Below are 434,964 nucleotides of genomic sequence, written 5' to 3' on the forward strand. Positions count from 1 at the left end.
TTTCATGCTTTGAAGTCTCCCTTTCAATGCTTTTAAACCTTTTATTCTTGCACTGACACGCGCACCTGCCAAAAGTACCCGCAAGGGGGTTACGGCAGTATTGAAAGATAGATAGATAGATTGTAATTTACTCCACGCATTTAGAACAATGTTCATACGGGACGCGTTTAACAAAAAGCTTTGTCACTTTCTCAAAACCGTATAAATATACTATACATTCGTCTTCATTTTCTCCGGATACAGCACTCCTTCTAAATAGAAGATATGGGGAGGTAGTGAGTTCCATTCGATAACTGTTCTTGGGTTGCACGAGAATATATAAGAGTCTTTTTAAGTTTTAATGTGTCTTAAGCAATTGTTACTGCTGAGTCTGGATCGGTGGTCCAAGGGAATAAGGAGATTATCAGGAGGAGTAATGGCAACTACATGGTGGATAATTTTATAAAGCATGATAAGACGGAATTGTCTGCGTGTTTCAAGAGTGGATCCATTCAGGTTGTCTATCATATTACGTAGTTACTGAGCTTGTGTTGTGATATCTATTTGTTACAAATCTGGCTGCACGTCTTTAAATTGTTCTTTTTTCTGTTGATTTATTTGAGTTTTTGTATGTGAGTGTCAGACAGTGAAGGAGTATTCTAATGTAAGCCTAACTATTGCTTTGAAAGCATGATCTTTAACATTTGACGGGCTAATTTTCACGTTGCGGCAAAGAAATCCTAGTGCCTGGTTTGCAATATTAGTGATTTAGTTAATATGTTTATCCCATTTGAGGTTACTTTGGAGTGTAAGACCTAGATATGTGGCGTGATAATAAACTTTTTTCAATGATGTGATCATGTAGCTGACCGGGTTCCGTAATTACTCTAAGCTTTCGGACACTTAAACATAATTATTTTTTTCGTGTCCGAAAATTTAGATACGAAAAATATTTAAAAAATACAGGTGTCCGAAAATTAATAGACAACAATTAAGGTGTCCGAAATTTATAATTATATTGAAATAAAAGCAATAAAACAATGTTCAATAATTTTCATGAGATTAACTCTTCTTTTCTGCTTAAAAAATAAATACAAATTAACAGCTATGCTTATTTTTGCCTGAAATGATAAAGAACAAAAACGTCAACAACAGAAAACATTCTGCTTCTTTAATAGGACGACACTGTTTCAAATGCTGTTAGGTGATTTCATTTCTTTCTACGGGTATACATGGTTATTAACCCAATTAATCGAATGGCATGAATCAGACATGAATCTGCAAGGTTTTATGAAATTAATCCCGTTGTATAAATCAATGATCGAAGTGTCACAAGATAAGCGAAAACAAGGCCGAAGTCTGTAGAAAAGCGCGATAAAATATACTGTCCGAAAATAAAGAGACATTAATTATTGACGAAAACCCGTATGTCCGAAAATTTAGAGTCACAAAAAATAATTATTTTTGCTAACAAAGAGGGTGTCCAAAAACTTAGAGTGTCCGATAACATAGAGTAGTTACGGTATATGAGAGAATGATAGGATTTATTTTTTGAGTAATGCTGAGGATGTTGCTTTTTGCAAGGTGGAATTTCGGCAACTATTCCTGTTCCCATCGACCAGCAGCATCAATATCTAACTGGGCGTTAGAGAGGTTGTTGATATTTTTGCAGATGATGCTATAATCTGCAAAAGTCTAAGGGAGCTATGTTTTATATAAAACCAAAGTCATTTATATAGATCAGAAATAAGATGGGCCACAAGACAGTGCCCTGTGGGACTCCGGATGTTACAGGTACCTTGTCTGACATGGTTCCATTCAGGGCAACAGTCTTAATTCTATATGTTAGGAAGTCAGATATCCAGAAGAAAGCATTTGATTTAATTCCATAGTATTTTAGTTTGTATAAGAGGTGCTGTTGGGACACTTTATCGAATGCTTTAGACAAATCCATAATGATGATGTCATTTTGTATACCTTAATTGTTTGATTGGGTTAAATTGTGGAGGAATGGTATCAGTTGTGTTTCGCAGGAACGAGAAGGTCTCAACCAGTGCTGGAGGTCATATAGAATATTAGTTTTATCCAGGTGAGACATAATCAAGCTAGCGATGTCATGTTCAAGTAATTTACAGCAATTGCATGTACCAGGTAAGTGATATTGGCCGGAAATTTATAGGCTTAACTTTGTAGCATTATGTTTGTCTCCTTGGCAAACATTTTCATGTTTTATATCGGATGGGATTTACCCAAGAGACAGACACTTTTAAAGTATTGAAATCAGGAGTGGGGATATTACTGTACTGCATTCCTTTAGTACTATGTGTGATGTTTTATTCTAATTGTTTCGTTAGTCAATTTACTGTAATGTTGATGTCTGGCATGGATTGACGAGGGCTCGGGTCTTTGTATGGAACATTTTCAGATGTGATATGCCATCCGTTCGCTATCGAAGTGTAAGATATTGTACTATGTACACATGTTATTCTTATACTTTTTACTAGTTGTCGCATGGTAGCATTTGAAAAGCAAATCGATGTATTTTGCCTGTTTGACGAGCACATTCCCAGCCAATTAATTCGCTCATTTCATAAAAATGTATTGATGGATTTAAACGTTCATCTTTGTAAGATAAGAATATTTAACATGTTTGATACAAACACGTAAACGGAAAAAGACCGAGGTATTTTTATATTTTTTTTTGTTGATAGTGGGAAAAACAACATATATGAGCCTAATTATGATTCGTTGAGCATGGCTTTTTAGTAAATTAAGAATTAGTACTAAGGGGCATAAATCATCGTTTCAAGAAGAAGTTTTATCTTATTTTTATTTCGTGAATTATCATATTGTATACAAAAATTGCTGTCGATGAAATATTTTGATGATGTTGAAAATTTAGTTATTAGTTTTATTTAGTAAAACAAAGTTTTGGTATTTATCGTACAATATGTTTTATTCGTGTTGGTGACTTCTTAATTGAGTTGATAACTAATATATTAAAAAAAACTATATCTTATTTATAATAGAACGTGTTTATGTTCTGTAAAATTTTTAGCCTTCGTTTATACGTTGAAAAATGAAGTAAATATAACAAATAACATTATCGATCAAATGTACGTCATGTGATGATGTCATTGCGAATCGACTGTAAATCGATACATTCTGCATTGGCGCCACATCGTATCATCAGCGCCATCTGCTTAGCATTGGCTCCATCTCTTTTAGAAAAATGCAAAATTATCTATTTCGTCGACAAGAAGCCAATATTTTGTGCATGCAGCATCTCATATATGTTGTAAGCAAGCGTTTGATGTCGTTAGCGATTTAATTGAGTGGACAGTTGCTGGTCACACATGAAAAACTCGTCGAAATGCTTTTTAAAACTTCCCCATTCCAGAACTAATAAAGGTTCTCACGTTTTTTAAATGGGTTGAGAATTTATGTTTCTGTGCATTTTTTTTTTGGATGAATAAATTGTCGCTGAATCGCACTACATCGCCCGATTAAAAACAAGAGGGCCATGATGGTCCTGAATCGCTCACCTGACTAACCAAATACAATCCCAACCCAGTTTTTATCCAGATAAACATTCTGACCAAATTTCATAAAGATTGGATGAAAACTGTGACCTCTATTGTCTACACTGTTGCATTTTTTAATAAGCTCATTTTGTCCATTTAATTATGTTCAAGTTGGGAGTAATGGATACTTCTATAATGTTATTGCTGGTCACACAGTGACCTCTGTTTAATACCAGGTGCAGGCCATCTCTCCCATAAGTACCTCTGCATTTCTGCTAATTGCCATAAATCTCTCAATTTCTGCAATTTCCAGAAATTTGCATATTGGCGAAAATTTGCATATTGGCAAAAATTTGCGAAAATTTGCATATTGGCGAAAATTTGCATATTAGCGAAAATTTGCATACAGCCTTATTTGAATAGTATATAAAGAGGGTTTTGGAGATTAAAAAGGAGTTCAGGAGGGAAACGGATGGATGCTTAAATATATATTGTTGAAAACTTGTGTCTTGAAATCAATACTTAAATGTTTTAAATATATTTTTTGTTACTAATCATAATAGTGTATTTCTAGTGTGCTTTCTTGAATAATGTGTGATTATGAAACAAAAATTAGTAGAAGACATTTGAGTATGGATTTAATAATTGTTCACAAATTCAACGGGGACGGGTGGCAGCAAATTTACCGCTGTTTGCCCAAACTAATCCATGTTGTTTTGGGCCATGCGATATTACTGACCGTGGGGAGAAAACGGTTACACTGGTGAGCAGCGGCGGGATTTCTGTGAAAATTTATTTTCACGGATTTATGGACTTCAACACGTGTGAAACTTCGAGGATTTCTGTGATTTTAAAGATTTCAGTGATTGATTAACTTTATCAATGGAAAATAACAAAGTGAAAGTGACTTTTGCTGAAATTTACAAGAGATGCCCTCCTCCTGAAAGAAAAGTTACATGTTTTGCTGAAATATACAAAAGACATCCGCCACAAAATAAAATTTTAGGTAAAAGGTGCAAATCAATTCTCAGTTATTCAGACAGTGTTTTTAATGAGTTTGTTTATTATTATTTTACACCTATTGAAAGCCAGGATCGGATGGCTAAATTGAAAGCAGTGTGCAATTCGGTAAAGTGGATCTAGGGCTTTAAGCATTTGCCTCGCAATAATTAACTGGATTATTTCTTAAACATACGGTGCGCAAAACAGTGTTATAGTGTTTTTTTCTTTTTTTAAAATGCCGCCTAAAAAGTCGCAAGGCACTGAGAAGAAAGATGGTCATCCAGTGGTCGGTGTGGATGAGGAAGAAGATCCAACCATTGAAATTGAATTACGGAATCAAATCAGCGAACTAAGACGCGAACTTATTATCAGTGAAGAAGAAAGGGAGAAAAGTGTTAGAGAGGCAGTGCAAGAAAGGAACTTTTTATCACAAAGATATCAGGAACAAATTACCCAGTTGCATACGGAGCGGTGCGCCGAATTAAGATTAAGAAATCAACACGTTACCCGTGCAAATGAACTATATAGAGATATTTTTAGTTCGCAAGACCAAAGGGCTATGAAAAAGAACACAGATATTCCCATGCCCAGGCAGATTGTGTATGATGGTAAAAATTCCTGGGAGAGATTTGCCAAGCCGTTTAAGGCTCTTGCAGTGTCGTGCGGGTGGAATGACCAGGAATGTCACTTCCGCCTACAAAACAGCTTTCGTGGCGAAGCGGCAGATTTTGCTTTCAACCAGACGTCAACAGAATCACTAGAAACGTATTCAAAGCTCATGAGTGCTTTGGAAACCCGCTTCAAGGAACATAGGACAAGTTCATCGTACTTGGCAGAGCTTGGAAATAGAAAATATCAGCCAAAGGAAAAATTGGCTGAATACGTGCCAGACATTCTAAGGCTTGTGATAAAAGGTTACCCAACTGCTGATGGGGTAACCAGAGAAATCATCAATGTGAGGCATTTAATTAAAGGATTGCAGGACCAGCAGGCATCCCTTTTCATTGGGATGTAAGACCCCCAAAATATTGATGAGGCAAGAACGATACTTGAGACCTACAACAGTCTCAAGGAGGAGGTCAAAGGTGGAGTGCGAATACGTGCTGTTGAAACACCCAAACCAAAGAATGCACTTGAAAAATTTGTGACAGAGGGTCGGTTGCAGGCCTTTGGCCGTGACATTAAAACGAGTCTAGGCAAGAAGATCGATAATTTGGCGTCGCAACTTAAACCAGCCGCGCCTCAACATAAATTTCCAAATAAATCGGACATTGTGTGTTACAAATGTGGCGAAGTTGGTCATATTTCAAGCAGGTGCCCTCCGAAAACCATGAAGAAAAATTATTTAAACTAGATGGGACTGAAGCAAACGGCCCTGTGTCAGTCCAATCTAGTAGAATAACGGACTTTCCGCGAAACATTGTGAAGTGTAGGGGTATAAATTTCGGAACTTCAATCCTTTTAAAGACTAAGATATGCGACATTTCTTGTTACCTTGTAGTTGATACAGGTGCCTGTGCTACAATAGTGTCAACAGCTTTATTCAGTAGAATCCCAGATCACCTAAAACCGTGCTGTAGATCCTTCACTTCGCTTGGAAATAGCAGACAAATGACTATTAAAAGTGGAAGGGGTATCGACAGTCAACCTTGAAATAGGAAAAGACAGTTTTCAGTGGGATATATTTATTGCATCCATCCGAGAGGACGGTCTTATTGGTTTAGACTTTTTGCACCACTTTAATTACAATCTTAACAAAAAATGGGCTAAAGCTTAATGGCAGAAAATATGTGACTTTGGTAGAAAATGTTCCGTTGCATTATGTTACCACCTGAAAGTGAGTGTTTTGTTCCAGGAGAAAAGGGAGATAATAGAGCTCTCAATACAAAATATGGTCAGTTTACGAAATCTAATAGGTTAAACACTGAAATACATGATGGACTTTTAGTGGGAAATACAGTGTTAACTACAAATAGTGTACAAAATAGTGGCAAAATTCCAGTAAGGATTATTAATTCATCGTCAGAAGATATTGTTATAAGAAAAGTGTCCACCTTAGGATACATAGAAGAAGTTGAAGATAATGAAATTTGTACAGCTCAGGATACTGTGGGAACGTCATTTTCAGATGTTAACTGTAAATCTAGTGCTAATGTGTTGGAAAAAGTTTTGAAATGGTGTAAACCCATGCAGGATCTTTACCAACGTTCTTGTGTTAATCTAACGGAAAAACAGAAACATTCAGTGTTTATATTGTTAGAGGAATATAAGAACATATTCTCATCAGGCCCACGTGATTTAGGTCTGTAAGCTACCTTACATGTAAGATACAATTGCTCATCTCTATGCGCTCAATTGTAGTTTGAGTTTGAGTCCAGCAACAAACTCTTAGAAGGAAGACGGAGACCGTTTAACGTTTTACATAATGCATCTTTATTCAGACAAGCATTAAACATTATATAATACAATAATATCTCTAGACTGTTAGAGTTGACTTAAAAAGGATGGACGTTTGGTGAACAGTTGCTCTGCTTTAAGGTTGTCAATATCATAAATAGTACTGATATTTTATGAAATACTAAAATCGTTCGTTTTACTTAAATACCAGTAGTTAGTAGTTAATGTAACAAACAAATTCTGATTTTTACTTCTAATTCGTGAAATGAAAATGTTTTATGAAGTATTACTGTTTGTTTCTTACTTTTTGGAAGGGTTTTCAATCGATCGAACAGTGATGTTTGTTGTTAGCAATTGTTGCCAAAACTGTGCGGAGAACCTCCTTATATACCCTTCGGATGCTGCAGATTTGGCTGCAGCCAAAGATTCAGCTGCAGCCAATCACAATCCTGCAGCATCCTGCACCATGTATGGAAGTAATGCGGTTACATGTAAACAAGAATATACTTCTAATTATAATAAATCGACAATCATCATAAATATCGCATCTTAATCAAAGAAGGCAATAAGTTTGATGACTTGAAACAATAGACACCTTTAAATATGCATGTATAACAATACAATATTAAATGCTGCAGCATGAAAACTTAAGAAATTCTTACGCATTCAGCGACTCAAATAGTTCCCTGCAAACTATTATGTTTTAACAGTTAATATAAATGAGTTTGAAAGTTATAATAAATATCATCTTTTTATACAAATAGAGGAGTGAATATTATAATTTTACAGCCTATTTTAAAGTCAAATGCATGCAATAACACTCCACCATATTCCTACGTATGCCGTCATCAATATACATTGCTGCAACGATTTTGACAGTGCAGGAATTTCGAATATGTTGAATTATTCTCACAACAAACAACATATAATGGACTAAACACAAGGTAAATACAAATAAATAAATATATTAGATCTTGGAGAACATTATCTTGCTAAATGCAGTGCACTGTATAGACAAAATGTGAACAACAAAAATAATGTGCACCGATATTCGGATGAGGAATGAATTCGGATGATATTTACATGTTATACATGAAATATACATTACATTTCCCCCACCTTAAAAGAATAAAATTCTCCTGAATTTTGAATTTTTACTACAATAACAAATTTAAAGGACAACAATAACAATAATGTAAATGAAATATGTTAACTTATGACAATACTTAACATTGAAAAAGGTTTACCACTGAACATGTAAAAAAATTACTTAATTCTTCTTCTGTTTCTTCAGCCGAAGTGGCACATCCTTCAGGCGGGCAAGGAGATCATCAACAAAGGAGTCACGGGGAAGGGCATCAAAGGCGGACAGGACTGACATCTGTACATCTGGTGTAGTTGGGTCTTCATCGAGGGCAATCAGTCGAACAAGATTGAAGTTTTGTTTCATTGTTGCTGCAAGGGCGTCGTTTTGAAGATCAAGGCTTCCAGGGAGTGCAAGAAAATTGTATCTAGCCCGCAGGAGAGATTTTGGAAGCGGCGTAGTGTGCGCATGGAGTGTCATAGCGACAAACTCGTCATAAAGCGTCTTCTGATCCGAAGCCCAGCAAGTCCATTCAGCAGGTGGCCTGGAGATATTTGGAGTTATCTGGATACTGTTGACAGGAACATCATTCCATTCTCGTCGAGCTGGTGGAAGAAGTGGAAGTCGACCTTCGAGAAGAAGCGAATGGGCCTTCGTCTTGAGGACTTCTTTGACCGAGGAATGGCGTGGTGTGGGGATGTAGACGGGAGGAATTATGAAAGCTGATTTGTTCTTGGAGGACTGTGTTTGTGTTGGTACTTCTGCAGGCTCATAGTTTGGCGTTGATGATGTGTTTACATGAGAAACTTTTGTAGGTGAAACGGGGTTGTAGAATGGGGAGCTGGAGTATGACGGTAATACTGCTGATGTTGGCTGATGATCACTGGTCTCTAGGTCTTCGGTGCGTTGCGGGGAGGATATTGAGACTGGTGTGGGACTGCGTAGGTCATTGTAGTCAAAATCAAGTTGAGTTGGATGTTCATCAAGGATCAGATGTTTTGGAACTGGCGTTGACTCAGGTGTTTGAACAGTATGCATATCAGATGTTGATTTGGGAAAGAGGACATCAGTTGTAGGTGAAGTTGCTGCATCGGGTATGAGAGACACTGTGGAAACGGCAGCAGGAGTGACGGAAGGCAAAACGACTGGAACAAAGGCTTGTGTAGGGAGTGATGGACTTGAATGCGAAGATGCTGTGGCGGCAAGATCAGGAGATTTTCTTGACGTGAAGGTGGGAAGATGGAGGACTACCACAGATTCAATCTGGTTGGGTTGAAGTCCAAGTAATGTTGTCATAGAAGTATGATGGGATGGATTTCCTAGTTCCCAACGACCTGATGGATAAGATACTTCCTTAGGCAGTGCATTCATACGTCGTATTGAACGGCTTACCAGACGAGCATCAGTCAATGCGGAGAGTGGGACTTTGGCTTTGATGTAAGTAGTGATGGAACAGCAAATGCATCCAGTGCTATCCATTGTCACGGATTTCAGGTTAAGCTCCGGGTTGTTGATTGGTGGAGTTGACACGGATGATGTTGAAGAAGATGAAGTCAATGAATTCCAGCCTTCGATCCATCGGGTGATCGCAGGAACGCGTTCTGCAGCCCATTTAGTAACCAGTCGTCTGGCTTCAATGGCCTCTGTATGCGAAGGATTTGGAGTGGGATTGGTCAGAAGATGAACTGTGGGATTTGTGGAGAAGTAGAAAGAGTTTTCTGAAGATAGCAGTCGTGAAAATTCCTTTAGCGTATGGTCGTGCTCATGTGGGTGATGAGCCCTGGTATGGCGCCTCAGGTCCCAGTCGGACTTTAATTCTCTTGGTTGCTTACCGACGCACCACACGCAGATATACCTCATGCGGCGATGGTCGGTTTTCGCCAGATGGTTTCGAAGATCCCGTTTGCTGTGGAAAGCAGTGCCACACACCTCGCAATCCATGGCAGAATCTGGAAAAACAGATCATGAGATGAACTTGACATTGTTATGAGGCTAAAAAATGCATATAACCATTGACTGAGCAACTGTTCGCAGTATCCATCATTTTTCAGAAACGATCTCAACAATCCATATAAACGCATCTATACTGGACTAGTTCGCAATAACGGTTTCTCATCGACAAATACAGTTGAGAAAGGATCACGGTTCATCAGGCCGCTGCCTTCTCGGTTAAGCGTTCGCCATAATCTGTAAACCGTTCTCACAGCCGAACTATTGTGCAACTGCTAAAAAGTAAAGTGTCTCTCTTAGACGCAGTACCCAAATGTGCAATACAGGAACAAGCTCCTTAGGCAATGCTATTTGTATATGTCTTTTTAACTATTCCAGTCATAAGCTCATCTCAATCTCTGTGTGTGTGTGTGTTTTATCCCTGTTCACTGAATGCCGCTACAAGCAATCAATACATGGACTTGTGTTGTTTAAATTTAAAATAAAAGGATGCTGATATATGCTAGCATCTTCTAACTATACTTATGGACAACAATAATTTACTAAAACATGAAAAGCATTTACTAAAACATTAAATTAAACTAATAAACAATACTTTGCTTCATTTACAAATTGCCATTTTATATTTGTGTTTGGTTTATTCCACAGGAAGTGCTTTGTGGAACCATGCGGGTACATGTGACCCTCTATACCGAACTAGCCTGTCGATGTGAATGGCCTTGGCTGGAGTTTAAAGTGACCTCTTTACAAGATACACAAGATCGTCAATTCGTTTTGTGACCAAATAAGGACCATGCCACTGCGAAGCAAGTTTTGTGCACACACCGAGACGCTTTGTTGAGTCGTGCACCCAAACACCATCACCAACTGACAACACTTGCTTTTTGGCACGAAGGTCATAGTGGCGCTTTTGATATGTGACTTAGTATGGAAGGCTTTGCGTGCAACTAAGTGAATTTTCTCAAGCTCTTCATGAAGCGACTGAACGTATGACGCATATGATTGTTGATTCATTTGTTCATTGACTGAGGAGTTAAGCCAATTAATGCCTGAAGAGGGAGAACTACATCTCGACCAAGGGTCATCTTATTGGGGGTCTGACCGGTACTTGCATGTATGGAAGAACGGTATGCCATCATGACTGTTTACTAATCAGATATTAGATAATTACATCATTTGGACTGGTCTTGACTTTTGTGCAGCACTTACTTTTCTTTTGGATAACTTGTTTGTTGAATTTAATGGTAAAAAATTTAAACAAATTATTGGCGTTCCTATGGGTACTAATTGTGCGCCACTTATAGCTGACCTTTTTTATATTGTTATGAAAGCGAATTTATGTTAGAATTATCTAAAACTAAGCAAGTAGATTTGATTAATTGTTTTAACCTTACTAGTAGGTACATTGATGACATACTTAATTTAGATAATCCATTATTTGAACAATCTATTCACAAAATCTACCCAAAAGAACTAGTCTTAAATAGATCGTGTATATCCAATACAGACGCTGCGCATTTAGACTTACATTTAACTATTAATAATAATTTGATCAAAACTAGTTTATACGACAAACGGGACGATTTTAACTTTGAAATTGTGAATTTTCCGTTTCTAGATGGCAACATCTCTAAAGGACCTTCCTATGGTATTTACATTTCGCAGTTGGTACGTTATGCCAGAGCATGTTCGTGTATTAAAGATTTTAATGATCGTAATCTAATATTAACTAAAAAATTGCTAAAACAAGGCTTTTTGTATCATAACCTAACAAATAAATTTGCTAGATTTTAGTCTAAGTATGGTGATTTAATTTCAAAATATAATGTTTCTTTAAAATGGCATTTAAATAATGGAATCTCCCATCCATCATTTTACGGAGATGTTTTGAAGCGTGTCCGCAAATTAAAATATGTTAAACCAAATGTTCATATTAAACTTTTCAATTTAATTAACTTGTTTTTATCAAAAGGATACGATACTTATGTACTTAAAAACACGTGTTTGATGGTTTTCGATTCACTATATCTTTCTTCCCTTAAAATTTGGAATCATTAGTGATATTATAGGCATTTTTCACGGTTGAATAAAATTGTGTCATTGTGTCGTATGAACAAATCTGCATCAATACTACACTATAGGCATTTTTCACTGTTGAATAAAATTGTGTCATTGTGTCGTATGAACAAATCTGCATGTAAACTACATTTGGACTCAAATCGTACATCAAATCATTTCTGTCTTCAGTTGTCAAAACACCTATATACTGTTTGATTCCAATAATGTCGCTTTAATGGAATTACCATTTTTATTCATTTGCTTCTTAATATTAAATCACCTAAACTTGTTTTATTAGTAGCACAGCCCCATTAATATTTTTATTAAGTACTGCCCTTGGAATTTGTTCACGTCATTATGTCATTATGGATTTTTGTGACGTCATACGACCGACTTTCCCAGTTGTAATCTACATGCATAGGTCATTGGGTTTATAACGTTCCATTTTATTTATATTTTCTCTCTGATAAGCGTTTCTTGTTTGATTTAATAATTTTTTTTTTTTTAGCAGTCAGATAAACAACCAAGCTATGTAATATGGAATTTTTATACCCATTATTGCTGCTTCTTCCTGTATTTGCGCGATGATTATCTGAGATATTAACTCTATGATTCTATATTCTCAAATCTTTTCTATAAAGAAGGAATGTAGTTGACAATTGTTAATAGTTTTTTTTGATCGTTCGTCAAAAAGTTGTAATTCTGTTATTCTTGTATCTTCAATGCAATTGAGTAATTAAATAGTAATAAAATTGAATGCGTTTTAATTCCCTTTTATTATTGTTTAATTTGAGTTACAATGCTATGACGTTAAATTTTATTTACACTTAAATGTATTATGAATATTGCTGGGCCAAGTGTGAGGTTGAGCGCTCTATAACCAGGTTTAAACCCCCAATGCTTTGCATTGACCGTTCCAAGGCGGTGACCCCAGCTTTATTCATATTTTGTGTTTATGTTGGTTTGTATTGTGCTGTTTTGTACTGTTTGGGCAATCGGTCACTTGCCTTAAATAAAGGACCAACTAATTGTTTTTAATGAAAATTCAATACTGCTCCAGCAGCTGGAATTTCACTTCTTTATATTGCTGCAAGAATTCATCCCAATTTCGCTGATTCTTGTTACAGTACATGGACAACATGCTGCCAAGTGTACGATTGAAGCGTTCTACTACGCCATTTGCCTGAGGGTGCTGTGCAGTGGATTTAGTAGGGTGAATTTGCAGCAGATCTCACATGTCAGAAAATAGTTTTGATGTGAAGTTACTTCCAAGATCAGAGTGAATTGTTAATGGAACTCCAAATCGTGAAACAAAGTGATCAACAAATGCTTTAGTCACTGTTATGGCCTCTTGATTGGGTAGTGCAATGGCTTCAGTCCATTTAGTAAAACAGTCACATATAACTAGTATGAAAGCATTGTTAGAATCTGTTCTAGGGGGTGGCCCATATATATCAACAGCAATGCGTTCCATTTGCCCATACACTTTAGCTTCAGCAAGAGGTGCTTTTGGAGGCTTGGATGGTTTTCGAGAAGCACAAGCATCGCATGTTGTACAATACTTTTCAACATCTGCTTTCATGCCAGGCCAGTAAAATGTTTGTCGTACTTTGTTCAGCATTTTTTCAGCACCAAGGTGACCAGCACTAGGGATATCACGAAAATATCGCAAAACTTCACTCCGCTGTGAATCTGGTACAACTATTTGCCTTCGGCATTCTTCGCCTTCATACCAGGTGCGGTAAAGAACATTGGAATCAAGCAAAAGACGGTCCCACATTCTCAAAAACGTTTAAATCTGTGAATTGTGGCCGCTGATTTCTTGCCAGCTTGGCCTAATGGATGCTTGCAAAGACCGAATGATTACTTTTACGGATGGGTCATCTAATTGAGCTGCACCTATACGAGAAGGAGTCCAGTCAGTGGCCATAGTGGGTTTTGGAATGGAATCAGACGTGGACATGGGCCTTGTAACACTGCGTGCAGTTGAAGAATCGGGCAACGTTGTTGATGGATCAATGACTGTTGCTGCAACAACAGAAACAACCCTGCATACCTCAGAATCACAGTGTTTGTCAGCATCATCGCTAGTGGTGTTTCTACTCTCCTGTGTTGCACACTTTGAGCAAGGAGACCGTGATAACGCATCTGCATTGCCATGACTCGAACCCGCACGATGGGTAACTATTAAGTTGTAAGTTCCTAAAGTCTCGAGCCATCTTGCAACTTGGCCTGTAGGACGCTTCAGATTTCGCATCCATGATACAGCTGCATTATCTGTACGAAGTAACACTGGCTTACCATACAAATAGTGATGGAAAGCGTTTAAGGCATAAATTACTGCAAGAAGCTCTTTACGAGTTACACAGTATTTTGCTCGTGTTTATTTAAACCTTTGCTGTGATATGCAATAAAGATTTCTTGACCATTCTGTATTTGTGACAACACTGTTCCTGTAGCCTTATCTGATGCATCAGTATCCAAAACAAATTTTGAATCGGGGGTAGGATAAGCAAGGATAGGAGCTGAAGTCAAAGCAGTTTTCAGAGTGTCAAAAGCTTTCGAACATTCATCAGACCATTCAAATTTACAGTTTTTCTCTGTAACTTTATGCAATGGACGTGCAATTTTGGCAAAGTTCTCGACAAACCGTCTGTAATACGAACACAGTCCAAGAAAAGATCGGACATCTTTTGCGCTGCGAGGAGAAGGTCAGTTTTGGACAGCAATAATTTTGTAGGGATCAGTTGCTACACCATCCTCAGAAACAAGATGACCAAGGAACTTCACCCGTTTTTGAAACAAAACACATTTGGAAGGTTTTAACTTAAGATTTGCTTGTTGAAGTCGCTGCAGAATATGCTCAAGCCTGGATAAACCTTCACTGACAGTCTTACTTGGAATAATTATGTCATCCATGTACAAAAGGCATTCAACCCATTGCAAACCTCTTAATACGTTCTCCATAAGCCGCTCGAAAGTACTCGGAGCGTTTGCTAAACCAAAACTGAGGACTGTGAACTGATAAAGACCCATTGTTGTAGCAAAGGCTGTCTTGTCTTTGTCTTCAGACTTCATGGCAACCTGCCAGTATCCACTATTCAAGTCGAGAGAACTGAAATATTTTGAACCAGACAATGCATCTATACAATCATCAACTCTGGGGAGTGGATAAGCATCTTTAACAGTGACGTCATTTAGCCTACGATAATCAATACAAAACCTTGGGGTGCCGTCTTTCTTGGTAATCAACACAACTGGGCTCGCCCATGCACTACTTGATGGCTCAATAATGCCACGTTCCAACATTTTACTTATCTCTTCTCTTTCGACTTCACGTTTGCCCAGTGGCAGACGTCTTGGTGGCTGACGAATGGGTGCAGCATCTTGTGTGTTAATGCTGTGCTGGACAAGATTTGTATGCCCAATGTCGCCAGAGTCTTTTGAAAATGTAGTGTGATATTTACAAAGAAGTTTATAAAGACCTTGTTTCTCAGAATCAGACAGGTGTGTGGAACTCCGTTCATACAAGTCAGTAAGATAGTCAGGGAGAGAAACAATATCACTGAGTTTCTGTACAGACGCTCAAACAGACAATCATGCTCAAAGTAAGATTCACAAAAACCCAAAGTTGTATGCTTGTGGATTTTAACATCAGAATTCCCATAGTTAAGTAAATGCATATTCAGAGCGTTAGAAGATGTTTCAACAATACCACCGATAACAGCGACTTCAGACTTTGCCATAAAATCAAATGAAGGCTCTACATATTCAAGTTCAGCTAGATGTTCTTTCATGGGGATTTTGACGTGGATAGACATTCTTGTATGAGCTGGCACAGATATGGTTTGCATGCTTTCCACTCTACACACTTAATTGGCTGCACCGCCAGTCCACAGTGGAACCGCATTATTACCGATCACCAAACACGACCTCTTATAATTGATACAATCAACATGCTGTTTCAAGAAGTCTTGGCCTAAGATACCATCGGACTCGATTGCACATACAACGAATGAAATATCAAAGCGCTCGCCGCACATTTCAACGATCAAATCAACACTTCCGGTCACTGTCATTGGTTCCCCGTTTACTGTTTTAGTACATTTGGCGCCGATCTGAATAGAAAAGAACGTTCAGAGCCAATTGATGAAAACATTTTATCAGAAAGAAGAGATGTTGTTGCTCCACAATCAATTAAGAAATTCACGGGTTTTGAACCTACGTTACATGTAACATAAACACCATTATCAAACCTATTAAATTGTGAACCTGTTTGCGCCGTGTGAATTTCGCTAGCTTTACTTGACAATGTAGGCCTATTTTGTACTAATGCTAACAGTCGGCCTTCAGGATCAGCATTTAAACGTTTCCCTGAACGAGGGCCCCAGATGGGTTGCCCTTAACTGGATGCTGTAGTTTAGCGGACCTGTCATTGGTTGCACTTTGGGTACTATTCGCCCTATAACGCCGCGGTCCGCGATTTGCGTTTTGTGGACACGATACCCAGAAGTGAACGTGAGAGCCGCACCCGAAGCAAGATTTCTCACTCTTGCTGTTTACATGTGGTTTACGCACAACGGACGTTTCAATTTTGTCAAGGCGCGCTTCAATTCGCTTAATAACGGATTCAATGTCAGAACATTTATCTGAATCAACTGCCCTTATGTTTGAATGTAAAGGCGTTCCCAATATGGATTCGTACCTTTCAATTATGGAGACGGCCTCGTTAACGGTTAAACAATTGTGATCCATACAACAACATTTCATTTCGGTGGAAACGAGTTTGTAAAGCTGATTCAGAGCTAGTTTTTCTTGCGAGCGATGATCCAGATCGGAGTAAGCTTTTTGACAAAGCTGACGCAAATCGTATGCAAGTGACGCTATGCTTTCGCCCTTCGAGCGTCGTCTGTTTTCTAATTTATTCAGCCACAGACATTGATGTTTGCTGTCGTTACCGAAACGTTAGTAAAGACGCGTTGTCAACGTTCAATAATTACGGCGCTGGTCGTCTGTGAGGCTCATGTAGAAGTTTCTGGCTGCGCGTCTCAAACTGGCGGCCAACATCAAGACTTTTGTGCGATTGTCCCACCCTGATAATTCCGAACAGTCCTCGAAATGCGAGGCGTATTGTTCGTACGAACTGTAACCGTCATACATGTCCGGTTTCATAAGTGTGTGGTGCATTGGTGGTGGTGGTGGAATGTAATGATTGAAACTAATATCACCATAGTTAAATGACGTGCTGCGTGAGTCGTGTGGATTGTTGTTTGTTCGATCAAAGCTCGAGCGTCTCATCGCAGGACTGAGTGCATTCATCAAAGAAACATGAGGTGCATCGTCGCGTCGTCGTCTAGACTGTGCGCCATGCACATGCGCACTATTGTTCGATTCATCGTTACGTAATTCATCAACGTTTTTTTTCTCCGACGGGACATCGAAGGAAACGTCGGGATCAGGAGAAGCCATTATGAAGATTACTTTGTCTAAACAGCGTAAATAAAAATAACAAAGACTATTATTGTGTTAAAGTGTTTCTTTATTTCCAGGCGTGTTGTTCAAGAGGAACACTTTAGAAAATGATCCCACTTCTGACACCAATTTGTAAGCTACCTTACATGTAAGATACAATTGCTCATCTCTATGCGCTCAATTGTAGTTTGAGTTTGAGTCCAGCAACAAACTCTTAGAAGGAAGACGGAGACCGTTTAACGTTTTACACAATGCATCTTTATTCAGACAATATAAAGAAGTGAAACTCCAGCTGCTGGAGCAGTATTGAATTTTCATTAAAAACAATTAGTTGGTCTTTTATTTAAGGCAAGTGACCGATTGCCCAAACAGTACAAAACAGCACAATACAGCACAATACAAACCAACATAAACACAAAATATGAATAAAGCTGGGGTCACCGCCTTGGAACGGTCAATGCAAAGCATTGGGGGTTTAAACCTGGTTATAGAGCGCTCAACCTCACACTTGGCCCAGCAATATTCATAATACATTTAAGTGTAAACAAAATTTAACGTCATAGCATTGTAACTCAAACTAAACAATAATAAAATGGAATTAAAACGCATTCAATTTAATTACTATTTAATTACTCAATTGCATTGAAGATACAAGAGTAACAGAATTACAACTTTTTGACGAACGATCAAATAAAACTATTAACAATTGTCAACTACATTCCTTCTTTATAGAAAAGATTTGAGAATATGGAATCATAGAGTTAATATCTCAGATAATCATCGCCCAATACAGGAAGAAGCAGCAATAATGGGTGTAAAAATTCCATATTACATAGCTTGGTTGTTTATGTGACTGCTAAAAAAAATGAAAAAAATTAAATCAAACAAGAAACGCTTATCAGAGAGAAAATATAAATAAAATGGAACGTTATAAACCCAATGACCTATGCATGTAGATTACAACTGGGAAAGTCGGTCGTATGACGTCACACAAATCCATAATGACATAATCCAAGGGCAGTACTAAATAAAAATATTAATGGGGCTGTGCTACTAATAAAACAAGTTTAGGTGATTTAATATTAAGAAGCAAATGAATAAAAATGGTAATTCCATTAAAGCGACATTATTGGAATCAAACAGTATATAGGTGTTTTGACAACTGAGGACAGAAATGATTTGATGTACGATTTGAGTCCAAATGTAGTTTACATGCAGATTTGTTCATACGACACAATGACACAATTTTATTCAACAGTGAAAAATGCCTATAATGTAGTATTCATGCATTAAACATTATATAATACAATAATATCTCTAGACTGTTAGAGTTGACTTAAAAAGGATGGACGTTTGGTGAACAGTTGCTCTGCTTTAAGGTTGTCAATATCATAAATAGTACTGATATTTTATGAAATACTAAAAACGTTCGTTTTACCTAAATACCAGTAGTTAGTAGTTAATGTAACAAACAAATTCTAATTATTACTTCTAATTCGTGAAATGAAAATGTTTTATGAAGTATTACTGTTTGTTTCTTACTTTTTGGAAGGGTTTTCAATCGATCGAACAGTGATGTTTGTTGTTAGCAACTGTTGCCAAAACTGTGCGGAGAACCTCCTTATATACCCTTCGGATGCTGCAGATTTGGCTGCAGCCAAATATTCAGCTGCAGCCAATCACAATCCTGCAGCATCCTGCACCATGTATGGAAGTAATGCGGTTACATGTAAACAAGAATATACTTCTAATTATAATAAATCGACAATCATCATAAATATCGCATCTTAATCAAAGAAGGCAATAAGTTTGATGACTTGAAACAATAGACACCTTTAAATATGCATGTATACCAATACAATATTAAATGCTGCAGCATGAAAACTTAAGAAAATGTTACGCATTCAGCGACTCAAATAGTTCCCTGCAAACTATTATGTTTTAACAGTGTATATAAATGAAGAGTTTGCAAGTTATAATAAATATCATCTTTTTATACAAATAGAGGAGTGAATATTATAATTTTACAGCCTATTTTAAAGTCAAATGCATGCAATAACACTCCACCATATTCCTACGTATGACGTCATCAATATACATTGCTGCAATGATTTTGACAGTGCAGGAATTTCGAATATGTTGAATTATTCTCACAACAAACAACATATAATGGACTAAACACAAGGTAAATACAAATATATAAATATATTAGATCTTGGAGAACATTATCTTGCTAAATGCAGTGCGCTGTATAGACTAAATGTGAACAACAAAAATAATGTGCACCGATATTCGGATGAGGAATGAATTCGGATGATATTTACATGTTATACATGAAATATACATTACAGGTCGCACAAATGTGGTGAAACATACCATCAACGTGGGAAACCATCGTCCAATAAAGGTACTGTGACGATTTTGGCCGGTATTTTATCCTTTAGGTTCATTATTCTTTGAGTACATTCATATTGTTTACATCAAAACGAAAGTACGTTTCCCGTTGGCAAATCGTTAACTTTTCGGTAAGTTCCACGCACATAGTATGTGCATTTAAGATTGATCATTGTATTTTCATGTACATAATTTAATTATTAAATAATACAAGTCGGTTACAAACATGCACAATATGTTTTTGCAGGATATAGTAGTAGTATAATACAATTACTGTTTGAAACGGTAGGGTTGTGTTTACATGAAATAGTAGGGTGATGTCTTTAGCAAGCGGGTCACGTGGTATATATATCAGTATATAAAGCGCTGCTCTTATGGGGAGCGGGCAGTCTGCGTTCGATCGTCGAACAGTTCAAAACGTTAAATACGTTGCATTAATTAGAGACCTTGTACCATTGAAATTATCTGGGACTTTGGATGCCTTTTGAATAGAAGTGACCCAAGCAACTTTGCGCACTACACCATAGCTTGCTGGGTAGCTTCAATAGAGACTCATACCTTTGTCCGGGTCACAGGTTTTCATTGGTAATATAAGACAGTGCACGTTTCTGGTCTCTTAGGTCAGCCTGAGTAAGGGACATCTCTGTGACTTTGGATACTTTCGAGTGGAGGTGACCCTGGCAACTTTGCGCACAACATACCATAGCTTGCTGGGTAGCCTAGAGACTCGTATATATGTCCGGGTCAAAGGTTTCCATTCCAGTTAGTGCACGTGTCTGGTCTCGTAGGTCAGCCTGAGTCTGTCAAGCTACTGATTGTCGCTTGTACAACACTGACCGCTTGTCTTCCTTGCATAACGCAGAGGAGGACATTGATTGTCTTCCTTGCGTAACGCAGAGGGGAGACACTGCAGACTCGTTGCTATAGGTGTAAGACACCCGAGGTGACCCAAGTCACCCAAGTCGACCCAAGTCATTCCAAGTCGACCCAAGTCAACCCAAGTCGACCCAAGTCAACCCAAGTCGACCCAAGTCAACCCGAGTCGACCCAAGTCAACCCAAGTCGACCCAAGTCAACCCAAGTCGACCCAAGTCAACCCAAGTCGACCCAAGTCAACCCAAGTCGACCCAAGTCAACCCGAGTCGACCCAAATCGACCCAAGTCAACCTTAGTGATCAAAGCAATCCAAGTCGCACAGGGCATACGGAACCGGCTTGTATAGAGGCAAATTATATTATTTGTTTATCAAATCACACGGCTAAGGAAAGCCCGAGGAAAAGCCATTATATATATATCCCGAAGGAACGGTAGACACGTTACAGTACCACCAAGGAGGGTACCTAAAGCTTTTAAAGGGGAGGAGAAAAAGATAATTCAGCAACAGTTGGAAGCTGGAGTGATAAGGGAGAGTAACAGCCCTTGGTCCTTCCCTCTGTGTTTCGTCAAAAAAAGGGATGGTACAACCAGGGCTTGCATCGATTACCGTCTCTTAAATGAGTGCACGGTAAAGGATTCCTACCCGTTACCCAACATGGATCACTGTCTGGATAGCTTGGATGGGGCTGTCTACTTTAGCACATGTGATTTAGCTTCAGGCTTTTGGCAGATAGAAGTTGAAGAAAAAGATAGGTCAAAGACTGCATTTTGTACAAGCAGAAATGGACTTTATGAATATGTGACGTTACCAATGGCATTATCAAATTCGCCAGCGACTTTTCAACGTTGTATGGAACTAATTTTTAGTGGACTTCAGTGGAAAACGATTCTCATATATTTTGACGATATAATTTGCTTTGTTTCTTTAAAATAGTATTTAAATAATGGAATCTCCCATCCATCTAGCCAAAAGAACTAGTCTTAAATAGATCGTGTATATCCAATACAGACGCTGCGTATTTAGACTTACATTTAACTATTAATAATAATTTGATCAAAACTAGTTTATACGACAAACGGGACGATTTTAACTTTGAAATTGTGAATTTTCCGTTTCTAGATGGCAACATCCCTAAAGGACCTTCCTATGGTATTTACATTTCGCAGTTGGTACGTTATGCTAGAGCATGTTCGTGTATTAAAGATTTTAATGATCGTAATCTAATATTAACTAAAAAATTGCTAAAACAAGGCTTTTTGTATCATTACCTAAGAAATAAATTTGCTAGATTTTACTCTAAGTATGGTGATTTAATTTCAAAATATAATGTTTCTTTAAAATGGCATTTAAATAATGGAATCTCCCATCCATCATTTTATGGAGATGTTTTGAAGCGTGTCCGCAAATTAAAATATGTTAAACCAAATGTTCATATTAAACTTTTCAATTTAATTAACTTGTTTTTATCAAAAGGATACGATGCTTATGTACTTAAAAACACGTGTTTGATGGTTTTCGATTCACTATATCTTTCTTCCCTTAAAATTTGGAATCATTAGTGATATTATAGGCATTTTTCACTGTTGAATAAAATTTTGTCATTGTGTCGTATGAAAAAATCTGCATGCATACTACATTATAGGCATTTTTCACTGTCGAATAAAATTGTGTAATTGTGTCGTATGAACAAATCTGCATGTAAACTACATTGGGACTCAAATCGTACATCAAATCATTTCTGTCTTCAGTTGTCAAAACACCTATATACTGTTTGATTCCAATAATGTCGCTTTAATGGTATTACCATTTGTATTCATTTGCTTCTTAATATTAAATCACGTAAACTTGTTTTATTAGTAGCACAGCCCCATTAATATTTTTATTTAGTACTGCCCTTGGAATTTGTTCACGTCATTATGTCATTATGGATTTTTGTGACGTCATACGACCGACTTTCCCAGTTGTAATCTACATGCATAGGTCATTGGGTTTATAATGTTCCATTTTATTTATATTTTCTCTCTGATAGGCGTTTCTTGTTTGATTTGATTATTTTTAATTTGTTTAGCAGTCACATAAACAACCAAGCTATGTAATATGGAATTTTTACACCCATTATTGCTGCTTCTTCCTGTATTTGCGCGATGATTATCTGAGATATTAACTCTATGATTCTACATTCTCAAATCTTTTCTATAAAGAAGGAATGTAGTTGACAATTGTTAATAGTTTTATTTGATCGTTCGTCAAAAAGTTGTAATTCTGTTACTCTTGTATCTTCAATGCAATTGAGTAATTAAATAGTAATTAAATTGAATGCGTTTTAATTCCATTGTATTATTGTTTAATTTGAGTTACAATGCTATGACGTTAAATTTTATTTACACTTAAATGTATTATGAATATTGCTGGGCCAAGTGTGAGGTTGAGCGCTCTATAACCAGGTTTAAACCCCCAATGCTTTGCATTGACCGTTCCAAGGCGGTGACCCCAGCTTTATTCATATTTTGTGTTTATGTTGGTTTGTATTGTGCTGTATTGTGCTGTTTTGTACTGTTTGGGCAATCGGTCACTTGCCTTAAATAAAGGACCAACTAATTGTTTTTAATGAAAATTCAATACTGCTCCAGCAGCTGGAGTTTCACTTCTTTATATTGCATTGCACAACAGTTTGATGTGTGCTGCGTGGATGCAGTAGCGTGTATCCCCGTACATATCTTCGATGTTGTTATATTTTCAGCCTTCAGAGGCTGGTAGCGGTATTGTGTTTTTATTATTTTTTAAGAAACCTTGTTTAAGACCTTTCTTATACTTAGATTCTTATACATTCTCTGTACTTATAAAGTAAACGTGTATGTTCATCAATTGAGAGTTCTGCAGGTTATACTGAATTTTTACAGACCATTATCTGACAAGCTGCCTCTTACTCTTTTATGTATGTTGACTTGGCAATGTGTATTAATGTGATTATAAGATTGGTGGTTTCGCCAAATAAATAACCTATGGACAGATTGATTACAAAAAACCCGAAAGTTGTTCTCTCACCATTGAGAATTCCGATTACACGTAGTATTCATGTGCCGTTAAATTATAGACAATTACTTTTTTCTAAACCTACAGTCAAATTAAGTTTACTTCGAACATCTTTCATTGGAGGTACAATGCGGCTGGGTTCTAGTTCGCAGCGTAATTTAGCTCCGTGTAATCGGTATCCTACAATAAATAAGTGCAACTCCAGGAAGTGTTTATGTTGCAAGTTTTTAAATATGTCCTCTTTTATTCTTTCATCGGTAAATAACCCCAAATTTTCAGTTAATATTAAATCCGATGTCTCATGAAATTCTATGCATGTGGTTTATGTTATTACTTGAAATGTACCCTGTTGTGGTGCGCAATACGTTGGGCAGACGGGTAGATCACTTAAAACACGTTTAAGGGAACATTTTTTTAAAATTAAAAATAACAATAAATTTTATAACTTCATTTACCAGCACTTTAATAAAACAGGTCATAGCGTAACAAATATTTCAATTCAACCTGTGGAGCAACTTATTTTTAATAATAGTACTTCAAGTCAGTGCCAATTAAAAGCAAGGTGCATGTCAGAATTTGAATGGATTAAACGTTTGCAATCAGCTTACCCACTTGGATTAAATGATAATATTCTAAATGTTGGAACAATTTCTAAAAATAAATCGATTAATTCATTTTCTCGGTTTAGTAAACGTCTAAGAAATAAACGTTCACATGGCATAAGGAAAAATGGTAACTTAAGGCGTAAATTTAAACGTCTGCTTTCTTTAAATGATTGCTACACAGTATTACAAAATGGGGGTAAACATAAATTACTAAGTGCACTTTGCTCTCTTTCTGTTTCTTCGTTGGCGCATATTGATAAGGAATGTAAACTTATTTTACTTCTATCTGACCCTCTATATGAATGTGCTTATATTATTGAATCTTTCACTGACTACTATCTTAAACCTTTTATTGAAAATGTACTTAGCAAAACTAGAAATCGTATCAAAATTGAGTTTTGTAACAAAGGTCTTGATTTAATTGACCTTCCTTAAATATTCAATGATAAAAATGTACGTCGGTTGATTCCCCCTTATTTCCGCAATACTGAATCACCACTTATTTGCTACAAATATAGTAGACCTGTAAGAAGTATCGTTTTTAATTATAATTCTATTTCCACAGATATAAATGTAATTAGAAATTGTCCTACATTATGTGACTGTACTAGTTCTAAATATATATATGGTCCAGTTTGACATATTATTACTGGGGACCTTAATTTCATTCAAAATAAAAACCTTAGAAATTTGCTACGCAGAGGCCCTAAGTACAGACTGCCTATTCCTGTTGATTTTGATGACTGCATTAAGAATATCGTAACATCCTTACATGATTATTGCACTAAATGGTGCAGGAAGGAAAATGCTGAAATTACTGCACTCAATGATTGGAAAACAAAAATATTTAGTATGGCCATGAATAAAATATTTTTTTATGATACACATCCTTTGGCCCTACCACATTCACCTAAATTTAATAAACAAAATCTCTGTAAATTGCTTGAAGACTTAAAATCTAAATTCGTCTTAGTTCCTGCTGATAAGGCTGCTAATAATGTTATCATAATATGACGAGTGTTTTATGTTCAAACTATTTCACAAGAACTTTCACAAACTACAACATATTGTGAGTACAATAAGCAACCTAATGAAATTATTACCGACCATATTGCGCAATGCATAAAGTTAAATGTAATAGTCAATATTACTGACAAGAAATTGCCATCACTTTACTGGATACCTAAATTACATAAGACGCCATATAAAAGTCGTTTTATCGCTAATTCAGTGTCTTGTACCACCAAACAATTATCAGTGTATCTTACATCTGCATTGAGTGCTATTAGATATCATATAGCTAAATTTTGTAATAAAGTTTATGAAAATAGTAATATTAACCTATTTGGTCAATAAAAAACACCTTAGAAGTTATTGATAAAATTGAAAATAAAAAATATAAGGTGTCACAGGTAAGTACTTATGATTTTTCGACACTATATACAACGCTTCCTCACGCTTTAATAAAATCCAAACTTGTTTCTTTGATTGAAAAAACTTTTGCTAGAGAGAAATGTTTGTATCTAGCTTTAAACACTAAAACAGCTTTTTTTACTAATCAGATATTAGATAATTACATCATTTGGACTGGTCTTGACTTTTGTGCAGCACTTACTTTTCTTTTGGATAACTTGTTTGTTGAATTTAATGGTAAAATATTTAAACAAATTATTGGCGTTCCTATGGGTACTAATTGTGCGCCACTTATAGCTGACCTTTTTTTATATTGTTATGAAAGCGAATTTATGTTAGAATTATCTAAAACTAAGCAAGTAGATTTGATTAATTGTTTTAACCTTACTAGTAGGTACATTGATGACATACTTAATTTAGATAATCCATTATTTGAACAATATATTCACAAAATCTACCCAAAAGACCTAGTCTTAAATAGATCGTGTATATCCAATACAGACGCTGCGTATTTAGACTTACATTTAACTATTAATAATAATTTGATCAAAACTAGTTTATACGACAAACGGGACGATTTTAACTTTGAAATTGTGAATTTTCCGTTTCTAGATGGCAACATCCCTAAAGGACCTTCCTATGGTATTTACATTTCGCAGTTGGTACGTTATGCTAGAGCATGTTCGTGTATTAAAGATTTTAATGATCGTAATCTAATATTAACTAAAAAATTGCTAAAAAAAGGCTTTTTGTATCATAACCTAAGAAATAAATTTGCTAGATTTTACTCTAAGTATGGTGATTTAATTTCAAAATATATTGTTTCTTTAAAATGGCATTTAAATAATGGAATCTCCCATCCATCATTTTATGGAGATGTTTTGAAGCGTGTCCGCAAATTAAAATATGTTAAACCAAATGTTCATATTAAACTTTTCAATTTAATTAACTTGTTTTTATCAAAAGGATACGATGCTTATGTACTTAAAAACACGTGTTTGATGGTTTTCGATTCACTATATCTTTCTTCCCTTAAAATTTGAAATCATTAGTGATATTATAGGCATTTTTCACTGTTGAATAAAATTTTGTCATTGTGTCGTATGAACAAATCTGCATTAATACTACATTATAGGCATTTTTCACTGTTGAATAAAATTGTGTCATTGTGTCGTATGAACAAATCTGCATGTAAACTACATTGGGACTCAAATCGTACATCAAATCATTTCTGTCTTCAGTTGTCAAAACACCTATATACTGTTTGATTCCAATAATGTCGCTTTAATGGTATTACCATTTGTATTCATTTGCTTCTTAATATTTAATCACGTAAACTTGTTTTATTAGTAGCACAGCCCCATTAATATTTTTATTTAGTACTGCCCTTGGAATTTGTTCACGTCATTATGTCATTATGGATTTTTGTGACGTCATACGACCGACTTTCCCAGTTGTAATCTACATCCATAGGTCATTGGGTTTATAATGTTCCATTTTATTTATATTTTCTCTCTGATAGGCGTTTCTTGTTTGATTTGATTATTTTTAATTTGTTTAGCAGTCACATAAACAACCAAGCTATGTAATATGGAATTTTTACACCCATTATTGCTGCTTCTTCCTGTATTTGCGCGATGATTATCTGAGATATTAACTCTATGATTCTACATTCTCAAATCTTTTCTATAAAGAAGGAATGTAGTTGACAATTGTTAATAGTTTTATTTGATCGTTCGTCAAAAAGTTGTAATTCTGTTACTCTTGTATCTTCAATGCAATTGAGTAATTAAATAGTAATTAAATTGAATGCGTTTTAATTCCATTGTATTATTGTTTAATTTGAGTTACAATGCTATGACGTTAAATTTTATTTACACTTAAATGTATTATGAATATTGCTGGGCCAAGTGTGAGGTTGAGCGCTCTATAACCAGGTTTAAACCCCCAATGCTTTGCATTGACCGTTCCAAGGCGGTGACCCCAGCTTTATTCATATTTTGTGTTTATGTTGGTTTGTATTGTGCTGTATTCTGCTGTTTTGTACTGTTTGGGCAATCGGTCACTTGCCTTAAATAAAGGACCAACTAATTGTTTTTAATGAAAATTCAATACTGCTCCAGCAGCTGGAGTTTCACTTCTTTATATTGAATGAATTTCAGTTGCACTATCAATCAGGTTCCTGGTTTTGCGTGCCCGGTATACCAATCCTGGATTTACGCGTGTCTTCAGGCGTCTGCATTTGTGTATTTTCTTGTAGATTACTTCAAAGTCCTGGATTAATGTGTCATTATACCATCTATGGATTGACCTGTTTCTGCCATATGGATTTATGTTCGATTTCATGTTTCTGCATTTATGTACTTCATTGTGGATTACTATGTTCTTCGAAACCCTGGATCGTGCGTGGGTAATGCGAAGGACGACTTTATGGCTGGATCGTGCGTGGGTAATGCGAAAGACGACTTTATGGCTGCATCGTGCGTGGGTATTGCGAAGGACGACATTATGGCTGGGTCGTGCGTGGCCAATGCGAGGTACAGCTGGGTCCTTGGTCGTGCGTTCGGGATGGACTGCTGTATACTGAGGCAAAAGACTGTCCTGATAGGAAAACTGTTTTGTGCTGGAAGAACTTTATTGACACTGTGTGTTGTATGTGTTGGATTTTAAAATGAGTGACCAGCAAAAAAAGACAATAATTACAGACAGAAATGAACTGTAATATTGAGTGACGCTAACATTTTTGAAATTTCAATTTAATATTTTAAATAAACTGATATTTAAATGTTGTAGTTTTTACATGGTTTATCTCTATGCATTATAACTGTGTGCGACATTGTATCATAGTTTATGCAATTAATAACTTTTTAAGAAATTGTCAACGTAATGATAAAATTATAATTGTGAACTGTTTTCTTAAACTGTTTAGCATTATAATATGTTTGTCTCATTATTTCTTTAAAATTGCTTTGCATTAGGTGAGGTATATATATTAAGATGCTGTTTCCTTTTTATCTGCCAGAGATATTGTGTTGAATTGTTTTGTTGTTGTTGGGTGTTGTTGTTTTTTTCTTTTTCTTAATGTTGATGAAAATTGTTTTGAAATAATTCTTAACAGTTTTTTAGGGACAGTTTAAGGATAAATTTCAAATATATGTTATGACCTTGTGTGGATGAAATTTTTGAGTGGCATAGTACTGGTCAAAAATATTTTGTTTTTAAATTTATCCATATATATATATATATTTATCTTTTTTAGAGTAGCAACAAAAAAAGGTAGTTTGTACATTTACTGTTTGAATGTGTGAGTGTCTAGTAACTGCTTATTATCCTGTCGCCAGGAGGCTCCAATCCGAGAGGAGGGCAGTGTTGCATTTTTTTATAAGCTCATTTTGTCCATTTAATTATGTTCAAGTTGGGAGTAATGGATACTTCTATAATGTTATTGCTGGTCACACAGTGACCTCTGTTTAATACCAGGTGCAGGCCATCTCTCCCACGAGTACCTCTGCATTTCTGCTAATTGCCATAAATCTCTCGATTTCTGCAATTTCTAGAAATTTGCATATTGGCGAAAATTTGCATATTGGCGAAAATTTGCATATTGGCGAAAATTTGCATATTAGCGAAAATTTGCATACAGCCTTATTTGAATAGTATATAAAGAGGGTTTTGGAGATTAAAAGGGAGTTCAGGAGGGAAACGGATGGATGCTTTAAATATATATTGTTGAAAACTTGTGTCTTGAAATCAATACTTAAATGTTTTAAATATACTTTTTGTTACTAATCATTATAGTGTATTTCTAGTTTGCTTTCTTGAATAATGTGTGATTGTGAAATAAAATTAGTAGAAGACATTTGAGTTTGGATTTAATAATTGTTCACAAATTCAACGTGGACTGGTGGCAGCAAATTTACCGCTGTTTGCCCAAACTAATCCATGTTGTTTTGGGCCATGCGATATTTCTGACCGTGGGGAGAAAACGGTTACAACACAAGGTTTTTCAAATATTTGACCTTTTGACCTAGTTTTTGACCCCAGGTGACCCAAATACAATCCCAACCCAGATTTCATCAAGACAAACATTCTGACCTAATTTCATGAAGATTGGATGAAAACTGTGACCTCTATTGTCTACACAAGGTTTTTCTATTATTTGACCTAGTGGCCTAGTTTTTGACCCAAGATGACCCAAATACAATCCCAACCCAGATTTCATCAAGATAAACATTCTGACCAAATTTCATAAAGCTTGGATGAAAACTGCGACCTCTGTTGTCTATACAAGGTTTTTCTATAATTTCACCTAGTGACCTAGTTTTTGACCTAGTGACCTAGTTTTTGACCCCAGATGACCCAAATACAATCCCAACCTTGATTTCATCAAGATAAACATTCTGACCAAATTTCATCCTTTTGTCCTTCAATATGTCCGTCCTTCCGTCCGTCCGAAAACTTAATTGACATCACGATATCTTAAAAATTACCCAAAGACTTTGAATTAATGGAAAGAAGAAGAGAAAATGGAAGTGCATAACGTTGTAATTGTATTGTTATACGCATTTGATGTGAGTGTGTCTTCTATAAAATTGTGTTTTATAATGGCGTTTAGTCTTATTGTGGACCTTGTGTTCATTTGAAGTTGCGATCAGCTGGATCAGTGAATTTTTCTATTAGCATGTGCCTTTGAAAAAAAGCACTAACTATAAGCATTGCTCGTTATGAGAAACTCTCCAGCAAAATTCAATAAGACCATACGCACCTCGCTATGAGGACCACTTTTCAAAAATCCCATAGATGGTCTTAATAGCAAGTTTTCACTGTACCTTAATCACCGATAAAATAATAAAATTATGATTGTTCCGTGAACTAAGGGTGAGATAACCTGTATGCTGACCGATAAGAGACTTATTTATAAATCTGCATTGTTGATTCAAGATTGCTTTATAAAACGCTCGGAAGATTTATATGTATCCAACAAACATTAAAAACACATCAATATATGTACATAATACTACCTATGAAATTAGTTTTACTCATTTTTACATAAACTTACAATACTATGGTTGTAAGTTCACTTGTTAGTAATGCACAGAAATGCTAGTAATTCATCAAAACTATCCATGTTAATACTTTTAACAATGTCACTCTTTTTATTATCGTGATCCTTACACTTTCCAGCATTTTATTGATTTAATTGTATGACTACTACCTAACATATCAACTTAGTGACTCGAAAGCATTGTATATGGCTTGGTATTACAATCTTTTGTAAATATATATTTATATATTTATTGATCATATTATGTCTGTAAAGACAAATGATTGTCTATGAAGTATGCTTCACTTGAATAGAATACATGTATACAACTACTTACCTTGACAGAAAAATGAGTCCTGAATACCAGGCTGTACAGCGGACTCTAATAAGCCATGGTTCCACTCAACAAAACAAAACATGACACATTTTCTTTTTACTAAATTTTTCGCTTTTACCATGAATTGTCCAAAATAACAAATTTATAGAGAAAAAAAGCAAACATTACATTAAGCAATTGGTATTGCTATTAAGCAAATAAGGTGCCATGTAGCACAGTCGTGCACAGTGAGCCCTGCCTGGCGACGTTTCAAAACCAAGCAAGCTTTCATCGTTTGACGGGCAACAGGAGGTGTTCTTGTAGGCCAGCAAGTCCTGCTGTAATGTTCCGGACGTAATCGTTGGTAATGTGATATTTGTATGAGATGCGGAGCAATCTTCAGCGACACGTGTAATCAAAGGCTTGTATCCAGCGTTCAGATTGATGTTCCTATTTGTGTATGTTGACTTATTTTGTGCTTTTGCTTTTACTGCTCTTGTTCTGCTGGTTTTGGCACTTCTTTATTTTTTACCTTCTTTTCTTCACTTTCCGTAGAATATCTGATGATGTTCGTTGCGTATGAGTGTGCGATTGAGAACCCAGTCCCTCTTGGCATATTGAGGTCACCCGTTCTTTTATTGTCTGCCATGTGTTTCCTTATGTGGTGAAAGCATTTCCTTTCGTTAACCAGGTATACTGCAGTACACAGGTCGGCGAATCCCTAACCGTTGTCGTTCATCTCGCAACGTCATTGCTGCTACATGATCTCCTAGAATCCTCGCTTGTGGATTCCCATGTTGGCAATAAATAATCACATTACATGTGTTTTGGTTCTCCTCGGCATGTCTTGAATAATTGTTGTCATTCGGTTGTAAGCATTGATCTTTGCCCCCTCTTCCTTGTTCTTCAGTGCGTTACTTTGTCCTTGTTGATCATGTTCTTCTATGTGTGGAAAGAGATTGGATGTCATCTTTCGTGGTCCATGAATCTCTCAACCGATTAGCGCTCACTCTGTTGGCTTTTAAAGCATCATGACTAATCCCTTTTATGCTGCATCCTCCTGCTCATGCCCTAAGAACCACAGTAACTCGACGAAGGTCATTCGTTTCTGTCTAGAACCAGTCAATCTTGATTCGCTGATTCATATAAAGGTCAGGTTGAACTTCTTCATCTATGTGGCTACTTGTGCTGTCTACCTGGTTTCCCGATTGTGGTGGTTTTCTTGGTGGAGACAACGGTCTTCGGTAAGACGGCAAACAGTTGTCACCGTCCGACGTCATATACTTTTCAGCTGGAGGTCTAGTAAGAGATCCTTCCTCCCCAAGGTCCACGAAGTAAGCCTGTATGCTGTTTGGCGTTTCAGTAGCTAGCAGGGTTTCCACTGGCTTTTGTAGTTAGTACTAGCTGAACCTCTTCTTTTTCAGCCACCCTCAGAACCATCCTTGGCGGCTTTACCCTACGATTTGGTTACTGTTTTAGTAGGATTGTTATCGGCAACAATATACTGCTACAATCGGGCCATATTTCCTATACTTTTTCGCGATGTTAATACGTAATCGCTGCGTTTTCAAACGTCGTTACCACGATAATGCTAGAGGCGTCATGATAATTAAATCGCATCCAAACTTCAGCATTTATGGCATCCGTAGAGTTATCATGGCGAATTTTCTTTTGTTAAAATTATACTGCACTCTCAATAGAAACGAAGAAATTCGTCAATCATCGGTTAATTGTTAACGGCCGTTATCTAAAATAGCATACCCATACACTGTTCCAATAACAGCTGTTGTTGTATAAATTTAAGCCGTTAATGGTAACTGACATTGTAAGACAGTGTTGCATATGCGTAGCGGCGAGAGAGGGACAGGAAGGGCAATTAGCCCCGGGCGCGAACATGAGGGGTCGCCCGAAGAGGATTCATTGTATTCGTGTTGGACTAGAAATTGTGGTACATTCTGAAACTAAGCATAAGAACAGTTCAATGAAATTCGGGCCTGTAAAATGTTACTTACTATGATCGGTAGTAAGTACCATCGACAGCTTTGGAACTTATTTCTTTCATTGTGTCGGATGGTGATGTTTTTCCCAATGAGCGTATTGCTCTGCAAATTCTTTTAACAAATGCAGTACCAATAACCAGTTGCGAGCGTTCCTTCAGCAAGCAGATATATGTCCATTCTCTCATACCTAAGGGCATCGATGGGACAAGATCGTCCCTGTGACAGAACGAAACAGCACAATACAAAAGAACATAAACACATATAAGAATACAGCTGGGGTCACCGCCGTGAAAGTCTTTTAGGCAACTATTTCCTTCTCTATACTGAGACGTACAAGATCACAGTGATCTTGTACTTCTGTGTTTATGTTCTTTTGTATTGTACTGTTTCGTGCTGTTTTGTACTGTTTTGGCAATTGGTCAGTTGCCTTAAATAAAGGACCAACTAATTGTATATAATGAGGTTTCAATACTGCTCCAGCAGCTGGAGTTTCACTTCTTTATATTTGATGCTATCGTTGAAAAAAATTCTCCAAATTGTCTTCCTATGGTGTCTTTTCGCTCACCTGAGCACAACGTGCTCATGATGACTTTTGTGCTCGCCTTTTGTCCGACGTGCGTCGTCAATATTTGCCTGGTTTGGAAATAGAGTTATTATGTAATAATAAGTATCGACTAATGTGCTCTTATTATTCAATGGCACTGAACTACGATGTTTCACGGAGAGGGGAGGGGCGCAGATTTTAGAGATTGTACCCGGGCGCCAAATATTGTCGCTACGCCTCTGAAGTGTCGTGGAAATTCGTAGTATTAATGTGAATCAATCGAAAATACATGAGGAAGGTACATTTGAGATGCTTTTATTTCTAACTTGATACAACTTTAATATCCAAAATAAATAAATGTGGTGTCTTTATTTTATTTTTTTTCATTAAGAAAATAGCTTATGTGACTTTACACGTGAGTTTGAATAAAGTGGAATTGCGTGTTTGTTTCTGGCCAGCATCCGCCAATCAGTTGATGAAATAATAATGCTATATGTGTCAAATACGCAGTAATAAGTTTACTCACGTATCGACAATGACCCCCAAATTGTTTTTACAGGGAAGACGTATTACGTAATGCACCGATGTATCGCTTGACTGAACGCTATTATTAGTAACATCTCGCCAGATTCATCTCGTCAGATGCTATGAGGTTCAGAGGTCAGTGTGATTACAAAATGGTTGCTCTAATGAATGGAAAGAATGGATCTGTTCCATTAAACGGCAAAATGAATGGAATGCACAACAAAACGAATGGGTTTTCGAAGAATGGATCTGTTCATAAGGTATTTGTGCAATTAGTCTATTTGTGCGTGAATACATTTTATTTGCGGATATTTTGATGACTTTATGAATTTTTGTGTAAAAGCAGGGAAATGGAATCCGTTTTCGCGGCGATGCCATTTCAAAATTAACTGTTCCCAGCATATTTGTATAATGTTATCGTATTTTGTTTTAGTACGTTTGAACATATTTAACTGTTCTGTGTGTGATCTTACTACTTAAATATCATTAAATTCAATTGTACTAGTGAGAACAAATAAAAATATTATACATTGTATTTTCCTGGAAACGCCCTTTTTTAGACTTGCTGTTTTGTACAAAAAATCCAGCCCAGTTGACTGTCCGCATATATTTAAAGTCCTTTTTGCAGGTGTCCTATTAAGTTTTAAGCAATATATTTTGATTTTAGACTTTATTAGAAAATATTTAAGTTTATTAAAATTAAACCTTAGAAAAGCTTATAAATACAGTCGATTGGTGTATAGCGGATTTTAGTGAGTAACTGATAGGTTAAACGTATTTTGCAAAATACTTTTATTTATGTTAAGATTGATAGTTTTTTATGAATTGAATACAAAAAGCCTATCATTGTTAAGTCGATTCATGTTTTTGTTGACGTGAGTCAATGTTTACAACTGTTTCTTTTTTCGAAAGCAAAACAAGGTCACGTTATGTACCTACCGTTTTTTGTGACAACAGGAAAAGTGCAGACTTATGGTTTCTTGAATTTTGCAGATTTTGTTTGGTAAAAATAATGTTCATTGATGTAATATTTTAGTATAATGTGTCCTTTACAAATGTAAGAATGCTCAGAAACCAAATTTTTTGATGCGTACCATATAAAATAAGCATGAAAGCTGCAACTCAGGATTTAGTGAATGACGGACATGTGGTGACCCATATTCAGGAATGTGGGGATTGTCTCACAATTAATACAAACTCAATTGAAGTTGTTCGATACACATGTGGTAAGCGTGTGGCTATGATATTAATTAGTGAAAACATCATTTCTAATGAAAAATAATCAAATTATAACGAAAAATCAATTTCTCTGAAAACATATTTTCACCATCAAATCTATCTATATAACAAGGTATTCAACTCAAAATGACCCGAATATAGGGTGCATCGCTTTGAACAGCCATTACTTCATCAATTGTGCAGCGATTTCCATGAACTTGGTCTTATTAAATGCAGAAATGCATTTCCTTTCTGGAAATGTACATATATTGCAATTATTTTTTACAAATGCTGTGTCAAATTTCAAGAAATAACACGATACACATGTAATCCGTTAAAGACCTAAGCGATCCAGTAATGGCTGAATCAGTGGTCCATGAAATTCGCGCTGTAAACAAATAATATTTTTTCCGAAATTTAAAACCGCTGGCATGTTTCAATAGGAAAGACGTGTCTATCTAGGTTTAATGGTTTAATTAATGAATGCATGGTGTTAACGTTGAAATTTGACTCGAAGTTCTGAGCTATCCGTTATACACCAATCGACTGTATATCACAGGAGGGTAATTTACCTGCCTCTGAAGTATTTAATAATAACGCCCCTGTGATTGCATTTTAAAAACATATTGGTATGAATAATTTATGTTTATGTTTTTTGATTCTTTTGAAACTCATATTGTTATTTCAATGGAAGCAATAAACAAACTAAATTGATTAATATAGTGATTTCAATTTGTTTTTAGATATTCAAAATTAAGATAAAACATAATTATGTCCTCTTAGTCAAAAGGGGGGGGGGGGTTCAGGGTAAAAACATCAAAGATTATTGTTTTCCATTTTGAATAAAGATTTACAGCTTATATACTAGGAATAATAGGAATTATTCAGTTAAAGCATCAATTATATTCACTATTCCGATTAATAAAGCAGAGAACAATTTTTTTTATGAACAAACATATGGTTAGACCACCAAATGAATGAGTGAGCAGCCATTGCTTTGTGTTGCTTCATATGTTACAGCCTGTGCCATTTGTAAAAGGAATAATATCACTAAAAACCAATTAATGAGGAAAATTAAATATTATTTATGTGATTATCAATAACAGTATTTTATAAGCTTCAAAAAGTGCATGTTAAAATGCATGTTTAAATTAATGTTAGAAAGTGCTAGGGAATTGCATTGCTGTATAATAAACTCAATAAATAAACCAATAATTAGTTTAGTTGAAGTTTGTCTTTTGGGTATTTGTGTCACTGATTTTTTGGGGTAAACTATTACTCTTTGCTATTTGGAAACAGCCTGCAGTAATTTACATGGTGCTGGTTTAAAACAATGAAAGGTAGAAAAAGGCAACTTCTGTTTAAAGTAAGTGCTACATTCCCAGTATTCTAAAATTTTGATGATGGTTTGTTTACCTTCAAGATAAAGACTAGGTTAACTTGAAATGGGTTTCAATGTTATCTGCACTACATCAGACCATATTATTGCTTTCGCGTATATATCACTGATTAAGGCTAAACGAAGGATCAGACCACTCATTTAATCAATAAAGAGAAGATAAAAGAAAGCGTCATTTTTTGCCTAGGAAGTGCTGAAAATACTTTTGTTAAATTGTACACAATTTAAAGTTTGAATAAAAGTTTGTTGTGCACTTTATGTAACTTGGCATTAATGCATAATCACAACAATTATTTGTTGAAATTCTTTTAACTTATAAAAAAAAACAATATTCCCATGATGGTTTGAATATGTTTTGAAATATACCAATTGAATGGGTATTATTTTTTTAACTCAATGTCTGACCTCAGTGATTCAGCCAGACTTAAAAAACATGTGGGGCCTGAGAAAGGAAACTTCCCAAATATTACTTCTAACTAGGGTTCCCTCTTGGCTTTAAAAAGTTACTTTCCTCAAATTCAAAAAGTTATCGACAAACTGGGTCTACATTGGGGCAATGAAGATCATGTTATTATAATTCAACCAAGAACTAAGTATTGAACAGTATGTTTTATAAATTGTTTTAATAACATGACATTTAATAAGTTTATTTTATAACAGCTCATTTAACAAGTTTAATAAGTTTTTAAGTCTTTTTGATTGACATCTTAGCAGCCTGCATATGTTATCACTGTTTGCAAACAATTTAATTCTACTCGGATAATTTATATCAAATCGAGTAAATGTGTTTTCTCAATGTCTTTTGTGTAGTATTAGGACTTGTTAGTATAAAAATGAACAGTTATTCCAGTTTATATAAGATGGCTGTCACTCGTAATTATCAGGGGATTAACAAACTGACAAAACTCGCTGGACTTTTTCAGCAGTGGATCTACGTAATCAATAGACCTTTGATCAATTTTGTTTTTCTTTAATAATTTTTCCGACTTTCTTTAACCGTGCCGTTTGCCAAAAAACCTGCAATTATCGGATGGTCAATCAATAATCACGTAATTATTAGACAACTTACAGCGCGCACAAAGAGGTTGCGGGATATAAAATAAAGTCGTTTAGGTATGTATAGATAAAAGTATGGAAATTAGCACTATGCACGGGTGAGTTGTTAGTTTTTGTTTATAAATTATATGGTTATGAATTAATGTCTGACAAAATAAATTGCACATCGACTGGATAATTAGTGTTTAAGAGTTTTGAAACACGAAACAAGTAAACAATAGAATATACTAGAATAAATTGTATTCATATTTACTGTTGGGAATGTGTTGCGCGTGTTAACATTTTTGTGCGTAAATAAATGTCTATAATGACGTCATTTCATCGCTTAGGTAAACCACTGCATATGTATATACAATGTGCATGCATATACAATGCGCGCGTTCTCATTGGTTTCTATCGATGTTAATGTACCGCTTAACTCCGCCTGCAAGGCTTGTACTAATTGCGCTTGCAGAACAGAGAACTATCAAAACTGTCGGCGAAATGACACTTGCTTTGATCTTTTGATCTAAACCGTTATTGTTTGGAGTGAATGCCCATGTATGCTAGTTGCCTGGATAAGCTTTCACAGCAGTCGATCTTTTTCTGTGATAATAAACTGATAACATAACATGCGTCATCGTTGACTTTATGATAGGGCTGTAACGATACATTTGAATATTCGAATTACTCGAATACGGCTGTGCAAACAACTTAGTTTCGCGTTTGAAAGTTTAATCTCATCTAACCTTACAAATAAAGGTTCCTACAATAAACCCCTATATTTAAATGTTCTTCTCCTTATTCCGGCGTTTTTTCATCATGTTTACCCCACCCACTATGTTACACAGCGAGATTATCAACGAAAATGGCGGGCACCGGTTGAATATTTGAGTTGTGTTTATGAAGTTATGAAAACTATTTCTTGTTCAATACTTTTTCTACTGTCACACTGTTTTTATTCAATATATCAAATGAGTAGGGATCATTTTTTACAGCAACATCAATCGGTCTGGATTTAAATGGGGGAAAAGTGTCCGAAAATTTTATTTGAAATTATGACAAATTACGTTAAAATATATACCATTGATTTTGCCATTCATGAAGAGGGTATAATAATGTACAAGATAAATTGCCTTAAGCATTTTTTTAAACAGAACATACGAGTTTTCTCAATTGGTTTTATCATTAGCTATTTCATTGTTGTTTCGGAAACTGTTTTTATCTGACTTTTCATCGTTGTCAATATTAATAATCTGTGTAAGTTTATACTGATGTTTTAAATCATTGTCGACTCGATAATAGCTTACACACATGCATTGAATCTAACAAATGTCTGTGCGTAGGTAGGCTACTGGCAATAATAAAACCAAATAGTTGAAAAACATTTCGTGTACGTTATAGTTTGTTGTCGAATAAACCACGGCCGTTAGTAAAGATGCGTAGGGATTAAATCATGAGTGCGAAGCACAAGTGATTAAAAACCACGCATCTTAACTTCAGGTAGCTAAAGAAACTTCAGCGTACAGTTTATATAGTATTGATAACAAGCGACATTTAAAGTTATGGTAGCCAGAACTAAACTTCCGGTCGTGGGTTATTCAACAACAAACAATCAAGTACACAAATTATTTCGATTCGAACACGATTTTTACTTAAGATTTATACAATGTATATTATTTTTCTTGTGTACTATTTTATGTGAAGTTCTACACATAAAAATAACTTTCGGCTGTTCTGTCAATCAAAACCGCAACTTTCATTCATTTATTGCCGGATTATTACGCTGGTGGAAAATGTATCGGCATGTTTTGTTAAGTTACAGCGCGTGCTTTCAGTGTATAAGGTCCGCCCACAATTATTGCAGAATATCCGATTTTCTTCTTTGTTTATATGAAAGTTTACTGACTGTATCATGCATGAAATGCACAATTTCCACGAGGATAACATCGAGGTTTTAATATCCGAAGTAACTGTCAAACATTTTATCGTGGACGAGCACACATTATTAATTATCGATTGATATTGACACTGGGTTATTCACGCTTGACTAATACACAACCGCGTGAATCTTCGTTGTTTGGGGTCATACGCTGATACTAGTCGGCTGAGGTGCAATAGACTGGTCCTGACCGGTTTAGAGACTGCAGTGAATGGTTTATCACACCTAATCGAGATAAGAATGTAATTAGGGTTTGCTAGCATGTGTACTGCGTAATCAATTTCATGACATGGGAATTTTAGCAAACAGAATCGGACCGACTCTTTGGGATTTTCAATCGGTCTTTCATGACCCCAATCGGTCTAGGACCGACAAAACCGAAATAAATATGATCCCTGCAAATGAGCATATGTCAGATAGGTGACATTGAAATATTATCTACATCACCTATCTGGCATATGCTAAAAAATGTGAATGGGTAATGTCATTATTATGTCAACTGTTGACTCTTAATTGTTCTACTCAAGGATTTTATTGGTACTAGTCATGTTTTCAAAACTGTGTTCAAAGTTTAAGCAGTTCTAGTCAGTGTTTTGTGACTTCAAAGTGTTATATTTCATATTTTCAGTATGCAATGATACTCAATTAATCAAATTTACAAATCCTCATAGTTTCATACTATATACAGGGCTACAGATAAGATTTCATGTCAATTAGTTTTCACTACAAGCTTTTTGAAGCAATTAGTTTTTTTCCCTCAAAACTTTTTGTCAATTAGTTTTTTACAATTTAATGAAAACTTACCTATATTTCAGGGCAAGATGAGCTCTTTGATTTACTGGTAACCTAGGTATTGATAATTCTCAGCCAATTCTTGTTCCAGTCATTAATTCACAATTTTAAATGTTTTAAATGATTGATTGTAACAGTAAATTGTTTATTGAAAAATGAAAGATGAGTCATTTTATTTTAACACTCCTGCCGTTCAGTCTGAGAGCACACTCTTTTAGCTCTGGTTTTGAAATCCTGGACTAGTCTACCCTTTCTCCTTTTTTTCTTGCTAAGCCACAGCTGAACTGATTTTTGTGGATTAAATGATATGTCACACTTGGTCATTGCAATGAATATCAGTGTGTCAAGATTTTCTGGCTTTAAAGACCCTCTGCACTTGTTCTTTATACGGTTTTGGGTACTAAAACTTCTCTCACACTCCACACTGGTAATTGAGAAGCAAAGAGCTATCTTGCATAACATAACAAATTCTGTCAAGTCTTCATGCATCAAGATGACCCTTTTACACAGATTCTGCAGTGAATAGTTTTTGTATGAGCCCTGTAGCATGCCCTTCATACTTGGCCACTGTTTTTTAAGTTTCTCTTTGTCTAACAATTTGTGCACCACTTTGGTTTCTATATCAATTCCTTCCAAAAGATTGCCATGGTATATTTGTGCATCTTTATCTTCTCCATAGAGGAAGCCAACTTTCTCCAAAGCATCTAGTGACTCTGTCTCACTGGACACAGTTACTACCAAAGGTTCCAATAACAAGCTCAAATCTTTAAATATTTCACTGTCCTCTTTCCGAAATCTGTGCCTGATGTTCTTCTGCAACTTTTCTACATACCTTGTTCTCAATGATGAAAAATCATGGTGAATGTTTTCTGAATATCTTAAAAGTTTTTCTTCATCTAGATAAGCCACTGTCTTGGAATCTTCCTGTTTTAACTCAATGCACCGTTTCATAGCTTTCAAATTATCACCATCATTGGATTCCAAGTGTTTAAGTTGACCTAGTGTGCCATCAGGAAAGGGTTGTATCTGACTAAAACAAAGATTTTGCTGCTGTAGCTGCTGGCTGAAAACAGCCACACACTCGTGCACATCTCGCATCAGAGCAACAAGCAACACAGTTTTATAATCTGAAAAGTACTTGAAGAGACCTTTTGCTGTTGAAGATTCACTGGCGAAGCTCGTGAGTGTAGCTAGGAGGGAGCTGTACGATTCATATACTGCCTTAACTGCATTTCCTAAACCTAACCATCTTATACTATAAGGTTCTTTTATAGTTAATTCTGGTTCTCTCAACACTGCTTGCAGATCTTTCAGGCGTTCCATTCGGATACTTGAGTTACTCATAAAGTGGTACAATGCACCAAACTTTTCTTTAAACTTTTCAAGAACTTCATCTTTCTTAATAGAGTCAATCACAGCCAGATTCAACCTGTGTGCAATACAATGAGTTTGTAACATAAATGGTGAATATTTCGATCTAAGCTGCACACCAACACCTGCCTTTCTGCCAGTCATTACAGAGGCACCGTCTGTAGCTAGAGACACAATCTTACCAGGGTCAAGACCTAATCCCTCTAGACAACTTATTACTTCTTGTACTATGGTGTAGGCCTTACCATCTTTAATGTGAATGTTTCCTAAAATGTTTGTCACAGATTCCCCATTATTGACATATCTGACACAGATGGATAAGTGTTTCTGTACTGTAAGGTCAGTACTTTCATCCAGCATAACTTAGTACACATCAGAGGTTATAAGTTCTGCTACCAGATCTCTTTGAAATACAGTCTTGATGCATCCTTGAATTTCTGACACTGTATCCCAGCTTAGATTTTTATATTTAATGTCAGTCCCATTCAATCTCTGGAGTTCAAGTAGACTATTAACTTTCCACGAGGGCAGTTCCTCGCATGCAGCATAATAAACAGTGCGAAACAATTTTATATCATCATCTTCCACTTTTTCATTGGTATCAACAGGCACTTCTTCAATACAAGAGGCCGAAGCTTCTGCTCTGGAAGTTAACATTTTTTTCTCGGCATCCCTGTGTTCGGTACAATTATTGTGCTTGACTATCGTGTCCTTTTGAATATTGCATGATCCAGCCCTAGCCCATACTGTCGTAACATTACCTTTCATACAAAAGTTGCACTTAAGGCGCATTTCCAATCCCTCGCCTTCAACAACGAGCCAGTGAAAGTCAGTTTTCCAAGACGCTATTTGTTTTGATGAGACAGAATCGCCGCAGTGTATTGCGACGACTGCTTCTGAGGTTTTCACCACCTCCACTATCAAATCATGAATAATACTTTTGGCAACATCTCTTCCCGATGGTTCGGACCGCGAAACAAACTTCAATATACTCGGCGCGCACGTCGTTGCTGAACTTTTACTAACCCGGCCGCGCTAAGCAGCCGACATTTTTCACGTTGTATTTACCGGAAGTGGCTTGTTTATATAGACACCGGCCGGAAACAGTGTCAACTATTACGGCCGCACTAAAATTACTTCGACACCGGTTTAAGGCAGGAGTTGGCCGCTTCAGTAGTCGGAACAAAGAGTAGATCGATGTTTATAAACTTGCATTTATGTCGGCAATAATAACGCGGTACGAAAGGAAACAGTAAAATTTAAACGACCATGAATTGATTGAAATTCGTTTTTCCTCCTTCATAATCGTTTACTGTACGATCGGTTTTTTATTTCAATTCGTTTTCTGCCAAATACAAATCGTAATAACGATAAAACGATCCTTATCTGTAGCCCTGTATATAATGTCATGTCAAGTTGTTAGTATTACTTTTGTTAATTGAAATTCATATTCTCCAATAAATATTCGTATTCACCAGCCTATATTCGTGATACGTATCTTATTCGTCACTTTGTTTTTTCGTTACAGCCCTACTTTATGACATGTGAAAATAGAGAATTGTTAGATGGAAAAGTTGAGAAAAAAAACTTTGATGTTGTTAAAAAAGAAGGCGAAGTCAACTTCTCCTTCATGTAATTTTAGGGCGACATTATTATGTCCCGGGCGAAGTTATCGCCCACGTCGCCCTCACGGTTGAGCCCTGGGTAAACAGAGCATCTTTATGTCACTTTAGAGGAATATTAAGCAGATCAATTAAGATTTTCGAAAAATGGCCATTTGCAGAAAAAATTTGTCTCCAGAATTTGTATTGTGTTGCCATTAGTAACTATGGCAATGGCGATCAACAGCAGGAACCCTGCTTTTATGAAAATTCTTTTGATGGTAAACTTTCTAAATTGTAAGCAAACTAATTATACTTCTTCCTCTAAAGTACATGTAGGTACATTCAATCATCTATTAGGAATTATTATTGTGGTCTTCATTGAATATAATTTGATGTTAATATGAAGTTATACATGTACTGCATATAATTCTACAATATAGCCAATAAAAACAGTGACAAGCATTGGGTGTTTTTGTATTTACCAGCACATTGACAAATGAATAAAGCAACAAAACAGGTTAAGACATATTGTACAATGATGAGCATAATACTGGAAGTGAGCCCACATACATGTATGTTGATAGAATGGGGGCATAAACATGGAAGTGGCCCACTGCCATTCTGCTTAAGCTAAATCCCGTATATGTTCATTTAATAGATTAACACAATAAATACAAAATTAACAAATATATAGCTAGCTAACATGTGTGCTAAGGCTGTCACGAATTTAAAAGCATCTATTTAATTAAATGTCCAATTATATGATGCGTTATTCCAAACTCTCTGGGTTCTGGGTACTGGAACCATTCCCAAAGCATGGAATGGAAAATTGTCCCTTGCATGTTCTCATAACATCCATGATTCTAATTTATAACATGACCTACGCTCCAGGAGTGAAATAACGTAATGCTAAGTTTTGTTCATTGCACGGATGTTATTACACTTGACTAGTTATATAACTGTGAAATGACGTAATTTTTTGACGAAATGACGTCACTATTCCAGCGAATTTCTTCAGTTAAACTCTTTTACAATGTGAATAAACGGTGAAAAGAGCATAAAGTAAAAAGAACATTTGTTGGTCATGTTTTAAATAGAATCTTAGATTCGTGGTCATTTTGTATTGAATTTATTAAACTTGTCATCTAAATAAAGATAAAAACTCTTTATAATTCTATGCTAAAGCTTGGCCTATGCGGAGGTGAAGAACCCTGCTGCCCCAAGGTCCCACTCAGCCAACTAAAATGTCCATTTGACAAAAGTAAACCCTTCCTTTTCAACTTTTAGCTGGAGTTCTGCGTGATACAAGACAATAAGTGGTCTTTCTAAGGCTGCTCTTATTTGATAAATCTGTGCTGAAATAAGAAACACTTCAGTACCACAAGGATAAACAATGAACTTCTTTCTTCTTGTATAGCAGATATGCTTGCTCTTTGTGTAATGAAAGCAAAAATATAATTTCTTTTTTTTTTATAATTTATTTTCAGTCGCACACAACCATTGACGAAGGATGGAAGAAAGATTACTGGGAATCGTTTGAGGAGACGCCATTGCTCGCGGCAATTTTCACATACATCTGCTATGGTCTTGTTGTGTTAATTGGACACATTCGTGACTTCATGAACAACATGGGTCTACTGAAGGTCAATACAAGTTTAGAGCCAAGGATTCCGGTAAATGGGGTTTATGATGTTGTAACATGCAGGGATTGCAGAGTCTAAAGTGTTAAAAAAGTTCCTTCCTTCTACTTGCTGTGCCAATACTATTAACTTTTTTGGTAGATTTTGTTATGTTTTTCTAAATTGAATGATCATATTCACAAAATAAACAATTAAGCTTTCAGTAATTTTGCTACATATTATAATGTCAGGATAATTATCTTTAATCAGACTTTTCCTTTTTTTGAAAAATATCATTGAATATTTACAAAATTGCAATATTTGAAATAGTTTAAAACTATAATAATAACTATGAAAAAATATACCTGCACTTGTGATTAAACGCAGGACATCTGAAATCAAATGTTAGCATTCTACAACTCCACCATGCAAGCTGTCAAAATGTATAAATTAAAATGATGCTGAAAAGCTGTTTTAATTTTAACAAGTTTTATTGTTTATTATCAATTGACGAAAAAATATGTACTAGTTTACAATTATTTTAGTCAGAAGTATTATTTTGCTGTTTTTATATCGGATCGAATGATCGGGGGTATATTGTTTTTGGCCTGTCTGTCTGTCATTGTATGTGTCTGTCACTCTGTCATTCTGTCCCAAAACTTTAACCTTGGTCAGAACTTTTGCAATATTGAAGATAGCAACTTGATATTTGGCATGCATGTGTACATTTGTGTATCTCATGGAGCCGCACATTTTGAGTGGTGAAAGGTCAAGGTCAAGCTTTAAAGGGAGATAATTATCTGTACCTGCCAAATGATAAAAACAAATCAAAGCGGCGCAGTAGGGGCATTGTGTTTCTGACAAACACATCTTTTGTTTAATATAATTCATGCATTCTTTTTTTAACTTCATATCGTTCCAAAAAATAGTTCACACTATGTTGTTCATCAGTGGAACCTTACACTTAAATCATCTTAAGGAAGGCTTAAAATTAATAATATGATCATTTACATGAAAAGTCTTTATAGTAAGAATGGTATTGCCGCAAATGCAAATCATCATGTGATCATGAATAAATCAGTTGTAAGTTAGAGGGTCAGATTTCCGTCCCGAGTATGATCTTATTCACTGAAGCAGAATTTATTATTCAACAATAAATTTAAATTGTAAATAACTTTGATTTGTTATATATAGTTGATAATTTAAAGGGACTTGAGTTGTTCACAGATTTTCATATTTTTATGTGCCCCACCCACTATAGTGGGGGACATATTGTTTTTGCCCTGTCTGTCTGTTGGTCTGTTTGCTCCAACTTAAACATTTGCAATAACTTTTTCAATATTCAAGATAGCAACTTGATATTTGGCATGCATGTGTATCTCATGGAGCTGCACATTTTGAGTGGTGAAAGGTCAAGGTCATCCTTCAAGGTCAGAGGTCAAATATATGTGGCCAAAATCGCTCATTTTATGAATACTTTTGCAGTATTGAAGATAGCAACTTGATATTTGGCATGCATGTGTATCTCATGGAGCGGCACATTTTGAGTGGTAAAAGGTCAAGGTCATCCTTCAAGGTCAAAGGTCAAAAAAAAATTCAAAGCGGCGCAGAGGGGACATAATGTTTCTGACAAACACATGCCGCACATTTTTAGTGGTGAAAGCTCAAGGTCAAGGTCATCCTTCAAGGTCAAAGGTTAAAAAAAATCAAAGCGGCGCAAAAGGGGACATAGTGTTTCTGACAAACACATTTCTTGTTAAATAATGTTATCTAATGCTTTTACTAAAAAATAAATATTTTGATAGTTCAAAATAATTACAATCACCACTGACAAGGAAAGAAGTAATATATATTTTATAGTGATTTTTTATCAGGCTGATTTTGTTATGTCCAAGCTACATGTCTGATTTTATTATAATCGAAATAAAGTGATTTAACCCTTTCCTGCGGAGATGCAAAGTGAAAATGTCTATATGCAGCCAGAACAGCCTTTGAGTAACTGGCAGTCTGTTCAGGTTTAATGCTGTTTGCTGCTCATCAGTATTTAATGTTTTGAAAAAAAACCTTTAAAACTTGAATCTATTTATGAAGTTCTTGAAAATAACGCGAATTTCTTAGGGACTGCAAACAAGTCACAGTGTGTTGCTAAGAGGTAAACATTTAAATAAAATGTTTGAATTACCTTTTTTACTCCCTCCAAAGGGTTTTGTACCGCTGTTCTCCACATGGGAGAGTTTCTACACGCGCCATGTGTTCCGCCGTGTGTCTGATGTGCTGTGCAAGCCAGTGGGAGGAGTACCGGCTGCAAGGATGGACCTTGTGTATCGGGAGACACATGACTATGGCTGGACCTATGAGTAGGAGTTTGGATTTAATTAACCTCGTACTGAGAAAACTGCGGATAATGCACATGCGTCAAGTGTCAACCCATATACGCCTGTGCAGTCCACACAGGCTGATCTGGGACGACACTTTCTGTCTGAACTGGATTTTTGTGTAGAAGAGATTTCCTTTAAACACAAAATTCCTTTAAAGTGAAAAGTGTCCTCCATGATTAGCCTGAACAAACTGCACAGGCTAATCTGGGATGACTTTAGCACAGTTTTCCTAGAGTGAGTCTCTTATAATCAGTAGTTGAAATATTGTCCAATATAATTATGTGAGATAAATCCTTTGTTTATATACCACTTTACATACCAATTGTGGTGTGCAACGAAATACCTACATATTGTATTCTTCACTCAATTACAGGAAAGTGTTATGTCTACTAGCATTTCTATTACTGTAGCCACACTTTTTTCATTTGTTGATACAAATGTGCAGTTGACTTGGGTATAATGGTTACACCTTGTAAAACATTGTGTACTTGACACAGGACGTGATTTCACAATGTTTGATGAGTAAATGTACTTTACATAAAATAGCTTGTGATTAGTATAATTTTCAATGAGTAATATATAGAGAAAGGTATATAATAACTTGAGGATAACATAAAAAAGTTGTTTTGGAGATGTGTATAAGTCTTGTTGGTTGTGTCAAGTATATCACAGAATAATCAGCCCACAATCAACATGATTTATTAAAGTTCATAGACACCATACTAGTGCTATTATTTTTATATATCATTCATTGTGCTGGAATGAATACTGCTCTTAAATTTTTAGATATTTAACATATATATGTATTGCGCCATGAGAAAACAAGCACAAATGACAAAATTTTCTATTTTTACTTTTTTTCATTTTCGGTATCTACGTTCTTTTCCGGTCCCATATATGTATAAAATGTCAAACTGTTCCAACTATAACCTAAACTAATTTACATTTTCGTTAACCGATGTGACGCTTAAGTGAGCGTCATTACGCTGTTATTTTGACGCCACGTCATATTTCATTTTATCTTCTAACTAACTTCGTACATATTTTATTTGAAATGTCCGTCATCATTATTTAAAAGTTCAATGATGTTGTAGTTACCGATGACGTAAATGTGTTACTGTTTGGTAATGTCATATAATGAGTAAATATAAATTTATATTTTTCTTCACGAAAATAAATACCGAAGTTTGTTTGCTAATTTAACTGAACTCGGAATGTTTATAAATTTTTGCTATGCAAACAAGCGTAAAGAATCCACAATACTTAAACAATTACTGGTTAAATAAACCGTTAGCACAGTTAGAACAGTAAAAAATGTCACATTCTGTCTAACACGCGAAGCCTTCCTGACCCTGAGCTGACAATAGAGGTCGCATGTTATCACGCAAGTGAAACGCCGTGCTGCAGATAATCCAGGAGCGAACAGCTGCACTGGACGGTCGGTGTTCGTGAAGAAGAAACCTGTGTTATTCAATAAATACAAAGAGGTTTCTTCACCTCGCTGCATGTCTTCCCCGTGAAAACGTGTGTTCTCGCCGGAGTTAGACCAAAGTGTTCTGAGATGATACTTTCCAAATCCTGAAATATTTAAATATGCGTTAATCAATTGATAATTTATATACATGTATATATCAGTATATTTAAAGCAACAATGAAGTGGCAATTTAATAACAATTGTATTCTATAACATGCACATACTAACACAAAACATAAACCTTTCCATCATTGCTACTTAAACTTTAGTTATCCCCACGTTTTTCGGAGAAAAAGTGGGGATATTGTATTGATGTGTGTCTGTCCGTCCTGGCCACCTGCTCCTCCTACACTATTAGCACTAGAACCTTGAAACTTACATACATAGTAGCTATGAGCATATGTGCGACGGTGACAGTGACAGAATTTTTATCTGACACCTGGGTCAAAAGTTATGGGGGTTCCGGCGGGCCGAGTCAGAGACTTTCGCTCATTTTTTTTATGTTATTTTACATTAACTTTTTCATTTCTGCACTGATTTAATTCAAATTGATACTGAGCTCTCTTATGAAAATAAGGTCAATCTCAACCATGCATGGCCCCATTACCAACCCTGGGGCGCCCTGACCACATAGGCCACGCCAACCCCAAATTGCCTTTTACTATAATTTCTTCATTTCTACACCGATTCACTACAAATTGATACTGAACCTCTCTTATGACAATACGGTCAATCTCAGCTATGCATGGCCCCATTAACAACCCTAGGGCATCCCGCCCACATAGGCCACGCCCCCACGCCCACCCAAAATTGCCATTTACTATAATTTCTTCATTTCTACACCGATTCACCTTAAATTGATACTGAACCTCTCTTATGACAATACGGTCAATCTCAGCTATGCATGGCCCCATTACCAACCCTGGGGCGCCCCACCCACATAGGCCATGCCCACCCAAAATTGCCTTTTACTATAATTTCTTCATTTCTACACCGATTCACTTCAAATTGATACTGAACCTCTCTTATGACAATACAGTTAATCTCAACTATGCATGGCTCCATTACCAACCCTGGGGCGCCCCGCCCACATAGGCAACGCCCACCCAAAATTGCCTTTTACTATAATTTCTTCATTTCTACAGCAATTCACTTCAAATTGATACTGAACCTCTTTTATGACAATACAGTTAATCTCAACTATGCATGGCTCCATTACCAACCCTGGGGCGCCCCGCCCACATAGGCAACGCCCACCCAAAATTGCCTTTTACTATAATTTCTTCATTTCTACAGCGATTCACTTCAAATTGATACTGAACCTCTTTTATGACAATACGGTCAATCTCAACTATGCATGGCGCCATTACCAACCCTGGGGCTTCCCGCCCACAGGCCACGCCCACCCAAAATTGCATTTTACTATAATTTCTTCATTTCTACACAGATTTACTTCAAATTGATACTGAACATCTCTTATGACAATACGGTCAATCTCAACTATGTAAGGCCCCATTACCAACCCTGGGGCGCCCCGCCCATAATAGGCCACACCCACCCAAAATTATCGTGTACTATAATTTCTTCATTTCTACACCGATTCACTTCTAATTGATACTGAACTTCTCTAATGACAATATGGTCAATCTCAACTATGTATGGCCCCATTACCAACCATGGGGCGCCCCGCCCATAATAGGCCACACCCACATTGATACTGAACATCTCTTATGACAATGCGGTCAATCTCAACTATGTATGGCCCCTTTACCAACCCTGGGGCGCCCCGCCCATAATAGGCCACACCCACCCAAAATTGCCTTTTACTATAATTTCTTCATTTGTACACCGATTCACTTCAAATTGCTACTGAACCTCTCTTATGACAATACAGTTAATCTCAACTATGCATGGCCCCATTACCAACCCTGGGGCACCCCGCCCACATAGGCCACGCCCACCAAAAATTGCCTTTTACTATATCTTCATTTCTACACCGATTCACTTCAAATTGATACTGAACCTCTTTTATGACAATGCAGTCAATCTCAACTATGCATGGCGTCATTACCAACCCTGGGGGGCCCGGCCCACATAGGCCACGCCCACCCAAAATTGCCTTTTACTATAATTTCTTCATTTCTACACCGATTTAATTCAAATTGATACTGAACATCTCTTATGACAATGCGGTTAATCTCAACTATGTATGCACCTTTACCAACCCTGGGGCGTCCCGCCTGTAATAGGCCACACCCACCCAAAATTGTCTTTTACTATAATTTCTTCATTTCTACACCGATTCACTTCTAAGTGATACTGAACTTTTCTTATGACATACGGTCAATCTCAACTATGCATGGACCCATTACCAACCATGGGGCGCCCCTGGGTCAAACATGCGGCGTGGGGATATGCGTCGGCCTCTGCCGTGCCATTTCTAGTATAAACATATGTTAAATTTATTGACCCCCGGGGCGGTTCAAATTTGACCCCAGGGGCATAAATTGAACAAATTTGAAAGAGGTTCACCCCAGGAACACTTGTGAGAAGTATTATCAGAATTGGACTTGTAGTTTAGGAGAAGATGTTTAAAGAAAAAGTTAACGCATGGACGGACGCACGCACGCACAATGGACACAGGACCATGACATAAGCCCCCCTGGCCTCTGGCCAGTGGAGCTAAAAATGCTTAATTGAAACATAATTTTAGTGATGTTACACATATTAATTCGGTAACTTGAAACGAATGAAGTTATCATTTCAAGTCCCCAGTATTTAATACTTAATGGCATGAATATTAAATACATATTAGCTATTTAAATACAAACTTCAATTACTTTGATACAGGTGATTTCGTTCCAAAGAATGATTTTATGTCTATTTTACTCATTTCATAATCAAATATAGATTCTATCTTGCAAAACGCAGTGTTGCAAAACGCACACTTTTATTGCTTTAAAATTTATACAGCCGGGATTCGATCATAAATTTCGTGAAATTATGTACAAAAGCATGAAACTGTAATAACCAGGGATTCGATAATAAATATTGTGACAACATATTTTTATGCCCCCCTTTGAAGAAGAGGGGGTATATTGCTTTGCTCATGTCGGTCTGTCCGTCCACCAGGTGGTTGTCATAGGATAACTCAAGAACGCTTGGGCCTAGGATCATGAAACTTCATAGGTACATTGATCATGACTCGCAGATGACCCCTATTGATTTTGAGGTCACTAGGTCAAAGTTCAAGGTCACAGTGACTCGAAATAGTAAAGTGGTTTTTTGAATGATAATTCAATAATGCATACGCGGCCAACAGGGCACACTCTGAACAATATTACTGAAGCAACTGGTCTGTAATCCTAAATCTATAATTATCAGTCCAATGAAACATCATCCTTTTAGTAAAATACAGTGGATCAGTAAAAATATTATCAGAATATGAGATTTTTTGTATATTTAGTATATTAAATATTGTGTTAATGTTTAATTTTGTTGATTAATATAAATATAAGCAGGACAGGGGTGGTAATTCACTACAGGGGAAACAAATGCAATAAGTTTAAATTTATTGTTACAGATTTGCCTCCCTTGTAATATATTTAAATTTTACCAAATGTAAGGCTAACTGCATTTTTGTAATGCATACTACTACTACTACTACTACTACTACTACTACTACTACTACTACTACTACTACTGCTGCTACTGCTGCTGCTGCTGCTGCTACTGCTGCTGCTACTACTACTACTACTACTACTACTACGACTTCTACTACTACTACTACTACTACTACTACTACTACTACTACTACTACTACTACTACTACTACTTCTACTGCTACTACTACTACTACTACTCTAATACTACTACTACTACTACTACTACTACCACCACTACTACTACTACTACTACTACTACTACTACTACTACTACTACTACTACTACTACTACTACTACTTCTACTACTACTGCTCTACTACTACTACTACTACTACTACTACTACTACTACTACTACTTCTACTACTACTACTACTAATACTACTACTACTACTGCTACTACTACTACTACTACTACTATTTCTTCTGCTACCACCACCACCACCTACTACTACTACTACTCGATTGCTACTACTACTACTACTACTACTACTACTACTACTACTACTACTACTACTACTACTACTACTACTACTACTACTTCTTCTACTACTCTACTACTACTACTACTACTACTACTACTACTACTACTACTACTACTACTACTACTACTACTACTACTATTTCTTCTGCTGCCACCACCACCACCACCACCACCACCACCACCACCACCACCACCACCACCATTCACAGTAACAAAAAACGTATTCACACAATGGCTGCTACTACAATTTATAGCCCATATAGGGGGGCATGCATGTTTTACAAACAGCCCTTGTTAAAATAATGTGTTTGTTTCGTTGTATTGCTTCGTTGCACCCACCTTCGGTCCATGTGAATTTCCATGTCGCTAATGTAGACTAACCACAATAGTTATATCATCCCGATAACTTAATGAGTTTTGCGAGTCAATGCTTAAACATCATAACCAGACAGATCATTTTAAAGCCATATTAACACTCAAAATCAACGAATATTTCGCTAATTATTTCGTTAAATAAAGTTAACAAATACACAATCAGTGTTCCGTATATAATATCCATAATTTCAACGCTAGATGTGGTCTAGTAACAATATTTCTTGTTAAATATATGTTACCAGACCACAACTGGCGTTCACATTTTTGCTATTGCTTAAAGGAACAATGATTCTGTATAGGTTAACTTTTCTTTACGAAATATTTTACGAAATATTCGTTGATTTTGAGTATTAATGGGTCTTTAAATAATGTCTTGTACCAAATTTTTGACTACAATGAGCATGGTGTCCATTACTTATTAGGTAACGAGTGGCCGCTTTGGTTTGCTATGATTTTATGAAGATTTTCTTTCATTAAGTTCTTAAAAACGTCCATCTCTGGGTCACTAAAGGGTTTAGCCCGTTTTTCGCTTATTATCCCCACGCTTTCCGAAGAAAAAATGGGGATATTGTGGTGATGTGCGTCTGTCCGTCCGTCTGTTCGTCCTGGCCACCTGCTCCTCCTACACTCTTAGAACTAGAACCTTGCAACTTACATTCATGGTATGTATGAGCATAAATTATGTGCGACGGTGACAGTGACGGAATTTTGATCTGACCCCTGGGTCAAATGTTATGGGGGTTGGGGCGGGCCGGGTCAGAGATTTTCACTTATTTTTATGCCACCGATATGGTGCATTGGCCATAACTTTTGCAATATTGATGATAGCAGCTTGATATTTGGCATGCATGTGTATCTCATAGAGCTGCACGTTTTGAGTGGTTAAAGGTTAAGGTCAAGGTCATTCTTCAAGGTCAAAGGTCAAAAAAACAAAACCAAGGAAAGTAATAAGCTTTAAAGGGATGTAAGTAAATAACCTGCCAAATGATATAAAAAAACAAAACAAATCAAAGTGGCGCATAGAGTTACACAGTAGTGGCACAGAGATGTATTAAGTATTCAATTGTTCGTGTTAATTTTATGAAAAAGAAAAAAAAAAAAATTGTTCGTGTTAACTCATCTGTGAAATGGTTTAGCTCATCCATCTAATGTTTATACAAAGGATTATAAAATATTGGCGCAAAGGGACACCTGTATATGAGAGAAAAGATAGAATGCAGTCAAGCATAAAAAGCATGAGAAACTCATGGAATAGAGCCTCAAGAATCTATAAAAGGGCTGACACTTTCAATTTGTGCAATTACAATTTTAGACTCGTTAATGAAAATCTGTCAAAATGTTCAAGTGGGAAAAATGTGAGAAACAATTCAAAGCAAGATGGACTTTGAACAGGCACATCAAAGACAGACATGAAATTCAACATAATCATTGTTGTGTACAAGATTGCGATAGAAATTTCTGAGACGCTACTATTTAGTCCACCATTTTACCTCAAAACATAACTTTTCCAAAACAGAAGCAAGAAGATTGGCTATAAGAGAGCATGTTCAGCCATCTCATAAGTCATTCCAATTAGGATGAAATGTACATAATTGACTACAGTGAAGTTGATTCATTATTAGATTTGTTAGGAGAGCAGGATGAGGAGGAGAAATTAGGGTATAGATTTTCACTCATTTTTTAGGTTATTTTACATGAACTTCTTCATTTCTACATTGAATTACTTCAAATTTATACTGATTACAGAACATCTCTTATGACAATACGGTCAATCTCAACTATGCATGGCCCCATTACCAACCGTGGGGCGCCCCTGTGTCAAACATGCGGCGTGGGGATACGCGTCGGCCTCTGCCGCGCCATTTCTAGTTTTAATTATTATCGCTAGAAGTAGTCATATGCTTTTTAAATATTATTGTAAACACACATTTAAGATGCTTTAAATATGAGATAAACTTACATACAATTTTTCAAACGACAACACATACATGTATGACACAATAAATAATGTTTTCAAAATATCGTAATAGTCTAGTTATTCTCTGATACTATTCTACGACCGACCAAAGTTTCTTTCATTCACTGTCGACACTGATCAAGTGCAAAATAATACGTGACGTGTTTCTAAATCAGGTTTAAACAAAGAATGTTAAAAAAAGATGAGTAAGTGACGATTATACGAAAAACATAATATAAATAAATCTATATATAGTGTTGAAGCTTTTACCTCAAGTTCGGCATCCATTCCATAAGTTTTTAACTTTAAAACGAAATCAAACACACCTGTACACAGATATCTCACGCAAACATGCAAATCAATTTTTCGCAGAAATTATGACGTAATGAAAATTACGATTTGCCAATGACATCGTCGATGTCATTTGTGCTGGTTTTCTCAGTGCGTGATTCATATGTATATATATAATTTATGCTTAATATCTAAAAGATTTGTTGCGACTCAGTTCATACCTACCGTTACTCACTTTATTGTACCAACATCAGCCCTTACTGCCTGTAAGATAATAGGGAGGTAGAGTTCTAGAATGAAAAAATGGCGGCTATTATTATTATTTACAATTACATTATGACTTTTGCGAAAGTTAGCAGCCAGGATAGCGTTCTTTCAATGTATTACGCACATCAACTTTTTATGCACGCGGATCGAAAGATCGGGGGTATATTGTTTTTTGCCTGTCTGTCTATCTGTCACTGTGTCAGTCAGTCAGTCATTCATTGTGTGTGTCCCAAAACTTTAACCTTGGTCATAACTTTTGCAATATTTAAGATAGCAACTTGATATTTGGCATGCATGTGTATCTATGGAGCTGCACATTTTGAGTGTTGAAAGGTCAAGGTCATCCTTCAAGGTCAAAGGTAAACAACAATCAAAGCGGCGCATTAGGGGGCATTTTGTTTCTGACAAACACGTCTCTCGTTTATTTTATACTTTGAGGTAAACAACTGAGCGCTATAAATAATCAAATATGGTAAACTAGACAAAAATTTGACACATCTTATTTGAGCATTTGGAATGAATGCAATTCGAATATTTTCATAATGATAAGTGAACATTCTCATTATCAAGTTTTTTTCTCCCTTTTCTGGTGAGTATATAATATTTTATTTGAAAATAGCCCATGTTGACCCAATCATCTTACTGAAGACAGTAAACCATAAGCACATTTTATTTGCCAGTTTACATTGAAAACTTCTGAACACATTCTTTAAATGGTGCTATTCATTCTCAAATTCTTTGTTATCAATGTCTTGTGGTTGTCTCCTTTAAAAGGCTTTTTTATTGAAATTTTACATTTGTAAGTTCAAACTAGTATCTGGTAACATATGTATCTGGTAACACATTGGTATCTATATTCAGAATCATAATTTATTTGACACTAAAAGTAAGCATACTTAAGAGGTGAAGATAAATGGATACTATCTATGGATTTTCCCTCTCATCATTATAGTTCAAGTTAAGTTTAAAACTTAAAGCGAGTAGTAAGTTGTCCTAAAGAGATGCAGTGCATTGCATGTGTTCCTGCAGCCCAATTATCAACAACCAAACTCTTGCTGTTGTATCTGGTTTATATTTCTGCTGCTTATCAAATAGTTTCATGCTTCTAATCTAGAGTCTTTCTAAAGAGATGATCAGATTACAAGTGCGTTAAATGACTACATCAGGGCATTAACATATTATTGAAAAATTGGTTAGACTTAATTCAGGATATTAAAGGTTCTTATCTATAAAATCTCAAAATCCATTAAGGAAATATATTTGGAAAATATTTTTATACCCCCATTACCATTGGTAATGGGGGCTATGTAGGAGTCACTTTGTCGGTCTGTCTGTGGGTCTGTCCCAAAATCTTGTCCGGGCAATAACTATGTTGTTCATTGTGAGATTTTAAAATCATATGGCACATTTGTTCACCATCATTGGACGGTGTTTCGCGCGAAAGAATAAAGTCAATATCTCAAAGGTCAAGGTCACACTTTGAGTTCAAAGATAAAAAATGGCCATAAATGAGCTTGTCGGGGCCATTACTTTGTCATTTATTGTGAGATTTTAAAATCATTTGGCACATTTGTTCACCATAATTGGACGGTGTGTCGCGTGAAAGAATTAAGCCGATATCTCCAAGGTCAAGGTCACACTTTGAGTTCAAAGGTAAAAAATGGCCATACATGAGCTTGTCCGGGCAATAACTATGTTGTTCATTGTGAGATTTTTAAATCATTTGGCAGATTTGTTCACCATTATTGGACAGTGTGTCGCGCGAAAGAATTATCTCAATATCTCCAAGGTCAAGGTCACACTTTGCGTTCAAAGGTAAAAAATGGCCATAAATGAGCTTGTCTGGGCCATAACTATGTCGTTCATTTTGAGATTTTCAAATCATTTGGCACATTTGTTCATCATCATTGACGGTGTGTCGCACGAAAGAATTACGTCAATATCTCCAAGGTCAAGGTCACATTGAGTTCAAGGGTAAAAAATGGCCATAAATGAGCTTGTCCGGACCATAACTTTTTTGTGACATTTTAAAATCATTTGTTCACCATCATTAGACGATGTGTTGCACAAAAGAATTATGTCGATATCTCCAAGGTCAAGGTCACACTTTGAGTTCAAAGTTCAAAAATGGTCATAAATGATAATGGCATAATAATTCTAAAAAAATCGCCATAAATTAGATTCTCTTGTTTTGAGAAGACAGTATGCAAAATAGTCTGTGTCAATGCGGCACGTGGGGGTATACGTCACGTCTGTGACAAAGCTCTAGTTTTGTATGATTTGTTTTGAAAATTGAAGGTGCGCTTATGCAGCAAAAATCTTTCACGGTGCTGAATGTTATTTCTGAAGGTAAATGGCTTAAACTACATCCTTAAATGAAAATAGTAGTAAGAAAAGGACATTGTTGACATATTGCTGTTTGCTCCGAGAAATATATATAAATATTCAAAAACAATAAATATTTTAAAATATTTTACAATAGCTTATCTTGGCCTATTTGCCTCAACCAGTTTTTAGAAATAAGAAAAAAGAACATGCTGAAAACTTCTATGTCTTATACATGTAAGGCTTTAATAATGAAATTAAATTCACTTAATTCACATTTTATATAATGATAAATGTATAATTAAATGATCAAAATCGAAGATTTTGTTAGTGAATTTGGGATGGTTAAAGTTAGCTGTCTGGATTGTTTAATATGGCATACAACACTAGAAGTACAAGTGATCAGTTTCATATGGATATATAGATGGGCTGTAAAAAGTTCAAGGTATGCTATGCAACTGCTGAATAGTTATTGATCATGACAATTTCTTAAGTTTCACTTTTCTGTTTTATTCTTTTAACAAATATACTTGAAGTAGCATTTTAATATAATATATCATTTGGTCTCATATTCCAATATATTTTTTCCATCCTTATTTTACACGGTCAATCCCGTTTCCCCTGATAATAACAATGACTACATTATTTTGAAATGTTTGACAATGAGACAACCATGTTGCGCCCTGACTGTGTTGGCAGGAAGATAAGATGTTATCTTCAAGTTTATCCTGCTGAAATCTAAAAATTTGGTCTAATATCTTTCAATCCGCAAGATTTATTGAACAAGCTGTTATTTTGCTAGCAGTGATTAAGTGATCTATCTGCAATACCATGGGCCTTAACATTCATAATCACGTTTCATATCTCTTGTTTGATTTTTTTCTTTCTGATCTGAATGATAAAGAAAGTATTGATTTATTATTGGGAGAGATTGCTTCCTTGTTGTGCATTATCTTCGTGTAATTTATGGTCTCATGTTAATAAGCATAAAAGTACAGTATTCAGAGTTGTTTTATGACTAAGCGAAGGAGCCCTATCTTTATGAAGGGTGAAAAAGTGCGAAGCCTGGGGTGGTTTTTTGGGATTGATTAAAATATTAATTATATACACATATATATTGTATTTGCACCTGTTTTGGTATTAAGGTATGAATTATTAATCAGGCTTCTGAAATGGTAAATAAACCACGATACTCTTAGGAAAAGATGAAGGCTGCCTTCTATTTGCCCAGTTTAATGATTTTAAAAGGCTAGAAATATTTTAGAAATGTACTATTAGTGTTGAATACTGCACCATGTGTTTTACCTATTACTTAAATAGCCTTGTTATCTTGATAGTGGTAACAAAAGAACATGTAACATTTGAAATTGTATGCAAAACTGGTATAAATATAATAAATGTATTTTGGGTTATTTATATTAGACAAAGGTTAGTCCCAAATTCATGTGCAAAATGTACACATCACGACTTAAGCACGAGTACTGGCCTATGTCGATATTCTGGCCTATTTTGCTGGACTTCTTACAGTTTAAATGATTTTTCATTAGTCAGACAAAGAGTGGGTTTGTGGATGAGGTGTATACTGAAGTGAACTGGAGAGACAGGGTTTTATTCCACCTCTAGTATCATTGAACCGCGCTCTGGGAAAACTGGGCTTAATGCTTTTATGTAGAGTAGCCTTCCAGATTAACCCGTGCATTCCACACAGGATAATCAGGGACAACAATTACCGCTTTTATAGTATTTTTTTTGTTTTAAGGAAGTCCCTTTTTAGCAAAAATCCAGTTGAGGCGGAAAAAGTTGCCCCTAATTATCAGGGTTTGTAATATTCCGGATTGATCCGGAAATCCGGATTTCAAGGCACCAGGGTCACTTTTGAGATCAATAAAAATTCGAGTTTTGTTGGGGGGGGTAAGGAGAGATTCTTGGTTTATTTCGGTTCTACAGAAGATAACTCCTGCGCTGATATCATAAAATTTATTAGTGTCGTGTTCTGAGAAAACTGGGCTTAATTCATGTGCCTAAAGTGTTGTACCAGATTAGCCTGTGTAGTCTCCTTACCGAAAATCAAGTTTAGGCGGAAAGTGTCGTCCCTGATTAGCCTGTGCAACCTGCACAGGCTAATCTGGGACGACACTTTACGCACATGTATTATGCCCAGTTTTATCAGAACAAGACACATTAGTATTTATCCTGTTAATTCCAATCAACAATGCGTTTATAAACATGGAGTAACAACGAAAAAATCCCAAGTTTTAAGGTAAATTTTGACCACGTAACCTATGTTTAGAAGCTTATAAACGTAATTACTTTTTTTTATATTTTTATTGTTTCTTTACATAAACGATAAATTTGATAAACTGTGACATTGGAACAAAGGAAAACAACCGTGAATCTTACTTTGCGTGAACAGGTGTGTGGGGGGGTGGTAAATTTAGCCACTTTACGAATAATTTATGATTACGTTTTCTTGTAACAGCATCAGTTTTTAGGTGGACATCGTTAATATTATATATATTTATGTGATATTATTTAGCGCTGTTTATATTATGGGCTAAGGTTGTACTTTTTAATGATTATTTTTTTATTTCAATTTTTCCTGTATTGATTTTTTTTCAAAATATTTGGTTAATGTAGTATAATATTATGCTGAAAAATATAAGTAAATTCTTGGAAAAAAATCTTTCTTTTGCTATAATAAAATGCATTTAAAACTGCTTGGAAATGCAATCTAGAAGGGTCTGAAAATGATTTAAATCAATTTTTGTCCGGGGGACTTAGCCCCCCTTTATCCCCCTGACAAAGGCGCTGCCCCTTGACCCCGCTGGTGGCCTGCAGAGCCAGACCCCTGGCTTGTTTTCAGGATTGGCAATCTGGTCATGTTATGACCCCTGAATTATCCTGTGCCGGCTTATTCGTCAGGACATTTTACAAGTCCTGTTCCTCAAGAGCAAGGCTCTGTCAAGAATGCCCAATAAACAATATTCTTTAAATGCAATCAAGCTTAAATGAAAATCTGTAAACATTAGTGCAAACATTGTGTGCCTGTTTATATCGATCTCATCTGAGTGTCATTATTGTTGGCTTCTGTACTGCACACTTCTTGTATCAAAATGCTTGGTTTCAGGCTGAATAAAGATCGCATTGACACGGTTTTGAACATGGGCTCATACAACTACCTGGGCTTTTCGGAGAACAAGGGCCCATGTAAAGACAATGCCGCAAGAGTCACCAAAGACTACGGAATCAGTACTTTCGGAAGCAGACAAGAGCTGGGTATGCTTAACTGTAAACAAGCTAAAAATGTTGAGCTTTTGACATTTGTATGATAAACATCCTTAGCGAAAAGCAAGAAATATGTATTAATCTGAATGCTTTTGAAAAGCTCAAGGTTTTACTTAAAAGAAACATTTTACAAAAATTAAAACGGGTTTTGATATTGTTTTATTTTGTATTTAGGTATTCTAGATATTCACAAACAGTTGGATGACCTCGTAGCCGAGTTTCTAGGGGTCGAGGCGGCCATTACTGTCCCAATGGGCTTTGCAACTAACAGCATGAACATGCCATGTCTCGTCAGCAAGGTAACAGCGCGGTAGAATGATGTTCTCAAAGAACATATGAGTCTTATTCTGGGAAAACTGGTCTTAAACCGTGTGCCTAAAGTGTCGTTCCAGATAAGCTTATGAAGTTAGCACTGGCTAATCAGGGTCTGTCTATACTGGTTTTGGTTTAGATGTGACTTCCTTTAACTGTAAACTTCCTTAAAATGGGAAAATGTTGTCCCAGATAAGCCTGTGCGGACTACACTGGCTAATTTGGGACGACACTTGAAGCTCATGCATCAAGACCAGTTTTCCAAAAATGGGGCTCATATCATACCTCTTCTTGTCTGACATGGTTGATTTATGATTGTTGTATGGTTTTAATTTTCCAAGGACATGACTAATAGCAGTATCAGGATGCTAAACATGATGTTATAAATAACAGCTAATTTTGACATATATCATACAATTTATGGATAATAAACATGATTTTAAAGTATTCATTTAACATCAGATTTTTTTTACAATTATTATCATTATGTAAAGAAAAGGTTTCTTATTAAAGCTGTACTGATGGTTTAAATGTGACTTTCATCACGATTGTAGTAAAATTGAATTTTTGGAATTAATTTGTCCATTAATTGTTTTCAATTAATTTGTCCATTAAAACATGGACAAATAGAAATATTTCAGCAAGCATACCACCATATTGGCACACATTTTTAACAAATAATGACATTTTGTAGAAATTAGATGTAAGTTGTTTAGATGCTTTCTTGCTTGCAAGGACCTTGTGAAAATAAATGCATAAAAAGTTAATAGCAAGCATTTTGTTGTTGGGTTTTACGCATTCTGCATGCACTGAATCCAGGAGACATGCAGTTTTGTAAAACATCAATAATGCTCCATATAAAAGCTTTGATACTAGCTTGGATGTTGTCTTTAAACACAACCAAATCACCTTTACCCCATATTGACCTACTTTTGGACTATTTCTCGCCTATACAAAACTATTGCGTTTTGTCTAACATATAAACTGCTTTCTACATGTCTTTCATACTGGCATGAAATTAAGTGTTTGCCCACATGCATGGTTTTCAGAGGTGCATATTTTTGATAGAAGGTAAGATGTTGTGTATCATATACTTAACATGCACTGTGTTAGTTTTGCTTTTAGGGTACCTAACATTTTAAATGATACCAATATGAAACCGCATCTTTAAGTAGAATAGTAGAATAAACCATTACCCCAATGCTTGATCACATCATTTCAAGGTATATAATGAAAAAGGCAAGTTTGGCAATGTCTGACTTATAAATTTCTAAAAGCCTGCCGGCTACCAAAGTTTTAGGCCTGGCTACTTAAAGTTCCATGGGCATGCCTGCCAAAGCTGTTATAACTCTTTGAATGGTTTGCCAACTTCAGATATACACAAATTAAACTGTCATTTCTTTGAAAACAGCAACAGTTTCATACCAACAAATATCAATTATTTTGCATTATGTAATTAAGTATTTTTGGTCTTCATTATGAACTCTTTTTGGACTGCTTATAAAGCTATTGTTTTGTCAAACTGATTTTCATTTTATGCAGTAATATTCAGAGTATTGGACAAACATTTATGAGGGCTGGTATGGAAATACTGCTGGATCAATGATACTGATGTTAATTTTCCCTGATAAATGATTTTATTAGCTTTCGAAAACAACCAGTGTGTAGTTGATTCGTTAAAAATTGTTCGAGTTACATGGTTTTCAGTAAAGATGGTATAGTTTTTCGGCAAATGAAGTTGCACTCCTTGTTTCTATTAAAGCATCTATATAAAAAAATAAAAATAATAATACTATGGGCTTCCCTCCTGTGTTCCCAACTTGCACAGTGTCTTTATCTGAATTATGAGTCAAACCCTATTGAAAATGAGCAATATCGGAGTTATAAGTCCAGAATTATCTCCCCTTGAATTTGAGAAAAAAATGAAAATTCAGTTTTTTATGTGATAAAGTCCATAATTTTCATCCAATTCTTGGCAAACTTGCACAGTGTCTTTGTATCAATGAGGACTCAAACCCTTTTTAAGCTCACCTGAGCACAACGTGCTCATGGTGAGCTTTTGTGAGCGCCTTTCGTCCGTTGTCCGTAGTCCGTCGTGCGACGTCAACATTTGCCTTGTTCACTCTCTAGAGGCCACATTTATTGTCCAATCTTCATGAAATTTGGTCAGAAGATTGGTTTCAATGATATCTTGGATGAGTTCGAAAATGGTTACGTTTGCTTGAAAAACATGGCTGCCAAGGGGCAGGGCATTTTTCCTTATATGGCTATATATGGCTATAGCAAAATCTTGTTAACACTCTAGAGGCCACATTTATAGTCCGATCCTCATAAAACTTGGTCAGAAGATTCATCCCAATGATATCTTGGAAGAGTTCGAAAATGATGTCCGTTGGTTGAAAAACATGGCCGCCAGGGAGCGGGGCATTTTTCCTTATATGGCTATAGTAAAACCTTGTTAACACTCTAGAGGCCACATTTATTTTCCAATCTTCATGAAACTTGCTCAGATGATTTGTCCCAATGATATCTGGGATGAGTTCAAAAATGGTTACCTTGGCTTGAAAAACATGGCTGCCAAGGGGCGGGGCATTTTTCCTTATATGGCTTTATATGGCTATAGTAAAATCTTGTTAACTTTCTAGTTTGCTCAATCTTCATGAAATTTGGTCAGAACATTGGTTTCCTGTGTAATAAATTTTGGTTTTATTATGTCAATATTATGTGACATTAACTCTGTTATGTAATTTTTCATAACACAGAATTTTCATAATTAACGTAACTGTTTTAGTCATTAACACTTATGATAAGCCTTTCAACTAAGAGATAACTGAAAGAAAGACAACATGTACATGATTTTGCAGTATTTATGCAGTATTTATCTCCCTTGTTTAATCTGGTTCAGTAATCTATTTTTAGTTCTGCTCTGGACTTTGGAAAGATATTGATCATTGATAAATGCACTGTTCTGAGGGAAAATTGACTACTCTGCCATTGATCTCTTCTGAACTGTATAAAATAAGCTGTTTGGGCTGATTTAAACACCTTTTGATGCTTTCTTGAAAAGTTAACAGCTCTTGAAAAAGGTTGGAATTTTGAAATAATTCAACTCTAAATTATTTTCAACACCAGCATCTAGACATTTTGGCATTATTTTCAAAATTATTCTTATTATTTAGATTATTTTTATTTGGCATGTTCTAAATTAGAGAGACTCTATTCTATTTCAATAACTGTAGTACATTTTTCTTATTTTTTTTCATTTGATTCACTGAAGTTTCCCAATCTCCATAAATATTGTTCTTTAGATTAAATTAGACCTATTTTGTAAACTAGATTTTTGAAGCACTTTCTAGACTAACAGTAACTTATATTTATATCAGGTTTTTTTGACAGATTTTGAACTTCTTTTTACATTCATTAAGGTATTTGCTGTATGTTGTTCATTTTTGTAACGATACTTAGAATCTTTAGGCTTGGCTTGTACCTGTTCTTAATTTACTGTCATTGTTCTTCATTTGAGAGTTCTTGGAATAAAAATTAGCTATTTTTGTTAAAGCTGCCTTGATTTCACTAATAAATAAATTCTTTGAGTGTATTGAGGTGTCCCTGACTGAATGCCTTTAGTACTGACAACCAGTCAGTATATTTATCCTGACCGGAAATCAGAGTTTGTCAAATAAATATTTCCGCATTACATAAGTGCTTACAAAGTTACATAACTTGTAACCGTCCTGTGACCGGTTCATTTGCGTAAGCGAAGGAGACCGCATTTCCACACCTAAATAGGACAGTTGAGTTTGATCATGGTTTGGATCGGTAAAAAAACATGGCCGCCAGGGGGGGTCTTTTCCTTATATTTATATAATAAAAAAGCTTGTGAACACTCTAGAAGTCACATGTTTTGCCTAATCATCATGAAATTTTGTCAAAACATTAGTTATGTGGATGTCTCGGACGAGTTTGAAAATGGTCGTGATCAGTGAAAAAACATGGCCGCCAGGGAGTGGGGCAGTTTTCTTTTATTTAATATATGTATATAGTGACAACGTGTGAACAGTCTAGAAGACACATTTTTTTGTCAATCTTTATGAAATTTGGACATATCTTGGAAGAGTTAAAAATGGTTCAGGTCTGTTAAAAAAAACATGGCCGCCAAGGGGCCATTTGTTGTTCATTCTTCATGATACTTGGTTAGAACATTTGTGCCATTGATATCTTGGGCTGCAAAGAACAGGTCATTTCTTTTTATCTCAGGTGAGCGACTTTGGGCCTTTTAGGCCCTCTTGTTAAAAAGAGCAATATCGAAGCAATAAGTCCAGAATTACTTCCCCTTGAATATGATAAAAAATTTAAATCCTGCTTGTTTACGCAATTAATTCCACAGTTTTCATCCAATTATTTCCAAATTTGCACAGTATCTTTATATCAATGAGGACTTGGACCCTATTTAATTGGAGCAGTATCGGAGAAATAAGTACACAATAATCTCCCCTTGAATTTGAAAAAATTCTCCTTGTTTGCGCGATTAAGTACACAGTTTCCATCTTATTTTTTCCAAACTTGCACAGTGATTATAACAACAGTGATTATAACAATAGAGCGATTAAGGCCCTCATGGGCCTCTTGTTTATTTATGTCATGGTGTGGTTGCTGTTTCACCAGAGGGGACTTATGGTTTGCGCTCTGTGAGTCTGTCTGTCTGTCTGTCTGTCACACTTTTCTGGATCCTGCGATAACTTTAAAAGTTCTTCATATTTTTTCATGAAACTTGAATCATGAATAGATGGCAATATGGACATTATGCATGTCATTTTATTTTGTTCCTACGTCAAAAATTCTGGTTGCTATGGCAACACATAGACTAGAAATACTGCTGAAAAAGGTGTTTTTCTGAATCCTGCGATAACTTTAAAAGTTCTTCATATTTTTTCATGAAACTTGAGATATGGATAGATGGCAATATGGACATTATGCACGTTATTTCATTTTTTTCCTACGTCAAAAAGTCTGGTTGCTATGGCAACAAATATATAAAAAATTCTGACAATGGTGGAATTTCTGACAATGGTGGAGCCGGTAGGGGACATATTGCTTGGCAATAGTCTTGTTTATATTAATCTCTATACTATTTGTATCATCATATAAATTTTCATATATGAATTGCACATTTCGTATTAGTAAGAGTATGTATCTATATTATTGTCCCCTACCGGTTTCACCGGAGGGGACTTATGGTTTGCGCTATGTGTATGATTTTACTAACAGTAGCTCTTTGAAAACATAGATGTGACTCTGTTGTACACGTTTTTGAGTATCATTCTTCATGTTTTCATTACAAGAAAAATATCTCATGTTTTTAGTCTCCCAAAGGTACCAAAAGAGAAAAAGTCCAAATTATTCAATCGTTTTTCATTTGTAACGCTTTGTGATTTCATTTACTTCAAATGATAATTTAATGATTATGATAAATGAAAACTAACAACACTTCCACACATTCTGACCTTGACACTCAACCGCTATTGGTCTTAGACTTTTTCAGAAGATCCATATTGTTGGCTTTATTAAGATGATGGGCTTTGTATGATAAATGCAATGCTTTTCTGCAAAGCTTTTATACTTACATGGGTTACATCTTTGATGACTATCAGTACACCTAAATCACCTATCACCTTATATCATTTTGATGCTGACGTTGACCTACTTTTGAACTTGTCCAAATTATTAGTAAACTTAAAATGACAGATTTCATGTGAAATCAATACTGCTCGCATCAAACTTAGAAAATGTACATAGATGTTTTCTATCAGCACACCTAGATCACCTGACCTAATTTTGACCTTGATATTGGCCTACTCTAGGACTAATTTATAAGGTCTACACTTTTGGTTAACTAGAATTGACTGTTTGTTTAATATCAAATATACTTACCATAAAGCTTTGATATCGGTGCTTCCATTCAACACTCAGCACAATCACATCACCTGACTTCATTTTCACATTAACCTAATTTTGGACAAAGACTTATTCAAATGAATCCATTATGGCTCAGCTTCCGCTGCAGCCATCAGCATTTATTGAACGCAGCATCCTTTTTTCGGCACCGGAGACTAAAATCAGAAATATTTTTTTTTTAGCCATAACTGTTCTTTGTTTAGTAGTCATTAACGGTAAAATGCTTTTATTCAAAATATGTTGATTATAACACTAAAATTAGGCTTCAATGTTAAGAATAGTATTAATGGAATTAAGAGACATAATGGCTTGAAGTTGTGTGTGAAATATTTAAACTTAAATTTGTTTTCATTTCAAAAGTGAATTCATAAAGGAAAACTGTTGTAGCTGAAGTTGCTAAAAAATTAACATCTTTTGGTTTTGGGTTATTCTCAGTCCATTGTCTCTTTTTTTGCCAATAATTTACTTTAAAAAGTTACATGCTGCTGCTTCTACCCAAACTGGCCCAGAACACTAATGCTTATGTCTTGCATCTTGGTATCTTATTTCAACCAGTACATGAGAGACTTGCTGTAGGAAAACTGGTGTTAATGCAGTTGCATTAAGTGCGTTGGGCTTCGCCCAAGATTAGCCTTTACAGTCTGCACAGGCTAATCAGGGATGACACTTTACAGTCTGCACAGGCCAATCAGGGATGACACTTTACAGTCTGCACAGGCTAATCAGGGATGACACTTTACAGTCTGCACAGGCCAATCAGGGATGACACTTTACATTCTGCACAGGCCAATCAGGGATGACACTTTACAGTCTGCACAGGCCAATCAGGGATGACACTTTACAGTCTGCACAGGCCAATCAGGGATGACACTTTACAGTCTGCACAGGCCAATCAGGGATGACACTTTACAGTCTGCACAGGCCAATCAGGGATGACACTTTACAGTCTGCACAGGCTAATCAGGGATGACACTTTACAGTCTGCACAGGCTAATCAGGGATGACACTTTACAGTCTGCACAGGCCAATCAGGGATGACACTTTACAGTCTGCACAGGCTAATCAGGGATGACACTTTACGCTTTTATATTATTTTTTGTTTTAAGATGGTCTCCTCTTTGCACAAATCCAGTTTTATGATTAAGTGTCATCCCTGATTAGCTGGTGCAGTCTGGGACAACACTATTATAAGTATATGCATTAAGCCCTGTTTTCCCAGAATGAGTCTCATAACATTCCCCTAATTTCACACATGTTTCTATGTTCTTTAGGGTTGTCTGATCTTGAGTGACGAGCTGAACCATGCCTCCCTTGTGCTGGGTAGCCGCCTCACGGGTGCAACCATCAAGACATTCAAACACAACAGTAAGTGTGGTTATACATAACAGTAAGTGTGGTAATACATAAAAGTAAGTGTGGTAATACATAGAGAATATTATGTGAGTGTCGGATAGAGATCAAGTTTATCATGCGAGGCTTGCCGAGCGCTTCAAAGTTTCGAGCCGAGCTTGATAAACTTGATCTCTATCCGACACTCACATAATATTCTATTTATCCTATTATTTTGTGGTCGTTTATCGTTCAAAATAAGTAAAAATACTTAAAAATTCAAAGAAACAGCGCTTGTTTCCGAAGTTGACTCTGAAGTGTTTGTTTACTTCAACGTCATCATTTGCTATGACGTCACATTGAAACATATAGTGTTCTTAAGATAGAGATCGGAAAACCATGGTCTAAAAATAGCGATAGTATAAAGGTAAAGTTTATACGATCGTTTTTATACTATCGATTTTCATCTGGTAATAGGATAAATAACTGTAAGTGTGGTAATACACAACAGTAAGTGTGGTTATGCACAACAGTTAGTGTTGGTACACAACAGTAAGTTGGGTTATTAACAACATTAAGTGTGGTAATACACAACAGTAAGTGTGATGGTATACAACAGTGTGATGCAAGTTATTTGTTGTGAGGGTTCAGATCATAACCAATTCATCAGATATAGAAATGGTTAGTAAATACAACAGTTCACTCTAAACCTTTGATTGGACTTAAGCTCATTTGAGAACAAAATACTTTGACACAATGGTTATTTTTCTGCCATTCAACCAAGAAATCAAATGTTCAACATTGACATCCAAAATCTTAAATCAGACATTATAAAATTATTCAAAAAATTTAACATCAGACAAATACGTCATAATATGCCATGATTGTTCAAATTCATGAAATTTCATGTCAACAAAATAAATTTAATCAACAGTACTCATTGGATTTTCTTTCATTCTCGTACCTTATTATGCCCCCCTTCGAAGAAGAGGGGTATAATGTTTTGCTCATGTCGGTCGATCTGTCGGGTTAGTCGGTCCGTCCACCAGGTGGTTGTCAGACGATAACTCAAGAACGCTTGGGCCTAGAATCATGAAACTTCATAGGTACATTGATCATGACTCGCAGATGACCCCTATTGATTGTCAGGTCACTATGTCAAAGGTCAAGGTCACAGTGACCCGAAATAGTAAAATGGTTTCCGGATGATAACTCAAGAAGGCTTATGCCTAGGATCATGAAACTTCGTAGGTAGATTGATAATGGCTGGCAGATGACCTCTATTGATTGTCAGGTCACTAGGTCAAAGGTCAAGGTCACGGTGACCTGAAATAGTAAAATGGTTTCCGAATGATAACTTAAGAACGCTTATACCTAGGATCATGAAACTTGATAGGAATATTGATCATGACTCGCAGTTGACCCCTATTGATTTTCAGGTCACTAGGTCAAGGTCATGGTGACCCGAAATAGTAAAATGGTTTCCGGATGATAACTCAAGAACGCTTATGCCTAGGATCATGAAACTTCATAGGTACATTGATCATGACTCACTGATGACCCCTATTGATTTTGAGGTCACTAGATCAAAGGTCAAGTTCACGGTGAGCCGTAATAGTAAAATGGTTTCTGGATGATAACTAAAGAACGCTTAGGCCTAGGATCATGAAACTTGATAGGTAGATTGATCATGACTCGCAGATGACCCCTATTGATTTTCAGGTCACTAGGTCAAAGGTCAAGGTCACAGTGACAAAAACATACTCACACAATGGCTGTCACTACAACGGAGAGCCCATATGGGGGGCATGCATGTTTTACAAACAGCCCTTGTTATGCCCCCCTTCAAAGAAGAGGGGGTATATTGCTTTGCTCATGTCGGTCTGTCGGTCGGTCCGTCCACCAGGTGGTTGTTAGACGATTACTCAAGAACGCTTGGGCCTAGGATCATGAAACTTCATAGGTACATTGATCATGACTCGCAGATGACCCCTATTGATTTTGAGGTCACTAGGTCAAAGGTCAAGGTCACGGTGACCCGAAATAGTAAAATGGTTTTTGAATGATAACTCAAGAACGCATACGCCTAGGATCATGAAACTTCATGGGTAGATTGATCATGACTTGCAGATGACCCCTATTGATTTTGAGGTCACGAGGTCAAAGGTCAAGGTCACGGTGACCCGAAATAGTAAAATGGTTTCCGGATGATAACTCAAGAATGCATACGCCTAGGATCATGAAACTTCATGGGTAGATTGATCATAACTCGCAGATGACCCCTATTGATTTTGAGGTCACTAGGTCAAAGGTCAAGGTCACGGTGACCCGAAATAGTAAAATGGTTTTCGGATGATAACTCGAGAACGCATACGCCTAGGATCATGAAACTTCATAGGTAGATTGATCATGACTTGCAGATGACCCCTATTGGTTTTGAGGTCACAAGGTCAAAGGTCAAGGTCACGGTGACCCGAAATAGTAAAATGATTTTCGGATGATAACTCAAGAACGCTTTTGCCTAGAATCATGACACATCATAGGTACATTGATCGTGACTCGCAGATGACCCCTATGGATTTTCAGGTCACTAGGTCAAAGGTCAAGGTCACAGTGACAAAAATCATATTCACACAATGGCTGCCACTACAACGGACAGCCCATATGGGGGGCATGCATGTTTTACAAACAGCCCTTGTTTTCATGAACCTTGTCAAGAATGGTTAGCTCCATATGCATAAAGCTCAAAACCACAGTAAAGCAACCCAGACCCTTCTAGCTCTCTTGTTGACCAGATAAAAGTTACACCTTCGGATTTTTTTTACAGTTTTTTTACTTTACTCAGGATTTTGTTACTTTCTTTTACAATTATGTGTTAACGTTTGAAAAACTCAATTTGTTTTATGAAGCCTTTTAATCCATGATGTTTCAATTATAAGAAACAGCTGTTGATTGAATGCACACTGTCATAAATCCTTGAAAGCGGTCAGACTCAATTTACGAAAGTGTTATACCATATAAACTGAAGCAGTCCGCACAGGCTAATCAGGGATGACACTGTCCACCTAAACAGGCTTTTCACTAAGAAGATACAAAAAATACCATTAAGGAAGAAAGTGTCACCCTGATCAGCCTCTGCTGACTTCACGAGCTTATCTGGGGTGACACTTGACGCACATGCATTAAGCCCTGTTTTCCCAGAGCAAGGCAACTGTAAGTGTATGTTCTTGCAGACATGCAGAGCCTTGAGAAGCGCCTGCGTGATGCAGTGATCCACGGTAAGCCACGCACTCACAGGCCATGGAAGAAGATCCTGATTGTAGTAGAAGGAGTATACAGGTAACACAAGCTTATGGCAAAATAAAAATGTTCTGTGTGTCAGGCAACATGATCTAACCTAACAAGTAACACAAGCTAAGGGCACAATGAAAATTTTCTGTGTGTCAGGGAACATGATCAAACCTTACAGGTAATGCAAGCTGTGGGCCACAATAAACATGTATTTAGTTGAGACCATTGCCAGGTCACCATGGAACTAATTAATTAACATTGCATAACATTACTTTACACAGCATGGAAGGTTCAATTGTGAAGCTACCAGAGATCATTCGACTCAAGAAACTCTACAAGGCATATCTTTACCTCGACGAGGCCCATAGCATAGGGGCCATGGGGCCAAGAGGTCGTGGGGTCGTCGACTACTTCGGACTCGACCCTAAGGAGATCGACATTATGATGGGGACATTCACCAAAAGCTTTGGGTCCGCTGGCGGCTATATTGGGGGCTCCAAGGTACAGCGAAACCTCTGTGGTCCTGCTTTATAATTACACTTAGACTTTCACAATAAGCATGTTTGCATCAGGTTACGTGAATGCTTTGTAATGAGTAGATTCTAGAATGATTTAACAGTATAGATTAATTAGTGCCCGTATGTTTTATGTTATTGGATAATTGATAAAAGCATAATTTAATTCTGGTTGCATATAGTCACTTACACTTTGCATCTAATTGGGAAAGGGTTGATTTCAGCGTCTGATCAACCACCTGCGGGTGAACTCCCACGTGTCTGTCTACGCGCCCACTATGCCCCCTCCCATTGCACAGCAAGTGATCACCTCCATGACCATCATCATGGGAAAGGACGGAACTAACGAAGGTATGCTAGAGACGCTCTCTGGTAAAAATGGGCCTAATGCATGTGTAAACGTTTTTCCTGTGCAGCCTGCACAAACTTATCGCTGACAACACTTTACACCTAAAATGGATTTTTGTTCAACCCATTCAGCCCTAGTGCTGTATATGCGTCCAAATAATCAACAGTGGAGATCCTAGTGTCGTATATATGCGTCCAAATAATCTACAGTGGAGATCCTAGTGTCGTATGTATGCGTCCAAATAATCTACAGTGGAGATCCTAGTGTCGTATATATGCGTCCAAATAATCTACAGTGGAGATCCTAGCGTCGTATATATGCGTCCAATAATCTACAGTGTGAATTCCTAGCGTCGTAAATATACGACAACTTAGATGTAGCTCTGAATGCCTAATGACTTATGAAATACATCTGTTCAAATTGGCCTTACAAAGAAACAGCTATTTATTTGCAGTTAGTTTTTCAACCTAACATATTTCATGTAACAAATACTTTCTTAATTTGGAAAATGATTTTGTTTTACAATTTCTGGTCAAAACCTGTGGAAAAAAAGATAAAAATAAATAAATTAAGTAATGGTAACTCATGTTGTTTTTTTTTTGGATAGTTATTTGTATTCTATTTTTGTATTTCATTTTATTCTTCATTTTAATTAAGTTTTAATATAAACATATTAAGATGTTCTCATTTTTTTTTCTTTTTCATAAAATTACTTGCAATTGAAACATAACTGTGCTTATTGATGTTTGTTTTATTATAAGCAATATCTTATTATTGTTTATATGTCATTTAATTATTAATTTTGTTTTATTTTAAAATAATTTTAAAAGATTGTTTTTATTCATTAAAAGTTTCTATTTTTAAAAAGGGTATACATAGATAATAATGGTATTGGATAATTTATTTGGATATAATTCAATGTTTTTTTATTTGATAAGTTATGCAAGATTTCAAAATTTTCATATATTTCTCTATTCATTTTTAAATTGGAAATATAATAATAAAACATCTGTCACATAAACCGTCAACAAAGTAACAATACTTAAAAACACTATATACCATTTCACACCACTAAAAGTAACAGTAATCAGATAATCTGTCAGGCATTCAGAGCTGATGAGGGTCCTGATTAGCTAGGGATAGATAAGGCTACTACTGATAGGGGCTGCCTAGAGATAATGCTGTAGTATGGAATGAGTTAAACAAAAAATTACAAAAAGTGTGGTCCCTAATAAGCATGTACAGACTGCACAGGCTAATCTTGTACGACACTTAACACACTAGCATGAAGCCCAGTTTTCCCAGAAGGTACACTATATATCAAAGCTTACCTCTGCCAGTTCATGCACATTTTTATGTCCCCCGCTATAGTAGTGGGGGACATATTGTTTTTGCCCTGTCTGTCTGTTGGTCTGTCTGTCTGTTTGCGCCAACTTTAACATTCTGCAATAACTTTTGCTATATTGAAGATAGCAACTTCATATTTGGCATGCATGTGTATCTCATGAAGCTGCACATTTTGAGTGGTGAAAGGTCAAGGTCAAGGTCATCCTTCAAGGTCAGAGGTCAAATATATGTGGCCAAAATCGCTCATTTTATGAATACTTTTGCAATATTGAAGATAGCAACTTGATATTTGGCATGCATGTGTATCTCATGGAGCTGCACATTTTGAGTGGTGAAAGGTCAAGGTCAAGGTCATCCTTCAAGGTCAGAGGTCAATTATATGTGGCCAAAATCGCTCATTTTATGAATACTTTTGCAATATTGAAGATAGCAACTTGATATTTGGCATGCATGTGCATCTCATGGAGCTGCTCATTTTGAGTGGTGAAAGGTCAAGGTCAAGGTCATCCTTCAAGGTCAGAGGTCAAATATATGTGGCCCAAATCGCTTATTTTATGAATACTTTTGCAATATTGAAGATAGCAACTTGATATTTGGCATGCATGTGTATCTCATTGAGCTGCACATTTTGAGTGGTGAAAGGTCAAGGTCAAGGTCATCCTTCACAAGGTCAAGGTCATCCTACAATGTCAAACATCATATAGGGGGACATTGTGTTTCACAAACACATCTTGTCTTAAAAAGTTTTTCATTTTTATCATCACTCAAGAAGCATGGTTAGAATCATTATAAAATAAATCAAGTCTTTGTTCCCAGAATTTATCCCAGTCTGCACAGGCTAATCAGGGACTACACTTTCCATGTAGACCTGATTTTCTTTTAGAAGAGCATTTACAAGAAAAAATTTATTTGAAGTGGTAAATGTCGTCCCTGATAAGCCTGTACAGATTGCACAGGCTAATCTGGGATTACTTTTTTAAGGATTTGCATTAAGCCCAGTTTTCCCTGAATAAGGCTGAATTAAGTAGGTTTAAATTAATATCAGTTCTGAGGTTCCTTTTTGATCAGCAACAGAACTGTTGTACATCAACACTTTACCGCTTATTAAAGCATTTCAAAGCGTTTGTTGTCCATAAGAAAATCAAATTAAATGAAAGACCTTTTTATTAGATTCAAGTCTTAAAGACTTCATTACCAAACATATGACACTCACTGATGAGCAGCAAACACCATAAAACCTTAACAAACAGCGAGTTCTCACAGGCTGTTCTAGTTTTATGCTGGTTGCTTATAGCAATTATCTTCTGAGTGGGAAAGGGTCAATGCATGTATCTTTCTTGTGTCCAGGAAAGAAGAGAATCCAGCAGTTTAAGTTGAATTGCTGCTATTTCCGCCGCAATCCTCACAAGTTTCTTGGCTTAATGCTTGTGTGTCAATTGTCCCCAGATTAGCCTTTGCATGTTGCACAGGCCAATCAGGGAGGACACTTATCACGTAGAGTAGATTTTCTTTTAGAAGAGGCTTTATTTAAATGGAATATTCCATAAAAGCGGAAAGTTTTGTCCCTGATTAGCCTGTGTGGACTGCATAGGCAAAACCATGGGATGACACTGTTTATAAACATGCGTTCAAACCCTGTGTCTTTGTTGTGTCCAGGCAAGAAGAGGATCCAACAGTTGAAGTGGAACTGCCGCTATTTCCGGCGCAACCTTCACGAGCGGGGCTACATAATCTATGGCAACAAGGACTCGCCAGTTGTGCCACTGCTGCTGTTTATGCCAACCAAACTAGCGTAAGAACTGCAGGCTTATAGCGCTTGTCGCTGTAAAATCAGTAACCCTACCGTGCATTTACTTATTCAGTGATCTAATTTTTTATGTCCTTTACCCACTATAGTGGGGGACATATTGTTTTTGCCCTGTCATTTGGTGCGTTTGTTTGCCCCAACTTTAACATTTTGCTATAACTTTGGCATTATTGAAGATAGCAACTTCATATTTGGCATGCATGTGTATCTCATGGAGCTGCACATTTTGATTGGTGAAAGGTCAAGGTCATCCTTCAAGGTCAAAGGTCAAATATATAGCTTCAAAGCGGCGCAGAAAGGGACATAGTGTTTCCGACAAACACATATCTTGTTTTCTTTTCTTCTAAACTTTTGATAAGTAATGGGTGCACAGACTTAAGTTTTGTTTGCTAATCACACACATTTGTGTTTACCTGGCATTCCTGAAACTGCATATATTTTCAATATTTTCAGTAAGTGCATACATGACATTATTTTTAGAATGCTATGATATGCTGAAAGCATCATTTAGAGTCTGATATTTTATATTAAATTACCACAGAGCGTTCAGTCGTGAGTGTGTGAGGCGTGGTCTTGGTGTGGTTGTGGTTGGCTTTCCCGCGACCCCCATCACGAAGACTCGCGCCAGGTTCTGTCTGTCCGCTGCACACACTAAGGCGGACATTGATGAGGTAAGCATGGGCAGTCATGAGAATTCTTTTTCTTGTTACGTTCAATGGTGTGATTTTTCTCTATTTAGCTGATTTTCTCCCTTAAAATGCCAAAATAGTTGTACACAAGATTTGGTGGATCTGTTTAATTTTAAAAGTGAAAAGTTTTGGTTAATTTTGTTAGCATGGCATGCTGTTTAGATCTTTTAAGGTGTTCCCAAAATAAAAACCTGTATTCATCATTTATCAGCTATGTTGGCTCCCTTAATCAATTGTGATGAACTAAATGTATTTTAGGAAGTGTGTTTGTTATGAAAAAATAAGTTAACAAATGCATCAACAATTATGCCCAACATCTACCATTTTCCCCATTATTGTGCAACAAATTAAGAGTATTTTTTCATAATGAAATTAACACCAAATGAATAGGATGTTTCAAATAATATGATCCCATTTACATTCATTTTAACTACTATGTAAGTTTATAACCAAACTACATTTTATAGTATCCTAGATATTGTATCCAACAAATTGCTATAACACAGGCCTTGAAGATCATAGAAGAAGTTGGGGATCTGATTCGCCTACGCTACTCCAAGATGCCTGTACCATCATTCTCTGAGAAGGACATTGAACTGGTTGAGGTAAGCAATTGAGCCCCTCCTTGTTTAAAGGGGGTTTAATGCATATGCATGAAGTGTCATCCAAGATGAGCCTGTGCAGTGTGCACAGGCTAATCAAGGACAACATTTCCCCCTAAACTTGATTTTCGTTAAGAGGAGACATCATTGAAACATAAAAATACCATGAAAGTGAAAAGCGTCGTCCCTGATTAGCATGTGCGGATTGCACAGGCTAATCTGGGGCAACTTTTAACGCACATGCATTAAACCCCCTTTTCTCAGAGTGCAGCTCATTTATTTTCATCAAGGTAATGGATAGGGTTTTTTTTCAACCACTAGCTGAGGGATAAGGCCATATTTGATCAGGCAGAAAAATTTGGAAATGGTATAGCTTGTAAAAGTTGTGCTTGTTGTTTCATTCTGTAAATATTTTATGTTTGTAGCTGCAAAGAATCTGCCTATTTATAAAAGTTTTAGCAGAAATAACAAATCTTCCTATGTACAAAAGTTTTAGTAGAAATAGCAAAACTGCTACTAAAAAAACATGCATAAAGATGTCAAAATGGACTTAAAATATTTGTCTACAACATATTTATTTCAGTACTTTAGTTATGTTAAAAATAATACATTTTATGGAAAATAGTTTATTTAAATATTATTCATTTATGATCTTTACAGGCATTTGCTTTTCTGTTACAGTAAACACAGGAGGACTAGTTGTTCTTGCAGAGATAACAAAACAGTTGGACTCTTATGTGACTATCAAAAGTTTGCAATATCAGCTTTTATCTTGCCAGATCGACCTGAAGCAATCTGAACAAATCCAAAATATCAGGGGCATTTAGTTAACGTAGATTGTGTAACCATGTGACATCTTAAAGTTGAAAAACCATTAATAATAACCAAATGTTAATTGCAAATATTAATGTTATTTGTTTTTTTGTTGCATTTATTTTTGTAAACAAATTTCGTAAAAAGGTTTGTAGAAAGTCAACAAAAATTTGATTGCTGAGATGTTTTTATTTTATTACTATTTAAGCCTTGTCATCATGTAAAAATCAAGAGTTATTGCTTATAATGTTTGCTATTTAAGACTGAATAATCAATAATGTTAAAAAACATAGTTTTGTAAGTATCCCAATTAATCTTTTAATAACAATGTAGTTTTGTGTTTTGTGTTGTGAAAGTTTTTGTATTTTAAATGTTTACATGTAAAAAAAAATTTTGGAATATTTCCCAATTATTTATGTTTTAGTCTGTGTCTCTTTTAATGTGTTCTTTTTAGTATCAAATGAGCAAATTCCATAGCGATATGACTGTAAATAGTGTCTGGGACACAATTACCAGAAACCTTTTGACTATTTAAGACATTAAAAACTCCACTAAGGGCCTTATGAAAGAATTGTGACCATCTCTATTATTTACAATTGAATATTGATACCAACATTTAACTTCTTGTTTGATACTGTTAATTGATTTGACTCTAATTTAAAATTGAAGCAATTATATTAATTACATCAGTTTTGGTCCTTTACATTTATATTGATACATTATGTTTAGTGACTACATCCAAGCTACATTATTAGTGGCTAACAATGTCATTTAATGGTCACACATAAGATATTGTTTTCACTAATCCTTATCTTAACTCAAGATTAACCATTAAGCTAATAAATGCAAACCCTGATTTTAACACTTTCTTTTTTAATGGTAATCATGAAAATGAGTTCCTTACCAAATACTTTCTTTATATCACAACATCGGTAGATCATGTCAAACCAAAAAGCTGCAACAAAATAACTTTATGAGAACTGTGTTGTTTTTTCTGTATGTTTTGCAAATGTTGCTTAATGCATTACATATGTACTAGTTTTAGATTTTAATGTGTGTATATATACATATATATGTATGCTTATAATATGTCTGTAATCAAATATGTTAATCTCAGGCGAACTTTTAACTTTTTCTCATAAATTTAAGATATATTTCTATCAAAAAATGATTATGTTGTAACCCTTATAATAAACCTTTAAGTAATTGTTTTTCCATCCAATTTTTTTTTGGATCAGAGTTAGTTTTACTATTCATTTTCATACAGTACTTGTTGTTTACACATAGAATGAAAACGGGGACAATATTAGTTACTTTTTTAAACATTTTGTTTATCAGTGTGGCATATGTGAGTCACTATCTTTGCTAATGTACCTGAATTATCGGTGGTTTCAGCATCTTGAATGGGTGCCCAATAACTTTGTGGTAACTGAGGTGTCATATTATTGATATTATACAGTGATATGACATCTTGTGGCCAACATAGTTAACCTGAATGACAGATGCATGGAACAAGCGCCATCGAGTAATTGATTGTGGTTTCTATTTTCTCTAAGTGTATGTTTTTATTCATTCAGTTATGTGTTAATGCTAGTCATTGTTACTTGGATTTTGTTTCTTTTTAAAGTATTTTCTACTCAGAATTTTACTTTGTTGGATGTTTTATTTTTTTAAACACAGTAACAGTACCAAATGACACACAATCGTCTTTTATTTTAGGCGGTTATGATTGGCAAGGGATTCAGTACAGATTGCCATGTGACATGGTTTTTACATCAGAAAAAAGTTTATAAAACACAAATACAGGCAGGCACATTGTCTTGAGCGGCCATGGTTTCTTAACAAGGTTGAATTGACAAGCCCTTATTCAGATGTCAGATGCCTTGTGTCAAATATAGCCATCATGGCTGAATGACGGACATGTGCTTCAAGTTTGCTTGTAAATACCAACAATTAGCATTTGAATTTTTATCAAAAGTAACTAAGCATCATTGAAATGATTATCCAGGTTGGTGCATGATAAACAGAAGCCTCTTTTTCTCAATATTTGCACAAAATATATTTAAAATATTTATCCTAGACATTGTTAGGATATTTATCATTTTCAAAGAAAACCACTGAATTTAAGTAGCTGAGTGTCTGTTTTTCTGCTTGCAAAGATTTGGTTTGTCTATTTGGATATGAATAAAATAATGTATTTAGATTTGTCTGCAGTCATTATGTTGTTTTTTTTTCAATAGTTGTATTTGTTCTCCAATACATCAGTTACAGTTGTGTACATGTGTGCCTATGACCAAACAATTTTGCTCAGCAATAGAGTATGTAGCAATAGTGCTGATACCTTCTTATACCCCAGCATACCATAGTTTTGGGATAATCATTTGTTACCATTTAGCCAGTAATTTCTTTTATAATACATATACCAAAGTATGCGCTTATATATTTTATGGTAGCTGAAATTATGTATAAACACAAGTACAGGGTGTTGCAAATTTTCAATTTCACCTTATTTCAAACAATTATTTATTAAGATAGCACATTAAACTTAATAACATTAATTGGTCTAATAATACCATTAACAAACATATGGTATGTATATTTGCATAACAAAATTATAGCGCCCACCACCTTTTAAAGGGATCTTTTCACGTTTTGGTAAATTGACAAAATTGAAAAAAGGTGTTTCAGATTCGCAAATTTTCATTGTAGTTATGATATTTGTGAGGAAACAGTAATACTGAACATTTACCATGGTCTAATATAGCCATAATATGCATCTTTTGACAATTTAAAAACCTGAAAATTATAAAGCGTTGCAACGCGAAAATATTGAATAATTTGGAGAGTTCTGTTGTTGTCGTTTAATTTTGTGAAACTACGAAGATTGCTTATATAAAGTATAAAATACGTCTCTCATAGATACTTGGCAGGATGGCCAAGTGGTCTAATTCGTTTTTACATCAGGACTCCGGGGGTCACTGGTTCGAGCCCTGCTGCGGGCTACTTTTTTAAAAATTTTATTCTTGATTTTTTACTGGAGCTTTTTAGATCCAATGTTAATATTTATCAATATAAAGCATTTAATGACAAACTTCAAAACATGCCCAAATCTGTGAAAAGGCCCCTTTAAAGATTTAATAACATCAAGCGTTGGAAATGCAATCAATTTGACTTCACCACATGCAGTCTCTTCACAGAATTGTTGATCATGTAATTGCCAAAAAATATATTGTACGAGTCTTACTAGCAGTGAAATTCCAAACCATATATTGTACCAAAGATTTTCTTCAATATTGTTTAGTACATGTGCAATTATGTCATAATGACTATACCGTTGTGACCAGATATGTCATTATTGTAACAAAAATCCCCATTTTGTCTTCACTATTTTATTTAATGGAAAGAGTAGATACTAGTAATAGGTTTTAATAGATAACTAGTGCTTTGTATTGTAATCGGTTTTGTTGTCATTTCGTTTTTCAAAAAACATCTTCCCATTTTGCTTATTTTTATACTTTTGCATTGGCATATTTAACATAAGTTTGTATTGCTAGATAGTCATTTGAAGTGGTAATATATCATGGGTTGGTCTGTGGTGTTATATCTGTTGTGTGGACAATAAATAAATCTTAATTTGTGGAGTTCTGTTTGTAAGTTTATTCTGCTAAAATCACATGTTTTTAAAGCCCATGTTCTTGTATGGACAAAATGGTGTCTCCTGTCAGAATTTTGCAATTTAAAGGGGCACTATTCTAATAACAAAATAGAGTATGAAGTAAGAAATGAACACAATTTATATTGATTAAAAGCCACCCTGCTTATAAGATATTTTAAGTTAAGTACAATTTATCTTATTGATATCTTAAATTGCAGTGTTGCATGTAATCTTCACTTAACCAAATTGTATAAACATTTTGTACTACGTATTCTCAAAATGATTGCTGGTGGTTAAATCCTGGGTATTAAAGAAAGAAGTAAGTAAAGAATTATGGACAGAAAGGGGAGCTGGGAACAAGATTTTGGTCCCAATTGGGTTGGGTTGATTGGGCACCAAGATCAAGTGCAGGTTTTGTTTTAAAAAAAACTTCAAAAATAACGTAAACATAATAATTCTGCTTAAAGAACTTGTTATTAATCACAATATCTGCGAGTTTGCTTATTAGTCCCCTACCAGTTTCATCGGAGGGGACTTGTGGTTTGCGCTCCGTCTGTCCGTCACACTTTTCTGGATCCTGCGATAACTTTAAAAGTTCTTAATATTTTTTCATGAAACTTGAAACATAGATAGATGGCAATATGGACATTATGCACGTCATTTCATTTCGTTCCTACGTCAAAAATTATGGTTGCTATGGCAACAAATAGACTAGAAATACTGCTGAAAATGGTGGTTTTCTGGATCCTGCGATAACTTTAAAAGTTCTTGATATTTTTTCATGAAACTTAAAACATGGATAGATGGCAATATTGACATTATGCACGTTTTTTTCATTTCGTTCGTACGTCAAAAATTCTGGTTGCTATGGCAAAAAATAACTAGAAATACTGCTGAAAATGGTGGTTTTCTGGATCCTGCGATAAATTAAAAAGTTCTTCATATTTTTTCATGAAACTTGAAACATGGATAGATGGCAATATGGACTTTATGCACGTCATTTCATTTTGTTCCTATGTAAAAAATTCTGGTTGCTATTGTAACAAATATTTTTTTTAAATTCTGACAATGGTGGAATTTCTGACAATGGTGGAGCCGGTAGGGGACATATATTGCTTGGCAATAGTCTTGTTGCAACTAGGGTGCACAAACTCACGTTTTCATTTCGGCACTCGATCTAGTGATATTATTAAAAATCACCCATGTATTTATACAGAAATCATAAGGTCATCAGGACTAACATTATTTATCGTCAAAGGTCAAAGGGACTGTAAATAAACAATTACCTGATGCAAATTTGATGACACAGATATGAGGTATGTCAAAATTGTCATATGCAAACTAATCGGCGATCTACATTTTTCGTGTGGTGTAAGCACCATTTGAACGGCATATTAACTGTAAAGCATGTCACATAGTTTCATCATTCACATAATTTTTATACACAGATAATTCATTTGAAGCTTTGAAGTGCGGAGATTCACCCTTTCTTATAGCTCTAGAAGTGGGATTTATAGTCCGATGGAGCGGAAATATTAAGCAACTAAAAATCGCGTCAATACAATTTCAACGATCGCCATTACCATAAATGTAAGTATAAATCTTTTTTGAGCTACATAATTGTGTTTAATATGTTGCTTGCAGCATTCCCAATATTTTCATAATATACACCGTAGCTTTAGAAGGTATGTCATGTAACTGATCGATTTCGTCATGGCTACACAAGATATAGGTCCCTGTACAAATCAACATCGCAATTGCGGCAACATTTAAAATGCAACCCTTGAAACATCTCAATGTTTGCCTTTCCGACACAGCTTATCATCCCAATTACTTTCCCAAGTGTAATCGTCAGTATTTCAATATTTAATGTACCATTGCATTGTGTAAAAAGTCGAACAGGGAATCACTTTTTTGAGTGTTAACATTTTACTGTAAATTACAGTGTAATGAACCAAACCGTTCATATAGGAAGCAGTTTGCTGTCTGCGTGTTCAACTCGATAAAAAACGTAATTTTCTTTTTCTTTTGTCCCGCGACAAGTAATGTTGTCTCGCTTATATTTTGCTCATTGATTAAGCTTGTGTTCTAATGCAATTATTCCTGATTTTTTTCTACAGCTATTTCGCGGGTTTAATGTTGTTCAATACGTACCCCTCAATGTTGACGTCGTCGGGCCGTCTCATTTGTATAATTTATTGTGCTGGTAATGCAGAGGAGGAAATTGTATAGAGCTTAACCCAACAGTTACATCTGAATATGTATATAGTAAACCACAGTTTAATCCTTATCATTAATCAAAATATTGAATGTGACCATTAAAACTGTCTCCTTTTCAAATCAGTAAAACCGGCATTCAGAGTTTACGTCACTAAAAGTCATTTTCCTGTCACGTCACGTCATCATAGCGTCGCATAACGCATGATAGGGGCGAAGCTTCAACCTATTAGTTTCAGCATGCAGCCACGTTTACAAATCGACCGCCGCTATGTAAAAAGAAACACAGTGCATTCCATATTGCATTGGTCTTATTTATTTTACATATGGCATGCATATGCAGTTGGGTTTAATGTTCTGTTTACAATACACGTGGATATAGAATACAAAGCAGTGTCGTCTGCGGTTTAAAGTCATTGTTAAAGGCTAAATGCACTACATTGCGAAATTAACGTCTGAGTCATTTAGTTGAATTAATCGTGTTTACTTCCTTTTTCTAGCCGTCGAAATAGACTGCACGATTTATTGGATAAAATGATAACAGTGCATATGCGAGCCACGCACATACGTGTTTTCAGTGGGGTTTAACATTACATTTGCGAACAGAAAGTGGATACGTGAAGACGTTCACCATATTGTTGTGTGTAACGGTAGTCTTCATTGGTGCACGGACGAACTCGAGCGTCATGACGACAAAAGCGGTGACAGGTGCATGCGTCCTCGCGCAATTTTCGCGTAGCTATGCCACACAAGGAGGAATGAAACACTACAAGGTTCTAGTCGCCGGAGGGGGGACGGGAGGTCTCGCGGTTGGGGCGCGTGCCAGACGGTCACTGGGGGCGGGGCAGGTCGCCGTTGTGGAGCCATCCAAGGTAGTGAATACAGGAGGTCTATGTTATTAGCAGCGTTTTGCAATAACCGAATCCCAGCTGCTGACCCTTCGGGTCGCTGGGATCTGTACGTATGTACTCATACAAGTTCAAAGCAAAAAGAAATAGCCTAACAGGATGCTGCATGTATTGCATATTGTGAATCTCAGATGCATTGGCACTGTTCATTGATTAAGAGTTGTACAAGTGTGCTGCTATGCCAACAATCAAAAGTAAGAATGCAATGTTTACAGTTACATGCTCCCATCTATGGATTATTTTCAGGTTTATTGTTTACCATGAGCTATATGTATAATGTTACAAAGAGTGTGAATTTATTGTGGCCTCATGTTGTTATTGACGAAAATCGTGATTGTGTAACCCCAAGATTGTGAGGACACACATTGGTAATGTATGGCAGTATCAAGTTGACCTTGACACTCATGTTGAATACATAACATTCTAAGATTATAAGTGACACACATAGTGTATGGCTGTCTCTCCTATAATGATAGACACACTGTAAATGTATGGCTTAATTCATATTATCATTGCCTTACACTGAGAACTCACGACTGCCACAGGGTATGACTGACACCCACTGGTAATACAGCACAGACTCAGGTCAAGATTGCCACACACTGTGGAAGTATTGCAGACTAAAGTTAAACATGTAATTGACACGCACTGTAAATGTATTGCTGACTAAACTAATAATTGACACAATCTGTGAATGTAGTTCATACTAAGGTTATTATTGACACACACTGTAAATGTATTGCTGACTGAGGTTAATATTCACTCAGACTATGAATGTATTGCAGACTAAGTTTAAAATTAGCACACACTGTTGCTGTATTGCTGACTAAGTTTATAATTGACTCACACTGTAAATGTATTGCTGACTTAGGTTATAATTGGCACAATGTGAATGTATTTGAGGCTAAGGTTATACTTGACTGACACTGTGAATATTTTGCTCTTAAGTTATAAGTGACACACACTATGAATGTATTGCTGACTAAGGTTATAATTGACACACATTGTGAATGTATTTCTTACTAAGGTTATAATTGACACAATGTGAATGTATTGCTGACTGAGGTATATATTGACTCACACTGTGAATGTATTGCTGACTAAGATTGTAATTAACACACACTGTCAATGTATTGCTGTCTAACATTATAATTGACACACACTGTGAATGTATTGCTGACTAATGTTATAATTGACACACTGTGAATGTATTGCTGACTAAGGTTATGATTTACACACACTTCAAATGAATGTATTGCAGGCTAAGGTAATTATTGACACACACTGTTAATGTATTGCAGACTAATGTTATAATTAACACACACTGTCAATGTATTGCTGACTAAGATTATAATTGACACACACTGTGAATGTATTGCTGACTAATGTTATAATTGACGCACTATGAATGTATTACTGACTGAGGTTATAATTGACACACTGTGAATGTATTGCTGACTAATTTTATAATTGACAGTCACACACTGTATTGCTGACTAAGGTTATAACTGAAACTCACTGTGACTGAATGTATTGCTGACCAAGGTTATAATTGACACACTGTGAATGTATTGCTGGCTAAGGCTATTATTGATACCCTGTGAATAGTATTGGTGACTAAGGTTATAATTGACTAACTGTGAATGTATTGCTGTCAGACTAAGAATAATATTGACTCACACTGTGAATGTATTGCTGACTGAGGTTATAATTGACAAATGCTGTATATGCATTGCTTACTAAGGTTATAATTAACAAAATGTGAATGTATTGTTGACTAAGGTTATAACTGACACTCACTGTGAATGAATGAATGTATTGCTGGCTAAGGTTATAATTGACAAACTGTGAATGTATTGCAGGTTAAGGTTATAATTGCCACACACTGTGAATGTATTGCTGACTAAGGCTATAATTGACACTGTGTGAATAGTATTGCTGACTAAGGTTATAATTGACACACTGTGAGTGTATTGCTGACTAAGAATAATATTGACACTAACTGTGAATGCATTGGTGATTAAGGCTATAATTGACAACCTGTGAATAGTATTGCTGACTAAGGTTCTAATTGAAAGGTATTGTGAATGTATTGCTTACCAAGGTTATAATTGACACACACTGTGAATGTATTGCTGACTTAGGTTATAATTGACTCACACTGTGAATGCATTGCTGACTCAGGTTATAAATTGCAGACATTGTTAATGTATTGCTTTCTAAGGTTATAATTGACTCACACTGTAAATGTATTGCAGGCTAAGGTTATGATTGACACACACTGTGAGTGTATTGCTAAGGTTAATTATAATTGACTCAATGTGAATGAACTGCTGACTAAGGTTATTATAAACACACTGTGAATGTATTGCTGACTAATTTTACAATTGACACACTGTGAATGTATTGCTTACTAAGGTTATAATTGACACACACTGTGAATGTATTTCTGGCAAAGGTTATAATTTACACACTGTGAATGTATATCTAATTAAGGTTATAATTGACACTCACTGTGAATGAATTGCTGAAAAAGATTATAATTGACACACACGAAATATGCAGGGCTGACTTATGTTATAATTGACACACTGTGAATGCATTGGTGACACATTGTATAACTGACACACACTGGGTGTATTTGTGACAAAGGGTATTATTGCCACACATTGTGAAAGCATTGCTGACTAAGGTTATAATTGGCACAATGTGAATGTATTGCATGCTAAGGTTATAATTGACACACACTGTGAATGTATTGCTGACTAAGTTTTTTACACACTGTGAATGTATTGCTTTCTAAGATGATAATTGACACATATTGTGAATGTATTGCTGACTAAGTAAAGGTTATAAGTGACACACTGTGAATGTATTGCTGACTAAGGTTATAATTGACATATTGTGATTTTTTTGCTGACTAAGGCTATAATTGACACACTGTGAATGTATTGCAGGCTAAGTTTATTATTGCAACACACTTTGAATGTATTGCTGACTAAGATTATAATTGACACATATTGTGTAGTATTGCTGACTAAGGTTAAAATTGACACACTCTGAATGTATTGCTGACTGAGGTTATAATTGACACACACTCTGAATGTATTGCAGGCTCATGTCGTAATTGACACACTGTGAATTATTGCTGACTAAGGTTGTTATGGACACACACTGTGATTTTATTGCTGACTAAAGTTGTGATAGACACACACTGAGAGTGTATTGGAGGCTAATATTATAATTGTAACACTTGGAGACAAAGGTTATGATTTATACACACTTGGACTATATAATGTTTTGCAGAATAAGGTTATTATATATAATATATTGTGAATTTGTGACAGTATCAGATAATATTTGAATTACGCTGTGAATGTATGGCAGACTTAGGTTATAATTTACACAAATGTTTATTGTTTGGCAAAATCAGATAAGGATTGACACACACTCTCAATGTATTTCACACCTAATTAATAATTGGCACACACTGTGAATGTATTGCAGACTAATGATATGATTAACACTCACTGTGAATGTATGAAAGTACCAGATATTAAAATGATTGACCCCTTTGAATGTATGGCTATCTCAGATTATGATTGATTATAATGATATACTGTAAATATGTGACAGTAAATGAATGGCTATGATGGGTAATGATAAGCACATTCTGTGATTGTACAACAGACTCGGACTTGAATTATATAGTATAAACCATAATGTTCTATGGATTGCAGTAACATTTCCATTAGTCCAGGTCCTGTTGATTTCAGGAACATTTCTATCAGCCTTTGTGGACCCTAGTAGGGGCTGGGATGAAAAGGCCCGAACAATCAATGGCCCTCATGAAGGATCTGGTTCCAAGCGGCCTTGACCTATTTGAGCAAGGGGTTCGGGAGTTTGATCCAGACAAGAATAACATAACACTAACCAATGGAGAAAAGGTAGCCTAATATACTAGTAATTATCCCCACGTTTTTCGGAGAAAAAGTGGGGATATTGTATTGATGTGCGTCTGTCCATCCGTCCGTCCTGGCCACCTGCTCCTCCTACACTATTAGCACTAGAACCTTGAAACTTACATACATAGTAGCTATGAGCATATGTGCGACGGTGCCAGTGACGGAATGTTGATCTGACCCCTGGGTCAAAAGTTATGGGGGTTGGGGCGGGGCCAGGTGAGAGATTTTCACTCATTTTTTAATGTTATTTTACATTAACTTCTTCATTTTTGCACCGATTTACTTCAAATGGATACTGAGCCTCTCTTATGACAATACGGTCAATCTCAATTATGCATGGCCCCATAACCAACCCTGGGGCGCCACGGCCACATAGGCCACGCCAACCCAAAATTGCCTTTTACTATAATTTCTTCATTTCTACACCGATTCACTTCAAATTGATACTGAACCTCTCTTATGACAATACGGTCAATCTCAGCTATGCATGGCCCCATTACCAACCCTAGGGCACCCCCCTCCCCGCCCACATAGGCCACACCCACCCAAAATTGCCTTTTACTATAATTTCTTCATTTCTACACCGATTCACTTCAAATTGATACTGAAACTCTCTTATGACAATACGGTCAATCTCAGCTATGCATGGCCCCATTATCAACCCTATGGCGACCCGCCCACATAGGCCACGCTCACCCAAAATTGCCTTTTACTATAATTTCTTCATTTCTACACCAATTCACTTTAAATTGATACTGAACCTCTCTTATGACAATACAGTTAATCTCAACTATGCATGGCCCCATTACCAACCCTGGGGCACCCCGCCCACATAGGCCACGCCCACCCAAAATTGCCTTTTACTACAATTTCCTTATTTCTACACCGATTCACTTCAAATTGATACTGAACCTCTTTTATGACAATACAGTCAATATCAACTATGCATGGCACCATTACCAACCCTGGGGCGCCCCGCCCACATAGGCCACGCCCACCCAAAATTGCCTTTTACTATAATTTCTTTATTTCTACACAGATTTACTTCAAATTGATACTGAACATCTCTTATGACAATACGGTCAATCTTAACTATGTATGGCCCAATTACCAACCCTGGGGCGCCCCACTCATAATAGGCCACACCCACCCAAAATTGTCTTTCACTATAATTTCTTCATTTCTACGCCGATTCACTTCTTATTGTTACTGAACTTCTCTTATTTCAATACGGTCAATCTCAACTATGCATAGCCCCATTACCAACCCTGGGGCGACCCAAGGTCAAACATGCGGCGTGGGGATATGCGTCTGCCTCTGCCGCGCCATTTCTAGTTTCCATGATGCTTTGTGAATCAATATTGATTCCAAGAAATATCCTCTATTTCAACCTCAAAAACTCTGTGTTCATTTGTTACATACACTGCATTTGTTCAACATTATGGAGTCTAATGGTAACTCAAAAGTGGATGTTCAACAACTGTTGTATCCACTTTACTATCAATGCGCTGACACCAGATTTTCTGTTTCAGATCAGCTATGACTATCTGGTGGTGGCACTGGGAATTCAGCTCGACTTAAATAAGGTACCAATATGCATGTTGCTGCTCATGTTAAAGGTCTTCTGCTGTTCTGACCACTTATTTCAAGTATTTATATGAGCCTTGTTCTGAGAAAACTGGGCATTATGCATGTGCATAAAGTGTCATCCTAGATTAACTTGTGCAGTCTGCACAGGCTAATCAGGGACGACACTTTCCGCTTTCTTGGAATTTTTAGTTTCAATGAATTCCCTCCTTACCGAAAATCAAGTTAAGGCGGAAAGTGTCATCCCTGATTAGCCTGTGCGGACTGCACAGGCTAATCTGGGATGACACTTAACGCACATGCATTAAGTCCAGTTTTCTCAGAACACGACTCATATAGTTCTTTATTTGTCCATATCATCAGTTTACTGTGAAACTGTTACTTCTTTACATTTGTTTATGAGATGGATAGGAGGACATCATTTTGTTGTATTTTAAATACAGCCTAGTTATTAAGTGAAGAGTTATATACATATTGTCAACATTATGGCTTGGTATATGAATTACAGATTCTGTAAACAGATATTGAATACAAACACCCAAATATGGACTTTTTTCTCACTTTTGTATGGCGAATTTAAACTTTGTTGATAATGAAGATGTTTGGGGGTTGCTTATAACCTTGAAAGTACATTCTGATTTACATATTGGTTCTTTTAGCTGTTGTAAAATAAGATCAAATTGCATTTATTTGCCTTGGCAAAGTCACAAAAATTGTAATAATGTTATATCCGGGAGTGATTTTTATTATATCAATTACTGCCAGCTTAAAATAGGATCTACTTCACTTTTATATGGTGAACTTAAACTTTGTTGATAATATAGATGTCTGAGGGTAGATTATAACCTTGAAAGTACATTCTGATTAACATATTGGTTATTTCAGCTCTGTTAAATAAGATCAAAATTGCATTAACTTGCGTTAGCAAACTCACAAAAATTGTTATAATGTTAAATCCGGGATTTTTTTTTTTATCAATTACTGTCAGCTTAAATAGTATCTACTTATTATTTGCAAGTGCTGAATTGTTTTATGATAAACAGATACAAAACTAAATATTTACTGAAACTGGTGTTAAATTATGAATACATGAACAATCGGCATGACTGTTGAAGTGTATTATGTGTAAATGATGACCTGTCCATGAACGGAAAAATAGGAATGTTTCTTATAAATATGTTACCATTGTTGTCATGGAAATGTAAGAATAATTTAAAATTTAACTTTTTTATGAAAAACATTTTTATGCTCCCCCAAAAATGTTTGGGGGGAGCATATAGTCGCCCCTTCGCCTGTCCGTCCATCCATCCGTCCGTCTGTCCGTCCGTGTGTCCGTCCGTGCACAATTTTTGTCCGGGCTATTTCTCAGCAACTAATGACCGAAATTCAATGAAACTTTATGGGAAGCTTCACTACCAGGAGGAGATGTGCATATTATCAGCGGGTTCTGGTCGGATGATTTTTCACAGAGTTATGGCCCTTTGAAATTTTCCATTAACTGTACATATAGTGCAATTCTTGTCCGAGCTATTTCTCAGCAACTAATGACCGGAATTCAATTAAATTATATGGGAAGCTTCACTACCAAGAGGAGATGTGCATATTATCAGGTGGTTCTGGTCGGATGATTTTTCACAGAGTTATGACCCTTTGAAATTTTCCATTAACTGTACATATAGTGCAATTCTTGTCCGGGCTATTTCTCAGCAACTAATGACCGGAATTCAATGAAACTTTATGGGAAGCTTCACTTCTAAGAGGAGATGTGCATATTATCAGCTGGTTTTGGTCAGATGATTTTTCACAGAGTTATGGCCCTTTGAAATTCTCCATTGTACATATAGTGCAATTCTTGTCCGAGCTATTTCTCAGCAACTTATTACGGGAATTCAATGAAACTTTATGGGAAGCTTCACTACCAAGAGAAGATGTGCATATTATCAGCTGGTTCTCGTCGGATGATTTTTCACAGAGTTATGGCCCTTTGAAATTTTCCATTAACTGTACATATAGTGCAATTCTTGTCTGGGCTATTTCTCAGAAACTAATGACCGGAATTCAATGAAACTTTATGGGAAGCTTCACTACTAAGAGGAAATGTGCATATTATCAGCGGGTTCTGGTCAGATGATTTTTCACAGAGTTATGGCCCTTTGAAATTCTCCATTGTACATATAGTGCAATTCTTGTCCGAGCTATTTCTCAGCAACTTATTACGGGAATTCAATGAAACTTTATGGGAAGCTTCACTACCAACAGGAGATGTGCATTATCAGCAGGTTATGGTCGGATGATTTTTCACAGAGTTATGGCCCTTTGAAATTTTCTATAAACTGTACATATAGTGCAATTCTTGTCCGGGCTATTTCTCCCCAACTACTGACTGGAATACAATGAAGCTTTATGGGAAGCTTAACTACCTTGAGGAGATGCGCATGTTATTAGTGGGTTCTGTTTAGATGATTAATTTAGAGAGTTATGGCCCTTTGAAATTTTTAAGTTGCTAAACCATCCATCGTATTATTTTGTCCAAAGTTATGCCCCTCAAGACGTTTCCTTTTATCTGAATATATAGTGCAATATTGTGACAAAAAAACCTTTGGGGAGCATCACCTGTCTCCGACGTTTTCTTGTTATATTAGAACATGTAACCTAGTCCTTCAAATATTAAGTCTTAATAGTGAAACAAACAACAACTATACCACTTATAGCCACTTGTTACTTACAGCATACTTATATTGAGATTGAAAATTGTACATACAATGCACACAGAGAAAAACTATTGCTGTAATCTAGAAAAAAAGTGTAACATGCAATATATCTATGCACGAAAAGTTGTTTTAATAAGAAAGCAATCCAATTGTTGTGCCATAGTAACACAACTGAAAAGAAAATACATTCTTATTTGTTAAAATGATAATCAGCATTTTACATACTAAAGTATATTTTGTGTTTTTTCTGCAAAAGTTTTAACATAAATTTTCAAGTCAAGTTTAAATTTCCAGTTCACAAAAAGGGAATGGCTTTTTAGTTTTAGTTAAAACCTATTTATTTTAGCTTGCTTCGAAAGCTTCAGGCTTATTAAAACGCACTCTAGTCCGTTTCCTGGGCCTAGAACCAGTACTTGGTGTCTTTGGTGGAGATGTTAAGAATGCTCCCACAATGGAGATCGAACCTTGACCTCCCGTTTGCTAGGCTGACACCATATCCATTACACCATGGCGACCATCAATGCCTTTTTCATAAGAAGCAGTCAGAAAATTATAGATCCTAGAAGAAAAAAATATATTATGATCTATATCACGATGACTGGGTATATTGATGATATTATGAATTGTTTACCACATTTGTTTCAGATTGAAAAGGCAAACCGTTGTGATCCATTTTTCATTCAAATTAAAGAACAGTAACCTTAAACTTTCTTCAATAACAGTCATTGCCCTTTGTTGTTTTTGTATTATGCAACTTTTCAGGGCTATATCTCAGATACTGTACAAGACTTCAACATGAAACTTCATGGGTGTATAGATATCAATAAGGAAAATTGCAATGCATGCATAAAAACAAAAACCCTACAATGTGTTATTGTACAGTTATTGCCCTGTTCATCCATCTGCATATTGAGAGTAATTTGTATTGTATATATATTATATATATTTGGTGGGGAAATTAATTAAACATATTGAAGCACTCTTTCAGGTAGAGGGATTGGTGGACGCGCTGAAGGAGGACAAGACGGTGTGCACAAACTATCACCGAGATCACGTAAAGAAGACATTTCCAGCCATTCAGAGTTTCAAGGGAGGAAATGCAATCTTCACGTTTCCCAACACGCCCATAAAGTGTGCAGGGGCGCCACAGAAAATCATGTACCTTGCAGAAGACTACTGGAAAAGGGTATAAATTGTCATATTCATGTGTTAACAATTCAGTTAAAATGTTCCCTGTTTTCGTTTTGAAACCCAGACACCTGGGATTTTCATATAACTTGCAATCAAAGATCAGCATGATAAGACCAAGTATGGCAAGCAATAAGCATTTCCAGTGGTCAAAGGTAAAAGTAAAAATATAAGGTCAATTGTCAATTTTTTGTAAATTGATACTTGACTTTTTTTCCATAGCATAACTTTGTTAAGCACAGATGGATTCTCAAATATTTATGGGTTAGTGATCAGCATGATTGTCATGTTTAAGAACCAGTTCACTGGGTCTAAGGTCAATGGAAAAAATAAATGTCAAGGTCACAATTTATGGTCGAAGTTAAAGGCCTGTTTAACCCTTTTACCACTCAGATATACATTTTGACCTTTTGAAGTTTTTTTAGAAAAAAGACAACAACAGAATTTTTTCTAAGATTCAAGTTTTTAAGACTATTTCCAACACTAAGATACTGGTGAGCTGAGTTACTCGCAGGCTGTTCTGGTTTTATGCAGGTTGCATATAGCCAATTCCACTATGCTTCTGAGTGGGAAACACCTTGTACATGATTGTATGCACCTTTTTTCCAGCACGGGGTTAAGGACAGAAGCAACATCATGTACCAGACAGCACTGTCTGTGATCTTCGGAGTGCCCAAGTACGCCGCCAGTCTCATGAAAGTGGTCGAGAGAAAGTAGGTTTTAAATCATTCCAGCTTTTACAACGAATATTTTAACTTCACTGACAGCTTTTACTATAAATTAATTTTCCAGTCATTGATAAAGGTGATACATTTATGTTAGCTTAGGCCCTTTTGCATGTTGTCAAAATTTTATGATTGAGCTTTTTATGCCCCTCAAGGGTGGCATATAGTTTTTATGCTCTCCGAAATAAAATTTAGGTGGAGCATATAGTTGCCAGTTTGTCCTTCCTTACTTCCTTACTTCCTTCTGTCACACTTTTGCTACCGTTTCTCATAGCGCCTTCAATACTTTACCAAGCGCTTTTATATTTGGCATGTAGGTACCTTGCATGGACCTCTACCTTTTGATGAGGTTTGAGGTCACTGGGGTCAAGGTCAAGGTCACCGAGGCTAATAATAGACTTCCTTTTGTCACACTTTTGCTACCGTTTCTCATAGCACCTTCAATACTTTACCAATCGCTTTTATATTTGGCATTTAGGTACCTTGCATGGACCTCTACCTTTTGATGAGGTTTGAGGTCACTGGGGTCAAGGTCAAGGTCACCGAGGCTAATAATAGACTTCCTTCTGTCACACTTTTGCTACGTTTCTCATAGCGCCTTCAATACTTTACCAATCGCTTTCATATTTGGCATGTAGGTACCTTGCATTGACCTCTACCTTTTGATGAGGTTTGAGGTCACTGGGGTCAAGGTCAAGGTCACCGAGGCTAATAATAGATTTTTTTAGGTGTTAATTAACACATACATTGACAAAGCGCATCATCGGGGAGCATCCATCAGTTTCACTGATATTCTTGTTTAACTGTCTGTCGGACCGTCAGTCTGTCTTTCCATCAGTCAGTCTGTCCGTCTGTCCGAAAACTTTAACATTGGTCATCACTTTTGCAATATTGAAGATAGCAACTTGATATTTGGCCTGCAGGTGTATCTCATGGAGCTGCACATTTTGAGTGGTGAAAGGTCAAGGTCATCCTTCAAGGTAAAATATATGGCTTTAAAGCGGCGCAGAAGGGGGCATTGTGTTTCTGACAAACACATCTCTTGTGTAAAGAAGTTTTTGCTGTTTGTATAATATTTCATTTTGTCTAAGCTATGTGCAAAACTCCTACATGTTGCTTTGGATTTTTGTGAAACCATTACTGAATGATTATCTCCAATTTAATATTCACAAGGTTTCTCAATAGAGATATTTTGAAAGGAGTTATTGCCCTTTCTAAAAAAATACTTTCTGTGTGCAAATCCCCCCTCCCACATTATACACGCAATTTTTGTCAAACTTTGCAAAGGGTTTTTATTTCCAAGTTTTACTTAGAATATTGTCAAGGTTTTGCCATTGAGTTGTTCTTGAGAAGCTAGTGTCGTTTGTTTAAAATTGCATATAAAAACTTTTACAGAATAATAAGTGCTAACAAACATATTTTCAAGGTTTTATATAGGTTTTATTTTTTAAAGAGTAAAGGTCCTTTGTTTAAATTACTGCCAGGGCCTTGTTATTGTAGTTGTATTGTTTTGTTTTTTTAAATATTAAATTGCGAATTCGTAGTGAACGGTTTCAACAACAATGCAATAAGAAGTTTGCAGGGGAAGCACTGTCTGTCACAGATTCTTACTTATTTTTAAAGCAAAGTCACTCATGTTTATACAAACAGCTAACAGGCAGTTGGTATCATCATGCAATCTTGTGAATGCCTTTAAGCAGTTTTTATTTGTTTTATATTTGGCAAAGTTTCTATCAAGATAGTCTAGTTTAACATTTAGACATCCTTTTTATTGTTATGTTGAAACATGACATTTAGATGGAACAAAAAATAGCAGCAGAAAAATGCACTTAATATTGAAGAATCTCTGAACAAAACTTTTAATGTGACACTTGCAATTGTAATACTGGTATGATAAATTGTGTTGGTCGTATTAAACAAAAATTACGAAATCATTAATTTACAGATATGTTTACACTATTTAAGGTAAATTAATTTATTGTTCAGGTTTCAACATAACACTTTGTTAGAAGTCATTAACCTGAAAACAGATTTGCAGTTTGCTACTAGTGCAAATACCGTAACATTTATAATTGCATGATACCAATGTCTTTTTTGTATGTGGAACAAAAAGGTGAATGCTAAATATAGATTTGTTGTTCTTATGAAACCATTTAATAAAAAGGAAAGTTGATTTATCATGAGTGTATCTTACTAAACGTATATTTTTTAGAAGTCACACATCAACCATGGAAATCTATTGAAGATGCTTGTAGATGAACAATGGATCGATGATTATGTTTTTATGGCGAAGATCATGCTACTGTAGTTGTTATCATTATCATCACAAATTATATATTTTAAGGATTATAGTGTAAATACTGCATAAACAGAAACATTACATTTTTAAACAATTTTCAAAACAATAAAATGAATTGATGTCAAATTTTGCTTTTCTTTATAACAAAAAGCTACACAAGAGATTATAATTATTGAGTATCAAGGTTGAGTGTTAACCATTGTGTATCTCATCAAAGCTTTTATGTACGATACCATATTTCCATACAGCTACATCTTCATTTTGGCATCATCAGTGGCATACCTTTCATCTTTTGAACTCATTTACTAAGAAAAGAGGTCATTTTGCACATAGGGAGCTTTTTTAAGTATTAAAGAAAGGTAACAATTTGGTTTCAGTATAAGTGCTTGTATCATATTGTGTTTTACCTTGTCAGGCAACACCTGCAGAATTTTTAGCCGGATTTTTTTCGAAAAAATCTCGGCTTATAGATTGATGTTGTCGGGCGGGCGGGGGGGGGCGGGCGGGCGGGCGGGGTGGCGGCGTGCTCGAAAATGTTAAAGTTCTTATTTCATGGTATAACTTTGGTATGCTTGGACCTAGAGTCTTCAAACTTGACATGAAGGTTGGCCAGGATTAACAGATGACCACTGGTCATTTCAAGGTCATTCATTTGAAGGTCAAGGTCACTGTGACCTTCAATATAAAAAATGTTAAAGTTGTTATAACTTTGGTATGCTTGGACCTAGAGTCTTGAAACTTGACATGAAGGTTGGCCATAACTAGTTAGTAACCACTGGTCATTTCAAGGTCATTCATTTGAAGGTCAAGGTCACTGTGACCTTGAATGTAAAAATGTTAAAGTTCTTATTTCATGGTATAACTTTGGTATGCTTGGACCTAGAGTCTTCAAACTTGACATGAAGGTTGGCCAGGATTAACAGATGACCACTGGTCATTTCAAGGTCATTCATTTGAAGGTGAAGGTCACTGTGACCTTCAATATAAAAATGTTAAAGTTGTTATAACTTTGGTATGCTTGGACCTAGAGTCTTGAAACTTGACATGAAGGTTGGCCAGAACTAGTAAGTAACCACTGGACATTTCAAGGTCATTCATTTGAAGGTCAAGGTCACTGTGACCTTGAATGTAAAAATGTTAAAGTTGTTATAACTTTGGTATGCTTGGACCTAGAGTCTTGAAACTTGACATGAAGGTTGGCCAGAACTAGTAAGTAACCACTGGACATTTCAAGGTCATTCATTTGAAGGTCAAGGTCACTGTGACCTTGAATGTAAAAATGTTAAAGTTCTTATTTCATGTTATAACTTTGGTATGCTTGTACCTAGAGTCTTCAAACTTGAAATAAAGATTGGCCAGTACTAGAAGATGACCACTGGTCATTTCAATGTCATTCATTTGAAGGTCAAGGTCACTGTGACCTTAAATGTTAAAATGTTAAAATTGTTATAACTTTGGTATGCTTGGACATAGAGTCTTCAAACTTGACATGAAGGTTTGCAAGCACACTTAGATGACCACTGGTCATTTCAAGGTCATTCATTCTAAGGTCAAGGTCACTGTGACCTTGAATGTAAAAATGTTAAAGTTCTTATAACTTTGGTAGGTAAAAATGTTAAAGTTCTTATTCCATGTTATAACTTTGGTATGCTTGTACCTAGAGTCTTCAAACTTGACATAAAGGTTGGCCAGTACTAGAAGATCACCACTGCTCATTTCAATGTCATTCATTTGAAGGTCAAGGTCACTGTGACCTTCAATGTTAAAATGTTAAAATTGTTATAACTTTGGTATGCTTGGACCTAGAATCTCAAACTTGACGTAAAGGTTTGCAAGCACACTTAGATGACCACTGGTCATTTCAAGGTCATTCATTTCAATGTCATTCATTTGAAGGTCAAGGTCACTGTGAACTTAAATGTTAAAATGTTAAAATTGTTGTAACTTTGGTATGCTTGGACCTAGAATCTCAAACTTGACGTAAAGGTTTGGGAGCACACTTAGATGACCACTGGTCATTTCAAGGTCATTCATTTGAAGGTCGAGGTCACTGTGACCTTGGATGTAAATATGTTAAAGTTGTTAATACTTTGGTATGCTAAGACCTAGAGTCTTCAAACTTGATATGAAGGTTGGCCAGAACTAGTAGATGACCACTGGTCATTTTAAGGTCAAGGTCACCGTGACCTTGAATGTAAAAATGTTAAAATTCTTATTTCATGGTATAACTTTCTTATGCTTGGACTTACAGTCTTCAAACTGGACATGAAGGTTGGCCAGCACTAGTAGATGACAATTGGTCATTTTAACTCTTTCTTACATTTGATAATGAAATTGATGGAAACTTCAAACAATATGTTACTAATTTGCTAATAAAAAAATTGAGATCAAACTTTCCTAATTGTCAATTCAAGTTCATATTTGTGACCTTAAATGTTATTGTTGTTCATGTATATGCATGCATTCAAAACATAACACAAGGTTTGCTCATGCCTTGAAAAGTACTTACATTTCATTTTGACCTTTGAACAATATTTCAGTAATTTAAGTATTGCATTGACAAAAACACGAAAGGTACTTTCCTGTCATTTAAATCAAAAATCCGGCTTCAATGCGGTCATCTCCGACCGCGGAACTCTTGTATGTTATTAAAATTGTGTCCTAGTTTGGTTGTCTTTAGAAAAATGGGGTCATTACCAGAGTGATTCAGTTGTTTTTAACCAGGTTTTCCGAAGGAAAAAACTGGTTATTAGATTGGCGAATGCGGGCGGGCTGGCTGGCTGGCGGGCTGGCTGGCTGGCGGGCTGGCGGGCTGGCGGAATAAGCTTGTCCGGGCCATAACTATGTCGTTCATCGTCAGATTTTAAAATCATTTGGCACATTTGTTCACCATCATTGGACGGTGTGTCGCGCGAAATAATTACGTCGATATCTCCAAGGTCAAGGTCACACTTTGAGTTCAAAGGTCAAAAATGGCCATAAATGAGCTTGTCCGAGCCATAACTATGTCGTTCATCGTCAGATTTTAAAATCATTTGGCACATTTGTTCACCATCATGGGACGGTGTGTTCCACGAAAGAATCACGTCAATATCTCCAATGTCAAGGTCGCCACGACTAAAAATAGATTTAAAAAAAAAAAAAAACTTACAAAAGGGGTTAATTTTTTTTGTCATTTCAAAAGTTCAGTTTGAGTTTTCTCCCTTTATCAGATTTTTTTTTCACAATGAAAACCTGGCTTTGTGACAATTTTGTCCCTTGTTATAACATTCATCTTCATTATATGGTTTTTTCCTCCTTCTTTGCTCCTTGTATACAAATGCTTGCTATTGTGAGTTTCTCAACACTCTGGTACTGTCTCAAGAAAATTCACAATGGTAAGTTGAAAGAATAATGTGGATTTGTGCAGCTTTACATTTCATACAGTTTCAGCATTTGTTGAGAGGGCCTAAAATAAGTATATTGGTTATCAATGTCCCTGGTTAATACATAGTAGGTTACAGTATTTTATTGATGTTCCAGAAACATTGTGTTAAACCTGCGACGCAGCCTTACGTCTGTCGATCACATGAAGAAGACGGCAACGTTTGATCTGTTGGACAAGAAAGGGGAAAAAGAAACCATCAATGTAACTTATTTAGGATACTTTTTTTTTTTCATTCATCCCTGAAAGGTGTATGGATATTGAAATGGATGGTGTCATTTCATACATGTGTGCGTGCATCTGTTGGTTGCATTCACAACAGTTGCATGATATGAAACTGTTAGTGGGCAATCTGAATGTGAATGGCATTTCAAAATAACATGTGACAGATGTGACGTGATTGTATATCTTTCTTGTGTACTTCAACTTAAATGAGCCAAATATATCTTAAAAGAAACAGACTTGAAATAATTGTTTAATGCAAATACTTAAGATGAACAAAAGTCAATCTGAATAAATTGCAGAGCATTTTTAAAGGGCATCAGATCTTATGTGAGAAAATGATATTGATTGCATGTGTCGGAAATGCATTCAATCTGTTTACATTTTTGAAAGCAAGTTTTTTTATTGAATATTCCATTACTTACTTTGTTATACCCCCATTACCATTGTTAATGGGGACTATATAGGAGTCACTTTGTCGGTCTGTCTGTCCCAAAAATTTCATCTGATCTTCACCAAACTTGGCCAGAAGTTGTATCTAGATGATGTTTAGATAAAGTTTGAATATGGGTCATGCCGGATCAAAAACTAGGTCACTGGGTCACTAAGTGCATTTTAAACCAAAAGTTTGTCCAAACCATAACTATGTCATTTATCGTTAGATTTTAAAATGACTTGGTACATTTGTTCACCGGAAAATGGTTCAGATCGGTGAAAAATCATGGCCGCCAGTGGGCGGGGCATTTTTCTCTATATGTACATGAAACTTGACCAGGATGTTTGTCTGGTCAATATCTAGGTCAAGTTTGATATTAGGTAAAGATTGAATGAAACGACTCCTCAGGTGAGCAAACTAGGACCATCTTGGCCCTCTTGTTCTCTATATGTATATAGTGAAAACATGTGAACACTCTAGAAGTCACATTTTTGGCCCAATTTTCATGAAATTTGGTCAGAACATTTGTTTCCTTGATATGAGAGTTGAGTTTGAAAATGGTTCCGGTCAGTTGAATAACATGGCTGCCGGGGGGGGGCAGTTTTCTTATATTTATATAGTAAAAAAAGCTTGTAAACACTAGAAGTCACATTTTTGCCCAATCATGAAACTTGGTGAAAAGATTTGTTTTATATATATCTCAGATGAGTTTGCAAATGGTCCCAATCGGTCAAAAAACATGGCTGTCAGGGGGGGTGGGGCAGTTTTCCTTACATGTATGTAACTAGAGAGAAACCTTGTGATTGAACACTATAGAAGTCACATTTGTTTGCCTAATCATTGTGAAACTTAGTCAATACATTGGTTTTATTGATTTCTCGGACAAATTGGAAAATGGCTCAGATCGGTGAAACACACTTTTTAGCTCACCTGATTGCTCAGGTGGGGTTTTAGGATTGGTCTTTGTCCGCCATCCGCCCGTCCACATTTGTTTTGTAAACACTCTAGCATTCACATTTCTCAAGCATTCTTTATCAAAGTTGCTGACAGATCTCAGTCAAGTTTGATAATGAGCAAAATCGCGTAATTAATGCCATAATTATTGCCCTTAGATTGTCCAAATTTTCATTATATTATACAAAATCCTTGTAAAAACTCTAGAGGTCACAATTTTGTTTCAGATTTTATGAATCTTGGTCATAATATTTATTTTTGTAAGCAAAGTTTGATGTTTGGTAAGAGGGGTCAACTCAAAATATAGGTCACCAGGTCAAATCTTACAAAAACAAAAACACTCCATACGCCAGAGTTTTGGTTCAATAATGATGAAACTTGACCAGGATGTTTGTCTGGACAATATCTTGGTCAAGTTTGACGTTTGGTTAAGATTGAATGAACCGACTCAGGTGAGCAAACTAGGGCCATGTTGGCCCTCTTGTTTTATAACATGGTCAACAGGAAGTTCTTATATCAGTCATGTGTGGAGGATGGTCATATTACTCAGAATCAACTGTAAAGTAATCATTTTTAGTAAATTCAAATCAGATTCCACAAAACAAACAATTTGATACCAAGATGTAATATATTTTAATGCAACACAAACAGTAAAAAACATTTTTTACAAATATTAAGTGCGCATGCTCATGACGTCATTATTAATACGTCAAACGACAAAAGTCATATTCTTTCCTGCTAAAACTGCAGATTTTTAGTGATGTTTTCAATATTTCTTTCAAACGGGGACGAGGTATGATAAACAGAAAAACAGGTTACTGCCTGATCTTATTGTAATATATCAGGTTTGGCACGAATAAAATAATGGCTTGGCAAGCCTCGCTGTTGTATTATTCTAAGCCTTGCCTGATATATTACAAAAAGATCAGGCAGTAACCTGTTATTCTTTTTTTTCTTTTTTTATTTATTCAATATAATACATACAATGTATACATGTATATGATCATGCAACATAGTGATTGTACAAAGCAATAAAGTTCAGACATGTTATACAAGATATGCTCATATATATATTTTTTAATGAAAAATGTTATTCTCTATGTAGCTGATTCATTGGCACAGTGCATGATTACAGGGGTACCCTTATATTTTTGTTCTTGTTTTATGTTGGTCGTAATGTACAATCATATATTGGAAACAAAATTAAAATAAAGAATCAAACCAATTGCCAACTGTGAGTCTTTGACCCTGTGCTTGAACCAAATCCTGAAGAAAAGCCTGTGTCAAATAATTCTACAGCATTTGCCATGTTTATTTCAGTATGATTTCCTACATGTGGGCCCACCCCAATGCGCACCTGACGTATTGCGCAACTCGGCGACACCCCTCGTTGACGTAGATGGCTTCCTAGATGTGAACTTGAGCAACTGCCAGCACATAAAGTACCCCAACATCTTTGGTATCGGAGACTGTACCAACATACCCACCTCTAAGACGGCGGCTGCTGTTGGTTTGTTCTCCAGGGGGACAGAGTCCCAATATTATTATACCCCCACAAACGAAGTTTAGGGGGGTATATAGGAGTGAACTTGTCTGTCGGTCGGTCGGCGGTCGGTCTGTCTGTCTGTCGGTCCGTATTAAGTGTCCGCTCTCTAATTCAAGTAGTTTTCATCAGATCTTCACCAAACTTGGTCAGAAGTTGTATCTACATGATGTCTAGGCCAAGTTTGAAAATGGGCCTTGCCGAGTCAAAAACTAGGTCATGAGGTCACTAAGTGCGTTTTAAACATTCAGCATGTTGTCCGCTCTCTAATTCAAGTAGTTTTCATCCGATCTTCACCAAACTTGGTCAGAAGTTGTATCTAGATGATTTTAAGGCCAAGTTCAAACATGGGCCTTGCCCGGTCAAAAACTAGGTCACGGGGTCACTTAGTGCGTTTTTAGCTCATCTATTTTTTTTGTTTAAATTATGAGCTATTGTCATCACCTTGGCGTCGGCGTCGGCGTCCGGTTAAGTTTTGCGTTTAGGTCCACTTTTCTCAGAAAGTATCAATGCTATTGCCTTCAAACTTGGTAAACTTACTATCATGAGGGGACTGGGCAGGCAAAGTTAGATAACTCTGGCTTGCATTTTGACAGAATTATGTGCCCTTTTTTATACTTTGAAAATTGAAAATTTTGGTTAAGTTTTGCGTTTAGGTCCACTTTTCTCAGAAAGTATCAATGCTATTGCATTCAAACTTGGTACACTTACTTACTATCATGAGGGGACTGGGCAGGCAAAGTTAGATAACTCTGGCGTGCATTTTGACAGAATTATGTGCCCTTTTTATACTTAGAAAATTGAAAATTTTGGTTAAGTTTTGTGTTTAGGTCCATTTTATTCCTTAAGTATCAAAGCTATCACTTTCATACTTGCAACACTTACTAACTATCATAAAGGGACTGTGCAGGCAAAGTAATGTAACTCTGATTGGCATTTTGACAGAATTATGTGCCCTTTTTATACTTAAAAAATTAAAAATTTGGTTAAGTTTTGTGTTTAGGTCCACTTTATTCCTACAGTATCAAAGCTATTGCTTTCATACTTGCAACACTTATTAACTATCATAAGGGGACTGTGCAGGAAAAGTTATGTAACTCTGACTGGCATTTGGACGGAATTATGGGCCCTTTATACTTAGAAAATTGAAAATTTGGTTAAGTTTTGTGTTTTGGTCCACTTTACCCCTAAAGTATCATAGATATTGCTTTCATACTTGGAACACTCGCAAACTATCATAAGGGTACAGTAAAAGGACAAGTTGCATAACTCTGGTTGTCATTTTTACGGAATTATGGCCTTTTTTTTACTTAGTAACTTTGAATATATGGTTAAATTTTGTGTTTCGATCCACTTTACTTCTAAAGTATCAAGGCTATTGCTTTCAAACTTCAAATACTTTCATGATATCATGAGGTTACTGTACCTTGCAAGTTGAATTTTACCTTGACCTTTGAATGACCTTGACTCTCAAGGTCAAATTATTAAATTTTGCTAAAATTGCCATAACTTCTTTATTTATGATTAGATTTGATTGATACTTTGACAAAACTACTCTTACCTGACATACCACAATAGACTCCACCCAAACCATCCCGTGTGACCTCCAATCCCCTCCCCCCTCCCTCCCCCCCCCCTAATTTTTTTTTTTTTCTTTTTTTCTTTTTAAGATCATCTCACAAATGACCACAACACCCTCACACTATACCCCCCCCCACCCCACCCCCAAATTTTTTTTTTGAAACGGTTAAAAAACACAAATATTTATTTTTATTATTTTATGTTTAAAATACCGTCCAACCATCGCACCCAAGAATCCCCCCCCCACCCCCCCCTCCCCCCACCCGAATCCCCCCCCCCCTAAATTATTATTTTTTTTTTTTTAAGATCATCTCACAAATTACCACCACACCCTCACACTATACCCCCCCCCCCCAACCCCACCCCACCCCCCAATTTTTTTTTTTTTTGAAACTGTTAAAAAACACAAATATTTATTTTTATTATTTTATGTTTGAAATAACGTCCAACCATCGCACCCAAGAATCCCCCCCCCCCACTCCACCCCTCCCTCCTTTGTGATTGAAAATGAGAGTCCCTTCACCTTTAAAAAGAAAATAGATGAGCGGTCTGCACCCGCAAGGCGGTGCTCTTGTTTAACATTCAGCATGGTGTCCTCTCTCTTCTTTAAGTAGTTTTCATCCGATCTTCACCAAACTTGGTCAGAAGTTTAATCTAGATGATCTGAAGGCCAAGTTCGAACATGGGCCATGCCAGATCAAAAACTAGGTCACAGGGTCACTTAGTACGTTTTACACATTGAGCATGGTGTCCACTCTCTATTTCAAGTAGTTTAAATCCGATCTTCACCACACTTGGTCAGAAGTTGTAACTAGATGATGTGTAGGTCAAGTTCGAACATGGGCCATGCCGGGTAAAAAACTAGGTCACGGGGTCACTTAGTGTGTTTTAAACCTCACCATGTTGTCCGCTCTCTAATTCAAGTAGTTTTTATCCAATCTTCACCAAAATTGGTCAGAAGTTGTATCTTGATAATGTCTAGGGCAAGTTTGAATATGGGTCATGCCGGGTCAAAAACAAGGTCACGGGGTCACTTAGTGCGTTTTAAACATCACAATGTTGTCCGCTCTCTAATTCGAGTAGTTTTCATCCAACCTTCACCAAACTTAGTAAGAAGTTGTATCTAGATGATGTCTAGGTCAAGTTTGAATATGGGTCATGCCGGGCCAAAAATTTGGTCACGGGGTATCTTAGTGCGTTTTAAACCTCACCATGTTGTCCGCTCTCAAATTCAAGTAGTTTTCATCCAATCCTCACCAAACTTTGTCACAAGTTTTATCTAAATAATCTCTATGACAAGTTTGAACATGGGCCATTCTGGGCCGTAAACTAGGTCACGGGGTGACTTAGTGCGTTTTTTAACATTCAGCATGGTGTCCACTCTCTAATTCAAGTAGTTTTCATCCAATCCTCACCAAACTTTGTCACAAGTTTTATGGAGATGATCTTAAGGCCAAGTTAGAACATGGGCCTTTCTGGGTCAAAAACTAGGTCAAGGAGTCACTTAGTGCGTTTTAAAAATTGAGCATGGTGTCCGCTGTTTTTTGTGAAGACGACATGCAAAATATTATGTGTCTTAATTTGGAATGTGGGGTTATTCGTCACGTCTTTGACAAAGCTCTAGTTTATTATTATAATTACATTTTTGAGGGAATATATTGGAGTTACTCTTTTGGTCTGTCAGTTGGTTTTGTGTGGTAATTTCTTTTCGTTATTTCTGTTTGTTGATTTTGTTCATAAAGGGTATTTTGTAGAAAATAATCACAAAACTGGATTGATCAGTTTTATCCTCCTTGAAAGCAGAGGGATGTTGTTTTGGCCTTGTCAGTCCGTGTGTGATATAGATATCAATAAGTGGAAGTGCTATGCTAAAGACAAAAATCCATATGCTGTCTTATATAAGAGTTATTGCCCTTTGTTGTTTGTGTAAGAAGTAACTTTTCAGGGCTTTATCTTGGATATGATAGAAGAGTTTTACATGAAACTTCATGGGTGTATAGATATCAATAAGGAGAAGTTCCATGCTCAAGAACCATAATCCTACACTTTCCTTAATCAAATAAGTGTTGTTTTTGTTATTTTAGTATGATGTATTTGTTCAGGGCTTTATCTCAGATATGATACAAGATTTCAAAAAGAAACTTTGTGGGTGTATAAATATTAATACGAAAAAGTGCCATGCACAAGAAGCACAACCTTATAATTTCATAAATCAGAGTAATTGCCCTTTGTTGTTTATGTATGATGTAACTTTATAGGACTATATCTCAGATACGATACTTGATTCCAAAATGAAACTTCATGAGTTTATAGATTCTACCATACATCAAGGATTTGCACGCATCCATAAGAAATTTATTTGGTTGGGGATATCAATTCAACAAATTTGCTTGTTTTATTTGCAATCTACTAAATTAACGAGTCTGCGCATTTAAAAAAAGCAAAATCTGCAATGTATTTTACAATATTTCAGCTCCACAGACAAAGATAGTGATGACGGGAATAAGTGAAATGATGGCTGGCAAGCCCTTGTCAAGCAAGGTATTTATTGGGTATATAAAAGATAAAATTCAGATGGCACTTGCGTAATGGGTATTGCAACTGAGGTTTGCAAGGTTAGACCCCTGTGTGGGTAGCATATACAAAATCTTCCCAGAGTCACCAAGTAGTGATTTTCAAACTTGAGTGTGTCTATAAGCCAAAGTCTTTCCATGCAATCATGAAAAAAATAATTGGTTTCAACCAGAGCAAGGTTTAAACTAAAGCAATTTCAAACTAAAGCAAGGCTTAAACTAAAGCAAGGTTTAAACTAAAGCAAGATTTAAACTAAAGCAAGATCAAACTAAAGAAAGGTTTAAACTAAAGCAAGATTTAAACTAAAGCAAGGTTTATCAAACAGGTCATCTCTATCTCATATCTCAGAAGAATCACTTCTTTACCATTTTCAGAGTGTCATTGACTTATGTGGATTACTGAGCTGTTAGCATCATTTTGAGTGCAGCAATCACATGCAGTAAAATGTCTTCATTTTGTTTTTATCATTTAATCTTTTTTGTTGAGGAGAGTTGAGCAAAGCTCGATACAGCAGTCAGTATAGTTGAGTGTATATGCGTGCGTTTGTGAGTTCTAGCTTGTCTGCACTGTAACTTGCACAGATTATAAAAGTATCATTCATCATGCAATTTTAAATTAGCTTACACAATGATCACCAATGAAGAGAGGGCTTGTCAAGTGTGAAACTTTTATCACTTCTTCAAAGGTCAAGGTCACACTTAGAGGTCAACAGTCAAATTGGCCATGAAAAAGCTTTTCCGCACTTTTACTTTGTCATTCTTCCTGAAAATTAAAATAATTTACCTCAGATGACTACCACGAGGAGACAGCTTGTGTTTACCGGTATATACCTGTCTCCCTACCAGAAAGGTGAAGTACACAACTAGTGGTAGAGGGCTAAATTTAGCCATAAACAGCTTGTCCTGACTATAACTTCATCACTCATAATGCAATTGTAAAATGAATTACAATTTTTTTTTTCACCAAGTGGATAAGGTGTGTCAATTCTTGGGCAATGGTCTCATATATCAAGCATTTTATGGTTAAGCTTGTTAAATACATGTAATAAATAGGACCTTTGCCAATAGACCAGTTTCACAATACGAACACTGTTGCTATTTTTAGATATCACGTGACGAGTCGAATCTCAGAACGAGGCGGAACGTGACAACTTTCTTTTCCTATGTTATGCGAATGGTGGAGAATATCGAGCAGTTGACTTTATGTTTTACATTCGGGACGGTTATAACATTATTACAGTATGTGTTAAGTCAATAAATTGATAAATACTTCTTAAATAAACATTATAACAACCATAATAATAATTCAACTACATACTATCTAGTACAATAAGAAAATATTTTTAAATTTTATCTCATCTTTATACAAATACGTATAACCCATTAACACATCAGAGTAAAGGTGGTCTGAAGACCTAACATCGATAATTGCTCAAAACAAAGATATATATATATAAGCCGCATAATAAAAAGTATTATATGATTATAATTCTCAAACGTATGGGTGTGTTGGTGTGCGCTATTTTTCATGAACTGTCGAACTTGTAAGCGTTGAATCAACCATAAAACAAAGCACTATAAACGTGAAGTACTTGACACTATTTAAATTGTATGTTAATTTTCTTTTACATTAAATAAAATTTATTTAACAGTGTATGACAATATTGAAGAATCATTATATACAAGTGAAGCACACGGACGTGGTGGAAATTGAACTGTCCAAACATGTATACTGTCAGATAACAGAGTGAGACTAGCGGCTGCTCGACAGATGTTACGTAATATTGATCTCGTTTTCGTTGCGCTAATACTAATTCAGTATTGACAAACTGTAAACGATGAAAAGAGACAATATGGTTTACCACTTAATTTCAGTAATGGTGATATCAATCTCATGAAACATGTGCACGAACACAACCGTGTGTGAACAAAGAAAACAATGACAATTAGTAATGTATGCTTTGAGAATATGATCAGGTTCGTGTTGTTTCATAAATATCCTTTGGAAATGCAGCGCGGCAAATTTTTATTTATAAGTGCATACATTATAAGATAAACACATGTCCATTTATGAATTGTTTGATGTATGTTTATCATGATATGTTTTTAGCTAATTATTTGTTTACCAACACAATACACAGATGGTATATACCATTATGTTTTTTTCGCAAAGTGTTTCATATTCGAGGCGTACAATATCAGATCGGTGTCAGACGACAATATTATAAATTCGTAGCATTCAATAAAAACATCACCTGTTTCAAGTAATTGTTTCCAATGATGAGCAGACACGCATGTGCTACAATGCTCTTATGTTACATAGGACATTTTTAGATTTCTATATGATATATCATATAACTGTTATGCAACATATGTGTATAGATTATTGGGATGTCGCATTATATCAAATATCACCAACAAATTGTCTATATATAATTGAATGTTTGTATTGTATCATTTGTAATTGAGACTAAAATAAAGAATAAATCTTCATGTCTTACTCTTCATTACGATGGTTTTTCACAAAAAGCCTCTTCGATTCCTTTCTTAGGCATACCATCATAATTATAAGTTTAATAAAGAACAACATATCAACTTCTTATGCGGTCCCAATTGTTTTATTCCGTTCAGTTTTGTATCACTTATTCTAGTAAATGTACATAAGGAACGAATGTAATGGTAATTTTTACAAAATCTTATACATCTTATTATAGCAACAGTTGAGTATTTGACTTTTAATAACTCTAAGAAATGACAATGCAATACCACTACCACGAGAAGACACGATGGTATCATAAATTATGTGGAAATGACCAGACATACGCAACATTTGGTTTATGACCCCTTGTTGTTATTTAGTATGTGTCGGCACAGTATCTGATGATAACGAGATTATGGGTTTGTGCTGAACACAGGGACAATTAAACAACAGATATACGAATAAACAAGATTATTGATAGATCTTTGATTAAACACCGCGATAAAAAGGCTCAAACTAACAGTGTCAAAATTTGTGCAAACATGCGAATAAAAACAAGTTCTTTAATCAAGAAAATGTATACAATGTATTGACACCTAAAATGGAAAGTAGATATTTACTGACGATGTCATCTTGTGTTGACAATATCGTAACGTCAAAAGCGTGATGGGTTGAAATTAGATGCGGCATTGCGTGGTATTATAAACGGCATCACGTTCCGCCTCGTTCTGGAATTCTGCGAGTCACGTGACTTCGCGCTTTTATCGATTTTGGCTTATTGTGAAAAGGGTCTATTGGCATTACTACACATTGCCAATGGCATCTCATTTTTCCTGTGAAGAACTGCAATTGATCTAATCATTAAAGAAAGTTGTGTTGCTCCTTCAAACTTTATACTTTGATTTTCAGTACAATGGCTACACATCTTGCCCACTGATCACAGACTACAACCACTGCATTCTGGCGGAGTTTGGTTTCAATGGGAGCATCCTGGAGACGTTCCCTGTCGAGCAGGGAAAAGAACGGCAGACCATGTTCTATCTCAAGAAGTACATTATGCCTCAGATCTACTGGAATATGATGACCAAGTTTGTCAATGTTTTACAGTTTCAGAAGATAACTATTGAAGTTTGTTATAAACCTAAAAAATATAGGGGGTCTAATATAATTACATCCGCCTGTCTGTCTGTCGAAACAAACTTCTCAGACAAAATACTCCTACACTTTTAAATATCCATAATTCAAACTTGCATTCATTGTTCTTTTTGACATCAAGTTTTGCATGTGAAAGTTTAAACCTTTCTCTTTACCGGAGTATTTACTAATATGTACTAAAACACATGACAGGGTGCATGTTATGATATACACAATAAGCAAAATTAGGCTAACATAAGAGGGGGATGGGTCATAGGGAGTCTGGAGTTGATGAGTGCATGGCCAACTGTTCAATTTTTCTATAAACAAAATGGTAAATATGTGTACATGTACTAAACAATGTATAGACTTAAAATAGTTTTATTTCTTCCTTTCTAAAATCAGCTATAAGACAACATTTTCATTCAAAAAAATATTCCATTCATCTTTCTAATCATCATCAATATCATCATCATCAAAATCAAGTCAATGAAAAAGAATCATTATCATGATTCATTGTTTACACAATGCGCGTTGTATGGCCCCAATGCACTTAAGATGGGAACAGTTGTGAATCAGTTATGCGTGAATAACTCCCATGTCACTATAAATCGATAATTTAATCGGTTTATTGCAGTTTTATGGCTTTGAATACCTACCGCACGAATAATTGACATGACGCCATTTCAGTGATCGCTCCGCCCACTCAATCACGTGGCTCAGCGGGAAGAAAACCTAGACAAGCTAACACCAAAATGGCTTCTTTGCCTATAGACTGCATATAGATTTACGCGATATTCCGGATGATTTTATGGACTTGTTTAACACCATATTACACTTGTAAAGGGGTTGATGCCATTTAGTTATTCTGCAAATGCAAAAAAATATACGATTAAAGAGAACATCAGCTATTTATAACGGGTAAATCGGTACATTAAACACGCTCTCAAACGCTTGCGCGCTTACCGAAATCGAACCCGTTATTACGTGTAATGGTGGTATTTGCAATAAATTAACACTTCACTGGTATTTACCCGTGTTATAAACAAAATTATTACCGAAACATTCCCCCCTACCCGTGTATTTGACACGAAATAGCGCTTTATAACTGGGAATTCGGTGAAGTTTTACGCGCTTTCTTACGCCGGGTGGGTACCTCAATCCCACATGTTATTGCGTATAAAAGTGATATTAATCATATTAAACATTGCTTATGGGACATTTATCAATCACTATAATTTAAAGCGCAAAAACAACACAGTAAGTTTGGACATTGTCTGATATAAAATTAGCGTTGTACGAAATGGAATACGATCAGGCTATTATAAATTAATAAGGCTACCAATATCAGACGCTCGCGACTTCCCCGACGTTACCGCATTTATTGGTAAACTAATATCAGTGATAATAACTCTTTTACAATAGCATGTATCGATACGTCTTTATTAAAATAATAACAAAATGGTTTTCACTTGTTTCTGACACACACAGAAACGCGATTTTGAACGGGGATTTCGTAAAGTTACACGAATTGGGTACCAAAATTCTCAATTATTTTACATGCACACGTGACATAATACATACTAAATAATGCTTAATTATTGCTTATATGACATTTCAAGTTTGTGAAATAAATTAATGTTCTATAAAGGGGATCTCGGTAATTCTTGAAGCTTCCACTCGCTCTTGTCAAGACGCATTGCCGCGTTGGAAATGGTATAAATTTAATTCATCTAAATTATCTTTCAGAGTTGCATTAACCCTTTTACACCGTTTTTGCCGTATTTCATTTCCGTTTTTTAATCCGAACAAAATAAACGAAACTCGTTTAAAAATGAGATCTAGGCATTCGAGCTCCTAGTGTGGATTAAAAGCGTTCATTGGTGATACCACATGAGTGCAAATGTGTGATACCGTTAATAAGATAATATAAAATAACATGTATGATGTCAATTAAGTGCATTACTATCAGAGTAATAAAACACAGCATGAATTAGGCTTCATGCTGGGTTTTATTTCTCTTTAAGTAATGCAGATGAAACTCGCTTCTGACCTAGTAACTGATAAAACTATTTTTAAAAAAGTGAAATATTATGTGATAATCAGATCGATAATATTAACTATTTAAATCTGCTAGTATATCCGATAAAAATATATTATATTTGTCTTTGACAGTGTTGACGTTCAGTTGTTCGTGGTGACGACCGCATGTATTTATACATCTCCTACACTTCTCAAGATCTCTTTTCGGCTTTGGAAACGATATAATATAAATTAAATGTCACCAACTAATCTTTAAGGATATCGATTGTCCGAGTTACATAATCCCATTGACACCGTTTAACCATTTTTAATCGCTTTTTTAAGAGGATAACAAAAGAAACTCGTTGGAATAAAAGTGAACCTAAACATGTAGCTTGTCTAGAAAATGGCGGACAGGTCGTTGCTAACGAGTGCGCCCGATTAAGCGATCGCTGATTGGTGGATCAATTCTAGTGGGCGGAGCGATCATAGATAAGGCGTCATGTCAATTGGTCCCGACAGTGATCTCCTTCACGATAAAATCATGGCCAGTTACTTAAGAGACTGATAATAGCAACCGGGTGTTATTGATAATAGGAATACTGCAAAAACCATTTTGATAAAAGGCAAACCACTACATAATCCATTAAAAAAAAAAAAAAAAAAAAGCATCTAGTCACATTAAGGTCTCATTGGCCATCGTGCTATGATGTATAATATGACCTTATTTTCTCCCCTGAAGGGTCACAGGGGCAGGTCGATACATCTGTAGTCGAGAAGACGCTGGACGACCTGTAAATAAATCTCAAATACACACACAACCGGGTGTTATCCTCCTGGTAATCGTGCTTTTCATGCATAATATTTTAATAACGTTTTTTCACCACGTAAAGGTTTTTATTAAAATTAATATTGAATCATTGTTAATATAAAACAAATATAAATGTTTTGTTTTATTCCCAAATGAGAATAATAATTTGTAATCCGAAACACACTCCCGATTGTTTAATGTTAACGCGACGTTTACAAATTCTAGCATCGTGTATTTCCTTTGTCCCGACAAAAGCGCGCGAAAATTATGCACCAATGTACAATGTCACGCCATACCCATGGTTCGAAAGCATGCGTGTATTGTTTTTTGGATAAAAACTTAGAAGCACAGAGAACATGTAGATCAGTTGATTTCGGTTAAAAGTTTTGTTGTTCTTTTTAACTTTTAATTAGCCGATAATTGTCATAAATGTGTGCTTGAAATAGTATGAGCTACAAATAATAAATTATAAATTAAGAATCTCCTTTCCAGTAATAATAGGTGATATTCGCACGTGCGGAAATAAAAAGATCAAACGGTCGCATATTGCTTTTAACCCGATAATCCGCCGCTAATTAATTGCAATTTGCAAACTGGCTGTCAAAATGTTTATCACACATCACGCTTCAGTACTACAGAGCCTAAACCGCAGACTGGAAGTACGTATTTTTCGCCGTTGCGTCTGTGTAATTTTGCCAATGTACATGACTGACTTACTTGCGCGTGACCACTCAAATGGGGGGGGGGAATTTAACATTTGGGATGCAAAATTGCTGGCCGCTGGCCGGAGAAACGGGGTTACCGCTTAAGAGGGGTGCATTATATAGTGTTTATCGACGGTCGCGGCACAGACCGGCCGCCTACAGACAGACAGACAGACAGAATAGTTTATTAGCGTCTCATTTTTGTACATAAAACAGTACAAAATCATAATATATATATATGTACAAAACCACTCTAAAAGAGTTACGAGAGACGATAATTCTAAAAATTCTAAAAAATGTTCAACGATTATATACAACATAGAATCTTTCATATCTGTTAGAAATATAAAGAAAGATGCTTAAGGAGATTTGATTTAAAATGATAAGTGTTTTTACAATAAATACAAATTACAACTGTTAGAAATATAAAAAAGACCCTGATGAAATTCGGTTTAAAATTATTAGTTTTCTTAAAAAACACGGGGTGACCGGAAGTAGGGGTTGGACTGTAATTGAAAATTGTATTTTTGCCATTACACTTTGTCACTGTATCAGTCTGTAAATGTAGATCCATGTTAAACCTGTTTTCCAGGGGTGTTTGGAATGGCCCAGCCACCTACCGATATATCATGCACCTGGGAATGTGTTGCTAGAGAGTCCTGTGAGGACATCTAGAGATTCAAGTGAGGACATGTACGGAGTAAAGTGAGGACATGGAGAGAGTCAAGTGAGGACATGTAGAGAGTCAAGTGAGGACATCTAAACACTCCAGTTAGGTCCATTTTGACAACGTGGAGCTGCTGTGTTTAGATGACCTTTACAGGATAGTTTGTGATTGCATTGTGGACCATGTCATCAATCAGTCACCTGTTTGAAACTGTGGGGATAGATTTTACATTGAATTTGTCTTTTTGTTTTACAGAACATTGAGTTATATCCAATTGATATGATTTTTATATTATATTCAAAGATATTCCAAACCAGAAATGCAATGGAATTAATTGTGCCATAAATAGTGGCAGACTAAGTATGATGTATCTCTGCTGCTTTGTTAGTGTGCGTGTTTATTCACAATCTAGTGTTAAGGCAATTTATGCTTAGCTTAAACGTACCCATACCCATACGAGTAGCTGTACGGCCTGCAAATCATTAAATGTTTCGGCCATAGACATTAAAATTTAAACAAAAGGAATAGTTGAATAAATTAAGTGTGATCCATATGTTGGCTGGAAATTGGCCCCAGTCTTAAATCCTTTCTTCATGCGAATTTAATCCAGTTTAGGTCATATTGTCGGTCTTGTTTATGTTTATTCTATGATAACATTAAATATTAATTTATACACAATCGTGCATGTATTATGCATAAATAAATAAAATGTATACATTGTTTATATTATGATATATTGTAAGTATATTAACTTCATGCTTTAACATGCATTTGACAAAATATCCATATTTTGCAAAAATAAATAAATGCATATAATGTATATAATAAAAATATTTTGCATGAAATGAATGTAATTACAGGTCCTTATTTAGCATCCATTTTTCAAACTTGGTTTTGCGAGAGAAGTGATTAACCTGTTTGGTAAGTAAATGGAAAATCGTATTAGATAATAACGATGGAGCGTCCGCAGAGGAGCAGGACTCGTCAGTCTAAGTCAATATATTTTTACTTACCTTACGATGTTTTTCAAATATAACCTAAGTTTTGATAACTGATAACATGAAATGCTTTACGCAACCATTAAATGAAGTCTTAATTGGTAAAGAGTATGGTCTTAATGCACGCTATTTCCGGAATTGTATTATTTGTCGTAATTGTGCCTTCATATGAGCTGTAGTAAACAGTAGCCTTAAGTATTTGGCAATTGGTCACTTGCCTTGAATAACGGACCAACAAATTGTATATATTGAGAATGCAATACTGCTTCAGCAGCTGGAGTTTTACTTCTTTATATCTACTATACACTTGTAGTGATGTACCGAGCAATCGAACGGTATAAAATAACAATTGTTGTGCTTTGTTTTGTTTTATTTCTGTTAAATTAGTGATGTTCAAATAAATAAGAATATTTGACGAATTTAATATACTTTTATGCCTTATAACAATAAAGAAAGTAGGAAATTATATATAAATAAGAAAGTTTTCTTAAAAACGTTAATGCGTAAGACAGACAATAAAAATACATATAAAATAAAATTGAAAAAGTCAAGCGACAAATTAAATTGTGTGTCTGTATGTATTCATCATCTTTTACATTGTATACGTTGTGTCTACATTTAAGGTCTTGTTAAATATTCGTATATATTTAATCTCTTGCGTAAAATTGGAGTCAGAATTTATTATGCTCCCCAAAATTTTTTGGGGGAGCATATAGTCGCCGCCTCGTCTGTCAGTGCGTGTGTCTGTCCGTCCCTGCACAATTTTTGTCTGGGCTATTTCTCAGCAATTAATGACCCGAATTCAATGAAACTTTATGGGAAGTTTCACTACCAACAGGAGATGTGCATATTATCAGCCGGTTTTGGTCGGATGATTTTTCACAGAGTTATGACCCTTTGAAATTTTCCATTTACTGTACATAAAGTGCAATTCTTGTCCGGGCTATTTCTCAGCAACTAATGCCTGGAATTCAATGAAACTTTATGGGAAGCTTCACTACCAAGAGGAGATGTGCATATTATCAGCCGGTTCTCGTCGGATGATTTTTCACAGAGTTATGGCCCTTTGAAATTTTCCATTGTACATATAGTGCAATTCTTGTCCGAGCTATTTCTCAGCAACTTATTACGGGAATTCAATGAAACTTTATGGGAAGCTTCACTACCAACAGGAGATGTGCATATTATCAGCCGGTTATGGTAGGATGATTTATCACAGAGTTATGGCCCTTTGAAATTTTCTATAAACTGTACGTATAGTGCAATTCTTGTCCGGGCTATTTCTCCCCAACTACTGACTGGAATTCAATGAAGCTTTATGGGAAGCTTAACTACCTTGAGGAGATGTGCATGTTATTAGTGGGTTCTGGTTAGATGATTTATTTAGAGAGTTATGGCCCTTTGAAATTTTTAAGTTGCTAAACCATCCATCGTATTATTTTGTCCAAAGTTATGCCCCTCAAGACGTTTCCTTTTATCTGAATTTATAGTGCAATATTGTGACAAAAAAACTTTGGGGAGCATCGCCCGTCTCCGACGATTTCTTGTTGTGTTCTGTTGCGTGTAGAGTACAGTTTAAATATTCTCATATACGCGTATTACATTTATGTTATAAATGAAACTATAGGGTACATAGAGGTTTAATGAAGAATAGATCCTGTTGTTTCAATATGTTATGCTAAGCATAAGAATTATATGTAGCATTAGATTTATGTCACATTGTGAATAGTTCATTAAGAGAACAAGACCTGAAGTAGACATGTGTTGATAGTGCAATGACAACCTTTTCGATTGAACACTTATCACGAATAGACTAACACAATTATGCTCGTCATAATTTTTTTAGCCAAGTCTTACTTCAGGACCAACCGTTTGTTCCTTTCAGAAGAACTTCACAGAAAATAAGATATAAAGGCTGAACGTTCAATCGTATATTTATAGGAGAGGAACTGTAAAGCTGTTTTAACTACCCTGTGTAAGTCTTAGAATCCTCGTAATTAATCAGTCGACGTGCACGTTCTGATTTTCTAGTCGTTCATATGTTGAGTGACCAAGACTTTAAAAGTCACAGGATTGGACAACACAATCACACACTTTTTGAGTATTTGTTAATTACAGTAGCAAGAACCATTGAGATACAAGCATAGGACAGCAAAGAGATCCTAAAATGCGTATGGTAACACTAAGCTCCGAAATGCAATAAGACTATTAACAGTTAATTAAATCTTTAGGCTTCTTATGGTGGCTGATTTATTATTATATTATTATTGTCGTAATTTTGGGCGCCCCTTTTTTTGTTCAGATGTGTATCTTTCTATGCTGTTCACAAGAAAATTAAAGTATGTTATTTTGTTATTCATAAAAAGTAAAAATAAAAGCGCTGAACGCACCGAAGTTGTTCGCTATTGCATAATTTAAGACGCAACTCATTTTTTTTTCAAAATTAATCGCAAGTTTGAAATGATCACACGCCATTGAAATTTATAAAGAATGTGTCATAACGCAGGCCGGGTCGAGATTTGTGTGCACTGTTTATCATCCTATTTATTTTGTAGAGATAACTTAGACAAAATAACAACAACATGGCCCTTTTTGACGCTCTGAAAGTATGATGAAAATGGTAATGAAAACTGAATATAAAGACAATTTGCAAGCACCATAGTATTTAATGAATATTGTTGGAATATCGAATACCTATCTCACTAAGAATATAATTTCATGATGGAAATTCCCTGTACAAAACTTTAGATTTTTGACACCATATACAAATTCAAAACATACAATAATATAATTGATGAAAATAAATAAAAAAATAAATCTGCGAGCAATACTTTTTACTCACGAATTAGGTCATGAAGACAGCCCTGTTGACGCGTACTTTGTTGTTAATGCATTACTTGTTACCCTGGCAGTCCACACGGTGTCAACAACTCTGACCTAAAATAGGTATATAGCACTAAATAATGCGCTTTTTCGGCATAGCTGTTTTACCCAGCTTTTCACCTTAAACGACTTTTACATAACGCCAGCTGACACGCATGAATATTTTCGAATATTTCATAGGCTGATTCGAGATAAAATCTCCGAGCTTTGGCTACATCACTGTGTCTGTGCTCAGCGCAAAGGATGTAGCACTGTTCAGTGTAAGGAATTCCGGACTACCGGTACTCTCTGTATGTTCAAACGACACAAATTGTCACCCAGTTACAATTACGTGTTAAAGGGATCTTTTCACGCTTTGGTAAATTGACAAAATTGAAAAAAGTTGTTTCAGATTCGTAGGTTTTCGTTTTAGTTATGATATTTGTGAGGAAACAGTAATACTGAACATTAACCATGCTCTAATATAGCCATTATATGCATCTTTTGATGATTTTAAAACCTAAAAATTATAAAGCGTTGCAACGCGAAACGATTGAATAATTTGGAGAGTTCTGTTTTTGTCGTTAAATTTTGTGAAACTACAAAGATTGCTTATATAAGGTATAAAATACGTCACGAATGTGTACTCGGCGGAATAGCTCAGTAGGCTAGAGCGTTTTTACTTCAGGACTCCAGGGGTCACTGGTTCGAAACCTGCTCCGGGCAATGTTCTTATTCTTTTTTATTTTTTTTTCTTGATTTTTTACTGGAGCTTTTACGATCCAATGTTTACATTTATCAATATAAAGCATTTAATGAATAAGTTAAAAAAAATGCCAAAATCTGTGAAAAGGCCCCTTTAAAAGCCATCTCGCAGAATTTCAGGGTAAGTACTCGTTCACTAAATCGTCCGGGGAATATACAATTGACTATCGATAAACACAGTTTTGCTTTCAAGATGAGAAAACAAACATTACCGAAATAGTATAGTGTCACGATAAGAGGAAAATCGTTTAATTATCCAACCACAAATGTTTGCCGTACTCGGTCAGCACGTCTGGAAATCGTTCCTGAACGCCTGGATAGGCTGTACTTATTTACAAGTTTGCTATTTTGCATTCAATTTTGTATCGAAAAGCATTGTGCTAAAATGTGTCATTTACAATTCGCAATGAGATTTTTAATGACTCCCGTCATGCGACAATGGGTCTTATTCCAAATGCGCCCATCATATATACAGCCCACTCAACCTGCGCATCTCTCAGTCTGGTCAGGAGATACATAATGAGACCTTAACACATTGAGTGATTTTATAGCGAACAACATCACCTATGACCAGACTGCGCAAATGCACATGTTGGGTTTAAGATACGCTGGCCGAAACGCATAAGACCCATTTCCGCATGACGCGGCTATGAAAGTGTGATTTAAATGTGTCGAAAGAAAACTGCGTGTAAATCAAATATAACATTTTGTATTTCCTAAGCGTGAAACATGACTTTGATCAAAATAGGTATTGTAACCAAATACTTAAATCGGATTGTGAACGTGCGCTACGTGACTGTCTGGTGTCTTCAACCTTGAACCCGCGTGAACGTGAAACCCACTATTGATCGTCTGAACAGCTGACTGGATAAATGAGCTGCGTGTACAGTTGTGTTTTTGGGATCGTTTTGAATTATGGTGTTTCGAACACTATTTAATATCGAATATCTGGTTTGATTAGTGTTTGGATGCTCAGTTAATAATTTAAACAATAAGTTTAAAAATTGGCAAAACTTGACCTAACTTTGGGAAGTGCAAAAGCTGGAACTGCAGTAATCAGTACTGTACGCCGTTTACATTTGCTTTGTAAACAGGTCTGGTTATATAATTCGGATTAATTTTCGTTTTCGGATATTTTGATGGAGGGAAAATCTTTATAAGCAAACACTTAACGCTTTAAAACTTGGTACGAACACAATGGCATCTAGACCACAGTCATGTGGTAAAATTCTCGTGCAGCTCGTGCGCTGTTACAGCAGCAAGGGCGGGAAACATTACAATGTGGTTATTGCCGGCGGGGGGACGGGCGGTTGCTCCGTTGGGGCGAGGTCGTGTCGAACTTTCGGACCAGGGAATGTGGCCATAATTGAACCAGCAAAGGTAGGTGAAAAGGCAAAGGTAGGTTAAATAAAAAAACGCGAATTTGTATTCATAGAATCTCTAGATCTAACAATAAACAATGGTTTATAGTTGCAGTCACTAAACATTAAGGACATATCACTTTCTGAAACAGTCAGAAGTGGGTGGGGTTATGTTCTAGTGTGTTATATTTAATAATACTCTAACACTATGTTCTACAGTGGTGTATGTTCCAGCTGGTATCAGCAGATTTATGAAGAATATGAGAAAATAAGGACTTAGAACGCTCAAGAAAAAGGGGTTTATAAGGTAAAAAAATGTGATAATTTACTCTTTTTGAAAGTTTTCATTAGAACTGGTTCATGTATCACTGAATTATATGTTATTTTAGTTGTGCATATTGTTCCAAACTATATATAGAATGCTTATATAAGGAATTATTATTTTACATTACCCCACCAACTTCTGACCATTTCAGAAAGTGACATGTCCTTAAGATAAGATTTTATATTATGGCATTATTACACATAGTTTAGAAGTAAGATGTTAATTGCATAATAACAATAAAAAGCTTGTTTAATGCTTTATTTTGCAGACATAGATCTACATGCAAATATATTTATCAAAGGCCTCCTAGCATAGTTTGTAATGACATAGCTTTATATATGCTATTTATATTTCATTTTGACTTTCTTGAAGCGTAACAATTAACTGTACAATCAAAAAACTTAAGTTGTTAAGGTACCACAGATTGTAGAGTAAGACACAATAATTATGCAGTCAGTCATTCAAACAATTTTCCTAGGGGACAGACAGAGGCACTTCTTTCAATGCTTGATCTAGGGCTTACTGAAATTCTTTCAAGTTTTGATTTATCTGTGAATGGACCTTTGCTCTCTTTAAAATGAACCAGATGTATCAAAACAAGCATGAATCAATTGTCAATTATTATACCACTCCATGTATACTTAATATGCAGACAGAGTACCTGTATTTCTCACTGGTTTTCTCAGATTCTCAGAGTGACATTATGGGGTAATCCTAATTGTTGTGAAATCTTCATTAGATACAGGATTTTTCGCAGCTTGAAAAGTTGCCAGTTTCAGTATTTTTATTCTGAGGTTTGCCAATCTAACACATTGAGCCAAACTTATTTTTAGGTTTGCATGGATGAATAAGTACAAATCTAATAAAAAGCACTCAAAGGCCATTTGGATTTTCTTTCCAGATGCAATACTCATTAAGAGTTATTGAGATGTACATTATAACCACTCATTTATTACATGCTTAAGGTCAAAACCACAAATTGAGACAATTATTATCCAGTACAAGCCTTCACTTTCACTGTAAACACAAAATAGATTTTGTGTAATACAATTTATGTATGTCTATTTACAGCATCACTACTACCAGCCGATGTGGACATTGGTGGGTGCGGGAATAAAGAAGATCGACAACTCTCAGAGGTTGATGAAGGAGGTGCTACCCCAGGGCTGTGACCACTACGTACAGCGCCTACAGGAAATAGACCCAGAGAAAAACACTGTCATACTGGACAATGGGGAAAAGGTAGATTACCATTCACAAACTAAACAAGCTCTGCAGTGATGTGATTTATTTTCTCTGCAGTGATGTGATTTATTTTTCGGACTTTTGGTGTGTGCATTACTGACTTAGTATTCCTATGCTAACTCCCAAAACAGTATTGTTAACACTGGAGATAAAAAACATTCAATTCACAACACCATACTAGCCTTTATTTTCATTATAGTTTATGTAACATCACTTTGTTATATACATTGTTAATAATAAAAATTAATTGCCCAGTTTTATTCTCTTTCTCTTTATTTTAAGGACAAGTAATTTTTTCAGTTAGGGCAAGTGAAATTTTTAGGATCTAGTCCAACTGAACAAGTCGATTTACAAGTTAATGTTGAGCGGCTGCCCTCTTTCATAGCGCTTACAATGTGCTACCAGGAGACTGCAATCTAATAATTGTGTTTTCAATGGCTTATAATACGTATTTCTAGAACAGATATACAGATATGACTAGTTAACTCATGTGTGTCCTTTTTCAGCTGACCTATGACTACCTTGTCATCGGCCTCGGGATACAGATCAACCTTAATAAGGTAAGAACTTTTACTTTGTATTTAAATCTGGTAAGGGACATTCTTCATGTGAATTCAAACAAATATTGGAAATCAGAGTACATGTACAACAGAGTCACTCTTTTGATCGTTTTTTTTTCATCAGTCAGCAGTTTTTTCACTTAAAATGTTTTTTTTTATTGTTTTTTTATTGCTTAAGCAATTAATTTTCAAGTATATCGTTTTATCATCATGAAATGTAGATGGACCAGAAACTTCATTGCAAGTGATTCACTCATTTCCAAGTTGTTCACCCTTGACCATATACCTTACACAGCCATGCAGAGGCTAATTGTTATTCTCAGACCCCTAAGATCTTCCTAGTTGTCGCACGCAACAATTGTTGATGTGCATATTCTAAGTGGGTACTTATGTAGTTAATAATCACAGATTGATGAACAGCAAATTATCATTAGTTTAAAAATAATAGTGAAAATTATCAATATTATTCACTGTTTTACTGTGAAATAACGTCATTTTTTGACGAAATGACGTCATTATACCAGCGAAATTCTCCAGTTAAACTCTTTCACAATGTAAATAAACAGTGAAAAAAAGCATAAAATAAAAAGAAAATTTGTTGGACTTGGTGGAATGTCAATTTTAATTTACTCGTGATCATAGAAAATATATATTTTTTACTCGTAGCTGCGCCACTCGTGAAAATATGATTTTCTATGATGACTCATGAAATAAAATTGATATTCCACTGAATACAACAAATATCCTCCCTCTATTTGACACAGCTAGGAATTTTAATAATTGTGTTAAATCAATATAATATTCTTTTAAACCACAGTTCTGATACAATTCTAAAACATTTAGCAATTAAAACTTCTTTTACAAAATATGAGGGATAATAAACAGAATTGATTTATAATGAATTAACAGCAGATCATTTTATAAGCTGTTTAGTATTTTGATTTCAAATAAATGCATGTGATACATCAGGCAGACAAACACATAACTTGTATGATATAATTTTTATTTGATTATTTGACAGCAAGATGGTGTAGCTCCATAATCAAGACCATGGTTTTGTATTAGCCTTATTATTTCATCTCAAAGTGCCTGTTACAGTATAGGTATGTGCTCAAGTTCTGTTGCTTAGATCAGATAAGCTTGCCGGACAAAAGTGTTACGAAATTTATTGACTTCCCCAATTCTATGAGTTAAGTACTGTAAAACCTTATGTATGACATGCAGTAGTATATTAATTTAAACGTAAATAAACGTTTGATTGAAAAATGATTCTATTAAATAAATGTACTGAAAAAAACACACACACCACACAAAACTTGTTTTGCAGGTCGAAGGCCTGATAGAGGCTCTGAAAGTTGACCCCAACGTCTGCACAAACTATGTCAGTGATTATGTGGTGAAAACGTATCCCGCCATACAGAATTTCAAGGGAGGCAATGCAATCTTCACATTTCCCAACACGCCCATAAAGTGTGCAGGTGCACCACAGAAAATCATGTACCTGGCGGAAGAATACTGGGCAAAGGTGAGAGCATTTTGAGAGTTTGTTTTTGCTAATTTTACATGTAAAATGTAATCTTACATGCTTTCAAAAGGATAAGTAAGGATTTGCAATCATAAGTACTACAGGGCAGAAAGCATTTTTGGACATTGTATACCTCGACCAAACATGATGTTATTAAAATCAAAATCTGAATTATTAAAAAGCAATCATATGGAGAAATTTTATTGTTTGATGTTCCACCTAGAGAAAAATGTACACAGAGGCGTATTTAGGTGGGGGGCTCGGGGGCTAAAGCCCCCCCAGCTGGCTGGCTAGACACGATTTTTAATAAAAATGAGCCCCTTACAGTTTCAATCCACTTGTGTATTTCCTGTCATTTGTCCCTAATTAAGCCATAAACAGCTGTCGATTTGTGTGAGTAGCCCCCAGGCATGTGTACAGACGATCTAACCTTTGTCAGCTAAAGTGCACGCTTCATTGACTGTAAGTAATAAACTGCGCTATTTGATTGGCTGAGAAGATACATTCAACTAATGAAATTCATCCATAAATTTAGCTATAGATAAATGTTTACAAATGGCTGCCGCATGAAACTTGTGAAAAACAATCTTTCAATTTGTAGCAATTAAAGAGTTTAGACGAACGCATTGGACAATCATTATTATTTTCTCGGTAATTTCTTTGATGAATTTAATTGGTATTAGCTCTTTAGAGTGATAATCCTTTTGAGTAACAAGTTATTGCCAGTGAAATTCAACTGCACACTTAATGAATGGCAATTTTTTTTTATTTGTTGTTTTTTTTACAAATCGGGCTAACTGCTTTGATGTTCATCCATAGTTTTTAAAATTAAAAGACTCAAAAATGAAGAATTACTTTGCTATATGAAACTAAATCATTTTCTTAAAGCGTGACAACATCGAGGCAGCAACACCCGAATTAAACTACACAAGAAACCTAACGACTCCCTTTGTTGACACTTTTGTGAACGAAATGGACACCAAATTCAATGATTTGCAGACTAAGGCAGCCATGGGATTGAAGTTTATACATGAACAAATGTGCTCCTCTCCTGTCAGTGCTAGTGAACTTGAATGGTTCAATGATGATCTCCCTTCCTCTCAGTCCCTCCCTGCCGAGTTGCACTTTATATGGCAGGCTAGGTGGAAAGGTGTACCCAACCCACCTTCTTCCCTTCAGGGCTCTGTTGCACATTGTGATTCCCAGCTGTACCCCACCATTTACACTGTTTTGTCCATATCATGTGTGTTCCCTGTCCCATCATGCGAGTGTGAAAGGAGTATCAGTGCCCAAGGACTTGTTAAGACAAAACTAAGATCATCAATGGTTGTCCGCTGTGTGCCTGCTTTCCATTCATAGGGACATGGACATAAACATTTTAATGTTGTACCTATGTTGACCCAGTAGGATATCCAACAAGGTTAATTAGGAGGTTCACCCATCTAACTCCGTTAAAAAAGTTATGGATAAACATAATGTCTCCCACCACTTTAGTGGTTTGAGAGACATTTGATTTACCCCTGTGTGTCTGTCTGTCCGTGTGTCTGTCACACTTGATGTGTGAACTCAAGTTCCTTTTTTTTTGTTTCACATGCACTTTTATCATGCAAAATGCTGATTAGATAGCAGGAAATCGCATCATTTCAAGGTGCCATTTCAAAAAATTCGACGACAGAAGGGGACACCCCTCCCGTACCCTCCCCTGTTGAGCCCCCCCTCTCAAAATTTTCTGGATACGCCTCTGGTACATGAGTTAAAAGTATGAAGATTGTTAAAAAAGCTTTGAAATGTTCATACATGTAAAGAATGTTACCAATGAGAATTTAGTCTTAAGAATACTAAAAATTCTACTATGTCAAATTCAATATAGTCTGAAATGATAAATACATTTTCAAAGCGGCAAAAATTAGTACAAAACAAACTAATGGAAAGTCCAATGTTAGAGTTAATTTTTAGCTCGACTATTATATATGAAATATATATAGTGGAGCTATCCTACTCACCCCCATGTCAGCGTTCCCGTGTGTGAGAGCGTTGGAATGTTTTAGTTTGCATACCATCTCAAATATTTTCTATGTCCCTTGACATATTGCTTTCATATTTTGCATACTTCTTTACCAACATGACCCAAATCTATAAACTGTATCAAGCTTTTTAGCTCTACTGGCCAAAGGCCTTCAGAGCTTATGTCATGGTGTGGTTTCCGTCGTCCATCCGTGTGTGTGTGTGTGCGTTAGACTTTTTCTTGTTTACGCGATTAAGTCCACAGTTTTCATCCGATTCTTTTCAAACTTGTACAGTGTCTTAACATTAATGAGGACTCGAACCCTTTTAAAAAATGGGTTACATCAGAGTAAAAAGTCCAGAATTATCTCCCCTTGAATTTAAGAAAATTGTGAAAAAAGGCTTGTTACCCAATAAAGTCCACAGTTTTCATCCAATCAGTTCCCAACTTGCACAGTGTCTTTATCTGAATGATGAGTCAAACCCTATTGAAAATAAGCAATATCGGAGTTACAAGTCCAGAATTATCTCCCCTTGAATTTGAGAAAAAAATGAAAATTCAGTTTTTGTATGTGATAAAGTCCATTATTTTCATCCAATTCTTGGCAAACTTGCACAGTGTCTTTGTATCAATGAGGACTCAAACCCTTTTTATGCCCCCCTTCGAAGAAGAGGCGGCATACTGTTTTGCACATGTCGGTCGGTCGGTCCGACAAGAACGCTTAGACCTAGGATCATGAAACTTCATAGGTACATTGATCATGACTGGCAGGTGACCCCTATTGATTTTCAGGTCTATAGGTCAAAGGTCAAGGTCACAGTGACTAGAAATAGTAAAATGGTTTCCGGATGATAACGCAACAATGCTTAGGCCTAGGATAATGAAACTTCATAGGTACATTTATCATAACTGGCAGATGACCCCTATTGATTTTCAGGTCACTTAGTCAAAGGTCAAGGTCACAGTGACTCGAAACAGTAAAATGGTTTCCGGATGATAACTTAAGAATGCTTATGCCTAAGATCATGAAACTTTATAGATACATTGATCATGACTGGCAGATGATCCCTAATGATTTTCAGGTCACTAGGTCAAAGGTCAAGGTCACAGTGACTCGAAACAGTAAAATGGTTTCAGGATGATAACTCAAGAATGCTTATGCCTGGGATCATAAAATTTCATTGGAACATCGATCATGACTGGCAGATGACAGACCCTTATTGATTTTCAGGTCACTAGGTCAAGCGTCAAGGTCATAGTGACTCGAAACAGTGAAATGGTTTCCGGATGATAACTCAAGAATGCTTACGACTAGGATCATTAAACTTCATAGTAACATTGATCATGACTGGCAGATGACCCTTATTAATTTTCAGGTCACTAGGTCAAAGGTCAAGGTCACAGTGACTCGAAACAGTAAAATGGTTTCCTGATGATAACTCAAGAATGCTTACGCCTGGGATCATAAAACTTCATAGGAACATTGATCATGACTGACAGATGACCCCTATTGATTTTCAGATCACTAGGTCAAATGTCAAGGTCACAGTGACACGAAACAGTTAAATGGTTTCTGGATGATAACTCAAGAATGCTTACGCCTAGGATCATAAAACTTCGTTGGAACATCGATCATGACTGGCAGATGACAGACCCTTATTGATTTTCAGGTCACTAGGTCAAACGTCAAGGTCACAGAGACAAAAACATATTCACTCAATGGCTGCCACTACAACTGACAACCCATATGGGGGGCATGCATGTTTTACAAACAGCCCTTGTTTAAAAAGAGCAATATCGAAGTAATAAGTCCAGAATGACTTCCCCTTGAATATGAGAATATTTTGAAATCCCGCTTGTTTACGCAATTAATTTCACAGTTTTCATCCAATTATTTCCAAATTTGCACAGTATTTTTATATCAATGAGAACTTGAATCTTATTGAATATAAGCAGTATCGGAGAAATAAGTACCCAATAATCTCCCCTTGAATTTGAGAAAATTCTCCTTGTTTGCGCGATTAGGTACACAGTTTCCATCTCATCCTTATTAAACTTGCACAGTGTTTATACCAGTAGAGCGATTCAGGCCCTCATGGGCCTCTTGCTGTAAGAATTAAGGCCCCTTTTTCACTTAGAATATGCATATTATTGATAAATCAATGTTAATGTTTGTGTACCACCTCAAATATTTTCGATGTCCCTTGACATATTGCTTTCATATTTTGCATACTTCTTTACCAACATTACCCCAATCTATAAACAAGAGCAGACGACTGTATCAAACATTTTGTAGGAATAATGTTCCCTTTTTATACTTAGAAAATTGAACATTTGTTTAAGTTTTGTGTTTTGGTCCAATTAACTTCTTAAGTATCATAGCAATTGCTTTTAGACTTGGCAAACTTGCTAACTTTAATAAGGGGACTGTACAGGGCGAGTTGCATAACTCTGGTTGGCATTTTAACGGAATTCTGGCCCTTTTGTCTAAGAAACTTTGAATATTTTGTTACATTTTGTGTTTACATCAACTTCACTTCTTAAGTATCTAGGCTATTGCTTTCAAACTTCAAATACTTTCTTACTATCATGAGGGTACTGTACCTGGCAAGTTGAATTTGACCTTGATCTTTGAATGACCTTGACTCTTAAAGGTCAAATTAACAAAGTTTGCTTAGATCGCCATAACTTCTTTACGTATGATAGATTTGATTCATACTTTGACAAAACAACACTTACATGACATACATGTACCACAATGGACTCCACCCAAACCATCCCCCACGCCCACCCCAAAACCACCCCCCCCAACAAAAAAAATATAAATATATTTTTTCCTTTTTATGTCCCCCACCATTATAGTGGGGCACATATTGTTTTTGCCCTGTCTGTTGTTTGTTGGTTTGGTCAAACTTTAACATTTGCCATAACTTTTGCAATATTGAAGATAGCAACATTATATTTGGCATGCATGTGTATCTCATGGAGCTGCACATTTTGAGTGGTGGAAGGTCAAGGTCATCCTTCAAGGTCAAATGTAAAATAAAGAAGAAAAAAAGTCAAAGCAGCGCAGAAGGGGACATAGTGTTTCTGACAAACACATTTCTGGTTTTTCTTATTTTTAAAAGATCATCTAATAAATGACCACACACCCACATTATATTCCCCTCTCCACCCCCCAAATCCCCCCCCCCCAACCAAAAAGACATAGTAGTTTTTTTTTTAATATGGTAAAAAAAAGGACCGTCCAACCATCCAACAAAAGTTATAATTGCTATCAAACTTGAAATAATATGTAATTTGTTTGTTTTAATTATGTCTTTACACATTTTCAATAGATTGTGGAAAATATACCTGAACTCAGAATTGTCTATAAAGTAAAACTTCTTTAAAGCATAAGCGATCAATATGTTTCAATTATGGTCCTCTTCCACTTAGCATAGAATATGACTATATTACCTTGACCTTATTGAATATGAACGATTTACCCATGATGGCTTTCGTTATACTGTCAAGCACTCAAATAGTTGAGCGCGCTGTCTTCTGACAGCTCTTGTTTATTTTATTTTAGGCCAATGCAGTATTTGTCTGTTTAAAGCAATCAGATAAGTTTATTATTTTAGTCATGGTTCACACTTTCTACTGTTTTACAGCATGGCGTTCGTGACAAGACCAAAGTAATGTACAACTCAGCTTTAGGTGTAATTTTTGGAGTGAAGAAGTATGCAGAACGGCTACTGACCGTTGTGGAAAGGAAGTAAGTTTGACAGAAACAATAAAACTGTTCATGCTTAACTCGTCTTGTTCTATTTATAACAACTAATTTCAATTGCTTGAACATCATCAAGATAAGATTTATCACATGCCCTTTTGTGAAAGAGATTTCCTTCCTAGAAACCCATTAATTCTAGTTTTACATGGTAGGAAAATTTAATTGGCCCATAGTATTTAGAATAATTTAATAAATGTTCATTCAAAATACTCAACTCAAATTTTTATTGGTAATATTAAATGTTATGTTAGTATTTTAAGTTAACAATATAGGTTTAATTTTAATTGTATTACATTGCATTAATCTGGTGAATGATCATACACTTCAAATGTAATTAGTGTTAATGCTTTCGTTCAGATATGAGTTTTGACATGTTTGTAGTCCCTTAGAAAATATAATTAAATTCATGACCGTTTTTATGCCCCCTTCGAAGAAGAGGGGGTATATTGCTTTGCTCATGTCGGTCAGTCGGTCGGTCGGTAGGTCGGTCGGTACGTCCGTCCACCAGGTGGTTGTCATACGATAACTCAAGAACGCTTGGGCCTAGGATCATGAAACTTCATAGGTACATTGATCATGACTCGCAGATGACCCCTATTGATTTTGAGGTCACTAGGTCAAAGGTCAAGGTCACGATGACTTGAAATAGTAAAATGGTTTTTGAATGATAATTCAAGAATGCATTCGCGGCCAACAGGGCACACTTTGAACAATATTACTGAAGCAACTGGTCTGTAATCCTAAATCTATAATTATCAGTCCAATGAAACATCATCCTTTTAGTAAAATACAGTGGATCAGTAAACATATTATCAGAATATGAGATTTTTTGTATATTTTGTATATTAAATATTGAGTTAATGTTTAATTTTGTTGATTAATATAAATATATGCAGGACAGGGGAGGTAATACACTACAGGGGACACAAATGCAATAAGTTTAAATTTATTGTTACAGATTTGCCTCCCTTGTAATATATTTAAATTTTACCAAATTAAGGCTAACAGCAATTTTGTAATGCATGCTACTACTACTACTACTACTACTACTACTACTACTACTGCTGCTGCTGCTGCTGCTGCTGCTGCTACTACTACTACTACTACTACTACTTCTACTACTACTACTACTACTACTACTACTACTACTACTACTACTACTACTTCTTCTACTGCTACTACTACTACTACTACTACTACTTCTACTACTTCTACTATTTCTTCTGCTACCACCACCTACTACTTCTACTACTCATTACTACTACTACTACTACTACTACTACTACTACTACTATTACTACTACTACTACTACTACTACTACTACTACTACTACTACTTCTACTACTTCTCTACTACTACTACTACTACTACTACTACTACTACTACTACTACTACTACTACTACTACTACTACTACTACTACTATTTCTTCTGCTACCACCACCACCACCACCACCACCACCACCACCACCACCACCACCACCACCACCACCACCACCACCACCACCACCACCACCACCACCACCACCACCACCACCATTCACAGTGACAAAAAACGTATTCACACAATGGCTGCTACTACAACTTATAGCCCATATAGGGGGGCATGCATGTTTTACAAACAGCCCTTGTTTTACAATATTCTAGTTTAAAAGGCTTCATTTCCAACCTTAAGGTATTGATGAGCATCAAACCGGAACAGGCTGTGAGGTACTCGAAGGCTGTTCTGGTTTAATGCTGGTTACATATAGCCATTTTTACTTTGCATCTAAGGTGGATAGGGTCAAATGAGTCAAATAAGTGTTATTAGCAAATAAACCAGTATAAAACATACTCAATGTTCACCACTTTCGGCCCTTGTAGGAACATAAATCTGAACCTGCGCGAGAGTCTTACCTCTGTGGATCCTTTGAAGAAGACTGCGACCTTTGACCTTCTTGACAACAAGAATGGAGAGAAAAAGACCTACACAGTAAGCAGCATGTAACCTTTAACCCCTCAGATATGCATTTTGCCCATTTGTAGTGCCTTGAAAAATTAAAGACTTTTCTTTAAGTGATTTTATGGGCATCTAACCGTTTATAGGTGTCTATCGCAACCATTGTTTATTTTTGGTGTTTTCACTTCATATACACTTATATTTGTTAATGCAGCATCAACATACTAAAACAATATCCCGGAAAGAGAAAAATAAAGCATTTGAATATCAACCGTACATTTGTTTGACAACTGATCATGCATGTACAATTTGAACCTAAATTTAGTTTAAGTGCAGATTCGTTCATACGACACAAAGACGCAATTTTGTTTTACGGATCATTTCGGCTTACAGGACTGGGTGGGTCACGTAAGAATATCGAATATAAAATATATTTTTACAAACAACTGGTAGCAAGATGAGTCGCAGATAATTGGTCAGTAACCACATTTAAACTAACTCTTTTGACCTGTTAATTCTTCTCAGCTCAATTCAACAGTGAAAAATGCCCATAATATCACTTTAATGGATTCAAGTTTAAATGAGATTATTGCCAACCATAAGATACTGATGAACAGCGAACTGCATGTGCTGGTTGCATGTAGTCATTTTAACTTTGCTTCTGAGTGAGAAATGGTTAAAAAGATTTTGGAAACCAGAAGTCTAAAAGCACCTGGCTCAATATTTTGAAGGATTTGATTTCAACCTTTCTGTAAACCTTTCTTTTTATGCTCCCCCCCAAATTTTTTGGAGGAAGCATATAGTCGCCGCTTCGTCTGTCCGTGTGTCCGTCCGTCCGTGCACAATTTTTGTCCGGGCTATTTCTCAGCAACTTATGACAGGAATTCAATGAAACTTTATGGGAAGCTTCACTACCAAGAGGAGATGTGCATATTATCAGCGGGTTCTGGTTGGATGATTTTTCACAGAGTTATGGCCCTTTGAAACTTTCCATTAACTGTACATATATTGCAATTCTTGTCCTGGCTATTTCTCAGCAACTAATCACTGGAATTCAATGAAACTTTATGGGAAGCTTCACTACTAAGAGGAAATGTGCATATTGTCAGCGGGTTCTGGTCGGATGATTTTTCACAGAGTTATGGCCCTTTGTAATTTTCCATTGTACATATAGTGCAATTCTTGTCCTGGCTATTTCTCAGCAACTAATGACCGGAATTCAATGAAACTTTATGGGAAGCTTCACTACCAAGAGGAGATGTGCATATTATCAGCTGGTTCTTGTCGATGATTTTTCACAGAGTTATGGCCCTTGGAAATTTTCCATTGTACATATAGTGCAATTCTTGCCCGAGCTATTTCTCAGCAACTTATTACAGGAATTCAATAAAACTTTATGGGAAGCTTCACTACCAACAAGAGATGTGCATGGTATCAGCCGGTTATGGTCGGATGATTTTTTACAGAGTTATGGCCCTTTGAAATTTTCTATAAGCTGTACATATAGTGCAATTCCTGTCTGGGCTATTTCTCCTCAACTACTGACTGGAATTCAAAGAAACTTTATGGGAAGCTTAACTACCTTGAGGAGATGCGCATGTTATTTGTGGGTTCTGGTTAGATGATTTATTTAGAGAGTTATGTCCCTTTGAAATTTTTAAGTTGCTAAACCATCCATCGTATTATTTTTTCCAAAGTTATGCGCCTCAAGACGTTTTCTTTTATCTGAATATATAGTGCAATATTGTGACAAAAAAACCCTTTGGGGAGCATCACCCGTCTCTGACAGTTTCTTGTTTTACAATTATTTGGCAAAAGCTTTGTAAGTTGTATCTTTATTTAGGTTAATAACATTGCAAAATGTTTTGTATGGTAAAAAATTATGTTCAAAGTCTTTGAAGATGTCGTTTTAAGTAAAAGTGAGTTTTTGCTATGGGCATGCATCAGTATGCTAGATCGTAACTTATTGGTTATCCTCTATGTAGGCATTAGAAGCAGTGTTTTTAGTCCCCTACCGGTTTCACCGGAGGGGACTTATGGTTTGCACTCCATGTGTCTGTCAGTCAGTCAGTCAGTCAGTCCGTCACACTTTTCTGGATCCTGCGATAACTTTAAAAGTTCTTAATATTTTTTCATGAAACTTGGAACATGGATAGATGTCAATATGGACATTATGCACGTCATTTCATTTTGTTCCTATGTCAAAAATTCTGGTAGCTATGGCAACAAATAAAAAAAATATCCTGAAAATGGTGGAATTTCTGACAACGGTGGAGCCGGTAGGGGACTTACATTGCTTGACAATAGTCTAGTTGAGAATTGTTACTTGACCTAGCATGGTTGTTGTAGGTGGGTGGTTGTCCATTGAAGCAAATTGGTGATATTTACAATTTTGTTGTTCGAGCTTTTAAGCATGTGATACAGATTATGATTAAACATTCTCTCTGTGGTAAATAATATATTGTTTCCGTGGAAGGTCATACTCCAGCTTTTGTGACAATATATTTGAAAACAATTGTTGCTACATGTATTATGTTTTAAATGCTGAGCTCATGATTTATGATACAGCTATAATGTGTAGATGATCGGAAGCGTATAAGCCATATACCTTAAACAAAATGCTGAAAAAAAAGCATAATCTGATATTTTAATAGCTCAGTGCAAAAAACTAACATATAAGCACATGATTAGTTCCAAAACAAGGTGTTTTTGAGTTTCATTTTTCGCTCGGCTGATTATGGAGAAAACCCTGGGTATTGTCATAGCCAGCTCGTCGTGTCATCCGCGTCGTGCTAAAACCTTAACATTTTGTCAAGGCTTTGAAAATTGGCTCTAAAATCAAAGTGCTACAACCTACAACTTTGAAATTTCATATGTAGCTGCACCTTGATGAGTTCTGCTTGCCACACCTATTTTTGGGTCACTAGGTCAAGGTCACTGTTTCATTTATTAAAAACTGCACCCATAGCCGAGCGTGGCATCTGTTATGCAGTGCCCTTGTTATAGTTTTCATACCATTCTTTTTTATGTCCCCCACTATAGTAGTGGGGGACATATTGTTTTTGCCCTGTCTGTTGGTCTGTCTGTTGGTCTGTTTGCGCCAACTTTAACATTTTGCAATAACTTTTGTTATATTGAAGATAGCAACTTCATATTTGGCATGCATGTGTATCTCATGAAGCTGCACATTTTGAGTGGTGAAAGTTCAAGGTCAAGGTCATTCTTCAAGGTCAGAGGTCAAATATATGTGGCCAAAATCGCTCATTTTATGAATACTTTTGCAATATTTAAGATAGCAACTTGATATTTGGCATGCATGTGTATCTCATGGAGCTGCAAGTTTTGAGTGGTCAAAGGTCAAGGTCAAGGTCATCCTTTAAGGTCAGAGGTCAAATATATGTGGCCCAAATCACTTATTTTATGAATACTTTTGCAATATTGAAGATAGCAACTTGATATTTGGCATGCATGTGTATCTCATGGAGCTGCACATTTTGAGTGGTGAAAGGTCAAGGTCATCTTTCACAAGGTCAAGGTCATCCTTCAAGGTCAAACAACATATAGGGGGACATTGTGTTTCAGAAACTCATCTTGTTTACTACCACATTAATTTTTATGTATTTGAACTGCGCAATTGGAAAATGGGGCTTTATGCATGTGCATACAGTGTTTTCCAAGATTAGCCTGTGCAGTCTGCACATGCAAATCAGGGATTTAACTCTGTCTAAAGTTGATATTTGCTAAGAAGAGAATTCCTTTAAACCAAAAAGTACCATCATAGCGCAAAGTGCTCTCCCTGATTAGCCTGTGCCATCTGCATAGGCTAATTTGGGACAACACTTTACGCACATGCATTAAACCCTTTTTTCACAGAGCAAGGCTCGTATTTATAATTCTGTATTTGTGTAACAGTATGACTTCCTCCATGTGTCACCCCCCATGTCTGCCCCAGATGTCCTCAAGAACTCTACAGTGCCGATCGTGGATGCCTCAGGTTTCCTTGACGTAAATAAGTACACCTGTCAGCACGTCAAGTTTCCCAATATCTTTGGCATTGGCGATTGTACCAACATTCCTACATCAAAAACTGCAGCAGCTGTTGGTATGTGGTTATATTTTCATGTTATTGATATTTGAATGTTAGAATGGAGGATAAAGAGTTTTCTTAAGATAGTTTAAAGGTAAATCAATATCACATTTTGATTGGTCTTGGAAATGATCTATGAACGCAAAGAGAGTTAATAAACTGCCAGTGGGGGGTCAAGTTTTTCCCCATATTGAAATTAGGTCTAGAACAGAACCTGATTTTGCATGTCCTGGTTAACCCTTTTATATTAGTACAGTGTATTATAATATTCTGGATGTCATAAAGTTCATATGAGTTTATATCTGAGATTTTTACTTGCGAGTTCATGTTTATGTCGGTTTACTGTGAAACCATTATTATTCGTCAGACATTAATTTTCGTCTTTTTCGTCCTTCGACCGATGGACGAATTTAAGATCCTAACGAACAATCATGTCCCATATTTGAAACAAATAAGACTGAATTACTGTAGGCATGAGGCATTTAAATCCAGCGTAATTCACGCATATAAACAGGGCTCGAAATTAACACTCGCACACTCGCAAAATGCGAGAAAAAAAGATTGCAAGGTAAGTTATAAGCCACTAGTACTTTTTGCAAGTAAAGAAATAGTGAAAAAAAAAGAGTTATATTGCTAAATGCGTTCGTCGGCGTGACACTAAAACGTAGGGCAATTTTTTTGAACGTCCGAATACCCATATGCGGAAGTGCGCACCTTGTTTGTAGACTGGTATACTTATAGTACAGATACCCTAATGGTATTGATACAAAGAACATGAAACAGTCGACTATTCACACTCAAGTTAAATCCGGTTTTGACACAAAGGGGTGTACATTATACAGTGTACTGACAACTGACATTTCCTGTAAAATGCGAATGCAATAAGGCTGTATCGAATGCGTCGACTTCGTTTAGTTATAATAGTGTTGATTAGCGCTAATTGTTAACAACTTTATTACCCTTTGTGTGTATTGTGTTTTTCAGGGGTGTTGCAGATTATACAGCCAACACGCGGCGAATCCGGATTAAAGACAATGCTATTAAACGCAATTAAAATATGACGATGTGTGATCAAGACCTGACTGAAATATATTCTGCGCTTTTATTACAAATTAATAAAGAACATATTGATTTGTGTTTGGTTGTCCGTGATTGTAATGGAAAAAGACTAATTGGCAATTGGCTTCGTTGTTTAAAACACTGGTTAACGGTTATTCAGTCCCACTTATCCGCTAATCATACCAAAGAACGTGTCAATGACATAAAATAATAAGGGACAGTTACTATCACCTGAAATAACAGACTTGTTAATTGGCATATGCCAAACAAGGCCCACCTCCTGCAAGTGACTACCAAGTGTCACCCCTCTTTCCCCTCTTTTTTTGCAACCGCGTATTACATGTATTACAAACATTACAAACAAATCGGACGCTTTTTTTTCAAAACCAGAAATGGACGAATTTAAGTGCTGACGAAATAGTCATTTTTTTAAAAAGGACGAAATTTCGTGCTGACGAAAATAAATGGTTTCACAGTATATTACAATGTCATTTTAGTAAATATGATGCTGTTTACAATTAGAGACTTGTCAAAATATTTTCTTATTGTAATTTGTGAGACATTGTCAACATAAAGTGCCAAGTAATTTAATTGACTGAGCCTGGCTGTGGGAGAATGGCGCTTATTATGCGTACTCTGTAAAGTGTTGTCTCAGATTAGCCTTTGCGGACTGTTGAGGCTAATCTGGGATGACACTTTTCGCTCTTGCATTAAGCACGGTTTCAATGATATTGGGTCATCACTGTTAATTGGATAATGGAACACAACTGTGTTCTTCTGTTATATTTGTGTGGCTGTAGAGTGCATTAATGAACACTGGTTTGAATGTATATTCTATCTTTTTAACAGCTACACAGAACAAAATTGTTCATAGAAGCATGACAGAAGTTATGGCAGGAAAAGCGCCTACTGGTGGTGTAAGTTCATTGATTTATCTCTGCCATCATGTTCCAAGTAAAGTAAATTTAGACTTTCACCATCATTTAACATCTTTTACTATGTGGTATCATGTCATTTATTACCAGTAACCAGTTAAAGTTATGTCATTGAGGATTTTTTTTTATTTTAAGAGCATGGTCATGTTATATGCTATACAATATATTTTTTTTGATTCTGATTCAGTACTTCAGTAATATGAATATGCTAAAAGTAAGGATTTTAAAACTGTCAAATAGTGAAGTGTGGTCTAATGTTGTAATTTTATTAGCTCGGCTGTTTTCGGGGAAAACTCCAAGTATTGTCATAGCCTCTTCAGCGTCCACCGTCCGCCGTGGGGGCGTCGTGCTAAAACCTTTACATTGGCTCTAAAATTAAAGTGCTTCCACCTACAACTTTGAAACTTCATATGTACATGCACCTTGATGAGTTCTACATGCCACACCCATTTTTGGGTCACTAGGTCAAAGGTCAAGGTCACTGTGACCTCTAATATAAAACTTTAACTTTGCCTCTAACATCACATTGCTTCCACCTACAACTTTGAAACTTCATATGTACATGCACCTTGATGAGTTCTACACGCCACTCCCATTTTTGGGTCACTAGGTCAAAGGTCAAGGTCACTGTACCTCTAATATATAACTAACTTTGCCTCTAACATCATAGTGCTTCCACCTACAACTTTGAAACTTCATATGTACATGCACCTTGATGAGTTCTACACGCCACATCCATTTATGGGTAACTAGGTCAAAGGTCAAGGTCACTGTGACCTCTAAGATAAAACTTTAACTTTGCCTCTAACATCACAGTGCTTCCACCTACAACTTTGAAACTTCATATGTAATTGCACCTTGATGAGTTCTACACGCCACACCCATTTTGGGTCACAAGGTTAAAGGTCAAGGTCACTGTGAAAAAAAATAATTCTGACACCCGTTATGCGGTGCTCTTGTTACTTCAATGGGTGTTCTTTTTGTAAAATCAAATTCCCCAACTATTTACACGCATTCAGTAAGATGTCTATATGTGGTACTAAAAGACCTCCCTATTTAGCTTAACTTTTTTATATCTATTGATATGTAAATCAAGGAAGCTAACACATTTATCAACATTTAAAAACTGCATCCTCCCATAAGGTCTTATGTTAGAACTTCTTGGATAAGTTTCAGATCCCAGAATATACTGGTAAATCGTCCATTAAAACTTCACATGGTTTCTACACAGGTATTGAGCGCGTGGCCAAGTCACTTTAACACTATCAATATGTCATAAAACAACTATTTTCATCAACAAAAAAAATCTGATATAATATATATATATATATATATATATATACAAGGTACATGTACAAATGTAGGTATCTCTTGAAACAGGAAAATCACCTACATCAACATTTTTAAGCCATTAAGTGCCTAAATGGCGGTGGATTTGCGTAAACTATGTACCATTTTGTTGGGAAAGGATGCCTCGTGACGAAAAATGACCAGGAACAGCTACTTGCCAACATAAACTACAAGAAAAACTTCTCGAACTCGTAGAAATGCTAGGTCGGCACCGATCTGACTGAACGTTCATTGCCGATTTTTTTAAGCCATTAAGTGCCTAAATGGCGGTGGATTTTCGTAAACTATGTACCATTTTGTTGGGAAAGGATGCCTTGTGATGAAAAATGACCAGGAACGGCTACTTGCCAACATAAACTACAAGAAAAACTTCTCAAACTCGTATTCTGACGGAACGTTCATTGCCGATTTTTACAAGAGTTAAAGTATGGAAATACCCCAGCTACCGAATATAATCCACATTATATATTATATCAGATTTTTAACCAGGTTTTCCGAAGGAAAAAACTGGTTATTAGATTGGCGAATGCGGGCGGGCGGGCTGGCTGGCTGGCTGGCTGGCGGGCTGGCTGGCTGGCTGGCGGGCTGGCGGAACAAGCTTGTCCGGGCCATAACTATGTCGTTCATTGTCAGATTTTAAAATCATTTGGCACATTTGTTCACCATCATTGGACGGTGTGTCGCGCGAAATAATTATGTCGATATCTCCAAGGTCAAGGTCACACTTTGAGTTCAAAGGTCAAAAATGGCCACAAATGAGCTTGTCCTGGCCATAACTATGTCATTCATTGTGAGATTTTAAAATCATTTGGCACATTTGTTCACCATCATGGGACGGTGTGTCGCACGAAAGAATCACGTCAATATCTCCAATGTCAAGGTCGCCACGACTAAAAATAGATTTTTTTTAAAAACAAACTTACAAAGGGGGTTAATTTTCAGATTTTTTTTTCACAATGAAAACCTGGTTTTGTGACAATTTTGTCCCTTGTTATATTTTTTTTGATGAAAAAAGTTGTTTTGTGACATATTGATCGTGTTAAAGTGACTTGGCCATGCGCCCAATACTTGTGGATTTCTATTGCAGTACGAGGGTAACACATCATGTTTTCTGTTTCAGTACCAGGGTTACACATAATGTTTTCTTTTGAAGAATGAGGGTTACACATCGTGATTTCTATTGCAGTACGAGGGTTACACTTCATGCCCACTGATCACAGGCTACCACAGCTGCATACTTGCCGAGTTTGGCTTCGACGGGGTCGTTCTTGAGACATTCCCCATCGACCAGGGCAAGGAGAGACGCACCATGTTCCACATGAAGAAAGATGTCATGCCACAGATCTACTGGCAAATGCTGCTCAAGTAGGATTCATTGTGTGATTTTTGTCTCCCTTACCCACTCCGATAAGCATTTTGATGTGTTTGTAGTCCCTTAGAAAATCAAATTAAATTAAAGACCTTCCCTACTTGATTCAAGTTTGAAAGGCTTAATTTCTTAATCTTGAATACTGTTGAATACCAAACGGCATAAAACCTGTAACAGACTGCGAGTTTCTCGTAGGCTGTTCTGGTTTTAAGCTGGTTCCATATAGCCAGTTTCATTTTGCTTCTGAGCTGGAAAGGGTTATGGGATTTTTAGCTCTACTTAGCACAATATTCTCATGATAAGCATTTGTGATCACCTTTTCGACCTCGTTGGTCAATTACCCTGTGAACATTTAACGGGTCATTTTTTTGTCAAATCTTGATCAAACTTTTCAATTGACTTGTCCAAATGTTATCTCAAGTGAGTTTGAACCTGCACTACTTGGGGTGAAAAATTAGGATGCCAGGTAAAGAAAAATCTTTTGAACACTCTTGAAGATACATTTTTTGCTAAATCTAAATAAAACTTGATCTGAAAATTGTGTTCGCAGGATATCATGGTATGGTAAAGAATGGTTCTTTTGTTTTGTTCTGCTTCAAAGGCTGGGTTAGTTTTTATGCTCCCCAAAAATTTTCGGGGAGCATATAGTTGCCAGTTTGAAGTTCCTTACTTCCGTTCTTCCTTCCTTCCTTCAGTCACACTTTTGTTACAGTTTCTCATAGCTCCTTCAATATTTTACCGATATCTTACATATTTGGCATGTAGGTACTTTGCATGGACCTCTACCTTTTGATGAGGTTTGAGGTCACTGGGGTCAAGGTCAAGGTCACCAAGGCTAATAATATATTTTTCCATTACAATTTTGTTAGGTTCTCATAGCACCTTCAATATTTTTCCGATCTCTTATATATTTGGCATGTAGGTACCTTTTATGGACCTCTACCTTTTGATGAGGTTTGAGGTCACTGGGGTCAAGGTCACCGAGGCTAATAATAGATTTTTCTGTCGCAATTTTGTTACAGTTTCTCATAGCGCCTTCAATATTTTACCGTTCTCTTACATATTTGGCATGTAGGTACCTTTCATGGACCTCTACCTTTTGATGAGGTTTGAGGTCACTGGGGTCAAGGTAACCGAGGCTTATAATATATTTGTCCGTCAAAATTTTGTTACAGTTTCTCATAGCGCCTTCAATATTTTACCGTTCTCTAACATATTTGGCATGTAGGTACCTTTAATGGACCTCTACCTTTTGATGAGATTTGAGGTCACTGGGGTCAAGGTCACCGAGGCTAATAATAGATTTTTTGGTCACAATTTTGTTACAGTTTCTCATAGCGCCTTCAATATTTCACCGTTCTCTTACATATTTGGCATGTTGGTACTTTCATGGACCTCTACCTTTTGATGAGGTTTGAGGTCACTGGGGTCAAGGTCACCGAGGCTTATTATATATTTGTCCGTCAAAATTTTGTTACAGTTTCTCATAGCGCCTTCTATTTTTAACCGTTGTCTAACATATTCGGCATGTAGGTACCTTTTATGGACCTCTACCTTTTGATGAGATTTGAGGTCACTGGGGTCAAGGTCACCGAGGCTAATAATAGATTTTTTGGGTCACAATTTTGTTAGTTTTTCATAGTGCCTTCAATATTTTACCGTTCTCTAACATATTTGGCATGTAGGTACCTTTCATGGACCTCTACCTTTTGATGAGGTTTGAGGTCACTGGGGTCAAGGACACAGAGGCTAATAATATCTTTTTCCGTCAAACTTTTGTTATAGTTTCTCATAGCGCCTTCAATATTTTACCGTTTTCTTACATATTTGGCATGTAGGTACCTTTCATGGACCTCTACCTTTTGATGAGGTTTGAGGTCACTGGGGTCAAGGTCACCAAGGCTAATAATATATTTTTCTGTCACAATTTTGTTACAGTTTCTCATAGCGCCTTCAATATTTTACCGTTCTCTTACATATTTGGCATGTTGGTACCTTTCATTGACCTCTACCTTTTGATGAGGTTTGGGGTCACTGGGGTCAAGGTCACCGAGGCTAATAATATATTTTTCCGTCACAATTTTGTTACAGTATCTCATAGCGCCTTCAATAATTTACCGTTCTCTTACATATTTTTGGCATGTAGGTACCTTTCATGGACCTCTATCTTTTGATGACGTTTGAAGTCACTGGGGTCAAGTTCAAGGTCACAGAGGCTAAAAATAGATTTTTCCGTCACAATTTTGTTACAGTTTCTCATAGCGCCTTCCAATATTTTACCGATCTCTTACATATTTGTCATGTATGTACCTTGCATGGACCTCTACCTTTTGATGATGTTTGAGGTCAAGGTCACAGAGGCTAATAATAGATTTTTTAGGTGGTTATTAACACATAGATTGAACAGCGCATCATCAGGAAGCATCCATCAGTTTCACTGATATTCTTGTCTTTATATGGCTATAGTGTAACAGTACATTGTAGTGACTCAGAAAAGTTTAGTATTTTCCTGATCTCAGGTGAGCTACACATGGCCTTTTGGCCCTCTTGTTGGTTACCACAGGATAAAGCAATCGCCTATTGGCTTGGTTAACATAATTCAGACGTTAGAAAATATGTCACCTTAATACACAAATCATGTTGTATAGTGAATATTCTGATTATAAAGAGTTTATGTCTACAGACGCATAGTGTTTTATACTTTATATAGTGGTTTGCTTTATTACAGAGGGTACTGGGGAGGTCCACAGCCCTACAGGAAGATTATGCACTTGGGATTTGTGTAGCCATTGCCATGGAAACTATAAGTAGTATTTTTCAGTTATTGCTAGGGAAAACCATGTGATAAATGTAGAGCATTACATGCCATCTTGAGATCATTTGTGGTGTTTTACTTTGTTCATAGACTATATATGGTATGTTGAGGATGAAAGAAGGATAAATATATTTGTGAATATTTTTATAAGTGCTGATACTGTTAAATATGATGTAACAAATGGTGTTAATGTCGACATACATTTGCTAAAGTTAATGAAGATAATTTGCTCAATGGCTATTGATTTCCATGTTTACTTTGTTGTTATTTGAAATTAATACAAACACATGTCCATGAAACATTAAAATATTTCAGCCCCAGTTGTTTTGTTGGCACATCTGATAAAAAGCCTTGTTTAACTTGCATTTCATTCTGTAAACATGTTGTTTTTTTTTTAAATAATAATTTGTATGATCATGTGGTTTGCAATATTTGCTGTGTTTATGCGATTGTCTTGCAGTTACTCATAATTCTGTTTGTCAAATGTTAGTTAATCATGTGTTGTTGCTATGGAAACAATAAATGTTATTTTCTTGACCTTTTACCGTATACTTGCGCTTATAAGACGCATTTTGAGACTTAAATTAATAAGTTACAGTTGGGGTCTCGTCTTATAAGCGAGACACTGGTGAAAATAAACAAAAAAAATCAAAATATCGAGTTTACTGGGCTTATTCTAGCCAAGTTGGACACTTGTCAGTTGTTTTGAATCATCGCGGCAGCCATTTGCATTTTCTCTAAAGTCTGTATTGGCCCGTACCGTGTATCGGAACGCTATGTTCAGTTACCGATTTATTTGTAATAAAATGTATTGTTACTGATTTTGTTGTCTATTATTTTTAATTTGAATTTTGTTATTTTTGGGGCGTAAGACGTTATATTGTCCGTGATTATTCTTGAAAAGTTTTTATCACCTGATTGTCTGCGCGCGACGTCGTTAAATGCCATATAAATTGGCCATTATAGTATACGTGTGTAAGCGGCAACACGATGCCAACATGCTTAAAACAACAGCAAAATCAATTCTCAGTAAACACGCTGCCGATTACAAATGCTATTTGACAAGTTTGTATCACCTGATCGTCTTTGTTCCACGTCGTTAATTTTCAATTAAGACATAATTGGCAATTAGGGTATCCTCTGAAATAAGTTACCAGTTTGCAACTGTCAATTGTTAAATAAACACGTTTATTCAGACGAACCACTAATACTGATGACACATTATTTATTAGGGGCCAACAACGACGGGAGCAAAGAGCGACCGCATGCAATTATCCGCATATGGCTTGCTTCTTGACACGTGATTTCGATCTGCGCTTCGGAGTCTATCACTCTATCACGCGATTGGCTAATTTTATGAAAGTAGGCGTTACCTATTGTTGATAGACAATGGGCTTAAAATTTGCATAATCTAGGTAATAAAACTAAACGCTTTCAAAATATCTGCCTATTAGATTTCAATACCTGTCAAACAATACAATTAAGATGACTGACACGATCAATTTTGCTTGTGCATTGATATTACGAACGTAATATGTTTTATGTTTGCAATTGTTTGCAATTGTTAGGGCAAATGATTAATACGCAGTTGTTAGAAATTTTGTCAATTTGATAATTATTTTTATTGCATGAATAATACTTGAAAATAAATTAAAACCCACTAATATATCATAAAATAAACAAATATTATTTACTTTGTTGTGTGATTGTTTTATTTTTCAGACTTGCGTGAATTACTAATTGTATGCAGCGCGAGTTTGAAAAATTCTCAATGTTTAATAATTGATGATTTTCTTTAACATTCTGCCATTTTTCGGCCATTTTCCGGCCGATGAATACGGCAAAATTTGACCGCGTCTTACACGTGGGTCAGTCTCAAATCCACCCATTATAAAGTCCGAAGTCGGGGTGCGTCTTATAAGCGAGGGCGTCTTATAAGCGCACGTATACGGTAACAATATTCGAGTATCTTGGACAACAAGTAATTTATGCCTAACTACATAACTTTGTTAATAGATATATTTGAATAAAGAAGACATGTTATTTGTACATATATTTTGTTTATTTACACAATCCATCATTAACAAGACTATTGCCAAGCAATATATGTCCCCTACCGGCTCCATCATTGTCAGATTTTTAGCTTATCTATTTTTTGAAAGAAAAACAAGATGCGTTTGTGAAACACAATGTCCCCCTATATGATGTTTGACCTTGAAGGATGACCTCTACCTTGACCCTTCACCACTGAAAATGTGCAGCTCCATGAGATACACATGCATTTCAAATATAAAATTGCTAGCTTCAATATTGCAGAAGTGACATTACATGAGCAATTTTGACCCATATATTTGACCTTGAAGGATGACCTTGACCTTTCACCACTCAAAATGTGCAGCTCCATGAGATACACATGCATGCCAAATATCAAGTTGCTATCTTCAATATTTCAAAAGTATTCATAAAATAAGCGATTTGGGCCACATATATTTAACCTCTGACCTTGAAGGATGACCTTGACCTTTCACCACTCAAAATGTGCAGCTGCATGAGATACACATGCATGCCAAATATCAAGTTGCTATCTATAATATTGCAAAAATATTCATAAAATGAGGTGTTTTGGCCACATATATTTGACCTCTGACCTTGAAGGATGACCTTGACCTTTCACCACTCAAAATGTGCAGCTCCATGAGATACACATGCATGCCAAATATCAAGTTGCTATATTCAATGTAGCAAAAGTTATTGCAAAATGTTAAAGTTGGCGCAAACAGACCAACCAACGAACCAACAGACAGGGCAAAAACAATATGTCCCCCACTACTATAGTGGGGGACATAAAAAGAGCTATTGTCATCACCTTGGCTTTGGCGTCAGCGTCGCATCCGGTTAAGTTTTGCGTTTAGGTCCACTTTTCTCATGAGGGGACTGGGCAGGCAAAGTTAGATAACTCTGGCGTGCATTTTGACAGAATTATGTGCCCTTTTTATACTTAGAAAATTGAAAATTTTGGTTAAGTTTTGTGTTTAGGTCCATTGTATTCCTTAAGTATCAAAGCTATTGCTTTCATACTTGCAACACTAACTAACTATCATAAGGGGACTGTGCAGGCAAAGTTATGTAACTCTGACTGGCATTTTGACAGAATTATGTGCCCTTTTAATACTTAGAAAATTGAAAATTTTGGTTAAGTTTTGTGTTTAGGTCCATTTTATTCCTTAAGTATCAAAGCTATTGCTTTTATACTTGCAACACTTACTAACTATCATATGGGGTCTGTGCAGGCAAAGTAATGTAACTCTGGCTGGCATTTTGAAGGAATTATGGGCCCTTTATACTTAGAAAATTGAAAAATTGGTTAAGTTTTGCTTTTTGTCCACTTAACCCCTAAAGTATCATAGATATTGCTTTCATACTTGGAACAATCGCAAACTATCATAAAGGGACAGTAAAGGACAAGTTACATAACTCTGGTCGTCATTTTTACGGAATTATGGCCCTTTTTTGACTCGATAATTTTGAATATATGGTTAAATTTTGTGTTTAGATCCACTTCATTTATAAAGTATCAAGGCTAATGCTTTCAAATTTCAAATACTTTCATGCTATCATGAGGGTACTGTACCTGGCAAGTTGAATTTTACCTTGACCTTTGAATGACTTTGACTCTCAAAGTCAAATTATAAAATTTTGCTAAAATTACCATAACTTTTTTATTGATGATTAGATTTGATTGATACTTTGACAAAACAACCCTTACCTGACATACCACAATAGACTCCACCCAAACCATCCCCCAAGCCCCCCCGAATCCCCCCCCTAATTTTTTTTTTCTTTTTATCTTATAAATGACCACCTCACCCTAACACTATACCCCCCAACCCCCCCCCCCCCCCCCCCCCCGACCCCCCCCCATTTTTTTTTTAAACATGGTTAAAAAACACATTTTTTTTTTGTATTATTTTACTTTTGTAATACTGTCCAACCATCCCACCCAAGAATCCCCCCCCCCCCAAAAAAAAAATTGCATCTTTTTGGGTGCATTTTTGGAAGAAAATGTAATAAATAACCACACCCCCACACTACACACCACCCTCCACTCCACCCTCCTTCCTTTGTGATTGAAATTGAGATAGGTCCATTCACCTTTAAAAAGAAAAATAGATGAGCGGTCTGCACCCGCAAGGCGGTGCTCTTGTTTTATATATATTTGTTGCCATAGCAATCAGAATTCGTGACGTAGGAACAAAATGAAAAGGCGTGCATAATCTCCATTTGCCATCTGACCATGTTTCAAGTTTCATGAAAAAATATGAAGAACTTTTAAAGTTATCGCAGGATCCAGAAAAGTATAACAGACAGACGCACAGAGTGCAAACCACGAGTCCCCTCCAGTGAAACGGGTAGGGGACAATAAAGAATATCAACCCATCTATAGTTGATCTAAGGTGACAGGTGATTAGAGCTGTAATGATTCGGTTCGATGCATCGAAAAACCGGTTCAACGCCGCCGATTTGATTTCGATACCAATACGGCCAATTTCGATTCGATTCACTGCAATCCCGATTGATCCGCATTTTAAACCTTACTTTCCAAAACCGTCGTCTAAACATTCTTGTCATTTGTAATACCTATTGTGATTGGTCAATAGCCAATAAGGCATCCAATGAATGAATGAATAACATGCTGAGCATTACATCAGGCGGTAAAATGGCTCCTTCAACCACGTCAAAAGACGCACCGTCAAAATTAAAATAAAAAGTATGGTAACATTTCCGGTTTCCCGAAGGTTCTGATGCAAAGGCAACCTGCAAAACGTGTTTTGTTGACGTAAGGTACCCATATGGTTTGTTTACTAAACTGTGTGCATTCTGTTACGAAGTCAACTGGAAGTTGTTTATATACTTACATTTTTTTCTGTTAAACGCATGTGATACATTGTGCATTTTATGTTATTTAAGAATAAATCAATAGGATGTTTTCAATAAATTTGTTACTTATAAAACAATGTTGTGTTTTTAAATTGTATTTCAAAAATTAAACACGTTAAATGTTCAACATAATAAGTTAATAACAAATACCAAACATATTTACTCATGCTCTGGACAAACCAAACATGAAATAGTTTGCAAAATAAGCAGCAAATAGTTTAATTTGAATCAAATTGAAAATAATCGAATCAGACCATTTGGTATCGAAATCGAATCGAATCGAATGATGGGTGAATCGTTACAGTTCTACAGGTGATTCTCCAGAATGATAGATTTCAAATACTTATACATAACTAATATTCAGGTGTTTGATTGAGGAGGGGGAGATGATTATATAATCATATCAACTGATTTTGGACAATGAGATGTGCACAAAGGGTTGAAAAACCTCTTGAAACAGATATACAAATAATGCAAGTTTGAACTTAATAAGATTTATTTTTTAAAACCTTTTTTCCCACAGACTGATAAGGCAAATTTGGTAGCATTAAGTTGGGGTATTTCTATTTTGTTGTGTTGTTGCTCGATTGGTGGTGCTAGCGTTTTTTTCACTTTTGCTCAATGTTTCTTCTTTTTCAATATGCTGAGCACTGTAACAGTGCTCCATTTGCCTTATTACACAACACATGGCAATAGATCTCACCTAACAATACAGTCATCTTCCTTAACCATGGCAATAGATCTCACCTTACAATACAGTCATCTTACTTAACCATGGCAATAGATCTCACCTTACAATACAGTCATCTTACTTAACCATGGTGATAGATCTCACCTTACAATACAGTCATCTTCCTTAACCATGGCAATAGATCTCACCTTACAATACAGTCATCTTACTTAACCATGGCGATAGATCTCACCTTACAATACAGTCATCTTCCTTAACCATGGCAATAGATCTCACCTGACAATACAGTCATCTTACTTAACCATGGCGATAGATCTCACCTTACAATACAGTCATCTTCCTTAACCATGGAAATAGATCTCGCCTTACAATACAGTCATCTTACTTAACCATGGCAATAGATCTCCCCTTACAATACAGTCATCTTCCTTAACCATGACGATAGATCTTACCTTACAATACAGTCATCTTCCTTAACCATGGCGATAGATCTCACCTTACAATACAGTCATCTTCCTTAACCATGGTGATAGATCTCACCTGACAATACAGTCATCTTCCTTAACCATGGCGATAGATCTCACCTTACAATTCAGTCATCTTCCTTAACCATGGTGATAGATCTCACCTGACAATACAGTCATCTTCCTTAACCATGGCGATAGATCTCACCTTACAATACAGTCATCTTCCTTAACCATGGCGTTAGATCTCACCTTACAATACAGTCATCTTCCTTAACAATGGCGATAGATCTCACCTTAACAATACAGTCATCTTCCTTAACCATGGTAAAAGATCTCACCTGACAATACAGTCATCTTCCTTAACCATGGTGATAGATCTCACCTGACAATACAGTCATCTTCCTTAACCATGGCGATAGAGCTCGCCTCACAATACAGTCATCTTCCTAACCATTCTTTAACTGGGATTGATTAATATCCACGGTTGCACTACTACTTTGTTTTACACTTCTTTAAATCATCATTTAAGAGCAACTTCATTCGCAAATGAATCGTCAAAAAAGTAACAAACACATTTTGAAAGGTTTTATCTTAAAGAATTAACATGAAATATCTCAAACTTTTATTGTCATGACTGAAATACCCCCTTAGGTACCTACAAGAAATAAGAGGGCCAGAAGCCCATAGTGGCTCACCAGAGACTTTGGGGGACTGAGCTGCTCTTTGAGATGTTTCTGAAACTATTTTCAAACTTGGCAAAAATACTAACAAGAGAGTTAACAAGGTTTTACTATAGCTATATAAGGAAAAATGGCCAGCCCCCTGGCAGCAATGTTTTTAAATGGATGGGAACCATTTTCGAACTCGTCAAATGTTCTGACCAAGTTTCATGAAGATTGGACTAAAAATGTGACTTCTAGGTTGTTAACAAGGTCTTACAATAGCCATATAAGGAATAATGCCGCGCCCCCCTGGGGCCTTATTATTCCCGAAACCGTATATATTTTTTAACTCGGCCGAGCTATTATTAAAACAAATCTGACCAGGTTTCATAAAGATTGGACCATAAATGTAACTTTTACAGAGTTAACAAGATTTTACTATAGCCATATTAGGAAAAAATGCCCCGCCACTGGTGGCCATGTTTTCTAACAGACTGGAACCATTTCGAACTCATTTAATAAATCATAAGTGCAAATGCATGACCAAGTTTCATGAAGATTGGAATATAAATATGACTTGAGAGTGTTAACAAGGTTTTACAATTGCCATATAAGGAACAAGAGGGCCAAGATGGCCCTAGTTCGCTCACCTGAGAGGAGTCGGTTCATACAATCTTTTCCTAATGTCAAACTTTACCTAGATATTGACCAGACAAACATCCTGGTCAAGTCTCATCATTATTGAACCAAAACTCTGGCGTAGGGAGTGTTTTTGTTTTTGTAAGATTTTAAATGGTGACCTATATTTTGAGTTGACCCCCCTTACCAAACATCAAACTTTGCTTACAAGGATTTTGTATAATATATTGAAAATTTGGACAATCTAAGGGCAATAATTATGGCATTAATTATGTGATTTTGCTCATTATCAAACTTGACTGAGATCTTTCAGTTACTTTGATAAAGAATGCTTGAGAAATGTGAATGCTAGAGTGTTTACAAACCAAATGTGGACGGACGAACAACGGACAAAGACCAATCCTTAAACCTCACCTGAGCAACCAGGTGAGCTAAAAAGTGTGTTTCACCGATCTGAGCCATTTTCCAACTTGTCCAAGAAATCAATAAAACCAATGTGTTTACTAAGTTTCACGATGATTAGGCAAAATATGTGACTTCTATAGTGTTCGATCACAAGGTTTTTCTATAGAGTCACATAAGGAAAACGTCCCCACCCCCCTGGCAGCCATGTTTATTGACCCATCGGAACCATTTGCAAACTCATCTGAGATATATCAACTCCCGTATCAAGGAAACAAATGTTCTGACCAAACTTCATGAAAATTGGGCAAAAAATGTGATTTCTAGAGTGTTCACATGTTTTCACTATATACATATAGAGAAAAATGCCCCGCCGCGGCCATGTTTTTTCACCGATCTGGACCATTTTCGAACTCATCCGACATATCAATAAAACCAATGATTTTGATTAACTTTCATGATGATTGGGCCAAAATTGTGACTTCTAGAGTGTTTACAAGGTTTCTCTATAGCCATATAAGGAAAACTGCCCCGCCCACTGGCGGCCATGTTTGTCAACAGACCGGAACCACTTTTGAACTCAACCAACATATCATTAAGACAGACATTTTGACAAAGTTACATGAAAATTGGGCATTAAATGTGACTTCTACAGTGTTTACAAGCTGTTTCTTTTTTTTTTTACCTAGTGACCTAGTTTTTGACCCAGCATGACCCAGTTTCGAACTCGATAGAGATATTATTGGGACAAATATTCTGACCAAGTTTCATGAAGATCGGACAATAAATGTGGCCTCTAGAGTGTTTAAGAACAAATGTTAACGGCAGATAAAAACCGGTCACAAAAGCTCACCTGAGCAATCTGGTGAGCTAAAAATGCCCCTCCCCCTGGCAGCCATGTTTTTCATCATACTGTAACAATTTGGTACTCATCCAAGACATCATTTCAACATTTTTTTTTATAAGTTTCAAGAAGATTGGACAATTAATGGGACTTCTAAAGTGTTAACAAGGTTTACCTTTAGCCATATAAGGAAAAATGCCCCGCCCACTGGCAGCAATGTTTTTCAACCAACCGGAAATATTTTCGAATTAGTCCAAAATATCATTGGGACAAATCTTCTGACCAAGTTTCTTGAAGATCGGACAATAAATGTGGCCTCTAGTGTGTTAACAAGGCAAATGTTGGCAATGCAAGACAGATAAAAGGCGATCATAAAAGCTCACCATGAGGACCTTGTGCTCAGGTGAGTTAAAAAGGGCAATCACTCTGAAACTATGGAAGCAAGAGTCAGGGTTCTTGTTCACTTTCCCCCAATGAGCTCTACCAACCTCTAAAGGTTTAAGTTGACATCTCTTTTTGTTTTAGAGATATGGTTTTGACAAAATAATACAAACAAGAGATTGCCAAGCAATACGGTCCCCTACCGGTGAAACTCCACCATTGTCAGAATTTTATTTTTTATTTTTTACATATATTTGTTGCCATAGCAACCAGAATTTTTGAGGTAGGATCAAAATGAAATGATGTGCATAATCTCCATATTGCCATTTATCCATGTTTCAAGAAAAAATATTAAGAACTTTTAAAGTTATCGCAGGATCCAGAAAAGTGAGACAGACTGACTGACAGACAGACAGACAGACTGACAGAGACAGACGGAGTGCAAACCATAAGTCCCCTCCGGTTTCACCAGTACGGGACAATAAACACTTGCACAACTGACATCATTGGAGAAAGGTTTGCATGTATTGATGTTGTACACTAAAGAATGGGAGAACTCCTCCAGACAAATTTTGATATACGGATGGAAAGACAGACGTACATGACAAGTACATTAAACCCTGTTTATTGCATACCAGAGGGTATAATTATACTTCTTAAGCAGGGTATAATTATACTTCTTAAGCAAGTTGTTATATGTTTCCTCTATGCAAGTCATTATTTCTAGACCAAATGCACACCATTGCCCATGACAACATTTTAGGAACAACTATTTTGCAGGCAGCAAAATTCAGAACACCAAGATTCCATGAAGGTATTTGTGCTTCTTTTTCACAGGATAAACAATCTACCCCTAAATCCTCCCATAAAACATACAGGGCAGGAGGTCAGCACTAGTTCACTTTTTCTTGCTCATGTTAACAATGTACATCAATATCAAGTCTGTATTTTATGATGTAGGGTCTCCCGTAGTTTGTTTATCCTTTTGTCTATGTCTTCGATGCTCAAATCCTGAAATAAAGCACATATAAAATCAAAATGAAGGTCAAAACACAGTCATCTTTTGAGAATTTCTTTTTTTATTTAGCATTGTTCAGCTGTAATAAGCGATGATTAAAAGCGATGAATAGGGATTACCCAAAAGGGCATTAGCCCTAGTTGCTTAATGTCCACCCATTTTAATGACAAGAGCTAGTTTAATGACGGATATATTTATGGATAAATTGGAAGATATTCTTACATCAATGAGCGCACGTTTGGTATTTATTTGTTAGTTTTCCAAGAGAAGTTTTTTTCACAATTATTTAGTTTTGACAATAGAAATGGTGGCGAGTAAGCCTATCGATTTTGAGGTCAAAAGTGAAGGTCACAGGAGCTCTTATCAGGAAATTAAAAAGGTGCTCTAGTCGTTTTCAGTTATCATTTAAAGTACCATTAATGCCCATGCAAAACATTTCTTGAGGAGACTTTTGTTATAAACAATCATCTGCATCTAACTCAATTTCCTGATTAATATATAGACTTTGGTATGCTGATGGGCATGGTGTTTACAAAAATAACTTGTTCAAGCCATATACCAATTTATATAATTCAATAATATGTCATAAATTGTACCACCTGCCTGTCCAATATACTATCATATTGGACAATCATGTGTCTTATAAATTCTATATTGGAATGGATAGTGAGAGGTAAAACAAAGATATCCGAGTCTACTCTAAAAGTATCCTTCATAATTTTTTTTATATAATCTTCATTGTTTTAAAACAAGACCTATTGCAGAACTGCCAAAACGAGATAAGATATCAAGTCCAACATTTAAGCATTTTAAAAACATTTCCATAATAATTTCTGAGGGATTATTTCTTGAGAAAAATTATGTTTACAATGAATAACTAATCATCACACAACACCATTTAATCACTTAAATGATTTTGCTAGCCCTCTTGTGCAAACTCGACGTTGTAATATACATTAAAATATCAATTATGTAATAATGGAATTAATATATTAGTAAAAAATTATAAGTAAATAATACAAAGTTTATTTAACAGTGTTTTTAGAATATGACATATTTATGTACTTGTACACAGCTGGCAAAATCATAACGGGCATGTCCAATGATTACTGTGTACTTGTCCAAATATCTTACTATATTGTTAAAAACGCTGTAAAAAACAACCTTATTTAAACATTTCCAGATGAAACACTCTAAAGTAAGAAAATTCAAGAATTTCCTGAGGGTGAATTATATCTTGGACCTACATCATTATTATCCCTGGACAACACTTGGCGATCACGGGGCTCTGGCTTCAATTTCTTTGGCCTTGGAGGCTGCAAGATAATTCGACACATTGTACATTGTATATCACATCTTAAGGTAATTTTAATATTCCAACAAGTTTCGTATGGAACAAAGTGTAAGGGCGAAACTAGATTTATGGAACAAATTGTAAGGGAGACAACTAGATTGATCATCACCTTTTTAATGAGATTTTCATCAAACTGTAGTAATGTACGATATATACCAGTAATGTTTCCAATAAGACTGCGAAACAATTTAATGTAAAGCAAAACAATACCTTACACATCGCCAAATAATATGTTAAAACAGATAAAGTATTAAGCACTAAATATAACCTATATGATGTATGTATATACAAGCTAAAGAACTGATATAAGGCTGAATTATATATCAAAATATAACTTAAGATGCTTATGGAATACGAAACTAGTGAAGACATTAACAAACATTCATAACAACAGTTTTGGTGATTTTATATGTTCCCTTACACTTACCCCAGACGAAAAGTATTCTGGCGATAGACTTTCTAAGAACAGAATTCTTTCTTCAAGTTCTTTGAGTCTACTGTAAATATCTGACTTCTTGGGACCTGCAAAGATTACATTAGAAGATCTCATTCTCAAGTAGTTTCGGTTCATTATGTCTACTATCAAAACATATAAAATAACTCTAATGACACAGCAAGAAAGCGCAGGGTTATGGTTCTTGTGCATGGCACTTCTTCCCATTGATTTCTATACACACATGAAGTTCATGTTAAAATGTTGCATCATATCTGAATAATAGCCCTGAAAAGTTCCATCATACAAAAACAACAAAGGGCAATAACTTTTATTTAAGAAAGTGAAGGGTTATTGTTCTTAAGCATGACACTTCTCATTAATATCAATATACCCATGAACTTTCATGTTGAAGTCTTGCATGGTATCTGAGATATAACCCTGAAAATTTACATAAAAAACAAAGGGCAATAACTCTTATTTAAGAAAGTGAAGGGTTATTGTTCTTAAACATGACACTTCACATTAATATCAATACACCCATGAAGTTTCATGTTGAAGTCTTGCATGGTATCTGAGATATAACCCTAAAAAGTTACATTAAATAAAAAAACAAAGGGCAATAACTCTTTTAAAGAATGTGTACTGTTAAGGTTCTTCTGCATGGCACTTCTCCTCATTGATGTCAATACACCTATGAAGTTTCATCTTGATATCTTATATAGTTTCTGAGATATAGCCCTTAACAGTTTTGTGACAGACGGACTGAAATATTAACAGACAGACTGACAAACCTATTCTTTATCCCTTCGCCTTTGGGGGAGGATAAAAAGAAGTATTCAACTGAGCATCTTTGATTTAAAAAATATTAACAGGGGAATTATTAAAAGCAAAATAGCAGCATTCTGCTTCCTCCTCCATTCTGATTTGCCCTGCAGCCCGGGAAAGAATGTCACTATGGAGTAATGACAATATGTACCCAAAAGGTCCCGCATTGGATCCTCACTTGGAACGCATCAAACTCTTTCCAAAAACACCTATTGAGTCTTGTTCTAGAAAAACTGATCTTTAGGCATAATTATGCTTAAAGTGTTCTCCCAGATTAGCTTGTGCAGTCAGCAAAAGCTAATTTGGGACAATATTTTCCGAAAAGAGTGGATTTTTGTTTAAAAGACACTTCCTTTAAACGCAAAATTTCATAAAAAGAAGAAAGTGTGTCTCACTTAAGCCTGTGAGAACTTAAAGTTGCTTAATTAATTGTTCTACCTGGGAAAGAGACTCAAATGTTGAATGATAAAACTATTGTTAACAGTTTATTCTTAGGTAAGCCGACCTGCAAGCATCAAATGTTCCTCCTTATTAGAGAGCCTTTCTTCTAAGCCATGCAAGCAGTCCGCACATGATAATAATGGACGACACTTGCTGCTTTTATGAAATTTGTGTTTAAAACAAGTCTCTTCTTAACCAAACTCTAGCAACGGCAGAAGGTGTCATCCCTGATTAGACAGTGCAGACTGCACATGATAATCTGAGACGACCCTTTATGCTTATGAGTTAAGCAATACTCCACAAACCTGCAAGCTTCAAATGTTCCTCCATATTAGAGAGCCTCTCTTCCAAGCCATCCACCGTTGAGTCTGCCTGTTTGACTTCCTGTTTGTTATAAGGTCTCTGATTGGCCTGATTTGAGAAGCGGGTCTGTGGACCATACATGTTCACCACTCTGCTCACTGAAGATAATAAATATTGATACTTTTTATATAACTTTTTGTTGCAGATTGTAATTTAAACAAGGGCTGTTTGTAAAACATGCATGCCCCCATATGGGCTGTCAGTTGTAGTGGCAGCCATTATGTGAATACGTTTTTTGTCACTGTGACCTTGACCTTTGACCTAGTGACCTGAAAATCAATAGGGATCATCTGCCAGTCATGATCAATGTACCTATGAAGTTTTATGATCCTAGGCCTAATTATTCTTGAGTTATCATCCAGAAACCATTTTACTATTTAGAGTCACTGTGACCTTGACCTTTGACCTAGTGACCTGAAAATCAATAGGGGTCATTTGCCAGTGATGATCAATGTTCCTATGAAGTTTCATGATCCTAGGCGTAAGCATCCTTGAGTTATCATCCGGAAACCATTTTACTGTTTCGAGTCACTGTGACCTTGACCTTTGACCTACACGTGACCTGAAAATCAATAGGGGTCATCTGCCAGTCATGATAAATGTACCTATGAAGTTTCATGATACTAGGCATAAGCATTCTTGAGTTATCATCCGGAAACCATTTTACTGTTTCGAGTCACTGTGACCTGGACCTTTAACCTAGTGACCTGAAAATCAATAGGGGTCATTTGCCAGTCATGATCAATGTACCTATGAAGTTTCATGATCCTAGGCATAAGCATTCTTGAGTTATCATCCGGAAACCATTTTACTATTTCGAGTCACTGTGACCTTGACCTTTGACCTAGTGACCTGAAAATCAATAGGGGTCATCTGCCAGTCATGATCAATGTACCTATGAAGTTTCATGATCCTAGGCCTCAGCATTCTTGAGTTATCATCCGGAATCCATTTTACTATTTTGAGTCACTGTGACCTTGACCTTTGACCTAGTGACCTGAAAATCAATAGAGGTCATCTACCAGTCATGATCAATGTACCTATAAAGTTTCATGATCCTAGGCCTAAGCGTTCTTGAGTTATCATCCGGAAACCATCTGGTGGACGGACCGACGGACCGACCGACAGACCAACCGACCGATATGTGCAAAACAATATACCCCCTGTTCTTCGAAGGGGGTCATAAAAAGATCTTTCAAAATGTGAACATGTGAAGTCCATATGTGATTATTTGAGAATACTGTAAAACCATAAATATTTGGTCAGCATGAAACTTAAAATTTACATAAGCATTAGTAAGAACCAATTAACAAAGGTACGAAAAGTACTTAATGTTGTAGATAGCGCAGCATTGATTCGTCGTTTAATAAATGTTAAATTTGATGGAATGTGTTTACTTTACACATACATTGTTTCTGGACTAACTAAACAAGGTTGCACAGCTTTTCAGAATAGGAATAGGCAGTATCCTAAGGTGCTAACACCCAAAAAAGAACTAAACTATTCTGAGCAGGCAGTGTTCAAAGGTTTCACTACAGACTAATGAAGAAATCTATCCCAAAACCTGGCGTGTTTTAAAACAAACCACCATGATTTTCTAACACAGAGGTCTAATTTCACAAAGATTGGGTGAAATAAGTGACATCTAGGGTTTCCCAATGGCTTATTATAGCCATGCTAGAAAAACTGCCCGGCATCATGTCAGCAATGTTTTTCAATGAACCGGAACCATATTTCACTCAGAGGAGAAATGATATTCGTATCAAGAACAATTGTACTGACTAAGTTTCATGATGAAACACTAATAAATCATGCAATGTGTCCTCTATAGTATTCGTAAGCTTTTTACCGTAATTAATTTTAACAAGTGACCTAGTTTTAAACCCACTTGACACAGTTTTGAACTAGGCAGTAATGTCATAGAGACAAATATTCTGACCAAGTTTAATGAAGATTTTGAATGTGGACTCTTGAGTGTTCACAAGTTTTTGTTTTACTTTGACCTTGTTACCTAGTTGTTGACCTCCCTTCTTTGGGCTTTCAACTAGATTGAGATATTGTTGGGACAGATTCTGTGACCAATTTTAATGAAGATAGACGATTATAGTGGCCTCTAGTATGTTCACAAGCTTTTCTTTGATTTGACTGAGCGACCTTGTTTTTGACCCCACATAATCCCATTTTTTTAATATTTAGGCCAAGATATCACTAGGAAAATTGTTCTGACCTAAGTTTCATGATGATTTAACAATAAATTTTGCCTCTAAATTGTTTGTTAGTCATATGTTGACAACAGACAAAAAGTACATGGCAACATACAAAAAGTGATCACAAAAGAATGCTAGGCAAAACTCCTAACTTATGAGTTACCGTTCTTAAGCCTAGCATTATTCCTAATTAAAATTCATCCTCCTATGATGTTTCAAGTCAATAGTTTGATAGTTTTTTAGTTCAATAGGTGAAAAGATAACACAAATGAGGATAGACAGGAAGGTGATTAAAATTATAGGTCAACCTGACATATTCACCTTACCCATATAATCATTTCAAACAAGTATAGTATTAACGTTTTATCTAACCTAATCAACTTACCTTTAATGTGACTTTTACCCCCAGCTCTTGGCACAAACTCTGCCGATGTTCTGGCACAGGTATCATCTGAGGCTGCAACAAAATCCATGTAATAATATTTGAATGCAGTTTGCCATCAAATAGAGCTTTGCTTTGGAAAAATTGGCTTTGCCCTATGCAGTCAGCGCAGGCTAATCAGGGAAGAAAATTTCTGCTTTTATGTCATTTTTGTTAAAAGGAAGTCTCATTTTAGTGAAAATCCAGTTTAGGCTGGAAGTTTTGTCCTTAATTAGCCTGTGCAGACTGCACAAAATTACATGGAACAACACTTTACGTACATGGAACAACACTTTACCTACATGCATTAAACCCTGTTTTCAAGGACCAAGGCTAAATTAGTTTATCAATCCAACTTTTTATCTATTTATCAATTGGAAGTAAGACTAAATACATGTACTCTCAAACAATAACACTTAAGTTCAAGCCCTATCATAATAATTCATAATTTCAATATCTCAAATAAAAAACACGAGACATGAGGTAAAAAACATTAGACATATAAAATGTGCTGAAGGTCTGCAATGCTTTTTCTTCACCTCCATTTTTTGCGTGTGAATAATTAGAATCTGGCAAACATGTGACAAGCTCGGTCAGCTGATTCTGTCAAGTTCGGAAGATGTTAACAACTAGAGACAACATTTTAACAGGGGCTAAAACTTGGTAACGTGGATTTTATATCGGATGAAACCTAGTATTTATTAACACTTTTTGGAGCCAATTCTTTCAATGCAAATATAAACAAGAGCACCGCATAAAGGGTGCCACACTCGGCTGCAAAAGCTTGTCAGACATTTTTTTTTAAAGAGGTCACAGTGACATTGACCTTTGACCTAGAGACCCAAAAATGAGTGTGGCGTGTAGAACTCGTCAAGGTGCAGCTACAGTTGACGTTTCAAAGTTGTAGGTATAAGCACTTTGATTTTAGAGCCAATGTTAAAAACCTTTACAAAATGTTAAGGATTTAGCACGACGCGGACGACATGACGACGGACACAGACACGACGAGCTGGCTATGACAATACCTCGGGTTTACTCCGAAAACAGCCGAGCTAAAAATTGATTTTTCTAATTTCGGGGCTCTTTTTTCGGGGGTAAGTTTTTGTTGATATTGCAATTTTAAGACTATCTATTTCATATTTATGTCATACAACATTTTAATGCCTTAAAAGAAGTTATTATTGCTAAAATGGTTAACATCATATCATTTATGAAGCAGAAACTTTGATTTTGACAAAGATAAGCTGATCTTTAATTTCTCTTTAAGTAAAAATAAAGTCATCTCTAAGGAAGATCAAACGTATAGACTTCAAACATGAATGACAGGCCTGGTCACCTTCCAATGCAGGATGCACCCCACAGAACTCCTGGCAGTTGGCCATGTCAACTTCCCGCTGCTTCTGCTCAATGAGCGCAGAGATTCGGCGTGCAATCTTTAATACAATACATATATTCTTGCACTCCAGTTTATGCACTGAGGTGTGAAAATAGGAAAACTATATAATTTAGTGTTTTTTTTAACTTCAGTTAAGTATATAAGTATATACTAATGTTCATAAACAATTAAGAATGAATATAATGAAAGTATAAATCAAAATGTAATGTATGTCACAAAAATAAATCATTAACAATACGCTTAACAAATTACTGGTAGGAAGGTAATAAAACTTTATCAAGAAGCAGTGTTCTATATATCAGTTGTTTTTTGGACTTAATTATACGTTATTTAAAATAGGTCAAAGTAATTGTTCAACATTTTCAATTTAACTACTTAAACAAAGCCAAACTGCACTATATACCATCGCACAATTGTAAAAATAGAGAATAATAGGTAAGTTTTTATTGTAGATCTGCAGGTTTATCATGCGAGGCTTAGAAAACAAAAAGCACGAGCCTTGCTTAATCAACACTTATCTATTATTCTATTTATTCCACTTTTTATTCAGTAAGTCTTTTTATTTAAACAAAATTAGTTTAACTGGATAATTTTGCTGGATTTATGACATCATTTTGTAAAAAAATGACATCATTTCATGCCGTAGTTTATGGCAGAAATTTAATCAACGGGACTTTAATCAACCGAATTCGGTGTAAAAGTGGGATATTAAAACATATATTGTCACCACTGATAAAGCAAGACATGTTTCTGCACAATTAATACCAAACTTATTACACACTTTTATAGGAACCAACATAAATAAAATCAATGTTTACTGTTTACTCATAAAACATTTGGAATAAGAGGTTACACTTTTTTTTTCTCATCTTTTTATTTTTCAATTTTGTACAACATATAACTCAACCTCTGATGAAGAAGCTCGGATTTGAATCAGATGAGAATCATCCTGGTTTGGAAACTGTCTCTTTAAATCGCCACAAATGTGTGTCTGTGTTGTTGTTACTGGGTCAGCAGCCTTGACACTGGTGACTGGAATATCTGTTGTTTCCATATCCATCTACAGAAAAAAATATACACAGTTTGGCAATGAAATCAAAAATTATCCAAGCAGTGCTCCAGCTAGGATTTGTGAAGCACAGCAAACAATAATGGGACTTTCCTAAAATCAAACATGAACAGTTTTTCATTCTCTCATCGACTATAAAATGATGCTGCGTAAAATCTGTTGTGCTCCATTATCTAATCAGTCAATCATCGTTTAGGCATCCAAATATATGTTTTCCACATGGAGGTTTATACAGTATATGTAATTTGTACTTATCACAGATCAATACTAACCTATTTCAACCATTGCAGTCTTGCAGATACAACATTAAAAATATGTTTTAATTTAGAGAATATCTGTGCACAAATTTGTAAAAAATAACACACTTTTTCTAACCTAAAGTAAAGATCTCAACATTCTCTGTGCTACACAGTTTTAATTCTGCATTCAAATATTAAAGCCCATACTTTTCATGAGGATGAGACGGCATTGTACATGAATTATAATATTTGCACCCTTTTAATCAGGACAAATGATTTACATGAAATACATGAGAACTGTTTATTTGTAGTTAAAATGAGCTTACATCACAGTAAAATTCTGCAATGCTTTTCGAATCTTAAAAAAATCATTACACAAATTTGAAAACACTTACATGGCTTTGTCTAATTTGAACATTTTTTCACTTAGCGATACAACACTCGATGCAACAACAAAAAATATATGTGATTTAGATTGCCAAAACCGCAACCAGGTATGTAAAAGATATGTGTATATGAATTTAAGTTGATAAACGTACGGAAAAATAAAGGTAAACAAGAGCACAGCATAACGGGTGCCAACGCTCGGCTGCGGGTGCAGTTTTGAATAAATAAAAGTTTGTCAGTTTTTTTTGTTTGTTTTTTTAAAGATGTCACAGTGACCTTGACCTTCAACCTAGTGACCCCAAAATGGGTGTGGCGCGTAGAACTCATCAAGGTGCATCTACATATGAAGTTTCAAAGTTGTAGGTGGAAGCACTTTGATTTTAGAGCCAATGTTCAAAAGGTAAACAAAATGTTAAGGTTTTAGCACGATGCCAGAAGACGAGCTGGCTATGACAATACCTCGGGTTTTCTCCGAAATCAGCCGAGCTAATAAGATTACCTCATTTCATCTTTTAACACATGCAGATAGCAGACTACAGAACACGTCATGCACAGTCAAGTGGATTTTAAATTGTCACAACCAGGTGACCTCTCAACAAGTAAGTCTGTCATCAACGTTTTGAACCATGAAATGATGTGATAGTATATGTTGAATTACTGCCCTTTACTCATTAGAAATTTTGGGATATTAAACTGTGCGCATTTTATTATAGTTTCAGTTGTGATTAAACTAAAGGGATACATGCCAAAAAAAATGGAAGCATAAAAGAAAATAATAATTTCTATGTATAGCAAAGATGAAATGGATTAGCTGTAATACTTATTCCTAAGCTATGACATAGCTATATGTCTATGGTCAGTTCAAAAACAAGGGAATTTAATGGCTGCAAATAACATCATCAACACAATAATTATTGTATTGTAAAACAAGAGCACCGCATAACGGGTGCTACGCTCGGCTACGGGTGCAGTTTTGAATAAATGAAAGCTTGTCAGATTATTTTTTTTTTTAAAGATCACAGTGACCTTGACCTTTGACCTAGTGACCAAAAATGGGTGTGGTGTGTAGAACTCATCAAGGTGCATCTACAAATGAAGTTTCAAAGCTGTAGGTGGAAGCAATTTGATTTTAGAGCCAATGTTCAAAACCTTAACAAAATGTAAAGGTTTTAGCACAACGCGGATGGCACGACGAGCTGGCTATGACAATACCTCGGGTTTTCTCTGAAAACGCCGAGCTAAAAAATTAAGTAAAGCTGTTTAATAGATCCAAAGAAGTGCAGATTTTTTTTAATTTGAAGAAAGTTTGTTTAATTTTGACAAGCAAGGGAGGGCATCCACCATCCTCACTGCCTTTCCGCTGTGCTTGGAAAAATGCCTGGGAAAAAGCCTGGTAAAGGTACATGTATTGTCATTGAAAAAATGTATCGTTTCACTTTGTAAATTATTAAAACAATAGATTGGAACTAGTAAATACAATTTTTAGTGAAATAATGTGATCAGAACAAAACAAGGCTTGGCAGTTGTTAGAGAGGGGGGGGGGGACCTTGGGGCTGTATGTGCTGTCCCCTTCCATTGGACATAGGAAGCATGACAGCAACACTGTAAGTGAATATTTTAAGTTTAAGTTGGTGAAAAAACTTTTTCAATTTGTATTTCAACATACAATGCAGTAATGAAGTACTTTTTAACAAGTCAATTTGCAGAAAACAGACTGACCCTGTTGCATTGCAGTGTTTTAGTAAAAAACATTAATTGTATATTTAATGTATAATGGATCTATTAAATAACATTTGTTGTAACTTGTATATACGTCAATCGATGTAGTGTCTTAGATTTTTTTAATTAAAAAGTTGCAGACAAAAGCTGAATACACTGGTACACTAAAATTACTCGCTATAAAATTACATTGAACCAATTTATTAAAATTAACTGCATGTATTCTTGTCATGAACACATTTATATAATTTCAATTGCACTAAACATCTACATCTACATCTACATCGGTACGTTGACCAGTCAAACTTGACAATTACTAAATGGTCAGTGGCGCTTAATACAAAAGTAAACAGATGGAAAGAAAGATAGATTATATAAAAAATACGAGAGTTACATACAAATTAAGGACAATATAATAGTATATATTCAGAGTATATAATGTTAGAAGAGATAATACTAATGTACCTATGAAGTTTCATGATCCTAGGCATAAGCGTTCTGGAGTTATCATCCGGAAACCATTTTACTATTTCGGGTCACCGTGACCTTGACCTTTGACCTAGTGACCTGAAAATCAATAGGGGTCATCTTCGAGTCATGATCAATGTACCTATGAAGTTTCATGATCCTAGGCATAAGCGTTCTTGAGTTATCATCCGGAAACCATTTTTCTATGTTGAGTCACCGTGACCTTGACCTTTTACCTAGTGACCTGAAAATAAATAGGGGTCATCTGGGAATCATGATCAATGTACCTATGAAGTTTCATGATCCTAGCATAAGCATTCTTGAGTTATCATCCGGAAACCATTTAACTATTTCGGGTCACCCCGACCTTGACCTTTGACCTAGTGATCTGAAAATCAATAGGGGTCATCTGCGAGTCATGATCAATGTACCTATGAAGTTTCATGAGCCTAGGCATAGGGGTTCTTGAGTTATCATCCGGAAACCATTTTTCTAAGTTGAGTCACCGTGACCTTGACCTTTGACCTAGTGACCTGAAAATAAATAGGGGTCATCTGCGAGTCATGATAAATGTTCCTATGAAGTTTCATGATCCTAGCATAAGCGTTCTTGAGTCATCATTCCGAAACCATTTTACTATTTCTGGTCACCATGACCTTGACCTTTGATCTAGTGACCTGAAAATCAATAGGGGTCATCTGCGAGTCATGATCAATGTACCTATGAAGTTTCATGATCCTAGGGATAAGCGTTCTTGAGTTATCATCCGGAAACCATTTTACTATTTCGGGTCACCCTGACCTTGACCTTTGACCTAGTGACCTGAAAATCAATAGGGGTCATCTGCGAGTCATAATCAATGTACCTATGAAGTTTCATGATCCTAGGCATAAGCGTATTTTAGTTATCATCCAGAAACCATTTTACTATTTCGGGTCACCGTGACCTTGACCTTTGACCTGAAAATCAATAGGGGTCATCTGCTAGTCATGATCAATGTACCTATGAAGTTTCATGATCCTAGGCATAAGCGTTCTTGAGTTATCATCTGGAAACCATTTTACTATTTCGGGTCACCGTGACCTTGACCTTTGACCTAGTGACCTCAAAATCAATAGGGGTCATCTGCGAGTCATGATCAATGTACCTATGAAGTTTCATGATCCTAAGCCTAAGCGTTCTTGAGTTATTATCCGGAAACCATCTGGTGGACGGACATACGGACGGACATACGGACCGACATGTGCAAAACAATATACCCCCTCTTCTTCGAAGGGGGGCATAATTAGGAATAATAAGAATAGATACATGGAAGAGAGATAATCCCAGCTGGTCATTCAACCAGCTGGGAGTGAAACCCCTTGTTAGAAATGCAGCGTCGCTAGCTCCCTCTTGAAGGATACCAAAGAGGGGGCTCAGCTACTGTGGCTGGAAGTCTGTTCCACACTGGGATGGTTCTGGGGAAGAAACTGAACTTAAAGACATCTGATGTTGCTGAGTAGTGTTTGTATGCCAAGCTATGCATCTATACATGTTCCGACGTGTTCGCACTGGTGCTTCTGATAGGTAGACATGACTTGGTATGTCGACAAGTTCATGTATAATCTTGTATAGAATTACAAGCTGGAGTTTCGTGCGTCTGTCCTCAAGAGACTCCCATTGAAGTAGATGCAGCATATCCGTAACTCTGCTGGTATTGCGATAACGGTTGGTGGCGAAACGTGCTGCTCTTCTTTGGACCATTTCAATTTTCTTTACTTGTTCTTTTATGTTAGGGTTCCAGATTGATGGGCAGTATTCTAAGTGGGGTAGGACTAGTGTCTTATAGGCATTGACTTTTGTGGCTTGAAGACTGTGCCGAAGATTTCTACGTAGGAAGCCCAGCATGTTGTTAGCTTTCTTGGTGGTTCGGTCAATATGGGTGTTCCAAGACAGCGTAGAGTGAATGTCCACACCAAGGTATTTTGTTGTTTTGTCCATGGTTAGGGTTGTTCCTTTCAATGGGTATGTGTGTTCTATTGGACGGCCCTTCCAGGTGACTCTTAGTACACTGCATTTCTGTGGGTGGAACTCCATACCCCATGTTTGTTCCCATTCAGATAGGGTTTGTAGGTCGTTCTGCAGGATGTCACAATCCTCTTTGGCTCTGATTTGGCGATACACAATGCAGTCATCAGCGAACAGCCTTGTAGATGAATTCAGTCCGTCTGGTAGGTCGTTGATGAAGATGAGAAATAGCAGCGGCCCAAGGACAGTACCCTCGGGCACGCAACTGACGACTGGAACCTGATCGGAGGTGGCACCCTCCACAATGACCTGCTGCGAACAATAATAAACATTATTTGAAATATAAACTCCACCACTAACAGTCCAAAGCCCAACTTAACAAGGTTTGGCGTATGGTTAGCTACCTAATCCTATGAAACATCTAGTCGCTATACAAAACCCAAAGAACACAACAAAAACAATGCAAACTTGCGAGAAGATGGACCTTTAGCTGGAGAAAGCGAGAGTCAACTGGAACCAGTCAGGCCAAATACCACTTGAATCACCACCACCATCGGTAAATAGCTTTTATTAGTGCATGCGTACAGCTACCCTGGGCTGAGGGCAGTAGCTGCATGGGTGTTGGGTTATTGCAACTAGCCCAGAACCGATACGCCTGGGCTGGAGGAAGCTGGTCGGAGGCCTATGGCTATGTCACAGACAAGCAAAGATGAGAAATATTTTTATACTATTAAAAATAACAATTTTTATTCGTGGAGTATAATAAAATCTTACTCGTTATGTCGATATTCTATTTAGCATGAAACAACATATCTTCGAAACCTCTTTGTACGAATCTCGATTTTGGGTACGAAAGGCGCTTGCATCCATGTCTAGTAGATGTACAAATGTTGATGCACGTAAATAAAAAATAATGGAATATGTATGATTTCGAACTTTTCCATTTACTATTTTAATAAAACAAAAGACATTAAATCCTTATGGCTTATTTTATGATTTCAATAGAAATACATTCAGCCTTAGATGTAAGCGATAATTGAAATGGCATAAACCGAAATGATTGAAATAGAAGTGCTGGTCTTATGCTCTTAATTGTTCTTGAAAGTTAAAATTAGGAAGGAAAAACAGAAAAAAAAGTTTGTTTGTTCATTTGCTATTAAAATGCATTGAAAAACACCCATCAAAACACGAACACGCCTCGAAATCATATAATTGAATTATTGTCGCGAAAACAAATAACAATTGGTTTCAAAAGCCAAAGATTTCAACAGACATGATGGATGGACAGAATTTTCCATACAGCACTGGGATGACTCCACAGCAGGTATTCCTAAACAATAATTCCAATCACATTGAAGGTGATGTACAGAAATATTTGATCTATAGTTTATACAAGGAATGAAGTATCAAGTCTCCACTTGGCACCAGTTCTTTCCACAGGATTTCTTTCAGACGCCGCAAGGCCATAAGGGGTGGGTTTGGGAGTGCCTCCCCTCCATACATTAAGGGTCCATACAATAACCGAAAAGCACCGAAAAGCACCGAAAAGCACTCAATTTCTCTCTATATATATGCAATATATCGTTTTTAGTGTATGTTAACGAGTTTAATTAGTAATAAATGGTTATATGATTGTATGTTTATACTACATTGTGCCCAAAATGGTAAATATCGGCAATTACCGACCGAAAAGCACTTCATGTGGAAACCGAAAAGCACTCAATTTCTCGCTATATATATGAATATTTGCGTTTCTATTGTGTGTAAACGGATTAAATTAGTTATAAATGGTTATATTTCATGCATATTTATACTACCTTGGGTTTATTATGAGGTATTAAGCCCCAAAATTGGATAAATATCGGCAATATACCGACCGAAAAGCACTTCAAGTGAAGACCGAAAAGCACTCAATTTCTCGCTATATATATGAATATTTACGTTTCTATTGTGTGTAAACGGTTTAAATTAGTTATAAATGGTTATATTTCATGCATATTTATACTACCTTGTGTTTATTATGAGGTATTAAGCCCCAAAATTGGATAAATATCGGCAATATACCGACCGAAAAGCACTTCATGTGAAGACCGAAAAGCACTCAATTTCTCGCTATATATATGAATATTTGCGTTTCTATTGTGTGTAAACGGTTTAAATTAAATATGCATATAAATATGCATGAAATATAACCATTTATAACTAATTCAATCCGTTTACACCCAATAGAAACGCAAATATTCACATATATAGCGAGAAATTGAGTGCTTTTCGGTCGGTATATTGCCGATATTTATCCAATTTCGGGCATTAATACCTCGTTATAAACACAAGGTAGTATAAATATGCATGCAATATACCATTTATAACTAATTTAAACCGTTTACACATAATAGGAACGCAAATATTATATATATATAGCGAGAAATTGAGTGCTTTTCGGTCTTCACATGAAGTGCTTTTCGGTCGGTATATTGCCGATATTTATCCGATTTCGGGCATTAATACCTCGTTATAAACCCAAGGTAGTATAAATGTGCATGAAATATAACCATTTATAACTAATTCAATCCGTTTACACCCAATAGAAACGCAAATATTCATATATATAGCGAGAAATTGAGTGCTTTTCGGTCTTCACATGAAGTGCTTTTCGGTCGGTATATTGCCGATATTTATCCAATTTCGGGCATTAATACCTCGTTATAAACCCAAGGTAGTATAAATGTGCATGAAATATAACCATTTATAACTAATTCACTCCGTTTACACCCAATAGAAACGCAAATATTCATATATATAGCGAGAAATTGAGTGCTTTTCGGTCTTCACATGAAGTGCTTTTCGGTCGGTATATTGCCGATATTTATCCAATTTCGGGCATTAATACCTCGTTATAAACCCAAGGTAGTATAAATATGCATGAAATATAACCATTTATAACTAATTCAATCCGTTTACACCCAATAGAAACGCAAATATTCATATATATAGCGAGAAATTGAGTGCTTTTCGGTTTCCACATGAAGTGCTTTTCGGTCGGTAATTGCCGATATTTTCCATTTTGGGCACAATGTAGTATAAACATACAATCATATAACCATTTATTACTAATAAAACTCGTTAACATACACTAAAAACGATATATTGCATATATATAGAGAGAAATTGAGTGCTTTTCGGTGCTTTTCGGTGCTTTTCGGTTATTGTATGGACCGATACATTAATATTTTTATGTCCCCCACTATAGTAGTGGGGTACATATTGTTTTTGCCCTGTCTGTTGGTTGGTTGGTTGGTTGGTCTGTTTGCGCCAACTTTAACATTTTGTAATACCTTTTGCTATATTGAATATTGCAACTTGATATTTGGCATGCATGTGTATCCATGGAGCTGCACATTTTGAGTGGTGAAAGGTAAAGGTCATCCTTCAAGGTCAGAGGTCAAATATATGTGGCCAAAATCGCTCATTTTATGAATACTTTTGCAATATTGAAGATAGCAACTTGATATTTGGCATGCATGTGTATCTCATGGAGCTGCACATTTTGAGTGGTGAAAGGTCAAGGTCATCCTTCAAGGTCAGAGGTCAAATATATGTTTCCACAAATCGCTTATTTTATGAATACTTTTGCAATATTGAAGATAGCAACTTGATATTTGGCATGCATGTGTATCTCATGGAGCTGCACATTTTGAGCAGGGTTGGCACCAATTGACCGCCCCCCGGTTTTAACCGGCGTTTTTTCACGGTGTAATCCGCCCCGGTCAATACTCCTGAAGTGGTCATTACTGGTTAATTGAACTTTACCCCCAATTTTGATGAATATGCCATGCTTAAGTAAACAATATTGTTAATATAAATTTAACAGACATATTGTCAGTAATGTCTTAAGCAGATTCATAGGTAGATTGATCATGACTCGCAGATGACCCCTATTGATTTTGAGGTCACAAGGTCAAAGGTCAAGGTGACCCGAAATAGTAAAATGATTTTCGGATGATAACTCAAGAACGCTTTTGCCTAGGATCATGACACTTCATAGGTACATTGATCGTGACTTGCAGATGACCCCTATTGATTTTCAGGTCACTAGGTCAAAGGTCAAGGTCACAGTGACAAAAGTCGTATTCACACAATGGCTGCCAGTACAACGGACAGCCCATATGGGGGGCATGCATGTTTTACAAACAGCCCTTGTTTACAATAAAAAAACTCAAAAAAAGTTTATCAATTACAGAATAATGATTGATTTAATATAGAATAGCTTAAAGTCTTCCGTTGTGATGTTTAAATTCTACAATTTCAATCGACCAGTATTGACCAATAAAGACCAGTATTGACCGGTTTTAACCGGGTATTGACCGCCGGCCCGGTCAATACTCAATTGACCGGTCAATATGCCAACCCTGATTTTGAGTGGTGAAAGGTCAAGGTCATCCTTCAAGGTCAGAGGTCAAATACATGTGGCCCAAATCGCTTACTTCATGGATACTTTTGCAATATTAAAGATAGCAACTTGATATTTGGCATGCATGTGTATCTCATGGAGCTGCACATTTTGAGTGGTGAAAGGTCAAGGTCATCCTTCAAGGTCAAATATATGGGTCAAAATTGCTCATGTAATGTCACTTCTGCAATATTGAAGCTAGCAATTTTATATTTGAAATGCATGTGTATCTCATGGAGCTGCACATTTTGAGTGGTGAAGGGTCAAGGTCATCCTTCAAGGTCAAACGTCATATAGGGGGACATTGTGTTTCACAAACACATCTTGTTGTTACATTTATTTTTTACACTATTTGGTGCATTAGGACTATTCTAGAAAACCCCCAGCTATATAGATAATTGTCATTCATAAAGACAATTTTTTGTTTTGTTTTAACCCTTTCAGGCATAGTAACACATAATCCCTACGAGGTAGTTTCCCCAATACATCGGTATCAACCTTATCAATAACCACCAGACTCAATTGCTGTATACTTATGTTTTTCCAGTCGCTAATAATTACCCAATAATCTTGTTTATTTCATTTTTTAAAGCAAATTCTGGTAAATATTGATGATTAAAGTGCTCAAGAATTTTATAAACACAAACATGCTCCATTTTCATTAAGAATCAAATGAATTTAAGCATATGCGACTATTTAAAGATTTGACGAAATAACGTCCAAATGGGACAGGGTATTGGCCACTGAACACCAGGGCTTTCCACAGGCCATTTAATGATCCCTCGCCGGGGCGCTTGAATTTCAAAATCAGAGTCCCCAGGGCGCTTGAAATTTTCCGATCAGTGTATTTTTCAGAAAAAGAAAGTGGAGATTGTAAAAAAAAAATCAAGGTTTCTCTATCAGAGTATCAATATTCCCTGTTTTAAAAGAGCACTCAGTACCTACTTTCACAAGTAATTGCCATAAACACCACATGGGGTTATGGATAATCCACTGATAAGACGCGCATATCGATTATTCTAGCCACATTACACAGTCATTTAAATGCTGACAAGGATGTATCAGGTAACTTTCCAGTCGTCAAACTGTGATGTTCATCGTCCAATCGGTTACGCGAATGCTTATGAGGGCGGGGTTAATTATCGACCATTATTTTTTATTGACGTCGGGCACGAAGTAAGAGTTTATCGCAGCTCGATTAGCAAGAAGTTGTACCATTTATGTAATATGAAACCGGTAACTAGTACAGTACAGTACATTAAAGACGGTTTCGGACGTCATCATCACACCTTTTTACTGTAAACAAGTGTTACCTATGACTCATAATTAATAGGAGAAATTAATTGCAAGTGGTAAACAATTAATTACTTATAGCGAGTAAGTTGTGCAAATAACTCCCGGTTAAAATTATGCGATAACAATTTAATTCCAGTACATGTATATTTCATCATGTCCATTTATAGAACTGATTCACTTGTTTTTCTGAATTTTATTCGACACGTAATGCGCAAATTTGCGTTGAATTAATTAAGCACACTTTTTAATGTTTCGTCCGATAATCGATACTTAGAAGACTGATGATGGAAACCGGCCGTAATCCTAGTGGACAACGTGAATTTCATGCATAATTCCATCAAAACATTTATTCGACTCGTAAAGTGTTTAAACAAATTATCGTTGAATTCATAATGCAACTGTTAATATTTGTTGAAATCTCAAATGGGAATAGTTAAATTTGTAATCCAAAACCCATTCCCGTAAGTCGATGTTAACGTGTTTTTAATCCGAAACACACTTCTGAATGTAAATGTTACCGCAACGTTAAAATATCATTGCTTCAAATTAGCAGTGCAAATTTATTTTGTGTCGAATCTTTTTTCTCAATTAAAAAGACAGGGGTTTTTATCTGATTTTGGGGAAAGGGCCTGGCCTTTTTTGAGGGGAAAAAATCGCGCAAAACGCCGGATTTTGGGGGAAAAAATCACACGAAACGCCGGATTTTGGGGGAAAATAAGGAAAGTCTTAAATAATCAATTAAGCATATTTTACTGTTTTTAAAACAAATTCAAGGAAACAGAAAATTTAATTATGCAATATTTTTCTATTTTCTACACTGGATCAGGTTAACTTATATATTTAAAGGTTTAAAAAAAAAAAAAAAATTTTTTTTTTTGGAGGGGAAAATGAAATCTAGGGGAAAATTTACCAGCTGAGGGGAACAAAAAATCAGAGGGGAAAGGGCCAATTTTCGGCGGGTCACAGAGAAGGAAAAAAACCCTGAAAGAGCGCGAAAATTATTCAGCATGTACAACATCGCGTCATTTGCATAACAACGTGCGTGTATTGAGCGTTTTAACAAGCACACAACACATCAGGGGATTGATTTATGTTCAGAGACAATATTTCATCAAATATATAAATAGTCACTTAAAATTTATTTGATACTATAAAAAATGGCAAGGTTTGTGTTAAAGAAATAATGGAGAGCTTTTATCGTAAATATTTACGATACCATCATCAGTCTTCTAAGTAACTTGTCGAGATTTCATCATTGATGTGTACACTGTAGGGACCAAAGATTTTGATAGAAAACAAAGCCAACAAACTATCACAAAATCAAACACTTATGGCAATTACGTCACTCGTCGTCTGCATGATTTTACTGCAGGTATTGACTGCGTATGAGTGCTGTCACTCATGCACAGCATGTGCTCTCATTGGCACATATTGATTTGTTATTGTTATTGACAAAGGATTGTTAATACGCTCTCAAAATATTATGCGAAGCGGATATCACTTTGATCTTAAGAGGGGATAGTTGCAGAAAAATAAACTTATCAGTAAATTTCAAGGGCCTCGCTGACTCTGATTTCAAAATTAAAGTGCCCCAGCAAGGGACCGTTAGGGAAAGCACTGCTTGGCACGTGTTTATAGGAAGGCCAGTTGTATCGATGTTACACTGTTTATTTCAACGTATCCATGTAAACTTGGCTGCATTACGTGCATTATTCTCAGCTTATTTTACATCCCATTGATCATTTTCCAGTTTGATGCAAATGGGAGGAGAAAAAATGGGGTGGTGGGGGTATGATAATAAATGTTTTATGCAATCCCAAATCCAATTATCAGCAGAGAGTTCTTTAATATTTTTTGCCCCTTTTTAAGCATCTCTGCTCACCCAATCAGCGTTATTTGACTGCTGTAAATTGACCCCAAAAATTGCAGTTGTACGTCCATTTTTCAAAACTGTGGGAGTCCCTTTGATGTCTGGTAATCTGGTCATTGGTTATGCGGTTACAAAATAAAGTTAACACTGCCCGTGAGCTTCTGCCTGTAGTGCAACAGCTCAGCAAGTGGCCAATATTATTTTTTCTTACTCTGCCTCTACAATCCACTTATCAATGTGTACATGATATCCAATCAGCCAGTGTTATATGACTACAGTAAGTGGTCTGGGGCCCTCAGAACCATCTTGTTGTGAAATGAAGGTCAATAAATTATAAATTAAAATCTGTTGTATTCCTAATATTTTATAATCTATAATTTTAAGCTCGACTAGTATATATGAAATATATAAATTATTAGCTCGACTATTATATATGAAATATATATAGTAGAGCTATCCTACTCACCCCGGCGTCGGCGTTCCAGTTAGCGTTGCAATGTTAAAGTTTGCGTACCACCTCAAATATTTCCTATGTCCTTTGACATATTGCTTTCATATTTTGCGTATTCTTCTAAAAACATGATCCCAATCTATAAACAAGAGCAGACAACTGTATCAAGCATTTTGACAGAATTATGGCCCCTTTTATACTTAGATAATTGAACATTTGGTTAAGTTTTTTGTTTTGGTCCATTTTACTCCTAAAGTATCATAGCTATTGCGTTTTATACTTGGAAAACTCGCTAACTATCGTAAGGGGTCTGTACAGGGAAAGTTGCATAACTCTGGTTGGCTTTTAAACGGAATTATGGCCCTTTTTTGTCTTAGTAACTTAGAATATTTTGTTAAATTTTGTGTTTCGATCCACTTTACTTCTAAAGTATTAAGGCTATTGCTTTCAAACTTCAAATACTTTCTTACTATCATGATGTTACTGTACCAAGCAAGTTGAATTTGACCTTGACCTTTGAATGACCTTGACTCTCAAGGTCAAATGAATAAATTTTGCTTAAATTTCCATAACTTCTTTATTTATGATCACATTTGATTCATACTTTGACAAAACAACACTTACCTGACATACCACAATGGACTCCACCCAAACCATCCTCCACGCCCCACCCCAGAATCCCCCCTCCCCCCAAAAAAATAAAAAAAAATAAAATAAATTTGTCTTTCTTTTTTTTCTTATTTTTGACCACTATTAAATGACCACACACCCACATTATACCCCCCTCTCCATGATGGCTTAAGTTCTACTGTCAAGCACTCTAATCGTCTTGGCGCTGTCCTCTGACAGCTCTTTTGTTTTTTTTGTGATTCTATTGTTTTTATGTGAATATCATTTGTCTGCATTTGACTGTAGCTGAACTCCATGTTTTATTAAAAGAGCCCGATGGTGTCTCCTGGAACCCTACAACACTTTGGACTGGGACCCACGCCCACCCCTGTGATGCCTCCATCCAATGCAACCCTTTCCAGCCCCTACCCCACACCGATGACCCCCTTCTCACCAGCGCCTGCCTCTGCCTCTGAAGGATCGGGCATCATACCTACACTACAGTAAGTTCCTGACATTTCATTTCAGTGTTTTTTTTCACCATTTGGGGTCTGGGGCCCTGTCCCATTGAAATCTTTTGATTTGATTATTAAGTGCATATATTTATCTGATAATCTTATATAATTACACGTCAATTTAATATATATATATATATATATATATATATATATATATATATATATATATATATATATATATATATTCTGACCATAAACATAAACATACGCCCTTTTGCCAGAAGTGTAAAGTGGGACAGTGGTTTATGGAGCACTGTTCAGATTTAATTGTAACAACCCACAAGTGAGTTTAAATTTAGATTTTATCCAATAAGATACAAAGCAATGTTTTATTGTGGCATACTCAGTCATGTCATGCAAAAAACGTGCTTCCGGGCATTTCATGAAAATTAAGCGAAAATGAAAGTGAATTTCTGTAAACCATTTTCCTGTGTTTGGGTGGAACTAATTGTCTTGGTAACTTATTTAATTTCTCTTTGTCTTGTGAAACATGTATCGAAAAACTTGTCAAAGCATGTAACACAAGCAATTTTCACACCTGTATTGCACCAAACAATAGATAATCACGCCTAAACTATCAAATTCCCCTGTACCTAATGATTAGTCTCTAATTGATAATAATTGAGCCTTGATGCAATCAGCTCATTGGACGCTGCCATATATGAACTTCAAGAAAACGCTTTAGACGGTGACCAAAATGAAAGATTGCAGAAAAAAACGGAGCCAAGACTCACCCGCATTATAGTGGATTCAGCGTTATAATGGAGCACGTTATATTGATTTACAGTGTATTGTTTCTGAATACACCTTGTTGTTATTTTTAAATGAACAAAGGTAATTACTTTCAAAACCACAAGTTTTTAGTAAATTTTTATTAAATATTGCAATTGTTGGAGTCAAAGATTACACAAATTAAATTTGCTTGCTTCAAACGCATGATACAATTTAAATCTTTGAAGTCCTGCTTTAACTGGTGTGTAGAGGCCCAAAATAATATGTGACCTTTCGTTGTATGAACATGAGGTGTTTTTACAAATAAAATTGTGTTGTAGACTTTTTTGTTGAGCAATGTTTTTATCACTGCTTTAGACATTGGTTTGGTACTGACAGCAATGGGACTTTGGCAACTTGAAAACATGCTTTTGGGGGAAAATCAATATATATAATTAAACAACTTTAAGTGGTTGCCATGTATTATTGATTGAAATTGTTTAATGCAGTTTTCATTGCATGGTACTTATCTTTAAATACATGAAAAGTAGATTTCATGCTTTATAACTTTTAGACAGATTTCCAAGGCATTAAAAATTGTGTCAGTCCTGTATTTAGGTCTTTTATTCTTAATGGCAAAATTAACCCTAAATTGTTAGGCATTGAAATGGGTTCTTTTAAACAGACCTGTTTTATAAGGAAAAGCTCTTTTTTGTGTACATCAACCGATATCTTTTCATATCTCCACTCATTTCTCAAGACATTTTTATATATTAAAATATAACAATTTAAGCAGTTCATATATATATATATATATAATTCAGGTATCAATTGATACAGATATTTTTTAATAATTAACAGGTTGGTTTTACTAATATCATTGTTTTCACATTAGTTTATTAGAAATGGCAATTATGAATGATGATTATACAATTGTTCATTCAGAAACTATGTCAGTTTCTCACTTTACTATATACAAAATGGCTATCAAGAATGATAATTATCCATTTATTTATTCAGAAACATAGTCTGCACAGTAAATCTCGGGTGCAAGTTAGATCTCAAGAGAATTGCTCTACATGCCCGTAATGCCGAGTACAACCCGAAGCGTTTTGCTGCAGTGATCATGAGAATACGAGACCCCCGAACTACGGCTCTTATCTTCAGCTCCGGGAAAATGGTGTGCACTGGTGCAAAAAGGTGAGACAAGCCTGGTATTGTATAAATGTGGTAAAGTTTGCTTGATCATGTATTGGGTATTTTGTCTTGTTAAACATGTCTTTAATTGAATATATTAAAAACAAATGATCTTGACAAATTTATTGTGTATGTGTTTATAAAGATTGCTACCATATTTATGTTTAAAATAAAATGAACACTTGGAAGTGCTTTCAGTATTTCCATTTTTATACGCCCGTCTATGACGGGACGTATTATGGTATACCCCGCGTCCGTCTGTCCGTCCGTCCGTCCGTCTGTTAATGTCGTACGCTACGTCAAATATCCTTTGACAGATTTTCTTCAAATTTTAACACAATCTTAATATTGATAAACCCTGATCCCCTTTCGTTTTTGACGGAATTCTAAATTGTCGTTCCAGAGTTATGGGACTTTGTTCGTCAAAATTTCGTGATTTCATTGAATGTCCTACTGTAGCTCAAATATCCTTCGATGGATTTTTTTCAAATTTCAACACAATCTTAATATTGATAAACCCTGATCCCCTTTCGTTTTTGACGGAATTCTGAATTGTCGTTCCAGAGTTATGGGACTTTGTTCGTCAAAATTTCGTGATTTCATTGAATGTCCTACTGTAGCTCAAATATCCTTCGATGGATTTTTTTTTTTTTTTTTTAGTATCCCTGAAAAATTGAACAAGGTGAGCTTTTTTCTATTCCGATTGTACACTACCACTTACCCATCTACATTTCTCTTTTATTATTGGTCAAAATATCTATAACAGGTTTACTTCAACTCCATATCCTCTAAAGAAATGCATACATATACTCAAAAAAAGATATGGTATGAATGTCAAGGAGACGGCGCTCCATGCTCATGTACTTATAAAATAAACCATGTATTCAAATACAAATAAACTGAAGTAAAAAAATGATTCAAAGGGTTATTTATTACCTTACTACTTCATTGGCGAACGACGGGCGTATCATGCGCTCATGGCGCAGCTGTTTATTGTTACTTAGATATATGCTTGTAATCAACAGTTAACTTAATGAATGTCTTGACTGTGGACAATTTCATTAATGCTGTTATAGTTTTATCATACCGTGTGTATTTCAGCGAAGAATATGCAAAACTTGCAGCTCGGAAGTATGCGAGAATTGTGCAAAAATTGGGCTTTCCAGTAAGTTTGTTATCACAACTTATTAACATACATTCTCATGTATCTTGAAATAATTATACTCAATGAAAGCCTTTCCCCAATAATAAATTAATTTTTTTTTTAAATATATACAAATTATAATATGAGTTCTTTGTAAAATCACTTATGAGTTAAGTAAGAGATATGAAGTGCCTGAATATTTGGATAGTCACAGTTTTTACATTAAGGTAGTGCACCTCTAATGGGCACATATCCAAATATAATCTAATTAATTATTTTCTTAAGCAGCATCATTTCACTGAACTACATGCAAATTTGTAGGTAGGCTTTCCATGCTTTTTAAAAAAATATACCGATTTTTTCAAAACCACCCCCACGCTCGGCTTTTGTCCAGTTTATTTTCACCCCTGGGGTATATAAAAGTTCCATAATTCATTCAAATTTCCAAATATGGGCATGCAGTTGGTGTGTACAGATGCTGTAAAGGTGTTTAAAGTTTAAACAAGATGAAATAAGTATTCTTTTACAGACATTTATTTTTTACAAATTTTTATCTATGGAAGAGCACCATGAAATGTAAGTGATTTCAGCCAAGTAAAAATTGGGTCGGTTAAAAACAAAGTGTCATAAAATTCAAAATAGTATCATTTAAGTCATATTTTAAACTTAGTTTTTATAGAAACACTATATACAGCATAAATACCAAGAACTAGACAGATTTACCGTTTACTTTTTTAAATAAAAATAAAAATGCAACATGCATGGTTCGTATTTTCAACAGTAAATCACCCAATTTCGCCATAACGTTGTTTTAATTTTAATAATTGAAAAATGTGCATAAAAATTGCAACATATTTAACAATAAATATAGCTTATATGCCATATTAAATCAAATTACGTTAGAAAATAAATAAAACGCGTCGCAAAAAAGTATACGTCGTTGGCCGGATTCGAACCTGCGCGGGAATATCCCAAAATATTTCTAGTCTATCGCCTTAACCACTAGGCTACGGCACCTAATAGTAGGCTCTTCAACCTTCGAAGAAATCGCGGGAAATCATTAGAGGTGCACTACCTTAACAACAATGTGTGCGTCACATTCAAGCCCAGTCTCACAACTTGAGTGGGTATTAATCATCAAATTACTTCTAGGGGCATTCTCCCCCTTCCACTAATTATCCCCCGCCAGTCAGAGGAATATAGGATTGGCCTTGTCTTTCTGTTAAAAAACTTTTTAGGGCTATATCTAAACTATATAACATATCAACATGAAACTTCATAGGTGTATAGATATCAATGAGGACGAGTGTCATGCACAAGAACCATAACCCTACACTTTCTTTAAAAAGAGTTATTGCTGTTTTTTATTTTTTTTTATGTTACTGTTCAGGGCTATATCTCTGATACCATGCAATTCTTAAACATGAAACTTCATGCATGTTTTTGTATGATGCAAATGCCATGGTCAAGAACCATAACCCTACACTTTCTTAACTAAGAGTTATTGCCCTTTGTTGTTATTGTTTGATGTTCCTTTTCAAGACTATATCTCAGATACACTACACGATTCCAACATGAAACTCTATGGGTGTATAGATATCAATGAGGAGAAATGCAATGCATAAAAAATTACCTTACACTCAATTATTTTTATGATTATACCGTACATCAAGGGATTTGCACCCATTCATAAACAAAATTTATTTGGCGGGGATATCAATTCAACAAATTTGCTTATTAAAATAGGTCATAGGTTATATCTCAGTTATTAGTGTATGTGCAAAACAAGTATGTGCTAACTGACCGCCATGATATGACTGATATAATGTTCAAAGTAATGAAAACCTGTAACAAAATTGTTTCACCTTTGCAGGCCAAGTTCAAGGACTTCAAGATTCAGAACATGGTGGGCAGCTGTGATGTGAAATTCCCCATACGTCTGGAGGGGCTGGTATTGACACATGGCAAGTTCTCCAGGTAAGTTGTACAGCTGTGATGTGAAATTCCCCATGCGTCTGGAGGGGCTGGTATTGACACATGGCAAGTTCTCCAGGTAAGTTGTACAGCTGTGATGTGAAATTCCCTATACATCTGGAGGGGCTGGTATTGACACATGGCAAGTTCTCCAGGTAAGTTGTACTGCTGTGATGTGAAATTCCCCATACGTCTGGAGGGGCTGGTATTGACACATGGCAAGTTCTCCAGGTAAGTTGTACAGCTGTGATGTGAAATTCCCCATACGTCTGGAGGGGCTGGTATTGACAAATGGCAAGTTCTCCAGGTAAGTTGTACAGCTGTGATGTGAAATTCCCCATACGTCTGGAGGGGCTGGTATTGACACATGGCAAGTTCTCCAGGTAAGTTGTGATGTGAAATTCCCCATACGTCTGGAGGGGCTGGTACTGACACATGGCAAGTTCTCCAGGTAAGTTGTACAGATGTCTTCCAGTTCTTCAGGTACTGGCTAGTCTGAGACTGTACTGTCTGCTTTTAGGTAATTTTTTGTGTCAGGAAGTCTTCTTAGCAAAAATCCAGTCTAGGCAAAAAGTGTAATTCCAGATTAGCTAGTGTAGCATGGTTTTCCCATTGCAGCTTAAGTCTGCTTTGAAGTTTTTGAAATGGGCCTCTGTAGTATAATAATTGAATCAGCATAGATGTTATATAATATTTTCATTACAAATGTCATGAAGGATTGGTATACTTTATCTGTGTACTGACCAGTCACAAAACCAAAAAAGCCCTAATGGCCTTTTAGAGTAGAGTATCTAAGGAAGCTATTCAATGATGAGGCTGCAGCCTAGAATTTCACATTTTCGGGTTGTTTCTAAGTGTGTCTCCAAATTTAAGAGTGGCAAGGTTGGCAAGTCCGAACAGTTTCAGTTTCTAAAGTCTTTTCATGTAGAAAGTAAATTGTGTTTAAATAGTAAATAGTTACAAAGTGAGACTTAAGCTGTACCAGCAGGAAAGAAATCTTATAATATCATACGGCCATTAATTTCTTGCAAATAACAATAGCCAATCAGCTATACTCAAAACAAATGTTCAAGACAAGGACAGACTCAAGTACACATCATACACACAAACATTAAAAAAAGTGGAAAATGGGGTCACTGGCTGGGGACAGTTGATGTTAATCATTGGGGTTTGAACTGTTTTTAAGGAGATCCAAACCTCACACATGGTCCGAAATTATTCACAAAACATTTACCGGCAAGTGTAAATAAAAATTAATCCCATGGCACCACAATTCAAGTTAAATAGAAAGAATACATTTCCATGTATTTACCATTTAATTACGAATGTTTGCAATCTTTGGGTACAAACCAGAGCTTCAGAATGGTAACTTTCTTAGACACAATGAAACCAACATGAGTATCATCTAAATCTGGTCTTTAATTAAAAAGATTTTACCCCGATTTTCTTAGAATATTTTATAATGCAGTCTTTGGTATAAACATTTGAGCAAAAAACATAGATTATTAAGGACTAACACATGTGTTTTTTACCGCCAGCTATGAGCCTGAACTGTTTCCGGGTCTAATTTACCGCATGCTGAAGCCAAGAATTGTGCTGTTGATATTCGTCTCAGGAAAGGTGGTTCTAACAGGTATCTTCATATGATGTTCTTTTAATTTTGGTATTATATCAAGCTTTTGCAATATAATTGAGCCTCTCTCAGTGAAAATGAGACTTAATGCATGTGCTTAAACTATATGCAGTCTGCCATACCACAAAAGTTTAAAGTGTTGTCCCTGCTTAACCAGTGCAGACTGCACATGCTAATATGGGACGGCTACGGACATGCATTAAGCCCCATTTTGTCTGAGCGAGTCTTAGTGAAGTGCAAGTGCTTGTAAACTATTATGGCTGCTCACTTCGTTATGATCTTTAGTTTAATTCTATTTACTTAAGCTTGGTTGCTATGAAAGCCTAAGGCTTATTTGAAACACTCTTGAGTCTTTTTCCTGGGACTAGCACCAGAACTTGGTGTCTTTAGGGGAGATCTAAAGAACTCCTACTGTAGGGATCTAACCCATGACCGCCTGGTCGCTAGATGGACACCATAGCCTGTTAGTTTTGCTCTTGGAACTGGCATGCTCAGAATTTCTAATTTCTGTCTTAATATTCTGTATACAAGACAGTGGTGATTATATTTAACCAGGTTTTCCGAAGGAAAAAACTGGTTATTAGATTGGCGAATGCGGGCGGGCTGGCTGGCGGGCTGGCTGGCGGGCTGGCGGAATAAGCTTGTCCGGGCCATAACTATGTCGTTCATTGTCAGATTTTAAAATCATTTGGCACATTTGTTCACCATCATTGGACAGTGTGTCGCGCGAAATAATAACGTCGATATCTCCAAGGTCAAGGTCACACTTTGAGTTCAAAGGTCAAAAATGGCCATAAATGAGCTTGTCCGAGCCATAACTATGTCGTTCATCGTCAGATTTTAAAATCATTTGGCACATTTGTTCACCATCATTGGACGGTGTGTCGCGCGAAATAATTACGTCGATATCTCCAAGGTCAAGGTCACACTTTGAGTTCAAAGGTCAAAAATGGCCATAAATGAGCTTGTCCTGGCCATAACTATGTCATTCATTGTGAGATTTTAAAATCATTTGGCACATTTGTTCACCATCATGGGACGGTGTGTCCCACGAAAGAATCACGTCAATATCTCCAATGTCAAGGTCGCCACGACTAAAAATAGATTTAAAAAAAAAAAAAACTTACAAAGGGGGTTAATTTTTTTTGGTCATTTCAAAAGTTCAGTTTGAGTTTTCTCCCTTTATCAGATTTTTTTTTCACAATGAAAACCTGGTTTTGTGACAATTTTGTCCCTTGTTTTATTATACATTGCCTATCCAATAAAAGCAATGTATAACACTTGTGAATCAATTTCTCCTCCCTTATTCTCCCCATATGTATGAACAATAGTAAATGTTGTAGTTTATGTATATTAATGAATCAGTGTTGGGTAACTGGGAAAAAATGCATTATTGGTCATACTTGTATCTGGATGACAGTTTACTACAATAACAATGTACATGTAAACAGTGTAGAATGTGGTTTTGTATGTTGGACAGAGAGTTTTCCGCATTATTGTTCATTCATAATTATTCTTTATTATAGGTTAATTGATCATTCTGAGTATTTATTTCTGTATGTAAACATGTCTATGATTATTACGGTATGTGTTTACTATTTTCAGGTGCCAAAGTACGAAATGAAATTTATGAAGCCTTTGAAAACATTTACCCAATATTAAAAGGTTTCAAGAAACAATAGTTTTAGTTTATATCTAGTATAGTGTAAATATGTAATATACAAGTAACTAACAATATTATGTGTCAATACCAGAGTGTTCTTAACCAAAATTCTAAATAAAGGCAACCGTTTAGCAGAATCATGATAACATCTGTCGGAAATAGAATGAAAAAATTAATGCACACTTTGTAATACACATTAGGACAACATTGCCTAATAACGAGGAAAAATCTACAATTTCAACAAAAAATATGTGAAAATATGTTTAAACAAAAAATTGTGCAAAATTTCAATGACGTATGAGTATACAGTGTTTTAAAACCTCAATTACAAATGTTAGAGAGATTTTGCTTTCCATACTGCCCCAGGAGCAACCTGTACCTTTGGCAATCTTAAATCTTATCCTATTACTTAAGTAATAAATGTAATTTTGTTGGATTCAATAGTGGCGACATTGCTCTGTTTATGCAATTCATGTAGGCTGGTTAAGAGAAGAGGAATTACTCTGTGAACTGAAGCCAAGCCATGCGTGATATTGTGGAAATGAATGTTAATTTATGTGTGGAATAATGTCTCAGTTGTGGGAGAAAGGAAGTGTGTTGAAATTTAGTTGTTTTTGTATTACACATTATGTTTACATGTATTCATTTTCAAAACATGTTTGTCAAATTTTCCAATCATGATGAGCATTTGTGTAGATATTTACATGTACTGAATTTTTCGGTTGTCTATAATGTATGATTTGTGCTCTGTTTTTTGTATGGTGTTTTGATCAACTTGATCATGAACCAGAGCTGTGCTCTGAGAAAACAGGGCTTAATGCACGTGCCTAAACTGTCGCCCCAGATTAGCTTGTACAGTCCGCACATGCTAATCAGTGACAACACTTCCTGTTTTTATGTAATTTTTGGTTAGGGGAAGTCTCTTTTAAATGATAATCCAGTCTAGACAGAAAGTGGTGTCGCTGCTTACCTGTTGCATATTTAACAACACTACGCACATGCATGAAGCCACATTTTCCCTGAGCGGGGCTTACTTATTTATTGCAAGTATCATCGATAGTGCTGCTGTTCTGTTAACATTGTAAGCTTGGACACATTTACCTAAGACTGTCGACTTGAAGGAGGTATTGCTAATGAAAGTTTCAAAACACAAATAAAACCTAATATAGAATAAATGCTGGGAACATGTCAAATTGTAAGTTTTATTTATGTTTACAACGTTAACAAATGTCAAGTCAATGTGTCTGGGCTGTTTGTGTCAGAAATCAAATTTCACATACATGTTATTATTTTAAATAAAATCTATGATATATAAAATTATCACATGTCATACTTAAGTATATGATAATTAGTTACTAATTTAATCATATTTAATAATATTTTGCAAAAGATAGTTAACTCATTGAGGTCATTTTTATCACATCATATATATGATGAATATATTCAGAATGTACAGTGTTAAATATTTTTTGTAGGATTGATAAGTATACAGTGTTAAATATTTTTTGTAGGATTGATAAGTATACAGTGTTAAATATTTTTGTAGGATTGATAAGTGTCAAATACCATAAAACTGGCAGCAAAAAAAAAGGATAAAAACTGTAAAAACATTTTTTGGCAGTATTTTGTCATAGCTGTATGTAACGGTTAGCCCAAGATATGGGTACAATGAATGCTATTTTTACATTTTGGCAAAAAGCTCAATTACGTAATGTTGATTATGATATCAGAAGTTTTTCTTTGCATTTGAAACCAGTTTGGTTTTGAAAGTGATGTTGGCAATTCAGTTACTTTGACATTATTCTTTCATGTTCATATAAAATATTTTAATTGTAAATGTTGATGCTGTCGCTTAACTTCAGACTGTGCTGCAGTACAATTAACATCAGCCACAATGGACACATCCTGGAACAGTCCAATTTTTGCTCCAAGTTTGGCCTTAATGTATCAAAAGCACTTAAGTTTACGGATGCAGGTTTCAAACTTACAGAAGTACATTATTTATTAATTGCAGATGCATTTAAGTGTGCTGTATTTTACACAATTCATTGTTACTTGGTCTGTAACTGATTTGCACAATATTGTGAGTTTAATTATTGTATTATTGTTTAATGGAAACCGTATCAGTTGATTTCGTTATCAACAACAATCACTTCCATTAGACTATGGACTTGTATGTAGTGTACATGTACATAGATCTAGTTGGAGTTACATGATATTTAATTCAAATTCAACATTGATACCGTTTATTTTTGTAATTGTATGATATTAATCGTTCTATGATGTTTTCAAATAAATTCAATAAATATGAAAACACTTCTTTGTTGAAATTAATGTGCAACAGTCAATTAAAGTCCAGTATTGGTGAGAAAATAAGGAACATTAAAAGTAGTTGTTCTTTGTTTGGATGTCACTATACATGAATTCTACTAAAGAGCCATCTCTAGGTTTCAATTGAATTGAAATTATCTTAATTCTTTTCATAACAGCAACAAGTATTCATTGTCTAGAACCTGAATATTGTTTTTAGTAACTCCTCAGTACAATAAATCATTCTTATATACATGTATTCTGTAAGATATATACCAGTCTAAGCAACAAAACTGTTTCCATCACTAAACTAATGGCTCAACTGTATTTATATCTTGATACCGCTATGTAGGTTTCCTGACATGTCCTGTTTACTTGCTTTGGAGTTTTTTTATACCCCCGAAGAAGGGCATATAGTGATCGCACTGTCAGTCTGTCCTTCCATCACTCTTTTGCGTTTAGGTTTTGAAAAATGCTCGTAACTTCTATGTCGATTCAGATGTAACCTTCATATTTGGTATGCATGTGCATATGGACAAGACCTTTTCATACGCACTAAAATTTTGACCCCTTTGACCTTGAACTTATAGTCCCGGTTTAGGTTTCAAAATCTGCGTTTAGGTTTCGAAAAAAATGTTTTTCAGGGGCATATGTCTTCCGATGGAGACAGCTCTTGTTGTTAATTCGTTTGTATTATTATGTTAGAACTGGAACTCCAAAGCATATTAAGAAATAGTTTTTGACAATTTTTAACTTCTTATTTAAGGACAAGGAGTGTAAGCCTAATAAGGAGCTGGAATGACAAGCTTGTAAAGTCTTAAGCATGAAAGTCAAACTTGTAAACTTTAAATCACACTCTTAACTTTAATGACCATTTCTCACATTTTGGATTATTTAGTTGTAAAAAAAGCAAATTCTGTATGTCAATTCTAGATAATAAATGCCATCCAGTTCGCTTCCAGACCTTTTGGCTTGCTTTTAAACTAATAAATTAAAAGAATCCTCCGAGCTCAAGTAACTATTTGTGATCCAATTAAGACCCAGCTATACATAGTGTGTCATACATGTGGCATTCACCAAACCATGAACGGACCAAGGGTCAAACCTTGGAACCCCGGTCTCTCACTATGGCCAAGAAGACTTAACAGCTATGGACTTTTTTTGTCCCCCACCACTATAGTGGGGGGACATATTGTTTTTGCCCTGTCTGTTGGTTGGTTTGTTTGTGCAAACTTTAACATTTGCCATAAATTTTGCAATATTGAAGATGGCAACTTCATATTTGGCATGCACGTGTATCTCACAGGCTTTCCAGCGTTCCGAGTATTTCCTAGTTTTTAAAATGTACTCCTAGTTTTTCCTAGTTTTGTCTAAATCCTCCTAGTATTCCTAGTTTTTCATTAATTTGGCACTTTTTTGGATAAGGTAAAACTGTCTTTTTAATGTGTTTTAGATATTTTGTTTCAAAATAGGACCTTCAGGTTGTTGAGCTGACAATACTTGGTAGTCTTTTAGGGGTCTGGTGTCACTGGTTACTGGTGATACCTGAAAGTTGGACTGAGCTCTGTGATGACTACACATGAAAACTTATGGCTATATTCTGAAACGTTTCTCCACTTAACCCAACCTCAGTTAAATCCAATCAGTATAATAACGCACGTGATTTTACGTAACGGTCCTCTCTTTCACTCACATTGGAATTCACAAACGTTAGGACAGCTCGAGGTTCCTTGAATGAGGGAGGATATGGTGAGGTAGCGAGGTTGTTCCTCGAACCTCACTCAAAGTTTTTTTTAATGAATACCGAAACAGAAGCTCGTGCAACTATGTTGTACTGTTTATTTTGTTAGTTTTAGTTATTTCAAAGTGTGGGTAACCTGAAAAATACACTGTATCTCAGATTAATAGAACCACAAAATCTTCGTGTTAATGGATATAATATTTACTCTGGAGCACTTTGGTAATGGCTCTTTTTTTTACATACACCATTGAATCTTGTGAGCATGGAGTACAAGATAGTAAACAACATTTACACCCCCGGAAACCCGACATGCTGTGAGAAGTTGGACATGCTAGGAGATGTAGCCGATATATTTCAAAGAATTTAGGTAGTGAAAGTAAATCCAGTTATATAATTGTTGAAAGGCATTTTTTAAATAAAATATATTTTGGTGCATGCAAAGGAGGTATTACCATGTATGTTAGAAAAATCCTGGATATTTATATTCAGGATTTATTGAAATATGGCTATGCCTTTCAACAATTATAGAACTGGATTTACTTTCACTACCTAAATTCTTTAAAATATATCGGCTACATCTCCTAGCATGTCCAACTTCTCACAGCATGTCTGGTTTCCGGGGGTGATTTAATTTGAGGAAACCCACTTATGTCAGTACTAACAATCGCTATATGTGACATTTTCTCAGGTGAGAGTTTTAATTAGTGTTTCGAATGATAATATTTTAATGCGAGGATTGTTGCCTATCAATTAGTGTCGTGTAAAATTAATTGCATTAAATGTTATATGGCCCCTCATTTACTTATTATAGTATAATGATGCATATTTACAACAATTGTCATGTATTCGACAAGGTTCACAGTTAAAGCGGGTATGCGCGATCTTGACAAATGTTTGTTCAACAAAAATAAACTTGTTAAAACTTGATATACATGCAGTTCATTATTAATTTGGAGACCCTTTCAAAATAACATAGCATTAACATTTATCACATACCATATTGAACAAAACTATTAATGATATTGTGTTCATATAAAATTATTTGATTGTAATATATAACTAGTTTAAGATAAAAAGGTGATTGTTTTCACTAAAATCGCCAAAAAATAAGGGTAGGTAGGTTAGCGTTTCTTTTTCATTGAACCTTTTTACTTAAAAACAAGCTACTTCATAATGCACCATGCAACATCCTTTCTAAGTATGTAAAGTTGGACATAAGAAAATGCCCCAAAACAATTTTCTGCAACAAGGTCGATTCGAAATAGCAAAACAAATTTAATGGTCGCAACAAAAAATAGGGTAGCTCGGGTTATTCAAAACAAACGTTTTTTTACACCTATGAATATGTAAATTACACATGCAAAAATATTATTGTAATAAACCAATTATTTTGACATTTTGCTACTGAACGGATTGTATACAATAGGTAACCAACAATACACATTCACACACATTGATGCTCTGTCGAGGGGGAGGGTGAGTGACGTTCTAGAATATAGCCACTTGTCAGCTTAACAGTCCTGTTGTATAAAATGTGTACAGTTACTATGGTAATCAGGTAGGGAAAAGTCAAAAAGGTAATTAACTTCTTAGTCGTAACTCCTAGTTTTTGTTTCAACCTTCCTACATTTTCCTAGTTTTTTCCTATTTTTTGGTAAATAATTTTCCTAGTTTTCTCCTAGTTTTTTCAAAGGCGCTGCTGGAAAGCCTGATCTCATGAAGCTGCACATTTTGAGTGGTGAAAGGTCAAGGTCATCCTCAAGGTCAAATATATGGGTTAAACTTGCTCATTTAATGTACACTTTTGCAATATTGAAGCAACTTGATATTTGGCATGCATGTATATCATGGAGCTGCACATTTTGAGTGGTGAAAGGTCAAGGTCATCCTTGTATGTATTTCTTTTGACCTTGCAGTCAAGGATAACCCATGAAAGTGCTAGCACTTATTTCCAATGGGGTCCTTTGGTTGTGCTGAAGAGACAGCAAGCAGAAGAGACACAATTGAGATACAAGGAATCCGGGTGCGATACCCTAGCTTTTTGCGAATAGATCCCTTGGTTCTTTTACGTGCCCAGTTTATAGCACCGATACACGCAAGAGTTACCTGGGTTTCATACCAGTACATCTCTCTTACCACTCGACCACCACACCACCCATCCTTCAAGGTCAAAGATATGGGGACATATCTGTATTATAACATTTTAATATTCCCTTTTGCATGTCATATAAACAATACAAGGCTGTCAAATGAGACCTTCTTTTCCTATATTTGTCTACATTTTTACCTAAGCCCAATTTCCCAACTTTATCTTAAACCAGCTGTAAAATCCCTATTGTTTTAAGCTCCAAAGGAGGAAAATCAAAGGAACTGAACTGTTCTAAGAAGATGGAGTTCAAAAGAATAAAAGTAATTCATGTAATATCAATATTTTATTTCAAGGCATTTCAAGGCTTTTTATTACAACAAAGTTTTGAAAATTGAAAATATTTCCAACACAGCACATAACAAGAGATGTGTTCGTCAGAAACACAATGCCCCCTATTGCGCCGCTTTGATTTTTTTTTTACCTTTGACCTTGAAGGATGACCTTGACCTTGAACTTCCATCACTCAAAATGTGCAGCTTCATGAGAACGCCGCTTTGTTATTTTTTGTTGACCTTTGACCTTGAAGGATGACCTTGACCTTGAACTTCCACCACTCAAAATGTGCAGCTTCATGATAACGCCGCTTTGATTATTTTTTTTGACCTTTGAACTTGAAGGATGACCTTGAACTTGAAGGATGACCTTGACCTTGAAGGATGACCTTGACCTTCCACCACTCAAAATGTGCAGCTTCATGAGAACGCCGCTTTAATTTTTTTTTTGACCTTTGACCTTGAACTTCCACCACTCAAAATGTGCAGCTTCATGAGATACACATGCATGCCAAATATCAAGTTGCTATCTTCAATATTGAAAAAGTTATGGCCAATGTTAAAGTTTTCGGACAGACAGACGCCATATATTTGAAATTTGACTTTGAAGGATGACCTTCACCTTTCACCACTCAAAATGTTCAGCTCCATGAGATACACACGCATGCAAATATCAAGTTGCTATCTTCAATAGTGAACAATTTATGGCCAACGTTAACGTTTTTTTTCGTACAGACGGACAGACTGACATACACACATACTGACTGACGGACAGTTCAACTGCTATATGCCACCCTACCGGGGGCATAAAAATGTGTAACAACCCATTAGCCAATTGCTGGTTTTCTATCCTGCAAAGGATAAAAAACAGCTCCTGGTATACCATGAATATTTGATGGAAGGTCAAATAGTATAAAAATTAAACAGTTTTTGTTGTTTCAGTGGGTTTATCACTATGTGATTTTCTTGAATAATAAATATAAATATAATACAGGGTATCCTGAAGTTATAGAACAATATTAATAAGTAAATACCCAATTGAAATTTGGAGCGTTCATGTATCTGAATCCATTGTCAGTATCATCATCACCAACATCATCAAAACTTCAACATCACACTATTTTAGTATCCTTTTAATTGTTGTTATTATTTGCAAAAAAAGCAATTACAACCAATGTTAAAAGGTTGCAATATTGCCAAAATTACAAGCTAACTAACACAACTAGTAGAATCCATTATTTTTCATAGACTCGAACCTTTTTTTAACTCAATTGATATACAGTATAATTAGAACAAACTTTTTGAGAAAGTTTCATGAAGATTGGGCAACAAAAGTGACTTCAAAAGAGTTCACAAGATTTCAATACAGCTATATAAAGACATCTTCTAATACCCCTGGCTCTCATGTGTTTCAACAGACTGAAAGTGGAACCATTTTTTAACTCGGCCCAGATATCATTATAAACAAAAGTTCTGAGTAACTGCTATGATGTTTGAACTAAAAATGTGACTTCTAAAGTGTTAACAAAGTTTCATTTTAGCTACTTCTCTTCCTCCTGGTGGCCAGTAAGGAACCATTTTCGAACTCAAAACAGATCATTACAACAGAATGTTCGAACCAATTTTATGACATTTCTACTTAAAATATTACTTTCAGAGTGTTAAGAAGTTCGATCTCACACAACCAAGTTTCAATTTTTGCCAAGATATCATAAGAACAAATGTTCTGATCAAGGTTCATGAACGTTTGACCATAGGCATACTAGTAAAACTGCCCTCTTCCCTGGCAGCCATGTTTTTAAACAAACACTATTTGTCAAATTCAGCTGAGTAGTCATAAAAACAAATGTTAAAAACAAGTTTCATGAATACTGGACTGTACTTGTGACATCTAGTCTAAGCAAAGTTTCACCATATCCATTAACGGCAAAACGACCAGTTCCCTGGCCTGGTAGCCATCTTTTTGGACACACCAGAACAATTTTGAAACTCATCTTAGAAAAATGTTGTGATCACATTTCGTGACGATTGAAAAAATATACTTCTATCCTGTAAACAGGGTTTTTCTTTAATGATGTTGTGACCTCATTTTTTACTTAAAGTTAGCAAGGATGTCATCGGTAGAAATGTTTGAATGAGATTGAAATTTCAATAAGATTGGAAAATATAATGTTAACAAGGCAATTTTTGTTCAATCAAAATTGTTTTGCAACCGACAATTTTACATTAATATCATTGCAGATAATAACATTTCATACCACACTTAAACAAAGAAATCTGAGTTATTACATTTCATGTACCATGCTTTTTAAATCATCACAGAATTACTTCGAAAATGACTTTCAGGAAAGTCAACAATATCTGCCAGATGATGGAACCAGCACTCTCCTCCTCATCATAACTTTCATAGCCCGCAGAAGATGAAGATGCAGTCTCAGTTTTTGTTTTGCTATGCTTTTTCAGATGCCCTTTCACATCCCTGTACATGTAATCAGAGGCGTCGTAGTTGAGAAACAAGTGATCAGCCGCCTCATAGTTGTAGTAGTGCTCTGTCAAATGATCGTAGCCCCATTCCTCTAACTCTGGCAGCTGAATCACTGACAGCTCGAAAGTAGAAACCTCAAATATAAAATGGCCGTACACGCCAACGCCAAATGGTCTGGGGTATGAATCATCGATTTCTACACTATCTAAACCACATGAAGAGGACTCAAAGTCGTTATGAATATTTTCAAAGGTGGGTTTGAGATCAGTTTTGGCAGTTATGTAAAGGTCAGCATCCCCTTGAAGAGTTTTTAATTCGATCAATAAACGACCGGGACGAGTTACTCGGTAGTATGTGTAGTTCTCAGCTCCAATAGTTCCTTGAACAGTCTGCAGAACTTCCCATGTGGAGAAAACACTGGTAGTGCACCATGTCACAAACACAAATATCTGAAGGATGAATCTCATTGTTGACTGAAGTAGCATCATCTGATGTAGACTTCTCTCAGACTGAAAAAATCAATGCAGCAAGGAATGAAGTAAAAAGGTGCTACCAGCATTGTTTATAACAATAAGAGGACAATGATGGCTTCATGAGCTCACTGATAACAGTTGTAGAAGATTTGACCTGGTGATTTATAGTTTTTGACCCCACCTGACCAAGATTCAAATATAGCCTTCAAATTTGTCAAGATAAACATTCTGATCTAAGTTAAGAATGAGTCATAAATGTGGCCTTTAGAGTGGTAACAAGATAATAGAACTCATGACCTAGTTTTAAGGCACATGTTAAAATGTTAACCAGATTGGCCTTTAGAGTGGTAACAAGATAATAGAACTCATGACCTAGTTTTAAGGCACATGTTAAAATGTTAACAAGATTCAAACTTGGCCTTAATATTGTCAGGAAAATCTGAAGTTTCATCAAGCTTTGGTAATAAATCTTACATGTACCTCTTTATACAAGGTAAGTTTTTTTTCAAAGGCTGGTAACCTAGCATTTAGATGCACATGACCCAGATTCCCACTTTGCCTATATATTGTAAAGGTAAACAGTCTGACCTAGTTTCATCATGTTGCTTCTAGAGTGGTAACACATTTTTTCTAAGATTAAAATTTGTGACCTAGTTCATTGGACACACACGACCCAGATTCTTACTTGGCTAGGATTAACTACAATGTATGTGAATACCTTTAACTTAACAATATCAAGGCAACAGTTGAATTTGTACCCATATTCACATGATGCCTAAATATTGCCCTGGTAAACATTCTCACAAAGTTTCCCAAAGAGTGGATACAAAATGTGGCCTCTTGAGTGGTAACAAGCAAAACCTTGACAACGCACATCGCATGATAATGGATATCAGGGTAATCGAAATGGCTAACCATAAGCAATTTTTGCAAAGGTAGGCTAAAAATAACTCGCTAAATTTAAATAACCAGTTTCTGCATTTTTTAAGTTTGACATTCAATTCCTGTTTTTAATGGAGTTCAGCATTGAAAATAAAGATAAATTGAGGAAAGAAAACAAAAATAAAATATTAGCCCCTGCTGGGATAAGAACCAGGGTCCTATAGAATAAAAAAACAACATGACTCAGCCTTACCAACTAGCATTTTTGATATTTTATACAAGCAACATTTGTATTTTAATCACTCCAATATGTTAAGTGTTCTTAAATTTGTCTCATGTGTGATAAAAATTAATTATAATAAGTAACGAATCTTACTCACTGATTTTGGCACTTTTTTAAATGCATCGTCAAGACTAAAATGAATAAAATTGCTATGTAAAACACATGGAATTGCAGAACTCAAGTTTGATAACAAAAATATAATATTTTTCCAAGAGAGAAAAGTTTTCTCCCACCAGGACCGAAACCAGTTTTTTAATGGATTGGATGCCTAGCTTACCGGTAAATGGACCTTTTCAGGTTTTGGTAAATTGACAAAATTGAACAAAAAAGTTTCGGATTTGATAATTGCAAGGAAGCATTAATACTAATCAATAACAATGCTCTTAAAAATTCATTAATTGCATCTTCTGACGATTTAAAAACCTGAAAATTATAAGGCAAAACAAACGCAAAACAACTGAATAATTTGGAGAGTTTTGTTTTTATAATTATATTATTTTGTGACACTACGAGGATTGCTTGTATAAAGTATAAAATACACTACTCACTGGATGAGCACAGATTGCTAATGGTCAGTGAATCGATCCCAGAGTAGGATTTCTTTTTTCTTTCTTTGATTTTATTCTTGTGTTTTTTACTGGCGCTATTTGGTTACACTGTTTACATTTATCAATTTAAAGCATTTGATAAAAACTTCAATACATGCCAAAATCAGTGAAAAGGTCCCTTTAAAAACTCCACCATTTATTGCAAAGTGGTAAGATTTTATCTACAAATCCACATTCATAGCCATTTTTTGCGAAAACAACACATAACACTCAAAATTATGCATCTGTTTAATGTTTTATTAATTTCAATTATAACTAATTCCGGTACTTATAACTGTATTTTCAATAGAAGTCTACCTGATCAGTGTCCATGGCCATAAAACCCTTCTTTGCAAGGGGCCTCTTTTTCTTCCCCTTTACCAAAAAGGCCCTTTCCCCTACAGAAATTTCTTTAAAATCATGCATTTTTCTCTAAATGTCCAATCTACCTGAGTATTTTTCATTCCCCAAAGCCATAAAATTGTGTCTTTTTTTCCCCGAAAAAAAAAGGTTGTGGCCCTTTCCCCAAAGTTGGTGTTTTGGCCCTGGTGTCATTTTATTGCTTTTGCCTGAGCCTCAGGTACAGTGTCCTATTAACTTAAACTTATAATTAGGTATAATTTTTAGGTCCATGGAAACACCGAATTCCACTTTTCACCAAATTACAACCGAATTACACATTTTTCACGAATTACCGAGTAAACAATGTCAATAATGTTAGGATATTACCAAATTACACCTTAATGAACTTTATTGAACATAAGTCATGTGACTTATTACAAGTTTGACTATCTTGATACAATTTATTTATCAATATTTAACTGTGGAATTCGGTGTTTCATGGCTATCATCTGTCTAAATAGTTACCTAATTCCACTTTTTGGACATAAGACATAAAGAAAACCAAACTCGGTCATTGGTATTGATGAGATACGGGAACTTAATTACGCCGTATTATAACCGAATTCCACTTTCTCACGAAGCCCAATACACCAAAGTCCACTGTGTTTTATTGGCCTTAAATAGAATTCAGCATTCGTTTAATTTCCCTTTTTACCAAATATCATAATTATGTTTAATGTTTTGCAAAAGCTAATTTTGTGTTGACTAAAATGATCGTTGGTATCGATTAGATACGGGTTCTTCATTACGCAGGGCTATTACCGAATTTCACTTTCTCGCGTAGCCATACACACCGAATTCCACTTTCTAATATAGGACAAATACCATAATCCAGTCTTATTACATTTCATCTGATAAGTACTTAACAGCCAATATTTTTATGCCCCCCTTCGAAGAAGAGGGGGTAAATTGCTTTGCTCATGTCGGTCTGTCGGTCGGTCTGTCCACCAGGTGGTTGTCAGACGATAACTCAAGAACGCTAAGGCCTAGGATCATGAAACTTCATAGGTACATTGATCATGACTCACAGATGACCCCTATTGATTTTGAGGTTACAAGGTCAAAGGTCAAGGTCACTCTGACCCAAAATAGTAAAATGGTTTCCGGATGATAATTCAAGAACGCTTATGCCTAGGATCATGAAACTTCATAGGTAGATTGATCATGACTAGCAGATGACCCCTATTGATTTTCAGGTCACTAGGTCAAAGGTCAAGGTCACGGTGATCCGAAATAGTAAAATGGTTTCCGGATGATAATTCAAGAACCCTTATGCCTAGGATCATGAAACTTGATAGGTAGATTGATCATGACTAGCAGATGACCCCTATTGATTTCCAGGTCACTAGGTCAAAGGTCAAGGTCACGGTGACCCGAAATAGTAAAATGGTTTCCGGATGATAACTCAAGAACGCTTATGCCTAGGATCATGAAACTTGATAGGTACATTGATCATGACTGGCAGATGACCCCTATTGATTTTCAGGTCACTAGGTCAAAGGTCAAGGTCACAGTGACCCGAAATAGTAAAATGGTTTCCTGATGATAACTCAGGAAAGCTTATGGCTAGGATCATGAAACTTCATAGGTACATTGATCATGACTCGCAGATGACCCCTATTGATTTTCAGGTCACTAGGTCAAAGGTCAAGGTCACAGTGACAAAAAACATATTTACAAAATGGCTGTCACTACAACTTAGAGCCCATATGGGGGGCATGCATGTTTTACAAACAGCCCTTGTTTAGTGTGAACTCTGTTTGAGAAGTTCGAGACATACAAGCTGACAAACTGAATATAAAGTTTAAAACAGGGGTCTCGCGAGTGGGCGAAATGGGCGATTTCTTCGCCAAATTAATCTTCACTTCGCACATTAATTTCATGAAGGCAAAGTGACTTCTCCTCCTTTAAATGATTTACTTTGTGCCAGACATTGACCGATTAAAATCAATTTGATGTGGAGAATTGGACACAGGAAGATTCTCAGCCATAAGTGCCCTATGTACAGGTAATGCAAAGTTGAACATTCAAAAGAACAGTCTGGAGCTATTACACTTCTTGAAATTGTTAATAGATGCAGGGCTTAACACTAAGGCACGTCCGAACGACATTCACTGCCTGTACCTCGGTCCGGGCTAGCCAATGTCCCAGTAACATGCCCGACCGGTCGTGTGTATTTTGGGCGGGATTATGTGTTCTATATGAATAAACTGCGTTTTAAATAAGCTTTTGAAAGATGCAAAAATCTTAATACAGTATGATCAGATGACAATTTAATCCCAGATTTAAGTCGAAGACTACAAACAGATCGTAACTCGAAATAGATTTGGAACCCCCTGATTGCAATCAAAAAGAGGCAGACAATTCAGAAAATCCCCGGCGGTTTTCCTGGTAAAACATGTCAGTACCTATTTTTAAACGGAATTCCGATAGATACGGTTTTGATTGGTTTCCTCAAAGTGACGTGTTTTCTCGATAAAAATACGTTTTAAACTAAAAGCCGGGATCGCCCAGGATTGTCCGGGATCGATGAAGGTATAAAACTCGACATTAACACAAAGTTAATATAAAATTATTATTTATTTATCAATTTTAAATCATTTTAATTTGTTTGGTCGATTAGAAGTGTTTTGACAATCTTTTTTACGCAATTCAATTAGCAAAACTAATATTAATGGTCGATCCCGGCTTTTAGTAGAGAGTTAACTTTATACAATTGTTACGACTACCGTAACACGTTATTTGTTATTTTGTGACACCTAAGATTCACTTACCGTTTGTTGTCAGACGGCAACCGCAGCAATCTATTAAAAAAGGTTTTAACCTTCATGTCGTTGTTTAAGTTTGGCTTTACCGGTGGGGATGGGGGTTCCTCGGATAATAAAAGAAAAGGGAAGGAGGAAAGTAAGAGAAAGTATGAGAGAAAAAAAACAAGGAAATTTCTCCCGAAATGGCGTGAAGATTACAAATAGATGTCTTAAGTAGATGAATATTATATTCATAAGCATTAGTAAGGCAAGCTAATAAGAACCATTGAATCATAATTGCGCATCTCCACGCACAAGAAAATACATGTTAAATGATAAATATAAAGGTTTTGATAATACTTTGGGCGGGGCACATGAAAGATTGGTCTGGGCTAGAAGGTTCTGCATTTACTAGCCCGAATGGGCTAGTTGAAAAAAAGTTAGTGTTAAGCCCTGAGATGATGCCTTGATTAATTGCCTTCTGCTGGCTACCAATAACTATGATTCAGCAATGTTAAATGGCCCATTAAAACAATACTAAGGAATGATCAAATGGGAAGATGTAACCTAGCACTGGCAATAAATATGGGGCTCAGTTACAGGTCAGACTTGGAATCTCTGCTGTAAAATGAGATTTTAAATGATTTTTTAATTTAAAACAAATATTTGTAACAAAATATGAATTTGATTTAATGTTGAATTGCTTAAAATTAACAAGGAAGTAAAAAGATTCTGAACATTACTGGCTTGTTACAATTGAAGTTTATTTGATACACCTGTTCAAGAAAAAAAGTATTTAAAAGTACAATCATAATCAACAATCAATGAGAAATATAAGGAAAATGTTGGTTTTATACACTTACATTGTAACATGTCTTATTGTATAACACAAGTGAAGAGTTGATTGAAAGCTGAACAGAAACCACTTATCCCGATTCCGTTAAGTTGCTGCAAAATATACGTAAAACTAAGATCTATGACGCAAATGTACCATTTCTCCCAAATATGTTACCAATTCTCCCTATTTTGGCATAAGGGAGAAGTGACTTCTTCCTAAATTTTTAGCCTAGCTAGACCCCTGTAAAATCGTAAGATATATAGCATTAAATTTAATACACAATGATGATGAAAATAGCACTATATGGCGATAGTTATATTTCCTGACTAGAGCAATTTCGTCGTTATACATGTAATATGGAGGTATAGCTATTTCCCTTTTTACGTCAACGTGTTTGTTGTTCTTGTTTATGCGTTTTTTTTGTACTACGAGTCTAGAAAAAAATTATGTCGTTTTTTTTATATTGTTTTTTTTTCATATGCTGATCTTCATTTATTCGAATTAAATGTAATTTTGATTGTTTATTGAATAAAATATCAAATTGGCTATTAAATAGTTTAAATTATTTGATGATTGTCCTTCGGATTTTATGTAAGTCAGATTTTTTTAATCGCTGACTCATTTGTTGTTCATCTTCAAATGAGCTGATGGTATTATTAACCCACATAAAATGTCCGAATCACCAAAATACCAGTGTTCTGTTTGCGGTACTATTTTTTGTACGGGATGTGAAAAATGGGTTCATGCCGGTTGTACTAATCTTACAAATAATGACCTAATATCACGGTCAAACAAACTTTTAAATTTCATTTGTGTCAAATATGCATTTTATAATAGATTGGGTTACGATGCCGAATCAGCTCTGTTGTGGTAAGTTAGTGTTTTTCCCGGGCCATTTTAGCATGGCGAAAAGCCACGCCGCCCTCCCGGATCGCCACTCTGCCCTTTTCAAAGGCAAATGTCGCCACGCGCCCTTATCGATAACATCTTTATTGCCTTACGACCTAACTTGGTCCGCAAAATCAGTTTCCTTGATTGTCTGTGACGCTCTGACTGTGCTTGATTTACTCGAGAGACGTCAACGTCTAATCGACTATATTAATCGAGTAGATTTAATCTATAACAGTGCTCGATTTATAGGTAGTCATTATACTGACTGCTCCAAAGCATATGCGAGGGAGTATAAAACAGGCTCAATTAGAATGAAGTAATCTTTATACGCATCGCATAAGAAACATGTTCTTAGATCGATGCAACCACAAATTTCTGCGTTCGATAGGGATTCATGTTAAAATTATCATAAGTATTCACGTACAGTCGACAAAAACATGTTCCTGTTTAATCTTATGTTCAGAGTTAATGCACGATTTAATATTAATTATGTATTAACCTATGGCAATTAACTTACACACCTTTACAATAGTAGATACACCAAATATACGGACTATTTAGCTAGAGATTTGAAAGGTGTGAAAATTGTGGCCGTGTATTATAATGCGTGTCAATGCATATATATATATGTCTTTCCTGCCAACACATGATGGGCTTCAAAAAATGGACTTCTTTCTAAAAAAAATACGGGTTCTTTAGCTGGCGACATGAAAGGTGTGAAAAAGGGGTCGTGTATTAAAATGCGTGTCAAATGTAACTTACCTGCCAACGTCTATAGGGCTTCAATATACGAACCCTTTTATAAAATACCCCATTATGTCATTTTAGATCGCCCTGCACCGAAAGATTTCTTTTTAATCGAACTTTAATCACATCTCTACGTCTGTAAAGAAGTGTTGACCAGTGCATTTTGGAATACATAAATATATAAAAGACTCGTGTTTAATTTGGACAATTTATTATTTAATTGTTAAGGCGTGTTGCTAATATTTGTTAAAGACTGAAAATGCCGTCATGTAAACGGAGGTTGGCGCAAATGGAGAAGGAAAATGTGAAAGTGGCTTAAAAGGCACCACGCCTATGTCTGCCCTTTTTTGCATAAACCCTGGTTAAAATGCCCTTTTTGAATTTCTGCAACTTTGCCCTCCTGGGAAGAACACTATAAGTCTATTTATTTTACTTTTTTACAAAATGTTTGTAGACCCACTTTTTAAGTTAACGAATGTGTAATTCGGTAATCTATATTCTCTTTTTAATTAATTCCTGCATGTTTAATCATTGAAATCATCAAGCCCGTACCCAGGCACTGGGCCCAGGGGCCCCCCCAGCTGGCTGTCGAGTTATGATTTTTTAATAATGGGCCTACTGCAAATTTTCTCACATGAAAGGGCCCACAGTACACTTCCCTGCAATACAAATCTGCAGATGTGTTTTATTGCCCCTGATACACAAGGGGATTAGCGCTAATTTACTCGCCAGTGGAGATAAGCCCCTAGGCATTGTTTTCTTATCACCTTGTACACACACCTGATCTGTCAATAACCCAATGTGCTCAATGCTTCATCTTTTGATGGTGGGTGTAACATGTCTTTTGATTGGACAGGGAAAGAGAAACAGGGAATGGATGTAACTGATACAGAAGGTCGTAGGTCTTAACGATAATAGTGTTTTCTCTTTTGAATTCAAACCTCTTCTAGAGTCATAGCTTATTAAACATTTCTGTGAAAACTGTCTTGTAGATGATAAACATTTTAAAATGAATTTAATTTGAAATTTTATATAGAGGAGGTTTGATTTCAAAGAGAAAATACTAGTAGGTTATATGTCAGTTACTGACATATAACCATAGTAGTATTTTCTCTTTGAAATCAAACCTCCTCTACAGTAATACTTTATGTTACATTTCATAATAAAGGTTTTTTAGTTTCAAAGGTTGCTTTTACTTCTTTATAAAGTGTAATACATTTCTGAAATCTAAAAATTTAAACATGTGTGTGAATTTCACACCAAGGGGTTGTTGATAAAGCATGTCACGCTTTTCAGTGCTCCAGCTAGGATTTGAAAAGGGCAGGGGGGCTTTTTTGTCAAAAGGGCACTTTCGACGCGCAGTATTTTGTCAAAAGGGCACTTTCGACGCGCAGTATTTTGTCAAAAGGGCACGTTCGAGCGCGCGGGTGTTTCTGGAATGCTTCCTATTGCATGTTAATTTATATGTTATAAATAATTGCATTATTCCCATTATTATTAAACCATTCAAATATGATGTCTACAATGAGAATTTAACTAATAACAATGTAATAAGAGATTTATGAATTATCATATTATGTAAAAAAAATAAAAAATAGCGGAGGGCGGAGGTTCAGAGGGGCAGGGCGGAGGTTCGGGAGGACAGGGCGCGGCGCCCTTCGATTTAGGCCTAGCTGGAGCACTGCTTTTTTTACCATTTTTACCCCGGCATATCACAAACTGTTACAAAATCTTGGACCTCCTTCCCTAAAGTACGTCACAAACTCACACTTTCAAACATTTTTTAAAATTAATACTTAATTTAAATTTAACCTAAAACTCAATTCACTATTAAACCATATTAAAATTTCACTTACCGGTAAAAGAACTTTCACATTACAGGCTTTTATAACTGTAGGGTTGTTACGCTGAGCAGTATGAATATGTATCCACGTGTTAACCTCTAATAAAAAAGAAATTATAATTTAGATTTTCTTTCAACCATTTACTAACTAAAAATGGAACAGTCCAATTATTTTGTCATTGAAATCTGTGTGGAGGTTGTGCCTATCCGAAAAAGCAGGCCCAGCCAAGTTGCCTATTAAACATTTCGAACAACAGAATCAGGAGATACGCAATTCGTCTTATTTTGACATAAAACTAATTCAAATGTTTCACAAATTTGTGAAAATTATTTTTAAATTCTACTAAAGAAATAATAAATAAATTATACATTTTTTTAAAAATAAATGTGTGACATCACACATGGCCTGACTCCCCTCCCCCAAGTCACAAACTTTCACTTTCTTACTCACTCTCCCCCACCTGGAGCGTAACATACTTTATGGACGGCCCGTAATGGTTAAAGCTTTAGACTTCAGAAAGGTGCTGATTTACTTGTTATATATCCATACATTTATAACACAACATATGTTTCTTATGCATTAAAATTCACCTTGAACAGTGCCTAATAAAAAAAAAAATATTCGGGAGGGGCAATCCCTCCCGCACCCTCCCTGTTTGGGCACCCCCAATCAACATTTCCTGGGTACGGCCCTGTCATTGTGATAAAAGGATAACTCTATTACAATAAATACTTGTGTGTATGTGTACATTTACATTTCTCTCTTTTATTTCATATAATTTGTATGCTTTTGTTTAAATTTGATGTTGCTGTAGTGATTTAAGGTCACTTCCAACAGCCTTGCTGTTGAGCTAGCTTTTCAGCGACGCGGTAAGAGTGTCTGACTACGACTCTGGAGGTCGTGGGTTCGATCCCCCATTGAAGCTCCGTATTTTTACAATAATGGCGACGAGGCAAACACGAACTGTGATTCAGAACGTGGGTGTGAGCTTTCTAATGGCTTCAAGGAGCCGCTTATGAAGCGGTCGACACTATAATATAGCAAAAAGTGTCATATGACATACTGTAGCGGGCATGTCTGGCCTTGTAACATTAAGAGGGGGAGGAGTGTAGTGATTTAAGGTCACTTCCAACAGCCTTGCTGTTGAGCTAGCTTTTCAGCGACGCCGTTAGAGTGTCTGACTACGACTCTGGAGGTCGTGGGTTCGATCCCCCATTGAAGCTCCGTATTTTTACAATATTGCTTATCATATGTTAATTCATTTATAATAAAATATTATTAATATCCTTTGATTTATATTATTATTGAGTTTTCCGTTTCTCCATTTATAACTTTCAAATACCTGAATTACAGTACACCTTCATTTCTTCAACAGGTAATTCGTGAAAATGTGTAATTCGGTTGTCATTCGGTGAAAAGTGGAATTCGGTGTTTCCACTCACTCTGTACAAACAATTTGGAAAAATGTCTTCGTGTATACAGTAACCTTTTGACGAATGGAATCTCAGTGTAAATCTCCCGATCAGGTTAATTTATTTTGTGCTATTATACAAAATAATCTTACCACCAGGCTAAATTTGCTATGTGAAGAAGATTTTAGGAAGAAATGTCCACTCTGTCAGATTGGTGTTTTCCTGTAGCGCTTGATTGGCTTACTGAATATATTTATATCATTTGAGAACTTGAGTTGATAACGTGACATCTGTAGTTTTGCTTTATTTTCCTTAATAAGAAAATAATTTTAGAGTTATTAACACTCATATGTTTTAATAGTGTGAATTCATTGTCCTGTTCAGATGTGAATATTGTATAGTATTCGATTAAAATTTAAATGATTGTTCAAAGAAGCGAGTATAGTCAAACCAAAACAAACTGCAGACAACACACATGACGGTGATGCTCAACAAAATAAATCTTGTTTGTTTATGTCATCAGTGTAGATCGATAATGAAATGGCTGAAGCTAGTACTACATCCAAAATGTTAAAACCAGACGAATCTGTGGTACGTAATTTCATTGGAAAATATACAATCTGTAGAAATTCGCACCCAATCCATTTCGTTCCAAATCCAATGGCCTACTCCAAAGCCCGAAACCCAGTACCGTAAAACGTTGTGTATAACGCGCATCTACTTTTTTTAAGAACAGAACAGAACATATGATTTATTTTGACTTGCACAATGTACATCGTCAGTATAACAAAAAACAAATCATGATTTAGATTCATGTCACGTTACTCATATAATACATAGTTTTAGTACATACGGTATACAATAAAGTACATTACTTCATATAATATATTATTTCAGCACATACGGTGTGTAGCAAAGTACATACAGTATACCTGGTCTTTACTATAAAAATATAACATTTGAATATTTTAATCAAATAAATTGTGTTTAAGCTAAAAAATCGGGAAAAAAAAATTTTGAAGAAAAAAAATCGGGGGAAAAATTCCGTACCGCAGGCTTACTGAAAATCGTTATATTTACATTGCCGATCTTATGTGTTTTATTGCTTCAATTATTAATTATTTTAAAGACGATAACGATACAACTAGTTTGTTCTTTTTATCATTTTATGCGTAAAAATAAATGTTTGGATTTAAATGAATTATGCATGAAATGCACACTATCCACGAGGATACCATCAAGGTTTTCATCATATGTCTCTGAAGTAACTGTCCACGATTTTATTGTGGAGGAGTACACATGACGGATGGATTAGTTATAACTAAGAAACTGACATTATTGATTGGTATTGTCACGTGGTTATTCATGCATGACTAATTCACAACCGCGCGTTTTATTTACATTGCCGATAGCATGCGTTCTATTCGAGTGTCTATAATTGACAGGAGACTTTAACGACTCAAACTTCTCAACACCATTACAACATTACCGGCGATAAACAAACAATGGAGGTGCGAAGCCGTTTGCCGGTTCGCAAGTTTTGATAATAGCTCAGCTGCACAAAACTTGACAGGTGACGCAAATTGCTCGATAATCACATTCTCAATCTTGACAAGACGTATGAAAACGTGTAAACAAACACAACATCAATTTTATTAACACATTTGAAAAGCAAGAAAAATAATCATAAATATATCAGGAAAGACCTTGCCGACATACTATTGTAAATCGACAAGTGCCCCCAAATAAATTTTGTAATCCTAGTACAGTAGGGTATAATATTTAGGGAAAACAATAACATTTAAATAAAAATGGCTTCCTTGTTTTTCATTCTCTTCTTCAAATTTATTTGATTTCAATGCTCTGTACGTACCTGAAAAAGATAGAAAATATTTATGTTAACTTTATAATGTTTGTCCATCTTATTCAGATCGTAAATATAACACTATTATTAACATAGTTACAGTTAAAACACCGGGGAACAGAATGATGCAAATTACTGCAACTGGGTAACTGACAGAGAAAAAATGTCTTGGCTTGGCTGTAGTTGTGCATAACGCACATCAAGTTTTTAAAATGAAATTTTGGGGTAAAAAAATGCGCCTTATACACAACTTTTTACGGTATTCTAGAGGTATTAAAGGAAAAATCAGTGGCGTGTAAACACCATATGTATATATCTGATAAATGATAGAAAAGAAAACAATGTATGGTTACTTCATTTCAGTTTAACTTTTTATAAAGAAAATATTGAAATTTGTATTTTAGTCTCAACACCATTGTCCCTTATTGAAGAAGTTATTCTAATTTATTAGCACATCAGTTATTTCTGGGTAAATAGGTTAGAAAGCATTATATTGTTTGTATATCATACCAACAATAAATTAATATTGATTTGATTTGATTTGATTATATTAAACAAAACCTGAAAAAACAAAGACCGGAAATACTTTATCAAAAGCAACAATCACAGGGCCCGTTTTTAACTTAGGTTGCCACTTGGAAATGTTTGCAAGTAACCTATTAACCATCTCGCAAATCAAAAGGTTTTTCACATGTTTGGCTCAGAATGTTGAGCTACAGTTTAAAATAAAGATTGTGGCTGTGTTAAATCATATTTCCTTATGTTTCAGGACTGGTGTTATAGCATGAGAAGGGATATGCAGGTACAACATTTACTGCTGTCACAACACAACATTGAGTATCCACTTACAAAGCAGAAAAAAACATACTCATTGTGAAATTATAATTTGTTATTAGTTTTACTGTCTGATTCAGTTAATGTTATATAATAAATTGATAAGATACTTCAGTAGGCTATGTGTTAATTTTTCTTTAATTTTGTAATTTCCTGAGATTTTGTCTATACTTGATTTTTTAGCTTTCTATTCAAATGTTGGTATGTCAGTTGATTAGCATTAGAATAAATTAGTTTTCCCTCTCTAGTTGGATAGTCCAACAGCTGTTACCCCATCATATCAAACGTCGTGGAATTATTTGTGACTTATCACAGTATCTTAGCCAAGAACAAAAATACAATAAATCACCCTACCAAATTACTGATACTGTTGTTATCACCCTTAAAATACCTGTAACCTGATTTGGCTTTTTAATGGTTTCCACTACAACATGATTTTGCCATTTAAGGTATTCTAACTTTGTGAATTATTTATGTAAATTATGTCTTAGCCACTGAAGATAATCTCCCATTTGTCTTTTGTTGATCAGCAAAAATGTGGCACCTGAAATATCTCAAATACAGTATGAGGTGTTTGCGGTTTCTACTCTCTCAATCACACTTTGTCATCCAATCTGATATGTTACCAATAGAAAAATGAAATCAATCAATCGATCTTTTCCAGTTGAAATGGTTTAAGTAATAATACCTAAGAACATTTTATGATTCATCGAATCATTACAACAAGATAAGTATTGATGCAAAACATCAAAGGGCGTTAGGAATTTCAGTGTAAAAGGCACTCAATGAAGTTACATGGAATGTTTTTTTTTCTACTGTAAATATTAATATATTGGCCGATTATTTTAAACAAAAAAGAAAAAGATACTGGTATAACCATTATCTATTATTTTGTGTTATAACCCCCAAATAACCATTATTTATGATGTTGTGTTATAACCCCCAAATAACCATTATCTATGATTTTGTGTTGTAACCCCCAAATATTTCATAGTTCATTTTATTTACACTGGTTTCCTTTTTTTACTGTCATCCGTGTGCAGTTTTCATTAATGGAACAGAACTGTGTAGGTTTTAAAAAATCTGCTTCATCTTGTAAGCGTAATTTCATATTTTTCTCATCTTCAAGGGGAGATGATTCTGAACTTATTCTTACGTTGCTCATTTACGATAGGGGTTGAGTACTCATTGATATGAAAACACTGTAAAAGTTTGAACAAAAATTGAATGAAAACTGTAAATTGCATAAAGAAGCTCTATTACACAATACTTTGAAATTCAGTAAAAGATCATAATAGATTTATTGCTCCGATATTCATCATTTTCAATAGGGTTCGAGTAATACTGATATCAAAACACTTAACAAGTTTGGAAAGATTCAGACGAAAGTTGTGAAATGTGAAATCTTTCAAACAAGTGGAAATTGTTTATTTTGTCAAATTAAATAGAAAAAAATTCTGGACTTATTGTCCCGATGTTTCTCATTTTAAATGAGTGAAAAATGCTCATTGATATAAAGACACTGTAAGTTTGGAAAGAATCTGATGAAAAATGTTGACATAATCACCTAACCAAGCAGTTTTTCACTTTTATTTTTAAATTCAAAGAGACATAATTCTGGACTTATGGTCCCATATTGCTCATATAGAGTTTGGGTTGGGTCCTCATTGATAAAAAAAAACCTGTGCAAGTTTGGGAACTATCGGATGAAAATTTTGGACTTCGAACAACGATTTCAAAATTTCTCAAATTCTAAGGAAGATAACTATGGACATATTGTTCGAATAATGCTAAAGGGCCCATACCACCTGGATAGTAGTAAATGTCGCGCTTCGCGCTCTATATGTGGTTCTTAAAAAAAAACTCAGAGGAGTGCTTGACTCTAGGGAAACGGGTTACTTGGACACAGCTCCACCTTGATAAGCGGCTGCTTCCTTTATCGCAACTCATTTTTACAATAATACGTGTCGCATTTCGTGCTCTATATATGGTAGGGATAGAACTTAGGGCCTATGATAGACAACCATAAAAATACACAGATAATAGATGTGTTGTTTGCATTTATTTGTTAATATAAAAACACTTGTATTTTTTATAAAATATTTAAGTGATGTAAGAAATTTAATTAACGTTGTCACCACACAGCATCGATTAATTTGAATAAAAATGTCCAATTGTAGTAAAATGGATTTTAAAATGTCTACATAAAATAAAGCTTTATTATATTAATTAACCTGACTGAAAAAAATTGTCAGCTGCCGAACTGTTCCGTTTATGCCGGGACCCGGGATTGAACCGGGAGCCTTTAGATGATTGTTGCATAAACAACTTCAGTCTTACACTCTCCCAACTGAGCTATTCCGGCTGACATCATTTATGTACTGCTATTTGGTGAAGTTGTGTATAGCGATCGTTATTATATGTCTATTAATAAACTAATACATTGTACGTTTTTGTACCACTATGCCTTCCAATAAACTTGCTTGCGCGATAGGTTGTCAAATATGGTACTACATTGATTCTCCACTAAATAAGCAATTTAGAGAAAAACACAAAATAAATATATTTTGATTATGTTTTGTTTGTATGCAAAACCAGAAAGTTTCTGTATTTGCCCAGTCCCTGTGATCTTTCCCCTGTGATCAGTTGTGGATCAGTTATTAATTAAAACAATTAGCTTTGCATTATTGGCAATAAATGTTGTAATAAATGTTATAGGCACAAATGCAGTATTCATTTACACTAATTTACACAAAAAATCACCACTATGCCAGATATTCTTAAAACAAAAATAAATACATTGATGCGTAAAATAACTTCTCCTCCCATAAGCGAAAAAAAAATGCATTACATACTAGTCGCCACTCTCCATAATGCATGAGCAGCAGTATGATTTTCCTTGTATACATAAAACTGGCATTTGACAGTCAACACACTCTATGTCAAATTGTTTTAAAATTATCACAGAACTTTATATTTGAAAACTTGCTATTTACCTATAGGCTAATACCGGTTATTGTTTGCAAATCTTTTCTGGTGTTTTATTGCGTATAATCCAGAAAATAAGTTCAATTTAAGTAATGTTAATTTTTATTTTTCAGGAGATAATATCAGGGTTGTTTTTGGGTCCATATGCATCAGCTATGAAAGCTAAGGTAACATCATGTGCTGTAAAAAGTTAATTGGTTGTTAAAACTAAATAATAAACACTTTTACATCTAAGCAACATGTTTTGTTATAATTATTGTCATGATTTCTGTAATACTCAAATGTTTATATGTGAAATGCATACTTGAGGATAACTTGTTTTTATATCCAATTGTGAGATAGGACCTACCTTTATTCACGTATGGTGGGTATATCAGCTCACCTTTTCGAGATTGGGAGCTTTAACAGTTGTTGCAATATCAAAACTTATATTACCAGGTATTGCTACTTGCACAGCTGATTTTACCGTAGAGAAGGAATAAGTAAATAACACTTTCTGACATGTAAAAACACTCGTGTTGCAGTGACTTTGTTTGTTTAACATTACTAGTGTCAACAGTTGGTCTTATTCAAATTTTATCTCCAAACTACTTTGCTAGTTCATACTTTACATGATGCTTATGACTGTGTTATAGGCTGGACATGAAAAATATAAATAATAAGTTATACTACTTGAAAATGCCATACACTATGGCAAGCTTAATTGTTCTTTTGAATGTCCTGTGGTAAAATAGCATTCATTCATTGATTTGTTTCTTAACTTGTAAATTGCCTATAAACTCTGCTAGTATCTAGTTTGTCTTTGCCATTTCAGCTGTCCTGTCTACTAGACCGTGGTATCACCCACATTGTGTGTATACGACAGAGTATCGAGTCCCATTTCATCAGACCCAACTTCCCCGATACCTTTAGGTGAGTGTGGATTGAACCAATCAAGTTTTTATGTATCCAAATGAGAATATGTCAAGAATGAAAGATACTGTGAAACCATTTATTTTCGTCGGCACAAAATTTCGCCCATTTCATAAACATGACTATTTCGTCTGCTCTTAAATTCGTCCATTTCTGGTTTTGAAAAAAAACAACGTCCGATTTGTTTGTAATACATGTAATACGCGGTTGCGAAAAAATCGTAAAAAAAACAAAGGTACGGGTTTTTATGTATATGTACAAAAATAGTAGATGCAGTTAAAACCAAACAACTAAACACAAATCAAAATGTTCTTTATTAATTTGTAACAAAGCGCAGAATATATTTCAGTCAGGTGTTGATCACACATCGTCATATTTTAATTGCGTTAAACAGTATTGTCTTTAATCCGGATTCGCCGCGTGTAGGCTGTATAATCTGCAACACCCCTGAAAAACACAATACACACAATGGGTAATAAAGTTGTTAACAATTAGCGCTAATCAACACTATTATACCTAAACGAAGTCGACGCATTTGATACAGCCTTATTGCATTCGCGTTTTACAGGAAATGTCAGTACACTGTATAATGAAAACCCCTTTGTGTCAAAACCGGATTTAACTTGAGTGTGAATAGTCGACTGTTTCATGTTCTTTGTATCAATACCATCTGTGTATCTGTATTTTAAGTATACCAGTCAACAAATAAGGTGCGCGCTTCTGCATATGGGTATTCGGATGTTCAAAAAATTGACCTACGGCGGTTTAGCGTTCACGCCGTCGAACGCATTAAGCAATATAACTCGTTTTTTTTTTCACTATTTCTTTATTTGCAAAAAACACTAGTGGCTTATAACTTACCTTGCAATCTTTTTTTCTCGCATTTTGCGAGTGTGCGAGTGTTAATTTCGAGCCCTGTGTATATGCGTGGATTACGCTGGATTTAAATGCCTCATGCCTACGGTAATTCAGTCTTATTTGTTTCAAATATGGGACATGATTGTTCGTCCGGATCTTGAATTCGTCCATCAGTCGAAGGACGAAAAAGGCGAAAATTAATGTCGGACGAATAATAATGGTTTCACAGTAACAGTTTTACATGCGATTGGTACTATACAATACGTTGGTTACTAGATATTAAATTTTAAAAGTGTTACCTGTTGAATGAAATAATCAGTGTTTAAGACTTAGTGTCGTAAGTGCAAACTACATGTACTGGTATATTTATGTCAACAATTGTTATTTGATCATGTTTGAATGATTGAATCAATCCTCATACATGTACATGGAGAGCCAGTGAACTGGAACAATTTTAAATGGCAATTGGTATTAACCAGCTGTGGGGAAATGGTGCTTAATACATGTGTGTAAAGTATTGTCCCAGTGACAACACTTTAGGCTTTTATGGAATTTTTCGTTTAAAGGAAGTCTCTTCTAAATAAAAATCCAAGTTAGGCAGATAGTGTGGCCCCTGTATAGCCTTGCATTATGCATTAAGACCCATTATCACAGAGCATGACTCATATTTACGCTAGAGCCTCGCATATATTTTTTCAGGTACTTGGTTTTGGACATAGCTGATACCTTCACAGAGAATATTATAAGGTACTTCTCACAGGTAACTTATTAGTCAAAGTCTTCTACATTCCTGTATTTTAGTATTTTTTTTATTTGCATTATAACTGAGTTTGACAAGACAAGAGTCCCATAAAGAACATCTATACTGTTTATAATCAAATGAATGACATACGCTATATTTAGCTTTTTATGCCCCCCTTCGAAGAAGAGGGGGTATATTGCTTTGCTCATGTCGGTCTGTCGGTCGGTCAGTCTGTCTGTCGGTCCATCCACCAGGTGGTTGTCAGACGATAACTCAAGAACGCTTAGGCCTAGTTTAAAGCAACTTTTTCATTTTTTTCCAAATAAGCACAATCCTGAAATCCCTACAGGGCTTAATTTTTAGGCAGTCTTGCTCAGGTTAGTTTAAATCAATTTATTTTAGATTGATTGCATCAAAAGCCTAAGTTTTATTGAAACACTCTTGAGTTGGTTTCCTTGGTAAAACCAGTACTTGGTGCCTATGGTGGAAATATTATGAACACACCAACAGCAGAAATCAACCTGTGACCTCCTGGTGGCTAGGAGGAAACCATATCCTTCACACCACATATTGTACAGACTGCTGAGATAATTGGTTTTCCATAGGCACAAAACATTTTGTTTCGTTTCATAGTATGGCTTTGCTTGTTTGAAATTTGAATGTAGATGACTGCTTTCAATTTTGAACAAAAGACTAGCTTTTATCAATCACTAAATGTAAGTACATGTAAGAACTCATTAAACACTATAAAAAAAATTGTTCTACCCAATGTAATTTAGAAAGGGAACATATTTTTTACACTGTACTTACTTATTCTACTTTTTAAAACAACAGTTATGTGGGTGTATAGTCAAATCAATAAATAAATGAATTGGCCTTAAGAGAAGAGCAACAATAGCGAACCACTTACAGAGTAAAGTTTGTGCCAATTCAACTTTTTTTCAAGTGGTTGCTTTGCCTGACAGCAGTATTGAAATCAATGACTTTCATTACTTTCTTTATCATTTTCATGACATTAATTTACATCGACTCTATTGTTGCATACTAAACATAAACAACAAAATACCAGGTTAAGCATGAATAGTTTTGTTGCAGTTCCGAGACTTCATTGATGAATGTTTTCAACGTGGAGGACGGGTGCTAGTTCACGGTAATGGAGGAATCTCACGAAGGTACACTGAACACAGAAACATTTTAACTGCGCTCAGGAAATATGGGGCTTAATGCATGTCTGAAAATATTTTGAATTACATCTATTTAAACACATCTTTTTAAACACAGGTGCTTGACTTTAGAATTCAAGGACTTGTACTAGGCCTTCAGTTACTTGTAGTCAACAGTTTTCACGAATAATGTGAAAAACATATTTGAATTGAACCCAACAAATAACATTACACCTTTTTTGTGTGTTTGATACTGTTATTTTGAGATGTTGGTAAAAAGCTAACAAAGAAGTGTCCGGGTTTTGGTACTTCACCAGTATTTTGTAAATATGCAATTTATTTTATCTGAAACTCACTCAGTGAAATATAAGTAACGATAATTATTTATTTGTTCACAAAATTGTAAAAAGGTATACTTTAATTGTTCTGAGACTTTAAATGTCAATTTTATTTAGCTGACATAATTTTATGGAACAGCAAAACATTACAATACTTTAATATGAATAATAAGTATTTTAAACATACAAACATGTTTTATGTACTTGAATAAGTTTAATACACAAATATTTTTTTTTAAATTTATTTTCAGTGCTTCATTGGTGATTGCTTATGTTATGGAAAAGTTTGGCTTGTCATACAGGTTAGTGTTATAGGTAGAAGGTGTCCTAATATGTAATTGTTTAGAGTTGTGTAGGTGTCATATGATCTTACATTTATACTCATGTCTAGATGATTGTAATAAGAATGTGATTTTTTTCACTGTGACTATCAAGTGACATGCTTTTCATTAGTTCAAAATGTTATGCAAATTTCATGATCTTTGTCATTAAATTGTAAGGAACACTTTTGGTATACAGTTAGTTTGCTGTGAGTTTAATTACACATTGTTTTCATATAATAATCAATAATATACAGTTTATTGGTTATGTTCCACATTAGCATGATTGTTTCCCATAATATACACATGCATAATTATTATTTTACAATGCTACTTGTGTGTGGTTTTCCAGAAATGCCTCAGCTTACGTTCAGCAAAGAAGGTTTTGCATCAATCCAAATGAACACTTCTGTCAGCAGCTCAAGGTATCACGGTGTGCAGAGGAGCTTTATAAGATGAATTATGGAGTCATAATAGTAAATTGGTTCTTTTGCCATGTACAAGTTGGTCAGTTTGTTTATATTGTACTTCTGATTATTGAACTTGTGGATTGTAATTGTGGATATTAGCTAGGCCTGCAAGCTTTGTTGGTAGAGCACTGGACTACAAATCCAAGCATATAACTTGCCATTTTAAGTTACTTAAGTATGTGCACTTAGTACTGGTACATTAAGCTTACCTTATTAAAGAGTGCTAGCAGGTTGTACAGTCATCATATGAATGAATGATTGATGAATGTGGGGGAAAAACAAGCCAAGAAAACTTATGTATACTGAAATAATTACATAAATGCTGAGAAATATTTTCTTCATATATGATTTACTGCTATGCAGTATAGATAGTGACTCAGAAACAGGTACATATTATAACTATCAGCATTGTTAAGTCATATTTTCAGTATTTCATAGCTAAGTACTGATGAGGATTATATTTGCCTTTCTTGTTGTTTGGATACACAAACCTGTAGCCGGTATGATGACCTTGTGCTTCTTGCTCTCACTGTAGGAGTTTGAAGCTCTCAGTGATGCAAGACGGATCATATCCTGTGACCAGGGACCACACAAAGGTCAGGGGCAAGGTTTTTAATATATTTGCTAGGGTCTTTAGTGGTGTTAAGAAACTCTATCAAGAAATCTATGAAACAGACCATAAAAGTAGATTGCTGTGAGTTTCAATACCGGTTCACTTTAACTTTTCTTAACTTGACCCTAATGAATTTGTCATACTTACCCTTACTTAATTATAAAAACTCTTAAAGTGCTCCACTTGTTAAAATCACTCCACAGCTTCACTTTAAACATTATAAAGGATGCAATTTTAGTAGAAGTATTTGTTTTAAAACATTTCCCAGTGATTGCACAACCAAGCCATGCACTGGCTGGTTTTGATTAGGGCTTGTCCTAAGCATGTAATAACAGTCTTTAAAATCAACTTTTAAAAATTTTCAAAGATGGTGGGCCTTTCTTATAATATTTCCCGAGGTAGGGTATCATTTCCGAATATGGGGGTCCTTATGTCCAACAATAAATAGATATGCTAAACTTTGTTTTGGTTTGAAATTAAAATGAAACTTCATAGCTGTTGAAAATATTGACTGGTATAGTATCATTTTTGTTTTATAGATGGTGTAACAATAAAATAGAACGGTTCAAAACAATCAAGCTAAATTGAAACAAACTCAAATCCTGCATGTATTTTTGTGATGCTAGCGAAACACAACAGTTTTTCATTGGTTGAAATGACATTTACTGGTTTCAATCCTTGAAATAATTGTAAAGTGAAGAAGGGAACGATACAAAATTCTCCTTTTTTCTTCACCTTGTCAACATATGATGCAAATGTAAGCATTTTAAACAGCTGTACAGTTTCACTGAGCACTATAGGGTTTACTATTGCTGTTTGAAAATTCTTGTAATTTTATAAAAAAAAGTTACAAAGCTTTCTCTCCTTTTAAGGAAAGTTTTTCCATATGTTGAAAAAGAACACATCTAAATTTAGTTATCATTTTAGTGTATTTTAAATTGTTAAAAAATTTTGAACATTAGTGTGATAGAAATAAGCTGAATAAAATGCATTTTCTCTTATTTGCTTGAAAGAAGAACAAGGTCTGGTAAAATCTGGCAAGGCCGGACTGGTCCTGTAAATTTAAAACGTTAAAAGACCTCAATTCCTGAAAGATTTTTTGTCTTTTGCATTGGTTTCCAGTAAATTTAAATTTTTTACTTGCCTTAAAATTGTTTACTTGCCGAAACTTTTTTCACTTAAAAACACAACCAACAACAATTTCGTAGTTTATATCCTAGAATAACAAAATACTTAAGTTTCTCCATACAAAATTAAGTTGTATTTCACATTTCACAGTTTAATATCTTCATGAAAGGAATATTAACCGTTTTACTGCATATACTTTTATTTCATCATTATCATCACCTTCATTCAACATTGATGTCATTTGCTTTTCCTTGCAGGATCATTGAAGCGAAAATATGAAAATGACACAGAGGAAGATTTACACATGGATGAAGAAATGAGCTGACAACTGTTCAAATTTTAGAACTTTAGCTTTAAGACAATTTGAATCAATTAACTACTAATTGTGATTATGTTTCAGATTACCAAATGTGTGGAGTGACTGTAAAGCCATAAGATCAATTGTAATTGATTTAAATTTTTACATCTTAGATCTAGTATTTTTAAGAGTGTTCTTATTTCACAACATTTGTTATTTTTGGTAAAGAATGAAAGTCTTGTTGTGATTTCAAAGTTTGAAGTGTAATTTAATTTCTTTCGTTGATTTATGTTCTATGACCATGGCCAAATTTTTAATAACAGAGAAAACAAAAGTACATGTAATTGTATCTCCAAACTCAGCTTGATCTCATGATTTTGCTTTGAATGTTTCTGTTGTTGTTGTTTGATTTCATGTTTAATGAGTATTGTACTAATTGTTATGTTCTGTGCCATTTTAACTATCAATCTCATTTAGTGACTGTGTGTATGTCACATTTGAGTCCCTTGCCGTTTGGGTCAAAAGTAGATAAACATACACAGGAAAAAATAGATTAGCCTGAAGGTACTTTATTATGCATACAGGCATACTTTTTCTCTTACAGACATACTTTTTCACCTACCATGCTTTTTTTTTCACCTACAGGCTTACTTTCTCACCTACAGGCATACTTTTTCACCTACAGGCATACTTTTTCACCTACAGGCATATTTTTCACCTTCAGGCTTACTTTTTCACCTACAGGCTTACTTTTTCACCTACATTCATACTTTTCACATACGGGCATACGTTTTTATCTACAGGCATTCTTTTTCATATATGCATACTTTTTCACCTATATGCATACTTTTTTTGCCTACAGGAAAACTTTGTCACCTACAGGCATACTTTTTCACCTACAGGCATACTTTTTCACCTTCAGGCATGCGAGTACTGCCCATGCAGATTAGCAGTTTGTTCAGAATTATTTATCAACACTTTTATCATAGAAGTATTATGGGCAATACTTCCATTTCACAGAACTGACATAATGTAATATAAGAACTATTCAAACTGCTGTGAATTTGCATTACATGGATAGCATAAGATTTTGAAAACGAGGAGTCAAATTACCCATGTTTTAACATTTAAGAGCTCAGATGAAATTTTCAAAACCGGTCGGCATATACAGAGTTGTTTTTTGTGTGCATACAATGTACTAGTCTCTTGTGCTTCATAACATAGCTGTATGATATTGGGAATTGATTTATTGACTACTGGTGTTTGAAAAAGTGTGTAAAAGTGAGGTTTGTTGGAACTGAATTCCATAATGGTGTTGTTTTATTATTTTCACGTAGGAGTAACTTGTAATTTCACTAGGTAAGCCACTTTGTAGTTATATCTCCTTAAAGTGAATACTCCCTTTCAGCTGTATGGTGTTTGAACTTCCCTCATTTTTATGCCCCCCTTCGAAGAAGAGGGGGTATATTGTTTTGCACATGCGGGTCCGTCCGTCCATATGTCCGTCCGTCGGTCCACCAGATGGTTTTTGGATAACTCAAGAACGCTTAGGCCTAGGATCATGAAACTTCATAGGTACATTGATCATGACTCGCAGATGACCCCTATTGATTTTCAGGTCACTAGGTCAAAGGTCAAGGTCACGGTGACTCGAACCACTAAAATGGTTTCCGGATGATAACTCAAGAATGCTTACGCCAAGGATCATGAAACTTCATAGGTACATTGATCATGACTCGCAGATGACCCCTAAAGATTTTCAGGTCAAAGGTCAAGGTCACGGTGACTCGAACCACTAAAATGGTTTCCGGATGATAACTTACGCCTAGGATCATGAAACTGCATAGGTACATTGATCATGACTGGCAGATGACCCCTATTGATTTTCAGGTCACTAGGTCAAAGGTCAAGGTCACAGTGACAAAAAACGTATTCACACAATTGCTGCCACTACAACTGACAGCCCATATGGGGGGCATGCATGTTTTACAAACAGCCCTTGTTTTGTTTAAAGATCGTAGACATTAGAACAAAAAGTTATTTAAAGAAAACCATCCACAAATTTGCTGTTTACTTACCTGACGTTTGAGTAGTTTGATGTAATATAACTTTCTTTTATAATTCATAGTATTTGTGCATGTATATTGTAAAATATAACAGAAATCAAGATGATTTTATTTTACCAATGCTTTTTTTCTCTAAAAATTAATTTATTGCCCAAATATATTGGTTTAGCGGATGGAAGCACAAACATCGTAGAGCCAAATTGGTGTATTGGTTGAAAAAAGACATGAATATAAACTTGTTTACTGGTTGGAAAAACATGCTTCTCCATTGCAAAACTCACCAAAACGATGCCATTTTGGAAGTCAGTTCCATCTAACCTCACTTAAACACAGTCAACTCCCATATAATGCATCCCCCCTGTAAAGACTGTGATTTTAAATACTTTTCAATTGTTTTTTTAAATATATTTTATTAACTCAATATTAAATTATTGATTTTTTGTGCTGATAGGTAGATTAGTTAAGTTTTAAAAAATAACACGATACACACACATTTTCTAAAATAGAACTGTAAAATACAGTTTGTATAATAATATTAAAATTTGCAGTCAAAAGGTACAACTTTGTTGTACTTATAAATTGGATTGAAGTCAGGAGTGTATAAGCCAAAACTATTGGGTATAAGCCAGCAAACAATGCTTAATCATATTATTTGATGATAAACAGAACAAAACGTTAAAGCCATTAGGATAAATATCAAAGCAAATTGTAAATTATGAGGCACAATTAAGATATTTTCTGATGCTAGATACCTAATTTGAAATATTTTAAATGTTTAAAAATATGTTTGAAAATAGCATTCAAACTTCATTCATTGTCTTGAATTAATCAAGACTGCTTTCTGATTAAGTATCACACCTTTATGCTATCTGAATCAGTCGTTCATTAATGCTAGACAAATCAATGTTAAATGTTTTTCAAAGTTTTAAGAAAACATACTTATTAGCAATGTTGCTTTGCATTTTTTGCCATTTTACAAACAAGAGTCAATTACATGTCCAAGTATCCAACCATATATGTATTTAGTTTTCTGGTTGGCATGTGGATCAGTAAATCTTCTTTATCCCATTTGTGCCTAGTGGACTTTCCGATCCTTCTATGTTGGATCTATTTATTTCCTATTTTTAAAATTATGGATGTCTAGTATATTTATTTCTATATATATTTATATTTAGAATATTTCTTACAGAATTTTTTTTAAGCAAACAGCACGGACCCTGATGAGACGCCACATCATGCGTCGTCTCATCTGGGTATATGCTGTTTGCCAAGGAAATTTTTTCTAGACGCTAGGCATAAATGGGTTCATCGCAGCATATATTGCATGATCTCATTTAATTGAGTTGGTTTATGTTTTGTACTGTAAGTTGTAATTTTGTGATCTGTCAATCTTGCAAATATTGTAAATTGGCCCTCAGGGGAACAAAGTCACTTTAATTTGGATTTTAGGTATTAACATTATGATGAATTTGTTTTTTTTTCTTCTGTTTAGTGCATTTGTTTCAAAACTAAAAAAGAGCATTTGCATCAAGTTTTTCTAAACAAAGAACGACCTGTTCTAACATGGTACATGTAATTCATTATATTAAACATGGATAAAACATAGTCCGTAACAAGTCAATAGTCTTCGAACCAATTGGTAACTTTTGAAGATTATTGCATAATGCCACATCTCATTTATGCGTAATCTGGGACAACACTTTCCGCCTAGACTGGATTTTTGTTGGAAAAGACTTCTTTTAAACAAAACATTCCATTAAGGGGGAAAGTGATGTCCCTGAGTAGCCCATGCACACTGCACATGCATTTATGGGACGACACTTTAATGAACAAGCATTTAGCCCAGAGTCCATAGAGCGGAGCTTATATATTTAAATGCCCCCACGGAATAGCAGGCTTTAAGCATTTCACATGTATGTCTCTCGGTACCTTTCTCCTGTAGCTTCAACTGCTCATTAAGTGCTGGTTGGATATGGATAGAACTGTAACAGTTGGTTTGCAGATTGGGTAGAATAATGGCTATTTGTCTTTTTTACCACTGTGGAATTCAATATCTCAAGATTGTTTTTTAAACTGCGTGGCAGATTCCGCTCAAACTTACTCAGCTGAATGACCTTTTGTTAGGAATGTTGGCTGCAACCAGTTTAAGCTGAATTATGGTCTTATGGCTGTTAATCTGCTGTTGATGACATAGTGGATTTGTCTGTGGCTAAACATACTTCATTGGGGCATCAGTTTATGTGACACTTGCATAAGTTTGCCCCCACCCCCCTCCCTTTCATAAAGGGGACTATTCTGGAATCACCTGGGGCATCTGTCGTCAGTGTATACCATTCAAACTTGATATAAAATAATTGTACCTCTTGATAATAAGTTGTGAATGTGTGCATTTTATCTTCCTCCCTGAACAAACTTTGTTCAAATAATCCCCATGCGGGTAAAACTGGCCACTTCCAGGGTTCACTTTTACTTGTTACAATATGCGACAAGGATATCCTACTCTCGGAACAGGTGGTATACATCATTACTCTGTCAATATCAAATTATGTCCATAAGTTTTATTTAGTGCATACATGCTCTTGCTAGGCTTAGGAATCAATTAACCATTTGCACAAACATATATTGTAATTCCTTAATTTAGTTTATCCAAAGTTGTTTTAAAAGTTTGCCAAACGATTTGAAATTATTAGATTTGTCAGTACAATGTTTATATTTCGATGTACTGGTATATACCTACCATGAGAGGCTTATATATGCAGCCTTTACAGTTTGTTATCCCCGCCAAAAAAAAATTGGAGGGGATAAAGTAATAGTCTCCGTCCGTCTGTCCGTCCGTCCGTCCGTCTGTTCTTCCGTCCGAAAATTTGGCCAGAGCATAACTCCAAATCTATTCAATGGATTTACTTTAAACTTAGAATATAAACAGATGGCAACTAGGAGAAGTGCAATGACCAAGAACCATAACTCTATCTACCTTATTTTTGAATTATCTCCCTTTATTTAATTTCAAAGTAAATTTTTGTCCGGAGCATAACTCTAAATCTACTAAAGGGATTTACTTGAAACTTGAAATATAAACAAACGGCAAGTAGGAGAAGTACAGTGACTAAGAACCAGAACTCTATCTACCTTAGTTTTTGGAATTATCTCCCTTTATTTAATTTCAAAGTAAATTTTCGTCGGGAGCATAACTCTAAATCTACTGACGGGATTTACTTGAAAAAAATATAAACATATGTCAACTAGGAGAAGTGCAGTAAACATGAACCATAAATTGCGCAGTCTTTTGCTAAAATCACAAAGATAAAGCTATGACGTCACAAGCATGGTCGACAATGTTTATGAGTGACAAGGAAGTGTTATTCTAGACTATGTGGAATTACAATCATAAAATCGAGGATTAATAACTAAACATGTGAGTAACATTTAAGGATTATAAGGATTAGGATGTAGAGAGAATGATATATGCATGAAGCCTCAGTTAACTGTTCAGCATGCATATGTCATATAATTCAGCGAACTGTCAGAATCTGTCAACATTCGGTGAGTAGGTCTTTGCCCATATCTTCATCATATGTTTGATAATGTTACATGTTATGAAACCTAACTTTATTAGTTTTGCTTAGGATTACTAGTAGACCATTATATTACAATATGGTTATTCGATACTGTCGCTCTTATCTTATATTCTTATCATTGTGCTACATAAGAGCAAACAGGTAGCAAGAATATGAAGAATTACAACACAAATAGAATAGAAACACGAATACAAAAGAAAGAAAACCGGTAACAAAAGAAACAAGAAGGACAACACGAGAAAAACGTGACGAACAATAAGATAAAAAGGAAGATCAACTTTATGAATAACTATAGCAAAAAGAATAAGCTAACCAACACAATCATCAAAGACCATAACAAAAACTACAGAAAAAACACAGGATGACCATAAACAAACACACAAGAAAACAACACGAAGAAAAATAAAAGATAAAAAGTAGGCTCAAAGGACGACAAAAAACAACAGGTAGCCGAGCGACGGGTTAATATACAATTTAATAAAACATTTTTAATACGATTTGCTCTTTACAACATTTAATTTATAGTTTAATTGTATAAAATGCAACCACTTTTAAATTTGCAGACAAGTGATAAATTGCTTATCATAAACATTCTGATTAAAATATTATATCAAAAGAAAACAGAGAAACTACATAAAAACAAACAAGCCTTTTAATAATTGTTCACACGCGGAATAAAATATGCATGAATCGATAAAGAAAAACCTAACGATCACATTTGCGCAATACTGTATAAATATCCGAATACAAAGACATAAATCCACGAAACAAACGAAGCAAGGTTTATGTTTTCGGACATCTTTTTTTGTTTGAAAAAACAAATAATCGCATCAAATTGTAATGACTTCGTTAAACAATGGATTTATAATATTTATGTGGTTATTCTCTTGCGATTTTACCATTTGTATATCTACATGAACATGCACACGATATATACTCTATTCACGCAAGTTCATAAATATTTGTTCTACAAGATACTTTAAAGAGTCCAAATCACGTGCACCACCTCTTTTTTGAGATGCATAAATAAATAAGCCAATGAAACTTCCGAGGTGGGCCTGGATGTTTTTACGGATAATTCTACAGGGCGAGTAGGTTTTATATGTTTTTCAGTATATTTATTTTAAAAATCGGGCACAATGTAGCGCGATTCAGCGAAGATTAATTTAACCACGAATGTACAGAAATATACATTCATAACCCATCTGGAAATGTGAGAATCTTTATAAGTTGTGTCAGGGCAGCGTAACAGAAATTTGATGAGTTTTTCATATGTGACGAGAAAATTGCCACCCAACTAAATCGCTAACGACATCAAACGGTTGCGTACAAAATATACTAGCTGCTGCATGCACAAAAACATTGGCTTCTTGCCGATCAAATAGATAATTTTGCATTTTTCCAAAAGAGATGGAGCCAATGTCAGGGAAATGGCGCTATTGATAGAAGGTGGCGCTAATGCACAATGTATGAATTAACAGTCGTATGGCAATGGCATCATCACATGACGCATATTTGATAGATAATATTATTTGTTATGTTTATATTTTATTTTTCAACGTAAATACGTTCATCCAAATCTACACAGAACATATACACTTTCACTTTCGACACATTTTTAAATATATTAGTTATCAACTGAATTAAGAAGCCAGCAACCTGAACAAAACACATTGTACGATACATACCAAAAATATGTAATATCGATACATCAAATAACTAAATTCGCAACATTTTCAAAATAAATCACCTACATTTTTTAAAGTATGCCGATTCACGAAATAAATAAGTAAGATCATACTTCTGCTTGAAACGATGATTTGTGTCCTTTTATTCAAATGCTTAATTTACTAAAACACCAATTTAAACGAATCTTAATTAGGTTTTTGAGCATGCATTAACTTGTACATATTCAAAGCAATCGTTATATGTAATTAGCGATTTAAATGATTGGGAATGTGCTCGTCACACAGGCAAAAGTAAAAGACATCGATTTGCTTTCGAAAACTCCACCACAACTTATAAATGTCCTCACGTTTTAATGGGCTGTGAATGTATGTTTCTGTACATTCGTGGATGAATTAAATTTCGCTTAATCGCATTGGTCGAGATTTAAAATAATGCTTAAATATGTTGAAAAAAACACATACAAAAACTACTCACCCTGTAAAATTACTAGCTAATTTTCAAAACATCCAGTTCTTAGCGCCATCTCGGAAGTAACTTTGCTAATTTATAAATGCATCTCAAAAAAGAGGTGGCGCCGGTGATTAACTGCCGAAAAAAGAGGCGCTGACGTCGCCTTATAATGTATTATGGTCATACCGCGGTGTTTAAATTAAACATTTCCCTTTGGTGATACGAATACTATCGATCGCAATGCCACTTCCCTTGCATCTGCCTAATGTCGCTTCAAACTGAAACTGGAAATTAATAAAATATCTCATTCAAGATCTTAAATAACAAAATAGGTAAAAAGTGTTAGTTTAAAATCGAAAAGCGTATTACAACAAATGCATTCTAAATGTAAAACTGTAAAATTCACACACTATTTAGCATGTCTATCCGTAGTATCGGTCCTATTAATGAAAACATACGAATTTTAGAAATACTGGCCAGACTTAGCTCGCTGAATTTATCTGTATCATGCACAATGTTTCGCATTATATCGACCCTTCTGATTGGTTGCTAAGGTTTGATACTATTGTTATGTGATTGTGCTATAAATAGTATCTTAATGGAAAAACGAATTTCTTGCTCATGTTTTTCTTAAAATATTTGTAAATTTTTCATTGAAAAAAAGGGGCATAAAAAACATCTGATAAAGAATAAACCATAATTAAACATACATAATTATTGTCACGTAATTTAAAAATCATAGCATCATCCAGGAATAAACAGAAAGACCTTCTTTCCAATGAACACCGAAAATCATTAGAATGATGGTCGTAATGTCATGGATAACGATCAAATACATTTAAACTTTTAAATGAAAAAAATCATTAACTTTCCAGCACTTCTTTAGGGGTTTTCGTTTAAGTCACGATACTATGAAGAGGGCCGATACTATGAGAATAAGGGACTTACGTGTATCATAGCATCGCTAGGTACATTTATGTCAATCATTTGCTTTCGCCATTCTGTCCCCTGGTTTGTAGATCTTTGGAAAAACCGTTTTTCTTTGTGTTACTGAGCTGTACATCAATATTGTCAGTGTACCCATGTCTTTTCCATACAGTTGGTAATACAATTCGAAAAAATACATTCCGGCAAATAGATTCGGCGACCGCAGCTTTGCCATTTTCCCTTCATTGCCCGTTGTGCCAACAAAAATGTAATACCCTTAAAATTCAAAATAGGCCTTTAACATTTTTAAAATGTTATTACAATGTGCTAACCAAAAGTGCAATTATTGTGAAATATTAGCACATACAAGTCTAATGCAGAAAATTATCCATACCTTAACAATAACTAGATAGTGTGATTCATATTTTATATTTGGTATAATATTAACATGAATAATTGTTTAAAAAAGCTAAGTTGACCGTTATTGTTCAAATGATAATATTAAAATATCCGATACCATATTGGGATTTAAGTCTGTCGTAAGGCGGTCTCGTTTCGTCAGCACTTTTCATTGACCCTTGCATTCTCTTGAAATTGATTGTGCTTCCAGGGATAAAGGCCCAATCACAAAAATCTGTTTCAAACTCACAAATGCTTTCAGAAACGTTCTTTATCTCTGTAATAAAATATTAGATTTATTTGAGGTTTGTATGCAGGCTCTAAAATAAAATAAGATTTCAAAACCTTTTTATACTTCATGTAATATGAGTTTTAAAATTGTTTATGTTAAAAAACTAAAACGTACCATGTGTAAAATCGTCCACTGGAAAATGGTTAGATTCACAGTGACCTTCTGGGAATTCATAGATAGATCGTCGGTTTCTGTTTGCTTTCTCATTGCAAACGCCGCCAACATCAATATCAAAATATTTTAAATGCTTGAAGAAGCCAAAGACAGACGCCTTGTTGCACTCTTTATCTTCATTACCTTTACATATCGTTTTATCGTTGTTGTTCTTCATATTGCGATGATACATGACAGGGGTTTGATGATGATAATAATTTGGTGGAAGCGGGACTCCAGGAGCGGGATCATTCCCGTATATGATCCGCCAACTGTCAGGTATGTGTATGTCATGTTCAAATGCATATTGCTTGTTTCCAACTCTTGGCATTCCAAATGTGTACAGCGAATTTTTTCTTTTGGAACCACGTCGTCTAGCACAAGTGCGTATGCTGACAGGGAAGCAATTGCTCCACCAAGGGAGTGTCCGCTAATAGCAATTTGATAGCCATTTTAATCTTTAGATGTTAAAAGTTCTTTAATCGTATACTTCAAGCAAAAATAATTCCGATAAAGTTTTTCCAACGCATTTAGGAAATAAACGTTCACTAATGTGTTGTTGTTGTTGTTGTTGAAGCGTTATAATTGGCTGTTTACAAATTCGTCAGTTAGTTGGGGTAAGCCTGTCGTTCCTCGAAAGGTGACGGAAATCGTTTCCATACTTTTAGATACTGCTATGAAAACAAAGCAATCCTTATAATTCCATTAAAGAATGTTACACTTTGTTGCCACATACGTCTTAAGTTCAATTTTTGTTGTTTTCGTGTTCTCTGGAATAAGCTTGTTTAAACATGTATTTGCATGCTTTGGATCGGCATAGGCAACGACTGAAAACTTCGTCAGAAGAATTTCTAGTTTTTCGTTGTACTCATAATTTGTGTTATCATATTTTAAGCACCAATTTTCTCCAGTACTGTTCAATTTCAAATCCTTTGAACATGGGTTCTTGCTGTTTCTTACGATATAACACGTCTTGTCAAGAGGACACCACGTACATCCTGATGAAAAACATACTTGAACATTCATCCTTTCCAGACAGCGATATAAATAATATATCTGCATACGAAAAGCATGCTACAAAAGTTATGACGGAAGTCAGTAGTATGTTGAACATTGCGAATTAATACTTATAATTCGTTACCAAACATCTCAGAATGAATCGCAGGTGGTGTATTCATTATCTTATATAAACCGGTGAACTAGTATGTATTGATTGGACAGTTTACCGATACGATCTTCTAACGGATTTTACCGCTTGTAGTTATACTCCTCCTCGGCTTTTGTAAAGGGATTTGGCATTCATCGAAATATCACCGTAAAGTTACACGGGCTATTTTTGTTTGTTTCACAAACATTGAGCATATTCTACTTTGATGAAATTGTTAAATCCCTACACCTTGAATGATATGATAAATATGATATTATGTATATGATGTACATCTGTCTATTGACGTTATAGTACTGTACTTCGTCTGTGGACTCGTTTGTGGGTTTGTAGACATGCACAACACTCGAGGTGTACAATTTATTTTTGTAATTAAAACACACTCAGCCCTTTGATACTTCGAAAACTTTGAATAGTTGATTTGCAGAAGTTAACAGCTTTAAATTTACTAAATGCGGACGCTATTTTTTGCAGTTTCAAATTGTCAAATGTTTATTTGCACACCATTTTGTATGACAATAAAAAATATGCAATAAAACAATTCTTTATTATAGATAATCATTTAATCTTATGCATAATAGTGCATTTGCATTGAATTTGTAGACATTTATTCGATTATCGAGGTACTAATTTTATTTACAAAAGCGGTCAGTCACAGTACTAAACTTGTATTGATCCTTGAGCAAAGCTTGGTCAGGTGTAAAAGCAAGTTGAAAAGCCTATTTCGTACCAATCTGCTGGTGATGCTTGTAGAGTCAATTTAGTCTTTTAAAGGTTTTAAGAGATATTTTATTTTAGACATTATTCACTAACTCACTCAGTAGCTTTTTTTCTATGGAACCTTAAATATCTTGTCCGAAAAGCAGGGCCTATTGGTGGCGGGATCGACGGGTTTCATCTAATGTATGTATCATCTGTTCGGTCCTCTTACTAGTGGAGAGACGGACGTGCGATAGTAAAGTGAGATGCTGCACTTAAGAATGCTATTATCACAAAGCGCCCCAAACGTTTTGAAGACAAGACGAATGATGAACATCAAATGTTTTCATGCTACAATACCAATCAGTTCTATAAATCGTACACATATTCCGGCAAGCTGAAGGCTACTTATGAGGAAATATCGGAAGAACAAATGTATTGTGAGGCCGACAATGAGGCATCTACAACAGTTGTTTCAGACAATCCCTTCGCTGAAGCATTTTATCATGTCCACCCCTAACTTCCCGAAAGATTCCAGAACTGTGATGTTTTAATATGCGGTTATTTAGAACACAATAGGAAACGGGACACATACATAATCTGCGAGTGACGTAGATCTGAGAATTTTTTCAACGCTACAATACACTTCCAGGATAAAGTTTTCACATGAGTGACTGATCTTTTGAGCAACAACCAAGATGAGTGTATAAAGTAAGTCATCGCCGCACACCTATACGGCCACAACACATGTCGTCTGAGCTACCTACGAAAATTTATCGTATCTCTAAATCTACTGATCATGTCAAATCGGCCATTTCAAAACATCAAATGTGTACTCCTTAATCGCACCCTACTTTGTATTGACAATCATCCAGCAAATGGAGAATGTTGCCGCTTCTCACGGTTTGTTGACCAGGTCTATTTTAGGTACAAGCTTTTTCAAAGCAGCGCACATCACATTGATGAGCTTCTATAGCGTCTTAAAGAGCACATGCGGAGGCAGATTAAAAGTTACTGCTTTGAATGCTTTCAACATATTTGGTGCATGTTCAATTGATAAACCATCAGAATTGCATGCAGTCTACTTGCTAGATATGCCTTGAATGCTAAGAAGATGGAGAAACAAAAATACCTTTCACCAAAGACTGCATTATGGGTGGGGTGGAATGGACAACTCATAAAATGCTGACAAATCATCCGGTACCAAAGGTTGATTTTATGAAGTTCTATTGTTATTTCAATATGCCACAATTGACAGACCTTTATCTTAACCCCCAGTGTTTAATACTTAAATAAATTGTACACATCCGATTCTGATAACAAAGCTACCACGTCGAGAGATACTTTCCCATATCAAACCAATAGTACGACCAGCCTAATTACAATACATGATGTTGCATCCCGAAAATACGCAGACCACGTCGCTCGATACACAATCTGCCTCAAGTGCAGCCACAAAGTTTTAATTCACTAATAGCGTTCTGCGCAATGTTTTTTAGAAGAAGAAAACTCCTATATCTGGACCGTCATTCACACGGTTGTTTCTTCTGTTGTGGTGCGAATGATGCGTTTGTGCCTCCTACCTGCATGTAATACCAAGACACATCACAGAGCATGCTAAAGTCACAAATTGCCTCACTTATTTACAAAATATACGAATACAGTTTTAGCTGCCTAACAAAAATACATAATTGCACTGCTTCTGATGATAAGTATAGTGTACTGCTTAAACTAAATAACGTACACATGTTGTATTTTCTTGACAGTCTTTGTTTAAATGTCAATGATTTTTAAACGTTATTTTCTTTATTTCAAAGTCAGGATATACGCCGACTATCTTTAAAAAAAGTAAGATATTTCTTGTTATTAGAGAAGAAACATAACCAGTGGTACAATCTTCCAAAGTGTATATTAGTTTACACTCCGGGAGATGAGTTTAGACTTCCTTGATCTGGAGCATGTGGGGTAAATCGCCTTTTTGTAAACCTAAACCTGATTGGTTATGAACCGTAAGTATTTAGTATTGTTCACGGATGTACAATATTAAATGTTCACATATGCGCATACATTCTTTATTTGATGGCTTTTAATTGAGCGCTAAGGAATATACAAGTTCAAATTTATTGATAGTGTACTGTTTCAAATAAAGTCTTTTTTCTTTAATGTTGGCGACTATTTGAAGAATGGTGTCTCTGGATCAACTAATAAAGCCTAAAATATATTAAATATAAAAGCATAGTTTAAATAATTTATTAATCTAATACATCTTGAAAATAAGTGTTTGTCTTAAAGTAAAGTAAATCTTTATCCTTTGTTCTGATATTTAGTCTGAACTAAAAGGCTGGACGAGTGGTGACATTTAAATCGAGGCCAATGAGTAAATACGGTAACTGATTGGAATTTATTACCATCTGAAGTATGTACAAACTAATAATACACTCATCGACAAAAAACAGGTCGACATTTTATGATTATCGTTGTTTACCGCTCGAAGATCAAACTCGGGAGATAGCTCAAAGATAAACTTCTTATCAAATGGACGTGGATGTTGTTGTTTTTTAAAAGAAGAGTGCTATAGATACACAATTATTATATAACATTTGCTTCTAAAATGAAAGGGCGTGAAACGAGTTTTATTTGGAATGAAGCATAATATGAATCCTCTTGTAAAGCCAAATCCAACACAAGTGCCATTGAGATGGAATTTCAAATTGACGCCCCATATCGCACTATCTTTAATATCGCGAAAAATGTATGTAAAACAATCACGTCGTCATTCATCATGCCTAAATAACTTCTCACCGCTTCTTAGATTGAATTAATTGTTCATGCCCTCGTATCATAAGGCTGTCTTGTCTCACGAGACAATTCAGTGTGATGTCCACCGACGTCTTCTTACGGTGCACACGTTACGCATATATAAGATGTGTATGGTTCGCTTTCTAAATTATGCAAATCAATACGACAGTCGACATCAATCTACATGTATGCTGGACTTGTTAAATAGTTTTTTTTTATGGAATACTTTATTTCGATCTTTAAATTGGACTTAATCACACATTTTTTTGCAATTTTATGAAATTTAAATCCATAACCGTACGGATTGAAGCGATTTACTGCATAACTAGAACAACCCAACACCAGTAGTTTTTGTAATGCTTGCTCCATAACCTTTATCACAGTTTTGCATGTACATGTATTGAAGTTTGTCATTAAATGCTTAACAATTATAAATATAAAAATTGGAATCAACTAGCTCCAGTAAAAAAACAAGAATAAAATTAAAGAAAGAAAAAAAGTAATCCTCATCTGGGCTCGAACCACTGACCCTTGGAGTAAAAGTATATCACTTAAACACATCCGCCATCTGTGATCATACAATGAGCGTTTAATTTTATACTTTATACTACAGCTAAACGATTTTATAGAACAAATACGACTCATAAAGAAAAGATAAGGTTTTCTCCACGGTTATTTTTAGATAAGGTTTATTCCACAGTTATTTTTAGAACATATGGACTACTTTTTTTGGCCTTTCATCCCTGATTGCGTCATTCAGGTCATTGGGTACGCAGTCGTTTAACGAGTTAACGAGTGTGTGTGTTTACGATGGATTATTTAGAGGATAATACACGGCTGAGATGGGCCGAGCAGTGATAATCGGCCCGCAGGGGGCATAACCCCGGTTTGCGACCTGGGGCCGATTATCACTGCCCGGCCGGGCTCAGCCGTGTATTAACGTCTATAATATATATCTTACTTTTATACTAAATTATAGATGGGCACAGATTTTGAGTCATACTATAATACTATTTTGGTTATTCACTAAAATGTATGAAGAACCAGCTTTCCGTACTTTTATTTTCATTTAATTGATTACGCAATTTATGACGTATCTCGTGTGACGTAATTTAAATGACGAAACTAGCTAGACGCTTTGGATTTAAGAACAACATAAATTCGGACTTGGAGGGTTTTTATTTAACAATTAAATATTTTTTAAGCATCGAACGATTATTGTGTGAGTTTACGATGGATTATTATCATATTATGAATGTGAATAACAGTGTTGGGATATAAAACTGGAATGAAACTGGTGAGACTCCATTTTCGATTTCGTTAAAATGTCGAATCGACGAATGAACTCGAATAACGCGATGTTTTGTTGAACAATTGATGGATTAATTTTATGAAAAGTGTCAGTGAATTGTTCTTTAACTTTTTGAAGGAAATCGATATTGAATTAAAAGGGTAATTTCTTTGATGAATTAGTTGTTCCTTTGTCAGTCGATCAAAGAATGTCTATCCACAAAGAATTGCCTGCTTACATCCAGTGCTTTAAAATGGAAAAGATGGATTGCGATTAAGAAATGTGTTCAAAATTTTAACTCGTCATGGAAGAAAATTAAACTTTACGAAAATAAACATGGTTTTTACACAACTTCGGTGAGTAGAACCTGTAGATGTTTTATTTTGTATGTCAGTAAGTTAAAAGTGTGTAAAAAGAAGAGTTGTTTATAGACTAAAATTATCAATATCGGCGGGGATAAATGCTGAATCATGCTTCATGCAGGTGTCTACACATTTTGTAAATTTCAAAATGGCAGCCATGTTTGTTTTTGGTATTTTACAGTGGTTAAACAAGAATTGTAGTTTGAACACAACCGTCTGTGTTCTACCTGAGTGTGTTAGATTTGGAACGCTGATTAAAATTGAATCGAGGAGTATAGCGATATTTTGTCTCGTTTCCTTCTTTTGCGTGGAATTCTTAAGGACTATTTCGAGCTCCGTAAACGGGAAAGATCACAATTAATATTACTACGCAATGTTAGATTCAGTAAATTTAATGTTTTTTTTTTTGCTTTTATGTTTTTCAATTTAAGACTTCTATTTTAATTGCATCAGGAATAAATTAAATAAAAAATATATTGTAGGATAACTAGAATACTAGAATCTATGTTAGTGTGATTGTGTACTTAAATTTATCCCACTCGTCTCAGGAAGGCTTACAAGGCTCGGCAAGCCTCGCCATGTAAACCTTTCTTCACTCGTGTGATAAACTTCAGTACTTAATCACACTAACATAGTATTCTCTATTTCTTTGATGAATAAGTCGTTCCTTTGTCAGTCGATCAAAGAATGTCTATTCACAAAGAATTGCCTGCTTGCATCCAGTGCGTTAAAATGGACAAGATGGATGACAATGAAGAATTGTGTCCATAATTTTAACTCGTCATGGAAGCAAATTAAACTTTACGAAAATAAACAAGGTTAGAAGATCTACACAACTTCACGTAGGTTTCTACACATTTTGTAAATTTCAAAATGGCAGTCATTTTTGTTTTCGGTATTTTACAGTGATGAAACCAGAATTGTAGTTTGAACACAACCGTCTGTGTTCTACTTGAATGTGTAACATTTGGAACGCTGATTAAATTTGAATCGAGGCGTATAGCGATATTTTGTCTCGTTACTCTTCTTTTTCGTGGAATTCTTAAGGACTATTTCGAGTTCCGTAAACGGGAAAGATCACAAGTAATATTACTACGCAATGAATTATGTTAGATTCAGCTATTTTAGATCTAATGTGTTTTTGCTTTTATTTTATAAATTAAAGTCTACTATTTTATTGCATCAGAAACAAATTAAATAAAAAAAATATTGTAGGATAAATAGAATACTATGTTAGTGTGATTGTGTACTTAAATTTATCCCACTCGTCTCAGAAAGGCTTACAAGGCCCGGCAAGCCTAGCCATGTAAACCTTTCTTCACTCGTGGGATAAATGTTAGTACACAATCACACTTACATAGTATTCTCTATTTATTATAGCAATCCTCGTTATGTCACAACATATAACAAAACGAGGGCCTGAAAGGCCCAAAGTCGCTCACCTGAGGTAACAAGATATTATCGGGATTAATCTTCTGACCAAGTTTCATTAAGATCGGAAAATAAATGTGGCCTCTAGAGTGTTAACAAGGTTTTACTATAGCCATATAAGGAAAAATGCTCCGCCCCCTGGCGGCCATGTTTTTCAACCAACCGGCATCATTTTTGAACTCGTCCAAGATATGATTGGGATGAATCTTCTGACCAAGTTTCATGAAGATCGGAAAATAAATGTCGCCTCTAGAGTGTTAACAAGATTTTACTGTAGCCATATAAGGAAAAAAGCCCCGCCCCTTGGCAGCCATATTTTTCAAGCAAACATAATTATTTTCAAACTCATCCAAGATATCATTGAGACCAATCTTTTGACCAAATTTCATGAAGATTGGACAATAAATATGGCCTAAGAGTGTTAACAAGTCTTTACTAAAGCCATAAATAGCCTTATAAGAAAAATGCCCCGCCCCTGGAGGCCATGTTTTTAAAGCAACCAAAACCATTTTCAAACTCATCCAAGATATCATTGGCACAAATCTTCTGACCAAGTTTCATGATGATCGGAAAATAAATGTGACCTCTAGAGTGTTAACAAGGTTTTACTATAGCCAAATAAGGAAAACTGCACCGCCCCCGCTGTGGCCATGTTTTTCAACCAGCCTGCATCATTTTTGAAATTGTCCAAGATATTATTGGGATGAATTTTCTAACCGAGTTTCATGAAGATTTGAGAATAAATGTGGCCTCTAGAGTGTTAACAAGGTTTTACTAAAGCCAAATATAGCCTTATAAGAAAAAAATGCCCCGCCCCTGGAGGCTATGTTTTTAAATAAACCAAAACCATTTTTGATCTTATCCAAGATATCATTGGGACAAATATTCTGACCAAGTTTCATGATGATCGGAAAATAAATGTGAAATCTAGAGTGTTAACAAGGTTTTACTATTGCCATATAAGGAAACTGCACCGCCCCCGCTGTGGCCATGTTTTTCAACCAACCTGCATCATTTTTGTACTTGTCCAAGATATTATTGGGACGAATATTTTAACAGAGTTTCATGAAGATTGGACAATAAATGTGGCCTCTAGAGGGGTAACAAGGTTTTACAAAAGCCATATATAGCCTTATAAGGAAAAATGCCCCGCCCCCTGGTGGCCATTTTTTTAAAGAAACCAAAACCATTTTCAAACTCGTCCAAGATATCATTGGGACAAATCTTATGACAAAGTTTCATGACGATCGGAAAATAAATGTGGCCTCTAGAGTGTTAACAAGGATTTACTTTTTTAATAGCCATATAAGGAAAAATGCACAGCCTCCTGGCGGCCATTTTTTCAACCAAAGGGCATCATTTTTTTAATCGACCAAGATAATATTGGGATGAATCTTCTGACCAAGTATCATGAATATTGGACAATAAATGTGGCCTCTAGAGTGTTAACAAGATTTTACTATAGCCATATAAGGAAAAATGGCCCACCCCTTGGCAGCCATGTTTTTCAAGCAAACGTAACCATTTTCAAACTCATCAAAGATATTATTGGGACAAATCTTCTGACCAAGTTTCATGAAGATCGGAAAATAAATGTGGCCTCTAGAGTGTTAACAAGGTTTTACTATAGCCATATAAGGAAAAATGCCCCGCCCCCTGGCGGCCATGTTTTTCAACCAACAGGCATCATTTTCGAACTCGTCCAAGATATTATTGGGACAAATCTTCTGACCAAGTTTTATGAAGATTGGACAATGCATGTGGCCTCTAGAGTGTTAACAAGATTTAACTATAGCCATATATAGCCATGTAAGGAAAAATGCCCCGCCCCTTAGCAAATGTTTTTCAAGCAAAGGTTACCATTTTTAAACTCATCTAAGATAATATTGGAACAAATCTTCTGAGCAAGTTTCATGAAGATCGGAAAATAAAAGTTGCCTCTAGAGTGTTAACAAGGATTTACTATAGCCATATAATGAAAAATGCCCCGCCCCCTGGCGGCCATTTTTTTCAACCACCCGGCATCATTTTCGAACTCGTCCAAGATATTATTAGGATGAATCTACTGACCAAGTTTCATGAAGATCAGAAATAAATGTGGCCTCTAGAGTGTTAACAAGATTTTACTATAGCCATGTATAGCCATATCAGGAAAAAAGCCCCGCCCCTTTGCAGCCATGTTTTTCAAGCAAACGTAACCATTTTCGAACTCATCCAAGATATCAATGAGACCAATCTTCTGACCACATTTCATGAAGATTGGACAATAAATGTGGCCTCTAGAGTGTTAACAAGGCAAATGTTGACGGCGCACGACGCACGACGGAAAAAAGGAGATCACAAAAGCTCACCATGAGCACGTTGTGCTCAGGTGAGCTAATAAAAACAGAAATCTTCAAATTATGCAATCGTTTCGCGTTTGTAACACTTTTTTCAGGTTTTACAAGCGTCAAAAGATGCATATAATGGATTACTTAGATCATGGTAAATATTAAGTATTATTGTTTCAAAACTACATGTACAACGAAAATTTGCAATTTTGAAAGTTTTTCAATTGGTGAATTTACCATCACGTGAAAAGGTCCTTTTAAACGTACTCGGTCGAAAAGCTTGAAAAGCTATTCCCAATATTTCCTTGGATATCACTACAGTTTTATTGACTTAAGCAAATATACCTGATCAATGGGTTGACCCAAATTTCAACTTAAACGACTGAATCTTTCGTAAACAATCAATTGTTCAGCTTTGCTTACGCTTTTGAATCTGTAATAAATTTCAAATGATAAATGACGAAGCGGTAGTTGTTTCGGAAATTCTTGGAATGTGTTATCTGATTTTTATAGATCTACTTGTAATAAACACAAAATAAAAAGTGAATCACAGAAAATTCGTTGATCCATATCAAATATCAATTTAGGAATATTAAGTCATATGTCTAGAAGATTCGAACCAATGTGTGTTCATTTGCGACAGAATTCGTCTGGTGAACATGTTAGATCGTTTACATAATTGGAAACATTAATCACGAAGAATAGTTTTGATTTAGGATAATATCCTTAAATCCAACGGAGCCGTATAAAGGCTCTTCGGTGGTGCTCCAGCTGCTCAAATCCAAGACGGCTAATCTCATGAAACGTGAGTTTATCCCTATATGCCGGAGCATTATCATTGAGAAAGACAAATTGATTCAATGCTGACCGTTTTCACTTCAACACGTCGACGAGGTATTGTTTCAGCATCTCACAATATTACTAACAAGTCAATAAGCGAGTCGCACGTGTATTGTTAATGACAAGCACAAAATATTAACTCAAAGCAAACATAATTGCGTTATCTGAAATATTCACTGTAGCCTAATACCTGTTTTTCACCTTCATTGACTCGATCGTGAATAATGATCCACAGACGATTCACACAAAAAGATGAATATCTCTTTTCAAAAGCTTTGCTTTCGTTTCAGGATCGAAATGATGCACGTTACTCACGGGCGTCACCTCTTTTTTTGCGACGCATTGATGAATGAACCAATGCTTCTTCGCGTGTGACGCAAAGGACCGGATGTTTGAAAATTTCACGGATAATTCTTCAGGGTGAGTGGGTTTTATATGTTTTTTTCTCAACATATTTCGAATTATTTAAAAAAAATCGGGCAATAAAGTGCGATTCAGCGAAGATTAATTCATCCACAAAAGTACAGAAACATATACTCACAAACCATTTGGAAACATGACGACCTTGATGATTAGTGGCATAATGTAGTTTTAGAAAGCAAATCGATGCCGGTTGCCTGCGTGACGAGCAAATTTTACCCGATTAATTCGCGAACGAAAACATACGATAGCGTTCAACATCAACATATACAAGTTGCTGCATGTACTAACACATTGGCTTCTTGAAGATCTAATATATATTTTTTTTCAAAATGTATGCAGCCAATGCCAAGGAGGTGGCGCTCATGACAGGAGGTGTTGTCAATTCACGATATACGAATCATCACATGACTTGCATTTGATAGATTATATTCTTTTTTCATATTTCTTTTTATTTTTTACGTCAATACTTTAATCCAAATCTATACAGAACATTTACGGATTTAATACAAAATAAAAATATGTTACTATATAAGTAACCAACTAAATAAAGAAGTAAATAAGCTGAAAAATACATACTGTTCGATATAAACCAAACATATGTAATATTCAATAAATCCAATTAAATTTTGAAAATGCTCAAAATATGTTTTCTTCAACAAATGCGTTTTCTACAACAAGTGTGCTTACTACAAGTAAGGTGTTTAAACAGTAACATTTTTTTACGAAATAATTAAAACATGTTACATCTGCTTGAAACGATGAGAGTTGTCCCCTATTCCAATAGCTTAATTCACTAAAAGGCAATGGTCAACGACACTTAAATAGGCTTAAATATGTCGTTTGTTCCTACTAACATCTGCAAACAATTAGAATAGCTCCGGCTTTAATTATGAACCTTTTTTAAAAATTATACTCAAGTTCTTTCGAGTTTATAGTATATTCAATGACCGAATCTTCAAATTCTCTTTCAAACAATTGTTTCGTCATAGTTATGTTTACTTTCTTTTTGATTATATTTCATTATGGTCGAATTGAGAAAAAAATATCGATAAGTGTATCGTCGGCATCGGAAATTAAAAAAGCTGAAAATGTAAATTGGCGCCACCTCCTGTCATTAGCGCCACCTCCTTGGCATCGGCTGCATCTCATTTCGAGGTATACTAAATTATTAAATCGACAAGAAGCCATTTTTTGTGCATGGAACAACTAATACATGTTCAAAGTAATTGTTTGATGTTGTTAGCGATTTTGTTGGGTGGAAATTTGCTCGTAACGCAGGCAAAATACATCGATTTTCTGTTAAAAACTTCTCCATGCCACAACTTACAGAGGTCATCTTGTTTCCAAATGCGTGATATTTTGACTTCGACGATGATTGCATGCGGATGAAAATTGACCTTCGTTAAGAAATGTGTGTATATACTCAGTAGGAAACGAACAAATTAGTGGTATGCAGCATACTCATTAAAGGTATTTATTTTTTCTTCAACACGTTCCTCATTAAGTATTATTATTGAATTAATGTAAAAGACACTTTCCGTACATTAATTAGATCTCAACGCGGAATTGGTGAATATAAAAAATGCCGAAATACGACATTCTACAAAACATTGGAGTGTGATTACTTCAGTCGTTAATGTTGCTTAATTAATTGTATATTCGTGTTATTATAGATGTATATGTTTCTACTTAACACTTCTCATACTCACCATGTTATTTTCAGTTAAAATACAATGTCAAAAAAACGCAATCATAAGCTTGACAACCACATGTTGTAATAGAATTAAGAGAATAACTTGTTACACAAGCGGGCGGTGATTATGCGCGCACCTGAGTCGACAAACACATTGTTGAAGAATTGACATGGTGATTTGTTTTTGACCCCACCTGACCAAGAATCAACCATGGCCTTCATGATGTCAAGAACTACATTTTAAAAGGTGTAATAAAGATTGAGTCATTAATGTGGCCTTAACAGTGTTTACTAGTTTTTTTACCTAATTTTTGGACGAACCTTATTTTTGTACGAATTTGGTCTAGATATTGTCAAGATAAACATTCTGACCTAATTTCATCAAGCTTGCGTCTTAACTGTTGCACCTTGAGTGGTCAGATTTTTAAAACATTTGATCAGGTGACCTAGTTTTAGACCCAAATTTCGAACCCAGTCTAGATATTGTCAAGATAAACAGTCTGTCAAAGTTTCATGAAGATTGAGCCTTAATGTGGCCTCCAAAATGGCGAGTTTTTTCCCTAAGATTTGACCTGGTGACCTTGTTTTGTGATGTACGTGACCCAGTTTCTAAATAAGCATATAAATGTCCAGATAAATCTTATGAGCAAGTTTCATTAAGATTTAGTCATGAATGTGTCCTCTAAAGAAATACGAAGGTTTGTTTAAGACTTGAAATGGAAACCTAGTTTTTCTGGCCATGCTTCATCAAGATTGAGTCAAAATATGGTGATCTAATGATTTTGCTATGACTGTTTGTGTTGTTGTTGCTAATTGATTTCATGTTTTATGAGTACTGTTACTTGTACCAGTAACTGATCTGTGTCATTTTAAATATCGTTCTCATTGAGTATGTCCGATTTGAGTGTCATGCCAATCGGGTCAAAAGTAGATAAACATACAAACGTTAAATTAGATAAGTCTGCAGGTAATATATTATGACTGCAGGCACACTTTTTCACCAACAAGCAGACTTTTGAGTATGAAGTGAAAAGGGTAACTCGCCCTTGAGTCGGACGGGTTAGCGGTAAAAGTCTATTATAAAAAGCTTTGTGATCAAAGCCGGGACTCAGCTTGTGCAGGCTTTAACTAGCATATCATATGAATCTAGTTTACAAATAATGATTTGAGTCCAAGCTTTTGTTCATTGAAAATAGTTGAATAACAATACCCACTGAATTCGCCCATGAGTCGGACACATTCGCCTATAACACGGGCAAGATTTGTATTTAGCATTTATTTGGTTATCCATTCCCTATATTTATAAAAATGCAAATTGCACAGTTACAGCCATGTGTTGATTTTATAAGTTTATTCTTTTGTCAACATGTTGACGAAAATAAGTTATAAGAAGAGGAAAAATGACATGGTCACTTGTAGTGTCTATCCGACCTTTAAAACAGCGAAACCATTTGTAGCACTGGGGTAACAAATAAAAGTACAGACATCAAAAGATAAAACATTGTGATTCTTGTTGTTTGTGAGCTATGTGATTCTTTATAGATTGAGTCATGTTAATTGGAATGAAAATGTGGTTAATTCTCATCCGTATGCCTCTGCCATTACATAAACTTATGTTCGCCATAAGGGCGAATTGCGTTCGCCTTAAGGGCTAATTGTGTTGTATTTCATTTTTTACTGTAATACATATACAATAGAGCAAACCACTAAACATTAACTTTCATTATTATATAAGAAGGTTATATTTTCAATATAAAGTAATTTGTGAATGCTGTCAAACGTATCTGACCAAAATGCCGATGGTATAAAGATAATCGATAATTGAAAATTCTGAATTTTCCGTCACCCGAAGTAATTAAAACTTAAACGAAACCAAATTCATCGTGAAATAATATTTGATTATATTTCATTTCAATTCTTTATTTATTTTGAGTAGGACGGTTAAATTGTTCGTTATAACGTCACAAATCATGCTAAACAAAACTGATCTTTGAAAACTACAAAGATAAAAATGTCCGAATTGTTCTAATGTTATCATATTGTAGTGTAGAGGTTTGTAATACAAATGTATATAGTCAAATGACTTAATAACAACACAAGTGTGAGGTTATATATTTAATAGCATTCTAATGAAGCTTAACTCTACAACTACTTATAATGATGTTACCCCAAGCAATACATACAAGAGACTGAACGTGCAGGCTGTCTGCATCTATGTTATGATTAACCCTTGGGTATCTAAATAAGCTATAGCCTGTATCTATGTATCTGAATCATGGAACGACTCAAGGGCAAAATCGACTCAAGGGCGAGTTACCTTACATGTTAACACTTTTTCGAGTACTGCCAGTACAGGTTGGCAGTTTATTTAGAATTATGTATCTACACTTTTATCATAGAAGTATAATGGGCAATACTTAAAGTGTACAGAACTGACATAATGTTATATAAGAACATTTTCAACTGATGTGTATTTGTTATACAGGGATTTGAAAGATTTTGAAAATCAGGTGTCAAATAATCCCTTGCTGCAACATTTAATGAGTCAGATGAAACTGTCATTACATGTGGGAAAAATACCCAGTTGTTTTGTGTGTTCATACAACATACTGGTCAAAATCTCAGTAAACGTTTCTTGCTGTATATTTTTTTGCAAATGCTATGCGATTGAACACAATTTGCATAACATTTATCACTTATTTAGTTTTGCGGTAACATTTGAACACAAATTACGCATGGCAGAGAAATCGCAGGAGTCAAAAGTGAGAAATGCAAAACGTTTACATTAAAAAAGCAAGATTCTGCTTCAGTTTAAATCTCTGTACTGCATAAGACAGCTAGTGATGGTCATGTTGAATTTGTTAATATCCTTGCATTGTTGACTGATATTTGTGAAATTTAATGTGTATGTTGCGCTTTTATATCGTAGCTGTATGATATTAAAGATTGATTTCTTGAATTAAAATTCGTCATTTACATCAATATTAATTATTCTAGAATGTGAATTTGAATAATTTTCAATATGTTTTTTATTTTATTAGCAATAAGATTAATATCTTATGTTGAGTTTTGTTGCTCAATAGCAAGCTTTTTTCAATTTTCAAATATCATTATAACTTGATTTATTATCTTGAATTAATCAAGACATCTATTTAATTAATTAAAGTTTCCTATGTTGATGCTTGTTGTATCAGTTGGTCACTAGTGCCACACCAATCAATTTTACATTTAATCCGAAAGTTTAATTATACATACATATAAGCACTGTTGTCAAGCATTTTCTGCCATGTGTCAAACAAGACCCCAGTGCATCAATCCCTCCAACATTTGTTTTTAGCTCACCTAATCACAATGTGCTCATGGCGAGCTTTTGGAATCGCCTTTTGTCGGTTGTGTGTAGTGTGGCGTAAACATTTGCCTTGTTAACACTCTAGAGGACACATCTAATGCTGCTCTTCATGAAACTTGGTTAGAAATTTTCCAAAATATACAAGTTTATCTTGGATGAGTTCGAAAAATGATTTCGGCTGGTTGAAAACCAGTGCGGCAGGGAGAGGTGTGTGTGTGTGTGGGGGGGGGGGGGGCATTTTTCCTTGTATGGCTTAAGTAAAAGCTTGTTAACACTCTAGACGTCAGAGGATTTGGCTCAATGAAATTTTGAGCGAGTTGGAAAATGGTTCCGTTTAGTAAAAAAAAACATGGCCGCCAAGTGGCGGGGCATTTTTCCTTATATGGCTATAGTAAAACCTTGTTAACACTCTAGAGGCCAAATTTATTGTCAGATCGTTATGAAACTTGGTCAGAGATTTTTTTCCAATGATATTTTGGACGACTTGAAAATAGATCCGTTTGGTTGAAAAACATGGCTGCCAGGGGGCGGGGCATTTTTCCTAAAATAGCGATAGTAAACCTTGTCAACACTCTAGAGGCCACATTTATTGTCCAATCTTCATGAAATATGGCCAGAAGATTTGTCTTATTGATATCTTGGATGAGTTCGAAAATGGTTACGTTTGCTTGAAAAACATGGCGGCCAAGGGGCGAGGCATTTTTCCTCATATGGCTATATATGGCTATAGTGAAATCTTGTGAACACTCTAGAGGCCACATTTATAATCCGATCTTCATGAAACTCTGTTAGAAGAAACTCTGCCACAACCAACATATCATTTAGACGAACATTTTGACAAAGTTACACGAAGAGTGGGCATCACATGTGACTTCTACAGTGTTCACAAGGTTTTTCTTTTTTTTACCTAGTGACCTAGTTTTTGATCCAGCATGACCCAGTTTCGAACTCGGTCGAGCAATCATTTCGACAAATGATCTGACCAAGTTTCATGACGATCGGACGATAAATGTTTTTTCTAGAGTGTTCACAAGGCAAAATGTTGACGACGGACGGACGACGGACAAAATGCGATCACAAAAGCTCACTATGAGCACGTTGTGCTCGGGTGAGCTAAAAAGGTAACCCTCTGCAGGACTCGAACCACCGATCCCTGGAGTCCTGGAGTAAAAAGTCTACCACTTAGACCACTCGCCCAGATGTATTTTAAATTTCATTTAACAAATCCTCGTAGTTTAACAAAATATAACGACACCAACAGAACATTCCAAATTATTAATTCGTTTCGCGTTGCAACGCTTTAGAATTTTCGGGTTCTTAAATCGAGTTGTGCGGCGTCAACATTTGTTTGTTAACTCTCTAGAGGCCACATTTATTGTCCAATCTTCATGAAATTGGTCAGATAATTGGTTTCAGTGATATCTTGGCTGAGTTCGAAAATGGTGACGTTTGCTTAAAAAACATGACTGCCAAGGAGCGGGGCATTTTCCTTATATGGCTATAGTAAAATCTTGTTAACACTCTAGAGGCCACATTTATGGTCTGATCTTCATGAAACTTGGTCAGAAGATTCTACCTAATAATATCTTGGACCAGTTTGAAAATGATGCCGGTTGGTTGAAAAACATGGCCGCCAGGGGGCGGGGCATTTTTCCTTATATGGCTATAGTAAAACTTTGTTAACACTCCAGAGGCCACATTTATTTTCCGATCTTCATGAAACTTGGTCAGAAGATTTGTCCCAATGAAATGGGGGCGGGGAATTTTTCCTTATATGGCTATAGTAAAACCTTGTTAACACTCTAGAGGCCACATTTATTGTCCAATCTTCATGAAATATGGCCAGAAGATTTGTCTTATTGATATCTTGGATGAGTTCGAAAATGGTTACGTTTGCTTGAAAAACATAGCTGCCAAGGGGCGAGGCATTTTTCCTCATATGGCTATATATGGCTATAGTGAAATCTTGTGAACACTCTAGAGGCCACATTTATAATCCGATCTTCATGAAACTCTGTCAGAAGATTCATCCCAATAATATCTTGGACAACTTAAAAATGATGCCGGTTGGTTGAAAAACATGGCAACCACGGGGGCGGGGCATTTTTCCTTATATGGCTATAGTAAAACCTTGTTAATACTCTAGAGGTCACATTTATTTTGCGATCATCTGGAAACTTGGTTAGAAGATTTGTCCCAATGGTATCTTGTATGAGTTCGAAAATGATTTTGGTTGCTTTAAAAGCATGGCCACCAGGGGCGGTGCATTTTTCCTTATATGGCTATTTATGGCTATGGTTATACCTTGTTAACACTCTACAGGGCCAAATGTATTGTCCAATCTTCATGAAATTTGGTAAGAATATTGGTTTTAATGATATCTTGGATGGGTTCGAAAATAATTATGTTTGCTTGAAAAACATGGCTTCCAAGGGGCTGGGTATTTTTCCTTTTATGGCTATAGTAAAATCTTGTCAAAACTCAAGAGGCCACATTTACTGTCCGATCTTCATGAAACTTGGTGACTGGTCAGAAGATTCATCACGATAATATCTTGGACGAGTTCAACAATGATGCTGGTTGGTTGAAAAACATGGCTGCCAGAGGGCGGGGCATTTTTCCTTATATGGCTGTAGTAAAACCTTGTTAACACTCTAAAGGCCACGTTTATTTACCGATCTTCATGAAACGGGTCAGAAGATTTGTCCCAATAATATCTTGTTATCTCAGGTGATCGACTTTGGGCCTTTCAGGCCCTCTTATTTTTAAAGTATTCCTTTCACACCATTGAACTCTGTTCTATTGTGCTCAATTATTAATGTCAATGTTGTCAAATGGTGCTTGAATTGTTCATCTGCTGTAACAGAAGTATTGATTGGGTCATATTATTCAAAGTTTCATGATGATTATGTTAATACCCATTTACATCAAGATTGAGACACTGTGTAATTGGACAGTCACTTCAAAGACTCATGTGTTCTAACCAGATAATTGCAAAAGATTAGAGAGTTAAGGTTAAACAATGGTATCTCAGGTTTCACTCTTCTCAGTTATGCATGGCATGTCTAAATATCAATAATTGTGTTCACATTTATTATGTTCTTTCTTTTAATTGCAAATTGTCTCCAACTCGGGCCAGGGCCATATCTCAGCTGAAGTGCAAAGTATGGGTTTAACCCTTTGCATGCTGGGAAATTTGTCGTCTGCTAAAATATGGTTTGCTGAATTTCTAAAATTAGCATTTTCTTCATTTTTTCAAAGAATACTATTAGAATAGCAAACAGTTTGGATCCTGATTAGATGCCACGTTCTGCGGCGTCTCATCTGGATCCAAACTGTTTGCAAAGACCTTCAACATTCGGTTACAGCACTGAGAGTTAATGTAATTTACCAAAGTTGTCTAGCAGTATCCATTTCAAACAGGAAACCTTCAACTCCTGTAACAAGTTTATGTATAGCTGTAGTTGGTTTTATTTTTATCACGGTCTGATGGATGGATTTAGCATTTTTTCATATTGAATGCATTCCATACACATTTGTATGGGGCGTATAATTGTGACAAGGGAAACATGTATTTCCTTGAAAGGGCATCGTTCCTTTGCTGTGGCAGCTGATGCTCAAGTTTATTGGCCGTCTAGGATTTCATTGACTCACCACATGTTGCTTTTGGACTTCAGTCACCTTTTTGACGTTTGATAAATGTTATAAGCGATAATAATTATTATATGTAAATGGTGTACGTTTCATGCTTTAATCGCTATGACTAATATGTACAGGATTGTTTTTTGAACAACTCCTACAACCCTTAAACTTATAACCCTGGTTTGTAGAGAGAAATCCTACTCAATTTTGAAAAAAATAATGACAAATTTCATTATTAAGGCTTATATTTAAAAAGACAATTGTGGTTAAAGTGTTTGATTTATTTGTTGGGGATTGACTTTTTACTTTTAAATGTGATTGCTCACATTAATTATACGAAAATGTGACAAAAAGCCTTGATGTGCTGATCATGAGGAGATTCTTGTATCTCCTGATATCAATAATACTATTCATTCATTACAGAGCTGCAGTTTATAGCCTTCATATAAATCAGTGTTTGTTTTTGTTCATATTTGGGGTCAGTATTTGGACCCATGCCTATTATGGAAAAAAGTATATATTTTTCTCAAATGGAATATAAAAATTCCCAATTGAAGAAAAAAACATTGTAAATCGAATTGGATGAGTATATATTACTGATGGGGACATCTGCCATCTTTAAATAAAAGAGGAGATAATTATCAACTGTTATATGTAAATATTAAAATTAAAATGCTCTGTTACATCAATATACTTAATCAAATATCCAACGCATGAAAGCCTATAATATTATCAACAGATACACATATTATTGTTTCATGATATAAAATGCTGTGATAGTGAATGTGATACCTGGATAGATAAGCCCTGATTTTGAAATGCTAATACATATAGTCATGCGGGTACAATAGGTCCCATGTGTGAGTGATTAGTCCAGCACATGTACAACACACTATTTGTGACATGGCTTATCAGTTAATGCATGCAGTCAGCATATTTGCCTGTCAGCTATTTTTGTTCAGTTTGGGGTAAATGCTGTTTCCCTATGATTGTGGGCCTGGATGTGTTTAGTGAGCGATTCATTCATAATTATACCTGGTAGGTTCTTTGTACCCAGAGACAGAAGATTGTGGCAGGATAAACATAAGCTTGTTTGATGTGCAATCGCATTAATACAATCATGTCTGATCTCACCTAAAATATTGTCCTCAGATAGTTTCAACCTGTGGTTTGTATTTGTAAGAATATCAAAGTCACTGCCATCTGTTGTGATGAAATAATTTGTAAAACATAAATTAAGCAGTTTTATCATTTGTTACAGAAGAAGTATCATCTAAGGTTGGTATGTGTCCTATTTAGGAGAATAAATATATAAATTGTTTCAATTTTCTAGCCCCAGGACTTCCTTTCCACTCTTGTGGATCGGGCCCCTTTGTGTTATTTTCGAGAAAAACAAAAACAAAAAATAATAACAGCACAGAGCAGGGGCGGTTTCAGGTGGTTGGGATATTAAAATATTTTCTGGGGGTCCAGGGGGCCGCTATGGCCCCAGGTGGATACAGGGCAGTGCCCTGCTAGGGCGTCCAGGGGGGGGGGGCAAAGCTCCCCGGAAGCTCCACAATTTAAGTTATTTTGAAGGCTTTGATAACCACTTCTCGAGGATGTCACGCCTTATGTACTTTCATCAAAGTGCCTTCTTACTTGACTTTAGCGATTAAGGGGGGGCGTACGCCGCGTACGCCCCACCTTGGATCCGCCTATGCAGAGGAACGGCAAAAGCATATCCTTAGGTATGATCAGTTTTGAAGGGTCCTGGGACCTTCTTGGTTTAAAATGGTAATTTGTAGGGGATTACATCTTAAACAGAACCTAAGTGATAGATCTGAAATAACCCAGTGTACCTGTTAAGGATGTGCATGTACAGACATGTTGAATTTGAATGGATCTGTTTCATGTTCAACTCGCATGATGGTCCGCTAACATAATTGGTGTCCATTAAACAGACATATCCCATAACAATTACATCTGATGGAAGTATTGGCAAGGCCATTTATAACAACCTATATTGACACCAAATTTGTATTTGCAATAACTGACCTGGGCGCTTCTGTTATAATTGATGTATGGATTTCACAGAGGTAGAATTCTAATATAAAGGCTAATTGGACCCATGCATGGGTACTGTTCCAATGACAAGGCTAAAAGTTATGCCTGAGGTTTTTTTAAATCACAAACCACTGAGAATTTCTAGAGAGTTTGTTGGCAGTTTCGGCATTGTTTGGACTATAAGAGCTTCTCACCAAGGCAGGCTACAAGTTCAATGCCAACTGACAGGTCCCAGCATATTTGAGTAAAAAATTGGTTTGCGGTCTCCATACCAGACAAGGAACATGGAACAAATGGAACTACATTTATAAGCTAGAAACAATGCCCAGCCGTGTGATGTGAAGTTTGTACACAACTCAACTACATGTATACTCCTACTTACATACATGTGCATCTTTGTAGAACTGTTATGGTCCATTTATTGTAACGTTGCATATAATTTACAAAGATGTAGACCAAAATATGCAATACATCAGAAATCAATTAAATCAAGATGCTGGTAATTATACTGAGAATTACATGTATGGAAATGCTTAGATTATTGTGACGTAAGGATGTACAACATTCTGTCCTTTTCCCACGCATACCATATCCATGCTACATGTTTTTTTAATTTCAAGTTATTGTTCTGCATAAGCACATATTTTTAGTTATATTGTATTTGTTTGATGCCAATATTGTAAGCGAAAATGAAATGAAGCTCTGCATGTTTTGAACTGTGCAACTTGCATGATTAAATAACAGTATGACTCTTTAAGTGCTGGAACCGAATTTTGAAGGCCTTTGCAAACAGTTTGGATCTAAATGAGACGCCACAAAACGTGGCGTCTCATCAGGATCCAAACTGTTTGCTATTCTGATAGTATTCTTTGGAAGAAGTCGAAGAAACTGCTTATTTTAGAAATTCAGCAGATGACATTTTAGCAGACGACAATTTCCCAGCATGCAAAGGGTTAATATTGGCTGCATACTTGTGCTCTTGGGTACATGCTGAAAAAAATGCTAACGGATTGGGAATTTGTTAATTCTTAACGAAGCCTGCAAAATAGGTCATGTGATAAGGTGTACATAAAAAATTGATGTTAATGATTTTGCCAATATTCTTATAAGTTTAAATGTAATTGTCTTAACATTTTAATATATTTTCCTTGACGTTGGGATAGGTTGTTTTAAATTGTTCTAGAACTCTGATATTCTATGGAGAACCGCTGATACTGATTATAGCCTTGTTTTGCTAATAAATGCAGACCGGTAGATTTCGAAACTATTCAATAAAAAATGACTATTAATAAAAGATTTGGATTCTTCTTAGAACTTAAAGAGAATTTTTATTGTCATTTAAAGTGCCCTTTTCACAGATTTTGGCATATCTTGAAGTTTGTCATTAAATGCTTTATATTGATAAATGTAAACATTGGATCTTAAAAGCTCCAGTCAAAAATCAAGAATAAAATTAAAAAAAGGAAAAAAAAGTAGCCCTAACCCGGGCTCGAACCAGTGACCCCCGGAGTCCATGAGTAAGTCTGAAGTAAAAACGCATTAGCTCTCTCGGCTTTCCGCCGGGTATATACAATTTAAGTATTTTTATACCTTATATAAGCAATCTTCGTAGTTTAGTAAATTTAAACGACAACAACAGAACTCTGCAAATTATTCAATCGTTTTGCGTTGCAACGCTTTATAATTTTTAGGTTTTCAAATCGTCAAAACATACAAATAGTGGCTATATTGGACTATGGTAAATGTTCAGTAATACTGTTTCCTCACAAATATCATAACTAAAACGAAAATTTGCGAATCTGAAACAACTTTTTTCAATTTTGTCAATTTACCAAACCGTGAATAGATCCCTTTAATTATAGCCTCTCAAAATGTCTTTTAGTTTACATTTTACTGGTTATTCTATTGCTTCAGGTAGCTGTCTGTGTCGGTGAATTTGTAAACAGTTTATCTGTCTTCATAAACTTCTTAAAAATAATTGTCAAAATGCCCGACCATTAAAAATGTAAGTTATGAAAGCCAGATAATTCAAGGAATTTTGCTTGAAAAATTCCTAGTATTGCCATAAGGGATACTTGTTCGTACTTTGTTGAATGTGAAAAAATGCCAACTTAATTTTTGAAGCAAGAGATAATTCAACAACCGTCTAAAAAATCCATACATTCAGCATCTTTTATGTTCTATTGTTGCTCAGACAGGAAACATATTGCCTAGAATCTTCCAAGAAATATATCAAACAGCTTTTATGGACAGCTTTTATAGTTGTCTGATTGATTGGGGAGTCTGTAAAATTGTGTTTGAATTGCTAGTGTCTCCCAAGATTGTACTTACTGATATTTATGTTGATAGGTTATGAGCAATTGATTTCTGTCTGTCTTTAAGGACACATCTATATACATGTATGCGACCTATATGTTCAAGAAATTTTTTGGTTTGTTTCAAATTTTGGTAAAAGGAATTGTGTTTAAATTTTAAACTTTCATGAAAAAATGCATTGTAAAATTGAATATAACTCATATGTTATTCTGACAATTTTATTTTGATCCAATTTATGTCAAACTTTGAGCATTTTATTCAATATTAAAAACAAGTAAATGTCTAAACATTTAATTAAATTAAAAGTTAATCTGGAGTTTTACTATTAAAGTGATATTATGGGCATTTGCACTGTTGAATTGAGCTGAAAAGAATTAACAGGTCAAAAGAAATAGTTAAAATGTGTTTACTGACCAATTATCTGCAACTAATCTTGCTTCCAGTTGTTTATAAAAATATATTTTATATTCGATATCTTACGTGACTCACCCAGTCCTCTAAGCCGAAATGATCCGTGAAACAAAATTGTGTCTTTGTGTCGTATGAACGAATCTGGACTAAAATTAAATTTAGGTTAACATCGTACATGCATAACCAGTTGTCAAACGAAAGTACGGTTGATATTTAAATGCGTTATTTTTCTGTTTCCGAGATATTGTTTTAGTATGTTGATGCTGCATTAACAAATATAAGTGTATATGAAGTGAAAACACCAACAATAAACAACGGTTGCGATAGACACCTATAAATTGTTAGATGTCCATTATATCACTTTAAACATCTGATTAAAAAACAACTTATTGCATTGGCAAGGCTAATTTCATGTCTAATCCACTTGGTCTGTTGGACTAGTACCCGAAAATTTCACTTGAACGGACCAAAATTACTTGTGCACACCTTAAAATGTAACTTAATATACGAAGTAAGTTATAGTAGCGCATATGAAAAAGCAGGAAGTGTGCCTCATTATATTACCCTATTAAAATAAAAAAAACATTGCATACATATAGCACTAATTTACATAGTAGTGTGGTCTCATCTAAATAGGTTATACTTTACATAGCACTATGGGCATATTAGTGTGGCCTGATTAAAAAAAAACACTATACATGACACTAATGGACTTAATGGCGTGGCCTGAGTTAAATAAAATACTATACATAGCACTAATGGACTAAAATGGTGTGGTACGAGTTGAATAAAATACTATATATAGCACTGATGGACTAAAATGGTGTGGTACGAGTTAAATAAAATACTATACAAGTTATTTTAGGATCCTGTCAATGTTCATTAAATGGATCAACGTGGATTTGGATATGTGTCATCCAGCATGCCTTAAGTTCTGAGCTACACATCTACTAACAAGGCACCTTAAATCCACTTTTGGCTTTTCACTTTCCAGAAATCAGTATAAACATAGTCATTATAAAGCAATTTACACTAGAATTTAATACGCAGGAGCAAATTTAATTAAGTACAATAAATTCTTTTGCTTGTTTGCTTTTATGGTCAAGTACAATAGTACTGAAAGTTTTGTGTCAATTTTATCTAGAGAATAGAAATAAGTGCTGAGCAAATATGGCTGTTAAACAGGCACTCACAAGTTAATTTAATTGGTTATCACACGTATTGATTTGTGATTTTTGCAATATAAATTCCATTTTCTCTACTTAACACGATGGAAAAAGTCTTTGAAAAAATAATATTTAAACATGTGTACAATCATCTTGTAAGTAACAAAATTCTTACCCCATTCCAGTCCGGTTTTCTGCCGGGGGACTCAACCACCAACCAACTCACTTATATATATGATACGTTTTGCAAAGCCCTTGACAATGGATTAGAGGTCAAAGCTGTCTTCTTTGACATAAGCAAAGCCTTTGACAAAGTATGGCACCAGGGTCTATTACTTAAACTCAATGCCTATGGCATCCGCGGTAAGCTGCTATCTTGGATTCAAAATTATCTTAATGGTAGACGCCAACGAGTAGTCATTCCAGGCGCCGTCTCTAATTGGGCTTTACTAGAGGCCGGGGTTCCCCAGGGCTCTATACTTGGGCCCCTCCTATTTTTAATCTTCATAAACGATATTGTAAATGATATCCAAAGTAGCATCCGTCTATTCGCTGACGACACATCCCTGTACATTATTATAGACGAGCCCAACCATTCAAATGCAATATTACAAAATGATATCAATAAAATTTCTAACTGGGCTTTAAAATGGCATGTTCTATTTAATCCATCTAAATCAGAATCACTTACATTCTCCAGAAAGCAACAAATTAATCAATACAATTTCACAATGCTCGCTACACAAATACCTGGTGTTAGTTCCCACAAGCATCTAGGAGTCTTCCTGTCGAAGGATTGTAAATGGCACATACATCTTAAATATATAACTGATAAAGCATGGGGTAGAGTTAATATTATGCGCACACTAAAATTTAAGCTTGACCGAAAATCTTTAGAAATCATTTATACGTCCTTTATTCGCCCACTTATCGAATATTCAGATGTTATCTGGGATAATTGCACACAAGAAGAAAAATATGAACTGGATAAAATTCAAAACGAAGCAGCGCGAATTGCCTGTGGAGCAACCAAATTAGTGTCTCTAAATGATTTGCAACACGAAATTAACTGGGAACCGCTGCAAGATCGACGCGATAAACATAAACTCATATTATTTTACAAAATGCAAAACTCTCTAAGTCCTCAATACTTATCCGATCTGGTACCCCAACAGGTAGGATCTATTGCGAGGTATAATCTTCGAAATGCAAATGATTTACGCACTACCGAATGTAGATCTACCCTTTATTATAATTCATTCGTTCCCGCAGTAATACGAAAGTGGAACACATTACCAGACGAGGTTAAAAATAGTGAATCGCTAAACATCTTTAAATCCAAGTTAAACAGAACCTTAGTTAAAACTCCGGCGTATTATTATGTAGGTAAACGCTATCTCCAACTAACTCACACGCGGTTAAGAACCAAATCAAGTGCGCTAAATGATCACCTTTTTGCGAAAAACATTATCTCGTCGCCTCTTTGCTCTTGTGGTGCTATTGAAACTACTAACCACTTTTTTTTCTTATGTCCGAAATATAACCACATTCGCACTGAACTTATTAACATCATAACCGGTATAACTAGTGATGTGGAACTCGATACACTACTCTTTGGATGTTCGCACCTCGACGAAAAGGAAAACTCCAAAATATTTAAATGTGTACAACAATATATTAAAGAATCCAGGCGCTTTTCATAACAATTTGATACTGACCCGGTCACAAATTGCTGCAACCTCATGTACGATCTCTTGCATAAACAGTCCTTCATCCCCATATTTCTCTTTCAACACTTTTTATTTTTCAGATTTATCGCGTATAGCTCTTATTTCTGGCATATCCACTTCTAACTAGTCTTTTAATACACCCATATATTGCGTAACTATTACTGCAAGGAGAGAAACTATATAAGATTTATTTCTTTCGTTTCAATCCTTTTCTTATACTGATTGTTTTGTAAATTACTTGATGTACACTGTGTTTGCCAAAAGAAATAAATATGTTTAAACTAAATTCCATTTAGAAATCTTAATACTGCAATATGATTATAAGTCATTGGCATGAATTTTCATGGGTATTCAAAAACACTTTAATTTGTGGATTTCTTATTTTGTAGATATTATTTTGAATTTGCATTGGTAACTGTTTATCCCTTTCCCTCTCAGAAGCAAAGTGAAAATGACTACATGCAAACAGCATAAAACCAGAACAGCCTGCGAGTAACTTGCAGTCTGTTGTATGCTGTTTGCTGCTCAACAGCACTAAAAATCGGAAATGAATTTGCCTTCATAACTTGAAGCCAGTAGGAAAGGTCTTTAATTAAATTTGATTTTTAAGCGGGTTTCAAATGTGAAAATATGTATCTAAGGGGTAAAGGGATAAGATGGGATGTCAGGTTGAGAAATCACTATAGGAGGTGGGCCCTGTTTATCAGATCCTAGTTTACCGCCCGTTCTCACAGAGCTGCGACTTTACGACGATCATCTTGATCAAGCCACGATCTGAAAAAGATTTGGATCGGGCGGATCGAGGCCTGGTGAATCAGAGTCTAAATTGAGCAATTTGGCAAATTATGGTCTTCATTTCGACTTTTTTTCTTCTTATTTCTTGTTGGCTACGATCCCGCTACGCTTGTTTTGAGCATGTTCAAAATAAGCGTGGCGAGAGCGTAGAGCTCTGCGATCATGAAGATTCTACCGCGATCATGAAGATTCTACCGCGATCATACTGCGATCATGAAGATTCTACCGCGATCATACTGCGCTTACGTTTCTCCTGCGATTTGTCACGATTGGCCACGATTGGCCACGTTTTCGGCCACGCTTTGATCGTAGTAGCAGCGGCGTCTATGTGTGAACGGGAGGTTACTAGTTAATTGTTTCGACAAAACATTCTAATACTTCTCAAGATCTTTTTATTTCTCGAAATAAAAAGCACAGAAGTTCTTTAAATCAGGTATTCCTTCTAAAACTATAATATCAACTGGGGATAGGAAATGAAATTTAGTTCATTGTTTTAACACCTTCTGCATCTTGTCTAATAAAATGTGTGTAAATTGATGTCAAAAATTTTCCAGGGCACTGTCTGAAACCGTTTTGCAAAATCTGTTGAAATACTCAAATATTTAGATGTCAAGTTAATTCAAGAAATTCTTCATTTTTTAAAAGCTCTTTAATTTTAACATAATGGTTGCATTTGATATGTTAATATATCTTTCAAAAATGTTTTTTATTTAAATGCTTGTACTTATATAATATCAAGCTTTAACTCTTTCAGTGCTGGAACCGAATTTTGAAGGCCTTTGCAAACAGTTTGGATCCAGATGGAACGCCACAAAACGTGGCATCTCATCAGGATCCAAATTGTTTGCTGTTCTGATAGTGTTCTTTGAAAAAAAAAATCGAAGAAAATGCTAATTTTAGAAATTTAGCAGACGACATTTTACTTAGCAGACCACTTATTTCCCAGCATGCAAAGGGTTAATAAGCAGTCAACTTAAAGGCTCAGAATGAGTACAAACAGATTGTTAAAAGTACGCAGAGGAAATGAAATTTTGATGAATATTTGTTTGCACAATTACAGGGTTTTTGTAAGAGCACACTTTTAATAATTGATAATGACTAACTCGAATATGCACAATTTGTGTTGGAGTTACCATGTTAATTTTTTTCTCATGCTTTATGTTTCTGTTCAAGATATACTTATTTGTAGGCTATTGTACCAGGATTATTATTTTTTAATAAGTTATGAAGCGTTTGATTGATTGTGCATGAAGAAATATTTAAGAATTTTTCTTAGACCTGGTGGAACATCTGGAAAACTCAGTCAGTGCAAACTGTTTACGAATTATCTATGGTGTAAGGCCATGCTTTTCACTTAGGGTCTCCTAAAAACTAAGAGTATTTTTCTTAATGGGAGTTCACCAAGGGAAAGTTTTCTGCTGCTGATAATTTACTTTACATAAAAAAATATGCAGCACATGTTTCTAACCAGACTGCTGAAAAAACATTTATATAAACTGTTAAGAACCTGTCAGTGTTATGTTAGATTTTAAAAGCTATTTTTTATGTTTCTGTTTATGTTTAACCATCATACATGAATTTCACAAGAAAGAAATACTCCTCAAAATTTTGAGTGGAATTGGTGCATCTTCTCTATTCACAGACCTAAGTATTAACACCATGTACTGTTACTGAAGTTTATATTATATGTTCTCACAGAAATATTAGCAATTCAATGATTTTGACACTTCTTGTAGGGAAGTATGGATCATTTATTGGAGATACTCTGTTTCCTTTACTTATATGTATTTGGATTATCGCAATTTACCATGACAGTTTTTATTTATGCATGCTCGGATTTATAGAAACATATTTGCCAGATATATCTAGACTGTAATCAGGTGCAGAACAAGAATGAAACAGGGTATACAGGGATTAAAGCATGAGCTTCATAATGCATTTTGTTCTCAGCAGTTCTTATGGAAAGTGTCAGAAATGTTTTTCACATGGAGAGATGATTTGCAAAGACAGTGTGTGGTCATTCTGTTACTGTTTAACGGGATTTTGTAAAGATTGAAACAAAAGTTCTCACATTTTTTGTAGACATTTGGCATGAAAAATACTGTTTTAAAGCAATGTGTTATGTCTTGAATTGTATGCGACTCAATTTTCCACTTTATATAGAAGTTGCACTGGTCGTCTTTTTGCTTTATTATATTGAAGGATTTTTTAAATAACTTGCAACCAACATCCACCATCATAAGACGATGTGAGGTTTGTAACTCACGTCTTCTTGTAGTCTAGATGACACTGAACTCTTTCAGTGCTGGAACCGAACTTTGAAGGCCTTTGCAGACAGTTTGGATCCAGATGAGACACCACAAAACGTGGCGTCTTATCAGGATCCAAACTGTTTGCTATTATAATAGTATTCTTTGAAAAAAAGAAAGAAAATGATAATTGTAAAAATTCAGCAGACCACTTATTTCCCAGCATGCAAAGGATTAAGGGGTTAATTTTGGCCATATAACAGCTTGAAAACTCCTGACTTTGTCGTATCTTTGGCTTTAACATGTAGCATTAGATTTCAAAATGAATTTGCCCAATGTAATCCATATGATCATTAAATGACTGAAGCACATATAACACTTACCTCCCAACCTCAAAGGTCAAGGTCTCATGTAGAGTTTAAATGTCAAATGGGGCCATAAAACAGCCTGTTTCGGGTCTGTAACTTTCTCATTCATCATGCTATTTTAAGCATTATTTAGCGCCTACATGTATGGCCACCATGAGGAAACCTTATTTGGTTTGTAGAGTCTCCTATCTCTGAGGTTAAATTGTAATGCTAAGAGGATAACAGACTTCTTAATGCAGTTTAAAATTATCAAATCATAAATGACAAAATGAGACACTTAGTATTGCAAGTATCACCAGCCTCATGAACTCAAAGGTCAAGTTCACACTTAGGGGTCAAAAGTCAAAATTGGCTTTAAGCAACTTGTTTGTAACTCAAGCAGAGTTTTGGGCCAAAGTGGAATGTTGGGGGCAGCCATGCCCTAGGGGCACATTTCTTGTTTTTTCAATGGCTTTAAATCAGAGCAATTGTTACTAATTGTCCAACATTTGAAGGCCTTAACACCCTCTCCTTGAATATATATTGCTGAAATTAATCATGGCGTTCAATCTATTACTTATCCGTTTACCACTCAGATATGTATTTTCACGCATTTGAGTCCCTTAGAAAGTTTAATTCAATTAAAGTCCTTTCTCGCTATGTTCAAGTTTTAAAGGCTCAATTTCCGACCCTTAGATACTGATGAGCAGCAAACAGCATAAAACCTGAACAGACTGCGAGTTACTTGCGGACTGTTCTGGTTTATTGATGTTTGCACATAGCCATTTTCACTTTGCTTCTGAGTGGGAAAGGGTAAATATAACCCATTGCCTACCATTGAAGCTTCTATCTGTTTTAAATTATTTAGAGTTAACTAAAAATAAGTATTAATATGTTATTTATTTATTCTTTTTGGAGCTTGCTTAATTGCAGGAATTCCTTATTTGCTTGTTTTCTGTTTCATTAATTTTGTTCTGTTTGATTAATTTTGAATGATTCTTTTTGTGCTTTAAGAAGATTACTTTATCCATATGTGAATTTCTGGTTACAGCACATGGTTTTTAATTTTACAAAACCAGAACTCTAACATAATGAATTATAGATCATAATATTGGCTCGCTCATATGGGCTGTAAACGGCTTATTGATAAACTGTAACCTCTGACCTTCAGTTGTTAGTGGTTGGTGGATGGCAAATAGTCATGATTAACTGGCAAGTAAATAGTATAATCCGTTGTTTCATAACTAAAAACATGAATAATTTACAAGGGGTTGAATGAGTTACTGATATAATTTATTCGAGAAGCTTAAGTGATGTTTATATGATGAAATGGCAAATGTATTTAAATTTGGATATAACATGTCTGCTTCAAAAAATAAGATATTTTAAATTTGAACACTGGTATGAACTGTGAAATTGCTTGAATTTTCTTATGATTTTACCTGTTAGATTGATGGTAGTCTGATAATCCTTATCTCTGTTGGCATTTATTTCCTGTTTTTTTCCTGTGTAATTTCTTTTTTCTTTAAACAAAACCTATTTAGAGGGTGGAGTTTGAAACTATTGTAGCACTCAAAGGAGTTGATAATAAAGATGCAACCATTCACTATCAGCTCTGGACTATTGTAGCACTCAAAGGAGTTGATAATTAAGATGCAACCATTCACTATCAACTCTGGACACTTTATTAGCAAGTTCATGCAAAAATGGGGTGATGCCATATGCAGCCAGCCTAGCTACAGACAAGCATAAGCCCTTGTGCAGTCTGATCAGGAGCTACCCTGTCAGCTATAAAGTCACACAAGGTTTAACCCTTTTTTTGCTGGAAAATGTGTCATCTGCTAAAATATATTGTCTGCTGAATTTCTTAAATTAGCATTTTCTTTCAGAATAGCAAACAGTTTGGATCCTGATGAGACGCCACGTTTTGTGGCGTCTCATCTGGATCCAAATTGTTTGCAAAGGCCTTCAAAATACGGTTCAAGCGCTGAAAGGGTTTAAGGTCACATTAGTAGACAGATTCTGTTCAATGCAAGGCTGGTCTGGAGCTACACTGGCCTCTTATAGTACGAGACCCATTTTTGCATCACCCAGCTGTTTTACCGTATTAATTGTTTGATGCTTATACATATAAGTTTTGAAGGAGTAATGTGTCGGGGTATTAGGACATAGTGATTTGTATGATTATGGATTGTTTTTGACACGTGTTCAGCAATTGTAATATGACCAGAATCAACAGTGCATTTTGCAATTTTGCAATTACAGTCTGGCTGTTTCCATGTTGACAGTTTATTTGGGGAAAATAGTGATGAAAAAGGAACATTTTATGTTGTAGTTGTGTGCACTTTATCCCACTTGTATGCTGTTCATTATTTGATTACTTGTACAATGATTATGGAACATGAAGGATCTTTAAGTGTAACATGTTGTTCTGAAATAGTTTGTTTTTAAGCATTTCCCAATACCCACCATAAGAGTTATGCGTTCGGAGCATAACAACATTGTGGTTTTGAAAGCCTCTACATTTAAACTAATAGCTTTATTATAGACATGCATATTGGTTTTCATTTCTTTTGGCAAGGTTTCAATTTTGTGGCGGGGGAGTGTAGTTTATCTTAAGTGGTTGCAAGCTAGTATAGGCCAATATAGTCAATTTTAAGGAAGCTTAAATGGAAAGGTTGAGTGAGCTATGACGCAAATGGTGACCTTCTTTGTGATATTATTGTCAATTAAGTAAAGCATCATTTTGTAAGAGTGTTGATTTTTTTAAAGTACTTAAGATTGCTCAAAGTTGCAACTTAATATATGAAAATATTAAAATCGGTTTTCCTGTTAATGTACACTTGTTTGAGCTGAAGATCATAATTTATTATCACCTGCAAAAGGCAGAAGGATTATTGAATTAGCGTCCCTCAGTCCGTCTGTCACAAAATGTATTTTTGGCGGGAATATAAATTTAACTAATTTGCTTGTGATAGACACACATTTTGTCTGTAAGGTGTAAATTAATATCTATTTGGTTTAGAGCGAGAAATGTTACATTGATTCCATAAACTACAATCTTCAATATTTCCATTATCACAAAACATTTATTCAATTTTGTTCAGTGGATAAAAATTGGAAGTAGTAGTAAAACCATTATTGAATGGATAATAATTATTACATAATTCTATTAGGGAACCAACTGGGTAAAAAATGTTCAACTATTATCAAAGGGAACATCATTTAAAGGCATCTCAGTGTTTATAAATACCTAAGTAAATTCTATAATATTTTATTCAAGGGCTCGAAATGATTGTTTGATAGAGAACACGTCTGCACTGTCATGCATATATATATATATATATATATATATATATATATATATATATATATATATATATATATATATATATATATAACTCAGATTATCATAAATGAACTTTGAACCTGATTTTGATTATTATATATATTTTTTTAAGTTTTTAAGACAACAATTTTCATTATTTTTCGTAAAGCCGTTGGCTTTACATGTATCAATAGCATGTCTGTCAGACGCTGCGCATACGGCCCGCAATTATAAAGATCCGGAAAATACACCATGCACTACGATCCGCACAGTACACATCGAAGAACCCGGATAATCATTGTCTTTCCGGCGCTTGAAGCGAGAGCACGATTTTATCAGTGAGTTTCGCATGGACCGATATTTTTTAAATTATATTGACTCAACCTAGGACGTAGGCCAGGTATTTGTTGCGTTTATTATTACAAAAGTTCCCATTTTAACAGTTCTTTGCTGTTATTTATTTGTTAATTGTAATTCTGGTTAAATTAAAATGAGCCAGTCCGAGAACGTTCTGTTCTCATCTTAGGAAAGCGAAGGTGAGTTTTAGGGGTTCGAGGCCGATAGCACCGAACCAAAAAAGCGTCAACAACGAAAGCTTAAATCGGTTGTTAAGCGATTGCATAAAAATTCGACACGAACTGATGTTAACAATACTTCGAAAAATGACACAAAACAAACAAAGGGTAAGCAAAAAGCCACAAAGAAAACAACCCATAAGTCAGCAAGTGTAGGCCTATTTGATTTAAATAGTTTGTATGCCAATGATATTGATGCACTCAGAAAAAAGCTGGGTATTTTTGATATGCCAGCAGAGGGAGAGCATGATAACTTTGAGGGGTTTGACCTTGAGAATGCCCCAAATTTGAGAATTGATGTTGAAAATGAAAATGAATTTTCCGATTCAGAGTCATACGATTCTATTTGTGCAAAAAAATATGCCCAAGACTCTAGTAGCAACATGACAAATAAGTTGAAAAATAGTCTTTTTGACGATTCTGATCAGGTTGAAGATCGATCAGACTGGAAATTGCCCAAGATTAAAACAAAAGTTAAAGGCCCAGCTATTACACAATCTTTGGCTGACTTAATTAGTGTGGCTTGTACGTCACAGTGTGACATTAAATAAACTTCAGAGAAATAGCATGTTATTGATAACTGTGAGAAATTAAATCCTCCAACTTTCAACAATGAGATATAGAAAATTTTAGATAAAAGAACTCGTACATATGATCTTTCTTTCCAAGACATACAACCTCTACTTTCATCGGGCATTGTCCCAATTCTGAAATTGGTCCAAGTGCTTAAGCAGTCATTGATGACAAATGAAAAGGCTAAAGAGTTAATCTCTGACGCTCTGACCTTATTGGGTCAAGCCCAGTTCAATTTGAGTATCCGTAGGAGATATATGCTTAAACCTAATCTAGATTAGAAATACAAACATTTGTATAGCATAAACATGCCTATGACAATCCAACTGTTTGGGGATGACATTTCCAAGGAAGTGAAAAATTGTGAAACAAGTCTTAATCTTGGAAAGATGAGACCACAGCAAAGTTTTCAGCACAATGTCTTTCCGAGGGGAGGATTCCGTGGAAGGTTTCCACGTAACTTTTATAGAGGTCGTGGCAATGTGAGATACATGCCATATGGACAGGCACCTGCCTTCAATCCTCGAAGATTTAGAGGACCCATGAGAGGAGGACCTAGAGGCGGTAGAGGTTTTAAACCCTCAGCAACTGTATCAGCCCCAAACGAGGGCAATTAGGAGCGGTAGGTAGACTCATACACTGTTATAAGTCCTGGGAATTTTTTACCAGTGATCAGTGGAATTTGAATAATATAAAAGGCTATGTCCTGAAATTTGAGTCAAAACCTTTTCAAACAGTTATTCCAAATGAAATCTCATTTAATAAATCAGAAATGAAGATTATTGATCAAGAGGTGGATGATTTATTGAAAAAAGGTGCTATTGTCTATTCTCCGTGGGAGCCAGACCAGTTTATTTCAAATATATTTGTGGTCAAAAATCCTAATGGAAAATTTAGACCAATTATAAACCTCAAAAGGTTAAATAATTGTGTTCATTATGAACATTTTAAACAAGAGCATTTTAAGATTGTGCTTGAATCAATTCAAGAAAATGATTTCTTTTGTTCTGTTGATTTACAAGATGCTTATTTTTCGGTTCCTATTCATCCAAATTATCAAAAATATTTGAAATTTACATGGAAATATGTTATATATGCATTTGTTTGCCTGCCGTTTGGGTATAGTGCAGCAATCAGAGAATTTACTAAGTTGTTAAAACCAGTTTATGCATGGTTTAGGTCCCAAAGTATTAGATGTGCTTACTATATTGATGATTCTTTTAATATGAGTATAGGCAGAGATATATGTTTACAAAATGCTGAAACAATTTGCTCCACATTACAGTCTCTTGGTTATGTGGTAAATTCCACTAAGTCTGTTCTAGTGCCAACACAAAGGATTTGTTCTTTGGTTTTATAATACTAATTGATTCCTTTCAGTTTATGATATTCCTTACAGAGGAGAATATAGAGAACATTATTCTTAAAGCTCGAAGACTTTTGTCTAGTAGAAGAGTTCTAGTTAGAAACCTGGCATCGTTTATAGGTCTTTTAGTTAATGCTTGTTATGCAGTTCTAGAGGCTCCTTTGCATTATAGACAACTCGAACGTTTAAAATTAGAAGGACTGGGAAATAAACACAGTTTTGATAATGAAATAATGTTAAATGGGAGAGTAATTCAAGAAATGCATTGGTGGAGTGAGAATATAAATTGTAAAAATGTTAAAAGGATTAGACCTAAGAAAGTCAGTTTCATGTGTCAAACTGATGCATCATTATTAGGTTGGAGTTGTGTTGACAACGAGTCTGGAAGGTTTGTTAATGCTGAATGGACGAAAAACGATTCCTAAGATAATACTTATATAGAATTATTTTTTGGAGCTTAAAGCGATATTTGTTAGGTTACAGTCATTATATGATAAAACCAATGATTGTCATATTAGAGTTTTTTCTGATAATGTATCTGCAGTGACCTATATTAATGATATGGGAGGAATGACTTTTCAAGCAATGGATGGTTTAGCAGCCGAAATTTGGCAGTGGTGTTTAAAAAATAATTATTATCTTTCAGCTGCCTATGTGAAAGGATCAGAGAATAATGTGGCTGATTTTTATTCTCGATATTTTAATAAATCATCAGAATGGATGTTAAAACAAGAAATTTTTGAAAGAATTTGTTCAGAGTATTTAAAACCTGATATTGATCTCTTCGCATCAAGCCTTAATTGTAAATGTAATAAGTTAATTTATTGGGTTCCTGAACCTCAAACTTATTGCAATGATGCTTTTTCATTTTTATGGTCAGATTTTGAACCATACGTGTTTCCGCCATTTGCAATAATTGGTAAGGTACTGAACAAACTAGTACAAGATAATGTTAAACGAGCTATATTGATCATTTCATTATGGAGATCTCAATTTTGGTTCCCAAATGTTATTGATTTGTTGATATCCATTCCTGTTGGATTACCTTGTCACAAGGATGTGTTGACAGACCCTGAGGATAGATCATCACATCCACTTTCCAAAAGTATGGACTTGGTCGCAGTGCAGCTATCAACCGACATTTGCTTGCGCAAGGAGTTCCTTCAGGAGCAGTCTCAGTTATCCTTAACTCATGGAAATCAGGAACAGAAAAACAGTATAGTTTGTCATGGCCTAAGTGGTATATTTGGAATCAAGAACGAGGTAAAAATCCCATTTAGAACCTCTGACACGCAGGTAATAGCTTATTTATTTTACCTAAAGTTAGTTGGTTTGGTGGCAGTGGCTGCTGCCCCTCGTGCACAAACTATTGTGTCCTTGAATATTGATTGTGTTAAAATTGATTATACTACTTGTGAAGCGTAGTTTTATTTTTTTTTAAATCGTTGAAAACTACGCCAGTGGGTAAAAAACAAAGTTTTTATTTAAAATTGCAGCACTTTCAGGAAGAAAGTTTATGTGTGTTTCATACGTTAATTCATTATATGAAAAGAACTAAGCATCTCAAACTTTCATCTCAGTTGTTTGTGTCTTATGTTTCTTATAAAGAAGTCTCTACAAGTACTATTGCACGATTGTTGAAGGATTTTTTAGTTATTTTATGCCACATTCATTCAGATCAGCAGCAGTTTCTGCTGCAGTTCAAGGAAATTGTTAGAATAATAATATCCTTCAAACGGCAGGGTGGAATACTGATTCCAATTTCTACAAGTTTTATTATAGAGATATTTTTAAATGGTCTGATGAACCATTTGTTCAGGCAGTTTTTTCACATGTTTAATTGTATTATTAAACTTAGTGTTTTTTCATATGTTATGTTAGAATATACATGTATACATATACAAAGTGAAGGTTTATTTAACCGTATTGTTTTCATTTGTTTATGTTTCAGGTATTTGTATGAACAGTCACTAATATTTTTCTATTACGTTTGTGTTCTGTCGTATATGGTTGTGGTATGGAATGCCTATTATTATATTGTATACCTATTGTGTATTATTTTGTCAACATGTTGAAATTATACAATCTAAACGGGAAAGGAATTTAAGAATTGGTTTTATATTCTGTGTCCTGCTAGATTTGTTGTCAGTCTTTAAAGATGCTATTGATACATGTAAAGCCAAAGGCTTTACGAAAAAGAATGTCCCCTCATACAAGCGTTTGTGACGGATGAGGGTCATTATTGGAAGTAAAGCCGGAGGCTGAGCATGTATCAACCCACCCCTGTTGTTGAATTAGGGTCATATGGAAGTGTTATTCTTCTTTTTCACCCTCCCAGGTTGACATTTACTGACAACAAATAACTTTTAAACAATGATTATCCGGGTTCTTCGATGTGTACTTTTTGGAGCGTAGTGCTTGGTGTATTTTCCGGATCTATATAATTGCGGGCCGTATGCGCAGCGTCTGACAGACATGCTTTTGATACATGCTCAGCCTCCGGCTTTACTACCAATAATGACCCTCATCCGTCACAAACGCTTGGGTGAGGGGACATTTTGTATGTTATATTGTTTTTTAATCAGTAACAGGTTCATGTAAACCATGAGGTTCAACAGGAGCCAGGATTCACAGCAAGAAGCACACTCAGTGCCTAACACAACTATGTAATACACATGAAAAACACACAAAGATCTTATTTGTGGTAAAGAATTTCACCTGTGTTGTCAACAAACTGTGTGCTAATCTTAGCCCTCTCTGTGAAAAAGGTAGATGTGGATCTTAGAGAAATACCTACAAGCTATTCTGGGAGAAAGTGGTTTGAGAACTATTAATGAAAGCAAGTTGTTGGTTTTCTTCGTCATTAATATTGATATGATGATGGAGGTGGGTAAATAAATGACCCTCTGATCATTTCTTAGGTAGATGGATGGTGCTTTAATCATTGTAGAGAGATAATGATATAATAGCTGTAAATGGTTTTGCTCTTTAATTCTTTGAAGCAGTGAAAGTGTGGTTTTATCACTGGGTATGAAAATGAGCAGCCAGTCTAGGACTTACGCCTGAAACCACAATCTGGTATTGACCGATAGTATTGTTCAATTATTTTAAATGTATGTAAAAGGAAGGCATCTTATTGATCACTAATAGCCTTTGATTCTGAGGTAAACAGGTCAAAGGTTGCAAGGGATTGTTACGGGAAATTCTTCTTCTTTATATCTTTTGGAGGCTTTGTCCTCTGATCTTGCAAATTGGTGTATTGATTACTTTGTTGTAATGCTTTTTCCCCATGTTTTTCACAGATGCGTTTTAACAGTATGTAAACCATTCTGAGCAACACTGAGTTTTGTTATTTTGGTCAGGCTATTGCTATTAATTTAATGAACATTGGCTGTCATTCTGTTCTGAAATTTCCTTCGCCCAGAAACGAATTAATAATCTTGTTTGCTGGAATTGGGCATTACAGTGAAAGCGAGCGAACTTCATTGGTTAGTCCGACATCCATCATCCTTTGTCAGTTCTGTTCTGAAGAATTCTATTAACTAATTTTTGCTCCGCCTATTATTTATTCTCATTCTTTTCCTTACGTTTCTGTTATTGTGAAAATAAGTATGCTTAATTGTTACAAATATTTGCAGTTTAACTTCCATTGTTTATGAGAATTCTATATTTTATTACAGTTCATGTGAAATAAAACTAACAGAAGAATGCATAAAATTGCTATACGGAGATTCAGATAAATAGTTTAGGCTCAGAATATAGTTCCAGTTAAAGGTATGTTTGCTTCGCATTAAGGAACACCGAAACAAGGATAATAAGTAAATGCTCACACCCCGCTTGTAAAGAACACATGTGACTAGGCCCAATGGTCAAGAAAAAAATTTCTTAGGGGTCAGCCCTGAGTGGGACTGAATGCTCCAAGTAAGCTTTGTTTAAATAGCTGTGAGAAATTTATTTAGCCCTAATTTCAATTCAGTCAATTAACAATTATCTGTAAAGCAAATACACATTAAAATGATGGCACACATGATTTATTTCTTCACACCTATTTAAATTCCAATTCATCCCAAACTGTAAACTATCTTATATTTAACACACCCTCTATCCTTTTGCTATAATTAAAGAAGTGAAACTCCAGCTGCTGGAGCAGTATTGAATTCTCATTATACATACTTAGTTGGTCCTTTATTTGGCAAGGCAAGTGCCCAATTGCCAAAACAGCAATAACTTGCTCAACACGTTGAATAGAAATATTTGTTATGATATGACCCTTATGTCTAATTTAGTAATGCTCTATCATCAGTTCTGGTACAGTAGTATCGATAGATGCCTTTTTGAATGGTCACATCATGGTGCTGACAGCTTTATTACAAACATTTTTAGCCAACCTGAGCATAACATGCTCATGCTGTTGTGCTCAGGTGGGCTTTTGTGACTGACTTTTGTCCCTCTTTCATTGTGCATGGTCTGTTGTCAATATTTGCCTTGTGAACACTCTAGATGCCACATTTATTTCCCAGTCTTCATGAAACTTGCTCAGAACATTTTGTCCCAAAGATATCTCAGCCAAGTTCGAAAGAGTTTCATGTGGGATCAAAAGCTAATTAACTTGGTCATCTAAAATAAAAGGCTACCTGCTAGACACACTATCGAGGCCATATTTATTGCTAAATATACAGGTAACTTGGTCAGGACATATCTTCCAATGATATCAAACAAGAAATATCTTTAAAAAAGATATACGGCGTTGATTGTGGTTGGAGTTTATGAAAGGTAAAGAGTTCAAAGAATGAGATCAAGGATAGTGAATGCCTTTTTCTGTGCAGTTCTTAGCTGCATCACACGCAGTACGGGGTGTTACGCGGAGTTTTCGCGGCTTATTTTACATTATGAATGTCTTTTCTGTGCAGTTCTTAGCTGCATCACACGCAGTACGGGATGTTACGCGGAGTTTTCGCGGCTTATTTTACATTATTACATATTGCTGGTCATAAACCTATAGATACAAAACAGAAAACCAAAAGAAGAATGGAAGTGAAATTAAAACATATGAGTCAACCGGCCACACGCGAAGTATCAGTACATATTTTAAATATTTAAAAATACGCGCGTTCTTCGAACAAACCTGTTTTAGTTTGGTTTGTCGGGCATTGCTATTTGATTCGATTATTAACAGTATCGAGAATCATCGCGCTCATGCTTAATACATTAGTCAATATGGTGGAATAATTCTTGTTAAATTAATTAAAAATAATATTTAGCATGGTATTGTTGAAAACACATTAAGAATCTATTATTGACATACCATAATTATATCGCTGGATATTTTTATTTAACATCTTTCTGGTCTAAAGAAAATTCCAGATCACCTAGTTCACGCTATAGCGTCTTTATTATATAACGATTATTTTACTGACCGCGAATTCCGGTCAGCACAAGGTACTCGTGAAGACGCAGCGATGACCTGTATATAAACTCTGACATTAACACACTCTGCCCGCGAAATGACCCTGATACCTCGCGGGTTGAAATGCACTGCATTAAAGTGAGGCCTCGCTTCCACTGCTCTCTATACTTTAACATGTTAACATGTTGACAGGAATATGGAAGTCAGTACTAAATATGAAAACATAGCCTTAAGTACAAACGTTCTCGCGCTGGCAATCCTCTGAAAATAAAAGGTGCACGCATAAACTGTATTGATGTCGAGATTGAGTGTAAGACTGTTCTATCTATGAAGTCTTTTCATTAGAGATAAAATTGTTTCATGCTGAACACGCAGTAAAACAGTGTTACAAAGACGCGGACATGTCTCCAATGTTCTGGTCGTATGCTCATATCAGCCTATGGGATAAATGAAGTGTATTCATTCTGACCTAGCCGCGGAAATTTTATTGCATTTTATTAGGACAGTTACAAAGGTAAGGTAAGGTGAAAAGCTGGCGTATACAGCGACACTCTAGAGGCCACATTTATTGTCTTATCTTCATGAAACTTGGTCAGAAGATTCATCCCAATAAAATCTTGGACGAGTTCGAAAATGATGCCGGTTGGTTGAAAATATGGCCGCCAGGGGGCGGGGCATTGTTCCTGATATGGCAATAGTAAAACCTTGTTAACACTCTAGAGACCACATTTATTTTTTCGATCTTCATGAAACTTGGTCAGAAGATTTGTCCCAATGATATGTTGGATGAGTTCAAAAATGGTAGCGTTTGCTTGAAAAACATGGCTGCCAAGGGGCGGGGTTTTTCCTTATATGGCTATATATGGCTATAGTAAAATCTTGTTAACACTCTAGAGGCCACATTTATTGTCCTATCTTCATGAAACTTGGTCAGAAGATTCATCCCAATAATATCTTGGACGAGTTCGAAAATGAAGCCGGTTGGTTGAAAAATATGGCCGCCAGCGGGCGGAGCATTTTTCCTTCTATGGCTATATTTAAACCTTGTTAACACTCTAGAGGCAACATTTATTTTCCAATCTTCATGAAACTTGGTCAGAAGATTTGTCCCAATGATATCTTGGATGAGTTAGTAAATGGTAGCGTTTGCTTGAAAAACATGGCTGCCAAGGGGCAGGGCATTTTTCCTTATATGGCTATATATTGCTATAATAGTAAAATCTTGTTAACACTCTAGAGGTCACATGTATAGTCCGATCTTCATGAAACTTGGTCAGAAGATTCATTCCAATAAAATCTTGGACCAGTTCAAAAATGATGCCGGTTGGTTAAAAAACATGGCCACTACGGGGGCGGGGCATTTTTCCTTATATGGCTATAGTTAAACCTTGTTAACACTCTAGAGGTCACATTTATTTTCCGATCATCATGAAACTTGGTCAGAAGATTTGTCCCAATGATATCTTTGATGAGTTCGAAAATGGTTTTGGTTGCTTTAAAAACATGGCCACCAGGGCGGAACATTTTTCCTTATATGGCTATATATGGCTATAGTAAAACCTTGTTAACATTCTAGAGGCCACATTTATTGTCCAATCTTCATGAACTTTGGTCAGAAGATTGGTCTCAATAATATCTTGGATGAATTTGAAAATAATTATGTTTGCTTGAAAAACATGGCTTCCAAGGGGCCAGGCATTTTTCCTTATATCGCAAAAAATAATACAATAATATCTTGTTATCTCAGGTGAGCGACTTTGGGCCTTTCACGCCCTCTTGTTTTCAATTTTGTCAATTTATCCAAACGTGAAAAGGCCCCTTTAAAACGAAAAACAAAATTTGCAAAAATAATAATTGACCCGTTCTATCATAATTATACATTATATAGTGAAACTTAATAAAACTTGAGCCTTAACAACTCGAGACTCATTGAGTTTATTGCTAACAAATGGCCTTTTGGAGATTATTGCAAAATGTTATATCTGCTATATTTTAATGCCCTAACAGAGTGGGATGCATTAAGCATTGCACTTGTCTGTCCCTCCGTATGAAAGTATGTATTTCCAGGAGGCCAACAGCTCTCTGTACTATTTCTCAAATACTCCATCAAATAAAATCAAAAGTGATTCTTTTTTAACTTCTTATGTGTAAAAACCAAGAAACACTCAATTTTTATAAAATTTATTTCAAGGGACAGATGTTAACTATACACAACCATTGTTCAGCCAATCACTCACATAAAGGCAGAGAATCAAAACAAGAACACTCAAATGGAAATAGGCAATCCTTTCAAAATGAGAGGGAAAAAAAGAGACATGTTGTCAACTTCTTCATTTCAGCCTCGTTCTGGGAAAACTAGGTTTAATGCAAGAGCGCAGTGTCATCCCAGATTAGCCAGTGAAGTCCCAACATGCTAATCTGGGACGACACTTTCCGCTTTTATGGAGCTGTCATTTATAAAAAGTCCCTTCTGAACAATAATCCAGTTAAGGCGAAAAGTGTCAATTCTGATTAGCCTGTGTAGACTGCAAATGCATCAAGCCCATTTTTACATCGAAGCTTGCAAAGTCCACTATCTCACACACCAAGAGCTGAGCAATTCGAAAACATTTGATGGATATGCACAGACATGAATAAAATACAGGATAACATAAAATGTACATCAGTTAAAATACAACATATAAAATAAGTCTTCCATTACGTCTACTAACAAACTTTTATAACCTTTTAAAACTAAGGTATTCAATTTAAATATTAGAACAAAAATGAAACATTTTGACAACAAAACTTGTTTCTATAATCTCTTTTATGAAAGTATTTTAAGAATATTTGAATGCATATACCATTACATGTACCGTAAATACTTGGGTCATTAGTAGAGATTAAAAAATAAATAAATAAATAAATCGCTTAAAAAATAAGTTTGCTGGTGGGTCATCAGTAGAGATAAAAAAATAAATAAATTGCTTAAAAAATAAGTTTGCTGGTAGATCTATCATCGTGGCAATACCTTTAACAATGGTTGTTTGATGCTAATGGCGTTATGCTGTAGAGAAAACTCTAATCAGTGGGAAGACATATGACAGTTATTAAGGTCAATGTTGATAATTTTCTTTAAATTAATTCAAATTTATCATTATATAATGAAATTCTTTATCATTTGTACTTTTTTATTGCATACCATATTTGTTGTGTGCTATAGTTACAAAATGTTCACTTGCTGTTTGGAAAAATAGAAAATCATCTATATTAAATAAATTCTATGTTAAACCAAATCTACATACTCAAATTACTTTCAGCCTTGCTTTTGGCTTTCATCATTTATCACGATATTCACTAAATTCAAATATATTTCATTCAATCTCTTACAAAACCAAATATTCCACTTCCAATGATCTGTTATATGTTCATCTTACACCATGTTCATTTCAAGTACAAGTATGATTAAAAAACAAGGGCTGTTTGTAAAACATGCATGCCCCCCATATGGGCTGTCCGTTGTAGTGGCAGCCATTGTGTGAATACGTTTTTTGTCACTGTGACCTTGACCTTTGACCTAGTGACCTGAAAATCAATAGGGGTCATCTGCGAGTCACGATCAATGTACCTATGAAGTGTCATGATCTTAGGCAAAAGCGTTCTTGAGTTATCATCCGAAAATCATTTTACTATTTCGGGTCACCATGACCTTGACCTTTGACCTTGTGACCTCAAAATCAATAGGGGTCATCTGCGAGTCATGATCAATCTACCTGTGAAGTTTCATGATCCTAGGCATATGTGTTCTTGAGTTATCAACCAAAAACCATTTTACTATTTCGGGTCACCGTGACCTTGACCTTTGACCTAGTGACCTCAAAATCAATAGGGGTCATCTGCGAGTCATGATCAATCTACCCATGAAGTTTCATGATCCTAGGCGTATGCATTCTTAAGTTATCATCCGGAAACCATTTTACTATTTCGGGTCACCTGTGACCTTGACCTAGTGACCTCAAAGGGGTCATCTGCGAGTCATGATCAATCTACCCATGAAGTTTCATGATCCTAGGCGTATGTGTTCTTGAGTTATCATTCAAAAACCATTTTACTATTTCGGGTCACCGTGACCTTGACCTTTGACCTAGTGACCTCAAAATCAATAGGGGTCATCTGCAAGTCATGATCAATGTACCTATGAAGTTTCATGATCCTAGGCCCAAGCGTTCTTGAGTTATCGTCTGACAACCACCTGGTGGACGGACCGACAGACCGACCAACAGACCGACATGAGCAAAGCAATATACCCCCTCTTCTTTGAAGGGGGGCATAAAAATATATGCAAGAAATCCAAAATTTTAAACCACAAACCTTACCTCATTTCATCAAAAAAACATTCAACATACTTCCTTCAAATCTTCTTTTTGCTTGGTTTCATTTATCTGGCACTTAAAGTAAATGGGTAAATCAGCAGCATCCTCAGTATGTAAATTAAATGTCCCATATCACAGGACATTAATCCGTACATTTTGGACAGCATACTCACAGGGTGGTTGGACCATATGTATTGGTTGAACAACTGTTCAGGGCTGTAGAACCTAAACATGAAAACGCAGCACAAAACAAAATAACATAATGTAAAAAGTATTTGAGACAAACTGACGAAAGGGGATTTCACATGAAACATGTTGCATAATAAATATTAAATAATATGCAAGTACATACAAGTTGTGATGGGCATACCTTTCACATTAAACAATGTTCTGATAAAAATAATTAATAACACACAAAATAAGATGCACAGTACAGTAAACATTCTCAAAGAAATTCTTGGAAAAAAATATAAGGTATAAATGACACATGACTTTGTACAAAAGATCCTCTTGACACGCCAAAAATGATTGTACAATAACAGAAAAAAGATGGTTAAGTGATTTGAGCCAAATAAACTTTTTTCTTGTATGATCAGTATTGATTGATGATCACTGGTATAGATTTCAGTTGTCTTAATATAGTATAAATGTGTCATGTTCTGAGAAAACTGGGCTTAATGCATGTGCGTAAAGTGTCGTCCCAGATTAGCCTATGCAGTCCGCACAGGCTAATCAGGGACGACACTTTCAGCCTAAATTTGATTTTCGGTCAGGAGGGACTTCCTAAAAATACCATAAGAGGAAATTGTCATCCCTGATTAGCCTGTGTGGACTGCACAGGCTAATCTCGGACGACACTTTACACACATGCTTTAAGCCTAGTTTTTTCAGAACAAGACACAAATGAATTTTTTATAATTATTTGTTTCTAATTAAATATGCGTCTTTGAACATATTTTTAAGAAGAAGAATTCAAATTTTAAGTTTACAATTCAAAGATACTATATCAAATCCTTTAAGAAAATTAATAAAGATATTATCTATAATTTTAATTATAAATCTATTATTTTAATCCTCTAACTGCAATCCAAGAATAAATAACTAGAACATAATACAGTAGCTTTGCAGAAGGTAGAGCATTTGAACAAACTCATAATTTATTCATATTCAACTTACTATTAGCATGGAAGTTTTAAAGAAATTCTCCACAAAAAAACATGGGTATTTGTGTTATAAAAAATTAACAAGGGCTGTTTGTAAAACATGCATGCCCCCCTATATGGGCTATAAGTTGTAGTAGCAGCCATTGTGTGAATACGTTTTTTGTCACTGTGAACAATGGTGGTGGTGTGGTGTGGTGTGGTGTGGTGTGGTGTGGTGTGGTGTGGTGTGGTGTGGTGTGGTGGTGGTGGTGGTGGTGGTGGTTACAATAACAATACTTAAGAATGATCAAATGGGAAAAGGTAACCTAGCACTGGCAGTATATATGGGGCTCATTTACAGGTCATATTTGGAATCTCTGCTGTAAAATGAGATTTTAAATGAATTTAAGGGAGGCAAATGCTGTAACAATAAGAACATGCATAAACGGTAGTTGTTTCCCTTGTTTGAACCATGCTAAATCCTTAAAATGCCTATTTCCAGTAACTGTGACCTTCACCTGTGACCTTGACCTTTGATCTAGTGACCCTAAAAATCAATAGGGGTCATCTGCGAGTCATGATCAATGTACCTATGAAGTTTCATGATCCTAGGCCCAAGCGTTCTTGCGTTATCGTCTGACAACCACCTGGTGGACGGACCGACCGACAGACAGACAGACAGACCGACATGAGCAAAGCAATATACCCCCTCTTCTTCGAAGGGGGGGCATTAAAATAAATAAATAAAGGCACTTAAAATACAATATTTAACAGTTTAAGATATAAATCAGTCAATTGGTTCAATAAATTACTATTTTACAAATATCTAACAAAACAACTGTCATAAAGTTGGCATAAACAAACGGAAAAACTTGTCCTCAATAAATCATACATATCTAGTACTTATGATACATTAACAAATATATTTTAAAAACTATCAAGAAAATGTTTTGGGTAAATTACAAAGAAAATTGAAAAACCTCAATAATAATAAAATGTATGATCTGTGACTTTCGTGTGGTTTTGAATTCATGGTCTTTATGGATCGTGCAATAAAGCTCTTATACGCACTAAGAGCTAATACACTTATTTAAAAATCGTTATATTTTATAATTAAAAATCATCTAGTTTTTACAAAATTTGCAGAAAAACATAGCCCATCAACTAAAAGTCTTAATCTTATGCTTTATACAGAGACTCATGTTAGACGAGTACTTTATTGATTAACCAATAAATATACAAAATCTGTGATGCAAATGAAAATTTTTTTAAAGGATTTTTCATACATAAACCCAAATTCATAATTATTTAAAGGTGTATTTCATTTCTTTCCATGAAATATATGCTCCATATTTTGTGTTTGTTACTCTGGGATTTTTTTTAAACAAATTTTAGACATACTAATACAATCAATAAAAACTTTTCCTGATAAACTGATAATAACAAACAAAACCTGTTATGCTACTGACAATTTTATACCATAATTGATCCCTTATTTACCAGTATTATTAAAGAAAGATGCGTTTTTTTCTCACAAAAAGAATACTACTACATATTTTTTGTTTTTTATCAATTTAAAAATATCCACCTTTGCGAAGTTCTTTCTTAAATATACGCATGGTTAAAAGTCCAAAAACCAAATCTCTACAGCTAATATATAAAGACAAAGTCATTTCTGCTAATACCTACAGACACCAACAGAAGCTCTGTTCAACGTTAAAGGGTATTAGAAATCCATTTGATTAGATTGACAAATATGGGTAAAAAAAAAAATATGTGTAAACATTTTCATCGGTATAACATAGAAAGCTATATTTTAATCCTACAAGAACATCTGAATAAAGTGTTGAATTAACTTAAATAAATCAGAAGTAAAAAAAATTGTGACAATAGTATCTTTAACCACATTGCATAGTCTTTAACCAACAAAACACATGTCTAACTCTCAATTTTGTAAAACAGGCAACAATCAATATACTTTATAAAATAAAATTGCACTTATCTTACAGGCTGTAATTTGAAAAAAATCGTTAAAGTGTTTACAAGGAAATGGTATAAAAACTCACTCTAGTTAACCCTTTGCATGCTGGGACATTTGTTGTCTGTAAAATGTCGTCTGCTGAATTTCTTAAATTAGCATTTTCTTCGATTTTTTTCAAAGAATACTATCAGAATAGCAAACAGTTTGAATCCTGATGAGACGTCACATTCTGCTGCGTCTCATCTGGATCCAAACTGTTTGCAAAGGTCTTCAAAATTTGGTTCCAGCACTGAAAGAGTTAAAGTATCACAACAAGAAGCAAACATAAATGTATTTGTGACCACTCAACATAGACTAACAGCACAAACAACAGTCTACAAAAATCTGGTGTTAAAAATGATGAGAATACAAACCTAGAGGCAAATACTACAAAATACTCATCGATGTATGTCAAACAAAACAATGTAATTTACTGAGGTAGACTAACAGGTTTGATGTTTTTTGCACATTCAACTTTTATAGATTTTAAGCTTCTTGGGGTTTTTCAGATAAACTCATAATATTTATGACAAACAGTTGGCAAACATATTTAAATAGCAACAAATAGTTAAATGGTAACAACTCCTCACAATTCCATTTAAATAATAGATCAATCGAGCCTTACATTTCTATGAACATGTATTCTCATGGCAGTACATCATACCCCACTTACACAGAATCACAAGCCAAAGTGAAACAGTTTGAAATACAATAATTAAAATGGTGTTCATGCAAGGTAGACGTTCAAAAGAATCAAACAACAGAAGACTGGAAGATTAGGCAAACATTAGTTTTCTCCCCTCAATACTTTTCACTGTTTTCACAAAGGAGACCAATTTTTATAAAATATATAGCCATCAAAATGTCTATACAAATCCTTAACACACCTTTGTGGTAGACCATTCCAGTACAGACATGGTATTCTACAGTCAGTAACATCCTTAAAACTCCAAACTCAACCATTTCCCCTCCATAAATGCCACTCTAAAAGCTTGCAATCTGCGCAAAATCCTTTCATTTAGAATCCTGGCACGTAACAGTAAGCAACCATGGCCGACATAACTATGTAGAAGACCCACAAAAATGTGAAAAAAACAGCGGTTAACATTCTCCCCCTCTTGGCACCTCCAAGTTCTCCACCCACAAACCTTGTGCGCCGAAACATCAGCACCGCTATACAAAACACAGCCTCGATACAGAACAAGGTCACAGAGAAAGCTAGTGTGCCTGGGTCCACCACAAAGGGCTCGCCAATCGCTGCATGGTACACTGCTGCTATTGTCCAGGCGATTCCGATACCGAGGAACACATTAACTGCGTTACTGCCCGTCACATTGCCAATGGAAGAGTCAGCGTACTTGTCGTTCATGGCTGCGACTTTGCTGGCAAAGGTGTCTGAAGAGAAATAAGATTGATTTATTCTAAATTGCACTACATAATTAAATATTGATTATTCTTCCAACATGACGTTATTCTATTTTTACAACAAACATTTATTAAACCAACTTTAACAAATGAATTACCCACCTGGTACACTGGTTCCTAGCGCGACGAATGAGATGGCGGTGATGGAGTCTTTGAGACCGATGCTGCAGCCAAATGCTGCAGCCAGGTCCCCGATGAATGCTGTCAGTATGCCAATCATTATAATGGACGATGCGAAACAGGCCCAGCCTCCCCAGTAGTCTGAAAGTAGACCATAGTGTTAGTGAAGGTACATATGAGCCTCTCTCTGGCAAAATGGGGCTTAATGCATATGCATAAAGTTAAGTCTGCACAGGTTAATCAATGGCGACACTGTCCACTTATATGGTACTTTTGTTTGAAACAAGTATCTTCATAGTAAGACTCCAGGTGAGGAAAAAAGTGTTGTCCCCAATTAGCCTGTGGGAATCATTTCATGCCCTTTGACTTTTAAATTGTGACCTTGATCTTTTACTAAGGAACACGGGAGATGTATAACACACATGGTATGGCAATAGAGAAAATGTTATATTAAATGCCATTAAGGCATTCAAAAGTTAAAAAGCAGAAAGAATTAGACATGTCACAGACACTTATGCCACAGGCTCAGCAGACAAATCAACAGGTCCGTCTGGAGCTACGCTGATTGCATGTGGCATGTGACCCATTTGTGCATGATGCAGCTCATATATCTTATTTAACACTTGCCTAATAAATATTTCATAAATAACTGAGTCTCACTCTGGTGAGTTCAGTGCTTAAAGTGTAATACCAGATTAGCCTGTGCAGCTTGCACCGGCTAAACAGGGATAACACATTTTGCCTACACAAGATTTTCGCTAAGAGAGTTCCTTTCATAATAAAATGCAATACAAGCGTTAAGTTTTGTCCCAGATTAGGCTGTGTTGACTGCACAGGCTAATCTTGTATAATACTTTACGCACGAGCATTAAACCCCCTTTCCCCAGAATGAGGCTCAAATATCGGTACAAGACGAAGCCCAAACAATTGTGCCAAGCACTTACCTGTAGGAGGTATGAGTGCAAAGAGAACCTTCCAGAAGAGAGTGAGGAAGTGCATCACGTAGTCGGAGCAGGAGGGCAGCTTCTCCTCAGCATCTACCTCCTCATCATCACCTGAAACAGCGGCACAGCGGGGCGTGTGAGAGGGAATGACCATGGGACATGAAACAGTGGCATCGAGTCCGAGATTCATAAATGACGATAATCATACATTTAAACAAAAAGTTTACTGTATAATTACTTATTTTATTTTTCATGCTTTTAGTTCAGTTTAAAACCGTTTTTGTTTTTTTAATTTAAAACGGACATCTAGTTTTTTTAAAGTCAAAAACAGTAAGATTTGTTTTATATCATAAGCATACAATTTTTCTAAATTACTTTTTACTTGTTATGTAAAAGTATAAATATTTAATAATTAATACATATATATAATATTTTCAATAGACTCTAGACCATGCAGTGCAGTGTATAGTTTGGAATCCCCCTGCAATACAATAATCCAAAATATACTCACATTTGCAGCAAGAGAGATTTCATCTAAAGCTTGTGATCACAATGCTCATATAATGCATGACTACAAGCAAGCTCTTGAATCATAGGTCCTATTCATTTAGTAACAAAGTTTGAATTATTAATGCATCTCTGTAATCTGAATAATTAGTCTATGTTAATTTCAAGATATAACTGAAAAGATGAGTAATAGTAACATCAGCAAGACCCCTGTATGTCAATGTTCAGCCATATAGAGTTTACAGTACCAATCGAGTAGTCTTGAAAAGATCATTCTAATAAAAAAAATTAACCTGCTTTTATGTCGACATTTAGTGCCTAGCTTAACAATTCTGAAACCTCATAAGTTATTTTATGTTATTTCAATCTAATTATTGTACTATAATTTTCTCAAAATTAGAATTATTACTTGTGCTGGTGGGTAACCAACGTGATGTTATCTTGAGATGGCAACTGACTTCTTCATTCAGAAATCATCTATGGGACATTAGATGTTCTTGAAATTAAATAAATAGCAAAATTGAAACTGCATCGAAAAGTATCAAGCGCTAATACCTGGTTAAATTTTCACTTTTCAAACGCATAAAGCACGTCAGAGAATACATATACATGTCTACTTTGGGACCTGTCTACTCTTACCAAAAATCATTTGTCAAATTAACGACATTCTATAGAAATTCTTAGAACCAACATGATAACACAAATTTTCAGAAATACAATTTGTTTCCTCTGTCTCCTTTACATTTTCTCTAAACAGAAGCAACTTCATCATAACATGAACTTTTTAAACTACACAATTCCATTACAACTAGTTCTACTAATTTTAAATCATGTACATGTTTGACCTTTGGTCTTTAATTTGACCCTAAAAAAGCTCATCATAAGTATGTTTTCCTCAGTTGAGCTTTAAATGTAGTCTACCGGTAATCTACAATAAAATGTGTACAGAAGTCAGAAATGTTGTGAAAGTCAGAAAATAGGTTATATCATATTGTCCAGAATTTCAGATTCACAGCAGTTCAAAGAAGACAATCTACAGGGGTATGCTCTATTTCTCTAAATAAATCCATAAGCGGGACAAACAACTTAAACCTCTGGCCTACATATAACTGAAGCTTTTACATCCCCATCCATCATTTAAAGAGAACTCACAATGATAAAATTGTCTTAATACAAACATTAGTTCTTTATATTCCAGATAGTTTCTCCTATTTTTTTTATCCCCCGCCATAGGCGGAGGGATATAGTTTTGGCTTTGTCCGTCTTTCCGTCTGTCCGGCACTTTTGTGTCCGGAGACATATCTTGGAAGTGCTTTGGCGGATTTCATTAAAACTTGGTATGAGTATATATATATATATATGGACAAGAGGATGATGCATGCCAAATGGCATGGTACACCATCTGTTAATAACAGAGTTATGGACTTATGTATCTAAAAAAATGCTTTTTTAGCTGATTTAACATTTTTGTGTCCAGAAGCATATTGGCGGGGGATATCAATTCAACGAATTTGCTTGTAGAGCTTACAACAGGCCTATATCCACAACTATAGTTAAGAACAAGTGCTGTTTGTAAAACATGCATGCCCCCCATATGGGCTGTCCGTTGTAGTGGCAGCCATTGTGTGTATACGATTTTTGTCACTGTGACCTTGACCTTTGACCTAGTGACCTAAAAATCAATAGGGGTCATCTGCGAGTCACGATCAATGTACCTATGAAGTGTCATGATCCTAGGCAAAAGCGTACTTGAGTTATCATCCGAAAATTATTTTACTATTTCAGGTCACCGTGACCTTGACCTTTGACCTTGTGACCTCAAAATCAATAGGGGTCATCTGCAAGTCATGATCAATCTACCTATGAAGTTTCATGATCCTAGGCGTATGCGTTCTCGAGTTATCATCCGAAAACCATTTTACTATTTCGGGTCACCGTGACCTTGACCTTTGACCTAGTGACCTCAAAATCAATAGGGGTCATCTGCGAGTTATGATCAATCTACCCATGAAGTTTCATGATCCTAGGCGTATGCATTCTTGAGTTATCATCCGGAAACCATTTTACTATTTCGGGTCACCGTGACCTTGACCTTTGACCTAGTGACCTCAAAATCAATAGGGGTCATCTGCAAGTCATGATCAATCTACCCATGAAGTTTCATGATCCTAGGCGTATGCGTTCTTGAGTTATCATTCAAAAACCATTTTACTATTTCGGGTCACCATGACCTTGACCTTTGACCTAGTGACCTCAAAATCAATAGGGGTCATCTGCGAGTCATGATCAATGTACCTATGAAGTTTCATGATCCTAGGCCCAAGCGTTCTTGAGTTATCGTCTGACAACCACCTGGTGGACGGACCGACAGACCGACCGACAGACCGACATGAGCAAAGCAATATACCCCCTCTTCTTCGAAGGGGGGCATAAATATAGTTAAGATAATGGAAATAAGTCAAAACTATAGAAGAATAGATGATGAACAGAATTACAGTGACTTTCTCATAAGCTTTCCTTTTAACAATTCCAAAAAAATATATATTAATATTACTTAAATGAATAATCATATTTAATTTCTATTGTAAAAGAATATCATATTTATATCAGCAGAAGATAGTCTAGCCACCAGCCCATAAAAATTAATGAACAGTGTAATGCAAAAATGTTTGTTTTGCCATATGAGGCCAGGAGAGGTGAGAAGCAACCTTCTTCCCAAGGCAAGACAGCAAAACCTTGTGTGACTTAAGTGCGGACAGTGTAGCACCTGACCAGACTGCGTGGATGCGCAGGATGGTCTGGAGCTATGCCAGCCGCCTAGGGGATATGCACCATTTCTGCATGACACGGCTCATATTGAATACGTGGAAGATGTTAACCCTTTGCATGCTGGGAAATTTGTTGTCTGCTAAAATGTCGTCTGCTGAATTTGTAAAATAAGCATTTTCTTTCAAAGAATACTATTAGAATAGCAAACAGTTTGGATCCAGATGAGACGCCACGTTTTGTGGCGTCTCATCTGGATCCAAACTGTTTGCAAAGGCCTTCAAAATTCGGTTCCAGCACTGAAAGGGTTAAGCCACCAGCCAGTAAATATCATTCTAATGGTTATGCTGTAGAAGGAGAGGTTTACATGGAGTTACCAGTTTCATTATTTCTCTCTGTTCTCTCATTATCTGTGAAAAGAAACAGACGTATTATATTTTTCTGTAACACTTGAACATTTTCACAATACAAGGTAAATTTGTTTGCTGATGATCAAAAATCAGTATTTACTATTTGTTGTATTTATGATCAAAAAGTAGATGCAGTTATGAATTTAACAAGGGCATCAATCAGTGTCAGGTTATCAGCATAATATCATTTTAACATTGTTTGAACACATACTGTACCATTAAAAAACAGACACTTGCCAAGAATCCTTGTGAAACCTAGCTCAATATCAATGCAGCTAATTACTACTATGTCAGACTGATGTCATACCATGCCCATAGGATTTGTATGAGGCGGCTTTCATTGCCAACTCACTAGTGCCAATAATTACAACATCATGTCTGTAATTTCCACTCTCCGTTTTCAGTCTCTTTGCTAACTGCCACAAGAAATGCTTAGCGTATTTATGGTTATTTATGAGAACTTTACAGCATTACATTGGCAACATATATAATTCCCAAGAAAATCTTAGTACAGTATGCATGTCAAATTTGTGTCTGATAATACTTATCAGATCTGGATTACGCTAAAATTTTATTTGTAAATTACTACAACTTGCGTGGGTGCTGTTACAACACACTGATTTGGATTAAACTTCCTTTTTGTGAAATCTGTGCAACTCATAAATTGACAAAGTCATGTCCAGAAATTGGTGCAATACGTGCATCAGAACAAGTACAGTGACTTTTAATTGTACTATTGATATGAACCTTGCTCTGAAAAAAATGGGCTTAATGTGTGCACGTTAAGTGTCGTCCCAGATTAGCCTATGCAGTCGAAACAGGCTAATAAGGAAAGACACTCCACATAGACTGGACTTCGATTAACCCTTTGCATTACGGGAAATTTGTCGTCTGCTAAAATGTCTTCTGCTGAATTAAAAAATTAGCATTTTCTTCAATTTTTTTCAAAAAACACTATCAGAATAGCAAACAGTTTGCATCCTGATGAGACGCCATGTTCTGTGGTGTCTCATCTGGATCCATACTGTTTGCAAAGGCCTTCAAAATACAGTTTCAGCACTGAAAGGGATTTCCATTAAACGAATAATTCCAACATTTTACACACATGCAATAAACCCTTTTTTCCATAGCAAGGTTCGTATTATTTTGAGACACTGAATTTCTTATTGTTCAAATGTGTCAGAGAATTGAACAACATTTTCTATTGAGATTTAGTGACAACTTTTTTGCAACACTTGTCACATTACATAAACAACACTAAAAGGCTCCTCTCAACTATGAAAGCACAATAATCGCCCAAAAGCAAGTGAAATCAAGGTGGCCATTTTACTAAGGCTACAACAAATTGATCATTTCTTCAACGGAATTCAGCCACTAAAATATCGTAGTAAGAGAGCAATTTTTTTTCTATTGTCAATTTTAAAGAAATGAGTGCTAAATAGCTATGATAACAAATTGTGTCTACATTTTATGATAATTTCTTTCAAACCCATACAATTAAGAATTCCTATAATCTGGCCCAGTTTGGGTGCTTGATGGATGTGTTTATTGTTAAAATACGAAAAGTAAGCAAATTTTGTCTTAAACATATATAGACTTAACCAATGAATTGGAAAAACACCACTGTTTATTTGAAATTTGGAGGGGGGTGTGGGAGAATTAACACTTGTTAACCAAATACAAAATGAATATTTACTTTCATTTTACAATTTTGTGGTACAGCTGACAAAAAAAAAAACACTGTTTATTTGAAATTTGGATACAGAGAAAAATGAAAACATGTAATTAACACAATACAATATTAATATCTTTCTTTAATTTTACAATGTTTTGATACAGCAAAGCCAACTAACATCTGATGAATGTGTTATGACCTAAGTGACATTTAAATGTTTGTGAGAAAATTAGTACAAGGAAGAACACAGTCAAGCCCTACAGTGAATATGGGTGTTTTCAAGAGTTTAGAGGGCAATTATTTATTGTGTGTGACAGAGGAATTAAGGCAGATACAACAGTTCCACTATCTAATTATTAACTTTGTTCACTTTGTTAGCACAATGTGTAAACAGCTACTGTCGTAAGCAACAGACCTCTTTTTAATTCTTAAATGAAGAAAACAGGGTCATGTCATCAATAATATAACACGGAAGCAACCAATAAATAATTGCTTATTACAAAGAAATGCAATCTAGTGACCTGAAAATCAATAGGGGTCATCTGCAAGTCATGATCAATGTACCTATGAAGTGTCATGATCCTAGGTAAAAGCGTTCTTGAGTTATCATCCGGAAACAATTTTACTGTTTCGAGTCACCGTGACCTTGACCTTTGACCTAGTGACCTGAAAATCAATATGGGTCATCTGCGAGTCATGATCAATGTACCTATGAAGTTTCATGATCCTAGGCGTAAGCATTCTTGAGTTATCATCCGGAAACCATTTAACTATTTCGGGTCACCGTGACCTTGACCTTTGACCTAGTGACCTCAAAATCAATAGGGGTCATGTGCGAGTCATGATCAATCTACCCATGAAGTTTCATGATCCTATGCATATGTATTCTTGAGTTATCATCCGGAAACCATTTTACTATTTCGGGTCACCGTGACCTTGACCTTTGTCCTACTGACCTTAAAATCAATAGGAGTCATCTGCTAGTCATGATCTATCTGCCTATGAAGTTTCATGATCCTAGGCGTATGCGTTCTTGAGTTACCATCCGGAAACCATTTTACTATTTCGGGTCACCGTGACCTTGACCTTTGACATAGTGACCTCAAAATTGATAGGGGTCATCTGCAAGTCCTGATCATCTGCTAGTCATGATCTATCTACCTATGAAGTTTCATGATACTAGGCATATGCGTTCTTGAGTTATCATCCGGAAACCATTTTACTTTTTTGGGTCACCATGACTTTGACCTAGTGACCTCAAAATCAATAGGGGATCATCTGCGAGTCATGATCTATCCTATGAAGTTTCATGATCCTAGGCCTAAGCGTTCTTGAGTTATCATCCGGAAACCACCTGGTGGACGGACCGACAGACCCACCGACAGACCGACATGTGCAAAGCAATATACCCCCTCTTCTTCGAAGGGGGGCATAATTATCAAAAGCTATACTATTTTTGATCACATTTTGTTGTTGTTGTTCTCTCTAACTGTGACAAAATTTTACTTACTTATCTCAATTACTGAAATGACATCCTGCATGAAGAACATGTTTTTAACTAAAATAAACTAATTAACTAACCAGTTTCATTATGAACTATTTAGGATAACAAGCATATGTTAAAATATCAGAAGGCATTCATTCAAAATCCTTCATTTCCTCAAAAATTAAAAAGATTTTATTGACAATATTGCAGTCTGACAAATGAACATTACATCCACAAAACTTGAGAAAACAACAATAGTCAAAACTTGGTAATTGTAATGTACTAAGAAACACGACCATGCAAAAAATGGGAAAAAATGAAAATATAATCTCAAAGAGTTTACATTAATAGAATGACATTTGGAAACAGAGCTGTGGGTCTTTTAAGCAGAACATTGTGTTAAGGGCACTGCCACTCAAATGCTTTTTAAAAGAGTGATGTAGTTAATACAGCCATAATGAAAATAATCCATTACAAAAGGTATGATGCCAATAGAAATGAATAATGTTTCAGTTAAATCAGAAACAACTGTCCTTTTTCATCTGCCAAAACTAAACTTTCTTTAATGCATGGATTGTTATCTCATACTTTTAGTTTACGCAAACATAAATATTTTAATCTCTTCCTTAACATTATTTCCCTTTGCTGGATATATACTTTGAAAACTCCCAGTCCATGCAAAACAGTCTATCTAAAAACAATGTATCGCGTATTGCACAGGCTTATCTGGGATGACACTTTACACGCATGCTGTAAGGCCAGTTTTGTTATGGACCTGCACTCCATAGCCTACCTGGGCTGACGGTGATGGCCTCTGCAAACTGTTCCCTCCAGGACGAGGTGCCCACCACCAGCGACGTGTTGGCCTTCTTCAGCAGCTTGTCTACCACACCCTGTAACAGACCGGCATGAACATTTATTGTCTACCACACTCTGTAACAGAACGGCATAAACAGTTATTGTCTACCACACTCTTTAACAGACCGGCATAAACAGTTATTGTCTACCACACTCTGTAACAGACTGGGATAAACAGTTATTGTCTACCACACTCTGAAACAGACCGGCATAAACATTTATTGTCTACCACATTCTGTAACAGACCGGCATAAACAGTTATTGTCTACCACATTCTGTAACAGACCGGCATAAACAGTTATTGTCTACCACACTCTGTAACAAACCGGCATAAACAGTTATTGTCTACCACATTCTGTAACAGACCGGCATAAACCGTTATTGTCTACCACATTCTGAAACAGACCGGCATAAACATTTATTGTCTACCACACTCTGAAACAGACCGGCATAAACATTTATTGTCTACCACACTCTGAAACAGACCGGCATAAACATTTATTTTCTACCACACTCTGAAACAGACCAGCATAAACATTTATTGTCTACCACACTCTGAAAGATAAGGGCGTTAAACGTGTGAAATGTAGACATTGAAAGAGACAGACATGAAATGTAGACTAGTGTTTGTGTGATTGTTAGCCCTTTACTGCTAAGAAATACATTTTGACCCGTTTGTAGTCCATTAGAAAACAAGAAACCGTCGGAGACGGGTGATGCTCCCCAAAGGTTTTTTTGGTCACAATATTGCACTATATATTCAGATAAAAGGAAACGTCTTGAGGGCACAGTAGTTGGGGGGGGACAATAATTTTTTTATAGAAAATTTCAAAGGGCCATAACTCTGTGAAAAATCATCCGACCAGAACCTGCTGATTATATGCACATTTTCTCTTGGTAGTGAAGCTTCCCATAAAGTTTCATTGAATTCCGGTCATTAGTTGCTGAGAAATACACCAGACAAGAATTACACTATATGTACAGTTAATGGAAAATTTCAAAGGGCCATAACTCTGTGAAAAATCATCCGACTAGAACCTGCTGATAATATGCACATCTTCTCTTGGTAGTGAAGCTTCCCATAAAGTTTCATTGAATTCTGGTCATTAGTTGCTGAAAAATACACCGGACAAGAATTACACTATATGTACAGTTAATGGAAAATTTCAAAGTGCCATAACTCTGTGATAAATCATCCGACCAGAACTGCTGATAATATAGACATCTCCTCTTGGTAGTGAAGCTTCCCATAAAGTTTCATTGAATTCCGGTCATTAGTTGCTGAGAAATAGCCCGGACAAGAATTGCACTATATGTACAGTTAATAGAGAATTTCAAAGGGCCATAACTCTGTGAAAAATCATCCGACCAGAACCCGCTGATAATATGCACATCTCCTCTTGGTAGTGAAGCTTCCCATAAAGTTTCATTGAATTTCAGTCATTAGTCGCTGAGAAATAGCCTGGACAAAAATTGTGCATGGACAGACACAGGGACGGACGGACAGAAGGACGAAGCGGAGACTATATGCTCCCTTTCAAATTTTTTGGGGGAGCATAATAAAATTAAACAAAGGACTTGTCTAAATAGATGCATGTTTTAAAGGCTTCGTTTCCAAGCCTTCTATTTATAGGAGCAGCAAACAGCATAAACCTGAACAGACTGCCAGTATGCAACTTACTCAGAGGCCGTTATGGTTTTATGCTGGTTGCATATAGCCATTTTAACTTTGCTTCTGAGTGGGAAAGGGTTAAGATTTTTTGCTGCATTCAGTATTTATGTCATTTCAGTTTAACTTCTTGAATTTTTCCTTGGTAAGCTGGTTGTTACCAGTACTAAGTGCACATAATTATGAACCTATCTCACAAAGCTGTTTAACTGTTTAACTGTAATGACTATTATCCTATATGTCCAGTCTTTAAGTGTTCAACTGTAATGACCATACCCTATATGTCCAGTCTTCAAGTGTTCAATTGTAATGACCATATCCTACATGTCCAGTATTCAAGTGTTCGACTGTAATGACCATACCCTATATGTCCAGTCTTCAAGTGTTCAACTGTAATGACCATATCCTATATGTCCAGTCTTCAAGTGTTTGACTGTAATGACTATACCCTATATGTCCAGTCTTCAAGTGTTCAACTGTAATGACCATACCCTATAAGTCCAGTCTTCAAGTGTTCAAACTGTAATGACCATACCCTATATGTCCAGTCTTCAAGTGTTCGACTGTAATGACCATACCCTATATGTCCAGTCTTCAAGTGTTCAACTGTATTGACTTTTTCCTATATGTCCAGTCTTCAACTGTAATGACCATATCCTACATGTCCAGTCTTCAAGTGTTCAACTGTAATGACTATACCCTATATGTCCAGTCTTCAAGTGTTCAACTGTAATGACCATATCCTACATGTCCAGTCTTCAAGTGTTCCACTGTAATGACCATACCCTATATGTCCAGTCTTCAAGTGTTCAACTGTAATGACCATACCCTATATGTCCAGTCTTCAAGTGTTCGACTGTAATGACCATACCCTATATGTCCAGTCTTCAAGTGTTCAACTGTAATGACTATACCCTATATGTCCAGTCTTCAAGTGTTCAACTGTAATGACCATACCCTATATGTCCAGTCTTCAAGTGTTCGACTGTAATGACCATACCCTATATGTCCAGTCTTCAAGTGTTCAACTGTAATGACCATACCCTATATGTCCAGTCTTCAAGTGTTCAACTGTAATGACCATACCCTATATGTCCAGTCTTCAAGTGTTCAACTGTAATGACCAAACCCTATATGGCCAGTCTTCAAGTTTTCAACTGTAATGACTTTTTCCTATATGGCCAGTCTTCAAGTGTTCAACTGTAATGACTACACCCTATATGTCCAGTCTTCAAGTGTTCAACTGTTATGACCATACCCTATATGTCCAGTCTTTAAGTGTTCAACTGTAATGACTACACCCTATATATCCAGTCTTCAACTGTAATGACCATATCCTACCTGTCCAGTCTTCAAGTGTTCAACTGTAATGACTATACCCTATATGTCCAGTCTTCAAGTCTTCAACTGTAATGACCATATCCTACATGTCCAGTCTTCAAGTGTTCAACTGTAATGACCATACCCTATATGTCCAGTCTTCAAGTGTTCAACTGTAATGACCATACCCTATATGTCCAGTCTTCAAGTGTTCAACTGTAATGACTATACCCTATATGTCCAGTCTTCAAGTCTTCAACTGTAATGACCATATCCTACATGTCCAGTCTTCAAGTGTTCAACTGTAATGACCATACCCTATATGTCCAGTCTTCAAGTGTTCAACTGTAATGACCATACCCTATATGTCCAGTCTTCAAGTGTTCAACTGTAATGACTATACCCTATATGTCCAGTCTTCAAGTGTTCCACTGTAATGACCATACCCTATATGTCCAGTCTTCAACTGTAATGACCATACCCTATAAGTCCAGTCTTCAAGTGTTCAACTGTAATGACCATACCCTATATGTCCAGTCTTCAAGTGTTCAACTGTAATGACTATACCCTATATGTCCAGTCTTCAAGTGTTCCACTGTAATGACCATACCCTATATGTCCAGTCTTCAAGTGTTCCACTGTAGTGACCATACCCTAAATGTCCAGTCTTCAAGTGTTCAACTGTAATGACTATACCCTATATGTCCAGTCTTCAACTGTAATGACCATACCCTATACCCTATATGTTCAGTCTTAAAGTGTTCAACTGTAATGTCAGGCTAATATTTTTCATCCAAGAAACACTCTTCTTATAAAAAATCTAGACAAGGCGGAGAGTATTGTCCCTGATTAGCGGACTGCACAGGCTTATCAGGGACGACACTTTGCCTACATAAATGTAACCCCCTGTTCACAGAGCATGACCAATATATATATACAATAATCACTTGAAATACTAAACTCTTGCAATGATACTTGAAACACAATTTAAAATGTTTAAAATTTTAAAGACAAACGTGGGTCTTATCTTAATGAAAATAATACAATCTATACTGCTTTCATTACATTGTGTCTTGAAATGCCAATAAGTGCATGTATAAGTGCATATTCGTTTTCTTTCATAGAACTAAAATAAACAGAAATAAACCTGAACCACTCGATAGATTTGGTCCATTAAGTGCCACACCAACATCAATCTCATTAAAGACATCGAAAATGATGTGCTTCAAGCTTAGAGGGATGAGAAATAAACAATGAATATTTCAATGCCAAGCCACATATCTACTTCTCTGGAACATCAAAGCAGCCTAGTTCACTAAGTGAGACATCTGGAGGTATTTAGGCAATCATTCCCACTTGCATAATCATCTTAGAACCTAGCAATCCTGAAAATCTTTCACAACTCCAAAATGCAATGTCTTTTGACAAAAACACTTAAAATGTATAGTTATTTTTATGATGTTTTATAACTACTCTGGCTGACAATGATTGGACATAAAAGCTCTTTTTGTAAGGTATAAAGATTTTCCATGACTTGATACTGGTAGTCCAATTTCATTCATCCAGTTAACATAGCAGTTGTCTCCCTTAGATAATGCTATCAAATAATGTGGAACACTTAAATCAGAGGGGGTAATCACGTGATAGTCAAGATGGCAACGACGTCCATGCCGAGACCATAATTTTTCGCCGCTGTATACCATTTATTAATTTTGTTTAATTCTTAAATGACGCTCACTTTCCACCCATATTAGTGAAACGGTGATTAGTGTTTATTTCGTTTTAAAATTCGCTTTATATCTCTACTTTACTCCCCGCAAATTTTCTTAATGAAGCTGTAATGGGGTCATCCCGCTAAGAAATTTTGCACTGAGTAAAGTCGCGATATAGAGCGAATATTAGTACTAAATAAACGCTTGTAACTTTCTTGTTGATATGGCTTAAAAGTGAGCGGCATTTAAACAATTAATACAAGATATAAAGGATATTAAACGGCGATAAATACTTGCCTCGGCGTGGATGTCGCCATCTTGACTACCACATGATTACCCCGTCTGTAAAATTATTAAGTCTTGACACATTTAATGCACATTTAACTTTCTGATTGTACATATTGGCAATATTTGTTTATTTTCCAAGCAAAATCACATTAACTAATTTGAATAAACTTCTACATTTTTAGGTTCAGATGGTTGATTTTTATTATTCTAAACCTCTTACAGTTACCTTTTAGGTAAAATATAATAAAGGCATAAATGTGGCTATAATTCGGACACAGAAAACTCTATGAAAAATCATAAAATTGAAAATATTCAATTATAACATATGATAATACAGAGAATATTCCATCAAAATGTGTAGTGTCAGGGCCAGGTAATCCAGACTAGCTGATGTTTTGCACTCATATATTCTGTGATACATTTTTCTCCTGAAATTATATTTCACCTGTTCCATTACATTTGATAGGCAAATAATAATGTTCTTGATAGACACCGTTTTCACAACCTGTTCTGTTAATGTTCTAAAAGCTTCTAACACAAGAGGAGAATACTACATATGATGCACACTCTCAGATAAGCAGGCTTAATGCATGAGCTTGAAGTGTTGTAAAAGATTAGCCTGTGAAGTCTGCACAGTCTAATCAGGGATGAGACTTTATTATTAAACAGTATTTTACTTTAAAGGAAGTCTCTTCTAAGTTTTGGCCAAATATGTCATCCCTGAATAGCCTGACTTCCCTGAGCACTGTTTTTACAGTCGAAACCTGATGGCTAGAACTCGCTTTGCTCGAATTTCCGGTTGGCTCAAACTCACATCAAAGCACCAGTTTTTTATTGCTATATATTCATACAAAATTTTGTCGGATGGTCGGCTCGAATTATTGGATGGCTCGAACTGTTTTCACAGTCCCCGTGACAATTTTCACACATTCATTTGTTTGGATGGCTCAAACTCACTTCGGGTCGCATAAACTGTTAATTGATTAGGACCGCTTGCTTAAAGGCACTCAATAATTGATTTAACACCAGTTTCAAACATGTCATCGACTTAATGGTTGTGAGTAAAAGATGACATTGTGTATTAATGTTATCAGAAAATATCTCGCGGATCGCGAAAACTCACAGCAGGTTCAATCTCAACTGGATGTAATAGATAGCTTCGTTTCTCGACAACAGCTTAGGAATGCAACACAGACTGACATAATGTTATTCTTAAAAAATATAAATAAATCAATTAATATAATACTGTTTCATATGTAAATGATGTGTTACATAGTGCTGATGCATGATATTATTTACTATATGATATATTTGTTTGATTGTATTTGTTACTGTTTAAAAATATTGGTACATAAAAGTATTAAGTATATATTTGGTTCTTTTTAATTCAAAAGCAGAAAGTAGAACGAAGTAATACGGAGTTGAAGCAATGTGTGTACTCTTCAACTGGAGGTTAAAATGTACTGCAGACTTGCTCGTAAACAAAAGTTCATTAGAAATCGGATGGCTCGAATTCCAGATGGCTCGAACTCTTGTTGCCAGTCCCGACCAGTTCGAGCCATCGGGTTTCGACTGAATGCTTATTCATAAGCCAAAAATCTGCCAAGTTGCCACACGGTTTTCTACATACAAAATGTAGTTAAATAATTGTCCTTGCGCCACATTCAAATCTTAGCAGATTTGATATGAAAACTTCATGTGAATTCTGTCCTCAAATAGTTGTTTCTAAACAATAGCATCTTATCATAATTCAGAACAGTGTTCTCATTTATACAAAAAATCTGCAAAAATATTGCATAATTATATACATATATCGCGTAAACATTAACATTTATTCAGATCCTTCTTTCTTCAATCGCCTGGCCTTCACAAGGAAATGATACAGTAAGTTAAAATAGGAAAACCATTCTTTCTTTTTTTAAATGACTAGATTATAAGGTTATGTACATTTATGACTCACCATGAGGCATATTAGCCCGCCTAGGTGCATTCAATCTCTAACAAACAATTCTTAACCCTTTCAGTGCGGGAACCGAATTTTGAAGGCCTTTGCAAACAGTTTGGATCCAGATGAGATGCCACAGAACGTGGCGTCTCATCAGGATTCAAACTGTTTGCTATTCTGATAATATTCTTTGAAAAAAATCGAAGAAAATGCTAATTTTAGAAATTCAGCAGACGACATTTTAGCAGACGACAAATTTCCCAGCATGCAAAGGGTTAAAGTACAAGAATCTTCTTACCAGACTCATCAATAACAATATAGTACAAGCTTTCTTAACAGCTAAACACATTCTCAATCAAATCTTGCCTTGAGATAAATGTGTTATCTGTACTAGTAGCGGTTCCCTTTTATTCAAAACTCATGTGTGATGCAGATTGTTTACCTCACAACTCTATTTGCATCTTACATTGATAGATGTATGTTGGATTGTTTCGTTCAAAACTAGAATTGGCAACTTGGGAAATCTCCTTGCATGTCTGTAAGCAGCTTGGTATAGGAAACTGTCCCTGTCCCAACTTAATATGCAACATTATTCCCATATGATTGAAAGAGATGTCATGGAGCATTAACTGATTGTCTCTTATTTACAGAATCTATAGGCATGGCAAACAATTCTATATTCAAACCTCCGTCTAGATCATTTAAAGATAAACATTCTGACAGGATTAACCAAGATTGAGTAAATTACATGTGGACTCTGGAGTGGTAACCAAGATTGAGTAATTCATGTGGACTCTGGAGTGGTAACAAGGGATTTCAAAGAGTTTACCTCATGACTTAGAGTATGGACACACATGACCCAGATACAGCTAGGACCTAGAAATTGCCATGATAAACATTCTGACCAAGTTTCTTTAAAAATTGCTAAAATATACAGCCTGTAGAGTGGTTTTAAGCTAAGAGTCGAGTGAACAAAAGGGCATGATTGATGACACACAAGACAGATGCCTGAAATAGGGTGATGACAATAATTATAGCTCACCACGTGAACTTCATGCTTATTAGGTTAGCGACAATGATTGGATAAAACTAAATTTGATATTTGAATTAATTTTAGAAGTGAGGCATTTTAAATTTATAAATTGCAGGCAATACAGAGGTAACAAGGCTTTCATAAGATTTTACTTTTTAACACACGTGACCATTTTAAATATCAGAAACTTGTGACCCACATTTGAACTTGAACTCTGCCTAGATATTGTAAAGATAAACAGACAGACCAAACATTATCAAGATTTACAAGAGCTCCGCAGTTGAAGACAGATGCCCCCCTAATACAGGCCCATGACACCCATCACTAGATTCTTTGATGACATATCAAATGGAAAACAATTTATTACTTAATGCCACAGTGACATTGGCATTTGACCTAGTGACCCGAATTTCAATATGGGTCATCAACTGACCAAGGCCAATGCACATGGGAAGTATCAAGCCAATCTGTCAGTTTGTTTACAAGTAATTGATCGGAAACTATTTTCACACTTATTATGACAGATTCCTTGAGCTTTGACCTAGTGACCCCAATTTCAATAGGGGTCATTTACTGTCCAATGCCATTTGCACATAGGAAGTATCAAGCCAATCAATCAATTCCTTGACAAGTTATTGATCGGAAATGAACTGGTCTTCCTACAGACCGACCAATGTCACATTAAAGTAACAATCACGCTCAAAAATATCGAATATTTCGTTAAATAAAGCTAACCCATAAAAAAATCAATGTTCCTTTTAGCAAAATGCAAAATTTCAACGTTAGATGTTGTCTGGTAGAATTGATTTAACGAGATACAAAATGCTCGTTTTTATTTTTTTGTGGCCACAAATAATTCCATTTATATCTCCCGTGAAATATCCGAACATTTACAGGCGAACACGAGATTGGATACGGTAAGCATCGGAAGCATGACGTAGCTCTCATGAATAATCATTCTGTGAAATCAAAATGAATTCTGGGTAACTGGAACTTAGCCAATGCGAAAATGGCTTGTATAAATTATGCAAATGAACACAACCCGAATTAATCCGATCCTGACTCGAAAGCGAAGATAGATTACATCGTGGACCGATATTTAGATATTTAGATGCTTAAAACTTGCCGAATGCTTGTAATATAACGTTTTTACATCAATGTTACTTGTTTTTAGGGTCTTCCTATTGTAATTAACCATCGTATGGTACTACTTGTTGTTGAATGTTTTTATATAGCATAATACAGTAGCCGTATGCATTGGCGAGCGTGATAGTGACTTTAAGAGTGTTAACAAGCTATAAGTTGACAACGCACTTCACAGGATCATGACTACAAATCAACCATTATTGCTTAACATGAGTACCAAACTATGAGCACCTGTGTTTAGGTGTGCTAAAAATTCTGGCTGGCACAGACAAAGTGTACATAATTATATAATGGAAAACAATGTGTTGGGTACTATATAGTCGTTAATGTACGTTTATCTATCAAAGTTAACCAAATATTTTCTGTTAACCTCCAAGTGAAAGCAGTTTTAAATTCAAGAAAAAGAATCATGTTCAATTTCTTGGCCAATAATGTGTCTACCTGATCAAAATGCTTTATTTGAAATTCTAATCTCAGACGTTATCTTTTTTCACATATTACAAATGAAGAAAACTAGTCGGATAAATGTCATGTACAAGCTATAGAAAACAGATTAGAAAAGAACAGATAAGGAGTTATTGATGCACAATGATTACCAATGGCAAACAACAATACAGCATCATTTCAAAGAGATTAGGTTCAAAAGTTCACACATGTGTCTCAAATGGGAACAAGACAGCTATAGTGCTAATAAGTTTTCATTAGAAGAAAGTGTGCTGGAGCAGCTCTTAATGAAAGCCAAGACACAACAAAATGACAAATATCAACTGAATTTTGCAAATCATACAATGTGCAAAATGATAACCTACATGAGGTTATAGCATAACTAATGCAGCAATAGAAAACAATTTAAAAAGATACATAGAAAAAATAATTTTACTTTAATTATAGCCCACAGTTGTAAATGTACCTTCAACCATGAGACAAATAAAATCCTCCAAGTTCTTTAGGTATAAATTGTGAAGTACTAATGCCAATTCAGTGAACATCAGCACCGGCATAAGGGACGAAAAAAAAGGGCACATATACCAAACAAGAAACCGTCGGAGACGGTTGATGCTCCCCAAAGTTTTTTTTTGTCACAATATTGCACTAAATATTCAGATAAAAGGAAACGTCTTGAGGGCACAGTAGTTGGGGGGACAAGAATTTTTTTATAGAAAATTTCAAAGGGCCATAACTCTGTGAAAAATCATCCAACCAGAACCGCTGATAATATGCACATCTCCTCTTGGTAGTGAAGCTTCCCATAAAGTTTCATTGAATTACGGTCATTAGTTGCTGAGAAATAGGACAAAAATTGTGCACGGACGGACGGACACAAGGACGGACAGACAAAGCGGCGACTATATGCTCCCGCCAAAAACAATGGGATTCAATACTGGATATAATCAATACATTCTATAAGATAAATGGGGGAAAAATGTCACCACTGCATGCATAGCATTATTTTGCTGGCATTCAAGGCTTAATTAATTGACAGACGAGCTAAGGCATTGACAATTTGAAGCAGCGATGACTTTCTGGCCAAATGAATGAGAAAAGACAAGTAAGACAAGGAGGGAAGTTAATAGCAATAAATATTTTTTGGCAACAATATTCCAAGTTCCAAATAAATGTAGGATTCTACTGTCAGAAAACAAGAGGGCCTGAAAGGCCCAAAGCCGCTCACCTGAGATAACAAGATATTATTGGGACAAATCTTCTGACCAAGTTTCACGAAGATCGGAAAATAAATGTGGCCTCTAGAGTGTTAACAAGGTTTTACAATAGCCATATAAGGAAAAATGCCCCGCCCCCTGGCAGTCATGTTTTTCAACTAACCGCCACCATTTTTTAACTCATCCAAGATATTATCGGGATGAATCTTCTGACCAAGTTTCATGAAAATCGGACAGTAAATGTGGCCTCTAGAGTGTTAACAAGATTTTACTATAGCCATATTAAAAAAAATGCCCCGTCCCTTGGAAGCCATTTTGTTCAAGCAAACATAATTATTTTCGAACTCATCCAAGATATCATTGCGACCAATATTCTGACCAAATTTCATGAAGATTGGACAATAAATGTGGCCTCTAGAGGTAACAAGGTTTTACTATAGTCATATATAGCCATTTAAGGACAAATGCCCCGCCCCTGGTGGTCATGTTTTTAAAGCAACCAAAACCATTTTCAAACTCATCCAAGATATCAATGGGACAAATCTTCTGACCAAGTTTCATGATGATCGGAAAATAAATGTGACCTCTTGAATGTTAACAAGGTTTCACTATAGCCATATAAGGAAAATAGCGCCGCCCCCGTGGTGGCCATGTTTTTCAACCAACTGGCATCATTTTTGAACTCCTCCAAGATATTATTGGGATGAATCTTCTGACTGAGTGTCATGAAGATTGGACTATAAATGTGGCCTCTAGAGTGTTAACAAGATTTTACCATCGCCTTATATAGCTATATAAGGAAAAATGCCCTGCCCCTTGGTGGCCATATTTTTCAAGCAAACGTTACCATTTTCGAACTCATCCAAGATATCATTAAGACAAATCTTTTGACCATATTTCATCAAGATTGGACAATAAATGTGGCCTCTAGAGTGTTAACAAGGTTTTACTAAAGCCATATTAGGAAAAATGCCCCACCCCCTGGCGGCCATGTTTTTCAACCAACCAGCATCATTTTCGAACTCGTCCAAGATATTATTGGGATGAATATTCTGATAAAGTTTCATAAAGATTGGACAATAAATGTGGCCTCTAGAGTGTTAACAAGATTTTACTATAGCCATATAAGGTAAAAATGCCCCGCCCCTTGGCAGCCATGTTTTTCAAGCAAAGGTTACCATTTTTGAACTCATCCAAGATATCAGTGGGACAAATCTTCTGAGCAAGTTTCATGAAGATCGGAAAAATAATGTGGCCTCTAGAGTGTTAACAAGGTTTTACAATAGCCATATAAGGAAAAATGCCCCGCCCGCTGGCGGCCATGTTTTTTTTTAACCAACCGGCATCATTTTCGAACTCATCCAAGATATTATTGGGATGAATATTCTTACCAAGTTTTATGAAGATCAGACAATAAATGTGGCCTCTAGAGTGTTAACAAGATTTTACTATAGCCATATATAGCCATATAAAGAAAAATGCCCCGCCCCTTTGCAGCCATGTTTTTCAAGCAAACGTAACCATTTTCGAACTCATCCAAGATATCATTAAAACAATAAATGTGGCCTCTAGAGAGTTAACAAAGCAAATGTTGACGCCGCACAACGGACAACCGACGATGGATTACAGACAAAAAGCGATCACAAAAGCTCACCATGAGCAAGTTGTGCTCAGGTGAGCTAAAAATGTCATTAATAATTATTAGAAAGATGTGGAATTGTTATATCACAATATTTAAAGATGTCAAATTTATATGGTATGTAGATTATTAAAATAGGCCATAACATGATAACAAATGCTTAAATTTATCATACCCATTGCATGTCACAGGTCTATCACCCGAGTTTTGGTCTGTAAGTAAGAGACATCTACCGCTTATTGCATTTTTTACATGGAACATTATAAAGCCCTTTGTTGTATTTTAAACACATGAATTCCTATCAGAAATTAATATAAAAACTAGAAATTGTTTATTATTATTTATACTTTTAATTTTTTAACATTTTTAAATCCTGGAAGTTTTTTGTCTAAAGTGAGACCCTGTAAAAGGAAAACTTCAAAGCATCTTCATGTCATATCATGTATACTGTGATACAATCAAGGTGTAGCATCTATTTTTAAAAGCTTTCCTGATTAAAATGATTGCCTAAGATTTTTTCAGAAAAAGAAAAGAATGGCGTTAAGTTGCATAAGTTTCAAATATGTTAGAAGCATTGAAAACAAAGTTGTAACCCACACAAATCAGAAACAAAATAATTGTCAGCCAAAAAAAAAGATTCTACGACACCTAAATCAGTAGGTAATAAGTGACCCTTTGCAGACTTGTTTGTTCCACCAACCAGTGTTACCATGGCATCAAATAACACTGATTGGCTGGCCTAAGCATTTCATGACATAAAAGTGCTGTCAAAGGTTCATTTGCAAGTCGGAAATAGCGCCTTGTTACTGGGGAAAATGGCCTAAAACAACAAGGCAGAAGTACAAACCTTTCAGCAGTCTGTTCAAGCTCTGAATGCATGGGATATAAGAATTCTATGTAAGATTTCACCATCCATTTTCATTAAGTGCAGCTCAATATTCAAATTTATCAACAGCATCCTATCAATCCTGTATTGCTGTTACTTTAAAGGGAATGGAAATGTATCTGAGATGTGTTTTGCAGAAACAGTAATAACTTTGGGGGCGGTACAGAATTTGAATCATGGAACAAATTCCACCAGAGTTCTATATCACATTTTATCAAGTTACATACAAGACTCTTATTGTGTAAACATTGTCTGAATGACAATTAAATTGAAAAAAAACAGTGTGAACTGTCCTGATGGTCTTTGCAAGTAAAAAATACATAAAAATACAGTAAGAAATATAGTCTTGATAGCTCCAAATACAACAGATAATTATCTATTTGTTCTTTAATTAAACTAATTTGGTTTCTTTCTGGTAATTTTCACTAAATGAAGTACTGCAATCAGTTTCATACAAAAGCTATTGTACACTATATTGTTTTGATGAGAACTCATGACAGTGATTTTTGTTGGCATCAAGAGACAATGGATTTGTGTTCTTTGCAAATGCAAATGATCTTACAGCCATAACAATACAGTATTATTCAAGAATAACCATATATCAATTAAAAGCAAAAACTAAAAATACTGATGCGTGCACAAGCATACCTTTAAGAAGTAAAGACAAGAAAGCCATGGATAAGTGTTCAACAAAGACAACATAATTGTGCAACCAAAAGACCAGGAATATGTCACTGTCCTGTAGTCATTTAGGTGCCATGCTGCGTCACGAAAGACCATTCTTCATTTAAGAAATCTATTTTATTGTATATTACCTTTTTTCTAAACTCTAATCTTCTTTTGTTCATTTTGTGATTAATACTAACATTTCATGACTGTGAGATATTGTACCTAGAAAACACCAGTGCTGCACTTAGTGTTTTCATCAATTCATATTCATATCTCAATTTGTCTATGCCTCTTATATCACTGAACAGTGCAATTGTCTGACATAGCTATCACAGTCTAAATTTTTCTGATGGAAAACTATTTTGTCTGATCATACGTGCTCAGAATTGTCTCAAAACAAACATGAAGAGTTTTGTCCGCCTTTATATGATTGCTATAAAATTAGTATGGACCTCTCACGCTATGAGATAACTGTTTATAGAGTTTCTTAGAGTTCAGGTTGATTAGTTGCACCTCATTGTAATGATGAGACCTCATTTATAAAAAAAATAATAATCTGAATTGGGCATCAAGTTAAAGACATTTGCCAATAGTTACACATATGTAAAACACATACTAAAAGTAAAACTTACACACATTTAGTTGCTCCAGCAATTGAATAGTTTTCCTGCAATTGACTCTATTAACAAGATTCACGCTGCCAAATTCTTAACCTGAAAGGACAACAAGACTAACTGTGTCCCAGAGTTCTGCCTTGTTATAATGTTTGCTGAACAGTAATGATTTAAGGAACAAGGAGTCTAATATCTTACCAATTACTTGTATCTTTCTTCTGAATGCCAAGTTCTTACATCTGTTAGTACAGAAAAGTCCCAAGGTGTGAAAACAATGAAGCCTTAATATTTCCAGGGTGTTTGCTGTTTCTGTTATGCTCAGAGGAATAAGTGAATGTAGTCTAATTTCTCACCCCACTAAGTCCTGTGTATTTCATGGCAGTAATTAGAATATTACAATTATGTGTTAACTGGCTAAAAATTGTGGGCAGCTTATTCATATTTTATTAACTGCAGCCATTCTAAGTGAGGACCTTAACTCAATAAATGTGAACATACCCTCAGCTTCTGGACAATAAATGATCATTAGGAACCATAACTTTGTCAATTCAAGCAGCATTTACTTAACATTAATGATTATTACAGTACTGTCCAAAATATCCAAAACATTTCAACAAACTTTCTTGATATTAAAGTCTACTTTTTTTTGTAAGCAATAAACACTGCAAGTGTTTAACCTTTCTAGTTACAAATGATGCCATAAACATATCTCTATTGTTATTTGATATTCACTTTTACTTATTTCCTTTTTCAAAACCTGAGGTCAGATGAGTTGAACAATAATTAATTTTCTACTTTGCTTATTATTGCAATAACTACTTCATTACCTCTATTTGTCTGTAGATGTTCTGGGGGTACTTATTCTTGTAATTTTTTCTTAGTCCGGTGGTATACAAAGGATTAATTTACTGGTTCAAAAAAATATTTCTATATTACTATGTGAGGACTAGTGATCAGTTAAACAGTCATGTAGAAAAAAAAGACTTGTCCAGACACCCCTTATAATTACAAGATTTGTTAAGGCATGCATTTTCATGAGAACAATAATAGTACAATATTGTAGCACACAATTAACTTCCATGAAATAAAATGTATGGTAAACAATAAGAAACAGAATAACCGAAAACATCATATTCAAACATACAATTTTTGCCAGTACTTTCCATACATTGCTATCTGTGATAGTGTTTAATAACCCTTCCCGAGACAAATTCAAACAGCACATATTTTTATCAAGCAGCCAAACCCAATTAACTAGGGAGAAAACTATAGCCATTTAACACAATAAACATCTTGGAAAGGTGTAGAAAAGTTTCTTCACTGACATGACCAATACTCCAAATCCTCCAATATATTATTGTCTTTTCGCTTTTAAAAGAGGACATATCAAACAAAAGTAATAAGAGGGTCATAGGCCCTACAGGCTCAGTTGAGACCCAAAGGACCTAGACTTTTCTGAAAAAGTGCAAGCTGATTTAATGAAGATTGGACCAAAGATGTGACTCCTAGAGTAATTACATTGGAATTTTATTTGACCTCTTGACCTGGTTTTTGAGCTCAGATGACGCAGTTTCCATCTCAGCTGAGATTTCATTTCGACAAATATTCTAACCAAGTTCCATGAAGATTGGCCAACAAATGTGGCAAATATTGCTTCAACAAGTTTTCACTATAGTCAATAAGGAAATTTGCCCCACCCCACTGTAGCCATGTTTTTCAACAAATCAGAAGAATTTTCTAACTCAACCTTGAAGTCATAAGAACATTAGTCTCAATCTGACAAAATTTCATTAAGACTGCAATACAAGGTTTTACTCAAGCTATATAAGAAAAACTGCAATGCCTTCTGGCAGACATGTTTTTCAACCAACTTGAACCATTTCAACCAACTGGAACCATTTTCTTGGAACTAGTCCAATATATCATTAGGACACATGTGAACAAGGTAATTGTTGACGCGAATGACGGACGGCACACAATAGATTAAAGGCTATAACAAAAGCTCACATTGTGCTCAGATGAGCTTAAGTGTTTCCCATTATAAAAACTTTAGAAAATCATGATAATCAGGAACCTGCAGCATAAAAAAAGCGATGTATGACTTCCAGATATGTTATGATGGCCATGACCAGCATGGCAAATGATGCTGTATGTACATGCAATCATCTCTCTCATTGGGGCAATATATGCAGCAGAACTTTTTCACAAAGAAAACAAAATACACACAAGATTAAGAAACATAGTAAATGAACAATATAGAGGAAAAAGTAGCTACACACATTGGTGTTAATTGCCAACAGAGGATTACAGACAAAGCCCCATTTGCCAGAACAAACACTTGGTTTATTTATGTAGCTTATTAAGCTGGTGCAGGACTTCTGAATAGGTTTTTTTTTGCTTGCAATACAGACAGGCAGATTTTATTTTTCTTAAGTGTCCTGTCCTATATCACTATATTCCACACACATTTTTAAATAACAGCTAGAAAAAATTAAATAGCTTTCATACATTGTGCTTTCACACTCCTTAGTTTTAATAATGATTTTTCAAGTTCTCAGTTATTTTGTTCAATACAATCTCATTCACAAAATTACTTACTTATTTTAACCATGTCATAACGTTATAACTTAACTATTATTTTCTTATTTAGACTCCAAGCAACTTTTCATGCTAAGATTTTTTTTTACCTAAACCCACTTGTTAGCACAAACTTTAGTGAACAAGACAAAGCAAGGAGAGAAGAAGTGAAAATAAGCTGCACCATTAATATAAATGGAGTCAAGATTGAAATTAAGCTATGCACAGATGGTGAAAGCTATAAATATGGGCATTTACACACACACTACTAAACATTTACATCATTAAAGAATACTGATGAAAGCAACAAAGAAACGATAAACCTACTGAAAATGCTGTATTTAATGGTCAGCATACAAAACACTAATTTAATGAAAAGATTTCCTAGACATTATCAGAGATTTAACTGCCAGAAAAAGGTTAAAGCAGAAAGAAGGACAACAAGCAAGCAATAACAAGGGACGAAATTGTCACAAAACCAGGTTTTCAATTTGAAAAAAAATCTGATAAAGGGAGACAATTCAAAATGTGCATTGTTACCCCCCTTGTGTAAGATTCAATCTATTTTTACTCGTGGCTACATTGATTTCAATTTGAAAAAGAAGTTTGATAAAGGGAGACCAACTCAACAATGTGCATTGTTACTGATTGTTCAAAGTTACCCCCTTGTTTAAAATCAATCTATTTTTAGTCATGGTGACCTTGACCTTGGAGATATTGACGTTATTCTTTCGCCCGACACACCGTCCAATGATGGTAAACAAATGTGCCAAATGATTTTAAAATCTCACAATGAATGACATAGTTATGGCTTGGACAAGCTCATTTTTAGCCATTATTTACCTTTGAACTCAAAGTGTGACCTTGACCTTGGAGATAGCGACGTAATTCATTAGCGGGACACACCGTCTAATGATGGTGAACAAATGTGCCAAATGATTTTAATATCTCACAATGAGCGATAAAGTTATGGTCCAGACAAGCTTGTTTCGTCCACCCGCCGACATTCGCCAATCTAATAACCAGTTTTTTCCTTTCCTAAACATTATCAGAGATTTAACTGCCAGAACAAGGTAACAGCAGAAAGAAGGACGACAAGCGATAAAAGCAATAAGGGACAAAATTGTCACAAAACCAGGTTTTCATTTTGAAAAAAAAGTCTGATAAAGGGAAAAAATTCAAATGTGTATTGTTACCCGCCTTGTATAAGATTCAATCTAGTTTTACTCGTGGCGACCTTGATTTCAATTTGAAACAAGAGGGCCTGAAAGGCCCAAAGTGGCTCACCTGAGATAACAAGATATTATTGGGACAAATCTTCTGACCAAGTTTCACGAAGATCGGAAAATAAATGTGGCCTCTAGAGTGTTAACAAGGTTTTACTATAGCCATATAAGGAAAAATGCCCCGCCCCCTGGCAGCCATGTTTTTCAACCAACCGGCATCATTTTTCAACTTTTACAAGATATTATTGGGATGAATCTTCTGACCAAGTTTCACGAAAATCGGAGAGTAAATGTGGCCTCTAGAGTGTTAACAAGACTTTACTATAGCAATATATGGAAAAATGCCCTGACCCTTGGAAGCCTTTTTTTTTAAGCAAACATAATTATTCTCGAAATCATCCAAGATATTATTGAGACCAATCTTCTGACCAAATTTCATGAAGATTGGACAATAAATGTGGCCTCTAGAGTGTTAACAAGGTTTTACTATAGCCATATATAAGGAAAAATGCCCCCCCCCCCCTTGTGGCCATGTTTTTAAAGCAACCAAAACCATTTTCAAACTCATCCAAGATAGCATTTGGACAAATCTTCTGACCAAGTTTCATGATGATCGAAAAATAAATGTAACCTTTAGAGTGTTAACATAGTTTTACTATAGCCATATAAGGAAAATAGCCCCGCCCCTGTGGTGGCCATGTTTTTCAACCAACTGGCATCATTTTTGAACTCGTCCAAGATATTATTGGGATGAATCTTCTGAACGAGTTTCATGAAGATCGGACTATAAATGTGGCCTCTAGAGTGTTAACAAGATTTTTCTATAGCCTTATATAGCCATATAAGGAAAAATGCCCCGCCCCTTGGCGGCCATGTTATTCAAGCAAACTGTAACCATTTTCGAACGCATCCATGATATCATTAAGACAAATCTTCTGACCATATTTCATCAAGATTGGACAATGAATGTGGCCTCTAGAGTGTAAACAAGGTTTTACTACAGCCATATAAGGAACAAGATGCGTTTGTGAAACACAATATCACCCTATATGACGTTTGACCTTGTAGGATGACCTTGACCTTGTAGGATGACCTTGACCTTGACCCTTCACCACTCAAAATGTGCAGCTCCATGAGATACACATGCATTTCAAATATAAAATTGCTAGCTTCAATATTGCAGAAGTGACATTACATGAGCAGTTTTGACCCATATATTTGACCTTGAAGGATGACCTTGACCTTGACCTTTCACCACTAAAAATGTGCAGCTCCATGAGATACACATGCATGCCAAATATCAAGTTGCTATCTTCAATATTCCAAAAGTATTCAGAAAATTAGCGATTTGGGCCACATATATTTGACCTCTGACCTTGAAGGATGACCTTGACCTTGACCTTTCACCACTCTAAATGTGCAGCTCCATGAATTACACATGCATGCCAAATATCAAGTTGCTATCTTCAATATTGCAAAAGTGCTCATAAAATGAGCGATTTTGGCCACATATATTTGACATCTGACCTTGAAGGATGACCTTGACCTTGACCTTTCACCACTCAAAATGTGCAGCTCCATGAGATACACATGCATGCCAAATATCAAGTTGCTATCTTGAATATTGAAATACTGCAAAAGTGTACATTAAATGAGCGATTTTGACCCAAATATTTTACCTTTGACCTTGAAGGATGACCTTGACCTTGACCTTTCACCACTCAAAATGTGCAGCTCCATGAGATACATATGCATGCCAAATATCAAGTTGCTATCTTCAATATTGCAAAAGTTATTGCAAATGTTAAAGTTGGCGCAAACCAACCAACCAACAGACCAACCAACAGACCAACAGACAGGGCCAAAACAATATGTCCCCCACTACTATAGTGGGGACATAAAAATGCCCCGCCCCCTGGCGGCCATGTTTTTCAACCAACTGGCATCATTTTCGAACTCGTCCAAGATATTATTGGGATGAATCTTCTCATGACCAAGTTTCTTTAAGATTGGACAATAAATGTGGCCTCTAGAGTGTTCACAAGATTTTACTACAGCCAAATATAGCCATATTAAGAAAAATGCCCCGCTCCTTGGCAGCCATGTTTTTCAAGCAAAAGTAACCATTTTCGAACTCATCCAAGATATCATTGAAACCAATCTTCTGACCAAATTTCATGAAGATTGGACAATAAATGTGGCCTCTAGAGAGTGAACAAGGCAAATGTTGACGTTGCACAACGCATGACGGACAACAGACAACGGACGACTGACAAAAGGCGATCACAAAAGCTCACCATGAGCAGGTTGTGCTTAGGTGAGCTAAAAAAAAAGTCTTATAAAGGGAGACCAACACAACAATGTGCATGGTTACTGATTGTTCAAAGTTACCCCCTTGTTTAAAATCAATCTTTTTTTAGTTGTGGCGACCTTGACCTTGGAGATATTGACGTAATTCTTTCGCGCGACACACCGTCCAATGAAGCTCATTTTTGGCCATTTTTGACCTTTGAACTCAAAGTGTGACCTTGAACTTGGAGATATTGACGTAATTCTTTCGCGCGACACACCGTCTAATGATGATGAACAAATGTGCCAAATGATTTAAATATCTCACAATGAACGACAAAGTTATGGCCCGGACAAGCTTGTTCCGCCCGCCCGCCCGCCGACATTCGTCAATCTAATAACCAGAGTTCTTTCCTTCTGAAAACCTGGTTAAAAATAACCATGACAACATAAAACATTCAAATCACATGAGTTTATTAGCACTGAACAAGAAAGTATGTATAGTGCAGTATATTTTTTGCATTAAACCAATCATTGCATGCCAAAGGTCTATCACCCAATAGTTTTAGTCTGAGCACATCAGGTTTGTCTGAGCACATCACATATTAAGAATTTACATTTAAGAGACTTCTACGGTTATGGCATTTTTACATGGAAAATTCAATATTATGTTTTATTTTAAGCCTTGAATTTCAATTTGAAATGAGTATGGTAAGGAAAAATTTGTACATAAAAAGCAGAAATAATTCCAGTATTTAAAATTTCAAGTTTTCATAAATCTTCAACTGTATAATGTTGGGAGTTTTTGTCTAAGATGAAACCATGCAACAAGAAAGCCTTTTCAAGTCGTTAACAAAACAGATTTGCCTTGTAGTATAAATTTTAAGGATCTTGGAATAATGTATTGTGAAAAAAAACTGTTTGCAACTCAATTCTGAAAAAAATAATGGTTAGAAAAATTGCTTCTGCAACACCTAATTTAGTAGGTAGTTAGTAACACTTTGAGGACTTGTTTGTTCAATCTCCAAGAATCATTATGGCATTTAATGACACTAATTGGTTCTCCTGAGCAATTATGACAGAAAAGTGCTGTCAAAGGGTCATTTGCAAGTTGGAAATAGTGCCTTGTTAATGAGGAAAAATGCCTGCAAACAACATGGGAGAAGTACCAACCTTTCTGTCCTAAGTCTATTCACCATTCTGAATGGCTGGGATAAAATAATTCTTTGTAAGGTTGCACCATCCATTTATATTTAAAGTAGATCAATACCGAATTTGTCAACAGCATCATATCAATCCTGTTGTGCTGTTTCTGAATGGAGATGTATCTTGAATTAATGGATATGAAAGTTTGAGATGTGTTCTGCAAAAATTATCATAATTTTGCCAGCAGGGTAAGAATTTAGGTAACTCATCAAATTTGAGAAAACTTGAAAAACTAATCTCTGAAACAAATATTACACTTCTTGTGTTAGCATTTTACTTTCTTCTCAAAATCGACCCTGAGCGGATCAAATCTGGATTTCTGGAATAATCCGGAAAATTGACACCCCTGTAAAACATTTTTTTTATCCATTTGTTCTTAAACATGAATTATTTTAGTTTCTTTTTGTTTATTCTCACAAATATAAATTCTGTCCCCCAACTCCATACAAAAGCTCTACTACACTATAATGCAACAACAAAAGAACTCATTCGAGTGATTTTACAGTCATAATGTATCAAGTAAGAATAACCTCCAATCAATTAAAAGCAAGAAACCATAAAGCCTGTTGTGTGCACAAGAATATCTTTAATCAATAAAGACAACAAAGCAATGGTTGGATGTTCTACAAAGACAACATAATTGAGCCATCAAAAGACAGAAAGTATGCCACAGAGTTGGTGTCATGCAATCAAAAAAGAACATTCCATTTTATTGTATACTACCTTTTTCTTTATTCTTTGTGTTGTCCTTGTCTTACTTTTTTTGTTTATTTTGTGATAAGCATTAGTATGGCATGACTGTAGGTCATTTCAGTCACAAAACATCAGTGCGGCATAACCTCAGGTTTCATCAATGTATATTAATATCTCAATTTGCCTATGCCTCTTAAATAACTGACCTGCAATTGTCTGAGATTGCTCTAACAATCTGGCTGATCAGCAACTATTCTCTCTGATCATAAATGTTCAGAATCATGAATGGTCTCAAAACAAACATCAAGAGGTTTGTCCTCCTTTAGATGATTAATTGCTCTGAAGTAGTATGGACCCATGGGGCTTGAGGTATAATTACATTGTAGAATAACTGTTTATACAGTTTCTTAAAGTTCTGGTCCTGAGTTACAAACAGCAAGTGGGTGTGTAAGAATAACAATCAGGCATTTTTTACATCATAGTACAGCATGTTCAATGATGAGAAATCCTTCGAAGAATTGCAACTTTTCTAACAGAGCAACAAGGCAGAGATTATTAAAAGGTGATGGATGCACACATTTTAACAAGAGTCAAACCTACGCAGCAGTAGCTTAAAACAATTACATAATTATCCTGCAAAGGTACCCATAAAAATATTTAACACTGCCAAATTCTTAATCTGTTGAGACTACATGAAAGTGACCAATTTTTTTTTTAGTTCTGCCTTGTTATAACTTTCTGTTCAGTATTGATCAGAGGTACAAGTGTCTTCTTTCTTACCAATTGTGTCTCAAGATTACTTCAAGATTCCAAGTTCTTAAACCGTTAACTACAGACCAAGTTTTTGGTTGTAAAAACAATAATGCCCTATTGACAGGGTGTGCCATTTTTTCAATGAAGCTTGGAGGAATACATAAGTGAATGTAGTCTAATTTCTGACCAACAATTCAAACGTAATTCTTTGCAGTAATTACTATATTCCATTATGTGTTAACAATTAAATTATTGAAGGCAGCTGTGTATGTAAATATTTTATGAGCTGCCCTTCGGAATGAGGACCCTTAGTGCTCAATGAACGTGTCCACATCTTCAACTTCTGAACAATAATGGATCAAAACAAACCATAACTTTGTCATTACAAGCAACATCATTTTTTGTTACTTAACCCTTTCCCTGATAGACCTCTTATCTGATCTGCTACTCCAGGCCAATACCAGTCCTGCTGTTCTGATAACAGTGACTCCATATACAGCTGATAAGCCTGACTACACCATCTCAATAGGGTTATTGGGAAAATAATGGAAACATTCTCAACTGTTACACCTGTCTTGTTTAGGCTTAATTTTCACTCAGTTTCTTGCATTTCACATCATTTGTGTCAATGTAAATATTGTAGAGAAATAAATTCTCATTCCAACCATACAAATTTTAAGTCTGTATTCTTATAAATAATACGAGGATATAAGTTATAACAAGTAATACAAGCGTATGCGAATGCAACAAGAAATGCAGTGAGAACCCCACCTTTAAATATTGAATTGTAACATTAAGAGATTAATCTTTTGATTTGTCGGCATTTTGTTTTTATTTCAGACTCCATGCAGTTTTCAGATCATAATCTCTGTGCTTTATTACCCGATCTCAGTTAGTTTCTGGACACGCGTGCTACTGAAAAAAGCCACCGGGATTGCGTTTTATGGCCCAAACAAGCCCAAAGTGTCTAGTATCCCGTGTGTTTTATCCCTAAATGTTAGATAAGCACATGCATTATTAATTATTATGTTGGACAGTACAAAAGGCCTACTGAAAACCGCCGACTGCGTCTTTGTTTTATTGCTCAATCAAGCAGCGATAATCCAATATCCTGTGTATTACAAAAACACCAACTTTAGATTAGCACGTGTCGTCTGTCAAAACCATGATTTTATATGTCAGTAAATATATTGAAGTAATTCTCGTAAATGATCTCGGAAACGGGACTTGCTTTAAACATTTATCATTACGATATTAATTTTAATAAGATAAATGAGAACCAAACAAACATACACAGACAACATAAAATATAAATAATTATGACAAATTAAATGGAAAAAAACGTTGGTCTATTTTCGAAAATCAATTTTACTTTCTCCCAATTTCCAGAAAATGACTTGTACATATTGCATAAAATCTAAATATAGATGACGCTGTTAATTGGTCGTTGTAAAAGAATATTCATGAACTGTACACGGCACTTTGCGTGCAATCAGATACAGTACAATAATTGTTGCAATATTGAAGGAACTAACATATGAAAATGATACAGCGTTTATTACTTTTATTTTATTCAGGAAAATGCCAAAATCATTTGCGAGATGCCCCAATACTTAAATGGAAATTCACTACGAAGCTTTTACGTTGCTGTCTGCGCTACGCAGTTTTTGTTATAAATAAATACACCCACGCCTATTTTCCCGCTCTTTTTGTCCAAACAAAGACCTGACACGAAAATATCATGGGCATATACATGTATTTATTTCTGGCTACAATTTGTAACAGAACAATAACTGTACACGATGCGCGCACACCACATTATGTTATTTACGCTAATTTGAATACCATTGTCCCGATTGGACACCTATTTCATCAAATCTTTAAATAGAAACATATGCCGAAATTTATTTGACACTTTAGAAAAATGGCGGAATGTTTGTGTTTATGAGTTTTCTTGAGCACTTTTGTCGTTAATATCAATCAGAATTTGCATTTGAAAATGGACATTGGGAATATACGGGATTATCGGGTAATGGATAGACACGGCCAAATTCGCATGTATGCGGTATTCGATAGAGACAGTAATAAACGCATGTATCGGGGAATCGATAGACTCGGGATTATACGCATCTATCGGGGAAAGGGTAAATACTGAAAAAACACATTTAAAACATTTTTCTAAGAATCAATATCTGATTTGTTTATCAGCATTAAACACTGCAGGTTTAAAAACCTTGCTACTAATATGCAATAAAAAATATCTCTTGGTGTTTACTTGTTCAATACATGTGATAACACTTCCATCCACACAGATTTAAAGACAAGAAGACCAAAGACCATAAGACCCTAAGGCACTCATCTGGGACACCAACGAACTAGACTGAAACACAATTCTTTAATGTTCTCAGCAAGTTTCAAGAGAGGATAAAAAATATGACATTTAGAGTGTTCAAATTAGTTAATTATAAACACAAAAGAAAAACTACATTGCCTAAAGGAGCCATGTTTTTCAATCGACCTGAACCCATGCCTCATCAAAGTGCCTTTTGATTATTTTGACCTTAGTCCAAGTGACCTAGTTTTTTACCCCTATGTGACCATGTTTCTAAATTTGACAAAATAACATTGAGACAAATGTACTGACCAAGTTTCATGAAGACTTGGCTATAAATGTTGTCTCTGAAGTGTTTACAAGCTTTTTTTTACCTGAGACAAGACCAATTTTCAAACAACCTCTTTCAAACTGTAGCGGCATACAACATCTGTATGAAAAATATTGTAGTATGTTGTCAAATTTAACGTTATAAAACCTTATGGTAAACAATAAGATATAGAATAGCTTAAAACATCAGAAATGAAATTTCAATTATTTCCAGTACTTTCCATGCTTCGCTTTTTGTGCAAGTGTAACCTTTTCCTAAAAAATCCCTGAAACATCTCCAGATATATTTGTATCACCCAGCCAAACACAATTAACTAGGGAGAGGACTATAGCTATTCAACAAGATTAATATGAGAAACCGTGCAAATGAAACCATTTACCAGGACACTGACACAAGAAAACAAGAAATTAGATTGATAAGCCTCAGAAAGGTCTAGAATAGTGTCTTCACTGACATGACCAATACTAGTATCCCTGTGATTTTCCATTTAAATAAGAGAGAACATCAAACAAAAGTAAATATTTTCCAAGCCAACATTTTAAATGCTTCAAGAACAGAAGAAAAGTGTTTGCACAAAATCGTTTACAACTCATTATAATCTTGCAGTACAGAACAGATGCAAACATTGGCTTCCAGATATGCGATGATTCCATGATGCTTTGTCAAGGATTGCAAAGGGTGCTGTATGCACATTAAACAACCGCAGTGCTTGGAGCACATGGCCTGGAAAGAAAAGGGTGCTGGATGAAAATCTTGCACCTGCAGTACAGAACAGATGCAAACATTGGCTTCCAGATATGCGATGATGCCATGATGCTTTGACAAGGATTGCAAAGGGTGTTTTATGCGCATTGAACGACCGCAGTGCTTGGAGCACATGGCCTGGATTGCAAAGGGTGCTGTATGCAAAGGTAATTAGCACAGTGCTTGAAGCACGTGGTCAGGATTGCAAAGGGTGCTGTATGCACAGGTAATAAGCACAGTGCTTGGAGCACGTGGTCAGGAAAGCAAAGGGTGCTGTATGCACAGGTAATTAGCACAGTGCTTGGAGCACTTGGCTAGGATTGCAAAGGGTGCTGTATGCACAGGTAATTACTACAGTGCGTGGAGCACATGGCCAGGATTGCAAAGGGTGCTGTATGCACTGGTAATTAGCACAGTGCTTGGCTCATGTGGCAAGAAATTGCAAAGGGTGCTGTATGCACAGGTAATTAACACAGTGCTTGGAGCACATGGCCAGGATTGCAAAGGGTGCTGTATGCACAGGTAATTAGCGCAGTGCTTGGAGCATGTGGCCAGGATTGCAAAGGGTGCTGTATGCACAGGTAATTAGCACAGTGCTTGGAGCACCTGGTCAGGATAGCAAAGGGCGGTGTATGCACAGATCATTAGCACAGTGCTTGGAGCATGTGGCCAGGAAAGCAAAGGGTGCTGTATGCACAGGTAATAAGCACAGTGCTTGGAGCACATGGCCTGGATTGCAAAGGGTGCTGTATGCACAGGTAATTAGCACAGTGCTTGGAGCACGTGGTCAGGATAGCAAAGGGCGCTGTATGCACAGATCATTAGCACAGTGCTTGGAGCATGTGGCCAGGATTGCAAAGGGTGATGTATGCACAGGTAATTATCACAGTGCTTGGAGCACATGGTCAGGATTGCAAAGGGTGCTGTATGCACAGGTAATTAGCACAGTGCTTGGAGCAAGTGGTCAGGAAAGCAAAGGGCGCTGTATGCACAGGTAATTACCAGTAGCGCAGTGCTTGGAGCACGTGGCCTGGAAAGCAAAGGATGCTATATGAACAGGTAATTAGCACAGTGCTTGGAGCACATGGCCAGGAAAGCAAAGAGTGCTGTATTCACAGGTAATTATCACAGCGCTTGTAGCATGTGGTAAGGATAGCAAAGGGCGCTGTATGCACAGGCAATTAGCACAGTGCTTGGAGTACGTGGTCAGGATAGCAAAGGGTGCTGTATGCACAGGTAATTAGCACAGTGCTTGGAGCCCATGGCTAGGATTGCAAAGGGTGCTGTATGCACAGGTAATTACTACAGTGCGTGGAGCACATGGCCAGGATTGCAAAGGGTGCTGTATGCACAGGTAATAAGCACAGTGCTTGGAGCACGCAGTCAGGATAGCAAAGGGCGTCGGCTGCACTGGTAATTAACATAGAGCTTGGGCAATTTGCAGCAGAACATCCAATAGACTTTGCACAACAGCAAAATGTACACAAGAGTCAGAGAACATATTAAATGAAAATAGAGAGGAAATATCAGTGTCTCCAAACTTTTATTTTCAATGCAACAACATTATTTCAGCCAATTCACCATTTCCCAGAACAATACATTTGTACTTATGTATATCTTGTTCATTATGCATCTGCGCCATTCACTTAACATGATGCCATGTAAAAAACGCATTTAATAAGACTGCAAAATTGTTACTGACAGAATTTAGTTCCATGCATGAAAAGTGTGCGTGTCATGAAATAGACCATGTGCCGTAACTAAATATAGACATGCAACTCGGTACATGTAGTATTTTTAAATGAAAAATACATCGGCATTTTTTGCAAACAATGAGATAGTATTGACACATTGAAACTGTAGAAAAAATATGTAAATTTTTTAACTGATTTTGGTGTTAGTTTGGACAGCGCCAGTTGCTTATTTTAGTAATGCAATGCATAAACAATGTGACATGATTACCCCGGTGTAATTACTATATGTCATGGGTTCTGGTTGAAATTCAAGTTATGGTTTGTTCTCATGCCACTTAGAGCTGGGTCTGTATCCTTTAACAAATCTTGACAGGAGTATCTGCTGCTAATGTATTTAAATCTTCATGTTGCTTAATTAATATATATTTTGTTAAAACGTCTTGGTTATGGGAATATATGTGTATAGTAACAACACTCACGCAAGGATTACTTTCAAATTAAATAAACAACAGTTCAATATAAGTGATCTGTATGCATTTATACTAAGATATTTATGTGTGTGATAGCATTTTTACCAAAGTTCTTTCACATCTTAATACCTAATAAACAAGTTCAAGAAGAGTGGGAGCGATGTTACGTTAACTTAGTGGTTTGTGACTCTTTTTTTTTCCACGAAGAAAACACATTTAAAATTTTTATTTTTCTGCAGTTTTTCTGCAATTTCTGGAAACAAGAAATGATTGTTTGTGTTATTTCAGGTAAATTCGAGTTTAAATACCAAAGAATCTATTTTCAGTTTGTAGTTGACCTGTTTTCCTGGTCCAGAATCTTAATAGAATTAAGCCTGACGGTTACTGTCTACAAAAAAATCTTTATACATTCATGAAAATTCATAACAAAGTTCATGAAAATGTATCTTATCATCAAATTTATGGAATATTTTTTTCAGGATTTTTTTCAAGAATTTCTCATGAAACAAAATTGATCTTTAGAGATTCATGAAAATTCATCAAAAGTTTGTAAAAATTCATCCTGTCATGAAACTTCATGAATCTTTTTATTCAAGTATTTTTCAAGAACTTTTCATGAAATCAGATTGTTCATAAAGTTTATCATATGGTTCATAAATATGTCCTTAAAAGTTCATGAACAGTTCATGAAAACAGTCTTTATGAAATTATCACGTGCTGTTCATGAATATTCATGCATCGTCCATGAACATTCATAAAGTTATGAACATCGTTTCGCCTGGGTCGTCTTCACGACTGCATGTATGTGTTGACCTGCCCCTGTGACCTTTCAGATGAAAAATTAATTTTAGCAAAAAAAAGGTCAAATTACCTTGGCTGCCCAGTTGTTCACCAAAGATATAATTTTGGCAACTAGACCAGTGGCCGATGAGACCTTAATGTATTCTGGAACCATTGAATGTTTTAATGCCCCCCTTATGTCCCAACCTACACATCATTCCTTCGTGCCTCACACACATTCGTACCTTGAACTCCTGGGACTCCTTGATGTTGATGCGGACCTGGATGTTTTCTCCCAGTCGTGGCTTGCCCATCTCCAGCAGCTGCTTATCCTCTGTGCTGTTCGCGGCCGTCCCAGAGTCTGCGTCAGGTGAGCTGGCCCCCTTGCCTGATGAACAGATGCATGAGAAATAAGCACCAATGTCAGCTCCTTGCCTGATGAACAGATGCATGAGATATAAGCACCTATGTCAGCTCCTTGCCTGATGAACAGATGCATGAGAAATAAGCACCTATGTCAGCTCCTTGCCTGATGAACAGATGCATGAGAAATAAGCACCTATGTCAGCTCCTTGCCTGATGAACAGATGCATGAGAAATAAGCACCTATGTCAGCTCCTTGCCTGATGAACAGATGCATGAGAAATAAGCACCTATGTCAGCTCCTTGCCTGATGAACAGATGCATGAGATATAAGCACCTATGTCAATTCTTTTAGTCAATGGCACACTGAGCTATTTTACCGATGTTTAAAAGATGATAAAAACTATCAATCAGAGATCAAGAGATTATTTATAAAGTATACTGTAAACCATATCTTGACATCAGCTAATGGAAAACCAGCACATTTGTTACATGTGACTGGGAATGCATTATAAGGTCTCTTTTTAACATTTTGACTGTTTTGAGAAATAAGAATGTGCATAACTTTTTTTACATGGTAAAGGTTACACAAGAAAAAAAATACTGAAGGTAAGAAAATTAACTTTAAAAATAATGGCTACACCTAATACCCATTGTTCATAGTAATTGATTAACCTGTAAACACAAATAATTACACCCATATGATTTATGTCAATCATTTGTTCTAACCTAATACCAAAATTAAACAAACATAAAACACACACAGACATGCATCACATCTTTAAGATGAGCAAAACCATTGGTCACTAAAGAACCATTACATGAACATTGCACCGAAACATTAAATGACTAAAAATATTGGTGCAGCAACAATTACAGTAAGAACAAAAATATGATAACACCAACTGTTTCAACATGATCAAAACTAAAGAAGCACCATTGATTTCTATAAGAGCAAAACTATTGTTGCAAAAACAATATTAACATGAACACAAATGTTGGTGCATGTGCAAACAAATAAAACATGAACACAATTATTTGTACACCAACACTTCCAACATTAGCCAAAATATTGCTTCACCAACTATTGCAAAATTATCAAAGCTATTGGAGCACAAATCATCACAACATGAAAAAAAATATTGGTGCACCAAAAATTGGCAAAAAACATGGGCAAAAATATTTGTGCACAGTAAACAAGAAACATGATAACGCCACGTAATCAGGTTTCAACTTAAACATTACTAATTTAATTCCAAGAATTGTGCAATCCCAAGTTAGGTGTGAATATTATTATACACAAAGTTGCAGCGCAACAGCTCAATCCAAACTCAAACAAGCAAATTCATAGAATTGATATCCCCCCCAAAATATGCTTTGTTTGAGGATGGGTGCAAATCGGACGGATGAACATACTGACAGATGGACGGACGGAGGACAATAACTCAAAACTAAGACAGAGGAAGTTTCTTTAGTAAAAAGCATTTTTTCAAGATACAAAGGGCCATAACTCTGGTTTTAACAGATAGTGTACAATGCCATTTGGCGTGAATCATCCTCTTATGCATATACATACTCATACGAAGTTTCAATGAAATCCGCCAAAGCACTTCCAAGATATGGCTCCGGACACAAAAGTGACGGACGGACGGACAGCCGGACGGACAGCGCCAAAACAATATCACTCCGCCTCTGGCGCGGGATATATACTCATACCAAGTTTCAATGAAATCCGCCAAAGCACTTCCAAGATATGGCTCCAGACACAAAAGTGCCTATAGTAAAAAGCATTTTTTCAAGATACAAAGGGCCATAACTCTGTTTTTAACAGATGGTATACAATGCAATTTGGCGTGCATCATCCGCTTATGCATATATATACTCATACCAAGTTTCAATGAAATCCGCCAAAGCACTTTCAAGATATGCCTCGGGACACAAAAGTGCCTATAGTAATAGGCATTTTTTCAAGATACAAAGGGCCATAACTCTGTTTTTAACCGATGGTTTTCAATGCCATTTGGCGTGCATCATCCTCTTATGCATATATATACTCATACCAAGTTTCAATGAAATCCGCCAAAGCACTTTCAAGATATGGCTCCGGACACAAAAGTGCCTATAGTAAAAAGCATTTTTTCAAGATACAAAGGGCCATAACTCTGTTTTTAACAGATGGTGTACAATGCCATTTGGCGTGCATCATCCTCTTATGCATATATAAACTGATACGAAGTTTCAATGTAATCCGCCAAAGCACCTCCAAGATATGGCTCCGGACACAAAAGTGCCGGACGGACTGACGGACAGCCGGACGGACGGCCGGACAACGCCATAACAATATCCCTACGCCTCTGGCGGGGGATAAGGACACAAAAGTGCCTAAAGTAAAAAGCATTTTTTCAAGATACAAAGGGCCATAACTCTGTTTTTAACAGATGGCATACAATGCCATTTGGCGTGCATCATCCTCATATGCATATATATACTCATACCAAGTTTCAATGAAATCCGCCAAAGCACTTCCAAGATATGGCTCCGGACACACAAGTGCCTATAGTAAAAAGCATTTTTTCAAGATACATAGGGCCATAACTCTGTTTTTAACAGATGGTATACAATGCCATTTGGCATGCATCATCCTATTATGCATATATATACTCATACCAAGTTTCAATGAAATCCGCCAAAGCACTTTCAAGATATGGCTCCTGACACAAAAGTGCCTATAGTAAAAAGATTTTTTTCAAGATACAAAGGGCCATAACTCTGTTTTTAACAGATGGTGTACAATGCCATTTGGCGTGCATCATCCTCTTATGCATATATATACTCATACGAAGTTTCAATGAAATCCGCCAAAGCACCTCCAAGATATGGCTCCGGACACAAAAGTGCCGGACGGACGGACAACGCCAAAACAATATCCCTCCGCCTCTGGCGGGGATAATTAATGAGCAGCAGGGGTTTTCTTGCTATTTTGGTGCAAGGAGTCTGGTCAAATTGGGATTTTTTAAGTCAATAAAATGGCACATTGGATTTTTTTATCGATAAAAAGGACCAAATTGGGATTTTTTATCATCAAATATTGACACATCAGGCCATTTCCTGGCCATTTAAGGAATAAACGTGGCGTCTTATCAGGATCCAAACTGTTTGCTACTCTGATAGTATTCTTTGAAAATAATCAAAGAAAATGCTAATTTTAGAAATTCAGCAGACGACATTTTAGCAGACGACAAATTTCCCAGCATGCAAAGGGTTAAGATTGGGTCCGTTTGCTTTGGGATCGGGTCTGTTTTACGGCGTTTTTACATATAAGGAAAACCCCTTTCCAGAAAACATTATTTCTGTTTTACGGATAACGCCAATTCTATATTCATCCGCCTTTGTCAGGGTATAATTATTAAGGAGAGATTTTATTTTCTTGTAGTAACATTGACCTTGACCTGTCTGCATAGAGGCCACCAACAAACACAATTTCAGTCCAATACCTGCATTACAACTCTATTGTTCACAAGAAACTATTTATGTATTTTTACATACAGTACCTAGATCTTGACCTACATACAGTACCTAGACCTTGACCTACATACAGTACCTAGACCTTGACCTACATACAGTACCTAGACATTGACCTACATACAGTACCTAGACCTTGACCTGACTTGCCCTAACCCTTTGCATGCTGGGAAATTTGTCATCTGCTAAAATGTCGTCTGCTGAATTTCTAAAATTAGCATTTTTTTCGATTTTTTTCAAAGAATACTATCAGAATAGCAAACATTTTGGATCCTGATGAGACGCCACGTTTTGTGGCGTCTCATCTGGATCCAAACTGTTTGCAAAGGCCTTTAAAATTCAGTTCCAGCGCTGTAAGGGCTAAATGCAATCCCAAGATAGGCTTAACAAGTTTAACCCTTTACCACTTGGATACGTATCTTTATGCATTTGAAGTTCCTTAGAAAGGTAAATATAATTAAATACCTTTCTTACTAGATTTAAGTTTTAAAGGCTTCATTTCCAACCCTAAGATACTCAGATAAGCAGCAAACAGCATACAACCTAAACAGCCTGCGAGTTACATGTACTCGCTGGCTGTTCTTGTTTTATGCTGTTCACACATAGCCATTTTAACCCATTTATGCCTAGCATCTAGAAAAAAGGCCTTGGCAAACAGCGCAGACCCAGATGAGACGCCGCATGATACAGCATCTCATCAGGGTATGGGCTGTTTGCTTAAAGAAATGTCATGCAAGAAATATTATAAATATAGAAATAATTAACTAGACATCCCTTATTTTGGAAAAAAATTGATCCAATTAAAAAAGATGGGAGAGTCCACTAGGCATAAATGGGTTAACTTTGCTTCTGCGTGGGAAAGGGTTAATGTATCACCTCTGTCCAAGCTGAGATTATTGAGCATATGCCATTTGGCCTTTGACCTTCACTTCACACGCCACATACACAGTCCCAAGCAAGGGTTCCATGCAAGCTTGCTATATCGAAGTTATGTCAAGATTGGTCAATGTATAATATTACTTAACATATTGACCAGAAACCACCTGTTTGACACTGCCCTCCATCTAACATACCATACCTCAATCTAATAACCATGATTTTCAATGTAATTGAAAAACTGATCAATACAAATATTATCAAAAATGTTAACATGACAAAACTGTGCAAAAAAACAGTGAATACACTTGTCCATTTGACCCCATTCTCGCCAGGAAAAAGTATATCTCTTTCCCCAAAAAATAAATATTACTAAACTTCAGCAACACAAGTCTTAAAATGCTATAAATTAAATGCTTGGGATTTTTTTTAAGTATATCAATTAAAAGTTCATTATTTAAGGCAAATTACAAATATTCTTATAATCCTCTTGTAAGAAATCGGTATATAAATATCCCTCAAAGGGCCAAGGACCAATTCCGCCAGTAGTGAGATAAAGTGAGTAGTGCATTTAAAATAACGAAAAAGAACTATGTGCTGCTTTTCATACCTTCCCATTTGTTGATTCACATGTCATCAACAAAGAACTGTCTAAAAATATACGTATTTTTCCTATAATTAAACTTTGTATTCAGTATGTGTATAAAAGTCCCTAATAGAATACATAATTATCATGCAAAGTATGCAAATACCATTGGCTCTGCACTAATACACACAGCTCATGGTTATAAATGAACACACTTCAACACAAACACGATACAAACAATACATAATTAGTAACATCACATACCAAACCAATTTAGAATGTAGTTTTCCTATTTCTAATTGACTTTCATGTTCCAATTTCATGTCCATGTTGCAGCAACATGCAAACTATCCTTAAATCATTGCCTCTACTCTAATTATACCTTTTTTTTTAATGAACAAACTTCAACAAATATTCAAACAAACAATATATATTGTTATATTTGCTAAACATAAGACATGACAAAGCAAAAGAAGGATAAATATTTATTTTTTTAATTTTAAATATACAATATTAAACATTATACTGCATTAAAGGGGCCTTTTCACAGTTTTGGGCATATTTTGAAGTTTGTCATTAAATGCTTTATATTGATAAATGTAAACATTGGATCTTAAAAGCTCCATTAAAAAATCAAGAATAAAATTAAAACAAGGAAAAAAAAGTAGCCGGTACCAGGGCTCGAACCAGTGACCCCTGGAGTCCTGGAGTAAGTCTGAAGTAAAAACGCATTAGCCATCTCGGCTATTCCGCCGTGTAATACACAAAATAAGTATTTTATACCTTATATAAGCAATCTTCTTAGTTTCGTAAATTTAAACGACAACAACAGAACTCTCCAAATTATTCAATCGTTTCGCGTTGCAACTCTTTATAATTTTTAGGCTTTCAAATAGTCAAAAGATACATATAATGGCTATATTGGACTACTGTAAATGTTCAGTAATACTGTTTCCTCACAAATATCATAACTAAAATGAAAATTTGCGAATCTGAAACAACTTTTTTCAATTTTGTCAATTTACCAAACCGTGAAAAGATCCCTTTAATACATCATTAGAAGTTCAACTGCACAGGCTAATCTGGGACGACACTAAACGCACATGCATCAAGCCCAGTTGTTTTAAGAGCCAGGCTTATTTGCTAAGCAGAACCACTTCAGCAGCAAGGTCATTTGGGAGGATCAGCCAGGGTGCATAAAGAAGCTGTTGGAAATAATACAGCCCAGAACACTTCTACTTAACTGCCGTTTTCCTGTGCAGAACTGCAACTGATGTATCCTCGTCTGACGAATGAAAAGAGTTAAATATTAATAGTGGTATTAAAAAGATGAGAACTATAAAGGTGGCCAAAGTTGATGATGCAAACTGTTACTATTAAAAAAACACAAAGGCTGCAATTTGCCGCTGACCAATTGAGTTTGTTGTGATTTCTACAAAGGACATGGAAAAACATAATTCTTTAAGAATTATCTTTCATAAATGAAGTTAATAATAAATTATTTTTTTAAATTCTTAACTTATCTTTGGTAAAACTTCAGCTGGTTCAGTTTTTTCAAACATGATGACAATCAAAATTAAAACCAATAAAAACAAGATGTGTGCCCCACATATATTTGACCTTTGACCTTGAAGGATGACCTTGACCTTTCATCACTCGTGCAGCTCCATGAGATACACATGCATGCCAAATATCAAGTTGCGATCTTCAATATTGCATACTAGTGTATATTAAATGAGCGATTTTGACCCATATATTTGACCTAAAACCTTGAAGGAAGACCTTGGCCTTTCACCACTTAAAATGTGCAGCTCCATGAGATACACATACATGCCAAATATAAAGTTGTTTCTTCAATATCGCAAAAGTTATGGCAAATGTAAAAGTTTGACGTAAACCAACAAAGCAACAAACCAACAAACAGACAGGGCAAAAACAATATAACTCCCAGTATAGACTGGGGAACATAAACAATTATCATTTTGGGAGATGAGTAATATAACACATATTTTAGACCTAAATGGATTTTCTGAAACCACCAATACCTCACAAAGTCATGGGCCACAGTGGCAGATCTAATGAAAGACTGCCAAGGTTGCATATAACTCATGACAGGAGTACATAAAACTAATGAAAATTACCATCCCTTTATATCTGCAAGGCTTGCCAGTAGTAGATGTAACATTTGAAACACAAGTCTTGCAAACTGCTTGCTGGGGGAAAAAAAACTATCAAACATGATAGTACATCAGGAGCGGCTTTTTCTGAAATCGAAATCATTACGATTTCGACATGAACCAGTATTAAGTTAATTTACCTTACTTTCCATTTCTTATGTTTTTAAATTAACTAAATTTAAATAAGCACAAATTATGATTTGACCTGCATGATGCCATTTTTTTCTGGAAAAACATCAACCAGATTCTAATCTTGCCTAGGTATTGTCAAGATTTACATGCTTGCCATATTTCATCAAGATTGATTCATAAATGTGGCCTCTAGTGACACATATTCAAATTTTCTTAGATAATGACAAGATATGCATTCTTATGAAGTTTCATCTAGACTGGATGAAAAATGTGACCAGATGAAGGGGTGAGAAGCTTAAAGTTGACCACCTAGGAACATAGCACACACAATGTCAGTTACAGACATACCCAGACCATAAAACTGAGTGCTCATGCCAGCTAACTGGCTAACCCTTTACCACTTAGATTTGCAGACTGTTCTGTTGTATACTGTTTTCACATATTCATGTTTACTTTGCTTCTGAGTGGGAAAGGGTTCAACAGGTAGGTAACACACCTACAATACAATCGTTGACATTGAGAGGGAGGATTGTTATTAACCTAAAGGAATTCTAGACACATTCCCTTGTTCTGTGGAAAGTCTGCCGTCTGCGAAAAAATGCATCCAATTTGGTCAGAAACTACAACTCTGAGCCGATTTTACAAAGCAATATGGCATCTGTACTGGTACAACACTTAGGCCATTGCAAAGAAAAAAGGACCGCCATTTAATGTCATAAGTGGTTCATTAGTTTTAACATGTGTCAGGCCACAAAAAAACACATAAATCTTTATAGAAAAGATCAACAACAAAAATTCTTGTCCAGTAAATCTAACATACAGTCATTCAAAATACAGCATCTCCAGCATGATAATGTAATGAAGAAAATAAATACTATATTGCTGCATCTTATGTTATTATTAACCAACGATGGGAATGCAAAAATCTGAAATCACATCAGCTTCCTGTACGAAATGTTCCGCCCGGAATTGAGACGGAATTTTATTGACAGTTCTGCCTGGAAAATTGTTGATTCTGCCCGGAATATAGTGGTTACAAGAAAGAATATTTTCCAGGCAGAAATGAGGCGGAAACGGGGCGGAAATGAGGCAGAAACGGGGCGGTAATGAGGCAGAAACAGGGCAGAATTTGGGGCGAAATATGCTTATGAGGCGGAAAAGATTTCCGGGCGTAAATTAGACTGGGATGGAAATTTCTGGGCGGAAATGACAGGAGAATATGTGAATGATGTCGAGGGGGGGGGGGGGGGGGGTTTATTAACTACTCCGTATATACATAGCTTCTTAAGCTGCTTATGGATTGACGGACATTAAGTGGTCAAAAAAGCTAAAAATCACAAAAACAACATGTCCCATTCAATCTTTTTCCAGATACAGTCAGTCACAAAACAAACATTTTTTGCAGATGACACAACATACTTCATTGATGGAACAATTAACTCATTCACTGCTTTAATAAACGCAATTCAATACTTTAGTGAAATATCTGGCTTAAAAGGAAATACCTTATTTACTCTATGTTTTCGGACACTTAAAAATAATTATTTTTTTCGTGTCCGAAAACTTAGATACGAAAAATATTAACAAAATACAGGTGTCCAAAAACTTAGAGTCGAAAATGGAAGTGTCCGAAAATAGCGTCAATTGTATCAACGACTACCTGTAATAGCACGCGCTTGTAAAATACCATGCCGTATAGTATAAATTACAGTTATACATGTTTGCACTGCATTTTAAATAATTGTAAATGCTTAATTTATTTGACAGAAAGTTACTTCAAGGTTGTACTTTGACCAACGAGTTCAAAAATGAGCATGTGATGTACCGATACAGGCTTGTATAAACCTGTAATTAACGCAATAAAAAAGCAAACTATGAATTCTTTGTTTGTTCATTTTCCATAGTTGTTGTGTAACACCTTCCATTGTTTGTAAAACTTGTAATAGGGTGCATCACAATTTGAAACATTAAGTATTTGTCACAGTTATTTTACTGAGAAGGGGTAGTACCATTGCGATAGATAATTGAACTGTTAATTGGCACTACCCCTGGTAATTGTCATAACGCTTATGCTAATGGGCGAAACCATTGTTTAATACCGGTTTACAAGGTTATTTACCTAATAACGCAAATGTAATGGTCCATTGCCCTCAGGCATGCACCCGCAATGTTTTATGATGTTAATCTGGTTGTAAAACCCCATGATCGAAGTGTCATAAGATATCGAAAACAGGTTCGAAATTGGGTAAAATAGCGCTGTAAAATATACTGTCCGAAAACTTAGAGACATAAATAACGGACGAAAACTCGTGTGTCCGAAAATAAAGAGTCACACAAAATAATTATTTTTGCTAAAAAAGGGGGTGTCCGAAAACTTAGAGTGTCCGAAAACAAAGAGTTATTACGGTACCCAAAAATCAACAGTTATGTGTGTTGGTTCACTAAAACATTCACTAATTAAATTTAAGGAATACAAAAACTTTATCTGGACCTCTGATGGAGCTTATAAACACTTGGTTTCTATTTCCCAAATGACAAAAATCTTGATTTAATATATGGCAAAAAACATTCAATAAGATATAGACACCTTTGACTGCTTTAAATGTCTTTTATAAAGTATGTGAAATTACTGCAAAGATTATAAACTGGCTTGAGCATTCATGTTAAATATTACAGATATTACTGTAAAACAATATAACTATAATAAACAAAGCATACAGCATAATATAAGAAAACAATACAAAGTAAATATTCTAAGAAACGAACCTGTTTAGTAGTTTGGAGCATTTAAAAAAGTTCCATCATAACTCACTGAATCACTCTTTTCAGCCTTTTTTACACACTGAATGTTGACTTCCACATTTTACTTAATTATTTCAGAAGGTTCATCAAAGTTAGATAATAATTCATCATATTATTAAAACTTCAATTTTAAAAAGTCCAATGATTGCTTTGAAACTGCATTTCAAATGTTCAAGCCAGTCAACAGGTCTTGCAAACACGGCACTGTTATTTTCAAATTTCTGACTCACACTCAGAACAAGAGTGTGTCTTATCTGGCTGTGGCATCATATTACCCCATATTACCCATGCATTCTTTGTTTACAATTAACTGGGGGAATACAAAGAGCCACCAAATTGACATCTTAAAACAAAACACTACTGATAAACAGGGATAAATGTACTGCATTTCACAACAATTAATTTTCAACTTGCATACAGCCCTTAATTCAAAGATATTTTAAATACATAGTAGATTTTCATGTACTTTAAATGTTGTTATAGGTAAATTATCTTAACAAAGTGATTTAATTATAAGGTCTTATAAAAATAAGCCTGAGCCAAAATATATATAAATTTCATCCAGACCAGTATTTATCTTAGTTAATTATTTTCCTCCAAATTTTAAGGAGTGAAAACTTGCAGCTGAATTTGTGGATTAGTCCTATCTTTTCAGAGTCATTCCAGCCTTAAATTTGTGTCATTTCAAGCTCATTTCAGCCTTTTTTGCATGGGTTAACTATTGTTTGAATTGAATATAAATTTTGTTTACCTTGTGTATGGCAAATGTTTCCTACAATAACCATTTAGAAACTAAAATCAGAACTTAGTTTTATAATTATCTTAAAGTCCCATTTTGAAATTCGTTATCAATAGGTTTTTAAGTCCAACATTCTGCCCCAGAGAAATGTTTAAGTATGAAATTCCGCCCGAGTTAATTTCCTAAGTCAGAAAATCCGCCCCAGAGAAATGTATAAGTATGAACTTCACCTGAGTCTTATTTCGGCCTTGAATTGCTATTGAGTTCCGCTAAATGGAAAAAAATCAAGAGACATGGTCTTTTTGGGGCGGAAATCAATTTCGGCCTCTGTTCCCCCTGGAAACAATAGTTTCCATCCCAATTCCGCCTCATTTCCGTCCCATTTCCGCCCCAAAATTTTGTACGGGCTGTGAAATATTTTGTTGTATTATGTATAATGTTTTACTCAAATTGTGCTGCTATAGCTATGTAGCAATCCAAGCTACATACTGCTTGGATACATATACACGTATGGTATCACACGGTTCTCTTTTTAATTCTCTCTTTCAGATGCCAGAGCACAATACTGGTGTAATTTTTACTTTGCCACCTAATAATTATGTTGTCTCCTCATTTCAGAATAAGGAACTGTAATGAAGAAAATCATCAATGTAAAAACATAAAAAATTAAGCGATGAAAAATTCATATTGCAAATGCCTATACTGCATTTTCATGTCTGCATAAAAAAGATAAAAGCCATGATTTATGAGGCAGTTATCTTTGATGTATGTGGGGTAATTTGATAGTTATGCTGTTTTCTTTCAGATGAAAGCCCCAAGTAATATAACCAGAACTTGTACAATATTGCTGTTTTATTGAGACTGATTTTAGATTGGAAATAGACACTGAGCTTTTTACAATGTATAATATAAACAGAAGAAACAGGGTAATGTACATGTAAATAAGAAATTTTCTCCCAAATGGGCAAAATATTGGAATATTGACTAATGCATCGCATCTACTCATATGCAATCATGTTAAAAGCCAAACTGGACTGAATATACAATACTGTCGGACCCAGCTACCAGACTTCTTATTGGAAATACAATGCATACTTGAATTGTTGTGAGAATGCTGGAATATTGTATTTCAATTAACATAACATGCGGTTTTAGAACATACCATAATTATGCTGAAGTAATTTAGCTGTGCTCTCGGAAACCAGGGCTTTATGCATGTGCATTAAGTGTTCCCCATATTAGCCCAGCGCCCTCACACTACTTTGGGGGAAGGGGTCCGCAGCCCTTAGGAGGGGGAATTTTCGCAGCGTTTCTCTTTTTGGGGGATTTTTTTACTTACTCGATCTGTCATTATAACATTTGTACATGTTTGCACTATATTCATTGCATTTTTCATAATTTAGTATGTTTGCAAAGATTAAATTGAAATAGAATTGAGATATAATAATCATGAGACACATCTTTCTATTAAAAAAAAAATATATAATTTTTTTTTATTTTTTTAGGGGGAATTTTTCCCCCCAAAAGGGGAAAAAAGTATACTTTTCAGGTGGGGGCCGGATTGCAGCCGAATTTCGCAGCAGATTTAATAGATTGAGGGCCCTGTAGCCTGTACAGTCCACACATGCTAATTAGGGACAACTGAGTTTCTGTATAAAATGGATCGTTGATATGAAAAATCCTTTTCATTGCATTAAAAGTGAAAAGCCTGTAGCCCTTTGCATGCTGGGAAATTTGTCGTCTGCTAAAATGTTGTCTGCTGAATTTCTAAAATTAGCATTTTCTTCGATTTTTTTCAAAGAATACTGTCAGAATAGAAAACAGTTTGGATCCTGATGAGACACCACGTTCTGTGGTGTCTCATCTGGATCCAAACTGTTTGCAAAGGCCTTCAAAATTCGGTTCCAGCACTGAAAGAGTTAATTAAGAATGTGCAATGCTAAGTGAAGGTTGAGATTCTGACAAATTTGGATCCTTATCGGAAGCAAAAACACACCACTTTCTTGTGAAAGATAATAAGTAGGTCAAAAAACTAGTGGTTAAATAACAATAAGCTAACAATATATTCCATATATGCATAAGCTCATGTATATTGTATTCATTTCAACATGGCTTATAGACCAGTTGACGAGTGACGTCAGGCGCACCTGCAAAGATTAGACTCCGCCCACTGGTTGGCAAAAAGAGGTGGAATTAATATAAGTGCATATAGAGAAGGTTGACAAAATCATCCTTTTTAATGATAATCATGCACATATCAAATATAATTTTACTAATTATGTCTATATAAAACATTAGCATGCAAGGGAATGCATCTTTGGAACGGTTATATTGTTGTTATTACACTGCAACGCCGATGTATCGCGGACCGTTATATCGCGCTGTCCAATATATCGCGCTTTGGCTATGGCTCCCAAAAATCCGACAAGCATAATCACTAAATGTCATGTTTTAATCTGAGAATTCGCTAACTGGAGCAAAAAAAACCGGTTCTTGCAAGTATTAACACCCTATATGTCACGGCTTACTATGGCACGCAGTGAAGCGTGAAAAACAGTCGATAAGTGACAGTGTTGTGTACACACGGCTGGGGTTGTTTTTAACACTTAACAAATAACCAATAAGTGTCATTTCAAAGGTAATTATGGCAGTTTACTGGTATATAAATCGTTTAATTTCGGTACTGGTCATGAATTTCTTTGTTCTAATAAAAAGCGCGCGAAAATTGGCGTGGATGTATTTATTTGTAAATAAAAGTTTCGTTACGGGTACAACATTGAGATAATTTAATTTCCATAAAAAGTTTCGTTGTAAATTTCAACTAAACTACCGCGGTATCTCGCGAATTATGTGGCATTGACATTTCCTCTTAATAAAATATCATTCAAACACGCTGTATCGTTACCGTTACGCTGTTTCAGTTCCTTCATTAGGACTATTTATAAGGGTAAATTCGAATCTATGCACAATTATATTTTAGACTTTTTTTTAAGGCAAGAATTTTTTTTTAACTGTTTCGCGAGCGATCGTTCAAGAAAATGAAAACAATAATTTACATTTTGGTTTTTATGATAAATACAGATACGTATGTAGTTATTAAAAATGTTTATTGTAGAATTGGTTTGCAATTATTACTATAAAAATATGTAGCATCGCCGTATATAAAATGAAAACATTGGGGAAATTTGACAAATTAACCGCAATACAATTTAGTTAGACATTTCTCGAATTATATCGCGCGCCGGATATATCGCGCTCGCGATCTTTGGATCCCAACAACCGCGATATATCGGCGTTGCAGTGTATTCGTTTTTACTCACAACGAACTCGGGAGTGGAACACAATCTAAGAGCTCAATATGTGGTTACCACAAAAATCTCTCTACTTGGCACTTCTTCGCGACCATTTTTTAGTTTAAAAAAAATCTCAGAAATTGAAATTCTATCAGAAAAAATTAAATTTAATGAACGAAAACAAATAAGGATGAAAACAAACAACCAATAGGTCTATTTTCTGTACGCAACATAGGGTAACTGATTTGAACCTTTATGTCTGAAAAAACTTGCCTTGTTACACATTTAATAAATTCCCTTGACTAATGTAATTGTTTTATTTAATTGTTCACACTAATTTTGACACTCTTAGTTGCAGCTTTTATATCCCAGTGTTTAATTGCACCTCTGTTCATCACACACCGATTATCTTGTTATGATCGGATATTGTCCAGACAATTACAAAGAAAACATGGTGTCATAAGGTAACACCCAGGGACCTAAACTTGGGTCCCTGAATAAACCACATGTGGCAGACTAGTGTCTGGTCATTAAACACAAGTTACGATACCTCCATGTCATCTCTTGGAATATTGAGCAGTCATTTAATCCAAATTTTAAAGCTAAAATACTGAACAGTTGCTTCAATAAAATATTTTTACATTTCAAAAATGAAGACATTTGTCAGAAATGGATTAACAGGAACTATATATATATATATATATATATATATATATATATATATATATATATATATATATATATATATATATATATATATATATATATATATATATATTAGGCATTTTAATCATAATAATACATTGTTTAATAACATTACATTTAAAATATTATGCAATTTTACTGCTACGCAATTAAGGTATTTAACGGGTACCGGCAAAGGTAAACTCAGCTATTATGTATTAAGCTTGTACATTACTGCAGTGTAAGAAACACCATCATGAACAAAAGCAATCACAATAGGGTAAAACATAATTGCGTTAAATAAATTAAATATATGCATTTATCATAAAATGCTATATTTTTATCACTCCCTATTACTAATAAAGAGATTTCAATATACATGCAAAATTAAGACAGTTCAATTTGCATAATATGCAGGGTTTTTCCGTCTGCATGCTAAATTGTATTGATATCTTCATTTAATGTAAAAGAAAATCACCACAAAATTTAACAATTGTAATGTATTCACGGTTTTTCAATAAATAGGAACAATACCTGTCGCCAGGTGATAACGACACATTGACGATATAAAACACGGGCTATCCTTGTTATACATTATAAACCCATTCATATAAAATAAAAATTAATCGCAGTTTGGCATTTCATATCAAATAGTTGGCAAAAATGATTAAACAAAACATCTAATTTAAATGTCCGTTACTGTCGCCTTCTCATATTAATTACATTACATTATACCATCCACATATAAGTAACCTCCGTGATACTGTTGGTTTTAAACAAAGCATTTTCTTCCAAAACAAATATGTTAATGTAAACAGTCCCAATCAACATTAAAACACATGTGAATGAAAAAACAAGATGGAGTTTATGTCGCCAAAGTTAAAGATTTATTTTTAAATTGCCGTAACCATGACCTTAAGAGACGATCCAAGAACCCAAAGATAGCTTTAAACTTGTTTTTGATGCAGCTTTTCTACCTTCTATGCATTCTCTAGTTAAAAGACAGCACGTTCTCGCCAATAAAATGTTATAAGTTACGATAATGAGTTCCCTCAAAAGTAATGATTTTCGTACTTTGTAAAAATTTAAATTTCCGTGATGGGCATTTTTATGTTATTCTACATGATTCAACCTTTAGCGACATTAACTTATTGTCACTTATTTTGTCAATTGCCACACAAAGTAAACTATCAGTGAAATTCTTTACAAAACCAAGTATTCATATAAGATATTAAACACAATTTAAAATTTCCGTGACCGAAATACTAAACTCCCCCACAAATAGTATATTAAAATATTAATTAAAACAATAAGGCTAAGCGTGACGTGATTTGATGATGTCATCATCGCCATATTGTTTTACTGAACGCTCAACTTTGCGGGTATCGACAAATAACAGTTAACCTTCTGAGATTTTTTACAAAGGTGAGTACACACATTTTACATTCTCAAATTATATTTCTCTATAGGCTAACTCTAAACACTCAGAATATCCATCTCTAGAAAGGAACGTTATGTTATTCAAAACGTTATTTTGTTCAACGCGCGTTCGTTTGTCCATGATGTAAATGTTGTGAAGTTGCCAAATCTCCGTTACCTGTTGATCACAGATATTTTAAATCAAGTGTACTGTTATTGAAACTGAATTTATGTGTTAATTTAATTTGATTGACTAATTTTTTATTTAATTAATTTATAGAATGTACATTTTTTAAAGACCAGGTAACGAAATTATTGGGTTAAATTGTGAAAATGTGTATGTAATAATCATAACAATGAACTTATTTTATTGCTTTAATGTCAAGCTTACGGTTTGGGTGTAATAACACTATCAAGATAATGCTATAGTTGAAATATGACTACCTACTGCAACGGAGTTGGTAATTCTACTTAAATCATGTTCAAGTTGTTGAATACATGATATTCATGTACCATCGAGTACCCACAAAATATTGGTAAAGGATATTTCATGAATGGTAACGGACATTTTATGTTTTGTATTTCAGTTTCCAGAATAAAATATGGGTAAGAGTCGTGCAGAAATTCAACGAGCCTACAGAGAGAGGCAAAAGGAGAAAAATAAGGAAGAGTATCTAAGAAAGGAAAAACAAAGAAAACAGCAAAAATATGTTTCCTCTGATAAACTTTCTGAAGCAGATAGACAGGAGAGAAACAGGAAGAACAGGGCTAATTTGAGAGCATTTTATGCAAGAAAACGTCCAGCACGAGCCAGACAGATAATGAGTGTTAAAAGTGGGTATGACAGCAATGGTAACAGTGAAAGAGCAGAAACTAGTGGTAGTCAAACCGAAAAAAGAGCTGAAGAATTACGAGGTAGAATGCTGGTGAAAATGGTTTTTACGGACAGAAATAATGGAAAACGGAATGCTGCTATGAAGCAGTGGAAAAGAGATAGGTCGGGAGCGCATTCTAGAATACGAATATTAGAGCAAGAAAGAGAAAAACTGAAGACAAAACTAAAATCTACACAAAGGGCTTTACAGAGACTTCAACAGGCGAGAAAAGTAAGCTCACCACATGCAGAGTTAACACCCAGCAAACAAACCGAGTAAGAAATGAATGATGCAAATCTTAATCAATTTCAAAGAGAAAAAATAAGAAGACAATAACTCTTGGAAATGTGATCACTTGTGAAATCAAACACGCAAGAAACAACATACCTAAACACAAATTGTAAACGTTGCACAGCATTGTCTCTGGAAAAATTACAAAGAAGTACAAGTGTCTTCGCTTACTGTCCGCAAAAAAGGGACTTGGCAGACTACAGCTGGGGACAGTAAATACCAAGGTGCAACCAAATATAACATCAAAGCGCTGCAACAAGTTGGAAAAACACAAAGAAGATTACTTTCATGAAGCGTGAAGATAACAGCCGAATACAACCTGTAAACAAGAGCACCGCCTCGAGGGTGCAGACCGCTCATCTATTTTCTTTTTAAAGGTGAAGGGACTCTCATTTTCAATCACAAAGGAGGGAGGGGTGGAGTGAAGAGGGGTGTATAGTGTGGGGTTGTGGACATTTATTACATTATCTTCCAAAAAAGCGAAAAAATAAAATAAATAAATAAAATGGGTGCGATGGTTGGAGGGTATTTCAAACCTAACCGTTAAAAAAAATAAATGGGGGGGGGGGTGGGGTATAGTGTGAGGGTGTGGTGGTAATTTGTGAGATGATCTTAAAAAAAAAAAAAAAAAAAAAAAAAATGGGGGGGGGGGGTGGGGGGGGGGGGTATAGTGTGAGGGTGTGGTGGTCATTTGTGAGATGATTAAAAAAAAAAAAAAAATAGGGGGGGGGGGGGGGGAGGGGGGGGGGGAGGGCACGGGGGATGGTTTGGGTGGAGTCTATTGTGGTATGTCAGGTAAGAGTAGTTTTGTCAAAGTATCAATCAAATCTAATCATAAATAAAGAAGTTATGGCAATTTTAGCCAAATTTAATAATTTGACCTTGAGAGTCAAGGTCATTCAAAGGTCAAGGTAAAATTCAACTTGCCAGGTACAGTAACCTCATGATAGCATGAAAGTATTTGAAGTTTGAAAGCAATAGCCTTGATACTTAAGAAGTAAAGTGGATCGAAACACAAAATTTAACCATATATTCAAAGTTACTAAGTCAAAAAAGGGCCATAATTCCGTAACAATGACAACCAGAGTTATGCAACTTGTCCTTTTACTGTACCCTTATGATAGTTTGTGAGTGTTTCAAGTATGAAAGCAATATCTATGATACTTTAGGGGTAAAGTGGACCAAAACACAAATTTTAACCAAATTTTCAATTTTCTTGGTATAAAGGGCCCATAATTCCGTCCAAATGCCAGTCAGAGTTACATAACTTTGCCTGCACGGTCCCCTTATGATAGTTAATAAGTGTTGCAAGTATGAAAGCAATAGCTTTGATACTGTAGGAATAAAGTGGACCTAAACACAAAACTTAACCAAATTTTCAATTTTCTAAGTATAAAAAGGGCACATAATTCTGTCAAAATGCCAGTCAAAGTTACATTACTTTGCCTGTACAGTCCCCTTATGATAGTTAGTAAGTGTTGCAAGTATGAAAGCAATAGCTTTGATACTTAAGGAATAAAATGGACCTAAACACAAAACTTAACCAAAATTTTCAATTTTCTAAGTATAAAAAGGGCACATAATTCTGTCAAAATGCACACCAGAGTTATCTTACTTTGCCTGCCCAGTCCCCTCATGATAGTAAGTAAGTGTACCAAGTTTGAATGCAATAGCATGGATACTTTCTGAGAAAAGTGGACCTAAACCCAAAACTTAACCAAAATTTTCAATTTTCTAAGTATAAAAAGGGCACATAATTCTGTCAAAATGCACGCCAGAGTTATCTAACTTTGCCTGCCCAGTCCCCTCATGATAGTAAGTAAGTGTACCAAGTTTGAATGCAATAGCATTGATACTTTCTGAGAAAAGTGGACCTAAACACAAAACTTAACCGGACGACGACGCCAACACCGACGCCAAGGTGATGACAATAGCTCATTTTTTTTTTTTTTTAAATAGATGAGCTAAAAATGACGCAAAACAGCTTAAAAAAGAAATGAAAGTCCAAATACATATTCTGACCGATTACCTCAAAAATCTCTTCTTAAAATTCAAAGCTGAACATCCTCATATTGACATTTCGTTCACAACATTCTGTAGAACACGACATTCTGTACAAAACGTCTATGACGTCCAGACTGTCGTGCCTTTGTACCAAACATCAGAATGCGGCATTAACAGTAAAGGCAATTAGAAAATATGGAGAAGACGTTCCAGCAAATCCAGACACAGTTGCAGCACAAAAAAAGACTAACGAGATCATAAGTGAAAAATTACCAGAAGATGTCTTCGTCAGTCAATGGAAGCGAGTCGACACTGAAGAAAATGGAAAAAAGAAGACAGTTACAAGGGTAGTTGAAAGTAAGATGACCAAAGATCAGTTTATAGAACACTTCGAAACTCAAATGACTGATTTCAAAGAGCATGTCGAGCGAGTGCACACCGAATACGAACAGTTGAAAATCTTAAAACATGAATTACCTGAGCACCATATGATAGTTCAGATTGACTTTGCTGAAAATTATTCGTGTCGATCACATCAGGAGGTACATAGTGCGTACTTCAACCAGTCTTCCGTTACTCTACACCCGGCAGTATTGGAAATCTTCTGATAGATGTATAACACACAAAAGATTTGTCACTGTTTCGGACACACTTGCTCACAAGTCTTCAACTGTATTGGCATTTCTGGATGATCTAAAACCAGAACTTAAAGAAATCGACCCTAATCTGGATACAATACATTACTGGAGCGATTGCCGTCCTCACAGTACCGAAACAGACATATGTTTGATGCGGTAGCGAATCATAAAGCTACATACGGATGTCGTGCTCGATGGAACTATTTCGAAAGCGGCCAGGGTAAGGGCCCCTGTGATGGTCTTGGAGGTACAACGAAGCGCATGGCCGACGAAGCAACACGTAGCGGGCGACACACAATAAACGATGCATTTGAGTTCTTCAACTGGGCAAAATCGTTGAGCTTAAAAAACGTAACATTTCGATATGTGTCCGATGAAAAATGCAAAGCAAAGGATCAGACGATGTCAGAACGCAAAGTGAAATCTGTCACTGGCACAATGAAGATACATTCCATTGTTGGAAACGGTGAATCAAATATACTTACTCAATATACAAGTTGCTATTGTAGCTCATGCTTGTCGGGAACAATGTGTGACTCGTGGATCCCGGCAAAAACATGCGACGGAAAGTTATTCTTCCAAACGCCTGAAAACGATTCTGAACAAGTGGTTGACAATTATTCCGTACAAATGGCTGAAAAGGAGTCTGAGCAAACAGCTGAAAACAAACCTGAACAAACGGCTGAAAACGAATCGGCTCATACGGCTGGAAACTTAAATGTACACAAGGCGGCAAACGAGCCTGTACCGACATGAGAATCTGAAGAAGTCAACGAATCTACGGAGTATGTCATAAACAAATTCATCGCAGCGGTTGACCAACAGAAGTGGTACATTGGAAAAGTGATTAAAACCGATGAAGATGATATAAAGATCGATTTTATGGAAGAAAGAAAACAGCTGTTTGGTTGGTCGACACGAAAAGATAAACTTTGGGTAAAGAAAACTGATGTTTTATGTACTATTGCAGCACCAATTGCTACAGGGAAGTCAAACAGAATGTTTCCATTGGAAAACAACACTCGCGTGAATATTCAGAACCTTTATGAACAGTATTAGATTTAGCAATAGTGCTTATAATAAATTAAACTTCCGGTTTACAGGTATAAATGAATATACCTACACAATAACGGGCTAAAGTCAAAGAAGTTGAATAGTATATCAGAGGGGGTAATCACCTGACAAACAAGATGGCGACGTCCATGCCGAGGCAGGTATTTTTCGTTGTTTTATACCCTTTATTACTTGTTTTATTTTTTTATGCCGCTCACTTTCCAGCCATATTACAGTGTTTTTTTTCACAAATAGGGGAATGGTGGCGGGGCCTGTCCAAAGGGGAAAAACGCGAAGTTTTTTTAGGAAAAGGGGAAAATTAAAAATTCACTCTTTTATATGTTCCGAAATTTATTATATGAATACACATGTATGTATGAATGTAATATTCACAGCTGAATTTCTCTGTCCTTTTACTAAAATATATACCAATGATTTTTTCAACATTAGTTTCAGACAATTAAGCCTTCATGAACAGTCTCAGTTTTCCTAGCCTTTTTGAGTCTAATTGGGACTAACTAATCAATAAAATGGCAAATGTGAGCATTTTTTTATCAATAAAATGGACCAAATTGAAATGTTTTTATCATCAAATATTGACACAATATATAAATTTAATGTAACCCTTTATAATAATTCAAAATCATATAATATTATTAATTTGTTATATACTTTGTTAGTTGTTATGAAATGAATATTTATCATAAGAGAGTTTTTTTTTGTTTTTTTTTAAATTCTGGAGGGGATTTTTTCTACAAAATCGGGGAAAAATATATACTCTTTTTTTAGGGGAATGGGGCCGAATATCGGCCCCGAAATTGCCATAAAAAAACACTGTATTAGGAAGAAAGTTACTGGCTTCTATTTCATAGTAATATTGGCTCTATATCTTGACTTTACTCGGTGCAAAATTTCTTAGCGGGATGACCTAATTAGGGCTCCATTTAGAAAATTTGCGAGGAGTCAAGTCAAGATATTAAGCGAATTTAAATACGAAATAAACGCTAATCACCTTTTTACTGATATGGCTGGAAAGTGAGCGTCATTTAAAAAATAAACAGAAGTAATAAAGGGTATAAAACGGCGAAAAATTATTGTCTCGGTATGGTCGTCGTCATCTTGACGTGACTATCTTGACACGTGATTACCCCCTCTGGTATATGCAATCACAGAAATGACCGTGACGATAAAATATCCGTTACTTGTAACAAATATAACGTTTTAGGCATGTTGGGAGATTGGGATTTATACTTCCATTGTGTTTATTTCATTGCAATGGTTTATAAAGAACACTTATGTGTGTGCCTAAATTATATTATGTTAATATTGATAAACTGCAAAGGAACAGTTTGTGTGGTCAAAATGCTCAGTTAACACTATTTTTCACAAGTAACATATGTCACACTTAAGATATATTATGTATAGATAATGCCATTATCATGCATTTTTGCATGTTTAGCGCGATAGCTCTGTATCGGCTATTGTTTAATGTTTGCTTCACACAATCCATTTTTCAATATTTATTAAATTTCCGTTACTCTATAGTGTCGTTTAAATTTATTGACGTGCACTTATATAGGAAACAGAACGAATAAACATATGAAATTAGTGGTTGACCTAAGTACTGAATATGATTATATTGTAATTTACATTATATCGAAATCAACACAACACGTTTTATACAAAATACAAAACTTGTGTTCAGTACATATTGAAAAAAATGAGACAAAACAATTTTTCTTTCTTCATTTGTCCATTGAAATTTTCGTGAGATAAAAAAGAAACACTTCACCGACGGTCTCTACGAACAGATAAGCATCTTCAGAATGAGGTACAATTTATTTTAAAATCCCTTGTACATTATACAGTCGTTTATATTCTGCATATTTGACAATAAAACAAAGTAACAGACATTTAGATTAGGCACAAACAAACCATCATATCTAAAAAAGTATAATAGATATGCATGTAAAACTTCGCATGTACGTGTGTGATGGATATGGCTCCTCAATAAACACATCAAAAACGCATGCGTAAATAGAAAAAAAAATGTCAATTGTACACCTCTGGTGTACCTATTTATTGAAAAACCGTGTTTACACATTTTAGGGCTTTGTTTTATATTTAATGCACCTCTGACACTATCGATTGCTGATGAAAAATAACACTATCCACACTACTTTCAATTATAATAAAATTACTACCTGTTTATTATTGTTGAAATATAATTTATTTTATTTACTATCAGAAAAAATACGGCTTATTTATTGTTTTGTTTTGTGGAATTGTCAGTATTTAGTCTTCCGAATACGTTTACTCTATGCTTATAACTACTTCGTATTTTTATGACGAGGAAATTTGATTTGTGTATATACATCTATTTGGTACTAAATATGATATATTTGCACTATATTTTAAGAGTTTTTATGTTTATTTTGGTCTTATTACCAATTTATTGACTAAACAAGAGCCATTTATACACGTTTTACGTTACTCTTACCAGTGTTTTTGCCGACCAGTGAGTGCGCATGCGCAGAAAATCCCGAATGTCAACAATAACATTCAACTGGTCTATAAATGAAGGCTGTTTCAATAGTACATCTAAAGTTAAAATTCCAGTTAGGAGCTGTTAATGATCATTAGCCCTCTGTTTAATGCAAAAAATCCTCACAACTTCACATTTTATTTAATCAAAATAGTTTTCCATACAATTTTCAGGTAGTGTGCAAGGCTGGACTCCTGGGACTCAACAATGATCAGAACACTGTTAGATGCATCCTATGTCTCTGCTATCTATTATTCACTGTGAATGCAATTCATTTGCCAGAATTAAGCCATGTTTTCATCTTGATGGTCCAATAGCATCATAAGCTTCACTTAAAGTTCCACTTTCATTTTCTATATCCACACAATATGATAAATTGAAGATATTATGCTAACACCTAATTTCCAATTTTATTTGCGCCAGCAGCTCTCAACCATTTACAAAATTGCCATTTTCACACAATTATTGAATTTTGTTAGTAAATTAAAAATTAATTAGTTTCAATAGACTTTGAAATTTCAATTAAGACCCTTCCACAAAAACTTAAAAAAATAATCCCAAAATGTGCTTGTCATTAACTCAATTTTACCATCTTGATTAGATGAAGATTAGATCATTTATCAGATTAATTATACTGCTACTCAAAGACAAGCTCCTAGATTGTTTAATGGTCTAAAGGTAACATCATTATAGGAACCACGAACATCATCACCACAACCATCACCATCCCCAACAACATTACAAGTCATATGTATAGCAGCAACTTTTGTGTATGGTCTTTAAGTTAAATATTGGTTCAATCACCATAAGTACCACCAACACTTACAAGTGGGGCAAACATGAACCAAGCATTAGCATCAGTAAGTTTAAGCAAGATGCCAATGTCTATAAAAACATTTATACAGAAAGTTAATAGAATACAGTACACTCTCGTTATCTCGAAGTCGGCGGAAACAAGAAAAAATATTGAGATAAAGAAAGTTCGAGATATCCGATTAGGCGTTTTCAAAGAAAAAAGGAGAAGAAAATTTACATTGTTTTTAACATCTTAATACCTGCTAAGTGGTCTAATTAAAGCTGTCACCGTGTGGCCTAATACTATCTACCTGATATATACGCGTTTTTACGAAGCACGATTTATTTTGCTATTTAAATGCTTCAAATAACGTTTTAAGTATTACAGAATTGCATGAGAACATGAACATTTTGTAGTTTGAAATGCAAAGTTCAATCGACCGACAACTCAAAACTACTTTCAAGTTAGCATGATAATGGCTGTTTGAGTTCAATGATAGAACAACATTCTGCAAATTTGCGACGGTTTATATACGCAAAAATATAACTCAATGCAGTTTGGAATGTTGCATGTAAAAACAATTAGTCGTTCGGCCTTTCAGCAGGCTGTGTATTAATTGCAGTTTATTGATGTTAAAGTGACAGGCCTTACTCAAGTGTTAATGGCTAACGACATTACACACGTGTGATCATTGATGCAATTAACGGATCAATTTCCTACCGCACAGTATCGGGAGCAGCCGGTCAAAGCGGGACGGTGAAGTATCAAAGAAAAAAGTTCTCACCTTTTGCCGACACTTGAACAGTTATTCGCACTTCGAGATAAACCACAGTAAATACATGTAAAATCGGGACTCGGGACCAAATTTTATATCGAGATGTCGAATTATTCGACATAACGAAAATCGAGATATGCGATGTTTATTTATATAGATAAAGAAGGAAAAAAGTTGGGACATCAAGATTACTTCGACATATTGAGAATATCGAGATATCCGATGTCGAGATAATGAGAGTGGACTGTTTGTGTTTACCTACAGTTAATGTTTAATTCCCTTTTATTCAAATGTGGGCATTCAGGTTTCAGATCAGATTGTATTCTTAGTTAAAAAACTACTGTTATAAACCCAGAAAATGCTGAATATGATTGGGACAAATACAGGAATGGAATGTTAGGATATTAGCACATCCATCTAATATACGTCATTGCAATATGGCATAAAGAAACCACAGTCATAAGTTACTGCACACAATAATTACCATGTGATAGTGATTAACAATTCTGCTACTATTTGTAGGCTGCACTTAACCACATTTTGGCTTGCAGGTGAAGACATTAAACGTAGGTTCTTGTATCCTAATTGTAGTGAACCCCAAATGTATAACAAGTTTTATTTTGTCTGCCCAAAATAAAGAGCATTTAGACTTTAAAGGCTGACTGCACAATTATACAATAACTCAATACTAACAAGCTCTGGAATAAAGTGGCTTAATGCATGTTCGTAAAGCCCTCAGAGATAAGACTGTGCAGTCTGCACAGGCTAATCAGGGACCACACTTTCCATCTGAACTTGAAGTTGATTCAAAGAGACGTCCTTGAAACAAAAATGTAATTTAAGCGGAAAAAGTTGTCCCTGATTAGTGGACTGCACAGGCTAATCTGGTGCTACACTTTACGAACATGCATTAAAACTCGCTTTCCCAAAGCATGGCACAATTATTGGCAGCTGAATTTCTGATGTGTATGTTTCAAACAATGCGATAAATAAAACAAGGTGAATATGAATAAAAGCATTATAAAATACTTCATTACAGGTAAAACATAAAGTACACACATAATACACAAATTTATGAGGTGATAATATAACCCATAAAATAAATACATGACAACTTGATGAAATCTTCTTTACCATGCCATTTTTGACAGCAAGTCTGTATACTATGTATGAAACAAAGTAGCAATGAAAAACTAAGCACAATCCACAACCTATTTCTGACAAAAACCTCTCAGCAAGCTGTGGAAATAGAGTGCTACTGACAACAGAAAAGAATAATTTAACTCTGCTGATGCCAAGGTCTAATGGAAATCTAAGGGAAATCAAAGCCATTACATATTGGAATTCAAAATCCCATTCAAGCTCCAATTAGTTTAAAATGAACAGGAGCAGGTTTTTGAGCAACAGATGAAAACAAGACCCATGACAAACTGACAAACAAGAGGGCCATGATGGCCCTGAATCGCTCACCTGACTAACCAAATACAATCCCAACCCAGTTTTCAACAAGATAAACATTCTGACCAAATTTCATAAAGATTGGATGAAAACTGTGACCTCTATTGTCTACACAAGGTGTTTCTAATATTTGACCTATTGACCTAGTTTTTGACCCCAGGTGACCCAAATACAATCCCAACTCAGATTTCATCAAGACAAACATTCTGACCAAATTTCATGAAGATTGGATAAAAACTGTGACCTCTAGTGTCTACACAAGGTTTTTCTATTATTTGACATACATGCCATACGTCCCGGATTGTCCGGGACAGTCCCGGAAATTAAGAACTTGTCCCGCTGTCCCGGATATCTGTCAAATGTCCCGGAATTTACAAAATCCATATATACATGTACCTTATCTTAGGCATAACTGCACCTCGAATCTGTGTATATCTGCAGCGTCTCCATGACAATGCCTACCCGAATAGGCAGACTACGCTACGTGTCAAAATCGATCAATTAACAGGGGTCCTATTATCATATCGATTGTCTCACGTTCGTGGTCAATCCGAAAAGGCGGCATTGTTTAATGTGGTTGTTAATTGACTTTAATCTACTACGTCATTATTTCCCGCTGTGTAAGGGCTAAGGATAGTTGTTCACACATCTGAAGTCCAACATCGCTGAGTAAAAAATTAAAAGCAGTTAATGTTCGCGCGTTTAACATACAAAGAAGTTGAGTAAAAAATTAAGCATATGAAAACGTCATCCTCACTAGGTTTATTATTGTCTTGTTCTAAACACCCAGTGAATGAATGAATAAAGGCGTATCAACAACTACGCGTTACACACCGGTCTTAATAACAATAACGCAGTGACGTCATCATCTATGTTTGGAACGCTTACACTGAAAACACGTGGCTTGTATCTAGTAACGGAAGTAGTAATGTTTAATTTGACGTTAAAGGGATCTTTTCACGCTTTGGTAAATTAACAAAATTGAAAAAAGTTGTTTCAGATTCGCAAATTTTCGTTTGAGTTATGATATTTGTGAGGAAACAGTAATACTGAACATTTACCATGGTCTAATATAGCCATTATATGCATCTTTTGACGATTTTAAAACCTAAAAATTATAAAGCGTTGCAACGCGAAACGATTGAATAATTTGGAGAGTTCTGTTTTTGTCGTTAAATTTTGTGAAACTACGAAGATTGCTTATATAAGGTATAAAATACGTCAAGTATGTGTACTCGGCGGAATAGCTCAGTAGGCTAAAGCGTTTTTACTTCAGGACTCTGGCAGGACTCCACGGGTCACTGGTTCGAAACCTGCTCCGGGCAATGTTCTTTTCCTTTTTTAAATTTTATTCTTGATTTTTTACTGAAGCCTTTACAATCCAATGTTTACATTTATCAATATAAAGCATTTAATGAATGAATTAAAAAATGCGAAAATCTGTGAAAAGGCCCCTTTAATAGATCAAGTGTATTTCGGATAGGCTTTCGAACTTTTGCAATTAACGATGCGAAACAAAACAAAAAACGTACCAAAAATGCATATGTCTATAAATATTGCTACACTTTATACTTGTCCCGGAAAATCGGCATAAGTCCCGGACAATTTAACTCAATGTCCCGGAATTGGTCTGAAAAATTATGGCATGTATGTATTTGACCTAGTTTTTGACCTAGTGACCTAGTTTTGACCCCAGATGACCCAAATACATTTCTAAGCCAGATTTCATCAAGATAAACATTCTGACCAAATTTCATAAAGATTGGATGAAAACTGCGACCTCTTTTGTCTACACAAGTTTTTTCTATTATTTGACCTAGTTTTTGACATAGTGACCTAGTTTTTAACCCCAGATGACCCAAATACAATCCCAACCCAGATTTCATCAAGATAAACATTCTGACCAAATTTCATAAACATTGGATGAAAACTGTGACCTCTACTGTCTACACAAACAAATTGTTGATGATTTTTCAATTATTTGACCCAGTGACCTAGTTTTTGACCCCAGATGACCCAAATACAATCCCAACTCAGATTTCATCAAAATAAAATATTCTGACCAAATTTCATAAAGATTGGATGAAAACTGCGACCTCTATTGTCTACACAAGTTTTTTCTATTATTTGACCTATTATGTGACCTAGTTTTTGACCTAGTGACCTAGTTTTTGACCCCAGATGGCCCAAATACAATCCCAACCCAGATTTCATCAAGAAAAACATTCTGCCCAAATTTCATAAAGATTGGATGAAAACTGTGACCTCTACTGTCTACACAAACAAATTGTTGACAGAGGGATGGACGCACGCACACACGCACACACAACGGACGCCGGACATCACACCATCACATAAGCTCACCATGTCACTTCGTGACAGGTGAGATAAAAATTGGTCAAGAAAAGTTGCTTGTTGACCTGCTAATAGTGTGTGTGTGTGTGTTCATGGGGTATGGCATAATACAACGCCCAACATTTAAGGGGGGTGTATACTCACTTTGGCTTGTACTATCATCCTCTGAAACAATGCAACCATTCACATATTCAACCACAGTACACAGCAAGTGTGTTAAACAAGGGAGAAAATCATAAATTCAAACACTGCATGTGCTACACTGTATACAGTTCTTTATAAACCAAATGAAATCAAAATCAATAGGGGTCATCTGCGAGTCATGATCAATCTACCCATGAAGTTTCATGATCCTAGGCGTATGCGTTCTTGAGTTATCATCCGGAAACCATTTTACTATTTCGGGTCACCGTGACCTTGACCTTTGACCTAGTGACCTCAAAATCAATAGAGGTCATCTGCAAGTCATGATCAATCTACCCATGAAGTTTCATGATCCTAGGTGTATGCGTTCTTGAGTTATCATTCAAAAACCATTTTACTATTTCTGGTCACCGTGACCTTGACCTTTGACCCAGTGACCTCAAAATCAATAGGGGTCATCTGCAAGTCATGATCAATGTACCTATGAAGTTTCATGATCCTAGGCCCAAGCGTTCTTGAGTTATTGTCTGACAACCACCGGGTGGACGGACCGACCGACACACCGACCGACAGACCGACATGAGCAAAGCAATATACCCCCTCTTCTTCGAAGGGGGGCATAATCAGCTTCAAAATTCAAAAACTTAACAAAATTAATTATTCTGTTCCTAATAAGCATCAAATGGGAAACATATACAAGTTCTTACATAATTCAGCCTTTATAGGCACCAAAGGACTTTAACTCTTTCAGTGCTGGAACCAAATTTTGAAGGCCATTGCAAACAGTTTGGATCCAGATGAGACGCCACAGAACATGGCGTCTCATCAGGATCCAAACTGTTTGCTATTCTGATAGTATTCTTTGAAAAAAAATCGAAGAAAATGCTAATTTAAGAAATTCAGCAGACGACATTTTACCAGACGACAAATTTCCCAGCATGCAAAGGACTTACACTAAAAACAAGAGGCCCATGATGGCCCTGAAGCAAGCGCTCATCCGAGTTCCAGGAAAACAAATTGTGGTCACTTCACCTGATGACCTAGTTTTTTTATGCATGTAAACATTAGATTCTAACTCAACCTTGGTATTTTTAAGATAAGCATGTTAGCCAAGTTTCATCAAGATTTAGCTATAAATTTTGCCCCATTAGTGAAAACACAATTTTCCACGATTTGACTAGGTGACCACCCATTTGATCACAAGTGACCCAGATTCTTACTCAGCCTAGATATTGTCAAGATTAACATTCTGACCAAGTTGTATGATTGTGCAATCAATGAGGCATTGAGCCATGGTAACAAGGTGTCTATACAATCTGACATGATGACCTAATTGTTAAACCCATTTATGCCTAGTGGACTCTCCCATCCTTCTAAATTGGATCAATTTATTTCCAAAATTAGGGATGTCTAGTATATTTATTTCTATATTTAGAATATTTCTTACAGAAATTCCTTTAAGCAAACAGCGCAGACCCTGATGAGACGCCGCATTATGCGGCGTCTCATTTGGGTCTTCGCTGTTTGCCAAGGCCTTTTTTTCTAGACGCTAGGCATAAATGGGTTAATGAACAGAGTTATTCAGCACCTTGGCAACATAAACAAGTATTCCCTGACAATAATGGGTTTAATATAATAATGATAAAGGACAGGTTGCCTCCCTTGTCACACACAAACAACTGCAGCGATATGGGTCATTAAGCGCATTAAATACAACAGCTTGGTGCAAGATACCAATTTTCGCTTCTTTACATACAACGACATAAGTTTTTCTTGCATCAAGCAAGTGGAAGACAAAAATTAGCTTTTACATGAAATCTGATAAGAAAAAAAATTGCTTGAATAAAACACATCTGAATATGATGAGTTAATAAGCAGCTTCATTACTAAGGAATGTTGAGTACAGAAAAGTTAAGCTAATAACAGTAACTATATGCATTATATATTATAATATTACAATATTATTTAATTTTATACAGTCATTATAACAAATGAATGCAATACAAACACGTAATCAATGTACAAGCCATTTCCATGATTCATGATTTAACAATTCAAAAATTATCCATAAGTTTTTTCACATGGGGTATTATTTAGTAGTCTTTTCATTAAAAGATAAATACAATATTGTTTATCTTGAAATAATGCAATAATATGTAAAAGAATAAATATTGAATGACCAGTATCCGTGTTATTACATAGCTTTGTGATAAAAAATTTTTTTTAGCAAAGTACAAATAACAAATTCCTGCTTAACCTTTTTGCTAGGCGATGGCCCATTAGGGTAAATTCTGAAATTCAATAAATCAATATGCTTACGCATTACTGTTTTTCTCAAATATATAATTTTCATTGAAAATTTAAAAAAAAGTATGTCTGTATAGACCAATAGACAAGATTCATTGGAAATGCTTACGGAAATTAGTTATTTGTAATGCAAAGCCTTTTTATTTGTACGTGCTAGGGTTACAATGGATCCATTAGTGATATCTTAATTAGAGTATAATGTGAGTGCAATGTGGTTCATTCATGGTTGTTATATAGTAATATAGTAATTAAGGACAAATTAGACCTGTTGTGCCTATAAAACCATAGTTTTACATTATAATTATAGAGAAACCATCCATTCTGTCACAATTTATACCAGATAAAATCTGCATATTTTACATATATTGCAGGCTTTACACATACATAAAAAGGGACCACTTGGGTAGGACTTTATGCAGTCGGGGATCTTGCCCGATCGGGAAAGCCAAAAGGGAATTCCCCAACTTTCCCAATCAGGCAAGATCCCCGACTGTTATGTGTGTCATTAAAGCAACTGTATTAATGTTGTCCTCAGAAATGGCACAACAATATTATATGTACTCATGTGAGTTCAAGTATATTTTCTGAACTACATGTACATAACACATTTGTAAAGCATTTGGAACTATCTCCATGAGAGAACAGAAAACATCAGAATATCTTTCATCAAACCATGATTTACCTTGGTAATTATGTAAAGGGCTTTTGAATTCTGAGAATTTAAGGTAATGAATCAATATAAATTATACCATATGCCATGCACAAAATAATTTGCTGTAAATATTTCCATTTTGTGGCTTGTATTGAGCAAACAATTATTGCTACTATTTGATAAAATGAAGTAAATAACAACCCTGCATGACTTTTTTTAACATCCTTCAGTTATTTCATTGTGTCATGGATCAAATCATAATCGCAATATATAATCATGCAGTTAAGGTCCCTGAGTCAAATTTATCGAATTCATTTACATACTCTGTGAACTGTTATCTTTAGAAATCATTCAGAAATAATGAATTATGTAACACTTTTAAACATGTTTGATTCAAAACTATTATTTTCAACTTGCCTGATGAAATTGAAATAGTCTCTGCAATCAAATATAAATCAGCCTATTTAAATATTTTTCTAAATCCCCTTCTTTAATAATTTTATTTTAAGTATTTGTTTTTATACATAAAACTAGATGTATCGCTTTAATCGACAGCATCTCAACAATTATGGACTATTCGCACAAGAAGAACTGAATTGGATATATAATGTATTGCAGACAATTTATCAACAAGACTATTGCCAAGCAATATAGTCCCCTACCGGCTCCACCATTGTCAGAAATTCCTCCATTGTCAGAATTTTTTGTTGTTTTTGCCATAGCAACCAGAATTTTTGACGTAGGAACAAAATGAAATAACGTGCATAATGTCCATATTGCCATCTATCCATGTTTCAAGTTTCATGAAAAAATATTAAGAACTTTTTAAGTTATTGCAGGATCCAGAAAACCACCATTTTCAGCAGTATTTCTAGTCTATTTGTTGCCATAGCAACCAAAATTTTTGACGTAGGAACAAAATGAAATGACGTGCATAATGTCCATATTGCCATCTTTCCATGCTTCAAGTTTCATGAAAAAATATTAAGAACTTTTAAAGTTATCACAGGATCAAGAACGTGTGACAGACAGACGGACGGACGGACGGACGGACGGACGGACGGACGGACAGACAGACAGACAGACAGACAGACTGACAGATAGACAGACAGTCAGAGCGCAAACCATAAGTCCCCTCCGGTGAAACCGGTAGGGGACAATAACATTTATAGTTTAAATGTAATAACGTTAAACCCCTCAATGATCGTTTACATGTAACCAACAATAAAAAACAGTCTCAGTAACTGACCCAAAACATATACACAAATAAAACATGATGCAGGAAAACCTGAAATAAAGAAAAAAAATAATATTAAATTTGATACATATTTTTAATTTCTGAGACAGAATTGTCTCCCTTTGAGAACAAAGTACAAGTAAGCAAGAGTAGCTGCCCTTACCAGATCCTCTCCTTGCGAGGTAGGGCTCTCCCAGCTGCACGATGAAGTCCTCATTTTTCTCATACTCTTCATCATCGAAGATTCGAATGGTAATGTATTTCCTGCAAGCAGAAAAGATAACTCAGATGATTTGGCAATGCTAGAACATGCAGTCAACAATCTTCTAAAGAACAGAAATACTATGTAATTTGGCAATGTTTTAAGATTATGAAGTAAACAATCTTCCAAAGAACTGAAATACAATGTAATTTGGCAATTCTAGAGCATAAAATTAACAATTTTCTAAAGAAATAAATATCAATGTGATTTGGCAATTCTAGAGCATGAAATCAACAATCTTCTAAAGAACCGAGATGCAATTAAATTTGAAATGCTAGAGCAGGAAGTTATCAATTTTCTTGGGAACAAAAATACTATGTAATTTGGCATTGCTAGAGTACAAAGTTAATAATAAGAACTGAAATACAATGTTATATGTCAATGCTAGAGCATGAAGTAAACAATCTTATTAAGAACTAGAATAAATCTTATTTGGCAATGCTTCTGAACAAACTTAACAAGCTTCTTAATAAGTGACATAATATGTAAGTTTGCAATGCTAGAGCACAAAATTAAGTTTACAAGCTTCTTAAGAACTGAGACAAATTGTCAATGCTGGAAGCAAACATTTAATTAACACATTTCTAACAATTAGGAAAGAACAGAATGGAAGCAAATAACATGAAGTTGAGCATTTCTGTTTGGCTAAAATTGTGTGTCTGTCAAACGTTATTATACTGCATTGATTTTTCATAAAAGTACTTGAAAGTTAGTCCCCTGATAGATTAATTGTAAAATTTATAGCTACTTTATAGCACCATATAGACCAAGGACCTCAATTACTTTGTACCAAGATGTTTATTGACACATTAAATGAGCATTAAGGAAGTCTCATTATATTGCATCCCAATCTGCACAGATTGATCAGGCAAACTGTAAACTATGAATCCCAACACTGAATATGGCAGAGGCTGACGCTTGACATTTCTGTCCAAGAGCATTGGGAATTGATGTTGTTAAACCAAGTTATTGGAATTCCAAATGAGCGATGGTGGAATTGAGAGCACTGCCATAATAGTGTGTATGTTCACTACCTCAACATAAAATTCACAATATTGATATTGTCCCACTCTTATTATAAGGACATGTTGGAGCAATAAAGCATTTCCCACAGGCAATTATGATTTAGTTTATTATAAGGATAAGCATAAAGAAACTGCATTAACAAAATTTTAATTGTAACAAAAATGTTAACTCTTTCAGTGCTCAATGGAACCCAATTTTGAAGGCCTTTGCAAGCAGTTTGGATCCAGATGAGATGCCACAGAATGTGGATGGCATCCCATCAGGATCCGAATTGTTTGCTATTCTGATAGTATTCTTTGAAAAAAAATCAAAGAAAATGCTAATTTTAGAAATCAGCAGACAACATTTCCCAGCATGCAAAGGGTTAAACAAAAGCTTTGTGAACAGACGAGGGACCAGTTCTGAAACATGTTTTAATTATCTGCTGCAATTTCATCAATAGCTATGCCGAACAAATATCTGAAGATATGAATTGAAAGAAACAACAGGGCCTGAAAGGCCCAAAGTCGCTCACCTGAGATAACAAGATATTATTGGGACAAATCTTCTGACCAAGTTTCACGAAGATCGGAAAATAAATGTGGCCTCTAGAAAGTTAACAAGGTTTTACTAAAGCCATATAAGGAAAAATGCCCCGCCCCCTGGCAGCCATGTTTTTCAACCAACTGGCATCATTTTTGAACTCATCCAAAATATTATCGGGATGAATCTTCTGACTAAGTTTCATGAAGATAGGACAGTAAATGTGGCCTCTAGAGTGTTAACAAGATTTTATTATAGCCATATAAGGAAAAATGCCCTGCCCCTTGGAAGCCATTTTTTTCAAGCAAACATAATTATTTTCGAACTCATCCAAGATATCATTGAGACCAATCTTCTGACCAAATTTCATGAAGATTTGACAATAAATGTGGCCTCTAGAGTGTTAACAAGGTTTTACTATAGCCATATATAGCCATATAAGGAAAAATGCCCCGCCCCTGGTGGTCATGTTTTTAAAGCAACCAAAACCATTTTCGAAAACATCCAAGATATCATTTGGACAAATCTTCTGACCAAGTTTCATGATGATCGGAAAATAAATGTGACCTCTAGAGTGTTAACAAGGTTTTACTATAGCCATATAAGGAAAATAGCCCCGCCCCCGTGGTGGCCATGTTTTTCGACCAACCGGCATCATTTTTGAACTCGTCCAAGATATTATTGGGATGAATCTTCTGACCGAGTTTCATGAAGATCGGACTATAAATGTGGCCTCTAGAGTGTTAACAAGATTTTACTATAGCCTTAATAGCCATATAAGGAAAAATGCCCCGCCCCTTAGCGGCCATGTTTTTGAAGCAAACGTAACCATTTTCGAACTTTTCCAAGATATCATTTAGACAAATCTTCTGACCATATTTCATCAAGATTGGACAATAAATGTGGCATCTAGAGTGTTAACAAGGTTTTACTATAGCCATATAAGGAAAAATGCCCCGCCCCCTGGCGGCCATGTTTTTCAACCAACCGGCATCATTTTCGAACTCGTCCAAGATATTATTTGGGATGAATTTTCTGACTAAGTTTCATGAAGATTGGACAATAAATGTGGCCTCTAGAGTGTTAACAAGATTTTACTATTGCCATATATAGCCATATAAGGAAAAATGCCCCGCCCCTTGGCAGCCATATTTTTCAAGCAAAGGTTACCATTTTTTAACTCATCCAAGATATCAGTGGGACAAATATTCTGAGCAAGTTTCATGAAGATTGGAAAATAAATGTGGCCTCTAGAGTGTTAACAAGGTTTTACTATAGCCATGTAAGGAAAAATGCCCCGCCCCCTGGCGACCATGTTTTTCAACTTACCGGCATCATTTTCGAACTCATCCAAGATATTATTGGGATGAATCTTCTGACCAAGTTTTATGAAGATCAGACAATAAATGTGGCCTCTAGAGTGTTAACAAGATTTTACTATAGCCTTTTATAGCCATTTAAGGAAAAATGTCCCGCCCCTTGGCAGCCATGTTTTTCAAGCAAACGTAACCATTTTCGAACTCATCCAAGATATCATTGAAACCAATCTTCTGACCAAATTTCATGAAGATTGGACAATAAATGTGGCCTCTAGAGAGTTAACAAGGCAAATGTTGACGCCGCACAACGGACAACGGACGACGGACAAAAAGCGATCACAAAAGCTCACCATGAGCATGTTGTGCTCAGGTGAGCTAAAAAGAGCAATTATTCTAGTCCTCAGCTGATTCAAGTTGGTAACATGTGTTCCTTATTCAACAATATTCCACATGTGCAGATCCGGTCTATATTTCTTATCAAAATTGAGGGGTTTTAGGGGTGGGTATTGCTAGGTAAATTGTATAGTCAAAGTACAATTAGTTGTATACATTATAGTTGACCCTCAAGGGTGTGATAAACCTGAACAAACATGAATTATTATGTATTACACAATCTATTTAATCACCTATGATGTTCATTGTAAATGTTGCACTTAAAATTTGTTATATCAGGCCATCAATAGACTTTCTAATGAAAGGGCTACATTTGGGGAAACACTATATATATATATATATATATAGTTATATAAGTAAAATGTAATAATCCAGATTGTGAATATTATATAATAAAAGTAAAAACACGTGTCTGGGATTTTAAATATATATTGATTTAGCCAACGCGTGATGAGCTATGCGAAACGCGTTGGCTAAATCAATATATATTTAAAATCCCAGACACGTGTTTTTACTTTTATTATATATATATATATATATATATATATATATATATATATATATATATATATATATATATATATATATATATATATATATATATATATATATATATATATCAGGGATCATTTTATTTTCGGTTTTGTCGGTCCTAGACCGATTGGGGTCATGAAAGACAGATTGAAAATCCCAAACAGTCGGTCCGATTCTGTTTGCTATTAAAATTCCCATGTCATGAAATCGATTACACAGTGTACATGCTAACACACCCTAATGACATTCTTATCTCGATTAGGTGTGATAAACCATTCGCTGCAGTCTCTAAACCGGTCAGGACCGGTTTATTGCACGTCAGACCAAGAATCAAAAACTTGTGAACAGCGGATTAAAGACGCATCCGAAAAGACGCGTCTGAATGCACGCGCTGTAACTAAACAAAACATGCCGATACATTTTCCACCAGCGTAATAATCGGGTAATATAATTATGAATGAAAGTCGCGGATCTGATCGACAGAACAGCCGAAAGTTATTTTTATGGGCGGAACTTCACATAAAATAGTACACAAGAAAAATAATATACATTGAATAAATCTTTAGTAAAACCGTGTTAGAATCGAAATAATTCGTGTACTTTATACTTTGTTGTTGAATAACTCAGCACCGGAAAATTAGATGCGTGGTTTCAAATGCTTCACTCTCGTGATTAAATCCCTACGCATCTAAACTATCGGCCGTGGGTTATTTGTTAACAAATTATTTCTTAATTATTTGGTTTGTTGTTGTCAGTAGCCAACCTACGCACAGATATTTGTTTGGTTCAGTGCATGTTTGTTAGCTATTATCGAGTCGACAACAATTTATAACATCGGTATAGACTTACACAGATAAATAATATTGACAACAATGAAAAAAGTCTGATAAAACAGCACACGAAACAACAATGAAATACCAAATGATAAAAACAGTTGAGAAAACTCGTTCCGTTTAAAAAAAAATGCCTAAGGGAATTTTACTTTTACATGTATTATACCACCTATATGAATGGCAAAATCAATGGTATATATTTTAATGTAATTTGTCATGATTTCGGATATACGTTTTCGGATACTTTTCCCCATTTATATCCGGACCGATTGATATTGCGGGAAAATATTATCCCTGATATATATATATATATATATATATGTAAGAACAAACAAAGCTTCACATTAAACATTCTGTCGGAACTGCATACTGTATCGACTGTTATTATTTGAACACAACAATAATTGGTGGAGCAAATGGGACAGCATTGTCAGAACCTGCACATTGCATGGGTGTTTCCAACTTTGTGGAGATCCAGATAACATCTACATCTGTATTGCCGTACAGTAACATTATTGAACATCACTTGATGGAAGTATATGTGTCTTGTTCTGACAAAACTAGGAAATAATGCATGTGCGTAAAGTGCCGTCCCAGATTAGCCTGTGCAGTCCGCACAGGCTAATCAGGGATGACACTTTCCGCTTAAACTTGATTTTCGGTAAGAAGGGACTTCCTTCAAACTAAAATACCATTAAAGTGGAAAGTGTCGTCCCTGATTAGCCTGTGCAGACTGCACAGGCTAATCTGGGACGGCACTTTTCGCACAAGCATTAAGCCCAGTTTTCTCAGAACAAGAAACATATAAACTGCACCCAATTACAAGTTAGTGATTATACATATGACACAATGCCACAATGGGACACAGGAAAGCACTTAATGCACCAAATACACTGTACATCTGCATCCAATACACTTATCTTTAAAAAAAAATCCATGCACTTAGCAATAATTGTCTAGCTCTTCATAAAGGAGGGACAAAAAGTTTCCTTCCAAATGTTAAAAGTACTTATGCACCTTTGAGTGTGCATTCTTAAAATAAATTCTTAAAAATTAATTTACATTGCATTCCTCTCATTAAGGTAAAATTTAATGTTCTTCATATGAATTTCATTGGTTAGATCTGCTCTATACTAATTAACCAGCCTTGCATTCCTCTCATTAAGGTAAAATTTAATGTTCTTCATATGAATTTCATTGGTTAAATCTGCTCTATACTAATTAACCAGCCAATAATGTTGCTTTTTCTTCTAAAAACTTAGTTTTTGACCCCACTTCACCCTGAGTTTCAAACTATATCAACATATTTTCAGGTCAAAATTCCTGAGAAAGTTTCGTGAAGATTGGAAAATCAATGTATTTTCTACAGTGTTCGCAAGGTTTTAAGGGACCGGAATTATTTTAGAACACCCAGATATCATTAGAAGTTTTATTTTGACCAAGTTAAATCACTACTTAGCAATTAATATGGCTACTTTTAAGGTTGATGTGGTGTAGTTGATATGGTGTCAGCCTAGCAACTGGGATTTCACTGGGTTCAATCCCAATTGGGCGAGCTTCTTAAGATCTCTCCCATAAAAGTACTGGTTCTAGTCCCAGGAAACGGACTCGGGAGCGTTTCAAATACGCCTTAGGCTTTCGATGCAATGCAAACTATTTATCTGAATCTGCGTATAGCAATTTTATGCTTCCTTCTATTAATTTTTTATCACATGAAATGTAATAAAATATAGAATTTTTATCAACAATGATAGTTAAATCGCAAATATTTGCAACAATTAAGCATACTTATTTTCACAATAACAGAAATGCAAGGAAAAAAATGAGCATAAATAATAAGCGAAGCATAAATAAGTTTATAGAATTCTGCAGAACAGAACTGACACAGGATGATGGATTTCCGACTAACCAATTAAGTTCGCTCGCTTTCACTGTAATGCCCAATTCCAGCAAACAAGATTATTTAATTATTTAATTCGTTTCTGGGCGACAGAAATTTCAGAACAGAATGACAGCCAATGTTCATGAAATGAATAGCAATAGCCTGACCAAAATAACAACACTGTGTTGCTTAGAATGGCTTACATAGTGTTAACCCTTTGCATGCTGTGAAATTTGTTGTCTGCTAAAATGTTGTCTGCTAAATTTCTAAAATTAGCATTTTCTTCGATTTTTTTTTTCAAAAAAAACTATCAGAATAGCAATTAGTTCTGTGGCGTCGCATCTGGATCCAAACTGTTTGCAAAGGCCTTCAAAATTCGGTTCCAGCACTGAAAGGGTTAATATGCATCTGTGAAAAATATGGAAAAAACATTCCAGGAAAGTAATCAATACACCAATTTGCAAGATCAGAGGACAAAGCCTCCAAAAGATATAAAGGAGAAGAATTTCCTGTAACAAGCCCTTGCTCCTTTGACCTGATGACCTCAGCATCAATTCCTATTAGAACTACATTTAAAATAATTGAACAATACTATTGGTTGATACCAGATTGTGGTACCAGGTGCAAGTCCAGACTTGCTGCACATTTTCATACCCAGGGATAAAACCACACTTTCACTGCTTCAAAGAATTAAAGAGAAAAACACATTTACAGCTATCATATCATGATTTTTCTACAATGATTAAAACACCATCCATCTCATCTACCCAGGAAATGATCAGAGGGTCATTTATTTACCCACCTCAATCATCATATCAATATTAATGGGGCAGAAAACCAACAACTTGCTTTCATTAATGGTTCTCAAACCACTTTTTCCCAGAATAGCTTATAGGTATTTCTCTAAGATCCACATCTACCTTTTGCACAGAGCAGGCTAAGATTAGCACACAGTTTGTTGACAGCACAGGTGAAATTCTTTACCACAAATAAGATCTGTGCGTGTTTTTCATGTGTATTACTTCCTTGTGTTAGGCTGTGCTTTTTGCTGTAAATTCACTGGCTCCTGTTGAACCTCATGGTTTATATGAATCTGTTACTGAATAAACACAGAATATAACATACACAATGAAAAGTGTTGTCTTAAAGAATAAATAAATATATATAATAATCAATATCAGGTCAAAACATACTTTATGATAATCTGAGTTATATATATATATATGCATGACAGTACAGTGTTCTCTAATCAACCAATAATTTCAAGCCGTGTCGACTAAAATATTATAGAATTTACTTCGGTATTTATAAACATTGAGATATATGCCTTTGCATAATGTTCCCTTTGATAATAGTTGAACGTTTTTTACCCAGCTGATTCCCTAATAAAATTATGTAATAATTATTATCCATTTAATAATGGTTTTACTACTACTTCCACTTTTTTATCCAGTAAACAGAAAATTGAAATTGGATAAATTGTTTTGTGATAATGGAAATATTGAAGGTTGTAGTTTATGGAATCAATGACACAAAATGTGTGTTTTTAACAAGTAAAATTTGTTAAATTTATATCCTCGCAAAAAATAAATTTTGTGACAGACGGACTGAGGGACGCCAATTCTAAATCCTTCTGCCTTTGGCAAGTGATAATAAATTATGATCTTCAGCTCAAACAAGTGTACATTAACAGGAAAATAATATTTTCATAGATTAGGTTGCAACTATGAGCAATCTTAAGTACTTTAAGGAAATCAACACTCTTACAAAATGTTCCTTTACTTAATTGACAATGATATCGCAAAGAAGGTCACCATTTGCGTCATAGCTCACTCAACCTTTCCATTTTAAGCTTGTTAAAGTTGACTATATTTTATCAAGCTTGCAACCACTTAAGATAAACTACACTCCCCCGCCACAAAATTGAAACCTTGCCAAAAAGAAATGAAAACCAATATGCATGTCTATAATAAAGCTATTAGTTTAAATGTAGAGGCTTTCAAAACCACAATGTTGTTATGCTCCGAACGCATAACTCTTATGGTGGGTATTGGGAAATGCATTAAAACAAACTATTTCAGAACAACATGTTACACTTCAAGCTCCTTCATGTTCCATAATCATTGTACAAATAATCAAATAATGAACAGCATACAAGTGGTATTAACCCTTTCAGTGCGGGAACCGAATTTTAAAGGCCTTTGCAAACAGTTTGGATCCAGATGAGACGCCACAGACTGTTTGCTATTCTGATAGTATTCTTAGAAAAAAATAGAAGAAAATGCTAATTTTAGAAATTCTGCAGACGACATTTTAGCAGACGACACATTTCCCAGCATGCAAAGAATTAAGTGCACACAATTACAACATAACATGTTCCATTTCATCACTATTTTTTCCCCAAATAAACTGTCAGATTGGAAACAGTCTGACTATGCAAAATTGCAAAATGCACTGTTGATTCTGGTCATATTGCAATTGCTGAACACATGTCAAAAACAATCCATAATCATACAAATCACTATGTCCTAATACCCCGACACATTCCTCCTTCAAAACTAATATATATGTATAAGCATCAAACAAGTAATACGGTAAAACAGCTGGGTGATGCAAAAATGGGTCTCGTACTATAAGAGGCTACTGTAGCTGCAGACCAGCCTTGCATTGAACAGAATCTGTCAACTAATGTGACCTTAACCCATTTATGCCTAGCGTCTAGAAAAAAGGCCTTGGCAAACAGCTTCGACCCAGGTGAGACGCAGCATGATTCGGCGTCTCATCAGGGTCTGCGCTGTTTGCTTAAAGGAATTTCTGTAAAAAATATTGTAAATATAGAAATAAGAAACTGTCAGAGACGGGTGATGCTCCCCAACGTGTTTTTTGTCACAATATTGCACTATATATCCAGATAAAAGGAAACGTCTTGAGGGCACAGTGGTTGGGGGGACAAGAATTTTTTTATAGAAAATTTCAAAGGGCCATAACTCTGTGAAAAATCATCGGACCAGAACCCGCTGATAATATGCATATCTCCTCTTGGTAGTGAAACTTCCCATAAAGTTTCATTGAATTCGGGTCATTAGTTGCTGAGAAATAGTCCGGAAAAAAATTGTACACGGACGGACACACGGACGGACAGATGAAGCGGCGACTATATGCTCCCCCCAAAATAAACTTTGGGGGAGCATAATGTACTAGACCTTCCTAATTTTGGAAATAAATTGATCAAATTTACAAGGATGGGAGAGTCCACTAGGCATAAATGGTTTATTCCTTTGAGTGCTACAATAAGTTGCAAACTCCACCCTCTAAATACATTTTAAATTACTTTGTTTTAAGAAATAAGAAATTACACAGGAAAAAAATCAGGAAATCGATGCCAACAGAGATAAAGATTATCAGACTACCATCAATCTAACAGGTAAAATCATGGGAAATTTCAAGCAATTTCACAGTTCATTATGAAGCGTTTTCCCAATCAAATAAAAAATATATAAATTTTTTAAGCAGATATTTTATATCAAATATTAAATACATTTGCCATTTCATCATATAAACATCACTTAGGCTTTTCAAATAAATTATACATCAGTAACTCATTCAACCCCTTGTAATTTATTCATGTTTTTTAGTTAAAAAAGAACAGATTATTTTTATCTTGGTAAGTAACTATTTACCTGCCAGTTTGATAGAGCTCAGTGAAAGCAGACTAACATTATTTAAAGAGTTCATAATATAAGATATATTTCATTGAATACAGAATCTTGACCTTTCTTTGACTTAAAAGTTAAATGTTTAAATTGGGCTTAACATTTAAATAGCAGGATTTCCTCTCGATTTCACGACTGGTTTAACTAAATACCTTATTTCACGACAGGTTAACTTACTGGTAATTAAATTTTATTTACTTGATCCACAGCCTACTATGGAGTAATATAAATTGCAAATATTCTTCATTGAGCTTATGTATATTGAGGTATAGCATGAGAAAAGCTTTTTAAATGAAAGGTTTCTAAAAAGACATACCAAAATAATAATGTCCCACTTAAACCTCAGAGAAAGAATATATTGAAATGTAGTGATAACTCAATTAAACACGCGCTTTGCTTTTTAATACAGCATATCAGGTGGGCTCAGCAAAGAAGAAACTTAAGTTTCACATATATTATATCTTACATCTAACTGCCTTAGCTGCATCTGAAATGTCAGCAAATTATCAGCTATCAATAATTTACTGTTCAAAAAATTTATACATCAAAGAGGTTTATAAAACTCAATTAAAAGTTTTTACCGGTATCTCTCAATCATTATTGTTTTTAGCAGGAGAGTCAACTGTATGTAGATGCTCAGGAAATAAATAGTTTCATGCAGTTGAATTGTCCACAGACATGGTCAGTAATGTTATTCACATTTCTTTTAAGTGATCTGTTTCCCAAATATATGAAAATGTGTCATAGATCGATCATTTAATTCAGACTATGAATCAAGCCTAATGCAATTAAAAAGGTTTTCTGTAACATTTTATGTGGCTGTCCTGCACTTTGGTACTTCAAAAATACATCCAATACATATTTTAAACAAATTAATCATGACTATTTGCCACCCACCAATCATGAATTACAACAAGGTCAGAGGTTACGGTTTCTCAATAAGCTGGTAACGATTCCCTTATTCCCTTATGAGCGAGCCAATATTGCAATCTATAATTCACTACATTAAAGTTCTGGTTTCCAAATTAAAAACCATGTGCTCTAACCAGAAATTCACAAATGAATAAAGCAATCTTCTAAAAGCACAAAAAGAATCATTCAAAATTAATCAAACAGAACAAAATTAATCAAACAGAAAACAAGAATATAAGGAATTCCAGCAATTAAGCATGCTCCAAAAAGAATAAATAAATAGTATATAAATACTTTTTAGATCACTGTAAATAATTTAAAACAGGTAGAAACTTCAATGGTAGGCACTGGGTTAACCGGCTTTCCCACTCAGAAGCAAAGTGAAAATGGCTATGTGCAAACATCATAAAATCAAAACAGCCTGCTTGTAACTCGCAGCTCACAGTCTGTTCAGGTTTTATGCTGTTTGCTGCTAATATCTAAGGGTTGGAAATGAAGCCTTTAAAACTTGAATACAGCAAGAAAGGACTTTAATTGAATTAAACTTTCTAAGGGGCTCAAATGCGTGAAAATATATATCTGAGTGGTAAAGGGATAAGTAATAGATTGAATGCCATGATTAATTTTAGCAATATATATTCAAGGAGAGGGTGTTAAGGCCTTCCAATGTTAGACAATTAGTAACAGTTGCTCTGATTTAACCGCATTGAAAAAACAGAAATGTGCCCCGAGTGCAATTGACTGCCCCCAACATTCCACTTTTGTCCCAAAACTCTTCTTGAGTTACAAACAAGTTGTTCCAGGCCAATTTTGACTTATGACCTCTAAATGTGAACTTGATCTTAGAGTTCATGAGGCTGGCGATACTTGCAACAATTAAGTGTCTCATTTTGTCATTTATGATATCATATTTTTAAACTGCATGAAGAAGTCTTAGCGTTTTATTGTCTAAGAATTTCATGAACCTCTGAGATAGGGGGACTAAGTCTCTCTCGAACGAAATGAGATTTTCTCACTCATGGTGGTCATAGATGTAGGTGGTAAGTTAGGCTACTATTCCGTGAATTTCCATCTGTCCGTATCCGCATCCGCAAAAGAATAGAACAAGTTGAAATGAACTGCACTTCCCAACCAGAAAAGAAGCATGCGCTTTAGATAAGTCCCCATGCTTAAGATATACCTAAAATGTACTTCAAATGTGCTTCAAAAAATGTATTATGTGAATTGGGAATAAAACATCAAACTGGGAATGGACATCATTTTGGTGATTTTCTCAAACAAAACTATTCATATCATGATCTACATATATTTTTGTAATACATTATCTATAATTTAAGCTTAATAAGAAATTTTCCATGACTTTTTCATTAACAGTGATTGAATTTGTATCATTTAAAGTGTATTTTGAAACCGTGTCCATGCGCGGCATGGACACAGTTTCATTTCATGAGGATTTTTTTTTTAAATTAATAAAAAATCCAGTTTTGAAGTAAAATCAATTTTATATGATGCTATTATATATGCAAGTATATGTTTTAATTATAAGTTGTAAAACTAGATAAATGCAACATATAAAACTGCATATTATGCACTTTTGATAAAACACAATTTATTCCCAAATTGATGTCTTATTCTCAATTCACATAATACAGTGTTTGTAACAGATAAATAGACCTGCTATTCTGAAGTCCCAGAAACTTTAATTATGCTTATCTTAATTGTTATACAAGATATGGATGGCATTTAGCATGATGAGGGAAAAGCTGTTATCTCAAAAATCAACTGAAAAACTAATCGAATTCATGAAAAATTACCCGAAATTATACAACCAACACAGTTCTGCATATTGGGACTCTGATTTCACTTCAAATGTTTGGAAAAGCATAGCCAAGGCACTAGAAGAATATGTTTCAGGTATTTACCATTTGTATTATTTTACAGACAGAATGATGATTTGTACTTTATATCTACTTAAATTCACGCTTGTCAATCATAATAATTATCTCAATTATAATTTTCAGTTTTATCCATACAGAAGTTTTCCAAAAAAAGAAAGATATGTTTGACGTATGTGGATAAATGGAATATAGGGTCCGTATTATGATTTTGCGAATACGGATGCGGATACATAGAATACTAGCCTTACTTTAAATTAGTATAATGAATGAAAAAGTTACAGACCCGAGATAGGCTGTTTTATGGCCCAATTTGACCATTTGAACTCCACATGAGACCTTGACCTTTGAGGGAGGTAGGTAAGTGTTATACGTGCTTCAGTCATTGAATGATCATATGGATTACATGCAGGGTTTTTTTTGGCCCGATTTTATAGCAGAAATTCGGCTATATTCCCAATCGCATAAAGTATACTTTTTTCCCAAAATTTGCTAAAAAATTCCCAATTGGGAAAAAAGCTAATGACATCGGCTTTTTCGATTTTTAACAAAGCGTAGTCCGATCCAGTCTCGTACAGTTTTTAGACTATACCGCGAATCGGATAACGTCGGCATTATTAGTGTGCCCGATATTCTCTGTGTTGTTCAGGCGCTTATTATATTTGTGATGAAATTTAAGTGTTTTGTGATTCGGCTGAGTGGAAAACAAATATGTCACACAATTCGAAATATTACTTGAAAAAGATTCCTTAGCAAACATGTGGCCAAACAAAAACTGTTGTGTTTTTTTTTAAGCAAGCATCATTAAATAAACAAACATCGTCAACAAGTACAAGTCCTCCCATTGAAACTCCTTCCATTGTCAATGATAGTAATTTAATAACAAGTGACTCTTTTGCATCATCATGTTGATTTCTGAAAGCAAAGTGCTGACTGATATTCAACATGTTGAAAGCAGTACATGTAGTTCTTCAGAAGAAGTTTAAGCACCTCCAAATACATGTAAAGAACAACTAGGGAAATAAGTTAGTGACTGAAGACTTTGTGTGAGTTTATTATGTGGAAAACTGTTGATCATGATGGTGTTTGTGGAGTTTGTGATTAAAGATGTTGAACTCTTTCATGTTGTTTTAAATCCCATTTTATTTTCCCAATTTCTTGAAAATGCCGATAAAATTCCCAATTTCAAAGCCATGGGCTATCTTCCCAAAATGCTGAGAAAAAACCCTGCCATGTGGCAAATTTATTTTGAAATCTAATACTACATGTATATGCCAAAGATACTGACAAAGTCAGGAGTTTTCAAGCTGCATGTTGTATGGCCAAAATTAACCCCTTAAAGGGGCCTTTTCACAGATTTTGGCATTTTTTAACTTATTCATTAAATGCTTTATATCGATAAATGTAAACATTCGATCGTAAAAGCTCCAGTAAAAAATCAAGAAAAAAATTAAAAAAAGGAAAAGAACATAGCCCGGACCAGGTTTCGAACCAGTTACCCCTGGAGTCCTGCCACAGTCCTGAAGTAAAAACGCTTTAGCCTACTGAGCTATTCCGCCGAGTACACATGCTGAACGTATTTTATACGTTATATAAGCAATCTTCGTAGTTTCACAAAATTTAACGACAAAAACAAAACTCTCCAAATTATCCAATCGTTTCGCGTTGCAACGCTTTATAATTTTTAGGTTTTAAAATCGTCAAAAGATGCATATAATGGCTCTATTAGACCATGGTAAATGTTCAGTATTACTGTTTCCTCACAAATATCATAACTTAAACGAAAATTCGCGAATCTGAAACAACTTTTTTCAATTTTGTCAATTTACCAAAGCGTGAAAAGATCCCTTTAAGTGTGATCTAGACTGCAAGAAGACGTGAGTTACACACCACACATCGTCTTATGATGGTGGATGTTGGTTGCAAGTTATTAAAAAAATCCATCAATATAATAAGGCAAAAAGACGACCAGTGCAACTTCTATGTAAAGGGGAAAATCATGAGTTGCATACAATTCAAGACATAACACATTGCTTTCAAAACAGTATGTTTCATGCCAAATGTCTACAAAGAATGTGAGAACTTTTGTTTCAACCTTTGTTTTGATTCACAAAATCCCGTTAAACAGTAACAGAATGACCACACACTGTCTTTGCAAATCATCTCTCCATGTGAAAAACATTTTTGACACTTCCCATAAAAACTGCTGAGAACAAAATGCATTATGAAGCTCACGCTTTAATCCCTGTATACCCTGTTTCATTCTTGTTCTGCACCTGATTACAGTCTAGATATATCTGGCAAATATGTTTCTATAAATCCCAGCATGCATAAATGAAAACTGTCATGGTAAATTGCGATAATCTAAATACAAATAAGCAAATGAAACAGAGCATCTCCAATAAATGATCCAAACTTCCCTACAAGAAGTGTCAAAATCATTGCATTGCTAATATGTCTGTGAGAAAATATAATGTAAGCTTCAGTAACAATACATGGTGTTAACACTTAGGTCTGTGAATAGAGAAGATGCACCAATTCCACTCAAAATTGTGAGGAGTATTTCTTTCTTGTGAAATCCAGGTATGATGGGTAAACATTAACAGAAACATAAATAATAGCTTTTAAAACCTTACATAACACTGACAGGTTCTAAACAGTTTATATAAATGTTTTTTCAGAAGTCTGGTTAGAAACATGTGCTGCATATTTTTTCTTTATGTAAAGTAAATAATCACCAGCAGAAAACTTCCCCTTGATGAACTCCCATTAAGAAAAGTACTCTTAGTTTTTACGAGACCCTATCGTGAACAGTTTGCACTGACTGAGTTTCCCAGATGTTCCACCAGGTCTAAGAAAAATTCTTAAAATATTTCTTCATGCACAATCAATCAAATGCTTCATAATTTATTAAAAAATAATAATACTGGTGCAATAGCCTACAAATAAGTACGTCTTGAACAGAAACATAAAGCATGTGAAAAAAATTAACATGGTAACTCCAACACAAATTGTGCATTAATACCAGTTTATCATTATCAATTATTAAAAATGTGCTCTTACAAAAACCCTGTAATTGTGCAAAAAATATTCATCAAAATTTCATTTTCTCTGCATACTTTTAAAAATCTGTTTGTACTCATTCTGAGCCTGTAGTCGTTGACTGATAATTAACCCTTTGCATGCTGGGAAATTTGTCGTCTGCTAAAATGTTGTCTGCTGAATTTCTAAAATTAGCATTTTCTTCGATTTTTCCAAAGAATACTATCAGAATAGCAAACAGTTTGGATTCTGATGAGATGCCATGTTTTGTGGCTTCTCATCTGGATCCAAACTGTTTTCAAAGGCCTTCAATATTCGGTTCCAGCACTGAAAGAGTTAAAGCTTGATATTATAAAAGTACAAGCATTCAAATCAAGAAACATTTTTCAAAGATAGATTAACCTATCAAATGCAACCATCATGTTAAAATTAAACAGCTTTGCATAAATGAGGAATTTCAATGTATATTTATTAATTTGACATCTAAATATTTGAGTATTTCAACAGATTTTGCAAAACAGTTTTCGACAGTGCCCTGGACAATTTATGACATCAATTTACACAAAAAAATTAGACAAGATGCAGAAGGTGTTAAAACAATGAACTAAATTTCATTTCTTATCCCCAGTTGATAAGCTTTAGAAGGAAAACCTGATTCAAAGAACTTCTGTGCGTTTTATTTAGAAAAATGAAAAACCTTGAGAAGTATTAGAATGTTTGGTCAAACAATTAACTAGTTAACTCAAGTACAGCTCACGCAAAACCAACAAAATCCGCGTCTATGCCGCGGACACATTCTTTTGTTTTCGAAGTTACTCCGCATCCACAACGTGTATTCCCTCAGCATCATGCCGAGGCACTCCGCGATAATTTGCGGAGTTAAGCCGCGTCTGTTCCTGCCTCGGCATCGATCCGTGGCATCACGCCGCGTCTTTACACGCGGAGGTTCGCCAAGAAAAAATATACAAATATTGATTTTATACTATAACAAATGTTAAATAATTTTTTAATAAACAATTATTAGAAACAGATACAAATCATACGTTGATATGTTTACTTCTGCGTGATACAGCTTCTCTGCATACGGAACTTCATACAAAATTTTGTTGGTCATTATAACCATATCAATGAACCTTTCACAGTTTAATCCCATACATGATCTCAGAAACCAGACTTGCTTTACACATCGAAAAACAAAATATTGATTTTCCAGCGATTTTCCTTGTCCAATTGGGAAAAGTACCCGTACCGGTCCAATTGGGAAAAATTGAGTCGTGAAAACCTCAAAATTGGGAAAAATCGAGTCGTGAAATCCTTAAATCAGGAAAATCGCGTCATGAAGTTTGGGTCTTATTGAATACATCATACAGTTCAAACTTAATTGAACATATCCATTTAAATAATCATTTGCAGGCATGCCTTAATGACCATTACTTAAAGTAATAAAGTTGATATAAATAAAAAAATATTATATAGAAGACACAAAATCAATTACTAGTTGTTTTAATCTCTTATAAAGCAATGTCTCTCTCTTTCATTTTTTTGAAAATTTCAACAATCTTTGATGTTTGATCATCACTCAGTTGCTGGCATCCCTCTCTGCACAGCATCATTAGAGCTGTCAATGTGTCCTGTGATAGACGGTTCCGATCAGTCGTGCAAAGATTGTTCATTAGACTGAACAACCTTTCCACAGAGGCAGTGCTGGAGGGCATTTCAAACAACGATAAGGTTTCAAACCGACGTCAAACAGTACGCTGGCTGCCTGACAAAAGAACCGCAAACAGTAACGACTCTATTGATTGAACGCGCTGAATAATAAAACCCGATATTAATCGAGCGCGTGGTTACACACAACTATACGATTTTCTTTGTTCGCTCGCCGAAAGTTGGGTTTTGTTACGAAACTTTTGATGGTTTTGAGAAAAAATTCGGACGCCGATTGGGATTTTTTCAGATGCCGATTGGGAATTTGGGAATTTTCGCTCGATTGGGAAAGTACCGTTTACCGGTACTTAATAAAGAAGGAGGAAAATCGCTGTTTTCATTAGATTTGCGAAAATACATATGAGAACCAAACAACTATACACATAGAAAACAAATATAAATAATGTTGACAATTTTAATAAAAACATATGCTCGTTTATATTTAAAAATCTTTCACGTCGTCCCGATTTTCAGAAATGGACATGTACATGTTGCATCTAAATTTAAATTTACACATTCATCAGGTGATATACGCGTGTTAGCCGAGAATACCGCCGTCTCGATTAGTCTGCCATTAAATAAAACAGTCGCATGTACAATTTGTTTGATGGAAAATGTAAAACGTTTGTCTTAACAAACAGTTCAGCAATATTGACAGAATTTGCTTTTAAAAATGGCAGTCATAATAAACAGAATTATTGGGCAATATATAGAAACATTAAACACAACATAAATGTGACTACCAAAATAATATTGTGACGCAAAACAGTCATTATTGTGACAATTTAATACACGTGTAAATCTGCAGTTCTCTTAGAATTTGCGCGAAAATAAAGATGACTTTTGTAATATCACGTTATCCGCCTGGAAAGCTTGAGCATTTTCATTGTAATTTTAAGGATGTGCGCGGCAGTTTAGTTTCATGCAAATATTGTTTTTACTGAAACACCGGTGGTTCGAGCCCTGTTGAGGGTTACTTGTTTTCCTTTTTTTTTAAATTGTATTCTTGTTTTTTTACTGGAGATTTTTAGTTCAAATGTTTAAATTTACCAATATAAAGCATTTTAAGTATTCACTAGATGCCTAAATCTGTTGGACGGCGGCGCTCTTTAATATATTGTATACATCTTGTTTTCAGTTGTTTACTGTATTATTATTCTTTTACTCATATTGCTACACATTATTTGTGTTTTCATTTACATTTAAATCTACTTTTTCATTGGCATACAGCAATACATGTACTAGTATGTGTTTTGACCTGCATCATGTACATGATTGTCACTGTGTTTTTAAAGTGTATTTTAATACATGCAGTTAAACTGCATTTGTGAATAAACGACCCTGGTGACCTATTGTTTTCTTTTTAAATTTGTATTAAGTCATAGCTCATTAAGCATTTAGGTAAATTTGGAAAAAATCTAGGTGGAGGAAGTCATGTTCAAATAAAAATGACTTTGATGCATTTTATTTATTTTCAAATGTGAAATTCTGTTGTTTTTGTTAATGTTTAAAAATTGATAAAAAACATGAATCAATGGATTCATGTTTAAAAAAAAAATTGCAGTCAAATTAAATCAGTATAACATATTTTGTGAGAAATAGAGGTTTGTTTTAACACTTTTCTCATTAATTTACTCTAGTCTTTATGTTATTACCTTATTGGTGAATTGTTATTGTTCTGAAATATGCTTGTTGTTCATGTGCGAATAAAAAATTAACAACACAGGTGACCCATGATTTTTATTTTATTTTTCTATCCACAACAGACGGTTCTACCTATTAAAATAATAAAAATTATCAAATTCTAAGTGGAGCAAAATTTGCATTAAAACTGCCGCGTATGTTCTTAATAATGGAATTTTATGAACGTCTCATGCACTGTTCCAAACGTTCCAATACATTTAAAAATTATGTAGAGAAGTGTGCGTGGTCCCCGATTTAGAGCGTGGAGTTTTATACGATATTCAAAACCGGTAATCAATATATATAATTTGTATTGATGAATGCAAACAATGTTTTATACATAACGTAACTTTCCTATCACAACTTTGATATCTTGCATTGCCATTACTAATTTAGTAAATATAAAAGGATGAATAAAATACTAATGTTTTTTTTTTTCAATTTCAACACACATTCCCATAACATTCTTTGATCGAATTTTAATTTTGCGACGTAAAGAAAGAAATACGTTTGCCATCCAAGCAAATAACAACAAAGTCGTGCGTTTATAATACTTTTTTTCAACAATCAACACATATAAAATAAATACACTCATAGCAATCCTTTCTTTTCATTCGGCAGTATGGAAGAAAATAATGTGGGTTTGAGGTCAAGTACTGCTTTCTGAAATAAAATAAATAAATGTCAAAACATTTAACAAGAAAAATACGAATGATAAATAAAACATTTCTTTAAATGAGGTATTGAAGGACTTAATTGAAGGAGATATTTTTTTGGATTTGTCGGCATTTTGTTTCATTTCAGACTCCATGCAGTTTTCAGATCATTATCTCTGTTCTTTATTAATCGAAATCGTTAGGGTCTGAACATGTGTGCTACTGACAATAGCCATCACAATTGCGTTTTATGGCCCAAACAAGCACAAAGTGTGTAGAATCCGTCTTTTTTATCCCTAAATGTTAGATAAGCATGTGCGCTATTCAATTGATCGAGTCGTATAAACGCGTATTTGACAGTGAATTGATAGGGTAGTAAAAACGCGTACCTGTCAAGGAAAGGGTTATAGTTAATAAGATTGTCCGCCGAAAAGACTTCGCATCATCAAATATTCGCCGCGTGTCACGGAGGCGAGATGCGGAGTGCCTCGGCGGACAGACGCAGCTACTCGGCGACCAGATGGTCGATTCCGAGTCGACTCCGCGAACACAAGATGGCGTCAAACTCCGCGAATCGCGGAATATGTTTGTTATGCGTGAGCTGTACTGTAGGATCTGATAAACAGGGCCCACCTCCTATAGTGATTTCTCAACCTGACATCCCATCTTATCACTTTACCCCTTAGATACATATTTTCACATTTGAAGTCCTGTAATAAATTTAATTTAATTTAAGACCTTTCTTACTGGATTCAAGTTTTAAAGGCTTCATTTCCAATCCTTAGATACTGATGAGCAGCAAACAGCATAAAACCTGAACAGACTGCAAGTTACTCGCAGGCTGTTCTGGTTTTATGCTGTTTGCATAGTCATTTTCACTTTGCTTCTGAGAGGGAAAGAGATAAACAGTTACCAATGCAAATTCAAAATAATTTCTACAAAATAAGAATTCCACAAATTAAAGTGTTTTTGAATACCCATGAAAATTCATGCCAATGACTTATAATCATATTGCAGTATTAGGATTTCTAAATGGAATTTATACTGCAAAACTAACAAGATGGTCACAAATCAATATGTGTAATAACCAATTCAATTAACTTGTGAGTGCCTGTTTAACAGCCATATTTGCTCAGCACTTATATCTTTTCACTAGATAAAAATAATTGACACAAAACTTTCAGAACTATTGTACTTGACCATAAAAGCAAACAAGGAAAAGAGTTTATAGTACCTAATTAAATTTGCTCCTGCGTATTAAATTCTAGTGTAAATTGCTTTATAATGACTATGCATATACTGATTTCTGGAAAGTTTAAAGCAAAATGTGGACTGTAGGTTCCTTGTTAGTACATGTATAGCTCAGAACTTAAGGCATGCTGGATGACACTTATCAAAATCCATGTTGATCCAATTCTAATGAACATTTGCAGGATCCTAAAATAACTTGTATACTATTTTATTCAACTCATACAACACCATTTTAGTCCATCAGTGCTATATATACTATTTTATTTAACTGGTACCATACCATTTTAGTCCATCAGTGCTATGTATAGTATTTTATTTAACTCATGCCACACCATTTTAGTCCATCAGTGCTATATATACTATTTTATTTAACTCGTACCACACGATTTTAGTCCATCAGTGCTATATATACTATTTTATTTAACTCATACCATACCATTTTAGTCCATCAGTGCTATGTATAGTATTTTATTTAACTCATGCCACACCATGAAATCCATTAGTGTCGTGTATAGTGTTTTTTTTAACTCAGGCCACACTAATATGCCCATAGTGCTATGTAAAGTATAACCTATTTAGATCAGACCACACTACTATGTAAATAAGTGCTACATGTATGAAACGTTTTTTTTATTTTAATAGGGTAATAACTTGATGCACACTTCCTGTTTTTCCATATGCGCTACTATAACTTACTTTGAATATTAAGTTACATTTTAAGGTGTGCACAAGTAATTTTGGTCAGTTCAAGTGAAATTTTAGGGTACTTAAAGTCCAACACGACAAGTGGATTAGACATGTCAAGCCTTGCAAATGCTATTAGTTGTTTAATAGTAAGGCTTCAGATTAAGTGACATAATTAACATTTATGTCTTCTAATTTAATTATATGTTTAGACGTTAGCTTGTTTTTAATATTGAAGAAAATGCTCAACATTTTACATAAATTGGATCAATATAAAATTGAAAGCATAAAATTGAGTTATATTCACAATGAATTATCTCGTGAATGTTTAAAATTTAAACAAAATTCCTTATACCAAAATTTTAAACAAACCAAACATTTCTTGAACATGTAGGACACATACATGTATTATAGATGTGGCCTTACAGACAGAAAGAAGGCTACATGTATTTCTCATAACCTAACAACAAATATCAGTTAGTACAACCTTGGGAGACACTAGCAATTCAAACACAATTTTACTGACTCCCCAATCAATCAGACAACTATAAAAGCTGTCCATAAAAGCTGTTTGATATATTTCTTGGAAGATTCTAGACAATATGTTTCCTGTCTGAGCAACAATAGAACATAAAAGATGCTGAATGTGTGGATTTCTAAGAAGTTTGTTGAATTATCTCTTGCTTCAAAAAATTAAGTTTGCACTTTTTCACATTCAACAAAGTATGAACATATCCCTTTAATGGCAATACTAGGAATTTTTAAGCGAAATTCCTTGAATTATCTGGCATTCTTAACTTACATTTTTAATGGGCGGGCATTTTGACAATTATTTTCAAGAAGTTTACGAAGGCAGATAAACTATTTACCAATTCACTGACACAGACAGCTACCAAGCAATAGAATAGCCAGTAAAATGTAAACTAAAAGACATTTTGGGAGGCCAATTAAATGACAATAAAAATTCTCTATAAGTTTAAGGAACAATCCAAATCTTTTATCAATAGTCATTTTTATTGTATAGTTTCGAAATCTATGCATTAATTTGCAATAAAGGCCATAGTCAGTATCAGCGGTTCTCCATAGAAATCAGAGTTCTAGAACAATTTAAAACAGCATATCCCAACGTCAATAAGTAGATTAAAATGTTAAAACAATTACATTTAAAATTATCAAGAATTGGCAAAATCATGAACATCAATTTTTTATGAACACCTTTATCACATGACCTATTTTCATTTTGCAGGCTTCATTACTAATTAACAAATTCCCAATCCGCTTACGTCCATTAGTCATTTTGAATTCATGATCATAACTTTATTGAAGACGGAATCTTGCAAAATGTTGACACAAATCAGATCAATCCAATTAAAAATTGAGTAACTTGCCAGCATTTCTCCAGCATGGACCCAAGAGCACAAGTACTTACTAACTTAGTCCTTCGCCCTGGTCGGAGCATAGGGACAAGAGCACAAGTATACAACCAATATCTTAACCCTTTGCATGCTGGGAATTTCGTCTGCTAAAATGTCGTCAGCCGATTATTTTTTCTAAAATTAGCATTTTCTTTGATTTTTTCAAAGAATACTATCAGAATAGCAAACTGTTTTTCTGTGATTTTTTTCAAAGAATACTATCAGAATTGCAAACTGTTTGGATCCCTATGAGACACCACGTTCTGTGGCGTCTCGTCTGGATCCAAACTGTTTGCAAAGGTCTGCAAAATTTGGTTCCAGCACTGAAAGAGATACTGTAATTATCACGAAAGTTGCACAGTTCAAAACATGCAGAGCTTCATTTCATTTTCGATTACAACATTGGCATCAAACAAATACATTATAACTAAAAATGTTTGCTTATGCAGAACAATAACTTGAAATTAAAACAACATGGAGCATGGATATGGCATGCGATGGACAAGGACAGAATGTTGTACATCCTTACATCACAATAATCTAATCATTTTCATACATGTAATTCTCAGTATAATTACCAGCATCTTGATTTAATTGAAATCTGATGTATTGCATATCTTAGTCTACATCTTTGTAAATTATATGCGACGTTACAATAAATGGACCATAACAGTTCTACAAAGATGCAAATGTATGTAAGTAAGAGTAATAAGCGATAGTTGAGTAGTGTACAAACTTCACTTCACACAGCTGGGTATTGTTTCTTGCTCATTTAGTTCCGTTTGTTCCATGTAACCTGTCTGGTACGGAGACCCAGTAGTTTGCCCTGGTGAGAAGCTCTTATAGTTCAAACACTGCCTTAACTGCCAACAGACTCTCTAGACATTCTCAGTGGTTTGTGATTAAGAAAAAAACTCTGGCATAACTTTTGGCCTTGTCAATGGAACAGTACCCATGCATGGGTCCAATTAGCCTATATATTAGATATCTACCTCTGTGAAATCCATACATCAATTATAACAGAAGCGCCCTGGTCAGTTATTGCAAATGCCAATTTGGTGTCAATACAGGTTGTTACAAATGGCCAATACTTCCATCAGATGTTATTGTTAGGGGATATGTCTGTTTAATGGACACCAATTATGTTAGCGGACCATCATGCCAGTTGAACATGAAACAGATCCATACAAATTCAACATGTCTGTACATGCACATCCTTAACTCTGGTACTTTAGCTGGGAGTTTTCAGATCTATCACATAGGTGCTGTTTAAGATGTAATCCCCTACAAATTACCATTTTAAACCAAGCAGGTCTCAAGACCCTTCAAAACTGATCATACCTAAAGATATGCTTTTGCTATTTCTCTGCATAGGCAGACGCGGCGTACGCCCCCCCCCCCCCCCCAAAAAAAAATCGCCAGAGTAAAGTACCCACCAGCAAATCTTTTAATATCTCGCCCGCCCTAACCAGAAATCCTGAATCCGCCCCTGCTCTGTGCTGTTATTATTTTTTGTTTTTTCTCGAAAATAACACAAAGGGGCCCGATCCACAAGAGTGGAAAGTCCTGGGACTAGAATATTGAAACAATTTATATATTTATTCTCCTACATGGGACACATACCAACCTTAGATGATACTTCTTCTGTAACAAATGATAAAACTGCTTTATTTATGTTTTACAAATTATTTCATCACAGCAGATGGCAGTGACTTTGATATTCTTACAAATACATGAAACCACAGGTTGAAACTATCTGAGGACAATGTGTTATGTGAGATCAGACTTGATTTAATAAATGTGATTGCACATCAAACAAGCTTATGTTTATCCTGCCACAATCTTCTGTCTCTGGGAATAGAGAACCTACCAGGTATAATTATGAATGCATCACTCACTAAACACACTCAGGACCACAATCATAGGGTAACAGCATTTTTCCCCAACTGAACAAACATAGCTGACAGGCAAAGAAGCTTACTGCATGCATTAACTGATAAGCCATGCCACAAATAGTGTGTTGTACATGTGCTGGACTAATCACTCACACATGGGACTTATTGTGCCAGCATGACTATATGTATTAGCATTCCATCATCAGGGCTTATCTATCCAGGTTACAGGTATCACAAACACTATCACAGCATCTTATATCATGAAACAATAATATACGTATCTGTTGGTGATAATATTATAGGCTTTCATGGGTTGGCTCCGAGTATTTGATTAAGTATATTGATACAGAGCGTACTTCTAAATGCATCACCTTTTTAATTAATTAAACATATGACAGTTGATAATTATCTTCTTATTTATATGAAGGCTATAAACTGAAGCTCTATAATAAATGAATAGTAATATTGATATCATGAGAGGCAAAACATCTCCTCATATTCAGCACATCAAGGCTTTTTGTCACATTTATGTATAATTTAGGTGAGCAATCACATTTAAAATTAACATGTCAAAACCCTAACAAATAAATCAAACACTTTTACCCACAATTGTCTTTTTAAATAAACACCTTTTTAATGAATTTTATCTTTTTTTCAAAGTTTAGTAGGATAATTTCTCTCTACAAATCAGGGCTATAAGTTAAAGGGTTATAGGAGTTCTGCAAAAAACAAAAAATCCTGTACATATTAGTCATAGCGATAAATGCATGAAACGTACACCATTTACACATAATAATTATTAGCATTAATAACATTTATCAAACGTCAAAAAAGTGACTGAAATCCAAAAGCAACATGTGGTGAGTCAATGAAATCATAGAAGGCCAATAAACTGGAGCATCAGCTGCCACAGCAAAGGAATGATGCCCTTTCAAGGAAATAAATACAACACATGTTTCCCTTGTCACAATTATACGCCCCATACAAATGTGTATCAGGAATGCATTAAATATGATAAAATGCTAAATCCATCCATCAGACCTCTATAAAAAATAAAACCAACTACAGCTTTACATCAACCTGTTACAGGAGTTGAACTTGTTTCTTGCTTGAAATGGATACTGCTAGACAACTTTGGTAAATTAACTCTTAAAGTGCTGGAACCGAATTTTGAAGGCCTTTGCAAACAGTTTGGATCCAGATGAGACGCCACAAAACATGGCGTCTCATCAGGATCCAAACTGTTTGGTATTCTAATAGAATTCCTTGGAAAAATTGAAGAAAATGTTAATTTTAGAAATTCAGCAGACGACATTTTACAGACGACAAATTTCCCAGCATGCAAAGGGTTAAATTAAACCGATAAGTTGTACTTCAGCTGAGACATGGCCCAAGTTGGAAACAATCTGCAATTTAACCCTTTACCACTTAGATATGTATTTTGACATGTTTGTAGTCTCTATGAAAGTTACATTTAATTCAAGACCTTTTTTACTAGATTCAAGTTTTTAAGGCTTCTGATTTCCAACCCTAAGATACTGATGAGCAGCAAACAGCATAAAAACCTGAACAGACTGTGATTTACTCGCAGGCTGTTCTGGTTTTGTGCTGTTTGCACATATAAAAATTCTTAAAAATTTTATAAAAATTGGTCATCCAATTTAATACGAAAATATGTATGACTTGAATTCATATGTATGATTTGAACATCCCTGTGTGAAGATTTTAACACTCAATAACAAGTAACCAATCATGTAAACTTCCTTGTTACATGATTAGTTAATTATACAAATGTCATCAGTTGGATTAAATGTGCATATAAATTAACTACAAACAATTAGGTGGACGTTACAACGTCAATTAATTTTAGAAGACAGTTATAATTGTAATTCTCAATTGAGGAAGTTAAAAACACTTTTCAATGTTAAGCATAATTATCAACTTTTAACAGATGCAAATTTATTTGCACGTTTATATCTCAAAGGAAAAGTCTTTTCTAGACTTGTCACATATGCTAAGCTATGATTTTCCTCACAGAAGTATGATAATAAAAATCGATAGAACCATTATCATTAAATGAAGAATCTCTTATCCAAAATTATTTTTTGGCAGTCAGGCTTTTTGAACGTGGAATGTTTACTGAAAAAAGATTAATGGCGATAAATAAAGAATACATATTTCATAACAATTAAGTCTGGGTATGTTTAGCAATCTTCCCCTTTAAAGCATTTCCTTATTTAATGCAAAGACTCACTGGCAATTTTCAATTTTCAGAGTCAGTTTTATTTATACATATTATTCTTTGCAGAAAAAATAACAATGGCATTATGCAGTACTAAATCATGGTCGTATAAACTAGCCTGTCTTACTCTTAATACAGCCGCTTATAATCAATTCTGTGTGAGAATTCTGTAATAATACACAGATGGGTGAACAAATACGCTTAATTTTCACAACTTGAGCATTCATAAGGTAATTCGCTTAATTCCTCTACCACAATACCAACAAATGTCATGTCAATATAATAATTAGTTCAATGGATTTTTTTTCACTAACACGGGAAGATCAATGGCTACGGTAAATCATTTCCTAACCAATTGCAATCACTGCAATTTAATTCCAGTTTAAGCCTTTAACAGAATATCTTAGGATAATAGCAACATTTGCTCAGATATGAATTAAACCATGGTTTCTTTAGTTAAAACTAGGGAACGTATTCTCAAATAATTTTTTTAGAGTTTACAGATATTTTTTATTGAAATTGGAAGAACATATACATGTAATAAATTATTAAAAGTCAATTGTGATATACAATATACATAATTTACATTAACATGCTCTAATACCTCTATCATTATCATTATTATATTTTCATATTCTACCAAACACACATTATGACTTCATTAAAACGATGCTTTAACAGTTTCAAGGAACATTTTGGACGTTTACTTACTCAGTTTCATCGTTGTTGAACAGAAGCTCATGTTCAACAGCTTCGAAGTCCTTGCCTCCCTTTGCTGAGCCATCGATGGTCACGTAGGGTAGCTTTACTGACCCTCTGGCACCTGAAGAACGCATCACTTTGATTTTAACCTCACCGATAGCTTCTGAGACTTTGAGCTCTTTTTCCTCAAAGTGAAATATGCCTGGATGATCGTCATCTAAGATCATGACAGTTGCTAAAAATGGTGTGCTGAGTTTTGCAATGTGCGAGATGTCGCTCTCAAATTTGCCGTCAGAGTCAGCAACCCTCAAATTGCTCAGACGAACGTACAGGTGTTCATCTTCCTCAAAAAGGTCATCATCAATCACAGTCAACGCAAACTGCTTGTGCTTCTCGCCAGGGTAGAAAACCAGGGTACCTTCCGTGAATTCATAATCATCACCTGCGTTTGCTGTGCCATCCTCTGTTTTGTAGTCCACATACAATGTCTTGTCTAAATCCCCACCAGCTCTAGATACAGTCAGATTAAACGCACCAACATTTTCCATAACAGTGTAATGTCCTGGATCAAAGGAAACTCTTGTGATGCCTTCATCCTCTAAATTTGTACGTACGTCTTCAATACTTGCTTTCTTTTCAATTTTTGACTTCTTGATAACATTTCCGCTGCCAGTTAGTTTTCTTGTTGCCTGAATTCGATAGAAGGCCCTGCTCTTCGGTCCACGATTGATGGCTTCAAATTCAGCCATTTCTTCCAGAGTTTTCATGTCTGTATTAGGATGCTTTTTCCTCAAGTCTCTAAGGATGTCCATAAACTCCTTTCGATGTGTCTCAAATTCTTGCACATCTTTATCATGACTGTCAGTGCCTTTGAAGACAAGCTCCTCTCCAACATGATTAGCTTCCCCCATTTCATGGTCGCCTTCACTAGAAATGATGACCCCCTTCTGATTGCTTTTTCTGTACTTCTTTGACAGGAACTTGTACACAAAGATCTTCTTGTCCGCAATGTATGCTGATAGGACAGTGATTGGAAAGAATACAAATGTCAAAACTGCTTCCCAGATCTCAACTACTCCGTAACTTGAAATGGACAGAATAAAGTAGAGCCATAGATAAGCAAATATGCTCCACGTAGCAGTGATGATGAAAACTCGCAAGTGTTTGATTTTTCGTAATTCCTCACCAGGGATGCATGTGACACAAATGGCCAAAATAATGAATAAGTTATAGGCTGCGCTACCAACAATAGTGGCGGGACCTAGCTCTCCAGCCTTGAAACCATTCATAAAACAGACTTCAATAATTGAGAGTAGAATTTCAGGTGCTGATGAGCCAAGCGCCATGAGTGTAAGGTTTGAAACGGTCTCATTCCAAATCCTTACAGTGACCGTTTGCAATCGGCCATCAGGGTGTTTCACAACAACATCTTTTTCCTGTGAGGTTATTACTTCAATAGCAGCCATGAATCGGTCTGACACAATGGATACGCCTAAAAACATGTAAATCAGCGCTGCAAAATACACAATCGATCTGGCGGCTTTGTCCCCCAACCCTATATTCCCAATTGGGGTCCACAGTGGCAATATCATTCCTGGGCGACATTCTTCCCCAGCTTGTGTGCAATTTTTGGCCTCCGCTGAACCAAACTGTTCTAATATAACAATCGCACAAATGCAAAGAACTGGAACTGTTAATATTTTTGAACCCATGATTTTTTACCTTGCTGTTAAATTTCAGCTAATTAACTCTTCATGAAGACACAACGAATATTTTTATTAGCACACCTGTACAATCCGTACACTTGTTCAGTTACCAGAATCAGTTAATGCAATTGATAATCATTATTGCAGTTGTAGTGGTAAAAATCACTTCCAGTGAAAATCCAACAACCGGTTATATGCTGCAAACTTTTATAAGTAGCACTAATATTTACACTCTGTTGTTATACACAAGCCCTTTAAATTGTACTTTCAGAATAACATCTACACACAACCCGAGTTACTTACTGAAACTGTATAGAGCTATTAAAAGCGCGTGCTTTCAAATAGTGCTGTCTGCTAAATCGACGCTGATGATTAACTCCCGTAGAACAAAAAGTCCTTGAGCGTAAAATCAACATTTATCCATTTTGATTTAATTCACTAAATCACTAAAACCATTGTGACAGAACAAATTAATCTCCTCGCAGAAATCACATAGTCTCTCTCCAACCTCAGCAGCCGCAACTGTCACTCTGCGCTAAATAAGGAATTGTGGGAATCTCGAGCCTGACAGCGCCCTCATCGAATTTCCAAGCGACGCCACTCTTCACATAACTCGGTTGGATTATTCGTGCAGAGTCGCGTCCAGTTTTCGTATATTAAAGAGATCTTTTCACGCTTTGGTAAATTGACAAAATTGAAAAAAGTTTTTTCAGATTCGCAAATTTTCGTTTTAGTTATGATATTTGTGAGGAAACAGTAATACTGGACATTTACCATGGTCTAATATAGCCATTATATGCATCTTTTGACGATTTTAAAACCTAAAAATTATAAAGCGTTGCAACGCGAAACGATTGAATAATTTGGAGAGTTCTGTTTTTGTCGTCAAATTTTGTGAAACTACGAAGATTGCTTATATAACGTATAAAATACGTCAAGTATGTGTACTTGGCGGAATAGCTCAGTAGGTTAAAGCGTTTTTACTTCAGGACTCTGGCAGGACTCCAGGGGTCACTGGTTCGAAACCTGGTCCGGGCACTGTTCTTTTCCTTTTTTTAATTTTATTCTTGATTTTTTACTGGAGCTTTTACGATCCAATGTTTACATTTATCGATATAAAACATTTAATGAATAAGTTAAAAAATGCCAAAATCTGTGAAAAGGCCCCTTTAATTATTATGTGTTATAGACGGACAATTTTTGTACTTTTTTTTGGGCAAAGCTGTCTAATCCAGGTTTTGACATTTGAAATTGCCCAACGACGTCTTTAGAAAATTTCCTGCCAATAGCCCCATGTGAATACTTGGAATTTGAGTACTTGTGGAAAAGAAAACGTGCAGTTTACAAAATGTTGACATTTTTTACATAAACCAATAATTTGATTGACTATCTATATATAAGGTGTCACACATAAAAAATTCTGCATTACCTACTTTATGTTAATGTTTTTTTTTTAAACTTAAATTCAACTAAAATGAACATGTCGAGATATCGGATAACACTATGAATACAATTATTCTGTGTTTTATCCATAGATGCATTATGTATTTAATATAACGAAGTAAGTATTGTAAAAAAAATGGGGCAATAGCACTTAATTGATATAGGAATGATATCGATAAGCATCATCATCATTCTTTGGACTGTTTTGGCCTTTGGGTCGGGGGGGGGGGTGAGGAACGACGATACAAAAATCCTCCTCCAGTCAGGTCTGTTTTGTGCTGCTGAAAGTAATTCATCCATGTGAAAGTGACATTTTACATTGTCCACCCAGCTTTTCTTCTGACGGCCTCGACGTCGACCTCACTGTAGCGTGACCTGGAGATTAGCCTTGCACAGAGAAACCTGCTTGGTGACGTGTCCAAACCAAGCCAGCTTTCGTCGTTTGAAGGTCGCCAGGAGGGGCTCATGTTGGCCAACAAGTGTTGCAGTCATGTTCCGGACGTACTCGTTGGTCTTGTGCTCCATGTAGGAGATGCGGAGCAGTCTTCTGAGACATTTATGTTCAAATGCCTGTATCATGCAGCCTCGCAGCCGTAGAGTCGGATGGAGACTACGCGGGAATTGTACACTTGGGGACTTTTCTAACGCATCACTTTTCAAAATTGAATATCTCAGTTATGAGTAAAGATATTGATTAAAATTTTTACATACGATCATTTGACTACATTCTATGCAAGCTCATGACTACAATATGTGAAAGCTAGCGTCAAAATCATTTATCCGTGACGATTGGACGCTTTAGCACCTGGGGTAGGTGTGGTTCCATATTTTTGCACGTGGAAATTGTGAAACGCGATTTAATTCTAGTTTAATTTCATATTTTTTTTGGGGGGGGGAGGGTCAAAAGGAAGACATAAAATGAATTTACAAAACAATATAGCTCGTATGATTATTCAGGAGCGCAATCGCGCACTTTGCATTTTACAGGCTACCTTTCCCACTTGCTAAAGCGTCCGATCGTCACGGATGAATGATTTTGACGCTAGCTTTCGCATATTGTAGTCAAATGAAAAATGTGCAATTAAAAAAAAATATTTACTTATTACTGAGATATGTAAGTTTTAAAAGTTTTGCGTTAGAAAAATCACCAAGTGTAGTAAAATGGCGAAATACATGTTATTCCAATTTAATTTCAATTTCATAATTCTAGGTACGTTTTTACGCAAGAAACACATTCATTAAAGAAAAACAATATGGCTCGTATGAATATTCGGGAGCGAAACGGCTCAATCGGCATGTTGCAAGCCGGTCAGTTATAAAGACGTGCAAGTTTATGCGTTTTACTTTTCACATTGTTATTATTTAACGTTGTACGAGTTTGCGAATTTGACTTTTGAAGTGACGTTTTTAATTTGTTTTTATTTTGTTGTTTTTCAATTTCAATTAAATTTTCAGGCATTATCAGATATTATCAGATATGTGTTGAATTATTCTTGGTGCAAATTTCAACACAAGCCGTTTAAAAATAAGGGAGCTATATTGATTGGCGTCGCACTGGAGTGCGGCGACTAGTATGTAATGCGTTGTTTTTTGCTTATGGGAGAAGTTTTACGGATCAATGTATATATTTTTGTTTTAAGAATATCTTGCATAGTGGTGATTTTTTGTGTAAATTAGTGTAAATAAGTACTGCATTTGTGCCTATTACATTTATTATAACATTGATTGCCAATAATGCAAAGCTAATTGTTTTAATTAATAACTGATCACATGGGAAAGATCACAGGGCCTGGGCAAATACGCGAAACTTTCTGGTTTTGTATAAAAACAAAACATAATCAAAATGTGTGCTTTTTCTAACACTGGCGCACACTTTTGCTGTGCGAGTTTTGGTTAACGCGTATTTTCTTCAATTTTACAAGACGACAGCGATTACACGGTTTATTGCTTTATTGATAACCGTTACACTACAGTCACTTATTAAGGCAGTAGGTGCCTAGTGAGATCGGTAATAGTCGGTCGATATCGCCGTATTCGGAAAGCGTTTCGGCTATAAGCAATATCTACGGTACAGTCCGGAAATTATACTAAATACACGAAATAAATTTTATTTTTTTTATTTAAGAGTTAAATTTGCTTAACTCTTTAAGATTTTATAACTATACAATACAAATATAAGTTAAATTAATTCGTTTCATAAAACCCAAGGTGTTAAGAAACTCGCTGATAACCTAAACCCTCACAAGGCAGCAGGACCAGACCAGATATCGTCCAAGTTCTTCAAAGAAATGGCACCCTCTATAGCCCCAGCCCTAACTCTCATCTTCCAAGCCTCGTATGACCAGAGTCAGGTACCTGATGGATGGGCAACAGCACTAGTCAGCCCAGTTTTCAAGAAAGGGGACAAAAGTAAACCATCTAACTACAGACCAATATCCCTAACATCAATCTGCTGTAAGTTAATGGAGCACATCGTGCACAGCCACATTATGAAGTTCCTTGATGACAACAACCTCTTAGCAGACCAGCAACATGGCTTTCGTAAGAGGAGGTCATGCGAGTCGCAGCTCATAAGCACTGTCCAAGACCTTGCAACAGGCCTCAACCAGAAGCAGCAGATAGATGCCATACTGCTAGATTTTTCCAAGGCCTTCGACAAAGTCCCACACCAAAGCCTAGCATCCAAATTACACCACTACGGCAGCAGGGGTAAGACATTGGGGTGGATCAACAGCTTCCTCGCAAATCGCCATCAGCAGGTAGCACTTGACGGTAGTCAGCCCCAGTAACATCGGGAGACCCCCAAGGCACAGTCATGGGTCCGCTACTGTTCCTGGTCTATATTAATTACCTCCCCAGCAGAACTAGCTCCTCAGCACGCCTCTTTGCAGATGACTGCTTGCTATACAGAACCATAGCATCAGACAGAGACACTCAGGCACTTCAAGAGGACCTAGATCGCCTTCAAAAGTGGGAGAGGGACTGGCAGATGGACTTTAACCCAGAAAAGTGCGAGTTGATCCGTATTACAAACAAGCGTAAAGTCATAGACGGCTCATAGTCCATACATGGCCAAGTCCTCAAGCAAACTAACACAGCAAAGTACCTATGCGTCACACTTGACAATACTCTGTCCTGGAACAGCCATATTGACGCAACATGTAAGCAGGCTAATAACACCACAGCATTATTAAGAAGAAACCTGAGCGCATGCCCACAAGATATCAAGGCCACTATGGGCAGGCACATTATTAAAAACATTTGTGATTGTTATTATAAATATTAAAAGCTATTCCAAATATTACATTTTTTTAAAATAAATTCATTTCTTTTAGAAATAAATCTTATGAAGGAGCATAGGTATATTTAAATTCTGAGCTATTCATATAAATGGTGAATTCTTTTCACAAGCGATAATTTGAGTTCAACGACTTGCCAATATGTAATGTGCTTGTTGTGCTGAAAATTGATTTTTCTCAAAACCAACGATCATATAAGGCGGCAGAATGAAACTTAAAGGGGAATTATAAAATTCATGAAATAAGCATTGTGTGAATTTAATTTTGTATTTCAGTTCGAGGTACAGTAATGCCTGATATTACTCAGATTGCTGCTGTGCATTTGAAGACGGGTTTTAAGTTCTCGACATATGTGAAGACAACAGTGCCAATTTCTTCCGAAGCTCAGAAAGCGATTGGCATCTCTGTTGATGATCATGGCATAATGCGTGTAAATGGTGGAAGTGTTGATAGAGTATTAATTAAAACTTCTCTACATGATTGTATGATGTGGCTTGCAAAGTTTCCCAGAGCCATTTGTGTTGCTCACAATGGACGCAGGTTTGATTTCCCGGTTTTGGTTAGTGCATTGCTGAACACACACTGTTTTGAAACGTTTTGTAATTGTGTAAGCAGTTTTGTTGACTCTTTGCCGGTTTTCAAAAATCGTATCCTGGACAGTCACACAAACAGGAAGATCTAGTGAACGTGTTCTCCAGGCAACCTGCAACGCCCACAGTGTTCCTGATGATGTTGAAGCACTGGGATCTTTGCTTAAAACATGTAAAATTACTGACAATATGGCCCACATCTTTACTGTTACTGCAATCCATAATTCAGTTTGTTTAAGTCATGAAAAGCCTTAAAGGCAGAGAACATTAGATTGTTAGACTTGCTGTTGCATAGAGGAACTCTAAAGCGACCAACCGCTGAAAACATTGCGGGATATGGACTGGCCTTGTGTCATTTGAAAGCCATATTTTCTAGTTCCGAAGAGGATGACTGTAGGGATACTTTCATTGCTAAAAACAATGAGAGACTACCAAAAGTCACAAACGCAAAAAAAATATTTTATCTGAAGTGGTCCCTAAAATCGGTCAGTTTTTCAGTGACGAAAAGTGACGGAACGAGATAATATGGCTTTCAAATGACACGCGGCCAGTCAAAATCACGCAATGGCTTTATACTGATACTAAATTATGTACATCTAGTTGTCATTAATCTGGCTGTTTTTATTAAAATATAAGTTGTATATTATTGTGCTACATGTTTAAAGAAACATGATAACTTATACGTCTTTATGCTAAGTAGTATTGGAACAACTTTGATATTTTGTGGTAAACTGCTCCGGTATTCATATGTTGCCTTTTGACTTTAGGTGACCTTAAGATTGTATTATTAGCTCGGCTGTTTTCAGAGAAAACTCCGATGTATTGTCATAGCCTCTTCGTCGTCCGCCGTCCGACGTCCGCCGTCGTGCTAAAACCTTTACATTGGCTCTAAAATTAAAGTGCTTCCATCTACAACTTTGAAACTTAATATGTACATGCACCTTGATGAGTTCTACACGTCCACACCCATTTTTGGGTCACTAGGTCAAAGGTCAAGGTCACTGTGACCTCTAATATAAAACTATAACTTTGCCTCTAACATCATAGTGCTTCCACCTACAACTTTGAAACTTCATATGTACATGCACCTTGATGAGTTCTACATGCCACTCCCATTTTTGGGTCACCAGGTCAAAGGTCAAGGTCACTGTGACATATAATATAAAACTTTAACTTTGCCTCTAACATCATAGTGCTTCCACCTACAACTTTGAAACTTCATATGTACATGCACCTTCATGAGTTCTACACACCACAACCATTTTTTGGTCACTAGGTCAAAGGTCAAGGTCACTGAGACCTCTAATATAAAACTTTAACTTTGCCTCTAACATCACAGTACTTCCACCTACAACTTTGAAACTTCATATGTGGATGCACCTTGATGAGTTCTACACGCCACACCCATTTTGGGTCACTAGGTCAAAGGTCAAGGTCACTGTGACCTCTAAAACAATAATTCTGACAAGCTTTCGCAGCCGAGCGTGGCACCCGTTATGCGGTGCTCTTGTTAATGTATTATTATATCAATATTAATTCAAAGTTAGCTAAATTTCTTCACATGTCATGGTTTATAACTGTAGCTTTTAATAAGCAACTAAAAAAAACACCAACAGAAGTGATATACAAATTTATACTTAAATTCATTGCGTGAAAATGAATTGGGGTAGGCATACTCAAAGTAAAATTTCTTGAGATAGGAACGGTATAACTTACTGAAATTCATTCGGTGTGTAGAAAATATGTTGTGTTAAATAAATATGCACAATATATGCATTTCATCACACTACAAGTGACATAAAACGTTATTAAAGTTTCTTGTCACTGAACCATTTGTTGTCGTTTTTGCCATTTTATCCAGAAACGTGCATATATTATTGGACATCAAAGGCACAATTCTCTTTCAATGACACTTTTTTAAATTCTGCATCTACTAACAAAATCCAGTCGATTACGTTTATTAAGTTAATTGTCAAAATATATGTATATTCCATTACAAAAAAACTATATATTTTGGATATAGAGTAAATCATTAGAAAACGCCCAACCGAGTCAATGGGTAGGTGTATTCAACCAAGTATAAAAAGTTAAACGGCTGGTAAAAAGTTTTAAAATTTTGCAATTAGTTGTGATATACAATTTACTATGTGGAAATAATAACAAAGAGTGTTTCTGGAAAGTACCCATTAGGCTCCCACTACCTTAATATCTTAGTTAGAAGGTGATTTTTCAAGCGGTTCCGTAGTGTGGTGGTTACACGCTCGCTTCACATGTGAATGGTCCAAGGTTTGAGCCCCAGTAGAATCAAATATTTTATTTGTGTTCTATGTTAATTTTTTGTTTTGATGCAGACATTTTAGTTTAAATAAATATGCTGTTTCATTGTAACCATTTTTTGTTTTTATTATGCCCATGAAATATATGTGTGAGAGGGTGGGGGGGGGGGGGTCGTAAACACGTTAAAACTTTTACAGTGTTTTCATATCAATGAGTACTCAACACCTATGGTAAATGAGCAACTTAAAAATAAGTTCAGAATCATCTCCCCTTGAAGTTGAAAAAATATGAAATTACGCTTACAAGATGAAGCAGATTTGTTAAAACCTACACAGTTCTGTTCCATTAATGAAAACTGCACACGGATGCCAGTAAAAAAAGGAAACAGATGTAAATAAAATGAACTATGAAATAGTTGGGCGTTACAACACAAAATCATAGATAATGGTTATTTGGGGGTTATAACACAACATCATAGATAATGGTTATTTGGGAGTTATACCACACAATCATAAATAATGGTTATACCAGTATCTTTTTCTATTTTGTTTAAAATAATCGGCCAATATATTAATATTTACAGTAGAAAAAAAATCGTTCCATGTAAGTTCATTGAGTGTCTTTTACACTGAAATTCCCGACGCCCTTTGATGCTTTGCATCAATACTTATCTTGTATGATTAAGTGATGCGTTAGAAAAGTCTCCAAGTGTAGAGCTTGTACTTGGGTTGGAAGCTGATGGAACTGTTCACAACCTGCTTAGTCCGGCCATCGCTGCGTTGAATTGAAATAACGGATCATTTTTCATCGATACGAACAAATATCAACGCCGTATGTAAATTGTTAAAGGATATTTCTTGTTAGGTCTACCAGGTGTGAAAATGTTAAAACATATCTTTTAAACGAGCGTGTTTCTTTGATGCTTCCTGTTACGATGAACGATATGTAAACAGTGCCTGCGAGATTTAGATCGAGGATCTTGTTCAAATGTATTTCCTGGAATTTATATTATCAGCGTTGAAATATATGCTTTTTCAGAATTCCTAGTTGATCGACGGCAGTGAATGTGATTTAACCAAAATTTCTTTCTTTTCCGATAATACCCCCTACCTATGTATAAAGAAGACGGTGTAATTTTCAAGGTATTTTTTTGTATAAGGGCGTGGCTTGTTATAGACTGTGTACTCCTCAGACCAAATAACACTATTTTTCCACGAAAAAAATGCTTAAAGTGCTTGAAAATCAGATTGTCTGCGAGGTGAAAGTCGGAACCGTTGCTTTTCATTAGACGTTTATTCTCGAAACTGAAGCATACGAAATTTTCTAAAGTTCTGTAACGATATAAATCACGGATGCATATATCTCCCCTATGTTAATATTATTATAGCATACAAGTACCCGACCCCATAAACCTAAAGTAATAAGTTTCGATTAAAGCATATCCACGGATATATATATATATATATATATATATATATATATATACATGTATATAGTGTGTGTAAAATCAACTTAGATACGTATGCTTTCAGTTTCGCTTGAAAAGTGTTGTTAAACATACATTTGAACATGTGACACATACCCTTCCCGCCGTACAATTTATTACGAATAAATAGCACGGGCATATATAAAACAGTCACATGTCCGGATGATGAGTTTCTGAGTTTAGGGCGTCGGTCAGGTTTGTGCCGGTGTTCAGTGAACGTCCAACTAAGCATCAATGACAGACCTAATTCGTTCATTCTGACTCATAGAATATCCTGTTAATGACTTTCAGTTTGCTCATACATATATCAGATTTATGGAACCGGGAAGGGGTGGGGGTAGCAGCTTTATGTAGTTATGTAATTATGTCTTTGCCGCGATTAATTTCTAAATAATAGATGTGGCAAAAGGGTACATTGCACCAGCAACGGTGGTACGGTGTTACTAAACTGGTGTTCTGATACCAATGAAGATATTTATCTATACTCGGTACTAATTACAACCAGATATGCCCCCTATAGGCTTTATTATTATAATCCTCATGACAAGCAGCGTTCATGATAGGCATGAACACCGGGCAGGATAAGCTCCCTCCATCTTTAACGACGCCTTTAGCATCGGTCTTGGATAAGCGATACTGATCAGTATATTGGAACCAGAACGGCACAAGTGTTGGCAATCTGCTCTTTATAGCAAAATTGTATTATGTTACGTATATTAAATAGAGAAAACAGTGCAACTACCGAAACCGTATCAGGAGAGGACTTCTTGCTCTTATCAAAAGTTACAGAACAGAACCAACTTTAAAGGGACACTTTCACAGATTTTGGCATGTACTGACTTGTCATTAAATGCTTTACATGGATAAATGTAAACATTTGAACTAAATAGCTTTATTACAAAAAAATAAAATTAAAGGAAGAAAGAAAAGTAAGTAATCCTAAACTTGGCTCATGGTCCCATGAAACTTAAATGAGTAAAACTGGTATTATCGCTTTGTGACGGCCAAATCAAAGCATACATACACTTATACTACTATATATGTGCGGGGGGGGGGGTCTCACGGTAAATCTTTAATGGATATTTTAGCATCATTAATTACTTATGTTAAACAATGTTGTTGTTGTTGATGACTTTTTGCTGCTGGTGATATAAACATATATTTAACATAACCTTTATAAGTGTACAATCAAAAAGTTAATTACCAAAAAACTTGATGCGACCTTTTTACAATTATCCTAATGAAAACTATTCACCGGTAGCACGGTCTCTACCTTGATAATGCTGGCTCAGAACATAATGCTGGCATTATTTTATGAGCCAACATAATCGTTTAAGCCAGTGCATTTTTGTCCGAGACGGCGATATCTTCTTCCTACTTATCATTTTCTTTTGAGCAAGATTTATTTTCTGAGCCAGCATTAACGTTTTGAGCTAACATTTTCTTTTGAACAATCATTATCTTCCGAACTTGCATGATCTTCTGTGCCATCATTATCTAACCAGCAAACTTAATATTTTCTAAGCAACATTTTGAACCAACATTATCTTCAGAGTCAAGATAAGCGTAAATAAGATTTACCAGAATCGCTGATCCGTAACAAGTAGGTCCTTTTCGCATTTCCGGTTCGAGTCTTTTTTGCGTACATTTCAATCAATTCGAAAAATGCTATCGGGCAAAAAGGACATCCGCGTTTCATATTCTTTTGCGTTACAAATGTGAATTAGGTTCATCACAAGGGTTAGTAAGATATTGAAAATAAGTGTATATCTAAGATTTTTTTCTCACATTTTACCTCGTGACCTAGTTTTTCACCCCAATCGACACAGATTCGACTATGGCATAGATTGTTGTCCATATAAACATTCATATTAAGTTTCGCCAATATAGAGTCATTAATGTGAATTCTAGAGTTGTCGAACTTGTTTAAGAATCGATCTGGTGACCTAGTTATTTATCTTACTTAAACCAGACTCGAACTTGACCTTAATATTGTTAAGATTATGTTTCTTACAAAGTTTTACCAAGCTTGAGACATAAATGCGATTTCTAGAGCGACGAGTTTGTATCTAGAGTTTGTTTAGTGACCTAGTTTTAACCCTTTCAGTGCTGAAACCGAATTTTGAAGGCCTTTGCAAACAGTTCGATCCATATGAGATGCCACAGAACGTGGCGTCTCATCAGGATCCAAAAAGTTTGCTCTTCTGGTAGTATTCTTTGAAAAAAAATCGAAGAAAATGCTAATTTTAGAAATTCAGCAGACGATAATTTAGCAGACGACAAATTTCCCAGCATGCAAAGGGTTAACCCCACTTGACCCAGATTCGAACTTTTTGAAGATAGAATTAAGAGAAGCATCAATATTATGACAGAAAAGTGTCTTCTAGGGTTATATCAAGGCTAAATATTGACAACGACAAGGTTTTTGCAAAGACTTGACCGTGCGACCTAGTTTTTATTTATCACAAGTGACAATTATTCGAACTATATTATCATTGAAACCAGTTGAAATCTCTTCACGGAGTGTGTTAGAGAAGCATTGAAAGTCATTTGTATAAGAAATCGATCCAGACTGCAACGGTAGTTCAGATGGAAATCATTCTGATTTTGTGTATTTTGTAAGTTTTGAATTCAGTGGTAAGTCTAAAAACAGCGTTAAAGCATTTTATGTATTATTTTGCTTTAATTTCGCTTTTATAAATTATATTTTTGCATTTTGATCAATTAAAACAGTTGTTTAGAGTAATTGATTATTTACAACCATTTATAATATGTGCACATGCAAACACGATCACAAGACAGGTATAAAAGCGCATCAAACACAGCGTCTAAAAGTTAAATAATTGATCACCGGCAAAATAAGTTATCGCTCCGCCAAATTAGGTTTGTTTACATAAAATACTTTTTCTGTCCCTCTGATATCTTGTGGATGTCGGGCCATGTGGCGGCGATAAACGACATCGGTTGATCCGTTACTTGCATTGACAGCTGGCGAGTTGCCAATCGAAGCATGTGACACAAGACTCACAAGTACAAATTATTCAGTGTCATAAAGAAATTTGCATTATAATAACTAAATGTATCTAACAACCCACAACAGTTATCTACCTAGAATGTTTCATTGAAGTTATTTCACGAATGCTTGAAGAAACAGTATCTCGTCCAGAATTTCCTGAATCTCGTTCATGATGACATTAGCCTCTACGATATGTTTCACTGGTAACTCATCTCCAGCGGTAACCGGAAGTACCGCGCGTTTCTTCTCATCATCAGTCTCTGTTCTGAACTTCATGGCAGCCGGCAGAATACTTCTTGGCCCCGTGCTCTTCAAAGGCCTGTAGGGAACCATCGCACGCGCAAAAGGATCCGGTTCCGGGTTACGAAGCAGTTGGGCGCGAAGCAACGCTTCTTCCAAAGGCTGAATGTGGTGGGTATGCCTCATCTTCGCTTCAATGCTTAACGGAAACGTGATCGATCTGCCGTGTGTTCGCTTCCAATGTCGTCGGGCGGATTCGTACGGCTTGCTGGATTCGTGGAGGGCGCGTTCGGTTAACAGCTGCAGCTCGCTGCTCATCGTGTCGAGTTCTAGCTGCATGAACTGCGTCTCCTCTCGCAGGTCCTTCACTTCCTGATCCTTTTCTTGCAGGAGCTTGGATTTGTCTCTCAGCTGCTGGTAGACGCTCAAAAACGGCGCGTGACGGTTGTGATCCCAGGGGCCGCCGTTTCTTTGCCTCGAGTTTCCTGTACAATACATACACTAGAATAGAGGAATGTTTATCATATGTGATTGTACGAAACTTATAAAATACATAACACATTTAATTATATCTATATAGCTTCAGACATTGAAATGGACATCGTTACGAGAATATTAAGTGGCTACACTTAACCTTTTACACAATAAAGCTAAAAACTGTTTTGTATAATATTAAATCCAGTTTTCACCTTAACTTTTCGTAAAGGTAAAAACTTCTTGTCAGAAAACTATTCCAAACCGTCAAATGATCAATCGAAGACACATTCGTTCATGGTAGTTCAAATAGTTCCGTGGACTGACCATACGAAGATAGATTGTAAGCTAAACTCTCATTTAATTACATACCTTGGACGTCGTACATTTTTCCGAGTATCTCCACAAACTCGATTTCCGCCAGTCGCAGCTCCGAAAGTCCGTCTCTGGCCATTTCCGCCAGCTCCTGAACGTAACGCACGGGCAGAGAGCACGAGATGACGACCCGACGGCCGGGCTCGATCCCTACGATATAAGCGTCCTTGGGCGACAGGAAGAGGACGCTGGCTAGTTTGAATCTCACCAACTCGAGGTCCTCTCGCGACAGTCTCGTGAAGTCTCGCTCGCTAAGATGACACCGAACCAGGCCGAATCCTTTAGCTGAAAATGGCATATAAAGAAGCTGAAAACAAATGACCGATATGGAATTCATTGTAAAACCAGTAAACCAAGCTACATGTTTGTCTTTTGCGTAAATAGATTTATGACTTACGCAATACTAATTATAGAGCAGCTATTGCACGTTTGTTTATATAGGGTACTATAGATCTTTCCTCAGTAGAACCGGTACTTAACTTTTGGGAAAGGATTGAACTCGCGATCACCCGATTGAAAAATGTCTATGATCATTAAAAATATGGAAGAACTCATTAAGAATGATTTTGTATAATTGTTTATGGTCATTGAGTAAGACTGGAAATAAAGACTAGTTCAAGACCGACACCTACGCAGGCTGGCTATCACCATGTAGAAGTGCATGGTGTCTTGATGATGTCGGTAAACTGGGTGTAATGCATGTGCGTACTTGGTGTCATCCCAAATCAGCCTGTGCAGTTCACAAATGCTAATCAGGACGAAACTTAAGGATTTTGTGGATTTTTTCGTTTTAAGTGTCTTCTAACAAAAAGTTGGTCTACGCAGTAAATGCCGTCCCTGATTAGCCAGTGCGACCTGCACATGCTAATCAGGACGACACTTAAGGATTTTGTGGAACTTTTCGTTCAAAGTCTCTTCTAACAAAAAGTCGGTCTAAGCAGTAAATGCTGTCCCTGATTAGCCTGTGCAGTCCGCACATGCTAATCAGGACGACACTTAAGGATTTTGTGGAATTTTTTGTTTAAAGTCTCTTCTAACAAAAAGTCCAATTACGCGGTAAATGCCGTCCCTGATTAGCCTGTGCGGACTACACAGGCTAATCTGAGACGACACTTTACGCTCATGATACCAACGCAAGGTAGCTAACTCCTTGTAGAAGTACACGGTGTCATGGTGATGGCGGATGTACTGGACCGCCTGCGTGTACAGATCCGTGTCGTCCAGACGCATGACGATCGTCTGCAGATGGTGCAGGTTATCTCGGCTGATGAAGCGTTGCTGTTGCAGACGACGCAAGATTTCGTCTGTCGTGCTCGCGCCGGCAATGCAGCCTTCCTCCAGTATCCAGGTTCCTGTTCGACATGAAAGAAGTACTCCCAGTATGTACCACACCGATAAGCCTGCGCGGTCAGTACAGGCAAATCAGGGACGGCAGTTTGCGTTTTTGTGGATGTTTTTTTTGCGTTTTCTCGTCTCTTTTAAAAGAAAATCCATTATAGGAGGAAAATGCCGTTCCCGATTAGCCTGTGTGATCTTCATGTGAGGCGACACTTTAAGCACATGCTTAAAACCCCGTTTTTCCAAAGCGAGGCTCAAATATTACATATAAAAAAGGCTCATATGTGCATGTTTACACCAAGAGGCTGTCGTGCAAGTGACATGCCTGGATAGTTACACAACATATAATCGATGCGAAATAAAACACTTCAAAACACGTGGCAATTAATGAAACTCTCGGAGCAGCTTTAGTTTTCGTCACGTTGCATGTACCAATTACTGCTGACATTAATAATAATACTTACAATAACGTTGTCCCAACATACACGCACATTTAAATATGAAGTACTTAGTATATCGTGTTAGTTTATAACAACGATGTTTTTAAAAGTCAATGAGAAATACGTATGCACACCCTAGCAATAATTTTAAAGCGGGTATGCTTACCAGTATGACTGACCATCGCATATTAAATGAAATGCAATGACTCACCGTGAAAAACGGAAATGATGTCATCTAAGTAGCAGTCTTCAAGTTTGAGGGCAATTTCTGCCATCAGGCTCTTGAAATCAGCATCTTTTGCCATGTCGTCTGCCTCGACGTCTGTAACTTCTGGTTGTATCGTTTGCACAATTTTCTCTGTACTATGCGGAATACGGACTGAACACAGGCCATCCTCCGAATTAGCCGGTGTTCTAAAGCCGTCTGCTTCTCCTGGAAGGTTCAACCAGTTCCATTTTTGTTCGTTCAAAACTAAGGACATTTTCGGGTTCATCGTAACAGACGGCGCGTGCTCGTGTTTAATTTCGCTCAACCCGTCGTCTGCTAACTTGGCGTTCTGAATCAACGCGTCTTCGTCGAGCGGACGTTGTGAGTACATCATATCACGTTTTTCTTCCACTTCTAGAGCATCCATGCATCTTGGCGAGTTATTTTCTGATTCAGGAAAGGCAAATTCGTCGCCCGTTATCTTCTCGTTTGATTCGTGTAACATGTCGTCTGAATCGTCGCGCTCAACTTCCACACTCAACCGGACCTCCTCTTTGGCGCTAGTTGTCAGTGACGCCATCAGAATCGCCTCAAGTTCATTAACGCAGCGGTTTTCCTCAACCTTTAAGCGAGGCTTAGGGTGTTTAATATAGTCCATTGCGCATTTTGTCAACCGAGCCCTTTCGATTAGATCGAACTCATCCAAATAAGGGTTCTCGTCTCCCGTCACGCCTTTGTCGTCTGCGACACCGGCACCTGGTCTGACGTCCTCCTCCATGGAATGACGCAATCCGTACTTTTCTTCAAATCGCTGTATGCAGTGAGCTTTACTAAAATCTGTACAAGAACACTTCGTAGGAACATGCATTTTAATAATTCATGTTTTTGTTATACACATTCTAGATAGGCATCTGTCGGATTTTTACCTTTGTTAGTTGTGAACTGTTTCAAAACACGTTTAAAAACAAGTTTGTCTTTGGCAAAAGTGCCACACTTCAATCAACACGGATCTAAGGTTTTTGGTACACACACTCATTGTGCTTAATACAAGTTACAGTAATTAACCAAATCGTGTTTAAAGTCACTATAACGCTCAAAATCAACGAAAATTTCGTTAAGTATTTCGTAAAAAAAGTAGGGATGGCAACGAATACCGATTTCGGTATTCGAATATTCGGTCACCCTTCCGAACGAATATTCGGATATTCGGTCAACATCTGTTAGAAAAAAGTCAACTTCGTTTACCGTACCATTACTCCACGAATTCTACTTTCGTTTTACCGGAAGTGACTAAATAATGACACAGCGTTGCCGTCGCTAATTCGAAGCTGATTTTGTTGATTACTTTTTATTGTTAACATTGAATGACAAAAACTGTTTTTAAACTATTAATATCGTACATCAGCAATAGAACGAGAAACATAATATTACATGACGACAAAATAATTGCATGACAAAACAGTTAGATCTACATATAATTAAAGCTGAACTTAAACGAATTATGTACATAGCCACAACACACTTTGAACCTGTTTAACAGACTAAACAGTCAGTCTTTCAAAGTTGCCACGTTTAAAAGACTCTTGGATCGGTGACTTCTTATCGGATGATGTCGTGAAATACTTCCGAGCAGCGGAAGGCGTAGGTGGCATTTTGCTTGGACAGATATTTACTTTATGCGTGTAGCATAAATAATATTTTCAATTAAATGAGGGTGCAATACCAAAAACATTTCTTTAAGTATAATACCTGATTGAATATTGAGTAATTAATTAATGTTTGGACCATACGATACGCAAATACTCATTAGAGGTTGAGTAAAATATTTTCTAAAAGTTTTTTTGATTGGACAACGTGATTAAAACCATACGATCTGTTTTGTTTTCCACACCAAGTCGGCTCTTTCTTTATTCATTTAATCTTTCATCATTTTAAATGTAATTCGAGTTATTAGATAAAGACGGGTCGGTGTTTTAATTGCCATACGGTCTTATTTGTTTTTTACACAAAGTTGGCTTTTCCTTTACTCATTTAATCTTTGATAATTTTAAATGTAATTCGAGTCATTGGATCAAGTGCAGGTCGGTGTTTAGATTGCCGACGCGATTTGCACCTATCATAATTTTGACACAAAGTGTCTGGCTTTGTTAGCGGGATTTATGACCGGTATACTGTCATCACCATAGCGACGCATTATCGCGCCAACCGGAATAAACATTATGACATGAGGAACAACTTTTTTGACAATGCAAATTTTACGAATACAAAGTCTTTGAAATTACTCGATTTTTTATTTTTTCTTCCGAATATTCGATTCGGAAAACAGTATCCGAATATTCGGTCACGGACCGATATTCGGATATTCGTTGACATCCCTAAAAAAAAGTTAACACCTTAACAATCAGTGTTCCTTAAAGCAATAGCCAAAAATTCAAAGCTAGATGTGGTATGATTACTTAGATTTTTGTAGATACAAAATGCTCGTTTTTGACGATGCTGGAACAGCAGCGTCCAAGGTTTGATAACCAGTAAAAAAATTCTTCACAATGGCGGCCTATGTAAAAGACCGAGCCAGTCCGATTGAGATAACTCGATTTTTCAGTTACTTCCCTTGGCATTCGCCACTGCGTAGGAGATTGCTCGTTGATTTTCACTGATAACATTCTCCTAGCAGAGTTGTCGTTCGTGTTGATAAAGGTAAATATTAATAGAACAGCATATCCTGAGGAAACAGATCCAATAAGTGTATCAGAACGTTAATTTCAAATTAGTAATTTTACATCCATTTTATTTTTATGGACCAATGAAACAACTATATACTTTCTCTACTTTGTTTGATATTTGTTCTCGATTTAGTAAATAAATTGCGAATAAAAACATGTAAAATTAACTTTTTACGTAATCACAAAACTAAAGAATGCGAACAATTTCGAACCTGCAAATTGTTAACGCTGCACTGCTATGATATATATAGATAAAACAACATTTCTTTCCGTAATTGTCCGTCCCGCTAGCGCAGTGGTAAGGACGTTCGCTTTTTCACCTTTACGACACCGGTTCGATCCCGCTCCCGGCGCAATGTTATATTTTGTATGTTTTGTGGTCACCATTCCGGACAGGTGTTTTTTTCCGGATAATCTCACCCCCCCCCCGCAGCATTTGACCATATAAAAAATTAAAAAGTATTTCAGTACAAAACAAATAGCTGAAAATTGCAGCTATCATTCAAAATTCGTCCCAACTGTCGTCAATCTAATCTTATTAGGTAGGAGTGCTGGACACACTCCGGGTCCCAACATTATGCAACCTCAGCGCGGAGGTAACTCATTACCTTGGAAAACACAAATACACACTGGGTGCAGCCTAGGCGCGTATAGACTCAAACAAGGCAACAAACTCAAGTGCGGGCACACTCATTTAAAATTTACATATTGAATACGATATTCTAAAAGAAATTACACCACCACCTAAGTGTACATACCATGTTTGATATTTCGTTCGATTGTTAGATTTCAGCATATACATGTATAAGGTCATTTCGCTATTAGTTAACTTATCCATATGTTCGTGGGCGAACTCGGATAGTCAAGTGCTCATACGATTGAGCTCACATGGTCCGACAATGTGCTCATACCTACTTTCGAGAATCATCATGAAGGTATTGCCATACTTAATGAACAAGAATGTGACCCGCCTCCCAGTTTCGCTCAATGGGTCAAGTTACCCACGGGTACTACTTCCCCGTACCCCTAAACTTTTTTTCTTACCAAAAATGTTTCGTACGCAAATTTTTTTCGTACCAATTTTTTTTTCGTACCCAAAATTTTCGTACCCAAATTTTTTATCGTACCCAAATGTTCGTATCAACATACACAATTGTGGTGATATAGATAAACTTAAATTGATGTTTTATATCCATCCTCTTCAAAAGCATCGTCACACCAGTACTGCCAGTACTTTGATTATTTATTTGTGGCCACAATTAATTCCGGGTGTGTAGAAATACCGAAATCCCCGTAATTACCGAAATCCCCCGAAATCCCCCGAAATCCCCAATAATATTTATTATTTATCAAAATACTGCGGATATTAAGATAGAATATTGCAAAATTCAATCAGTTCACTGATGAAAAATTGTTTTTATCCATGTTTGGTAGTGAAAAACTAAAATATATTATATTTCGTTGATTTTGAGCGTTACAGTGACTTTAAAAGTTTTAAGTTAAGTGCTAAATAAAAAAGGACTAAAAACGGAAACCAAAATGACGCCAGTGGCATCATTTTCTCTTTCAGTGAAGGGTAAGCAATACGAATTTCTGCGTATGCATAATCAATGAGTATGCACTGCTCTTTCAAATAATTTCTGTTAACGCATTTGATGTTATGATTATGGAACATTTTTGCGTCGGATAATTGCCCGATATAATCATGGTTCTATCGTATAAGTTATGCTTGATAGTTATGAATCAACAAAAAAACTCGTCTAAGAAATCGACGCATGTAATTATAAATATGAATTGGTCATTTAACGCTGTGTAAACGGTAAAAGAGTATCGCTCTTTTTTTATAAAAGGCATCGGGAATTTCGCATATTCCATCGCCCGCAGAAAGCTTCTTGGGAAAAATTTATCCGATTATCGTACGACATCCGCAATAAATATTACAAGCTTTCTCTTCATCGTGATCAACTGGCGGAGGATGTTCGTGATCTTTATAAAAGATATATCAAATAACATTATTTCGTATATGCTTCAGCAATAAAGAACCAACAATAACAGACAGAACAAGTTGAATGGATAATTTTTAAAGATTGTCGTGTGTGCTAGAAGTTGGGACTTAATGTTCATTGTGTGAGGAACACATATTAAAAACATATTTGTAGTGTAATCTTTTTCGTTACCATGACGATTCGGTGGGCTACTTACGCATGTATTTGCAGATTCATTATTTCCAACAAAAAAAAAAGGACCATATGGTACGAAACGTCTTATTTAATCAAGTAGGCCCAATAAGTAATGAAAACAATTTGGAAAGTCTAAAATTGTTCCCGATACACGCTTTCTCCTCAATTAAAATTAAAACTATTATATTTTAAAGTACATTCTAGTAAAATGTCCATTGAAGTTACAAATAATTATATAACAATGAAAATGCAATTTTGAAAACATCGTTTTTTCGAGACACACGACAAAAATTACATAGATATACCGGTACTTACGAGCCATTTCGTGCACCTTTATTCCAAAAGGAAGATAAGTTTAACACTACAACTAATATTCATCCTCCGAAAATCTGCGATGTTATGCTTAAAAGTCCGATGGATAGTGTCCGCGACATGCAGAAAGATTGGTTCTTGTGTCCCCTCGAATAACGTACCCCATTCTGCTAACAAGTACCGCTGATATAATGTTTCACTTGATTTATGCGTTGGAATTTATTTTGTATCAAATTTCCTTTCAAAAATACAAACACTAATTGGTAATTCATTTGTGCAGTGAATTAGTCTTGTGTTCGGGTGTAGTTATATATTGCAAAGTAATTGTATTTGTTTGAAGAATAAAGACCCAATATCTATTTCACTGTCGACCATTTAAACCGTTGTCAGTATCGAAGTGTTAAGTTCGCTCAGAAATCACACGACTTCAGCAAATAGTGCGACACAAGGTAGTAACTTCATGTAGTATCCAATTGTCGTATAGGCATGTACACTTAAATACGATTATTGCTGTTAACAGTATACCGGTAAATGATATATCTCAATAAGTTGTGTTAACTGCGTTTGCAAAACAATATACCCAATGAAATGATGTGTGAACATTCGATAATTCATTTTAAAGTATATATCAACTAGATATACAAAGTGAATCGTATTGATACTCATCTGTATTTGGAAACAACATACACACTTTACTCGATATTTTTATCATCGGCATGTTGAAGGTTAATGTCATGGAGAAGATGTTAATACATTGAATAAGTATGCTAGTAATTATTCTTAAAAGTTTACATTCATTTCATGTTGTTTTTTTTGTTTTTTTAAATAAAGACCTTTAAGCATGTTCAATAAAAAACGGGAACAAGAAGGAGTATTTTCTCCCTAAAAAGTATAAATAACATTTTCAGAAAGACGGAAAATGCGTTGAGGAAACTATCAAAAAGCGTAATGCGTTGAGGAAACTATCAAAAGCGTAATGCGTTGAGGAAACTATCAAAATCGTAATGCGTTGAGGAAACTATCAAAATCGTAATGCGTTGAGGAAACTATCAAAATCGTAATGCGTTGAGGAAACTATCAAAAAGCGTAATGCGTTGAGGAAACTATCAAAATCGTAATGCGTTGAGGAAACTATCAAAAACGTAATGCGCTGAGGTAACTATCAAAAGCGTAATGCGCTGAGGTAACTATCAAAAGCGTAATGCGTTGAGGAAACTATCAAAATCGTAATGCGTTGAGGAAACTATCAAAATCGTACGTTGTACGTCTGAAATCAATAATAAAGATTATAGAGAAACAAAACCGCACACTTTTATATGATGTATTGAAATGGTTACTTAATGGAAGTTTCTGAGAGAATATTTCGAAGACAACAGTTCATGAAAACGCTAACAAGAACAAATGCGCCTCTTGCTGGGAAAACGGGACTAAATGCGTGTGCACAAAGAGTCATCCCAGATTAGCCTGTGCAGTCCACACAGGCTAATCAGGGACGACACTTACCGCCTTTGCTGGATTTTCGTTGAAAAAGATACTTCGTTCAAATGAAAAATGCAACATCTGTTACGAGACTTCACGCACAAGCACTTAGTCCCATTTTACCAGAGCGAGGCTCGGCTGCAAAGCTTCAGCTAGAGTATTTCAGGCCTTTAATCATAAAGCAAAATTGAAACAAATCTTACTAAAAATCACACTGGAAAAGTTGACTTTGGCGACGTATCTGACGGGAAGACGATCAACGACAAACTCATGCGCTTACAACATAACTTTCAGGACGAAAGTGACAAACTACCATAACGTTTGTAAGTATATTTAGTACAGCGAATGGCACATCGCATAATATCTTATCTAGCATTGGCGATACTTAGCTACATTCTATTTACCGGTAAATGGCCTAGCTAGTAGCTATGGGTAATATGTTCTCTTTTATAATAAAATGCGACGTTATTCACATAATCTTGCACACTAAGCATACTTTTTGTTAAGGATTAAGAGAGTATTTTACGATTTTCGATAGCCAGTTTACCCAATAGAAGTGAAATAGACGTGAAATTGTTAAAACTATATTGACCCTAGAGGAATTTTTTATAAAGTTATGGCTTAGTTGTTATACTTAAAAATATGCATATTACTGAAATAAAAGGTAAAAATAATGTATTAACAATTGGTCTTATATAGTACACCATTGACATAACAAACAAAATTGCGTCCGACCGTAAGAAGAACCTAGCCGATATCGAGATTAAATGTCCCATCATATCATAATGGAACTCCATTTTTAAACTATGTATACAATAACAACGATTCGATGTGTTTTCTTTGATTTATTACGATTTTTTTATTTAAAGACAAAGGCTTAAAATACAGTTACGCGTTATCCCCAGGCTATCCAGTCATCAGAAACCAGTTCGAGGTCCAATTTCGGTCTCCCCTCTCTTTAACCGTATACATATATGGCGTGTCAATGGAATACAGATTATGAGTAAATTTCAAATAAGATACAATATGGTTTAAACTATGTGACAGCTTAAAACAACCATTACCACCTGACTATACATATTCAAAAGAATAATAATGACAGTTTACAAACAACTTTGTATTTTTGATTGTAGTTATTACTTCCCTTCCAATGAGTCTCGCATTAATGGCTCACAACTGTTTGACGTAAACTTTCGTGGATACGTTCTCACCCATGTTCTTGAATACAACTTCGCCATTTTCTTTGTAATCAGCATATAGAAAAGTATGAATTGTTTCAAACCCATATTTTTCAAAAATACGCTGAGCGTGTCCCGACGATACTTCGACTGTGATACACGGCATTTCGAGTGCAAACTGCGAGAAGAACATAAGCGCAGCTTCTATCAGCTTGAAGCCAAGTCCACGCTCCCGAAAATCCGGCCGAACGCCAAGATGTGGAAATTTTATAGCGACGTTGACGTCAAAACGCTTAAAGACGTTCATTTCGTTGTGTTTCTGGTAGATGAATTTCCATATGGTTTTCATTGTTTCATCTTTGATTTCATCGGTGTTCAATTGCACACTTCTCGTCAAGGTTAACGCGGTTTTTATTCCAATGATTTCATCGCTTGATTCATCGATCAAGATCAGCGATAAATGTTCGGAAAATCTACTTTTCAAGATTTCTTTAAGGCTGTCGTCTGCGACAACTCCCAAAGATTTACTCAGCGGCATGTCGGGAAAATAGTAGTCCGCAAGAAAGTCGACCAACGCCTGCATACGACCTTCTGAGAGTAACTCGAAGAGCAAGCCGTCTAGCGGTAATGCGGCATTGATGTCTTGCATAATCTAAAACAAGAAGAGTAGGACTATCCAATAGTAGTGTGAATTACGGGGGCTTATGGTAAGACAATATATAACAATTGCATGATGAATGATGAAAATCAAGTCCGAAGAAGCTGAATGTTGGCCAAGTTTGATCTGTAAGTGTGTCATTAACTTTAGAGGTACACATAGGTACGTAACACATTATCTTCTTATTGTGACCGCTTTATCCGGTTTTCTGCAAGTGGGCTCGACGCAAATTCTGTACTGGTCCATCGTAAGAAAACTGATACTTAAAGCTTAATGGAACATACTAGTGTTGTCCTTACAAAAAGTAAATAGACATTTACGGATCAATAGATTCTCTACGATCTCGTGATACATATGACGCGATTTCACTACATGTAAGTTTCTGACATACATGTTTTATCGTCATAAAGCATGTCCATATCAACCATATACTGCAAACATAATTCAATATATATAATATGTGTAATATTTCATATACAGGAGTGGCAATTAATAATTTAAATTGCGTCTTGCTATTCATAAATATCTAAATTAAAATTTAACAAGAGGGCCATCAGGCCCTAAGGCGCTCACATGAAAGCCAAAGGAACTAGACTATTCTGAAAAAAATGCAAGCTGATTCATGAAGATTATTTTGGACCAAAAAAGTGACTTTTAATATGCTTTTTTTTTATATTTGACCTTGTGACCTAGTTTTTGAGCTCATATGACACAGCTTCAATCTCTGGCAAAATTTCATTGGGACAAATGTTCTGACCAAGTTTCATGAAGATTGGCCTATAAATGTGGCTAATCTGGTGTCAATAAGTTTTCACTAAAGCCATATAAGGACAACTGCCCCCACCCCCCTGGCGGCCATGTTTTTCAACGAACCATAACCATTTTCAAACTCACTCGAGCTATTGTTAGAACAAATGTTCTGATCAAGTTTCATAAAGTTTGGATAATAAATGTGACTTCTAAAGTGTTAACAAGTTTTGGAGTAAATAGCCTTTTAAGGAAAAATGCCACGCCCCCTGGCGGCCATGTTTTTTAACTGATCTCAACCATTTTTGAACTTAGCTCAGATATTATTAGTTCAAATATTCTGACCAAGTTTCATGAGCATTGGACCACAAATGTGACTTCTAGAGTGTTAACAAGGTTTTACCATACAGTAAAGCCATATAAGGAAAACTGCCCCGCCCCACGGCGGCCATGTTTTTCATTCAACTGGAACCATTTTCGAACTCGTCCAAGATATTAATGGGACACATGTTTTGACAAAGTTTCATGAAGATTGGACTAAAAATGTGACTTCTAGAGTGTTAACAAGGTTTTATCAAAGCCATATAAGGAAAACTGCCACGACCCCTGGCGGCCATGTTTTTCAACCAACCGGAACCATTTTCGAACTCGTCCAAGATTTTATTGGCAAACATGTTCTGACAAAGTTTCATGAATATTGGACAAAAAATGTGACTTCTAGAGTGTTAACAAGGTTTTACTATAGCCATATAAGGAAAACTGCCACGCCCCCTGGCGGCCATGTTTTTCATCCATCCGGATCAATTTGTCAACTTGACCAATATTTTATTGGGACACATGTTCCCACCAAGTTTCATGCAGATTGGACTAAAAATGTGACTTCTAGAGTGTTAACAAGGTTTTACTATAGCCATATAAGGAAAACTTCCACGCCCTCTGGCGGCCATGTTTTTCAACCAACCGGAACCATTTTCGAACTCGTCCAAGATATTATTGAGACAAATGTTCTTACCAAGTTTCATGAAGATTGGACAATAAATGTGACCTTTAGAGTGTTAACAAGGTAAATGTTGACGACGCACAACGCACGACGCACGACGGACAAAAGGCGATCACAATAGCTCACCATGAGCACGTTGTGCTCAGGTGAGCTTAAAATAAACGTACCATTTCCATATATAATATACTCATATATGTACTGACTATTTAATGGCTATGTACTTAAGGGGCTTTTTCACAGATTTTGGCATGTATTGAAGTTTGTCATTAAATGCTTTATATTGATAATATATACATTGGATCTAAAAAGCTCTTAGACTAGTAAAGAAAATAATTAAATTAAAGAAATAGAAAAGTAACCCTCAACTGGGCTCGAACCACTGACCCCTGGAGTAAAAGTCTATCGCTTACACTACTCGACCATCCATGCTCATACTATGACATTTGTTTTTTATACTTTTTAGGACAACAACAAAACTCTCCAAATTATTAAATCGTTTCGCTTTTTAACGCTTTATAATGTTCAGGTTATTAAATCGTTTATAATTTCCGTGTCTTTAAATCGTAAAAAGATGCAAATAATGGATATTTTAGAGCATGGTTAATGTCAGTATTTCTGTTTCCTCACAAATATCATAACTACAATTAAAATTTGCGAATTTGTATTAAATTTTTCAATTTACCAAAACGTGAAAAGGCCCCTCTAAAGGGTTTTTAAAAATCATGAAAACCAAGTACAGGCATGTCTTTCATGGGACTTACTTTATATGGATACGGAGAATGAGATTTCAAGGGATAAGTTTGTTTTTTGTGGAAAACTATAAATAGTTAAATATTTTTTTCAGAGGGGTTGAAGCTTAGTTTGGCTAAAGACGCATTAAAAAGACCCCGAGTGTTCAGTTCCTTTTTCAATAACAACGAAAAAGACGAACACGTTTGTTGATTTTACCGTTATTATGATTTTTAATTCACGGTTGCCAATTTATTATGACAATCAACACCGTGGTTATTCTAATCAAGTTTTGGTCGATTAACTCTCATTTGACCACAAGATCAAAAAATGTATACATTAGCATTTCTTGTATAACATGTTTGAACATTATCGCTGCTACATGGTATAACTTTGTTTTATGATCATATACATGTACACATTGTATGTATTATATTGAATGAACAAACAACAACTCTCATTTGACAATAAATACCATTCTGAACATTCAGTTAAAAGTCATTTACCACAGTCCTATAATAGGTATCGTAATCTCGCGTTTTGGATATTTTCGGCGATGTAAATATTTTTTTAACAAATGACAAAATAAACGATGCAAAAAAAATAGGAAAACAATGTATATAGTTATAAACAAGTTTGTTTTAAATAGGGTTTAAAAAATCGGACAACTTGTCAACGTGTTTACCATAGGCAAAAATGACCGCCATTCGCCGGTTGTGTTCCGCGCATCAGTGACTGGGGTATTTTCGACGATCGCGTTAAACTTATAGTTCCATACTTATCAAACACGTTGAGTAGCATTGTCCTAGTTAATAATGAACATGCTTTAACTGCTTTTAAACGATTTTTTTTCACATAAATTAGTTAATTTAATAAAGTATTTACAGTTTTATTTACACGTCACTTGTGTATTTCATTAGTCCTCAGAAGTACACGTAGGGCAAATGAAACAGTCATAGGCTTAGTACCTTATTTGAAGTACAAAATGCCAAATATACACATCATTGACACAAATCAGAACATCTCTACATGACAAAGGTAATACAATACAAGTTTGTGTAAGTCCAAAGGGTAAAGTAGAGTTCTCACAAAATGCACTTATCAGACTCTGGTATGTGACTGTCATCGGAGTCGGATCTGACCACCTCTCCAAATGGTGGCTGCATTCGTTTGGTCTGAATGCCGAATTTACTTGTCATAGGCGGAGATGTGATGAACTTTTCTTCATCTGTAGACCTTTTGCGCTTTGATCCAAAGTGAAAATTGATTGCTCCAACAACAGAAGATTTGTTGTAGCTTTGTCTCCTTTACTGAGTGTCTTCATTTGTTTTTTCTTTGTTGTTTTGGAAAAAAAATGAGTCAGCTGATGTTTCATTTGATATTTCAGGAACAGTTTGACTTTGATTTTGGAAAGTCGCTGGTGGAGAAAGTTCTGACGAGCATATCACATTTGAATTTAGTGGAAATACACATGGTTTTCTAAAAGCTGTCTGGATAGTTAATGCAGTAAGGGTATTGGTGTACGCTCTGCAAGCAATTGCACAAACTTCATACATTGAGATGGCATTGCCAACCCTTTCTTGTATGTGTCTATGGCAAGCAGAGTTCCAGGCTTTTTCAATGGGCCCAATACACCAGACATTTAAAGGCTGTAACAGATGATTAGAGTAAGGTGGCGAAACAAAGAAAAGTATGTGTTCTTTTTTCGCCCATTCAATCAACGGCAGAGATACATGACTCTTGTGGCCATCATATAACAACAGACCATAACCGTTGTCAACAATATTAAAAATACATTCAGGCTTACTTGTCAAATCATATTTTTGCATGATGTTTGTTAGTTCTTTCAAGTAATTGCTAATATAATTTTGATTTGCTGACATGGAATGCAATAGTTCTATATTTTTAGGCTTCGCTCACCTCAAATATGGCCATCTGGACGTAAAGCCATAAAACCAGTCGATGCCTAATGTTTACAATTTCTGTCTAATTCCTAAATGGACAGCGTAGTCCGAAGCCAACTTAATGGCTTCTTGTCTTGAATAGTCATAACCTACTCGAGTCATGGTGTGCATGCGGTTTGCTAGGATTGCGTTTTGTTCCTGACTCAACAAAGTTGGCGACCCGGACCATAAGATGTTTATCTCAACACTGCCTTTAACACGGTCTTTTAAAGTGGTAATGGGCACTGAGAACATCTTTTCTTCTCTCTCAACATGAGTGCCATCTTCTACTACAGCTTAATAGGGCTCTTTTAGATTACCAGGGTCATACTTTCTGTAAGGACCTATAGAAAGATCTGTATTCTACAAACATATATATATATATATATATATATAAGCTGTATTTGTTAGTGCTAAACAAAATTCTTTAATGATGAAATTTCTTTAAAAATAAGTTTATCCATGAAAAAATCTTCTAAATGGTATCATCTTTTTTATCTTGAAAAGTAAACAAGTAAAGAAATATCACGTGACTGCCATGGCTTGTAGTTTGGGTTACGCAGACGAATTGGCAAGCATCGGAGTTGGTGTAAAGTAAAAATAAATTGTATTCATGAATGTCGATACTTTGGGATTTATTGAAAGGCATAAACATACTATATTAGGAATAATTATATGTTCATTCACCGTCCGTACAGCAATTGCAACTTAGTTCATTGCTCAATATATAGTCTCATTTATAAGACGCGCAAAGAATTTAGAGATACTTTTTATATAGGCTCAATTCTTTGGAACGTCTCATCGGGGAAAAGTCAAAAATGTGTTGGAAACCAGAAAGTTTAAATTTTCATGAATTTGCGTAAAATTGCAAAATAGCATTACCAACTCATTCAGTTTTAGTTCAGAAGTCCATTTTTACCTCAAATATCGTCGAATTGAAGTTAGAAAGGCATAAATTTATCGGTTAAACTTCTGCTTGAATCGCAAAACAATCACTGACCTGTAGCCATGTCATGAAGCTGATTTAAATACGAACCAATCAGAAGAAGGAATTACGGTGTAACGTGTACGCGTAATTTTATTTAACATGAGCATTTAACACCGGCTTTTTCTAGTATGCTAATCTTTGTCGATTTAATAAGCATATGTTCAAAACAGATATAGTGCAGTTTCTACTCACTCTTCTTCGTTTCAGCAAGTTTATGCATGTCTTTTTCGCACCTCTGTGTTGTTTTATGTACTTACATTCTACGTTACATAGGACGGTATACTGTACGATCTGTAGCAATATTATATATGTACAGTATAAAAATAAAAGATGTAATTTGTTCAGAACTTTTGAATTGTCACTTAAAAAAAACAATGCTAAATTAATCCAGAAAAGTATAATTACATCGGTTTACTATGTAACGCTCTGCACCACAACAGACGAACGCAAACTGTATTTTACGCTGTTTATTCTTCCGCATTTAAACCAGATGCTTTTCATCGAGGTCGTGTTATCGATTTAGGTTACGCATGCGTAATTAATTTCCTTCTATATTACATATAAAATAGTTGAAGTTCGATATAAATTTTTACCATCATCAAGCAATGACCCACTATATCATCATACATCATTGGAAAGATAAATGCATAAGCTTTTGAAAAATGGATCTCATTAAACTTTATGTGTTGTAACTCAAAATATTCACCTTAGAATAGGCAAACCGGTTTTGACAGCTGTGCAGACAACCATTAATCAAATGGTTAAACCGTTGGACGCTCCAAATATTACCAATCTAAAAAGTAGCTTAATATTTGAGAGCGTCAACAAGTTGGACTACTCAATATATAACCAAAATAAATTAAACGCGACTTCAACCGAGTAGATACAGTACGTATGTTTTACATCGGTTTATGTACAATCGTCGAAAATACCCGTCGAAATTACACGATGTCACGACCTATATTCCAGAGTAGGTTTAAAATAAATCATTTATAAATGTATCGAACGCATGGTCAATTACCTGTTCCAGTGTTTCTCGAGGTTTAACATTAAACTTCTCCTCCGACATCCTCCAAATAATGACCTTGGTCGACCTTTCGACTATCGGTTATATGGCAAGCGGTTCGACGCATAATCCCAAGAAACTAGGTTTCTCATGAGAACCTAGGTTCTCAGAATGAGAACCTAGGTTCTCGCTTGAAGATTGCACATGGCGTCAAGAACCCAAGTTTTCAAATGAGAACCTAGGTTTTCATGAGAACCTAGGTTCTCATTTGAAAACCTAGGTTTTCATGAGAACCTAGGTTCTCAGAATGAGAACCTAGGTTCTCATCAAAAACCTAGTTTCTTGGGATTATGCGTCGAACTGCTTGCCATATCCGTGGTTTTCATTTGGGAACCATAGGTTCTCTGAGAACCTAGGTTCTCATGAGAACCTAGGTTTTTTGAAAACCTAGGTTCTCTGAGAACCTAGGTTCTCTGAAAACCTAGGTTCTCTGAAAACCTAGGTTCTCTGAGAACCTAGGTTTTCAGAGAACCTAGGTTTTCAGAATTACGCGTCGGACGGCGTAAACTTGCTCGTTTGGAATACGGGACACATATTATTCATGGCGCAGGATCAATGGGGTTCACATATGATTACACACGGGCTGGACAGAATGAAAACACGCCGTTAAGAACTTTATTTTTGCAGATATCTCAAGTTATTGACATATGTTTGCAAAGTCTTTAGCGCATAAGTTTTTCTTGCAGTGTTGCCGATATCTTTCGATTGAATAATACATTATTACACAGAATCAATAGAGATAAAACATGTATTTTATACCATAATGATTGCTTCCTACATGTAGGTCACAGACATACTTAAAATAGAAAACTGTACCGTACAGTCGTTTGAGGCCCGAACAAGGGAACTGAATATTTGAAACTCATTTAATGCTGTAACAATGTATTATGTAACGATTGATCTGAATTTTTAGTCTCAAAATAATATTTACAATTAAAGATGCATTTCATAAACAGTTCATTTTTTTATTAACGTGTTCAGACCAATGTCGACCGATTACTTTACTAATTTAATTCCTCAAGAACACCCATGCACGGAAACATGAACAAGAGGCGGTCACCGACGGCTAATGCCTGTTGTCACAAATATTCAACAGATAAGTTTCGTAGAATATTACTGAGCATTGTCTGAACATTGTTCAGAAAATGCTCTTGGGGAGAAACATTCACGGTTTCATGCCTATTTCTATTCATTTTACACATATGCCGCCAGCGTGTACCAAGCAATGGGAGACAACTAGAGGTTACTTATGGCAAGCGGTTCGACGCATAATCCAAAGAAACTAGGTTTCTCATGATAACCTAGGTTTATGAAATCCCAAGAAACCAGGTTTCTCACGAGAACCTAGGTTCTCATGAGAACCTAGGTTCTCATGAGAACCAAGGTTTATGAAATCCCAAGAAACCAGGTTTCTCATGAGAACCTATGTTCTCATGAGAACATGAGAACCTAGGTTTTCATGATAACCTAGGTTCTCATTTGAAAACCTTGGTTTACGCTTGAGAACCTACGTTCTCATGAGAAACTAGGCTTTTCATGAGAACCTAGGTTCTCATAGACACATAGAACTTAGGATCTCATGAGAGCCTAGGTTCTCATGAGAACCATTCTGAGAACTTAAGTTCTCGTTTGGTATCCTTGGTTTTCACAAGAACCTAGGTTCTCATTTGAAAACTTAGGTTCTCATGAGAATCTAGGTTCTCATTTTGAGAACCTAGGTTCTCATTCTGAGAACCTAGATTCTAATGACACACCTAGTTTCTTGGGATTATGCTTCGAACCGCTTGCGGTTCGACGCACAATCCCAAGAAACTAGGTTTCTCATGAGAACCTAAGTTCTCAGAATGAGAACCTAGGTTCTCAGAATGAGAACCTAGGTTCTCGCTTGAAGATTGCACATGGCGTCAAGAACCCAAGTTTTCAAATGAGAACCTAGGTTTTCATGAGAACCTAGGTTCTCATTTGAAAACCTAGGTTCTCATGAGAACCAAGGTTCTCATTTGAAAACCTAGGTTTTCAAGAGAAACTAGGTTCCCAGAATGAAAACTTAAGTTCTCGTTTGGTATCCTTGGTTTTCACAAGCTTCTCATGAGAATCTAGGTTCTCATTCTGAGAACCTAGGTTCTCATGAGAAACCTAGTTTCTTGGGATTATGCGTCGAACCGCTTGCCTTACACGAGCTATTTCCCTTGTCGCATTACAAATACCAATGGATAAATTTGAAAATTAAACTTTTTTAGTTTATCAGGGATAATATTTACAAAGCTCTTAAATGATAAATAAAGTTTAGTTGAATCAGTTAGTAAAAAAAATATGAAGAAGAGAAAAACGTACTTTATGAGGTAGTAGATGCAGGTTTTAAGAATCATTGACCACTGCGATAACAAATGCAGCTAAAGGTAAAATCCTTCACTTTGTAACATACTTTTTTCCGGCCTAGCCGTCTTATCAAAGTTTTAACATTTCTCTATCTTTGAATTTTTCCAATAAAATATTGAGAGTATATAGGGCCAGTAAATGAATAAATGAGAATTTTGTATTTGTGAATAATACCGTCACTGTGCAAAGTAAAAAACTTGCTATGAACACAGTTTTGACTTATTGACATTAACACTAAATTTAAATCAATATCTATTTGGTGTAGTATAGCGTTAACGAAATTCTTAGTTCTCGTGAGCCTATTTGAACATGATAGGTATGTATTATTGCGTTTTTGCAACGACGTGAAATTTGCGGAAAACTTATTTGCAATAAAAGGCTAAGTGGCTACACCAGAGCGTTTACCTTAAAGGTTATGTTTTCATTTTGACCAATTACTACAACATTGGATTATGTTCTTTAAGTATTGTTTTTCCCTGTCCTGATAATAATTTTTAATAACATAATGCATACTTTTCATAATATTGACATTGAAACCTGAAAAGAATTAGTATATTTTGCAAGCACGAAATAGCTTAAAAATATTTTTGGGTTAATTGTGAAAACGAGAGTTGAAAACAGTCATTTATGCACAATCAGTTAAACTAAATACCAGTTAACATATCCGTATTTATATCTTATCTGCCGTATAGCAATGAAATTATCTATGTTTTAAATGTACAGTTAATACAATGCATAAAAGCTTATGAGTATTAGTTCTTGGAAGATACATATAGTATAACCCGATGTAAAGATTACCGTCAGTTGGCTATTACTAGATGTGTGTATTTATGGTATTTTTTATTGAAACATACTTGTATAAGGAGTAATATTTCCATAGTCTACCAGATTACTGTAACTAAAGTATACACATGTGATTATTCCTTCTTTACATAGATGAAAGTAATACATATGTGTTCATGTACAGGAAGAATGATTTGAATTCAATAGTATTAAAATAATAGTGTATTAATCACTCATCCAAGGATGTTAAGAATGCATTACTATACAAATATTTATAGATTTGAACAAATGTTCACATTTGCCGACATGGTATATGGCCTGTAATGCTTCAATATAAGGCCCTGTCGGTTTATTTTTGGTAGAAAAGAGACTATGGCAGCTTTCCCTTACAAAAACCAATGAATGGCAGTAAAACGGTTTGGAGTACAACAGAGGTCTACAGGATGTCACCTTTCTAAGGCCACTTTTAAAATAAAGGTTTAAAAGAAAATGCACATAAGGCCCTATAAAGGTGACAAATCAAATTATAATGCATATAAACTGGTCTATTTTTTACCGGATTTCAGTTACTCTTGCATAAAAAATGCTAATAACACAGCTTAGGTGCAACGTTGTCAAGAATTACGGACGATATACCCGTTTCATAATTGGAAGAAATGTTTACAACTTTGCAACTAACGTGATGTGTAGCCTCAAAGCGATGACGTTTGCTAAAAAAAGCCGAAAGAAAATTCAATTTTAATTCTATTTTAAACAACTTTTTACCACCAGAAAGCAGCTTATTAGATCACTACAAACGTTTTAACCATTTAGAAGAGACCTACTTTGTGAGTGATACCGAAAAACGTTGAAAATCAACGATGTATTTTTGGTGACCTGAGTCACTTTCACTTTCCCGAGTAAACAGCGATGTAAAAAAACGAATTATTTGTAAACACAATTGACTTGGAGGACACTGTATTTTGAACTCAAAACAAGTTGGATTGCTAATTTTGTTATGGTAATGTCTAAAAGCATATATATATTGTTTTTTGATAACCTTTATAATAAAAATATGAAAAACATATTTAAAAATCGGTAAATAATTACGGATCGTCACCTTTATAGTGCCTTTAAATTTGATTATTTATGTAAACATTATAAATGATATATCTAATCATGTGTGTTAAATGAGAATGCAATAAATGCACCTAATAAATTGATGCAAGTATGCACGTGGGAACATTCGATGTTTCAGTACATATCAATTACCGGTACGTATATATACAGAGTGAATCGTATTGATAACCGGTGGTGTTTGCAAACAACGGACATATTTTACCCGATGTTTTGAAGGTTAATGTCATTGAGAAGATGTTAAAATCTTAAATAAGTTGGCTAGTCATTATTCTTAAAAGTTTACATTTCATTCAATGTTTTTAAACTATTTTTTTACATAAATACAGACCTTTCAGCATGGTTCAATAAAAAAACCGGAACGAGAAGGAATATTATATTCACCAAAAGTATAAAGAACATTTTCTGAAAGACGGAAAAATGCGCTCAGGAAACTATCAAAATCGTACGTCTGAAATCAGTAATATTAAAATATTATAGAAAAACAAAACATCACAATTTTATGTGATGTTTTCAAATTGTTACTTAAGGGAAGTTTCTAAGAGACTATTTCGAAGACAACAGTTCATGAAAACGCTTACAAGAACAAATGCGCCTCGCGCTTGGGAAACTGGACTAAATGCGTGTGCATAGACTCAAATCAGATTAGCCTGTGCAGTCCGCACAGGCTAATCAAAGGCGACACATACCGCCTTAGCTGGATTTTCGTTGAAAACGAAACTTCCTTTATACGAACAATGCAACATCTGTGATGGCACTTTAAACACTTAGTCCCAATTTTACAAGAGCGAGACTCAAATGCAAACCTTCAGCTAGAGTATGCTCAGACCGTTTGATTATTAAGCAAAATGAAAAATTCTTACTAAAATTCAACTGGAACAGTTGCCTTTAGCGATGTATCTAACGGGAAGACGATCGATGGCAAACGCATGCGCTAACAACGTAACTTTCAGGACGAAAGTGACAAACTTCCATAACGTTTGTAAGTATATTTGGTACAGCCCATGTGAAGTTGAGCTCATCGCATAATTGATACCTTATCAGCATTGTCGATACTTAGCAAAATTCTTTATACGTAAGTTCGAATGAAAGTGTAAGTTATTGCAAATTAATGTCGAAATCAAGTCATCAGAAACAAGTCGTGGTCCGATATCGATCTACTCTCTTTTAAACCGTATACATATATGCCGTGTCAACGGATTAAGGATTATTAGTAAATTTCCTATAAGATACAATAAGGTTTAAACTATGTGACTGCTTAAAACAACCATTAACACCTGACTATACATCTTCAAAAGAATACAAAAAACAGTTTACATACAACTTTGTATTTCGATTGTAGTTATTACCTACCTTCAAATTGAGTCCCTATATTGGATCACAGTTGTGGTACGTTTTCACCCATGTTCTTTAACACAACTTCGCAATTTTCTTTGTAATCAGCATATAGGAAAGTATGATGTGTATCAAACCCATATTTTTTCAAAAATACGCTGAGCGTGTCCCGACGTCCCTACGCCTGTGATACACGGCATTTCGATTGCAAACTGCGAGAAGAACATAAGCGCAGCCTCTGTCAGCTTGCAGCCAAGTCCACGCTCCCGGAAATCCGGCCGAACAAAAAGATTCACAAACTGTATGGCGACGTTGACGCAAAAACGCTTAAAGACGTTCTTTTCGTTGTGTTTTTGGCTGTAGAATTTTAATAGAGTTATTTTATTTTTATCTTTGATTTCATCAGTGTTCAATTGCCAACTTCTCGGCAAGGTATGCGCGGTTCTTATTCCAATGATTTCGTCGCTTGATTCATCGATCAAGATCAGCGATAAATATTCGGAAAATCTAACTTTCATGATTTCTTTAAGGCTGTCGTCTGCGACAACTCCCAAAGATTTACCCAGCGGCATGTCGGGAAAAAAGTAGTCCGCAATAAAGTCAACAAACGTCTGCATACGACCTTCCGAGAGTAGCTCAAAGTGCAAGCCGTCTAGCGGTAATGCGGCATTGATGTCTTGCATAATCTAAAACAAGAATAGTAAGACTATCCAATAGTGGAGTGAATTACGGGGGCTAAAAGTAAGACAATATTAAAACATTGCATGATGAATGATGAAATGACAGTCCGAACAAGCTGAATTTTGGCCAAGTTTGATCTGTAAGTGTGTCATACTTTAGAGGTACATGTACGTACGTACCACGTATCTTCTTATTGTGACCACTTTATCTGGTTTCCTGCAAATGGGTTCGACGCAAATTCTGTGCTGGTCCATCTTCAGAGAACTGATACTTATAGCTTAATGGAACGTTCTATGGTGTTACAAAAAGTAAATATATATTTACAAATCAATAGATTATCTACTATCTAGTGATACAAATAACGCGATTTCACTAAATGTAAGTTTCTGACATTCACTTTATATCGTCATTAAGTATGTCCATATCCATTATATCCTTCAAACATAATTAAATATATAAAATATGTATAATATTATATATACAGTAATAGCTATGAATAGATATAATGGTGGTCAAAGTAATAGGAATTTGTGAAACTATCGAAAAGGAGGCTGAACTGAAATATGTGGGAGGTTTTTCTAAACATTTTATGCGCTAAATTTGAGGCGTCTTTTTTAAGCAATTATGTAAAGGGTTCCTGACCAAAATCAAGGTAATGTTGCTTTTAAATCATATACGTATTGGTATCCAACAAGAAACTGGTAGAAAATTTGCGGATAACATTAGAAAACTTGTGAAGTGAAATTTTCCGAATGGTTACGGAAATTATCGATCGAAGAACAGTATGTCGTGGTTTCCGAAAAACAAAATGACTGCATCCAAAGATTTTAATGTTACTGACTATAACTGGCTGATTAATGTATGAATTTGCTTCTCAATTAATAAAGTGACAATTTCAAGGCCGATAAACTTGAAATATAACGGAAAAATACTAACACGTACCCGGCCAATTTAGACTATACCCGAGGATTATTCCCGCCCACAATCCGATGTCGTAAAACGCGATACGGAATACGAAACAAAATTCTCTTTGAACAAAACCTGCCTCAATATGCTTTTTGGGTAGGAGTTTTGATATTATAGAGTTCAGGAAACAAAATTTTGACATAAATATGAACATAATTAATTCGAAAAAATAGCCGACAACGACCAATTTAGCCTAAGAATTCCCCAATCGGTACTCCTCGGACAATTCCGCCATATCGGCGATCGTCTACACGGTGTGGTGTAGCCCACTGTCCGATGCGTTCAGATTGAGAATTCCCGGGTACGTTTCAGTATTTTTTCCGTACCCGGTGTACATTAAGTATAATTAAGATTACCCGGGGTACATTTAAGTCGTACCCGAGCCGACAATGACCCATCTAGCATGTAAAGCGAAGTTATAAAGAACCACTTTTTATTTACTACCCAAAATATGCCGTCACGAGTTGCCTCTCTTGTTGGTTCATGCTACTAAAGATAGCCTAGTAGTTTCATCATCACAGTCTTCGGTAGATAGGCCACCAATATGTTCTTGAATACAACCATTAAAACAATTGTTCTGCCCATAGGAAGGGGTCATAGCCTTAAACGCATTTAAAAAAAAAACACTAAAAGTACGGAATTCTATAAGTACTTGTAGAGTTACCGTGGTTACTGTAATCAAGTTTTGGTCGATTAACTGCTTCGGTTGTTTTTGCTAAATATTCAGACCTTTCTCATCAATATTAAGAATACATTCAGGCTTACTAGTCATGTCATATTTTTGCATGATGTTTGTCAGTTTTTTTAAGTAATTGTTGATAGAATTTCGATTTGCTTACATGGAACGCGATAGTTCAAGATTTTTAGGCTTCGTTAATCTCAAATTTGGCCATCTGGACGTAAAGCCATAAAACCAGTCGATGCCTAATGTTTGCGATTTCTGTCTAATTCCTAAATGGACAGCGTAGTCCGAAGCCAACTTAATGGTTTCTTGTCTTGAATAGCCATAACCTACTCCAGTGGTGTGCAGGTGGTTTGCTAAGATTGCGTCTTATTCCTGACTCAACAAAGTTGGCGGCCCGGACCTTAAGATGTTTATCTCAACCCTGCCTTTAACACGGTCTTTTGAGATGGTAATGGGCACTGAGAACATCTTTTCTTCTCTCTCAACAGGAGTACCAACTTTTACCACAGCTTTATACGCCTCTTTTAGATCACAGGGGTCATAATTTCTGTAAGGACCTCTAGAATGATCCTTTTGCTGAAACATTCATATAAAGCTGTCATTGTTAGTGCTAAACAAAATTCTTTATTGATATAATATCTTCATAGATAATTTTAACAATGCAAAACACTTCTGATTAGTATCATCGTTTTTATGTTGAAAAGTAAACAAGTACATATGAATATAACGTGACTGCTTTGTCATGTACATCGGAGTAGGTGTAAAGAAAAGTTAAATTGTAATCATGAATGTGGATATTTTGGGATTCATTGAAAGGCATAAAAATACCATATTGGAATAATTGTATTTTCATTTACTGTCCGTACAGCAATTGCAACTAAGTTCATTGTTCAATATTTAACCAAAGTAAATAAACCGTGAATTCCGCCGAGTAGGTGCAGTACATATGTTTTACATCGGTTTATGCACAATCGTCGAAATACCAATACGTCGAAATAACCCGATGTCACGATCTATATTCCCGAATAGGTTTATAATTAAATCAAATAGTAAATATATCGAACACATGTTTAATTACCTTTTCCAGTGTTTCCCGAGGTTTAACAGTAAACTTCTCCGCCGACATCCTTCAGATATTGAACTTGTCGATCTTCCGACTATCGGTTACAACTACCAGACCAATGTCTTAGTAACATACTTAGTAAGATAAAGGATCTTTTTAATGGTGTCGGAAGTGGCGAGGTCGTGAAGATCTGTGTCGGACGGTTAGGCTCGTTTGCAGGTAAGTCGGCATTGGAAAAAAAATTGAACCGCTCAGTGTATTTGCACATTTGTATTAATATTTTGCTCAACAAAGTGGTCTATGTTGGATTTTTGAGCACGCACGTGTTGTCTTCTGTGCAAGAGCGGGTCGCGTGGTCTTATGCTGGGAGTAGAATAGAATCTCCCGTGTCTGCAATCCAGGTCGCGTCATAATTGGCCGGGAGCTTGACCTAGATTAGCCGGCAGCAACTCTGATGTAAACAGGTTGCTGGGAAATCGGTGCTAAAAGGCACCGTAAAGAGGCCTACTTGTGAGTTTTACGAAAACAAATCGGGTACGACTTTTTTTTATTAGAAAAAATGGGGTACCTGTAAGTATACCGGGATACCCAAATGCATCATTTGACAGTTGTGTACGGTGAAGTATACTTCAAAGTACCCGGGGATACGGGGAAGTAGTACCCGGGGGAACTTGACCCATTCAGCCCAAATTGGCCCAGGCTTTTATTCACCTAAAGGACACAGCAGTCAGCACAGCAGTCAATCTGGAACCGGAAACTCTCGACGTTCTGATAAGGCGGTCCCTCTGTGAAAGGAATAACATTGGTTGGACTTTGCTGCAAATCCATTGCTGGTCGCGGAGTCGACAGCCAGCGAAAATGAGGACTTTGTTGATTGGACGCCTCCATGCAGCACTCCATACCAAAACCGGGCGTCTATTGACAACGCGGGTCCCGGTGGTTGCGAAAGCCTTCCCAAACCTTTCCGAGCACACGACATATCTCACATCACGCCTCCTTTCCACGCCCCGCCTCAGTTGTTAGATTTGCTCCAGGGTAGAGCGATTACACGTCACAATCAGAGTAGTCCGGCTCTTTTATTTCAGAGGCCTCGTACATGGCCCCTCTAACACGTGGACGAGAAGCAGATTGTTATAGCGTGCCATTACACACCGGTGTGCATGTTTCGATCAACTCTCCGGTCCCAAGTAACCCGCACCCCGACCCAGAGGGATCGGGACGTTTTGACTAGGTTACCCAAGAGCTTACAATACGACGGGCGAAGTAACTGGTCATTTTTTCGCAACAAATTTGAGCAGTACGCAAGGATGAACAACTGGTCTGAAGCGGAGAGCGCTGTCTGCCTTGGCTGGTGCCAGACAGGTAAGGCCGTTGATTTTAACGCTGTACTGGCTGAAGGAAGAGGTACGGTGTCCTATACAGACCTCGTGCAGCGGCTGCAGGAGCGCTTTGGCGCTATGGAGCTCCCCGCTACAGCTCAGGGCCGCTTTCAAGTAACCCACCAGGAAACAGGCGAGTCTCTCGATGATTGGTCGGACCGGGTGTTAACATTGGTGACCAATGCCTTAAGGGATCTGCCCCCCACATACGCCACTGAGCAGGCAGTGGCGAGGTTTTGCCAGGGGCTAACGGACAAGGAGGCAGGCAAACATGTAAGTTTGCAGATACCGGTATCAATGAGGGATGCTATAAACAGCATCAAGATGTACAGTTACATCTCTTTGACACCTCGGTTCCTGGCGGCGCCAAGGGTAAGTACGAGGAATCACGGCGGGTTTACGCCGTGAACATGGATCCTCCCCAAGGTGCGGTAAGTGGGTTGACCGTAGAGCTGGCCCAAGTCATGGACAGGCTTGATGGCGCTGTGGGGCGTTTGTCCGGCCCTGGAGGCAACTTGGGCGCTGATCCCCGTCTTTCGACAACCGATTCAGCCGCCCCGCTATGAAGGCCAATGTGAGTATCCTGTTGAGGGACTCTACCCCCAGAATCGCGGTTACGGTCGCCAACGTCAGGTAACGTGCCCTGAAGGTGCAGGTGGCGGCAGTCCACGCGGAAACCGTTACCAGGCCCCAATGCGTACGGAAGAGGCGCCGGAGACAAAAGCAATCATAACCCAGAGCGCGATCAGCGCGGTGGTTACGGTAATAACCGAGGAGGGTATCCCGACCAGCCTGCAGCGGGTACAACGCGCCTCCTTCGGGTCCTAGTGGGCGCGCGCGCACAAGGCAGGACGTTATCTGTTTCAAGTGTAGGGGGTGGGTCATTTTCAGCGAGAATGTCCTGTATCCGCGAGACCCCTCATGCAACCTTTATACTAGACAAGGTCTGGCGTAGCGGCCCATGTCCGACCTTGACGTCCATGGCCACAAATGAGGAGACACTCGTAACGGTTGCTGCAGCGGCGGACCCGCGGAACCAACCGGAAGTGGTTCACGTTTTTGCATAAAAGTTCAGGTTGGTGATGTAGTGGTTAACGCGGTGGTTGATCGGCAGCGGAGGTCAGCATCATCTTCGACCGGGTATATAAGTCCATGAAGTGCCCTTCTCCCAAACTTCGTGATGTCAAGCTGTTGACGGCCGGCCGGAAGATGCCCATGCAGGGGTTCGGTCGTTGGTCCGGTTAAGTTGAGGATCGGCAGTTGTTGGTATGGGGAACAGCTTTATGTAGCCCCGATTGATACGGATATGCTGTTGGGATTTGACATTTTGGTGAACCGGGAAAAAGCTATCCTTAATATGGCGGACGCTACGCTTATCTTTGATGGACAGATTCTTAGCCTTGACGTTGGGTCAACAGACGGGCAGGAACGGGTCGCTGAGGTGAGGGTGAGCAAAGGCGAGTTATTCCATCAAACTCGGTGTTGCAAGTGAAATGCACCATGCCTAGGAGCAAGGTGGACTATGATGTGGAGTCATTCGGAAATCCTAAGTTGATGGTCCCTAGAGTGGTGATTTCCGACCCCTTCCTGTGCCTTGTCAACCTTACTGACCGCTTTAAGTTGGTAAAGAAGAACGCACTCTTTGCGAGGGCGTTTCCGGTCGCGGAGTACATATCAAGGAAATCATTATCTCCGGACAATGAGGAATACCGGGTACAAACTTGCTCTCTGGTGGACGCCTCGCCGTCGGAGGAAGCTACGGAGCACGTTCGAGACCTGTGCGGGCGGTCTGCCGAACACCTGGAAGATTCAGAGAGGAAGCATTTAGCGGATCTGCTCAATTAGTTCCAGGATGTGTTTGCGAAGGACGAGTTTGACCTAGGCTTGTTCACCTCTATTACGCATACAATTGATACCGGTGACGCATTTCCGGTCAAAGAGCGTATGCGGCGGACACCTGCTTGTTTTGTGGGAGAAGAAGAGTCTGATGTCGAGAAGATGTTGAGGGCCGGTGTAATCAAGGAATCCACGTCGGAATGGTCCTCAGCCCCGGTTTTGATCCGGAAGCGGGACGGGACTGTCAGGTGGTGCATAGATTACCGGTCACCATCGAGGACGTGTTCCCGCTTCCCCTGATCGATGACTGCCTCGATACTCGAGCAGGCAGTGTCTGGTTCTCCAAGCTGGATGTGAACTCAGCTCACTGGCAAGTGAACATCGCGGAGGACCGGAAGAAGACGGCGTTTGTCACCCAGTTCGGTCTCTTCGAACATGTCATGATGGCTTTTGGTTTGTGCAACGCACCCGCCACCTATTCCCGGGTGATGAACCTGGTACTCCGAGGTCTCAATTAGAAGACAATGCTGGCTTTCCTTGATGACGTCGTCCTAGGAAGCTCCTTTTCCAACCATTTGGCGAAAATAAGGGAAGCACTTACCAGGTTCCGGCGGCACGGATTGAAGCTGAAGGCCAAGGAGTGCGTCCTCTTCCAGAAGCAAGTGGATTTCTTGGAGCGCCGGTTGAGCAGCAACGAGATCGCCATGACCGACACCGACATACCGGTTGTCAAAGGCTGGCCGGTCCCCAGGAGCTCCAAGAATGTTGAACGGTTTAACGGTTTGGCGAACTATCATCGGGTTTTTATCAAGAACTACTCCGACATAGCGGCGCCGTTGTATCGTGTCACGGACAAGAACAACTTCTGATGGGAAGATGAAGAGCAGGAAATGTTTGACGCGTTGAAGCCGGCTTTTACGTCTCCCTCGGTGCTGGGCCTCGCAAACCGGATTGATGACTTCATCCTGGGTACCGATGCGTCGGACGTCGCCATAGGAGCGGAGTTGATCCAGCATCAATACGGGGAAGAACGGGTGATAGCTTACCGTAGCTACGCTCTTACCAAAGAGCAGAGGCGATACTGTACTACCAGAAAGTAGATGCTGGCGGTAGTACGGTTCACGCGTCTATTCCGACATTACGTGTTAGGCAGACCTTTCGTTATCAGGACTGACCACTCAAGTTTAACTTGGTTATTGCGTTTTAAGGAGCCACAGAGGCAGCCTGCGAGATGGAAATAAGAACTGTCTCAGTTTAATATTGTGCTTCAACTCAGGGCAGGTCGGAAGCATGGAAATGCGGATGCCCTCTCTCGTATTTCCTTAAGAGGAGCGGTTTGCCGCGGAATCCTGCGAGATCCGGTCTGGAGATTTGCCGTGTGGGGGATGCAGGCACTGCCAGCGGAAAGATCTGGGGAGCACATTCACCGAAGACGTTGAAGATGCAGTTCCGTTGGCATTGCCGATAATGCGAGAAGTCGTCCGTGACATTGGTGTGTACACCGACTTGAGCACTAGAGGAGGTAACGGTGAGACTGGCGGCGTCTTTGACGGTGTAGAAACAGCAAATGGAGACAACAGTGGCAAGCCGGAGCCTGAGTCCCAAGGGAAATGTCCGACTTTAGAAAACTTTTTTCTAAACGCGTGTCGAGGCGACGTGTTGACGGTGGATAGTGATTTCCGTGTATGCGCGTGCGCTCCCGAGCCAGAAGTAGAAGTGCCAGTTGGGTCAATTGTGTTATAGCCCAGCAGTTGGGGTTTCACGTGAGCCGAATTGATAGAGGTACAACGCCAGGATCCAGATCTAGGTATCGCTCTGCAGTGGTTGATAAAGGAGGTGAAGCCCGGGGAAGCAGAACTGTTTGTGGCAAGCCCGGGAGTCAAAGTTTATTGGTTAAACAAGGGGCTTCCGGTTATGACGTCACACATGAAGACCGCCAGAACAATGTATGCGGTTACCAAGGCTCCACTGGTAGCAGCCGGGAGGAGCCGTCTGGTACAGATTCGCTTCAGATGACAACTGCGGGACGGGAGCGCAAAGACCGACTAGGTTTAGCCCTAAACGTCGTAAGGGAATTCAGAGAAAATTAAGGCAGTGTTCGGGCGTAGGAATGGTATCTGTGAAACATTTAAATGTTGGTGCGCGGGTAAACTCTCAGGGTTCAGGGAATAGGTCAAGGTATAAGGGTACGGGCTCCTCAAGGAATCAACAATGTCCGGTAACGTGGTTTCAGGGAGGCTTTCTGTCTGCAACACGTTTTGAGGTCACACGTTCCCGAAGTCATTGATCTTTGGGTACCATTGAACGAAAATCTTACTCGTAGGAGACTGGGTTTTCTGATGGCTTTGGGGTCCGGGCTGTTCGGGAGGGAACCTCTCTCAGATTTAAAAAGGTTTTGTCTTAGTATGGGGTATACTCCTAAGGGTGAATCCGGTAATCCATCCCAGATTCAGGCCGCTGGAGCCATCGCAAGGTTAACGGGGGAGGAGGCAGGGGCCTTTGTCGGCTTGTTTCACTGGAGTGTGTTGGTTTTCCTCACGTCCAGTTAGCAGGAATTTTTTAGGAAAACATACACCCTTCCGCTTAGGAACGGGATTCTCAGTGGCCTTAGGCCGTGGACAGCCACTGTCACCTAGATAGGTGGTCACAGAGAATACAGGTCAAATTGGATATCAATATATGGGGCAATTCGGGAAACATGTCCCCCGCAGCGGACGTAGAAGTCAGCTTAAATGCCGTGGTCACTAACTTCTGTGATCCTTCATCTTACGCTACCGATTCCCTACTTGAGGCCTTATCTGGCGTCGGTTGCTTTTCCACTATAGGATTGCACCCTAAGGGGGCATCAAAGTATACCGACTCCGATATTAAGAATTTCTGTAGGTTGATAGACAGGCAAGGAGAAGTTGGTTTTGGGGAGGTCGGCCTTGACCACACTGTGCCTTACGCGGAATGGTTGGGGCAAGCAATCTTGCTGAAAAAGGTTTAAGGGTTCGTGTCATGTCTTATTTCTCAACTGTGGGGGGGGGGGCAAATGGGGACGAAAATGGTAGGGAAGTACACATGCGCCTCCTGTCCCTCATGCAACGGGTAGTGGACCCTGATCAGCGGATCCACCTACACCATTTCCGCGGAGACATGGAAGTGTTCCGCGCTTTTACGAACGTGTTCCGAAACACGTACGTGTGATATACGCACAGCACCGAAACCTTGACGGAAGATGCTAAATTGGCACTCCGTTTTATCCCAACAGACTGTCTTCTTGTCAAAACGGATGCCCCTTATTTTAATGGACCCACCATTGGTAATATTTTGTCTCCAATGGTGTTTGGGCTGGCGGTCAAAAATGTCGACTTTATAAGGGGTGCGAACACATAGAAAGTGTTGGGGCCACAATTGAAAACGCCAAAACATTATACCGATTAAACTTTTGACATTCGTGGCAAACAATATAGGTTGTCAGCGCTAATAAGTAATGTGTGGGGGTGGGAATGATTTTGATTTTATGTATTCTATAAGTGTTGTTGTGTTTCTTTTGTTTTAGGCACTTGACGACAAGTCGCGCCCGGCAGCCCGTCTTTCTTTTCTTTTTATTTCCTGTTCTTATTTTTCAGTCCATACTTGTTTATTTCTTTAGTTCCGTCCATCTTTTGTTTTCTGTTTTTATTTTTCCGTCCATACTTGCTTATTGTCTTTAATCCTTTATTTTTGTTGCCCATTCGTGGGTGAATTATTTAATGTAATGGGATCATTAACCGTTTGGCCATAATCGTTATCTAAAACAAATCCGTCAAAGTCTTTTTCGTCGTCTTCAAACCCCCTAGGTTCAAACTGAAACATGCCAGACAGTGAGGCCCCGTCCACCATTTCGTCGTTTTTCATTTCCGTGTTCACGTACTTTTGTGCTTTGATATGTGCTTTGATAAGTGTGCTAGCTACGATAGCCAATGCTTGATATTGAAATATGGGTTGGATTTGTCGCCCCGTAAACATAATTGAAATAAATGTAGAAATAATCGACATTTTAGTCTTCATTTTTTTCATTTCAGTAACTTGTAAAGTATAACTTTAATATTCATACTCGTAATTTTTCGTACTTTGATTGATAGTGCATTTTCACGTGCGTGTAGTGCACTTGATGTCGGTATAGTACATCTCGTCTCGCTGAATACTGGGGGGGGGGGGGGGGTAGTTGGCGGCATGGCGAAAGCTGTATGATTCATTAAATACGTTTTTTTAAGATTCTGTTGCCTGACTGCTGGTCCTCATTTTCTATGTCTTGAGTTTAGTCCATGTCTCTTTTTCTTTACGTTGTTTGAGTTCTTTTTAAAGGGGCACTCACTGCCATTTATAAACTATGATTCCGTACAGAGTTGAGAATAGGAGTAGAGGGTAGGTTCGGGATTATAGGTTTGATTTTATGTTTTATGTAGGGTTCTCTGATTTAAAAAATAAATAAATAGAAAACTAGTCCTAGTATTCGTCCAACAAACTAACGTGTGAGCACAGGCAGCAGACGTACACGTGTCGTCAGGCCGCTTAAAGTGTTAAATTCCCAGAGTGTCTTTTAACATTTATATATATTTCCTATTGTATTTGGTTCTATGAGGTGGTTTTCTTTGTGTGCTAGTTGTTATGAAAGGTAGAGTTTATGTTTATAAGTTTAAATAAATGGTATAAGAATAGTTTCTCTCTTTAAATTAGTTATAACATGTATATCCAAGTGAATATCGCATGAGGGAAACATAAGATATAAAATCAAGTATAATAATATAAGAAACAAGTATAAGTACATTTACACTACAATACTAAATATGATTAGACCAGTGTCTTGATGTGTCTTGGCCCCTGTTCTGCACATGCCTGTGTCTCTAGCTCTAAAACCCTAGGCCAATCGGCCAATGTCCCGGTATCCGCTAGATCGCTGCAGTCCCTGAGTACGTTGTATGACGAAGGCGTCAACGTGCTTACGCGAGGGGCATTGGGCCGGGATAAGAGTTTGTACTTGATCGGGTGCGACGGGACGGATAGGGTCTGAGATTATGTCCGTGCTTACGCAAGGGATACTGGTCCAGAGGGAGAGATGTTTGGGTACTTCCTTGGGTGCGGTTTCTCGACTCCCTCCAAGTGTGGCGGATCCCAAAACGAGAAAAGTGAGGAGAGTGTTGTGCCGGCGACCAGGATGACACACCCCCGGGTTTCCAGTCTGTGAGGCGCGCGCGCATTCGGTATTCCACTGCATGCTGGGAGCGCTTCGAATGACCTTTGGCCTCTTCCTTGCTAGCCACCAAGCCCAGCGGACCGCTCATTCTGCGTTGGGGATTTCTAGTGTATTTAAAGGTACGTATAAGTGCATTGCGAGTGTATTTGCACCAAGACCCTAATACAATCATTGCCCCTTACCATTTAACGTAGATTGAGCATTGCGATTACCCACGAGAGCTAACCGTAGGCACTTTATTTCTAATAGGGGAGGCCACTGTTGTTAACACTACATATAGATTCTTGTAGAAGCACAGGCTATTTCCCTTGTCGCATTACAAATACCAATTGATAAAAATTAAATTTGAAAATTAAACTATTTTAGTTTATCAGGGACAATTGACCTTGAAACATGAAAAGGATTAGTATAGTTTGTTAGCAAGAAATAGCTTTTAAAAAGATATGCATCGTTAATTGTTAAAACGAGACTGTCATGTATGCACAATCAATTAAATCAAAAACTAGATAACATATCCCGTATTTATATTTTATCTGCCGTAAAGCAATGCAATTATCTATGTTTTAAATGCACAATTAATACGATGCATCAAAGCTTATGATGTTTTACTTCAAGTAAAAATAGTTTTAATATTAGAAAATATTTATTGTGATACCTATGCGGTGAACGTTGACCATAAAGAAGATATCATGAAATAGTCTAGAGTTGCATGTTCTTGGAAAAAACATATTGTATTACCCGATGTACAGATTACCGTCAGATGGCGAATACTAGATGTGGTTGTTTTTGTTTTGTTTTTTTGATTGAAACATACAAGTATAAGAAGTAATATTTACCCTACCGGATTACTGTAACTAATGTTACAAGTGATTCTTCCTTCTTTACATAGATGAAAGTAATAAAATATATGTTTATGTACAGGACGAATGATTTAAATTCAGCAGTATTAAAATAATAGTGTATTAAGCACTCTACCAAAGATGTTAAGAATGACTTTACAAATAGTTATGGATTTGAACAAATGTTCACATTTGCCGACATTGTATATGACCTTTAATGCTTCAATATAAGACCATGTCGATATAATTTTGGTAAAAGAGAGACTCTGGCAGCTTTCCCTAACAAGGTCCAATGAATGGAATGGGATCCAATCTCGCTGGCAGTAAAACGGTTTGGAGTACAACAGAGGTCTTCAGTATGTCATCTTTCTTAGACCACTACATTGACCTTATATTTGACCTTTGACCTTAAACGATGACCTTGACCGTGACCTTTCACCACTCAAAATGTGCAGCTCCATGAGATGCACATACTTTCTAAATATTAAGTTGCTATCTTCAATATTGCAAAAGTGTACATACAATTAGCGATATTGACCCATACATTTGACCTTGAAGGATGACCTTGACCTTTCACTACTCAAAATGTGCAGCTCCATGAGATACACATGCATGCCAAATATGAAGTTGCTATCTTCAATATTGCAAACGTTATGGCAAAATGTTAAAGTTAGAGCAAACAAAGCAACCAACCAACAAACCAGCAGACAGGGCAAAAACAATATTTCCCCACTATAGTGGTGGGGGATATAAAATCTCAACATTTAATGCACGTTAACTGTATAAATCTCGCTTCAATTCGACATGTGTGCAGACAAATGAAACAAATAATGTTTTTCAAATCTGTGTATTTCAAACATTTACCATTTTTCCATCGTCAATCTACTTGCAAAAGAACTCCGGTAAAACTGTTCACGTTATTATCATGTGCAAAGATATAATCACCACTAGATGTGTGATGTTGAACGTAAACGGCGTCCCCTTGCTTTAGTTCCGTAATAATTGTCTCGGAAGAACAGTCAACATACTGTGGATCACCGCCAAGTATTTTGCCAATCAAGCTTCTATTATTCATCAGATCAAAAACATTGAAATAGCCTCCGGTCGAGCTCGCAGAAACAGAAAACTAGTAAGTGCCGTTGAAAGGTGGGAGAAAGCCTCCCAAATGCCTTTGGTAGGCATTCATAAGGTTCAATTGCACGACGTCGTAGATAATACGCTGATTAGTGCCCGCCACTGCCCGGGTTCAGAGAGCCGGTCAGATGAGCTTTAAAGGCAATCACCACATGACCTGTCCATAGATTAATCAACTATAATCAACTATAATTAGAGTTGAAATTGTGGGAACTTATACATCAGTTGAAAACGCACTTGAAATTATTTCGATGGTAAATCTGTGTCTTCTTTTTTAACATGTCTTTCATATGCTCAGGCAAAATATTTACATTTTATATAGTACGACTAAGAGAGATAAGAAGCTTTTGAACTGAACAGCATATTTTCCAAAAACGTCCGTAATTTGGCGATCTCGGCTTTATTGTTATTGACAGCAACAAGAAAACCACAAGCATACCATGCAATAACCTGCCTCATAATGATCAACAAAGACTGTAGGGTGATTTCAGTGTTTATCATTACCTTATGGTTTACATATGCTGGCTCTAATCTTATATGCACTTATATTTCAGAATTTGAACTAAATTCAATAAGCACTGAACAATTCTTCTTACCCAACACGAACCAACAGTTTTTAGTACATTTAAGTAGCATTAACAATTCCCTTCACGTATTTCTAAGTCAATTATATTTCAGGCCTAATGTACTTTGATACCAAATAAAACAGACTCTTAAAATCTGAGTCGAAAAAAAAACAACACAAAATAATAATAATAATAATAATATCGAACGCTCCGTTTAAAGCAGGAAAACAATAACCGTTTGTGTTCAGGCATGGTTGGTTTTTATTAAGTGTTGAGTCGGTTGATTAATATATCATATAAAATAATTCTTGAACATTAGAATAATACACCCTGTTTGGACCAAACTACACGTACCTGTTGAAACGACATGTATTGCCGCTCGCAATCGGCTGGAATTTAATCAGGATGACTGTATGCGTTTCGCAAAATTGTATACGCACCAATACTATTTCAAAAAGTTTCCTGCTACTCAATGGAGTCGTGTGCTGGCAATAACTGATTTGGTTTTATATTATAAATGAAAAGTGTGCATAAGGTATTTTGCGATGTTTATTGAAGGGGTAATACTTCATTTTAGTGTTCACTGTGAAATCATGTTATATTGCGCAACGGTAACAAATATTGTAGTACGAGTTCATGTCTGATCTAATCACTGTCAGCATTTGACTTTGCCTGACTAAACGCCATGTAATTGGTGTTCACTCTTTCAGTGCTGGAACCGAATTTTGAAGGCCTTTGCAAACAGTTTAGATCCAGATGAGACGCCATGTGGCGTCTCATCAGGATCCAAACTGTTTGCTATTCTGATAGTATTCTTTGGAAAAAAATCGAAGAAAATGCTAATTTTAGAAATTCAGCAGACGACATTTTAGCAGACGACTCATTTCCCAGCATGCAAAGGGTTAATGTATGTGTTCGAAAAACAGCGCTGTTCCGATACGGTCGTTGGAGAGAAGAGATAACATTTAGTCATGTTCTTAAAAGAAAAGCGAAGCAAATTATTCGGACATTAACCTTGAGTTACATAAATAAATACAATTTGTATTAATTATTATTAATTTCAACGCTAAGTCACCTGATATGGAATGGCATCACAGCACACTATATGTGTGATTGGAAATGAATTTTGATTTTGAAACTAGGAATTTAGTTAATGAATATAACTATTTTGTATAATTCTTATCATTATACACAAGTCTGAATACTAACATAATTAGAGATACTGTTAGAACTTTAATAAAGAAAAACCGCAAATTAATGACTTAAAAGGTAATATAAATAATGCAATCGGATCGAGCATCACTCAAATGTCTCATCTCCGGCTTCTGGTTCTGCTGGGGATACAATTTGTATCACGACTAGCCGCACAGAGAGGATTTAGATTTTGTAATAAATCTGACAGTCCAAAAGATAAACGCCAAGCCACTCCAGTAAAAGACGGACGGCAGTGAATGTCTCCCACAGCAGGTTTAGTTTGTGTCTAGACCAACGAGCCTTTTTCTGGGAAAACTGGGCATGATACATGTGCGTCAAGTGTCGTCCTAGATTAGCCTGTGCAGTTCGTACAATCAGTGACAACTTTCCGCTTTTCTGGAATGTTTCGCTTAAAGGAAGTCTCTAAACTCAAATTTCCCATCCTCAATCTCGTGCTCCAACTGCCCAATAAAGTAAATCCGAAGTACAAATAGTATTGCCAAGCAATAGGCCTCCGTGGGAGCAAGTGGTTTAACCACATTCAGCACCCGCCTGGCAAGGCCCTCCTTTGCCTTCATGTTAGCCATTTAATTACAGTTAAAGGGATCTTTTCACGGTTTGGGAAATTGACAAAATTGAAAAAAGTTGTTTCAGATTCGCAAATTTTCGTTTAAGTTATGATATTTGTGAGGAAACAGTATTACTGAACATTTACTATAGTCCAATATAGCCATTATATGTATCTTTTGACGATTTGAAAACCTAAAAATTATAAATCGTTGCAACGCGATACGATTGAATAATTTGGAGAGTTCTGTTGTTTTCGTTTAAATTTACGAAACTACGAAGATTGCTTATATAAGGTATAAAATACTTAAACGGTGTATTCCTGGCGGAATAGCCGAGAGGGAAAATGCGTTGTTACTTCAGACTTACTTCAGGACTGCGGGGGTCACTGGTTCAAGCCCAGGTACCGGCTATTTTTTGCCTTTTTTAATTTATTCTCGATTTTTTTACTGGATCTTTTAAGATCCAATGTTTACATTTATCAATATAAAGCATTTAATGACAAACTTCAAAATATGCCAAAATCTGTGAAAAGGCCCCTTTAATTTCGATGTATTCGACAACCTAAGGTGACTTCGTTGTACATGTAGTTATGATACTTGTTAGGTAACAGTTATACCGAACATTTACCATGCTCTAAAATATCCATTTGACGATTTAAACACCGGAAAATTATAAAGCGAAACGATTGAATAATTTTGAGATTTCTGTTGTTGTCGTTATATTTTGTGATACTGCGAGGATTGCTTATACAAAGTATAAAATATGCACTCATTGCATCAGCGCGAATGGCCGAGTGGT

The 434,964-nt window shown here is 35.8% G+C and overlaps 10 protein-coding genes and 3 long non-coding RNA genes across 21 annotated transcripts; 7 read left to right on the forward strand and 6 right to left on the reverse strand.

Annotated features, from left to right (window-relative positions):
- The first annotated feature begins 34,318 nt into the window (after positions 1–34,318).
- LOC127875159 (serine palmitoyltransferase 2-like) lies at positions 34,319–82,347 on the forward strand. Its single transcript, XM_052420016.1, has 13 exons — positions 34,319–34,477; positions 45,066–45,251; positions 47,400–47,554; positions 61,540–61,688; positions 61,872–61,996; positions 69,236–69,329; positions 72,527–72,632; positions 72,866–73,085; positions 73,324–73,450; positions 76,452–76,587; positions 77,144–77,273; positions 77,798–77,896; positions 78,575–82,347. The coding sequence occupies exons 1-13, from the start codon at positions 34,340–34,342 to the stop codon at positions 78,575–78,577; spliced, it is 1,668 nt and encodes a 555-aa protein (XP_052275976.1). The 5' UTR covers positions 34,319–34,339; the 3' UTR covers positions 78,578–82,347.
- A 2,533-nt stretch (positions 82,348–84,880) lies between these two features.
- Positions 84,881–117,235, forward strand: LOC127875161 (sulfide:quinone oxidoreductase, mitochondrial-like). Its single transcript, XM_052420019.1, has 10 exons — positions 84,881–85,450; positions 89,263–89,433; positions 90,984–91,037; positions 94,738–94,935; positions 95,547–95,650; positions 101,484–101,589; positions 104,318–104,507; positions 108,595–108,662; positions 112,083–112,261; positions 116,437–117,235. The coding sequence occupies exons 1-10, from the start codon at positions 85,265–85,267 to the stop codon at positions 116,495–116,497; spliced, it is 1,317 nt and encodes a 438-aa protein (XP_052275979.1). The 5' UTR covers positions 84,881–85,264; the 3' UTR covers positions 116,498–117,235.
- Positions 117,236–121,948: 4,713 nt separating this feature from the next.
- On the forward strand, positions 121,949–147,532 carry LOC127875162 (sulfide:quinone oxidoreductase, mitochondrial-like). Of its 2 annotated transcripts, none has more exons than XM_052420020.1 (10): positions 121,949–122,516; positions 123,894–124,064; positions 124,574–124,627; positions 125,955–126,152; positions 131,811–131,914; positions 133,793–133,901; positions 137,781–137,970; positions 139,864–139,931; positions 142,486–142,664; positions 145,397–147,532. In XM_052420020.1, the coding sequence occupies exons 1-10, from the start codon at positions 122,334–122,336 to the stop codon at positions 145,452–145,454; spliced, it is 1,314 nt and encodes a 437-aa protein (XP_052275980.1). In that variant the 5' UTR covers positions 121,949–122,333; the 3' UTR covers positions 145,455–147,532. The 2 variants fall into 2 exon arrangements, with proteins under 2 accessions (XP_052275980.1, XP_052275981.1); XM_052420021.1 differs by lacking the exon at positions 121,949–122,516 and adding an exon at positions 122,645–122,804.
- A 4,617-nt stretch (positions 147,533–152,149) lies between these two features.
- On the reverse strand, positions 152,150–169,461 carry LOC127875167 (MAP3K12-binding inhibitory protein 1-like). The gene is made up of 8 exons (XM_052420025.1): positions 169,443–169,461; positions 163,876–164,028; positions 162,909–163,005; positions 161,537–161,608; positions 158,887–159,042; positions 157,307–157,401; positions 156,773–156,841; positions 152,150–155,518 (listed from the first exon to the last, which is right to left on the reverse strand). The coding sequence occupies exons 2-8, from the start codon at positions 164,026–164,028 to the stop codon at positions 155,444–155,446; spliced, it is 717 nt and encodes a 238-aa protein (XP_052275985.1). The 5' UTR covers positions 169,443–169,461; the 3' UTR covers positions 152,150–155,443.
- On the reverse strand, positions 166,702–382,786 carry LOC127875154 (sodium/calcium exchanger 3-like). 7 transcript variants are annotated; one of them, XR_008047310.1, is made up of 11 exons: positions 380,534–382,786; positions 352,120–352,220; positions 347,761–347,781; positions 324,824–324,865; positions 318,479–318,621; positions 288,492–288,591; positions 284,505–284,537; positions 280,855–280,965; positions 279,893–280,051; positions 274,831–279,760; positions 166,702–166,928 (listed from the first exon to the last, which is right to left on the reverse strand). XR_008047310.1 is itself a non-coding variant. In XM_052420003.1 (10 exons), the coding sequence occupies exons 1-10, from the start codon at positions 382,234–382,236 to the stop codon at positions 279,384–279,386; spliced, it is 2,790 nt and encodes a 929-aa protein (XP_052275963.1). In that variant the 5' UTR covers positions 382,237–382,786; the 3' UTR covers positions 273,017–279,383. The 7 variants fall into 7 exon arrangements, 5 of the variants coding, with proteins under 5 accessions (XP_052275963.1, XP_052275964.1, XP_052275966.1 ...); XR_008047309.1 differs by lacking the exon at positions 166,702–166,928 and having other exon boundaries at positions 273,017–275,082; positions 276,993–279,760; XM_052420003.1 differs by lacking the exon at positions 166,702–166,928 and having other exon boundaries at positions 273,017–279,760.
- On the forward strand, positions 169,749–188,690 carry LOC127875166 (uncharacterized). The gene is made up of 7 exons (XM_052420024.1): positions 169,749–170,181; positions 177,864–178,036; positions 179,783–179,962; positions 181,061–181,124; positions 182,977–183,080; positions 184,616–184,710; positions 186,316–188,690. Exons 1-7 carry the CDS (start codon positions 170,131–170,133, stop codon positions 186,390–186,392), a joined length of 744 nt encoding a protein of 247 aa, XP_052275984.1. The 5' UTR covers positions 169,749–170,130; the 3' UTR covers positions 186,393–188,690.
- Positions 184,756–185,710, forward strand: LOC127875183 (uncharacterized). The gene is made up of 2 exons (XR_008047319.1): positions 184,756–185,464; positions 185,627–185,710. It is a non-coding gene; the product is annotated as an uncharacterized LOC127875183 (long non-coding RNA).
- Positions 195,162–195,797, reverse strand: LOC127872390 (UPF0669 protein C6orf120 homolog). Its single transcript, XM_052415720.1, has one exon. The coding sequence runs from the start codon at positions 195,795–195,797 to the stop codon at positions 195,162–195,164; it is 636 nt and encodes a 211-aa protein (XP_052271680.1).
- On the forward strand, positions 206,851–222,555 carry LOC127875170 (serine/threonine/tyrosine-interacting protein B-like). Of its 2 annotated transcripts, none has more exons than XM_052420029.1 (10): positions 206,851–207,027; positions 209,070–209,102; positions 212,236–212,289; positions 212,937–213,034; positions 214,592–214,652; positions 215,730–215,806; positions 216,387–216,437; positions 216,808–216,888; positions 217,461–217,521; positions 218,924–222,555. In XM_052420029.1, exons 1-10 carry the CDS (start codon positions 206,977–206,979, stop codon positions 218,930–218,932), a joined length of 576 nt encoding a protein of 191 aa, XP_052275989.1. In that variant the 5' UTR covers positions 206,851–206,976; the 3' UTR covers positions 218,933–222,555. The 2 variants fall into 2 exon arrangements, with proteins under 2 accessions (XP_052275989.1, XP_052275988.1); XM_052420028.1 differs by having other exon boundaries at positions 206,857–207,027; positions 216,808–216,880.
- On the forward strand, positions 274,388–283,795 carry LOC127875184 (uncharacterized). The gene is made up of 2 exons (XR_008047320.1): positions 274,388–274,528; positions 283,147–283,795. It is a non-coding gene; the product is annotated as an uncharacterized LOC127875184 (long non-coding RNA).
- On the reverse strand, positions 283,292–284,310 carry LOC127875180 (uncharacterized). Its single transcript, XR_008047314.1, has 2 exons — positions 283,593–284,310; positions 283,292–283,447 (listed from the first exon to the last, which is right to left on the reverse strand). It is a non-coding gene; the product is annotated as an uncharacterized LOC127875180 (long non-coding RNA).
- An 11,235-nt stretch (positions 382,787–394,021) lies between the features above and the next one.
- On the reverse strand, positions 394,022–398,298 carry LOC127875157 (uncharacterized). The gene is made up of 4 exons (XM_052420009.1): positions 397,420–398,298; positions 396,564–396,782; positions 395,428–395,715; positions 394,022–395,066 (listed from the first exon to the last, which is right to left on the reverse strand). The coding sequence occupies exons 1-4, from the start codon at positions 398,282–398,284 to the stop codon at positions 394,453–394,455; spliced, it is 1,986 nt and encodes a 661-aa protein (XP_052275969.1). The 5' UTR covers positions 398,285–398,298; the 3' UTR covers positions 394,022–394,452.
- A 6,709-nt stretch (positions 398,299–405,007) lies between these two features.
- Positions 405,008–412,512, reverse strand: LOC127875168 (arylalkylamine N-acetyltransferase 1-like). The gene is made up of 2 exons (XM_052420026.1): positions 412,375–412,512; positions 405,008–405,940 (listed from the first exon to the last, which is right to left on the reverse strand). Exons 1-2 carry the CDS (start codon positions 412,420–412,422, stop codon positions 405,281–405,283), a joined length of 708 nt encoding a protein of 235 aa, XP_052275986.1. The 5' UTR covers positions 412,423–412,512; the 3' UTR covers positions 405,008–405,280.
- Positions 412,513–434,964: the final 22,452 nt, after the last annotated feature.

The sequence above is a fragment of the Dreissena polymorpha genome, chromosome 3 (assembly GCF_020536995.1).
Source record: "Dreissena polymorpha isolate Duluth1 chromosome 3, UMN_Dpol_1.0, whole genome shotgun sequence".
NCBI lineage: Eukaryota > Metazoa > Mollusca > Bivalvia > Myida > Dreissenidae > Dreissena > Dreissena polymorpha.

Bases quoted from the DNA above. Each gene is read 5' to 3' on its own strand.
- LOC127875159 (XM_052420016.1), top strand. From the start codon at position 34,340: ATGAGGTTCAGAGGTCAGTGTGATTACAAAATGGTTGCTCTAATGAAT. The intron at 72,633-72,865 runs GTAACACAAGCT...TACTTTACACAG, and splicing joins GTAGTAGAAGGAGTATACAG to CATGGAAGGTTCAATTGTGA. The intron at 76,588-77,143 runs GTAAGAACTGCA...AAATTACCACAG, and splicing joins TTTATGCCAACCAAACTAGC to AGCGTTCAGTCGTGAGTGTG.
- LOC127875161 (XM_052420019.1), top strand. From the start codon at position 85,265: ATGACGACAAAAGCGGTGACAGGTGCATGCGTCCTCGCGCAATTTTCG. The intron at 95,651-101,483 runs GTAGGTTTTAAA...TTGATGTTCCAG, and splicing joins ATGAAAGTGGTCGAGAGAAA to AAACATTGTGTTAAACCTGC. The intron at 108,663-112,082 runs GTATTTATTGGG...TTTGATTTTCAG, and splicing joins GCAAGCCCTTGTCAAGCAAG to TACAATGGCTACACATCTTG.
- LOC127875162 (XM_052420020.1), top strand. From the start codon at position 122,334: ATGGCATCTAGACCACAGTCATGTGGTAAAATTCTCGTGCAGCTCGTG. The intron at 122,517-123,893 runs GTAGGTGAAAAG...GTCTATTTACAG, and splicing joins CCATAATTGAACCAGCAAAG to CATCACTACTACCAGCCGAT. The intron at 124,065-124,573 runs GTAGATTACCAT...GTCCTTTTTCAG, and splicing joins TACTGGACAATGGGGAAAAG to CTGACCTATGACTACCTTGT.
- LOC127875167 (XM_052420025.1), bottom strand. From the start codon at position 164,028: ATGGATATGGAAACAACAGATATTCCAGTCACCAGTGTCAAGGCTGCT. The intron at 163,006-163,875 runs GTTGAGTTATAT...ATTGTATTAAAG, and splicing joins TCCGAGCTTCTTCATCAGAG to ATTGCACGCCGAATCTCTGC. The intron at 161,609-162,908 runs GTGACCAGGCCT...ATTTTGTTGCAG, and splicing joins GGTGCATCCTGCATTGGAAG to CCTCAGATGATACCTGTGCC.
- LOC127875166 (XM_052420024.1), top strand. From the start codon at position 170,131: ATGATGGATGGACAGAATTTTCCATACAGCACTGGGATGACTCCACAG. The intron at 179,963-181,060 runs GTGAGACAAGCC...TGTGTATTTCAG, and splicing joins GTGTGCACTGGTGCAAAAAG to CGAAGAATATGCAAAACTTG. The intron at 184,711-186,315 runs GTATCTTCATAT...TACTATTTTCAG, and splicing joins AGGAAAGGTGGTTCTAACAG to GTGCCAAAGTACGAAATGAA.
- LOC127872390 (XM_052415720.1), bottom strand. From the start codon at position 195,797: ATGAGATTCATCCTTCAGATATTTGTGTTTGTGACATGGTGCACTACC.
- LOC127875170 (XM_052420028.1), top strand. From the start codon at position 206,977: ATGGCTGAAGCTAGTACTACATCCAAAATGTTAAAACCAGACGAATCT. The intron at 213,035-214,591 runs GTGAGTGTGGAT...ATATTTTTTCAG, and splicing joins AACTTCCCCGATACCTTTAG to GTACTTGGTTTTGGACATAG. The intron at 214,653-215,729 runs GTAACTTATTAG...GTTTTGTTGCAG, and splicing joins TTATAAGGTACTTCTCACAG to TTCCGAGACTTCATTGATGA.
- LOC127875154 (XM_052420003.1), bottom strand. From the start codon at position 382,236: ATGGGTTCAAAAATATTAACAGTTCCAGTTCTTTGCATTTGTGCGATT. The intron at 288,592-318,478 runs GTACGAATGTGT...GGTCTGTTACAG, and splicing joins AGGAGTCCCAGGAGTTCAAG to GGTGTGGTAGACAAGCTGCT. The intron at 280,966-284,504 runs GTAACTCCATGT...CCGCTGTTTCAG, and splicing joins AGAGAGAAATAATGAAACTG to GTGATGATGAGGAGGTAGAT.
- LOC127875157 (XM_052420009.1), bottom strand. From the start codon at position 398,284: ATGCATGTTCCTACGAAGTGTTCTTGTACAGATTTTAGTAAAGCTCAC. The intron at 396,783-397,419 runs GTGAGTCATTGC...CATGTCGAACAG, and splicing joins CATCATTTCCGTTTTTCACG to GAACCTGGATACTGGAGGAA. The intron at 395,716-396,563 runs GTTGGTATCATG...TGCCATTTTCAG, and splicing joins CAAGGAGTTAGCTACCTTGC to CTAAAGGATTCGGCCTGGTT.
- LOC127875168 (XM_052420026.1), bottom strand. From the start codon at position 412,422: ATGTCGGAGGAGAAGTTTAATGTTAAACCTCGAGAAACACTGGAACAG. The intron at 405,941-412,374 runs GTAATTGACCAT...TTCTTGTTTTAG, and splicing joins CTCGAGAAACACTGGAACAG to ATTATGCAAGACATCAATGC.